Source organism: Sus scrofa, chromosome 16 (assembly GCF_000003025.6).
Source record: "Sus scrofa isolate TJ Tabasco breed Duroc chromosome 16, Sscrofa11.1, whole genome shotgun sequence".
In the NCBI taxonomy this organism is placed as follows: Eukaryota; Metazoa; Chordata; class Mammalia; order Artiodactyla; family Suidae; genus Sus; species Sus scrofa.
The window spans coordinates 4,776,490-5,340,362 of NC_010458.4; the positions used below are offsets into that span (position 1 = coordinate 4,776,490).

Genomic DNA, 563,873 nt, shown 5'->3' on the forward strand with positions numbered 1-563,873 from the left:
ACGGATGGAATATTATGTTATCTATGTTTTCTTCCTATGAACAAAATGTATTTATCTCCAAGGTATCTAGTTGGCTTTAAGTAACAGATTTTATCTTCCCATTATAGGGATTTGAGCTAGGAGGTTGCTGATGTTGCCTCAGGTTATCTGTGTCTTCAGGACTCCAGGTCACCATCCTTAAAATTCTCTTGGCATTTCCCTGAAGTTCACAATATGGCTGCCACATCTTCAAAAATAGCGGAGTTGAAGTCGAGAAAAGGGAATAATGGCAGAGCCATCTCTGGATTTTTATTTCAATAGCAAAATCTATTCCAGGTTTTCCTAGTGAATTTTGATTGCGTTTATTCAGCCAAGACATGCCCATATGGCCATTCTTTCTTACTACTGAGGATTCTGGGAAAACAAGGAAGGGAAAATGTGTGTTGTGTGAGCCAGCCAAATTGTATGACATATAATAGTTACGTGTATTCATTATTGAACAATAAAATGTTATCTTCAGGGTCTACTAAACAAGTACGTTCACCAATAGTACCACTTCTCCTCCCACAGTGTGGAGTGTTGCTGGGGGAAAATAAGCTGGCCAGAGACTACATTTCCCAGACTTTTTTGTACCCAGATGAGGCCACTGAACTTGTTCTCATCACTGGAATGTGAGCAGATGCGATGGGGTATGACTGTTCATTTACACTTTGTGCCTTCTACCAGCTACATGTGGACGATGTGGTTGTGGAGCTATAAGACAGTGCAAGCCTGGATCCCTGAATCCCCGTGTGGAGTATAATCTCCAGTAATGTGCTTAGATTGTTTTGTGAGTGAGAAATAAATTTCTAGTGTATTAAGCCCAATCACTAAAATTAGGAGGTCTTACTACAGGTGCTAATATTGCCTTACCTAAGACAATAACCCATGCTTACATCACCCCAGATTTTTTCATTTGTTTCTTGTTTCGGTTTTTTTTTTTTCACTCAGCTTTTCTATCTTCCCTTTAGAGATTTTTCTCATTACCCTACTTTTAATAGTTTTAATAGTTTTTTGTAGTTTCTTAATGTTGAGCAACACTCCTTCTAATGCATTGCTTCTAATTTGTTGTGTTCTTAGAAACCAGATAATTAAATATGTTAGGACTTTGAATGAATGCTGTAATACTCCGAGCTAAGCATATGAACTTTGTGAAGCTGGTTTGGGCTAGTGGGGTCTTGGGTGACTTATACCCCCAATCTAGGATAGTGCCTGATAAAGGGCAAAACGATATGGAATTGGATGTTAAATGTGCAATCAAGAGTGAAGTGCAAGGGTTTGGCAGAGTATATAAATATTGCAATATTTTGAATTAGAACAAACAGCTGCTTTGTTTTCCAGACCTGTAAAGGAGATTTTGTGAGCAGATAGAGTTTCAAGTGTCCTATATAAAGTGAGCATTCTAGTAAGCTAGCTATTTACTTTATAATTATGAAAGTATCTAAATTATTTATCTAAAATATATAACCTTTAATCATTATGTCTGTGATGAAGATTCATGTTGCATAATGAATACTTGTTTTGAAAGCTAATTAAAATCTTAAGATTTCAAAAGATGTTTCACTCTTTTTTAGTTAAATGTATAGTATCTCTGCTGAGAGCTAGGCTTTGTGCACAACTAGGGTAACATGTGATGACATGATTTTGGTAGCAGAAAGTAGTGAGAAATATCTTATGCTTTGCAAATAGACCCGAATTCCAATCTTGCTGAGCATCATTATAGGATTTTCTCAACTCCTCTGAGTCTTCCTATTTCCATCAATAAAGCTGAGGCTAGAAGCACTGTCTTATTAAGTTATGAATATTTAGACATGCAAACCACTTAATTCAAAACAGAACAGTGGCAATAAAAAAATAAATGTGTGTTCTTTTTTTTCATTTTCTACTTTTACAGATTAAGTAATAGTATACTAAATGTTTGGGGTGGGCATAATAATCATTTTTACCCCCATTTTCTGTCTGATACAAATATTTGTCTTGTCAAGAATCCAACTTTATATTTTAGTAATAAAATACATGAATTAAAAAACAGTATTTCCTGTTTTAGATAATTCATACATTATAAAATACATACATAAAATATATCGTCTATTTTAGAAGTGAGTTGCCATTTTCCCCATAAATGCAGTAACAGAATATTCAAATCTAACCATATTCTGAAATACAAAAATAACAAAAGATGAGTAGGTGACTCAGATTTTTGAAGGCAACCCGGTGTACCCAAGAGGAGGGAAAAAAAATCAACATAAATGTGAGTGAACTATGGTATGGTCCATTTTTTCCCTTTAAACAAGTAGTATTTATTATGATTATTTTTAGTATTCTTTCTATCAGGGAGTTCAGTTTTGAATGTTACTCAAAATGGGTTTCAAGGGAGAGATCATTTTTGTCTATGTATTCCCAGGGACATCTATAGCAGTGATGTGCTCCTTTGCAGCCTGGCAACCAACAGCCCAGTTGAAGGAAAGTGGTCTGCTGATTGGTTCCTGGCATTCTGGCTCCATGGGACTCTGGCAGTCTGTCTGTTCCCAGTGCCAAATACAGGGGATTAACCTGAACCTAGGAGGCTCCACCCCCCAGAGAAAATGGGCTCCTAAGGTGTAGTAAATCAATATCATTTGAATTAAATATTCCAAAAATATACTGCTAGAAAAAAATATATTCCCATTCCTCAGAGTGTGGATATTTTTATTAAAGTAGCTGAAAGGTCACTGAGTCACTGAAATATAGAAAAATGTGAATGTCAACTCAAACTTAGATTTTTCTACTTTTGCTTTTCTTTTTGCATCAGGTTCACACGGGACCAAGTAATTGTGCACTTACTAATTTAGCAATTGGTAAGTTCCTTTCATCAGTGGAGTCTCTCAGCATTTCCTGTCATAGCTCAGCAGTAATGAACCTGTCTAGTATCCATGAGGATGTAGGCTCAATATCTGGCTTCTTTCAATGGGTTAAGGATCCAGCATTGCCTCCGTATGCTGTGGGTGCTGACATAAAAAGACCAAAAAAAAAGAAAAAAAAAGAAAAGAAAGAAATCTTTCAATTCTGATGCCTCCCAGTTCAAGGTTTGGGATATAAACCATTTTAGGATGCTTTGCCTAAATCATTCAGTGCTGAGTGGATGCAGATATTAATCTGGTTAACACTAAGAAATCGATGATCATTAAGGCTTTTGTGTAGGGAATATATGTGTAAGAAGGGGAATATATGTGTAAGAAGAGGAAATGGGAAGTGTTGTCAATCGTAGTAGAACAAGTATATGCAGAGATAGTTCCTGTGGTGAGAAAAGGATTTCTCTGTTCAAATTACACTTTTAATTTTGAGATAATTGTAGTTTTACTTGCATTTCTAAGAAATAACATGAAGGGATCCAATTTACCCCAACTTAGCTTCCTCCGATGATAAAAGTCTGCAAAACTGTGGTATAATTATCACAACCATGATGCTGACATGGTTATAGTCAAGATCCAGAACATTTCCATTCTTCATGTGCCCTTTTATAACCACACCCACTTCCCTTCTGAACCCATCTTAGTCCATTCAGCCACAGATCAGTTCTCCTTTTTAAAATAAATTTACCATTTCAAGATTTGGGAAGTTTTTAGCCATTATTTCTGAAGTGGTTCAGGTCTTCCCTCTCTCTGCTTTCCACTGGATACTCTGAAGACACAAATGTTAGATTTTTTTTTTTTTTTTTTTGGTCTTTTTAGGGCTGCACCTGAGGCATATGGAAGTTAGGGGTTGAATCGGAACTGCAGCTGCTGGCCTACACCACAGCCACAGCAACATAGAATCCAAGCCACAACTGTGATCTACACCATAGATCGGGGCAATGCTGGATCCTTAACCCTCTGAGTGAGGCCAGGGATGAATCTGTGTCTTCATGGATACTAGTCAGGTTCATTATTGCTGAGCCCCAATGGGAACCCCAAATGTTAGATTTTTTATCATATTACCCAGTATCCCTGGGATTCAGTCATTTTTTCAATCTGTTGTCTCCTTGTTATTCAGATTAGGTAATATCTATTGTTCTGTCTTCCAATTCACTGATTCTCTCCTCTGCCTCTTTCTTCCTGCTGTTCAGCCCATCTACTAAGCTTTTCTTTTTCAGTTAATATATTTTTCATTTCTAAAATTCCCATTTGGTTCTTTTTCATATCTTCTGTTCTTTGCTTTCTGTTTTGTTTTTGTTTTTGTTTTTCCAATTATTATAAGCATTTTAAATTGTTTGTTGAAGTATTTTTTCATGGCTTTAAAATCTTTGTCAGACAATTCTAATATTTCTGGCATCTTGGTATGGTTGTCTGCTGATTGTCTTTTCCATTCATTTTGAAATCTTCCTGGTTCGTGGTATAATGAGGGATTTCCCACTGAAACCTGGACATTTTCATGTGATATCGTGAGACTATGAGTGTTATTTAAACCTTCTGTTTTAACTGTGCCACTTTATACCTAGTAGGTGGAAGTGGAATTTCAAGTTCCTCATTCAACTTCTAGTGACAATTACAGGTAAGGGGGTTCCTTCTCACTGCTGGTGGTGTGAGAGTTCTAGCTCCCCACCTGGTCTCCACTGACACTCTAGTAGGGGTGGCCCTCTGACTCTTGGATAATAGTAAAAGGCCTGACTCTCCCCTGATACCACTCTAGGGAGGGGGGAGGCAGTTGCTACTCCTATACTGTCAGGGCAGGTGGATGTGTGATTGGGTCATCTTGACCTTGGGCCACCACTTAACCAGGAAGAAGACCACCACCACCATAACTGACAAGTTCCCACAGGAAGCCTGCTGCAGTTGGAATTTGGGTAAAAATTTCCCAAAGAACAGGAACTGGTATCCCCAGAGCAAAGAGGAAAGGCCACTGGATAAAGAAAACAAAAAAACAAAATGCAAAACACAAAACAAAACAAAAAGCAGTGCCTGGTACAATATTATCCAATTTTGGGTTGATTTAGAATGTATGCTTGTTTTTCAAATATTTTCAGTGATTATGGCTTCTTAAAAAAGACAGGGAGAGGAAATGGAACAACATTCTAATCATTTTATCTCTGTCCAACATTCATTCCTTCTGCAGGTTTTTACTGAGTGACTACATTGTGTTAGGAACTGTACTGGCTTTGAGAAGCCATTGGTGAAAAACCCATCATCTTTTCCTCAAGAATCTTACAAATGTGTATTGAAAGGTGAGGGTTTAGGTTTGGTGTCTGAGTAAAAAGACTGGAAATTTTTTTTTTGCTGAAATCACATATTTGTACAGTACCTTACTTTTGACATTTAAAACATATATACATGTGAATGCACCTTTATTTTAAGCAGAAGTAGTCTTTTCTATCTTTTTGTGTAACTCTTCCCCAAGATTTTACAGTGACTATTAATAGTTTATAATCAGGAGGATGTGCAAAATCAAGTTAGTGTTTTCTCTATTTTGTTTTATATTGGAACTTTTCAAACTAGATTGTCTCTCTTCCCCTTGATGGCAGGCAATAGAGCCTTGAAAATAGTTGGAGACCTTAATTTCAATGGAGATAAATGTCCTACAATTTACTTTTCACTATTAGCTTTGTTCTGAGATTAAAATCTTGGAAGGTGACTCCACCAAAAAGAAGGGACGTGACTCCAAGTTGAATAAAGGCCAGATCAAGAGAGGCAGAGGGGTGGGAGGAGGGGGCCTGATAATCTGAATTCATTTGACATTTACCAAGTGGATGACTCTAGATATTTCAAGCTGAAGTTTGAGCTTCAGTTTCTTCTCTTGTCACTTACCAGATTTGTAGACCTTGAAAGAGGGACAGAGAGGATTAGGGAGACAGCAGTCTCTAAAAAAGCAAGTTGTTGACTTAACACCAAATATTAGGATGAGTGTCCATCACTACATTGCTTTATAGTGGGTTAATCTTCAACCAAGTCTCCAAAATGACCTGAATCAGGGTTAGATCCAGGGCAATTTCTAAATAGTGATGGTAAATCACTAGGATCCAGTGAGCAGAGACCCAGTTTGGATGAAGAAAATGTGACATCTGCTCATTTCTAGTTTGGCTTTATATTTCAGGTGGAGTCTCTGAAAACCCATTTAAGTCTTCCACATTTTAGACACCCTTATTTCCTATATATTAGGCCCGGGACATAAGTTTTTATTTTAAATCAACAGACACGGGAAACATCATTGGCCAGGTAGTGTGCTAGATTACGTATATGAAAGGATGACTTGAAATACTGCTCTTAATCTCTTTAGACTGAGACAGCTGAAATGTTATCAATACAATACAAAACTATTGAACCCTGTCCTTAAAAATAATGAATTATTATTTTTCTTTTAATATATGATCTCTGAGAACAGTAAATCTAGATTTTTAAAAATTTGAAATGTGGAGTTCCCCTCGTGGCACAGGGGAAACGAATCCGACTAGGAACCATAAGGTTGTGGGTCTGATCCTTGGCCTCACTCAGTGGGTTAAGGATCCAGCATTGCCACAGGCTGTGGTGTAGGTGGCAGATGTGGCTCAGATCCGGTGTTGCTGGGGCTGTGGTGTAGGCTGGCGGCTGTAGTTCCGATTGGACTCCTAACCTGGGAATCTCCATGGCTGTGGGTGCGGCCCTAAAAAGAAAAAATTGAAACATGATATTTTGTCTTATCTTTAAGAAAGAAAATGTACTAAATTAAAGGAAATTAACCCAATAGAACCTACAGAATATCAAGTCACTAACAATCTCTGCTCGTGGTCCCAAGCCTTTTAAGAAAAAGGTAATTAAACAAAAATCCTGGGAGTTCGCATAGTGGCTTACTGGTTAACGAAGCCAGCTAGCATCCTTGAGGACGTGGGTTGGATCCCTGGCCTTGCTCAGTGGGCTAAGGATCTGGCATTGCCATGAGCTGTGGTCTAGCTCAAAGACGCGGCTCAGATGCTGTGTTGCTGTAGCTCTGGCGTAGGCAGGCAGCTACAGCTCCGATTCCACCCCTAGCCTGGGAATCTCCATATGCCTGTGGCCCTGAAAGACCAAAAAAAAAAAAAAAAAAAAAAAAAAAAAAAAATCCTGGGTCTCCACTCGATATATATATGTAAAATTCACGTTTAATTTAACTTAAAACATCTAACACCTATAAGGAGAAACTGTGCTGTGTGCTTGTCTCCCTGCAAAGTAATTCAAAGAACTAATCTGCGCTGTGAATGTCTCGGTCTTTATTAAGATGCACATACTATAAAATTCAAGGTATTTATACGGAAAGGAATAAAACATTAAGAAGAATTTCCTTTTTCCATTTAAACGAGGGAACACCAAAAGGCCATTTTAAGACTCTAGAAGTGCCATATAAATCTCCAAAAGAGGTTGTAATGGATTAAACAAAGGGTAACACCAACCACAAGGAAAAAAATCATTGAAACAGGCAGAAAATACACTTCCTGGCTCGGAAGCTCTTAAAAGTTCTGAGCCAGGAAACCTCCTGCACCGGGGCGGGGAATGTCTTTGGCTCGGCGGTGCCTCCCTGCTAAGTTCCCCTAAAGTTTTCCCTCCCTCGCTCCTCCATTCCCAGCCCCAGTCCCCGAACGAACGTGGGAGCCACAGGAGGATGCCAGCACAAGCACCTGAAGTTGTCAGACAGAATCAGCCTCTAATGCGTGTTTATGTTAGACGCCCCCACATCTAAAACAGGCCATATTTGCAGGCAAACCCAAGGGATTTCAAAAGACGATTTTATCATATTAATTAGGGGCCCAGCCTGTAAAAGAACAATAGTCAAATAGAGCCAAGAGCACGTTCCTTCGCTCAACGCCAATTCGCTGGCGGCGAGCAGGGCCCGCGCCGAGGCCGGGGCCGGAGCTCCAGCCCCAAAAAGGCGCGCTGCCCCTTTAAAAGGCCGCGCATCTCCGGGCCGGCCTTCCTCCCGGGGGCTCCAGCTGTGATTGACGCTGGGCGGCGAGAGGAGGCGCCTGGCGCTAACAAAAGTCCGGCCCTTGGGCGAGCGGCGCCGGGCCCTGAGTCTCTGCTCGCTCCGGGCACCCGCAACAAGTGGCCGCCGCGCCCTCCCGGGGAAGCCGCGGGTGCGCAGGGGCGCCAGGAGGAGGCAGCGGAGCTCAGGAGCCCCGGCCACCCGCGCGGCTTAGAGCCCACCGCAGGGGGATCGGGGCGGGCGGATGGGGACCCGGCGGCGGCGACGCGGCGAGCCTCTGGGCGGCCCCGGGGCGCGGGCTCTCAGCGACGCTGCGCCCGCCGGCCCCGAACGCGGATTCTAAGGGCGGCGGCTGCCCCCGGCCCCACCCGGCGCCGTCGGGGGTGCCAGCAGGGAACAGAGCGCCCCCTCCCACCGGCGTGCAGGGGTCGCCCCCGGCCGGAGTTCGGTGCCGGAGCGTGGGGTATGCGCAGCTAACGATCCCGTCGGGCGGGCTTTCCTCTGGCGGAGCGCGCAGGCGGTGCGCCCCAGCTATGGAGTGTCCGGGAGACGGCGGGCATGACGGCAGCAGGATGGGCGCGAACAATGGCAAACAGTACGGCAGTGAGGGTGAGTGGGCCGCCCGTCTTCACACTCCCGTTTCGCACCCCCCCTTCCCCTCGCCCTTCAGTCCGAGAAGGAAGGTTCTCGCACGCTGCCGGGGCGCACCCCCACTTGGCACCGGTCTGGGCCATCACCTTCCCCTTTGGCACTGAGTGCTTCGGCGCCCGGAGAATGCTTTCCTCCCGCGGGGGTCGCTTTAAGCAACTTCCCAGGTTGTCTTTGGGACGGCCCGAGTTGTCTATCTGCAGTGTTTCTGAACACACGTGCCTCAACTTTCCTTCTCTGGGCATCTGGGGTTTAGGACGGTGGTTTGGCGGATGGCGGAAGACGTTTTGGAAAAACAGCATAGTGAAAACTTTCTCAGGCCTTTGTGCACCGGTCCCCTGGACTCTCCTGTAGCAGGAAAAACTTCTGGAAGAAGTTAAGTTTCCATTTTCTGCTCACTGCCCCCGAGCTGACAGCTTCGTGAAACTGACCACCTAGGGGCCATGCAAGGCGAGGAGTGACGGGGGGCTTTGTCTGGGCGCTCTCCCTGCTTGAGACGGGCAAAGGACCATCTGTTACGTGGGGCTGGAAATTGCACAGAAATATTGCCTGTCAAGTGGGAACTTGGAAGTTGGGGAAACTTGAAACTCCACCTCCTCCTAAAAGGATGATGGATGTGTGGGTTGGCTTCTCCCTCGCCCCTCCTCCCCCTCTTTGCATAAAACCGTAGTGTTGTAACCCAGTTGATTAACAGCATGCCCCTGATAGGCATACAGCAAAAGCGTTTCCCACAGTTGAGAAATTGGGAAGGTTTGTCTTTAGTGAACTTGGCTGGAGGGTAGTGGAAGAGACAGGGTCGGTTTTGCAGCCCGCCCCCAGAGGACTGGCGGTCAGAAACAGGGTCCAGCGCCTGCAGACTGGTAGGAATGCAGAATGGCTACTCAGCATGTGGTGTTAGGGAAACTCCTATCATCCTGTTCAAAACTTTGAGCTTCGGCCCCCGAATGTGGCTGCCTCTCCCCTGTTTTTGTCTGTGTTCCTTCTCAGCAGCTTTATGAAATTACAGCAGAAACCGACCCTAAAAAACCGTATCCACAAGAACCTTTTGTTTAAATCATTCTTTTCCAGAGCATCATGTTTTGAGTTCCACCTATATAGGAAATATATGTATTTCCTTCTTCCGGGCAGTTTTATGAGAGAGTTTTTTTGTGACAATTTCCCTTTAAAAAAAGAAAGAGTAGAAGGTGAAGATAGCAAACATGAATTTATGCCAAAAAAAAAAAAAAAAGATTATTGGAGAATCTTGGCCAACCCCTCCAAAAAAAAGCAGTTAATGTTTAAGAAATTTGTGGAAAACTGAAAGATTAAGCCTCCTTACTCTGAGTTTTTAAAAAGCTGTCAGGGAGTGAAGTGTGTGCTTGTCATTTCTGGGTGTGTGTACATTATGCTACTTGAACACTGGTTGAGGGGGTGGGGGATGGACACGCAAGAGGAACACGAAGTTGCTGCTCCGGGTTCTTGAACAAAACCCCTCACACTCTTCCTAATCCTCCGCAACTTGTTCTAATATCCCAGCGTTCTCGTATTGTGCAGTGTGCGGTGTATGACGACTTCCTGTCTGAACAGCAGAGTTTTCAACCCTTGGGAGAGAAAAGGAGAGACAGAGGACTAATGTTCTCCAGCTGTTATCCGTGAATGCTACCTCTGCATTTTCACTTGGGCTGAAGCGAAATTTTACTGGGATCCGATTTAGATACACTGTGGACTTTTTACAGGAAAAGCCTTTGGGGCTCAGCTGATTCAAGGCGACCAATTGGAGGCTTTGGGAGGTAACTGAGTTTTGGCTGGGGTAGGAGGCATTATGTTCAAGGATTCATCAGCTCTCTTCAAGTGCCTGGAGTTTCTCTGTGATAGGTGAAAAAGAGAGAAATAGGCCAATAAGAGCTTTTCAAAAGTCTTCCCCCGCCCCCAGTTACCCTGAACCTCGCCTAATATATGGCATTATAATATATGTGATATACAGTTGTAATAGAATATGTGTAATTGGGTATGGTCAACTTTATTACTTTGTGTTGTTGGAGTGCTGGATGGTAAAACCTATGCAATAAGCCCTTTGGAATTTGGTGTGTTAGTGCCATCTTATCTTTAGACATTTTAATGTCAGATTTCAAAGATGGTGAAAGCAACTCCCAGACATAGTATTTCTGTTATCAAAGGAGAATGAGAATTAAGATAGTTATATAGACTTTGTGCAATTTAGGTGTGGTATATTTCAAACAAAAGGGAGAAATTAGTAATGAATGCATATCCACAGAATAGCTCAGTGAGAGATCCCGTAACTATGAAACACAGGTGTTTGTGTGTACTTTAAAAATCTGCAACTTAAGTATATTTTACTTGCTAAATATATGACATGGCATGACACCACCATGTAAACGGCCCTTAAATTTTACAAGTATTGTTGTGAATTATTCGAACTTTTAGAACTGCAGCATTTCATCTGTAACCTCACTTTCTCCTACTCCTGGGAAATATCTCTTTTATTAAAAAAAAAAAAAATTCCCAAGACTTAACCTTAGCAGGTGCAGTGGGGCAGAAGCTTTTACTTCAGTGTCATCCCAGATCCAGTGGCTTCAGTGTCACCTGAGAGCTTGTCAGAAATGTAGCTGCGTTTTAAAACTTGAGGCAGTTCTTGTGTGGAAAGTTGAGCTTTGATTAGGGAGTTTGGAGATTTGATTCCACCTTTGATTGGTGACTTGCTCAGTTGTCACCTAATCTTGGGGTCTTTCTTCTCTAGAGTGAGGAGAGAAATTTTTTTTTTTTTTCCTGGCATTATCTGTTATGAGTGCACCCTTGAGCCTGTAGCCCTCCATTTTATTTCGCTCTTATAATGCCTTAATGGACCACTTATTGGAGCCTTGGGAAGAAGGGAAATAAGTTGGGAAATAAATAATAAATAGGGAAATTAAAAGTGGTTCTTGCCCTGAAATCAGCAAATGCCCATTTCCCTTTGTCATCACCTTTATTTTCATCTCTCTCTTCCTTTCTCATTGCCACTTCTTCTCTTAACTCTATCAGTCCTGAAATCTCTGCTCTTCTCCTGAGATTAAAGGTATGTGTATATCAATATTGAGTGTTTCCAGTGTTTTGTTTTCCTCGATACTCAGTGAACATTCAGGTTAATGATTTAATTTGCAGCCTATAGGCAGACTTGGATTTTGCTCCTGGAAAAAGTTACCATACCATTCCTGATCTTTAGCTTTCTAGAAATATAAGCAGATGTCTAAATGATTAGTGTGTTCTGGTAAATTCTTTTCATGGAGGGCTGATTTTTCTCTTTATCTTCTTTCATAACGTGTAAGTAACAGCCCTTGTGTGGAAACCTGGAGAAGTCGGGGTGATTCAAAGCCGTTAGAACCATTAGCTTTGACTCCAGTTAAACCAAATAAACAAATCTCTCTGTTCAAGTAGCAGGAGAGGAGCTGCTTTTCCTGCCTTTTAAGGTTTCCAGCCTCACCCTCACTCTCTCAGTGGTTTCATTGTTATGTTTATTCTAGTCCGGCAGGGCTGAGTCGGTCGTACTTAAGCTGTTAACAGCTCCTTGAACTGGAGCTGATGAGACCCTGTGATGGGGTTTGACCTTGGTAGCTCTGCTGCTCTACCAAGTGCTCTGTCTGGGTCCCTTTTCTACATCTCCGATCTGTGCTCTTCAGATGTGAGGTGGGGGGAGTTGCCTGGGAGCAGAAGTCATCACCAATCCATCACCACGTTGGGAAATCGATCTTGAAATAATAATGGCAGGCAACATCTATTGAACACTTTCTTCATCCAAGCATGATCCTAAGCCCTTCGTTACATGGACTTATGTAATTTTCACGCTTTCCTATGTCTCCATTTTACCAATGGGGATGGTGATCATTGCCCAAGGCTCCTACAGCTCGTGTGGGTGGAATTGGGACTCAGGGCCAAGTCTGTCTAAGCCCACAGTTACTTACTCATTGATTCAACCAATACATGTTGACTTCTTATTTCCTACCATGTGCCAGGATCTCTTCTAGATTCTTGGGATACATTAGTAAAGAGATCAAGATCCTGTCCTCTCTATCTTATCTTCATGTTCAAGTGTGTTGGGTGGGAGGGGTGATGAAACAGTTCACACGCATGTGCATTCACACACACATAATAATTTAGTAAACCATGCAGTGCATTCTAAGGGGCTAACATCTCTTCATGAAAAAAAATTGTCAGATTAAGACTGATGGGAGTTGGGAGGGAGGGAGTGTTGCCATTTTAATTAGAGGAGTTACGGTAGGCCTTAAGGAGAAGAGGGCATTTAGACTGAGACTTAAAGGAAGTAAGGGACTAACCCCTAAGGGTCCCTGTGGCAGGTTGACTGTAATTGTCACCCATTGTGTTATACGTAACTCTTTATCCTGGAGGCCATGCGTTCTATGCAAGTGTAACATCATCTTCTCTAAGCAGGTGCAGAGAGGGTGCTCATTTCTATAAATCCTCAGCTGCACAGAGTCAGTCTGGCCGTTGGGCATGTTTTTTTTTGGCCTGGAGTCTTTAAATATGTTTTATCCAATAATATTCTATCATATGTTTTGGTGACTGCTTTTGTGGGAAGGGGGGCAGGGAGCCTAGGACACACGCTTCATGCTGTGACCAGTAAACGTTGCCTGACTTACTGGAGATGTGAGTACTCACCCAATGATCCTTCCAGAAGTGTTTGTAATTCTTAGATAGATGGAGGTCTTTGTCTTTTGCCTCTAATATGTAATTTCATTCTGATGAAAATCAGAAGACAAATGACACTGATTCCACTCTTTGTCTCAAATCAAAGCATTAGTATTAGTGAAGCTAACAGAATAGACCATTTTGGTCTGGCATGAAGTGTTTTCGGAGATTTGGGGAATTTTTTTTTTTCATGTTTAAAACAAGAGAAAGAAAAGAGAGGTAACTTTGTTCTCCTCCTTGGGAATCAACTCAAATCAACTCACTCTGCCCTTTGAAACAGGATGAATCCCAGATTGATTTTGAGTAAGTAACTGATAAAACTTTTACCCTTAGTCCTTATCCAGTGGTTTCTCTGGAAGCTCCTTGGCTTAGCTCTTTGACTGGTAGAACCTGCTAGATATTATGCATCTTAAGATGAAATTGGGGATGCATTAAAATATGTGACAGTATCTTGAACAAAACCTAGAGCGATTTTAAATCTGAATAAGGAAGAAGGGAATAAATGAAGTTTAGAAACTTAATACTTAAAAAAAAAATGTATGAAGAGCTGTCAGGATGAAGGTTAAATTTCAGAGTGCTGAGAAAACACAAAGGTATGTAAGTTCCTAGCAGGTAGATAGATTTGACTTATTCTGAGGAAGAGCTAACTAAACGAGGAAGTGAAACAGTCCCACATGGGATGGCTTGACCAACAGTAAGGAAGCTGTGCTCATGATTTCTGCATCAGGTAAGGGGTCTACTGTTGGACTTTACACCAAGTTCCCCAGCAAACACTTTGCTGTGTGCAGTTATGTTTGCTGAAGGGTTATTATTCAATTCAAGCTTATATCGCTACCGTCTAATACATTTCTATCCTTGTAGTTGTTGAAAAGTAGCCCCCCCATACACTTTCTCTGGGTACTTCTCTCTCTCTGTGTTACATGGATGTGTTCTGTCGGCTTTATTTTTTTATTTTTTATTTTTACTTTTTTAGGCCCGCACTCACAGCATATAGAGGTTCCCAGGCTAGGGGTGGAATCAGAGCTACAGCTGCCAGCCTACCCCACAGCCACAGCAACACCAGATCCGAGCCTCGTCTGCCACCTACACCACAGTTCATGGCAATGCTGGATCCTTAACCCACTGAACGAGGCCATGGATTGAACCCACAAGCTCATGGTTACTAGTCGGATTTGTTTCCGCTGTGCTACAATGGGAACTCCCATGTCTGTCTTGAGACATTATTTGGAAATTCACCTAATTTTGTTTCCCTGTCTTCTGTGGGACATAACCTCCTGTATGAAAATTAGGTTTGATAAATGACGTGTCCTATTTCCAGTGCAGTAATGGATGCAGACTCTATCTATAGTGTTACTATTCCTTTTATTATTACCCTAAAGCATGTAATGTACTAAAATTGAAGCAAGACCCCGAATTGTGCTTATATTGAATATCTTGAATAAATGTTTAAATAAATGGTTGGTTTTTTTTTTTTTTTTTTTTTTGTTTTTTTTGTTTTTTGTTTTTGGCCATGCTTGTGGCATGTAGAAGTTCCCAGGCCAGGGATCTAACCTGACCCGAGCTGCTGCAGTGACAGTGCCAGATCTTTAACCCGCTGTGCTACAAGGGCACTCCTAAATGTTTTAACCTTTAAGACTTAATTGGCATCCTTGGCTAGTGACACTTGATCAGAACCTACAAACTGACCAGAGCCCCACAAAGATGGTGCATCTTTCTCAGACTCTTAGACGTGGAGAACAGACTTGTGGTTGCCAAGGGGGAGGGGACTTAGGGAGAGATGGAGTAGGAGTTTGGGATTAGCAGATGGAAACTGTTACATACGATGGATAAACAACAAGGTCCTACTGTTTAGCACAGGGAACTACATTAGAAATCCTTACTTTTTTTTTTTTTTTTTTTTTTTGTGTGTCTTTTCTAGGGCCGCACCATGGCATGTGGAGGTTCCCAGGCTAGGGGTCTGATCGGAGCTACAGCTGCCGGCCTACGCCACAGCCACAGCAACGCAGGATCCGAGCTGCATCTGCGACCTATACCACAGCTCACGGTAACACCGGATCCTTAACCCATTGAGCGAGGCCAGGGATCGAACCCACACCTCATCGTTCCTAGTCGGATTTGTTAACCACTGAGCCATGATGGGAACTCCCAAATCCTGTAATAAACCACAATGGGGAAGAAAAGATGTCATCTTTTTCTTCCTATAGCTGCCGGCCTACACCACAGCCACAGCAACGCAGGATCTGAGCTGCATCTGCAATCTACACCACAGCTCATGGCAACACCAGATCCTTAACCACTGAGTGAGGCCAGGGATCGAACTGGCAACCTCATGGTTCCCAGTCGGATTCATTTCTGCTGCACCACAACGGGAACTCATATACCGTCTTTTTAAGGAGCTCTGATACCCTTTTGTTCAGCATGATGTCTGCTGTGCATCAGCCAGAGTGGCAGTTCTGCCACAGGGTGATAAAGTCCATATCAGGTGAACTCTCCCAAAATGTAGATTCTTGAGGAGTTTGGTTACAAAAGCATAGACCTCTTCCTTCTACTCACTGTGTTAAATCTCTAGATAGAATAAGACTAGCTCTGGGCAAGTTCAGTGTTTACCTAAGAAGCTAGGCAGGGAGGCCAGTGGTGTCCAGAACAAGCTGACTCACAGAGGGACCCTACTTCTGTGTGTTAAATGTGAATGTAAGTGATAAGTAGGAAGCAGGCATAAGGCTAGATATATAACCATAATATCATTATTCTTCAAATAACCATACTATCCACAACTCTTCAAATAAACATAATATCCACAACTCCCCAGATTTCTAAAGGATGCACGTGTTTTCTAGCACAGCAGCAGTAACAACAAAATAGGTAAATTGAAGCCGGAGTAGCTTACACTCTTGGGAGAAACTGAATATTTTGTTAGGAGACTTTTCCCTAATTGTTCCTGAAAATCTTCTTGTTCCATTTCTCTTATGATGTTCCATTTCTCTTAATCCATGGAAAGTGATTTCTCTTAATCCACGGAAAGTGACTCCTATGGGATCTGGAAGTGAGGACTTCAGGGGGCTTTGAAGAAGGGGTAGAAGCACCCGACGAGCCTGGTCCTCAGCACCCCTGGGAGCAGAGGCTTTTCAAATGTGCTCGTTCATACCTCAAAGACACACAACTTTCAGACTTCTGGCATGAACCATCATGAAGCATTTCTGAATTTTCCTGAGTAATGACATCGAAACACATGGTCACTGTTCTCCCTGTTCCCTGGGTGAAGACTGTGTAGAGCTGTAAATCTTTATTCGGTTGTGCATTAGATGTGCTCATTCTATCAATTCCTATTTAACTTCCAAACCAATAACAAAATGAAAAACAGTTGCTAACACTGCACGAACTCATAATTGTAACTTTAGAAGCCTTGAGCAATGTGTAGAAATGTTATTAAAACATTTTTTTTTTTTGTTTGCTACCCTTTCTGTGGTAAATTCCTGTGCTGCATTTTCCAAGCAGATGTAACAGTGGAAAGAGAGTCAAAATTTCTGCAGGAAAAATTGCAGGAATTTTTCTTCTGCTTGTGGATTGACCTTCTGGCTGCGAGTCACCCACTTTTTGGCAAGGTGGAGAAGTCAGGAAAAGGCTACTTGTCTGTGCAGTTGAACCTTTGACCCGATGGAGTACGCGAGTCAAATCATAGGAGCACCTGGGTTAAGTCCAAGTCTAAGGTCAGGTCTTATGCCATCCAGCTGTTGGAGGTGACTCAGACTCCAGGGGGAGGAAGAGCAGGTATGCCACTGAGGGTGGAGGGGAAGAAACAGAAGGAGGAGGAGAGGGAAGAAGAGACAGAGAATGTTAAGGCATCAGCTGCCCTTTATTGCAAAGAACGGAATCACTGTTGTATGCAGTGCTTGCTCGCGCGCGCTCTCTCTCTTGTTCTTTCTTTTAATGGCTTGACTCTCAGAACAAAAACGATTACTAACAGATATTTGGTAGGCTTGGCCATTGCCAAGTTTATTGGATTTTCAGTCATTTCAGTAATAGTAACAATTACTGAACAGTAGTAGGTGCCACTCCGCCCTCCGAGCACGATATACATACTCGTTTCTGTAGCTCACACAGACAGGGAGGCAAACTGGGACCATCACATTTTACAGTTGGCTAACACAGAAGCTTCAAGGTGGGCTGCCTTGTTGCCCAGGGTACTTGCCTTGTTGCCCAGTCCCGCCCCGAAATCCCTGCGCCTGTGCCCCTGACCCCCTCCTGCCCCTCATGTCAGTGGCAGCCAGAATCTTTGCCAGTCTTTGTTTTGTTTGTTTCAAAGGACTGCAGTGATTGTGAAGTAGCTCTTAAAACATGAAAGTGACAGTTTTATGGATGAGGTGAGCAAAAGTGAGTGACATCTTTGACAGGAAACTTTGGACTCACTTTACCTGGCTCTCCGAAGGACCAATTAACTGCTCATTAGGCAACAATCTGCTGACAAATTGGCAGGCTAACGGGTGTCTCTGAGAATGGCAGCAGCAGCAGCAGCAGCAGCAGCAGCAGCAGCAGCAGCAGCAGCTGCGTGTCAAATCATTAGCATATTCTTTAGCATTTCCAGAACCCCAAGTAAAGCTGAGAGGCTGTCCCTCCCTCTCCCCAGAGCACTGGGAACTTTCAGAATCTTGGTGCTAGGGTAGCCTGTTACCTAGGGTGGCCACCTGCTCACAAACACAAGCTAACGGAGCACTGAAAGAGGTGTGCAGTCTTCCTTCCTCCCTAAATAGTTTACATTTTATATTCTCCTGGTTTCAAAAGTACAGATTTGAAAGAGCCATTCATATGGAGAATTATTCCAATATGTATTTGAGAATTTGCCTTTCTCTTTTGCCAGCCCTTCGGAGACCTCTCCAGGAGCATGCTGATGACATTGCTTTTTGCAAACTCTAAAGCATTTCAGAAATTAATCTTGATTCTCCTCATGTGTTCTGTGGGAGGGGTGTCCCTAATGACCCCCAGTTTATAGATGAGGAAACTGAGGCCTTGGTAGGTTAAATGACTTGCCTTGGGAGTTCCTGTTGTGGCACAACAGAAACGAATCTGAGTAGTATCCGTGAAGATGCAGGTTTGATCCCTGGCCTTGTTCATTGGGTTAAGGATCTGGGGTTGACGTGAGGTGTGGCGTAGGTCACAGACACGTCTTGGATTCTGCATTGCTGTGGGTGTGGTGTAGCTGGCAGCTGTAGCTCTGAGTTGACCCCCTAGCCTGGGAACTTCCATATGCTGAGAGTGTTGCCCTTAAAAAAAAAAAAAAAAAAAAAAAAAGACTTGCCTTGATTTTTACAGTCAAGAATAGATGATTTCATTCTGACTCTAAAATTAGTACACTTTCCATTATAATATCATGATCCTTAAATGCTATAAGAAAAACAAGAATATAATCATGCTAGGTTATTATCACTGGGCATCCTTGACAACATTTTAAATTGCTTGCACCCCAGGGTGAAAGTGGGGCTCTGCAAGCCCCATCTCTTAATTGCTTTGGGGCTTTAGTAGAAGCAGAGAAACCTGCTTCCTATTGGTCATCTCAGATGAAGAAACCGCCACAGCTCAGGGAGCAGCCTCGCCCTGTAAGATTATTACAATGAGAATGCAGAGTGAATTACTAGATAAATGTTCAGGGCAGGATGACTTTACTCCTTAGGGTGCACTTGCTAGCTGATAAAACTCAGCTGGGTCTGTAAGGGGTCTTTCCCTCTGGAAACGTCTGCTCCTGATGCTTAGAGACAGTTGTGCTGCTTCTGGGGAGATCAGAGAATCAACTCTAAATTGGGGGACGCATAGCATCACGCAGTCCTGCTTCTCTGCTGTCTCCTGGCCTCCTGTGCTGTTGACGAACCATGATGTTCAGGTCCTGGAGTACCCTTCAGGATGAGTTGATGCCAGAGGTCACTGAGATCACTGACGTTGTGACAGAAATCCACCCCACCATCTAGTCTTTAATCGCTTTGCTTTCCACTTCTTATCCTCTGGTTTAATCTCTTGCTCTCTCTCTCTCTCTCTCTCTTTTTTTTCCCATTGCTTATTCCTTTGTATCTATTTATTGTTCATTCTAAGATAGGTTCACCCTGATGTGACTATAACCCTGCTCACATATGAGGTCCTTGAAATATTTTATGTTAAGCAAATCCATGAGGATGAACCTGTAGCCATGATCTTTATTGGATCTAAAAAAGCCTATGAAAACCCTATCATATTTTCAGTGAACTTTTCATAGATTCCAACATTTTACTCTAAAAAATTTCTCTGGACATGTTTTCTTCTGAGGATATTCTAACTTGGACTTTTATTTTGACCAACGTGGTCCATCTTCTAGATGAAAATAGCTTAGCTTGTATGCTTAAGGAAAAAATGAAATATATATATATATATATATATTTTAGCATTGCTGAAAACAATTGCAGAAGACTTTTCAACTTCACTGATTTATAGCACTGGTGATCTAACTGTTTTATGTTAGTACTGAGTAGAATGATACTGCCTGTTTTTTACTCCAAATTATATGTTTTGGTAATAATTTGTTTCAACTGATTTAGAAACAGGGTTTATATGATAATTTAAGTAGATCAATCTAGAAAACATTTAAAAATTGATTTTTAAATTGTTAAATGATTCCTTTGGCTCTGTTCTCTTTTCTGGATTAAAGGGTTATAAGATTATGAATCCTTTTAAGTGTATATATTGATCTACTTTATGCTGGGGGCTTTGCATCTTTATTTTTCTCCTTTTTATTATACAAAATATGAAAATTATTAGATGTGTCTGGTATGATTAGAATGGTTTCTGGTAGGTCTTCCCCTTCTTGCTGCCCTCCTTACTAAAAGTAGAAGTGATATAATCAGTTTCGGAAAAAAAAATTATTGAACTACAGTGTGTGTGTATGTGTACAGATACCCAAGACTGTATTTAAATAACACTTTTCTGTAAATGAAGTAAAATCCGTTATTCTGTACATCTACGCTTTTGTAAATGGCGAGAAATACATAACCTGTAAGAAATTTGAGAAACGCAAATAAAATTAAAGTGTCTTTTATTTTTTCAATAATACAGTATCTGTTAGAGAAACAGCGTTAGACAAATAGTCATTGTAAGAATCAAAATAAAGAGCCAGGAGTTACTGCTGTGGTACAGAGGGTTAGGAATCTGACTTCAGTGGCTCAGGTCATTGACGGTGTGTGGGTTCGATCTCTTGCCCAGCGAAGTGGGTTAAAGCTGCGTTGCCGCAACTGCGACTTGGATTTGATCCCTGGCCCAGGGACTTCCATATGTCGTGGGTGTGGCCATAAAAAAAATAAACAAAGAAGCAAATAGTCCAACACATGGGCTTTCTGAGATGGAACTTGGGATAGAAGTGTTTGTACTTTATGAACAAAGGACTTGAAATGGCTCTGTGACATGATGGCCACTCAGAACTGTATGTTTTACTTTGTTTGTTTACTTGAGTGTGTGTTCAGCTCAGATGAATGGTTATAATCTCTCATTATAAAGTGGGACTTTACTCTCATTAAAAGTGGGACTTTTACTCTGCAAGACCCCGAGCCTGGTTGACCTCTGTTTTGAAGTGCTAGAGTGTAAATTTAGATTCATAGGCAACATTCATAGGGTCATTTTTTTTTTTTTTTTGTCTTTTGGTTTTTGAGTTTAAAGATCAACAGCTGCTCTGTTGGTTGGAAAGATTTATGTAACCCCATTTGGACAATGTATATTGTGAAGACTACTAGGAAAATAAATTTCAAGACCTGACATTTTTGTCCTGAACAGCTTGCTCTTCACATTTTATTTTGCATCCGCTTTGCTGACTTAATTATAGTTTAATAATTTTCTCTATTTTCCATCTCTCCCAAAGACCTCTCCTGTTGATCACCCTGTGAGCTTGTTTCGAGAGACAGTATTTCCTCAGGGAGTCTTTCTGCGTTCCTGAAGCCATAACAACATGAACTGAGCAATAAAAAGCCAATTCCCTCCCCTTGGTTGTGCTTCAAATAGTCATTTCTTTGATACGGGCTAATAAAAACAGGAAAAGGATCATTTTTAAATGCTTTGGTTGGGGTTACTTTACTTCCAATAAGGAAAATTGCCTCGCAAGAGGGAGCATGAGTAATAAAGATACAACTAACTGAATAATTGTTTTCAGTCTAATGTCACAATCTCCAAGCTGCTGCCTGCAAATCTAATTTAATCTTGAAATTGCAGTGTGTCCACTGTGGTGTGTAGATTTGAATTTGCTGCTGCTGATCATGTCTTTCTCAGTTACCGAAGATGAATTTCAAATGCTACTGGAAAGTTTTGAGATGTGTGGGTGTGTTTTTGGTTTTTTTTTTTTGTTGTTGTTGTTGTTGTTTTTTTCTTTCAGAATATTTGTAAGCCTTGAGATAGGTAATGGAAGGGATTTGAGGGTAGACCAGGAACAAAATGTGTGATAGAATCTTGGATATTTTCATGGTGAAAGTGACCACAGATCGCCTGACCCTGAGAGGGATTGAGGCACAAAGAAATGCAGCCGTTTGGTCAAGGTCATTCAGAGTCCAGCTGTTTCTTTTTAGTCCGTTTCTTTCTTACTCACCATGCTTCACACCCATTTTTTTCCCCTTAGTTTGGGAAGATTTGAGGTGAATGTAGTGGCTGTTTTCCTTCTTTGTGCTTTAGCCTGTCCAGAACTGGTTCTCTCATATCCTCACCTGCATTAATGGAGTTTCAGCTGTTAATGGCTCTCAGCCCAGTTCTTCTCCAGAAATTACTCTCACCCAAAGCAAGGGAGCAGCCCCCATCCAGTGACTTTTTTAGGCAGGGGTACCATTTGGGGAATCTCTGAAGGGCCATTTTGGATCCTGAACTTCCCGTGGAATTGGCTCAGTCCTGTGTTACAACTTCATCGGAGACCAGTCCCTGTCTCTGTCCAATCTGTCTTCTGCTTTGCCTTTTCTAAGTGATCCATGGGGTACTTCCCGATAAACCACCTGCACTTCAAATCGTATCAGAGATTGTTTACTAGGGACCCCAATATAAAAACAACAGAAAGGCAGGATGCTATCCTGGCTGTGGTTAAGGGCAGGATACCACTGCTGGGAAAGTATCTTCTTTCTGGGATCCTGGCTGTTTTTAAAAGGGAGGCTTCAGCTGATGATTAAGAGATATGAACTTTTTTTTTTTGCTTGGGGACCTAGTCTAATCCTTTCACTGTATAGATTAGGAAATCAAGCCCCATGAGCTAATGTGACTTGATCAATGGTATGTAGATAGTTGGCCAAAGAGCAAAAACAGGCTTATAGTTCCAGGTGCTCTTTTTGAAGAGCCGTATTGGAGTTTGTTCAGAGTTGCTTTGGTGCTATAACTCAGAACTGACTGCAGATGGATCTAGAGACCATTTATCTGTCTGATCCATTTGTTCAACTCTGGCACTGAAGTCAGACATCTCAATAATTTCTCCGTGGTTCTATTTTGCGGATTGTCTTTGAAGAGTGATCTTTGAAGCTCACCATGGTTGGTAGTTGAATAGTGAAGAAGAAATGGTGAAGTAGAAACAGATGGTCATAGTTATTGTTGCCTGAAATCAGCATTTTCTGTTACTGGCTATTAAGAGAATTGGGAAATTGGCAAGGCTTATTACATGATAGGCCAGTGGCAAGTGCAGACTCATTAGATAGATGAAACATGCAGAAGTGGGTTGAAAGAATCATGAGCAAAATGAAAAATGACTACAAATTAATATTTAGTCTCCTGATTATCCTAAATAGTTTATTAGTCATTTTATTATGCTCAAATAATGTTCCGTTGAGATTTTCAAATGATTATAAGCTCAGAGTCACTATGATCCTGAGAAATTTGGAAGTAATTGAAAAAAAATTATTAGTTTGTTATTATCACTACTATAAGGATCCAGATTTTATATTGTTTCCCGGGCATAATTAACCAGCTACTCTTTTAGAAAATATTCTTTGACTCCCATTGTCTGTAAATTAAGTAGAAATTCATTTTATTTAGTACTCAAGGCCCTATGTGTGTTTAGATTCTGCCTCTAGCTTTCTCTTAGGCAGCTCTTCTGTTTGTGCTTTATACTCTGGCCAAACTAGGAACCTCAGTGGTCCCCAAATACATCCTTTATTTTCCTATATTTGAGACTTTTTGTCATGCTGTTTTTTGTTTTATCTTGGGCTCTTCTTTCCATTTGATTACCCTTCAAGTGCAGCTCAGTTCAATTCAGTGTTAACTATTTAAAATCAAATTTTCTTTGATTTCCCTCTGATTATATGCTTAACCCCTTTGAGGAAATATGTCAGGTGCTCTCAACTGGATTTGCTTTCTTCTCTCTGCTCCACTGTGGCATTTTATTTGTATGGATACATTTTTTATGTCCTCCTTTGCATTTAGCTCCTTATGTCTCTCTAATCCAATAACTCTACCAGAATCTGTGCTAGGTATTGAGGGGTTAAAAATATATGCCATTGTTCTTGATTTAGGGGCTTACAGTCTAGTGGGTGGAATAGAATAGAGTACTAAGAGAGCCATGGGTGGCAAAACTAAAGCATGCCATGGGGAATAGACCTGGCCATGGTAAGCTCTGGCTGGGAATGTTCTTAAGGACTTCTTATCTGAGATGACTTTGAGCTGGGTCTGGAAAAAGGAGTAAGGGCTTGCCAGGCTTGGCTGTTAAAGAGGGAATAAAAGAAGGTCAGACAAGGAGGTAGGAACCAGTGGTCCGCTATGAGGGGAGGAGGGCATGTTTTGAGTTGAGCCTCACACCTGGAGAGGAAGGCACGGGGGCATGATTATGAAAGCGGCGTGAAGCCTGGTGGATGGCAGAAAGGGGTACCAGTAGTGGATGCTTAGCAAAGGCAGCCAGCCTTCGACAGATTTAGAGAGATTGCTGGAGGGTGTGTGGAGTACTCTTCTCTACTCCTGTGAAGGCAGCACCATTACTGTGACTCCTGGCTTGGAGTGTTTACTTGGTAAATTTGGGAGGGATGAAGTTGACACCTGAGCTCCATTCTGTTTTCCCCACAGGAAGGAGTTGCACCCTGGGGGAGGCTCTCTGCCCCCAGGTAGACGGCTTTGGTCTCATGTTTGCCAGCACTTGGATTCAGTATTAGCCACTTGGCTGTAGCCCTAAAGCTACAACCTCTGAATGAGAGTTCTCAGAATAAAGGAGCCATTTTCCTCTCTACCGACCACTCCTCTTTCAATTTTTTCCTCAGTCTGTTTTGCATCTGACTGGGAGAGAGGGGTGCTGCTGCCTGAGCCCCATTAAGACCCCACCACCAGCGTGTGCAGGAGGGAGGAAGAATGGCTAAGTGAGGGCAGGTAAACACTTGAATTAGGGCGGGGTAAACACTTGAATGACTGAAGAAGAGGCTGTGGGTTTCAGCAATGGAAAGAAGATAAAAGGATGTGGTGACTCATTGGCTGAAGGGGATGAGTGAGATAGAAGATAGTAGAAAGACCCTGCCTTATGGATTGGGTGGTTGGGGGTCCCATGAGCCCATAGACCTTGATATTCTGAGGGACTTGAGTTTCCTTGAGTTGGTTCTCGAAGCCAGGACCATTCATCTGGTCTTTGAGTTCTCCTTTTGTCATCACCACCCAGGATCTGAAGAATTTTTCAGAGACTCATACACTCGGGCATTTGCTCATCTCAGTTGTTCAATTCCTTTATTCATTCATTTAGCCAGTAGACATCTCTTAATCTCCTTCTATCTGTCAGCACCTGGCTTGGCCTGTCTGGGAGATATAGGGGTGAATAAAACATTCAGTCACCCTCGGGGAACTCGGGGTCTGGAGAGGAAGCCAGGAGAGCATGCAGTAGGGGTTACTGGTTAAGCAGCTTTGGGGCCAAAGTTAGAAGCTGGATCCTTCTACTTGCAGGATAGGTGACCTCGTTAGAGCCTGATTTTTGAGGGAGCTAAGTTGGTGTCTTCCTCAAACGGTATTTCACACTATTTCTCGATACCGCTGATTTGGCCCAGTAAACGGGTGGACTGGCTTTGACTAAATTCTGTTGGAGGGTTAGAAAATTGCAAAAAGAAAGAGTTGCTTTTGGAATTCATTTTTAAAACAGGAAATTCCTGTCTATAGCTTGAAGAAGTTGTCACAGGAGCAGCATACGTTATGCTCTATTTATCCCTCTTTTGGAGGATCCCTTTAGATCAGCACTTGATGGAGGGGACTTAGAATGTGGTTTAGTTTTTGGTGAGGTTTTCATTTTTGAGTTCTAATTGCGTGAAGGATTTGAAAAAGGGTTGAACTCTTTTTTTTTTTTTTTTTTTTTTGTCTTTTGTCTTTTTGTTGTTGTTGTTGTTGCTGTTTCTTGGGCCGCTCCTGCGGCATATGGAGGTTCCCAGGCTGGGGGTCGAATCGGAGCTGTAGCCACCGGCCTACACCAGAGCCACAGCAACGTGGGATCCAAGCCGCGTCTGCAACCTACACCACAGCTCACGGCAACGCCGGATCGTTAACCCACTGAGCAAGGGCAGGGACCGAACCCGCAACCTCATGGTTCCTAGTCGGATTCGTTAACCACTGCGCCACGACGGGAACTCCTGAACTCTTTTTTTATAAGAAAATTATTGCAAAGCTGGACATTCTTATGAAGTAGAGGAGTCTTGGAGTCTTTGGGTGATTTGAAGACAGACCTGGTTTTAATAGGGAGTAACATTCTGATTTGTAGTTTTCTCTGCCATTTCATATATTAGTGGACATGTTAATGGTTCTGAAATGGGTGGGGAAAAACTCATTGTTTCAAGAGTCCTCAATTCAATGTAAGATAGCCATTTGTACACATAAATTTGTGTGTGTGTGTGTGTGTGTGTGTGTGTGTGTATGTGCACTTTATTGTTGTTATTTTAAAAGTCACAAGATCAAATTTATATGCTTGGTACCAGATTCTGGCACGTTTATTTGCTGTACTTTAGTTTGTCTACCAATGTCCTATCCTACAGAAATTGAAAAAGACAGCAGGATTAGACTGAAGGTGGTACCTAGGTAGTAATATTTGCTTTATTTAAAATTAATGTTATTTAACCAAGAATAAAAAAAATGCCTCAGTTTTGTTCTAAAAGCTTTTTTTCTTTTTTTCCTTTCTGTAAATGAAGAGCAAAGCCGGATGCATCTGTAAGGAATATAAGAAATACAATGAAAATTAAAGTATCATTTGTTTCTTTAATAAAATGGTATCTGCCTTATAAAGGGGTGTGAGGTACACTGTTTTCTGGTCAGAGCACCCTGAGTTTTCTAAAGCTGATGGGACTCTGGGGATGGCATAGTCCCAGGCACTCTTTTGAAGATCAGCAAGAAGCTCAGATACTAAATGTTGGAAAAGACTCACTCAAGATCCTGTATCAGGTGTATCAGTGACGGTGGTGGCGAAGAGCGTGACTTGGATGCCAGATTAATGGCTTTCACATGGCTCTTCAGTGACTAGCCCTGTGATCTTGTGCACGTTACTTCACCTCTCTGTGCCTCAGTTTCTGCATCTACCAGATGCAGTCGATAGCTATTCTTCCCTCTAAGAGTTGTCAGGAAGTGGATTGAATTAGCAGATTTATTGTTATAGTTCCTGGCACATAACAAATGCTCATTTCTGATTTGCTGTAATCTGCATGTCATCTCACCTGAGGTACCTTGAGGATGCTGCTCTCTGGAATGCAGAATGTCTGACTTGAAGTTTTCCCAGAGTTATAATAAAATTTGCCACAGTGACTTTAGGGTAACATTTGCCACAGTGACTTTTAGATGAAGAGGCAGAATGGGCAGTGGGGGGACAGTAGTGCTTAGAGTCAATTAAATTGGATGAAAGATTATTATCATTATTATTATTTAACTACCTTAGGCATGGTTGCAATTAGAAGCTGCGTGTCCTAGTCTGGCGCCCTGGTCCGTTCGTCTACATTGTATTATTCTACATTGTACGTCTGGGTAATATTTATAAACTACAATTTTAGACACTTTCACTCTGGGAAATAACATTTTCAGCTGTTTATTCTGAGCCCACAGAGTCTACTCCTCTTTGTCATTTGATTTAAAATTATTGCAGCACTGAAGTTTTGTAGTTCCACGTACGGAGGGATAACTGGGAGTGATGTTCTTATCTTATTGGACAAAAGAGGATAATGCAGCACCCTGGTTCCTATGTAAGAGTGAGCTTCCTCTCTCTCTGCATGTGTTTGCAGGCTCAGAGGTGGTTGGATTGTATGTATTTTCCTCTGTTATTGCTTTGTGTTTGGATATGTTAGCTCTTTAAACAATGATACATTTCTTTGTACCAATCTCAGATTTGGATTCAGCTTTTAATAGTATTTAGAAAATACTACTTTCATTGCTATTCAAGTTCACCCAACAATGGAGGCTAGAGTGTTCCTTTCAGATTAATAATCAACTCACTCTGAGGCCAAAACTATGTACATTTTCTATGTGTCTATACAAACCCCTCACAAGAGTGCCTAAAGGAAGGCTTTTGTGAATACCTTTAAGACTTGGGGCCAGTCTCTTCTGTGTGTTTTGTCCTTTCATTGCTACTTGATTATTTGTCCTGCTCTAGGACAACTTACCTTCTCTCCCCCTCCCTGCCCCTTCCCCTGTCTCATCCATGGATCCCCCTTCTCTCTTCCCCTCCTCCCCCCTGCCTTCCCCATCTTGTCTCAGCACCCTCCCTTCATTTCTGTCTCTATCCAAAGTTTATATTTGACTGTTGTCTCTGGGCAATCTGCCCAGTTTGGTTTATTTGTTTCTCATAATTGTATTCAGAACCTCAGCTACATGTTTCAGATGGATGCTTCACATGGCATCTGTCTCCTTTATTACACAAGTATTTTCTTGGAGTTTCCGAGTGTTTTGCAGTATAAACGAAAACGTGACCCCTCCAGAGTGGAGTTGTACAAAATGAGTATCCGAATCAATCAGAAGATGTTCCAGATAGCTTTTAAATTACGTTTTACTATCCCAGGTTTCAGAGTAATGGAATAAAGATAGTAGCTTATTGGTGAGCCTGATTGTTGCTAACTGCTTTGCATTCATCTCTCTAACGAAAATAATCTGCTGAATTTAGTTTTATGGAAGATAAATGTATTGATGATAGTGTAAAAGAATCCCAAGTGTTCTTCAGGTTGAAATATAAGCTGGTGTCAGCTTGAAAAGGACAACTCTAAATGCTTCACACTTTAGTCTTAGCCCAATGTCTAATTCTACTTTGAGAAAACTGTGGTTTGAGACCTTCTGTTGCTCTGTAACATTTTAGCAAAAGCTCAGCTTTAAAATATGGGTCTTTCTATGATGATAATGGGTCTTCCTAATTGTTGTACATTCACAATTTCATATGTTCCAGATACTCTGTTGTCCAATAAAGTAATAACTGGCAACTACAGGTAAATAAAATTATAAACGCAGTTTTCCAGGCTCACTAGCCACATTTCAAGGGCATAGTCTCCCCATGTGGCAACCGTATTGGGCAGTGCAGGTAGGGAATAGTTCCATCACTGGGCAAGTCCTATTGGACAGTGCTGTTACAGAGGATTTAAGTTAAGGTAAGTGGGACTAACAGGTTGATTTCACTGAGTTTATTAGTTTGGGTAAAACCAAGCTGCTTTAACAAGAGATTACAAAAATACAGTAAATGAAAGAATTTTAAAAAGTTATATAGTATCCAAGAGGTGAGGAATCCGGATGGCATGGGAAAAGTTACACCAGGCTGTGGTTCCTTCCATCTCTTTGACCCATCAGTCTCATGATGTTATCTGCACCTCTGAGTTCCAGTTTACAGGAAGAACACAAAGAACTCTGGGGAGGATGCATTCTTAGGTTGAAAATGAACCAGACATTGTAGCATCACTTCTGCCCTATTATAGACGTGTCCTGTTAATCCACATGGAGCCACACACTGACACCTCACTGCAAGTGAGGCTTGGCAATGTGGCCTTTAGCTTGGTGGCATGTGACCAGCTTAAAATATTATTGTGGAGATGGAGGAAAGAGAGTGGACATGGGGGCAGAGTCAGCAGTTTTTACCGTAGGAGCTAATGCTCAGTGTAAAGATAGGATATTCAAGGTCATTGTTCATTTACCATCGTAAATTTGGGTGTTAGGGGAGATGATAAGTGGATTTAATTTAGATGATGCCTGACTCTCAGAGTTTACTGTGTCACCATTTAAGCAAATACGGACATAAAACTCCAGTAAGCTCAAGTAGAATGTGTTGTTCTCAGCTGGTGTTGTTCTCCCATCCACAGAGTCACCTGAGTGTGTGGAGGGACTGTGTCTGGATTCTCATGGGGAGCCATAGAGCTGTGACTCCCGGCTTGGTGGGTTTGGGGATTTGGAAGTCATGAACATTCTTGCTACTCTAAGTAAAAGGCTTGACTAAGGCAATGAAGTCTTCTTTAAAGGGATGGATTATACAGTCCATTAGTGTGAGTAAATGATGCTTCCTTCTCGGGAGTTGGGAGGGCTCATTTCTATAATGAACCAATAGAAGCTGAAGAAGGCATTCCTTTCAAATTAGGGGAATTCTATTTTACTTTCCTTTTTCTCTTGTGGAATCAAAATGGGAACGGTCTTTGTACGTCTGTGTGATTTCTCCCCTACTTGCTGCTGATAACCCTTCCCTCTCTTAACCCAAATATGGTAGGAATATAAAGTTATTAGAATGTTCTTTGGAGCAGTGATGTTATTATCAGTTTGGGCTTGGAGAAGTAACTTGTGCAATTGCATTCATTGCTGTGGGTCAGTAAATTGCCTCTTTTTCTTATAATAACCAACATGTTGAATTTGATCTCAGATGGTGTGTTAGACTCCATTTTATCTGTTTATCACAGGAGATGAAGTTAAAATATCGGTCCCCTTCCACTTTCCTACATTAATCTTTCTACACCTAATTGTACATTGTAACTTATGTCCTGCCCCATGGGTAAAGGACGAGAGTGGCCTTAAGCTTTTGGAAAGAGAAGGTATCTGGATGAGATGTTTGGTGGACCCCAGTTCCCAGAGCCTGTAACATTTGTTGTCTGTCTCCCTAGGTTTAAAATTTGAGAGAGTCACGGATTTCCGACAGTGTTCATCTCTCCACAGAAACCTCTCTCTCTAACATTTCTCTATCATCTCGTAGTTTGATTCCTGGCTCTGCTACTTAATGAGCTCTGTGACCCTCAGCTAGAGAAACAACCTCCCTGTGTCTCCGCTTCCTGTCTTTAAAATGGGCAGTGGTGAGATTTTTTTAAATGAGTTACACATTCCTGAAGTGAATTGGATGTTCCCAGCGCATTGTAAGCACTCTGTCAGTGGTGGCTCTTCTATGTATTTACTTAATTTGGGTGCATCTTTGTGTAGAAAAGTAGAGAAACTGTCCATCTTGGAAAATGAACTCTTGAGAAGACACCTGCCTTCAAACTTTTAAATTTTATGTATAGTTTACTAGTGGCTGAATTTAACCTCATCCATTTTTAAGAATCCATAGTACTGGGAATTGTGTCTAGTCACTTAGGGAGCATGATAATGTGAGGAAAAAAATCTATACATGCATGGGTAACTGGGTCACCTTGCTGTACAGTAGAAAATTGATAGAACACTGTAAACCACCTATCATGGAAAAAATAAAAATCATTAAAAAAAAAAAAGAATCCATAGCAATGCTTTCTTTTTATCATGGTACTTTTAGAATGAGACCTCACCTTCTCTAGAATGTTCCAGCCATACTTTTTCCTTTTGCAAGTGGGGTCATTGAAGCTCGTGAAGTGCAGTCACTCAGGCACAGGGACAGAGTTAAGCTGAGTTGTTCCTTAGTCCAGTTATCTTGCTTCCTGCAGAGTGTGTGTGTTTGTGTGTGTGTGCGTGTGCGCGCGCGCGTGTGCGCGCATACTCATGTGTTTACATACCTGGATATACATCCTTACATATCTGTAGCCAGAGGCTCTATTGTATGAGAGAAGGAACGGAGAATAGGGATCAGCATAGGCATAGATCTAAGAGGAAGTCCACACAATGTGATGAGAAGGGACTTTTGAACAGTTTTGAATTTTGCCCTTCTGGATCCCCTGTTAAAGATTCTAGCCAGCCCATCAGCCTCTGCCTGACTCAACTCTGGAAGCAAACAGTCTCCTCCCTACAAAGTTTTGCACAAGGTCATTTGAAATAAAGGAAAGCATTAGAACATATATGCCTCCTGCTGTGTTGGAGCCAGAATGCTTATATTTGGGGTTTTGTAGCATTGAGGACACCCACATTTGCACAAACACAGTGATCAGTTCTGAGCATGAAGTCACCCACCAAAAAGTCAAGTACGTTCTGTGGGCCTGTTGGCAATGAAGTGGAAGTGCTGAAAGAAAGGAGGAGGATGAATGAGGTCATCTGCAGTGGGTGCGGTGAAGCAGGGACTTCTGCTAGGGGAACCTGCGTTTGGAGTTGCCTTGTAAAGTCAAAGGGACTTTGGCTTGGCAGGGAAGATGGGCAGCATTTCCTGCCAGTAGGCCAGTATGTGCAATGGGCATGGCATTTGGGAGTGAGATGCAGTAGGGAATGGTGGGCAGGGTTGGTGGGCGGGAGTGGAGGTCCTGGGCAAGGAGTGCCCAAGAGGAGTTTACAGAGATCACCTAGTTTACTTATTAGCAAAAACCCTCCTGAGGTTTCTGTTGTATCAGCTCATTCGCTCACACCTTGGCTGGGGAGAAAAGCAGCATGCCTGTTTGTGGGAACAAGAATTCCAAAGGCATCTTTTGGTTGCCCTTAAAGTTTTGGTTAACATCCAGTCCTGGAAGGAGTGATCAAGAAGCCATTTAATCAGTGTAAAGCAATGAGTATCTCATGTCAGAATCTCAAAACAATTAGAGCCTCTTTATTCAAAACAGACCTGGGCTGCTCAGAGGAACAGGGCAAGAGCTTGCTGTTCCACTAGAGGGAAGCCTGCTTAAAAAAACACAGCATTCACAGATGGAGGAGGAACATTCCTGCATGAAATCAAACTTGAACCAAATGAAGAGACTATGAGCATGGCATCATCGGCAATGAGAAAGTTCATAATCACATTTAGGCTGAGAGAGTTATGGGGTGTAAACATGTATATTCCACCTAGACTGCCCTGGCTACTTGCTTTCTGGTGCCTGTTACGATTGTCTATGCCAAGGAAGGATTGTAGCCTTCCTCGAAAGTACTTGAAGCAATTATAAACTTCCTGGAGTGCTTACAATGCCTGGGCACTCAGCATTACTCCTGGGTTTATTTCAGGACGGATCTCCATTCTCTCAAGGTTGGGTGGAGCTGTGCTAAATCTTGCTAATAATATTCACATTGCAGGAGTTCAGTTGGTTTATGGACTTTTACATGTGTTGATTGTCCTTTCAGACTAGGTACACTTAGGATAGAAAAAAATACACTCTTTTGCACTTCTTCATTTTCGGTTTTTTGGGTTTTCTTACCCCCCCCCCGCTCCCCTTAAACTGCCTAGAGCTTAAAATAACTCAAAAGTGAGGTGATATCTCTTATATGTGGAATCTAAAAATATGGCACTAATGAGCCTACCTACAAAACAGAAACAAACTCACAGACATAGACAACAGACTTGTGGTTGTCAAGGAGTAGGGGGTGGGTAGAAAGTAGGATGGACTGGAAGTTTGGGGTTAGTAGATGCAAACTATTGCATTTAGAATGGATAAGCCATGAGGTCCTGCTGTATAGCACAGGGAACTATATCCCATCCCTTGGGGTAGAACACGATGGAAAATAATATGAGGAAAAGAATGTGTGACTGGGTCACTTTACTGTACAACATAAATTGCTAGAGTTCCCATCGTGGCCCAGTGGTTAACAAATCCAAGTAGAAACCATGAGGTTGCGGGTTTGATCCCTGGCTTTACTCAGTGGGTTAAGGATCTGGTGTTGCCGTGAGCTGTGGTGTGGGTCGCAGACGCGGCTCAGATCCCACATTGCTGTGGCTCTGGTGTAGGCTGGCAGCTACAGCTTGGATTGGACCCCTAGCCTGGGAATCTCCATATGCCATGGGTGCGGGCCCTAGAAAAGACAAAAATAAATAAATAAATTGGCACAACCCTGTAAATCAACTATACTTTAATAAAAAAAAAAAGTGAGTTGAGATTGTTGGAAAATAAGCATTCATCAGTAATAATGTAAAGCATAATAAAATTATTAGGTGTATACACTTTCCCACCTTTAATCATTATTCTAGTATCACTTTGTCTAGGTAAAGTTTACAATAGCTCAGAGAGTCAATTGAAGATGAAAATTAAATATCCATGACGGTTGTTTTCTTATCATCTGCTTGAGAAATTGTAAAAATTTATCTCTATGAGTTAACCAATGCAAAAATTACCTTCTAATGCTATTATGCCATGGTGATTTTTAAATTCAATTTATAAGAAATGAAAGCTGGTGTTGTAATCTGTTGCCATTTGGCCAAGTATATGTGGACAGAACTTGTCTTTTTGCTTTAAAAGGGTCTCCTAAAATGTTCTCAGATAATTACTATAAAACTTTTAGAGGATATAGCTAAACAAAGTATAAAATTATAATCACTATAACCTCACTACCCAGAGTTAATCACTGTTAACATTTTAAGCTATTTTCTTCCAATTATATGGTTCATAAACTTTATTCGGAGAAGTATTTTAGGATATTTTAAAACAGAATATCATAGAATCTTAGAGTTGCAGGGTATTGACAGAAAAAAAAAAAAAAAAGCACAACCTAAAAGTTGAGAATTATCTTTTATTTGGCTTCTGAAGACTTAAGCCCAGAAGACAGCCTCTTACAGTGCTCTGAGAGACTGCTCCAAAGAGGTAAAGGAGGAGCCAGGATACATACTGGAGTTTTTGCAACAAAAACCAGGTAGTCGGGACATCAAAAGATTACTGTTAATTAAACAAAACCTGACATCTCAAGTTTCTGAATTTAGCACTTTTCTCCGAATGGGAAGATGGCAAGAGTCTAGGCTCATTTGAGATCATTCCTTTGATATACAATTTATCTCTGGCCAATATTCTGCTTTTCTCCATCCTGAATCCCCTTAAGGTACACAGTTAGGGTAGCTGCTGTGGCTGCTAGCTTGATGGCTGCAGCCTCCTTTGTTTACTGAGATGTCTGAGATTTTCCACCCACAAGCAGATCCTTAATCATCTGCTGTAGCCTCTTATCCAAGAGGGAATGTCTTCCCTACTACCTTAATTAGTATGGATCCAATGATATGACTCTCAAAGTTCTCCTATTTCAAGATGCTTTGTATGTCAGCACAGATCTGTTTTAAGGGTAGAATGGTTCTAATTCTTCAAGTCATTCTTCACTAGACAGAAACTGTTTGCTTGCAGGTTTCATCTAATGATCTTCAGAAGCAACATTCTGTTTGGTTCCTTCTCTGGATAAACATTTCCCTTTCCTTCTGTTTATTCCTGGCTCCTCCTCATGGCTTTCGTTAAAAAAAGAAACTTATTCATGACACTTGTTAAAGAACTTGAAGGCAGGGAGACTATTGGGATAGGTATGGGGTCACTGCCATGGGGAGAGACAGATAGGGCTCAAGTCTCAATACAGCAAGGAAAAGTGGAAATTGATAGTCCAGGGGCAGGATCAGGAGTCAGTGGATGGAAAGAAGAAGGATGAGGGACAATGGGAGATTCTGGCTCACCTACCTAACACGATTCCTGCTGAGGGCAGACAGGGTGATCAGCCATCACCAAGGGGATGTTGGGGGATGAAGGGTTTGGTCAGATGCCAGAGGATGGGTGATTCTTACTGAAATGACTTAGCAGGATTCTTGTTAAAATTTGGCAATGCAAAGAAGGACACAGAGGTTTAAAGTTGAGGAAAGGAAGAGGGTTCAGAGGAGCCCAATTAGAGTTTGGTCAAGAAGAGAAGCTTTCCCTCTGAAGCTCCAGAATGCGATAGGAAATTGGATAGGAAATGCATTGGCAACTTTCACTCATCTACTAGTCTACCATGAGTGGCTCAGAGGGAAGCCTCTGAATGGACCCAGGTTTCTTTTTAGCTCACCTACTCAGGACACAGTTTCCTTAGCTTTCATGCATGTTCCTCAGGATATGTTTAGGGCCCTATTTGGTGGAAGCCAGCAGGACATTTGTGACCTGACTCATCACCCATCTTCACAAATTAACTCTCATATGCCCAACAGGAAGGGTTGGAATCCACAGGCTAAGTGTTTTGACCCAGCTTCTTTTATTTTTTCAAAGATAACGTTTGCAAAAAATATTACTTTTCTTCTGTTTCCTATTATCTTCCTTCTTTCTGTTTCCTTTTTTCTTTTTCTGTTTCCTTCTTCCTTCCTCTTTTTCTTATTTGCATCATTGGGTGAATTAGCCCTTTCCTAGATGGTGTTCCAGACACTATTGGTTGTCTACCATATCCATATCCCCAGCTGTCTTGCTAATAGAAACCCAAATTGGGGTGGTGGGTACTAAATAGTACTACTAGTTTCCCTAGATTCCTAAATGATTGGAGTAGCTTCATGGCTGCTGTAGCCAGTGAAAGGGAAATTAGTATCTCTGGGAGTTTGGAGAAAGCTTAGCTGCAATGGCAATATCTGGAGCTGTAGCAGACATCTTGCAACTCTTAGGTAATTTGCTTGGTCACGAGCTCCAGTGTGCTGAGGAATGTGGAGCAGAAGGACAAAAAACAACTTTGTTCCCCGATTGCAGCAACAAGTAGTTGAATTAATTCTGGTTCTTCCTGACCTCCATACTCTGTGGTATGTGAGAAGAATGTGAACCCTTACTAGTTTAAGCCCCATTTTAGTGAGGTTTTTCCTTGCGTTGTAACTCGTACAGAGGGTTTACAAAACTATTAACCATCCTGGTTACCCTTTCTGTCCAAACTCCACATGTAACATCCCTCTTAGAATACAACGGTAGAATAGGACACCATTGTGTAATTGTTGCCTCCTATCATTTGGTAGTTAATGGGATTTAATACATTTTTTTGGGGAGTAAATTACTAAGTAAACCTTATGTGTCCATTAATAGATCCTAAGAGTGTTTTCTATGAATTTTGTCTTTTTTTTGGGGGGGGGGGCTGCACCTGCAGCATATGGAGATTCCCAGGCTAGGGGTCGAATTGGAGCTACAACTGCTGGCCTACACCAGAGCCACGGCAACACGAGATCCAAGCCGTGTTTGCAACCTACACCACAGCTCATGGCAGTGCCGGATCCTGAGCCCACTGAGCAAGGCCAGGGATCGAACCCACAACCTCATGGTTACTAGTCAGGTTTGTTAACCGCTGAGCCATGACGGGAACTCCATCTATGAATTTTTAAAATCAGTCACATAATAGTTGGCTTGTATTAGAGTTGGAGTAACTGAAGCTTACAGATTTCTCAGATAAGCAAATGTGTCAGAGGTCCCTAAGACCACCTTCAGCCTGGATAATTTGCAGAACTTTGAAAAGCTGTTATACTAATGGTTACGGTTTATTGCAATGAAAGAATACAGATTAAAATCAGCAAAGGGAAAAGGCTTATGTGGCAAAGTTCAGGAAAAGCAGGTGCATGCTTCTAAGTGTCTTTTCCCAGTGCAGGTACATAGGTGTGACTGATTCTCCCAGCACTGATGTGTGACAATATGTGAAAAGTATTGACAACCAGGGAAACTGATTCTAGCCTTGGTACCAACGGGGGAGGCTCAACAGAGCCGGGGTTATTGCTGGGGATCAGTCATGTGGGCGCATAGCACCCACATGACTGATGTCAGATGCTCAGGTTCCACCCTCCCTTTATGCAAAAATAGACATTCACCTTGACTCTCTTTGTTAGAGTTAATTTATCTGGTCACATTAATCTGGAATAGCTCAAGGTCTCAGAGCATACAAAAATACTCTTCTCAGGTAGAATATTCTAAGTGCCCAGAGGTTATCTCCTAGGATCCAAGCAAAGGTCAGACGTGGCAAAGTAGTAAAGGTATAAAACATATACACATGGAAAAGAACCAAGGGCAAGGGCATGAAAGTATTATGATCTCTGAGTTGTGAGATATGATTTATTCTTTCCTAATCATACTTTTAATAATTTTCCAAAATTTCTCATTAAAATAAAGGACTATTATAATAAGTTATTAAATGTACTTTAGGGCGATATGATGACTTTATAATGACATGAGATGCAACTCTAAAAATGTAATTTCAAAATTTGGTAATAGAACCTCTTTTGGACAAAAAACTGAACATTTCTGGTACTGGTGGTTTGGGATGGTTATGTGGGACTGGCTCTGGAATGCAGGGAGGTTGACTAGGGTCAGAAGAGGGCATGTGGGGAGTTCCCATTGAGGCTCAGTAGAAACATATCCAACTAGTATCTATGAGGATGAGGGGTTCCATCCCTGGCCTCTCTCAGTGGGTTAAGGATCTGGCATTGCTGTGAGCTGTGGTGTAGTCGCAGATGTGGCTCAGATCCCATGTTGCTGTGGCTGTCGTGTAGGCCAGCTGTAGCTCCAATTAGACCCTTCGCCTGGGAACTTCCATATGCTGTGATTGTGGCCCTAAAAAGCAAAACAAACAAACAAACAAACAAAAAAACAAAAACAAAAGATGAGGGCTTGTGGAAGGCACAAATGGTCATATGTCAGTAAATCCTATTTACTCTGCATATTAATGTCATTTTCATTTCTATTTTAAAAGTTCTGCCCAAGATTTTACTTCATTTAACCTGATTTTTCTTAATTACTTACACATTCAACTTAGTCATAGTTTATTGAAGCCTACTTGCACTAAATTTGTCTTTGTATGCTACCATTTTTCTCCCCCTGGTCTCCCCTCCCCCATCTTTCTAGGACGTGAACTATATCAAATTTAATTTACATGCCTCCCTGTCTTACCACTCCTCTGCAACTTGAAGTAATACTCAATGAAACCTTTTGTTGGTCTTGTTGGCTTGGGGTCAAGAGTGTGCAGTCTTTGATAAATTACCAACCTCCCTAGAACTTGGTGTCTCCGACAAAATGAAGGTGCTTTTAATAAGAATATCATAGGTTCTGTGAGATGATGTGTGCTGTATAAGATGTTAACACGTTGATTGGTGTATAGTGGGTGCTAGGTAAAAGTTATTCCTGGTTGTTATTAAACTGAAACATATGCGCCCAAATGTGCTTTGTTTTGTGTAGTCCAATATGTCGTTTTCCGTGTCTGTAGATACTAGAAATAGAACTAGAAGTAGATACTAGAAATGAAGAGCATTGGTTTCCTGAAAATTCTTAGCATAGTCATGGTTCCTCATTTTAAATATTAATAATATTGCTTTCTACTAAAAGGCAAAAAATATTTGCTTAAATATTAAATATCTCCTTAAAAATATTTGGAAGTGAGTATTAACATTTCTTTTCTTTTCCTTTTTTTTTTTTTTTTTTTTTTTTTTTTTTTTAGGGCCGCACCTGCAGCATATGGAAGTTCACAGGCTAGTGGCTGAATCAGAGCTGTAGCCACCAGCCTATGTTATAGCCACAGCAACACCTGATCTGAACCGTATCTGCAACCTATACCACAGATCACAGGCACACTGGATCCTTACCCACTCAGTGGGGCTAGGGATCAAATCCACTTCCTCATGGGCACCGGTCAGGTTTGTTACAACAGGAACTTCCAACATTTCTTGAATAATCTGGCTCAGATATTGGTTCCATTTGTTAAGGAAAAGAAGCTATGACTTAATGTCTCTTCAACAGCCTTTTTTTTTTTCTTCTGGAATTAGCATTTGGATCAAGGCCATATTTCTAAGATAATTCCTTGAGGGTGTTTTCTGAGGGCCAACTTTTGTATCAGTCAAACATTTACTTGGCTAGGCTGAAAATTAAAGGATTTAATTAAGGGTGAATAAAAACCATCCTTTCAAAAACCTTACTGACCACCTGGGACCAAAACTGACTCATCGTCAGAAATAAGCTTTCAGTGACCAGTGTCCTCTCTCATGGGGCTCCATTTCCAGCCTCGTCCTTCAGAATCTGCTCATCCTTTGGCTGTATCATCTAGATCTCTAACCAGAGAACAAAGTCTCTTATGTCTTTAGAGGGGGAAAATCAGAATTAAAGAGATATTTATTTCACATCAATGTAACCAATCAGACGCAGTGGTTATAGAGGTGAATGGATTCAAGAACCACTTAGGGCTTCATTGTTTATCCATTCTTAATCTAATAGTTTGCATCTGTTAACTCCAAGTCTCTATCATAATGTCCTACTGTAAAGCACAGGGAACTATATCCAGTCTCTTGGGATATACCATATAGAAGATAATATGAGAAAAAAATATATATATGTATGACTGGGTCACTATGGTGTATAGCAGAAATTGACTCAACACTGTAAATTAACTATACCCTAATCAAAATAAATTTAATTAAAAAAAGAACCACTTAGGGCTTAATTAACATTGGCACAACATTGCTGATTGATTGGATGTCGGAAATAGAGAAGAAGAATCAAAGAGTAGCCCATGTTTCTGACGTGAACGAAGCTTGGCCAAGAGTGCCTTTCACTGAGAGGGGAAAGGCAGCCAGAGCAGCACGATTTGCTGGCAAAATTTTGTGTTCCTCATTTGTTGAGTTTGTGGTGACTATGGGATGCCCAAATAGGGATGTCCGGTTGGACTTTCGAGTCTGAAGCTTGGGAAGATATCTGGGTCAGAGAGATTTGGAAGCAACGTTCCTCTAGTTGAAATCACTGGAATGCATGAAGCTGGCCAAGAAGAGCATTTCTTAGAGAGTCGCACTGTAAGTCCAGTGCGAGCCACACGTTTGTGTTAATGCCCTGCGTGCTGTGGCTGCTCTGTAAACACTTGGTGAAAATGATGAAGAACTGATTGGCTCACGGGGATAAATTATTGTCTCATTTTGGCTCCAAAGAAATGACAAAACACTTCTGCAGTAGGATAAAGAGGGCATGGCGTGTGGTTATGAGTGATATTAAGCATTGTTTATGTGTTGAGAGCTGAGGGAATTTATGAATGAGTTTCAGAAAGCCCACAGAGACATGAAATTATATACAGAAAAGGGTAAAGGGGACATAGTTTTTATCAGATCTCAAAGAGTCAGGAAAATGGCCGACTAAATAAATGCCTATTATCCTGGAGGCAAATCAGGGGACCAAAGGTCATGTCAGGATTACTCAAAAAACCAGAAAACATCGCCTTAACAGTGAGGGATCTCAGTTACTCTGGGGTATGCTTTTTTAGCCCTGTGCTGGCATTGTACAATATTGGAGGAATTTGGGTCAGAAGTTTCATTGTGTGGCTTGGCAGAATCAAAGGCCAAAATATGATTAATTCTAGATGTGGATAATTTGGAGGGATAAGGAATGTAGGGATGATGAGGGGTAATTTTCAAAATCTGGCTACCTCTTTAGCCAGAGTATTCATTCTCTTGTTTACTGCAGATGAGACAAGATACTTTTAAGAATATTCAACAAAATATCCCTGGTTACTTAATGTTGGAGTAGCATCTCCCCCCCTCCTTTTGTTTTCCTCTTAAATAGATTTTATTTTTTAGAGCAGCTTTAGGTTCATAGCAAAACTGAGAGGAAGGACCAGAGATTTCCTGTGTAACCCTCTGCTCTCCTACCACCCGGGCCCCAGCTGCAGCCTGCCCATTATCAACACCCGCCTGCCCCTGCCACCAGAGTGGTGCATTTGGTACAGTTGATGAACCTTCATTGACACATATTATCACCAAGAGTCCATAGTTTACATTAGGCTTCACTCTTGGTGTTGTGCATTCTCAGGGATTTGACAAATTACGATGCAGTGTACCCCAAATTATAGTATCCTTCAGAATAGTTTCACTATCATAAAAAAAAAAAAAATCCTCTGTGCTCCACATATTCATCCCTCCCTCCCCGCTAACCCCTGGCAACTGCTGATCTTTTTACTGTCTCAATAGTGTTATCTTTTCCAGAATGTGAGATACAGTAGTGGGAGTCATACAGTATGTATCCTTTTCATATTGGCTTCTTTCACTTAGTAATATGCACTTAAGTTTGCATCATGTCTTTTCATGGATTGATAGCTCATTGCTTTTTAACACTGATATTCCGTGGTCTGGATATACCACAATTTATTTATCCATTCATCTGCTGAAGGGCTTCTTGGCTGCTTCCAGGTTTTGGCAATGATGAATAAAGCTACTATAAACATCCACGTGTAAGTTTTTGTGTGAGCATAATTTTTTAACTCTCTTGGGCAAATCCCAAGGAGTGTGATTGCTGGATCATACAGTAAGAGTATGTTTAATTGTGTAACAAACTGCCAAATTGTCTTCCAAAGTGGCTGTACCATTTTGCATTCCCACCAGCAGTGAACAGGACTTGCTGTTGCTCCACTTCCTCACCATCATTTGGCGTTTTCAGTGTTCTGGATTTTGGCTGTTCTAATTCATGTATAGTGATAGCCTACTATTATTTTAATTTGTGATTCCCTAATGACGTATGATGTGGAGCATCTTTTTAAATGATTATTTTCCATCTGTTTGTCTTCTTTGGAGAGCGGCATTTTATTTTATTTTATTTTTTTGTCTTTTTAGGGTCTGCTCCTCTGGTATATAGAAGTTCCCAAGCTAGAGGTCGAATTGGAGCTGCAGATGCTGGCCTATACCACAGCCATAGCGATGTGAGATCCGAGCCATGTCTGCAACCTACACCAAAGCTCACGGCAATGCCAGATCCTTTAACCCACTAAGTGAGGCCAGGGATTGAACCTGAGTCCTCATGGATACCAGTCAGATTTGTTTCCATTGAGCCACAGTGGGAACTCCCTGGAGAGTAGCATTTTAAACAAGTTGTTAAGTTGCAAGTTTTGATTGAGGCATGAGAACAGTAGATATGACATACCATGGACTCCAGACCAAGTAGACACTTTTTAATGACATTTCAAAAACCAGTTTTATAATGCTTGAATCACTCACTACGTAGGGGCTAAAAAGAATTGAGTTATTGAAGATCCAAAGAGAAGATATGAAAGCAGATATCTTTAGAGAGAGCTGTTGATGTTATGTGAGCTTCCTCCCTGAGCCCATAGGGGCAGGAGGGATGCTGCCCTTCCCTTCAAGGAAGTTTGAAAAGCAGCAATCAGGATTCTTATTGTGGCCCAGTGGGTTAAGAACCTGACTGGTATCCATGAAGATGTAGGTTCAATCCCTGGCCTCACTCAGCATTGTCGTAAGCTGCGACATATGTCACAGATGTGGCTTGGATCCCCTGTTGTTCTGGCTGTGGTGTAGGCTGGTAGCTGCAGTTCCAGGCATCACCTGGTTTGGGAACTTCATATGCTGCAGGTGTGGCCCTAAAAAGGGAGAAAAAATAAACTGCGATTAGACAACCTGCAGTGTTCCTTGAAATGAGAGAAGTGACAGATACATGGGGTCTGTCTCTGCCTGGACAGTCTTCTTGGCTAGTGACTTCATTGCACAGAGCAAAGTGAATTTATGGGGGAAAAAGATGCTTGGAGGATTTCCCAAGAACCTGAAGCTCCTGTGCATAGGAGCTCAGGGCTTAGATGCTGTCAGGCGTCCTTAGGGTTGACTAGCTCTCAGCAGAGGGAAGCTGGAGGTACCCATTAGTTCAATTTGGGTTGTAGAAGGAGGAAGTGACCAGCAAGAGAAAAACGCTCTTCCATATCAAGGGAACTGGCTTGAGAGAAATGGAAGTGTGCTTTTCTCTGGTGAAGAAGAGTAGCTTATGGAATCCAGAGAAGTCCAGTAACTAATAGCCAGACCTAGGTTCTCTCAGCGCCAGTCAAGTAAGATCTCTTCTGCTCACCTGGTTCTCCTCCCCATAGGACTCAGTTCCCTGCTTTTTCATCCAAGAGCAAGGAGAAATTTCCCTTTATTGAACACATTCTGAAGGAGTATTGGGAGACCAGAATCCATTAGACTTTGTGAGTCTTGCTTCTTCATTGTGCCAGTGACATATTGAAAGGGAGGCACAATGAGAAAAGTGGTTTGAAAGTTGTTAACTCTTCATAGGAAATTAAAAATCTTGACACTCATCAAGTTCTGAGAACTTGATTTTCTTTTAGAAGCAAGTCACTAATATCCTATGCTTTATCTGCTAATAGTGAGTAGATACAACCCCCCAATTATGCTTTTCTGTGGGGTTGGTATTCTTAGAAAATTCAAGCAAAGAAAAAAATATCTTCAGGGGGTAAACTGATGATGCCAGTTAACCACCCCCCCCCCCGTGTCCTTCACAATGTAATTGCATTGATAGGATTGGAGGAGGTAGAATAATTGGTTTTTGCTAAATAGGACAGAAACCAACAGATTCAAGTTGACATTGAAAGTCGAGTTTTCAAGAAATTACTGGCATTCATGAGTTCAGAATATTAATGGCAAATGTGCTCAGGGAACCTGATACTCTCTCTTCCCTGTATCCTGGCAGAGCCTGCTTTTAAAATCTGTTTAAATGCATCGACTCTGATTATGAAAGGCCCCACACAGGCCAGTGTGCACTCTGAGGGCCTGGTGGGGAGCGGTGGGTCAGTGACATTGTGTTGGTAAGATTCCAGCTGAAATGTGGGGGGAATCAGTTTGTTTGCTTACTTGTGGGTTTACACAAACTCAGAGAGCATGCTTGGGTAATTCTTCTGTACTGATTTAGAGACAGCGTCTATTAGAGGAGCCAGTAAAAAATGTTGATGGAAGAGAGAATAAAAATGTATTCTTATGAGTGGTAGACAGAAGAAGAAATTCTCCAGGATAAATCGGGGCGGGGGGGGGAGCACATACACTTTTTATTAGCTTACAGAACATAAATGATTTGCAGATGTTCGACTGAGCGTTTCACATAAAACATACTTATATACCTGGGCTTTTTTCCCCCTCACTTATTTTAATAGCTGAAGCATCTTTCTCCTGTGAACAATTTATTCTAATGGCAATAAAAATGCAACCGCACCACCTCATTATGCCCAATAGCAAATGACTTATGCGACGGTCTTCGCTTGCTCTGTAAGGGTCCAGCTCTGATGACTGATGGCAACCCCAGTTAAACAGGCATTTGAATGAGTGATACCGTAAGCAGGGAACCATCGAAAAAGAGCACAGCTCTTAAAGTGGTACCCGGCTTTCCAATTTCCCCTCACCTACATCCAAACATGGAATTCAGAACAAGGATGTTGGGAAATCTTTGTAGTTCACTGAAGGGCTTTTGTAGGCAGAGTCATTCTTGCTGGTCTACATAGTACTTTGTTTACTTGCTGCCCTTTTTTAGTTGACTCTGAGTCATCTGTGTGTTTACCGTTTTGGCTATGATGGTTTTTATTATTTTTTTATTTTTAAAATATCTTCCTTCCTTCCTTCCTTCCTTTCTCTCTCTCTCTCTCTTTCTTTCTAAATGGCTGCACCCACAGCATATGGAAGTTGCGGGGCCAGGGATCGAATTCGAGCCATGGCAGTGGCAGCGCTGAATCTTCTAACCCACTGTGCCGGGCTGGGGATCTAATCTGCACCTTCACAGTGATCTCAGCAGCTGCAGTCAGATTCTTAACCCACTGAGCCCTGGCTGGAACTCTTACGATGCTTTTTATCTTCAGTAAAAGCTTCTATTGATGAGGGAGACCAGGTGGGGACTCTTGCAGTCCTATGAAAGACATTCTTTTTAGGGCCGCACCCACAGCACATAGAGTTCGCAGGCTAGGGGTCGAACTGGAGCTACAGCTGCTGGCCTATGCCACAGGCACAGGTACGTGGGATCTGAGTCGTGTCTGTGACCTATACCATGGCTCATAGCAATGCTGGATCCTTAACCTCCTGAGCAAGGCCAGGGATTGAACCTGCATCCTCATGGATGCTAGTCAGATTCGTTTCTGCTGAGCCATGACAGGAACTCCACCTGGAAGAGAGATTTTGTTGGATACTCTGTACATTTATTTTTTGAGGGTCTGGGCAAATGCCCCTACTTTGATTCAGCCCCCTACTTTGTTGCATTCATGAAAGGAGACCATTTTCCAACATACATCTATCTCCTAGGCTTTCTTTTGCAAATTGAAGAATATCATGTAAATCATATTTTGACTATTTTATAAAATAATGGGATACTGCCTATAAATCAAAGTTATTCTTTTAAATTCATTAAAAACATCATTAACTCTTAGAACTACCGTATGATCCAGCAATTCCACTCCTGGGTATATACCCAAAGAAAATGAAAACACTGCTTCAAAAAGATACGTGTAGCCTAGTGTTCATGGCAGCAGCATTATATACAATAACCAAGATATGGAAGCAACCTAAGTGTCCATTGACAGATGAGTGGATACAAATGTGTGGTTTATATACAATAGAATACTATTCAGCTATAAAAGGAATGGAATTCTGCCATTTGCAACAGTATGTACAGACCTAGAGAGTATTATCTTAGTGAAATAAGTCAGATACAGACAAATACCCTATGTTATCACTTATACATGGACTCTAAAAAGTAAAGCAAACGAATGCACATACCAAAGCGAAAACAGACTCACAGATACAGAGAACAAACTAGTGACTAGCAGGGGGGAGAGGGAAGTAGGGAGGGGCAAGATGGGGGAGGGAATTAAGAGGCACAAACTGCTATGTATAAAATAAGTAAGCAACGAGGATATACTATACAGGTAAATATACACTTTTAAAAGGTTTACTTTCTATTTACTGCAAAATATTGGCTGTATTCTCTCCGTTGTACAGTATCCTTGAGCCTATCCTACCCCTAATTGTTTGTACCTCTCACTCCCCTCTGTTGCCCTTGCCTCATGGTCATCACTTGTTTGCTCTCTGTACCTGTTAGTCAGCTTCTTTTGTGTTGTATTTATTAGTTTACTGTATTTTTTAGAGAATCTCTATGTTGGGCACCGGAAACTAATATAATATTGTAAATCAACTATATGCCAATAAAAATTTAAAAAATATATAAATCGTTCATACCATTCTCAATGAGGATCTGTCATTTTACTCTGTCTATGAGTTTGAGGAAGGAGAATTGGGTGAAACTCTGCTTCCCTGGCTGTCCTGATCATTGTTTCATGATAATAGCTTTTTCAGAATGACTCAATTAGCTATTTTTTACCAGATAAAGATGCAAACTAATCAAGTATTCTGCTTGATTTAGCAACCGTCAAGTCACTAGAATAGACTATGGAAAAACCACTTTGAGGGAGATGGAAAGCCCTGAGCAGAACACTTTGCCTTAATTGACAAAGGCGATAAAATTAAAAAGGTCTTGAATCGGGGTAGATGTTAACTTTCTTTTCTTGCCCTTCTAATCAAAGTATTTGTTTAACTTAAAAAAAAATGCCCAAAGTACATTTCACCAATTGGTCATATGGTCCTTTTGTAGGGAAACTTGTTGTTGTACATCGAAAGCGTGATCGTGGAGTTCCCATCATGGCTCAGCAGAAACAAATCTGACTGGTGTCCATGAGGATGCAGGTTCAGTCCCTGGCCTTGCTTGGTGGGTTAAGGATCTGGCGTTGCTGTGAGCTGTGGTGTAGGTCACAGATGTGGCTTGGATCGGCGTTGCTGTGACTGTGGTGTAGTCTGGCAGCTACCGCTCTGTTTTGCCCCTAGTCTGGGAACCTCCATGTGCCGTGGGTGCGGCCTTAAAAAGACAAAATAAAATTGTGATGGAACATGATGGAGGATAACGTGAGGAACAGAGTATATACATGTATGACTGGGTCACTTTGCTGTACAGTAGAAATGGACAGAACAGTGTAAATTAAAAAAATGAAAATCTTAAAAAAAGCTGTAACAATCCCAAAATAAAGCAAACTGAAAAGTTTGGGGACAAAAAATAATTGTAAACTTGCATGTCTTTTACTGAACCATTCCTTTTGCCTTAAGGAATCTGACCTTCAAGACGATTTGTTCCAAGTTGAGTTTTGTTTTCAAACATGTGGGACTAAGTCCAGATGTTTCTTCCCAGGTTTAAAGTCCCCACAACCCAGTCTCACCTCCCAAGGGGCAATCCCTCGCCTGCCTCTCTGATCTTCTGCCCCTCCAGCCTCTACCCTGTCCCTCTAGCCTCTACCCATGAGGCCAGCTAGCCCCCAGCAGCCCTCCAGGGCTCTGGGTTAAAATTCTGTTCAGTGGTAGGAGAAAAAGAATGAAGGTGCAATGCTTTTTGGTAACCTCCCCCCAGGCTCATCAAGTTTGTCTCACTTTCTTTCTCTCTCCTTCTCTGTGTGTGCGTGCTCACATGTGCATATACATCTGCATATACATTTTCATTTGGCTGAACTACAAGCTGGTAAAGTGCAGATTTAATAACACCTCGCTCCCACATACTCCAGCATGAATCTCTTAAGAATAAAGCCATTCTCTTACATAATCACAATGCCAATCTCTCACCCATACTGTTCGTATTCAAATACAGGCTTTCTTTTTCTTTTCTTAGAATTTAATCGTATGTATTTTTTAATATGTGAAAAAATTAAAAGTTCAAAAGTCCAAGCTATATATACTGTACATCTCTGTATCTATCATCTATCTATCTAACATCTATCATCTATGTATCAACATCTATCTAACATCTATCAATGTATATCAATACCTATCTCTATCTAATATCTATGTATTATCTATATAACATCTATCTATGTATGTATCTATCTATCATCTATCTATCTAACATCTATCAACATCTATCAATACCTATCTCTATCTATCTAATATCTATGTATTATCTATATAACATCTATCTATGTACCTATCTATCTATCATCTATCTATCTAACATCTAACTCTCTGTCTATCTATCTGGGGCTGTAGTCGGGGAAGCCTTTCTCCCTTTCCCATCCCTTATCCCTCTCCCCCTCCCCCCACTCATCCCTATAGGATGCCATTTTCATTACTTTCTTGTTTACTCTTCCTCTGCTTCTTTTTGTACAAGTAAATGTGTGAGTATGGATTTCCTTTCTTTCTTACTTACACAGAAGGCAGCATGATTTTAGGTGGAACTCTTTTTTTTGTTTTGCTTTTTAGAGTTGTGCCCGTGGCATATGGAGGTTCCCAGGCTAGGGGTCAAATCAGAGGTGCAGTTGCTTCCGCCACAGCCGCCGGCTTATGCCACAGCCTGTGATAAATCTGCACTTTATCGGCTCATAGTTCAGCCAAATGAAAATGTATATGCAGATCCGAGCCATGTCTGCGACCTACACCACAGCTCACAGCAACACTGGATCCTTAATTCACTGATTGAGACCAGGGAATGAACCCACGTCCTCATAGATCCTGGTCGGATTCATTTCCCCTGCGCCACAAGGGGAACTCCCTAGGTGGAACTTTTTTATTTTTAACCTAATACATCCTGTATATCACTCCCTCTAAGTTCCTGAAGATCCTTCTCTAAATGAGCACTCTAGTTGACAGGCAATACGCATTAAGAAATCATATAATTGAATTAAACATCAGAATCCATGCCTCATTACACTTTATACCTGTGAGCTTGCTTTATTTTAAGTTTTTTAAAAGGAAAAAATAAGCATTCTTTGAAACATTTTAGCTTCAGTTAATGATCTAACAGTATGGTTCTTTATATGTTTCTAAATAACTTTCATGCAGACACTTTTCATTTGCTTTCATGTAACTGTGCATGCCATTAAGTGAGAGTAGGGGCACGCATCTACATTGGCTGATTATCCCATCTGACTGATTAATACGTGCCAGAAGATCCCAAAGGGTGGGAGCCTTTTCTGCTGTCAGGTATCAGACTTTCCTATGAGTGTTCTACAACCCCGCGATAACAAATTATTTTTAGTCACAATTTTAGCACATTCTATGATGTTTTTTTTCACCAGTTAATCATCTAGTACAGGGCACGTGATCATATATTTCATACATTTAGACCTGTAACTATTACTATTTCTTTGGCACAATGTCAACATGTGTGAAGTGCCAGAAATTTCAAACTTCTAACTTTTTTATTCCCTAAATCATAAATGACCCTTTGTGATGTTAGTAGACATGGAGCAGAGAGATGAACCTCAGAATCCCTAAGACCTTTTGCATAGTTTGATGCAGACAAATCTCACATGTTCCAAACTGCAAATTCCTTTTCTGCTTTTTAAATCATGAGACATACTAAAACATGAACAAGGTTACTCTGTTTTATGTTAATGTCCCCATGATTTTTTATGCCCCTTTATGCAAACAGGAAAGGTGATTTGCTTTCAGAATACGGAGGCACTGATTTCCTGAGCTAGAAACAGGTTGGGGATCAGGGCTGAGAGTGGGGTGTTCTACCAGATACCCTTTCTGTGCTGGAGGGAAATTTGATGTTCTCTGAACAGGGAAAGTCTAAATGCAGGTTTACTGGATGACCATTTGTGGGTAATACAGAGGAGAGCTGGCCTTGGAAGAGAGGCATTTTTCTTCCAGTGATTCCAAAAGAAAACCAGCAACCCTAGTTTGGTCCAACAGCCATTTATACTGTTTTTAATATCTAACAGGCTTCAATGAGACATTGGGGATGCACTGATGGATAAAGCACATTCTCTGCTCTAAAGGTTAGTCTAGCGAGGGCTAAATTAGTCACTCTGATTTGTATCTTCATGACGCTGGAGAAACCGCTGGTGGGCCAGCAGGGATTAGACAAGCCAGGGTCTGGGTATTGATCACATGCACAAAAAGGAGAAGGTCAAGCTCAGTGAGAAGGTGACTGGGTAGTGATGGTTATGGACCATCGAGCTGTAGACAGGGTATCTGTTTCTTTTAAAGTCTTCCAAATGTTTTAAAATGGTCCTCAAAATGAAATAGGCCCAGGAAACCAACATAGTGGGGCTGCCAAATTTGCATTTGCTCTGTCCTCTGTCAGCAATTAGACTGCCCTTGCTTATCCATCCATGCTTCTCGTCTGTTTTAGTAGGTCAAGGAAACCTCAGATGAGCACTCCCTGGAAATAGACTTAAGTTGGTATTTGCAACAATCAAAGCATCCTTTTAAGAGTTAAGTATTCCATAAGCTTATTTTTGACAATTACTCTTTTCATTGTCTGCTTTAAGTGTGCAGATGCTTCTTATCTAGTGTGTGTGTTAAGACATCTGATAATGCCATTTTAAGGTGTAATCTCTACAACACACACACACACACACACACACACACACACACACACGTACCTTAAATGCCAAAAATAAATAGTAAAGAAGGAAAGACACATTACATTTACTTTAAGTTTGGGGCCTAGGCTTACACTCGTGATTAATTTGAGAGTACGATGTAGAGATAGAATTTGCTGAGTAGGGAAATTAAACAGCCCATTGGTGGTGGCTTCTAACCTTGAAACATTCATTGTGCCTCTTTATCACTTAAGAGCACAGCATTGTCCTGTCAACTATTCAGCAGAGTTTGCCTTCCTCCATGAACTGTGTGAACTTCACCTTCATCTGACCTCATTCATTTTAGCCCATCTTATTTCTTTTTTGTTCAGTTTTTGATCTAGGGAGTCATTATATCTGTCCTTGAATGTGCCAAGGTGAGTATCAACCAACACTTTACTATGAAGGATTAGTGAGATTTTCTGCATCCTGAGGTGGAAAGGCAGAGGCCTTCCTGGAGACACAGCTCCCATGTTCTGCATGTCTTTTCTCGACAGAGGTGATGTCTTTCCACCTTACTGTTTCTGATACATGGGGATATCCTGAGAACAAGTAGGAGGACTTAAATTTATTTCTCCTATGCCTCTCTGGTTCCATGTCCTGCTGATTCCATGTTAGCTATCACACATGTTTATCCTTGTTATCATCATCATGGCTCAAGTACCAATCTTATCCATTACTGGCAATTGCTAGTTCAGTCACTAAACCCTTGTTGAGTACTGGCACTGTGCCAGACACTTCACCACCTCTTCTTATCCCAACACTAAACTACCTTATGAAGCGGTCTAATATTTTAGTAGCAGATATATTTGGAAAGGGAAATTAGGAGCAATGGCGTAATGGCACTGACTGCCCTTGGCTAGGGATTCAACATGAATAAGACAGGTAGTCCCTACTGTTGGCTCTACTAGCTTATCAGGGAGCCCCGTCCAAAACATTGTGATAAATGCTTCTACCCAATGTGTCTTCTTTATTTACTATTATCTCCAGTTTTTCTCCAGTGTTTTATCCTCATTTTCCGTGAGGAGTGCAGGCATAGTATTAATATGGCAGCATCTGAAACTTACAAGTAAACAAATATTTAACCCATATTTTCAATATTTATTTAATTGAATAATTGCTCTTATGCAAGGGTAACAATATAGTTTCATATGACTATCATTTTCTTCAACTGAAGATCACTCTGTTTTTGTTTCTTTCAATTTTCATTGCTTCTACCCTCAATTTCCCCCTTGATTTACTACTGACACACAGTTTATGGATTCCTTGTCAACAAATTAATACATATTTATTGAAGGGTTATGTTTGGCCTCATGATAGATCCTCCATGGAAAAAACAGATGTTTAATGTGTTTGGAGCATGATTGTGAAGACAGAATTTAGAGTCATAAAATATGTGGGAAAAAGTGTCCACTAGCATGTATCAGTTATCATTATAATGGCACTCAAAGAAGAAGATACACAGGGCTGCAGGAACTAGAGGAGTCTTGCATGTGGAGGGAGTTCTGCTGATCCTCAGATGTTGGTAGAATTTAAATCTGCGCTGCCCATGATGGTGCCACTGGTCACGTGTGGCTCTGAGTCCTGGAAATATGGCTAATTTGAATCAAGTCCTACTAGAAGTGGAAAATACATTCTGGATTTTGAAAACTTAGCCTGAAAACAAATGTAAATGATCCCCTCACTATTTGATACTGATCACCTATTGAATCATAGCATAATGGCTATACTGGATTAAATCAAATATGAAATAAAAATGAGTTTTACCTTTTCTCACCTTTTCTCACACCCACACCCACACCCACGGCATATGGAGGTTCCCAGGCAGGGAGTCCAATCAGAGCTATAGCTGCTGGCCTACGCCACAGCCACAGCAATGCCAGATCTGAGCTGGGTCTGTGACCTACACCAAAGTTCATGGCAACAACCCACTGAGCGAGGCCAGGGATGGAACCAGTGTCCTCATGGATTCTAGTCCAGTTCGTTTCCACTGATCCAATGGTGGGAACTCTCTTTCTCATTTTGTAAGATACAGTTTCCAAAATATTTGAAATTACACATGTGGCTGGCAGCTTGGCTCACACCATCTTTCTGTTGGATGGATACGTAGATAGAGAGGAGGGTGCTTTGCAAATTGAAGGGGGTAAAGGAGCAGGGAAGGCGGAGGCAGGTGGACAGAGGCCTGTGTGTGAGGATGTGATCACAAATTGAGCTGAAAAGCAGAAGAAAGAAGCTTTTGAGCCCACTGTGGTTGGCACATTGAGCTTGTTAGCAGAGTGTGTAGTCCAGGTGGACAGAGCCAATGGACATGGTCTCTAGATTTGATTTTTCTGTAGACATTTGGGTCAGAGACATGGATGCGGAGACTTCATTTTTTTACTTAAAATCCCAGAGGGTACCTGGGAAGAAGGTCCTTGGCAAGGACCTCGAGGGCTCTTGGTTTATGAGTACAGGAATCTGCATCTGCTACCTTGTGCCTTCTGTTCTGCCTGTCATGTTTCACTCTGGGGAGGAATGTGTAAGGAAAATGAAAAAAACTGATAAACTGTTAGAAAATGTTCCCCTTCAGTTTAGTTCCTAAGGAGGCTGGCAGGGGACTAATCCTGATGTTTTGGGAGGAATGTCTGGCAGCTTTATGTAGAGGCTGAGATGGAGGGACCCCTGAAGTGCTGAGTGAGGGACTGGGGGGCAGCAGTGAAGGGGGTGTGCTGTCAGGCAGGGCAGACTGGTTCCCTGGCCAAGGCACTCAGGTCTGAAGGAGGATGGGTGTGGGGGGGATCCTAGGAAAGGGACCAGGGTGACAGACATGACAAACTGGGAAATATCCTGGCCGGCTTTCTTTTCTTTTCTTTTCTTTTCTTTTCTTTTCTATTCTATTCTATTCTATTCTATTCTATTCTATTCTATTCTATTCTATTCTATTCTATTCTATTCTACTGGCTTTCTATTCTATTCTATTCTATTCTATTCTATTCTATTCTATTCTATTCTATTCTATTCTATTCTATTCTACTCTACTCTACTCTACTCTACTCTACTCTACTCTATTCTATTCGTTATTTTGTCTTTTTGGTACAGCATATGGAAATTCCCAGGCTAAGAGTTGAATCAGAGCTGCAGCCGCTGGCCTACACCACACCCATAGCAATGTGGGATCTGAGCTGTATTTGCAGCCTACACCACAGCTCACAGCAACACCGGATCCTTAATGCACTAAGTGAGGCCTGGAATTGAACCTGCTTCCTCATGGGTACTAGTCAGGTTCTTAACCTGCTGAGCCACGATGGGAACTCCCTGGCCTGGCATTTTCATTTCCTGTTTAACTAGGAAAGGATCCTGGGAGTGCTTCTTTTCCTAAGTCAACAGTAGACCATCTTATAGAGAGACCTGTAATTTGTTAATTAATAGAATTAATTAATTTTATATTCTTATAATATAGGAAGGGGAATTAGGGACAAGGGACAAAGGAGAGTGAATGCCCCTTAAAGTTAATAAACTACGGCTGTGGAAGGGAAAACCAAGAGCATTTTGAACAGCCAGGCTTTATTTGGAACACAGAAACCTCCAAAGTTGCAATCTTTTGAAGGACAAAACTCATTTTAATGTCTGTGTTCTGGAATGTACATTGAAACTGTCATCCTAATTACTTCATTGACATAACCTCATTAACAAGAATAAAAGAGATAATAGCTAACATTCATCAAACACAGCTCACAGCCCTGGAGCTGAAGGGTGTTCTCTGCCTTCTGATGTTCATGTACCTAGATGGATAACCACACGCATTTTGTTTAACCTCTCTGTTCCTCAGTTTCCTCACCTGTAAAATGGGTGTAAGAATTATAATACCTGGTAGGAATGTTTTGAACACTAAGTTAATATGTAAGGGACATAGAGCATAGAGTAATTTCTGGGTTGTAGAAGTTTGACAAATGTTAGCTGTTAGTTCACAGAATGCCTGACAGTTATCTTCTTGGCCTCTAGTACTAAAGAGGAGACAATTTTGCATTGGAACAGTGAAGTCAGAAGCTGGAAAGTTAGTTGTAGAACCAGTATTCCACCCAAGCTTAGCCAGAATCTCAGGCTTATGCCCTAAACAGCCCTGAATCAATAAACTACAGCATAGGGGCCAAATCCTGCCTGCTGCCCTGTAAGTCCCTGAAGCTGAGGAGGGCTTTTATGGATGAACATTGCAATTGAATTGATGCTGGGAAACACTACCTTTTAACCCAAATTAAGGAAAATATTAGTTCCACCCCCCCAAATAATTACAGCATCTCATTAGTAGACTTGTATTCTACAAGTGATTGTACTCAGTTCTTATTATTATATTTTGGATTTCATGACTCGAACATGTGGAAATGTATTTTCTCTTTTCTTTCATAAGTATCTACATAGTAACCTTGATTTTGACACTAGAACTGCAAAGCCTAAAAGACTCTTTCTAGGAAAGGTTTTCTGGATGCCCTCTAACCACTCTGTTAACACCCTTCATTTCTGACCATGTGGTGCCAGTGGGAGAAAGTTTTGAAAACCAGAGACGTGTTCATTACAAATAGGACACAGAAGACAGAAGCTGGGTAGCTAAGGGGGTAGAGGAGGATGCTTCCAGAAGCAGGTCTGTGAATGGTCGCAGTGCTGCAGGTAACATATCTCTGGAGATTTTAGCAGCAACCTGTGCCCAGACGGAGCTTTTGTGCAAAGGTCTAAGAGGGTATGCTTCTGAAGATCTCTTCTGCTAGGAATCATTGGCTAAATTTGTTGAAATAGGGACATTCTCCCAGATTACACTTTTCTTTTTCACCTCTCAAGGGTGCTTTTCAATAAAAAAGTGTCCCCTAAAGATGTAAGCCTATAAGCTTGGCAGGACTTTTCATAAGCAACTTTAATATTTTTATTTTCCCTTGAAGAAGGCTTGGAAAATTCATTTCCATTGCTGAGCTGTTGGGAGGTACTTAGTGCCAGCAATAAAAATCATGTAACAAATGGCTCCTCTGTCATGGTTAACGGGCTCTGATAGCAGAGATGGTGTGATTGGTGACAAAGAGCCCATGGCAATTTTGATTTTGCCAAATAAAAATAGACCAAAGAAATGGAATTCTGGAGGGTGCTGTTGATGCCTGAAAGGAGCCAGGGGAATGTTCAGGCTGTGCCAGTCTTTTCATGTCACACATGAGACTCTGAGATTTCAAAAAAATCTTTTGCCCAAGCTGGTGAGTGGCCAGAAGTAGACTTAGGGCTTCTTGCACACTTTCTTCTTCTTCTTCTTCTTCTTCTTTTTTTTTTTTATTAGAGTATAGTTAATTTACAGTGTTGTGCCAATTTCTGCTGTATAGCATAGTGACCCAGTCATATACATATATACATTCTTTTTCTCATACTGTCTTCCATCGTGGTCCATCCCAAGAGACTGGACATAGTTCCCTGTGCTGTACAGTAGGACCCCATTGTTTATCCATTCTAAATGTAATAGGGAAACATCTTTCTTTGCCTCCAAACTGCTCTAAACATTTTTGTTTCTGAAACCTGTTTAATATTTAAAACAAGTTCAGATATCTTTGTGGTGGTCCCAGTTCTCCTGAACTCTTCACCAGAATTGCTTGCCCTCTGCGCCATAGATGGTCCGCAGGTGAGGAGATCACCATCACCTTACACCTTACCTGGATCCTGGACTTAAGGGAGACCACCTGGCCTGGTACTCGCCCACCCACCATTTTTGAGCAGTGGGAACAGTTTAAGGCTTGACTTAAACCATAGCATATGAGCAAATGTTAAAAATTGAAATCTGGGCTTTCGGCCATGCAGAATGGGGTGGGAGTTATTATTTTCTGCCAATGAATATAATGAATAAAATGAACATCCACTATTTTTTTTTTTTTTGGATTGGGAGAATGAGGCAGGAAAATGTCTTACCAGGAAGCCCCTGCCTGAACTCTCCAAGTGTTTGTGTTGTCCTTGGCACTGCTGCAGTATTGTCACTTTAGGGCACAAAGACCTGATTAAAGAAAACCCCGCCGGAGTAAGCCCTGGTCCATTAGTTTGTGTTCATTTGCATGTCCCTTGCTTTCTCAGAACATGTACTTGACCTGGGAGCATCTCTGTTACCATGGAATCCTGTTTCTTTAGCTGTTAGGCACCAACATTTGAATAGTTTCCCTTTCAAGGCAGAAAGTCTTTGTGCTCTACAAGCATCTCTCTACAAAGCACTAGAACCGTGCATTATTGCTGCATAATTATCCAACTGGTAGTAACGCTAGGGGTCTGTCCTGGATGCATTATATGGTATATTATCAAGAGCAAGAATTTTACTCTTTCGGCCTTGGAAGGGATTTTCGAAAGCACGAGAGTAAACCGTTGCTCCAAGTAGTTAAACGTTTGCCCAGTCTCATGCTGCGCAGTGGTGGCACAATGGTGACTGATGTTCCAGGCTGGACCTCCTATTGATCTTTATCTTGTTATTAAATAATTTTAACTTTTTTTTTTTTTTTTTGTCTTTTGTCTTTGTTGTTGTTGTTGCTATTTCTTGGGCCGCTCCCGCGGCATATGGAAGTTCCCAGGCTACGGGTCGAATTGGAGCTGTAGCCACCGGCCTACGCCAGAGCCACAGCAACACGGAATCCGAGCCGCATCTGCAACCTACACCACAGCTCACGGCAACGCCGGATCGTTAACCCACTGAGCAAGGGCAGGGACCGAACCCACAACCTCATGGTTCCTAGTCGGATTCGTTAACCACTGCGCCACAACGGGAACTCCTCCAATTTTAACTTTTTTTGATATGAGATAAATCTTGAGCAATTTTCAAAAGAAATTAGGTTTTTCCAAACAAATTCATTTTGTGCTTATTCATTGTTTCTTTGGACTTGGAGGTGGTGTTATGTTTTTGTGTAGGTGTGTTTCTGTGCATGTGTAGGAAGGCAGTCCTTCTGACCTCTGTGCCAGTATAGGCTGGCACTGGGAGAAGCTTGAATCAGTTTATATAGAAAACCCTAAGGACTCAACCCAAAAACTACTTGAATTGATCAATAAATTCAGCAAAGTAGCAGGATATAAGATTAACATTCAAAAATCAGTCACATTTTGGAGTTCCCGTCGTGGTTCAGTGGTTAACTAATCCAGCTAGGAACCATGAGGTTGCCAGTTCAATCCCTGGCCTTGCTCAGTGGGTTAAGGATCCAGCGTTGCTGTGAGCTGTGGTGTAGGTCGCAGACTCGGCTCGGATCCCGAGTTGCTGTGGCCCTGGCATAGGCTGGCGGCTACACCTCTGATTCGACCCCTGGCCTGGTAACCTCTATATGCTGAGGGAGTGGCCCGAGAAAAGGCAAAAAGACAAAAAAAAAAAAAAAAAAAAATTCAGTCACATTTCTGTATAGTAAGAATGAAACTTTAGAAAAGGAATACAGAACTAAACTGCCTTTTAATATTTCACCCCCAAAAATCAAATATCTGGGAATACACCTGACCAAGGAGGTAAAGGACTTATATGCCGAGAACTATAGAACTTTAATCAAGGAAATTAAAGAAGATGTAAAGAAATGGAAAGGTATTCCATGCTCCTGGGTTGGAAAAATTAACATTGTATAAATGGCCATATTACCCAAAGCAATCTACAGATTCAATGCAATCACTGTCAAGTTACCCAAGACATTTTTCACAGAACTAGAACCAACAATCCAAAAGTTTATATGGAACCACAAAAGACCCAGAATTATCAAAGAAATACTGAAGAACAGAAACCAAGCAGGAGGCATCTCTCTCCCAGATTTCAGGCCATATTACAAAGCCACAGTCATCAAGACAGTGTCGTACTGGTAGCAAAACAGGCAGACAGACCAATGGAGCAGAATAGAGAACCCAGAAATAAACCCAGACCCCATGGTCAATTAATCTTTGACAAAGAAGGCAAGAACATCAAATGGGAAAAAGATAGTCTTTTCAGCAAGTATTGCTGGGAAAGCTGGACAGCTGCATGCAAATCAGTGAAATTAGAACACACCCTTACACCATGCACCAAAATAAACTCGAAATGGCTGAAAGACTTAAATATAAGACAAGACACCATCATACTCCTGGAAGAGAACATAGGCAAAACATTCTCTGACATCAACCTTATGAATGTTTTCTCAGGTCAATCTCCCAAAGCAACAGAAGTAAGAGGAAAAATAAACCAATGGGACCTATTCAAACTGACAAGTTTTGCACAGCAAAGGAAACCAAAAAGAAAACAAAAAGACAGCTTATAGAATGGGAGAAAGTGGTTTCAAATGATGCAACTGACAAGGGCCTAATCTCTAAAATATACAGTAAACAAGCAACCTGTACAACTAAATAGCAAAAAAGTCAACAACCCAATGGAAAAATGGGCAAAGGACCTGAAGAGACAGGTCTCCAGGGAAGATATACAGATGGCCAACAAGCACTTGAAACATCCCTGATTATTAGAGAAATGCAAATCAAAACTACCATGAGCTACCACTTCACACCATTCAGAATGGCCATCATTAAGAAGTCCAGAAATAACAAATGCAGGAGGGGCTGTGGAGAAAAGGGAACCCTCCTGCACTGTTGGTGGGAATGTAAGCTGGTACAACCACTATCGAGAACAGTATGGAGGTAACTTAGAAATCTATACATAGAACTACCATATGACACAGCAATCCCACTCTTGGGCATATATCCGTACAAAACTTTCCTTAAAAAAGACACATGCACCTGCATGTTCATTGCAGCTCTATTCACAATAGCCAGGACGTGGAAACAACCCAAATGTCCACTGATAGATAGTAATTGCCTTTTTTTCTGACTGAAATTTTATTTTTTTATTTAAAAAATTATTTATTTTGAATTAAAATCAGGAAGATGTGGTGTATGTATACACAATGGAATACTACTCGGCCATGAGAAAGAACAAAATAATGCCATTTGCAGCAACATGGGTGCAACTAGAGACTCTCAACTCGAGTGAAATAAGTCAGGAAGAGAAAGACAAATACAATATGATATCACTTATATCTGGAATCTAATATATGGCACAAAGGAACCGTTCCATAGAAAAGAAAATCATGGACTTGGAGAATAGACTTGTGGTTGCCAAGGGGGAAGGGGAAGGAGTGGGAGGAACTGGGAGCTTGGGGTAAATAGATGCAGAATGTAGCCTTCTGGATGGATTAGCAATGAGATCCTGCTGTGTGGCACTGGAAACTCTATCTAGTCCTTATGATGGAACACTTAATGTGAGAGAAAAGAATATATACATGTACGTGTAACTGGGTCACCATGGTGTACACTTGATAATAATAATAATAATAATAATAATAATAATAATAATAATAAAAGAAAATCAGTTTCACTCTTGGCTTACATGTCCAGTGTATGTCCAGGTTTCTTTTCTAAAATCTTATGTCTTCCTGTTTCTTTAGTGTTCATCTCATTTACATGTCATCATGCCTATCTCATAGTATCTCTTAATCTTGGAAGAATTTACCAACATAAAATAACTGATCTGATTTTCAAAAGGGGGCAGGAGTTGCTTCTTACATTTGTCAAAAGTCTTGCACTTGTCAGGTGTTCTGATGTGGATTTTCTATTTTGATGCTCAGAAAATTTGGGAGCTATTTTTGATAGTAATTGCCTTTTTTTCTGGTTGAAATTTTATTTTTTCATTTAAAAAATTATTTATTTTGAATTAAAATGTTGTTGATTTACAGGATCGTGCCAATTTCTGCTGTACAGGAAAGTGACCCTGTAAAATACACACACATTCTTTTTCTCATAATTGCCTTTTTATTTTCTAAATTATGCCCTATATATGTTGTCCTGGAGGGTTTGTCTATTATTTGGTTTAATTCCATTATGTGTCCTGTCACCTGATGAACACTTTTGACCACTTACTCCTGTCCTCGTGGAAACACCTTCATCCTCGGCTCATGACACATCAGTCTCCTGGTCTTGCCTCTGCCTCCCCTGGGAATGATCCCCTTCTACGCTCATCACTACCCACTGGCCACCCTCCACTTCTCCTCTCCTCACACCATCATCTCTCCTTTGGCAGACTCACTTGTGTCCAGATCTTCCAGTAAGACTAGAGATCATTCTCATAGCTATCCACAAATATCTATCTCACAAATATTAACCCCTAGTCTACATCTTCCCACCAGGTCCTACACTCAAAGGCGCAATAGCCTTCTGAGATGAAATGTCAGTCTCATCTTGACTATTTCAAAGAGTCCTTGACTCAGTACATCCTTAGTCAAACTCATGACTTTTGCCCCTGTCTCTGATTCTCTGCCCTGGACTTTTAAAGCAGCCTCTTAGCTGGTCCACGCACATCCACTCCTGCCTCCTCCAATATATCCTCCATGGTGTGGACTTAATATCTCCTTATTTAAAACTAATCATTGATCTTAGAATAAGTATCTTAGAATATAAGATTGAAGTACTTGTCCTGGCCCTTGGTATTTTGACCCCAGAGTCCTTGTCCAGCTTCATCTCATATCTTAGTTTCCCTTCTTCTTTCTACAATGCCCCTGCCCACTTGTCTTTTTTTTTTTTTTTTTTTTTGGCCCTGCCTGCAGCATATAGAAATTCCAGAGCTGAAGATCGAACCTATGCAATAGTAATATACAATAGTAACCTGATCCACTGTAGTGACAATGCCAGATCCTTAATCCACTGTACCACAGTGGAACTCACCACTTTTCTTTTCAACCATCACATTTCTCATGCTCCTTCTCTCAAAAACAACCTTAGCAGTGATGCTTCTTTTGTCTAGAATGCTCTTCTCTTCCTTCTTTGTCTCATTAATCTCTGCTTAGATTCCCTCTCAAACTTTCTCTTCAGTCAGCCCCTTTCGAATCTGTTTTTTTATATCATGTATTTCTACAGTTGTAGCACTTACTCCAGTTGTAATTTCATGCTTCTTCTTATGGTTGATTTATCCTCTAAAGCTCATGTCTTCTCCTCTACCACAAAGTCCACAGAGGACTATTTCTGGAATGTCTAACCCTTGTTTTTCCATGACTTAGCTAGTGCTTGGCAAATAGTAGACAGTGGATAAATATTTATTGAACAAATGCATTTCCATTTTACGGATAAGGAAATCAAGGCTTACAGAGGCTAATTGAAAATGTACTCAGATGGCGCTGGGAACTATATGTAGTCACTTGTGATGGAGCATGATAATGTGACAAAAAAGAATGTATACATGTATGTGTGATTGGGTCATCCTGGTGCACAGTAGAAAACTGACAGAACACTCTAAACCAGCTATAAAGAAAAAAATAAAAATCATTATAAAAAATAAAACAAAATGTACTCGGGATTCTTAGACTTGGATTGTTTAGTTGTGTTTACCTCGATTCCCCACAAATTAGCCAAAAAAAGATAAAAAAGGACAGAGGGTAATTATGAGGGATGCAAGTGTGGGATTTGACCCAGGAAATCCCTGGGAAGCTGAAAGGGTGATGCAGGGTCTCGTTGTCAGTCCGTCTGTCCTTTCCCTCTGCTCCTCTTCATAGGATTTTTCTTTCCCTCAGCATGTGGTGTTCTCATCCTTTCTTCTCTCTTTCATCTTCACCGTTCTGCTCAGTTGAAAGGGCCATACAGCTCCCATCATCATCTACATTCAAGATCTGGGGCCGCCGAACAACTGACTCATGGAGGAAACATGGGCAAGTTGTCATGTTCCAATCAAGTTCCTGGAAGAGAGATCAAACTGGCTGGGACTTGCCTCTGAATTATTTCTTCCTATTCAGTGTCCATCCCAGATCCACTCCATAGCCCCTCTTCTGTGGGTGGGTCACCTGATTCCTGTCCTGAGAATAGGTTGGAAGATGTGACATGTGGGAGGTGGGCAGACATCTTCCAAAGCATCTTCCATTCCAAAGATGATGGGGTTGAAATGCAAACTCTGCGTTCTTTGCATCCTGCTTCCTATGTGTTCCCCTAACTTAAAACAGATCTCTGTCAAATTCATCTGTGAACTTTGAAATCCTCATAAAATTTGTGCTCTAGTCTTTGACAGTCATATTGACCAATGGTGACTGCTCCATATCTGCCACGTGTCTCAAATGCATGTAAATGCTTCTTATTAAACTTCATCATAGCCCACTGAGGGGTAAGTACTGTTTTTATCCCCCTTTTGTTGAATGAGAAAAATGAGAACAAGAGCAATTATGTACTTTGATGAAAATATGTGATACTCAAAATCTTGTGCTTGCAAATGAAAAAAAAAATCCCTGATAAGTTATACGCTAAGAATATTGAATATGTCTCACTATGGCAAGTCAGAAAGGAAGTAAGATATATACATTAGCCTAGTGGTAGAATTTTCCGGATCTTGTTGATATTACGGAACAGCCAGTATTTCTTTTTGTTTGAAGTTCTAGTTGTGTGGAACTCAACTCTAACTAACTCTGAAGTGGTGTTTTAAAGAAAGAACCAGTAATCAAAATCAGAAGTCACTAAAGAAATCAGATTCTTAAATCTTCCTAAAAGAAAAAAATTCTGTCATTCATGCACAGGGACTTTTTATTTATTAGGCTTTATTGGTGTGGTTCCTAAGCCTTAAAAACATGTTAAATACAGAAACAAGACCATAACATTATAATTAATAGAAGTTTAATTAAGAGTCTCAGAAGGAGTTCCCTTTGTCTCTCAGTGGTTAACGAATAATCTAGGAACCATGAGGTTGCGGGTTTGATCCCTGGCCTTGCTCAGTGGGTTAAGGATCCTGTGTTACTGTGAGCTGTGTGTAGGTTTCAGACACGACTCGGATCCCGCATTGCTGTGGCTGTGGTGTAGGCCAGAGGCTACAGCTCCGATTAGACCCCTAGCCTGGGAACCTCCATCCCCATATGCTGAGAGTGCGGCTCTAAGAAGATAAAAGACAAAAAAAAAAAGAGAGTCTCTGAAACGTATCACAGAACATATAATACAGTTCAATTCAGAGTTATGCACAATTGTATCTAAAGTGAGTTGTAGGTCGTTTTGAGCTGATATCTTATAGGACAAGGCTTCTTAAGTAAGAGCTGCTGTTACTGTTTGGTCCTGGAAATCCTGGGGGTCTGGGGAATGAGGTGGCTTTTTGGAGACAAGAAGTGGGAGAGTGCTGAGAACCCCAGCTCCCCCCACTTTCCTGCCATCCAGTGTCTAGTGCTTGTAGTTTGTGGTTGGAAAAAGTGAACATCAAAACTTAAAATAATGTGAACCAAAAGGACAAATATTGTCTGATTCCATTTTATGAAATCTCTGGAGACAGGAACTTTGTAGAGACAGAAAGTAGATTAGAAGTGACCAGAGGCTGGATGAAGAGGTGATGGCAGTTTTTGCTTTATAGGGACAGAGCTTCTGTTTGGGGTGATGACCGATTTAGGAAATAGAGAGTGGTGACAGTTGCACAAGATAGTGTGGGTAATTAATGCCACTAGACTGCATGCTTAAAACGTTTAAAATGGCAAGTTTTTAACTAAAATTTTTAAAGAGTGGGGAAAAAAAAAAATACCCAACAAAACCCCGCAGTGGAATCTTTTGCCCAGCAAGGTCTTATTAACAGCATCAATGGCAGGTTGCCGGGCCTCAGCTGCTTCCTTCAGGATCACGAGGAGGTTGGGCTGGTTTTTCCTTGGCTTTCCAAGAGGTTAAATCTTCACTTCCTTCAGAACTCAGAGCAGGGATTCTGGCTGCTGCTCCTGTTAGTTCTTGCTGCCAGGCCAAGGGGAGGCAGCCAAGGGAATCACACAGGTGCCAGGCTGAGTTTGACTCTAACTGGCATATGTGGTTTCTAAGTACCCAGCTTGCTATGCCCAAGGGACTGAAAATATGAAAATAGCCTGTTCCCTGCATCTGGATTCCGAAAATAAACCCAAGGCTCCTAAATAAACTGGAGCCGCTGCCGGTCAAGGGCCAAGCTGCGGCACCTTCAGGTAGGTGAGGCCACATGGGCGGCCCTTTGGGTATTTGGAATTAAACCCACATTGAATGAGTCTCCAAGTTAGATTCATTTTATAGAGAATTACTTTCTCCTCTTATACTGAGGTTGGTCTTCTATTCTTTAGTGTCTCAGACATAAATCAAATTGTGTGTGTGCGCGCCGCGGCAGCGCGTCTGCCCGCGTGTGTATTTGCGCGTGGGAAATTGTCCACAGTTCTAGCATTTATAAGGGCAGAGTAGGAACACGTACCTGGAGCTGGACTGTCCAGTTACAAATCCTGGGTCCTCCATGCAGGAGCCATGTCATCTCCACAGGTAACATCACTCCCCGGGGGTTATTATAAGAATTAAATGAATTAGGACAGATGGAGCGCTCAGGAAAGTGCCCAGCAGGTAGTAAGGCCTCAGTGGATGTGAGCCATTGTTATTAGCAGTCATGGTCTGAATAGTCGTATGTTTGGTTGTTTGGACACTAAGTAGGAAGCAGATTGTGTTTTGGGAAGGATTGTTCATGTGCAGATAACATAAAGAGCAGAAATTAAGGACATATTAGGAAGATATGAGATGTTGAGAGGTGACGTGTCTGAAACAACTGGAAACCCTTTAACCTATTGCCATTAAGTTTAATCTAAGGTGAGGTTGGGGAGTTCCCATTGTACCTCAGCAGGTTAGGAATCCAACTAGTATCCAAGAGGATATGGGTTCAATCCCTGGCCTCACTCAGTAGGTTAAGGATCTGGCATTCCCCTGAGGTGTGGTGTAGGTGGCAGATGCAGCTTGGATCTGGTCTTGCTGTGGTTGTGGCACAGGCTGGCAGCTGCAGGTCCAATTTGACCCCTGGTCTGAGAATTTCCATATGCCTCAGGTGCAGCCCTAAAAAAAAGCAAAAACAAAAAAAAAATGGAAAAAAAAAAAAATCTTAAGGTGAGATTGTGGGAGGGCCATGGCCAGGTACAGATAACTTAACCATTTGAAGACTCTACTGAGTCATGAAGCTGACAATGGAAGATAGCAGTGTGGTAGCAACTCACAGCTATATGCGTATATAGGAGTGGATGTGTGTGCCTGTGTGTGTTTCATAAAAGGCTGTATAATCAAACTTCCTTAATTTGTAAATGAAAGAATGGCATCTGAGAACTTAAGTGATTTGCCCTAGGTAATATTCACTAAAAGTGATCCAGAAATCTCCCCCCTCCCCCCTGCCACCCACATATCCCCTGAACAAGGGACAGAAAAAGTTATTTTGCCAAGTTTCTAACTAGTCAAAATGTACCTTGTATTTGATGAAGCAGAATATCTATCAAACAAACAAAAAACAAAAACCAAAAAAAAAAAAAAAAAAAAAAAAGAGAAAGGAGAGAGAGACATTAGTGGAATTAGGGCAAAGGTTTGGAAGATTTATAGCATATATGTAATGGCTTTGGCAGTAAAACTCCTGGAGATGCAAATGATAACTATTTACATTGATGTTAAGAGTTAAAACTGATCCTAACTAAGGCAAGGCAAGGCAGCATTCAGCATTGAACACTGTTTTTTTTTCTTGCATGAGGACAAACTGCTCATCCCCTGTTGACATTTCATGCAGAACCCAGCCCCGAAAGGCACAGTCACTTTTGTTGTTCAAGGGTGACCATGGTATGCACATCTATGGTATGTGTGTTTGTTATGTTCATGCCTTAACAGTAGCGTATAAGCTCTCTGAGGACATTTTTCAGATGTTTATACCCTCCTATGTACCTAAATATCTTGGACTTTGCTGCTACTCAGTGATTGTTTCTGAATGGATAATGATGGATGATTATATGATATGGTAGAACAAATTAGTCCATGCCATTATAGACAGTGGATTCTTTTTTTTTTTCTTTTTTTTAAACTGTATGGCTGCACCTGCAATTTATGGACGTCTCTGGGCCAGGGAGTGAATCCAAGCCACAGCTGTGACCCAAGGCACTACTGCAACCTACACCGCAATGCCGGATCCTTTAACCCACTGTGCAGGGCCGGGGATCGAACCTACATCTCTGCACCTCTTAACCCACTAAGCCACGGCAGGAACTCCAGACAGTGGATTCTTAATAGCACCTACCCAAGTGACTTTGATAATATTTACTAAAACACTTTCTCCAATTCTTGCTGCAGTTTTCCAAGTTTTGCTTAGGCTGGATGAGATTGCTTCTTTAAAATATTATTAACAATTGTTAAAAATGCTTATCCTGAAAACTTGACAGTAGCCAATGAACTATAGTTATGAAAATATATAAATCAAGTGACCATCAGAGACCAGTTCCCTTAGCCTCTCTCAAAGGAAGCACTTAAAACTGCAGCTGGTTCCAGTCTGACCAGCCACCTGGGTGCCCCATGGCCCATGCCTGCTCCTGCATCCAGGACCTCATCCCTTCGTGCTGATTCATCTCTTGTCAGGTTTGACTTTTTCCCCAGATGCCAGGCTCCTTAAGTGATTGGGCTTTTTAAAAAATTAGTTATGAATTCATAAGCAAGTTTACTACTCATATGAAATATGGGGCATAGTAATAAAATACAAACCCACAGCCCAGCGTAGGGAACAGAATGTTACCAGCACATCCTAGCCCTTTCTGTGGCTTTTGCAATTCCATCTGCCCCTTCAGATCTTCCACTGCCTGATTTTGTGTTCATCACACCTTTGTTATTCTCTTTAGAGTTTTTCTACCCATGTACCTATCAAAATAGTAATTTTGCATGTTTGGAATCTAATGTAAATAGAATCATAAATAGAATCTTTTATATCTTGTTTTTTGCAATCAGCACTGTAGTCATGAGAACTGCTCATGTTGAAGTGGTAGCTATAGTTCTTTGATTTTCACTGACTGTTTTTAGCAATCTCTTGCCGTCTCCTTGCCTCCCTCTCTCCCGTTCTTCCACATATATTTATTTAATTCTTTTCATGTGCCAGACACTGTTCTAAGCTCCATGGACAAACATAGCAGTAAATAAAATAATATCAAAATTCTTGGTCCTCATGTCCAGGTGGGGACACAGATGCTAAACAGAATGGAATGTTACAATAGTCACATAGTAGGTTTAATAATTGATATGCAGAAAAGGGAAGCTTGACAGAGGTTAGAGAGCCTGAGATGCAGGAATGATTTTTTTTCTTTTTTTTCAGACACACCCAGGGCATATGGAAATCCCTGGGCCAGGAATTGAATCTGAGGCAGAGTTACTACCTATGCCACTGCTGTAGCAATGCTGGATACTTAACCCCCTGCACCAGGCCAGGTATTGAACTGGCACCTCGACAGCGACAAGCTGGATCATTAATCCATTGTGCCACAGTGAGAACTCCAGGGATGATTTTCAACATTAAAAAGGATGGTTAGGGAATAGAGCACAACTCATTTACCAGTTCTCCTGCTGTTGGCATTAGGTTGTTTTATTTTGAGGCCATTGTGAATACATACTGCTTTGTGTCTTCAGTTGCAGAAGTACAGAGATACCTCCTGCATATATCTTCCTAGGATTGTTGACTTTTCTAAAATTGTTAAATGGCTTTTCATTGATAATGCTTTGTCTCTGCATTTTTGTAACCTCACACAGTTGGCTAAAAAAAAAAAAAAATCCACAACCTGAAAGTTGAGAGTTAAATTTTATTTGAGGTGAAATTAGGACTTAAGCCCAGGAGACAGCATCTCAGGTAGCCGCAAGAAACTGCTCTGAGGCAGTGAGGGAGGAGCTGGGATATATAGGAGTCTTTGCAAGAAAGGACGGGGAGCAGGAACTAAAGAGGCCTGGGCTCACTGAAATCTTTCCTTTGATATGCACCTCCGCTATTAAGGCCAGTACCCTGAGTTTTCACAGCCTGCAGGACACATTGGCTCTCACCAATGTGATTGCATTTACAGATGACTGTGGCATTCTTTTATTCTTAACTACAGACGGCTCTGAAATACCACCCAAAGAGGTAAAGGGGGAATATGAGGATATGATAAAGTGAGGGGGAGGTGTATGTCGCACACAATTTCACAAAAGTTTGTTGCTGATGCCTTGAAGGTTACTACCAGTCACAAGGAGCAGACATCACCATAAAGGATTTTAGTATTTTTCCAGATATGAGGAGATGCAAGAATTGGGCACATAAAATCTAAAAACATCTGACTATCTGAAGCCCTGTTCTTCACTTTTCCCAGAGCACAGCGTGCCTCACTCCTGGTCTCCACAGTGAGCTCCACTCTGGGGGTGCTGTGGGTTTGTAGCTGCAATGGCTCATGTTCTACTCCACGCAGAGGTTGATGGCAAGTGCCAAACTTCAGTTCACAGACTGATACTTGCTTGACCAAGTAGAACTTTGTTGTAGAAACAAGAACCTTCCAGATCTTCTTCATCATATTAATTATGCTCTGCTGTCTAGGCACTGGACCTGGGCTTTCCCTTTGCTAACTCTTCTCAGGGAATGCCTTCTGACCTTTGCCGAGTTCATGTTGGCTGTGATAGCTGGATTTGCTAAAACCTCTTTAGCAATAAAGGAGCACTGCAAGTAGAGTCTAGCTGTTTATTGCAAGTATTTCTCACTCCCCGGTTTGCAACAACCTTCAAAGAAGCCAAGTTCTCTTTATAGGACACTTCCCTCCCCTGCTCTCTGTGCTCCTGGCTTCTGAAGCCTGAGGAGTGCGCTCCAGCTTCCTGTGCAGAATCACACGTCTCTCCTTGAACTTGCCCCTTTGAACATTCCTGTCCTGCTGATGTTTTGGCAAGCAGGATGTTACACTTTAAAACTGATCCTTGGAGTTCCCGTCGTGGCGCAGTGGTTAACGAATCCGACTAGGAACCATGAGGTTGCGGGTTCGGTCCCTGCCCTTGCTCAGTGGGTTAACGATCCGGCGTTGCCGTGAGCTGTGGTGTAGGTTGCAGACGCGGCTCGGATCCCGAGTTGCTGTGGCTCTGGTGTAGGCTGGTGGCTACAGCTCTGATTGGACCCCTAGCCTGGGAACCTCCATATGCCGCAGGAGCGGCCCAAGAAATAGCAAAAAGACAAAAAAAAAAAAAAAAAAAAAAAAAAAAAAAAAAAAAAAAAAAAAAAAAAAACTGATCCTTGCTTGCTTGTGGAAAATGAATCTAAGGTACTTGGGGAATTTTGGGGGCTTGGAAACCCTTGATGCCTCATAAAACGAGGTTCTAGACTGCAATACACTTGAAATATGTCAAGCCCCAGAGTGTGCCTTGTTTCTCTAAATATTTAAAATAAAAATGGGTGGTTATATCTAGTCACTCAGTGTAAGAGTGTCTCAATCATGTATTAAAATATCTACTCTCAGCATTTAAAATAAAAAAAATCATTTCTTATGAAGCTGTTTTGAGATGTAATCATTGGAAGCTATTCATCCTGATTAGAACATTTAACAGATGAATTGGGAGTTGTTTTTTTTTTTTTTTTGATAGATCCTCATTCATTTTGGTATACAGTGAACCATTTTTGTTTTTTGTTTGTTTGTTTTTTAGGGCTACACCCATGGCTTGTGGAAGTTCCCAGGCTAGGGGTCAAATCAGAGCTATAGCTGCCAGCCTACACCACAGCCACAGCAACTCGGGATCCGAGCTGCGTCTTTGACGTACACCGTAGCTCACAGCAAAGCTGTATTCCCGACTGACTTAGTGAGGCCAGGGATCGAACCCTCATCCTCATGGATACTAGTTAAGATTCGTTTCTGCTGAGCCATGATGGGAACTCCCTAAGTGGACCATTTAGTTACCAGCTAACTTTTCTTTATGAAAAGTTGGGATAAAATAGTCTTCCTATCAAAGGAGTCTTGCCATATACCTTATAAAATTCCTATGTCCTCTCTCTCCTTCATCATAATGTAAGTCATAAAGTGCATTTTTGTCATATTAATGCAAAACAATAGAACAGTTTGGTTTTTTCCTTCTGTTTTAGTATAAGTGCTCATTCTTAAATTTTGGCTCTAGCTTTCAATAATAATTTTTAAGTTCAGTCCAGTGGGTAGGACAGTTATGATGTCAATAATATCTGTGTGTGTGTGTGTGCACATGTGACATATTTTGTGAAAACTCTAGGTTTTCTTAAAGAAGATGAGGAAAGTAAATGCCAGAGATTTTTTGAGGAAATAAATAATAAAGAGACACACTCTTGATATCGACTAGAGCAAGAAATGAAAAAAGGCAGAAAGGAAACCTGAATTGCAGTTCAGTAAAGGAAAAGTATATTAGTCACCATATGCCTAAAATACACTCAAATGTTATACGTTTTGCTCTTTGACTTCTGTTGTAGTGATGCACTGATACTAAAACTCCTGGTAACTGTTATGTAGTTTTTATAAAAAAGTAAACATTTTCAACACATAAGAAAAAGTAACATTGTATTCGTGTGTGGCTTCTTTTTGACATAAACATACAACTTTGGAAAAGTAAATAAAACTAAGCATTTATGGTTGTTTCTCATATGTCGCTATTAAAGTAACAGTAATAAAAATAGTACATTTTCCTATTTTAGAGAGAAAAAAAGGTATATAATCTTTCCCATTAAAGTGAATGCAGTTGGCAGCACTTTGCTGTCTTTCTGATATGATTTTTCCATGCCATAAAAATCTGATTAGCTTGTGCTTGAGAAAAGTTTGTCAAGTTTCCATGGAGAAAATGTCTATTGAAACTTAGATGGTTTCTAACATGATCCCATGTTTTTACAGTAAAGATGTGAAGCTGAGGAATGGCAATATGCAAACGAAAGGAAACCCTCATCTTCATTCAGCAAAACAGTTCGGTTGTATTTGTAAAAGGAGAAAAGGAGGAAATAGGATCTTTGTTAGAGACCCTGCATGTCATGTTGTCATGTGTATATATGTGTGTATGTGTGGGTGTGTGTGTTTATATCCACACACTCACACACATTGGAATTGGCTTACACAGTTAGTGGAGACTGACAGGTTCCAAGATCTACAGTTGGTAACCTGGAGACCTGGGAGGTCAGGTGATATAGTTCCTGCCTGAGCCTGAAGGCCTGAAGACCAGGAGACCCAGTTGTCTAGTTCCAGTGAATACCCACAGGTTCAAGACCCAGCAAGAGCCAGTGTTTACAGTTCAAGTCCAAAGTCAGGAAAAAACCGGAAGTCCCAGCTTAAGGCAGTCAGAAAAGAGAAGCTTCCTTTTACTTGCTGGAAAGTCAGCCTTAGTTTCCTCTTATTTGCTGGAAAGTCAGTCTTTTTGGTCTCTTCTTACCTTCACCTTATTAGACGAGGCCCACCCGTATTCTAGAGGGCAATCTGCTTTTCTCAGTCTGCCGCTTCAAATGTTAACCTCATCTAGCACACTGTTACAGACACATTAAGAACCGTATTTGACCAAATATCTGGACTGTGTGATTTGGTCAAACTGACATAAAATTGACCATCACTCAGATCAAAAAAGATGTTGTTTTTAAAGGGTAGGAAGAGAAAAACACAGAGGACAGGATAAGAAGACATTTTCAAGAATCTATCCTGGAAAATTCACATTCCTTCTGTGTCCTGTGTTGAAAATGGACTAAAGATGATGTCAAATGCTTCGGGATGTAGACAATTCAATGTTTTAGTGAGAGAAGTGTGTGGGGTCCAAGTTCACTACTAGGTAAAGAGAATTTGGATAGGAATAATGCTCAAATAGAGCAGGTTTCCCAGAACCTGTGCTCTAGTATCTTCTTTTAAAATTTGAGCAAAAGTAGTTAAAATGAACAACTAGCATTTCAGTTATAAGTGCATTTGGCAAAGAAGGCCTGGCTTCTCTTGTTTTATTTAGGCAGACTGACTTAGCAATACCAAACAATAGTTGAGTAATTTCCCCCAAGGATGCCTCTAAAGCATTTAATTCCATCTGGTGAACTTGAGTACCCACTGTGAGCACAGTACTGACCTAGGTGTGATTAAGTGGGACTTAGAGCAGACACTCAGGAAGGCTTTCTAAATGTGAACACATTAGACATGGAGTCACATAGGCTTCTTGCAGTGGTGGAGCTGAGAGGAGTCATTTTTTAAAATCATTTTTTATTAAAGTGTTGTTTTATAATGTTGTGTCAATTTCTGCTGTTTGGCAAAGTGGCTCAGTCATACATATATATACATTCTTTTTCTCCTATTATCTCCCATTATGTTCTATGACAAGAGATTGCATATAGTTCCCTGTGCAATACAGTAGGAGAGAACCATCATTTTTATCCAAATGATGTGCATTTACTGCTGATCCTCTTCATACCGTATTGTCACACTCTCAACAATTTAAAACCTATATATATAGCATCCTGAGGATACCAGGTACCAGCAGCTCATCACGTCACTTTTTAAGATTTTTCTTTTTTTTTCCTGGTTTCCTTTTTTTTTTTTTAAAGACATTATTGTTTAAAGAGTTTTGGGTTCACATCAGAATTAAGTGGAAGGTGCCGAGATGTCCCATAGACCTCTTGACCCTACAGCTGTGCAGCCTCCCCCATTATCAACATTCTCCATCAGAATGGGACATTAGTTCCAACTGATGAGCCAACATTGATACATCTTATCACCCAGAATCAAAGCTTACCTTAGGGTTCATGAAGATCTATATTCCATGGGTTTGTAGATTGACATTTATGCACAAAGACAGTGTCATACAAAGTAGTTTCACTGCCCTAAATATCTTTGGTGCCCCACCCGTCATCCCTTCCTGCCCCCTAACTCAGGGGACTTTTTTTCCTAAGGATAATTAATGAAGACTGTACTTTTAGATTTCTGCTTAGTTCATGCATTTCACCAGTACACACAGAAAAGATTCATTTCCTTTGCATTCTAACTATAAAGTACAATATCAAATATTGCAAAAATTTCATATTCTACTCTTTAGTTTAGAAGGAAAAACCATCTCATTTTGAGGTGCTAGAATGTATGAACTAAGTACAAATCCGTAGAATCATAGCACCAGACTGGAAGGAAAGTTGGTGAGTACTGAATTAAATCCTTTCATCTTATACATTAGGAAACAGAGGCCAGGAAAAATGAAGGTGTTTGCCCAAATATAACAGAAGTAGTACCTCTAAAAATGCTTTCTGGTCTGTAGGAAAAGAAATCCTCAATGTTTATTTTTCTTCCCAATAAAACTATATTAGTTGAATTAATGAGAAAATGTGAGTGTCTGCTTGCAGATCAGCTTCAGTGCCTGTTCCTTGGGGGGTCTAGGTTATCTGCATGATGCATCTTTTCCTTCTCCTTAAGCCAGTTCTTGTTGGAATGGTGCTATTCTGCTGGATTCAGCATGCACAAGTCCAAGGTCTGTGGCCGTCCAGCTCTACGCAAGGCCATGGACCATCCACCTCTCACTCCAGGCAGCCGCTGTGCACTTGCCAGCTTTCAAAAAATGCCTTTCGGTGTGAGGTTGTAGGGTGTGTGCTTCCTGCAGTTCACACACCCCCTCAGCTGAAACTTGGGAGACCATTTGCCCCTCATCTGACTGTGACTGTGTGGGCTGGTTCCTTTTGAGTTTATAGCTTTGCTTTCATTTTATGAAATAAAACTTTAAGATGTTATTGTTTTAGCAGCTAATCATCTGTTTTCCACAAGCTGATGCAAATCCCCAAATGGAATTGAAATCATAAAAATAACCAAGAGTTTGATGCTATTTCAATCAATGACACCTTAACTTTTTATTTTTCAGCTTTCCAAACAATGCTTTTTAACTAGCAAAGTAGAAACTGAGAAATGCCATAGCTTGGCCATCATTTGTTTAAAATTAAACTAGCAAGTGATGGTGGGACTCTTCTAAGGTATTTAAACCTTGACCCATCCTGCGGTCATTGAAAAGTGAACAGATGTGGGTTGCCAGAAGATTAAAGTGTTTCCTTTAAAATAGGGGGGTGGTATAGGGCTTGAGATAGGGGTTTGAATCCAACATTTTCCCCCTTCCACAAATATGTAAATAGTTTATAACAATTTATAACTGATTTGGTTGTGATATCGGCTCTTTTAGAGGAAGTATTTTCCATTTTTTTCTATCCCTGGTTAAGTACATATAAGGTGGTAGCATGGTTGTTGAGCAGATGACATTTGCATGGAGTTTGTGTGAGTGAGTATGGCTTGGTGACATAAAGGAGAATACTCTGAGGCTGTTGGGTGAGATAGCATCTGGCACTTGTAGATTTCTGTCTTTAGACCATTAAGGATTTATACCTTGTGATAAGGTTTGGCAGTGCGGTTGACAATTCAAGTGCCCTCACTTCTGGGTAAGATAAGATGATATGAAATGAACGACTAGTTCATCTCATGGGGTGGTTCAGGCTGTGACAGATGCTCTGCCTCCCCACTCTATTGTTTTCATAGAGATTTAGCCCAGAATTTCAGAGCTTCTGGGTTCCAGTTTTTCAAGGGATTCTGAACATCTGTGTCTAAAAAATAAAAATCTGTATTATTACGTGAAATATACAACTTTTAACATTTTAATTAAAAAAAAAACCTGCCCAGTGGACCAAATCAAAAATGTCTATGACTCACTAGTTTGTGATTTTGGGTGTCAGGCTCCTGAATCTGTCCAAATGTTTTTAACGTTTACTCTTAGAATTTATTCAGAGTAGTAATTTAAGCTTTCTGAGGCTTCATTTTTCCTTTTGAAAGTTGAAGAAATAATGCTTGCTTTAGCAAACGATGAGGATAAAATCAGAGAGGGAAAATGGAAGCACCTTGTCATCGAGGAGTCCTTTGGAGACTTCAGAGATAACGTGCAAGGACAAAACGTGGTAATGTTTGGAATTGCTTCAGCAGAACCACCGAGTGGTCCTGGCTTGTGCCAGCTGGTTCACATCTGTGTTCCACTAGCTAAGAGGTGAAGGAGACTGAAATGGGCAGGAACCAGCCTAGCTCTTTTGCTGAAATACCGAACAGAGGCTAGTAACCAGCAGCTCTGTTTATAAGGTGTTGCTTTGACATTGAAAAAGAGGATTGTATTCAGATTGTGGACAGTGGACTGAAAGACCCATGTGTGCCTTGGGTGTGGGAATTTAGAGTGATGGCTGCAGTTCTGGGCTCTGAGGGACTGGGAATGGGCCCTGTCCTGCTGGCTGTGTATTGTTGCACCTTAGCTCAGAAAGCAAAAGGCTTAAAAAAAGAGTGAGGGGAGGGCGTGGATTCTGGAAACCTGACCTCTGCCTCTCCCTTCATACCTGTGCAAATCACTGTGAATCCCAAGACCCCCAGCCTACCCCCAGTATATTCCTTACCGCTTTTAATGCTTTTCCTGTCTTTAAAGAAGACTCTCTTGATTTGTCTTAACTCAAGTTTACTTAAATAAATATAACATTTTTGTTTGTTAGATAAGGGTCAGGAAGAGATGCAGAGTATATGTCTGACTCTGGGTCTTGAGAAAACCCTATGGGATTCAAAATTCATCAGGCAAAATTGACGTTCACCCCCCACCCCCTTCATCCTGAAGAACCAGGGCACACCTCTGTTTTTTCACTTCTTTGTTTTTAGCAGATGTTTGTCTTCTATAATAGACAGTGAAATCTTTGAAGGGAGTTGGCTCAAATGTTATTTATTTTTAATTCTCAGGCCCATTGAGAAATACAGCAGCTCAATAAATGTTTGCTCAGTTGCACTGAGTGACTCTGAGCCCTCCCTGTCTTCAGATCTCTGGAGAATGTGTAGTGTTTACAGAAGGACCATAATTCTCATTTACTCTAAATAGAAAAGGAGCGGGAGAGGGTGGCAAGGTGATGTTACAGCAGAAAGTTTCAAGGAAGGCTTCTCAACCCTGCCAAAGAGATGGTCAAGCTAGTTCAGAAAAATATATATATTTTTCCTTTTTATAAAAGGTCAAGGTGATAGTTTCTTGGTAGAAAACTAGATGGAGGGAAGAGGGCGGCTGTAATGAGTTTTTTTTTTTTTTTTTTTTGTCTTTTTAGGGCCGCACCCAGGGCATATGGAGGTTCCCAGGCTAGGGGTCTAATCGGAGCTGTAGCTGCCAGCCTCCACCACAGCCATGCCAGATCCAAGCCGTGTCTGTGACCTATACCACAGGTGACAGCAACGACAGATCCTTAACCCACTGCTCGCGGCCAGGAACCGAACCTGCAACCTCATGGTTCCTAGACGGATTCGTTTCCACTGGCTGCAATGGGAACTCCCTGTAATGATTTTTAAAGTGAAGGTGATGTTGGCTGAAGGTGGTATCCTATAGTGGGCATCTCTCAGTGCTGCAGAGGAGGGCAGTGTTACTGTTGCATTATGGGATTTTCTTTGTCTGCCCCCCACCTCCCCCAAACAAGACAGTCTTGTGCAAACAATGGCTTCTGTTAACATAAATTAGATACTTTCTGTTGTTAGGCAGTGCCCTGTTTGCCTCACTGGATGCTCTTCTTCAGCTGGTCAGCCTAGAATGAGTAATGTCAGTATGTTTTACATCCTTGTAGACCATGAATAGAAGGTCATCCATTCAAATTGATAGTTTATTACGTGGCTCTTGATTTACACTATCGTAAATGTAGATAAGCATTAGTAAACACTTGTACCATTTATATCAACTCCCCCACCAAAGAGAAATAATATCGCTGGAAACTTTTGAGTCATATAGATGTATCATAAAGTTGATATATAGAATTGAGCATTCCCTTACATTGGATATCTTGCTGAGACAGAATGAAGCTCATAATTCCTTTACTTGTAGGAAACTCTCTAAGACCTCTGAATGTAATTTATTTTTCAAAAATCCTTTGGTAGCTTTTTATTGTCTATACCTGTCCTTATTATTATTTCAAAAATATTGCAAATATTTGGCAACTCTTGTAGGTGCAATAACTCTATAATAATATATATGTTTTTAAATTCAGAAACACTTGATTTGAATGCAGAAATGGTGCCATCTCCAGAACAGTTTATTATAAAATAGCTTTAGCTTAAAAAATAGACTTTAATACCTCCACTGTAAAAGTGCAAGGGCAAAAAAATATGGCTTAACAACAGAAGTAGTTACTGAGCAGGAACCTACCAGGTTTCATAAAATAATTCAGGTTTAACCCAATAGTCACCAGTGTAAGAGAATAATTTTTTTTTAAGGTGAAATAAATTCAAATCTTAGCACCTGTTGAATATGTACTTCATTATTTTGTGAAGAAATGTTTTGTGATGGTAGACACTATATGTTAATATTTCTGGACTACTGAAATTAGATTAAGACTAAAAATAAACTATGAAGGATTCAATAATCCAATAACTTCATTATTCATGCATGCCCCTGGACTTTTCCATATGAGGGAAGTTTTGTTTGACCTAAGGTAAAGTTTCACTCTGTGTTGGTATTTAATATTTAATACTGGAGAGAATGGGAGAGTGGGTGTGACTCTGGGGTACTTTTAAGCCTGTACTAATTATGGCACTTGGGCTCTCTGTTGGAACATTTCTGGTGGCAGCCAACCTTAGGTCATTTACCTTAAATAAAATACTAGGGCTCTTTGGTGTAGGAATTGGGATGGTGGAAAGTGAAACAAGGAAAACAACATAAAAATGAACCAAGTCAGTTTGAACCAGGATGGGTACTAAACTAGTTGCTCATGTATTCTTAGACATCCAGACTTAAAATCTTTGTAATCATCCTTGACTCCACCTTTTCCTTTAAATTTAGTGTATCTTAAGAAGATCTCTTGACTCAGTTCCTTGTCTCCTGCTCACTCTTTTTTATATGTTTTGTTCACTCCAGCCCCATAACTAGGATGATTTAGTGGTAAGAGTGGTGTGAGAACAGGAATGAATCAAATACTTGCATCAAATGTGGGTCCACCAAACGTAGCATTGCATCCCAGTGAAGAGCTTTAAAAGGAAAAATGTAAGAGCCTGTTAGATGGCAAGAAGATGAGGGAAGGATGCCTGGAGGAAGTGATAACTTTACTGGGATTTGAAGGGTGGTTTAGAGTTTAATTGTCCACATAGGGAAAACAAGCTCTTGACTGATGGAACTGTGTACAGTGGCCCCTTGGTGGAGCAAGCAGGGCAAAGGTGCAGGGCTGAAAGAAGTCATTCGTGGCTGTCTTCGGAAGATAGCCAGGCCCTGCTGAGGCATTTCGTACTTATCATAAGATGAATGGAAGCCACCGAATGATTTTACGTGCAGTGGTGATGTGGTTAGTTTTGGCATTTGAGCCAGTGACTTGGAGTTGGCCATAGCGAGGGCAATAGTGAATTTGAGTCACTAAGTCAAGAGTGTTATGGAAACAGCCAAGCAAAGGAAGATGGCAGGTTGGGCTAAGGAGGTGCTGATAGAGGGGACAAGCACAGGAGGACTCTGAGGGATGCATACAAGCTCATAGCCACAGGACCTTCTGGTAGGCTGGGTTGGGGGATAAAGAGTGTCAAAAATGACTTGCACATATCTGGCCTGTGACTGGATAATCCTATCCATTTCCATTTCCAGAGAAAAGGGAAATAAAGATCAGTAGGCTCCATGGGGAATATCGTTAGTTCAGTTTTGGACCTAGTGAGTTTGAGGTGTGCCCAAGGAGGGAGGCTAATAGGCAGTTAGTGCTGCCACTCTGAGTGCCAGGTGGGGCTCAGGAGGAGAATTTCCAAACCGTGTGCATACAGATGAGAACTGAATGAGCAGCAATGAGAGCATCCAGGAAAAACAAATTAGAAGATGACTACAAGGCGTAGCCCCGCCCCTCAAGGGAATCTGACACACCCTGGATGAGCCTGAAAGAGAGTCAGCCAGGAGAGTTCCCATGCTAACCAAGTGAGCTAGTGCTTTATTTTAGGCTTTTTGCTTTAGACGTGAAACTTGACTTCTTGCCTTTGTTTCTTCCCCAGACCCTTTATTTTAAGAGTTTTTCAAAGATTAATTATTTGACTTATAGTTTTATTCTTTTCTCAGAAATATTCCAAGGTTCTCCATTTTCTGCACAGTTTAACACCCACCTTATTATAGGTTATTACCCTTCTCAGACCTCTGAACAGAGGAAATTGAATCACTTGTTTTTATTTTTTGCTGTTACATGCCCTTGGTCTTCGATCCTGGTGATTTTTCTCTTGTAATTTCAGCTAATAATGCCAGGCCACCCCCTGTCTATGTTCAAGTCCCCACCCACCTCCATGGTCCAGCTCAAAGTCTTTTAAAAACTGTTGGGGGGTACAGGTGCTTGTATAATTGGCCCAGATATAAGTCTGACCATTGGTAATTTGAAGACATTCTCCCAGATGACTTCAACATACTTCTTGGTTTGAGAAGGACTCATATGCTTAGATCTTAATGGGTCCCTAAACTCCCAAAAATGGCAGAACCCAATTCTCCTTTATCTTTGTGTCTCATGCCTTGAATCCTGATAGGGGTCCAATGCACATTTATCAAATGAGTTGATAATTTATCCTTTAAAATATCTGAGGCATCTTGTAAATCTTCCAGTATTTCTTGGATCTTTTATTTTCTTGATTGCTTTTGGTGACTATTAAATGTTTTCCCTCTCCTTTCCTTTCCGTTGGTTTCTAAAGATTCTGTGTCATCCAGATGTGTATTCAGTAGACTTTGTTTTATGTAGGTACTTCTGTTAAAATCCCAATGTCCAAATGGAAAATGTCACTCTCAGGAGTTCCTGTCATGTCTCAGTGGTAACAAACCTGACTAGGATCCATGAGGATGTGGCTTTGATTCCCGGCCTAGCTCAGTGGGTTAAGGATCTGGTATTGCCATAAGCTGTGGTGTAGGCCACAGACTTGGCTAGGATCTTATCTTGCCTTGCTGTGTCTGTGGCATGGGCTGGCAGATGTAGCTCCAATTCAACCCCTAGTCTGGGAACTTCCACGTGCCACACCTGTGACCCTTAAAAAAAAAAAAGAAAGAAAGAAAATGTCACTCTCAGAAGAAGACAGTCTTCAGCAGCATTTTGGAAGGTATGAGGTTTGATGTTTTCCCCTCTTTGCATTGGCCTAGACACTGCCTCTTGAGCAGAGAACATAGTGGGTTCACTTGAGCACCTTGGACAGAGATAGGCTAATTGCATCCATGGCCGTGAAGCCATTGAGAAAGCTATTGGGTTTTACCTTGTTGTCATTGGGCTAGAATGAGGGTTCTCAATGGTGACAGTTTTGGCTCCCAGGTGACATTTGACTGTCTGGAGATGTTTTTTGGTTTGTCACAAATGGGTGAGTGTGCTCCTGGCCTCTAGTTGGTAGAAGCCATAGAGGCTACAAAGTGCATATAACAGCCTCTCAAAACAAGGGATTAACTGGCTCATATCAAAATATTTTAGTGTCAGGATGGAGAAACCCTAGATTAGCTGAGGCCAGCTTAAAAAAAAAAAAAAAATCACAGGACTAGTTTCTCCCAACCTGAGTTACGGAGCATTCATTCCAGGCTTGCCTCTAACTCATTCTGACATGGAGAGGTTTTTTATATACACTTCCTCCTGTTGTGCACTTATTTATGTGTTTTTTCATGTGTGTGTTTTTCCTTTTCTGTTAAGTATGAAATACACCTAAAGTTTCATTCTTGATGATTCTCACAAAAGGATTAAAGATCACGTGACAGATGGTTCTTTCCCATTATAACGGATTTCTGTCTTTCGTGATCAGACAAGACAGATTCTTCTGTAATAAAGGAACAAACAGTTGGCCTCATTGCTTTAGGTTAGCTGTGTCTTTCTTGGGGCTTTATATTTTAAATCTGTGGTAATAACTGAGTATTGTTTGACTTAGTTTTTCTTTCTTTTTCCTTAGTATTTGGACTGCTTAGCTGCACATTTCATTTCCTGTGAAGAATGGCTAGCTATCAGTTTCTTACATCTTGTACTGCAGTTGTTTTCAAGCTGGTATGCAATAATATAAGTTGAATGAAATCTATTAAGTATTTTTATATCTATCGGGAAGCATGGTGTCACCTCAGGCTACTTATTTTGTTTTTGTTTTAGCACGTCCAGTATGCACAACTCATTGTACTAGTCTAGGTAGCAAAGAGCTGCAGTTTTCTACAAAAGAACAACAAGAGACCCATAAACCTATAAATTATTGGTGGCTCATGTCCCTCGTCTTTGACAACACATTCTCCATTCCCTGCTTTATTCTGTACCACCAGATTTTGTGTTTGATTTATATTTTTAAATGGAAACTGGGTTTAGTGGTTTATTAAGTAACATAAAAAATAATGTTTGTCAGAGAAATTTGTAATATCACAGCTTCTTTTAGGCACTAAACTGGGTTTATGGCTCACTACTTTCATAGACATATGAAAAATGATGACTTCTGAATCTAAATCGTTAAAGTTTCATAGTAGGATGATAACATTTAAGTAGTTAGACTTTGTAAATAAGCAAGAAGCTATATCTTTGGAATTAAGAATAATATCTACTCTGCTACTGCTCAGTGAATGGCAGAATTCACCAGGCGAAGTTGATGGAGAGTTCTTGCTTAACAGCTGACGTGGATCATAGACATTTAAGATACATACCTTTAAAAAGACTGATTTTTGGTTGTTGTTCTCAATATCTTGTTGGACATAAAGTTTTGATGAGGTAGTTGGCTGTCTAACGCTTGGGTCATCAGTTGGAAAAACCATTCCCAAGCATGTATACATCTCATTACAGTAGTCATCACAATCTTTCTGACACTCTGATTATCTCCTTATCTAACTTCCTCTTATCTTGCAACTGCTTTAAGGACAGGAGACTTTTTTTTTTTTTTTGGTCATCTTTGAATCCTGGGCATTTCCTAACACCGTGGTGTGAGTATAGCAAACATTAAAACATTTTTTCAAAAGTTGAGTTGACTTGAAGGAAACAGTATCTTTTTGCCATACAGGCTTTGTTAAACCAAGGCTCCAAAGTTAAAAGATTTTATGTAAAATATTTGGAGATGCACCTTGTTGACAGTGCCCCCTAAGAGACCTGCTTCATTTTAATCTGCCAACCGTGAAACCGCCTCTAACAAGTATGACTCACTCCTCATTCTTTGCAGTCCAGGAAGTAGCCGCATCGCATCCCTGGACTCTCGCAGGCTGAACGTGGTTTCTGGTGATGTCATCTTGCATCTCCTTCATTCTCTATATCACAGTATCTGGGTCCTTCAGAAGGCCGGTTTCCATCCTCCTCAGTGGCAGGAGAGCATTTATTTTCTTCCCCTTGTATATGTGAGTTTTCTGTGGGCATCACTGATCTTCTAAGGAAAGTCAGATAATACGGAAAACATCCATTTGATACATGACACTGGGTAATTGATTCTCCATTAACCAACTGTGTTGTATCATCATTCAGTAAGACTTCTGAAAAGTTGTGTTCTGGGAGACATCATTTTTCAAAAACAATAACTGGTTTCTAGTTATTATTTTTGCTCTGATTCCTGTAATGAAACATTCCTGGCATGTGTGTATATGTGTATATAGGCTTAATGATGTAGTATTTTGGAGGCCTTGAGGCCTGTATATACCCTTTGGTCAAATTTATGTTTTAAAATTTCTAAGAAAAAAGAAGCTGGAAGGTCTGGCTAATTATTTTACAAATATAATCTGTGGTATTTGTAAGCCACCAAATATCTCCAAAGAACTCTGCCTTAGTGCTCTAATCTGTGGTCATGTTTAGTCCAAAGCCCATACATTATGAAAATAATGGTAGGTTCTTGGGATTGGTGGCCAGGTTTCCTAGTTCTAATTACACCCTTATAATCTTGTTTGCTTTGAAGCAATAGTTGCCTATTGCAGATTTACATGGAGCTGTTTTTCTGCAGCACCTGTGGTTTTTGTCCTTTGGATTCTGTAAGTTGTTTATGGGATGAGTGGTCATGGTTGTAATTCGGGCTGTGCAGGTGTTTCCCTTGGCTGATAGGAATGCTGTACTGCGTCTGAAGAAATACGAATGTTAACTGGCCATCACCCATAACATAAAATGCTTCTTTATTATACTGGGAAAGTGCCTGGAGCTATTCTTGGGAGAATAGAGAAATTTCTGGAACTTTCTGCCAAAAAAAAAAAAAAAAAGGAATGAAATCCTTATATAAAACAGAGGAGTGGAGAACAGCATATGGGTCATGTTTTGAAGCAACTAATGAATTTCTTGAGACAAGACACAACAATGAGTTGAAAAATATCCCCTGTGGGCAGTCATGAGGATGTGGTTCCCAGTAGGCAGAGAAGGACTCTCTTAAGAAAAACAGTGTTGTCCCTAGAATGATACTAAGTATCAAAAGGACATTGGTGGGTCTGAGGGGTCAGCCTTTCCGGTGGTTTTGTGTAAGCTTAGTGGATTTGGAAATACTGTATCTTCTTGGGCAGAGTCTAAACAAACTAACCCATAGTGATGGTCTCAGATGTAGTTCTGGAAAGTCTGGAATGCACTAAATACTCTAAATGCATCATCTAATACTTTAAACATCAGACTGCTCATGGTATTTTCATGCCCCCCATGGTGCTACAAGAGCTCCAAAGTACTTTCATAATTTAAGCAGGAAATAACACAATCACCATATGTTTAGGAGGAAAGTTGACACAATTCCAACCCAATATGAAGAAAACACAGGTGTACTAATTCTACAAAACAACTGTGTTCAACCTTTTGTCCCATTCCATCCCCCTCCATTTTTTTTTTTTTTTAATTTGGTGGTTAAATTAACTTGAAATGTTTGGGGATCAGCTAAATGTTTATGTATGATTTTGTCATACCTGACATAGGACATCTTGACAAAAAATAAATTATTCAGCTGCTTCAGGCATTTCCAAGTGCATTATAGGTTTGTCACTAACTAGATATGTATAGATACACAGCTGTTGCCAAAACTGCTTTGCTTTTTGGTGAATATCAGTGTATTAGTTTGGTAAGATTGAAGTGCTTTCTTCTTTGGCATTTTCGTCTTATCAGATTCTGAGTCTTAATGTCTTTAGGTTTCTGGGTCCCTCCCAACATGTGGGAGGCTGACATTATGAGACAGGAGAACAGTGGTACCCCTCAGTTTCATGAAAACATATAGGCAGAAGTATTATGCCTCGTTACTTATGCGTAACCATGTTTAACTCACACCCCCTTCAGTATTTGGCCATAAGTGGTGCGGGATGTAGATTTCTTTAGGGGAATTTGAATATTACTTTTGGGCTCTGTGAATAATTGGTATCCTAGAGGGATGTAGGACCTCAGGATCCTGCTTTTCCCACAGGCCATAATTTGTCTGTTAGTATGTGGCTTTAGAATGTAGCTTGTAATTCCTTATCCAGAAAAACAACATGTCTGAGGGAAATAATGAAAGTTATAAAACACGGATGCTTCCTTAAGCTAAACAAGATTGCTTCACAAAAGGGCAAGAAATCATGCTTCAGAATAAACCATTTCTAGCCTCTTTATTATTCTGTCACAGTGTGTTCTAGTTATTGTTGCTGCATAACAATCACCTTAAAACTTAGTGGCTTAAAACAAAAGCCGTCATATTTGGTTCTCTTTTAGTTTCTGTAGGTTAGGAATTGGGAAGTCCAGGGCAGAGTGTTTCTGGGGCCGAGTAGCAGTGGAAGCTGGAGCATCAGGGCTGGAGCAGTTCTGGATGGGGCTGGCCTCTGTCTGTCTGTCTGTCTGTTTGTCCCTCTCTATCTCTCTCTTGGGTCTCAAGGGCTCTCCTTGTGGTCTCTTCACCTGGGCTGCTTTGGGCTTCCTCACACAGTGGTAGGCTCAGGGCAGTCAGCCTGCATACATGGCAGAAGAAGGTTTCAAGAGTGATTCTTTGCAGTGAACAAGGTGAAAGCAGTGCTAACCATTCACAGCTTACTCTCAGCTGTCATGCAAGGTGGCTCCCCACCTAGATTTAAGGGGACGGGATTTGACTGTATCACTTGATTGGTGCGTGGTGAATCCAGGGGGTATGTAGATATAACGTGTCACCCTCTTTGGAAGAATATAGCCCACCACACTTTGCTTTATAATTACTTACAAAGTTTCCATCTCCGTTCTTGGATAAGCAAACTGAGAAGCCATCCTTACAAAATATTTGAATAAGTCTTGGACTATTTCACTCCTTTCTTTTGCAACAGGCAGGTGCCAGGCCATGCCTACCTGGGGGAAAATACTGAAGACAACACGAACATCAACCTCAAGGCCAATGAGTGTCGAAGGTCCTAGAACAGGAAAGGGAGGTGACGATCCTAGGAATCTCACCAGTTGCCCTTCCTGTGTGCGTCTCTAGCCCAGGATGAGTCTCTTGGCTGCTCATGGTCTATCTCAGGTGTCCAGGTGAGCAGCCAGGGTTTGAGGGACTGTGACACTTATAGATGCAGCAGTGTATTTGAGTGCATGACTAGAATGAGAAACGGCAGACCAGAGGTTGGAATCCTGTGGTAGTCCCACTCTGAGCTGGCCAAGTGACCCAGTAAAGATCTCTAGATCCAAGGTTATGAGTTATGCCGACCTTGTATCATGGTTGAAAGCATCCAGGAACAGTTACCACTAGCTGATGGGCACAGCCCTCTGGCTTCCTAGGGTACAACCAAGGTCACACTTTAATGGGCATTAGATTTGAAAAATCCTTAAAAATCATGGTAGAGTGCACTTCAGTATATTGATGAATTTTACCTTGATGCATACTGAGTATAAGATGCTTGGACATAGCAAGTAACATTTGTAATGATCAGCATCAACAGTTCCCTTACTCAAACAATCAGTTGTTGCACAACAGGATGGGTGGCGTCTCTGCAACATCAGGATGCAGGATCGATCCCAGGCCTGGCACAGTGGGTTTCCATGTTGCCGCTACAGTGTAGGTGGCAACTGCAGCTCAGCTCTGATCCCTGGCCTTAGATCCTCATATGTCAGTGGGGTGGTCAGGAAAGAAGATCATTTGTTATTGTTTGTTATTTCAAATTAACTCTTTACCATGAACTAGAGGATGAATGAGGACGAAACAAGAGCTGATACCCACCCCTCAGTTCCATCTCCCAAGCGTCTCCCTGCTGGCTGCACCAGACAGAAGTTCCAATATTGAAGCTGGTGAGATCACCCCTGCTGTGTCCAGGATGCTGCACCCAGAGCAGCAGCCTCTTGGGCTTGACTGGAACCGATGTGGCCATTTTTGTAAGCTTTATGGGACCTTGTCTCCCTGTTGTGAAAATTTCTCCCCTGTCAAAACACTTAAGCCTCCTCAATGAGCTATCGCTTTGTAGCTCAAAGACTCTCAGATGTGGGTCTCATCAATAGGATCTCTTCGTTCTGTTTGTCTACCTTCTTCCTTCCTTCCCTTCCTCCTTCTGTTGCTTTATGTGCCTGTGTAAGCATTTATGGGTGTGCTGCGCCTGTGTGTGAACTTGTGGGGTGGGAAGAAGGGATGAAGGGTGGGAAAGCAAGATGGTTTCTGTCAGAGACCCAGCTCCCTCCCTGAAGCCCGAATCTCACAATGCCGATATAACCCCTCTTCCCATGGGGTTTCCACAGTGCTCTGAACTTACTCCTTACATTACAGTCCATTCCAGATAAATGAGAGATGGAAATGCATACAGTGAAAATTGAAGGGGTACTAAAGGGACGTCAGCATGAATTATTTTCTACTCTGGATTAGAAAATTAGGATATACTGAAAAATTAGAATAATATTAGGATATACTGAAAACATACAGGAAATGGTGAATAAATTTGACCATCTGTGTTCTTCTATGTAGGAAAAAAGGACAAAGAAATCTGTGTGTTCATACAAAGGTAACTTGATAGATATTACTCTAACACATGAAATCATGCCACACCTGCTATTCGATAACCTCATTTCATGTAAGTGTCAACTTATTTCTAGGTCAGTCACGTGCATCACTTTTTAATGTTGTATCATCTTCCTTTAGATGTAAGTGACCATTTACTTAACCATTTCTGGACCCTTCTTTTTTTCATACAAATGATTAGATGCACACAACCTTAGGCATAAGCCTTTTGAACTTGTGCAGTTCTTAGGCTAAATTCTGAGAAGCCTTCTTGGGTTAAGACTATGCTTGTATTAAAGTTTGATACATGTTGTTCAGTTGGCCTCAAAAGTGGGGACCAGCTTCCTCTCTTAGTTAGCACTGCGGAGTCTTTGTTGCCTCACATCCCATTAATGTGAGTTTACTCAATCTTTTATAGTCACCAACACACACAGAATTTCCTCTTATTTTCTTCTTCTTTTTTTTTTTTTTTTTTGTCTTTTCTGGGGCCACACCTGAGGCATATGGAGGTTCCCAGACTAAGGGTCTAATCGGAGCTGTAGCCGCCAGCCTTCGCCACAGCCATAGCAACACCAGATCGAGCTGCATCTTCAACCTACACCACAGCTCACAGCAACACCAGATCCTTAACCCACTGAGCGAGGCCAGGGATCGAACCCGCAATCTCATGGTTCCTAGTTGGATTCGTTAACCACTGTGCCACGATGGGAACTCCCCTATTATGTTCTTCCTCCCTCCTCCCTTCCTTCCTTCTTCCCTCCCTCTCACCCCCTCTTTCTTTCTCTCTCTTTCTTTCTTTCTTTCTGCGCTTGTGTCACATGAAAGTTCCTGGGCCAGGAACTACTGCAGTGACAATGCTGGATCCTTAAACTGCTGCAGCACAAGAGAACTCCTCCTCTTATTTTCATTTTCATTTTTATTATTACCATTGAGATGGACCATTTTCACATGTTCCCAGACCACTTCTGTGCTTTCGTTGGTAAATAGCCTAATCCCATCCTTTGTTTACCATGACGATGGGGTTTTTATTCTCTAGCATTATGTGGTAACTGTTCTTTGTCCATAAAATTTGTTATTAATATTTTCTGTAGTTTTTAAAAGTCTTTAGACTTTCCATGTGGTAGTTTTGGAGTAATATTCTTTCTATCCCTTTTTTTCTTTTCTTATTTTATTTCTTTTTTCATGTGCTTTATTCTGAATTTTTCTGTCTCTTCCCTTTTCGTGCCGCGTAGAAATTCTACCTGATTATTAGGTCACCCTCAGGCATTATTTCCTTTACGATTTCAGCATTAAACAGATTTCTCTAATCCAGAATAGAAAAACTTTTACACTTAAATTCCCCTAGGTACTCCTTTAGTTCAGTTTATGCATTTTCATAATTCATTTTTTTGACATATATTTTAGTGAAAGGAGCCAGGTCAGATCTAGCCTTATTATCTTTCTCTAAATTGTTAACCAGTTGTCCCAAGATATGTGTTGAAACATTCGCCTTTCCTCCTATTGATTTGAAATGCCACTCTCAAGATAGACTAAATGTTCATGCAACTTGAGTTTATTTTTATTTTATTTTTTATTTTTTAGAATTAGAAGAGTGGTTCCCTTTTTAAAATTCTTTTTATTGCTTAATGAATGTTATTGCATTTATAAGTGTACAACAATCATCACAACCAAATTTTATAGCGTGTCCATCCCAAACCCTCAGTACATCCCCCTATTCCTGAGCCGGTCTTATTTGGAAACCATAAGTTTTTCAAAGTCTGTGAGTCAGTATCTGTTCTGCAAAGAAGTTCATTGTGTCTTTTTTTCAGATTCCACATGTCAGTGATAGCATTTGATGTTGGTGTCTCATTGTCTGACTGACTTCACTTAGCATGATAATTTCTAGGTCCATCCGCATGTTGCTAAAAATGCCGTAATTTCTTCCCTTTTAAATTGAGTTTATTTTTAAATCTGGTTATTTCTCATTGCTTTGGGGACAAAAACGTTTGCCCTGAATGTGCCTTGAAAATGTCTTGCATGCTCTTCCTTCTGCCCACACGTTGTCCCTGCCTGCTGGCACCCCAGCATATGAACCCTCTTTAACTTCCAAGCACATCATGCTCCTTGCCTGGGGCCTCCACACAGGCTGTTCCCTCTGTCTGATATTTTATGGACCCAGATTCCTCTCAGCGGCCTTCAGTTACCTCTTAATTATCGGGGGGGGGGGGGCAGGGCTTCCTTGATGTCTAATCTCAGGTTATCTCAGGTTGAATTTTTTTCTTTCTTTTATTTCACTTTCACAGCACTAATAATCATTTCCTTTAGAGTTTTTACTCATTAACTACACATTTGTAAGCATAATGATTTGATTTGTTTCTCCCTTTCTCCGTGGGCTGGACTCACTCTACCAAGGACTCTGCCTGATTTGGCTTTTAATTAATCCTACATGACAGCCACATGGTTCCATTTAATAGAGATTTCTGGGATGCCCAGTGAGTAGATGAACGGATGGATAGACGATCTGTCTACTACTCTTCTTTGGGCATTAGATGGTATTACCTGAGTATGTATATAAGAGGTAATGAGAAGCTCCAGTCTAAAGTTAACCCATGAACCTCTGAAGAAGACATTTATGGTGAGGTTTGCTGGGGTCTTGAATCTCTTTTGGTTTTTCAGGGTGAGTCAGATGCAGATAACCCTGGCCCTTTTTCTGCCTCTTGAACCAGAAGTGGTAAATGAGGTTTTCTGGGGTCCTAGATGTTCCAGGATTGCCTGGTTATTGCCTGCAGGTAGGAATCAGCAGGAACTCAGCTGCCCTTACCTGATAGTCACCTGGTTCTTGAAGTCTCTGTCTAGGCTTCTGAATCTCAGGATAGATGTACTAGCTGCTCATGCTGGACTTTAGTCTAAGGTATTGAACTTCCTAGTCTCTTGGTTTTCCTGGGGGTGGGAGGAGGAGGAATGATCATGAAATAATTCTGTCTTTATCCTGGGACCAAACTGTGACTCACTGAAGCCATTTGACTGAAAAATCCAGAGGGCCAAGCAGACTCCTGGGAGCATGTTTAATGCTTTTGAGAAAAATATTTCTTTGAAAAGAAGAGACAATCTCATTTGCCCTCAGTCATATGCTGTAAAATCAATTGGTTCCGTGAAGTCATGCACACAGGTGCACCAGGCTTCCAAGTAGAATATTTTTTGGCCACTCCACCGTAGGATACCAGAATAATCAGATACATTTCTTTAAAAAGATTCTAGGTAGTTCCCATTGTGGCGCAGCAGAAACAAATCTGACCAGTATGTATGAAGATGCCTGTTTGATCCCTGGCCTCGCTCAGTGGGTTAAGGATCCGGCATTGCTGTGAGCTGTGGTGTAGGTCACAGATGTGGCTTGGACCCCACATTGGTGTGGCTGGCAGCTGCAGCTCTGATTTGACCCCTAGCCTGGGAACTTCCCACAAGCTGTGGGTGCAGCCCTAAAAAAGCAAAAAAAAAAAAAAAAAGAAGATTCTATGACATGTTCCCATTGTGGCTCAGTGGTGGGTTTTAGTGTCTGTGACTATGTGAGTATGTAGGTTCCATCCCTGGCCTCTCTCAGTGGGTTAAGGATTTGGTGTTGCTGCAAGCTGAGGCATAAGGTGCAGATGTGGCTTGGTTCTGGTGTTGCTGTGGTGTAGGCCTCAGCTGCAGCTCCAATTCGACCCCTAGCCTGGGGACTTCCATGTGCCGTGGGTCTGGCCCTAAAAAGAAGAAAGAAAAAAAAAAGATTCTGTGATTTATACCTATTTAATTAGATTATGGTTTCTCCCTCTTCTTCTTAAAATGTGTATCTCTGTTTAGTAGTGGGGTTAAGGAGCCCGGTTGCCATAGATGAGATTTGACAACTTCCAACACAAACCAAAAGGATGGGGACACAATTGTAAATTTTATTAGATAAAGGAAAAGACTGAAAAGTATGAATCCAAACCATGAGCCTCTTTGTACCATATAATTGTTCATTATCTTTACTTATAGAGAGAGAGACAGATGAGACCCCATTAAGTGGGTTATAGAAATAAGATTTAGATACGAAAAGTCAGAGTAGCCTAGGCTATTGTTATTTCATGTGATTTCCCTGGGCATATAAAAACCACCTTTTTTACATGCCCTCTTAGATATTTTTCAGAGCAAAGAGAATAAATGCTCACGATGAAAAGTTACATTTCAAAATTATCAGTTGTCATTGTGAGCAGACTTACCATACTGTAAGTGTAATTGTATGAGATTTTCATCCTCATTTTCCTTTGGGTCTTATTGATGGAGAAGAGCATGGACTGTGTATTGATAAAGAGATGGAGGAAAATCAGTTTTCTTCTGATGAAGGCTCACAAACCATTAACTGTTACTCCATCAAGTTGCTTAAGCTGGGCCTAGTAAATCCTGATGAGTTGTTAAAACTGATTTAGTTTTATGCAAGAGTTGTAGCATATGAAATATTTCTTGTCAGACTCATTGGTATGCATTACCCACGAGTATGTATCTTATTAAATCTAAATCTAATTCTTGTTCAAAGCTAGTCACCCAAATGGGATCTCATTCTTAATTGTGAAATGCCAATGAACGGCTATTCCTGGAGGAAGCTTCCCTTTGGCTTATTTTAAAGTGGATGATGTAAAAATGATTAACTTAGAAATCAAGAAAATATGTGAAACTGCAAGGCCTAGAGCCAGTCTCCTAAGTTAGATCCCAATAAGCCCTTAAAAATATGTGCTGTCATTGCAAATCTCATTTTTCCAAGCTAGAGTCTAATATTAGAGTCTAGCTAAGAACTTTCTTTTCATTTCATTTCCTTTCTTTCTTTCTTTCTTTCTTTCTTTCTTTCACCCTGTGTTTGCTTAATACAGAATCTGGGAGGTATTAAGATTGATGAAGGAATCAGAGCTTGAGGTTGGGGAGCCAGCGTTAGCACTTCTGGGTGATGACAAATCATGCCCTAGCTCCTTCTTTTTATTATATTTATTCTCTCTCTTTCTCTCTCCCCTCTTCCTTCCTCCCTCCTTTTTCCCCTCCATCACTCTTTTCCTCCTCTCTTTTCTTTCCCAAAGCACAAAGTGATACGTTAGAATAGAAGCCCATACTTTTCACGAAGCATTCCCTATGTTAACCTCTGGATGGAAAACTAAAAGTTATTGCTTTTGGACCCCTTACCAGAAAGCTATGGTGGGGGAACCTCTCCTTCCTAGTCCTGGTCGGCACCAAACCTCTAGTTCATGTTCCAAAAGACAATTTACAATTCAGTCCAAAGTGAAAACAGTAAAGAGTTGTCCGCAACCCAGATTTAGCATCATCGTAATCTTGATTTTACTTTCTAAGTAACGGGGCTTATAGCTCTCCATCTAAAACCATACTGAGAAGCTAGCCTGAACTGTCAAATCAGTTCATGGCTGTAAACCGCCTTGGTAAAAACACTTTGTAAACTTCTCTGGCCACCGGCGTTCATAAAGAGTGTCGTGTGAAGAACTTCAGTAATATAGGGACTCTTGAAAACTTCTTTTTAGCCATTTCTCTTGTGCAGGTTTGCACCAGAGGAGAGAAGGCCAGGGCGGACATTTGGTCAGATTTCAGGAGGTGTCATCACTTCTCTCTGTTTCTCTCCCTCCTCCCTGTCACTGCCTATGCCAAGCACTTTTCTCTCACACTAGAATATGTTCAGCAGCACCCCCCACCCCCGATTCTTTTAATCTGAAACTCCCTACTCCATTCACTGTCCAGCAGGTAGAACAAAGAGCTGTCATCTTCTCGCTGGAAAACCATCTAGTGACCTCCTAATGAATATTGATGGACTCACTAAAGCCAAATTCTTTTTAGGGCTGCAACTGCGGCACATGGAGGTTCCCAGGCTAGGGGTCCAATTGGAGCTGTAGCTGCAGATCGACGCCAGAGCCACAGCAACGTGGGATCCGAGCTGCGTCTGCAACCTACACCACAGCTCATGGTAATGCCGGATCCTTAACCCACTAAGCGAGGCCAGGGATTGAATCCACGTCTTCATGGATCCTAGATGTGTTTGTTAACTGCTGAGCCACAACGGGAACTCCAAAAGCCAAATTCTTTATTATTACCTCTGGGTCCCTCATGATTTGCCCCTTTCCTACCTGAGTCTCCCCATTTCCCAGAACCCAGTGGCCAATTCCAAGGTCAGGGCCTTTGTAGATCCCAGATCCTTGGCTTGGAATGGGTTTGCCTCTGTTTTTTTTTTTTTTTTTTTTTTTTTTTTTTTTTTTTTAATTTGCATGGTCTGGTCCAGGGGCCCTTAATTTAGATTTCAGCTCAAAAGTCCCCAACTCAGCAAAGCTTTCCATGACCCCTCCCTCGCTAAGCCTCTGCCCTCTTTTATTCAGTTGTACCCTATGCATTTCTCCAGGTACTTGGTTGATTTTGAGATTCCATGCATATTTCCACGCATATTTTGAGATTCCATGCATAAAGTAAACCAGGTGGGGATCTGGTTTACTTTATTCACTGTTGTGAATCTCAGCTTTGGCCTGGTGTCTGGTACAGAGGATGCATGACTGTAGTTCAAGTGTCTTATAAGTTAGGTACAAGCATTGTCCCATTTTACAGATGAGAAAACCAAGGTCCAGTGAAGTTAAATAATTTTCTCAGGGCGTTCCCATTGTGGTGCAGCGGAAGCGAATCCGACTAGGAACCATGAGGTTGCAGGTTCGATCCCTGGCCTTGCTTAGTGGGTTGAGGGTCTGGCATTGCCATGAGCTGTGGTGTAGGTCACAGATGCGGCTCGGATCTGGAATCTGGCATTGCTGTGGCTCTGATGTAGGCTGGCAGCTGTAGCTCTGACTAGACCCCTAGGCTTGGAACGTCCATATGCTGCCAGTGCGGCCCCAAAAAGACAAAAGAAAAAAAAAATAAATAAAAAGACAATTTTCTCAGGATCCCAGAGCTAGTAGGAGATAAAAAAAAAAAAAAACCCAACTATTTGTTGAACATTAATTGAATGAATGAATAAATGTATTTTTATTAATCTAGCATGTGCCTTCTAGAAATAATAGTTTTAGGGATTAAAAAGGAAAACCTTAGAATGGGTCAGCTAAAAGAAAAGGTCGTTAAATAGAATGTTTTCCTAGCTAAGGTGAAACCTCTTCCCATCCTTTTGTTCCTAACCGCTCCAGCTGTTTAGCATATGTTTTTGTTTTTCAAACTTTTTTTTTTGGTTCCCCAAAACTCTCTAAATTCTGGGATCCTTGACAAAGCCTCACTGTTATGCCAGGTTGAAACTCAGCCACCCATATTTGTTCATTTTGCATCAGATTTACTGTCCAGCAGAGGCAAAATTGAGGTCATTGAGTTAAAACTAGACTTCTACTTTACAGCATTATGTCTGGTGTAATGTTGAAGTCAAAGATTTATTACTCAATGTTGATAGGCTGCGGGGAGACTGTTGTGTGATTTATTTACTGTCAGAACTAAACGGTCAAGTTTTTAAAGTGAGTGCTATTATTCCCCAAATAAGTTATCACTTTAAAAATAGTTTAGGCTGATTTTACTACACGCTTTACAGTATTGATGTGTAAATCCATGACTGGTCGCTGCAGAGAACTGGCACAAGGCAAAAGTGATGTTATAATCTCAACTCAAAACCAGTTTATGTGCAATGAGAATGGATACGTATATTTCCTATTTAGCTGACTTTGTTCCCGGTTGTAAAATGTCTCTCTGACCTTTATCCGTGTTCCATTTCCATGCAAACCACAGAATAATTACTTAAATAGGAGTTTTTGGAGGCCAATGCCATTAGAACCTCCTTTTGTTCAAACTTTGAAGGTTTTAGTTCCATTTCTTTTTAAAAGCTCAATTTACTCCCTTTTCCTCTCTTTTGATATTGTTACTCTGTTGCTTCTTTATTCTTCCTGTGGAAATCAGTGAATTAGTGTGGATCACAACAACCCCTTTCTGAGCAGAAATGTCAAAAGGTTTCTTGTTGTAACTAATGGAATTGCCTATAAAATATATTCAGTAAGGAAAGAAGAATGAATATATAAGCAGAAGAATAGCAAGAAACCCCATGTTCTTTTATTTTTATTTTTTATTTTTTGGCTTTTTAGGGCTGTGCCCACAGCACATGAAAGCTCCCAGGCTAGGGGCTGAATCAGAGCTGCAGCTGCTGGCCTACACCACAGCCACAGCAACGCCAGATCCGAGCTGTGTCTGTGATCTACACCACAGCTCATGGCCATGCCAGATCCTTAACCCACTGAGCAAGGCTAGGGATCTAACCTGTGTCCTCTTGGGTATTAGTAGGGTTTGTTACTGCTGAGCCACGACAAAAACTCTGAGAAACCCCATGTCCTTGTCATGGGTCCACGCCTTAGGTATTAATAAGCAGCCCCTTTGCCCATGTGTTGCTGGGTAGACAAGGTGCACGTGTTGCGGCGGCTGTCAGCAGCCCAAGGCCTGAGTGTATCAGCTCTGGTGGCAGCCCTATGGCCAGTGTACCAGCTCCAGCGGCTCTGTGGCCACAATGTACCAGCTTCAGCGGCTCCTTCACCCAAAGAGAAACCAAGCGAGCACTCGGAGAGTTGGAGAACTCAGGTTTATTACGCCGGCGGGCTCAGAGGAGATTGCTCTCCGAAGAGGGGTTTCACAAGGCTTTTATGGGCTAGTTCTTCTGGGTCCGTGCTTGGCGGACCGGAGTGAGAACTGGCAAAGTAATAGTTGCAGGAGTGAGTTTTACAGAAGCAGATGTGTGGGGGAGGGGTGGTTAGAGCTAGTTGGCTGGGTTAGGGGTAGTTTGGCCAGATTTTGCTTAGTCATCGTGGCTGGGGTGTCTCGTTTCGACCTTTTTGTTGGGACATTTTCCCCTACACAGGCAGTGTGGGGAACATCGTACTGAATACTTGTACTTAAAAAGCCTTGATGAGTTGCGTTATTTCCCTATTAATTCTTTAAATCAGAATGAGTGGCTTTGGAAGTTGTCCTTAAAGAGGCCTGAATGACAGAGTGACTTGTGGCGGTGGTAGAGTCCGGCCAGCATAGGGCCCGCATGGCTGTTTTTGTTTTCTGCACATCCCTATTGGATTTGCCAAGCTACCCTCCGGCTGAGCCAGCGAGTCATCAATGCTGTCATCAGAAGTGGCGATGCACAGATGAGACAGACTGTGAAGAAGTGGCTAACACTTGATCCTCTGGTTTAAAAAAGGAACCAGGATTGGCATCTCGTTCACCATCCTGAGTCCATGCAATGTTTGTTTCTTCAAGGATTTATCTTGTAGAAAGATGTTTTCAGATGTCTTTGTTTTAAGATGTTTGAAGATGACTTTGACTTTGAGCATCAACCCTGGTATAAAGACATGCGTGGAAGAGGCAAAGGGACGGGAGGGAAGCTGTGGAATCTTAACTGGGCCTGATCAGTAGTGTGAAGAGGTAAAATAAGAGTGTTTGAGAATTGCACAGGCAAGGGGAGAGTGGGATGAGGAAGGGGGTATTAATGGGGGGACTGGAGTCAGTTCTCCGGTTGCTTCTGTGTTCAGAGCACCGTCCATCTTCAGCTGCTCAGACATGCAGGCTAGGCAACATTTACCCCCCTGAATACTTGAGAAGATCATCTGGCTGCCAATTCCTATGTTTCTACTGGATTCACCTCTTTCAAAGCTATTCATCTCCCTTCATCCACCACTGCTACTTCCGGTAACATCTTTCTAACCCATCAACTGCCTCCAGTTTACCCTCTGCAGTCCGTTCTCCTCCACATGGCAGCTCAGTCTCCCTTTCTGCAATCTGCCCGTCTGTGTGGTCAAACCCTTCAAAGGTGCCTCGCCTCTGTCTAGGTATAGTTCAAGTTCTCTGCCAGCATCTGTGAGACTTTAGAATTCATGACCATCTCCCACCTGCTTCCCTTCCTTCTTCCACCTTCTCAGGCCCTGCTAGATTGTCCATAGTTCCTGAATGCTCCTTATTCTCTTTGCTTCTGGATCTTACACTCTGCTTGGGATGTGTACTCACCAATGTCTAACTTTCCATATCACCTTATTCTTCCAGTCAAGTCTGAGCTAGGTGGACCTATGGTGAAGTCCAGAGCACTTTGTCTTTCTTCCTAGTGTTTTGGAGATGGTTATGCTTATCAGGTGAGTCCTCCATGGACTATAAATGTTTTGAGAGCAGAGGTACTGTTGCTCTTGGGTTCCCAGCACCTAATGGCTGGTCGTTAAAGCAAAGACTAGATCAGTATCTGTTGTATAAGGTAATGAATCAGGTAACTTTGAGCTTTGAGGAAATGCCTCTCCCTACCCCACCCCCCTTTTTTTCTTTTTAGAGCCATATGGAGGTTCCCAGGCTAGGGGTGGAATCAGAGCTGCAGCTGCCAGCCACAGCCACAGTCAGAGCAATGACAAATCTGTGACCTGCATCACAGCTCATGGCAACGCTGGATCCTTATCCCAGTGAGCGAAACCAGGGATCAAACTCTCATCCTCATGGATACTAGTAAGTTTCATTATCCCTGAGCCACAATGGCAATTCCCTGAGGAAATGCTTCTAGTTAACAGTTGTATTCTTTGTTTTACTTTCTGCCTCTTTTCCCATCTGTCTTTACATCATGAAGAATACTGTGAAGAAGGCAGATTTTTAATTGTATGCATGTGTCTTGGACCACGTTGACCACGGCGTGCCCTTTCTATTCCCTTAGTGTGCCAAAGACTCAAATCTGGTTTTCCTGGGGTTCAGCATCTCCTCAGACCTGAATGGTGGCCATTTTATCCATAAGTAGTAGCATGGTGTAATAGCTCTCAGTTAAGACTGGAGAATTTTACTGTTCATTGGGCAAGGCATTAATTAATGCTCAAAAGTTCACCTTCTAAAATGGAAAATAATTTCCTTCTTCAGGGCTAAGACAAAGGGGAGGGCTCAGAGGACTAGAGTAGACCAGAGTTGACTCTGGAAGTGTTGGCTTGGCTTCCATTTTTCTCTGTACCTAGCAGGGCCAGGAGCTCAATGGCATCAGTCCCCTTTGCCCCAGATCTTGTGGTGTGAGTCCTGAGATTTGTGAGCAATGAGATTGGCCTCATGTTTAGCCATCCGTCTACTGTGGAAGGAGGGCCCCTTGAAGGCATCTCAGATTGTAGAAATATTTGGGCTCAATAAGTGCTCATTGAACATTTACTGTGTCCATGCTCTGAGGAAACTGGAGCTCAGAGAACCTAAATTCCTTAGCTAGAAATTCTAGAACTTGGGCTAGACTCTAGGTCTTTTTTTGTCCATCCTCTGCTCCAATTTGATATAGTCCACCTCCACACTGGGTGGTTATCCATTTAAGGTATGGTGGCACAGGATAACAGAGAAGGAACTTAGGGTCATGTGGACCTGCTTCTTCTCTGGGATGGAGTTGCACTGTGATTCTGGAAAAGTTGAACTTCTCCACTCCAGTTCTCCTACTTTAGGAATGAAGATAATAAGGCTTGGCTCTCAAGATTGTTGTGGAGATTAAAGTAGAGCTTGTGTATAAAATCACAGGTATTCTTGACATCATCATAGGTATTCTCATACTTTAGAATGCCTAAAACCTACACTATTTAGCCATTTAAGTTCAGGCCCCCATGTAAAATGTGGGTACCAGTGAAAGCTTGGTGCTAATGCTGTGTTATTCGCCCTGCACGTACTTCGTCGTAACAGATTTGGAGACCTCAGCCATCGGTGGGAACAGGACATCTGTCTACCCCTCTAGTCTAAGCCCTTAGTCTTTGTATTTTTGTTTTCTTCATGGATTAAAAATCTGAAATTCTGTTAAATGAAGTAAGTCAGACAAAGAAAGACAAACATCATATGATATCAACTTCTATGTGGAATCTAAAAAAAAAATTGATACAGATGAACTTATTAACCAAACAGAAATCTACTCCCTGATGTAGAAAACAAACTTATGGTTACCAAAGGGGAGGTGGGGGAAGGGATAATTAGGGGTTTGGAATTAGCATATACACACTACCATATATAAAGTAGGTAACCAACAAGGACCTACTGTAGCGCACAGGGAGCTATCTATACTCAATATCTTGTAATAACCTATAGTGGAAAGAATTCTGAAAAAGAATCTGAACCACTTTGCTGCACACCTAAAACAAACTCAAGTTTATAAATTAACTATACGTCAACTAAAAAAAATAGCAACCTGGAGTTCCCGTCGTGGCGCAGTGGTTAAGGAATCCGACTAGGAACCATGAGGTTGCGGGTTCGGTCCCTGCCCTTGCTCAGTGGGTTAACGATCTGAGCTGTGGTGTAGGTTGCAGACACGGCTCGGATCCCGCGTTGCTGTGGCTCTGGCGTAGGCCGGTGGCTACAGCTCCGATTCAACCCCTAGCCTGGGAACCTCCATATGCCGCGGGAGCGGCCTAAGAAATAGCAACAACAACAACAACAACAACAACAACAACAAAAAGACAAAGGACAAAAAAAAATATATATATATATAGCAACCTGAAGTTCTCCTTTTAACATTTAGCTCAGTCTAACCAAATAGAAGGAAAAAGAGTTATTACTGAGAGATTATTTTATTATTTGGAGAAATTTACAACTAATAATATGCTTCCTTCACATTTTAGCCCAGAGCTAAAATTTTATTTGTACTAGAAAATGAAAAATATGAGAGTGCTGATGAGTGACTGATTCTGGAATAAAACATGCATCTTCAAACCCAAGGGAAGTGTCTTCCACATTACGTTGCTGCATGATTATGATTTGTTTGAATGCTGGGAAGTATTTAAGGATAAACAGTAAAACCATTCTCCTTGTAGGGCAACAATACAAGAGAACATTGGAAATTTTAGAGCCTTTAATGTGAAAAATGACTGACTGAAGACTAGGTAGCTGCACTGGCAAGCGGCTAGGGAATGTTTGCTCACCATTGTGTGGCCCTTCCTCTCTCCTGCTTCTTCCAGATACTTCTGTCACTTGTGTCTTCTTTGGAAATAAGCAGACCTCAGGCTTTCTCTGTTCGGTGTGGGATTATCATTAAGTTTTCTGGTGCAGAGAATTAGATTAGAAATTAATAAGCTTTTCTTTTCTTTTCTTTTTTCTTTTCTTTTTTTGTCTTTTTTAGGGCTGCACCTGCAGTATATGGAGGTTCCCAGGCTAGGGCTCGAATTGGAGCTATGGCTGCCGGCTGACAACACAGCCACCAGGAATGTAGAATCGGAGCCATGTCTTCGACCTACATTACAGCTCAGGGCAACGCTGGATCCTCAGTCCACTGAGTGAGGCAGGGATTGAACACATGTCCTCATGGATGCTATTCAGATTTGTTTCCACTGAGCTACGGTAGGAACTCCCCAAGAAGCTGATTTTCCTGAGTTTTATAAGAAGTTAAATAGCATAGGAGATGGATGTAAAGATGTGTAGGTTTTATTGTTGTTGTTAATGTGTTTAATTGGTATAACAAATATTTTTATGCTTTTATTGGAGGCTTGTGAATTTTCTCTCTTGATGCTAAATGTATACTATTTCTCTAAATGTGTTTGTTGGTAGCTCACTATGACACTAGGCTATAGAGAAGAATTCAGTATAAGTGACTATATCTTGGCACCATCTGAGGAAATTTAGTTACTTCATGCTGATCCCTAACCTTTTATGCAATCCCCAAGAAATGCTTATAATTGGATTGAACCATGTGAAATGGTTAATTTTGACTCTTTTATACCTACAAAAATGGTAATTTCTTATAATGTATGTAATATTAGAGATCCAGTCCCCTCATTTTTTATTTTCCTTAAGCTAAATTACATTGTCTGGTGCCCATAATATATTCTATATATATTTGACATTTTATATGTTGATTAGATAATGGGCCCGGGAGTGTTCTTAGCAATCAATACTCATTAGGTAGGTTTTAAGGCATTTGTGTCCATCTCTACACTGTACAGTGAACGTAAAACATCATGAAGCCGAGATGGCCAAACAGGAGGTTTCTTACACAACAGCAGGTTGTATATGAAGGGAGGATATATGGTGGGTTAAGGAGGTCAAGAATTTCGTAAGGCATTTGAAAAGTCAACAGTTGAAAAGGTCAAAAGTGTATCTGTTCTGATCTTGGGCGGTCAAGCCAAGAAACCTAACAACCACTCTTTGAAATGATGTTTCTGGTCCTTATTTGGTGTTGAGAGAGCCTGGTTGTTTTGCACGAAAGGTGGGACTGCTCATTAACCACTCAGCAGTCAAGCCTCCAGATGCATGGAACTCAGAGCCAGGAGCAGGAGCTCACACTGGGGCTGGAGAGGAATGGTGTACCGCATCGTGGGCCCTGCCTTGGATAAAGAAGCCGAGGATGGGCTTGAGGGACCCGCAGTGAGCAATGATGGAGAAGGGGCAGGTCCAGGCTAGAGACTCACAAGTGAAAATGGTCCAGAACTCTGGTTTTCAGAATTTAACTATTTTTTATTAATTAATTTAAAAAAAAGAACTATAGTTTTATATTTACATATATATGTATATATTTCAGATTCTTTTCCCTTATAGGTTATTACAAAATATTGAGTGTAGATCCCTGCCCTATAAGGTAGATCCTTGTTGGTTATATATTTTACATATAGTAAGGTATACATGTTAATCCCAAGGTCTTAATTTATCCCTCCCGCCCTTCCCCCTTTGGTAACCATAAGTTTGTTTTCTGTGTCTTTGGGTCTATTTCTGTTTTGCAAGTAAGTTCATGTGTGTCATTTTTTTTTTAATATTCTACATATAAGTAGTATCACAAGATATTTGTCTTTTTCTGTCTGACTTAGTATGATAATCTCATGCTGCAAATGGCATTATTTCATTCTTTTTATGGCTGAGTTATATTCCATTGTATAAATATACCACATCTTTTTTATGCATTCGTCTGTTGATGGACATTTAGGTGGATTCCATGTCTTGGCTGTTGAAAATAGTGCTGCAGTGAACACTGGGGTGCATGTATTTTTTGTTTTGTTTTTGTTTGCTTTTTAAGACTGCACCTGCAGCATATGGAAGTTCCCAGGCTAGGGGTCAAATTGGAACTGCAGCTGCAGGCTAACACCACAGCCATGAAGCAGGATCCGAGCTGTGTCTGCAACTTACACGACAGCTCACAGCAATGCCAGATCCTTAACCCATTGAGTGAGGCCAGGAATCTAACCCATATCCTCGTGAATACTATTCGGGTTCTTAACACACTGAGCCAAAACAGAAACTCCTGAATATATCTTTTGGAATTACAGTTTTCTCTGGATGTATGCCCAGGAGTGGGATTGCAGCATCCTATGATGAGTCTATTTTTAGTTTATATTCCATATTCTTCTCCATTGTGGCTACATTAGTTTACTGCCCCTTTCTAGGATAAACTGTCCTGTGAAACACTATATTCCAGCTGCTACTGACAAAAATGCCAGAACTGACTCTCTTCTTTGCATATGACGGAAGTTATTGATTGTAATCAAAATGTGTCTCTTTACTAATTCTATGTGTCCATCCCCATCTTGAACTTTAGTTACTTGGTTACACTCCTGTGTGGCTTTGTGCACACTGAGGTAGAATCCTTCTTTTTTTTTTTTTTTTTTCTTTTTAGTGCTGTGCCCGTGGCATATGGAGGTTCCCAGGCTAGGGGTCGAATTGGAGCTATAGCTGCTGGCCTACGCCACAGCCACAGCCGCCAGGTCCAAGCTGCATCTGCGATCTACACCACAGCTCACTGCAACACCGGATCCTTAACCTACTGAGCTAGGCCAGGGATCGAACCTGCCACCTCATGGTTCCTAGTTGGATTCATTGTCGCTGAGCCATGACGGGAACTCCTGACGTAGAAACTTGGTCAATCTTTACATGTGAAAAGAAGTGTGCTGTGAATTTCCTGTTTCCATTTCCCTTTTTCTAGAGCATTGTCTAGAAACTAGACTCAAGCAGTAAACTTTGCCTGAGAGTGGAGTCTTTTTGCCAGCTGTAGTGTATGAGAGGCTGTGACTCCTGGGATGTAGAAGATAGGACTGTCAATGCAGTGAGAATGTCTACATAAAAACAAATTGGTACAGTCCCCTGATGGCAGTAAATGTCAGCTACGATTATTGCTTTTTAAGTGCTGAATGACTGTAAATGGTACCAGCATCCTGTTGCCGGAACTCAGCCTCTGCTCACAGGTGCCTAGTAGAAATGCAGAGACGGAGTTTTGGGCGGAGGAGAAAAAACAGCTTTATTGCTTTGCCAGGCAAAGGAGGGTCACAGCAGGCTCATGCCTCAAAGACTGCGCTACCCTTAGGAGAGACTGGGAGATGGTTTTATAGTTTTGGGTTGCGTTAGCAAATGCCCAGGCTTTGGTACCTGTCTCTACTCTGGTGCGTCATATCCAGGATCTTACTCCCTCCTCCCCCTCTGGAAAGAAGAGGGGTTCTTCCTCTCAGCATCCACCATCTGTTCCTACTGCATCCCAAGGCAGGATCTGAAGGGCAGTGCTTGCATGGCCAAAATAAGAGAATCACCTCCCCAGGCAACCCAGCAGTCTAGGTCCAGAATGTCCCCCAACAGGGCAGGCCCCTGAGTTTCCTGCCCTGTGCTCTAAAGGGCCCCACACTTGCTTTGTTGCTCTGTTGTTGCCCTCTTGAAGTTCTTAATCATTTTTTAATAAAAGCCCCACGTTTTCCTTTTGCTCTGGGGCTCACAGACCTTGTAGCCAGCCATTCCTGCCCTGTAACAACATGGTCTGCTCCCTGACTTGCCTGTGTTGACTTTCAAAGACAGATTCAAAGATTTATGAGGTAAGAAAGGCACAGACTGCTTATGTTAATTTAAGGAGAAGTAGACTTTCTGGGATAAAATCATATCATTATCAAGGCTTTTGATGTGCATATCGCCAGATACTTTAAAGTGGTTGTATCTGTTTGGTTTTTTTTTTTTTTTTTTGCAGTGCAATGGATATTCCCACTCAAACACACCATTTTTCAAATGCCTGGGCTACAAAAGGCATCTTCTTATTATGTTTTGCCTCTCTTTATAAGTGAGTTAGACTATGTTTCAAATTCTATTACAGGATTTGTGTTTCTTCTTTGTTGAATAGCCTATTGTCATTTTCCTCTGATTTATATGCTAATTTTAGCGTCTTTTCAAGTGATTTCGTGAGTTCTTTGGATCATAAAGAATGTCCCCCCCACTTTTTTTTTGTTATACAGAAATGTGAAATTTTGATATGGTTGAATCTCTTGATAATTGTCTTTGTTCATTCTTCTGTTAGTTTTAGGTTGACTTCTACCTTTGATAAATATTAAGTTACGTTTTCTTTTGTATTTGCGTGTTTTGGGTTTTATACTTTATTTTTTGAGTAAGATGAGAATATGATTTTAAAAAATACATACCTAATTGTCCCAGTACCGGTTATTAATTCTTCCCTTTTCACTGATTTTCAGGGTTACCTTCCTGCCTTCACTATTTATATATGAATTTATCTCTGGGCTCCCCATTCTGTTCCACTGATATTTCTGTCTTATCTGTATCATTCTGACTTAATTGATATACCCCAATATGCCATAAATGGTGTAGGACTGGTCCATGTCAATCTTCTTGCACATTTTTTGCAATTTAATGATTACCATATCAGACTAAAATGAAAGCATAATAAACTTGCCCTCAAAGATACTGCAATGTACAAAGCAACATTTAAAAAAAATCAGCATTGGTTCCTTTATGTCAAATATTGTAAATAAATGAAACCTTCTTTTGATGGCAAATAACTCTGGTAAATCAAAGCACAGCCTCAAGAATTAAGATTAAGTGCTATCTATGGGCACTTGCCAGCCTTCAAAAATAAGAAATAAAATGGAGACTTTTCAAAAGGAAAAAAAAAAAAAAAGCAAACCCTTTCCTGACTCCAACTAATTTTATTTTCTGATCTGTTCTCATGTGTCTGTTTTTCTCTTAACCACTGTCCGATTTCTACTTGGCAATACACTACTTTAAGCTGTTTTCCTATGGATTTAAAGCATGCAAGTGGCATGTCTTTTATGTCTTCAGCATTCAGACCCTTTACTAAATCATTGTCTCATATTGATCTATGTTGAGTTCATTTTTCTGTATTTGAAGATTCTTTATATTTTAAAAACTTGCTAGTTTTATAATTTGGGTAAACTAAAAAGGCAAAGTCTGTGTGTGCCTGATAACTTGCTCATCAGCAAGTCTTTCTTGAGGGTTTATGAGCAGTTGGCACTGCTGGGTGCAGTGATCTCCACAGACAGAGTCCTTCTCTGGGGACCCTCAGGGTGCATTCTGGGAAGAGGGCAGAGGCTGTCTGTCACATAGATTCTCAAGGGCCATTGTAGAGAGCCTGGGCTTAAGCCTGAACCCAGTATGAAACTGTAGAGGGGTTTTAAATTGGGCTGGAGACACAATCCGGTGATGTGAACATCAGTGTCCATGACATCTCAAAAAAGATGGGGGAGGAGGGGAAACCAGGGCAGGGGGAAAACAGGCCAAAATATTTAATTCCATCTCTTTATTATAACAATTAGAAATCTTGAGCAGGCAAGACTATTCTGCCTGTTGCAAATCATCCATCTAAGAACATTTCCTTGGCGATCATACTGAGCACCATCATGCATGCCTGAGATTTTTACTTTTTATTTAAATAAGTTAAAAGTACTATAAATTGCATTCCAATGAAGTCTTTATGAGCACACTTTTGTCATCAGCATCCCTAAGAATTTCCATCTGGGTTCCACACAATGTATTCATCAAATGCTGCTTGATTTTTAGAATGAATCTAATTTTCCAAGGTGAAAGAAGTAGAAGACGACATTGATGCACAGCTTGAAATTTCACATCCCCTCGACTCTGTTCTTCCTTCAGACAAAGTGGGACAGTCAGAATGTCCCTGTCACCTTTATGGATGGAGCGATGCCTTCGTGCTGGAAGAGTTGGGGAGAAGAATTCTAGGGAATCTTACAGTTATCAACCAAGTGTCTGTACAACAAGAACGAGAATGAGGACATGAACAAAAGCTATTGGTAGAGTGTTTGATCTGTTTTGGCTAAGAGGCAAAGCTATTATATTTTCAAAAAGAGAGGAGAGATTAGCTCCTAAATTGCTATCTTTAAGAAATCTTTAGGCAAGATTTATTTTACTTAATGTATCTTGTTTTATAGAAGCCAGACCTTTCCCTTCGCTGGCCTCTGCAAACCTTAAGTTAGGTTATGACCGCAATTTATATGATAAAAAGGCTGTAGATACAAAATTTAGGGAGAGTGATTTTTTTAATGCCTAAAGCTTTGAAAAATACAACAGAGATTATAGGTGGAAGCTGAATTAAAGTTTTCAAAAGAAGAAAGACCTACTAAGTCATTGGTTTATTGCCCAGAGCCAATTAAACTATTTCCTAGGGTCTGGAAGCTGTATCAGATTTATCATGTGTCTATATATACAGCTTCTTATTTTCACTTCGCTGTGCTTTTTTAAAAAAATGTTACAATTCATCACTGTTAAAATTATTACCTTATACTTATTCCACGTTCCACAGAGTCCATTTCTACAGGAAGAAATTGCTATTTTCACATAGGAAAACGAATCTTGAGGATAGAATTTTTTTTTTCTTGAATTCTAAGTTTTGTCTTTGTTAAGCACATGTTTTTTTGCAGTTCCTTTTATCATCAGGTGCGACAGTCAGAACTCTTCCTTTGTCCCTTATTTGTTCACATAAAAGAAATCTAGCAGCAGGGCGAGCATCAGGACCAGTTCAAACTGGGTTATGTCTTTTTGTTGTTGTTGTTGTTGTTGTTGTTGTTGCTATTTCTTGGGCCGCTCCTGCGGCATATGGAGGTTCCCAGGCTAGGGGTTGAATCGGAGCTGTAGCCACCGGCCTACGCCAGAGCCACAGCAACGCGGGATCCGAGCCGCGTCTGCAACCTACACCACAGCTCACGGCAACGCCGGATCGTTAACCCACTGAGCAAGGGCAGGGACCGAACCCGCAACCTCATGGTTCCTAGTCGGATTGTTAACCACTGCGCCACGACGGGAACTCCCAAACTGGGTTGTCTTGATGGTGATTTCCTCCTGTCTTAACGCTTCGCTGTGTGCATCTTCATGGTAAGGTGGATTTTCCTTTTTGATACAGTGCGTTTGCTAACAACTCCTAGAGTTATAATCCAGAGTGTGAGAGAGCACCTTTTCCTCTGTTGTGGGTGATGTCCATTTAACTACCCCTCTCTATCTGCCTGGTCAATCAGGGCAGTGAGGATTGGCTCATGTTGATAGGCTCAGGAGAGGCAGAGCTTGTTGAAGTTAGAGGTGAATTCACTGTGTCCCCCAATCGTGAGCGTGCTATACAACGTTAAGGGATGGGATGGATTCAGGGGTGGGGCCAATCACTGGCCTCAATTTTCCTCGTTAGCCTCTCCTTCCTCCCAGTTCTGATTTAGAAGGATTCTGGCTATCCGTGAGGTATTCCATTGCTGCCATTCCTGTTTTATCAATTGCTTTGTGTTCAGTGATGGCTCTTGCCAGGAATGGTTCCCATCACTCTGATGAAACAGAATTGTGACTTCCACTGTGGTTCCAAGGAAATGTTCTCCCAACACATGGAAAGTGGAAGAGATGTAGGAGGAGAATAATGATACTCTTAGAGTAATGATACATGGCAGGTAATAAAACTGGGTCTTTCACTTGAGGACTAAGAAGATCACACTGGATAGATAAGGTCAGAAGTCACATACCCAAAGAGAAGACTAAGCAGTGAAATAATCCAGCTGTGATTTTATGATCTAAATATGTGTGTGTGTATGTGCCTGCATATACATTTATATGTATGTGTGTGTGTGTGTGTACACGTGCATGTATATATACTTTCTTAATACCAAGAAATTTTTATTTTTAAATATTTATGGTATATATAATTTCCATTCAGTGGAGGCAGGAGGAGGCTGGTTAACCACTCCATCTCTTCCACTTAACCTTTAACTTAGGACCTTGGTTTGTGGTTGTAAAGTGGTTTGTAGTTTTGGTAGAGGGTTGGTAACTTTTGGAGTCAGGGAGGAGTGAAGAGTGCGGGCATGAAAGAGGATCTTGAAGACAACCTCCCCCAATGTGCTTCTCTGTAGCCAGAGGTGCCGGCATTGATTGTTGCTGAAAAGTCTTGAGTAGCGTCCTCAGGGCCTCCCAGCTAGTCAGGGAGTAAATGCACATCAGGACTATGAGCTCTGGCTTCTTCTCTTAGCACTTTCTTATCAGTATTTAGTGCCTGTGTCTTCTCTTTGGTGGGAAAACTTGCTTGTTGTAAACCTTCTTTGCCAAATAGGGCTGTTTGGATCTTTTTTAGTACCCTTATACAGAATTTTGACAGTAAACTTTTGCCCATGACTGCAGAATAAGTGGGCCATGTGGGCTGGGAAATGTAATAAGATCCTAAGATTGTCTTATAGTAGGTAAGATTAAGATCTGAAATATAGAGCCCTCTTTTCCCTTTCACTGTTGGTAGACTTAACTGCTTATGTATAAAAGGAGGACAGTTGATGCCTTCTAAGAATTTATTATTCAGAATGTCTGCTGAATTTGGACAGATCATCCCGGATAATTAAGGTAAACACAGCACATAGAAACATGCCTTGCATAAAATCCCTGAAATCAGTGATTGGCTGTAGGGTACAAAGGTCTGCGACTGTCAGACACAGACTGGGTTTGAGTCACCTCAAGCCACAGAATATTGTTGCCTGTTCCTTCACAACACTCTCTGTCAAAAGGTGAAGTTGGTGTTGTCTCCATTCTTTCCCTGCCCTCAAGGTCCTGCAGTAAAGGAATCTCTGTCCCCAAGATGGCTTGACCATGGAACTGTGTTGAAGATGGTGTCAGGCACCTGGGATGTTGCATGAATGAGTGAGTGAATCAGAAGAGGCATTTCTGACTTTATTGTCACCAGAGGCTCTTGATGCCAGCAAAGGAGCATGTGGTTTCACACTGGGCTCAGATTCTGCTGAAATAGCCTTGAACTTCAAAAAGAACTCTTGTCTTTCCCTGCCCATCTGGATGAAGCCGAGCATGGTCTTCTCAACATGATCTTTGAGGCACAGCAGCCCTTCAGAACTTTGGTGCAAATTGTAGTGATGTTGTTATTAGCATAAAACTGTCTTTTGAGTGACTGATAGTACAATGGAAATTCTTGCGGTGATGCACATACCCTTTGGCCTGTCCGTGGTCTGATCCTCTCATTACTCCGCTCAGAAACCCAGCTGTGAAGCACCATCTGTCAGCAGCAGCAGCATCTGTCCTGGTGGCAGCTGACATCTGCGTTAACTCTTGTAGAATTGCCTGAAGGCCCTTAGGTGGGTGTGAGGCTGGGGGTGGCAGGCTCCGTCTTGGTGCCTTTAGTGAAATACTGCTGGCCCTTTCAACTAAAAACCGCCCGTGATGGTGTGCTAAGTGCTTGCTTTTTCACATGCTGGAAGGCTCTTTTAAGACTTCTGCATTCCACAATGCATTAAATCTTCCTGCTAATCTTCCTTTTCCACTCAACATTATACTGCCATGCAGTGAGACTTGAGTAAATGCTCATATGATAGACTCAGGGAAGGGTTTTCTGTTTAATTCTGCAGAAAATGGTGTTGGAGAACCTCCTGATTTGTACAACATGTGCCCCCTCCTTTCCAATTTGTGCCCTTTCTGAAACGTCAGAATGGGACCATATTTGGAAATAGGGTTATTACAGATGTAATTATTAAGATGAGGGTAACTGGAGTAGGATGGGGCCTTAATTCAATAAGGATGGCATTCTTATAAAAGAAGAGATACAAAGGCACACAGAAGGCAGACGGTCATGTGACCACCAGCAGAGGTGGTAGGCATGCTGCCCCAAACCAAAGAATGCCAAAGATTGCAGGCAACTGCCAGCTGCTGGGACAGAGGCAAGGGATAGATTTTCTCTAGAATTCTGGGGCGGGGTGGGGGGGGGCATGGCCCTGCCAGCACCTTAATTTGAGACTTCTAGCTTCCAAGACTGTGAGACAAGAAATTTCTCTTATTTTAGGCCATCTAAATTAGTGGTAATTTTTTACAGCAGTACTTAGAAGCTAATACAGAGTACAATGTAGTAGTCACTACTGGGAATCTGTCTGAATTTTATAAGTTCTGTTTTGTACCCTCAAGACATGGCCATTACGTAAAGATTCTCTTTGGGGGTTAACAGATTTTTAAAGAAGTTCCCAAAAGGAAGGGGTAGTGCTTATTAAGAAACATCACAGGATCAAAGTTATTTCATCAGGAATAAATTTCTAGTTTACCCACTCATTTGGTCCTTCACTCTTATGCCAGCTCTCTCAACACATATGTACTGCGTGCCCATAATGTGCCAAGCACAGTGCTTGCTTTGGAGGGTAAAGCAGTGAACAAAACTGGTTTTAGAAGATCGACCCTCATGAAGTCAAGGGTCCTTTGGACAATGTGGGACTTCAGGACCTCTCCAAGGAGATAGAACTCAAAGCCTCTGGCCAAGACAAGAATTACCAAATTACCGGACCCTTATCATTGCCCCACTGGTCTCATTGTAATGCCCTTCCTGCACCTTGAGCAACCTGGCCTACTCCTTCCTGCCCCCTACTAGGAAAGGTTATATGGCCCACCTCTCACCCTGCTCCTATAGGGGCCTTATATGCCCCCAGCCAACCAAAAGCCCTCTTTCCCCAGCCAATCAGCAGGTCAGCTAGTGTATCCTGAGACCTCTCCTCTTGCTGGACTATAAAAACAAACACGAGCACATGCTCAGAGTTGACTTGCCTTGATGATCAGGAAGACTGCCCGCTACACTCGTAGTGTCTCTTAGGTCTATAAGCTCTCCTTTCCCTTCACCTGGCATGCTGGAAAATTCTTTTTCTGACCCACATGCACAGACCATGACAAAGAAGACAGACCAGATTGTTTGCAATCAACCTACATATTTTAAACATCATTATATAGAAAAAACAGTCACACTAAAGAGCAATGAAATTTTGTGAGTCAAATAGCATTTGGTAATATCGCTTAATGATTCTGTTTGATGTTTTAAACATACTGCATTTATGTTTAGTTCTATTCCTGTGTCTATGGTTTACCTCCCCACTCATAGACTGTGTCTTTGTTTTTTCTAGTGCTGATCATAATCCTTCACAGGCAATAGAGTTAGCAGTTGAATTAAATGGAATTATTGATTAAGAATAAAAACAGGGAGGATGGTTAATAATGGCTAGCATCTATGAAGTAGCTGTTCTATGTATATGTCTTATGAGCAATTGACCTCATTTTATTCTCATAGCTGTTTCTACTCCATTTCACAGTTGGGGAAACTGAGGTTCTCAGAAACTAAGGAAACTTCCTTCAACTCAACTGGCTAATTAGAAGCAAAGCCAAGATTTGGGTCTAAGCAGTGGGTGGCAGGCTCTGTGCCATCTGGGGTGACATCTCATGCTTTAGTCACACTGGCAGCCACCTGACACCTTCCATAGATTTGTTTTAAGAGGACTATGTCAGAATCACGTGCCTTCCTTCTTTTTCTTTTTAGTCATCATGGCCTCTAGCACAAAGGCAGAAAAGACTGGCTTTAATTGAGATTTTAGTCGAAAAATGCAGTCTTTCTTCACCAAGGTAAAGAGAATGACACTAGTAGGATGTGGAATGATTCTGGATGGACTTAAAGCATTTCTATTTACTTCTTTCTTTCTTTAGCTTTGGCTTCTAAGCTAACACCACGTAAGTGACTTGATACCTGCAAGATCCTGTGTGCGGTTAAGCCTGGGCTTCTTTTTCACACCAAAGTTTTTCTCGTGCAGTATTGGAGTAGGGACACCCCCCTCCTGCCTTGCGGCCGAAGATCTTGCTTTTCTTAGAGAGACTGGGGACTGTCCTTATGCAGAGGTGAAAGGGGTCATCCCCAGGCATCCCCTGGCTGTCTCACTCCAGTCAAATCCCCGCAGGTTTCTGAAGAGCCGAGCTTTGCAGCAGGTGTGTGTTTGGATCCCAAAGCCCCGTGCTGTTCTGTTAGCATCTATGATGTGGCTGGAAGCTGCAGCAGGATTTTAAGTAAATGGCTCTGGAGGAGCTGCCGACTCAGCAGTGGGGTTGACCCTGTTCCTCTCCTGGAAGAACTCTGTGTACTTTGTTGGCCTGCTCCTGCCGCAGCTCTCAGGATCTGATTTCAGCTGGAAACAACAAACACTAGAAGTTTCAAAGTTAGAAACCACAAGTACCAAAGCCAGCACCCTGTCATGCAGCATTATTCACAGTAGTCACAAGGTGGAAACACCCCAAGTGCCCATCAATATGCCCTCAAATGTTGTGTGTACACACAATGGAATATTATTTGGCTGTAAAAAGGAATGCAGTACGGTTATGGCTGCAGCCTAGTGAAACCTTGAAAACATGGTAAGTGAAGAAAGCGAGACACAAAGAGATGAAGATTCCACTTCTATGAAATATATAGACTAAGTTAATTCATAGAGACAGACAGTAGATGAGAGGTTAACAGGGGCTAGGGGAGGGAGGAATGGGGAGTCATTGCATAATGGTACAGAATTTCTGTGTCAGGTGATGAAAACATTTTGTAAACAGTAGTAATGGTTGCACAGCCATGTGAATATAATGGATGCCACTGTATTGTACAAGTAAAACTAGTGAAAATGACAAATTGTATGTTATATATATATATTTTTTTTTTTTTTGGTCTTTTTGCTTTTTTCTAGGGCTGCTCCCACGGCATATGGAGGTTCCTGGGCTAGGGGTCCAATCGGAGCTGGAGCTGCCAGCCTACGCCAGAGTCACAGCAACGCAGGATCCGAGCCGCGTCTGTGACCTACACCACAGCTCATGGCAATGCCGGATCCTTAACCCACTGAGCAAGGCCAGGGATCGAACCTGCAACCTCATGGTTCCCAGTCAGATTCGTTAACCACTGCACCACGACGGGAACTCCCTATATATATTTTTAAAGTAATGATAAAGAAGCAGCACCCTGAACCATATCTTGTGTCACTCAGCAATGAGGCAAATGACGAAAAGTGTCCTTGGCTTTTCTTGGGCTGAACATAAAATTGTGAGAAGGGCAGCCTCTTAGAGGAATGGCAAAGCACATGGGCAGGGTGAGGTAGATGCTCAGTTAACTTGTCTCATTCCCTGTCTCTGCCCTGGACCACCCGCCAGCTAGAGCCTCTGTGTCCTGCTCAGTGGCCATGAGGTCACTTATTAGGAGCTTTGCGAAACTGCAGGAAAGAAAGTTCCTATTAAGACATTAAATGGTTTGAAAGGAAAACAAAACATGACTGCGTATTCTCAATTTTCTTTCCTTTCTTCATCTTGTCCTCCTTAGACTGCATTGCCAACCTTCAGGAGAGAACAAAAGGAGGAGGAGCAAAGCAAAGGACACCAGCCACAATTTTTCACTCACAATACAGTAAAGTAGTGGCTCAGGATTTGATTCCTCATTTCTCTCTACTTCAGCATGTCCAACTCCAGAGAACTCATCTATTAAATCCCGTTGGCCTGAAAGAGCTAATACGCTTTCACAATATGTGTTCAGTTTCTTTCCAGAAACTCATATGCACCTGGGCCAGAGATTAAGCCAAATCATTCTTTGAGATAACTAATATTATTATTCTGTATATACAGACATTTGAACTGTGGATCAAAGAAGATAAGAAACCATCTCAAGATAACAATCAGGAAAATAACATTGAATTCAACACACAAACATGACCCACTGCTCCCTTGATCTATTTCTGAGATAAAGAAAAAAAATTCTCTTTCCTTTGGTGTGGACATTTAATATTAAATCAGGCTCTCATGGTATACAAGAGCTGCTTGGAAACAGGGTACTTGATAGAAACAGGAAATAAGGGGCTCAGGCCCCCACATGGGTTCACATGGTCCTTTGTGGATTTCATATCAGAAGTCTGCAGCTGAAATCCACAGGAATGAATTCAGTGCATATAATCTGGAATTGATAAAGGGAATCAATTTTGCCCGTGATTTCTTGGGATGCTTAAGAATGTTAGAAATCATAGAACCCCACTGATTCATTTTTTGTTATGTATTGATTGATCTTTTCTATTTCCTTTTACCTTCCTTATGTTATCAATGAGTAACAATGGAATGTCTGACTGTTGTGTTTTAAATATCTGCATTTGCAAAATCAGCCGGGGCACAGGAGATGAGAAGAGAGAAAAAGCTTAGTGTTGCAGCTTTTTTTTTTTTTTTTTTTTTTTCTTTTAGGGCTGTACCGGTGGCGTATGGACATTCCCAGGCCAGGGGTCGAATTGGAGTGCAGCTGAGGTCTATGCCCCAGTCACAGCAATGCGGGATCCGAGTTGCATCTGTAACCTATGCTGCAGCTTGTGGCAATGCCAGATTCTTAACTCAGGGAGGCCAGGGACCCAGTTCACATCTTCATGGATACAAGTCGGGTTCTCAACCCCCTGAACCACAATGAAAACTCCAGTGTTGCGGTTTTATATATGGGAATTTTTTAAAGGAGACCTAAAATCCCATTCTTAGGTGGTCCCATTTAATGAACATTCACTTTCTCTTAAGACATTGGGAAAATCTGGCACCTTCTAACAAAAAGCTTGAAGGAATTCCCGATGGGAGTCACATTCTTTTGCTAATATTCCTGGATTAACGGTGTGCCTCAAGTGACCGAAATGATCCACCCACCACCTAATTTATCCATACTATGGTTCAGAACTGTATGTGTCTTTATTCACCTGTTATAGGCAACTCTTACCAACCTCAGTGCATTATTAGTCTTCACTTGCTTTGATGTTTTTATACTTGGTACCTAATTGTTCAATTGCTCTCATGTGGGCCTTTCCCCCACATGGGAGGAAATTCAATAAAGAGCAAAATTTTACTTTACCGAATCCAACAGGCACAGTTTGGATATGCCAACAACCCCTAATGGGGGTTTTGGCCATTGGTCAAATAAACAAACTTTCATGTAGCCGTTGGATAGAGAGCAGAATGGCCAACCTTGTTTATGTTCGAAGGATTTTTACTGCATATATAAGGCATATGTAATTTAATTTATATGTATATGTAATATATAGTAAAATAATAATTAATGTTTTAAATTTCATTTCTTGTTTTCCAATACAAATTGAATGGTGATAAACGGGTCAGTGTTAAACAATCATGCATGGACCTCACCAGACTGGATGTGACTGAAGCTTTATAAGCCATAGTTCAGAGCAACCTCTCCTGCCCTGAAAGGTGGGGGTACTAGAGGAAATAGATGGAATTTTTTGTTTGTTTTTATTCCTATTTTATGGAGAAGGCAATGAGGCTTAGAGGGTTTAAGAGATTTTCTTCCGGGCATGGTGCATGGAAGTGGTGGATATGGATTGTAAACTCATGTGGTTCTAATACTGTGATGGGCAACTGTATGTGTCAGAGTGGCCAGGCTGCAGTACCCACCGATGTAATCAGGCACTAATCTAGCTGTTGCTATGAAGGTGTTTTGTAGATGTGATTGACTGTATGGAGACTACCTTTGATGACTCTTGATTGGATGACGGGACTTCAATCCAGTCTCTTGAAGACCTTACAAGCGAAATGTGAGCTTTAGTGGAAAAGAAAGAATTCTGCCTCGAGGCTGCGGCATTAACTGCCTGAGTTTCCATCCTACTGTCTACCCTACAGATTTCCAGCTTGTCAGCTCCAGCTATTCTGTGAGCCAGTTCTTTTCAATCTCTTTTTGTGATTCTGATCCTTCTGTCTTTCTTTCTTTCAATCTATCTAATATGTATTTGTATATAGATATATAAATATATAAATGTCCTACATATATCCATATATGAATGATACTATGTATATTTATAGAAACAATACTATAATTTCCCCTGGTCCTTACGTTTATCCTGATAGGAGATACATATATATATCTCCAATTGTATTTCTCTGGAGAAGCCTGACTGATACAGACACTAAAGCCTGGGCACCACGACACCATGACATTTGCAAAAGGTGAAGGAGGTACTCCCATCCCCGCCCAGTCCTTTCCAGTATTTCCCTAGGCTGGGCTGCCTGTCCCATCTTCCCACCACTGCCCTCTGGTCTGGACTTCCCTTATGTAAAACTCCAGGGTTTAAGGTGACAGGCCTGACCTTTGATTTGCTAAAGGAGGTAAGAAATGTAGACAATAGCTTGGACTTATAAGAACACTGTCATACTGCAGATTTGCTTCTGACTATTAGAGGCCAAACATCACTTTCTTTTCCTTCTAAGTTGCTCCTGTGACATTTCCTCTATAAGTCTCCTTTCTTCCCATCCCCGACACACACACCTTTCCCCTCCACTTGAGCTCCCTGGGGACCAGAAGCAAGGCAGGAGAGAAGAATGTATTAATGGTATCCAAAATATGAACCTCGTTACATTAAGATTGATTGACTTTTCTAAATGTACTTTCCTAAGCGATATATCTGTATTATTTTATTTACTCTAACCTTACCCTGTCTATAGTAGAGAAAAACAATGCGTTGAGAGGTTTAATAATTGCTCAATACTAGAAAGTGACAAGTCCAGGCTAGAAACCCCAGCCTCCTGAGTCTAGATCCAACACTCTATTCACTTAAGTGTAGTAAAAACTAATGTAGTCAGTCCTTACTGTTTGTGGAGTCCATAGTTGCTGATTTGCCTACTGACTGAAATTTATTTGTAACCCCAGATGAAGACTCACAGTGCTTTCGTGGTCATCTTAGACTAGACATGAACAGAGTGGTGGAGAATTTGAATGGCCAGGTGGGCAGGGTGACTTCTTGTTTCAGCTCTCATGCTGCAATTAAGTGTCCCCGCTATAGTCTATTTAGTGCCATGTTTTTCACATTTTCTGTTCTTTTTATGGTGATTTCCCAATCTGAAGTGTCCCCCAAGTGTAGTGTCAAAGAGCGGCCTGTCTGGTGTTCCTGAGTGCAAGGGGGATGTGATGGGCTTTACATGTGTTAGATGGGCTTCCTTTAGGCTTAAGTCACGGTGTTGGCCTTGAGTTCAGTGCTAGGCATGAACAATATATATTAAGTAAAGTGTCTTTAAAAACATACATAAAACAAGGTTAGGCATTGAAGGGTTCACCAAAATGAGATCAGAGGTTCGCATTTACCTAATCCTGTGCTCCCCGCAAAGCAATGACTCCGTGTTAATTCACTGTTTGCAGCGACTTCATAGACTATGACAAGAATGGACTATAGCCAACTCTCTGTTATCTTTCTTTCCTTAATTATTTAATTCATTAAATATTCAGGCATTCTGGAGTTCCCTTTGTGGCGCAGCAGAAACGAATCTGACTAGGAACTACGAGGTGGTGGGTTGAATCCCTGGCCTTGCTCAGTGGGTTAAGGGGGTTAAGGATCCGGCATTGCCGTGAGCTGCGGTGTAGGTCACAGACGTGGCTCAGATCTGGTGTTGCTGTGGCTGTGGTGTAGGCTGGCAGCTACAGCTCTGATTCGACTCCTGGCCTTGGAACCTCCGTATGCTGTGGGTGTGGCCCTAAAAAGAAAATAAATAAATAAGTAAATAATTAAATTAAATTAAATAAATAGACATTCAAAAGTATTTTACTTATCGAAAGGTATACATTTTTTATGGAGGTTACTTATCAGAAGGTATACATTCTTTACAGAGATGACATCATGCCCAAAGGGACAAAAGTTGATTGGGGGTGTGTGTGTAAAGTCTTACAGTTTTTATGTCAGCCCCCACCAGAGATGAACCATGACAGATAAATGGCACTGCCAGGCTACAAGAAGCCTGCCACAAACTAAGGGAGAGTTTCTGCACTGTCTCTGCTAACTCTGAGGGAGGAGGCTGTGAAGTGAGCAGAGATGGTGGGAGCAACAGAATTCTTTCAGAGCCATAAGTCACTATGAGCAATGCACAGTGATGAGAAGAAACAGCAACCATTTGCTGTTGCTGCTCAGGTGATACTGCCCATGAACTTGGATTGTTTTATTGCTGTCAACATTAGTAAACAAAATCCTGAAGAGCCTTTGTGTGAAGCCCATTGATGCTTTTCTACTTTGTCCTTTTTAATTTTTTAAGTTAAGTAATTTTTTTTTTCTTTTTGTGACTGCATTGATGGCATAGGGAAGTTCCAAGGCTAGGGATGGAATCCAAGCCACAGCTGCAGCCTGTGCTGCAGTTGTGGCAAAGCCCGATCCTTTAACCCACTTTGCTGGGCTGGGATTCGAACCCACACCTCTGCAGTGACCCTAGCTGCTGCAGTCAGATTCTTAACGCACCGCACCACAGTGGCAAATCCCTACTTGGTCCTTTTTTAACCTCACACCACCTCACTAGGGTATTACTACTGTGCAGGGACGACTGTTGGAAAATAGTGTTTCTCAGCTGCATGTAAGAGTTTAGATCATAACTTGTGGAATGAAAAGAGTTCATTTGGGACGTAATTGGTTGGTCATTGTTTTAGTTTTCCATTGCCACATGACAGATTACCTACCATGAATTTAGTAGCAGCTTAACACAAGATACACCTATGGAGTTCCCGTCGTGGCGCAGTGGTTGGCGAATCCGACTAGGAACCATGAGGTTGCGGGTTCGATCCCTGCCCTCGCTCAGTGGGTTGACGATCTGGCGTTGCCGTGAGCTGTGGTGTAGATCACAGACGTGGCTCGGATCTCGCATTGCTATGGCTGTGGTGTAGGCTGGCGGCTGCAGTTCTGATGGGACCCCTGGCCTGGGAACCTCCATGTGCCGCGGGAGTGGCCCAAGAAGTGGCAAAAAGACAAAAAAAAAAAAAAGATACATCTATTACTTCACTGTTTACTTTGGGGCAGAACTCTGGACTTAGATTAGATGGATCTTTTGTTCCAGATCTCGCAAAGCTGCAATCAGGGCATTGGCCAGGGCTGCTTTTTCATCTGAGATCAGGGTCCTCTCTTCCATGCTCATGTGGGGTTGGTAGAATTCATTTCATGGCAGCCACAGTTTATGGTGGTTTGCTTCTTTAAGCAGGAAGGGTCTCTCTCCTCTGTGCTTTTAAAAATCATTTACTTTAGTATTTAGCTCAGGCCCACCCAGGATAATCAGTCTTTTGATTAACGTTAATGCTATAGGAAATTGAATTACATTTGCAGAATCTTCTCACCAGTGTCATGTCCTGTTGCTTAGTGATAAGTTGCAAGTTCTGTCCACACTCAAGAGGAGCAGATCACCAAGGATGTGGGAATTGGCTTAGCCTGTTCAGGCTGCTACAACAAAATACCATAGACGAGGTGGCTTATGACAACAGAAATTTAATTCTTTTTTTTTTTTTTTTTTTTTTTTTTTGTCTTTTTAGGGTTGCACCCATGGCACATGGAAGTTCCCAGGCTAGCTACCAGCCTGCATCACAGCCACAGCAATGCCAGATCCGAGCTGTGTCTGCGACCTATACCACAGCTTATGGCAATGCCGGAGCCTTAACCCACTGAGCAAGGCCAGGGATCGAACCCTCATCCTCATGGATACTAGTCAGGTTTGCTACCACTGAGCCACAATGGAAACTCCCAGAAATGTAATTCGTACATTTCCGGTGGCTGAAAAGTCTGACATTAAGGTGTCTGGTGAGGACCTGCTTCCTGGTTCATCACGAGCTGTCTTTTCCTTTGTCTTCACGTGATGGAAGGGGCAAGGGAGCACTCTGAGGTCTTTGCAGTAAGGGCACTAAGCCCATTCATGAGGTCTCTGCCCTCATGACCTAATCATCCCCTCCAAAAGGCTAATCACCTTCTAATACCATTGCACTGGGGATTAGGTTTTAACATATGAGTTTTAGGGAACACACAAATTCCATCTGTAGCAGGTACCATGGGGATCATCTTAGAATTGTGCCCACCATGGTCATTGGCTCTTCCTTCCCTATCCAGTGAGTGTGATTCATATTTGTCGACTTTTGGACTTCCCGTGTGGCTCACAACATATTTGTCGACTTTTGAGTGACAGTGGGAGAATGATTAGCAATATTAATGTGTGCGTTCAAATTGAAAGAAAGATGGAAACTCAGCTGTCAGTGGAGCTTAGATTACTTGGACTAGAGTTTCTCAACCTCAGCACAAGCGATGCTCTGGACTCAATAACTGTCTCTTGTGGGTGCTGCCTTGTAAGATGACCTGTAGCATCCCTGGCTTCTGCCCACTAGATGCTAGTAGCACCTTCCTCAGTTTTGACAATTAGAAATGAGCCAGAAAGACAAAGACAAATACCATATGATATCACTTATAACGGGAATCTAATATCCAGCACAAATGAACATCTCCTCGGAAAAGAAAATCATGGACTTGGAGAAGAGACTTGTGGCTGCCTGATGGGAGGGGGAGGGAGTGGGAGGGATTGGGAGCTTGGGCTTATCAGACACAACTTAGAATAGATTTACAAGGAGATCCTGCTGAGTAGCATTGAGAACTATGTCTAGATACTCATGTCGCAACAGAAGAAAGGGTGGGGGAAAAGTGTAATTGTAATGTATACATGTAAGGATAACCTGACCCCTTGCTGTACAGTGGGAAAATAAAAAAATATTAAAAAAAAGAAAGAAATGATACCAGCCATTGCCATATGTCCCCTTGTGGAGAGAGGCACCCCCAGTTGAAAAGAACCACATTAGAAACACAAAGTAGGTTTTTTTCTTTGTTTTAATGAAAAGCCCATTAAAACAGGAATTTTTTTTTTAAGGTAATACAGCTATTTGGAGCTAGCAGATAATATCCAGATTCTCCCTGGATAATGCCTCCTTCTTAGATTTGAAATCTATAGTTTATAGTTGCAAGGAAAAAACTAATATTGTAGGCGTGTTTCCCACATGTATTTTCTTATTCACATGTTGCCAAAATGAAATTACGTTATCATATCTGACTATGTTTTATAATATTGTCTGAGTATATAGTCAAGCCATATTATAACAGGGCTTTAGTTGGACTATGACATGGGTCAGGTATTTCCCAGAAGATATTGAATGTGTAAGGCAAGAAACCTAATAAACCCCATTCTTGGTATTATGGCTCCTTTCTTGGAAACAAGTGATTGGCTTGGTATATATGGGATGGAGTGGAGGCCGTGGTCCAGTTCTGAAATGACAAGACTCAAAAGCTGCTCTTTGTTCTTTTCTCTAGGCAAAGGCAGCTCAAGCATCTCATCCGACGTGAGTTCAAGTACAGATCACACGCCAACCCAAGCCCAGAAGAATGTGGCTACCAGCGAAGGTAGGCAACGGGACTTCATTATCTCTTGCCCACTCTTCACAGGGCTGGCTGTGTTTGGAAGACACATAAAATGTGTGAGTCTCAGTTGTCTTCTGCTGAGTGGGAGAATACGAGAGTCTTAAAAATGAGAAGGTCAAGGTTTCCCCAGGTTTCTTTTTGTTGCATTGCTCTCATTGTCGACTGAAGTTGTTTGGGTGTGGTTCAAGGCCGGTGCTGTTATTTTGTGAAAATATAGCAGGCGGACTTTTGGGAAGCCTTGTTCTTCAGTGTGGAAAACATTCTGATTGTAAAATCCTCATGCTGCAGTTAAAAGATGCTGCAAGAACTTTCAAAATAGGAATGCTTGGAATTCAGGATTTTGACATTTGGAAGGTCACAGTCGTGTGATTCGTGAAACTTGAACTAATCCCCCCATATTTTGGAGTAGGAAAAGAGGTTCATTTGATTCTTTAAAGAATAAGGGAAAAGGCTTGCTTGTCAGGACAAAGATTGGTGGCATTGTTATTCCTGAGGAAGAATCTGACTATATGGAGAACATGTGTTGGGAATTCATTTGCTTCCTAATAGTTGAGATAGCTTTTTGGTCATTACTTACTTGTTTGAATGTGAAATAATTGCTTCTGAGGTAGTTGTTTAGTAGAAAGTTGACCCAGTTATGGAATCAGCTTCTTTTATTTTAACGTTAAGCACAATTAAATGACCTCTTTTCTCCAGAAAAGGTCTTTCTAAACCAATTGTTGAATGGAGGTCCATATAAGACATTAATGCCGTTCATAATGAAAGGCTCTGTGAGGTGTCAGTTGATTTTTTTTCACAACCCTGTCTAGAGCCTACTTTCCTAACATGTACGGTGTTGTGCGAACACATTTCCAGTCCTTGTTTCAGAAACTTAATTTCTGCTGCTTATAATATGGGAAAGCATACTTCCAGCCTGGTGCCAGTCCTCTGGGCTATTTGATTGTTTTGATCTGCATTACAGTTTATGCATTAATGATAAAGGTTTATTATCTCTGTTGTGTAGATCTCTTTGGCCCTTCCTTGACTTGGTGTCTTTCAAATAAGAATTATACATTATTTGTGTTAATTATCCTTAGATTGATGGATAAATAGCTTTTATGACTGATCGTATTCCCTTGTGTTTAATGCCTTAGTGTGCCTTAGCGCTGTTGTACCAACACTGAACCAACATTGGATGGCCAACAGGTTGGAGGGTATGCATTAGTGCAGTCAAGTACTAGCTAGCAACTCAAAGTACATTTTCTGCTTGTTAATTCAAATGTGGGAATTAGATCATTCTTGAAATTCAGTTAATGTAATGTACAGACTGGGTAAACTGATTCGAGACCTTTGCTTTGATTCTTAGGAGCCAGAGTGGAAATCATTTCAATTTAATTGATTTATGATCCACTGTAATGAAAAAATCTGTGTTTTGTAAGATTATTACTAATTTCCATCATTAGTTTACAGTCACACTGGTCACAGTAATTTGCCTAATTTAGAGGCTGTGAAAAAGAAAGTTGAAAGTATGTGAAAGCATTTCTCAGTGTTTCCTATCCTGATTTAGTTCTTTTAATATTTTTCTCTCTGTTTCAAAAATAGAAAATACAAAAATATATGTGCTCTGTTGAAAAATGTTTGCTTTTTATGCTGCAAAAATATAGGGATTTAAAATTTTCATTTTTATTTCGCCTTTTTCCTAGGAATCTTCTTTTGGTGTAGGACCAACCAGTGTTTTATTCATTTTTATTGCAGTGCATATCAGGTGAAAAAAATGGGAAAATGAGATATTCATATGAAACAATTTTCAGCAACTGGGCTAAACTGGTATGGGATTTTTTTTTTTTTTTTTCCCAAACTCTTAAGCAGAAGAACCTCATCCTTAGGGCAGACGCTATCCATTTTTTGGCTTATCTGAAAAACTTAAAAATGTGCCATTTTGCTGTTTATTTGCATGAATCTATTTTTGTGCTCTTGTTTTTTAATCCGTGATAGTGAAAAGTGTTAAAAAAGGAATTGGGTGTGGGTATTAGTTACATTAAAATATGTTTCATGGATGTTGGCAGCAAATTCGTCTCATGCTATCAGTCTGGTTTTTCAAGAAGGAAGCGTAATAGCTATGTCAATCTTCTCGGTGCGCGGGTGACAGAGGCCAGGTCCGCCTCTCAGGATGAGCCATTAGGCGGTCACATTCTCTGACCTCCACAGGGTGGGTTTACCTGACAATATGCACGTCATCACTTAGAAAACACCTGGGAACCCACTGTCTGTAACACACCGATGAGAGAAAAGACAGCAGAATGCGGACATTGATTTTTACACACACTGCAGAAGCACACATTTAAAAATGCCTCTCTACTTTTTCTTTCCACTGGTTTCTAGAACTGTGTCTTACTTTTGATGTTAAGAAGATGTTGGGTCAATGGTATACGTGGCTTTCTGGAAGCTGTTTGATTATAGTTATTTGTCTTCAGTTCTTTGATCCTCTTAATGAATTTTCAACCTCTGAATTCACCTACATCGTCACCAAGAAGCATAGGCAAGGTCCTCCTTTACGAGTCTGAGTGATACTGATTTCTAAACATGATGTCTACTGTGAAGGATCATATTCAGTTTTTTTGCAGCTTTTGAAAACCATGGCCATTCCTATAATGGGTTGGAAGCATTTTGGAGCAGTATTGACTTCTTCTTGATGAGCTGGATGAAAGGTGTTGTTTTGGTTCCTAGGCTGGTGGCATGTATGTGTCTGTGTGAGTGCACATGTGTGCATTTGTGTCCAGCCTCCATGGGATAACCTGATGACACAGGCACCATCTTTTCCTAGGAAACGTGTGGGTACCAACTCTATGCATCATATGCTTGTCAGTAAGCTGTGTGCCTGAGAATGGAGGGGAGGGAGGGGCACACCTAACATGCACTGACCTGGGGCTGGTGGTGGGAACAGTGGTCCCGGGTTGATGGTGGGAACTGTTAATAGGCATGAGGTTATCTTACTGGGGAGATGACGATGTTCTAAAATTGGATGGATGGTGGTTATACAGCTCGGTAAATTTACTAAACCTCATTGAATGTGACACAGGAAAATAGGTTTGGGGGAACTGCTGCCTGACCTTCAGACTTGTATATAAACCATCACAAACTATTTCTTTAATATGCTGCCTTCCAACTCTGAGAGGAGGTCTGAACAGTGGTGACTGGATGAGTCTTGGCCAGTCCAATGTGCAGGGCTGCTGGCTAAAAGGTTCTCTTGATGTGCTCTGGCCTTGGGGCCAGTGCTGGCCTGAAAGCCACCATAACAAAGCCACCATAACAAAACCCTAGATTAGCAGATTTCATGGCCCAGCATGTGGTGCCCTGTCAGAATGGACTTATTGTGGTAAAAACATATTCTCCCATGAAGCTCTGGAAGACGTGAGAGATTCTAGACCCACAGATTTCTTGACCTTTTTATCAATTGATTTTTTTAGCTTTTCTTGGATCGTCTCTAACCTCAGCTTAGAATTTAAGTATTTTATCACGCAACCGTAATGACTGGGGTGTCCTATTTATTCATGCTAAGTCAACGCCTCTGCTAAGGGCTTATGTCTTTGTTTTCTGTCTCAAGTTCCAGCTTATCTACTTTGGGTCATAAGGCTGTTCCCCTCGGATATGGAGGATGGTGGGGTCAGATAGTGATGCAATTTTTTTTTTCATTTTTAAAATTTTAATTTTTTGCCAGTTTATTGGGGTAAAATTAACATAGAATATTGAGTACAATGTGAAGATTTGATGTATGTGTCTACTGCAAGATGATTACTGCAAGGTTAGTGATCCATCACCTCACAGTAACCAAAATTTGCTTTTAATCCAAAAGAGAATGGTATTTTTTGTACTGGATGGTAGTGTTCTGTCCAAAGCCATGCAAAAGTTTCATGAGTCTTAATTTTGTGACTCTAAAGCCATCCCTTTCAAGGAATTGGCAGCCTGCAATGCTTTCTTTCTGATAAGGTATAGGTTTCCTTTAAGCCCATTGTATTTCTTGTGCTGGTTTAAGTTCCTGATTTTCTGACACTGTGGGGGGTTGGGTTCAAGTGTAGAAAGCTGGAAACTTTCCATTTTTTCCCCAGCAAAATTTGCATTCCAACATCATAAGCCACAGCTTAATTCTTTCCAGTTGTGTTACTATTCTTTCTCTTCCTTTTTTTTTTTTTTTTTTTTTTAGTATTTCTCAACCACAGGGTGTTTTCTCTTGTACTAGAAAGAATGGCCTTTGACCTTCAGCTATTTGAAAGTCATCTTCAGCCGCAAGCAGAATCAGTTGAATTAGGTTATCATGAACTAGCTTCCCAGGAACAGTAAGTTGAGCTTTGGCTTCTTTCATGGAAGTGGGGCATGAGGGTGTGGCTTTAAGGGGGACAGCTCAACAACTCAGCCTTCTTTTGAGCTGGAGGAAAGTGAGGCAGTTAGTTCAAAGGCCAAATGCAGTTGGCTGATGAAGAGTTAGCTTCCTTCAGCTGCTCTGTAATCATTTTCAAGTTCAGATAACTAACTGACAACACAATTTATGGATGTGATGGCTGTTTATGCATGTTAGTCTTCAAGCCAGAGAACTATGGAATCATAGGATTTTTACAAACCACAAAAGCCTTGGCAGGAGTTCCCTTCATGGCTCAGCAGTTAAAAACCTGAATAGGGTCTATGAGGATGCGAGATCGATCCCTGGCCTTTCTCAGTGGGTTGTGGATCCAGCATTGCCGTGAGCTGTGGTGTAAGCTAGCAGCTGTAGCTCTAATTCAGCCCCTAGCCTGGGAACTTCCATATGCCATGGGTGCATCCCTAAAAAGCAAAAAAAAAAAAAAAGGCCTTGGCAATTTTCTGATCTAATATACTCATTTTACAAAGAAATATCTGTGGCACAGATAAATGAAGAGATTTGCTCAAGAATGCACACCTAACATATCGTCAGGCAGGAGTTGGACACAGTATTGAGTGAAAGATGGTCCAGTTAGAAAAAAGCAGAAACTTTAATAAAAAGCCATTGCCTTCAGAGCATGAAGCTATTTAACTCTCCAACTTTGTCCACCTGATCTCTCGCTGCTTATTTTGAGCTGGTTACAGAGCTGAGGCGGCTGTTTAGAAGAGTTTGGGGGAGTTCCTGTTGCGGCTCAGTGGGTTAAGAACCTAACATAGTGTCTGTGAGGATGCGGGTTTGATCCCTGGCTCACGCAATGTGTTAAGGATTTGGCATTGCCTCATGCTACAGCATAGGTCCCAGATGCAGCTTGGATGTGGTGTTGCTGTGGCTGTGGCGTAGGCCTCAGCTGCAGCTCTGATTTGACCCCTAGTCCGGGAACTTCCATATGCAGGTGTGGACCCTAAAAAGAGAAAAAAATATAGAAGAGTTTAGTACGGATTCTTGAGTCCCCATGAATCAGTACTTTCAGTGGAGGGAGAGTAGCTGCTTCAAATGGTAAAAGGGATCTTGGCCTACTGGAGTAGGTTAGCTTCTGGGAATGGAAACTACCTGCAAGCCAGTTCATCATCATCAAACAACCTTTCAACAGATTCGCATAACTTTATTTTGTGAAATTACCCATTTAATCAACTCCCTGAAAGAAGTTCATTTTCAAATGTTTCATTTGAGCCCTGCGAAACGAGTTGATTTATGAAGAATTTGTGGTAATATTCTTTCCATGAACCTACAATCACTAGTTTATTTATACAGTCCTGGGTTTTTATGTTTTCAGTGCCCAAATTAGACCAGTTCTAAATGGAGTTATTTTGAAAATGTCCAGGCATCTGGCTTTGTTTTTATTTTCTTTGTCTTCTTTATGTTATCTTCCTTATAATCCTTGAATGTATGCCTCAGACAAGATTCACATGAATCACTCAGGAGGGGAAAGATGATGCTTTTAACTGAAGGCAGATTCTGTTTCCCAAAAGGCCTTTTTGATGATCCAGAAAATTCAACAAACATTTTCGGGATGCTTATTTCAGGCTCTTAGTAGTACTTGCATGAGCATTATTGCATTCAACTCTGTTTCATCGGCATACTTCCCTTCTGAAGTAGGTATGAATGTTTCCATTTGGCAGAGAAGAGCAAGGAGCGGGGAAAGAATGAGGGTGGCCTCGTCATGTAAAACTAGTAAGTCTCAGAGATAGGCTTTGATCCCTGAGTGCTAAGCTTAATTCTTAATGCTTGTTTTGTAACTGTCATGCAAAACTGCTGAGAATTTCATACTCATCATTGTTACAGGTTTATGTCAACGTATATTTTGAAAGTACTTATAAGACATAACTTTTCAGAAGACAACTCATAATCGTGTCTAGATTGCCAGTTTTATTCATGGAAACTCTTTCGTGGTCAACTCATAGACTGGAAACTGACTTCATATCCTCAGTTATAGAAAGCAAAGGTCAGTATTCCAAGCTGGCTCTCATACTGCACTGTTGAAGGGTTAGATTTCCAGGTACCATAACTGTACCCTTCATACACTGCCCCGGACAGAGTTAGGGTCTGAAATTGAGGGGTAAGTTAATCATGATATAGGGTCTGTAGTGTATGTAAGATAAAAAAAGTACAGACTAGTTGTATTACTTGTTTTCCCTTTAAAACTGAGTCATGGAATTATTCTCTAATTGGAGATGCACACACGTGGTAAATATCATCTTGGACCATGTGCCTTGGATGTCTGGAAATGTGCCTTGAAGCAGTCTATTACAGTTGAATGAAATTCTGTCTGTAACACAAGAGCCAATAGAGTGATAAATAGGAAGACAAATATAAAAAACTGGAGAAAGAAAATGATGGTGAAAATATCTCTTTAAAAATAGTGGTAAAATGACATTTTTTTCATGTTGAACGGTTAGAGGTGGAGGGACCTACCTTATGGGGAGGAAGAGTTTCCAATGTCAGAAGTGGTGTTTAGGAGCTTTTATTCAGTATATGAGGAAGGTTGATGACCTTTTATTCCTATTATTATAGAGATTTGTTTGGCCTTTAAAAATTGAATTTTAAATGATTTTTGAAAATTTCATGATCATTTAGGAATGCTTTCCAAGGCTTTAGCTTTTGAAGCTTAATGCGTTTTGGTAATTAAATCAGCAACTTAACTGCTTCCTTATCAAGTTTCCTTTATTGTGAAAGCTACCGCATAATTGTAAATTAGGTGACTTCTGAAAAACTGCACCAATTATATCTGGAGATCTGAGCATTTTATAGATTCACTGTGCCCAATTTAATCAAGAAGTCACATTTGCATCTGAGGATTAGTTTAAGCAGAGGAACGCTCATCCCCTCAGTATCCACAAAATGGTTATGTAAGCCTAGAAATGTCCATTGAAATCATAAGTACCAGCTAAGACTCAGAGCTAAGTTTAATTTCTTGAGGGAATTATCTTCCCAAATGAATTATCCAGAATGGCAGAAAATGTCCATTTAATGGTCTCAGAAGGAAATTAGGTTTCTGTGTGATTGAGTGTGTGAGGGAGTGTGTGTGTTTGTGTGTGTAAGGCCATCTTAAAGTAATACTTAATTGAGTAATCGAGACATTCAGAGTCCCTCAGTGCCATTATGTAGAGTTGGGAGAGAGGAAAAAAACTAGATTTTCATTATTCTAACCCTGTGTGTGAAATTAATCTGTTTATTTCCTTCACCTACATTTTGTCATTTGTAAAAAAGCGCTCAAATAATTGATATATTTCAGCTATAGACATTCTGGCTCATCCAAGTACAACTAAATGTATTTGTAATAAGAGCCTGGCTCATTCTTAAGTTATCAGTAATTTAACTAGATGGGAATTTATTAAAGGATATAATCTAACTGTGAATACATTTGTTTAAGCACTGATGGGGGCTACAAAATGAATGTTAGTCACAAACTGGTAGCACAGAGAATGAGCCCTGCCCTCAAGAGTGTTTTCTTTTATCAGAAGAATTTTCAAAACTAAGTTTGGGTTTAATGTAATGGATTTAAGTTGAGCATCCATTCTGTAGCTCTTGAGTCTTCCTCACACTCTGACGACGTAAACAATCGTCCTTGGCCATATTGCTGTTACAGGTTTGGTTCCCTGAGAAATTTATGACCAGATCTATTGCTTCCAGAACCTTGGCAATTCCCAGGGAGTGGGGCATGGAATAGCAGTTCATTCCTACTGAAACAGTTCAGTAGTAATTTGGGGTGGTATGAGATTGTGTCCCAAGTGATCTGAAGACGTGCTATGGTTGGAGGAGTTGGAAAGGCATCGTGATAGCCTGGGACTTGGTTTCTGCTGTGTGAAGAGAAGGTGGAAAGTGAAGGGAATGGTACAGCATGCATGGAGTGAAAAAGTGTGAAGAGTTTGGAAAAATCCATTGGGTCTCACGTGGGGAAGAGTGGAGAGTTCCAAACAGACCCTCCTCTGGCAGTGATGAATAGGGTTAAAAAGTGCTTTGAACATCCTGTCACTAACACGGCGGCTGCACTTTCTTTGTATGAGGTTTTCCATGGATCCCATATAACTGGAGTTGTCCACGACAACTAGGCTATCATCCTATGACACTCTGTGCCCACCAGCTACCTTTGGGTTATCTGGAAAGTTTTACATTAAAGGGCCAACTCCTGAGCCCATATAAGGCAAAGAAGGAATATGGAGGGGGTTGGGAACTAACATTTTAGGACAAATATCCTGATATTGGAAATATTTGTCCTTTACAGCCATGGACATAATCTGACCTTAGAAACCAAGTTAACATGTCTGTTTACTTCCTCTTTGACTTGGAAATAACTTCCTGAGGCTAAACTCACTTCCTCAGGAAGTCCTGACTACCCAAGGCTGTTAGATTGAATAACAAATAATGAGAGAAAAGCACTTTAGTTACAAAGGACATGTCTTTGCATCCTATCTATTCCTAAAAAAACCAGAAAAATCCACATTAGTGAGGGAATAATATACAAGTAATCTAGAAATGTATTGTCATCAACATATGATTGAGGAATTGTTATATAAAGAGTGCGATCTTTGGGAAGAAAATAGTACTACAGTTAATAATTATAAATATAACTAGAGAGTTTTCCTGCTGTTTATAATGGCTGCTGCCTTCCAAGGTGGAATGGGCCACCTGGTACATTGAAGGACATTTGTTCTTCCAAATAACTGTGTGAGTTTGAGTAGGTGAGTTTCCAGATGTGAGCTTTAGACAGCTAGATTCTTCTGCACAGGAGAGAGATTCTGAGTTTCACAGGAAGGAGACTCAGGGGAAAGCCCGCAGAGTGAAGAGGCAGCTGATGGGGATGAGAAGGGATGGGGAGCTGGGGAGATGGTCCAACAGCTTGTGGGGCGGTGGTGCCCAAAGTGATGCTTTCCTGCGTCCTGGGAAAATCTCTAGTGAGTCTCTACCAAACTCACAAAATGCTTGGAGGGAATGGATTTCCTAGAGAAGTCAGAGACAGTTCACTTGCCTTCTTTGGAGTCACCTGACTTACACAGATAGAGCCAGAGCCAACTTCTAAAGGCTCCAATTAACTTGGAGAACAGACCTGTGGTTGTCAAGGGGGAGGGGAAAGAGTGGGATGAACTGGGAATCTGGGGTTAATAGATTCAAGCTATTGCATTGGAAATGGATAAGCAACCGAGGTCCTGCTGTAGAGCACTGGGAACTATGTCTAGTCACTTGTGATGGAGCATCATGGAGGATAATGCGAGAAAAAGAATGGAGGGGTGTGTGTGTGTGTTTGTGTGTGTGTGTGTGTGTGTGTGTGTGTGAGAGAGAGACTGGGTCACTTTTCTGTACAGTAGGAAATCGATAGAATACTGTAAACCAACTATAATGGAAAAAATAAAAACCATTTAAAAAACCACTCCTCTAGTATTACAATTAGCACCAATGTAAGTTTTCTATTATGTTTATCTTCTGCTGTATATAACAGTATTTTATATAACTTGTACTAACTTATGCAAGTTATATTACCTTTTCTCTTTTGAGTCTAAAATTACGAACTCACTTTGTTCTGATTATTAATAATTGTTATTCTCCTTTGATGCTTGGCTTTTCACAACTTCTGCAAAAAACCTTTAAGCGTCTCCTTTGCCCTTCCAGCACTATCCATCATGCTATAAAATCAACTTGGCTCTCCAGCCACAAAAAAATATTCCAGACCCGCCCTATTTTCTTTTTTTCTGCTCATGACACCAAATCAGTCGTGCCCCCCCAAATCTGGGTCCTTTTAGTGGAGAAATAGATTTAAGACATAAATCTGAGAATCAAACAAAGGGTTTCTGCTGCTGTGGGCTCACTTTCAGTAAAGTTAGAGCAGGAGTGAAAGTATTTTTTAAGGTAGCAGTACACACTGATTTTACTAATTTATAATGTTGTATATTGTAAATGCACTATACGTATATTCTTATAGCATGAAATTTCATTTGCCCTAAAATTTTCTACATTCAGCAACCAAACTTATAACCTTGGGCCTGCCCCATCGGATTCCCAAATATACTCAGATATGCAAGCTCTGTAGCAGTGACAGGTAATAAACTACAGCTCAATCAGCATATCAACTGCATGAGAATTTTGTGTATGCTTCAAAGCATACCTCCACTGTGTCATTGCTGCCCTAGCTTGAACTTCTTTGAGGTAAGAACTGTATTTTATCCAGCTTTTGTATACCCCATGGCTACCCCAGAATTTTTATGTATTAAGTGCTTATTGAATGAATGAATGAGTTGTCACTCAAGGTTTTAAGAATGGCCCTCTTGATTAACTTTCCAAGTTATGCAAAACTATGCCCACATAAGACTATGCCAACAAAAACTGTGCAGAAGCAATGTAATATGGAAGAATCATAGTTACTTTTCAGAAAAAATAGGGTAATGCCATTCTTAGGGAACCTTGAGGCACATCATGGGAATATTTGCCATCAATTTATTTTTAGTTTCCTTTTGTGTTAAAGGAACAAACAGCTTTTAGAAGCAGAATAGACATGTTGGAAGGATAATGGAACAGAAGATGTTTCTAGTTTCTATGTTTTCATATGTTGTAACATTTTTAAACCAAAAAGTTGTTGTCTGAATAGTAGCTCTATAAATAAAATTTGTTTCTCTCTCAAAATGTTTTAACATTTTAGATTAGCAAATTAAATAAACTTAGAAATCTAAAATTCTAGGGCTCTTCAATGGCTCCTCCCACCTCAGTTTTAAGGGAAGAGGAATATATGTTCTTCCTTCTCACCATTTTGATTTTATTAAATCCCCTTTTAAACTCTTTTAACCTCAATACGTTGAATTGTTTCAATTCTTCATTTACTGACATCTCAAAGTACCAAATTTGAGCCTGTGGTTCTCTAACTGATGAAACTGGAGAAGTAAGTTTCATTTTATTGGCACAAAATATGGCTGAATTGGCTAGTTATTAAATGTGCACACATTTTTTTGGGTTCACTGACTTGTTATGAAGAAAATGGTGGAAAAACCATTCCTAAAAAGGGAAATAATATTGTTTCTTTCTTTCTTTTCTTTCTCTTTCTTTCTCTCTTTCTTTCTTTCTCTTTCTTTCTTTCTTTCTCTTTCTTTCTCTCTCTCTCTCTCTCTCTCTCTCTTTCTTTCTTTCTTTCTTTCTTTCGAGTTATTCTAGGACCAACCTGGACCTCATATTAATTTTTGCAAACTGCATTCTATTTCTTAGAAACTAGGAACCTATAAAGTTCTTGTGTTTTGCTTAGCTGGATTGGAGCTGGTCAGGATGGAGATTGGGAAATAAATTCATCCAATCACAGAGATTTGCAGAGAGCTGAATCCTTGTTAATGGATGCATTTGGAAAATGCAATGAGAGGTTGAACTCTTCATTTAAGCTGAACAAGATGGAAAAAACCTGTGAGACAAAAAATTGTGATTTTGTAGCTCCCCATCCATGTGTGACATGAGTTCCTTAGCTGTAATTTTCTCATCTGTGAACCAGGAATAATAATATTTTCTACTTCATGTGTTGGTTATGAGGATTAAACTTTAAAATTATATATAGTGTGAATCCCTGTGCATGTTACTGGTTTAGTTTCATCAGCTTAATCACAGCCACTTTATTTAAGTTCCATATCCAACTTTGTTCTGCAACAGGAAAACTTTGTACAGAGGAGTCTCCCCTTAATGAATTCAGCATTATTATTATGGAAATCCCAATAAGATTTTAATTTTGAAACCTGACCAGATTGTACTTTCTTAACCTCAGAGAATAAATCGAGTCTCTTTAAGTACCTACCATATGCGGATGATGAATTCAACTTAATTACATATGTATAACAGTATGAACATTGAAGTACTTCTGTATGTTGAACTCATTTGTTGAATGGATACATATGCCTATGAGGATATTCAGGAAAAATTTTGGAAACGAGTAATGAAAGTAACATTTCCTTAGTATCATGAAAATATATAATGCATTTACTAAAATTTAAGAAATGTCGTATGGTTGAGCTTGGTGTGGTAGAACAGAGAACTCAGGCAGATGTAGTTATCTATGGCAATTTAGGGTATGATAAAGATGGCTTTATAAATAGACAAGGGAGCTAAGCCTTGTCCCTACATCCTAACAGGAAAATCAGCTGCTCACTTTTAAGAAAAGGAACATAAGGACCTAATGTGTTCCTGATGCCAAAATAAATTCTTGATGGATGAAAGATTTTAAATATTCAAATTATATATAGATGACTTGTTTTATGATCTTGAGGTAGAAGAATCTTTCCAAGCATAAAAGCAGAAGTTGTCATAAAGCTAAAGGAGACCACCAGCATGTTCATGGTCTAATGCATGCTGTATGGGGTAGAAAATATCTTTAGAGTGTTAAAAATATTTGTCTCTCCATTAAGCTAAGTTCAACACATTTTTATTGCTGAACTTCTCAGAGCTTTTGATGTGCTAGTCTGTGTTGTTAATCTTCAAGTAGCATATTTTTTCCTCAAACTTCTTTTATTATACCTAAACAATCAGAAAACACTGATACCTGTGAATCAAGAGCCTTAAACAATGTATACATACTATGATATAAGAATTTCACACTAGAAAATTACCTTACAAATCTGAGTTTTATGTGTAGATATATGTTTCTTAACTTTTGTCATATAAAATGTTGGTGAAATATTTTATTGAGACATCAGTATGTCAAAGTCCTGTTTAAGCTACTAAAAACATGTTGGTGAACAGTGTTTAATGGTGTGGGAAAACACTCATGAAAAATGCAGATGATGAAGCAGCATATTTTTATGTGATCCCAATTGTATGTAGGATTATAGTCTAAAAGGAAAAAGACTAAGGGGCATAGTATAAGATTTTAACAATGATTATCACTGAGAATTACAGATTATATACATGCCATTTTATGAAGGGACTTGAGCATCCATAAATTTTGGTATATGTGGGACCTCCTGGAACCAGTCTCCTTAGATACTGAGGGATGACTATAGTTTTCTTTTTTGTGTTTTACAATATTGTCTAATTTTCCTTATTGAAGAGGAAATTTATAAAAGATTCAATTTGATTCTTTTTTTTTTTTTTTTGTAAGGGTGAGATTAATCTCCTTTGACTGCTTGTTTTTGGAATTTTGTTGAAGTGTAACATGACCAAAACATTCAGTTGTTTCTTTCATTATTAGTTAAGATTTTTGGATGAAGATCACACCTTGCTGTTTTTTATCCCTGACACTCAAATATGCATTTAGTCCGCATTTATGCAGAGATCGCTTGCTTTCACGGTATTTTTAATAAACAGTTTTAAAAGGCTTTTCTGTTTTTAAAACTTTTCTCCCCCCCATTAGTTGAACACTCTCCTACCACAATTTTTCTCCTTAATGTACGTATCCAACCTAAGGTTCCAACACATTACATAGATTCTGATTCATTCCGTATTCATTTACATTGAGTATTTACTGAATGCCATTTATTGTGCCTGTGGAATGGGAATTCCTTGGTGAGCTAAATAGACCAAAGAGACCTGACCTTCTGGAAGTATTTATCTTGTAGGAACCTAGGTATTATATAATCTAAGAAATAAATTACATACTGAGAATACATTCTTTAATACATACCTAGAAGTAAAAATTTCAGCTGAAGTTCTGAGTGATGACCAAGAATTAGCAGGGTAATGATTTGTGTGAACACAAATGTGGAAAGGTGTGATGGCAGGGAGAGTTGTGTTTTGGTTGTATATTGTTGTGTATCAAGTTACCCTCCCACTCAATGCATTAGTTTTCCATTGTAGCTATAGCAAATCACCACTAACTTTGTGGCTTAATACAACACCAACCTATTATCTTACAGTCCTGAAAGTCAGAAGCCTTACATGAGTCTCAGAGGACTAAAATCAAGGTTTTGGCAGGGTTTTGTTTCTTCCCAAGGCTCTGAGAAGGAATCCATTCTTCACTTTTTCCAGCTTGGTTTATGGTCTCTTCCTTCATCTTGAAAGCCAGCAGCATAATATCTTCACATCTCTCTCTGACTCTGATCCTTCTGCTTTCCTCTCTAAGGACCTTTGTGATGACTTTGGGTACACCTGAACAGTCCAGGATAATCTCACTATCTCCAGAATCTTCATCTCATCTGCAAAGTCCTTTTTACCATGTAAAGTAACATGTTCAAGTTTCTGTGGGTTGGGATGTGGACATCTTTGAGGAAGCCATCCTTCTACTTTTACATTTATGTACTTGAAACAATAATCAATGTATTATATTTCACAGGTTGTTTTTTGTTGTTGTTGGTGGTGGTGGTTTTTATCATTCAGACGTTTTGATAGAGCTTGAGTGTAATTCTTTTGCTCCACATGGTACAGACTGAGGTCACTGGTGGTATTTAGCTGATGAATAGACTAGCCTAGAAGGTCAACAGTGTGTGCCCAAACCTTGCCTAAGATGGCTTGACTGTTGATTGGAGAGCCCATAGGTGACCTCTCTAGCAGGATGGGTTCAGGGTAACTAGACTTCTTAGATGATTGCTCTGGGTTCCAGGTTCTTCTTAGATGATTACCCTGGGTTCCAGGAAGACTCTTTCAAGAGGTGGCAAGTGGAAGCTGCCAGTTTCTCAGGTGCTGGGTTCAGAAATTGGCACAGCATTGCTTCTACCATATTCTGTTAGTCACAATGGTCAGAGAGCCACCTGGATTTGAAGGTAAGGACGCTGACTCTCCCACTACACAGGATGGATATTGATGTATTTGCAGCCCTTTTTAATTTTTAGGATGGATGGGTGGTAGTGCATGATTCCATGAAGAGAGACCAACCTGTGGGAAGGCCCTGGACCTGGAGGAAGCTTAGGGCTTTTCTGAACTTATAGAGGGGAGAAGTGAAGATATTGGACAAGTAGGCAAGATCCTGTTCTGGTAGGATCCTCTAAGGCATATATAGATGATAGATTTATTCTAAGACCAAGAGGCACCCCCTGAGGACCATGAACAGAGACAGATCTGCTCTGGCTGCTGTGTGGCCCTGGGATTGGGCAGTGGGGAAGCCTATTAGATGTCTCTTGTGGGCCAGGTAAGATGTAACAGTGCTTGGGACTAGTATGGTTCTGACCCATTTTCAGTCATATTTTTTCCTAGTAGCTTATGACAGAGGAATGACAAAAAAGTACCATCAGGGGAGCTCCCATTGTGGCTCAGCAGAGACCAACCTGACGAGGATCCATGAGGATGCAGGTTCAATCCCTGGCCTCACTCAGTGGGTTAAGGATCTGGCATTGCTGTGGGCTGTGGTGTAGGTTGCAGATACGGCTCAGATCTGGTGTTGCTCTGGCTGTGGTGTAGGCTGGCAGCTGTAGCTCCGTTTCGACCCCTAGCCTGGGAACTTCCATATGCCACAGGTGTGACCCTAAAAAGAAAAAAAAAAGTGTGTTCAGTGATATTCTGTGAACCATTTGCTTATGTCAAGGCAAATACAGAAATAAGAGCAATTAGAATCCTTTGTAACAACTTACCATGCTGCAGCATCCAAAGGGGTGAGCATAGGCTTGTATTTTGTGTCTGCTTTTTTTTTTTTTTTTTTGCTGTTTTTAACTTTTATGTTTCTCTTATTTTGGTTGCATTTTACAAGTTATTTATATGAATGGGAAGCCTGAAAAAATACTGGTCCTCTCTAACTCCTAGATTGAGAAGCACTTTTTCTAGAACTCAGTCTCTTACTGTTTCATGTATTACATTTTTCCTTTGTGTCACCCTTGGGTGCCACGGGCTTTCCTTATGAAAAAGCAATGCTTACAACTAAGTGTACTGGGTTTCTTAGGCTGAAATGAAGATCAAACTCATGTTCATATGCTCATTTAATATGTGACAGCTAAGGACCTACATATAGCAATATTTTAACAATCTGTTAAAACCCCTGATATGACTGCACTTTCATAAAATCTCATCAGTAGTTACTTGTCATATCTTTAGTATTTGCATTGTAGAAATAAGTGTTCTCTGTTTGCACTAATCATGTGAGACTTCTTGCTCATGGTGACAGGGGCCAATTTGTGGTTGGAAAATATAAGAAAAGAGATTAAAACAGAGAATGACTTAAAAATTAATATGTAGTCTATACATATTTTCTTTGACCCAAAACATATTCATTCATTTTCCAGTCTTTTGAGGTTAGGTTAAAGCTTTCTCTTTGAATATGTGGCTACTGATTGGAGTTCTGCAGTGTTTTTTCTTGCATAGATTATATCACAGTATATCCTTTACAATTTTCAGTTTTGGTGCCTTTAAACTTGGTAGGATGAAATAGACTTATGTTTTTGAAAATAACAGATCCAATAGAAAAAATTAGGATAGAATACAATTTTAAAATAATGTGTTGTATAATTAATCAGAAATCCACATAGAAATTAGAAGTGGTGCATTTTAATTATGATAAAAGGAGAAAGAAGCAGATAAGATTTATTTTTGTAACAATTAAATGCATGAATGACACAGCCTTTTGGCAGACAGAAAAGATAGGTGTGTTGGGTTATCCAGCTCCTCAAATGCTTTATTCTCATTCTGCTATTAAAGAGCATCTAATGAATTTAGACACTCTGCTGATAGTTTTATCACTCAGAAGTTAGAAAAAGTAATGATGAGGAGGACATGAAACAAAAGAGTGAAACAATGCTTACAACCAAGTGTACTGGGTTTCTGAGGCTGAAATGAAGGTCAAACTCATTTTCATATGCTCATTTAATATGTGACAACTAAGGACCTACATATAGCAATATTTTAACAATCTGTTAAAACCCCTGATATGACTGCACTTTCGTTAAATCTCATCAGTAGTTACTTTTCATATCTTTAGTATTTGCATTGTAGAAATAAGTGTTCTACAATGAGAACACAATGAGACTATTTCCAATGAGCAGAAATTTGGAGCTAGTGTGAGTGGATCTCTTATGAACTGAGATTTTAAAGCCCATATAAAAGGCATAAAGAAAGGTGCAGAATCAAGGGAAAAGTAGTACCAAAGCTTGAGGTATGGTGTTAGTGGGAGAAACATCACAAATGAGCTGGGACACACAAGGATGAAAAAGCAGAGGACTACACAAAGACGTGTTGATTGAAGTTAGGTGAGGTGAAGTGGGAGGCATATTAAAGAAATCATAAGGAAATGATAGAAAATAGCATCATTTAACAGGTGACAGAGGGAAAGCAGAGCTGAACAGATGTGGGTCTTCACTTCTTTCAATAGTAAGGAGTATGTCTTCATAAATAACAGAAAGCATAAGCAATAGCAATAGCTAATCTTTCTCCCATGCTTACTGCACCAACTACAGTTCTAAATGCATTATATATGTTATTTTATTTAACCCCCAATTGATGGGGCAGGTGTTATTATTGTTACCAAACCAACCCTGGGGCTGCTTGCCCAATGCACAGCCAAGCCAATCTACTGACACCAGGTTGTGGTGAAGGAAAGCACAGCATTTATTTCAGGGCCAAGCAAAGAGAATGGGCAGCTCATGTTCAAAAGACTCAAACTCCTCAATGAGTTTTTAAAGGCAGGGTGAGGGGAAGGTCTCAGGTTGCCTGATCAGAGCCTGAACGTTCTTCTGATTGTTAACTGGGTGGAATTTTGGGAGTCAACATCACTGACCTTCTGATTTCTTTTCTTTTCTTTTCTTTCCTTCCTTCCTTCCTTCCTTCCTTCCTTCCTTCCTTCCTTTCTTTCTTTCTTTCTTTCTTTCTTTCTTTCTTTCTTTCTTTCTTTCTTTCTTTCTTTCTTTCTTTCTTTCCTTCCTTCCTTCCTTCCTTCCTTCCTTCCTTCCTTCCTTCTTTCTTTCTTTCTTTCTTTCTCTCTCTCTCTCTCTCTTTCTTTCTTTCCTTCCTTCCTTCCTTCTTTCTTTCTCTCTTTCTCTCTTTCTCTCTTTCTCTCTCTCTCTCTTTCTTTCTTTCTCTCTTTCTCTCTTTCTCTCTTTCTCTCTCTCTTTCTTTCTTTCTTTCAGTGCCGTACCAGCAGTATATGGAGGTTCCCAGGCTAGGTGTTGAATTGGAGCTACAGCTGCTGGCATACACCACAGCCACAGCAACGAAGGATCTGAGCTGTGTCTGCAACTACCACAGCTCATGGCAATGCTAGATCCTTAACCCACTGAGTGAGGCCAGGGATCGAACTGCAACCTCATGGTTCCTGGTCGGATTCATTTCCACTGCTCCACAACCGGAATTCCCAATGTTCTGATTTCTGTATGCTGGTGGTCAGCATGCAGCTAATTTCTTACACCTGGTAGGGATTTTATAGCTGCAAAACAACTCAAGGATATGGCTCAGGATATTATGTATAGCCCTTGAGGAGGAACTAAAGGTCCTTGACTTTGTTTTATGGCTAAATTATGATCATTTTTGCCTTGCCTGACTGTTTACTTTTGTTTCTGTGTTTTTTCACTTCTCTGACTAAATTTGCTCCTTGGAACTCTGGGAAGGTCTAAGAGGCTAAAGCTTTTCTATGCACAAGAGGTAGTGACATGAGGTGGGAGTGGTCTGTACCTGGACAGGCCCCACGGAGTCCTGCTCTGTTCATTATCATAATCATTTTAGAAGTGAGAGGATTCGGGATGGTGCAGCTACTAAATGCCTTGCAGTAAGCATTTTTCCTGAACTCCATTGTTCGTAGTAAGCCATACTATGATTTAAAACTGCAGCCCATGAAGTTTCCATTGTGGCTCAGTGGTAACGAACCTGAGTAGTATCCATCAGGATGCAGGTTTGATCCCTGGCCATGTTCAGTGGGTTAATGATGCAGCGTTGCTGTGAGCTGTGGTGTAGGTCACAGACATGGCTTGGATCTGGCATTGCTGTGTATGTGATATAGTTTGGCAGTTGTAACTTTGATTTGACCCCTAGCCTGGGAACTTCCATATGCCATAGGTATGGCCCTAAAAAAGCAATAAGTAAATAAATAAAATAAAATAAAACTGCAGCCCACAACAAGTGATGACATGTTTTCCAAAGAATCTTGAAAACAAATACAAATCAACAAGTCTGCACAAGTCACAATGTGAGGGATCAGAAGAACTGGAGATAAAACCCATTTTCTGATTTTGAAAATTGAGGAAAGTGTAAATTCCTGAAACCACAGTCTGCTAAGTCAGATTTATTTATTTGGCTAACCCAGTTTACCACCAGCTCTATGGTAGACACTATGTAAATTATTAGGAATTTAAGAAGACACTGTAAAAGCCATCCTTGCCCTCCAGAAGCACAGTCTAGGATGAAGACAGACAAATTAAGGAAAACTGCTGTTCTTTGTAATGTATTACTTAGAAACTGCAATGGACCCAAAGGAAGGAAAGGCCATGCCTGTCCATTTACAGACGCTTCAGAGAGCACCTATTGTTTGATCCAAGCTTTGTATGTTGAGGAAGACTCCACCAGTGGAAACTGAAAGAAAGGAAGGTGCCCCCTTGTGAAGAAAGCTAAGGGTGAAAGCACCCGGTAGCTTGGGTACATTAGTCATCTAGCCCTAGCCTACTCAAAGCGGCACTTAGGATCAGCGGCATCATTTCCCTGGGAGCTGGTCGGAGATGCAGAAGTTTAGCCTTCTCCCACCCCTGCCAAATCTGCACTTTAGCAAGTTGTCTGGGTGACTGGTTTGCACGTTAGAAAAAGTGCTCTTGTGGAGTGAGTGGGTAATTCCAGTGGTGAGTGCATGCAGTGGGTGGTGGTAGTGGTGAGGGGGGCTGGACAGTGTGTCCCCACCAGTCAGGCTGACTTCTGACTATATCCCCAGGACAGGGATGACCTGTTCCAAAATCCTAGTGCAGCTCTTCAAGCAGTTTGCCAGTCCTTGCCAGTCATCAGTCTGTAGATTGACTGGTTTGTGGGTTCCAGAAACAGTGTTTCAATGGTTTGTAGGAGGTAGTATTCCAAAATTGGTAATACTAGAAAATCGATTTAGAATAAACACAATCTTCTGGCATCCTCCTTACTGCTCTAAACCTTAAAATACAGTCAGAGCTGTAGAAACCAAAGTTTGACTCTCCACCCGGCTGCTTTCCCAGACAGAATCAAAAAATTATCCTTCAGTGGGAGTTCCCAGTAAAGAGGACTATTTTGATCATTGAGGACCTCTCATGTTTTGAGAAACAATCTGATGAATAATTATTAAGGAAGGCCTGTAGTTTTTTGTTCATTTCTGTCACTGTGATTTATTCTTAAATTTCCAAATTACAGAATCCATCTGGCTCTTCAGGTCCAGAAATATCTCTAGGACTGAGCTGGGCCTTTCAGACTCAGACAGGCCTGGCTTCAGAATCAGGCTCCATGATTTATTGGACCTGCAAAGCTTAGTCTCTCATTCCAAAAATGAGGACAAAACTGTTCATCTCTCCAGGTATTGCAAGCATGAGAATATAATCTAGGTAAAGACCGCTAAGTCACTGCCTGGCCGAGGAAAATGTTCAATGAACAGTTGTCATTATTTGTAATAATTTATAGATTCATGTCTGTTGAAGTAGACTTGGTCAGTGAGTAGTACTGATCAAAAGCTGGGAGTGGAGAGGAGTCAGTATGTACTGCCTTGGTGAATAACGATATTCTTGCTACCTCTGCCTGGTCCTGTCCTGCTGCTATATATCTCCTCTGTTGAGGGCCATTGAAACAACTTGTCCCTAACTAGGGCAAGGGCACTTATCCTAGGATATTTACCAAAAAGGCTAGTTTTTTTTTTTTTTTTTTTTTTTGAGTTGCATTTTATGGCAACATAATGAATGTTGGTACATGTCTTAATGTTTGCCTAGAGTTTGGGATTTGGTGTGGGACTGATGTTATATTTGTCTACGTAGTTTCCCATGGCTGCCAAAACAAAGTACCACCAACTGCATGGCTTAAAACAAGAGAAGTATATTGTCTCGCAGTTCAAGAGGCCAGATGTCAGAAATCAAGGAGTTTCTGGGACCGTGGTCCCTTTAAAACCTCAAGGGAAGAAACCCTGCTTGGGTTTTGGGTGTCCCTTGGCCAGTAGTGGCAGAGTCTCAGTCTCTGCCTCTGTCATCACACTGAATGCTTATTGAATATATCTCCCTCTCTCTCCTCTTCTGCATGAATAAGGGTGAGGGGTCACTCTACTTCAGTATGACTTCATCTTAACTAATTACATCTTCAATGACCTTATCTCCCAATAAGGCCACACCAGGTGATGGGCCTAGGACTTCCACAGATCATTGGGCGGACACAATTTAACCCATAACAGAGTCCTGGGGAGCTGGTCTGCCCTCTTCCTTATCCTCAATCTTACTACCAGGACAAGTGGGCCTGTGTCATTTAAGATGGAGCTGGAGCTGGAATGGTCCAGGGTGGATTGCAGAGGTCCCTACCACTGGTCCTGTTGAGGCCCTTTGGCCTGAGCCTTGTAACACACCCCCAGAGTTCAAGCCACTTGAGGCAAACCCCCCACAGTGTCTCCATACTCTCCAGGATTAATTTACTTCGAGAAATCCGTAATCTGTTTCTCCAGGTTTCCAGAAAATGCACCAAATATTAATGCTTTAGGGACTCCTTGAATTGAGCTAGTCCCCCTCCCAAACTTTCCCCGTGGAGTGGAGGGTAGCATATGCCCTGCTCTGTAGTAAGGTGCATTCCAGGGAGAGGCCAGACAGGGCAGTGTCCTGCACACGGGGCTTCTCCTTCCAGACTTAACATGGAATGTGGAGTGTGTCTCCAGAGTCATCACTGCCATTTTAGTTGTGATGGTTTGTTTGTATATCAACTTGCTGGTAGCACAGAAGGCCCAGGCGTTTGGTTGACCATTATTCTGGGTCTGTGTGTCAGGGTGTTTCTGAATTGGTGGGCTCAGCAACGCAGATTGCCTTTCCCTGTGTGGATGGGCCTCACCTAATCCCTTGAGGACCTGCATAGAATAAAAGGTGGAGCATAAAGGATTCTCTCTCTCTCTCTGCCCAGCTGCCTTTGAGCTGGGGCATCAGTCCCCTCCTGCCTTTGGACAAGGACTTGGTCTTGGACTAGAACTTTCACCATCAGTTCTCCTGATTCTCAGGCCTTCAGTCTCAGACTGGAGCTACACCACCCATCCTCTTGGGCCTCCAGCTCACTGACTGCAGATCTTGGGGTCTCTTATCCTCTGTAACTACTTGAGCTAATTCCTCATCATAAACCTGTTGATGTCCGTAATCTCCTGTTGATTGTGTTTCTCTGGAGAACCCTGACTAATGATTAGTATATGTGACCTCCAGTGTATTTGGGGGCCCCATGAAACTTTGAAAGACCATTGATTTCTGACACCTGATTTCAGCTAGCTTAGCCATGAAAATAATTGGTATTTTATAGCTTAGAACAGATTTTAAAGATCTTCTACCCTCACCCTAGCCTGGTGATGTCTTTCTGGTGAATGGAAGAAGATTAACATGAGGATGAGTTTCTATGTTTATGCAACGCTTTTCGTTTCTTGCAAAAAGAAAAAGAAAATCACCTACATCCATGTAGACAGTGGTGGGGATGGGACCCCCACACACAGCCAGTTTTGGTGCTGATCGGCCCCCGAGGGTCTCAGATGTCAGGGCTTGTGCACCTGTTCAACCCCAAACTAAAGAGACAATCCTGCCTAGCCCTTGATTTCTGATTCAGAGAGCTCACAGTGGTTGGCATGACCAAGAGTTGGGGGCTATTTAGAAAGTAAACATTGATGGTCTGTGAAGCCTGCTCTTCCTGACTTAAAGCCAGACCCTCAGGTGGTGGGGGAACTGACTAAGCCTTTCAGGTAGTGCCACACAAAAGGAAATTTGTTTGGCTGTAGACCTGGTTGCTGCCCTGGAGCAAACCAGGAGAGACTTTGGGCCCTAGAATAAGACAGACTCAGGGTTCCACTAGGGATGTGGGGAAAGTGGAAGTCCTAGGAGAGGTGAGGTCCACGTCAGCTTCTGCTGCTGCTCATCTGACGTGTTACATTCTCCTGGCTTCTATCTTACAGTCATCACTTGCCCACCTATTCATCTGGGCTGGTGATTTTACTTAAAGAGAAGAACTTGTTGTATCTCTCTCTCATAAATGAAGTGCTTGACTCTGAGGACTTTCTGCCTTTCTTCTTGTAATCAGCATACCACCATTTTACTCATCTTAATTATAATTTGTTTAACAGATTTCATTTGCTTTTTCCCACTTAATGCATGAACCCTTTTATGTGTTTAACAGTTATTTGTTTAAGAGGGTCTGCAATGAATCATGCAGTGAGCAGCCAAATTTTTCACGTAATAATTTTTTATGAACCATGCAAAGACAGCTCGAGTTTTATAAATCTAAACGAACTCTTGAGCAGCAACGGTCCCCATCCTCAGGCTTGCTCATGGAGCTGTTTCTCTTTCTATATGTTTGAATTATTGATCTGGCCAACCTCATCTTTTCCCCTTGCTGCACTATTTTAGGAGAAAGGAACTAGCTAAATCTAGCTAGAGAGTTGCATGCATGCTAATTTTTGCGAGCCAACCAACTTAGCCAAGAATCACCTAGTCCTTTGTATCATACTTGTTTGTGTAGGTCAGAATCTCGGTGCAATGTCTGTTAAAACAAACAAACAAACAAACAAAGAAACTTACCCTGGCTTCCTCACATGCAAGGCAGAAGTATAGAAAGATCTTGGATGGAACAGCTGATTGTGGGTAGAACAGCACGGGAAGACCCTATTGTCCTTTTTACTTTCTTTACCTCTTACATTGTGGACAGGGTGGGAAAGGTGGGTGGATGAAGAGTTTAACTTCTTGGAAATATTAAATATGGGACTTTGAACCATGCTTTATTTCCCTGGATCAAGCAAAAATTGAGGCTAAGCTCAGAGAGCTCGAAGGAAGCCTTTCCTTCTCCACAATCTAAGGTTGATGCAGATGAAGGCTAGTTTGGTCAAGGAAGAGGAAGTAGTCCACATACCCATTTAACCCAGTGTGCTTCAGTGGCTCTTGACTGGAAGCAGTGACCACCTCTGAGAATCTATTTCTGCGCTGTACAGGTGGCTACTTGGGTCGGGCCCGAAGCCTTGTCAAGACCAGCAGATACAAGGAATTTTGTCCAAATGAGTGCTTGAATGTGTGCCTGACCCATTGGTTCCCTCTATTACAGAACCAAACTAAATGATTTTTGAATCAAATATTATTTTGACAATTTATGCTTTCATTCATTTAAAGGGATGATGAGCTTGTCGGGCCACAGTAACCTGCCTGGAGTTTTCCTTTTCAAATCTGTCCTCATTGATGTTTTGCTATTTATACTGATGATTTGGAGCACAGAGTTAAAAAACAGTCATAGCATTGCCCTTATGTGAGAGATGATGTAGCAGTGGTGTCAGAGTGGTAAAAACTACTTTCCTGCCACATCAACTGAAAGAGAGACAGACAGACACACATACACACACACACACACACACAGAGAGAGAGAGAGAGAGAGAGAGAGAGAGAGAGAGAGCACACTTATTCTTCACCTTTAGCTACTCAAGGAATGCTTTATTTTTAAGAAGACACACCCTTACCTCAAGATGACTTCAGTTTGACATTTGCTTTAGGAGGCTGCTTTTTAGCTCATCAGAGATGTACAAGAAGCTTGATGCTTTAATGAGATATGCTGTTGCAACAAAATCAGTGGCATCCTTGAGATGCTCCTGGGTCAACCATTTTCAGATATATGGAATCTAGGATATTCAGGAGGAAGTAAAGACCCTCCCTCACTTCACTGGGAGAAGGAGAGCAACTGACACCTGCTGTGCTTTGTTTGTGTGACAGAACTGGCTCTAGGGCCCTCGCCTTTGGGTGGACCTAGGGCTGTGACAGAGCAAAAGATACTTGAAGCTGACTAGCTCACTGCAGTCTTTGCACTGCTGGAATTTTCCGTTTGCCTTGTTCTTTTCAGCTGGAGTGTTGGCCCACTCTAATAATGAGCGGTTTTCATGGATAAACTGATATGCAAAGCTGATGTGGGTCAGATAGTTTCTACCACAATATGGACAAGTTTCCTTATACGGTTGTTTGATTTTAGAAAGTAATTTGATGTTTTTATTGCTTCTTTCTCATCAAGCCAACCTGTATAGTCATAGTTCCACCCTTAGATCAACTGATGCCTTTCTTTGGTATGGACCTCCATGATATGAAAGCTGTCTCATTTTTTCTTAGATTTTTTTGCCTCTATTATTTACTTGTTTGCTAAGTTTAATTGAGGTATAATTGACTTATAACATTATCTTCATTTCTGGTGTGCCATATAATGATTCAGTAGTTGTACACATGGCAAAATGACCACCGCCATAAGTCTTAGTTAACATTTGTTAATCCTAAATAGTTACAATTTTTTTGTGTGATGATAACTTTTAAAATTTACTCCAACGACTTTCACATATGCAATGTAGTGTTATTAACTATAGTCCCCATGGTGTAATTACATCCCCATGATTATTTTATGACTTGAAGATTGTACCCTTCACCCATTTTGCCGTTGAGAGATTGGTTTTATTTTTATTTATTTATTTATTTATTTATTCTTTAATTTTATGGCTGCAGCCATGGCATATGGAAGTTCCTGGGCCAGGGACTGAATCCAAGCCACAGCTCTGACCTGTGCCAGAGTTGTAGCAACACCACACCCTTTAATCCACTGCATCGGGTCGGTGATTGTACCCACACTTCCACAGCAACCAGAGCTACTACAATTGGATTCCTTTTTTTTTTTTTTTTTTTTTTTTTTTTTGTCTTTTTGTCTTTTTGCCATTTCTTGGGCTGCTCCCGCGTCATATGGAGGTTCTCAGGCTAGGGGTCTAATCGGAGCTGTAGCTGCCAGACTACGCCAGAGCCACAGCAACGCAGGATCCGAGCCACATCTGCGACCTACACCACAGCCACAGCAACGCAGGATCCGAGCCGTGTCTGCAACCTACACCACAGCTCACGGCAACGCCGGATCGTTAACCCACTGAGCAAGGGAAGGGACGGAACCCGCAACCTCATGGTTCCTAGTCGGATTCGTTAACCACTGCGCCACAACGGGAACTCCTGCAATTGAATTCTTCATCCACTGTGCCTCGGCAGGAACTCCAAGTAGATACAGTATTTTTCTTTTTTCTTTCTCTTTTTTCTTTTTCCATTTTTGGCCAATGCAGAAATTCCTGGGTAGGAATTGAACCTGCACCATAGCAGCAACCTGAGCCACTGCAATGATGCCAGATCCTTAACCCACTGCACCACAAGACAACTCCTAGATTGCTTTTAAAAGGTATCTTTATAATGCTTTGTCCTCTTTGTAATGGACCTATTTGGTTCAATTCTATATGAAACTTTACAGATTGAATGTTCTGTCCAATAACAAAATAGCTTGACTGCATTGTTCACTTGAAAATGAAACATGGAATGTTGGCTTGCTTAGAGCTTAGTCTTTATTCTAACACTCACCCACGGCAATGACTTCATTCATTTTGTTTTGAAGAAACTTTAAAACTCCTGGAGGCATGTGGTAGAGGGGAAATGTGAGAAGCCATGATGAACCCATTGAGTTGTTGGGCAATGTGGTGAATTCAGTCTCTCTGACACTCATTCTCTTCATTTATAAAGTGTGGATAACAGTACATGCCTCATATCTCATATAAATTGAAGGCATCAGTTTGGTACACTATAAAAGTCACGTATAAAATTATTTTTAATTTAACTTTATTTTTTGTCTTTTTAGGGCCACACGAGCAGCACATGAATGTTTCCAGGCTAGGGGTCAAATCAGCCATAGCCACCAGCCTACGCCAGAGCCACAGCAACAGGGGATACAAGCCGCATCTGTGACCTACACCACAGATCACAGCAACACCGGATCCTTAACCCACTGAGCAAGGCCAGGGATTGAACTTGAGTCCTCATGGATACTAGTCGGGTTCATTAACTGCTGAGCCATGATGGGAACTCCTGAAATTATTTTTTGTAAAGCATTTACATATGACTTGTGGTAGTAGTATAATAATAATGGTAATTAATACTTAGTAACTACTTTGTGTCTGGAATTATTGTAGTTACTTCCAATGTAATCCTTATAATATTTGAATGAGGTAGCTTTATTATTACTCCATTTTACAGATTAAGAATCTGAGACAAGGAGTTTATTAAGGACTTTGCCTAAGGTTATACTGCTAATAAGTGGTCAATTTATGAATTGAGCCCAACAGTCTGGTTCCAGAATGAAGAACTCGAAACAATGCCAACAAGTGATTTTCACCAAGTTTAGCTGGAACCAGGCTTGAAAACTGTCTTAAATGCTGCCTCTATGACTATAGCAGGGCCGAATAGATACTCCTACATTAATGGAAATTAAACGTTCTCCTTGGCTGATCTTATTCCTTAAATCGTTTTCAGCTGTTTTGGAACCTTGGTTGCTGGAAATGTTTAAACACCACATTGTTGATTTAACTTATTCTGTTGTTTTGCAATCCCCTAAAATTCTCTTTCTGTTTTAATGTTAATGATGTGTTGCTGTGTGATACTAACCTCACATGTTGAGACTTAATGGACAAAGAGCCTCAGAGGTGTAGACTGTGTTGCAGTGAGCTCAGTAGACAGAGCCCTGGGGAATATAGAACCAGAAAATACAGGTTCCTGGAGTGGCCTGGTTAATTCAAGAACTCAATGAATATTCAGATCACATTTTGAGGAACTACACTGGGCAGAGATAATGTGTGCTCACTGTGTTTGTTGATCTAAATCACAGAACACCCCTCAATTTAGTCTGGTCTTCAGGTATTATGTGGTCCCACTTAAAGTTCTCTGATGCCACTTTTGATTAGCTCAGAGTCTGGGGAAGTCCTATACTAAATTTTTTTTATTTTTTCTATTTTAAATTTGATTAGACTAACTTCAGGAGGGAGCAAGATGACAATGTCAAGGATTGATCTACAAATATATTCAGCCCTACAAGGAATGAAATAATTGTACAGTAAGCTCTAACATACCCATTTTCACATAATAAATAATATTTTTTCATTTTAATACTAAGAGGGAGGAGATATTGTGAAATGCATGTCTCATGACTGTTGTTCTTAAGCAATGTTTGTCAGAATTCCTTGAACTAGATATTATTCATATTAGTCAAATATGGTTCTTGTTTTTGGGTAGGGGCAGACCTGCATCATGTGCAAGTTTCTGGGCCAGGAATTGAACTCATATCACGGCAGTAACCAGAGCTGAATATATTTGTAGTTAGTCCATTACTTCCTCTATTTAAAATTGCCTGTTCAGGTCCTTTACTTTTGTGAAGTGAATTCAGCACATTTTTATTCCTGTTTTTGATTATATTCTTTCAAACAAAGACTTGGAGTCTTTCTCAAGTTTGCTGTTTGCCATTTTGTTATTTTATATATGTATACAGTTATTTGTTCAGAATATCTGAGTTTATTAATGTCATGTAGTGAAAAAAAAAGAATTCCCATCTTTCCAGGTGACCTTATAATGACAAAGAAAGTGTCAATCATTAATTTATTTAGTACTTATAGAGATATTTCACAAATAATTGTATTTGATCTTCCCAATTTTTTATGGCTTATATAGGATAAGCATTATTATCCAGATTTCCAATGTGAGAGGTAAGACTTGAATAATCAAATCAATAATTGTTCCACTCTGACTTAAACATAAGCCTTAGATACCAGGCCTTCCTCCTGTCCTATGCAGCATGTCTTTTATTTCTTGTTATCTTTCTTTCTTTCTTTCCTTTTTTTTTGTCTTTTTTTCTTTTCAGGGCTGCATCCGTGGCATATGGAGGTTCCCAGGCTAGGGGTCGAATCAGAGCTGTAGCCGCCAGCCTACGCCACAGCCACAGCAACGCCAGAACTGAGCTGCGTCTGCGACCTACACCATAGCTCATGGCAATGCTGGATCCTTAACCCACTGAGCAAGTCCAGGGATCAAACCTGCAACCTCATGGTTGCTGGTCAGATTTGTTTCTGCTGTACCACTACGGGAACTCCTACTTCTTGTTATCTTTCAATACTTAGAGGCCACTGTCAGTTGTCCATACTGCCTCATATAATACATAACATCCCAAATTCAAATGGTAGACCACTGCAAATTCAAGTATCCAGAAGGCCAACAGGTTAAATGGCTAAGAAAGTAGAGTGAGAGTATTAAGGGTGAATCTAGGGGTGGTTGTGGTGAATTAACTTACATAGTTTTCCTCTCCATACCTATACTTATTCTTTCCCAATACCATATAGTAGACAACAAAAGAGTCCCAGAGAGAACAATTTTTAATCAGATTTAATTTATTCCAGTGATAGAGGAGAGGGAATAAAGGACCATTAACATTCCTTGGCGTGTTTTGCCACCTCACTGAATGCTGTATGAATGTTGCATTTCTTCATCTTTGCCACAAGCCAAGAAGGCAATGGTACTTGTATTTTACAGATGAATAAACCTAGAGTAAGAAGTGGAGTCCTTTGCCTGTGCTTGTGAGGCTGAGTTTCCATAGGAAAGCTTAAAACCTGAATGCTGGCTCTCTGGAGGATGGAGCAAGTGTCAAAAATACCAGTGTGCAACAATATGTTATAAACGCTTGCCACCAGCACACATTTTTAATGAAAACTTTTATAGAGGAAATGAGAACATGAGGTAGATAGAATGAATCACTACTTGTTAATGCATACTTCATTTTCCTACTGTTACCTGCCACTAAATTTCTCTGGTCTTGAACACATCGACCATTGATGTGACTGTAATATGCAGTGCAGTGTACTTTTACTCATATTTAGGTCATCTAAAAACTGAAATTAGTCTTATAGAATCCTATGTTGTCCCTTTATTAGGTCTTGCTTTTGTTTTTCTGTCTGTTTTCATTTTTTAATTTGAATTGGGAAAGAAGGCACCTGCTTGTCACTGAAGTCAACATTGTCAGCAAGTCAATGTAAGCACAGGTTACAGGATGTGTATAAAACCTTCTGAGATGCAGAAAGTGAAGAGATCTGAAACTGGACATACACACCTATAAGGGCACCAAATTCTGACTTTGGGCTTCCCATGAAGAGCTTTCTCTTCTAGGAACATGGCCATTTTTATATTTTAAAATCTCTGGAACATTCCTGCGGTGATTGCTTTTATCCTGTCTGAACTGACACCTAGTTTAACTGTTGAGTGTTCACACAGCCAAGTGGACCAGGCCCCACGATGGCTCAAACCTGGCCAATGGAAGGGTCCACATTCCTGCAAGATAAGGTCTCTGTGACCACCTTTCACATGCATTTATGTGAAGGTTACTTTCCATTCAGGCTCTCTTAGCCACAGTAATTTTCCATGTCTTCTGTCCTCTAGCCTTATACCCTGTTGAAGACTTCTGTTGAACGATGAACACCAGCTGAAATGATCTTCTCTGGAAACTATGGAGGAATGACTACTTGAACTCAGACTCTGTAAATGTTTTATTGTCTCAGACTGTGCTCATCAGAGTCCCAGCCAAGTCAATTTCAACTTTTTTTGGAGCCAGATTTGTTCTTGTGCTTTTAGGAAAATGGCCATATTTTCATTTCCCTTCTTGATATACTTATATTTTCTTTTTATTGCAGTGCCTGTATGCTTTGACACTGGAACTCTAACAAGCCTTTCTTATTGGTTGCTCAGTTAGTATATTACTAGTTTGAGTTATTGATGTGGACAAGTCTTATAGTTATAAGAGCTTTGTGCAAACCCAGGGAACAATAGAATTGCAAAAGAGAAATTCATGTCACGAGATCCTAAGAATAAAACAGAAGAAAAGAGGCTATCATATTTTGGCAGAATAACTCACATTTAACTGATTAAACTTGATTTCATTCTCCTGGTCACTTGCTTAGGCAAGTATATTTGTTTCTGGGAGTGTGAAAACATCCAAGGTGTTCTCATGGCTTGGCTTTTTAAATATTTATCTTACAAAGGTATAACTACAGCAGACTGTCGGGGTGTCATCTAGTCAGGACTACATGAAAAAAAATGCTAAGTTGGTTGACCTGAGAGTCTGAGGTCAAATATCTACAGGCTCTACTGAGCCCTCTGTAGTCTTCTTCTCTCTGTATGCCTCCACTTTGTGCTTGGTCTCTAGGACTAATCTTGACTTTGGCTGGAGAGATTTAAGGAGCTCCAACAGAATTCTTGGGGCCTCTTCACCAAATGACACCTCTTTTTATCTGGTTCTGACCTTGTTTCCAGACCTTAGAAGTGGACTGCTGCCTGATTCCAAGACTATAAAGCCATAGGAAACAAGACAGTATGTATTAATGCAAAGACAGACAAATCAGTAGAATGAAAAAAAAAGTCTAGAAATAGACTTACACAATTAATTTTTGACAAATGTGCCAAACCAATTAATTCAACGGAGAAAGGATAATCTTTATAACAAATGATGTGGGAACAATTGGACAGTCATGTGCAACAAATTTAATCCTGACCCTTCCTTGAAATGATATACAAGAAAAAAACTCAAACTGAACTGTAGATCAAAATGTAAGCATTATGTTTAACCATAACAAACAAAACAAAAATTTTAAAAGAGAACATAGGAAAAAATCTTAGTGACTTCAGAATTGCCATGGCTTATTAAATTAAATAAGACCCCAAAAGCTCAAATGGAAACAAAATTGATAAATTTGACTTTATTAAATCTAAAACCTTTTGCTTCTCAAAAGACATTGTTAAGGAAAAATATGCAGGCTACAGACTGGAAATAGATATTTGCAAATTATAGATCTGACAAGGACTTGAATCTGGAATATATAAAGAATTCTTTTAACTCAGTAATAAAAAGACCAACAACCTATTAAAAAATGGGCAAAACATTTGAACAGGCATTTTACTGAAGAAGATAGGTAACTGTCAGAAAGTTACATGAGAAAGTGCTCAAAATCATTAGTCATTGGGGAAATGCTAGTTAAAACCACAATGAGACATCACTACAGACCTATCAGAGTAGCTAAAATCAGAAGGATTAAAACAATTGAATATATGAAGTGTAAGTAAGTATGTGGGACAAATGCAACACTCACCCCTCGGAGGAATAATGTACAATTCTGTAACCAATTTAAAAAACAATTTAACAGTTTCATAAAAAGTTGATTATGTAGTTATCATGGAATCCATTCATTCTACTTTTAAGTATTTATGCAAAAAAAATGAAGTGTGTGTTCCATACAAGGACTTGTACACAAATGTTCATAGAAGCTTTGTTTATAATAACATAGAACTGGAATAATCCAAATGTTAAGTAGTTTGGTGAACAAATTGTGAAGTATCCATGGAGTGGAATACTATTTAAGAATTAGGAGTTCCTTTTGTGGCTCAGTGGGTTAAGAACCCAACACTGTCTCTCTGAGGATGCAGGTTTGATTCCTGGCTTTGCTCAGTAGGTTAAGGATCTGGCTTAGCCACGAGCTGCGGCAAAGGTCGAAGATGTGTGTTTGGTTCCAGTGCTGCTGTGGCTATGATGTAGGCTGGCAGCTGCAGCTCCGATTTGACCCCTAGGCTGGGAACTTGAGTATAAAGGGTTTTACTTAAGGCTGGGTCAATCCCTCAGCCTTGCTCTTCATAAACAATTTTAAGCCGATTTCATTCTCTGTTTGGAAGTTTGTTTTATTACCCACAGGAAAGAAATGCCTTAAGACTCCGTCTAAATTCCAGTTTATCTGGATTGCTGATAACCTTTATTCAGATTCCATTGTCAAAGGACTTCTGACCCCTGGGCCTGATTTCCCTGATAGGAGTTATAGTTCTAGATGAAAAGGTTATCAATTTACCTTTCACCCATCTATACAATGTGTTGTAGGACTACTTAAGCTCTTCAGGAACAGAATTAATTTTTTTTTTAAAGTGCTGTAAAAGCTTATTGGCCAATTTGAAAAAAACGATCAAATATGAAGCAGTTTCACCTTCTCAAAAATATTACTTTTAGTAGAAAAAGTTAGAATAAAAAAGGCTTGTTATATCCATTTATCCTCTTTGTGTTTATCTATAGTGATAATATCATTTCCTTTTGGAGAGTTCTGCACAGGAGCTACCGGATATGACCTGTACCTTCAGTTCTCCTGACATTGCATGACCAAACCGATTTCACTTTGCCCCAGCATAGTATTTATTTACAGAAATGTGCGCATTTACTGAATAGCTTTGAAGAACCAGTAAGCATAATTTAGAAGCACTGATCTGTCAACACATGGGAATGAGGTTTATGGTCATGCAAATGGCCATGGTACTTCACATGAGTCAGACACACTAAACAGTGAATTAATTAAACTTAAGTAAACTGGCTTTCATTTATTTCTTAGGAAGTAATTATTTCTTAGAGAAGGTATATTTTTACTCTAGGGCAAAGGTCTGTAACTTCTTGTAATACCCTGGTATGGTTCTCCAAGTCAGGCCAAAAGAAATTGGCAATTCACAGATGGTTACCGTGATGTGTAAATGTTAACTCGGCTCATTTACATCATTGTGCAAGGAGCCTGGGAATCCATTTGTGCTTACATCTCTCACAAGCATCCTATCTTAATCTCTTTCTTTCTTTTTCTTTCTTTCTTTTTTTTTGGGGGGGGGGTGGGCCGCACCTGTGGCATATGAAGTTCCCAGGCTAGGGGTCTAATTGGAGCTACAGCTACCAGCCTGTGCCAGAGACACAGCAACGCGGTGTTGAGCCTTGTTTGTGATTTACACCACAGCTCATGCCAATGCCAGATCTTTAACCACTGAGCGAGTCCAGGGATCGAACCCTCCACCTCATGGTTCCTAGTCAGATTCGTTTTTGCTGCACCACGACGGGAACTCCCCTATCTTAATCTATTTCTTGTGTATCACTTTATCTCTTGCTAAATTCCTTCTATGTGGAATTTTGTTTTACTCAGTTATGTGGAGGCATAAAGAACCTGAACCTGAGTGAGTCCAAACACCAGGCTCTCTCTCAATGCAAAGGCTATTGGTTTTGATGAATGGAACTTTAGAAATCAAGTCCGATTGATCAAGATGGCAGGGGAGTAAGATGTTGCGCTCACCTTCCCCCACAAACACATCCAAAAAACACATCTGTGTGTAGAATGATTTGCACAGAACATCTATTGAACACTGGCAGAAGAACTTAAACCCCCAAAAAGGGCAAAAAACCCTCCACATAACTGAGTACAACAAAAGAGGGGGAAAAAAAAGAGAGAAAAAAGGAATCAGGACTATGGGACTAACATTCCTGAGAGGGAGCTGTGAAAGAGAAAGGGAACCCACACTCTGGGAAACCACCTAACTGACAGGGAGATCAGCCAAGACAGAAGGATCTCAAAGTCGCTGAGAAAAGCACAGCAGCTGAACTGAGGAGGACAAAGCAGAGTGAGAGCCACACAGATCATTTGCACCACCGCCTCAGACACCACAGCCTGAGATGCTCGGGCGGGGACTGGGCACTGAGACTCAGGCTCCAGCGTTCAGTTCTGGGAGAGGACTAGGATTGGCTGTGTGGAGACAGCCTGAGGGGTTAGGGAGCAGTGTGCCTGGCTGGGAAGCAGAACACCATAGCTGAGGAAACTCAAGAGGAGGTCTGTTCTGAACCCATAGGAGAAGCAAGGTGCCACTGTTGGGGAGGGAAAAAGGAAGAGGGGTGGACTACCATAGGAATCTTCTTCTGTGTACACACGTGGACTTTTGAGGGTGGGGTACCTCTGGAGCAGGCTATGGGTGGCAAGATCCCAGTTGCTCCGGCTACAGGAAACCAGAGGCTTCTTGTTATGGGTGACCGGGTACCTCTAGTGTGGGCTAAGGGCAGCGGGGGGCTAAGCACTACATGATGCCTCTTGTGTGATCTACAAGCAGTAGGGACAAACCACAGCATCATCTCAGAAACCAGAGGAAGGCATGGACTGCACTAGGGGTCTGTGAACAGGCTTAAACTGTGGCCCCAGTCACAACAGAGGTTGGCATGAAAGAGGGCACTACAACTGAGCACCACCTGTTGTTGCTCCCACTCCCTTGGGAATACACCTTCCCTGTTGCTGCCATTACCATACACTCAGGGCAGCACCCACACGTGATTGAGCATTGTCACTTTCCAAAACCCTGCAACTAGGAGCAGCCTATATAGCACCTCCTGGCTAAATGGGATAGGGTGCTTCTTGCATGGACTACAGGTGGCGACAACAAACCACTGCAGTTATCTCTGACTCCAGAGGTGGGCATAGCCCACCACCATTAGGGGTCAGTGAACAGGTACCACTTGTGGCCCCAATCACCTCAGAGGTCACCACAGAGGAGGGCATTATAACCGAACACCACCCATTGTTGCCCTCTCTTCCCTGTGAACTCACACACCCTGCCACTGCCACTGCCAAATGCTCTAGGCACCACCTAAATCTGCCTGAGGCTGAATAACACTTCCCAGGGCCCTGCAACTAGGAGTAGCCTGCACCACCTTCCTGCAGGTCCTTGCTACTGTCAAGAGCCCACCAGCTAGGCACTGACTACTAGCCCTCCCCATTGCCTCCTTCTTCCTGGAAACACTCAGCACCCTGGGGATAAGAACCTGCTCACACCCAAGAAAGAGAAAGCAAATATCCAAACTCCCATGCCAAAAAAAAAGGTAACCTCCTACAAAATTCAAAGGGCGTTCTTGAATAGAAATAGCCCTCCAAGACTACAGTTTGGTTTCCCTAAACTCACAGAAAAAGGAAAATGCAGGAGCTCAGGAACCATTCCCAGTTAAAAGAACAGGAGAATTCACCTGAAAGAGCAAACAGTGAAACAAACCTCTGCAGTCTATTAGACACAGAGTTCAAAAAGGAGATAAATGAAAATACTGAAGGAAATAAGGTTGAATATCTAGGAATTAAGGGCAGACGTAAACAGAAATGCAGATTACTTTAGAAAGGAACTAGAAAATATGAGGAGCCAAGAAAAATTAGAAAATTCATTTGCAGAGAGGCAAACTGAGCTAAAGGCACCAAAGAGCAGAATGAATACTGCACAGGAACCTATTAGTGACTTGGAAGATAGAATAATGGAACTCACCCAATCAGGACAGCAGACAGAAAACCAAATGAAAAAACATGAAAGTAATATAAGAGATCTGTGGGATAATAGAAAGTGGCCAGTCTATGCACAATAGGAGTTCCAGAGGAGAAGAAAAAGAAAGGGGGATTGAGAATACATTTTAAGAAATTATATCTGAAAACTTTCCAAATTTAAAGAAAACAGATATTAAGATACAGGAAGCACAGAGGGCCCCAAACAAGTTGAACCCAAACAGGCCCACACCAAGACATATTATAATAAAAATGGCAAATGTTAAAAATAAAGAGAGGATTCTAAAGGCAGCAAAGCATTAATTATAAGGGAACCCCCATAAGGCTATCAGCTGATTTCTCTACAGAAATGCTACAGACCAGAAGAGAGTGGCAAGATGTATTCAAAGTTCTAAAAGGGAAAAATTTGCAGCCTACAATACTCTACCCAGCAAGGATATCATTTAAAATAGAAGGAGAAATAAAGAATTTCTCCAACAAACAAGAGCTAGAAGATTACAGCAATACTAAACCCTTTCTAAAAGTAATACTGAAAGGGCTTCTCTAAATTAAAAAAAAAAAAAGTAAGAAGAAATAGGATGGAGGAAATCAAAGTTGGAAAGCAATCACTTAAATACACCAGTATACAGATTTAAAAGGGGCAAAAACCTATTTTACAAAAACCTACTTTAAAAGTTATGATAAACACAAGGAACAGTAAAGGACAAACATGAAGATGTTAAAAAAGGACTTCAGAATCATAGAATGTGGGGAAGGAAAGTAAGAAAATCTAGACTCTTCTTTTTAATAATGTGTTTGATCCTATATGACTATCAGGCTAAAGCAAGCGGATATAGGAAGGGGTTAACTTACTTAATAAACAGGCCAACCACAAATCAAAACCAAACATTACATTCACAAAAACTAAAAAGAAAAGTACACAAGCATAAAATAAGTGGAAATCATCCAACCAAAAAAAAGAAAGGAACAAAAGGGAAAAAACTTTCATTGAAAAAGACACATGCATCCGCATGTTCATTGAGGCACTATTCACAATAGCCAAGACATGGAAACAACCTAAATGTCCATAAACAGATGAATGGATTAAGAAGAAGTGGTATATATACACAATGGAATACCACTCAGTCATAAAAAAGAACAAAACAATACCATTTGGAGCAACATGGATGGAACCACAGACTCTCATACTAAGTGAAGTAAGTCAGAAAGTGAAAGACAAATACCATGTGATAACACTTATATCCTGAATCTAATATATAGCACAAATGAAAAGTAACTTATAGACTTGGAGAACAGACTTGTGGTTGCCAAGGCAGAGAGGGAGGGATTGGGATGGACTGGGAATCTGGGCTTAATAGATGGGCTTAAACTATTGCATTTGGAATGGATAAGCAATGAGTCCTGCTGTATAGCACTGGGATTTATAACTAGTCACTTGTGATGGAGCATGATGGGAGATAATGTGAGAAGAAGAATATATGTGACTGGGTCACTTTGCTTATACAGTAGAAAATTGATAAAACACCATAAACCAAGTATAATGAAAAAATAAAAATCATTTAAAAAAACAATCATCTTTCTCTCAATTCTATACATGAGGTAAATTTATAAAACAACAGCAACTAACCCTAAAACTGCTCTTTAGCAATTTACTTACCACCAGCCATAACTTGTCTTTCTTATAGTTTGAATGTCTGATGCATATTCAGTAGCTGTCTCTCTGTTTTAATATTTTTGATGTCTATTACTTATGGCTCATTTTTTACCTTGAATTTAATACCTGAAAGATTCAAGGTTATTTAAAGGATTCAAAACCTCTAACTATTCCCCAAAGCTTTAATCTCTGAAACAGAAATTTTCTTGATTAGAAAAACAGATGTCTGCTTCAGCTCCTTGAAACATTGAACTGTAAGAGATATTGTCCAAGATTTTTGGTGGCTTTTCGCTGTGTGTATTAGATAAATTTTTGAAGATTAGAGCTTAAATTTCATTTTAGATTATAAAAAAAATCATGTAATAGGATTCTGCCATAAGCCTTACTTTATTTAAACATATACATGTGGATTCTATAATTATTAGTCTCTAGAAGATAAACTTCATGTTCAAAATTGTGTATATTCACTTTTATGTTTGCATACTATTTATGTGCTAGAGGATAATGCAGGATGTGGCGCAAATGGATCTTACCGTAAACTGGAATCTAGCTAATTTGCCCTGACATGTGTAGAGCACCTGCTTCAAAAACATCCGTGTTCCCGGTGTGGCCATATTAAGATGATTGCTGACGTCAGCCCACAGTTTGGTTCAAGTTACCCTGAGCATCCTGCATTGGCAGTCCAAGGTGTGGAAATAAGCAGAAGCTATGTGTCTTTCTGTGGTTTCAGAATTGATATAGGAATATAATTTTTGAGTAATTTATCAACACTTTTGTATGTGTGGTAGTATAATCGGCAAAGATCCAGGCTACAGTCAAATGTCTTTGAAAGCAAACTGTTGGTCAGTTTTGCTTGGAAGTGTGGTTTCAGTGTGCCTGAAATAGTTCTGTTTCCGTGGATTCAGACAGGTCTTCCATTTCCCATGGTCCTGGGGGAGCCAGAGTCCACTTTTGAAACTCGGAGTCTTGGAACACGAAAGCTGAGGACACCTAAGTGCCTGTGAGACCAACACACTCATTTTATAGATGCAGGGATGGTATAGTGAGAAGCTAAATGACTTACAAACCTGGCCTCTCTCAAAGCTTTGACCAAAACATGAATCATTTGACCCAGTTTATTGCTCAGCCAGGTATACTATTGCTATATCTGGTGTGCTCTGCTCTGTACAAAGCATGTTTGCACCACCAGAACTTGGTGCTGTTGGAGCCCCTAATCTTGATAGTTCAGACTCATTTTTGTGTCAAGGTTTGTTTGTAATCTTTATTTTGTTCAAAATACTATTTTGTTTATGTGCTTACCCCTAAGTTTATAATCATTGGAAATTTTAACTTTTGGTTTGCAGTAGAAACTGGAATGCTAGGCTCTCTGTAGAGAAATAGATCATGTCACCATGTTTGCTAAAGACTTACATTTTTAAGTCTAGTTAGAAAAAAACTTTGAGAAGTTGTGAATGTGTAGGTTCAATGGGAATCACATGTCAAATGGTAACATACTATTGTTTGGTAAATAGTAAGGATGCCCACATACACGTAGTATTATTATTACAGTAATGAAAAATTGGAACTATAAACTCTAGATAGTGAAAATCTAGTAGGCATGTTAATTTGAAAAAATAATAAATCTAGGATATGAGATAATCATTTTTAATTAGGAAATGGTCATGTGTCCCCTCAGACTCATTTTACACAGAATTATTAATACTGAGCACTCTGGGAATTACATTAATATATATAATACATTGTACTATATATATTGTAGAATCAGATGCAGTTAGAAAAATAGGCTAAAGTGACATTATAAAAATGAAAATGAGAAAGATCCCATTTGTAATAATGTGGGATAAAAGCCATGAAATGCCTAGGAATGAATTTAATGAGAAAGACTCTATGAGAAGAACTATAAAATTATATTGAAAGACATAAAACAAAACCCAAATAAATGGAAAGTCAGATCATGTTCTGGATAAGAAGACGATATCATAAAAATGTCACTTCTTTGGAAATTAACATATAAATTTCATGCAGTCTCAATCAGAATTTTTTTTTTCTTTTGGAGCATATAAGTGATTCTGAAGTGTACATGGAAGAATAAACGTATAAAAATTTTGAGTGGAGCAACAGCAAAAAATCTTGCCTACTGGATATAAGAACCTAATATAAAGCTACTTTAAACAAAACCATATAGAACTGCCCTGCAATAAACCAATTTTGTAGAACAATAGAGTTCATTTAACATATAAAGATGGCATTATATATCAATGAATAAATTATGTATTATTCAATTACTGGTATGGAACGAACTTGTGCTTTTGGAAGAGAGTACAGTTTTATTCATACTTCATAATACAGCAATAAATTATAGATGAATGAAAAATCTGATTGCTAAAAAATAAGGCCACAACATCTTGGAAGATACTGCAAGAGAATATTTGTGCAATCTTCATGTGGCATTTTTTTTTTTTAAGCTAGACCAAAACCATAAAGTTATAAAGAAAAACATAGCATTTAATTTCATGAAATTTAAAAGCATATATGAGGTAAAGAGTCCATGCAGAAGGCATTTTAAATGTTTATGTGCTGGCCACCCACTTCTGAATGTCATGTAGATATTTGTGGAATAATCTCCTTAATAAATTCTGCCTTCTGCTTTCCCAGGCTCCCTTGCAGCTAGTATTGAGACTTGCCTCATTATTCAAATGCACCCATTTAAATTTCTCATCCGGAAAAGGCGATGTAAAAAGGAGGTGCCTCATGGGACTAATTATGATGAGAGCGACAGAGAAACATCCAACTGTTGGTAGTGACATTGTGCACTTTGGGGATTGGAGGAGAGCCGGGAATCTAGGGTGACAATGCATCAGCTTAACTTGGACATTTCCTCCAGCTCTGTAGCCTCAGAGATAAGCCGTTTGTTTCTTCTTGCAACTTTTTTGATCTATCTAATACTCTTTAATAAATTTTTTCTCCTTAAACTAGTTAGAGTGAATTGTATTTGCAACTAAGAATTATGACTGAGTCCCTTCCATAAAAGGACAAAAGACAAATGATAGTCTGGGAGAAGATTACAATCCAAATAACAAAGGGTCAAAACAACTAAAGAGGAAAAAATATGCAAATGATCTAAACAGGCAATCCACTAAAGCAAAAAAATGCAAATAAAAAGCACATAACCTCCTAGTAATTCAGGAAACAATAATAAAATCACAAGTTTCAACCATCACATTTGTTTAAACTTAAATATGGTTAGAATTTAGGCTTTGTAAGAATGCAGGGAAATAACTACTACTCTTATAGCCTGTTGGTAGGAATGTATCAACCTTGTGACCTGGTGATACTTTATGCAATGAAAATGTGGACCCTCGTTGATCTTTTAGTTTCATTCACAGAGATGTATTCAAAAACAAAAGCATTCAATTTTTAAGATGGACAAACATACTCATAAAGACAAACAAGAACATTTATCACAGCTTTCTTTGGAATGGGAACCATCTGGAAACAACTAAAATGATCATCAAGAGAATGAGAATATAAGGAATTATACTCCTACAGTCTGGAATTCTCCAGCAGTGTTTAAGTGGCTCTCTCTGATTCAGCTTGAGGGACCATTCCTGAGATATCTTTTGCTTTTTTTTTTAGGGCCACACCCGTGGCATATGGAGGTTCCCAATCTAGGGGTCCAATCAGAGCTACAGCTGCTGGCCTACGCCACAGCCACAGCAACACCAGATCCGAGCCACGTCTGCGACCTACACCCCAGCTCATGGCAACGCCAGATCCTTAATCCACTGAGCAAAGCCAGGGATCGAACCCACAACCTCATGGTTCCTAGTCAGATATGTTTCCACTGTGCCATGATGGAACTCCTCCTGAGATATTTTTTAATAAAAATGTCAGATTATAATCTTACCCGAATATATACGATTATATGAGTAAATATATTCTATAAAGTGTTAACATCGTAGAAGTTACACACCACATGGTCACCCTTGTGGAGATGTTGGATGTGGGAGGGTGAAACTATCGCTTTACTTCAGGTGTTTAAGTTTGTATTTGACACTATTGCTTTTATAATCCAAATGATTGTGGAAAATGCATGATAGTAAGTATCCTTTATCACTTTCTCAGTGTCACCCAAGGGCATATTATTTGTCAATGGTGAGGTATGTTCTTCCACTTTCCCTGTTCTGACTGCCTGAGCCATGAGCCACACCTCAATCAGCAAGAGTGTCCCTGTTAGGCAGGAATACTCAATCCTAGACCAACACTGATGGAAATACTTAGATTCTGCCCATCCTGTCTCCTCTGAAGAGGATGCTTCCTACTTCTTTACTCTTTTGCTTTCTCAGATTTCACTTTTCCACAAAGGAACTGAACAACTGCCATGACTCCCAATCACTGAAGCAGATCAAAGTTTAGTGGAAAGGACTTGGTTGCTGGGACTTGCAGAAAAGAAATTTATTGGGAGAGAAAAAGGCACCTGCTCAAACTTCATTGTCGATTTCCTTAGGGATATGCAGCCATTCAACTCATCTGTCAAAACTTATAAAGAGGCAAAACACAGTTATTGTTGGTTTACTGTTTATTATTGTCCCCACATTCGCTTGAGATCAAATGTATTAACACAACTGAGTTGGGATGTTAGGGGGTATGTGTACATTTGATAGTACCTAAAGTCCCTTCATTTGATTTTTTATTTTAAATTTATGGAAGTACGGTTGATTTAACAGTGTTGTGTGAATTTCTTCTGTACAGCAAAATGATTAAGTTACACACACACACACACACACACACACATTCTTTTCCATTATGGTTTATCACTGGGTACTGAATATAGTTCCTTGTGCTATACAGTAGGACCTTGTTTATTCATCTTACATGTAGTAGTTTGCCTCTGCTAATTTCAAATTCCCAACCCTTCCTTTCCCCATCTTCGCTACACACTTGGCGACCACAAGTCTGTTCTCTATATCTGTGAGTCTGTTTGTTTCATAGATATGTTCATCTGTGTTGTATTTTACATTCCACATGTAAGTGATATCATATGGTATTTGCCTTTCTCTTTCTGACTTACTTCACTTAGTATGATGATTTCTAGGTCCATCCACGGTGCTTCAAATGGCATCATTTCATTCTTTTTTAATGGCTGAGTAGTATTCCACTATATATATGTACCACATCTTCTTTATCCATTCATCTGTCAGTGAACACTAAGGTTGTTTCTGTGTTTTGTCTATTGTAAATAATGCTGCTATAAACATTGAGGTGCATGCATCTTTTTGAATTGGAATCGTCTCTGGATGTATGTCCAGGAGTGAGATTGCTGGATCATATGACAATTGTATTTTTAATTTTTTGAGGAGCCTCCATACTGTTTTCTATAGTGACTGAACCAATGCACATTCCCATCAATGGTGCAGAAGGGTTCCCTTCCCTCTCCAGCATTTGCTATTTGTAGACTTTTGTGACGACCATTCTGACGAGTGTGAGGTGATACCTCATTGTTTTGATTTGCACTTCAGTAATAATTAGCCATATTGAGCATTTAGTCATATGCTTACTGGCCATCTGTATGTCTTCCTGGAGAAATATCTATTTAGGTCTTCTGCCCATTTTTCAGGTGGGTTGTTTGTTTTTTGCTTGTTAAATTGTGTGAGTTGTTTGTATATTTTGGAGATTAAGCACTTGTAGGTTGCATTATTTGCAGATAGTCTCTCTAGCTCGTAGTTCTTTTCATTTTGTTTATAGTTTCCTTTGCTGCCTTCACATGATGGGCACATTTATGCCCATTTTTTAGAACTTGGAGTGTAACCTAACAATTTTTAAATGCCTCTGGTTCCATTTTCTTTTATTTTTGCAGCATTTCCTATGACATATTTTGACTTTGTCTAAGATTGAGTATCTTGCTTCTCTCACTTTCAAGCAATTTGCCATTCCAGGTTGGAATAACTAGTTTCTTGAAGCCTCTAGGTAGTCCATGTAATTTTCTACATCTGACTGTTAGGAAGCTGTCTTCTATTTTGACGAAGTTACTCATTTCTTTCCACTTTTCACCTATTGGTCTTAGGTCGACACAAATATAATTTCACATTACAAATGTTCATTGCTAGTATATAGCAATACAGTTGATTGGTATTAATTTCTTGTATCCTGCAACCTTCATTCTAAGGTTACATATTTGTTCTAATAGCTTTTTGTCACTTCTTTGGGATTTTCATTGTAGGTGATTGTTAGTTATCTGCAAATAAGGGCATTTTTAGTTCTTTCCACTTTGTGTGTATTTTGTTTGCCTTACCTTATTACACGAGGTGGAACTCTAGTACAATACTGAGCAGAAGTGATGATAACATACATCCTTGCCAATCTTTGGGGAAAAAAAGCCTCAGTTTTTCAACATTAAATATATTGTTAGTTTGAGGGATTTGTTGTTTTTGCTTTTTTGGGTTTTTTTGCAGACATCCTTTATGAGGTGGAGAAAGTTTCCTTTTAATCTTAGTTCACTGAGAGTTTTTGTTATGAATGTATGTTTTGAGTTTGTCAAATGCCTTTTTTTTTTTTTTTGCCACCTTTGATTACCCATTGTGATGATCATGTGATTTTTATTTTTCGGTCTTCAAATTAAATTAAGCACTTTTTAAATGTTGAACTGACTTCCCACCCCTGGGGGTGGGCACACTTGCTCATTATGTATTATCCTTTTACATATTGCTGGATTTAGTTTGCTATTTTGTTGAGAATTTTAATCCATATTCGTAAGGGATATTGGTCTGCCATCTTTCTTATCTTTGAAATAGCTTTGGTTTGGGCATGGGGAAAATACTGATCTCCGAAAGTGTCGAGATGTATTATTTTATCCTATATTTTCTGGGAGAACTTCTGTAGAGTTGGCATTTTTTCTTTTTAAATGTTTGATAGGCATCACTGGTGAAGCATTCTAGACCTGAAGTTTTCTTTGTGGAAATATCTTTTAATTGTAAATTTAATTTAATGGGTAAATGGCTATTAAGGTTATTTTTTTTTCTTAAATGAAATTTAGTAATTCATGTCTCTTAAGGAGTTATTCTATTTCATCCATTTTATCAAAATTATTGGCCCAAAGATTTTTCAAAATATTATCTTATTAATCTTTCAAGTGTGTAGGGTCTACAATGATGTGCCTTCCTTTGTTATTGATACTAGTGATTCTTCAATAATTTTCCTCTCCTCTTCTCCTTCTCTTACACCTCCCCTCTCTGCATATCAGTACGGCTAAAGGTTTAGCAATTTTCTTGATCTTTTTAAAGGATCAATTTTGCCACTTTATTATTTTTCTATTTTGATTGTATTTACTTCAGCCTTTCATTATTTCTTTCTTTCTGCTTACTTGGAGTTTAATTCACTTTTAGTAATCTAGTAACTTAAAGTAGATACTTAGATTATTGATTTAAGAGCTTTCTTCTTTTCTGACGTAGGCATTTGATGGTATGAACAATCCCTAATAAATGCTTTAGCTGCATCTCCTAAGTTTGATATGTGTATTTTTATTTTCAGCTCATTCCAAATATTTTTTTGTTTTACTTGTGACTTCCCATGTGTTATTTCTAAATATTTCCTTAATTTTTTCTATTTATAAATATATAGAGATTTTCCAGACTTAGTTATTGACTTCTAGTTTAATTCCAGTGTCATTAGGAAATCTACTTTGTATGATTTCACTCATTTCAAATTTGTTGAGGTTTGTCTTATGACACAGACTATGCTCTATGTTGGCAAAAGTTTTATGTGCTCTTCAATATATATATTTAGCTAATTTGGTTTGAATGCTCTTTAAATGTCATTTAAATCATTTTGGTGAATAGCATTGTTCAAAACTTCTGTATCCATTCCAGTGTCTGTGTGCTTATTCTATCAATTATTGAGAAAAGAGTGTTGAGGTCTCTATCTAAACTATGGATTTCTTTATGTCTCTTTGCAGTTCTGTTAGTTTTTGCTTCATATATTTTGAGTCTTTGTTGTTACTGCATACACACTTAGGTAGGATTACTGTATCTTAGTGAATTGGCCCTTTATAATTACAAAATGGCCCTCTCTGTCTCTGACAGAACTCCTTTATCTGAAATCTACTTTGCCTAATAATAATGCAGCCACTCAAACTTTCTTTGATTACTATTTGCATCTACTTTCTTTATTCTATCTGTATTTTTACTTACGTGGATTTCTTTCATGTGTTATATGGTTGGAGCTTGCTTTTAAAAATTTATTGTCTCTTCAATCTATTTTTCTGATTGATGTGTTCATACTATTTATATTTAATGTAATCATTGATGCGATTGGCTTCCATAGCTAACATCTTCCTAGTTATTTTATTTTCATCCTATTTGTTTTCTTTTCTTCCTCTTTTCCTACCTTCTTTTGTATTGATTTGTTGTTATTTTTATGATTCATCTTATCTCTACTCTTGCTTTTTTAGCAACCTCTCTTTTTAAATTCTTTATTGTGAGGGGATTCTCTGCTGTTTACAGTATACATCGTTAACCGATTGCAGTCTGTCTTTCAGATGATACTGTAGGGTTTTACATACAGTGTTAAGAACCTGACGCCTATGTATATCTCTTTCCTTTCTCCCGCCCTTTGCGATATTGTGATCATATATTTTACATATGGATTTCTTTATGTCTCTTTGCAGTTCTGTTTTATATATGTATGTTATAAACCCATAACCCATGTAACTCTGTTGCTTAGACATTCAATTATCTTTATAGTGATTAAGAAATAGATATCTTTAATTCGTCTTTACTTTTATCATTTTTGGAGTTTGCCATTACCTTTTAAAAGACTCAAATTTTCATCCTATATCCTGTACCTTCTTTCCAAACAACTTCCTTTAGGATGTTTTGTTACTATTATTGGGTTGCACTTTGTAATAAATTCTTTCACCTTTTATTTGTCTAATAAAATGTTACTGTGACTTTATTTTTGAAAGTAGTTTTCATGACGTACAGAGTTCTGGGTTGACAGTTTGTATTTCTTTAGTACATTAAGGATATTAGTTTATTGTCTTCTGTCTTACATGGCCTTTGACATCTTTCCTTTTTTTTTTTTTTTTTTTTTGGTTGTTGTTGTTGTTGATATTGTTGCTATTTCTTGGTCCGCTCCCTCGGCATATGGAGGTTCCCAGGCTAGGGGTTGAATCGGAGCTGTAGCCACCGGCCTACGCCAGAGCCACAGCAACGCGGGATCCGAGCCGCGTCTGCAACCTACACCACAGCTCACGGCAACGCTGGATCGTAAACCCACTGAGCAAGGGCAGGGACCGAACCCGCAACCTCATGGTTCCTAGTCGGAGTCGTTAACCACTGCGCCACGACGGGAACTCCGTCTTTCCTATTTTTAATCTTCAGTATGTTAAGGTACTTTTCTCCCCTTGGTGGCTTAAGACTTATCCTTTTAATAAAAGGAAGATCTGGGGAGTTCCTATTGTGGCCCAGTGGAAAGGAATCTGATTAGTATCCATAAGAATGTGGGTTTGACCCCTGACCTTCCTCTTCCTCATGGGTTAAGGATCCAGCGTTGCCCTGAGCTATGGTGTAGGTTGCAGATGTGGCTTGGATCTGGTGTTGCTGTGGCTGTGGTTCAGGCTGGCAGCTGCAGGTCCAATTCGACTCCTAACCTGGGAACTGCCATATGCCTTGGGTGCAGCCTTAAACGCAAAAGAAAAAAGAGAAGTAAGATGCAGGAAGGTGGGGAATATCTCATGCCATTCTCCATATTTTTTGGACTTTCATCTAATGTAAATTGATTTTCCTAGACCAAATGTGGTCTTTAAGAAACCATTACACTTGTAGCTGACTTCTTACTTACTCGTATGGTATCTTCCTTCTGTGCCCTGCCAAAGGCTGTTTCCTATCTCTCCTGAGAATTCATTTTGGTTGCTTTATGAAGTCAACTCTCAGATGAGGATCACAATTTCCTGGCTTTTTCTCATTGCTATAGGGGGGACAGTGTGATTTTGCAGCTTTATGCATCCAAATTTGCTATGGTTTTGAAGCTGTTTGCCATTCTGGATGCTCTTTTCTGAACAGATTACAATTTGTTTACAGCCCACCTAAATTACCAGGAATAAAAATAATGCTTCAGGTGAACAGAGGAGAGTAGAGCTTATACATAGTTATATACTTGTCAGTGTCAATTCAACTTTTACTGCATCATGTGTATCATTGGATCATAATGTGTTTGCTGTCAAAATATCTTCTAAGTCTTTTTTCATATATCCTACCATTGCTAAGCCATTTGTTCCCATTCCTGCACTTTAAACTGATTTTTGATCCCTTGAGTGAAGTTTTAAAATTTTTCATTTTAAATTATAGTTTGGGAAATAATACAATCTTTTCCAACTCTACCCAGATTTTAGAGATTCTGATCTTTCACTCAGCAGAGTTGCTGTTCCTTCAGTAAATCACCAGTGAAACTACTATGTCACCTCTGAGTCCAAAGAGAGATCTATCAGAAATCCCTCCTCCCAAAGTTGACATCGATTCATGAATTGGTACCTTCAATAAATAATCCTATTTTTATTCTTTATCATTCTTGGTCATAGGATCGATTACATGATAGTTTTAAGTTGCTTTCTCAGAAGTCCATATATATCATGCACTGTATTTGCAAACTATATTTATTTGTATAATAACCCTGTCCAAGAATAAAATAAAGTTGGTTTACATGGTAGAGCCATGCTAGCTATTAGTGATTACTGCTTCAGCTTACAGCCAGTTTCACACCATCCCTTAATAATCCACAGTAATAGCTTCAATGTGCAGAGTGTACTTGCTCATTTTTTGAAAATCGTAACAACATGTGTTCATTTATTGTCTTATTCTTCTGACATGAGTTCCATTTTCTACAGTTATTCCAATGTCATGTTCAATGATTTAAGTTGCATATTCTCTTGACAATCTGAGACATTTTTAACCTGAAGCAGAAAACTAGAACTCACTTGGATCATAAAGCAGCTATTCTCTGTGTTTCTTTTTTCCTTTTTGGATTCATATACATTGACCTAGTTGTGTTCACCTTTTTTTTTTCTTTTTTTGGGCCACACCCATGGCATATGGAGGTTCCCAGGCTAGGACTTGAATCAGAGCTGTAGTTGCTGGCCTACACCACAGCCACTGCAATGCCAGATCCAAGCTGTATCTGTAACCTACACCACAGCTCACGGCAACACTGGATCCTTAACCCACTGAGCAAGGCCAGGGGTTGAACCTGTGTCCTCATGGATACTAGTCAGATTTGTTTCCGCTGAGCCATGATGGCAATTCCTGTGTTCACTATTTTTAAATTCATGTGCATTGTCAGGGAAAACAAAAATCATGTAAGAGCTCTCTCTTCATCTTCTCTTGTCTGTTGGGTCCCAGACCAGCTTTTAGCCTTGCCTTGATCTTAGTTGATCATTTATTAATCTGACGTCAAGTCTTTGATTTTAACCTCGGTACTCTTTTACAAGTTACATTATGACTTTGTGGATTACTCTATGGTGATAATTGAAGACTTCCTATATTTTTTTCTAAGTTTTTAACAAAATAAAGGAGAAAGTTTATGGGACTATATTGATGGTCTTTAATAAATTCTAGTCTTTAGTTCATAATTGGAAGCTTAGAAATTAATGCTAGTAAATATGTACCAATAATAGGCTAATAGTCCACATACAGACTGGATAAAGCAGACACTCTTATTTGGAGTGTTTTCTTTTTTTCCTTTCTATAGTTATAATAACAGCCAGAATGTTAATTGGTCAAACTTAAATTAATTTGTTTTGGACCAATTGCATGTGATGGAATCAAAGTTTCACCATCTGAAGTGAGTAGACAGTAGAGGAAAAACACATTAAGTGCTAGTGCACTACCCACAGGGAGCTGGTTTCTAAAACTTGAACTTATTCCTGGAAGAGAGGACTGTACTTGATAAAACTCAGCAGCATTTCCTGGAAGTTAGTGGTGAGATTCAATTGTTGAGTATGCATTTCATTTGGGTGTCCACTTCGTTCCTCTAAGGAAGAGGTCTGGCCAGTTTATTTTCTGCTGACCATGGCTGTGTTATTTTTATCTCCAAGCGTCTTTTTTTTTTTTTGCTTTTTAGGGTTGCACCCATGGCATACAAAAATTCCCAGGCTAGGGATCAAATGGGAGCTACAGTTGCAGGCCTATACCACAGTGACAGCAATGTGGAATCCAAGCTGTGCCTGTGACCTACACCATAGCTCATGGCAATGCCAGATCCTTAACCCACTGAGCAAGGCCAGGGATCGAACCCACATCCTCATGGATGCTAGTTGGGCTCGTTACCCCTGAGCCACGACAGGACCTTCCCTTTGAAACCATATTTAAAGCGTAAAAATCTCACTTAGTCTTGATTCCTTCTTCCTATATGCCACTTCTGACGCTATCTAGGCTGTTGAATCTCCAAAGAGCTGTGCAGTCTGCTCTTTCTTTTCTTCATTCTAATCACTAAACCTTTGTTTTGGACCCTCATTCCCTCTTGTCTGCAATAGCCATTCACTTGGGTTCAAATTTCCATTCTGCAATTGTGTAACTTTGTTGAGCTTCTGTCTCGTCATCTTAACAATGTTGACAGTAATAGTGACAGTACTTATTTCATAGGCAGCTGGAATTTTTTTTTTTTTTTTTTTTTTTTTTTTTTTTTTTTTTTGTTGTTATTGTTGTTGTTGTTACCATTTCTTGGGCCGCTCCCGCGGCATATGGAGGTTCCCAGGCTAGGGGTAGAATCGGAGCTGCAGCCACCGGCCTACGCCAGAGCCACAGCAACGCGGGATCCGAGCCGCGTCTGCAACCTACACCACAGCTCACGGCAACGCCGGATCGTTAACCCACTGAGCAAGGGCAGGGACCGAACCCGCAACCTCATGGTTCCTAGTCGGATTCGTTAACCACTGCGCCACGACGGGAACTCCTTTTTTTTTTTTTTTTTCCCTTGGCCACTCCTCAGCATTTGGAGTTCCCAGGCCAGGGATCAGATCTGAGCCATAGTTGCAATCTATGCCACAGCTGCGGCAATGTTGAATCTTTAACCCACGGTGTCAGGCCAGGGATCGAACCTGTGTTCCAGCACTGCAGAGATGCTGCCCATCCTGTTTCGCTACAGAGAGAACTCCAGTAGCTGGAAATTTTAAGTGAGCACAGTAACCAGACTAGTAATGAACTTTCATTTTTTAAAAGTATCATTACTTCTGTCATTGCCATTACCAACCTCCCTTCCCCCCAATACTGCAAATCCAATCTGATCAGTCATCTCTCTATTTGAAATCTAGCAGGGGCTTCTCATTAGCTACAAAATCTAACTCCCTAATGAGGCATAAATGACCCTACCACTCTTGACTCTCTTTAAAACCACATCCCTAAATATGTTAAGCTGTTCTTTATGTCCCTGTCTTTCTACATGCCAACTGAAAGGGCCCATACTCCTCTTCTCTACCTGACCAACTCCTAATTTTTTTCCTTAAGATTGTGTCAAAGATCTCCAGCTACTTCCCTGTATCTATTACCCCTGTTTCTTTGGTGGTAGAACTTCTAAATTTTGGCATGTTCTGATGGGAACTTATTCTCCAGGAATAAAGAATACATTTCCCAGAAGGTAGGTATGACCATGTGACTAATTTGTGCCCAGTGTTAGGTATGTGGATATGTGCTTTCTGGAAAATGTCATTAACGGGAAGGCACACGCCCTTTTCTTCTTCATTTCCTTCTTAGTGTTGAGTGATGGCTGGATCCTGAGCAGCTATCTTGGAGTATGAGGTAGAAAGCCATATTCAATGGTGTCAGTACAAAAAAATAGAGACAACTTGGGTCCCCATCTGTCCTAGCCTACTAATCTCCAGGCTTTTGATATGATTAAAAAACTCAGCAATGTATCCAATTTATACTCTTATTTCAGAACTACTACTATTTGCAGCAGAACTCATTTCTAAGAGATTGAAGACTTAGGTCAAGAGTCATTCTTCAGCTTTCTCCTCAATATCTTTTGTGTATCCTACAATTATATTTTTTATCAAATGATATATCTATGCATCATTCAGTACTTTCATCTGTAAAATAAGGATGAAAATAAAAGAGCCTCCATCTAAGTATTGTTACTGTGAGACAATACATATAAAATCCATAGGACCTTGTCTTACATAGAATAAGTATATAAACTTTATTGTTGTTGCTGCCATTGCTGTCACTACCTATATTATTTGTAATATTTGTGTTGTTTGCTGTGGCACAATATTAAGTAGACTGATACATATGTTGAATTTTAACTTGGTAGAGCATTCGATTGTAACAGGAAGAGTGTACATTCAGCGCTAAAAGCGGGACCCTTCCATCTGAATAAAGCCAAACTTGTGTTTAAGTTTCCTGTGAAAGTAAAAATAACTGGTAATGTTTCTGATTTTATTATTAATGGTAAGACTGAGTCTTTGGCACATCTCTTTCACTTAAATTGAAGATATTTTTCTCCATGTCTTCACACTTATTTTTGTGCTAGGTGTTAGATCACCTGACAGCTTCTTCTAAGGTTTCCTTCAGTGAAACAGAGCTATCCCATTGGTCAGGAGACACAGCATATAGTGTGAATCTTTAGTTTGTTATGTACCCCGACCCCAAAGTCAGTAGAATAAGTAAACAACGCATTTTCAATTTCCAAAATGATCCTCTCCCTTGTACACTTAGAGCCCTGCTCCTTTTTTATCACAGCCTTTATCTGCTTCGTAATTCCCCTAAACTCATCCTCTGACCCTGTACCAAGGTGGAGCTAAGTGCAACGTGGTGGTCATTTGCATTCTCCTTTCATTAGTGTTGTACTTCATTTGTGTAGGTTTTTTTCCATTATTATCAGGATGGGGGAGGGGAGGCCTCCCAGAGCCAAGGTAACTGAGCGTGATGCCTGTTTCGTTCAATCGCAATTATATCTTTGCTCCATTTGAGCCATTTCAAGTGTATTCTCAGCGTTCCCCGCTTTTGTGGTGCAAAGAATGAATGTCTATAGTCCTTTGCTTTATATTTTGCTTGCTTTTCAATATGGTTCTATGGTCTCCTAGAACCATACACCATTTCATAAACTCCTTAACTAAATCTCTTTGATTTCGACTAACCCTGATCCCATTTTTTCCAACATAATCAATTTCAGTTAAATTAATAATGTCGCACTCAGCAGTGAGTGTTTTTTTCTGAAAGCTTTGCCCGTATCTCTTCTGTTCATCCTCTGCTGTCTTAGAAGCACTATGTAAAACCATGGATTTGTTTGTTTTCTTTCAAAAAAAAAAAAAATCAGCTTGGGCTTATGAATTTTTAAAATTTTTTCAGACAGATGATTAAAAGGTTCATAAATCTTTTAGGAAGATTTTGGGTTTGAGGTGAAAGTGAGCCTCTCTGCCTCTGGATGATTCATTTTCAGGTTCCGTGACCAAAATGATGGGAGGTTGTGATCAGTGGCCATGGCAGCCACAGGAGCAGCAAAGGCCAAGAGTTCCAGAGCTGTGTCAGCTGTGGGACACTGTAGAGTTCAGTGTTGAATTGGAGCCTTCCCTCATTCCCCAATTTAGACCTTTTGATTCATCCACAATTGTGCAGATCCAGCTTTGATTTCTAGGGTCATTTTGAAGGCTTGTTCTACCCTATTACTGGGGATATATACACAGAGAGAAATAGAGAACCTTTTTAAAGCATTTCGAGTGCCTTGTGTCAGCAAGGCTTCTTATTAACACTTTTGCCATAAGTGTTTATAGGAGTTTTGAAACTACCCCTGTTGGTCAGAGCTACTAATGCTAATAATATTAGTGGCTATAAAAACTATTAAAATTAGGAAAAAGCAACCTGAATTCATGCAATAACTACATCCTGAGTTCTGTTGATGACAGGGACATCTATTTTCCTAAATAAGCCATGGTACTTAGTCCCTTTATTTTTATATATGTATTGGTTGGCCATAGAAAAATACAGCAAAAGAGGGATATTTCAAGACATCTTAATGTCACTAAATGGATTTCTTCCAGGAACATTAGCAAGTAATGCCTTTAAACTACTTAAAAGGCATATTATTTTAAAGAGCTTTACCTCTTTGAAATATCTTTAGAGTTTATTTTATGTGGTTGGAACACTTTTGGCCAGTATTACATTTCTTTTTTCCTCCAGTTTAAATTTAGATATATTAGCAGTATTTTCATTTAGTTTCTAAAAATGATTCTGTTTTCATAGATTTTATGTTGGAAATAACAGTCTAGGAGGTCCTTTAAAATCTGAAGTTATAAATTCAAAACGGATTCTGTAATTTATTTTCCTAAATTTAATTCTTGCCAGTTGTCCACCAGTCCCTTTTCTTTCTATTTTGGAAAATGTCTTTAATTGCTATTTTTAACCTCTTCTGAATGTTCTATCAGCTTTCCAGATGATCCAAATACGATTTGAGAGAAATATTGAAAAGATATTGAATGGGGTTTCCCTGGACTTTTAAAGGTCACTGACTGTGGAAGGAAAATGCTAAATAATTTGACTGAATAATACTCTCATTCGCATTGATGGCTTCTCATACTTTAGATATTTAATCATGTGTTAAATCATTTAGTTAGTAGAATAATGTTTTAGAATGGGTCTTAGTGACAATGCTGGTGGTAAACATTAATTGCGAAAGAGAGAAACACATTTTTAAGCAGATAATATTCTTCATGATGAATTTTGTCCTTTGGAGTGGTCACCTAGTAAGAATGTATACTGATTCCAACTCGTTACCACTGCTTAAACAATTTTGGGTCTCCTTGGAATTGTCTTCAGTCTCTGTGCAACAGAAGAAAATTCATCTTGTGCTCTTAGGTATTTCGTTTTTTGACCCAAAATTGTATCCCCAAGCCTGATCATCTATTTTATATATATATATCTTGGCTCTCTATTTTGTAGTGTTCAATAAACACATCTCTAAAGAACAGAGGTAGGTTGCCATTTATATTTTCAACGTTTTCATCTCTGAAATTCCACAAGGAGGAAATCCAAGAGAACATGTGAATCAATGGCAGCACACTGGAAAAAGCAGGTAATTCCCTGAGCAAATTACTTGCAAGTGAGGACATGCATTTGGATACAAGTCTAGTGTGTTGGGAAAGTCAGTCTCATTGCATTGTAATGTTACAGAGGGGGAAACCTAAGGCTCTGAAGAGTCCTGCATGTTAGTCTGAAAAAGAGCTCCTAACTACTAGCCGTCTGTGTTGTGTATCAGGTGTCTTTCTGAAGGACCGTTTCCTCAGTTTGGAAGTGGAATTGTGAGAAGGAACCTTGCGGATAAAGGTGAACGTTGGTGATAAGCCAGTGCAATGCCTGGGGTCACTCCAGGATCTGTAAGAGTGCCACCAACAAGTTTGGCTTTGTCAGTAGTTCAGAGCATGCTTGCCTTAGCTTCCTGTTGGCTTAGCTCTATTATTGGATATCAACTCTTATGTTGAAAGAAATCAATATATGATGAAGTTTCTTTTCTTTCTTTTTTTTTTTTTTTTTGTCTTTTTGCTATTTCTTTGGGCCGCTCCCGCGGCATATGGAGGTTCCCAGGCTAGGGGTAGAATCGGAGCTGTAGCCACCAGCCTACGCCAGAGCCACAGCAACGCGGGATCTGAGCCGCGTCTGCAACCTACACCACAGCTCACGGCAACGCCGGATCTTTAACCCACTGAGCAAGGGCAGGGACCGAACCCGCAACCTCATGGTTTCTAGTCGGATTCGTTAACCACTGCGCCACGACGGGAACTCCTGATGAAGTTTCTTATAAAGTTTTTAAGAGGGACCCAATCCAACTATTAACTCCTTAAGTTTGTTGCAAGGAAATCAAGGTTATAAAGGAGAAGCATTAAAACAATGATCCATTTAAGAAAAAATCTTTAGAGATAGTTGAATTGTACCTAGAATGTCCAATCAGACTGGGTCTGAGGTTTCTTTTTGGAGAAGAAATTCACACTGTGAACTATCCTGTCAGTTGAGTGAAGAGCTTCAGTCCAGGACAGTGCAGCCCTTGAATGTCAATGGTGTGCTGTGCTGTGACCATTGAGCTTATGCTTTTCACCATGTTAATATTTTTACCCAATATTGTGTAGAGGGGGAGCAGTAGGTTAGGAGATCTCACCCCTCTCATTTCTTCAATTAATCTTCAACATAACTTCTTACTTCATTGAGCCTCAAGGATGCTTTTTCTTCAAATAAGACTGACGCATTGTTAGGAGTACTTTCCAGCTCTAAATTTCTGTGAGACTAAATCATCTTTCTAGATACTCTTTTTTTTTTTTTTTTTCGTTTTTCTTTTTAGGGCCACACCCATGGCGTGTAGAAGTTCCCAGGTTGGGGGTCTAATTGGAGCTGCAGCTGCTGGCCTACATCACAGCCACAGCGATGCAGGATCTGAGCTGTGTCTGCGACCTACACCACAGCTCACAGCAACACTGGATCTTTAACCCACTGAGCGAGGCAAGGGATTGAACCTGTGTCCTCATGGATACTGCTCGGGTTTGTTACTCCTGAGCCACAGAGGGAAATTCCAGATATTCTTTAAGTAATGAGTTGGTTTGCAAGTGAGGGAGGGAAAACTGAGCTAGTTTTTTTTCTTCACTCTTCTCCTCTCATATCTGATTGGAATAAAATCCTTTCTTGACCCCTATTTTTGATCCTTAAAATGCAGTAAGATATTGATGCCAAGATATTCACTAGACTTGTAATTTGAGAAGCAGAAAATATGGTTGTGTGTTTAGAATACAATGGAAACTTTTTTGTTTGTTTGGTTTTGTGTTTTTAGAAAATCTTACTCAAGCTTTTCGAAACAGTTCTTTTTCTGGTTGTTGGTGTCTATTTCAGATAGTTTTACTGAAAATATTTCTTATGAAAATGAAAACACGCCTGCTCAGTGAAATGTTTCATCTTCTGAGATTTGCCCTGAAACAGCTCATCTGTGTGTTGAGAAAGCTTCTCGCTTAGGGCTCCAATTACAGAAGTAGAACCATAGGTCACCATGCTGTAGGGCGCTGCTCTTCATGAGGGGTTGGCCAAGGAAAACACTTGTCTACGCATGTGAAACAGAAGATGAAACGCATGCTTTTCAGCTAGGAGAAAGCTCACGAACTGGCCTGCCTGCAAATGTTCCACGTGATAAATCTTGACTTCAGTGGAAGCAGCTTGTCATTAAGTGCACTACCTGAGAAATCTCTGGTCTAGCACTCCACACCTGCCATTTTATATTCTTTTATTGCAAAGCCACAAATTAAATATGGTCCTTAACTTTAAAAGTAGCACTTTTTAATGCCCATGTTAAGTTCTGGTGGTGAAAATGAAAATATAAAATACCTCGTTCATGTTGGCTAAATCATCATTTCCTTATCATCGTCAATAGCAGTTAGTCAGATTCATAGCTCATCAGTACCAGGTGTTTGTTTTTGAGGTAGATTAATGCTTGTAAAATATAATTTGGGTCCTCAAGGAATTTCTGGACAGGAGAGCTATCGAATGTGTTAATAGATATTTTCCAAGGTGTGAGCTCTAATTCTCATCTGTTTCGCAGTGAATTCTTTTTTAAGTTTGGAGAGAATTTTCTTTTTTCTTGTCACTAGAACTCCTAACATGAGATCTGTTCCCTTAACAAACTGTGAAGTGTACAATTCAGTACTGTTAGCTATAGGCATTATATAGTACAGCGGAGCTTTAGAACCTAACCATCTTATGTAATTGGAAATGTATGCCTTTTGAATAGCAACTCCCCTTTTCCCCTTCCCACCTCCTGGTAACCACCATTCTTCTCTCCGGTTCTATGTGTTCGACTGTTAGATACTGCATATAAATGTAATCTTACAATATTTATCTTTGTGTGACTGCCGTATTTCATTTAGCATAATGTCCTTAGAGGTCGTTGATGTTAATACATATGGCAGGATTTCCTTCTTTTTTAAGGTTAAATAGCATTCCATTGTGTGTGTGTGTGTGTGTGTGTGTGTGTGTGTGTGTGTACATACCACATTGTCTTTATCTGTCTATCCAGGAAAAATAACTAAAACCACGATGAGATATCACATCACACCTTTTAGGATGGCAATTATTTTAAAAAGAAAAGATAAGTGTTGGTGAGGATGTGGAGAAAGTGGAACCCTTGTCCACTGTTGGTAAGAATGTAAAATGGTGCAGCCACTATAAAAAGCACTATGGAAGTTCCACAATGAATTAAAAATAGAAATACCATATGATCCAGCAATCTTACTTTGGGTATTTATCCAAAAGAATTGAAGTCAGGATCTTGAAGAGGTATGTACATTCCCATGTTCATTGCCACATTATTCACAATGGCTAAGATATGGGAACAACCTAGTTTGGGGAGAATTTTATTAAAAGTCATCTATCAAAGTCAGAAACAAAGGTTTTTAGTATAACAGCATGTTTAAGCGTATATATCTCAGGCTACCATGTGGATTTAGTTTCTGAACTACCCCTATGAAATAGGGAGGAAAGAAAAGGACAGTAGCAAATCCTAAATTTTTACTCCTCTTCCAGTCTCTTGCCCTAACCCCCTTTTTCTTTAAAATCATGTCCTAAGAAAGGTGATAGCATGGAGGCACTATTCACCTGGAACATTAAGTGTGTCAGTCTCTCTGCAGTGTTTTGGTAATTACAGTGCTGCAGTTCCAATGTTTGGGTAAAATAGAATATGCAACTTTGTCTCTCCTCCAGTCTTCTGCCTCCTACTTGGGAGATAAAGCTGTCCTCCTGGCTCCATTGACAGCCTCGCCAAGTTGGCCAAGGGAGACTGAAGGAACATACATCACATTACAGCCTTCTCACTGCCAAGTTCTAGGCAGTTTCAGCAATATATATGGAAAGCTCCAAAGCAAACACAGGGAAAGGAAATCAAAATTAATTTAATCCTCTCCAAGGATAAATAAAGCATGGATGCATTGCTCTTGGATGCAGGATGGAAACCAGAAAGATTTTTGCTTGGGTTTCAATGATACTGGGATTCAGATTCCTGATTCTTCAACCCAGAAGAGAGAAGAGATACAGAGCAACAAAAACCTAGGTTCTGTACTAATATCTTTCCATGTAAGAAAATGTGCCTCAGTAGATATTTATAGACATCTGCAAGATGATGTGTGTGAGGTAGTCATCCAGTGACATCAGCCACTGTTTTGAACAGAGAGGACTCACCTTTTCCTTGAGCTTATTAAGGAAGTCAAAGGACAAAAGGACATTTAGATATCATGTAATTTCAGGCAGATACAAATGGCTTTTAACTTTTAACTCCTTTTTTTTCTTTTTTTTTTCCAGCCTGGGATTTAAAAAAAAAAAAGTTCTTCTACCTAAACTGCTTATTGTTTTCTATTTATTTTAATGTATAGTTGACTTACAACATTATATTAGCTTCAGATGTACAACATAAATGATTCAATATTTTTATAGATTATACTCCATTTAAAGTTATTCTAGGTTTTTGTTTTTATGAATTGAGAAATTGGGGTGGGGTAGGGCCCTCTACTTTTCTTTTCTTTGAATTCTGTGTTATCATACAGCTGACCACCTGAAATCTTTTTGACCAGCTCTTGGCATCTAGTTTTCAAAACATATCTGACAGGCAGCTATAGAAAAAATATAGCTACCTACTAATCTGTTTATAGAAGCTGTTATTTTGGATCAGTTTAATTGAAAATCTTGGTCATTTTTTCATCAATCCTCATTGAAAAACAAGATCAAAGAAAAACCTGATTTGGTTTTTACTAAATGCTGATAAAATACCCTCTGTGTTGAAATGGAATTTAATAAGTGACTGGACCACTATGGTTTGTAGCCCAGGGCAGTGCTTCTTAATAGTCCCTATTTTAGATGTAATTACAATTCTTAATTATGCCATTATAGTTAGTTTTTTGAATAAGTCACACACTTTCTGATGACTCTTCTGGGAGACCATCTAAATATTAATTAATATGGGAAAATCAGGAGTCCATGAGATACTGCATTTGCTTAATATTCTTTTCAGAATTGTAATCCTCTCATACTGAAATACAGAAGCTGAAACATATTTCCTGAATATAGTTGTAGGAAATTATATTTTTTTTTTCCTTAAAAAGAATAGGAGCACCAACATCTCTTGGATGCCTGAGCATTGAATGTAATTTTTAATTGGCCATAGCTTGTTAGTTTCTGTTTTTCATGAAGTCTTGAGGACAGTGTACTGTTCCATAGAATGAGAGTTTATCAGTTACATAGAACAATTCGATTATGAGAAAAAGATGAGATAGTGATAATACTGAAAATGGGATAAAAAGTAGACATTTATACCATTTATGGAATTAAGAGACAAAAGAATAAAGTTTATTTTTGTGCAATAAACATATAATCAAACCTCCTCATTAGATGCTTGGAGAAGGAGAAGGATGGATACCCTAATACAGATTTCTGTGTGAGTTTCCACTAGGTTATGGAGACAAGTTTGAACTGAGCATTTACTTGTCTATGGAAAAAGTGTTCACATTCACAGTCAGTCACATGCAATTTTTTTCAGTGCTTTGGATATTCACTGCTGCAAACTACTGAGGCAACTGAGGACAAGGCTACTGCTACATGATGCCTTTATGTGCGTCTGAACAAGGAAACTCTTCCTGAGACATTTTCTTTCTAGTTGTTGGAAAATTATCATAAGTATTAAAATTCATTAGGAAAAGGAAATGTCGCTGCCATTTGTGGGGAAAATTATTTTAATAAATAAACACGCATCTCTGGAGGTGATGAAGTTATAATAAAAGACAGGTGGTTTAGATGTGAATTATAGCTCCTTAAATTTGGTGCCCTTGGGCAATATACAGCCTGAACGACTGCACCAGTTAACTATTCTAGGGAGAAATACTATGAGTCAGAAATCTACTAGTTTATCTGCCTGACTTGTAGTCAAATAGAGAGGAAAGAATCAGGCTTAATTAGATTACATGGTTTTTCATTGGTTGTGTTTGGATTTCCAATGAACATATCCAAAGTAGAGGAAAACAGTTGTAAAGATGAGCTGTCAGCTAAAAATAATTTGTGCTGAATAAATGTCCGCTCAAGTTCATTGCCATCATGAGTGTAAGCAAGCATCAATCCATGTCAGTGACTTTGACCCAAATGTGTGAATTTCTGAAAATTTATTAGCACGCTCTGTTAGTGCATCATTTTTCTGAAGTTTATTAATTGCTAAATGCTTTCTATAGATTATTTTAGTGAACAGTTTAATAATGCCTTGAGGGTTATTATTTTAGTTATTCCCATCATCTAAATGAGGGTTTGAAGCTTAGAGTCATTACCTATATGGAACCCAAAGTCCAGGCTACTCCTGAGAAGGTAAATGAAAAAAAAATTAGTTGCTTTGTTATATGCCAGCAAGAATCAGTTGGGAAAATGTAATCACTAAAAGATGCAAACAAATGGGTATGCATAAGTATGTAAGAATAAATCTGTCAAGAGACTTGGGAATCAATGTGAAGAACATGGCAAACCTGGTAAGGGCATAAATTGGTACAACCTTTCTGGAGGATAATTTGGCAATTTGTGTCAAAATCTTTCATAAAAATGCATACTCTCAAATTCATCAACGTCAGTGTGAGGAATTCATCCCAAAGATGTAATTAGAGAGATACCAAAGGATTCTTTACAGATTGAGCCTCTTTAGCATTGCTTCTGCTAACAACAGCTGAGATAACATAAATATTCATCAGTAGATTTTGTAAAGCAAAGTGTTCATGGGCAGCTTGAAGAAGACAGTGTAGAGGAAACATTCTTTTGAAAAGCTTCTCAACATGTTGAAAAGTATTTAAAGGGCCTTATTGAAAAATATATGATTGCAACTTTGTAAAATTAAATATGTATTAGCAGACCTCCACACAGACATAGAGAAGGCTAGAATGGTTTATACAAACCTGTGAATAGTAGTTACCAATGGGTGGTGTGATAATGGATTATGTTTATTTTTGATGATTTTGTGGATTTATTTTTCTGTTTTCTATAATAAACTATATTACTGTTATAATCAGAAAAAGATGGTTTAAAAATATGGGTTTAATATAGTCATTTATCCAGTGATTACATTTGAACAAAATAGAAAGATGGGTTAATGTTGATTTTGTTTTTGTGTTTATCTCAGATTTACATTTTCTTTTTGCTTTTGTTAGAAAATACAGGGATAACTAGAGTAAGAACATAGGAAAAAGGAATTTTTTTTTTTAAGATGAAACATAACTACTGCTGCCTAGGCAAGATGCTTTCTCTCCAGGAATAAGAAACCTCTGCTTTGTTTCATTTAGACTAGGTTTATGTAAATACAGTGTGTCAATCACCAAGATGATTCATGTCTGCGTTAGTCCAGAATATGCTAACTATTGTAACAAAGAACACCTAAAATATCGGCGACTTGATATAACAAAAGTTTACAGCTTGATTACATCATAGATCATTATGGTCAGAGTCAGGAGGTGGGGAGCCGAGCTCTGTTCCAGTGTCCTTTAGACATTTGGGAACACAGGCTTTATCTACCACGGTCAACATGTGGACTCCAGAGTTGCCACAAGGTAAGCAGTGATAATACTGAGGCTTCTGCAAGGAAGTTTATTCACAGTTATGAGGTGGCCTCAGTCACCTCTATTCACATTCCACTGGCCAGAACTCCATCACATGACCTTAAACTTAACTGCAAAAGAAGCTGGGAAATGTAGTCTCACTGTATTTCCAGGAGGAAGACAGAGCAAGTTGAGTGAACATATAACGTGTGTCAACTACCACATTCACCTAACACACCATCTTACTCAGATAAAAGGGATTTTTTTTTGTCTTTAATTATAGAGGATATTTTAATACTTATCTTACCTTGGCCTATAAGTAAAATACTGCTTTTAAATTTTATTCTATGGCATTCCCGTCATGGTGTAGTGGAAATGAATCCGACTAGGAACCACGAGGTTGCAGATTCAATCCCTGGCCTCGCTCAGTGGCTTAAGGATCCAGCGTTGCCGTGAGCCGTGGTGTAGGTTGAGCAGACGTGGCTCAGCTCTGGTGTTTCTGCAGCTGTGTCTGTGGTGTAGGCCAGCAGCTGTAGCTCGGATTAAACCCCTAGCCTGGGAACCTCCATGTGCTGTGGGTGCAGCCCTAAAAAAAAAAAAAAAAAAAAAAAGCAAAAAAAAAAAATTTATTCTAAGTAACTTGCTTAATTTTTTTTTTAACAGCACATTTTTCTAAAATGTTTATATGCAGCTGAGAAAAAACAAAGTATTTATCAGGGAGTAATTGATACCCAAGAACAGGGTAACACACTTCTTCCTCCGCAGAACTCTCCAATGGCTCTTGGTGAAGACGAAATGTTTGTGCAGGCTACAATTTAAGGGATGGATACAGTCTGTTACCCCCTGGCTTCCAAAGTGTTTATGTCTGATTGGAGACTCTTCAGCTTGTATCAGACACTGGAAAAACGCTTTACTGTCTGAGATTTTTCTATTTGTTGAAGATGGCAGTAAAAGAAATTTTGAGCATATGGAATTACTGAGTTCCGTTTCTTAGACATAGAGCTTAAGGCAATGTCTGGTCATAATAAATAGACTGTAGCTCTAATTATCCTTTTAGTAATGTTTACAGAAACTGAAGGCAGGTTGATAATAGAATAATTGAGCAAAATAAAAGGTGAAGATATTATTTCTGATATTGCTAATTCTTTTAAAACATAGGAATTTTCTGTTTCAAGTGTAGGATTAAACCACTGCTTCAGGAGCATAGAGATTTGGTCTTTGGAAACCTAAAATTTGTCTTGTTTTTCATGAAGCTCTCCACTCACGGAGGATGATTTATTGTTAATTTTAATTAATCGGCTACCAATGTGTCTATTTAAATATTGTTACAGAGACCAAGGCATCTTGGGGTCATGTGACTTCATACCAGGAATTGCGTTTGAAAAATGAAGCTGGGTTGTACCAGAGTTGAACAGCTTTTGGGAATCATGTAATCCAGCTAGGGTCATGCCGTCTGTCACCGTGAGGCTGGACTCCCCAAGAATTTCCAGCTAAGGCTTCCTTATACACTCTATCTTCCCCATGCATAAGTCCTTTCTTAGGTCCCATGCATAAGTCCTTTCTTTAAGTAGATATAAAGTATGTATTCTTGGACACTGCAAAGACAGTGGACATTTTAATGTATTTGAGAAGGAGAGAAATTTGTTTCCCAGCACAGTTCCTCCTGGAAACATGGCTGTAAAAGGGCCACCATAACAATGACATGTAACTTTCTGCTCATAGAAAGCATTGGCCATGAGAGGCATGGCCTTTAAAAGATTTAAGTCCTTTAAGACCTAGAAAAATGATCCTTCTCTTCATGAATCCAAGTCTGGGCAAAAATCATTCAGCATATTATTTACCAAAATTGTCGTCTTTAATGATTTCATTTTGTAGTTTCATGATACGAAGTTGAAGTTCATCACTTCTTTCACCTTCCTCCTACCTGTTTGGATTCTTTAATTTCCTTAAATTGTGTTTTCCTTGTATAGAAAATGAAGACCCTGTAGTTCCTCCCAAGGGCTATATACATGGTAAAATTTAAGAACACAAAGCCCCTTTAAAATGGAAGGGATGAAATATTTGAATAATTGTCCCACATTGAGATAATTTAGACAATTTTGAATACAGTTTATTTTTTTAATTGAGACGTAATTGACATAACATTACATTAGTTTCAGGTATACAACATAATGGTTCAATATATGTGCATGATATAGTTTACATTTTAATTGTAATGTGTAACCCCCTCACTCATCCCTCCTTTCATACATCCATTCATTTCCCAAATAGTTATTGCTGATGATGTGCTCATAAATCATTGTGCTAACTTACGGTGGTGCATGAGTGAGTGAAACTACGTACCTGCTCTCAGCAAATTTATGGTCTGGTAAGGGAGGCAGGCAAATGATATTATAGTACCATATATACCATGAGAAAAGTATATGCAAAGAAGTCTATAGCAGAGGTAAGTGGGTTTATCCATCTGTGCAGGGTGTGGGTCAGTTAAGAGTGGTGATCGGGGTGTAATAGGAAGGATAGGACTATTCCAGCAGAGAGTGAGAGAGATTTTCAGCAAAAGAATTGATAGTGGGCCAAATGTGGTAGGCAGAAAAATGGCCCCCAAAGACGTTCTTGTCCTGCTTCCCAGAACTTTGAATATATTCTCTTACTTGGTAAAAGGAACTTTGCTGATGTGTTTAAAGATTTTGAGATGAAGAGATTATCCTGGATTTTCTGGATGGCCTGATATAATCACATGAGAGGGGCAGAAGGGTTATAGTCAGAGAAGGAGATATAACAGTGGAAGCAGTTGTCAGAGTTAGAGATTGGAAGATGCTAATGCTGCTGACCTCAATGATGGAGGAAGGAGCTACAAGCCCATGGATGCTCTAACATTCTCCAGAAGCTGAAAATGTTGGGAAAATGGATTATCTCCTAGAGTCTCCATAAAGAACTCAGCTCTGCCAGCACCTTGATTTTAACCTTGAACCACTTTTTGCCTCATTTTGAACCGCTTGCCTCCAGAACTGTAAGATAATAACTTTGTGTGGTTTTAAGCCCCTAGGTTTGTGGTTATTTGTTACAGCAGCAACAGGTGATGCATACATCTAAATAACGATATTTCAAGAACCTGCGTCAAGAACTCTGTCTCCCTCGTGCCTCTGCACAGCCCTTGGCGTGGGTTTCTATCTGTCCCGTGAACTGTGTGAATGAATTGCAGCTGGCTACTGCTCAGCAGGAAATAGAGAAGTAGGCAGAGGCCAGATCACAGTACATTGTTTAGAAATTATCTAGTAGCTGAAGGGAATCCATTGAAGGCATTTCAAATGAGGAACGGTATAATATTTCTTTTTCCTTAGCACATGAATAAGTTTTACAAGATTTTTTCCCCCATTTTATGGGGTAAGGAAGTATTTATAATACGAGTTGAAAGAAATCAGCCAGATGTGGAAGAAGAATTTTTTTTTTTCCCTGTGACACTAACAAGCTATTTTGACCTCAAGCAAGTCCGTTCCATTTTGTTGTGCGTTGGATGAACCCAGATCCTTCCCAGCACTAGCATTCTGTCCTTCTCTGTGAATTTCATGCTCTGTGCACGAAGCCAAAAGCATCTGTGTGTAGAAGTCGCCACGCTATAAACTTTGTGGAGACAGAACAGGACTGTCTTGTTCACCTGACTATCTATCCCCCTATTACAGCGTGCTGCCCGGCACTTGGGAGATGCTGCTGTTGGATGAATTAGTCAGTGAGTGAACAAAGGCATGAGTTACTGTGCTTTGCAGGAAATTAAAGAGGAATAAGAAGATACTTCTGCCTTCAGAAATATTACATTTGCAAGGTAGCAGATGCATTAGATTTATAATATATTAAATTTTTAATTACATTACGATGTTATGCCAATGAATATGTGATTTGAAGATGGAAATGGGAGTTCCTGTTGTGGCTCAGTGGGTCAAGAACCCAACACTGTCTCTCTGTAGATGTGGGTTTGATCCTTGGCCTTGCTCAGTGGGTTAAGGATCTGGCATTGCTGCAGCCTATCGTGTAGGTTGCAAATGTGGCTCGGATCCAGTGTTGCTGTGGCTGTGGCAAAGGCTGACAGCTTCAGCTCTGATTCAGCCCATAGCCCGGGAACTCCCATATGCTGCAGGCGTGGCCGTTACAAAAAGAAGGAGAGAAAGAGGGAAAGAGAGAAAAGATGTAAATTGCCGCTATATATTGTTGAGGAAAAAATTCCTAAATTCTCAAATGTCCTATTGATAGGGCTCAATACTTCTCTGAATTAAGAGATTTTTTTTCTGATTAGGACATTTAACAAGATCCTACCTTAACCCAACGTTTTACCTGACAGCAGTGGGGATGTAGACAGACTTTTGTCTTTAACAACAACAACAAAGCCTTCCTCTTGGGTATGAACAAATAAAAGAACTCATGAATGCAATTGGGGAGTGATTTTTTTGTATTCTTAAATAAGTTCATAAGTGTGAATATAAGCTGGGATGCAGTCTTTGAACATGACATGAAGTACCTAAAATGGACAAGTGCAGCTTGTGTTTGCTTTCTGGGTTTGCATAGAGAGAGGATGCAACTGGTTGTGGAAGGAATTGGAGTTAGGGCAGCTGAATGGAGAGAGGGTCTCAGGGTTTTATGAAAGAGCAGGAAAATCATAGTATCTCAAAGCACACATTGGAAATGACTGTGCTTGAGAGTTTGGGGTGATTATGTCAGGTGAAAGGAATATCTAATGTAGTTCAGATAAATAAGATGTCAGAAAAAAATGTGAGCGTCGTAGAATATTCCATCTATTTCTGCAATGCTGGCAAAATGTAGGCTGGGCGTTTTGGAAGGCTACAGAGCAAAGTGCAGGCTTTTAAGACAGTCATGCTTGGGTTCAAATATCAAGTCTGTTACTTAACATGTGTATAACCTTGGCTCTGTGCCTCAGCATCCTCATCCATAAAATGGAGTAAAGCTCCTTCTTCGAAGTGTTGTTGCCAGGAGGCAGTGGAAGAATGTGTATGGAGAGCTTAACACTGTGCCTGGTACATAGGAAACACTTGCTAAATGTAGCTATTATTGTGGCATCTTCTGCATTAAACCTTGGAAAGTCTCATCATACATAACCTAATCTCAAATCTGAAGTCACCAACCTGGTAGGTTGGTAGCTGAAAGCAGAGCAGATTTGGAAATAGGTAAAAACAGTACCTGGGGGAAAAGGGGGTGTTTAATAATGGCCCTGTTGGTGTTTTGTCAGTGAACAGTGACCAGATGTTATGATTTTCCAGGAACACCCTGATGAGGGGGGCATGGCCTCCGTATACCAGAACCGGTATTGGACATGAGTTCCAAATGCATCCGTTGAGCTATCTGAATGGCTTATCACTGGGTCCCCTGTTCCCTCCAGGTACCTTATTATGTGAGCAGCTTCACAGGGGACTTGCTTTCCTGCCCATGATATGCAGGTGAGATCAATTCTTCATTGAGGTCCTTCACGATCATAAAGAACTAAGTTTATCTTTTTGTTGTTATCCGTGAAACACTCAATTCAGGTTTAAGAAGGTCCACATTGGACAGAACCAATGCATCTACACAACTCTGACAGTATTTACGTCCTCTTCCAGCAGTCCAGTCAATAGACTCAATATCAGACCAAACAATCCCTTTGTGGTCCCTCTGTCCAAACCAACCCCATCTTGTTTGGGAGCCGTATTATTTACGTAGGGTCCTTGTTCCTACTTAACTCCATTGTTTTTTTTTTTTTTCCTCTCCCAGCTATTCCCTGTGTAGCAATGAACAAAGTATACTGACCTCTAGGGATATTACTTTAATTGCTTTATTTTATTCAAGACTTAAACACACAGAATTAGAGAAACCTCAATTTATATCATTTTCAGTATATTTAGAAGCTGAAATGGACTTTTTTTTGGAACCTATATCTTTAAAGTTACTGGAGTTTTAATAGCTTGAAAGTGCAGTGATGCTTGAAAATGTAAATTTTTGGAAGGAAAAAGGTTTGGAAATTGTGACCCACTTAACTTTTAGTGGATTGGACTGTTGAGCCAAGAAGCATGATGACCACCCACTGGGGTTTCAGATCTGGTGTCATGATTGTCACACTCCAAGCTGAGGCTAGTTGTAATTAAGTGAAGATAATCTCTATCTGGGCCAGAGAAATTCTAGAACCAGTCACGTGGGTTTAGGACAAATGTGCTGTTCCAGATGAGCCTGTCCTCATATCTGAACTCAAGGCCTGGCAGGTTGTGGATTTTACATGTTTGTGAATGAATTAGAATACCACTGTCTGCTTCCATAATAAAATTCTCCCCTGCCCCCCTTAAAAGCATAATAAGTGAAATATTTAGAGGGAATCACAGTCCAAGGCCACTCTGGATTAGAAAAGTTGGCTATAATAATAACAAAACCCCTTTACAGGAAATCCTACATTTGAAAAATCATTAGAAATAAATCCACATGGCTGATTAGAAATCAGAAGCCCTAAATAGAACTACCACTTTTTCCTTTTCAGACTTCTGAGCTTAACTCTTGCTATCCTGGCATTAGCCCTAGTGAATTCAAACTCACTGTGGCAGCAGAAAAAGACATTCAGAGACCAGAAGCCCCAGATGTGTGCAGCCAGTGCGTGGACCCCACTTAAAGCTATCCCCTGTTCTTCTCATTCCTCTACTCTCCATCAGAGAGGACTGCATGATCTTGGGTTTACTAATTAGCACCAATTCTACAGGTCTTTAATGCAGTGTGAGAAGAGGAATGGATAATCATTTCCTAGAACTGTAGGACCCTTTACTGTTTTTTAAAAGTTTTATTGAATTATAGTTGATTTACAATGTTGCGAGGATTTCTGCTGTTCAACAAAGTGACTCAGTTATACGTCGACACATATCCACTTTTTTTTTCAGATTCTTTTCCCATGTAGGTTACTATAGAATATTGGGTAGAGTTCCCTGTGCTGTACAGCAGGTCCCGGGACCCTTTGTATTTGCTGTTATAGTTATACTATTGGTCTAGTGTGCTGTTTCTTAGCTGATGTGGCACCACGCTGAAAGCAATGTTTGGGTCAAACTTGTGAGCAAGCATCTGGTTCTCATAACGGTTGGAACAGAGATACTGGCATTCACAGGAGAAGGTTAGGGATGCTGGTGACCCGCAATGCACAGAAGAGTCTTGAACAACAAATGCAATGAAGAAACATTTGTGGGCTTATTGGATATCCAGGTAGGTTAAAAATATTGTTAGTAATTATTCAGGTCTAGGACTTAACTCCCATGTCTATGTAAACATGAAGTATTTTTTCTGCACAGAGTGAATATAAATGGAGTTTTCCAGAAGTGAAATTATCATTTAGGTTTTAAATTTTTCTCCTAGGATATACAGTTAGGACATTATATTATTTCTTTTGAAATTATGTATCAAGGTTAATAGCAGTGAATTTCATTTTAGGATGGCAGAGAGGACATGACCATAGATTTGTTATAACACTCTTGGGCTCTGTTGGCAATGGCAATCACTGATTTGGTGCCCATCCTGTCTCTGGTACTATGATAAAAGTACCATGATTATTCTTCAACAGCATAAGGGGGAGGCAGCGCTGTCCTAGTTTACAAATCGGAAGACTGAGGCTTGCTGAGTAAGGGTCAAAACAGTGCTTGTATTGGGCAGCAGTCATTTGAACTGTGTAGGTCCAGTTATTCAGGCAGTGCACCTACTCCATCCACAGTTTGCTGCCAGTCTGAGGCTTTACCATTGCTTCCTCATCAGCCAAAAGCAAGGCCACATTCTTGGCACCCGTAAAGTCTTCCCAGTCTGCACCTGAGGGCTCTCCGTGTAGATGACCCAGCTCCTACCCATAAATGTCCCACTTGAGGAAACATGCACAGTGAACTTGGGGAACATTGTAGGGTCCCTGAAGCTAAAGCTTCCAAATCTCCCCAGAAAAGCAAGGCTTCATACGTAGAGAAGGTCACATCCATCACTGACCTGTGCCTGGCTTTTGGAGGGAACTCCAACAGCCACGTGACCAGTGCTGTTGCCACAGCTGGACTAGCTTGTGTGTCACACTGCTATTGGGCAATTTTCTCTTTCTTTGCTCTTACCCCTTTCTCTGTTCTCTTAAATATTATGACCATGGCTTAGGGTTAGGGTTAGGGTTAGGGTTAGGTTGATATTTTTCAGGTTGATATTTTTCAATTATTACTATTATTATTACTATTTAGAAAAACTCATAAAGCAGTACTTTCCAGTTGATGGGAAGAGCATAGTGGGTGGTTCTGACTCCTTGATCAACATGTCTTGATGCAGAGCTTTGGGGCTGCCCTTGTCCACTCTCCACTAAGTATTTCATTCAGCATCTAAGTCAATGACAGTGACAGGTCTTCTGATAATGTGCACACTATCTTCCAGGTCCTGTGTTCCTCTGCCAGCTCTTGCCTTGGGCAAGATCTTCACCCCCTTTGTGTCTCAGTTCCTCCTCTGTAAGAGGGAAAAAGAATATATAACTGCCTTATAAGGTAGTTGTACCGATTTACTGAAATAAAAACACTTAACAATGCCTAACACATAGTAAGTACTCAATGGATTGCTCTAGTAGTAGCAGTAGTGGTTGTAAAAGTACATTAGTCATAGGTACAGCGAGCTTTTACAGTTTTGCAGAATTTAAGTGACTGGCTTAGGAAACTAGTCAGCTAATAATAGATAGAATCCAGGCTGTCTAAACTGGGGTCTCTTAACCGAGGCACTGCTGACATTTCGGTGTCCGTAATTTGTTGTTATGGGGCTGTTCTGTGCATCAAAGACCATTTTGCAGTGTCCCTGGTCTCTGCCCTCTAGCTGCCAGTTGCACACCTCAAGTTGTCACAACTAGAAACGTCTCCAGAGATTGCTGAGTACCCCCCAGTCCTGAGCGTGATGTGCAAAATTGTCTCTGATTGAGAACCACTGGTGGAAACCAGTATTCTGCCTTTTTCACTGTCTTCATCATGAAGGGAACTCTTTTTTTTAAAATATATTTTTTAAACAGATGAGCTAAGTGATGAGGCATTTCTTCACTTTAGTAAAGAAGTGTTTGCTTTCCAACTTTCAAACTATGTCATTACTTTAAATAATCAGCTTTGCAGGTGTAATCAAAACCCAATTCAAATAAAATAAATAATGATACTTAGCTAGGAAACTGTCCCTCTGGTCAGAGATTAGAATAAATATACTTTGTTCTTCCAGATCACTGGTTAACACCATGGGAAGGAAGGCAGTCTTGAGGAGACCCTGGGTTCTTCTAACATGCAGGCTGCAGAGGCTCTGAGTGCTGTTATAACTATAGGAAGAGGTACAGGTTTGGAGAAAAATGAGGGGGTTTTCTGTGCATGGAGTGTTAGCAGAGGGTCTTGATTGAAACTTAAAGAAAAGAGTGCTTCTTCTTTATTTAAAATATTTGATTTTAGGAGTTCCCCATTGTGCCTCGGTGGGTTAAGGACCTGACATGGGCATACAGGTTCCATCCCTGGCCTTGCTCATTGGGTTTAAGGATCCAGCATTGTCACAAACTGCACTGTAGGTCAAAGATGCCACTTGGATCTGGCATTGCTGTGGCTGCAGCTCCGATTTGACCCTGAACCCTGGAACTTCCATATGCTGCGAGTGTTGCCATAAAAAGAATGAAGAAAGAAAGAAAGAAAAAAGAAAATGGCTTTTAATTTTCAAAAATGGGTCGTTACCGGGGGACACATGCCCTTCTCATTTTCCTCACCCAGCTTTCCTAGCCAGTCGTGTCACCTTGTCCTGCACTAGGTCCCTAGGCCGATGTTGAGGGGCAACTGGCCTCTGCCAGTGTCTGTCTGGAGCCACAGGGAATCACAGCAACCTTTGGGGGCAGGTTTCCCCTCCACCTTTTTCCAGGGTGTGACACAGCAGGTGTACCAAGAGCTTGTCTGACATCAAATGATATGACACCGAGAAGCATCACTGAGTGGTATAACTTCCTTCTTTGGGGACAATCATAAACCCACTTGATGTTTTATATAAAGTGACCAACAGTGAAGGCTGACCAGCCTCTATATTCTCACCATTAGCCCTAGAACTCCAAATGTGCTTGCTCTAGGTACTTCTTGAAAGCTTCCCTGTAAAGTGCTAGCCCGCTGGTGTTTTGCCCCTTCTGCCTTCCTGTTCCTGCTGTTCACAGCCAACAGAGTTCAGTTTCCTCTGGCAGATTTTCTTGTTCTTTAGAAGGTTGTTTCATCTCCGGAAGTTCCAGATGCTTCGTATTGTGCTTCAGTGGTGGAAGTTTGCTTCTCACGGTGGTTTCCTTTTGTCCACCTTTCTTCTTTGAGTATGTTTAAGTTCCAGGCACCGTCAGGCAGGGGTGACTCTGTTATGATTTGCTTCTGAGTTTAAAGGTCTCTGACAGGCATTTGCTTGACCTCATTCTCCTTTAGAATGATCCGGGAAAACTTAACAAATGCCTTAACACTCCATCCTCATCTGGGATGAAACAGACTGAGAAGAGGGAAGACTGGGAGTCAGTGTCACTCAAGGAGGAAGCAAATCTGGGGGTACTTCCCACATCATTGACTTTGGACGATAATGAAAGACCAATGAAAGATGGGTGGTCTAACATGCACCCGCATGTTCATTGCAGCACTAGTCACAATAGCCAAGACATGGAAACAACCCAAATGTTCAAGGACAGATGGTTGGATTAGGAAGATGTGGTATATATACACAATGGAATACTACCCAGCCATAAAAAAGAACAAAATAATGCCATTTGCAGCAACATGGGTGGAACTACAGACTCTCATCCTGAGTGAGGTAAGTCAGAAAGAGAAAGACAAATGCCATATGATATCACTTATATCTGGAATCTAATATATGGCACAAATGAACCTTCCCACAAAAAAGAAAATCATGGACTTGGAGAATAGATTTGTGGTTGCCAAGGGAGAGGGGGAGGGAGTGTGATGGATTGGGAGCTTGGGGTTAATAGATGCAGACTATTGCCTTTGGAATAGATTAGCAATGAGATCCTGCTGTGTAGCACTGGGAACTATGTCTAGTCACTTATGATGGAGCATGATAATGTGCAAAAATAGAATGTGTACATGTATGTGTAACTGGGTCACTATGCTGTACAGTAGGAAAAAAAATAATGTATTGGGGAAATAAAAAAAATAATAAAGAAAGATGGGCGGTCTAGGTTTCTGACAAACAGCTGTGATCACATAAGGCTAATGTGAGATGATGGAGGCCTGTGTTCTGGGCATGTCTACATGGCTGTGGGCATAGTAGGTGCTGACCACGTGGAGCGAGGGCCAGTGCCAGAGAGTGTGAGAGCATGGGCCCTTGGATTAGGCTGCCTGAATTGGAATCTAGGTTTTCTTCTCTTTCACAAGTGGGAGAGCCTGCAGACTCTCAGTCTACATCTGTTTCCTCATCTGTAAAGTGGGGATAGTAAGAGTGCCTCTTCTGCAGAGGTGAGAAGGAACTGAATTAATACATTTAAAGCACTTGGAACAGTGACTGGTACCCAATAAGAGGAAGCATTACTTCTTATTTTGAACAAGATGTACATGGCAAGGCTGGAAGGAATGGGCCTTTCCCCACTTCAATACTAACACCTACAAAGGACCTCATTCCACTCTTTATCCCCTTCTGCTGGTTTTTAAGAGCCATCCACTTGGGAGTTCCTGTTGTGGCCCAGTGGAAAGGAACCCAGCTAGTATCCATGAGGATGTGGGTTCCATCCCTGGCCTTGCTCTGTGGGTTAAGGACCGAGTGTTGCCATGAGCTGTGGTGTAGATCACAGATGCAGCTCAGATCTGGCATTACTGTGGCTATGGTGTAGGCGTACAGCTGCAGTTCCAATTTAAATCCTAGCCTGGGAACTTCCATATGCTGTAGGTGCAGGCCATAAGAAAAAAAGAAAAGAGAAAAGAGAGAGAGAGGAAAAAGAAAGAACGACAAAAGAGACATTTACTTAATCTATTTCCTTGCCTCCCAGGGCCTCTCTTGGGTTAAAATCCAGGTACCGATGAGCCTGGTCTCCTTCTGGCCTTGGCATTAACAGGGGCAGCCAATTAGCTCTCCAATCCTTTTTCTTCTGAAGACAGATACTTTTACCCCTAGCCATGGATTTGGAACCTGATCCAGTTGTGACCACGAGGCCCCATCTGGTACAAAGAAAGATGTTCTGGGGGTCCAGCCTTGGTCTGTGGTGGTCTTCTAGTGCTTGCTGTACACACACTGGGCTGAAGAAGTTATTTCTTTCTACTGGAGTTGCTGAGCTGGTGGTGCCAGCATCACTTTTCCTGTCAACAGGAAGAGTGAGGGAGGCTGGAAGCAGATTAAGAAGTGAAGAATGAGAAAGGGAGAGCCGAGAACTGACTATGTGAGTGCCCAGCTCCAGTCTGGGATCCGCTGCTTCCTCCGGCGTTTCCTTCCATTCTGTCACCTACCATCCTTCCTTCCTGAGTCTGTATATCCCCTTCTGCTTGATCCTATGAACCAGTTGGAGGCTAGAGCTCATAAAAGGCTCATGGAGCTCCATCAGGACCAGGGCAGTGACGAGGTCTCCCTCATGGTTATGAGGCCGCGATCTCATCCAGCATCTAACTTGGGCAGAGCTTCCTGGGTCCCTGAAAGAAGAAGAAATTGCAGTGTCAGAGCTGAGACTCCCTTCTCATGGGGTCTTACTTTGGTCAACTCCTGGGAACAGAACACAAATCCTTGACTCCTGTGAGCAGAGCCACCTGGAATGGATAACAGTGGATGCCACCAGGTATGGGATTTGCGGATAGCCCAAAGCCATCTGGTCATTGATGCCTTCTCTTATTCCCACAGGTACAGGCTCTCCCTGGTGCCTGGGAAGGGCCTTTTTTTTGGGGACCTTTGGGTGGGATCCATTGTCCCTTATGCCCTGGCTTTCTTTTTTTTTTGTCTTTTTGTCTTTTTTGTTGTTGTTGATGTTGCTATTTCTTGGGCCACTCCCGCGGCATATGGAGGCTCCCAGGCTAGGGGTTGAATCGGAGCTGTAGCCACCAGCCTACGCCAGAGCCACAGCAACGCGGGATCCGAGCCGCGTCTGCAACCTACACCACAGCTCACAGCAACGCCGGATCGTTAACCCACTGAGTAAGGGCAGGGACCGAACCCGCGACCTCATGGTTCCTAGTCGGATTCGTTAACCACTGCGCCACTACGGGAACTCCCCCTGGCTTTCTTTTAACTTGCTCTTTAGAACTGGATCCCCCTTGCCTATATGCATCTTTCTTTTTACTTTTCATAAATATTTACACCTTTCTTTCATCTTAACCTCACCATAACTAGCAAAATAGTGGGATAATTTTGGACACTGGTGTGCACACAGACAATGCTCTAATGCTTGGAGTCTCCTAGTGAAGCCCATCTGGGGTTAAATGACTGGGGTCCCTCTGTCCCCACCTGGACACAGGCATGAAGGCAATGACAATGCTGATGTTGAGTAGCCTGACAAGACAGGATGTGTTTAAGTGCCCTGTCCACTTTATATTTCACTGGAAAGTGTTTTAAGACTTCAAATAGACTTTGGGGGTCAGCTTCCAGGAGCCCAAAAGATCATATCATCTTTTCCCAAATAGCTGCAGCTTACCCTTGAGGAATGGGTCTGGGACACAGGGGTGGAAGCCAAGCATCCTCTGTCATTTTGACACCTCTATTAATGTACCGTGGTAAGGAATGAAATAATCTATGCAGACATGTTTTAGCTAAGCCTGGAATATACATTTTTAAGGCAGCAGGAGGGGGAGGGCGTTGAGTGGAGAAAAAACAAAAAGCTAAGGAGAACTAAAAAAAAAAAAAAAAAAAAAAAATCTGGATGGACTTTGCAACCATAAATGGTAAAACTAACCCTGTTCCACTGCCAGCTACAAGAACAGCCGAGTAAGGTTTTGATTTACAGGAACAGCTCAGCAAGGGCCTTGTAGAGAGCTTCATGCCTGCTATAAAACTGTGATTAGCTATAAAACAGAGAGATTTAACAAGAGAATTTAAGCATAGGCAACAGACCTGCTCAAAAATAAACAAAAACCGAAATTGCCGCCTTCGCGTGTAACTCAACTTAATAAAGACTAGGATTAGGAGAATTCTTTTTTAGGCTTGTGATATAATTAATAGCTTTTAACTTTCAGATTCAAAGAAAAGAAAAAGCAAAGGTGACCTTGAACTTTACAAATGACTTCAATCTGCGCTCCTCTGTCTGCGTCTCTTGTGCCGAGAGGGGCGCAGAGTCCTAAAGCATGAATAGAAGTCCTTGCAAAGAACAACTCCCCATTATCGACCCTCCCTGGACACCCAGGCTGGGAGGAAATAGAAGTCAGTGGGAGCATTCAGGGCCTCAGGAGGGGAGCGTGTTTAAATCTACAAGTCTCTGAGCTGCAGTGCTCTTTGTAGCCTGTCTCTGCTCCTTTTGCCTCAAGTCTGCAACACAGCCCTACACTGCTGCGAAGGTCTTTGGCCAGGGGCCGAATCACTTCCAAATGATGGTCCTGTTGAGAACAAAAGGCCCTCCTAAGTTTAGTCTGAAGAGGCTCCATTGACTGAATATGAATATTTAGTTAAAATACTGGCACATCTGGCTCAAGCACTGGTGTGATTTCTTAGATCCCAGCAGCTGTGGTCTGTCGATTTCTCACTCTGTGTCAGTCTCCAAGCAAAGGACTTCGTGTGGTTGATCTCCGTATCGCCCAGCAAACACTCTGAAGTAGGCTTTCTTCTCTCCACTTTACAGATGGGGAAATCATATCCAGAGAGATTATTACACAACCCATAAAAAGCTGGAGTTGGGATCAGCCCAACCTGTCTGAATCCGGAAATCAGGCTCCCAACTTCTGTTCCAAAGAAGCCATGGTTCTAATGACTGGCCCAGGGTTGGAGCATCCGAGCTCCAGCTGCAGTTCCTCTCGCTGTCCTGCAAAATACCTACCTGGGCAGCTTCCATTCTTTGTTTAAGCTGGATGCAAGCGCTGGGCAGAGACCTTTGACAGATTAGTTTCTTTGCAAAAGAGGGACTCCTACTGTGTCCTCAGGCCAAACACGAGGTTCTGTTTGGGTCTTTTTGCTACCACTTGTGCTTTGTGCCTCTACTGTGTATCCTTGTCCTCCTGGGTATATTTGGCCCCAAACACTTACTGTCTGGGAGTAAAACGCTGCTTTATTAGAATACATATGGCATGGTGCGGTTAACTGTAATTTCAGGTTCTTTCATCATTCCCCAAAGCACTAGTACATTTAATTGCCCCGGAATACATAATTTAATATTTTTTAAACATGAAACGATTGTTGTCATGCTTTAAAGTTGTAGTTGTCTTTCTGAATGTCAATTTTCTCTCCATTGTGTGATACATTGAGCTTGAAAGGGAGGAAAGGGATTAAGTTAGAAGGGTTTGCAAACACATTCTAGAATTTAAAATAAATAAAACTGTGATGTGATCTGGTTTTGTTTTCAATTACTCCTTGTCCTGTAAATTAAACCTCCAGCTAAATCACTGATTAAGACTTAATCCTGTGTGTGCCATGCATAGTAAAAACTGAATCTGATATTATAGTCATCCCATACAGCTGCCTCCAGCTTCATTGGGATACTGCTTTAAAGGCAGCCTTCTCTTAAATGAATGCTCACTCTACCTTTTTAACATGGCTTTATAACGAGAGCAGACTTATCCTTTTCAAAATGGCTTCATGCTTTTTTTTCTTTCTTTTTTTTTTTTTGTGGGGGGGCTGCACCTGGCGGCATATGGAGGTTCCCAGGCTAGGGGTCTAATCGGAGCTGTAGCTGCCAGCCTATACCCCAGCCACAGCAATGCCAGATCTGAGCCGTATCTGCAATCTACACCACAGCTCGCAGCATCACTGGATCCTTAATGCACTGAGCGAGGCCAGGGATCAAACCTGCAACCTCATGGTTCCTAGTCAGGTTCATTTCTGCTGCTCCACAATGGGAACTCCTTCATGCTGATTTCTATCAGTGTGAGAGCCACATTAATCCTAAGGTGGGTTTTGAGAACCTGTGAAAACCATTCCTTCTTCCTGGAATCTCATCCTCTCCCAGTTATTCATGAGATGAATTCCAGTTTCAGGTAGGTGGTCCCATCTTCAGAAAACTTTTCTCACATCTTTCCTGGCTCAATGCCCCACCTTCCCCTTTCCCATGGCACCTGTGTGCCTTTATTGTAGTAGTTCTGCCCTTACATGTAAAGCTTTGCTTAAGTTTTATATCCTGATTGTCTAGTGTGTAACAGGTTGTCAAGAAATATGTGTTGAGTCAGAGAGTGAATGACTAGGCTTTTACAAAAAAGCAGGGCATTAAAGAAACTATCACTGGGAGTTCCTATTGTGGCTCAGTCGTAGTGAACCTGACTAGTATCTATGAGGATGTGGGTTTGATCCCTGACCTCGCTCAGTGGGTTAAGGGTCTGGCATTTCCATGAGCTGTGGTGTAGATCACAGACACTGTGGCTGTGGTATAGGCCGGCAGCTGCAGTTCTGATTGAACCCCTAGCCTGGGAATTTCCATATGCCACGGGTGCAACCCTAAAAAAGCGAAATAGGATAAAATAAAGGACGTGCTGGTAATTCAACATCAGGCAGATTATGGGAAGATCTGTGAGCTGCAGGCACCATGTTAGCAAGGTCCATAGAAGTGTGAAATCCAGACTTCTTTGGGGCCTGAGTGATTTCTAGAAGAGTGAGTATTTCTATTGGGCCATCAGGAATAGATCCTCTCTGGTTTGTGGAAGATTGACAGAGAAATCATGCCAGCAACAAGGGACGATCAAATGGCAAGGTGTAGAAAGTCTAAAAGCATAATTTAAATTCAAGAATAGAGTGTGAGTGGAAGAGAGAAACTCATCTAGGAAAAGTAAGAGGATAATACATTTTGGTGACACATTTTAAAGGGTCTTAAATGTCTGGCCAAGGAGTTATATTTGATTTTGAAGGCAATTGGAGAGCAAGTATAAGTTTTTGAGCCAATAAATGATAAGATTGAAAAAGTGCTGTGAGATTAATATGACAATAATATGTAGCATATCTAGAGATAATAAGAAGTTGAATGGGCAGAGGAATCTTCTAACAGTCTATTTCTACACTGTAGGTTTGAGGTAAGGAGATATAAATTGGGAGTGGGAGAAGTGGAGACAGAATGCTGGAGGTGACAAGGACATTTTTCTTAAGAGCTGGCAAACCATCAGTACACACAAAGCTTAATTAAGCGATCAAAGGAACTCATTTGCCTGTCTCATGTATGTCTTAAAAACTTGCCTGAAAAGCAAAATTGTCAAATTCTTTTTCTTTTCCCCATAGTGTGTTTAAAAGTGGGCAAACAAATCAACTTTCTACATTAAAGCCAATGCTGTTTTGGAGTTTAGCAAAACTAACCAGCATCCTAGAGCAAAGAATTATTAAAGAAATGCTATTTTCTAAGATTAACCAATTACTTTAAACTTGTTATTAGGGTAAAATAACATTCTTCTCTTGAGACCTACCTCCTCACTTATATTTTAGAGGGAAATTTGGTGATGACTCAGAACCCTTATAATAACATGGAAAGTTACAGTGCGAAAGCAAAATATTTCTTCCTGATTTTTAATGTGTCTTCCAGAAGTTGAGACACAAGAAGTATAAGGAGAAGCCAAGCAAAAGGCAACAGAAAGGGAGTCTTTTAGTAAAAATCACTAAAAAACAGATCCTCTATAAACTCTTGGAAATAACTTATGGTTTTTTTAATTGTTTCTGTTTGTTTTGTTTTGTTTTTGTCTTTTTAGGGCCACACCCATGGCATATGGAGGTTCCCAGGCTAGGGGTCCAATCAGAGCTGTAACCACTGGCCTACAGCAGAGCCGCAGCAATGCATGATCCGAGCTGTGTCTGCGACCTACACCACAGCTCACAGCAATGCTGGATCTTTAACCTACTGAACAAGGCCAGGGATCGAACCTGCATCCTCTTGGATGCTATTCGGGTTCTTTAACCATGGAGCTAGGCCAGGAACCCCCTGATGGTTATTTTTAAAATGATTATCAAAGATTTTTATGAGTGCATGACAACTCCTCGAACGTGGTAGTCAGTTTACATTCCAAACCAGGAGTCATATCCTAAATATATCTAAATTGTATTTTGAACTTTGATTTCCAAGTTACATACAAATTTTGCATATGCGTATGTGCATTTTGGGGAGAATGTTGAAATTTTATCAGTTTATCCAAGGAGTCAAGATGCTTAGAAAGGTTAAGAGCTTCAGAGCTAGAATGGTAATTCTCACGAAAATCTCTTTTTATCTGTGCTAGTCAGCAGTGAAAGGAGCAAAATAAAGATGGTGTGCTGTATTTTCTTGTAAATATAGAAGACTATTTTATCCCTGATTTTATTTGAAATAGTGATGATAAAAATTCTAGTGGACAGTATTAAGTTGTCTCTAATTCAAAAAAGGTTCTCAGAGTTTCTTTTGGTGCTCAGCAGGTTAAGAACCAACATAGCCTCGGTGAGGCTGCGGGTGCAATCCCTGGTCTTGCTCAGTGGGTTAGGGATCCCTTGTTGCCACAAGCTGTGGTGTAGTTTGCAGATGGAGCTTGCATCCAGTGTTGCTATGCATATGGTGTAGGCCTCAGCTGCAGCTCTGATTCGACCCAATATGCTCAGTTGCGGCCTTAAAAAAAAAGAGAGAGAGAGAGAGATTCTCCTTGGGATAGACCATGATGGAGATAATATAAGAAAGGGAATATATATATATGCATGTATGTATGAGTGGGTCACTTTGCTGTACAGCAGAAATTGGCACAACATTGTAAATCAACTGTAATTTTTTTTTTGTCTTTTTGTCTTTTTGCCTTTTCTAGGGCCACTCCCACAGCATATGGAGGTTCCCAGATTAGGGGTCCAATCAGAGCTGTAGCCGCCAGCCTACGCCAGAGCCACAACAACCTGGGATCTGAGCCGTGTCTGTGACCTACACCACAGCTCACGGCAGTGCAAGATCCTTAACCCACTGAATGATGCCCGCAACCTCATGGTTCCTAGTCGGATTCATTCACCACTGAGCCACGGCGGGAACTCCTTGTACTTTAATTTAAAAAAAAAAAAAAGAAAAAAAGGGATTCTCTTTTTCACTCTCTCTTCTCTCTCTAAGATCCATAAAGCTCAAATATATTTGCTATACTCACAATTCACCTTGTTGAGTTCAGTTTCTTAAAAAAGAATTTGGACTGAAAATGTACAACCATTTTCCACAACAAAAGTTAAAAATCGAAGAATTTCTAAATAATGCTCAATTAACTCTAAGTTAATCAGAAAACTGTGACTTTCTCGATGCTTGATATGATTTCAGTTTTCTTAAATTTACTGAGACTTGCTTTGTGGCCCAGCATGTGGTTCTGGAGAATGTCCCTTGTGCATTTCAAATTATGTGTATTCTTTAACTGTGCAGATTCTTGCAGCCTCCCTGAAGGAGGCTCGGAGGTACTAGGTCATAGAGGAACTCAAGAACATGTTTTTTTTTTTTTTTTTTTTTTTTTTCCATTAAGCAGTTCCAACCTAGATCTGAGGTAGGAGCCCTCAAAACACAGCTTGATCACCACTGGGTGGAAAGGTAACCATAGTAGTCCACGTGGGAGAAAATAAACAACCGGGTCTGTGTAAGATTTGGGAAGGATGCACTCCCAGAAGGTAGACAACCCAGGTTGAAGGTCAACTTCTACCATTTACTCCCTGAATTTTTTTCCTATTGTATAATTGTGAGGTATATTAGTTTCCTGGGGCTGCAGAAACAAAGTACTGCAAACTAGGTGGATTAAAACTAAGGAAACTTATTGTGTCCCAATGCTGGAGACTAGAGGTACATAATTAAGATGTCAGCAGGGCTGTTACCCCTCTGAGACTGCACAGAATGATTCCTTGTCACTTACTGGCTTCTGGTAGTGGCCATCAGTTGCTGGTGTTCTTTGGCGTGTAACTGCAATCACCCCATTCTCTGCTTCTGTCACCCGTGACATTGTCCCTGTGTGTCTCTTTCCTCTTGCTAAAGGACACTAGTCATATTAGATTAAGGACTCTTTCTGCTCCAGTAAATGACCTCATCTTTACTAAACTCATTGCTTCTGCAAAAATCCTGTTGCCAAATACAGGTCTCATTTTGAGGTACTGGAAGTTAGGACTTCAACACATCTTTTTGAAAGAGACAACTTAACCCACAACAGAGGGAGGAAGGGGATGTGGCTAGAATAGGTCAGGGGTTCTGAAATCAGAGTCTGTAACTGGTCCAGCATGATTCTCTAAAGGTCTCTTGAAAAACAAGCTTAAATTACAGGTTTCTTTAACCCGACCTCCAGAGTCTGACTTAGGAAGTATGAGATTGTGCCTTAGAATCTATATTAATTACCACTCGACAGGAAATACCCACTTGGAAGGACTCAACCAGAAGCATCCACTTAATTGAGGTTTTACTGAATTTGCTGGGTAAATGATAAGTTACAACTACATAAAACTGATGTAATAAGCTCGTGTAGCTACGTGTAATATCTTCACAATGCACTGCTACCATGTGTTCCTCTATTTTAACAGGGGCAAGTAAGCTCTGTTGACAGATTATCCTTGTTTAACTGATCGTCTCATGCTTTTAGAGAAAATTAAAGCTCCTCTTAAAACAGCCTTTTATAAAATTAAGGACAGTTTTGATGTTTTTATTTTTCCACTATTTTAATTATCAAAGTGATGAGGAAAATTGGGTCATTCAATCCCATGGTGACTGTTTTCTTTTCATTAAAAGTGGCAAAAGCTCTTCTTGGAGTGGAACTGAACTGCAAATATGAGCTCACCAAGCCTCTCAGGATTTCAAGAGGCCATGCGTTTGATCAAAATGGCATGTTTAAAAATCGTCCTTTCAAGATAGAATACGGATAAAATATAGATGGGCTGAAGCTAAAAGCGCTCTTTGCGGCAGACACACTCAATAATACATACATTGTTAATCCCCAACCATTTCCAAGTAATTGCAGGCTTCTTCATGGAACCAATTTTCTGATTTTGGAGACTAAGATAATTCGAATTGCATGTCTTTAAGAATGATAATAAGTGGAGTCTGCCAGTGGTTGCTTGTATAACGCATTGGATGTATGTTTGTCTTGCAAACTATGGTTTTGTATTTAGTTCCCCCTTTGGCAAGTGGAGTCACACCAATCTGAGTATTAACAAGGTGTGTCTTAGGATCACCGAATTGCATGTTGAGCGGAATTTACAGTTTTTATTAAGTTGGCTGTTTCAAATAACACATTTTGAAAAAGAAAATGGGGTTGATATGTGAATCATTTCTACTCAGTTCATAGTTTCCATTGAGTTTTTTTTTTTTTCACTTGTATTTGTGGTCCAAATGGACTTTTTTTTTTTTTTCCACTAATGGTGTCATTATTACTGATCTGCATTTAGTTTGCAAAATTTCATCCAGTATATTTACTCACTTCTCTGGTAACGCTGCATATAAAGTGAGGGACAGATTTTTGATGATTTCTTGCATAAGTATGCTAATAAAGTATTTTACCTGAATTATTATCTCATAGAAAGCATTTCTAGTATGAATCAGCCAAATATTTTAAGAAGTTTGTATATGGTGTGTATAGATCTAGATTTAGGAAGAATATAATTGGATGTAGATGATGTCTGTGAACGTTCCTCAGGGTAAGGTTGAAGATAAAATTAGAGAAAAATTATTTCCAAATAACTTTTTTATTGAAGTATAATTGATTTGCAATATTTTGTTAGTTTCAGGTGCACAGCAAAGAGATTCAGTTATATATCTGTATATGTATATATTCTTTAAAATGTTTTCCATTATAGTTTATTACAAGATATTGAATATGGTTCCCTGTGCTATACAGTAATTTTTTGTTTATCTGTTTTATATTTGGCAGTGTACACTGTTAATCCCATACTCCCAATGTATCCCTTCCACACTGTCCCTTTGGTAACCATAAATTTGTTTTCTGTGAGAAATATTATTTTTATTCATAATATCTTTTTGGTTCAACTAGTCTCCACTGATTTCTAGATTCTTAGAGAAGAGTTGTGTATCTCTTCAGAGAGCTGCTGTTCTCTGTGGCTCTGAGTCAGTAGTCATCAGAGAGAAGCAGGAAAATCCATGCTAAACGATACTCCAAATATTCGTTCCTTGCTCCAAAAACAGTAGCCTAGGCAAAGAGTAGCATATATATTATAGTTCAGTCTCAGAATTTGCTAGCTGTTCATCATCAATTCGTTAGGTTTCCTCACTTTCTTGTAATGGCTTCCTTTTGGCTGCACCTCATCTTCATTGCTGCGTCTCAGTTCTTTCATTTGTGTACTAATTAATTCATTAATGTAAAAATATTTTTCAAGTATTTACTGTTTGCATGCAGTAACTTGAATTAAATAAGCTGAGAGAAACTCTCAGTTTAATTGAGGAGATAGATGTGGGGGGCGGAATCCAGTGTTGGAATGTGCTAAATGATGTAATACAAGAGAAAAATGCAAAAACTACTGCATAAGGAAGACAATTAGAATTCTTTCGGTTGTAAGACACTCCTTGTGAAATGGACAATGCCAATTAAGGTACTCTTGGCCTTTATAATATTTATTCATTTGCTGTGCATTTACTGAACTTTTCTATCAGACATTATTCTGACAGTGACTGGAATATGGTTTTGGCCTTAAAAGCTCTTGGCTTGGGAGGAAGATAGTTAATGGGATGAAGAATCACAGCATGTGGAAGTGCTGCATTAGACAATGGAGGGCTGTGCTATGGAGCATGGAGGCAGGTGCACTTGAGAAATAAAATGAGGTTTTGGTTTGCAAAGACCAGGTCCACCCAGATGAGCTTAGATAAAATGAGTTCATGGAAAACATGAGGGAGCCTCCCCAAAACAAAATGCAGAGGGTGTCTGGTCTTGAGAGCTGGACATCAGGTAGCCACTCTGCATCTGGCTCTCTCTGAGTCTCCAGGGGTCTCCTTTCTGCTTCTCTCTACATATACTTGCTCTAATACTAAGTCACTGGTATTTTACAATATATATTATTTTATATATTTTTTCAGTAGGGTCTTCTTCTTTTTCTTCTTGAATTTTTCATAAAATTGCCTGCAGTCATCTTCAAGGTTGCATTTTATGGTTAACAAATTGGAAATTATTGACATTTCCATTTGACTCTTCTCTGAAGGTCAAAATACTTATAATTGCGAAAATACTCTTGACAGTTGCTTGGGTACCTACTGAGTTTGGGGCCAATGCTGCTGTATAGAATCTATTCTTAATTCTAATGTTTGGTATTTAAATATGTAACTATTTCAGCCTGACCGTTTTCACATTTTATTTACAATAATTTTTTTTTTTTTTTTTTTTTGCTATTTCTTGGGCCACTCCCGCAGCATATGGAGGTTCCCAGGCTAGGGGTCGAATCGGAGCTGTAGCCACCGGCCTACGCCAGAGCCACAGCAACGCGGGATCTGAGCTGCGTCTGCAACCTACACCACAGCTCACGGCAACGCCGGATCGTTAACCCACTGAGCAAGGGCAGGGACCGAACCCGCAACCTCATGGTTCCTAGTCAGATTCGTTAACCACTGCGCCACGATGGGAACTCCCTACAATATTTTTTTTATAGACTATTTTTTATTAAAAATTTGTGTTGACATGCAATTGACATACAATATTATATTTGTTTCAGGAGTACTTCGTAATGGTTTGACATTTATGTACATTACGATCACCACAGTAAGTCTGATAACCATCTGCCACCATACAAAGTTATTACAATATTATTGACCATATTCCCTATGCTGAAATTACATCTCCGAGACTTACTTATTTTATAATAGGAAGTTTCTACCTCTTAATTTTCTACACCCATTCCACCCCCCCACCCCTCCCATACCAGTGTTGACTTTTCCAGTTGAAATATTCAGTGGTTGTTCCCAGGGTCAGATGTTTCACCTTTATCAGGATGAATTTCCAAAAGTGTACTTTGATTCTATGAATTGGATGAAAAAAACAAAATTATTTTTGGAATGAACTTTGCATTTGAAGCATCAAATGATATTGACAAAATTTGCATCATTTACCTTTTGTGATGTTCTTTTTCTGCTCATAGAGCCTAACCCTAACCCTAACCCTAACCCTGCTCATAGTTGTTTCTTCACTTTTTCTATACACATGAAATTGCTTGGAATGAAAATAAGCTAAGTTAATTTAACAAAGTATTGAATTGTCTAAATGAATAGTTATGGTTTTTAGGCTGATAGGTAATTTCACTTTTCACAGCCACGTGTGTTAAATTCTCAATTTTAGGCACAGTCTTCCTAAAATAAATTCTAAGTTTGATAGCAGTAATAATGCTTCTTCAGCAGATGATTTATCTTGCGGACTTCATAAGGTTAGAAAAATTTTGATAGGGTGCTGAGACTAGAAGCTAGATCATAAAAGTAAGTGCTTATTTTGAAGGATAAGACCCATTTGATTCAAAAGTAGCTTATTGTATTTTATTTTACTTTACTTTATTAAATTTTTTATTGTTATTTCCCCAATACAATTTTTTCCTACTGTACAGCATGATGACCCAGTTACACATACATGTATACATTCTTTTTTTCTCACATTATCATGCTCCATCATAAGTGACTAGACATAGTTCCCAGTGCTACACAGCAGGATCTCATATATCCAGACAAAACTTTCCTTAAAAAAGACACATGTACTTGCATGTTCATTGCAGCACTATTCACAATAGCCAGGACATGGAAACAACCCAAATGTCCATTGATAAATGATTGGATTAGGAAGGTACGGCATATATACACAATAGGATACTACTCAGCCATAAAAAAAGAACAAAAGAATGCCATTTGTAGCAGCATGGATGGAACTAGAGACTCTCATACTGAGTGAAGTAAGTCAGAAAGAGAAAGACAAATACCATATGATATCACATATCTGGAATCTAATATACGGAATTTTATTTTTAATAAATAATATTTTTATATTATGTAATTTACTATCCAATTCAATCTCCTAAGTAACAGTGACCTTACTATAGCTCAAAAAGTGTATATACCGGTAATAAACTGAAGACATACAATAACAAATACAAATATATTTTCCCCCAGCACACAAGGATATGACCAGCTTATATTGTGCAGCATAGATAAACAAGTTACCTTTAGGCAGTGGCAGGTCTTGATTTCTGAGCATCAGCCCTGGACAGTAGGCTGGCATCACAGTGAAACTTGACTCTTTTGTGTTCTCTGTCCTTTAGTAGCCTGGATTCCTGTTCCTTCTGCTGTTCCTGCTGGTTCAGGGAGATTGGCAGAATGTGTTGGGAGTGCTTTAAGAAGGGCTAGCACAGAGGAGCAAGCTGGAGAAAGACAATAGCTCTTTCTGGAAGAAAGTTCATCTAAATCTTGCTTGTGCTGCTCATGAACTTGACTTAGGGAAATCCTTCAGTCTCTCAGGATTTCAGTTCTCTTATTTATAAAATGAAGAAGGAGCATGATGGCTTCTCTAACTTTGACATTCAAAGACTCCAAGCTCAAAACAGCAATGGAACTCTATCTCCCTTCCTCCCTCTCTCCCTCCCCTCCTCCCTTCCTCCCCCACTTCTTTCCTTCTTCTTTTCCCCCTTCCTTCCTTCCTTTGTTGGTGTGTTAGTTACAGAAACTATAAAACTATAACATATTCATTTTGACCTTTGAATGAAAGGCAATTCTTTGAGGTAAAAAAGTTTTCTTCTGAGATTATTAGGTAGAACCTTCACGTCATAGGGATTCTGAAAGACAATTACAGAAAAGAGCAGATTACATGATGAAGAATTCCATGTGGTGATATCAAATCCAGGAATTAGATTGAAATCCTCAGACAGTTTTCCATCTCTCATCAGTTGTGTCCAAGTCAAGACATACAGCATTTCTTCTGTTTCATCCCTTAGTTGGAGTTCAGTTCTGCTGGAGACTAGGCTGCATGTTTTTATTTATTTTTTAAATCCAGAATGCTCTTTGTCATCTGACAGTGCAGCATATTAAACCACTTAAAATACTTTGTGAATGAAATCACATGTCTGAAATGTGGTGTCCGTTACCAGAGCTTTTGAAGGGCAGGCTTGGGTTGAGTCCCTCTCTTTTTCTTACCTAGTTTCTCAACCCCAGGCACTCTTTTTTCCGTCTTTTGAATCCCAGTATTTATCTTAGGCATAAAGCAGATTTCTAGGCATAGACAGTTCATTCAGATTGGTAGGGTGGATTAGGTCAAAAAAATTACTTGGCCAATTTTGAATTGGTTTAAGTGGGTTAAAAAAATCATGATAATCAGGCTATAGGGCTATCCCATTCTCTGTTTTTGCATTCTCGCCATTCTCTATGTTTGAAGGAGAATTGCACTGAATTTCATAAACATATAATTATCTAACTTCTTCTAACCTAACAAGTTTTGACATCAAATTCTTAGATATATGTTGGCGATGCCAAATTTAGAGGCTGAAAACTGTAACATACACATTTAAGCCCCTGTACACAAGAACGTGAACTCAGGAGGGCAGGAATTCCTGTTTGTTAATTGTTATGTTTCTTTTGTCCTCAAGAGTGTTTGGCAAGGACAGTTGCTAAGTAGATTAAATTAATGACTGTGAGGGCAAGCCAAGTTCACAAAAGGGTAAGAACCATGTCTGTGTTATACAGCTCTCTGTCTATAGCCCTGAGGTGCCTGCCTCTCATTTGTTGAGTGAATGAATGGACTTAAGGTAGTGGTCCCTGCCGTTGAAGAGCTTACAGTCTGGTTTAGGAGGCAGATCGGCAAAAGATTAAAGAGCAGTACTAATTAGGGACCACAGTGGGAAATTTTCACAGAACAGTTATATTTTAATTGTGCAAATAGTAACATAAATAATTGTTCTAAATATTCAGAGTCAGAAAATGATATATAACATGCATTACCGCCCAAAGACTTTGACATTGTTTGATTCTTTTTGTTTCTTTATGCATTTTATAAATCTTTGAGTGCCTCTCTGTTCCAGGCAGTTTATCAGGTGCTGGGGAGTCAACCGTGAATAAAATACATATAGGTCTTACCCAAATTGAACTCATAATCTAATAGGGAAACAGTAAAAAAAAAAAGTAATAAATAAAACGTGAATTTTTGAAAGGAAAAATGGGATATCGTGATAGAGAATAACAAAGAATAGGTATTCGAGAAAGGGTAAACTATGAGAACAGAATCTTTAAGCTGAACTTTAAGGATGAGAAGGAATCAGCTCTGTGAAGAGCATTCCAGGCAGAAGAAAGTATGTGCAAAGGCCCTGAGGCAGTGTGGAATTCAGACACCAAGAGAGCTCTTCTCCGTATGGATAAAGAAAGAAGCAGATACTGAAGAATTTTGAACAGAAGCCCATGGTAAACTGATGTGCATGATACAATAACATTTTAAGACATTCACCCTTGCTCCCAAGTGGAGAATGGATGCTGGCGCCCGAGAATGGAGTAGGCATTTAATAATTAATAGTTCATCAAAGGAATGGTGGTGAAGAGCATGAGATGTGGAAAGATTTGAGGTCAAATTAAAGAATTTGCTGTTGAGGAAAAAATTAGAGGAGGGTTGAGGGGGAAGTAGAAAAGGAGGGGTTCTGGACTCCTGATTGAAGTAATGGGGGACCGTGGTGCTCTTGACCGAGGTGGGAAGTTCCAGTGCAAGGAGACAGGTCTGGGTGGGGAAACGGGGATTCTGTAGTGGACAGATTTAAGTTTGGGATCTCTGCCAGGTGAACTCAGAGGCGTCAGGTCAGGGAAGAGAACTCAGTGTGTGAATGTGGATCTCAGAGGAGAGGTCTGAGCTGATGATACACTTGGGATCCCCACTGTGTGGAGGGCACAGCACTGGGTGGAGGACTCGCTGGGTGTATTAAATAAAAGCCTTCAGCATGAAGGACACCTACGTGGAACAGTGAACTCATGAAAATGCTTTTCTCATCCCCCATTATTCTACCCCATCTTTTATTCTTCCCTTGGTTCTATTCTTTCTTTCCTTGTCCTAGGACCCTCATCCACACACACTTACTCTTTCTGACCTGGACTCACTTCTTTGCTCTCTCTCTCTCTCACCTGCACTAGTGCTAGTTTGTCCTGTCCTCTCCTGCCTTTCTACTCCAGCCCATCCTTCTCTCAGACTCCCAACCTGGTCCCTTCCTTAACTGCTTTGTGACCTTTGGATCTTCACTATCTGCTACAGAACAGTGGTCCACAAAAAGTAGTGCCCCTGTGATATTTGTTAAATTAATAGCAGTATTCTAAGTTCTACGCATTTTTTTGTTTTGTTTTTGTCTTTTTAGGGCTGCACCCAAGGCCTGTGGAGGTTCCCAGGCTAGGGGTCAAATAGGAGAGGTAGCCACTGGCCAGTGCCACAGCCACAGCAACGCCAGATCGGAGCTGCGTCTGCAACCTACACCACAGCTCATGGCAATGCTGGATCCTTAAACCCACTGAGCGACGTCAGTGATTGAACCCCTGTCCTCATGGATGCTAGTCAGGTTCGATAACCACTGAGCCACCATGGGAACTCCAGTTCTACAAATCTTTGAAGGTGTGTCTTCCTTCCCAATATTACTGCATGTGCAACATCTGAAAAAGTGAGGCTGTGTTCCTACAAAAAAGAAAAGGAAGAAGAAAGGAAAGGGGGAGGATTATTGGTTTTAGAGCATTTGTAGATCAGGTTGCAATTTGCATGTGGTTTAGACAGTAGGATTTGTTTTCATGAGACATTTTCCCAAAGTTTTCAAACAATGTCGCAAGTTAGAAACATTATTTTCATTGTGAAAATAAGATGCTAGATGATCAGGATTCCCCTTGGCATTTGAACTCCCTCTCAGAACCATGAATATCTATTGTAGTACAGCATTCTGTACATTTTAAGTTAATAGTTACTGATGAAATTTGTTCTGTAAATATATCTGAAGGTTTTGAGAAGCATCATTCCATGATTCCTTGTGCCACCACTCACTTTTTAGCTGGTTTCACTCTCAGTCCTGTGTCTCTGTTGGCTCATTTATCTGCATATCCCTTCCTTTCTTGGGCCTTGATAAAGAGGGTCTAGATCTTAACTTTTCTCTCAAATTACCATTCCAATCTGTGTTTTTTTTTTTTTTTTTTGTCTTTTAGGGCTGCATCTGTGGCGTATGGAGATTCCCAGGCCAGGAGTCCATCCAAGTGGAGCTGTAGTCTCCAGCCTACACCACAGCCATAGCAACGCAGAATCCGAGCCACATCTGCAACCTGCACCACAGCTCAGGGCAATGCTGGATCCTTAACCCGCTGAGCGAGGTCAGGGATCGAACCCATGTCCTCATGGATGCTAGTTGGGTTTGTTAGCCACTGAGCCATGACAGGAACTCCATGTGAACATATTTTAAAAAACCGAAGTATAATTGACTTACAACACTGGGTGAGTTTCGGGTGCATGCATGGTTCGATATTTCTGTACATTACAAAATGATCACCAGGTTAAGTCTAGTTACCATCCATAACCCTACAAAATTGATGAGCATTAGAAAAAAAGCACTTTATAGTAATGGTTTGCATATTCTGTAGGCATGTTGAATTACTGATTACAGATCTTTCAGGGTTTATTCCTGAAAGTGAAAGCAGCTAATAATTCTATTCAAATATTTTCCATATTCTCAGATCCAGAGAAGACCACTGTATGCAAAGTGTACACACATTTTCAATATCCTTTACTACATGTTAAACTCCATAGTGAATTTCACTTTAAAGTATACATTTAGCATTGGGACAGATGTTTCATTTGTTAATATTTTTCTGCATTTAAAAAAGCAATATCATGATCGTTTCTCTAGACTACCTGGATAACTGTTTCTCTGTGCAAATATCTCATTATACGCATCTCTCAGTTCCAGTAAAGAAACCATATAGTGTTTGAATAATCAAAAGTATAAAGATTTAATGTTTTTAAACTGAGCCTACTTAGGATGAACACATCACATGCTTGTTGCTGACACCTACTCTGTGTTGGGATGTTGTCATTTGGCTCTATTGCTGTACAAAGACTCCAGGACAAAAGAAGGTTGAGCAGATTTTTTGCACTTACCTGGTTGAAGCCAGGAGCTTCATGAGAAATAGGAAGGCTGTCTGTGATTCTCCAAACACTTGGGAATCTGAAGCGGCAGAGAGCCCCTGAATGTGACAAATGTGTATGACGGTGGAGTCCCACAGAATGCTGCCCCCCAGAAGGACTAAGCAACCATGAGAAGGAAGGGTTGACCCACGTCTTTCTAGAGCCCTCAACATTAATAGCTACCAGTTGGATCTGTTAGAAATTATTTCCTTTTCAATATCCATTTTCTCAGGAAAATAAGGTGGTGGGAATCAGAAGTTAAACAGGAGCCAGTTACAAGCATGGACTTTGCTGCTCATTTGCTAGATCTCTCCAGCAGTGTGTTTGTGGGAAGGGTGTTGAATATGGCCACCTGTTCACCATGCAGTGCTGCAGTCAGCACCTTTCTTAGCACAAATGTTTTTCCTGACCACTCCCACCTTTGGATATTGGCTTATTCCCATACTGTTTGCATTGGTCTGTTACCCTCCTCAAAGGGCTCTACGATTTTTCCCACCAGTGCAGAATTTCCTAAGGAGAAACAAAGGGTCTATCTTGCTCTTGAAGTATGTTTTTAAACATTTTATTGGAATATCATTGACTTACAATGCTGTGTTAGTTCCAGGTGTACAGCAAAGTGAATCAGTCACACATATACATATATCCATTCTTTTTCCCCATATAAATTATTATAGAATGTTGAATCAATTTCTCCGTGCTATGCAGTAGGTCTCTATTACTTACTATGTATATATCTTAATTCCAAATTCCCAGTTTCCCCCTTCACCCTGCCACAGTTTCCTCTTTGGTGACTGTAAGTTTGATTTTGAAATCAGTGAGTTTGTTTCTGTTTTATAAATAGGATATTTTGCACTGTTTTATTAGATTCCACATATAAGTACTTTAGTATAATATTTACTGTTCAGTCACCTTCAACAAATAATTACTGAGCACCTACTTGGAAAGTCCTACCGAAGACGAAGGCTTAAAATACAGGCCACAGAGATGTTTTTCTATCTGAGCTGGACTGAGGCAGCCACTTCATATGCCCAAAATTACTTCAAGGTTTCCTTCCTTTCTTTCTTTCTTTCTTTCTTTCTTTCTTTCTTTCTTTCTTTCTTTCTTTCTTTCTTTCTTTCTTTCTTCCTTTCTTCCTTCCTTCCTTCCTTCCTTCCTTCCTTCCTTCCTTCCTTCCTTCCTTCCTTTCTTTCTTTCTTTCTTTCCTTTCTTTCTTTTTTCTTTCCTTCTTTCTTTCCTTCCTTCCTTCCTTCCTTTCTCTCTCTCTCTTTCTTTCTTTCTTTCTTTCCTTCTTGTTTTTTTTTTTTTTTTTTTTTTTAGAGCTGCACCCAAGGCATATGGAGATTCCCAGGCTAGGGGTTGAATAGGAACTATAGCTGCCAGTTTACACCACAGCCACAGCAATGCAGGATCTGAGCCGTGTCTGTGACCTACACTACAGTTCACAGCAATGTGGATCCTTAACCCTGATCCCTGAGCAAGACCAGGGATCCATCCTGCAGCCTCCTGGATGCTAGTCAGATTCGTTTTTGCTGAGCCTCAATGGGAACTCTGACTTCAAGGTTTCTTGAAGCACCTACATCACCCTCCCTCCAGTCTTCATGGGAGGTCTTGCTTTATGAAGCCACTGTGGGGATGTAAAGGCAACCAGAAGTACTGTCACGAAGTTCTCTGTGTCTCTCCAACCTTACCTGTAGCCACTCTGTGTCTTTCCTCTTCTCTCAACTCTTCTTCCTTCACCCTTTTCTCCTGTCCCACCTCTATATCAACATCTCCTTCCTTGTCTTTTTACTGCTATGTCTTGCTCTCTTCCTAAACCAACCAACTGTTATTTGTATTTCTATGCCAAGCTTTGAATATGCATTTCCCCTACGACCTAAAATGCTTTTCTAATTATGGTTTCTCCATTCCTTTTTTTTTTCTTTGCTTTTTATGGCTGATCTTGCAGCATATGGCAGTTAAATCTCTTCGAGCCCAGGGGCTGGGTTAGTGTCTGATGAGGAATGATATCTGACAGCCCTGGTCTCAAATCAGAAGGACACAAATCTGACATCTGAAGCCAAATCACAGAGTCTTCCATCCTTTCCCAACATTGCTCACTGTGGTGCTTATACACGTGGCCTCATCTCTAAAGATGGAGAAGAATCCTGGTTCCCATTTCTCAGCTAATGAGACAGAGGCACAAATTTGTAAAACAAGGTTTGTTTCCCAGTGAAAACCAGATGGGCTGAATCCCAGTGGGGTCCTGGGTCCACTCTCTGCCATGTGTCTTAACAGTGGCGGAAGGGTGCCCTCACTTAATTTTCACTTCTAATCAACTCCAGAATTCCTTTACCTGAAACATTAGCAATCCAAATAAACTTCCAGTTACTAGAGCTAGAAATTACAAGCCTTGGCATGCAAGGAGCTGAACGCGAGTGCCACGCTTAGCTGCTGATGCCAAATCCCACATTGCCTGACATCTCAAACCTGAAAAGTTCCCTTTGCAGTTAATTTTTGCTTTAGGGAATGAGCAATCAGTTATCAGATCCCCTGACCACTTGTGTAAATCTTCAAGACAATATCTTCAGAAGAAATCAGTCTGTTTTTTCCTCGTTCGCTTTAGGAGAATTGACCCAATAATCAAACATGCTTTTATTCTCATTTGAATCACATGAATCCTTCAAGTCTTTTCTTTGGGGTTTTATTTGTTTGCAAACCAGAAGAACACTTTAAGTTAAGTTGATGGAATTTAAAAATGCCCAAGGCTTAATAACACACTATTGGAATATTTGAATATAGCTAAATTTACAGCAGTGACATTATGTGTTGTAGGGTTTTTGGCAAGGGATAAAGGTTGGAACTGTCCCAGGAAACGTTTTCTCACATAGTTGGTCATTGACTCAAAATGGCAAGTGCTCTGGAATCGCACTTGCTTGACACTGGTGAGTCTCTGGACGTGGTTAGCTCCTTCTTATTGAATGATCAAGGGTGTGTTGTAAATGCTGCACCTGCTCTCTGCAGGATGCTGGGGCCAAGACTGGAGGAACCACTAGGGACACATAAGACCTGGGCCTTGCCCACAAGGCACTTACAGTCTGGTTGTGAAGTTAAGGCATCACAGTGTGACCCCAAACATATCCTGAAAAATGCAAGCACTGTTGTCTCTACCCTCAAAATGTCTGTACAGTCAGAGCACTTCTTACCATGTCCACTGCTGCCACCTGCTTTAAGCCACCATCATCTCTCATCATCTAGATTATGGCTGTAAATGCCCAGGTGGAATCTCTGTGCTTCCACCAGGGCCCTATTCTCAACATAACAATCAAGGTGATCCAGTTGGAAAGTAAGTTGAACCCTTCAGTCCTCTGTGGAAAGCCCTTAAAAGCTCCTGGACCCACTCAGAGTAGAGCTAGTGTCCTAGCAGTATAAACAAAGTTCGCACATGGTCCAGGCACCCATACCCTCTTTGACTCTCTGATCTTAACTTTTACCAGTTTTCTTCTTGTCTACTCTGTTCCATCCATGTTCACCTCCTTGCTTTATGTGGAGTACCCAGGGACGTTGCTACCTCAGGGCCTTTGCACCTGCCAATCCCTCTGTCTGGAATCCTCTTTCCCCCAGTGACTACTCACCCCTCACATATCCAGGTCTTAACTCACAGGGAGGTTTTTTTAGGCTATTATCTTCAAGTGGGCTCTCATAAGCCTGTGCGCACATACACACACACGCACACACTTACTTTGTTTCATATAGATATTACCATATGACGTTTCCCTCTTTTATGTATTATCCATCTTTTCCCCATTAGGAGATAAGCTCCATGAAAGCAGATGGGTTTTTTTCTAGTTTTCTTTGTCATATCTTTAGTACCTAGCATGGTTTCTGATACACAGTAGGTGGCCAATAAATATTTATCAAGTAATTAGCAAGTATGCAGTATTGTATTAATTTTCTTAAGGCTTCCTTAACAAAGTATCATGAACTGGGTAGACTAAAGCCCAGAAATGTATTGTCTCACAGCTCTGGAGGATAGAACCCTAAAGTCGAGGTGTCTACAGAGCCGTGCTCTCCCTAAAACCTGTACGATGAATCCTCACGGGCCTCTTCCAGCTTCTGGAAGCCTCAAACATTAACTTCAGCTGTAGCACTTCAATTTCTGCCTCCATTGCTACCTGGCCTTCTCTCCTTATTTGGGATGTGATGGAAGGAAAGCCATTCCCTTTATATGTCACCTCACCTTCCTTTTTCCTCTGAAATTTGACCAGACTAATAGCCCGTCAGCACAGCTCTGGTCCAGCATCTACTCAGACTGAAAACTTTCAGCATCTATACTGTGGCTCAGTGGGGTAAGGGTAAGACATTGAATAGTAACCAAGAGGATGTGGGTTTGATCCCTGGCCTCCCCCAGTGGGTTAAGGATCCTGTGTTGCCGCAGGCTGCAGTCTAGGTAGAAGATGTGGCTTGGTTCCAGTGTTGCCATAGCTGTGGAGGCTTGTAGCTGCAGTGCTGATTTGACCCCTAGCCTGGAAACTTCCATCTGGTGCAGGTGCAGCCCTAAAAAGACAAAAATAGATGGATAGATAGACAGACGATAGACAGATTGAGATACTCTAGTCTTGCACTTGAGGTTTTCTACCTTCTGTTTGCCATCCACTACCACACAACCCATGATCCATCTAACTTGTAGGATTTGCTCTCCCCGATAGGTATCCTTTGCGGCATCCCTACCCAGGCCTCTTCTTACGCATTTCCTTTAACCCCTTTCTAGTGCAACCACCATGTAAAGCCTTTCCTACCATCTTCCTTCCTAAGTGCAACTCTTCCATCTTCAAATCATGCTTGCAGGTTTATCCCTACCTTCCTGAGGGCATTCATTATTTCCTACCCTGTCTTTTAGATATATATGAATGAAGGTTTTGTTTCCTCTAAATTAGGAAGATAAACATACCAGTAGTGTGATTTTTTTTTTTTTTGGTTGGTCAAACTTGTCAGAAGCTTTTATCTGACTTAATAAACTTTAACAACTTTTGTTGTTCTGAATCAAAGAATGTGAGGTTTCGAATGTAAAAATATGTCTTTTCTCAGTTGTTTTCTGAGATAGCAATACACATTGAGGAAATAAGGTTAAGCTTCTGAGGGAAGGATTTGAGAAAGAAAAGTTAAGACATGTGGAGGAAAAAAAGGAGGAAACGTGGAGAAAGTTTGGTGGATGTTATAATGTCTACTGTATTACATGGAATCATCTTTAGGAATTTTTTTTAAACACCTACACTCTCTGGAAAATAGATTAGTTTACATATTGTGGTAGGCCACATAATGTCCTCTGAAAAATAACCCCACTGCAATCCCTGGAACCTATGAATACGCTGAGTTAAATGGCATAAAGGACTTTGCGGATTTGATTAAGTTCAGGATCTTGAGACGGGGAGATGACTCTGGATTAATCTGGCTGGATCCAATGTAATAATAAGGGTCCTTACAAGACAGAAGCAAGGCGGTCAGTCTCTAAGAATGAGATGTAATGACAAAAGCAGAAAAGAAAATGCAGAGAGAGATGGAAATGCTGGCTTTGAGGATGGAGGATGGGGCCATGATCCAAAGAATGGAAGTGATTTCCACACACATGGAAATGAATTCTCCCCTAGAGCATCCAGATGGGATACAGACCTCCTGACACCTTGACTTTAGGACTTCTGACCCGCAGAACTGTAAAATAATAATTGTTTTGAGTCAATTTGGAGTAATGTATTACAGTGGCAATAGAAAACTAAAACACATAGTGTAAGGCTCTGACGATCAAAAGCAGAGACCAGTGGTTGGCAGTCTTTTCTGTAAAGGACCGGATAGCAAATGTTTTAGGTTCTGTGGGCTGTATGGTCTCTGCCACAATTACTCAACTCTGCTGTGTAACTTGAAAGCAGCCAGAGATGATATGTAAATAAATGGATATGGCAGTGTTCCAATAAAACTTTATTTACAAAAATAGGCTATAGACCAGACTTGGCCCACAGGCTGTAGCTTGCTGATACATGGTAGAAACCAATGGCTCATCATTGTTTATTGTTTTAATTTATATTTCATCCTTTTCTGGAATCTGATTCCTATGTATGTGTGCCACATGATCCACTGAACTAGATATAAAATATCCAGCAATGGTCTGGAGTTGCTTCTCCAACCAGAAACATGACGATTTTTAAGTGTGAAGATGAAGCTCCTTCTTAACACTTTCCAGTTATCTTTAATTCCTCAGTATTTGCGCATTGCAAGAATTGTGTCCCAGAGGTGTAAATAGTAGTGCTAAATGACTTGGCTTGGTCTGTTCACGTGAGAAGACTGTACTGTATTGTCACAAAGCCTTCAGCATTTCTCATGCTAAGAATATGCACATCTCATGAAAATGTATTTCATCAAGGACTGTCTATGGAGGATTAAACTAAACTGTAAAACCATGTTTTTGTGTACAGACTTCAGGATTGCTAATGGTCTTTTGTTTATAATTTCTCCCTGGGACATCTCTCTTGAGGCAAATGTTCTCTCCGCAGAGGAGGTACTGTACAGACAGTGTGGTTTTTAGCCAAAGAAATTGCTGCACGCGGGGATTCTTATTAGTCTCGTGTTGTACTTCTCTTTGCTTTGTGAACCTGACCCCAAACATCTGTATAAATGTGGCAAGTTTAAACAGCCTGCTTATACCTGGCTTGCCAAATACAATTCTGTTTTCATCATGTTTATATCAGGATTACATGACATTGGCCCACCTCCCGTGCCTGCTGGCTTCCTTCTCCTTTCTTCCTTGTTCATCATGCTGACCTCCAACTCTAACAGCTCAGTTCCAGTCCTGCCCCCTCTGTGGTCAGGCCTGCACTGTCACTACTCCCTCTGCAACTTCTCCTAATATCCCTTCTGGTCTATATGTCAGTGAGTTAATTCATGTCACATGACGCTTTACTGTTCGCATGATTTTTGCATGCATCCTACTAAAGTATAGATACTCATATTCATAAACCAGCGTATAATTATTCATACTTAAGTATAGCATGCAATATTTTCTGGTTCATTGATTGCTAGATTTTTTTTTTACTTAATTTGACTCTTTGGATTTTTAAAAAAATATTTTTTAGAACACTTTCAGGTTTATAACAAAACGGAAAGGAAAGTAGAGAGGATTCCCATATACCTCCTACACCAACATATGAATAGCCTTCCCCATTATCAACATCACTCACCAAAATGATCCTTTTTAGTTTTAACCAAGGATGATCCTACGTTGACATATCATAATCACCCAAAGTCCATAGTTTATATTAGAGTTCATTCTGGGTATGTACATTCTGTGGATGTGGACAAATATATGATGACATATGTCCAAAGTTAAAATAATGAGTATTTTCATTGCCCTAAAAATTCTTTGTCTCTGACTATTCATCTCTACCCTTGTACCAACACACCAATACTCCTGGCAACCATTGATCTTTTACTGTCTTCACAGATTTGCTTTTCTAGAATGTCGTATAGTTAGAATCATAGCAGGGAACTCTTTAGATTGACTTCTTTCACACAGTAATATACATTTAAGGTTCTTTCAAATCTTTTCATGGCTTGATAGGTCATTTCTTTTTAGTACTGAATTATATTCCATTGTCTTGATGCACCGCAGTTTAACCATTCACCTACTAGAGGACATATTGGTTGCCTCCAAGTTTTGGCAATTAATAATAAAGTTGTAGTAAACTTCTGTGTGCAGATTTTTGTATGTATGTAAGTTTTCAACTCCTTTGGGGAAATACCAAGGAGCACAGTTGCTGGATCATATGGTTGGTACATAAGAAAGCAATTGACTTTTGTATTTTAACCTTGCTGTAATCACTTATTAATTCCCAGAGATTTCTGTTTATTTTTTCAGATTTTCTACATAAGGGATCATTTCATCTTCAAAGACAATTTTAAATCTTCCTTCCCAATCTATCTACCTTTAATTTCTTTTTCTTGCATTATTACATTAGCAAGGACTTCCAGTGTGATGTTACAAAGAAATGGTGAGGAGGGACATCCCTTGCTTTGTACCAGATTTTAATGGGAAAGCTTCAAATTTCTTGCCATTAAGTATAGGTTTTTTATAGATAGTCTTTATCAAGCTGAGAAAGTTCCCCACTATTGCTAATTTACTGAGAGTTTTTATTATGAATGAGTGTTGAATTCTTTTTCTGCATCTGTTGAGGTTATTTATTTCTCTTTTATAGTTTGTATGGATAACATTAATAGATTTGCAAATGCTGAACCTGCCTTGCATACCTGGGATAAATCCCACTTGGTTATGGTATCTACTTCTTTTTAATACGTTTTTGGAGTTGACTTGCTGATACCTTGTCGAGGATTTTTGCACCAATGTCCATGAGATATATTGGTCTATGATTTTCTTTTCTTGTAATATCTTTTTCTAGTTTGGGGATTAGGGTAATATTGGCTTCACAGAAGGAGTTAGAGAGTATTCCCTCTGCTTCTATTGTTGAAGGAAATTGTAGAATTGATGTGATTTCTTCCTTAAATGTTTGGTAGAATTTACCAATGAGCCCAGCGCTTTCCGTTTTGGAAGGTTATTAATTTTTTATTCAGTTTCTTTAATAGATACAGGCCTATTCAGATTATCTAACTCATTTTGCGTGAGTTTTGGCAGCTTGTATCTTTGAAGAGATTGGTCCATTTCATCTGGTTTATCAGATTGTGGGCAGGAGTTGTTCACTGTATTTGTTTATTATGCTTTTAATTTCCACGAGCCCTGTAGTAATACCTCTCTTTCATTTTTAATATGACTAATTGCAAGGAACCAGCTTTTGCCTTCATTGTGGTTTTCTTTTGGTTTTTTGTTTGTTTGTTTGTTTGTTTTTTAATGGCTGCATGTGTGGTATATGGAAGTTACTGGGCCAGGGATTGAATTTGAGCCACAGCTGTGAGCTAGACCACAGCTGTGGCAATGCCAGATCCTTTAATCCTCTGCATCAGGCTGGGAACCAAACCTGAACCTTCGCAGTGACCCAAGCCACTGAAGTTGGATTCTTAACCCACGGTGCTGCAGCAGGAACTCCAGATTTCTACTCTGATTCTTATTATTTATTTTCTTCTGCTACTTTGGATTTAATTTGCTTTTTTTTTTTCCTAGTTTCCTAAGCTGGAAACTTAATTTCTTGATTTTAGATCTTTCTTTTTTCTAATCTATGCATTCAGTACCATAAATTTCCCCCTAAGTACCATTTTTGCTGCATTCCACAGATTTTGTTAAGTTGTGTTTTCATTTTCATGTAGCCCAAAATATTTTAAAACTTATCTTGACATTTCTTCTTTGGCCCATATGGTTTTAAGAAGTGTGCTTTTTGGTTTCCATGTCTTTTGTGATTTTCCAGTTAAATTTCTGTTGGTGATTTCTAGTTTAATTCCTTGTGGTCTGAGAACAGGCACTGTATCATTTTTATTCCTTTATGTTTGTTAGAGTGTATTTTATGGCCCAGAATGTGGTCCACCTTGGTAAATGTTCCATGTGAGCTTGAGAAATATGTGTATTCTGCTTTTGTTGAATGAAGTAGCCTATAGAGGTCAACTACTCATTGGTTGGTAGTGTTATTGAGTTCAGCTATGTCCTTACTGATTTTCTGCCTGTTGCATTTGCTCATTTCTGAGAAAGGGGACATCTTTGGATTATATAGAGAAATATTCTGTGGTTTGTAACAGAGTTCATATTTTCATCTTTTCAGTTATAGCTAGTGTTCACCCTCTAACTTAATATTTTAGAGAAAGTAATCCGCTCTGATTTCCAGATTTGTTTAGTGGTGTCATTTATGTTAAAAAAAAATCATACTTTTTTTTTCTTTTTGGTCTTTTTGCCTTTTCTAGGGCCACTCCTGCAGCATATGGAGGTTCCCAGGCTGGGGGTCCAATCAGAGCTGTAGCCCCTGGCCTACGCCAGAGCCACAGCAATGCAGGATCTGAGCCATGTCCGTGACCCACACCACAGCTCACAGCAATGCCAGATCCTTAACCCACTAAGCAAGGCCAGGGATTGAACTCACAACCTCATGGTTCCTAGTCGGATTAGTTAACCACTGAGCCATGATGGGAACTCCCATACTTGTTAATACTGTTTAATTAATATCCTGGTAGCAAAGAATAATTATGATGCTGTCTTGAACAATTTCAATTTGGGCATGACTTTACCTAAATTATTCCAGATAATGAAGACTTTTAAAAAAAAATTATCTTCAAAAACTTACAAAGAAAAATGTTCAGTGTCTCCTGACATGGATTGATTCTAGTTTAAATAATCTGCCATGTGAGGTGTGACACCTTTGCCAGGCCTCAGTGAATGTGTCATTTGGTATGGAGAGCTGTGTTTGGCAGTGCACTTGTCTTCTTTCTCGTTTCCAGGAACACCTGCTCCTTGTATCCTGATGTCTTGTAGGTATGATGACCATGGTGTTGATCTAGTTGAGTGGTGTGTACTTTCAGCCTCCTAGCAGATAGAAAAAGTAGAATTCCACTGTGATTCCATTACAGACTATTCTAAGAATGTTCAGTTTAAATGAATAGGTGATGCACACCTAATCCATTCTTGCTTTAAATTCTCTCTGCACTCATTCCACTGAAAAAGTTATCACGATTTGTTAGTGACGTAGATCTTACGATGCCCACAGGCAGTGCAGACCAGTGGTAAGGATACATGTCTAAGAAACTGTAGTTAAGTGATAAAGTGCTTGCTTATCCTCTTCCATATTGCACTGTTAGGCTGAGTGAGGACATGTGGGTGAAAAGGTGACCTCAAATAATTGCATGAAACTAGATAAAAGACATTGCTCCTCCATATCAGACTCGGCTGATATACACCTGCCAAGGAAGTGTAACCTGAATTTAAGTGTGAGAAAACAGACGCAACAAAGAGAGAAGTGTTATTTGAAATAATTGACCTGGGCTCTGAAAAATGCCAATATCAGGTGAGTGAAAAAGAGTCTGGGCAAATGGTCTAGAATAAAGGATCCTTGATCAGATCCTGGATTCAAAAATAAAATAAAACAAAAAAGTCCCAGCCTCATAGGACATCATTCCGTCAAAGGAAAAAGGTTAAATATAGCGTGTGTATTAATAGGAGTATTGAATCATTGTTAAATTTTCTCTGTGTGAAAAATGTATGGATGTCACGTGCACTAATATTTCATAGGAGGTACATGCCGAAGTATTTTAGAGATTCAGTCACAAGATCTGCAACTGACTCTCCAGTAATTCAGAAAAGGAAAGTGTGTATATGTGTGTATGCCTCTACATACATACACACGAATATATACATAAACATATATGTGTGTATATACGTAAATATATGTAAATATATGACGGAGAGAATGTGTAAATACTAACAGTTGGTAAATCTTGGCGAGTAGATGTGTATTGTATTATTCTTCCCAGTTGTCCCTAAGTTTGACATTTTTAAAAGTAAGTTGAAAATAGCTTGGGGGTAAAGAGACAACAAATATCAGAGAGTCTTGCCCCAGGCTTTTGTTTGGACATTAGTTAAGTTTCAGATAAAGTGGAAAATCCTCAAGCTACTAAAATAAATAATCTGTTCCTTATTTTTTATAATATTTGTATATTTTAGTACTTATAGGCAGGGCAGTTGAAGACTAGCTAAATAAATATGTCTTCATATATCTTTGACCCTTTAAGGGATGCCTTTAAATAAACTAGCAAACAAAATAACAGCCAGGCACCAAGGCGTTATAATAATCACAGGTTTTTGACGTGGAAGTGTTTCTCAGTGTGAGGGTTATTTCTTTCAGCTGTAATAATAATGGGCTTCTCCTCTAAGGGGAAAATATGTGATGTTTAAAGTAAATATCATCAGTACAGTTTTGCAGTGTTGAGAAAACAGAAATGACCTTTTTTTTTTTTTTTTTTTCCTTTAAACATTCATATCACCAGAAAGTCTCATGAATCTGTACTGGGGAGAATGACTTTCAATTGACTAAGAGGTGATAAAAAGACAGGTTACAAGAGGGCTTCCCCATCATTCTAAACAAAGCCAAAGCCTCTTTTATTTGGTTCTTCATGCAAGGATAAGCCCAGACTCTTATCCAGGAAAAGTTGGCTTCACTTTTCTACTGAAACCTGCATTTTGCAGAATGCAGTTTCAGAATGAAACTGTAGGCTCAGAGGATGCCATTCCTTCCTTCCTAGGAATTGACTCAAACCAGTGTTGTCCTGAGTAGTCTGATTATCTTTATAGTTATCCTAAGGCTGGTTCTAAAAGGATCCACACATTTCTCCAGCAATCAGCCCAAGGTTTGAAGACATCTTTTTGGTGGGATTTCACAACTTCTCTTTTTTTTCTTATGAAAGAACAAGTTGTCTTTGTTCCCTCAATCTGATATAAATCTTTCATTGAGAAGATTAAATACATATTCTGCTGTCACTCTAAATACTATTTCTGTTTTTTTCTTTTTTTTAACCGAAAGAATATCCAGAATTATAGTATATATCATTATTTGAGTAGTCATGATTTTTCTGACATGGTACTGGTTGAATTATCTGCAATTACATGATACCAATATCACAAGAGCCCTGTAGGACAGGTATTATTATTTTACAGAGAAGGGAAATTTTATAGCTAAGTAAGTAGGTAGTGCTTGGTCTGATTAATAGTCTTGTCCCTCCCACTGCAATATACTGCTTCCTGCAAATGAAAGATATTTATTTTCTTTTATTCCATTATCCACTTAGAAATTGTGACAGCATGCAGAAACATGATCAAATAAATTGAAACAAATCCTTTTAAGGTGGAAATTTTATTTCTTGTCTCTATCAGCTGGTCAGTTAGGTTTTTATGAATGTGTTTATCTTTCTGAAGTCTTAGCAAGGGTAGACATTTATTTGTCTATTAAAATCTGTACCATGGACTAAAGGAAATATCAGATATTCTGCAGGAATGATTAATGTCAAGGTAGCTTGCCTTGATTTAGGCCAGAGATCATAGAAGATTGCAGCTGAGTTTTCCAGGATCCTCCTTGGCAGGGAGAGAGAATAACCCAGAGAGATTCCAAAGTAATAAGGCTAATCAACTGATATTCATGCACTGACTCAGAAATAGCTTGGCAGGTGAGAAGTTGAATGTGTATTCAACACCAGTAGCTACTGCTTCTTGTTTGTTCAACACATGTGATCACCAGTTCTGTGCCAGGCATCAGGCTGGGGACTGAAATCATTCAAGAATTGCCACAGTTGTCTGCAGGTCTAAATTTGCAATCTCAGTTGCATCATCATGCATAAAGATGTTAGCAAGAAATCATAATATTACCCCCAAACTAGCCATTTATTAGCAGTTACAACTATTAATTAGGTTGTCTTCCAAGGATAGTCCTAAAGAACCCACGCTATGGATGCCTCCAGGACCTTTTCCTCAAAGTCTTCTTTTTTGGAACTTTCCCTGAAAACATTCAAGAATCTGATGGAAGACATCCAATTAGAAACTTGCATGTTGTAAACTTTAAGCTGTGATTATATTTACCTTGGATGGCTGCGTAAATTACTTGACTTTTCTCCATGCTTAAAATGGTATTATGGAACTGCATTGTGCCTGATTACATGATCCATCTCTATTGTGAATCCTTTCAAGCATGCACGTTGGTTGTAAATATTGGGAAACCATTAAATAATTCATTGAAACTTCATAGGTTTTAAGAGGTAAGTCTGGTGTTGCATTTATACCTAGGTAATTTTTTCTCTCCCATTAAATAAAGTCATCCACATCCTCACTGTCTGAAATGGGTTGGTCAACAATTTATTTTTCTCGTAGACCCTATCATTTTGTACATTAATCCACCAGCTTCAGCAACAATGGCATCATCAGTTATTATCTGTTTTTAGCTGTCTTTTCAAACTTGTCTATTGGAAAGAATGTAATATTATGTAATTGTGCAATGCTTATAACAGGTTAACATGAGTTTGTCCACCTGAATTGATAGTCATTGCTGCTTCTCTGAAACACAGACACACACACAACATCTCTGGGAGAAAAATGCCAAAATTCTAAAACCTCCTATAATAGGCTCAGAGAATGAGCTTGTTCTGGAACAAGTTGGATGAATTTCTAGTGCAAATTGTTCAATAAAGGCAACAATGAGTCAAATGAGAAATATGTTTGAAAATATTTTTTACGTATAGTATTTATTTCCTCCTCTAGTAAATTTTATTCATGGTGCAACTTTCTCTGCAGAATAGTAGTGATCTGTTTTTAATTCTGGAGTATTTTACTGTTTAAAAAGATCCCATCTTTTTCTTTGTCTTTTTAAATTTCCAGTGTATAATTTTGCTTTTACAATAGGATACTTAAGAAAGTTATAACTTTGATGGAGGAGGTTTGTATAATGCTCATTCACACACATCTTTGAACATCAATATTTTACTTTATTATAAGGACTAGGTAAGTTTTCATTTCGTTTGCTGCTTGGAGAGTCCATATGTCTTGGATTTTCAAAGAACTGTTTTTCAGTGTGAAACCTACGCTATTAAATAGAACAGTCTTGCTCTAAATTCCTGTAGGCGTGTGATTTTAAGAGAACTGTGCATTTATTTAAGTTGATGAAAGAGTTCCAAAGCTTGTGGAGCTTACAGGATCTGTAAGTAAGGTCATTCACAAAATCTACAAGTATTCTGCTTAATGTCATAGCAAACAAGGATCAAAAGATACAGGAAAAATTAGTCATTTTAGGTCCTACTTTGTTATTTGCATTTATATTCTCTTCTTCTCTTTTCCCTCTTTTTTTCCCTTCTCTCTCTACACCATCTTTAAGTTCTTGATGTTTATTTTACTGATGATACAAAAATAAAATATTCTCCAACTTAAAAAAAAAGATCTTTTTTTGACTCTCAGACCAAACTATACCATTTCTCAGCTTCCCTTTGTAGTTAAACTTTTCAAAATAATTTCTTTTCATATTGCCTTTATCACCTCACCTCCCATGTTTTAAATCTTTTATTTAAAGTTGTTAGCTTTGTAGTAATATTTTCTCAGGCATATTTTCAGCCCAGAAAATGATACTTTTTAAGTAGGATTACATTGTATGCTATGTTTTGTCTAGCCCAGGTCATTTTTGCTATTATAAAATTTACAACTGTTGCCTAAAGATGTACAGTATTGTACACTTAGCATATTTCTTTTTTTAAGAAATATTTTATTATGAAAGATGCCAGTGCTTCTGATAGCAAGCCTTCAGAGTCCATTGCAAGAGTACAAATGGAGGCTTATCTACCATTCGATAAATATTTAACAGATATATGTCATGCTTATGTAGTCTGTCCTCCCTTCTTGATATTTCTTCATGACTACTTGCACAGCCAGGTTTGACTAATTTGACTAATTTGAGGATCCTTGGTGTCTCCTTCATAATCATACCAACCCCCTGCTCTCCACCTTGTCCTGCGCCAACAGAAAACTCGCATCTATACACTTGGACTTCACAGCTTGCAGGTCCAGGCTGTATCCCCAGCCCCTGCAGATAGTTGCCCTTGACTGTCCATGATTCTTAGGGGTGCACACATAATGACACAGTCTTCTACTGGGGATGGGGAGTAGGCCCAGGGAATAGATTGACATAATCCCTGGAATTGGGCTACAGCCACCTGGGCAGGGCATGCCAGGGATCCATGTGAACTGGAACAAAGTGCAGGTTTCATGGACACATTCCCATGGCTGGCTGACTTCTTGTACATATGCACTATTTCATATACTATGCCATTCATAGAAATGCTAATAACAGCATGTTTACAAAAATCTGAGACCAACTCAGTTACCAGTGGACAGGGCATTGAGTAACTTATGTTCCATAATGGAATACTATAATGCAATGAAATATGTATGCATGCAATATAAATATTTTAAACAATATTACCTATGGGTGAATTTTATATAACTGGTTGATTATTACAGAATACTTTCACTGATTTTGTGACATCTGTAGCCAACCTATGGTCGCAGTTGATGAATGAGTGTGGTACTGACTGTAAATGATTTCTTTGCTTATGTTAACAATACAAAAATAAAGCAAAATGTGTTTTGGTCATTCAACATTTGTCAGTGACGTGAGTGACCACCTTGTTGAATCAGGTAATAATATTTGTCTACTAGAAGTATATTCTCTTAATTTTTTGTACTATTCACAATGTAATGACTGTAAACATGATGCATTTTTCTTCCTTTTCAGTTATGATTTGTTATAGAATATTGAATATAGCTCCCTGTGCTGTACAGTAGGACTTTGTTGTTTAATCCATCCTATACGGAATTGTTGGACCTGCTGTCTCAAACTCTCGAAATTCTGATCTCTATGTCTGTGAGTCTGTTTATATTTCATAAATAAGTTCATTTGTACCATGTTTTAGGTTCTACATATAAGTGATATCATATGGTATTTGTCTTTCTCTTCCTGACTTAAACTTCACTTAGCATGATAATCTCTAGGTCCATCCATGTTCCTGCAAATGGCATTATTTCATTCTTTTTTATGACTAAGTAATATCCCATTATATATGTATATTCCATTTATATATATATATATATCTTATACACACATACATACACACACACACACACACACATAACATCTTCTCTCTTCATTAATCTGTCTATGGACATCATTTAGGTTGTTTCCATATCTCAGCTATTGTAAATAGTGCTTCTGGGAATGTTGGGGTGCGTGTATCTTTTCAAATTACAGTTTTGTCTGGATATATGCCCAGAGTGAGATTGCTGGATCATATGGCAAATGTATTTTTAGTTTTTTGAGGAACCCCCATAGTGTTCTCCATAGTGACTGCACCAATTTACATTTCTACCAATAGTGTAAGAGGGTTCCTTTCCCTCCACACCCTCTCTAGCATTTGTTATTTGTAGAACTTTTAAATGATTTCCATTATTAGTAGGACAAGGTGATATCTCATTGTAGGTTTGATTTGCATCTCTCTAATGATTAGCAATGTTGAACATCTTTTCATATGCCTATCGGCCATCTGTATAGACATGGCATACTCTTATGTTTAATCTGTATTATTAACATTTTTATTATGCTCTTAAGAATAGACTACACAAAACAATAAATTAAACCCTGATTTGTAGCACTGAAAATTTCTCACAGTTGCAAGTTTCAAGCTACTGACATGGCATTGCTGAACAGAGTTAGGAAAAGATATGCTGTAGTCCATATTACATGTGTTTCCATCACACAGATCAAATATGAATGGCCTCAAGAATATGGGGTTTAGTAAATGTACTAAAATCATTAACAATTGATGAATTTTAAATATTTCTTTCTTCTGTTATTAGTAAAATTTATGTAATTGCAAGTTTACGCAGTTTACTTTTTAACAGTGGTCATATTAGCAAACAGCTTGCAAAGTTAAAAAAAGTCAGCTTATGAGATTGTTCAAACCAACTCCAGTGTAGTATTGCATAACATCACTGACTGAGTAGTCTATGGGGGTCATTTCTGGGTTTATCTTCTATTCGACTGTCCTATTTGTTTATTTCTGCTCTGAAACAGCATGTGTTGAATAATTCAGTTGAATTTGAACTTTAAATTCAATTTTATTAATTTTGACTTTTGATTTTGATTTCGATTGGGTTTTGATTCAACTTGATGTCAGGAAGGGCAGTCCTATCACAGTTTTCTTCAGGAATATCTTAGCTCTTCTTATTGAGGGCTATCTTGGTACTTTCTTCTTCTATGTGTACTTTATGATTATTTTGTGAATTTCACAAAAATTTGGACTGAAATTGCATTTACTTTTAGGTCAGTTTGTTGATAACAGACATATCGCTCTATTGTAGGTCTCTTCATGTCTTAAATATTTAAAACTTTTAAAAAAGATTTATTTTTAAGTACCTTATTTTTTGATTGCTGGTGTACCAATTTTTTTACCTTCCTTTTTTCTTTTTAAGTCAACTTAATTGAGGTATAGTTTACATATGATGAAATGCAACATATATGTTAAGCTATATGAAGAACTATATATACACCCTTTGAAGAATTTTGACAGATGTAAACATGCATGCAACCACCTCCACAATCAGTATGTAGAACATTCCTGTCATCCCACAGTGCTTCTTATTGCCTCATTTTAGTGAAATCCTCCTTTCCTTCCAAGCCCCAGGAAGCACTGATTCTCATTTTGTCACTATCGATTAGTTTTGCCCATTCTTGAATTTCATATAAATGGAATCATGTAATATGTACATGTTTTGAATTGGCTCTTTTTGCTAGGTCTAATGTTCCTTTTCAAACACTAAATTTATAAACTTGCTGATGTATGGAAATGAAATTTATGTTTTATGAAAATTCATATTATTTACATTTATTTTTCTAAACCCTTTTATTAAACTCAATAATTTATCTGAGATTTGGGGGTTTTTACTATGGATAATAATAGAACTTGGAGATTAATGACATTTTGATTTTTTCCTTTCCAATCCTTTTACTGTTTATTTTTCTTGTCTTATTATGCTAGCCAGAACATCCAATGTTAAATTGAATTTATAATGGTAAGACTCATCATGTTTTTTCTTATTCTTAAAGGGAATTCTTTTCTATATTTCACCATTAAGTTTAATGATTGCTGTAGGCATTGTATAAATGGATTTTATTAGGCTAAGGAAGTATCTTTCCATTCCAAGCTTGCTAATATTTAAAAAAATCATTTTGGATATTGGATTTTAATGAATGTGTTTTACTCTAGCTCTTTATAATCATTTTTTCATTTAATGTCCTTTTGTATATATATTCATAAGTGAGCTTGACTTCAAGAAGCAGAGGATGGCAAACTTTTTCTAAAGGGTCAGATGATAAATGTTTTCAGCTTGTGGGCTATACAGTCTCTATCATATCTACTCAACTCTGCTGTTGTAGCATGAAAGCAGCCATAGATAATATGTGAACAAATAGTCATGGCTCTATTTTAATAAACCTTTATTTAAAATATAGGCAACTATAGGCAGCCAGCCTATTGACTGTAATTTGCTGCCTCCTCTCATTAAAACAGATTCTAATAGTTTATCCTAGGACTTTTTATACTTTCTATATCTTCTTGAGTCATTTTAAGTTACATTTTCTAGTATTTTCTCCATTTCATCTAAGTTTTAAAATTTATTTTACAACTGTTTTGTTATTTTCATTTATTTCACCCCTTTTTCTTAAGATATGGTTTTTTTTGAGACTTTTATCTTTTTTCTTGATCAACTTTGGAAGGCTTTTTAAAAAATATTTTTAATAAAACTTTAAGCACAGCTAAGGAAATGGTGACATGATATTTATCTTCCACCTAACCCATAAATAATTTGTCCAATCTATAGATGGTAGATCATTCTTCCACGTGGTTTGCCTATCTTCATTCTATATTGTGACTTTTCTTAAACTATATACTCTAATGAAAAGGTAAATACTTCTCACATGGAAAAAGTTCATTCTTCATTCAATAACATGAGATATTGATCCCCTATTAATAGATGCCAGGAACTCCACTAAGTGCATCATACATATTATCTCACCTAGGCTTCACAACTTTTCTACTAATTTTATCATTACCTTCATCTTTGCAGATAAAGAAATAGGCTTAGAGAAATTAACAAGCATAGAGAAATGGTGGTGGACCAGGATTCCAAATTCAGGCCATTTGACCTCAAATTTTGCCTTTAACTTCTGGAAAAATTCTTTGTTACTTTTCCTCTAATTCTGTGCTCAGAAAGCAAACTTTTGATGCATAATTTAGTATCTTAAGGAGACATGGCCATGAGAAAGAAGTACTCTGTGAAGAAACCCCAGAGCAATTATGTTCTGCAATTTAAGTTTTAAAACTGGATTCTAATTTGTAATCACTCTCCTGTGAGACTGAACCTTGCCTAAACTACTAGGATCATATATATGAATGTAACTAAGTGAGGGTGAGATCATGAACTATAATTCTACTCTGCAGTATATTTTACAATCTTCAAAGTCTTTTATGAACAGATCACATTATCCTAACAATACGTGTTTGAACTAATGATAATTATTTTTCCCATTTTAGAGTTAAGTGCATTGAGGCTAAAATTTTAAATATCTTGGTCAAAGTCACAAACTCATGGGTGAAGCTCAGATAGAAACAGTTCTGCTGACTTTTCATATTGGACCCTTTTCCATACAACATGCATCAGGCATTTCATGAATCCCTAAAACAGCCAAATGATTTGACTTTTACATCATCTGATTCACTCAGTGCTGCAGAATTAAGGACTGGATAAGGAGTGATTTATTAGTGTCACAGAGGACTGCAATATTTGATGTATGTATGGACCTAATTTAGTGAAATGAGCAAAGTAACCTCTATAGAGTTAATGCATGATAGAAATGCACTGAAAGGAGAAATAGAACATATATAATTAAAGAATCTGTTTTTCCACTGGACATAAAAGCCTAGAAGGATGACTAAAATTTTGTGTCAGTTTCTTAATAGACTACTTCCACCTCAACCAAGGCTGCAGAAACTTGCTGTCACTTTGTGAAAATTTATTTTTAGGTTTCTGAATTCATTGTTTTGGATAATTTAGTGTTCCCTTTTTCTTTTAATGCCAGCAGAATCCTTGCATATGGTTGACTGATTTCCAAGGGTCTGTTGATGATACTGTTTCCCAGAGGCCCATCAACTTGATGATGACTTTTTAAAATGCCTAATGTCCCAAGTAATGACATGTGTAAAATATCTGTTATTAGTTTCTTTCCTTGACTGTGACTACTTTATAAGGAAGAAAGAAAAAAATACCACGATTCCAAACCAACACTAAATTGATTCAGTAGAAGTTCACACACACATTTCATTTGGGAAAACACTGTTGCATAATCTATTAGTGATGATATTTATCTTTTCTTTAAGGCAGAATTAGCATTATGGTTGTACATGGTTGTATATGAACATAAACATTAGTAGTTAAGTAGTAATGAATGGTTACATGTGGCACACAGACTTAAACATTAATAGTAAATAGTAATGACAGTTTTAGTCATAACTAATATTTTTGGTGCTTAGTATTCTCCAGGCAGTATCATAAGTGATTTAATTCGATTCCCACAACAAACCTAAAAGGCCACCATTTACAAATGAGAAAAATGATGCCCAAAAAAGTGAAGCAGGTCAGCCAGTTCACACTAAGAGTTAAACATGCAGGTTCCGATGCCACGTTCTTAGCCGTGAGCAGTGCTGCTGTGTGGTATGTGATTAGAGAAGAAAGGAAGCAGGGTTTCCATAACAAATAAGCACATGCCTCACAAAACAACTGCAAAGCCTCCAGACCACTAGTGTCCCATTATCAAGTTAACAAGTTCTGTGGCCAAGAAGATACAGAATTTTTTTGAAACATAAGAAGTAGAAGTAGAATAAAATTTGAAGACATTTTTCCTCTTTCATATAGTCTGTACTTTCAGAGAGCAGAGAAATTTGCAAGAAATTTCTCTCAAATTTTGGGTTGTTTTTCTTTTGCATAGATGCTGTGAATTTTCGAACTGATCATATTTGCCTGTTTTCTTTGGCTGCCAGGTAGTTTGGAACCAAATGTGCAGGCTGTTTGTGAAACTTGCATAGGATTTTAGGATGTCTTGATATTAATCATCTTGTGGCTTTTTATTGTTGCTCCACCTCATTTTTCATGGTTCCTGGTTTCTTGAGCGGTTTGCGTTTCTTTTTCTTTCCTTTTTTTTTTGAATTATAAAAATTCCTTCAAGCCATATCAAGATCTTATGGAAGTGTTTACTAAATACATCAAAAATATGTAAGATAAAAATTCAAAATGTGGTGTTTTATTTAGAGAATAAATAGAATAGAATTCTTATAAACATAGGGCCACTGAGATTTTCTAACTGCTCAGTGACAAGAGAGAGTTAGTTTGGTTTGGTCTTAGAACAAGTGTAGAAGTAGTTATTCCATGAAGCCTTGTTCATGTTCCTATTATAAAAATAAGTTTTGTTCTCTTTTGGCGATGCTCTTTCTAGAGTTTATGTTTCCGTTTACAATTAGGTGTGTGACACAGTGGGACAGGTTTCTGGTGCCTGATGTGGATGTTAACTTACATATATCCCTAATAACTGCATAACTTATAAAACACTATTAATTAGGATGATCTAGTAACAAACCTAAGCTCCATACCTTTTTAGTGACACCAGAATTGATTGTTCTAACACTTTGGAGGTGGAAACCTCATGCCAATTGTTCAGATGAGGTTAAGAGGTTGTGTTTTAAGCCAGGTTACTCAGCTGTCTTGGTACTGATGTTGTGAGCATCTCATTAACAGTGTGGCCGGGGAGGGGTGGTGGTAGAAAGATGTTTTTTTAGATAGCACTGACCCCAGAGATACAACCTGCTGAGAAGTCCATTCTTGTTTGCAAAAGAGAAAGTGGCTGAAAAGCAAAACCAAATACTCCAGGATATCCTGGGGAGGGAAGAAGAGGAAGGGTCTTCTTAGATGGAAAAAAAGGAAAAAAGAAAATATGCTTCTGGGTGAAAAAATTAATGAGCCTAGGACACAGATGACCAAGCTGAGTCAGTGCAGAGCAAGATCTTCTCTTGAGGGAGTTCCCATTGTGGCGCAACAGGAACAAACCTGACTAGTATCCAAGAGGATGCGGGTTCAATCCTTGTCCTCGCTCGGTTAAGGACCCGGCATTGCCATGAGCTGTGTTTTAGGTGCCGATGCAGCTCGGATCCTGTGTTGCTGTGGCTGCAGTGTAGGCTGGGAGCTGTGGCTCCAGTTTGACCCCTAACCTGAGAACTTCCCTGTGCTGCGGGTTCGGCCCTAAAAAGCAAAAAAAAAAAAAAGATCTCCTCTTGAATCATCTCTTCGATGTGTGCTAAGTCACAGAACACACCATTCCCTCTTCATCCTGAGAGTTTGCTGTTGGTGAGGCCAGGTGATGAATCTGCCTGATGGATTGAATTCCTGCTTGTGCTTAGAGGATGGAGGGAGCGGAGGCTGATCCAGGGCTCTGACCCCCTCGCAGCCACTGGCAGCTGCCTTTTCCTGGCCGGCTCCCCACACTTCATAGGTCCTGCGTGGTGTGCTGGGCGCCAGAAATAACAATCATGTCAAGTTGCACTTCGGGACTGAACAAAGTTATCACTGTCCAGCACGTTTCCAAACGCTATGAAAAAAATAAGGTTACGAACAGATGGACAGGTTTTCTTGTTCCACTTCCCTCTGGTGAATCTTACGAGAGCTTTTGCCCATGGTATGTTTGTTTTCCATACTTCAACATTTTTCCCCAGATATAAAATTCAATATTTGAAAGTTGGTTCTGGCAAACTTGACCAAATAATTCTTACGTTAATACCACAGATGTGTTTATTTATTCATGTCTGAAATACTTTCTTTCTTCAGATTACTGTTCTTTATAATCTGGGCATTGCAAGAGTTAGCAGTTCTTTCAGGATTTAAGGATCACTGTGTTTCTTAAACTAACCAGCCAACCACCAACCGACAAACAAAATAAGAACAGGAGAAGGAGAAGCTGGATTAGTACAAAAAGAGTATTGGTGTTTTATAATTCTTATTAGTTGATGAACGAAATAACCCAATAGCAATAAAACTATTTTTAGCAGTTAAAAATGAAGCCTTTAGGAGTTCCCGTCGTGGCGCAGTGGTTAACGAATCCTACTAGGAACCGTGAGGTTGCGGGGTCGATCCCTGCCCTTGCTCAGTGGGTTGATGATCTGGCGTTGCTGTGAGCTGTGGTGTGGGTCGCAGACGCGGCTCGGATCCCGAGGCGTAGGCCGGCGGCTACAGTTCCGATTCGACCCCTAGCCTGGGAACCTCCATATGCTGCGAGAGCTGCCCAAGAAAATGGCAAAAAGACAAAAAAAAAAAAAAAAAAAAAAAGCCTTTAATGTTTATTCTTATTTGTCTCTTTCATTTATATTTTATTTATTTATTTTATTTTTAAATTTTTTATTAGAGTATAGTTGCTTTACAGTGTTGTATCAATTTCTGCTGTACAACATAGTGACCCAGTCATACAAATATATACATTCTTTTTCTCATATTATCTTCCATATGGTCCATCCCAAGAGATTGGATATAGTTCCCTGTGTTATACAGTAGGACCTCATTGCTTATCCACTTAGAGTTTTATTTTTTAGGTGAAAATAACAAATCCCCACATGTCAGATGCAGGACTCCTGTATTTATTAATTTGCAGAGCCATGTGTAAGGCCCATTTAGATAACTCTATTTTTAAAAATAGTGAAGCTGAAGGTCAGAATTATGGTGACGGTTTTGTATATTTTAGGATCACAATCTATAGAAACTCTACCTTGTCTGAACTGCAATACTTGCATTTTGGAACCACAACTTAGTGTCAAAAAGGATTCAGTTTCAGATGCAAGTTCCACTTTCAACTTCCCGTGTCAAATACAGAAAACAAAATGCCAGCAAGAGCAATGACATTGCCCTTAGACGTTAATCCAGAAAGGGTGAAGGGGCTTTATACATTTGGAACTTTCTGCTCTTTGGGGCTTAAGTGATTTCAGATCGACTCTCCTATTTACTAGTAGAAAGAGTTTCAGACAGGACAATAACAGGCACATATTGGAGGTTCAGTTCAGACCACTGCAGTAAAGTGAATACTACAGACACATAGTATAGTATGTATAAGGTATATATTATATATAATATAGATAATAAAAAACCATAAAAGAAGGATCCATGATGTGTTTGGGGAGTTCAGAAAAGAGATTTGACGATTGGAGGCATGAGAGAAATAGGAAGAGCATTTCATGTAGGTCTTGAAGCCTGAATAGAGTTGATGGATGTGGAAAGGAAAGAAAGAGAGAATGTGTAGACTGTGGATGGGAAGTCACAGCCATTGTGGAGGCCTGGTATCCTGATTGTACTTTAGGAGGCAGGACAAAGTCTTTGAAGGTCTTTTTTTTCCTTTGTCCTTTCTTTTCATCACGTCTTAAGAACACTTCAGGGTTTCATACTGAAAATGGCATTCATGATTGATTGAATGAGGTGGAAGTGGCAGAGACTGTTTTAGAAGGTTGAATCAAGCTGCTGGAGAATAAATTGTGATCTCAGTAGTACTCACTGAACTACTTGCATGTGAGGAGTCAAGCATAGAGTGGAAGCAGATGTGTTTGAGATTTTAAGCTTAGCAACTAGAGAGATAAAAGTGACGATGATCGTGGAGAGGAAATACGTTGAGAGAAGGATGTTTGCAAAGGAAGTTTGAGGTGTCAACTGAAAATTTGGGATGTTGTGTCTAGAAAGTGATAGAAAAATACAGCTTTACATTCCACAGCTACTTAAGAGACAGTTACGTGGATTTTGGAACAGAGGTTAAATGACTATAAGAAATATCCAAGGATAATAAATGTCAGAATCTTCTAGAATGGGTCTGATATGAGATGATCTTAGGGATAGTGAGATTTATTTTTGGAACGGTGAATGATGATCCAGAGAAATCGTAATAGGAACCTGCATTTTTCAGATGGACGAGATCATGTTCAAAGAAGGATACGCTTGGGTATATCAAATACTGTGGTGACTTTCAGGAAGGTGGGAGATTAAGAGCTATTAGGTTTATTAACAAGAGGTCACTGGAGACTGCTGAGAAAGTTTTATGGGATAATATTTGGCAAAGCCAGAGGAGACAAAGCTAAGTACAATGGTTCATAATAGACCTCAGAATTTGATTTGATGATTTTTTTTGGCCATGGCTGCAAATATGGAAAATCCAGGGCCAGGGATTAAACCCACGTTATAGCAGCATCTGGAGCCACTGTAGTGACAATTCTGGATCCTTAACCCTCTGTGCCACAAGTTAACCCCTGTTTTGAGGATTTTAAGTCAAGCCTTGTTTCCTACTAGTTGTTTTCAATGTAAGATTTGGTGTCTTTCTAGGTGTTTCATCCAAAGAAAAGATAATTTGAACTGATTTTCATTGAATCAAACTAATATTCAGAGTTTTAAAGTTGCCATTTCCAAAGCCTACTTTTTCTTATGCACTTAAGTTTAACTAAAACTCTCATTATTCTGTATATAAATCTGATACAGTTTAGCAATCATTTTCAAGGGGACCTTCACAACTTAGTTAATTAAATTTCATTAAATATTTAAATAACATTCATAAATTTAACATATTCATTTCTATTTTTAAGCTTTTCAAAGGTCTAACAAGCCAAACAGTCCCAAGTTCTGGAAAAATTTACATAAATATAATAAACTGAATTTATAAGCATGGTGACCCTTAAGTTCTTATATGCATTACAGTATTATTTTATAAACTAGTAAATTTTTCTTCTAAGTTTTTTTTATAAATTTGTAATTAAAAGAAAAAACCTAGATAAATACCTGATCTTAAATTTTATAAATATATAAAGTAGCAAATGCACACAAATTATTTGAAAACACAAACATGTTAATGCACTGGGCTTGTTTTTGCTTTGTCATCTTTGCTCCTTATTCTAAACTTGACTGGTTTTTAGAAAATTTATACACTTGGGAGAAAATCCTACCACCCAAGGTTTGGTCTCAGTAACAGTTCAGCAACAGTTCCTTTTGCTTTCCTCCTCCTTAAAAGCTGGAAAGCAAAATATTCAAATTCTCAGCCTCTCTTACAGCCACAAAGGGCCAGTTGACAGACTTCTCTCTGGTGGAGTATATACAGGAGTTCCTATCTACCTATTTTATGGATAAAAAGGCATCAGATATTTGCTTCTTAGCACAGGTAATGGGACCTGATAATTATCATATTTGAAACTTATATGATCCTCACTGTTTCAAAAACCATTGTATGTGCATTTTATGGTGTAACTGTAATATCCGTAACAACCCCACGAGGTAGATGCAATTATCATTTCATTTCATAGATGAGGAAAGAGCAACATGGAGAGGTTACTGGCTTGCCCAGAGTCCCACTGTCGGTAATTGGGCAAAGTTCAGATTTGAGTTCCAGCACAATAGTTCCAGAGTCCTCTTCACTCCTCTGCCATAGTCACTGCTCCCTGGTCCTTCCTCCTCTGGGCAGCCGAAGTTCTTTATTATATCTGTTCTTCAACATTTACAACATACTGTGACAGCTAATGGTTTCCATGTGTCTCCCCCATTGGACTAAGTGTTCATTAGCCATGGGCATCCTTTACACCCCAAATCACATCCCACAAAACTTGTCCTTCCATAGATGCTCAACAGTGGACAAATGACTTGAGATCTGGAGTTTCAATCGTGGCGCAGCAGAAACGAATCTGACTTGGAACCATGAGGTTGTGGGTTCGATCCTGGCCTCACTCAGTGGGTTAAGGATCCGACGTTGCCATGAGCTGTGGTGTAGGTTGAAGACTTGGCTCAGATCTGGCATTGCTGTGGCTGTGGCCGGCAGCTACAGCGCCATTTAGACCCCTAGCCTGGGATCCTCCATATGCCACAGGTGCAGCCCTAAAAAGCAAAAAAATGACTTGAGATCTGTAACAAAAATGGACTTGCTTTGAAAATCTCCATGTGCCAAACACTAGAGGTTATTCCTTATAGTTTAAAAAGGAGTAAATAGAATGGGTAGCAAAGGGACTTTTTACTCTGGAACAAGGCTGTCACTTTGCATGGGACCCCTTTGTGCAGTGTCATCTTAGAGAGCACGTGGAGAAGCCCCTCCTCAGATCTGGTAAGGACAGAGATTCTCCACTGTCCCTTTGTGACAGTGGACCTTGTCATTATCTCATATGTGACAGCTGCCTACTTTGGTCCACAGAGAAAGAAGACAAATAGCAAAGCCCTTTTCAGATCTGTGAATTTCCCTGAGAAAAGTGAATGTTTGGTTGAGCTCCTCAGCCCCCATGTAGAGGTGATGACTGCCCACAGATGGATGAAAAAAGGTACCACACGGTCACTGGGACCCAGAGTGTGGTCCATAGAAAAGGGATATCATTTCTTTCTTTCTTCTTCTTCTTTTTTTTTTTTTTTTTTCTTTTCCACTCTTTAGGACCACACCTGTGACATAGGCAGTTTCCCAGGCTAGGGTTGAATTGGAGCTGCAGCCGCCCGCCTACACCACAGACACAGCAACAAGGGATCCAAGCCACATCTGTGACCTACACCACAGCTCATGGCAATGCTGGGTCCTTAACCCACTGAGCAAGGCCAGGGACTGAACCTGCGTCCTCGTGGATGCTAGTCAGATTTGTTAATTGCTGAGGCGTGATGGGAACTCTGGGATATAATTTCTGTGTTAGGAGGACATGTTCAGATTTATGATCTGAATCTCCATTTGGTTTTAATAAAATAATAGCGGATTTCAGGGTTCCCCAGAGAAATAGAACCAAGGAACATATATATGTAAATTTAACATCTTCTCATATGTATATACCCAGCATCTACTGTCTGAAAGCTGGAGTGCAGGAAACCGGGTGGTACTAGTTCAAGTCCAAAGGCCTGGAAACCAGGAGTGCAGCTGGCTGCATCCCAACTTAAAAAAATTAGGCAGGAAGGGCCAAATTCTGCTTTCTTCTACCTTTCTGTTCTATGCAAGACCTCAGCAGTTTGAATGATGGTCGATCTGCATTGAGGAGGGTAAAATGCTTTGCTGGATCCATCAAGGCAAATGCTGCTTTCACCCAGAAGCTTGCTCACAGACACACCCAGATATAATGTTTAGCTCAATACCTGGACACCCTGTGATCCATAAAATTCGATTGCAGTTGGCCTACAGAATTCACCATGGCAAATAAATATGTAATACTGGGGGGGGGGGAATGTGTAAATGCTAAATCATGATTCATGGCATGCATTTATTATGCAAAGTCCTTTTGTGTCCCATGGTCTCTTCATTACTCAGTAGGGGCCACCCTTTCCATCCCTGATGAATAGTTCTGTGAACTCAGATTTCTCAGCCACTCTTAGATAAGTTGCAAAGACAATATTATTTCAGTAACTCAGTTGTCTGGGCCCTTATAATAATGAAAGCTTCAACGTGATGGAAGGTTGGGTTAGTCCCTCCCCAGATTGGGTGCTTGCAGGTGGAGTGTGTTAGTTTCTTCTGTCTACCAGCCCTCCTTTTTTGGGATTTTTGAGACCTCCAGGGTAGGTATGAGGAAGGTGCAGAGGCATGGAGACTAAAGGGTTCTTGCTGATGGGTACTGGTTGACATCCCTTCCCCATTGTCTGGACTTAGCAGATATTCAAAGCCGACTCCCTGATTTCCCTCATGTCCTTTTCCACAAGTTCTGCCCAGTGGAGCCCCTTTACTTGAACGTACCGCATCTTGAGTCTTCAGAGCTCAGCTGAAATGTCCATTTAACATCATGTTACAAATGAATTTCTTTAAAAACACGGGTCTTCCATTTGCCATCTACCCACAGCTCCCTATTTCGAGCACAGACCTCCTCCACTTGAATATGTTGCCATCTTCATTTCGCCTTTGAAATGACCTGTGTTTGATGGGACCAGCTCTGAGGCTGTGACTGGAGTGAAACACAGACTATTGCAAATAGTTACGAAGCACAAATGAGAGTGTTTGTAGGTCTAATGAGAAATTATCTTTGCTCGCCAGCGTTCGCATTGTTTCCCCATCTGTTTAAATCCTTACCTTTTGGACAAAATGGAAGTGAGATAGCTGACCAAGAGAAGAGAAAGAAATCAATAGAGAGGAAATTGGGTAAAGGGCAAATAAGGGCAGAAGAAGAAAACACAACTTAGGCTTAGGTAATAGTCACAAACGCTTGGCATTGCCACATTATTTTTGTCAAAGGCGGTCACAAATTTGGCTGAATTCCATTGTTGTCCAAACAAAAAGAGAAACACAAGCAATTTCACAGTACAATACGTTTATAAGATGTAAAGCACAGAGTTGCTCAAGATAAACAGACATTTTCCCAGGAGAGGAATGTCTCTCCTGTGTTCCCATAGCAGGGATGCTATACAAAGAGGTGGGTGAAAAGGTAGTGTCATCCACAGAATAGCTCGTATCCTCATGCTCTTTCTGGTAACACTCCTCAGTGCAAACAGAAATCCAAAGATTATTTGTTATTTAGAAAATATTTGGAATTCCTGTAGTGGCTCAGGGTTAACAAATATGACTAGCATCCATGAGGAGGCAGGTTCGATCCCTGGCCTCACTCAGTGGATTAAGGATCTGGCGTTGCTGTGAGCTGTGGTGTAGGTTGAATCCCCTGTTGCTGTGGCTGTGGCGTAGGCTGGCAGCTGCAGCTCCTACTTGACCCCCAGCCTGGAAACCTCCGTATGCCTCGGGTGCAGCCCTAAAAAGCAAAAAAAAAGAAAAAGAAAATATTTTGTGGAGTTCATGTTTTGGCTCAGCAGGTTAAGGACCCCATATAGCGTCTGTGAGGATGTGGTTTTGGTCCCTGGCCTCACTCAGTAGGTTGGGGAATCTTACATTGCCTTAAGCTTCAGTGTAGGCCAGCAGCTACAGCTCCAATTATACCCATAGCCTGGGAACTTACATATGTTGCAGGTGCAGCTTTTAAAATAAATAAATAAATAAATGAAAATAGAAATATGATGCTAAGCGGTAGCTTTAAACACTATCTAATATTGGGTCTTCACAGTTATACAGACACATTTGGAGCCAGTTGATATACATTTTTAATTTTGACAACATTTCTGCCTGATAGTAAACCTAATACCCACCTTTGTTGATGATTTATCCATGGGATAGAAAGGAGCGTTTGTACATATACTTGCAGCTCCTTTCTCATGTAGTTTTTACATGAATTTCCAACTCGAAAAAAAAAAAGAATTTTTCTTTCCAAAAGTTTTGGATTGGCAGTCAGGGTGAAATTATGTATATAGGAAGTCATTCTTTGGCATTGAATTCACTTTATGGGAGATTTAAAGCTCTTTCTTGCTCTTTGTTTTTAATTCTTTTCCCGGAAAAGGCTGCTCTTGGGTGTAAAAAAGAGTCCAAGATGACAGACTTTTAAAAAACATCTGGCTCTGCACAGTGATTATTAATTCTTACGTTCTTGGGGGCCGCTTTGCTTGAAAAAAAAAAAAAAAAAAAAGCCAAGATGTGAGGCAAAGAAAGAAGATGCCATATAGTGCAGTTAAGTTCTAGAAAGAAAATAGAACCATTCTTCAAAGTTATTACACTACTGACACAAGTTGAAAAAAGAACCCCCTCCCCCCCCCAAAAAAAAAACACCCAACTGCCCAATTACAATAGGATGACCTCACAAATGTAAAGTAAAGCCATTGCCTGCCTGAGAGCGCCGTGGTCAGGGGACAAAGACTAAGTTCCCGGCCAGATGGTGGTGACAGTTAGGTTTGAAAAAAATCAGAGGTAACGATTTTGCTGAAGCAGTTTTGAGCAGTGTGTTGGCCCAAACCCACAACTCAGAAGATGAGTGAATTATTAATCGTGCACATAGATTTCTTAAATCTATTTCTGCTTCTTGGACACTGTCTGCTGTTTTCAGAGAGGTTTTCAAAAACTACCTGATGAGATTAACGTATAGGATCCATATATACACACATACACACTCCCTGGTGAGAAATACGAATAGTTTTTGTCTTTAATAAATCAAAGTTTGAAAAGCATTTCCTAAGTGTTTCCCCCTGTGGATGGTGGAGGGGAATAATATATCTTCATTTTGAAGCCATTCAGACATTTGACTATTTGGAGACTGGAGAGCAAAGTCATTTCTGAAAAGGAGGACTCTAAACTGCTTGAAACCAATGCATTTCAGAATTTGCCGATGAAAAGTAATTTCACTGTTTCCACAAACAGGTGTCGGAACTAACAAAGCTGTCCTGGAAAGGGAGTTTGGTGAGGGAAAGTCTTCTGTGTGTTTCGTCAGTGGCTGTCTTTCCCTCCCCACCCCTGGAACAGAGTCCAACACATAGTAGGTATTTGATGGATACCTGTAACATGAATGAATGAGCCATAAGCCTAAGAAACAAAAAAGAATGACTGAATGAGGGCTACGTAGTAGAGCTTTGGGTGGCCTGGGCTGATGAATGGATGGAACCACATTGTAATTAGCATAGAAATTATTTATACTTTTATTGCTTCTTCCCTGGGATTGAAGAGCTGGCATTCCTAAAAAATTTTAAAGCCTTTTCTTCCAATCTTATATACACAGTGACAATGAACTTTTTGTGGTTTGCTGATCAAAACTCAAACTGTTATCACAAAATAAGAACTGAGTCTGAACTGATCTTTTTCTCTCCAGTTCACATTTCTATGGTTCATTGCTGAACAGTCTAAATATTACAGATATTTACTTATTTGGCAGCCGTGGTTATAAGGGTGCATAGTTTTTTAATAAAATTGTTAAAGGAATAAAATGAATGAATAAATGATAAGCTTAGGTAGCAAAACCCTTGTGTTAGCTAATGCACTGTTTTTACTACTCTCTGTGTCCACAGACAGGTTTGACATAAAGTAATTCATTCAAACACATTTCTGGTCAGGCATCCTTTGGACACTAGAGATTTCATTGAACAAGTCTGAACACTCCCCCTCGCGGAGCTTACATTGTCAGGGAAGGGAGAGGCATTTAACAAATTTTGAGATGCTTTAATCATATCACAGTATTACTTAGTCATGATGCAGGGATGTCAGAGTAGCTATTGATGCGACAGGGTAGTACTTCTACTTGAAATGGCTTCTCAAGGAAGTGAGTTAGCCTTTCAAATGTCTAGGAAAAAATGTGCTTCAGGCAGAGGGAAGCAAGATGCAAATGCTCCTAAGACGGGAATATACTTAAGGATTTGCCCGCAGAAGAGTGGGTCATAGGTGAGGTCAGAATAACAGCAGGACAGATTTTATAGGGCCTCTGAGACCATGGTAATACTCTGGATTTTGTTTAAGGTGATGGGAACCCGTTGGGGAATTTGGAGCATAGAAAACTTGATCAGGTTTATAGCCTAAAAAAAGTTAAAAAATCAGGGGTTCCCATCGTGGCTCAGCAGGTTAAGAACCCCACTAGTATCCATGAGGATTCAGGTTCGATTGCTGGCCTTGCTCAGTGGGTTAGGATCTGGCGTTGCCACAAGCAGCAGTGTAGGTTGCAGGTGTGGCTCAGATCCTGTGTTGCTGTGGCTGTGGTGTAGGCCTGCAGCTGCAGCTCTGATTCGACCCCTAGCCTGGGAACTTTCGTATGCCACGGGTATAGCCCTAAACAGAAAAACAAACAAACAAACAAACAACACACACACACAAAACTCCACAAAAAAACCAGAAATTAATGTGACTGCCAGGGATAGTAGCCCCTATGATGGGCAAGAATAGAGGCAGAGAGAAAGAGCAGAAGGCGATTCATTGTTCCAGATGAGAGAAGATGATGGTTTGAACTGAGATCTTGGTGGCGAGATGGTGGGAAGTGGTGCAATTGGAAATATCTGCCAGATCCTCCAGGAATTGTCACTACATAGATGGTAGGAAGATATCAGTCCAGAATGATTCCTAAGTGTTTGGCCTGAGAAACTGGGTTGATGATCATGCCCTTAGATGAGCTGAGGAAGAATAGGGCAGAGCGGGATTGAGGAGCATAAAACCAGACTTCACTCCTGCTACGTCACTTTGAGATGCTTTTTAGATTTCCAAGTAGAGAGGCGAATGGGCATTTGAGCAGATAAATCCGGCTAGAGATACCCAGTTGAATGCCAGCAACAGAGATGGCGTTTTAATACCATGGGATCAGTTGAGATCATTTGCAGATGGTTCTTCTCAGAATTTCTCTGATCTCCGTTAAAGAACCTTTGATTTTTTCTCAGTTGCTGTGGAGGAATACTTTGTTAAATACAGTTCCCCGATGGCTCAGCTGGTTAAGGATCCAGCACTGTCACTGCTGTGGCTGTGGTTACTGCTGTGGTATGGGTTCGCTCTCCGGCCAGAGAAATTCCGCAGGCTGCGTTTGTGGCCAAAAATTAGTTAAAACTTTTTTAAAATTAGAGCATTTGCTGTAAATATATCTTTTTCCTTAAATAATTCCATTTAAAACAACTGGAATAGAAAGCAAACCCCATCCTCTTTAGGAAAATAAAGTCTTAAGTTGCTTCATAGGGAGAACCTTCAGAAGCCCACTGCATTTGATTCATTAATTAAAGGAAAAAGGAAATTAAAGGAAAAGTGAACTAAGAAAGAAATGCAAAATACAAGTGCCACCTTTTAATTTTATTTTGGTTTTGCTGTTATGTTTAACAGACGTGGAATTGTTCTATTAATTTGCTGTGAAAATTTCTAAACACTTACCCTGGCTCTCTATAATTACCTTGCCAGGCACTGATAAAAGAGTGTCACACCAATCTGAGAATAAGTGCAGAGAGAGAAGGAGCTTTGGGCCTCCAGGTTCAGCCCTCAGCAAGATGAGGAGGGAGGTGAGGAATCACTAGATTAGTTCCTAACCTTCAGATGAAGAAAGTCTTTTAAGAAAAATGAGGCAAGCCTACAGTTAAGTGCAAAATAGGCGCTCCCAGGCATCAGTTAGAATGACCAATCAGGCAAGAATGAATGCAAAGATGTGACTTTGCTTTTACTCTTTCCTTTCCCCACAAACTTTTAAGAGGATACTGGTTCCACCTTTGTCTCTGCATGGACTGTTCTAAGACGCTCCGGGGACAAGCCTGCATGAGAAGCTCAGCAAAAGAGGTACAGGATCCATTGCCAAAGTTACAGTGAGATCAGAGTTTTAAACATCTTCTTCCCTAAGAGCCCAAGCCAAGTGACCTAACTCTTAAATTGGAGGCTCTAGGGGTTCAACCTGGCCATTGAAGTCATTACCAAACCAACCATTTCTATTTATTTGGTTTTCCCTCTTTATTATTAGCAGTAGATATTATTTCAGCCAACGCAGTCCCTGAATCAGGCCAACAGTGTAATGGTATTCTTGATTTCTCAGCAAAGATTGTTTTTTCAGGCAAAGGGGGAGGAAAAAAAAATTCTATGGACAATGGTTAGTTGGTTCAAATGCACATATGTGGATCCAGCCTAAGATTACTGCCTTATGTGGAGCCCAAAGGGAATTGCACGATCTAGATTTTCCATCTGTGTCTTAATTCACCCATTTAAAAACATTGCCCCATAGTTTTTGTTTAGCGTGCTGCTTGTCTCGACTCATCCCTCTGCTCTCTTACTATCCTCTGTTCCCCAACTGGGGCAGCTGAACTTGGGACCATTGCCCAGCCTGATGTGGAGGCTTAGGCTCATTCTAGTACTTTGTGGTAATTCTGTTTAATCACTCATGAATATCTAAGTATCTTCTGGCTCTACCTCAGTCCCAGTATTCCTGCTTTACTGACACCATTGGTTTTCAATTGGGGGTCCTTTTGCTTCCCAGAGAACATTTGGAAACGTCTGGATACATTTTGCTTGACTCAACCGGTGGTGGGGGTGTGTGTGTGAAATGCTATTGGAGTTTAATAGTGGAGACCAGAGATGCTGCTAAACATGCTGCAATGCACAGGATAGCGTCTGACAACAAAGAATGATCTAGTCTCAAACACCGGTAGTTCCAAAGTTAAGGAAACTTGACTAATACCTAGATGTTGCTTTATTCATTATTTTACTTTCCACAGTAGTGTTTCTCTCTACTTCAAAACCTTAGATACTTTCAGTTGCTAATTATATTTGATTAAAAAATAACAAAGTAAAAAGAAAAAAGTGATATTCCAAGTGCCCTGAGTAGCATGTTGGCTAGGTAATAGGTATATAGGGAGGAGGGCAAACGTGTCTTTGTCATTTCAAGACTTCAGTTTCTACTTGTGAGTTTAATTTGTAACTACTTGGTGTCCTCAATCGCTGCACAGCATCCTTGATGGAGGAAAACCTCAGTAATGAATGAACAGCAAAATGTCTGGTTTGTAGCATGGTCCTGATAGCTGAGTGCCGCCTACCTTGACCTGTGCAGCTCACCAAAGTAACCTTCCTGAAGCAGCTTGCCTTGACAGAGTCCTGAGGACTCTGTTCACAAAACGACTTCCTTTTGGGGTAGGGGAGTTGCAAAAAGGCACCTATTTCTGAGCTTTGCACTCACAGGCCAGGTCCTGGTTTTGATGATACATGTTAGCTGGATTCCAGCCTCATTTTGCCCAGGGTCCCAGTACCTTTATACAAGACACAATTTGCACAGACCTATGTAGCAGCCTTGCTGGAGCAATATCTTTTTTTTTTTTTTTTTTTTTTTGTCTTTTTGCCTTTTCTAGGACTGCTCCTGCGACATACGGAGGTTCCCAGGCTAGGGGTCCAATCGGAGCTGTGGCCGCCGGCCTACACCAGAGCCACAGCAACGTGGGATCTGAGCTGCATCTGCAACCTACACCACAGCTCACGGCAATGCGGGATCTTTAACCCACTGAGCAAGGGCAGGGATCGAACCCGCAACCTCATGGTTCCTAGTCAGATTCGTTAACCACTGCGCCACGACGGGAACTCCAGCAATATCTTTGTGATGAGGATCCTTTTTTGGTTTTTATTAACTGCACACATGTTTGTTAAATGCTTCCTAGGTGTCCATCCCGGCGCTTGAGTAATAAGCCAGTAAATAAAATAGGCAAAGAGCCTCACCCCCAAGAAACTTGTATTCTGGTGGGGTTTACAGTCCAGTGGAGCTTGCGTTTTTAGATGCTTGTGATGCAAAGTTAATAATAACTGTATACACTAAGTGAAAAGTGATGAACTGCTGAAGACTTTTATCATTAAGTCTGGAGAGTAGTGGCCTAGTCTAAATCTTACCAGTGCCCTGGCCTTGGCTTTCTTCTTGCTGCAGGATGTGCCAGCTGACCTCACCCTGAGGTCAAGTGTAGCTTCCTTCTTGCATCACTTGCTGTGACACTATTCTCTGACCATTGGCCTCTGCCCGTGGTCTAGCTTCAGGAAGAAGGAAGCATTTTACCTCCTGCCCCCTGTGTGGCTCTTAACACTTCTGGCAGCCCCACCTGCCGATCCTGGCAAGCCTCTGATTGAACATTTGGCTTCAAAGCTCCATTCTGAATTTATGAGACCTTTCCTGCTTTTTGTGTTTTGTTTTGCATTTTTTGCCCTAGGGTACCCCAAACCTGGGTCTTGGACTATATGGGTCAAAAGGCGTCTTGTGTGATTTTTCTATTTGTGGGTTTGGGTTTGTTCTTGGGCAGTGTCTGCTTGATCCATTTTTTATATTGCCACTCTCACCATCATTTGAACCATAGTCCTAGAGCAAAGTGTGTAAGGGCACAGAAAACCAAAACTAAGGTTGATAAAGCAGGCAGCATTGAGCAGCTCATGCGAGTGGAATGAAGCCATGAAGGGCTTTTGCTGAGGTGAGAAGTAGCCTCAGTCTTTCCTTTAACATTTTGAAGGAAACAATGCCCAAACCAAAATAATATAAGTTTCTAAGCTCGCTCATTCCTTTTCTAACTTATATCAACTCTATATGTCTATTACATGGAAAGAGAAAGATGAATTAATTTTTTCCAAAGGTCATAATTCATATGCCACCCTTCAAACATATTTCTCTTTCAGTGTTTTGGCTCTGAAATATTAGCCATTTCTTGGGATTGTGTGCTTTCAGGGAGATTTTTGCATGATGTGCGGTAAAGCTAGATTCGTAGTTTCTTCGCCGTTTTTGAAACCTTATCTTTTGTTTCCATAAGGCTCTGGCCCACAGTAAAACTTTTTCTTTTCACCTTTTCTTTGGTCCATTGCCAGGTAGTAACTAGAATTTAGACTGTGATAAAGGGAAGCATCGGGATGTGTGTACTGTGGCAGTATGTGAAACAAGGGTTCTTGCGTGAACTTTAAGGTTCAAATAAGAACTCAGTTGACTTGGAGGCCAGGCCAGACTTCTGTCGCACAAGGGAGGCATCTGTCGGCATGGATTGATTCTGATAACCCGTGGCCAGAGTTCCTCTCGTGGCTCAGGGGTTTAAGAACCTGACTAGTATCTGTGAGGATGCGGATTCTATCCCGGGCCTCACTCAGTGGGTTAAGGATCTGGCGTTGCTGTGAGCTGTGGTGTAGGTCAGTTACAGCTCCAATTCAACCTCTAGCCCAGAAACTTCCATATGCTGCAGGTCAGCCCTAAAAAGAAAAAGAAAGAAAGAAAAGAAAACCCATGGCTATGCTTGTTTAGAAATCGACAAAAGATTTTTAATATTTCTTATATGAGTTTCAACTCATTTATAAGTCACCAGAGTATTAGAGACCACAGGATTCTGGTATGAATTGAAAGGAATCACATGACTTTCCTATCATTTTAGGGGGTGAGTATTAAAAATAGTAGAAATAGGTGAGATTCGGGGTTCATTGTCCATTTTTAATAATATGTATTGAAAAGAGGAATGCAGTGTGCCTGACCTGTGACCATGGTTTATCTTTATTTTATCCTTTACTTTTTTGGCCATGCCTGTCGCAGGAGGAAGTTCTCAGGCCAGGGATCAAACCTGCACCACTGTAGCAATCTGAGCCACAGCAGTGACAACGCCAGATCCACAGAGTAAAAATAAGGCAGAGCTGCAAATCCCCAATGTCACCCTCATTTACTATCATATCACAGAATAGGGAAATAGGTAAAGTATTATACCTCACTGAATCATTATAAGGTTGGTGGGCAAAGAGTGAGTTCCTCTTGCAAAATTTTAATGTTTGGAGTGTGTTCTTGGTCGAGCTTCAGAACTTAGCTTCTGGTGCTCAGAGTTTGCAAGTCGGCCACATGGAAAATGCACCTAAAATAAAATCTTGCACAAAGATGAAAGGAGCAATGTCCCTCAGATATATTCTCCAGAGGCGTGTGTTACAACAAGAGGAGCTGAGCTCGAAGGACTGTTGCCCTGTGCTTTGTCATGAACTTTTCATGGACAGAAAATGTCAGGTAAAGGAAACCTAGTGTGAGAAATAATCAACAGAGCTGTTTCCCAGAGCATTTTATTATATTTTAATATCGGACCTTGGGGGTTCTCCAACCCATGAGTACAAGGCAGGTTACAGGATGTGAAAATTGAGAATTTCAAAGAATTAAGATTCTGGATTTAAAAAAAGCCTGGGAAACTCTACCCAGTTTTCTGTGATAACCTATAGGGGAAAAGAATCTGGAAAAGAATGGATACGTGTATATGTATAACTGAATCACTTTGTTTGTTGTACAGCAGAAATTATCACAATGTTGTAAATCAACTGTACTTCAATAAAACTTTTTTAAAATGGAGGGGAAAAGTCTAGAAAAATATGAACAGAAGAATTTGCAAACATCTCATTGAATCTGTAGGAGAAAATCTTTAAAAATATATGAATCAAGGAATGACCAATGAAATTCAATTGTACTGTGTCATGGTTGCTAATTTATTACGTTCAAAATTCAGTGTATTGTTTACTGACTGTACTTTTTATTGCTCCATTTTTGGGACTGGATATATATTTATAGAGACCTGTATAAATTCAATCCCAACCTCAGTCTCCCCATCCTTCTTTTACAGTCGTGTCTTAAATTCATCAACTATAAATTATCCTTCTAGAAAGTTCTGGGGGAACTGTAAACTCCTCCAGGGACCACTGTACTTTCACTACCATCATTCATTCTTGTTTCAGAGTGACGTGTCCAGGGGATTTGTCTTCAGTTTAATCAGTCTTTTTCCTCAGCAAAATGTTGATTTTAGGGCAAAGTTGTTTCTGTTGTGATAAGACTTTGTTTGAACATTTCTGTCACTGCAGTTCTAGTAGGTCCTGGCTGTTCAGCAGTGGACCCAGTGGCTGAGTGCTGCTTGCACCAAGGGCTGGGATGTCAGAAGCAGGCGTGGGTTGGACACCCTGCCAGACACACGCTCTCTACGACACACTCTCTCCATCTTTCTTTTCCCCCCTCTAATGTTTGTGACTGATGAATTCATCAAGCACTTGAATGTTCCCCACTTTGTTCTTTCAGCAGACCCTTTGTTTATTTGAGAGTTTATTTTGGCAAATGAATAATCAGCTCTCTGACCAGGCTCAAGGACGATCAAGGGGAATAATTGACCTCAACTTTAGATGATCCACATTTTTAATGTTAGTATTTGTGACTTAGCAGAACGACCGGTCACAACTGGCTTTATTTCTTCCCAGTCTGTGAGCATCCATCCCCAGCTCTAAAGTGCACTCCGAAAACAAGTTTTAAAAGCCTTCATTACTGTCAAAACTCTATGTGATTTTTAAAAATCTTCAGATAAGGAAGTGTGGCCAGAGATCCTCATGGCCCTTTGTTCTAAGGGTGGAACCCATTGATCTTGGTAGTATTGCTTTCCCATCTTTGGAACTTTAATTAGCACAAATCCATTGCTTGTGTTATTATTAAACACGACTAACCAGATGGAGTCATGTGCTTATGCTTATTGTTTTCTAGAAAATTTAGCTGTTTACAGGGAGAGTAAAAGTAGTGGGATCAAGCAATGGCACACGCCTTTAGAGCAACAGTCTTCAATTCTCACTACCTCCAAGATTTATATTTATACAGGATTAATATTTACTGGCTTGGATTTTTTAGTTTGGGACAGGGTCAGTAAACTATGGTGCGATGAACAAGCATTCTGTTCTGGGACACGAACAGCCCTGCTGTGGACATCAGACATGCCTTCCAGCCCTGGCTTCACCACCAGCTAGACACGAGGCCATGGACCACTCATTTAATTTCCACGGTCTCAGCATTCTCATCGGAATGAATAGGTCAGATGAGATCAGTGGTTCTCAAACCTGAATGTATAATAGAGTCAACTAGAGGGCTTGTTAAATTTAAATCACTGGAGCAATGAGATCCTGCTGTATAGCACAGGGAACTCTATCCAACCACTTGTGATGGAACACGATGGAGGATAATGTGAGAAAAAGAATGTGTATGTATGTGTATAACTGAGTCACTTTGCTGTACAGCAGAAATTGGCAGGACATCGTAAATCAACTATAATAGAAAAAATAAAAACCTTTTAAAAAGGAAAAAAATTAAATAAAAATTAAAAAATAAATTTAAATCGCTGGACTTCACCTCCAGATCCAGCAGGGCTGGGATGTGGGCGGTACTCTGAGAAGTTGCCTTTTTAACATGGTCCCAGGTAATGCTGATGCTACGGGTCCAAGAAACGCATTTTGACAATGACTGGATCGGTGACTTCTCTGACCCACTCCCAGCGTTATTTGGGTAACTGCTTCATGCCGAGTGGCTGTAATAGCTTATTTGGGTAATAGCATATTTGTAATAGGCATTAGCTTTGTTAGGTGCAGGTGGGAAAGTGTTAACAGTTGACTTTAATGAGAACAAAAATTTGGATCTATTCTACTGAACAAGTGGTGAAAGATTCTAAGACGTTGGTGTACAGGAGTTTAGCAGCAGGGAGACCCCAGTGGTGGTGGCTGGAGGGAGCTGGCCTTCCCTTGGGGTGGTGAGTTCCGTTTAAACAATGTGACATATTTCAACCAGTTTGGATATCGAAAAAAAGAATAATTTGATTTCACAAGACAGTCACTGGCCCACTACTCTGAATTTTTACCATTGGTGTAACTTTTACTATCAATGAGAAAATCATGCTGTCCTACAAATAAAGTTAAATTAAACAAGCCCCCTGGTTGTATCTGCATCACCACCATCCTTCAGCGACCGTGAAATAAATACATGTGCACAAACGCACACAACGTTAACTAAAAATAGCCTTAGCTTTTTTGTTGTTGTTGTCTAGACTTTAATTAGTTTTATTAGTGATTCTGGAAAGCATTAAATCCTTGGCTTTTTCAAACCTTACCCACAAGATTATCACGTTGTTTTCAAGTACATCTTAGTTCCCGCCATTAAGAAAATCCTTGCTCACTCCAAGGGCCAAAGTATGTGACTTTTAGATGCAGACTGGGAAATGACAGGGGAACTGATTAACACAATTTATAGCTGTAATTTCTGTGTTGGGAAAATTAAGGGGAACGGCTGGAATTTGTTTCTGAATATTTAGGAAATCCCATCTGCCCCCGTTGCTCAAGATTTCTGAATCGCCGAAACATTTTTCCAAAACTCCATCATGTTCCTCAGATTTTCATACCAGACTATTGGCTGAAAACAAGTTTGTAAATATAAATTCTGTACATCGTAGGGAAGACTCAGCATAGGAGAAATTTAATTTTGTCATTTAGTGCATAAAAGTGGTCCAGTGTAAACTGGCAAAGAAAAAATGTGATTGAGAAATAACAATAGAACTCATCCAATAACATCTCTAATTGGAGAATAGCATGGAGGCTTTGAAAATGTGAGTGATCAGGCAGACATTCAAGATGGATTTCCAAAGGCTGGCTGGCTCTACTGGGTGTGTGTGTACGTGTGTGATTTTTTTCTCTCTCTTTCTCTCTCTCCCTTACAAATAAAAATTACATCGTCTGCCTATCAGATGGGAAGGCAGTTTCTGCACACCAACAAGCTTAAAGCTTTTAGCAAATAGCTATGCCTTGCCTGGGTAACCAGGCTTCGGAAGCCTCAGTTTGGTGATTTAAGACAATTTTTTAAAGGTCATTCAGGAAAAATATGCTTGGCCCCTTGCCTTCCTTCTTCCATCAAGGTGAATGCTTTCCATGGTATCTGGGAATAACCGTATAATAGTCGCTGGCCAATACACATTCTTAGCCAATAAGAACTCGCCAGACATATGTTATCAACCAATGTATAAAACGTGATGACTAGTTCACAGGTTGTTTTGAAGACAACTACTGGAGTAAACTGAGAAAGTCTGGCACAGAAGAAATCTGTTGCATTCCAGCGCCTGGGCCAGAAAATACTTGCTGCATCTGTTGAATCAACTGCATTCTGATTTTCCACAGTGGTGGAGGGGGCTTGGGTGAGAGAGAAAGAAGAGGTGAACAGTCAGCTTCCAGACTCCCCTGCTAGCGGCTTGCATTCAGAGCATCTTGATAATGAGAATTTGGCTTAGAATAAGTAAATTGGTATTTCCAGGTATACTGAGAATTTTCACAGTTCCAGAATTAGTCGTGAAGCAGTTCCGATCTAGTCACTGATGTAGATGTTTCTGAAATCTTAAAAGAATTTTCCCAGGACCTGGCTCAGATTTTTTTCCCCACTAAATCTGGATGGCGTTTTCAAATATTTCATTCAAATGTATTTCACTATTTCACTTGAAAAATGTAAGCTTCATACGTACCATTTAACAATTTCTTACATCAAGAAGCAAGAAAAGAGCAATCCTCTCCAAAACAAACAAAAAAAAACCGCATGTATTTTATTTTCTGTATTTCTTTTTCTCTTCATGTAACATGAAATGCTTTATTTAGTTTTATGATAGTATACCTATGCATTTTCTTTTTCTTTTTCTTTTCTTTTCTTTTTTTTTTTTTTTTTGCTTTTTAGGGACACACCTGTGATGTACTGAAGTTCCGAGGCTAGGGGTTGAATCAGAACTACAACTGGTGGCCTGCGCCCATAGCCACAGCAATGCAGGATCGGAGCCACATCTGTGACCTACACCACAGTTCATGGCAATGCCAGATCCCTGAGCGAGGGCAGGGATTGAACCCACATCCTCATGGATACTAGTCAGGTTTGTAACCCACTGAGCCACAATGGGAACTCCCGCATTTTCAATCTTACTTCTTCCCCTCCTTGTAAGCATTTATGTGTTAGTTGAAAGCAAATTACCCTTTCTCTTTTCTTTATTTTCACAGTCTACTGCTTTCCACTTGGAAATATTTGATTTAATCAATAACAATGCTTCTAGATGGCAAAAATTTCCATAGCAAAGAGTTAAAAATAATGAAAAGGGCATCTTGGTATTACTTCTCACACTCATTGAACCAAATAACTCTCAGCCCACCATTCCCCCAAGAAAAAGACAGATGTGTGTTGGGGTGTTGAATCCTAACAGCTTTGTCTTGCTCTGGCTTATGCCAGAGACCTGCAGTGTAAATCACAAGAAAAGTCTTGAAGTCACTAAGTGCTGAGACAAATGGACCATTCTTAGGGTATGAACATTGGATGCAGAGAGCGTAAAGCCACATGACCCTAGTTTTACTAGCTGTGCTGTTCTTAACCAGGAAAAACACGGGTTTTGAAGCCCTCCTCTCCCCCCCCTGCCCTGGCAACACAAGGGTGTTGTGTGAAGTGGGTCACTTTTAATGACTTGTCAATGGCCACTTGTAAAATGTATAATTGAAGTCCTTAAGAGATCAGTTTCAGGTCTACTTTTCTCCTCATTCTTAAATGTTTTAATGAACTCAGTGTATTCTTGGGCATTATCTAATATAAGGTTATTTCGATGGACCACTAATAAGAAAGGGAACATTTTTAAAAAGTGATTAAAAATGTTCTGCCTATCTAATTTTTAAATTATCTATGAAGAATTATGGTCAATAGTTTGAGCAGAAGCATAAATATGAATGTTTTGAAATATCTTTTACTGGGGGACAATGTTAGAACTGGGACGTGTACCTTTATGTGACAGTTGTGTCTACAGAGAATATCTTAAACGGTATTTCTGTGAACCTCAGACAGTAAATCAGCATGTGGATTTAGAAATCCGGGATAAATGAACAATAGCTGCTTTGTTATTTCAAATCCTGAGTTTTGCTCCTGCTTCAGAATCCTCTCCTAGAAAAGTGTGTGCCATTTTCTTTAAAGGCAAGTTTTGTGGTTAAGAAAATTATCTAAGAGATGGTGAAATAACGAAAAACCAGAGAAGCCTTTGCCTTGGTTCAAGGAGGCCATTAGGAGGAAATTGACTAAAGCTGTGCGGCTCTGAGACCTGGGCGCTTACATTCCTTTACATTTTTTGCAGAATGTTTCAAATTCTTGCTAACCTCCTAGGAGGCTCTCGGACTTCAGACACTAATCCCAAGTAGAGTCGCAGAGTCCAGAAGACATCAATTCACTGTGACAAACAGAAAGCTGAATTACGTTCCTGCCAAACCTTATGTAGATTTATTTTCTCAGCAACAACAACGACCAACCTTCCTGACTAGGTGCTTTGTGTTCTTGGACTAGAAATAGAGGTAACAAACAAAGGGATCAAGATTTTCTCTGCATTCCAGCTCTGTCACCCAGTAGCTGCATGATGGTGGTGAGACACTGAACTTTGTTCTCATTAGTAAACTAAGAATGACGAGAATTTCCACTGGAGCTCTTTCAAGGATGTAAGTAGGTTACGTATGTGGACATGCTTTGTGTATTTAAGGTGCCCCACAAATCTCCAAGGGGTGATGCTTCATTCAGCCAACAAGAATCAGTCTCAATCAACCCCTTTATATTACATTTTTAATTTTTACTCACAGCTAGCTGATTGCTGTTTTCAAGTTAATAGATAAGTCGAAGTGGTTTCCTTTTTTTCCCCTTTTTCTCCTGTTACACTATATTTAGCTTTGTTGACACCTATTTCATGGTCAAATTATGATAATGATGGGAGAAATAGCAAAACAGAATTAGGGAAGCTAAGAACCAAGTTAAGCTGGCAGAGTGAAACATAGTGATAAGCCAGGCGGGTGGGGTGGGGGGGTCCCATTCCCGCAGAGATCAAGCAACCCTCCCTTTACCATCAACATATTTTGAAAATCACCTTATGCATTACTCCAAAATCAAATAAATGCAAAATGCTTAAAATATATTAAAGACTCAGGGGGAAAAGATTAAAAATACTGTAAGAAAATATAGTTAAATATTTATATAATTTTAAGGAGGAAAAGGATTTTATAAACTTGACACCAAGATCAGAATTTAAAAAAACAACTCTAATATACATAGTTTCATATCTATATATAATATAGATCTATAACATTAGGAAGCCTTGGCATGAAAAATAACCAAATGAAAATAAAGGTAAACAAGAATATGGGAAAAAAGTATTTGCAACAAAAAATAGTGGCAGTATCTTAGTTTATAAGATACTCTTAGAAAACCGAAGAAAGCAAATCCTTTAACGGGAAAGGATGAAAAAAAATGTTTACCCAAAGAAAAGGGAAACGCAATGATCCAAAGACCTACTTTAAAATGTTCATTATCTTTACTGGTTGTTTAACAAACGCATTTAAACAGTAATGAAATATTCTCAAATTGGGAGTTCCCGTCGTGGCTCAGTGATTAACGAACCCGACTATTATCCATGAGGATGCAGGTTCGATCCCTGGCCTGCTCAGTGGGTTAAGGAAATGGCCTTGCCATGAGCTGTGGTGTAGGTTGCAGACACAGCTCGGATCTGGCGTTGCTGTGGCTGCGGTGTAGGCCAGCAGCTGTGGCTCAGATTGGACCCCTAGCCTGGGAACCTCCATATGCCATGGGTGTGGCCCTAAAAAAAAAAGACAAAAGACAAAAGATATTCTCAAATTGCCATTGATTTAAAAAAAAAGAAAAGAAAAGAAAAAAGGAAGAAACAGGGTACAGTTCCAATGCTGGTGAGTACAGGAGAAACAGACCATCTCACCGTTTTGCTGTGGGCCAGGAGGGTTGACAGCGACTGTCTTCAAGAGCAGGCATTTGAACAGCAAAAAAGCCAATCACCCAATGGAAAAATGGGCAAAAGACCTGAATAGACATTTCTCCAAAGAAGATACACAGATGGCCAGCAAACACATGAAAAAATGCTCACCATCGCTGATTATAAGAGAAATGCAAATCAAAACTACCATGAGATACCACCTCACACCAGTCAGAATGGCCATCATAATAAATCCACAAATAACAAGTGCTGGAGGGGCTGTGGAGAAAAGGGAACCCTCCTGCACTGCTGGTGGGAATGTAAACTGGTACAGCCACTATGGAGAACAGTTTGGAGATACCTTAGAAATCTATACATAGAACTTCCATATGACCCCCCAATCCCACTCTTGGGCATCTATCCAGACAAAACTCTACTTAAAAGAGACACATGCACCCGCATGTTCATTGCAGCACTATTCACAATAGCCAGGACATGGAAACAACCCAAATGTCCATCAACAGATGATTGGATTCAGAAGAGGTGGTATATATACACAATGGAATACTACTCAGCCATAAAAAAGAACGACATAATGCCATTTGCAGCAACATGGATGGAACTAGAGAATCTCATCCTGAGCGAAATGAGCCAGAAAGTCAAGGACAAATACCATATGATATCACTTATAACTGGAATCTAATATCCAGCACAAATGAACCTTTTCACACAGAAAAGAAAATCATGGACTTGGAGAAAAGACTTGTGGCTGCCTGATGGGAGGGGGAGGGAGTGGGAGGGATCGGGAGCTTGGGCTTATCAGACACAACTTAGAATAGATTTACAAGGTGAATAGCATTGAGAACTTTGTCTAGATACTCATGTTGCAACAGAAGAAAGGGTGGGGAAAAAATGTAATTGTAATGTATACATGTAAGGATAACTTGATCCCCTTGCTGTACAGTGGGAAAAAAAAAAAAAAAAAAAAAAAAAAAGAGCAGGCATTTGGCCTTTCTGTTCAAACCTTCCCCAAGTCACACCCTTTGGTTCAGCAAGTCTAAGTCAGGGAAAATATTCCATGGAAATAATCCATTATATATGCAGTTACTTGTCTATAGGAGTGGCCGGCTGAGAATGATTTTGTCCCCCAGGGGACATTTGGCAGTGTCTGCAGAAAGGTTTGGTTGTCACAACTTGGGGGAGGGGATGTCACTGCTCCAGTGACTAGAGGCACATCTGTAATGCACAGGACAGATCCCCTTCCCTGAAACTAAGACTTATCCAACCCAAAGTGGTCATAGGATTGAGGCTGAAAAATCGTGGTGCATGTGAATGTTTGCTAAAGTGAAAAATATCTGAAAACAAAGGTGTTTGGTGTAATAGACCATTCCACAACAATAAAATGTTACAGAAATATATCCATTGATATAGAAAGATTTCACAACACATTATTTTTTTTATTATTACTCAAATGAATTTATCACATCTGTAGTTTTATAATGATCATAACAATCCAATTTTCACAAGATTTCCATCCCACAGCCCAAGCACATCGCCCCCCAAACTCTCTCCTCTGAAGACCATAAGTTTTTCAATGCCTGTGAGTCAGCATCTGTTCTGTATAGAAGTTCAGTCTGTCCTTTTTTCAGATTCCACTTGTCAGTGAAAGCATTTGATGTTGGTGTCTCATTGTATGGCTGACCTCACTTAGCATGATAATTTCTCGGTCCATCCATGTTGCTAAAAATGACGGTATTTCATTCCCTTTAATGGCTGAGTAATATTCCATTGTCTATATGTACCACATCTTCTTGATCCACTCCTCTGTCGATGGGCATTTAGGTTGTTTCTACGTCTTGGCTATTGTATATAGTGCTGCAATGAACATTGGAGTACATGTGTCTTTTCGAGTCATGGTTTTCTCTGGATAGATGCCCAGGAGTGGGATTGCTGGATCAGATGGTAGTTCTATGTTTAGTTTTCTGAGGAATCTCCATACAGTTCCACAGTGGTTGCACCAATTTACAATCCCACCAACAGTGTAACAGGGTTACGTCTTAAATCTAGTCCCTCGGCAGCACGATTCCATCTGTAATTAAAAACATAGACTTGATTAAATTTAATTAAATAAACCCGTAGCAAAATGTTTACAGAAGTTGTTTCCATGTATTAGGGTGTCATCATAGGTGTTCCTTTTATCTTTATATCCTGATTAACTTGAATTGCTTTTATATTAAGTAAAGAATTAATGGAGTTCCCACTGTGATTGGCCGTATCGCTGCAGTGCCAGGAGGCAGGTTCAATCCCTGGCCCAGCACAGTGGGTTAAAGGATCAGGTGTTGCTGCAGCTATGGCACAGATCACAGCTGTGGTATAGGTCGAAACTGCCACTTGGATCTGACCCCTGGCCCAGGAACTCCATAATCCATGGGGTGTCCCCCCCCCAGCAAAAGGAATTAATTAATTCTGAAAAATAAATTTTAAAAGAAAATCATTTGATGGATTTTTACATGAGTTATAATTTTTGTATCTATTGATAGAGGAAAACACCCATGATAAATAGTCACTTTTATTAAACTTTTAAAATACAGTTATTATCAGAATAGACACTCCATGCATTGAAATATGCTAAGGTAAGTATTAGCCAATAGGTTATTATCTTTTATTAGATATGTTAAAATAGTTTTGGCCCCCACATAAGTTTGAGGTAGATTTTATGAATCGTCGATTATCCTGTAAGGTGTTTACAAAGGTGATTTCATTTTATACACTAATAGTTACTTTCTTAGGCCTCTCCTACTTAAGAAATTGAAGTAAGGTTTTGTCTGAGTGCTAATGCTATTATTATTCTCCTATGTTAGTGTAATTCTTTTAACGGCAGGCCACATTTTTAAAGCCTGTTAAAGATGAAAACATAACGTGTAAATAGTACGGAATCCACAAATCAGATCAAATCCAGTCTTGTCAAATGATTTCACGAGGGAGCTCCTATCGTGGCTCAGCGGAAGCAATCTGACTAGTATCCATGCAAACGTAGGTTTGATCCCTGGGCTCGCTCAGTGGATTAAGGATCCGGCATTGCCGTGATCGGTGGTGTAGGTTGCAGATGAGGCTTGGATCTGGCGTTGCTGTGCCTGTGGTGTAGGCCAGTGGCTACAGCTCTGATTTGACCCCTGGCCTGGGAACCTCCTCATGCTGCAGGTATGGCCCTAAAAAGACAAAAAAAAAAAAAAATTATTTCATGATAACTTTCTTGACCATTCTTTATTTTAATTGAACCAAAGAGTTGAAAGGAGACTGTGCTAATGAAGTTACCTTTTATCTTTCTTAGATGTGATTTCTCCCAGCCTTCCCATTGGCTATCTCTGAAGTAACTTAGTACATGATGTTGACAAGCTTCTAAATTCAAAGGAACATTTTTACTTGTACTTAAAAAATAAATTAAGTATGCTTTGATATTTTGCTTGGTGAAATCAATATCTATATTTGGGCTGGGGTGCACTCAGTGGTATACGTTCTGGAAATGTAAATGGTTTGTTATGACTCCAGTCATCTGTTGAGGGTTTCTAATCCTATCCTCTGAAAGGAACTGATGACACTGTTGTCAGTAGATATTAATTCATATATTCTCTCTTTCTCCCATCCATTAAATATTTGTTTAGCCGCTGGTGCATGCCAGGGCATTAGGAATGTGAGAGGGAAAGAAACAGACAATATGCCTGCTCTCGTGGGGATTAAGTTCTGTTGGAGTCTGGTATCTGGTCATGAGGAGTTCGTGTCTAGCTGGGGAGGAGGCAGCTAGGAAACAAAGAATTTCAGTACAGTGTGGCAACTCCTGTCGCTGAGGTTTGTTCAAAGTGCGGTCAGAGCCCAGCAACAAGAGACCTAACCCAGCCCCAGAGAGGCACAGCTGAGTGAAGATGGCCTGGTGGAGGGGTTACCTAGATGGAAAAGTAGGCATTTCCCATGGGGAAAATTATGGCCACCATGTGCTAAGGCCAGAGCTTGGCAGTGGTGCACTCTGCCCAGAATTTCTCTTGGAAATAAAATGTGAGCATTTTGCTAAATGATGTCAATCACAACCCAGTGACTACCTTAGACATGTGCATTGCAGAGAGAGACCGGCAGGAATATTGGCCACAGTCATTTGTGGTTGGTTTTTGTTTGTTTGCTTGCTTGCTTGCTTTTTAGGAATGCACTTGCAGCATATGGAAGTTCCTAGGGGTCTAATTGGAGCTGCAGCTGCCAGCCCACACCACAGCCACAGCAACACAAGATCTGAGCCGAGTCTGCAACCTACACCACAGCTCACGGTAACACCAGATCCTTAACCCACTGAGTGAGGCCAGCAGTCAAACCCACATCCTCATGGGTACTAGTCAGGTTTGTAACCCACTGAGCTGCAATGGTTACTCCCAATCATTTGTTTTTTTAAATATGAAGGGAAAAAATAATAATAAAGTCCAGAGAGTCACAAAGCAGATGTAGGGTCGAGCTGGGAGGCACCTTCAGTCTCCTACTGAGACAGGGGTCAACTGCTCTGCTTATTGCCTGGACAGTTTTGTACCAAGTAACCCACACTAACAAGTACCACAGCCAATCATCTTCTGGAATTATTCATATCATAGATAAATGGTTAACTGTGGTCTTCCCTTATGTGAGGTATGAAAGATGTTTTCCTTTACATACATTGATTATGTAATATTCATTTTTAGGCACACCTTTATTGCATTTGACACAAAGTCTATCTGAAGGGTCTGCATTTGGGGCAGAAAACTAAGTTGAGATGAAAGAGTCCTAGATGGAAGTATTCAGGATCCACCATGCTTTAGCTGGACATCTGCTGAGGTTTTTCCACAGGCTCATCATTACTTAATAAGTACTGTTTTTTGTTTGTTTGTTTGTTTGTTTATTTGCTTTTTAGGGCCATACCTTTGGCATATGGAAGTTCCCAGGCCAGAGGTAGAATCAGAGCTGCAGCTGCCAGCCACAGCCACAGTAACACCAGATCTGAGCCACATCTGAGTCCTATGCCACAGCTCACAGCTCATCCTTAACCCACTGAGAGAGGCCAGGGATTGAACCTGCATCCTGCTAGAAACTAGTCAGATTTTTAATCCACTGAGCCACAACAGAACTCCTCATCATCACCTAATAAACTGGGATTTATAGTGATTAAGCTCTTTGACTTCTTGTCTGGCTTTCAAATGATAAGTGAGGAGATGTGAAAACTAAGGAACCAGGCACTCTGGACCCGGGAGCTTAGTATTTTTCAGAGCAAAGATGCCATCCCCATATCTGGGATTGAGCCAGGAAGTTGGGAACCAAGACGCTATTCAGGAGTTCACTGCAACAATTACTGCCCCAGTTGGAATCGAATGGTGGAAAGAATGGGATGGCAAAAAGTGCTAGTAACAAGGATACACTTACTCTTAAGTCATAGATTATCTGGATCAGTGAACAAAAACTCAACTCCCACACAGCAAAGCGTCAAATGAGAAATGTTGTAGCAACCTGAAATAGGTTAGAAATTGCCTGAGAATGAAGCAGAAAAAATAACCAGTCATTTGCATTTCAAAGCGACCATGGACACTTACAAGAAACTTACATGAATGGGAAAATGAAGAGGTAGAAAATGTGAAAAATCATTCATCTTTCTTCTGGACAGCCATCTCCCTGTCCTGGCTGTTTTGTCCATTGTCTTGGTCAGGGACAGCATGTGTGCCCGCGAACAGAAGGAGTATTTAAGGTCTAGAATTACATTGATGTTGGAAGCAATCTGTTTTTTCCATTTCCTTTCCACTGCTTCAGCTTTGCTTTCTGAGTCATCTACAGCATTAATTTTTAAAGTAGGTGATTTCCTTTTCCCTCTCTTCAAAAATAATTGTTTATGACTGTCTTGGTGCCAAAAATAGCACAGTTCAATTTCAGGTAGGAGAATGCCATAAATAGGGACTCCGCTCTCCCAAAGGTACATCTTTGCTCTTCTGGGTCTGCCGAGAGATCTGCATTAAGTCCTGTGTCTGCTCTTCCTGGTTCTTCGCACCCTTGAGCTTGGTGAAGTTTGTAAACAAAAGATTTCATTTGTTTCAGTCCACTGAACCTCTTCACTTCTGCAGTTGTGCCACTGTTTGCTGTCTTCCTAGAAATCATTTAAAAGAAAATTGTAGTTGGAAATTATCTTAATATACGTTTGAATCACTTTTAAAAATAAAACTTCTCCAATTTCCTTTAACAGATATGGTCTCCCAATATTAATATGTCATTGTGTTATCAATTGCCACCTAACAAATTATCCCCAAACGTAGCAGCTTCATGCAATGCACATTTATTATCTCACGGTTTTCTGTGGGTAAAGAACTCAGGTGCAGCTTAATTAGGTTTTAAGCTTTGAGGTCTTAAGGTATCTGCTGGGGCTGTGGTCCTTTCTAGGATTGGCCAGGAAAGAATCTGCTTCTGAACCCATGCCATCCTTGGTAGGAGTCAGTTTCTGACAGGTTGTTAGACTGGGGGTCTCAGTTTCTTTCTGCCATTTGATCAGACGTGGTCTTTAGTTCATTGCCTGGGGAGCCTCTGCTGTGTGGCAGCTTGCTTCCTCAAAGCCAGCAAGAGGAAGAGTCTGCTTTTGAGAAGGAAGTAACAGTCTTTCATAACCTAACCACTGAAGTGACATCACCTCACCTTTGCCAGATTCTACTGGTTAGAAGCTTACTTGGGGGCAGGGTGTGGGGGTGCACCCACAACAGCATGAAGAACAGGAAATAGGGACCCTCAAGATCCATCTTATAATGCTACGTATCGTAGCCACCTTCCTAATGAGCAGTTCTAGTCTGTGTATTTAATTTACTAAGAGTAAATTCAAGGTTCTGGATTCATATCCTGGCTGGGCTACTCACTGTTACTCATCCTGTGACTTTGGGTGAGTTATTAAATGTCTCTGAGTCTCCCCCTTTTTTTTTTCTGCTTTTTAGAGCCGCCCCTGAAACATATGGAAGTTCCTGGGCTAGGGGTCAAATCGGAGCTATAGTTGCCGGCCACAGCCACGGCCACAGCAACGCAGGATCTGAGCCAAGTCTTTGATCTACACCACAGCTCACCGCAACGCCAGATCCTTAACCCACTGAGTGAGGCCAGGGATTGAACCGCATCCTCATGTATGCTAGCGGGATCATTAACCACTGAGTCATGAAAGGAACTCCCCTTTTTTCTCTTTTATTGAAGTATAGTTGATTTACAATATTGTGTTAATTTCTACTGTACAAATGGATTCAGTTATACACACACACACACACACACACATGCTCTTTTTTATATTCTTTTCCATTATGGTTTATCACAGAATGTTGAATATAGTTCCCTCTCAGTGGAACTTGGCTGTTTATCCATTCTACATATAATGGTTTGCATCTGCTAACCCCAAACTCTTAATCCATCCCTCCTGCATCCTCCTTCCCCCTTGGCAACCACAAGTGTGTTCTCTGTGTCTGTGAGTATGTTTCTGTTTTCCATGTGTAAGTAATATCATATGGTATTTGTCTTTCTCTGTGTGACTTATGATAATCCCTGGGTCCACCCATATTGCTGCAAATGGTATCATTTCATTCTTGTTTATGGCTAAGTAGTATTCTACTGTATATATCTACTACATCTTCTTTATCCATTCTTATGTGGTTTCCGTGTCTCAGCTATTGTGAATAGTGCTGCTGTGAACATAGGGGTGCATGTATCTTTCTGAATCATACTTTTGTCTGGATATATGCCCAGAAGTGGGATTGGTGGATATGTGCCCCTCAAGCATCACTTTCTTTATCTGCAAATATAAACCTGTAAAATGTGAATTAAAGGAGTGCTTCTTTCCTAGAGTTGTGTTGAAGGTTCCTTGAAATGCTTTTTGTAAAACAATTAGCGTACTGTTCACAGAATGAAGTGCTGTCAATGTCTGAGATTTTCAGAATGCTGAAAGCGTCTGTAAAAATGTTTCAAAATGTTTTAATTCAACATTTTGGTTGAAGCATGTCTAAAATGCCATGATACAGAGTTTCCAGACAGTTTAGACAAAACAGAATTTTGAGTCTTGATAATTTATAATCCTCATGTAAAATCTAGTTAATGTTTTGTGCTATTATATAGTGAGGTCTTGGGTGGCTTTTGAGATGTTTGAAGCTGTTTGCCTTCCTAAATGGGCCCCAACAGTTCTCATATTGAGGACTTATATCTGATTTTAATTTGATTTTTTTCTCTTGCTTTAATATTTCGATCATGGACATTTCATTGTTTTCACCATGCTGAATGTAGCAGCCCTTGATCTTCCATTTATTTACTTTTCATCTGCTATGGGCTTAAAATGGGGGAGGTGATGGGTACCATTCTCTTGGAATCCCAGGTGTGAATTCCAGCCTCCCACTTGCCACCTGTGGGTTATACTTAACCAAGTACTTAACTACAAGTACTCAACACCTCTTTGCCTTGGGATGTGTTGTCTATGAAACATGAATTAGCTGTTTTATTAATAGCAAATTAGATTATCCCTATACGATGATGCTTAGTATATGGCAAACATGATCAAGTTAGCTCTAATTATTTAATAATTTACATCAACAAATGTGTTATGATTTCTTGAGATATAAGAACAAACAGGTTATAAATTGGGGCATCTTTTTGAAACAAAATACATTAGCCCCTGCAAAAACCTTGGTGGGTTCTAATCATTAAAGTTTTGTTGTGGGATTCCATCTAGTGACTTTAGTATTTAGTCTTATAGGAATTCCTTGGATGAAAGGAAAACTGCAGTGATCATCTCATATTACTATGTAGGTTACATGGAGTGATTTTCTTTCCCAAGCATTACTGCATGGCTTCCATCGGTCTCTATTCTAAGGACAGTCTTAGAAGTCACTTTTGAGTTGAAAAGAAAACACATGGTGCTCCGTTTCATCCTCATTAGTAACGATTTTAAACCAAAGTCTCGGGATTGATATTTGTTGCAAGGTGTTCAGTAGACAAGGCAAGTGACGTCATTTTTCACATTGCACAGATCAGAAATGCAGCAATGTGACGAGGGCTGAGGACGTTCAATCCCTATGATCACAGAGTCTATCATTGTTCTGCATACCGATAGACTAAATGAAAATCGAAGTAGAGAGAGGTGTGTTCTGTCATTGTTTTCTCTTCTCTGAGATGGAGTGGCCCCTTTTGGCTGAGGTAAGCATGGTGTAAGTAAACACTATAAGCAGACATAGAGTGTAGAAGTAAGAAAAGAAAAAGAAAGAGGCGGCCCAGAAGCCTACAGGGGCTCTAGATTGTGCCTGTGGTGAGAAGGGATGGAAGCAGGGACCTCAGGCTCCCAGCAGGTAGAGTTAAGAATATGAGAACGAACCTTCAATGCCTACCAACTGGATTCAAATCCCAGCTATGTCCTTTATCCATGTGTGGGCTTGGGCAAGTTATTTATTTCCTGCTTCTATGTTTCAGTTTCCTCTGTGAGCTAGGAATAACTACCACATTCACCCCACGGATTTTTGTGAGCCTCGAATAAGAAACTCAGTTTTTTAATCATAGCAGGATGCTAGGCATAATATGTGCTCTGTATGCTTTGTTGCCTTATGGTCATAAGGCAATTCTGCTGTAAGATATGAAATAATGAAAAATAAGAAGGACACAAAAAAGGAAATGGAGAAACACGAGAAATAAGTAACAGAATTAAAAGACTATTGTGAAATACAAACTATTTGAATGCATTTAAAACGTGGAGATTCACAGCAACGTGGCACAAATAACTGATTTAATTTTGTGGGTCGTACCTAGGCCCTTGTCTTCCAAGTCTTTCATGCACAGTATTTTATACTGTTTTTTTCTGCTGGTTGATCTCTCTCCTCATTCAGCATCACACATTTTTTCATTTCACTGAAATTTCTTCCTTCATTGAGAAAGGTATCAGTTTCCAAACAGTAGGAGGTGTGTTTGTAACTGAGCTTTGTGTTGCATTGTTCAAGCCTCTCCACTGCTGTTTGCAGCACATGGTCCTTAATAGGTGTTGCAAAGTTCTGTAGAAAAAGTGGGTTCAATGCTGCACCCTCCGGGGTCTCAGCCTCTTCTTCTTCCAGTGTGGTGTGTTTCGAAATAAGAAACCATTTGGAACAAATCGTCATCTGTCAGGTCGATAAAGCCATCATCTGTAATATCTCTAACTGGAAGAAATGAGCACACATTTCAACCAGTTCAGCCTGAGCTGTCAATCAGTTATTTTATCTTTCACAGCAGAATTGCCTGACAGCCAATTAGTTATGCAGTGAAAATGTTTGCAGCAAAAAATGCTGGCTGCAAATGTGTTTATGGAAGAAGAAGCTTATGTTGAAATTCCAAGCAGGGTCTTAGGCACCTCTACATTGAATTATAATGGTCTTTTGCTATGTCTGTCTCCCTCACGGCTCACTGAGATGCTTGAGGACTAGCACTGTGTCTCGGATCCTTGGACAGGAGTCTGGTGATGCGGGCAGTCTGTAAACATTTATAGACATTTACAGTTTAATTAAGCCCTGCAGAACTGGCTAACTGCTGCTGCCTTTGCCTTCTTGTCATCACCACAGAGTGGAAGGGTAAATGTAAGTGAAGATTCAGGAACCTAATATTCAAAAGTCTATTTCCCATTATTATGTACAACTCCATGGTTGTTTTGAAATAAAACTGGAGTTCCCCCTAAGTGGGTTAAGAGCCCAGCATAGTGTCCATGAGGACGTGGGTCCGATCCCTGGCCTTGCTCAGTGGCTGAAGGATCCAGCATTCCTGCAAGCTGCAGCATAGCTCACTGATGTGGCTTGGATGTGACTGGGGCATAGGCCTGCTGCTGCAGCTCCAATTTGACCCCTAGCCTGGGAACTTCATATGCCATAGGTGTGGCACTAAAAAAGCAAGCAAACAAAAAACTCTTCCTATTTTAAAAAACTCTTTTAAAAATATATTTGCTCTTCCCACATAGAAAAAAGGATTAATAACTTTCCTACCAACTTATTCTGTCTCATATTTGACTTTTATTTTTTCTCACCTTCATCAGACAGAGTAGATGGTAGGGAAGAAGTTTGAAGTCTTGCAATAGTTAGACACTAATGAAGAAACTCAGTCCACTGTAAGCACACCACTGCATTCTTCTAGGATGGATGAGATAACCTGAAATGAGGACCGTTTTCCTCTGAGCAGCCTTGCTTTTCCCTCTCACACCGATGAAAAACAATTCCCTTTTAAAAATCAATAGTTTTCATTAGAAAGAATGTCTTAAAATACTATGGAATGATTTAACACTGTCTTACGCTAGGGGTGACATCCATAGCATATCACAGGAGCAAAAATAAGATTGGGGGGTTTGTGTCTGCCTCTGGAAATCACAGCCTTTCCAGTGTGTGGAAGGCTGAAGCTCTGTAGAACTGTTTTTCTAAACCCCAGAACCACAAAGGATATTGAGCATTTGTTTCCCTACAACTTGGTTACCATTGTATAGAGCTATTCCAGGGATAGGGAAAAACTGGGACATTAAAACCAGTATGCACATAAATAAAGAAACATTTGCAGAAGTTTCATTACAGTACAAAAAAATGTAAGTAATTTTCTGGAGACAGGTTTTCATTTCTTACTGCTCACCATTGTAACTAATTTACTCTTATTTTCAATGTTATTCTGTTTGTTATATGGAAAATGATAAGGCTCCAAATGATGCATCACAAAAGATAAATATTTGATTACACAAGTACCTGCCACTAGAAAAGCATATACATAGGTTATGTTTAAATAAACTATACGCTTCTTCATAAAATGACATTTTTTTAACCTAAGAAAGGAAAAATGCGTGTATCTATAGCGGGAAATGTTGTCAAATTCTTAAGCTTTTACTACCTTTGGTCATGTTTGCCTCAAGAACAATTGTCCGCTTGTGACCTCTTCAGCTTCATAGTAACAATATTCAAATTCCCATTGCTTTGGTTAAGAAGTACATGGTCTAACCAGTATCCAAGTGAGAAATCCATTTTTTTTAATGTCTTTCCACTGGTGTAGAGGGAAATGAATACCTTTAAGTTATGTTACCCTTTTTTTCATGTGCTTTGATACCCTACTATTCCAAAGGTAGTGTCAACTCTAAAATCAAGTACCCATCTTTTGCTTAAAGAGTAACATTGTCATAGATTTGCTCATTCTTAACTCCCAGAATAGAAATATAGTGTAGAACACCAGTGAAAAGTAAGGACTACCTACATTTTAGAATTTTGAATGATAGGGAAGCATCCTTTTGAGATTATGCAGCATTGTGCACTACAGGCATTGTGCTATGCTCACAGCACGTTGAGTTTCTCTGTTAGTGCTGAGCCAGGCAAGGCTTGACTCCATGCTGCATCGCTGGACATGGTGGCTGAAGTGGTGCATAAGACATCAACTGGAGGATGCTGATGTGGACGAAACAGAGAGATGTAAACATACACCAAAGCCCAGAAATGATTCATTTGACTTCCATCCCGATGCAGGCAAGGCTCAATTCATCAAAAGACCAAACAGTGAAAGAGTCAACATGCATCGCTTAGGGAAATGCTCCTAGGTATTGATCCAAAATATTGGCATAATGTTTAAGTCCAATTGCCAAGATCATAAATCATTCTAATTCCATGACCAGGCAGGCAGCAGGGCATAGAGGCAAAGAGGCTGTGTGGGGAGCCCTGGCTGCGCTCTGCTGCCTGGCCACATGGCCTCTGGCACAGGACTCCCCCTGTTGCCAGCTGCTTCCTCACAGGGGAATGTGTGAAAACTGCAACTTCCTGGGACTGCCCAGATTCTGTGTTGAAATTCTCTAATAAATAATACTGCGCCTATTTAGCTAATTATCACTATTCCAGCATATATCTTTAATGTATCCATCTGGAGCCTTCAGAGTCAACCCACTATGGACATGATGAATGTTTATGTCATGGGCAAGAAAATGCTCCAGAGGAGAAATTTAGCATTACCCAGACAAGATGTTGAAATCCCTCATTAACCCATACTGTACTCATCTGTAGCATGATCATCTATACTTTCTGTTGGGAAATGTGCATGTATTCTTGATGTAAAAAAATATTAAAACAACTCGACAATGGCAAATCAGCCTTTTAAGCCTTCAGGGGCCATGTGGGAATGTAACTTTTAAATTCAATGTGGTGCATTCAAAAGACTGCAAAACAAATGGCTCTGTTGTTGTCACTGTATCAAAATAGTAAACATTTCTAGTTTTTAAATAGTAAACATACCCAGACTGGAGGAGGCTAAGGAGACATGACAGATAAAAGCAGTGGGATCTTGCCAGGGCATGTGATGAAACTGAAATACAGGCTTGCAGGTTGGTTAATAACACGGTATCTGTGCTATTTTCCTGGTTTTGATCATCATACTATGGTCATATAATATCTTGACCTTTGGGGAAGTGGGGAGAAGGATGATGTATGAGACCCTCTTGTTCTGTTTTTACAACTTTTTTTGGTAAATCCGAAGTTACCTTAAACTAAACTAAAGAGCTAAGAACATTCCATGAATCAGATTTGACTGACCTCTTTATCTTCAATTTAGAGAGTTTTGGTTTTGTTTGTTTGTTTGTTTTTTCCTATAGCAGTGATCTCTGGCTGTAGTTTAATAATCCCTCTGGAATCACAGACAATTGAACCTGAATTGATTTATTCACTTTATTGGTGGAGAAAGGATGAACAAAGCACTATTTAATGACCAGTTGCTAGGTGCTAGGTTGTCACCACCTCTGTTAGTTGCCTCCCAGTATTCCCTCACCTATTCTTTCTTACCGCCCAAACCCTGATTTTATTCAGGGCCATGTGCACCTAGCCTTGGTGATAGCTTCTCTTCATCTCTGGTTTCCCTGTCTCCTTTGCAGCTGGAGTGGCCGCATGAAGCCATTCTGGCCAGTAAGATAAAATGAGCGAAGGCAGGAAACACTTCTAGGAAAACCTTGCTTTCCTGATCAAAGGAACAAACACATCTGATTCCTCCCTTCGTCCCTATTTTTACCTACCTTTGAGTACAACTGTGATGTACAGCATTCTGGCAGCTACCTTGTGACCAAGAGACAAAGCCCAAGAAAACTACAAAGATGCCAGCACCAAAGTGATAAACCAACCAGCAGCTACCCACCTCTAGACTTTTTAATTTCTCAAAAATAAACTTTTATTAGAGTCAGTATTGTTTTTTTTTTTATTTGAAGCTGAAAATATGTCAGATTTATCCATAAGTTTTATGTGAACTCTATTTCATTTCATCCCTACAAACATCCCTTTGGTATAGATGTTATTATCATCCTGCCCATTACACAGATTAGGAAACTGACGCTCACGGAAGTCAGTGGAATCTAAGTGTGCCTGGCTCTAAGCCTCGTTCCTTTTCTGCTACACCACATGGCCTCTGCATGGTTATTTGTACAAGCTGTGTGGCAGTGAAAATTCTGGATTGTGAAACTTGCCCAGAGATACTCAAGTCGTGGGAGCTGTATAAGGACAAGACTTCAGATTTCCTCAAAGCCTGGTTTTCTGTATGTCTCAGCAAATGTAAGTGAGGCTTACAAAGGAATTTCCACATCTCAGATAGTTCTATCATCCCACACTCCTATGGGACAGTTAGAACTAGCTTTCTTCCATGTAATTTATAGTTAAGTGTTCTCTGCAACAAAAGCCACGTGACCAGTCCATAGTCAGGTGGAAGGTCACCAGTGGACCTGGGCGGGGGGTAGGGCGTAGAATTGGCTTCTTTGCTACTTTGCTCTAATGCATGCCATTTGCTTTCACCTTTTGATAGCTGTGAGCTTTTCCCTAAACAGTACACCTTGTTGACACTTTCACTTCTCATTGTGCTGAGAAATATAGTCTTGCCTCCCTTGAAATGGAAGTCAAATGACTCAAAACAGTGGAGGAATATTTTTAGTTGGACTTCTGTTTACTTTTATAACTAGAAAATTAGAAGTTCCCATTGTGACTCAGTGAGTTAAGAACCTGATATTGTCTCTGTGAGGCTGCAGGTTCAATCTCTGGCCTCCCTCCATGGGTTAAGGATCCAGCGTTGCTGCAAGCTGTAGTGTAAGTGGCTCGGATCCTGTGTTGCTATGGCTGTGGTGTCGGCCTCAGCTTCAGCTCCCATTCAGTCCCTAGCCTGGGAATGTCTATATGCTGCAGGTGCAGCCTTAAAGAAAATAAGAAAAGAAAGGAGAAGGAAAGAAAAAGAAAAGAAAAGAAAAAAGGGGGGAGAAAATTGATGCCCAGCACATCTCCCTGTGGAATGTTATTTTATTAGATGCATAATCACTGAGTCTGTGCTACACTGAGCATATACACAGGAAATCTGAGAGGTGATCATCAGTACCCTGTGGTGTATGTTGAAGTTTGGGAGGAGGACAAATATCAAGATGCTATAAATGGAAGGAGCTCTGACTGGGAATTAGGAAATCTGGCTTATAAACCTGCTCTGCTTCTAAAAGGCTGATTGCTGTAACAATGTAAGTCAGTAATGAGGACAGATCTGGGGTACTATTATTCAAAATACTTGCTGTCCCTCCCAAACAGACCCTCCTTGGTGACAAAACCACAGTTATTTGGACTAATAGAACATGGTCCAAGGATGAACTAAATTAAAAAAAAGAAACTATCCATAAATGAACTAAAAGTCTCATGAATTCATAAATTATGCGTGAAAATTATAGGAGTGATATTTGCACACATATTCCTTATGCCTCTTTTTTCTGGCAGCTTCCACTTCCTCTTCTGTTCCACTTAATGGTACAAGGTAGCTAAACCCAAAGAACGCCTTAGGTACACTGGTTTACAGATAGTAGCATCCTTCATGTTTCCAGAAGCTGAGCTGAAAAATACTTGGTATACCAGTGAGAAAGGGGGCTGGTGGCTTATAAGGCTTGTGAATCACTGTTAGTGAAAATTCCATTCCCTTGGCAAGGGAACAAACAAAAACTTATCTTTCCAGGGAAAGACAAAAAAACTAAATAAAGACAATTAGTTCAATTAAAAAGCTTTATGTACTCCCATCACTGAAAGGCATGATTGAAAAAGCATGGCTTTTCAGTCAGATATTTTACAATTAGACCCCCCTGGCTCAGCTGCTCACTCTGTGTCAACTTGGATCAGTTACTGAGGCCTCTAAGTCTATTAAAATGAGAATAATAATAGCCTCTTCATGGTGTGATTACATGAATTTCAAAAATAGGGGCAGAGATTACAGCATTGGACCTAGCCAAACTCAATAAATGATTGGAATTCGTGGAAGAAGGAGCTAATTCCCATCAATCATTTGTTCCTTACTCCCCTCCCACCCCATGTACCCTTCAATATTCCCCTTCTTATTTCCACATTGATTGTTTCTATCTCTAGTTTGACATACAGTCTTTTGGCACCTCTTCAATTTCTGAAGACCCCAGCAGGAGCTATGAGAATCCTGTGACCCGTTTTGTTTTGTTTTGTTTTGTTGTTGTTTTTTTTCAAGGTCCAAAATGCCTGACATTTAAACAGGAAAGAAAGGCCAGATTAATGGAAAATGTTCCTTTATTTTCATTGTACTTAACTTGGTTCCACCCAACTTTATTGAATTGGGCTGCAATTTAAATATTTTACTTTAAGCACATTCTCCCCAAAATTTGGAGAATTTTTAAATAATGAAAGAAATTACCACTGGTCTAGAGGACAGTCTACTGAGTTCCATACTGACTGTCATTGTTTATTGTACAGCAGACTGGGGCATAAAATGAAGTATGTGATTTAAAGGGCTCTGTATAATCTATTCTATTTGGAGTAAGGGGATGAGTAAAGGATATTTTTTGGATGTTTCATTCAGTTTAGGGAAAGGGACAGAGAGGAAAGCAATGATATGTAAGTCCTTCCTCTCATAAATACTCCCATGTTGCTTGCTTCCCTTTGTTTTTCTTTACACGTGGCTTCTTGTGGATATTGTATTAGTTTATTGTTGAGGCTTTAGCAAATTACCACAACCTTAATGGCTTTTAAAAATGCAAGTTTGGGTGTAGCAGAAATGAACCCAGCTGGTATCCATGGGGATGCGGGTTTGATCCCTGGCGTTACTCAGTGGATTAAGGATCCGGTGTTGCCGTGAGCTGTGGCGTAGGTCACAGACATGGCTCGGAGCCCGTGTTGCTGTGGCTGTGGCTGGCAGCTGCAGTGCTGATTTGTCCCTTAGCCTAGGAACTTCCGCATGCTGCATGTGTGGCCCATAAAGAAAAAAGAAAAGAAAAAGAAAGTGTACTCTCTTACAGACCTGGAGGTCAGAAATCTAAATCAAAGTGTTGGCAGGACTGTGTTCCTCCGGAGTCTCCCAGGGCAGAATCTGTTACCTTGATTTTGTCAGCTTCTAGAGACCACCTGTGTTCCTTGACTTATGGTCCTTTCCTTGCTTTCTCATCACATCTCCTGCCACTCATTCCCTCCCATCTCTCTCCAAGGACCCTTGTGATTATATTGGCCCACCCAGAGAATCCAGGATGGTGTCCTCATCTCAGTATCCTTCGTTTAACCTTCACATTCCATTTACTATGTTCCAGGTATTGGGACTTGGACATTCTTGTGGAGACCATTATTCAGCCTACCACATACATTGACCTGAATGTTGTTTTCATTTCAGATTTCCCTGGGAGTTTCTCTTTTCCAGCTCATCTGGCGATGGCCCTGGGTTTAAGGGTCTGTTCTTACCTTTGTAAATCTGACCCCTGCTCTTTGCATGCCCCATCTAAATGGAGAGTCCAGATTTCTGGTTTGTCCTGATAAGTTTTAACAGACCATTATTTTTCTAAGGGGCTGACACATTAATGAGGCTATGTCAACCTGGTTGTAGGAAGAATTTTGTCGACCTGAAATTTAAAAATAACAAGTTAACAATAAGCTCTGAGTAATTACTGAGCAATTTTTTTTTTCTTTTTTTCTTTGTCTTCTCTGATCCTAGCTATTGAGTTTGCATGTGGAGTCAAGGGCATCTGCAGTTGTTGTCCATGGTCCTGAACCACCCTCTGTGCTATGGTTCACTTCTTCCTCTTGACCCTTGGGACATGAGGGACCCCTGTCCAATTTCCCGGTTTCTCCCAGAAATCCCAAATAGGTGAGGAAAGAAGTAGTTAGGGTTATGAAGGGAGCTTAAAGAGCAAATATAAGATGGACAGAGGCTGTTCAACATGCAGAGCCCTTGACAGGTTGCCAGGTAGAAAATAGAGTAACAATTTCTGAGGTAATTTTCAAATTACTGCAACTACAGAAAAATTATCGACATTAACCATTATATAATATCAACTAAATGGAAGTAGAAAATTTGTGCATTGAGCAGTGTAAAAGTTGCACACATCAACCTTTGGGTAAAAAAGAAAAGATAAAAATGTAGTTATTATTAGTTGAATTGCACAAAAAAGTTCAAAATATTTTGTTTGCAATTTGATGGAAAACACTACCTCGTGTAATTTATTATGTATTTTTAAAGTATTGTTGATTTACAATGTTTCAGGTGTACAGAAAAGTGATTTAGTTTTATATACATATATGTATATTCTTTTTTTTAGATTCTTTTCCATCATAGATTATTATAAGATACTGACTGTAGTTCTCCATGCTCTACATTAGGTCCTTGTTATTTATATATTTTATATATTGTAGTGTGTATGTATAATGTATTTTTTTTTGTCCTATACTTTGACAACCCTATCATGTTTCTGGAATTGACTCTGCATCTCCCTGACATATTATCCCAGACCATGGGGGGGGTGCCATTCCATGAATTTCTCCCACTCTCCACCCCTACGCCATCAAAAACAAACACTATTTTTGATCCCTTTCCTTATCTGTGATATTCATTATGCATTGACTGTTCAACTTTCAAACCTCCTATCTTTAAGGATGGGATGGAATGGGAATCAAGAATGGATTTTGGATGCTGAATGCCAGTGGAAACACTATTGTAGGAAATGCTGTTTATTCCACAAAACCAGTGTTTACACATTTGTTTCAGCTAATTCGAAACATCAGTGAGACACAAAGGGAAATTGGGCCAGGCATATCTGCTGCACACACTTTGTGATAATTAAGAACAACATTAGCAGTCTTAAACATGGTGATAAGGCCAAAGCAACCCCATTGCAACTACCTTATCAAAACATCCTTTTTGTTCTTCCACACTCCATTCATCATAGGTGTTTATTTGGACATACCAGAGACTCTGGATATGCAGGTGCAGCAGTACTGAAATTATGGAACTTTCCACCTGAAACTACCAGGCTTCTAACTAATAAAACTTAAAAGCAGATTTCAGTTTTCATTATTTCTCAGGAATAAAAATAGATACCTGCAGCATACTGTGAATTTCCTTAATGCAAAAGGTGAGCTACCAGTTTTTGTTCTTGTATGTAACAATAGTGATGATAATAATAATAGGGACAATAAATAAATAAAACTGATTTCAGAGCCCTTTGTTATGTGAAACATTTCAGGAAGAAAGTCAGGGTAGATGCCACCAACATTGGGTTAGTAAATTGTGAGTGTACTACTTTTGGTTACAGAATTAGCATCATACAGAAAAGTGTGGTAGGTTTTATCCTAATTGCTGTTACCCCCCAAATCCTGTTTTGCTTAGGGCGCACCTCCATTTTATAGCTAGTTAATAAGAAGACTATGGTTGAAAGTTCATGTTGCCATGGAAACAACCAATTAGAAGTGCAATCTGAAGAGACGGAAGACAGCTGCCAAAACTCTTAGGGGGAAAAATCATCTGGGTTGGCAACCTGCAAGAAACATTGCCTGCTAAAAGCTTTTGCCGGCTTCCCCTAGTGTTGGCCTGCAAGTTTATATCTGAACAAACATCTTGCACCCATTTGCTAAGTGCTGCATCTGTAATACATTCTAAAAGGATAATTGTGTCTGGGACTCAACATATGTGATGGTCAAGCAGGAAAATATTCTCACATTTTTTAGTATAATTTCTCTCATATGTTTCTTATAACTTCATGGCATCAACATCAGCACAAGAGAAAGAAAAGGACTGTAAGAGGACTAGCTCCTTTCTAAGTTCAGAAGTATATTCATAAATTCTATTTTAAATACTTCTATGCTATTCCTAACATTATACATCGTTATGTATGATACTAATATTTATGAAGATAATCATAGAATGTAAATAAAATAGATAAGCCACCCATATCATTGTGCTTTGTTTTCAGGAAGCTCAATATGCAAATATAACACAATCCCAAAATAGATTGCTGAAGATAATTCACATTCAAGTATATTTTACACGCATTATTCCAATCATTCTGCTAACAATATAGTGAGGGACAGAGTTTTCATTTCCATTTTGCATATGAAGAAACTGAGACATAAAAGTTTCAGGGACTTGCTAAAAGTCACAGTTTGTAATTAGTTGTGGACCCAGGGGTAAATTCCACCCTTATACCCCAAGACCTAGCATTATTTTCCGTCTACACCAGTTGGCTCCTCTGCTAACTTCAATTAAATGCACCCAGATATAACCTTGAATATATCAGGAGTTCCCATTGTGGCTCAGCAGGTTAAGAACCAGACATAGGATCCATAAGGACATGGGTTCCTTCGATCCCTGGCCTTGCTATGCAGGTTAAGGAGCCAGCAGATGTGGCTTGGATTCCTTGTTGCTGTGGCTGTGGTGTAGCCCTGCAGCTGTAACTCCAATTTGATCCCAAGCCCAGGAACTTCCATATGCCACAGGTGCGGCTATGAAAAGGAAAAAAAAAAAAAAAGAATCTTAATAAAAAAAACAAAAACAAAAACAAAACCCCAAAACGCGAAACCTTTAGTATATCAAATAATGTAGTTCTTGCATCTTCCCTCCAAAAAGTGTTTATAGTTGAGACTCATCCATTGGTAATAAACAGATAACATATTCCCTGTAGTCTACCTGTGTCTTTTGTAGGAAGTTTTCCTATTTGTAGTTAAGTAATTGGAAGGCAAAAGAGTAAAATGACAGGGATGGGAATCACATTCAATTAGCTTGAAATGGTGAACAGCTGCTGTGTTCAAATCCTTTATTATGAGATTGTCAGACTTAGAAAATTACAGTACACATGGCACAGTTTTGAACAGTGAAAGAGAAGTTAAATCAAAGTTTAAAAGCTTGATCCATAGAACATTTGGGTCCTAGGAGACACTTGAGAATTTCCCTTTTAAGGAAATGGGCTACATATAGTGTACAAACTTCTATTCTCGTTAAAAATAGAAAAAAAGTAAATCCCAAGGTTGAGTAATTTTTTTTCTTAAATTAACATAGTACCCCACTGTGCAAGAGGCAGTATTATTCCACTTAGTCTAGAACTACACTCATTATCATCTCTGTGGCCATCTTGGAGACATGGGGGAAATAAGTCACAACCCCCCACACACACATACCAACAATAACTAATCAAAGAAAATAAACCTATATAAAAATATTTTGAAAAAAGATATAGTAGTTTCCCTTTAACTTTATTCAAGATGAGTCAAAATTTGCAAGTTCAATCAACAAAACTTATGTTTGTGTATTCGATGCCTAATTAATATAAAGAAGTCATTATGAAAAAGTGTGTCTAAGATGCTTAGCAAATTTTGTTATCCCTTCTTAACAAAAGATCATATAACTTACATGACTTTCACACACTGTAATATATTTTAGGTCATTCCAAGGATATTTCTTGTTAAAGTCCTGTTGCATTTTTATTTCCTTTTCATGTAACCACCCTTCTCTTCAAACCCCGACCCAGCTCCCATATCAAGAGAGAACTCCAGCTCTTACTTTACTCAGAGAATAGATTCTGCTCTTTTTATCACAACTACTTTACTTCTCAACACCTCTTTGTATTTTGGCTTTTCTATGTCTTCAATTTTCAGTAGTTCTCAACCCTGGGTGCATGTTAAAATCACCTGTCAGACAGTGAAAGACAAAACATTGTGTGATATCACTTATATGTGGAATCTGAAAAAAACCAGGATACAAATGAACTTGTTTGCAGAACAGAAACAGACGCACAGACTTTGTAAAACTTATGGTTACCGAAGGGGACAGGTGAATAGGTGGAAGAGATGGACTGGGGGTTTGGGATTGGCGTATGCACACTGTGGTATATGGAATGATTGGCCAACGGGGACCTGCTGTGTAGCACAGGAAACTGTACCCAGTATTCTGTGATAATCTATGTGGGAAAATAATCTAAAAGAGAATGGATATGTTTATTGAATGAATCACTTCGTCATAGAGCAGCAATTACCACAGCCTTAAAAATCAAGTATACGTCAATAAAACTTAAAAAAAAAGAAAACCATGATTTTCTTTTCTATGGAAAGATTCATTTGTATCGTATAGTAGATTCCAGATATAAGTGATATCATATGGTATTTGTAGCACTGGGAACTATGTCTAGTCACTTATGATGGAGCATGATAATGGGAGAAAAAAGAATGTATACATGTATGTGTAACTGGGTCACCATGCTGTACAGTAGAAAAAAAAATTGTATTGGGGAAATAACAATTTAAAAAATAATAAAAAAAGAAAACCAGACATCTAAAAAGAAAAAGCTACCTAGAGAGCTCTTCTGTATATCTTCCCTAGACTTATGAGTTAAGAATCTGGGCTGAGGAGTTCCCATCCTGCCTCAAGTGGAAAGAAATCTGACTAGGATCCATGAGGAAGCAGGTTCAAACCCTGGCCTCACTCAGAGGGTTAAGGATCCGGTGTTGCCGTGAGCTGTGGTGTACATTGCACATGCAGCTTGGATCTGGCATTGCTGTGGCTGTGGTGTAGGCCAGAGGCTGCAGCTCTGATTTGACTCCTAGCCTGGGAATCTTCATATGCCGCCACTGCAGCCCTAAAAAGACAAAAAAAAAAAAGGAACAGTGGCTCAGCGGGTCACTGCTGTGGCTCAGGTCACTGCTGTGGTGCAGGTTCAATTCCTGGCCCCGAGGGCATGGCCAAAAAGGAAAAGAAAAAAAAAGAAGAAGAAGAAGAATCTGGGATGACAACTACTGACCTAACCTTTTCTCCCGAGAAGAAACCTCTTTTTTGATGAAACTTTGTCTTCACTGGGGTGCCTTCTCAAGGTCACTGATTCCTGAATCACCTGTCTTGTTCTCATTATTCTTCTTTTCCAGTTGTTCATTTTCCTTATCCTGACAAGCATCTCAGTTCTTTGCATCCCCCTCAAATTAGTCCAAGAGTCCTTGTAGGTAAAGTGAATTCCTGAACTTATACCCTCTTCCACAGAACGTATGGATAGCTGCAGAAGCACCGCTTAGCTTTTTCATACAGTTGAAAAAGCTTCAGAAAGTAATACATCCAAAGACCAAAGAATCTAGAAGAGATTTTTAGCCAGAAATAAAAATTGAACATACCTTAAGGTCTTAAAATTGCAGAGCCCCTTTCCTCACAATCAAAAGTGTGTTATTTGCTACTAAATACATGTGGTCTGAAGTGCACTAGGAGAGATGACTTTCAATTAATTTCTTGTTTTTCTCTTAGCTAGTGGGTCAAATCCTTATGTATTCAGAACTGTCAATGCAGTTGACAACATATACACTTATGGTGGGTCTTATTACTGCATCTAGAACAGAGTTAAAAAGCCATGTCATTTAAAATGGAAAAGAGTGGTTTGGGAGCAATTACTCTCTTGTCTGTCACAACGAGTGCCTTTTTAGGAAATATGGTTCCCAGTTGTTGGTTTCCTGCCGTTCTGAGTTTTAAGGAAAATTATCCACGGCCCATTAAAAAGTGCTTTATATCACTGAGATAAAATTTTACATGGATTAAAATGATTTTGAGTTTCATCGTAATTCATACACAATAAATCTGAGTATGTTCTTTTTCAAGCATTTTATGTTTTAATTTTATTTTATTTTAAATGATTTTTACTTTTTCCATTATAGATGGTTTACAGTGGTCTGTCGATTTTCTTCTGTACATCAGAGTGACCCAGTTACACATTCATATAAAGTCTTCTAGATATAGTCAGCAAAATTAACAGGAATACAGTGCATTTAAACAATAGGCATCGACGTGGCCTTTTTCAAAAGTGCTTAAGGTTTGATGTGTGGCTTTTGCCCAAAAACCATCATGAAAAATCTATTTATTCTGGAGCAGATCTCAACAAGCATTTTGTTATTTCAAAAAGCAATTTTATTTTAAATATAGAACCATTTCATCTTGGGATATTTGCTTGAGTGAAGATTTCTGAAATTTCCATGTATTGGTCTTCTCTCCCCAAACCTAATCATCCCTACCTCGTTCCAGATGTCCTACTTGTGTTTGTCAAAAACGTATTTGAAAACTAATTGCCCCATCATGTGGGTACTCAATAAAGTGAGTGATTCCTCTTTGGCAGTCATCTTTTGGAACGTGAGGGGCAAGGAAGCCTGGATCTGCCAACAAGGTTAGAAGGAGGATGAGTAACTGGGTTACACTCTTTATTGCTGTGTCTACATTTTTGGTTGAAAATATATCAAATTCAGGAGTTCTGCTGTGCTGCAGTGGGTTAAGAATCTGACCACATTGGCTCTGGTTGCTGTGGAGGCATGGGTTCAATCCCTGGCTGGTGCAGTGGGTTAAAGGATCTGGCATTGCCACAGCTGCGGTATAGGTCATAGCTGTGGCTCGGATTTAATCCCTGGCCTAGGAGCTTCCATATGTTGGGGAGTACGGCCATTAAAAAAAAAGAAGAAGGAATAAGAAAGAAAAGAAATTAAATTCCGGTTGATTTCTCTAAATAAATAGGAGTTAACACTCAGTACATAATCACTCATCCAAAGTAAAAAGCTAAAGGTTACCTATGGCAGCTTCTTTGCATTTACTGAAATGAAAGAAGCTATATTTGTGTTACAGAAAGGAATCTTAGGTAGAGTCCAGGGGAAAATATGCACAGATAGATATACAAAGTTTATATATTTATATATTTAATTTTTATTGTTATGCTCTATTTTTTATGTGTTAACAATAAAAATCATTTGAACCCTACTAATTCAGAATATGCCATAATTTGAATTGGAATTGCCCAAAGATTACCTGCTTTATTTTCTAAGAGAAAAATATAGTTGAGTACATTAACCCCATAAACCAATTTCAGAGTTACTAAGAGATAGGTGTTAGAAGGTTGACATAGCTATAGTATTTATTCGGTACACACCTCTAAGATAGGAAATCAGTGAGTTCTATGTGTTTCTGAAGGCAGATGGAGTAGAGATTCTGGAAATTGTGATTGGACTTATTATACAAAAATGAAAATGATTTTTTCTATTAAGACTTTTCATCAAACTCTGTCCTTCAATTAGTCTATATTAATCCATTTTTAAAATTCTGAAGAATTTAATACAGGAACAGATGAACTTAAATTTAGTATACAAATGAATGAACAAGAGCAGTGCATTAGTCAGATTTCTGAGCACCACTGGAAACTGAGTTTGCCACTGCCATGCTGCACCACAAGTCAGGAAAGTCTACTCTTTCTTTCTGGTGCAAAAGCTCCTTTTGGCTGTGAAAAAGAGTAGTGCTGATTCCATTTATCCTGAAACTGTTGCTGTTCATGATGTCATTACCACCTTCTTAAACTTCTTGGCTGGGCTCTATTTCTAAAGATATGCTGCATATGCTGTTGGAACAGTGATCCCCAAAGGTTTATTTTATTTTATCTCTCTCATTTGTCACCACGGTCTAATGTGAGTCAGAGGATGGAGGATTCCAGGAAGGATTTGTCCACTAGAAATGGAACTGACAGTATACCTGTTCTGTTTGAATATACTAAGACTAATTCTAGCTCTAGTGAAGACTGAATTTGTGATATACAGAAAAATAATCAGAAAATTGAAGCCACTGATAACTATCGAAAAACAAATGTTGTTCAAAAACTAAAATACAGTTATGGTACACCACAATCTTGTTTATGAATGGTCATTCCACACCAGTGAATATTGATTTAACCAAAAAGTATAATATAACTACACTGGGAGGATGGGGCAAGGAGAAGTGTGTGAGTGTGTGTGTGTGTGTGTGTGTGTGTGTGTGGTGTGTGTGTGTGTGGTGTGTGTGTGTGTGTAGGATGTTGTATAAAAGAATAAACTGGCATATTCAGTAATAGGAAGCCAATATAAGTGCCTAAAGTTAAGAAATTAGAGAAGTGCTTTGTGAGCATGTTCTTTGAAGTGAATCATAGGAAATTCAGTTAAGAAAGTTTTAAGCAGCTACCTAAGGGGAGAAAATTTAAAATGTGTAAGTAGGAGTTCCCATTGTGGCTCATTGGGTTAAGAACCTGATATAGTGCCTGTGAGGATGATGGTTCAATCCCTACGTCTTTCAGTGGTTAAGTATCCGACGTTGCCACAAGCTGTAGTGTAGGTCTCAGATGTGGCTCGGACCTGGTGTTGTCCTGACTGTGGTTTAGTCCTGCAGCTCCAGCTCCAATTTGACCCCTAGCCCAGGAACTTCCATATGTCACAGGTGTAGCCATGAAAAGAAAAAAAGAAAATATGTAAGTATATTTTTTAAACATATAAGTATCTTACTTTGATTTTTTTTTAGAATAAAATTGTTAAAATGTAAATGAGAAACCAAAAAGTGGAGACCAAGCATGTAGCTATCCCATGACAAATATTTCTGTAAAGGAGAACATAAAAATGAAGCAAAGGCTGAAGATATCTGAGGAGTTGAAGGATGACCTTTTCTTTAAGTGGGGAGATTGAAGTGTACATTTCTTATTGATAGGACTGAAGCATTAAAATGGAGAGATTGGTAACACAGGAGAAACAAAGAAAGGTCAAAGAAGCAAAATTTAGACTTATGGCCAAAGTGAGGGTATTTGCCTAAGAAAAGATAAGGGATGTTCCCTCCATTCTAGGGCAGAGGTTGGGATTGGGGATGTGGCCAAGGAGTGGGAGATATAGGGAAAAGAAAGGATATATAAAGTAGAAAAGTGAATTTAGGAAGGATATATAGTACGCTTGCCAGGCAGAATTGAGACATTAACATTTGCAATCATCCATCTAAAGTGAAGCCAAATAGCTGTGTGATTTTCTCCAGCAGCATAAACCAGAGGATATGCAGGCAAAGAAAGGGTGAAAAGTTGGAGCAATTAAATTTGGGGTTTTGACTGGTAAATACAACAGCAGAATAGAGAAGCAAGAGAGTGACAGTTTTTGCGTGAGAGATAATGGTGATAGACTAGGGTATCTAGGCTGGGCAAAGGAGGAAGTGAAACAGAAGATGGCTGAAGAATAGTGGTGGGGGTTAGTAAGTGAGGGTGTCAGTAACAATGAAGAATTGGCATCAGGGACTGTCCTGAAGTCCTGCAAGGGAGCTGGCACGTTATGAGAAGTGGCAGAGAACTGGGAGGGGATACAGCTCCCAGAGAAGGGCAAGGCCTGGATGTGGTGTTGGGAGGAAATGGCTAAGGTGGGTGGAGGAAAAGACCACTGGAGGTGAGGTCAAGGAACTGCAAAACCAGGATCCTGGCCACTCAAATGTCCAAGAATGATGATTGTGAATCATCCAGGAATGAAATAGCCAACATGAGAGTAATGAGGGCTGAGAGTAGTGTGACTGGTTGGTACATGTCTCAGAGAGGCATGACCCTTAAGAACAAGGCTGATAAGTGGTTGAAAGGAATAGCAAGAAGAACAAGAAGGTACCTAACTCAACTCCAAGCCCTGAGGTACGGGGGATACTGGGAAAAGACACATCATGCACTGAATGGGACTGCAGAGGAAGGATTGTCTTCAGGGGACAGGTCTCAGTTAATGTACCTAGGTAAAGGGAGTCGTCCGAGTAGTTAAGGAGGTGAGTGAGGAAGTTAAGAATGTGTGCCAGATTACTGATTGAGAGTACCCATTGTCACAGTGGGAAGGCTTCGCAGGGAAAGGAAGAGGGAAGTTTGGGGTCATGAGACCGGGTAAGAATGGGAATGAGGGTTATCAGATTTCACAGGAAGCTTGAACTTTTAACAGCAGCTGAAGTAAACAGGGATGTGTGGCATAGTGAATCAGTTTGGAGAGTTTCTTCTCCACAGATGGGCACTCGGTCCTAGCATGGTGACCAAACACCAAGCTTGGTAGCATGGCAGTGACCATTCCTCCCACAGCTGACGTTGTTATAGCAGTTCTGGGTAGCTCCCATGACAGTCATTGTCATTGCTTTGGGAGAGGTTTCCTTAAACAATTTAACAGTGTGACACTGTGTGGATGTGAGAGGAGGAGCTGAGGGTGGCACTCTTGACTCCATCACCAATCTGCCCCATAAATTGGACAAATCACGTAACTACCGTGAGTCTTAGATTCCTTGTTAAAGAAGAAAATGAGATAGCCTATAGGTCCTCCTCAGGTTTAACTTTTGTAGTTATAACATGAACTATATTAAGATATGTTTGTAGTGCTTAAATGATTTTGGTCCATTTTATCAAACAGAAATGCTCAAGGATATCAGATTTATAAAGCAATACATTTGATGGGCTTCCTTTTTTTTTTTTTTAATATATGTACTCTGCTGCCATTTGAGCCTGAGAAATCAAGAGGATATATAAGAATATATATTCACATATATATGTGTGTGTGTGAACCCCAGTCATTTTGTTTCTGTTTTTTTAATATCTCTTTTCTTTCATTCCTTCCTTCATCTGGAGGTGGGCCTAATTATTTCAATGACTTAAGTCTGTAACACAGCTTTGGATGTGATGATGGAAGCTTCTAGCTCATCAGCACAAGATTTATGCAACTATCAGTGTTTTAGAGAAACAGATTATAATTTTGAGGTTAAAAAGAATCATCATTGAGCCTTCTTAACCTCCCATCACCCCATGAATATGGATATTTGGGTGCTCTGCACTGTTATCACTGAACAGCTGTGAAAGCCACCTGGGAAGAAAGGGTTGAGCCCAACTGTAGGTGGCCTTCTACAGCACAGGTGAGCTCCACCACCATTCCCATTGACGTGTGCATCTCACACACACACACACACACACACACACACACACCCCACTGTGAACCTCTCTGCATATGAGGCAGGCTCCCAGCAGCAACGTGGTCACCTTTGCATCCAGCAGTTATAAACACAGACAAGCTACTTTGAAGTATGTCATACACAGAGGAAGACATAGTAGCTGAGAATGGTGACTTCGTCCTCGCTAAGGATCTAAGCCAATCACTGCTTCCCCACTCCCAATTAAAGGAAGAATAATGAGCTTCATACATGGAATCTGGAGCTTTATCTGATATTAGAAGCCATGTACATGATTGATGGAAAGAAGATGAAAAGCAGTGTGGATTACCATGTTGGAAACAGAGATGAACCGGCAGCTGGTAGTATTACCATATCAAAGAGCAGACTGTCCCAGTGATAATTCTTGGGCAAAGTAGACTCAGGACATTTTCGATTAAATCCTTTTAAGCAACATCACAGTTCAGCTGCATCTGGTATATATTGTGGCCCAGTGTTGCAACAGTGTCAAGCCCTCAACTTTGGCTGCAGCAGCATGTGGCTCTGGACAGCATCTGTAAAGCAATGGCACTTCTAAATTTTTACAATAGAAAATACTTTATAAAAACAGTATTCAATATTGGAATGACTCCATTTATCTAACTAATTGGGCTAAACTGTCATCATGAAGTTAGTCTTTAAACAGAGGAAAAGCAACACACAAAATAGCTTCTGCTTATGCCCTGATTTTCTAAAATCTGTCTTCTCCTAGTGCAAGTGCTACTCATAGAGTCATCACAAGTTCTAGGCTTTTTCATAGGTGAATTTTCACAGGTGAATTCCCGATAAATATGGCAATACTGAAATTAAAGTTAGATTGCACTGAAGGGTTTTGGGGCTTTTTTTGTTTCTTCTCTCCCTCTCTCTCATCCTTCCTTTCTTACCCTTAGAATAAAATAAAAGTGTAGATGCAAACTATTGCATTTGGTGTGGATGAGCAATGAGATCCTGCTGTATAGCAGAGAGAACTATATCCAATCACTTGTGGTGGAAAATGATGGAGGATAATGTGAGAAAAAGAATATATATATATATATATATAAGCCAGGTCACTGCTACATAGCAGAAATTGGCAGAATATTGTAAATTAACTATAATAAAATTTTTTAAAAACTAAAAAAAGAATAAAATAAAGTTGTAATATTATGGAATTCACCATGACTGAACAACCAATAAGTAGAACCTGAATTCAGACTAGGTCTATCACTGCCTAGCTTTCTCTTCCAATGTTTTTCAATATCATCATTGGTTATATTTTTTGATATTTCCTATTTTCTTAAATTGCCCTCTTTTTCCTATCAAATTATTAGGTTCTTTAAATGTCCTGACAGTATTCAAAATCCCTACGGTACCAACAAGGTCTCATAAGATTTGGCCCTGCTACCTCCTCCTCCCTGGACCAGCCTTCTTCCAGATTCTCAGGTCCGGGACTCTTCACCAGAAACATCCCTCTCTACTTTCCACCTAACAAGATCACCTCCTTAGCTCTTTGGCTTAAATGGTACTTCTTTAAAAAAAAAAGTGGCATCTCCCCAAATGTCCTATGGGACTTGGTGTCTTCCCTTTTTTTTTAGCAGCTGTCACAGTTTGGAACAATATTTTTAGTAATAACAATCATCTGTCTGAAGTCTCGGTCTCCACCAGCCCAGGAGCTTCTTGGAGACAAGAACTTGCCTAACACACTCAAGAAAATATCCCCAGCATCTAGGTGTATTTTAGGTCCTTTGATGTGACAGCTCTTCAGATATTTTCAGGCTGTTATCATGACCACTCCAAGGCTCCTTCCACCGGAGTAGACCATCTGTGTCCTTACATGAACTTCTTCTGTCCTTTAAGTCAACCTGGTGCCTCCCTCTGCCCCGTATCTCTTGAGCTTAAAGGTAAAGCATAACAGTGTGTTCAAGGCCATTGGCCACCACCCAGGCGGGTGTGAAGGCTGCTCATGCTCTGATTCCATCTCTAATGAGCTTTGGGATCACAACCTACCTTGTGCCCTGCTGTGGCCTCTACACACAAGAGTTGGATGTGCTCTCCCTACAGTGTGGGTCTTTTCTGTCCTCTGCGGACCCCAGCATCGTCCTGTGGCTCCAGCCTTTCCTCTTCACTTCAGCTGGAAGCCAGCTCCCTGGCTTACAAAGTAGCAGGCAGGATAGACCAGGCCTGCTATAGGAAGACCACAAGACGAGGCTGTGAATTGCTTCACTGTGCTGATGACTTGCCTCTGAACCTCCTAAAGGATAATACTCAGAAAAAACTAATGCTTGCTTGCGCATGTGACATGCCTGGGAGAATTCATGGGCCTTGAACCTGCCCCATTTTCAGCCCTCTAACAATGTTTGCTCCTATTTTTTTATGTTTTATTGAAGTACCGTTGATTTACGATGTTTTGATAATTTCTACTGTACAACAAAGTGATTCAATCATACACATACACACTTCCATTCTTTCTCAGATTCTTTTCCCATAGAGATCACCACAGAATAGAAGGTAGAGTATGATGACCTTTAACTAAAATGTCCAGATCGTTTCCACACTGATGCTAAGATACAATTCTCCCTGAACTCATGAAACTACTTTTTGAAATATCAGACTGATTTCAAAAGTTATTCCTATCACATTTCTTATGTTGAAGTCAATTCGTCTTTGCAGTAAGTTGAGATCACTGTGCATGATTTTTTAAAATCCAAGTCTGGCTAGCATCTTTTAAGCAGAACAAGCTCTTCCTCTGAGCATTGAGTTTGGAATCTGACTACCCAAAGCTCAATGCTGCTTCCTCTACTTTAGCTGTCTGACAATGAAACTTCAACTTTGAGATTAACTATAAAATTAGGAACTAATAATATCTACCGCAAAGGGGTGTGATGAGGTTTGATTGAGGTAACATGGCGAAGAGCTGAGCGTCATGGCTGGCCCATTCCTGGCATTAAATAAATGTTAGCTCTTAGTCCTGCATCCATTTGTTATTAAAAATCACTCACACCAAGATTTTCTTGAGTAAATCATTTTATCAGATGACCCCCAGCCTGGTCACTGCCCAAGTCATTAAGAGCTAAAGAAAATTTCCTGTTACGAAGATTCCTCTTTCCTTTTCCCTGTCATCATCAAATTATGACATGCTTTAAAAATCTCACAAATATGCTACATCCTTTTGATAACAACATAGTGTTTGAGAATCTCCAGTGCACCTGATGTTTTAGAACAGCCTTTCCTAAATGTAATCACTGGTTCCAGAAGGAATAACAAGCATCAGACACAGCCCTTAGAGAAAGAAAATCAGGAAATAGAGGCATGAACCCCATTTTCCAGACGTGATCCATGGACCGCAGATGTTAATGAGTTCTCTCTGGGAACGGTTCTGTGAAGACATCTGTTTGGAAGATTAGGTTAAGTAAAATTAAATGGGCTTATTTGAAGGCTCTGGAACTCTTAAAGTCCTTTTAGACATATGAAGTCCACGAAGTTCCAGTGTCCTTCTGGATGGGGTGGTCTGTGGACAGAGTGTGGCTCCTCTGGATTCCTTGCTAGTTCATAACTAGCCATGTGTGTGAGGTGCGTTACTACACCTATTGAGTCTCATTACCCACAACTCTAAAATGGGCATAAAACCTGCCTTGCACGTTTGTCATATGGGTGATTATGTTAAAATGTGGAGCACAGTGTCAGGCTCTTAATAGGCGCTCAGTAAACATGGTGGCTAAGCTAGTGCTATAACCTGGCACTGAGATTAAAAATAAACCTATGATTCAAGCTAACAAATTTAGTTTTGCGGTTCTTTGTTTCAAATATTATGTTGTCTTTATGCATTATCTTCTCTCCACAAACTTCTCTCCAATACTTGGTTCAGGTAATTCAAATTACCTGAACTATTTTATTATTAAAAAAAAAAAAACCACCCAGAAGGAATGTGTGCCTAGTCATATAACTAAATAGTAAGTATTGCATATTTCAATAAAACCTAAAGCTTATTTCATGCTTCAGATGCCACCTAGGGTCCAGAAATGATGTGTGAATGTGGAACATTCAAACAAGCAAATGGAGAGATTTTACTAGAGAGACGTTCCCTAGGTTGAGGGCAGGGTTATACAGGACCCTGCAAATGATGGGTGGTACCCTGGGCTAGCTCCTAAGCCTGAGAGGACAGAAGCAGGAAAACCCCTGGGGTATTTGCCAGGAATGGGAAAGAACTGTAGCTGTGTCAGAAGGAGAAGCCTTTGTTTAGTAGTCAGACGACTGAGTGGGAAGGATGTCTGATGATAAAGGCTATGACCTCTGCTTTCTTTTGCCCTCTGTTTTTGCTGGGCTGCCCACTGGTCAATTCCAGTTAGGAGCTAAAGATCAAAGGAGGCTTGTTGTGTCTATTTAACCCCTAGAAGTCTGGCTCCTGCATACAGAAGAGGGTACAGAAGTTCCAGAGTGAATCTGGTGGAGCAAATACAGAACATGACTTCAGAGAATGTCCCATGAAAAATATCCAGTTAGTACCTACTTTGTAAGAACAACAGGTAATTTTGGTTAATACGTAAAGAATCATTTTACCATCTGGAGATTTATTACTAGCTAACCATTAGAGTATTGTAATAAATGACAAGATCCTACTTCATTTTATATATTCATAAATGTAGGAAGTACACCAGAGAAATGAAATTATAGTGCATATGCTGCTTAGCTGTCAGGCATTATGGTAAAGCAAACTATCCTTGACCCCACGAATAAATCATGCTTATCAAAAACAGGAGGGGAGGGGGAATGAGAGGAAGCAGTAGTTAGGACATTTTCATCCTAATTTTTCCTTTCAGTTTGATTTAGCATGTATCCAGTATGCACCAAGCTAGTCATGCACTGGTCAGTTATATCTCAGTAAAGACAAAACAAACAAACAAACAAAACAGAAAAAATTACTCCCTCACACACACAGTAAATAACATGAAGTCTACTGCTTAACTTTCAGATGTTCAACTTTCAGATGTTCTCTAGAGTGCAGTATGATCCAGAGGATGGACTGTAATGAAGTGAAATAGACCTTTCTGGGTTATCCATCAGCACTTGAAGTAGGATGGCTGGGTTGTGTAGTAGCTCTCTTTCAGTTTCCTGAGGAACTGAGATAATGGTTTCCATAGTGGCTGTACCAGTTACATTCACGTCAACATCCTCATCAACACTTGTTACCTCTCTCTCTCTCTTTTTTATTTTATTTATTTTTTTGATGACAGCCATTCTAACAGCCTTTCATGAAGTGAGGTGATTCTTCATTGTGGTTTTGATAATCACGTTTCCCTGATAATTTGTGGTGTTAAGCACCTTTTCGTATGCTTCTTGGCCATTTGTGTGTCTTCTCTGGAAAAATGTCCATTATTCTTATTCTTATTCTTATTCTTATTCTTATTCTTATTCTTATTATTGCTGTTGTTGAGTTGTATGGGTTCCTTGTATATTTGGATATTAACTTCTTATTGGATATGTGGCTTGCAGATGTTTTCTCCCATTCCATAGGTTGCCTTTTCGTTTAGTGCTTGTTTCCTTTGCTGTGCAGAGGCTTTTTTAGTTTGACATAGTCCCATGCATTTATTTTTGCTTTTGCTGCCTTTGCTTTTGGGGTCAAATCCAAGACATCATCGCCAAGATCAATGCCAAGGAACTTAACAGCTATGTTTTCTTCTAGGAATCTTCTGGCTTCAGGTCTTACATTCAAGGTTTAATTCATTTTGAGCTGACTATTGCATATGGTATAAGATAACAAATTCAGTGTCATACTTGTGTGAATATCCAGTTTCCCCAACACCATTTATTGAAGAATTTATCTTTTCTCCATTGAGTATTCTTTGTACCCTTGTCAAATATTAGTTGATCATATATGCAGAGGTTTAAGCTCCCTCATGTCTATGGCCACGAAAACCTCTCTTCACCCAGATGGATAAATTTAGCTGCCTTGTTCAAGTTTATTTGACATTTATCGAGGACAAGGGGATAAGCATTCTTGTTAAATCTGGAGCATAACACAAATGCTGTACCTATTGTCTGAAAACAGAATTGGGTGTAGAGAGTCCACTTGTACTCCAGAACGCCTTTCTATACATTTGCGACACTCAGACTGTTTCCAGAATATCTCAAATTACTCTGTAAATTATTTAATCCAACTACAGTGACATCTCCTGGCCAAAATGAGAGCTAACTGGTAAACATCCTCAGAGGTGATAGAAAATTACAAAAAAAAAAAAAAAATCTGAAAGAAATAAACAAAAGATGCTTGCCAGATGTTTTGTTTTAATGCCATCAGCACTTTATAGGTTCACATTCTCATTACACCCGTGTTCAGCACAAGGAATAACAAACTTAAAAAGGTCAGAACTAATAATATCTCCCTTGACTAAAGATGGGTAAATAAAGCAAGAAAAAGTGCTTAAAAATTGGCAAGTTCTTGTGGGAAATATTGCCAGCACCCTATAAATGGGTAGTTAGGATTTTTGCTCACAGATTCCAGGGCCTTCCCTTATCTTTTGGTGTGAGTAGGATGACTGGCTTTGTAAATACTGTCTTTTTTTTTTTTTTTTTTTTCTTAACAATTTTGAGATACAAGGCAAACCAGTGATCACACAATTGTGTACTGATTTTAGGCTCCTTTATTCCTGCTTTGCAACAGAAAAGCTATTGTTTGCAACCTAATAATATTTTAAGAGGGGAGGGGGAAAGAAACAAAGGTCTTTCCTCTGTAGATAGAAATTTGGCCAGATAGAGCAAGCAGGGTGCATTTCCTGTGGGAAATGTTTTCCAACCTTTTTTTTTTTAAGCTTCATTTCTTAGTATGATGCCTTAGCATGAATTGCTCCTGAAACTTTAAAAGTTTAAAAAACTTGAAACTTTAAAATTGAGACTGGTAGCTCACATCTCTGCCAGAGGAAGGCTTAAGTGTGATTCTGTGGCTCTTCATCATTCGTTACACCCCATGCCCAGTCTGGTTTGTGTTTGTGTGTTTTGTTTTTGTACAGCCTTCTCTTCCTCCAGGGACCCATCGAGAGCAGCTCTGGGACGGTGAATCTGTGGCTCTCACAATAGTAGATTAAAAAAAAAAACAAAAAACAAACCTCTGAGAAATGATGGGGGGGTTTGTGCAATAAAGAGGTAGTTACATTCACAGAACTAGAAAGACTTTCTTCTTCTATCATCATTTGACTAGTATCTTTTCTAAATATGTTATTGCTTACAGTTCAGAGGGATAGAATCAGTCAAAATATGATAAAGTTTTTCACACCAGGGTTTTAAATGTGTATCTTTTGGAAACCTAATGTAATTATCAAGATCTGATTCATTTTGCAAGCCTTAAACTGTATAGAATTCTAGTGAAGATATGCCTATGAGCCAGATATTACAGTTATCACCCTAGGACCTTTGCTGTGATGAAAATTTTAATATCCATGCCCATTAAGCATTGCCAATTTAAACAAAACATGCTTTCCTTAAGGACTCAGTCACAGGTATTATCTGCAGACAAAAGGTGTGTTTGTTAAAACCAGCTCAGGGTTTTGCTTCATGAGTGTTTTGTTTTCTTCGAGAGACGAGTATGGATAGCTCCATGGATCTTTATTTTGGGAGCTAAGTGGAGAGGATGAGAGAATATAGTACTTCTTTTTAGGTTAGAAGGAAGCACAGATCTTCATGAATTTGCCTATTGAGAGATCCAAGCAGATGTGAGCATCTCACTGATTTCAAAGGCATGCTCATCAGATTGCTACCGTAAATGTAACACAGGAGGAGAAAAGGGAGCCACACTCTAAAACTGGAATAATAGCAGACCCCAAGCTATCAAGCTTTTTTATTCTCAAATGCTTTCGTGGTAACCTACCATCTACTTTTTCCGTTTATGACCTTACCAATATTTTTCCTAGGTAACTTATTCAAAGGGCGTATTCTCTTACTAAACCAGTATCCCATTTGACGTCAATCCATTGTATTGATCCATTTTATCTGTTGTAATTTTTCAGTGCGATTAATTCTCCATCCAATAAATTGCCTGAAGAATAACTTGTTAATTCATGAATAAATCTTGAAATGTAATAGGATTCTCAAAATCAACTCTGAAAATCTTTAAATGGTTTTCTGCCATAAAAACCATAATGTCTTATTAGATAAGGAAAGAGAAGATGGGGACTTTGCTGTGAATCACAATTTTGATAAGAGCACATTTTTCGATAAAAAGCCAGTGAGAAGGAGTTCTCTTCATGGCTCAGTGGTGATGAACCTGACTAGTATCCATGAGGACTCGGGTTTGATCCCTGGCTTTGCTCAGTGGGTTAAGGATCCAGTGTTACCATGAGCTGTGGTGTAGATCACAAATTCAGCTCAGATCCTGCTTTGCTGTGGCTGTGGTGTAGGCTGGCTGGCTGCTACAGCTCTGATTTGAACCCTAGTCTGGGATCTTCCATATACCGTGAGTGTGGCCCTAAAAAGACAAAAAAAAAAAAAAAGCCAATGAGGAGGATCAGAAGGCGGGTTGAGTCCTCTCACTGTAGGGGTCAGCAAACTATGGCCCCCTAAAGGGGCCAAAGGCCAAATCCAGCCTCCCAGCTCCTTTTGTAATAAAATTTTATTAGAACATAGCCTTTGTTTTCTCATTATCTACAGCTGCTTTTGTGCTGTAAGGCAGAGTTGAGTAGTTACAACAAAGACTGTTTAGCATGCAAAGCCTAAAATATTGGTTGTCCATTTCTTTACAGAAAAAGTTTGACAACCTCTGCTCTACTAGCTTGTCTCTTTAGCATTTGCACCAATTCCTGGCCCAAATTGCCAAATCAAAACAAAGAGTCCTAAATATAGACATAGACAATTGCATGAGAAAAAAAGCATTAAAGCAGCTGGATTTTATACCCTGCTGTGACATCCACTTTGCATATGGCATCAAATGAAGGAAGCAGCCAGAGCTCTTAGTACCTTAGCAGTAAATATATTTTTCTTCCACTGGCAATATCCAGAATTCACTGGGATTCACTGTACCTTGCCTGTGAGGGTTATGGAATTCCCTCAGCTGTCTGAGATGCTATCAGATTGGCCAAATCAATGCCAAAATTACATAAGAGACAAAGTGACCAGAATGGATTTGAGACTATGCATAATGAAATCAGAAACTGCTCTGAGGTACTGCAGAATGCTTGTTTTACTCTCATTGACTTTTTCTTTTTATGCATAAATGAGAGAGTTGTAGAAGGAGCACAACTATCCTAATCAGCATGAAATAGTGCACGTGTTTGCTGATTTTTAAGAATTCAATTATTTGTAGGAATCTGCATTACAAAATGGATTTCAAAGAGAAATGCAGCACATCTAAGAGATCATCGTGGCTTTTCTTGAGATAGTAAGTTCAAAAGGGATTCAGATATACCCCCTAAATTAATCTCCTTGCTATGAAAACAAAGGTGAAACAGAAAATACAAGACTCGAATGACCAATATAAAAGGTCATCTATTCCCAAGCACTCTTAAGGGTGAAAGTGGCTTTAGTAATAATTAAGGTGGTTAACAGGTATAATGCAAGACTATCCCAAATGAACCTGATGTATCATCTCCCATGTAAACATAATCACTGTGCACCTGTTATTGCCAGTAGTTTGAAATCACTTGGCTTCAAGGCTGAGCTAATACATGGAGTGCACCATGTGAGAATTACAAGAAGGCAGTGCTTTCTGTGGCCAGCTAGAAGTAAGCTACCCTTCCTCTGGGTAGGGGTAGCCCTCCTCCATTAGGTGAGCTCCCTGAGACCCCCAGCTGAACCCCTGGCCACATATATGACAGGACACAACCTTAGATGACTATCCTGCTCAACACCAGAGAGTGATAATGGTAGTGAAAATAGGTTCATGGGGATGGATCTTGTTCAGTACTTGCAGCATTTCAGCCTTGATCTCAAGTCAATACAAGTTAAACTGTTACCTTTTTGGATAAATGGAGAGGACTCAATTTTAATTACAATGAACTAAGACAAATCTTAATAATAGCTCACAATTTAGATAAGACATGTGTGATGTCTGTGTTTTTAAAAATGTAACTTTAGGCTCCTGAGAGAAAGTGTGTGTTCTGAAACTTGAAGTCTTCTCAGTCATAGGAAATACTGGATTTTAGATTTACCCAGATCTTTTAAGGGACAAGTAATTTTGATTTTTCCACTTAATTTTCCAGATAATTGCTATGCATCCTCCCCATTTTTGCATTAACACAGCCCAGATGACAGAAACAAGGTAGCAAAGAAAATGGGAGGTTTGAGATGGAGGAATAAAAGAAGATGACCATCTTATTAAGAGTATTGGTGCCATTTCGCGTAATTCTTCTGACCACAAGCTGTACCACACCATTCGGTGTGCTATTGTTCTTCATGTTCCTGGCACACCCTAAGTGTATTATTTGGAAAGACTGATGACCAAACAAGTCTGCCTTGAAGCACACAGACATGCACAGGCTTGCCAAGACCCTTCACACTCTGCTGAGTGGAGACTCTCTCTCCTTTGCTCCAGGCTGACGGAGAAGCAAATAAAAACTACTTTGACACTTTATGTTTTTCTTTCTCGCCAGTCTCCCTTTATCTTTGGGTTAACTTAATTTCTTCCATTTATGAAGCTGAAATTTTCCCACATTGTTTTGAACTTCCTTCAGCTCTGACGAATGAACTTTTTTGTAATGAAGTATCATTTTGTGCAAAAGGGGAAAATAGGAAGTTCCTGTTGTGGCTCAGTGGAAACAAATCTGACTAGTAGCCATGAGGATGCAGGTTTGATCCCTGACCCCTCTCAGTAGGTTAAGGATCCGATGTTGCCATGAGCTGTGGTGTAGGTCACAGACTTGGCTCTGATCCTGCATTGCTGTGGCCATGGTGTAGGCTGGCAGCTGCAACTCTGTTTCGACCCCTAGCCAGGGAACTTCCATATGCTGCAGGTGTTGCCCTGGGGGAAAAAACAAAAAAGCAAAGAAAAAAAGGGGGAGAATGAGAACTTATATTAGCAAATGTAAAAGGAAGTCTTTAGGATTCACTAAAACTAGTAACAGAGGTGACATTGGGAGGAGCTTGGTGAACAGACAGGAGATGGAGTTGGAGGAAGATGTTTGATTGTGTTTCTTGACTTTTTTTTGACTTATTGCATATGTGAATTGATTATCTATTCAAAAAAGTTGTTAAAATATTTTTTAAAATTGAAACAAAAATGGAGTTCTTGTTGTGGCTTAGCGGGTTAAGGACCTGATGTTGTCTCTGTGAGGGTGTGGGTTTGATCCCTGGCCTCACTCAGTGAGTTAAAGATCCAGCGTTGCTGCAGGATGTGGCATAGGTTGCAGATGCGGCTAGGATCTGGTGTTGCCATGGCTGTGTCATAAGCTGTAGGTGCAGCTCAGATTCGACTCCTGGCCTGGGAACTTACATATGCTGCAGGTGTGGCCATAAAAACAAAAAAAAAGATCAAAACAAAAACAAAAGACAGCGGAAGCTTGAACTGATGATTCATTGACACTCTCACCCACAGGAGATTTTGAATGTCTATCAGAGAGTCACTCTTCTGAGAGAATGTGGTTGACATGGTCATATCAGAGCTCTAAATCAATTTTTGCCTCTAACTTTACCTGGTCAACCTTGAGGGAGATGAAATTTACTGTCTGCAAGTGACCGTTCTGACCTAGACTAAAAATTCAATGTACCTTTGTGGTACAACATGGTGTCTTGAGGCTGTCCCTTTGCTGGACTTTAATGCAGAAAAATCACATATTTTCCTATTTAGACAGTTGAGTGTCATTGGGCCTCGTGCATAAAATAAACACTGAGGGGTTGACACGTGCTCAGCACTGGACAGGCAGCTGAACACAAGAGTGAACAAGACCTTCACTCTGCGCAGGGGACCCAGTGTAACTGAGGAGACTAATCTAGTCTAAATACACAATGCCAGGATTTCCTGTTGTGACTCAGCAGTAGCAAACCCAACTAGTATCCATGAGGATGTGAGTTCGATCCCTGGCCTTGGTTAGTGGGTTGGGGATCCGGTGTTGCTGTGGGCTGTGGTGTAGGTCACAGACATGGCTCGGATCTGGTGTTGCTATGGTATATTCCTGCAGCTGCATCTTCAATTCGACCCCTATTCTGGGAACATCCATATGCCTCAGGTGCGGCCCTAAAAAATAAAAGAAAAAGAAAAATATACAATGCCAGTGCCCTGTCATGGGTGAAATACACAGTACAGGAGACAGCTAACTGTAGGGTTATGTGGGAGGACAGGAGAAGGAGCAACTATCCTTGCCTAAGGTGGACCAAGGAAGAAGTGTGCCAGCCTTATTCCCATTGGAACTGCAGTAAAAGATTGTTTAGGGTGCTTCCCTCTACCTTCTCGGGAAAAACGAAAAAGTCATAATGCTGTGTCTCAAAGGCTGGAGAAAAATGTTGGGGGCATCATTGTAGAATGCTGCCCAGATGAGCACCATGTCCTCAGAAGGCCCATCCTTTTCCCCCTGCGAAACACACTCCCTGGGAGTTTCATCGGTAGGTCATGAGCAAGTTGACCAACTCTAACCAAGGCCAAGTATCTCTTTCCATATATCACTCCCAGCAATTGAAATCACATAGTGTCCTAATGTTCTTTAGCTTGTTTCTTTGTTTTGTTTAATTACTATCCATTGTACAGCAGTCTTTGAGCAAGCTTCTTTTTGAGTCATTTAGGAAACTATGCATTTGAGAAAGGTTTTCACACCTGTTAGAATGACTGTCATCAAGATGATAAGAGATAACTGTTAGTGGGGAATGTGGAGAAAAGGAAACCCTTTTGTACTATTGGTGGGAATGGTACAGTCATCATGGCAAAACTATGGTAAAGCCAGCATGGAGGTTTATCAAGAAATTGAAAGAGAACTGCTCTGTACCCACTTCTGGGTATCTACCTAAAGAAAATGAAAACAGGATCTCAAAAGAGATTTCTGCACCATCATGTTTATTGTTCATGCACCATTATTCACAATAGTCAAGATATGGAAATAATCTAAGTGTCAGTGGATAAATAGGTGAGGAAGATGTGGTAAATAAATACAGCAGAATACGATTTAGCTATAAATAAAAGTAAATCCTACCATGTGCAACAACGTGGGTGGATCTTAAGGGTTATGCTTCAGACTGAGCAAATAAATCAGAAAAAGATGAATTCTGTATGATGTCACTTAAGTGTGAAGTTTTAAAAAACCAAAGTCTTAGAAACAGAGATTAAAATGGTGGTTACCAGGCTCTGGGAAGAGGAAAGGCTGTTGGTCAAAGAGTACAAACTTGCAGTTGCTGAATTGGTTCCGGGATCTAATGCACAGCATGGTAAGTGTAGTTAGTAATACTGTACCATATACTTGAACGTTGCTAAGAGAGTAGATCTTAAGTGCTCACATCACAAAAAACAGAGAGTAACCATGTGATGTGATGCCGATGTTAGCTAACACTGTGGTTGCTCATCACTGCCACATACCAGTGTATCAAATCAGCATGTTGTACACCTTAAACTTACACGATGTTGTATGTCGATTCTATCTCAACAAAGCTGGAAGGCAAAAACAAGAGAAAATTGATGTTTTTCACTGCAAAATGAGCATCATGAAAGCAGGTAACGATGGATAACAGAAATCCACACCTTGCTCTAATAGGCATCACACTCCAAGGCTTGTCTTGCTTCTCAGTTACATGATAAAGATAGAGCCACGCACCTTGCAGGTGCTGTTTTCATGAACTGGGAACGAAAGTCGGAAAATAGGAGTTTCCACTGTGGCTCAGCAGGTTAAGAATCCAACTGCATCGGGTTAGATAGCAGTGGGTTAAAGGATCCAGTGTTGCCCCAGCTGAATCCATAGGTCAGATTCACACACCGGCCTGGGAACCTCCATATGCCATGGGTCCCACACACACACAAAAAAGATAGAACATAATAAGTTTCTATTAAGTCAGTAACAGACCTGATAGGCTTAGAAAATTCATGAAGAAAACAGACCAACCCTCCAAAAAGTGAGTGGAAAAGGAGTTGTCACTAATAGTGATTGAAGTCCTTCAAGCCACGTACATGGTGTAAATTATTCCCATATTCCCGTTAATCTTCGCAACAAACTGAAGAGGCAGGTATTTCATCTTTATTTTGTAGATGAGAAAATAGCAACTCAATAAGGGGACAGATACAACCAATGAATAGTAGGTTCTGAAGGTAGTCAGGTGAGGCCATATCTAAACATAACCCGGTGTCTGTGGACCACTGTGTTTGATGGCATTCCGGGTGTAGTCATAGGACTCTATAAAGGTCCTAAGGCCAATCTCTTCTGCTGTCCCTGCATCCAAACCAGATAGTACATGAGGGTCAAATAGGCCTTATCTGAAGCTACACATAGAATCAACTGTTTTCTGGAAGGTATCAGTCAGAGTTCTCCAGAAAAACAGAAAAAATGGAGATCTGTTTACACACATAACAAATAGGGGTGTGTGTGTGTGTGTGTGTGTGTGTGTGTGTAAAGAGATTCGTTTTAAGGAATTGGCACACATGATTTTAAGGGTTGGCAAATCCAAAATTCATAGAGCAGGTTGGCAGCCTACAAACTCAGGCAGAAGTAGATGCTGCAGTTTAAAGGCAGAAATTCTTTTTTTCTGGGAAACCTCAATGTTTGCTTTTAAGACCTTCCAGTGTTTGGATGAAGCCCACCTACATTATCAAAGGTAACCTCCTTTGCTGAAAATCACTTTAACCACAGCTACAAAATAGCTTCATAGCAATACCTACATTAATTTGATTAAATAAGTGACTGATATAGTCAAGTCAAATTGACATACAGAACTAACCATCACAAAGAATCTGAGGAATGTGCCACTTGTTAGCATAAAGAATAGTAACTTAAAGGTTAAGGCCTTAGGACTAGTATACCTTTAAGGATTGCAGAGCAAGCCACATGTAGAGACAACTTTTAATGGAAAGTAGATTGTAAGTGGCATATAAGAAAGCATATGCATATGTCCAAAGCATATGTCCAAACAATGTAGCTTTCATTTTGACAAGAAAAGATAACACATATCCTTTCTAAAATATGTGTACAGAATTTTCTTCCCTCTAAGTTTTGCTTATCAACAGATGCAGAATCCTCCACTTGGGTATATAGTGATAAAAAAGCAAAACAGGATTTTGAAATTAGGCTTTCCTGGCATGAGAAATATTCATTGAGGGAAGAATGCAGAAAATTCAAAGTCCAAACAGTGAACATAATAACTTCATTCCATATTTGTGCAGGAGATTAGTTTGTCAGCAAATTACTAATACATTTCTAATACATTTGATGCTTTTGAAGCATTTGATGGACATTTGAAGACAGGTGTATTTATCTCCATTTTAGTCATGAAATTCAGAGATATATGGGGACCTCAAGGTAACAAGGCTTAGTCTGATGAAGTATTCTTCACCTCAACAGAAAAAAAGAGAGAGAGCCAAGGTAACATGTGATTTTTTTTTTTTTCTTTTTAGGGCTGCACCCTTAGCATATGGATGTTCCCAGGCTATGGGTCAAATCAGAGCTGCAGCTGCTGGCCTACACCACAGCCACAGCAACACAGGATCCTTAACCCACTGAGCAAGGCCAGGGATTGAACCTGACACCTCATGGTTCCTAGTCAGATTCATTTCCTCTGCTCCACGACAGGAAATCCTATAATAGAATTTTAAGAGTTGACTATTGTATTAGTTTGTTAGGCTACCATAGCAAAAGACCACAGAGTGGGTGACTTAACCAACAAGAATATATTTTCTGGAGTTCCCACTGTGGCTCAGTGGAAACAAATCTGATTAGGATCCATGAGAATGCAGGTTTAATCCCTGATCTTGCTCAGTGGGTTAAGGATCCGGCTTTGCCATGAGCTGTGGAATAGGTCACAGACGGGGCTTGGATCCCACATTGTTGTGTCTATGGCTGTGGCTGTGGCTGTGGCTGTGGCAGTGACTGGCAGCTACAGTTCCAGTTGGACCCCCTAGCCTGAGAACCTCCATATGCTGTGGGGGCAGCCCTAAAAAGCAAAAAAAAAAAAAAAAAAAAAAAAGAAAAGAAAAGAAAATGAATGCATTTTGTCACAGTTTTGGAGGCTGGAAGTCCAAGGTCAAGATGTCAACAGGGTTGATTCCTTCTGAAGCTTCTCTCTTGGCTTAAAGGATAATGACCTTCTCCTGTGTGGCTTCACATAGTCTTTTCTGCATGTGTCTGTGTCCTAATCACCTTTTCCTGTGGAGACACCAGTCATATTGTAGGGCACACCCAATACCGCACATTTCACTTAATTACATACATGCATTTATTTATTTATCTATCTATCTATTTATTTATTTATTTATTGTCTTTTTAGGACCGCACCTGTAGCATATGGAAGTTCTCAGGCTAGGGGTCAAATTGGAGCTGTAGCCACTGGCCTACACCACAGCCACAGCAGCATCAGATCCAAGCCTCGTCTGCAACCTATACCACAGCTCACAGCAATGCCGGATCCTTAACTCAGTGAGTCCAGGGATTGAACCTGCGTCCTCACGGATGCTAGTCAGATTTGTTTCCTCTGAGCCATGACAGGAATTCCTAATTGCCTCTTTAAAGACCCCATCTCCCAATGCAGTCACATTCTGAGGTGCTGGGGGTTAGGAATTTAGTGTATGATTTTGCAGATGGGGTCACAACTCAACTCACCACAATTATATGGCTGCTAGAATAGAGAAGTGTGTTTTCTGAATTCCATAGTATGACTTAACATCTGTAAGACATGTGGGGCAGGGGAGTCTTATCTCTTTTGGATCCTGAAACTTCACTCTTTCCCAGTAGGAATCTCTTTGAATTTGCTAACTATAAATACTCCACACTCTGAAGTTATAGTAAAATATTATATTAAATATAGTAGAGGATTATATTAAGATATAACTTTTTAATTTTATGGATTTTTAAATTTTTTTATGGAGTTAGCTTAAGATCTATCTAAGGGCCAAGTTTTCACTATGGATTCATACAATGATGTCTAATTGCAAAAGTCTTTGGGAAATAGTGTGGTCATAGCCATTGAGAAGTTTTATACACAGTCAAGGCCGGGCCCCCAAGGCCCTACTTGACCCTTAAGGTTACTTCAGATCAACCATAATCAGTTTCAGGAGAAAACAATCTATCCAGGAGGGAAAAAAATTATTAAGCCATAGGATTTTAAAAAGAAAGCTAAGTTCTTTATCATAACAGAAGTATTTGATGGAGTTTACTTAATCATTCAACCTCTGTGAATGATTAAAAATAGACATTGTGTCTTTTATTTATTTTAAGTTGGAAAATTATTTGCGTATTAAAGGAGATAGAAGACTCACCCTCCTTTTTCAGGCTCTGAGTAAAATAGGGAGAGAAAAGTGAAGACTGATTTTTGTCTTACAGCCTTTATGTTTATTTCTCAAGTTGACCTGCTTAAAATAAACAAAACAAAAACAAAAACAAAACTCGTAATTACAGAATCAAACTTTCCAAATGCCGTTCTTCAAGATCACCTGATCTGTCGTACATAGCAGAGCAGCTCCCTCACTGCCATCTATTCAGTCAGCCCTTGCCACAAGGGTTTGTAAAAAAAAATTTAGGGGAGTTCCCGTCGTGGCGCAGTGGTTAACGAACCCGACTAGGAACCATGAGGTTGCGGGTTCGGTCCCTGCCCTTGCTCAGTGGGTTAACGATCCGGCGTTGCCGTGAGCTGTGGTGTAGGTTGCAGACGCGGCTCGGATCCTGCGTTGCTGTGGCTCTGGCGTAGGCCGGTGGCTACAGCTCCGATTCGACCCCTAGCCTGGGAACCTCCATATGCCGCAAGAGCGGCCCAAGAAAATGGCAAAAAGACAAAAAAAAAAAAAAAAAAATTTAAAAAGAAGACAAACAACAACAACAACAAAGATCATCTGATATAACTCTATAACCTATAAGTATAGTAACTAGACCCCCAAAAAATGCAAAATGAGTCAACTACAGATTGACTCATTTAACAAAAGTATTAAAAACTTAAAAATAATCCTGTTTAATTTGTCCCCATCATTCTGCCTTTTGCTTGTTTGTAGACTGCCTCAGCTAGTTGCTTTCATTCTCTAAAATGACATAGAGTCTGTCACTTAGATGGTCGTTTTTTCTTAGTCAAAGCGGAAAAAAAATGAACTTCCCAAACACTTGCACCCCATGTGTTGAATTGTGGATAAGTCATCCCAAAATTACCTTCCCATGTGTCCACTTAAATGAGTTTTTTGTTTTTTTGTTTTTTTTTTTTTTATTTTCCCACTGTACAGCAAGGGGGTCAGGTTATCCTTACATGTATACATTACAATTACATTTTTCCCCCACCCTTTGTTCTATTGCAACATGAGTATCTAGACATAGTCCTCAATGCTATTCAGCAGGATCTCCTTGTAAATCTATTCTAAGTTGTGACTGATAAGCCCAAGCTCCCGATCCCTCCCACTCCCTCCCCCTCCCATCAGGCAACCACATGTCTCTTCTCCAAGTCCATGATTTTCTTTTCTGAGGAGATGTTCATTTGTGCTGGATATTAGATTCCAGTTATAAGTGATATCATAGGGTATTTGTCTTTGTCTTTCTGGCTCATTTCACTCAGGATGAGATTCTCTAGTTCCATCCATGTTGCTGCAAATGGCATTATGTCATTCTTTTTTATGGCTGAGTAGTATTCCATTGTGTATATATACCACCTCTTCCGAATCCAATCCTCTGTCGATGGACATTTGGGTTGTTTCCATGTCCTGGCTATTGTGAATAGTGCTGCAATGAACATGCAGGTGCATGTGTCTCTTTTAAGTAGAGTTTTGTCTGGATAGATGCCCAAGAGTGGGATTGCGGGGTCATATGGAAGTTCTATGTATAGATTTCTAAGGTATCTCCAAAATGTTCTCCATAGTGGCTGTACCAGTTTACATTCCCACCAGCAGTGCAGGAGGGTTCCCTTTTCTAAATGAGTTTTGACAAAGATAAATACGAAAGCAAAAAGAACATCTCTGGCAGAGCTTGAAAAAAAATAGAGTAAATGACTTAAATTCATATTTTAAAACAGTTTGGAGATGAGGAAGTTAGCAATGGATGTGAAGTTGTTTAAAGATTTTGCGCAGAGAAGTAATGTTGCCACAGCATCATGGATTCCTCTCCTACACTGGGGCTCATGTGCGAGGATGGGTGTTTTGATAATTATCAGGATGGGACATCAGGTATAAAATAGGACTTGCTCAACACCTTGCATACATGGTCACTCTATTCTTTAGGAAGATTAGCCCAGTACAAATCTATGGGTCAGACAGGACTAATCATGGATTGGTAAGTGTGTCTCACAGATACACCGGCTAAAGAGGGTAGGGTCTTACCTGTGTCCAGAAGCCGCTCTGCCCTGGGACAAGTGACAGAATCAGCCTAGAGCACAGTGGGAGGTGAGGGGGATGGTGGGCAGTGATTTGCTATGCAGCCTCCTCAGTCCACCTGTCTGGACCAAAGCTGCCCAATTGTCACATGTGTCCAGTATGAGAAACAAAAACTGATCATTCTGGCACATGGAGTTAGGTCACTCCTCCACCCTGCCTTTAGAGATTCCCCCATACACACACTTTAGCTGACAAATGACCCTAACTGTGCCAGGAAGGAGAGAGCCACGGAGAGGGAAGAACTACGTCCTGGAAGCCCCAAAGAGCTGGCTTGGAGAAGGAAGTGGCCCCACAGTCTGGAGAGGAAAAAGCAGCTACTGTAACCAGTGGGCAGAATTCAGCCCATCCTGAGGCAGTGTAGCAGAGTGCTTAAATGCAGTTTTCTGACAATCCTTGATATTCAGGATTCCTGATGAAGAGAGTTAAACTGCAAACTGGTTTTAAGCAAATTCCCCCTAATACAGGGACTTATTTTTGCCTCAAATCCCTGCTTTTCTTTAACATTTCTGGAAATGGTGTCATCAGTTGAGCTTCCAGATTCATAAGATCCTTTCCAGAAACAACTCCCACTTATTTCTTGTAATCACAAAATACGCAGATGTCTAACAGCAAGGAAGCACTTCAGGGCAGTATCTATGCCAGTGGTTGGAAGGAACCTCTGAGCCTGGCTGGGCAAATCCACATGGCACTCTCCACTCTGAGTTCACAGATCGTCCAGAGCTGGAAATTGTTGGGCTCCGCAGCCCGGTGAAAGCACAGACGATCTGTCAGCTGCGGGGGACTCTGACTCTTTGCTCCGTCGCCCTGTGACCACAGCCTAGGACTTGGCAGTTGAAACACAACAGCTGTTCCAGGTCTGTCAGCAGCAGGGGGCACATCTGTCTTGGAAATGACTCACACACTCTGGAGGACCAATAATTTTTTATTTTCCTCTTTCTCCAAATAAGCTGAAATATCTGTGTGGAAATGATCTAGCCCCTTGCCTGCTTCCTGTGGAGTCCACAATGGGCATTTTTCTTTCAATTTCCTTCTTCATCTTTCTCAGAGTCCTATCAAGTTCTTAAGCTCCCCCTCTAGGTCAAATGTTTCACTTACCAAGTCTTTATATATTTCAGAGGAATCAAATGAACTCTTGAATTTATTTAAAATATATTTCTGGTTGTAAAGCTTTCGGTATCCAGCCGTGTACTTCTGATGGTCAGTGATAGATTTTCCCAGAGCTCCCTCTTCAAGCTCAGCTTAGACTCACCCCTCCCCCATCTCAGTGGACACTGTGGGTGGGGCTGCCTCAGAGTCATACCTTCAGTACCTATTAGAGTGAGAGATGGCAAACTGGGTCCTGAGAATAATGATGGACATGGCATAGCCTTGGACCCTTCCTCTTCCCTAGTAAAACTGAACACATGAATAATAGCAACTTGATAAATTATGATATAAGAGATCTGTCCCAAGTGGCCAGTAACCAGTGGGGATGCTCTTCACCTGGGCTTCCTTTGTAAGGGGAAGCTTGGACACTCCACATAAGCAAGGATTTGAGTGATTTTACACCCTGCTTTTGTTAGTGCTTGCTTAGTTCCTGACACACAGTAGGGACTCAAGGTATAGAATTAATGACAGCATAATTTGTTTTAATTTTATTATGTGCACAAGTGTGTGTGTGCACACACACTCAAAACAAACACGCATGCAGTGGCTTGATGTGGGAATCACAATTTCCAGATCAAAAACTGAACTTGGGCTGCAGTAGTGAAAGCACCAAATCCTAATCATTAAACCACCCTTTTTTTTTTTTTTTTTTTGTTATTTAGGGCCACACCCATGGCATATGAAAGTTCCCAGGCCAGGGGTAGAATTGGACCTGCAGTTGCAGGCCTCTACCACAGCCACAGCAATTCGGATCCAAGCCAAGTCTTCGACCTACACCACAGCTCACCACAACGCTGGATCCTTAACCCACTTGGTGAAGCTAGGGATCAAACTCATATCCTCATGATTACTAGTTGGGTTCGTTACCATTGAGCCACAATGGGAACTCCCTGACATTACAATTTGTGAGCTTATGTAGGGGTATTTTGTGCTGCTAACCACTACTTTTCAAAATTCATGTGGGTACCTGTTAAAAAGCCTGCCTTCATTAACGATATCATTTTGCCCATCCTGGATCTCTGAAGACAGCTGGCTATTATTTTCACCCAATAAACTATCCAAACCTCAGCCATTTTCTTGGAGTGGAACTCACAGAAGGAACCTCTACCTTAGTATTAAACCACCATTGTGGGTTTAACTGTGAAGAAATGTTTTCTTGCTAGTGGGCAGCAAATAATCATCATCATGTGAAGCTGCTATACGTAACAATAATGTGTCAGTGTGCCTGTATCACAAACATCTGTATAATTGCATATTCCAAAGCAGACAATGTATGCATATTTGAGGGATGGTTTATGCAGATGGTTACTTGAATGTTGAACTTCAGTACTGCCCGTGGGAAATCTTCACCCCCACAGAGCTTCGGGGTTACCACGAAAGGAACTGTCCCCCCACCGCATCCCACCCCCGCCCCCACCACTTATTTTGCCAGGCCGTCATCATGGTGGCTAAGAGCTTGGGATCCAGGGCTTTCTGCTGTGGCATAGTGGGTTAAGAATCTAACTGCAGCGGCTTAGGTCTCTGTGGAGACAAGGGTTTGATCCCTGGCCAGATGAAGTGGGCTTAAAGGATCTGAAATTTCCACAGCTGCTGTGTAGGTCCCAGAACTTCCAAATGTGGCCATAAAAATTTTTTTAAATTTAAAAATTAAAAAAAAAACAAACCTGGAAATAAAAAGAGCTTGGGATCTGGATTGGAATCCTAATTGGTAACCCTCCTTGAAACTTACTTCATCCCCCCCGAAAAAAGTGGCCACTAATAGAATCGACTTCATAGAGAGTTACTGTTATGGCTCAGCATAAATGAATCTGACTAGCATGCATGAAGATGCAGGTTCTATCCCTGGCCTTCCTCAGTGGGTTAAGGATCCAATGTTGCCATGAAGTGTGATGTAGGTCACAGACACGGCTCAGATCCCTCATTGCTATGGCTGTGGTGTAGGCCAGCAGCTACTGCTCCAATCAACCCCTAGCCTGCCTGGGAACCTTCATAGGGCTGTTAGGGTAGATTAAATTTGATAGAGTACATAAAGATTTTAGCACAGGGCCTAATACAGAGTCAATGCTGAATAATTATTAGCCATTAATATTATTATCTCTAGGGAGTTCCCTTTGAGGCTCAGCAGAAAACTACCCCACTAGAATCCATGAGGGTGTGGGTTCAATCCCTGGTCCCACGTAGTGAGTTAAGGATCTGGAATTGCTGTGAGCTGTGGTGTAAGTTGCAGACATGGCTTGGGTCCCAAATTGCTGTGGCTGTGGCTATGTCTGGCAGCTGTGGCTCTGATTTGACCCTTAGCCTGGGAACTTCCATATGCCACAGGTATGGCCCTAAAAGCAAAAAGGAAAGAAAGAAATGATTATCTCTAGCGTCTCAAAGAGAAAATAATATTAAAATAATCATTTGCACATATAAATGCTTGATACTCTGAGAAAGATCAAATCATTTAAAGCAAAAGAAATAGCTTTAAACTTTTTGAAAGACAAGCAATAGCTAGACTCTAACAATAGAGGAAAGGAACTAGGATTATTCAGTTCATCAGTGCAAAGATCTGAGACAGGAAACTGAAATGGAAGGCAAAAGAGGAAAAAAGATGACTTGAAAAAGCTTTCATTTTGCATAAACTAAATCATGTTGATGAGTCCACTTGAAACACAGTATCTGAGTGTTACCATCTTTTGTCAGCCAAAATTGCAAACCCTGACTTTGTTGCAACCCAAAATACTTTGTTGCCCAGTTTAGCAAATAGCACTCTAATCTATTTTGGTATATATATAGTCTATTTAATACATATCAGTAAAGAAATCAGATGGTAAAGAGCCATAGTTTTCATTTTATGCAAAAATAATAGGGGGAAATGTTTTATATTGAAATGAATTCAAAACAATGTTTTCTAGATCTCTCTCATCACAAGTAATACTAAGAAGGTGCATAAATGTATATTGTTGAATAGTAATTATCCATAAAGCTTATTTAGTATTAAAAAGAATAAAACATGAAACATTAATGTGAGTTCCATGTTTTATTTTCATCATTATTTGCTCTGCCTTGGATTTGTTTAGTGAAAGCTGTAATGTTGTGGTTCAGCTGCCACTACCTTTTTCTCTTATATCACTTATCAAAACTGAAATGAAATAATAAATTGTATCAATATTTGTTTAATACTTCTTCCTCTCCTCCCAGCTCTGAAGTCCATGAGGCACATGTGCGTGGCTTTTTCCATATGTCCTCTATGTAGCACAGTTCTTAGTAAGTGGTAGGCATTTTAACAGGTGAAGCAAATGATCAAACAAGATGTAGACATGAAAATGTTACATTTGTATTTTTACCCTTTCCATCTTTCCTAACAAAAGAAAACAGAAAAGTTGATCCTTGGACAAAATTCAAAGAATTTGCAGAAGGACCTCTAAATTTGCAACTCACAGTCATACAAGAAACTATGATCTTCATAATGATTAACTAAACTATGAGTAGTAGTTGCTCATATGGAGGGATGCAAATGTCAGAGGGGTCATGGGCTTTGTACCCTCCACGACGCACTAATTATAGGGACAGTTTTACTCTAAGATAGTGTTTCCTTCCAATAAGTCTTTAAGTTGTGTGCCTTGGTTTGCTCTGGTTGCTATAAAACATACCAAAAACTCAGTAACTTAAATAACAGAAATTTATTTTCTCACAGTTTGGGAGGCTGGAAGTGCAAAATGAAGGTGTCAGCAGAGTTGGTGTTATAGAGGCATCTCTCCTTGGCTTGCAGATTCCTCTTTCTCCTGGCTTCACAATGGTTTTCTCTCCTTGTGTCCTAATCTCTTCTTCTTAGAAGGACACGAGTCAGATTGGATTAGAGCCCATAGTAACTGAATCACCTCTTTAAATGCTCTAAGTCTGATCACATTCTGAGGAACTGTACTGTAATGAGGTTTAGGGCTTCAACATAGGAATTTTCAGGGGCACATGGTTCAGTCCCCAGCAGCATGGTCATGAAAATATTCAATGACAAGATTGTTTTGAGTGATACTTGTTGAGACCAGATTCAACAGATCCCTTTAGTATGTTGCCATGCACAAGGAATCCCCAAGAGAAAACTATAGGATGCTGGTTTTGCCAAAGGGAGGAAAAAACAAACAAACAAACAAACAAAAAACAACTAAAACTCCTTACAACCCCAGTAACACACACCTTGGACTCTCCAGCCCTTCTGGTTGAACACCCCCTTGACAAATCACAGGGGTGGCCCAGGACTGTGTTGGCAGCCCTACATTTGATTGGTGCTCTTACCATGGCTGTTGATCTGTGATGAATCCAGTCTCACCTGAGCAGTTGTTTCCAACTCTGGACCATCTCTGAAATACATTATGAATGGGACATGGACCTTTTCTTTGTATATCTCATCATTCTTTACTAAATTATGAAAAAAAAATCATTTAAATAAGTAACTAAATAAATTATGGTTTTTTCTTTTGCATGCCAGCAACCAGTTTCTACCCATTTTTTCCATCTACTTCCTCACCCCAGGTTGAGGTACTGTTGAAATTTTTCTCTATAACGGTTGGCATTGGATAACACTTGTGCAGCTAATTATTTCGTTGTTTGAAATGAGTAAAGAAAAGATGCAGATGAAATGCCTCTGAGAAGGAAGAAAACAAAAGTTTACAACTTTGAATAGGGTTTCGATGCAGAATAGCTGCCCAGCCACCATGGAGACAGAAGTCTTCGTGGACTCATTATACAAGCAAACTTGCTAAGCTCTTTAGGAGGTTAGTGCCTTTGATAATGATGTTAACAACTCTCCCTGAACTATTGCATATTTACAGTGGGTCCTTTGCCGAGTAGGGGGGCCTTGTGAATTAATCCCTATTTAATGAGAAATATTTGAAGGTGATGAGAGTCATATGCTGCTGATGGGAAAACTCTGCCATGATAGATTATTTTTGGAACATTAAAGTCTACTCAATCAAGACACTTGACTCTTTAGGACAGGACGATTTTGTGAGAGATTGAAATAAAATATAGGATTTATACTCAATTATTTTCATCACCTATAAACCTTGCTATATTTGCTTTAAGGGTTTTAAATTTTCACACTTTCTTGCTTTCATCAGACCTCAGTAGCTTGCATTAAATCAAATGGCTAGATATTGAATTTTGGCTGAAGGGTGTTTTTAGTAAGGTGACAGCCAATGGCTGCAATTGAGAAAATGTAATTTATTTTAGATTAATTCGTAATATATGTTTCATTTCAACCTGTCTGGAGAGAGCTATGAAAAGATGTTTATATGGGAAGAGTGCTGTTGGATTCTCACCACTGTGATGCAAATTTTCCAATCTCTAAGACTTAGATACATAATTAAAATGTTTTTAGGTACTTAGAAATGTTTAGACATTCAAAAAGAAATTGTCATAATGGAAATTATTATAATCTTTCTCTGTACTTGATTATATCACTCTGATAGAAAATTCTCAACAATTAGGAATTCCCTTGTCACTCAGTGGGTTGAGGGTCTGGTGTTATCACTGCTGTGGCAAGGGTTTGATCCCTGGTCCGGGAATTGGGGAGTAGCCAAAAAAAAAAGAAAAAAGAAAAAAGAAAAAAAAGAAAGAAAGAAAATGAAATTAACTGGTGGGAATGGGAATATATTGCCAAAATAACTTGTTTCCCTTTTAAACTCATCTACTACTCTGGTCTGTTCTCTGGTATACAGATAAAAGGTGTTTAATTTGTTTCTATAAATTTAAGAAAGCCTGTGAGCAGGGATTATGATAAAAATCCATCAGTGGAAGGATTTATTTTCTTTCTGGAGATGGATGGCCCTTCTCATGCTGTCAGTGTTTTTTTGGCTTTGTGTACCTGTAAAGGTCATGCCTTTTCAAATTCAGGGAACACACTGTTAATTTGATAGCCAAATACTGATGTAAACATGGCAATAAAGCAGCATGATTTAATGATGAGACTATTGGCTGTGAGTAAAGTCCTAACCTTTCCTGGCTGCATTTTCCCCATCTATGAAATGAGGAATTATCCAAGACTTTGCCTCAGTACTGTCCTCGTTTTCTTCACTGTTTTGCATTGACATCCATGCCAAATTTTTTTAAGAAACCAAACACCCAGTTGTTCACACCTATTGGAACACAGATATTTGATATGTTTTTTGATGCCACCCTTAAATTCAAAGTTGATTTAAAGATCTTGCAAGGCAGCTACTTAATTTTTGTAGTTCCCATTGTGGCTCAGTGGTAACATATCCAACTAGTGTCCATGAGGATGCAGGTTCCATCCCTGGCCTTGCTTAGTGGGTTGAGAGTCTGGTGTTGCTGTGAGCTGTGGTGTAGGTTGCAGATGTGGCTTGGATCTGGCATTGCTGTGGATGTGGTATAGGCCAGCAGCTATAGCTCTGATTCGACCCCTAGCCTGGGAATTTCCATGTGCAGCAGGTGTGGACCTAAAAATCAAAAAATAAAATAAAGTAAAAGATCTTGCATGACAGTTACTTAATTTTCTATGGCTTGTGAAAACCACAAAATTGACTATCTATTCAAAATTGCCTGTTGAGAAATTCATTTTGTACAAAATAATTATGTTGAGGAATTTGTGGGAAAATAAAATGCAATTCTGTAACAAATTAGTCTTTGTCAAAAACCAAAGTTTAAAGCAAAACAAAAAAAAAAAAAAAAAAACCCTCCTAATTTCTGGGTAGTTGTGTTTGTTCCTTGAGCCCATGAGAAGCCTGTGGTTGAAGGTGAGGCAATGGTAAGGCTGCTGGATCTGGTCCCAGATGCTGCTGTACACTTTGGGCAGGTCATCTACACTGACGGGGCTTCAGTTTCCTCACCGGAAAATGGAAATGACATCCCTTAGAACAAATCAAAAAGTGACGTGAGGAAGTGCTTGTGGCTTTGCCAATGATGGATGCACAGTCATACAGAGCAGACAGGTAATCTTTTAAATACTAAACCATGTGATTAGAGACCTTATTTTCTAAATGCATGACTTTTGCTAACTTTAAAAAAAAATGTAATTTTTGTCTGGATCACAATCCCTGACCTAAATAGTAATAGATAAGCCAAGTTCAGAGTTAGCAGATGAGAGTGAGGATGAAACCGGTGAGAAAATTTAGAGGCTGCTTTTAGAGACTAGATACTGGAAGATTCCATTTGGAAATAAAGGCAAAGGAAGTTTCTCTGGGATTCATCTTCAAGCGTTTGTACTTCCTTTAAAAGGGTTCCGCACAACTTAGAATCAACTAGAACCCTGGAACCGTAGAGAAGGTCTGTGTGACAACAGCTGGTGCCATGGCAGGCATTCTATCGTTCTTCATCTCCTATGTATTACACACAGACACACACACACACCTGTATATATACATGCAATGCTAGTATATCACAGTAAATAGCATGTGTGTAGTATTTATGGAGAGATAAAATCTGCAAAGCACTATCTGTCTGAGGAGAGAGTTCCAGATCATGTTCAAATGAGAACCTAAGGGTCAGTAGACAAAAGATGTACTGTGGCCTTTTCTTCCTCTTTTTCAAACTAGTGAAAAAGGATCACTTTAAATTTATTTTTTTTTTCATGGCTAGACATTGAAATAGAAGGGAAAGCTTGGTGTTATTCGTTATCCAATATATCTTGCCGGAGAAGCCCATTTCTAAGTTTGTCAGTAAATGTTTATTAATTCAGATTTATTTATTATGAATTTTAAGTACCAAGATGGCTAAATTAACCCTTCCTTTTAGGAAAAAGCATGAACTGCTAGGCTAAAAGAGTAAATTTTACCAAACTTAAAGTTTTAAATGACACAGGAAAAATAGTAGCCTAATTTATCATTTTAAAATGTTTTCATTATTCCTTAATTTTCTCTATCTACATGTCAATTTAATACCAGTCATTAAATAAGCATATTAGAAGTAATTATTACATAATAAAATTTGGTGAGACTTAAATCCTTATATTGAAGTAAAGTGGAATGTTTCATCATTTCTTGTAATATATATCATTTAAAATTCTCTTGGGGCAAATTATAAAATTGGAAACTGTGAGAGCACACCATCTATTCATTTACCCGCACTCCTGAATTAAGTGGGGTTTTTTTTGGTTTGTTTGTTTTCACCAAATGCATAAGGATTGCCAAGGTAAAGAGCAGTTAAACCCATGGCCTCCTAAACATTAAATCCCATTAAGTTTGCCTCTGAACAATGGCCAGAATCATTAGTGCATCTTCTGGAAATTTATCACTCATGTGCAAATAAGTATACTGATTTATTATAACTTCCTAAAGCTAACCATAGAAAGCCAATTAGCTAAGGAGAAGAGATGATGGGGAGAGGATGGACTGGGGGTTAGGGATTGGCCTGTGCACACTGAGTATTTGGAATGACTGGCCAACGGGGACCTGCTGTGTAGCACAGAGAACTCTACCCAGTATCCTGTGATCATCTGTGTGGGAAAAGAATCTGAAAGAGAATGGATCTGTGTATATGTAGAACTGAATCCCTTTGTCATACAACAGCAATCACAACCGTGTTAATCTACTATACCTCAATAAAACTTTAAAAGATGAAAAAAAAATCTTCAGTAAAAAGACATGCTTGAGGTCATTAGGAAAAGTAAACTTGAACATATGAGATGATATAAACAAATTACTGTTACTTTCCGTAGGATGATAATGATTTTGTGGTTATAATTTTTAAAGTCCTGTCTATTAAAGCCATAAAGAAGGGTTCACTTTGCTGGGCAGCAGAAATTGATGGAACATTATAAATTGACTATAATTTAAAAATTTTTAATAAAATGAAATAAAAACAAAAAAAGATATACAATGAAGTATAAAAAAAAGAAGAAAAAGGAAAGGAGATGATGATTTGTTAAAGGATTGGCAAACTTTGTCTGCAGAGGGCCAGGGAGTAAATATTTTCAGTACCTGGGCTGCCCAACCACTCAGCTCTGCCTTGTAGCCTGAGAGGCCGCCAGAGGCAATACAGAAAGAAGTGGCCAGAGCCGGATCTGGCCTGCAGACCTTAGTTTGCTCACCCGGGTCCTGCATGATAGGAGGGTAATCGTGATTTCTAATTACATTATTGCAGCGAAAAGGCCTATGGCTCCATAAAGTCCTGGAGCTGTCTGAAAACAGAAAATGCAATCAGGCATCTGGATACCTTCAGCAAAAGCCAAACATCTGGATGTTTAGAAATCTAAAGTTTAAAAAACACCTATTACGTTATCATTATGATTATTACTAAGCTTTTGTGTACCTCATTCCAAGAGTGAGCTCAACATATTTAGAAAGCTAGAAACAGAGTGAAATTGTACCTTTTTGCTTTTCACTTTGAATCTGATATTTTATAACAAACTCCAATAGAGGGGGAAAATGTTTCCAGTAAAAGACAGTACTTTTTTTTTTTTAATATCAGATACTCTCTTAAAACCATCATAATGAAAGACACAATAGCACTGAATTTGTCTGATATCAGCCAGTTTGCAAATTAAAGATTCTTTATTAGGAGACGTAACCAACCCCAGGATAACACACATGCAAATAACACACATCCACATCCTTCCCAATTTGATCCCTATCTGGTTCTAATGCCAGAAAGAGAAACTTCCATGAGCATCGTTACTTCAGGAAGAAGGATGATGCAGGGTCACGCCCCCACTGGGTTTTGTTGAGGTGTTGATCTTAAATGTCAGAATGAGGACACATGTCCTAGGCAAAGCTCTTCCTGAGATTGCTTCTCCTATCCAGACAGTATTGGATGGCAGAGCTGGGCCTCCTACTGAATTCTAGAATGCAAGTAGACCAACTCTGTCTATCCAAAGTCTGGTGAAAATAAATACTGAAACTGTTATGTACTCCTCGCAAACGCTACAACACAAGGTCCTTGCTGGTTTGTTGTGGAAGGAACCCCAGCCCGTATCTGGGAGGCCCCTCATACTTAATGTTAGAAGAGCTTTATCATTATTTGATAGTATAAGAAAGGCAGTTGATGGAGTATGGGATTAACAGATAAGAACTGCTGTATATAAAATAGATAAATAACAAGGATTTACTGCACAGTGCAGGGAACTGTATTCAATGTCTTAACCTATAATGGAATATAATCTGAATATGTATGTGTGTATATATATTAGCAGAATCACTTCGCTGTACACCTGAAACTATCACAATATTGTAAAGTTATAAGTCCACTATACGTCAATAAATACGTGCTTATTTTTAATTTTTTTTAGAATTTTATTTTATTTATTTAATTTATTTATTTTCTGTTTTAATTTACTTTTTATTTCATATTGGAGTGTAGTTGATTTATAATGCGGATTTTCTTAGTTTTTACCTAATGTCCTTTTCTTGCTGCAAAATCCCATTCACAGTAGCACATTACATTTATTTTATTTTATTTTTTAATTGTTATTTCCCCGATACAGTTTTTTTTCCCACTGTACAGCGTGGTGACCCAGTTACACATACATGTATACATTCTATTTTCTCACATTATCATGCTCCATCGTAAGTGACCAGGCATAGTTCCCAGTGCTACACAGCAGGATCTCATTGCTAATCCATTCCAAAGGCAATAGTTTGCATCAATACTTGCATATTAAAAAAAAAAAAAAGATGGTTGACTGCACAGGTCTCTTTTTGGTGCCAGTACTGTATCTTATGTGGCTACACTCACACTGAACTGCCCACACACTGGTCCTGTCCTTGTGTGGACCTATCCTCATTTCCTCTCAAGTGCTCTCATTGAGAGAGACATCTTTCTACCCCAGGAAGCTCCCCCTGGCATCTGATTCTGGATCCCATCCCTTCCTCTCTCCTCTTAGAGTACTCCATTGGTTATCTCTTGCCTTGTCTTCTTTTAACACACTCTCTCTCTCCCCTTCATGCTTTTCCCTTCCTTCCTTCACTTTCCTTCCTGTAGTTCAAGTGCAACATCAGTATTCTTGAGAGGAACATTTAATTAAAATATTCAGAATAGTATGTATGGTTCACATTTAACTGCTGCCATTACACTTTGCTACTCTTATTCAGAATCAATCCTAAGCCTCCTATTTTAACCAATAAAAGTCAACTACCTTTGTCACAACCCTGGATGCATCACATAAAAAAAAAAAAATGTTTCTTTGTAGGGTAGGAAGATTTGGGTGTATAAATAAGGTAAATACTTTCCAGTGTACAGTACAGCATATTCTGCTGCTTCATATTTCCTCCTCTATGCCTTCAGCACCAAGATCTATTTGAGAAACCTCTCCCAGAGCTCGGTCCTCCTGGTCTCCTGGACATTTGTGGGTTCTCTCCATAAGCATCCAATTTCAATTTGCCCATGTTATTTCCCATCAACTGAGTTCTTTCTTTTCAGTCATTATTATTATTATTATTTAGTGAGGACTTGACCACACCCTAGTATCTAGTGGTAATTATGGATTTTTTTCCCCATCATAAATGATGGTTGGTCAGGGAGGGGCACCCAACTCTACGCAGGCCAGTGAAGGGAGAGTGAATCCCAGGACCTCTAGTGGTCCAGAAAAAAAAAATCAGCTTCCTTCCCCTATAGTCTCAACTCCAGCTGTACCTGAGACTGATGTGTGCCCTGCCACCCTTCCCAGAATCCCTGTGCAATTTGTGTGGAGTTACTAAGTGTTCTAATAGAAGTGAGCTGCTGTCCTACTGGAATGCCTTTTCCCCAGTGGCAAGGATACCTCTTATTCAACTTTTCTTTCCCATCTGTCAAAGAGGACATGACACCTGGTATGTCCTCAATAAAGAGTTTCTAAATTGGATAGCTTTGCAATGAGACTCTACCATACAGCACAGGGAACTATATCCAGTCTCTTGGGATAGAACATGATGGAAGATAATATGAGAAACAGAATGTCATCTATGTATGACTGGAAATCCACTCTACTTTAATAAAAAAATAAATTTCCCATCATGGCTCAGCAGAAATGAATCTGACTATATCCATGAGGACGAAGGCTCGATCCCTGGCCTCACTCAGTGGGTTAAAGATCCAGCGTTGCTGTGAGCTGGGGTGTCAGTCGCAGACACAGCTTGGATCTGGCGTGCTATGGCTGTGGCCCATGTAGGCCAGTGGCTACTATTCAACCCCTAACCTGGGAACCTCGTATGCCGCAGGTATGCCCTTAAAAAGACTAAATAAATAAATAAACAAATAAATTGGATAGCTTTGTTGTGAATTTCCAAAGGTAAGACGTCATTGGCAATTTATGAATTAGAACCATAATTTTACTTATATTATCAAGATACATCTTTACCTAAAAAAGTTTTTTTAGATTATTTGCAACAATCTTCATCTTGTGAAGATTTTTTTTCTAATTTCATAGTTGTATGTGAATCAGCCTCTCCTATAATTCCTGAGGGAGACTAGTCTCAAGTTGCTGTAAAATGACAGCTCTCAGGAAAGTATTAAACAGGGGACACCCATTTATTCTGTTGTCCCATTGGGCTTAGAATTCCAGTTCTGCCATTTACTGGCTGTGGGATGTTGAGCGATTTACTTAATATCTCAGACCATCATGTACGTAGTCATGAGATGTAATAACTCAGCAGTGGTGAATGCATACGGGATGCTTGCTAGGTGGCTGCTGTCTTATTCTTTCTCTTAACTGACCCTCACAGACCTACAAGGAACATAATATTATCACCATCATCATCACCATCCCCTTTTGGCATATTCGGAAATGAAAGATTAAAGACTTTCTGCACCGAAAAGCATTAAAGAAATTCCAGAGCCCTCATCTATAACCACTACGAAGTCAAGAGCAGCTTTTCTGGGGTTTCAGGGAGATGAGCTGAAAGTGCCTGAGAAAGTCCTCATGTTCCCCTCACCCTAATAGCACCTGGCTGAGCTCACTCTTATTTCTCAGTTAGGAAGAACTTCATAGCCCAGATTAACTTTGATCTTGGGGATGGACATGAAGGCATGATAGTGTAGACCAAGCTTCTTTAACTGCCTCAGTAAAGATCATCCTATGTGGGGTCTGAGGTGAGCCAGTGAATCCAAATGATGCCCCTCAGAAGGTGCCAGCGTGAGTGTGTGGATCCAGACAGTAAGGTGAGGGGACTGTTTGTTTTCTAATGAACAAACCTGGATGGCCTTTCCTCTGGAGGAATTCCTGTCAACTCTGCTTTATGAAGGCTAGGTATTTCTCTATCCCATATTTCAGCGGGTTCATTTTTTAAATGATGGCACTTAGCAAAATAACTGTTTTCCCATTGATTCTGCTTCCAAATAGCATGGATATTCCAGCTGATGTTACTTTTTTTCTTTGAGATTTGAGTAGTAATATTAAAAACACATATTTCATAGTGCATTATTGCACACTATTGTACACACACTATATATGTAAACATTCATTTGTCACCATAACCCTATAGATGGCCATTTTATAGACAAGGAAACCGAGGCACGTGGTTCTCAGATGTTAGTGTGCATCAGAAATCACCTAGAGGGCTTGTTAAATAGATTGCTGGACCTTACTCTCAGAGAGTTTCTGATTCAGGAGGGCTGGGGTGTGGCCTGAGAATTTGCACTTATAGCAAGTTTGCAGGGGAAACTGATTCTGACATTGTCATTCTGGGGACCACTTGAGAGCCACTGAGACTAGGTAGGTTGCACAGGGCTACACAGCTGGTAAGTACTAGAGACTGGATTTGAATGCAAGCAAGCAAGTCTCAGAAGCCCTTGCATTACTTTGTGCAATGACTAGATAGGACTCTTCTGCCTTCACAAGAAGAATGCCTGTTTCCATATATAGCCAATTTCTACTTTTCTGCCTATAAATATGCATGTTTGTGTGGGTGTCTGTGCATAGGTATGGATGAATATACACGTGCATATAATAACCAGACACTTGACTGAGTCCAATTCTGTATTAACAGAGAAGAACCACTAGCAAATTCTGTGATCATTCTTATATTTACTTGATAATCATTATAATCATTAGTTTGTTTTAAGAACTGATCTCTGAGCTCATCACCATTGTTAGGACCTGATATTTGGAAATAATAGGCTCATGTTTCAAAAGCATCTCATACCTATTTCCTAGAAGTAAATCAGATTCTCTACAATTGGACATAATGACAAGTGTAATTAATGCATTAGGATTTTAGACTCTTAGTCATCAACTCCAGCCTCTCACCAGATTCATAAATCTCCAAGGTCTTTGAATCAAGTGTGGACATCCGTTGCCTGGAGACTTCCCAAGCACTCTGACTCAGTTGTGTGTGACTCCACTTGTTGTAAAACTCTTCCCCACAGTGACACAATCCTGCCTTCTGTGAGCTCCATCTGTCCCAGACTGATGCTCTCCAGTGACACATGAGCCTCTTTCCTGCTTCACGGGAGACCATCTCAAGTGTGCAAAACCTCTACCCCAGAGATTCTGGTCCCCAAGCTATGCTGACCCTCTGCTCAATGATTCCCCATACTCCAAACTTGTCTCTCTGCCTCCTGCCCTGGACATGCTCTAACCTGGCACCATCTTCTTTCTCAAATAAGTGTCTCAAAATCAATGAAATACTCCAGAAGATACCCAAGACACCCAAGATCATAGCCTTTGATCTGGACGTGGATGCTAAGATGAAGTGTAAACCATTTTATTGGCAGTTTCCCAAATACATTCTGAAAACGCCTTGCTCCCACCTGGCCATGGCTCATTTTCAGACATCCTGGCTTAGGACTTCTCCCCACACTGGTGTGAGGCCAAGATTTTCCTTTGGTTTGGTTTGGTTGTGATTGTGGCGCCCTCTGCTGTTTTGAGCAGTTCCTAACGTCTGCATTTTCCAACAAAAGGGAAGCGTGGTTCCAAGGAGAACATAACATCTGTTGATTTAAAACAATGATAATTTTCTTCCTCGTGGTAGACAAATACCATAATCCCCCTTTGCCAGTGTTGCTTAATCTAAATAACTCAGTTTCACTGCTGGCTGATGTTGGAAAAGTGGTATGTGTGTTTTTTTTTTAACGTTAGATCTTTGGAATTGATCTAACAAAAGTCTCAAGGTCCTCTTGGTACTTTTTGAAAGCTGTTATCTTGAAACATAAATTCTCAGAGTTCAAAGACACTTTTAAAATTACCAAGACAGTCTTTCTACAGATGCAAAACCGAGGTTCCAAAGTTAGAAGAGTTTCCAAGAGGCATAAACAATGTCAAAGCTATTCTGTGTGTTTCAGATGTGAACCTAATTCATTGTGAGATGTTTTTATTTTAGTAAATCAAATATATTAATTTTGGAACATCAGATACTGTAAACTTTCTGGGTTTTTTTTAATTTTAAGCCAAAATAAATAATAAACATTTAGTTAAAATTTTGTAGTAATTTAATTATTTTGGCATTTATTTAATAAAATCCATAAGCTATAAAGAATCGCTTAAAACTCCAATTTTCAGTGTTTATTTTCTTATGTTTTCTTGTTATGCTTGCTAATGCAGCTTCTGACAGAAGTAAATATATTAATAGAATTGCTGTGGCCATGCTCATTCGTATGTGATTACTAGAAACCAAGGAGAGTTTGGACCTAGTCCATAAATGTTAATATTATCTGAACTGAATCCAGTAAAATCATCTTTATTTGGAAAAAAAAATGGCTTTGTATGGAATACAAGGTCCCGATCCAATAAAACACCACATATGTTGCTGTAAAATGCTGAATAGATCTTACAACTCCCAATGAAAGTAACTTCGCAATTTACTTACTTAGGATTGTTTGAGGTTTTCACTGGTTTCTTGCCAACAGAAGGAAGGATCACACATGCATTTGAATGGAGAAGACCTGTCATATTTCTATCAGAATTAGAAATTATTTCAATTCCTTTTGCAAAGTATGAAGCTCTGAGAATTTTATTTTAACTATTTCCTAATTTCTGAATTTGTATGGTTGCAGGTCCATGGGAGGCATTATCATTTTTTCTCTGGATACTCTCCTAGGTCACTTGCAATTTTGCTAAATCTATTATTAAAAAAAAAATTGAAATGCAAATGGATAACAGTGATTCCATTGAAGGACTTAAGTTATAGAAGTAGAATTCGTTAGAGCCAGAGGGGATTGGAGCCCTTGTCAACTTCAGTTGTCCCTTGAGGGATGAGGAAAAGGAGAAACTCCAATTTGATGACCTGCCCAAGTCACAAACAAAGCCAAGAGCAAACACAGGTTCTGTTGATTCCCAGGCCAGTGCTCATTGTACTCTGCCTAAAGTACATCATCTAAGCCTCCTTATGGAGCTTTTAGGGAACTGAAAATCACAAGAAACATGCTATGGAAACTTGAAGGCACGGTTCACATTTCTTCCCTAGTTAACAGGGGCCAGGCTGAAAACAAGTCCTCTCTCGAGAGCAAAATCGAATGTACTGCAGCCAACGCTTTGTGATATTTTTGTGTGTCTGACCAATATCTGCATTAGTTCATTCTTTTGCAGTCTTTATTTCCCACTTCTTAGGTACAAACTAACATATTTGAAAATATTAGAGAAAATTCACATTTCAAAATATTTTTAGACTCCTCACTGAAGACTGAATGTCTAATGTCCACAGATTCTTAGAAAATGTAGGTGAGCTTTTAAGACTTTAGTACTTTGAGAAAATAGTGGCTAGAGGGTGTAAACTTCAGTCTGTGAAGTACAAGGTAAGGAAGAGTAGCATCAGCATGTTCTGTGATCTTCTCTTTGCTCTGTTCATCACACTGAGATCTAATCTTATGCCTAGTCTGTTGCAGAAAAAGAAAAAATTGATATTAAAAAACAGAGAGGGGAGTTCCCGCTCTGGCGTAGTGGATTAAGAATTTGACTTAATTCTTAAGGTGTGGGTTGACTCTGGCCAGGCGCCCATGGGGTAAGTAAGGATCCCATCGTCGCTGCAGCTGTAGGTCACAGTTGTGGTTCAGATTCAGTTTCTGGCCCAGGAACCTCCATTTCTGGCCGAAGTAACAGACTCTAACATGCTCTTTATACTAGTGTCTTGACATTGTAGAGGTAGAGAACCTGACATTCTCCTCTGGGCTGACCCTATGGCTTTATTTTTTTTTAATGCTAAGAAAGTGCTCAAAGAATGGTGGATCTGGCTGCTTAATGATGATGAGAAGCAGGGTTCTCTCCATTTCATTGTCAATTTCACCTTCAATAACCTTCCCAACTTCCTACCCAATGAACCCTTCCTTGTTCTTTAAGAGAATCTCCTCCATGAAGACCTTCTTTTAGTCCATGGCCTTGAGGTAGATGGCCATTCTTTGCTCTGCACTTACATAACTAACGTTCAGTTTACTGCATTTCAATTTTTTAATGTGTCTTTCTCCTAGATCCAATGTATCCGAGGGGCATAATAAATGGAATTATATTAAAACAGAAATCTTCATTTTGGCTGGTGTAGGTGCTCATTTAAATAGCTTGATCAAACAAATAGCAGGTCAAACCATTTGGCTGTTAAGGGGCACGTATTGTAGCCAGTTTATCTTGGAAGGCTCACCTAGAATGTCATTGCTTAAAATTCAATATTCTGTGAGTATCCTAATGGCTGCAGTGGGCAATTGGTAACACCTGCTGTGGATATTTTCCAAATTGTAAGTATGCACAATAATCCACGCCAAAGAGTATTAGGGACCTTGAGCAAGCATTTGTCCTTGTGCTCAAGCAACTCAGGACTGTTTTCTATGGAAAACCTTGACCCTCTATATACTCACAAAATGGGACGCCATCTAAGCTTGAGGGTCTAGCGTAAAATACTTGATTTCATAAGAGAATGTTTTCTTTAATTTTCTGTGCTTTCATTTTTCACACCTGTAAAATGGGGATAATAACTACCTTAGAGGTTATTGCTAGAATTAAAAGCACATGAAAACATGTTCAATGCCTGGCATAGTTGGTGCTTTGTAGGTGTCACTGGTTGTTATTAATATGAGATGTAATCAGGATTGCCAGGTTTACCAAATAAAAATGTGGGATGCCCACTTAAATATGGGATACCTAGTTAAAACAATGCATAATCGGTTTTGTATAAGTATGCTCCATGCAATATTTGGGATATGCTCATGCTAAGAAATCACTGATTATCTGAAATTCAGCCTTAACTGGGTGTCCTGTATTTAATCTGGCAACCATAAGTTGAGTGAATGAATAAACCTTAGTTGGAGTTTAGGAATGTAGGCTTAAAGGATTGTTTTTCATCAGCCAAATAGAATGTGCAAATCCCCCCCAGCGGGGACCCTCTCTAACTAATGGAACACCTTCCGAGATTGTTTCTTGACCTGTCATACTCAGGTAATGTGGTAGGAGTTGCCTGAAAGCCAATCAGGAATTCTGCCTGAACTGAAGATTCAAAGTTCTAGGGGACCTTGTGAGCTTTCAGTGCCAAGGTTTAAGTCTAGATTTAGTCTCTCCCTGACCTGCTGTGGGATGTTGGAAAGGCCAACCAGAATTTGTAGTAGAAATTTTAGAGTGATATGCAGAATATTGCTATATTCTGCCAATAATTAGTACATAGCGTTTACCAAATCATGTCAATTAACTAGCAAAAAACTTCACTGGATCTGATACAGAATTGGAAACAGTGCAACAAATGCCCCCAGGAAGCCTGTCCAGGTAAGATTTCCTACATTGCTTAGCATTTTTTAATTTCTAGGAAGTTATGCGGCCTTTAGGTTCTTAGAATTTTTAATGAAATGGGGAAAGTGAAGTAGGAGAAAAGATCAATATTAGTCATACACTCTTAATTTGAATGGTCATTCATGACCTTCAGAAACCTGGGCCACTGCCCTGGGTTATTAGGGTTTTAATATAGCTTTCTTTACAGAGTTTCACTAACAAGCTCATTAAGTAACAGTGAATTTTCATATCATTATTTAATAGTGACCCTAAATTAACCCTTCACAGTTGAGAGGCATTTTAAGCCTTTCTTTTCACCTTGTGATCTAATTATCTTTTTTTTTTTAATGAAGCTTATTGGTTACAACTCTTTTGTTTGTCTGTTTGCTAAGCCATTTATCCCTGGAAAGTTGTAACTACCAAAACGCTAAATTTATAGACTTTTTTTAAGTTTTTTGAATACTTTGGAAATCTGGCAGCTGCTCTTCAAGTACATTTAAAATCCATGTTTCAAAATCATCTCAAGAAATAAATAGGTAGAATAAAACATGGGTTTTTTTTTTCTCTTTTTTCTAATGTTGGGAGTCACCCAAGTAACATATGGCAATGATTTAGGATTCTGAATCATATACAATTATTTTCATTTTAATGGTATTGGCTCTCTTTGCTTTAAAATTCACCAGTCGGCATATAAATTTGCCAGTCCACACTCAGTCTGTATTTTCATGCAAATATGAATATGAGTTGTTATTCTACAGTCAGACCATATCTTTAAAAACCTGAGCATCAAGCTTTGCTTTTGAAATATTACTGTTTTATTAGCAGAATAATACAATATGTGGCACTTGGATATTTCCCATGTAAGGATCCTGGGAAGACATTGCCCACAGGTTTTTCATCTCCTATTAATATAATGTGATTCTTTTGGTAATTTAAACTAAAATTGAATTTCGAATCACTGGCATCTTGAAACGCACCCAGAGAGAGAATGACAGGTGGGGTTGACAGTGAACAAAGGTATACTCCTTTTGCTTGTCTCTTGGTCATGTCTTTCCCTGCTTAAAATCCTCCTCTGCAGGAGTTCCTGCAGGAACAGGAGTTCCTGTTGTAACTCAGCAGGTTAAGAACCTGACAAGTATACATGAGGATGAAGGTTCAATCCCTGGCATCACTCAGTGGGTTGAGGATCCAGCATGGCTGTGGCTGTGGCATGGGCCTCAGATGCAGGTCAGATTTGACCCCTAGTCCAGGAATTAAAAAGAATGAAAGAAGGAAAGGAAAGGAAAGGGAAGGGAAGGGAAGGAAGGAAGGAAAGAGAAAGAAAGAGAGAGAAAGAAAGAAAGAAAGGAAGGAAGGGAGGAAGGAAGAAAGAAAGAAAGAAAGAAAAGAAAGAAAGAAAGAAAGAAAGAGAGAAAGAAAAACAACTACCCTTTTCTGCAAAGCTGGATTAGTCTTGAAGCCCCACTAGCCTGGGTCCTTCCAGGGTCCTGGAAAAGCTCAAGAGATGGATTCACTTAGACGTCAGAAAATTTTGCAGAAGGAAGATAGTTCCACACAATCAAGTAAGACTCCAGTCTCTTTTCTCTCCAACTTTAAAGAAGACTCCTCCCAAATTGCACAAACCTCAGGTCCCACCAAACTGGGATTCACCCCTGTTCCCAAGATGGAGCTTATTGTTTTCATTACATATTTCCAACTATAAGTGAGGTCGAGCCTTTTTAAAGTTGTGCCTATTCATCACGTGTTGGCCTTGGCACCAGTTTTGGTTGCTATCAATTCTGCCCCAAGGGAGGGAACAGAGGTGAGAGTAGACCCCCTCCTGCAGCCCAGCGTGACCCCTCAGGGGGGCCTGGGTCCCCTCTCTTGTCTTCCCTCTTCCCTTGTGCTTTTCCTCCAACTTTTATGCCTGGAGAGACTCAGACAGGAAGTTCTCGGTTCTAGCCCCTGACTCTGTTTCTCAGAATCTGAGGAGAAAGATGAAACAATATGTCAGCCCCAGCATACACACCTCTATTAAAAATACTGTGATCACCGCCATCACCAGAAGCCACCATAAACCACTGACACTGACCGACACGGTGGCCTGTATTGTGGGCTTGTGCTCCGTCTTCTCATTGGAGATGCTGAGGTGAAACAATGGCAGAAGGATTTTGACCGAGAACCTGTGAGACGCCCTGTGCTTTTACCCTCACCTGGGGTGCTTGAAAGTTCAGTGTTGCATTTTCCATCCTAGGAAACACCGTTCCCATCACCACTCCAGGCTGCTTTCTGTAATGGTGCCCTTTGTGGAAAGTGGTGTAAAATCTGGGGGCATGGGGAAAGGGGAGGATGTGGGCCGGGGGCAGGGGTGCAGAGACCACATGACCTCTCTCATTAGGAAGGAAGACAATGGACATCTCTCTGTACACATGGAAACCCCACGTTGCGGCTCACTCTTTACAAAGAGTTGGCCTATGGTCCTGGTTCCCTTGCCTCCCACCCTGTAGAACCTCTTCTTTTCACCTAACCCCTGGCCTTCAGAGAAAGTAAGCAGCTCTCAGTCTTAGCACAGCCCTCCCTGCTCCAGGATTTATGGTATAAAGTCTATGCTCTAAATACTCCAGACTTTGGTTAATGGAACCAACACATCTTTTTCTCACGGGATAAGGCCCAGGCCTTTCTTATGAATTTAAATTATTTCAACTTGCGAGAGTATTGCCTCTGCTATGAATTTCAAAAGCCCATTTTGAGCTCCCCAGTCATATTCTTTCCCTGAGGGCAGTTCACTGAAGAAAATGCCTCTGCTACCTGAATAGTGGAGAAAAGGATCATAGAATCAAGCAACCTCAGCAAATAGCAGTCTTGTAGTATCATAAAATATGATTTCATGACATCTATTTAAAGATTGTTTTTACAAATCCCAGAAATTGCACTTCCTAGTGAATAAATCGGCAAGAAAATCATTTGTTCCTCAATAAATACCCATGTGTTATACCTCAATGTGAATTTATTTATTCAAAAGGAATAGAACTTTGAATAATTCTCAGAAATATGATGGAAACATATCTTGATTCTACATTGGGTCGATGCAGGTCGTTCAGATTAACCATCTTGAGAACAGCTAGTTCAGTTAAGAAAGTTTTTGCAACTAGAGAAAGAAAGAGAATACGGACACTTGGGTGACTCACAACACTGAATTTGTAGACGTACTCTTGGTCCAAATGCAGAGGGGAACCAAGGCAATAAAAGATCTCAAAAGCCTGTGGCTGGTACTTTGGGATGATTGTCAAAAGTTCAAAGAGAGAGGGAGTGGGATGGACTGGGAGTTTGGGGTGAGCAGATGCAAACTATTACACTTAGAATGGATAAACAATGAAGTCCTACTATATAGCACAGGGAACTATGTCCAATCTCTTGGCATAAACCATGATGGAAGACAGTATGAGAAAGGGAATATATATGTATGTATGACTGAGTCAGTTTGCTGTACAGCAGAAATTATCACAACATTGTAAATCAGCTATACGCTAATAAAAAAATTTTTTTTAGTTCAAAGAGAGTGCTTGTATGGGTTATCCCTTCTGCTTTGCTGTAATAGACCAGCTCCAGCAACTCCCCTCTGAATTTAATTTCCCGCAAATGTGGAGCAAGATACCCCACTGTCTAAAGCAATGACCACTAAGGCAGTCTTTCCAATCCTACTCTTGGCTTTGTTGCCAGTTGTGTTCAGCCAGGTTCTGTCATCTGTTGCTGTGATGCACAGAGACCCATATTCAAGCTAAAGCGGTTGTACTGAAAAGAGGTTTGTTTATCTTCCCATCCAGGTCAGGAATGCCACCTGCAACCCATCACTTTTCCTCCCTTGCATCAGCTTCTCAGTGCTGTCTGAGAGGAAGTGCATGGACAGCCTAAGTTTTTTGTGATGTTATTAGCTGCTTTGACATCATTTTCATTCAAAATATATTATGGTAACAATCTTTCTGGGGAAGATCTGGGTTCTACGCTTAGAAAATAACAGCCATGCTCTCTTGCATCAGAAGTATCCAGGTACCAGGGAACTATATCTGGTGTCTTGGGATAGCCCATGAGGGAAGATAATATAAGAAAAGGAATGTGTATATATATATATATATATATATATATATATATATATGTATGACTGGGTCACTTTGCTGTATGGCAGAAATTGGCACAACATTGTAAATAAACTATTTTGATAAAAAATTGAAAAAAAGGAAAATCTAGGTGCCATTTTCATTGTCTAATTAATTTTATGATTATGAAATGGTAAATTCTAGAGCCATCTGTAAGTAAAATATTATTATTTTCATTTACTTAATAATCTATTTTCAGTTTCCAGGAAGTCACTTACTAGGATTTAGAAATAAGGCAAAACTAGGCTAACATGACATTTAGGAACATTGCTTAACAAGTTCATCCAAGGATTGTATACCTGTTTATGGAATGTAATTTTGTTTGGCTCATTAAGTACTATTCAGTGAAATTCTAGATTCCATGAAGTTATATGTTAACATGTAGATTTCTGTCCAGTAGTCAAATGACTTCTCTCTGTGGAAAAGATACCTTCCCTGCAGGGAATCAGTTGTGCATCTATTCCAGAAATCTTACTACGAAATTATTTTTCCACGGCCTACATATCCTTATTTTCTTTTGAACCCCTCTTGCTCATTCCCTCATTAAAGATTTAAAGAAAATGTTTACATTTGTTCATTCTACATGTCTATGAAAATCATGTTTTTGTTTGTTTGTTTTGTCCTTTTAGGGCCGCACCTGCAGTATATGAGAGTTCCCAGGCTAGGGGTCAAACTGGAGCTGCAGCTGTCAGCCTGCACCACAGCTACAGCAACGCAGGATCCAAGCCGTGTCTGAGACCTACACCACAGCTCATGGCAATGCTGGATCCTTAACCGCCTGAGCCAGGCTAGGGATTGAACTCTTGTCCTCATGGATCCTAGTTGGGTTTGTTACTACTGAGGAAAATCATGTTTTTAAGTTTTTGGAAATTATACTTTGTCACAGGTACTGTACAGATTTTTTTTTTAAATAGGATCTCCATCTTCCAAGAAACATACATACATGAAATAGATAAAAGTATTGCTTCTCTGAATCGGTGGCTGCAAGTACTCCAGACAACCTGAAATGCATGGCTCTCTGATTATAAGTCCTGTGGCCTTAGTTGGCTTCTTTTTCAAGAAGTTCAAATCATAGCTCTGCCACTTAGAAGCTGTGCGAACCTATCAGAGTTCTCAATCCTTCAAGGCTCCTGTTTCCTCTTCTACAGCATGTGTTTTATAGCCTTGGAGCTGAAGCTCAGCCTTCTGGAAATATGCAGATTCCAGAAGTGCTCCTTTCTCAGTAAGATTTACATCACGCAAGGGGTATCTGTGAAGACTCAAGAAGGCAACGGAAAAATGAACAAATTCATCAGCTACTAATTTGCTTATTCTTTAATTCTGGAAGCTAAGTGTTCATCACATTTCAAAAAGAAATATTTCCAAGTGGGGGGCAGGGCTTGTCACTGTAAACTATACTTTCACCTTTTAATGGTCACTTTTGCTTGTTATCAGGAATATACACCATTAGCTTCTTTCAAATGTACATAGTGGATAACATATGAATCATCGCTCTGCCCTTTTAGTAAATATTCTGGCATAATGCTATAATTTTTAAGGAACCAGCATAATAATTTGCATCTAGGAAAATCAATAAAATAGCCTAAACTTTAATTCCAACTTCTTGTGACATTTTCTACTGTATAGTTCCAATGTAAAATACAAGAGGACAATAAAGAAATAAGCTGATCTAATGGTTAGCCTTGGATGAGAAAACAAAAACCTTATTTAGAATTTAATATGTAACTCTTATTATGTGCATTATTCAATAGAAATATTAGAATCATGCATAGAAAGGACATAGATGGATAGTGAGGGAATATCTAGGCATTTTGCTTGACATCTTTTTTAGCTTCACAACAGCCCTAAACAGTGGGTATTGTTTTAACATATAAGAAATGGAGGCTCAGAAAAAGTGAGTTTCCGAGAGTCACATGGTCTGGGTTGTGATGAGGAGGGCACTTGATGCAAGTGGATCTGACTCTAAAGCCTGTGATATCTGATTAAGAAATAAGAAAAGATGGAGTTCCCATCATGGCTCAGTGGTTAACGAACCCATCTAGCATCCAACAGGTAAGAAAAGAGTACTGAAAAGAGAGTTTCATATTGCAGTAGAATTCTGTACATATGTCACAGGACAAATCATCTTCATGAACTTTCGCTTTGCTGTCACCTTTGTCAGGACTTTCTTTTAAGTAGTTGTAGCCATTTTTTATTCTTAGGTAACTGAAGAACAATCTTCTTTTGCAGCACCTTGGGTAATTTTATGACCCACATGCAGCTAAAGAACTCTAGGCAGGATTTTGGGCACAAAATCACCTCAATCCTGGCCCAAAGTTATTCATTTTTCACTTCTACCTCTTCGGGTTTTACAAACTTCCCCCCCACCATACACTCTAATAACATTCATTCACTCATTACATAAATACTCTGCTGGGGACTGTTCTAGGTGCCAGGGTATCATGGTGAAGTCTTTGCCCTCATGATCCTTATATCTTATCATTGCACAATATTCTGCCAACTCAACTTATGCATTTATTCATTCATCAAATAGTTATCACACACTTATTAAGTGCCAGAAATAGTTTTCAGAGCTTTGTAATGTACCAGTGAACAAAATAATGATCCCTGCTCTTCTGGAGCATGAATTTTAGCCAAAGAAGGTTGACAATACTCAATAGATCTGATAAATGAGAAATATTGTATAGCTCTTTAGAGGTGAAAAGTCTTAGTGAGAAAAAGAAAAAAGAAAAGATAGATCACACAAAAAGAGATTGGAAAGATCAAGGTAGGAGGCAAGTGGGTTGCTACTTTGAATAAGATGTTCTATGTCAGCCTCATCAAGAAGGTGACATTTGAACAAAGACTCATGTGAGATGGTAGATGCTGTGTATTGAATGTTTTATGTCCCCCAAATCCATATGTTGAAATCCTCACCCCCAATATTATAGTATTAGAAGGGGTTTGGGGCAGAGGATTAGGTCATGAAGGTGGAACCCTCATGAATAAGATTAGTGCCCTTGTAAAACAGATTCTAGAGAGCTCCCCAACATCTTCCTCCATGTGAGTTATGGTGAGAAGAAAAGAGCCATCTATGAACCAGGAAATGGGCCCCCACCAGACATGGAATCTGCACTTGCAACTTCCAGAACTGTGAGAAATAAATTTTTATTGTTCCCAATAGAATACCCAATCTACAGTATTTTCTTAGAGCAGTCCAAACGGACTAAGCTAAGGAGTGAGCCATGTAGATATTTATAATAAGAGGATTCCAACAAAGGCAACAGGTATTGCCAGGCTTGGACATGGAAGTAAGCCTGGTGTGTTCAAGGAACTGTGAGAAGCAGTGTGCTGGAGCTAAATGGAAAAGAGGAAGAGTCGTAAGGTTCCAGAGGAATGAGAGTCCAGGTCATGTGACATGTCATGCCCCAATTGGTCCAAGGCAGCCTACACGTTTTGGAGCAGAGGGCAATGTGACCTGGCCTCTGTCAGCTTTGAGCCTTCTGTCAAACACCATGGCCATCCACATTGAATTCTTCAATGGAACTTTTGAGCAGAACCTTATCAGGACAATTGGAATAAGTCATTTGTCAACTGTATCTTCATCCTTTGCCCAGGCAGGACCTCCTTTTGGACTTCTTTCAAGGTTTTGGCTTCTTCTACTACCTCACTTACAAGAAATCACTGAGGCGTCCAAACTTTGTAACTTTGGAGCTCTCTCCTTGTGTCCCGCAGACAATATCCCGAATTACACAGATGTTACAATGTCCTGAAACATTCTGTCACTCATTAACCTATGACACTAAGATCTCTGGTTGACATGTTGTCTTAGTCAGTTCTGGCCACTGTAACAAATATTCCATAGACCACATGGCTTATAAACTAGAGGAATTTATTTCTCACAGTTCTGGAGACTGGGAAGCCCAATATCCAGGGTCTGGTGAATTCAGCTGTTGGTGAGAGCCCACCTCCTGGTTTTGAGAGGGTGGTCTTCATGTAATCTCACATGGAGGAAGGTGATGGGGACTCTCTAGGGCCTTTTTTATAAGACCACTAATCCCATTCACAAGGGCTCCACCTCCATGACCTAATCACCTCCCCAAAGCTAATCACTTCCTAACAGCCTCCCTTTGGGGAATAGTTTGCAATATATGAATTAAGGAAGAACACAAACATTCAGTCTATTACCAAACTTGGGCTGAAGCCATCATAACATTTAAATTTTTGGGCTTATCAGACACAACCTAGAATAGATTTACAAGGAGATCCTGCTGAATAGCATTGAGAACTATGTCTAGATACTCATGTTGCAACAGAAGAAAGGGTGGGAGAAAAAACTGTAATTGTAATGTATACATGTAAGGATAACCTGACCCCCTTGCTGTACAGTGGGAAAATAAAAATAAATAAATAAATAAATAAATAAATAAATAAAAATAAAAATTTAACATAAATTGAAATACTGTGAATATTATTTTATAAAATTAGACAATTGCTTCTTATTTGAATTAAAAAAAAAGGGGGGGGCAGTTCCCATCGTGGCACAGTAGGTTAAAGATCCAGTGTTGTCGCAGCTATGGTGTAAGTTGCAGTTGCTTGAATTCAATCTCTGGCCCAAGAATTTCCATATGCTTGGGTTCGGCCAAAAAAAAGAAAATAAATTTATAGTTAATCCTTTAATTTAAAAAATTATTTTATAAAACAGTAAGCACTCAATTTATCTTTAACTGTGTACGTTGGTTAAAATTAAGTATGACACCTTTTCTTTCAACTTCCCAGAGGAAATTCTAGGACATTTTAATCTGAGACATACAGCTCTGCCCATATGTAGCTGACACACCATCAAAAGGAAAAACAGCCATAAATATGCTTTATTTAAGTTTGAAACAGCTAATCGGAGACTACAGTTAAGTTTAGTGAAGATAAACTTGTTTTAGCAGGACATTTATGTTTGGTTTACAATTGACATTTAAGACAAGCATGCTTAGATTGAATCCAGCAAAGGAAAAGTGAGCCAAATTCTAGATGGAGTCCATTTAGGCCACCCTCTGTAGATCATCACTTCCTTCTTGGTTATTATTGTGGTGATCATCACTGTTAAGTTATTATAAGAGCGTTGGAGTTCCCGCCTCAGCGCAATGGAATCACTGGCATCGCTGGAGCACTGGGATGCAGGTTCGATCCCAGCACTGTAGGTTAAGGATCCAGGGATGCTGCAGCGTAGGTCGCAACTGCCACTCCCATTTGATCTCTGGCCTTGGGCACTATATGTGCCTGGGAAACTATATGCTGCAGGGTGGCCAAAAAGGAAGAAAGAAAAGATATAGAAAAGGACTAGAAGTCAAGTTGGTCAAAGACCCAGAATGCAATGCATCTTTCTCAAAACGAACCCAGTAGGAAGTCAGGAGTCGGAGGTCAGCGTCTGACAGCTATCGTTCTCAGGGCTGTGGATTCCTGGGTGCAGGTTCTGTCCTCAGTGGTTATTTGTATCACTCCCGGATCAGCAGCAGCCTTTTTTTTTTTAAGAGAAAGTTTTGAAACTTAATCACTAATCACAAAGCAAAAAAAAAAAAAAAAGTTAAATGGATAAGTTTTATGTGGGAGCAAAGAGATGTACTCATTTCTCTTGACCTTTCTAAAGCCATGAAGGAAGACCCTTGTTTAGTCCAGTGTGGTGGACTGTGGGAAAGACGTATGGATGGGCTTTACCTGCTGAGGCTCTGAACTCACCAGCCAGCTCTATCCCCACATTAAGGAACCAGACATGCACACACCATGGATGGATCCATTGAAATTCTCTTCAATGCTTAGTTTTTTAAAATTTACAATTATTTGTATCTTTATATCAATGCATATGTTTGCTACCTTTGGCACTGATAACCCCAGCTTCTTCTTTCTTTCTTTTTTAATAAGTTTATTGAAGTATAGTTGAATTACAAGGTCATTATAATGTCTGCTATACTGCAAAGTGATTCAGTCATGCATGTACACATATCCATTCTCTCTCAGATTCTTTTCCCATGTAGATCACCACAGATTACTGGGTAGAGTTCTCTGTGCTACACAGCAGGTCCCTGTTGGCCAATCATTCCATATACCTCAGTGTGCAAATGCCAATCCCAAACCCCAAGTCCATTTCTCCCCATCACCAACCTGTCCCCTTTGGTAACCATCAGTTTTTCAAAGTCTCTGATTCTGTTTCTCTTCTGCAAATAAGTTCATTTGTATCTTTTTGTTTTGTTTTGTTTTTAGATTCCACATATAAGTGATACTATGTGATGTTTGTCTTTCACTGTCTGACCTCACTTAGTATAATAGTTTCTAGGTCCATCCACGTTGCTGCAAATGGCATTATTTCATTCTTTTTCATGGCTGAGTAATGCTTGAAAAGCTTTTTTCATCCTTGGTTTCTGGGTCTTTCTCTCCTCCTAGAACCAACATCATCGTCTTTTACTGACATCTCTTCTCCACCACGATGGGAACTTCCCTATTGCGCATTTAAGAGTTCTAAATATTTGAAAATTAGCAGCTTGAAAATTGTGTGGGAAATTACTTTTAGCTCTGATTTCCTCCCCTAAATTCTGTAAATAGGGACAGCTTTATCTAAAGGTATATTGATAACAATAACTATTTCTAAATAATTATAATTACATTTTTTTAACATATAGGCCCTATGAACCATATATTCCCAGCATTCCATTTATGATCTGCTTTTACCCATAACTTTCTAAAATGTATTTTTTTTGCTTTGATTTTCCTTCATTGTGATTTTCTCATTTTTGAAAAAAAAAAAAATCTTTTTTTCCATAAGTACCAAGCAGGTCAAGAGCTTTTTATGCATTGTTGTGCTATTCAGGCTTTCTCTGCTATGAATCATCTATCCATACACTTTACCCAGTTTTCTACTGGGTCCACTTTTTTTTTTTTTATTGGTCCCCAAGTTACTTATTTCTTTTTTTAATTAAAGTACAGTTGATTTACAACATTGTGCCAATTTCTGCCATACAGCAAAGTGACCAAGTCATACATATAGACATACATTCTTTTTCTCATACTATCTTCCATCGTGTTCTATTCCAAGAGATTTGATATATTACATTTAGAATGGATAAGCAATGAGGTTCTACAGAACAGCACAGGGATCCACTTTTTAAAAATTGTCTCCTAGTGTCCTACTGAGCTTAGACTTGAAGAGATAAATTAGAGTAAGTACAAAGCATTTGAAGGCCCCCCGATTAAAAAATAAGTTATTTTGTTAACTTTTCCCAATTAGATGTTTTTTAAGGTGGCCAGTCCAGTCCTCTCTAGTGGAAACCCCAAAGAATCAAGCATCAGAAAGCTTTTTGTGGGGTTTAATTCATAATTTTTCAAAATATTGTTTTAGAATATGTCTCTTAAATTGCACTACAAAAATGAATCTATTTTGAAATAATTTTGAAAATTTCGGCATATTGATTCTTCATGGCAACTTACGATACACATTGAAACATGACAACTTGGAGAGAATATTTCCTTAGGTTCTGTTCCCAAGCCTAATACACTACAGACCCTTTTTAAAATGACATCTGTTATCTTCAGCTCAGGGGGAACTAGTGTTCTCTGGAAGTCCCATCCCATCCTGCTGATGCCGCACAAATTTGTTAAAGGGACATTTAGATAGAGTTTGAATGAGAGGAGGCTTCTTGTTCAGTGGAACAACAGTGTGGGTTAACTAGTAGTGGCTGCAGAAGGCCAATGAATAGCTTTTGTCACCGTAACGCTTTCAGATAATTTATGGACAATGCATTGTGTATTGATGATTTCATTGTGACAAAGAAAAATGCCCTTTCTGAGCAATTGCTTTTCAGTGAAATAGGTAAGAAGACAACTGTAACATCTTTAAGCTGCACTGTATTTTGCTATGATTTGAAAAAAGAGGCTATGAAAGTACCTCTACAAATAAAAGGATATGTTTTGAAACATCCTTATTTTGACCTCATTTTTATAGGTGATCTGTAATATGTTTTTCAAGAAACATCTTTTTTGCCCACCTTCTGCAAATTTTCTATGTATGCATAGTGCTAAGAATGTTGTGTATTCTGATATACAAATGATGGTTCATAGAAGCTTCTGTTAAAAAACATATCCCCCTCTTCTTCTAAGATATACAATTGAAAATAAACATTCTCATTTTTATCTGCCCTTATCACTCTCTTTTTTACTTCATAACACTGTTTGTGCATATACGTTTATGTGTTTGTTGGCTTATTGTCTTTGTCTTTCTCTACGAGAATCAAAGTTCCTAAGATCAGGGATTTTGCCTCCTTTTCTTTCTCTGCTGTATTCCTGCCACATAGTAGGAATTCAGAAAGTATTTAAATAAATAAAATCATACAACTCTTTCTATGTGGTTGACTGGTCATAGAGTTAAAAATATGGTAAAGTCCCATATCTCGAGACAGCAAAGGGAGCTCCCGTTGTGGCTCAGTGGTAACAAACCCGACTAGTATCCATGAGGATGAGGGTTTGATCCCTGGCCTCGCTCAGTGGGTTAAGGAACCTGCATTGCTGTGACTGGTGTAGGCTGGCAGCTGAAGCTCTGATTGGACCCCTAGCTTTCAAACTTCATATGCCATCTGTGAGGCTCTAAAAAGGCCAAAAAAAAAAAAAAAAAAAAAAAAAAAAAGACAGCAAAGAACAACAGTTTTCAGAAGACAGATAAATATCTGTAAATTGCTTTCCTCAAATTTCTGATGGACGAAAGTTTAAAAGAGGATTGTAATGCTCTCTAGAACTCCTAAGAATTCTGGAAGATTGCAAATTGCTAAATAATTGTCTTTTTTTTTTTTTTTTTTTTTGCTCTAAGTTTTAAAATTGTATAGCTTATTTAAATTTCAAGAAGGTGTCATATGAATCATCTTTAAAAAAGAATCTATGCACACTGGCAGAAAAATATACTTTCCAAAGATTAGGCCAAAAATTATAGTAACTACTGCTCTGGAGAAATGCCATTTTGTTTTTTTAATTTAAAAACATCATCCTTCCTTTGATGGATCTACCCTTGCCAGGACTGCCTAAAGATACCACTCCCACTTCTGGCAATTTAGTACTGGAGCGAGAAGAGCTGGAGAAGGTAGAAAATTTAGATTTCTACTGCTTTAACAGAGTGGAGGTGGGGAGCAATTGTCAGTAGCTGCTTTTAATTACATACAGATTGGCCTTGTTAATGTTCAAGTGCCAGGGAAAGAGAAGTATTACCTCCGCTGCTTACATCAGAGGTCTGCTTCCACTTAGCTGCCCAAGCAAGTCTTACCTGCTTTCTAGAGCCTGAAACATCCACTGTGAGAAGAGTCAAAGTGGCTCCAAGAGCGGCAGGGATGTTTCTGGAGTCAGCCCAGCTCCCAACTTGCCGCCGTAGCTCTGGGCACTGTGGGACCATTAGCCAGACAGAATGGCCAGGCCATCTCCTTCCTGCTGGGAGAAAGCTAGGGGTGCAGTGTGCAGTGGGACTGAGCTGGAGGAAGAGGGCCAGGCAGGGCTGGGGAAGGAGAGCAGTGCCTCCAGCTCCTCCAGGGTCCCCACCCGCCAGACAGCATCACTCGGAGCCCAGGGAGGATGCTGAGGGCTGAGAGAAACCAAACACTAGGAAAGGTGCCTGCATCAGGGCACATGGAGAGATGGAGAGGGCCAAAGCAGGTGTGCCACAGAGAGGACCAGTGTTTGGCCCTGGTCAGAGATAAGTCACTATTTTTGTCACCAGCGGTAAATTGTATTTACTCACAGAATGTCCCTGCTCAAAAAAGAAAAGCAAAAAGCAAAAACAAACAAACGAAAAACATACCACTTCAGAAGTAACTAAGAATCACAAATGTAAGAAGATCCACATGGCTAGGAATGCTGTAAGGAAAGGTCTTTTTCTTTAAGCCACCTCAGCCTCAGGAGCCATCTGTTCCCTCCTTCTCTGGGTTGGACACACTGACCTCCAGCTTAGCCACCAGCCCTCCGTGCTGTGCTCCCAGCTGCCAAGCCTACTGCTGACTGGCTGACTCGGTCACCTCCTTCCTCCTCTTCTGTGCAATTTGGCAGCTAATCGTGCTGATTCCTCTGGATTTTCTACTATGGGAAAATGAGTCCTGAAAAATGAGTTCTTTCAAATTGAAAGGGGGAAATATCGGGGTGAGTTTCTTCATGTTCTTAGAAGATATTTCTGTGTGTCCTCCTGACCTGGAGAATTGACCCAGAGCTTCTAACTGGTTTTCCTTCACATGCTGGCCCTGTCCAGTGTGAGGTCCATACAGTAAAGTCCTGCTCTTGGGTGACAGTGTAGATTTGATATTCTGATAGGATTTTGAGTATCCAGGTTATAGCTCCACTTTCCCTACTAACCAGCCAGCCCTCTGACCACTAGCCAAGTAGTAGACTCACTGAGACCAAGTTAGTGCCTCTTTCCAACTGGGAAAATTAGACCTAACCCACCAGCTGTAAAGAAATGAAAAAGCAAATCTCCTTATTGGCTCAGTGGGTTAAGGATCTGATGTCACTGCTATGGCTTGGGTCACTTCTGTGACATGAGTTTGATCACAGGAACTTTCATATGCTGTGAACACTGCCCAAAAAATAGAAAAAGAGGGAGTTCCCATCGTGACTCAGTGGAAATGAATCTGACTAGTATCCATGAGAACGCGGGTTCAATCCCTGACCTCACTCAGTGGGTTAAGGATCCTGCATTGCCCTGAGCCGTGGTGCAGGTTGCAGACGTGGCTCGGATGCTGTGGCTGTAGTGTAAGGATAGAGGCTGTGGCTCCGATTGGACCCCTAGCCTGGGAACCTCCACATGCCATGGGTGCGGCCCTAAAAAGACAAAAATAAATAAATAAATAGAAAAAGAAATGAAAAATCTCACATTGACAAACGAATACCCCTCAAATGGAAAATTATGATTAGAGAATGTTCAAATAGGAGTTCCCTCTGTGATGCAATGGAATTAGCGACGTCTCTGGAGCACTGGGACACAGGTTTGATCCCCAGCACAACGGAGTGGGTTAAGGATCTGGCATTGCCATAGCTGCAGCATAGGTCACAACTGTGGCTCAGATCTGCTCTCTGGCCAAGGAACTCCATAGGCCAAGGGGCAGCCAAAAAAAGAAAAGAAAATTCAAATGACAAGTATACAGTAAAAAGAAACATTTCCTATTTAAAGTGGATTAAATATTATTACCTCATTATTTATCTTCTTTCAAACCTAAAATCAAAGATTACTTATTTTAAAATGAAATGAAAGAATGTAGAGACGAGTGAATAAAGTAAAAAAAATCACATCCCAAAGCTTCATCCAATTCTAAAGATATATTCACTATGGTGTGTTGCTATATTTTGATGTGTGTCGTTCTAGATATTTTTCTGTGAATATACAATTATCCAAACAGGTATATAACAAACTTTTCATCAAGCATGGGATCGCAATGATAAATTTTATTCTCTAACTTACTTTTCTCCTCATTGGAATATTGGCATTTTCTCTCTGTGTTCATATCTTATAAATATCAACCATGTATAGCTAACTCATTTCTAATGTTTTAAGAGTATTCTATCAATTAATTTATTAAATAAGTTGATAGACACAGATTGATTTTTATTTTCCACTATTATATATTCGTTTTAAAAACTTCTTTATGACCAAAAAAAGAGAAAAAGTTCAAAAGCTAAAAGAGAGAACTAAAAGATTTGCAATGCGTAAAAACAGGAAAAGGGTATTATTCCATAATGTACAAATAGTTATTGTAAGTCAACATAAAAAATAGAAAATGATCAATATAAAAAGAAAGCAAAGGACATGGAAAAGGTAATTCACAAAAGATGTGTGAGCACATGAAATTATGCTCAATTTCTTTTTCACAGAAATAGAAATTAAAACTACAATGAGATGTTATTCTCCTACCAGATTGGAAAAAAGTTAAAGGTTTGATTATCTTGAATATTGATTAAAACATGAACAAACAGCAGGTTGATATCCTGCTGGTGGACTTGTAGTTGTCCTAATTTCTTTGAAAAACAATTTGGTAGTATGGATTTAAATTTTTAAAGTAGATATTCTTTATATTTTCTTTAATTTTATTTATTTATATTTTTGGGGGTCTTTTTAATAGTTATTTCCCCGATACATTTTTTTTCTACTATACAGCATGGTGACCCAGTTACACATACATGTGCGCATTCTATTTTCACACATTATCATGCTCCATCGTAAGTGACTAAACATAGTTCCCAGTGCTACACAGCAGGATCTCATTGCTAATCCATTCCAAAGGCATTAGTTTGTATCTATTAACCCCAAGCTCCCCAATCACCCCACTCCCTCCCCCTCCCCCTTGGCAACCACAAGTCTATGTTTTGTTAATTAGACTTTTATTAATTTATATTGAGAATTAGAATTTTTATTAATTTCTATTGAGCAAGAGTCTATAAATTCTATAGTGCACTACAATTTTCAAAAGTTTCACATACATGATTTCATATAACCCCATAATTACCCTTTTTGTTTTCTCCCCAGCCCTATGTCCCCCCACCACAACCTTCCCCATTGGTAACCACTAGTTTGTTCTCTATATCTGTGAGTCTACTTTTTGTTTTTTTTTCACTAGTTTGTTGTATTTTTTAGATTCCATATGTAAACAATGTCATACAGTATTTATATGACTTATTTCATTTGGCATAATGCCCTCCAAGTCCATCCATTACTGCTACAAATTGTAAAACTTAATTCATGTTTATGGCTGAGTGGTATTCCATTGTATGTATACATGCATATACCATATTTTCTTTATCCATTCCTCTGCTGATGGAAACTTAGGTTGTTTCCATACCTTGGCAAAGTAAAGGGCACTAGGGAGAATTCCAGGCTGGTCTGCAAGATCCCTGCTCTCTGTGTACAACTGTGCATATCTTCCTCCCTTGAGTGTGTGCAGAATTGTGTATGATGAGATTTCACTCTCTTGATTAGGTTGCAGTATATGGTATGGACAAAGGCATTTTGCAGATGTAATTAAGACCCTAAAGCAGTTATTTTGATTCAGTTAAAAGGGAGATCATTCTAGGTGGGCCTGACCTAACTAGGTGAAAGTCCTTAAAGGAGAGACTGATGCCTTCCTAAAGAAAGGGATTCTCATGCTGGCCTTCAAGAAGCAAACTATCATATCATAAGGTGGTGACCTGGCAAGGAACTGCAGGTAATCTGTAGGAGCTGGACTGGCCCCCAGTGGGCAGCCAGCAAGAAAACAGGTTCTAACACCACAACGAACTGAATTCTTCCAACAACCATATCAGTTTTGAAGGGGATCCTGAGCTCCAGAAAGAACAAAACTCAGCCACTATCTTGACTGCAGCCTTGGAAGTCTCTGAGCAAAGGACCTAATCAAGACTTCTGAGCCACTAAAACTGGAAAATCATGAATGATGTGGTTTAATGCCACTAAGTTTGTGACAATTTGTTATATAGCATTAGGTGACTAGTACGCCCAGAAATCATACTTCTAGAAATGTATCCAACAGAAACACTCTGATGAATCTACATTGTTGCATGTACAGTTATGGTCCTTGAATTATTTAGAATAGACTCATCTTTCAGTGATAATTTAGAAGGCTTTTCCAGCTCTTTATGTCATCTGGGCCACCTCAATTAATTCGTTTGTTCATTCTTAAAGGAAACTCAGTATAGCAGACACAGTACTCTTTGAAAATAAGAGGTTTTTTGTGTGTGTGTGCGTGCACTGATGCATATTTTAATGAAATTGTCTAATAAGAGAAAACTTTAAATCCAAAGTAAAGCTTTCTGTGGTAACTAAGGTAACTACAGGATTTTCATCGTGGTGGAGAGCCCAAAATTTGTTTTATGAAAAAGGAGTCCCTATTGCTTCTCCAGAAACTCTAGGGGTTTCATTGTTATTTCAAACAGTATTTTTCAGGAGCACTGAGTCCTTGGCTGCTCAAAATGAAACAAAGCCAGGGGTTAATGTTTTCAAATGCTGTTGTTGCCTAGAATTATTTTCTCTTCTGGAAAAGTAAATCCAAGATGGCAGTTGCCAAGACTGAGCATGTTTTGGGGGTATTCCTAAAACTTAATATATAAATTATTGCTCTAGTAATGTGCAATTTAATGAACTCCACTGATGTATGGTTTATGCAGACAATTCTTCCATGCATTAAAACCCTTTATAACTTTGACCAACTCTTAAATTTTATCCTTTGGTTTGTGATTTAAGTTTTTGCAAAAAGCCACCTAAGTGTAAAATGAATTCAGTGTGTGATTCCTCTCTTGGTCTGCCTCTTAAAATTTAGTATCAATTTTTCTTTTGCTTGTATCTAAAAGAGACCTTCTAGTAGAAGTTCAGAAAAAACATTTGGCGAATAATTGAATAGATGAGTGAGTGAATTAGAAATCCCCATTCTAGGTTCTCTCACATCCTTCCTTGCTGAGTAGCTTCTCTCTGATGGTTTCTTTAGACCCCAGCTTTCGTAGAGAAGGGGACATATCTTTGAAAGGGCCCCAGATCAGGCAAATCAGCCCTGGATCTTTGGGGGATCCCAGGAAGACTGCTTGCACAGCCATATAAGCTGTGATCACCTCCACATTTCATCTCCAAGATGACAGAGGTAGCAGAGCCTTTTAAACTCAGACATTTCCTATAATTATTGATATTGCTCCGAATTAAGACTTTTTTGTAGACCTTATGTGCTAGGCCTTGTAGCAGGTGCTTTCAAGCATTACCTCATTTGATTCTCACAACCTTCCCTTCCCCATCAACTGGGGGTGACAGCAGCTACTTTCCATGATCCCATATCCTAGTCACAACTTAAAATCTGAATGTCACCCTTTGTTCCTTACCTGTACCTACCATTTCCCCTCCAGGGCTCTCCTCCACAAAGTGAAAACAAGAGATGGACTTCCTACAAAGTGAGCTGTGTTGTTTGTTTTTTTGTTTTTGTTTGTTTTGTTGTTGTGGGGTTTTTTCCCCTCTGAATCCTTTTCTAGAAAATCCTGGAGCAGTAGGTCAATGCTGGATCTTTCCTTTGGCTATGCTCTGAGCGCTGCTGATCTTCTCCTCTTGTGTGATGTGTCTCCATCCCAGCACATGGGACTCCTGACTTCTTTGCCCCTGTAACTGCTCTGTCTTTTTCCAAAAGAGCTCAGTTAGAGAGCTGTTTCTTTTTCCTTTTGAAAACACAGCTCTGGAGTTTCCGTTGTGGTGAGGCAGAAATGAATCTGACTAGGAACCATGAGATTGCGGGTTCGATCCCTGGCCTTGCTCAGTGGGTTAAGGATCCGGCGTTGCTGTGAGCTGTGGTGTAAATCACAGACGCAGCTAGGATCTGGTGCTGCTGTGGCTGTGGCATAGGCCGGCAGCTGTACCTCCCATTAGACAACTAGCCCAGGAACATCCATGTGCCACAAGTGTGGCCCTAAAAAGCAAAAGAAAGAAAGAGGGAAAGGAAGGAAGAAATAAATAAATAAATTTGGAGTTCCCGTCATGGCTCAGTGGTTAACAAATCCAACTAGGAACCATGAGGTTTCGGGTTTGATCCCTGGCCTTGCTCAGTGGGTTAAGGATCCCTCGTTGCTGGGGCTGTGGCGTAGGCTGGCAGCTAGAGCTCCAATTCGACTCCTAGCCTGGGAACTTCCATATGCCACGGGTGCGGCCCTAGAAAAGACAAAAAGAAAAAGAAAACACGGTTCTGAAACTCAGCCTTTCTTGATATAGCACATTGCATTGGGGCTATTATGTGTGTAATCAGCAAGGATACACATGCCCAGCCACTTCCTGAAGAACACGTTGCCAGGCCGGTTCACAGTCACTCCTTTTTTTGGCATCCCCTTGTCTGTTTGGAGAGTCTCACTACTGTTCAGAGAATTTTTCATCCGTCAAGTACTTTCCATTTGAAAATGAGGCATAAATGGCCTCTTTTCCTCCTTTAGTCTATATACAAAATGGAGTCCAAGTTGAAAGCAGACTTGTTCTAAGTCAGAATCACTCACACAATACACATGCTTGGTCACTGTAGCATCTGAGCCGAGGAAAGCAGCCTATGAGGAGCTTGACCCTCTTCTCCTGCCTTCCAAGAGGCTGAAAAATCGTTTTATCAGCTACAGAACTCTATTTGCATTGGTGAACTAATGAATTGTTCCAATCACTGCTTATATGCTCTGCAGCATAAAGACATTTTTCCCCCTCTGTGTCTGAGAATGAGAATTTTAGTCACCACAAGTGGACAGTAATTCTCCTGTCTAAATCTATAGGAATTGAATAAATCTTCATTGTGTCTCTTGACCGATAATTTTAATTCCTTTCTAATTCTTTCTAATAGGTTAATATAGTTAGAGGGAGCTAAGCATATCTAAGGGTAAACGTGAGCTCGTGTAATGTTGTATTCATGGAAATAAATAGCACAGTGGAAACAAATGTCTACAAACTACAGTAAATACATAAATAATTTCAGAAACCAGAGATGTTTCCTCTATGCCATTTTCCAGCAGCTTCTTTCTAAGGCAGGTTCTTTTTATTATTATTATTACTATTTTCTTTTTAGGGCCACACATGCAGTTTATGGAAGTTCACAGGCTAAGGATCTAATTGGAGCTGCAGCTGCCAGCCTACACCACACCCACAGCAACACTATTTCTGAGCCGCATTGGCAACCTATAGCACAGCTTACAGCAAACCAGATCCTTAACCCAGTGGGTGAGGCCGGGGATTGAACTCGCATCCTCATGGGTACTAGTCCCGCTGAGCCACAACGGGAACTCCTAAGGCAAATTCTTGATTCATGAAAAGTGTAGTTCACTTTTTACTAGTGAAAGATATGTCTAAAATATACTAGCAAGATCTAGAATACAAACTACGGAGCTCAAATAATCCATCCACTCTTCTCTGCACGCCCTGTTGGTTTCATGAAGGTCAAAGCTGGCTAGGTTTTTGCATGTGTAGGGAAATGATATCATGGTGAAAAGTCCTCAAGTCCACGCTAGATTGTGGTTCTCTTAGCACTGTTCTTGCAGACTTTGAAATATCTCTTTGATATTGGTTTGATTATAGTGGAAACAGAGAGAAAGATTCTAATCGTACAAAAGAAAGACTTCCATTTATGAGCTCAACTGTTGGATCTGTCATCTTTCATCAGTAGAAAAATGGGAGAAATTAAATACTTTGTTTTGTTTTAACCACCCAGAGAAGGAAGAGAATAGTGTGTGGGAAATCAATATGTCTTACTTAGTCGGACAGCCCCTCCCTCTGGAGCGTGTAAATGATCGGGGGCGGCAAATTACTTTTCCATCATATTTGGCACAAAACTACCCTGGTGAGTGAGGAGAAAGGGAATCATTTGATAAGATTTGGAAAATACCATCTGTTTTTCTTAGCATTTCTGGATGAATTTATCAGGCATCCTGTAATTTACACTCTGTTGAAAACTATAATTGAATACCCAGCATGGACATGAAGCTTTTGGATATTTGTCAGAAGCTATGTGAGGACCATTCCATTAAAGGAGGCTATGTTTACAGACAAGAATAGAGTCTGAAATGTTCAATTATTTCCTCTTTGGGAAAAAGGGGGCTCTCTGTGCCTACATGGAGTGCTTCCTTGCTCTGTGAACTTGGAAGTAAATGTTGACGTTTAGACACTTCCAATTCTAGGACTCAGTGACTCTGAGGTTATTCTTTTTATTCTTACAAGTTCGGTTTGGCTACTATGTATATTGCACTAATTAGATGCCAAGCACTCTGAAGGGGTGAGGGATATGCAAATAACTGAGATGTCTCTTCCTGAAAAAAAAAATAAACCGGGTTATCAAGGGTGAAGAGCAAATACAGGTAATCAGTCACTGTTAAAAGCTCACACTCATTGAGGACTTGCCATTGTGGGCTTTGGTTTATTGAATCCTCCTCTCTAAGAGGTAGGTTTAAATATTATGTCTATTTTACAAATAAGGACACTGATCTTGTGGCAAGTGAAGGAGCCTGGATTTGAACCCAGGTACTTAGGCTGCCATGACTGTGTTCAGAAACAGCAGGCTGTGATACAACGTGGCGAACACAGTGGTTAAACATGTAACTGCTCCCTACTGGTTTTGGAGAGCACAGAGGAGAGCCCTCTGGCCTGGCACATGGCAGGTTGGGGAGATAGGACTCAGAATGGAGTCCTGGACTTTGGGTCTGTCTTTTCAAGGAGGAGCCATCTGGAACAGAAATCTAAAGGCTGAGAACATGATTTCCGGTTGAAGGAAGAGACGTGAGGAGCCTTCAAGGAGAGGGCACAGCTCAACAAAGGCCCTGAATTGAGAAGAGGGACTTCAGATGATGGGAGGGGTGGTGAGAGGTAGAAAAGGAGCATCTCTTCCTGGGATCTGAGTGGCCAGACTCAATCCTGGCCCATCAGGATGGCAAGAGAGACGTGCCACATGGAATATCGGGGGTGTGGGGAGAGACCCCATGGAGGGACATAGCACACCGCCTCTCTCCAGTGTAAGCCCTTCGTGTCCTGCCCCTTCAGATGTATTGACACGCAGGCGTACGGATGCGCCAACTTGAAGGTAAAGTCTTTCAGAGTGCTGGATCATTAGGCGCACAGCAGGAAAGGATAGGACATGAAGTTAAGGGTATGGGAAGGCGTGCAATTACAAGGACTTTGTACTTATGATCAGGATTTGAGATTTCCCCTACACAGACGGTTTTAGAAAAATCAATGCAGCAGCCGCATGGAGCTTGAATGTGTTAGCAACACAACTCTAAATTCCACATTTGTGACATTGACTGTCTGCTTGAGTGACATGCAGACATGTGATCCTTTCAACTCTCTTAATGAACAGTGACAGAGATGAAACAGATTGTTTTCATCAACAGCTAAGAAGTTCCTCTCTGCCAAGCCACTGGACCAAAATATTCAATAGAATAAAGTGGACTGCTTGGGAGTTTCCTTACTCTGATTTCATCTTTCTGCCTTCAGAGAAAAATGGTTCTGGCACTGGAATATGAAGCAGCAATAAGAGAGAGAGAGGCTAAGGAGCTGTGAAATTCATGCAGTAAATAATCATCTGTTAACAGTTTATATGACAAATATTTATAGAGGGTCTAAGCATGTTAGGTTTATTTGGATATGAAAACACTAACAAGTGTTTGTCCTTGTTAAGTGTGTACAGTTAATAGTTGACAGTAATCAGTAGGTCAGCCTACATACGAAAGAATCAAATTCCAAAAACATTTTTGTTTTTTTGTTTGTTTTCTTTTTTTCTTTGTAGGGCCATGTCTGCAGCTTATGGAAGTTTCCGGGCTAAGGGTTGAATCAGAGCTGCAACTTCAGGCCTACGCCACAGCCACAGGAACACGGGATCCAAGCCACATGTGTGACCTATGCCACAGCTTGTGGCAAGGCCAGATCCTTAACCTATTGAGGGAGGCCAGGGATTGAACCCACATCCTCATAGACTCTATGTTTGGTTTTTAACCTGAAGAGCCAAGCGGGAACTCCTCCAAAAACCTTTTTTTTTTTTTTGCTTGCTTTTAAGGCTGTCCCTGCAGCATATGGAAGTTCCCAGGCTAAGGGTCGAATTAGAGCTTCAGCCACCAGCCTACACCACAGCCACCACAATGCCAGGTCCTTAACCCACTGAGCGAGGCCAGGGATCGAACCTGCATCCTCATGGATACTATTCAGATTCATTTCCACTGCACCACAATGGAAATTCCCCATAAACCTTTTTAATAAACATCCTGTTACCTGTTAACGCTCCTACCTTTCAATAGGATTTGGAATCTGGAGAGGTAATCTTGGGCCCATTTGCCATGTGAGTTTCCCTAAATGTTAATTACCTTAGCACAGCTCAGCAGAGAGGAAAGAAGGAAGACTTTGAGGTGGGATATCTGGTTTAAGCTCAGGTTCAAATCCGGTGCTTTCTTGTTCATCTTTTCTGAATATGAACATGGTAAGGGTATGAGACTTCATTTTTTCCCACATGCTCTTTGAGCTGCTTTGTATTTTGCTTTTAGCATTGAGTGTGTCGTTCTGGCTGAAACTGGCTACAAACAGCCCCCACTACTTAACAACAGTTTCCTATTACATTAACTTACCTGAATGTTTGAGTCAAGTTGTATTTGGAGTGGGCACTGGGACAGTTATTCCTTTCTCATAAAAATCTTCAAAAAATTAAGTTAAACTGCTTGGCTGTAGACAAGTCTCTGAAATCAAATACTATTCCCTAAATAATACCGATTGATTTCTTGACCAATGTTTTGCTTAATTGTTTATAATGAAACCAGGGTACAAGTCCACTGTTGTGATGATAAGACCAGTGTATTTCCTAATGTTAGAAACAAGTCAGAACCCATTGTTCTCACTTCCTGCACAGAGTTTCATTGACCTCATCCAAATTATGAAACTACTTAGCTTGAAAGTTTGCCCTGGTAATTTTAATAGAAAATAAAAAACAAAATGATAATCAAAGACCCTGGTTAATTTTCATCATTGCCTAATTCTACATATTTTAGCCTTACATAAATAAAACTTTGCGGCATTTGTTGTGCATTTTTATTTCAAAAGAAATATATGTTTACAAGTTTTTAATGTGTAAAATGAGTCCAAAAGAAAGAAAATTTCCTGTACTTTTACATTTTTAAAGATCTGTTACTGTGCAGAAGAGCTTTCTCTGCATATGTGTATGTTTACATGTACATAAATACATATGTTTGTAAACATTTTTAATGAAGTAACTCTGTTACTTCACTCTGCAGTTCTTTACTGGGTTATAGATGGGTAGGGACGTGAAAATTACACATATACTTTGTCCTGATGGAACTACTGTAACGAAGTGCAAGAAGTTCACCATTTTTTCCCACTTAAGTTACATATTTTCTTATTCCTTCTAAAATAAAAAATGATCTTAGGAAAAATGATACATTTATATAAGGGTATCACAAACTTGATCTGTTAAATTTGTGTCACTCATAGAACTAAATTGAAATCCCTGTCAAAAAAAATGTTATTTGAGAGTTGCTGTTGTGGCTCAGCAGTAACAAACCTAACTAGGATCCATGAGGAAGCAGGTTCGATCCCTGGCCTTGCTCAGTGGGTTGGGGATCCAGCATTGCCGTGAGCTATGGTGTAGGTCACAGACGCTGCTCGGATCTCGCATTGCTGTGGCTGTGGGGAAATATTATTTCTATTTTTTAAGGTAAACATTCTAATATATAGATACTTTGTGATTAGCCTGGAGTTAAGAAAACGGACACTTATGAATGTCAGACTTTGCATTAGGGAATTTAAATCTCCTGGCAATAATGAGAATCCTGTATGACCCATCTGACAACGAAAGGAACTAAGATTTAGAGATCTTCAGTAGTTTTCTCATGATCACACTGCTTAAGATTATGAAGTTACCGTTTGAACCTGAGCTTTTCTGATTCTAAGGGCTATGTTTATTCTTTTTAAAAAAAATTCAATAGCTTTGTTTTCCTAGCTACCAAAGTAATGTTTGCTTAGGGTTTAAAATACTTGGAGAATAAAGAAATACATAACATAGAAAGATAAAGATGTCCATAATTTCACCCTCAGACTAACTACTAATCATCGTTGGGCATGTATTTTTCTGAACTTGAGTTCTGTGCATATGCTAAAATACACATGTATTTTTAATTCTTTCATTCATTTTCTTGTCTTCTTTCTTTTTTGACAGGATTATGATATACACACTGTATTTTCTGAACTGGCACTCTATGCATATGCTAAAATACACATGTATTTTTCATTGCATTCATTCCTTTTCTCTTCTTTCCTTCTTTCTTTTCTTTCTCTTTTTAATAGGATCATGATATACACATTGTTTACAACTTGTGCATTTCTCCACTTGTTATTTACTTCTGTGGGTATCAAACTTTTCTTTAATGGCTGTACATTAAAGTGGTATTATTTGTAATCAGTTCTTTATTGGGGTCATTGCCTATTTGGGATCATCATAAACAACGTTTCAATACTTGTCCTTATGAGTTATCTTTTTGCATGTATGCAAGTATTTTTGTAGGGTAAATTACAAAGATAAAAGTTTCTAAGGTTAAAAGTGAGCACACATTCAATTATAAATTTAATATTGCCTATTGCCATGTTGCCTTCCAAAAAGATTGTACCAGTTTTCAGTCGCATGGCATCATGGAAAAGTGTCCCTGTCTGACTGCCCCAGCCATCAGCTGTACAGCCTCTCCAAAGGAGAGAGTACAGGAGACTCTTCATCCCTCTCATTTTACTAACTAAAATGCTAACAGTGAGCAGTGCTAACAGTTTGCTTGTGTAGTAAGATACATACAGTAAGACCTAGGTTCAAACCCAGGCAAGATTATGGTATTAAATACGGAAAACATAATAGCAATGATAGACAGCACTTCAGAGTGCAGCCACTGTTCTAAACACTCTTAAAATCACCCAATCCCCACAGCAACCCTGTGCATCCAGTGCAGTTACCATCCTCAGGTTGCAGATAAGAAAATGGAGGCACTAAGGGGTTAAGTGACTTTTTTCCCACATCAACAGTTAGAATTGGGCCATGTGATCCAAAAGTCCGTGTTCTTAACCTGCCTGCAGTATTTCCATTTTATACTTATTTTATACAAGTTAAGTTGTTTCTAAGGATTGTTTGAACCAAGTTTGCCCAGCAAGTCCATTAAGAAGTTGTAAGAGGAGTTCCCAGTGTGGCTCAGCAGGTTAAGAACCCAACATAGTGTCCGTGAGGATGCAGGTTCAATCCCTGGCCTCGATGAATTAAGGGTCTAGCGGTGCCGCAAGCTGCATCATATGTTGCCGATGCAGCTTGGATCCAGTTGCTGTGGTGTAGGCCTGCAACTGCAGCTCTGATTCTACCCTTAACCTGGGAACTTCCATATGCCACAGGTGCAGCTGTGAAAAGAGGGGGAAAAAAAGTTATATGAAATCACTTTGTACCATCAAATGCAGAGAAAGAGCAGGATGAAAGATTTTGAGTTGAAAAGAACCCATGGCGTGTGTGTGTGTGTGTGTGTGTGTGTGTGTGTGTGTGTAGAAGGAGATTGTTGAGAATGTGCCACCACTTCTAAAGGATAAACTGGAGCTGGAAATCCTTGTAAGTGAGAGTGGAGACCACAGCCCCTGCACTCTGCAGCCGTATAAGCCATGGATCTAGCAAGAAAGAGAGAATTGAATATGAGGCTGGGGTGTAACCCGGACTGGAAAAAAACCTTCACAACCGAATGTGATTGAAAAAATAAGCATCAAATAAGCTGTTTCCTATGATTCAGTAAAAGGAAAACAATTGTAAGTTACCAGGGAAATCTGTCCCAGTTTATCTTTCAGTGAGTTGAGACTCTCCACTCAAATTAATTGCACAGCTCAGTGTTTGTTTCCTATGGGCACAGGGATCTCATTCCTTCAAAGCCTACTTAGGGTTCATGGGCACCTGAGAGCCTAAGTAGACGTTATCTGCCTGCCTTCTGTAGGGGTATCACATCTGCCCCCCTTAAGTTTAGCAAAATGCACATCTTTCGGAACCCACTTGCATCTCCCCTCCTCTTCCCCCTGGCTCAGCCCCCCAACGCTTCAGGGACCTTTTTCCTGTCCCTGGACAACACTGGGAATCTCTGTAGCCCCCTCCACTGCTCTGCCACCTTAGGACTATGTTCCTCCAACATTCCACGGTGCCCTAGCATGCCTGAAAGTCCCAAGGCTCTGCAAACCTTAGCCAGGCGACGGCCACCAGGCTTTGCGTGTATTTGCCACAGAACCGGATGACACAGGAGTCTATGTTCTACGTGCCGTTTTACAACTTCTCTTCTTGAAAACTCTTCTCCTCTTTCTTTCCTCCCCTTGTCCCCCTCTCTCCTCCTTTCCTAAAAGCAGCCTTAGGTTGCAGAAGATGTTAATGAAAGGAATTCAGATTCTGTTCTCCGGACTGCCTTTCCACAGAGCTCTGGAAGACTGTGGTATCATTTAGTTTCAGTGGTGGGTCTGTCTATGAAATGAAAGTCTAAGAATATACATACTCCGTATGTTATTTAGATTGAATGGAAGCTGTGCTGGTTGAGAGTGAGGGCAGAGGAAAGCTGCCTAAACAGCTCTGTTCTCCTCTCTTTGGCAGGCAGTCCCTCGTACACATCTGTGGAACTCTGGAGCTCTTAGGAACTCAGTTTGAAAAGCACTGTTCTAGAAAGAGGAGCTCTTCAAATTTATTAGTAAGGAAGTAAGTTAGTAAAAGTAATGAATGTTTTCTTGTGGTCCTAGGCAAAGCGAGAAACCAACACAATTGAATTGTGATCAGAATACATATTCAAGCTTAGTTTATTATTCAGAAACAGACAATTGCCTTTCTCCTCCAACAAAAGTCCTGAATCTTTTTAACTGCTAACAAATATGTGCGAAGATGACTTAAAAAGGGTGATTTTCAATATGTAACGAACAGTTTCTGATATATATGAGTGCATATGTGTATAATTATTTGATACATATGTTCGAAATGTTTCTGCTTCAAGGACCAACAGCCATAAATTCAGGAAATAGAAACCGACAAGTTAAACAATTGTTCTGAGCTGGCACACTGGCTCAAGAAAATGTAGTATTCATCAGTATGGCAGTTTGGATTTCTTTCCAAGTTCACGGCTTCATATTCCAGTCTTATTCCATTTCTTTTTTCACATAAAAATTCTACAACACTCCAAAATACTATAGTGAATTCCGTTTGCTATTGGAGGATGGAAAAAAAAAATGGGGGAAAAGATACATATAAAACTTATTTAAGATGTGTCAAACATTCAAACAATTCGTCATAGGAGAAATTATCATAAATAACACATCATCACTGATAGCGAAGATAAAGGACTCTTCTACATTAAATGCTTTAGCCAGTATTTGGGTCAGGAAAAGTGTTCTTTTTGGTATTCAGTGGATAAAAGAAGGGTTTTTAGGAGGAAGTCAGTGGTTTTGCAACCTAAGCACTATGACAGTTAGCGCCAAAGGATCTGAGAACTGTGGAATTCTCTGAGGGCATTTACTGTCAAATACTGTGTTTATATGGGACAGGCAGTGCCCTTATATGAATGTTAATTTCATTTGCAGAGAGATGCTTTAGTAGGACTTATCTAATGTACATATATTTGTAAGACTTTGTCTTCAGCACCTTCCAACCATGAATTCAAAAGGGAGCAAGCTACCTCGACCAGATGTTAGTTTTTTGTTTGACTTTTCTTTTTCAAAGAGCCAAATGATTTTGATTCCATAACTTGATTTAAGTTGTTTGTCTCTGCCTCCTTAGTTAAAGCCAAAATAGAATCATTTTTCAGATTTTACCATTTTTTTTCACTTTTAACTTACTAGGGGATTATTTTATAGAACTGTCTTTACTGTACTTACAGGATGCAGTGGATCACCCGAAATTAATGCAATAAACTGCCGTTTCATAGTTATGAACTAGAATGTGACTAATACACAATTTAGTTTGAAAAATTTTCCACTCACATGGCTCAATAAATATTCCACATATAATGTCTATTTTTAATGCACTGGGATTTAAAAAAATCATACCTTGGATCTTTCCCCTTTTCTTCCTCATCAGGTCATTTAAAGTTAGGTTTTTCAAAGCCAGCCCTCTCAATCAGGTGTTGAACAGAGATCAAAGAAGCTGGTTGACTATGTCCCAGTGTTGAGCAGATGGCACATGACTCAAGGAGGTGATGGATGGAATCTTTGAAGGTCCCCAGTGTTTCCACCAAGACTGGAGTAGGGAAAAGAGGTGCTACTGGGCCCAGATTGTACCCAGATTCTTTTTCTTTTCTTTTTTTTTTCTTTTTGCTTTTTTAGGGCCACACCTGTGGCATATGGAAGTTCCCAGGCTAGGGGTCTAATCAGAGCTTCAGCTGCCAACCTATACCACAGCCACAGCCACACCAGGTCCGAGCCACATCTGCAACCTACACCACAGCTCATGGCAACACCAGATCCCCAACCCACTGAGCGAGGCCAGGGATCGAACCCACAACCTCATGGTTCCTAGTCAGATTCGTTTCTGCTGCACTACAGCGGGAACTCCCTTTCTTTCTTTTTTTTTTTTGTACCCAGATTCTTATTTTTCTTTCCTTTCATCCTCGCAGTGACACATGAGATAACCAGGAGTACCCCAATTCAGAGATCCTCAGTTTGAGGTGATTTTGTCCAAAGGGGACATTGGAGAATATCTAGAAACATTTTTTTTTTACTTTTTATTTTATTATTATTATTTTTTGTTACTATTATTTTTTAATAGTTATTTCCCCAATACAATTTTTTTTTCTACTGCACAGCATGGTGACCCAGCTACACATACATGTACACATTCTTTTTTCACACATTATCATGCTCCATCATAAGTGACTAGACATAGTTCCCAGCTACACAGCAGGATCTCATTGCTATTCCATTCCAAAGGCAATAGTTTGTATCTATTAACCCCAAGCTGCCAATCCACCCCACTCCCTCCCCCTCCCCCTTGGCAACCACAAGTCTATTCTCCAAGTCCATGATTTTCTTTTCTGTGTGGAAAGGTTCATTTGTGCCATATATTAGATTCCAGATATAAGTGATATCATATGGTATTTGTCTTTCTCTTTCTGACTTACTTCACTCAGTATGAGAGTTTCTAGTTCCACCCATGTTGCTGCAAATGTCATTATGGTGTTCTTTTTTATGGCTTAGTAGTATTCCATTGTGTATGTATACCACATCTTCCTAACCCAATCATCTGTCGATGGACACTTAGGTTGTTTCCAGCTCTTAGCTATTGTGAATAGAGCTGCAATGAACATGTGGGTGCATGTGTCTCTTTTAAGGAAAGTTTTGTCTGGATATGTGCCCAGAAGTGGGATTGCTGGGTCATAGAGTAGTTCTATGTATAGATTTCTAAGGTATCTCCATACTATTCTTCATAGTGGTTGTACCAGCTTACATTCCCACCAACAGTGCAGGAGGGTTCCCTTTTCTCCACAGCCCCTCCAGCATTTGTTATTTGTGGACTTATTAATGATGGCCATTCTGACTGGTGTGAGGTGGTATCTCATGGTAGTTTTGATTTGCATTTCGCTAATAATCAGGGATGTTGAACATTTTTTCATGTGCTTGTTGGCCGTCTGTATATCTTCCTTGGAGAACAGTCTATTCAGGTCTTTTGCCCATTTTTCCATTGGGTTGTTGGCTTTTTTGCTGTGGAGTTGTATAAGTTGCTTGTATATTCTAGAGATGAAGCCCTTGTCAGTTGCATCATTTGAAACTCTTTTCTCCCATTCTGTAAGTTGTCTTTTTGTTTTCTTTTTGGTTTCCTTTGCTGTGCAAAACTTTTCAGTTTGATTAGGTCCCATTGGTTTATTTTTGCTTTTATTTCTGTTGCTTTGGCAGACTGACCTGAGAATATATTCATAAGGTTGATGTCAGAGAATGTTTTGCCTGTGTTCTCTTCCAGGAGTTTGATGGTGTCTTGTCTTAAATATATTTAAGTCTTAAGCCATTTTGAGTTTATTTTCTAGTTGGATTTATTTCTGCTGCACTACAGTGGGAAATCCCTTTATTTTCTTTTCCTTTCTTTTTTTTTTTTTTTTTGTACCCAGATTCTTATTCTTCTTGGATTTCATCTTCCCTGTGGCACATGAGATAACCAGGAGTATCCCAATTCAGAAATCCTCAGCTTGAGGTGATTTTTGTCCAAAGGGGACATTGGGGAATATCTGGAAACATTTTTGATTGTCACGGCTGCAAGCGTGCTTTCAGACTCTAGGGGCACAGTCCAGGGATATGCTTAGATATCATACTCAAAATGCCAATAGTTTTAGGCTAAGAAACTCTGTCCCATTTTATAAATTGGGAGCCTGAGACTCTAAAAGGTGCATAATTGGAGTTCCCATCATGGCTCAGCTGGTTACAACCCCAACATAGTCTCTGTGAGGATGCAGGTTCAATCCCTGGCCTCACCCAGTGAGTTAAGGATCCAGCATTGCTGCAAGCTGTGGCCTATATGGCAGATGCAGCTTGGGTGTGGTGCGGCTGTGGCCAGCAGTTGCATCTCCAATTCGACCCCTAGCCTGGGAACTCTGTATGCCACAGGTGCAGCTATAAAAAAGAAAGGTAAATAAATAAATAAAAGGTGCGTACTTCATGAACGTAGGAGTTAGAACCAAACTCAGTCCTGACTCATAAGTTGACACTCTTGGAGTTCCTGTCATGGCTCAGCAGAAACGAATCTGACTAGCATCCATGAGGATGCACATTCAATCCCTGGCTTTGCTCATTGGGTTAAGGATCCAGTGTTGCCATGAGCTGTGGTGTAAGCTGCAGATGTGGCTCTGATCCCGTGTGGCTGTGGTGTAGGCCAGCAGCTACAGCTCTGATTCAACCCCTATCCTGGGAACCTCCATAGCCTGTGGGTGCAGCCCTAAAAAGACAAAAAACAAAAAAATAATAATAATAAGTTGCCACTCTTTATTACTATAATTCATTTCTCTCCCAGGAATTAGAAATAAAATCTGAACATGTAGGTTAACATCTAATTACAGACAGTTATGAATATGAGGTAATTGTATCTCATAGGATTGTGGAGCGGTTAAAGATTTATATATGGAAATGTTAAATAAAAAGAAAATTCTGGAAAATCAAAGCTCAGCTAGAATGACTTGAGGAAATTACACCACCACATGTAAATTTCCTATTTTTAACTGATTTATTAGTCATGAAATTTCACTTATGTTTGACTATATACATAGACATGTATTCTCCTGCTTGACAGACTAGACTTGCCAAAATTTATTTTTTTTACTATTTTATTTTATTTTATTTTACATTATTGCTTATTTTATGGCCCTACCCACAGCATATGGAAGTTCCCAGGCCAGGGATTGAATCTGAGCCACAGCTGCAACCTACACCACAGCTGACCTACGCCAGATCCTTTACCCCACTGCCCCAGAACAGGGATCAAACCCATACCTGTGCAGTGACCTGAGCCACTGTAGTCAGATTCTTAATCCAGTGCACCACAGTGGAAATTCCACCAAAATGTATTAATAGTAGCTAATTTTGATCAACATCAAATCATTTTATTTTAGGTATTATTCCAAAACTTTTCATTTTTAGTTGACAAATATCAAGACATGTCCTCTGGCCATCCTGCTTGCTTCCTTTTCTTCTTGTCATCTCTTATCAAAAAAGTCCATGGAGTTCCTGTCATGGCTCAGTGGTTATGGAACCCGACTAGCATCCATGAGGACATGGGTTTGATCTCTGGCCTTGCTTAGTGGGTTAAGGATCCAGCATTGCTGTGAACTGTGGTGTAGGTCAGTGGGTTAAGGATCCGGCATTGCTGTGAGCTGTAGGCTTGGATCCTGTGTTGCTGTGGCTCTGGCAGAGGCCAGTGGCTACAGCTCCAATTGGACTCCTAGCCTGGGAACCTCCATATGCCAAGGGTGCGGCCCTAAAAAGACAAAAAGACCAAAAAGAAAAAAAGAAGTCCAGTGTGGCCAGGGTACCAGTGAGAGAGTCCGTTGGAGCCTTGCCCATGAAACTGATGGAGCCTAGTTTTAGTGATAACTTTTCACACTTTGGGAAGCTGGGTTTACTTCACTATCTGATAAGTTTATTCAAATTTAGGTCCTTGGAGCCTATCTTTAAAAACTGTTCCAGCCTCCCTTGTCTTCTCACATTGGTCTATCAGCATATTAATTTCTCTTAACCTGGCTTTTAGCTTCTTATTTACACAGTCACTATCAACAAATCTTTAAGCAGTTAAATACTTTAATTCTTTAAGCAGTTAAATACTTGGGGATTGTGCAGTTCTTATCATAGGTATCCTCTTGGGAAATGGCTGGACTATGAGCCCAAATAACCCATAGGATGTTAGTAATGACAGAAGCCATAGACATTGTGTAGTCTAGTCTCCTATTTGTATAGTTGGAGAAGATAAGGTTGACTGTCTTGGCCAAGGTCAAATAACCAGTGAGTGGTCATGGTGGGACAACAGTCATTATCTGCAGATTCTCATTTCCAGGCTCTCTGCTCTTTTTGACAAAATTCTTTCCAATAACAGAATTCATTGGAATGGGTTTCAAGATAATATTTGCTAGGTGGTGGTGAATTCTACTCCATAGAACATATTGTAAATTCCAGCATAGTGTGTTCCTTCTTACTGTGTATTCTTTAGCATATTTAACATATTTTTGTGTATTATTACTAGTCTTGCCTGGTTTCTTAGGCCCGGGTGAGACACGGTGACAATGTGACCTAGCTATTACTCCATCCCTTGAGCAGGACGTCCCCTTGCTTTCGGAGCCTTCCTACAGATGAGGCACTGTCACTGGCTCCCAAGGATGGCTGCCTCACAGGCCACACATGCAAGAATTTTACCCGAATGACAGATGCTTGCTCCGTCTACATTTCCATTGTCTTTTAAAAGAGCAATGGAAGTCACTCAGACCAAAGGAAGAAAGCAAATCCTATGTTCTCCTGACAAACCAAAGCCTTTTGCACAGCCACCTGCAGATGCGAAGGGGAGAGACATCTTTGTGTGCTGGGTGTTGGGGCGCAGGTTAAGAACAGTTACATAAACACCCAGACAAAGCACATCTGCCCTGACTCAATGGGAAAATGCACGATTCTTGGTGATTCTCGGAGCCCTGGAGCATGTAGAATTGAGGGGAAGCAAGCCTCATTCCCCACACCTTCCCACCTCTGGTTTTAAGACCAAGCAGAAAGGAAAGCATAGTCTTTTCTAGAACGTGGCAACAGGGCTATCAAGAGAAGAGAACGAGCTTGGTCCTTTTAATTGTGCCAGCCCTGTGGGGGTTCTCAAGTGGTGGATTGCTGACCGTAGAAAATCAGCTGCCCTCTAGAGGAGGTGTCCTTTGAGCGTGGCACGTCATTGGGGGTCTTGTTTTTGAAGACTGTGGCACATGCCCGCCCTGTCCTTATCCATTGTATCCTGACTCCCTTTGTCTAAGGGGCCAGGTTGCATTCCACCTGCTACGAACACAAACTGACAATATGTGATCAGCCAGACTTCATTTAATTATTAATTAAACAATGTTTATGGAGCATCTACTACTGACCAGGCATAAGATAACATGGCGAACTAAACTTATGGATAGAGCTAACCCTGACTCTCTTTGGGACTGGAAGGAAGAGAATGGAGGAATAATGTTTACTGAACATCTATAAACCCCAGACACTTTAGGTGTATTATTGCCCTGAGTCTTCACAAGTCTCCTGCTACTTAGTCATTGTTATTACCAATTTATGAGTTAAGAAATTGGCTCAAATATGTTATATACTGTGCCCAGGTCTCAAAGCTAGTGGGCGGAGAGCCAGAAGGGGAGCCGGATGTTTCTCTTTTCTGTACTTAAAGTGACTTCCGTGAAGGAGAACACCGAAGTGGGCCACCCTGCCACGCTGAAGAGGAATGTGCCTCTGTAGCCTCTGGATGGGATGGGAATGAACAATGGAAAGATGATAAATCACTGTTCCAACCATCATGAGTTGGAACACACGATGGGAAGCATAAAGGAACCTCTGCTCCATCAGATTCCAGCTGGTGGGCAGGACTAACCTGCTAGAAAGGGAATCTGCCCCCCTACTGTCCACTCTCTGCCATGAACAAAATGTGAGGCTGCTCATTCCATCTATGGAAATCCCTGTGGGACTCGGGCATTTTCGTGTACATGTGTGTCAGTGTGTGTTGGGAATATTATCTTCTGCATGGCCGTGTGTACACCCCGAACATAGCTATCTAGGTTAACTGTAATCTCCATGTGTTATATACAGCAAAATGTTTAAACAGTGATCTCTGCTACTAAAACCTCCCAAAGGGGAGTTCCCATTGTGGCTCAGTGGGTTCAGAACCCAGCTGTGTCCACGAGAATGCCGGTTTTATCCCTGGCCTCACTCAGTAGGTTAAGGATCCAGCATTGCTGCAAGCTCTGCTGTAGGTTCCAAGTGCAGCTTGAATCCGGCATTGCTGTGGCTGTGGCGTAGGCCTCAGCTGCACCTCTGATCAACTCCTAGCCCAGGAACTTCCATATGCTGCAGGTGCAGCCCTAAAAGTTAATTAATTTTAATTAATTAAAATTTCCCAAAGGTACTGGCAGGTGACAGGTTATCCCCTCTAAATTAGATCCTATTCTGTCTGGTCTCGAACCAGGGCCAGTAAGTAGTAGTAAGACCCAAGAGTGGAAAGCCAGAAAGAGAAATCTTTTTTTTTTTTTTTTTTTTGTCTTTTTGTCTTTTTAGGGCTGCACACATGGCCTTTGGAGGTTCCCAGGCTAGGGGTCTAATCGGAGCTGTAGCCACCAGCCTTCGCCACAGCCATAGCAACGCCAGGTCCGAGCCGTGTCTGTGACCTGCGCCACAGCTCACGGCAACACCGGACCCTTAACCCACTGAGCAAGGCCAGAGATCGAACCCACAACCTCATGGTTCCTAGTCGGATTCATTTCCACTGCACCACGACAGGAACTCTGAGAAAGAGAAATCTTAAATGGAGTAAGAAAATCCCTAAAAATTAAGGGTTTCCATTATTAATCTTTTCCACGTGGAGCATGCACTTGCCAGTCATTATTTTGTTTTTAAGAGCCCATTTTAGGAAGAAACAGTGTCGATGTATTTTCTTGTACCAGACAGTACAGAATTCTCCCCACAAAAAACAAGGCAGAAATTTGACAGGTACCAGGCTAGGCTGATCCTCATGGACTATAGTTGTAAAATATCTATATGGGAACTTAGGAGGTTGGTGGATGTGACCTCACTTTGATGACAAAATTCTTACTGTCTCCGGGTCTTTGGGAACCCCATCACTGATCTTCCAAGGCTAGAGTTAGGGTGGGTGCCCCATCACTGCTGCTCTCCTGACTAGAGTGAGGATGGGTGATAAGGACCAAGAGGTGCTGAGAATGAATGAAAACACAGGATTAGCCTTCAGGTCTCCCGGAGGGAAGGAGCAGATCTTGGCAGAAATAACTTAACAGAAGCATCATAGCAAATGGAAAAACTTAATGAGAAGCCAAAAAAGTAGTGCAGATTTCTGTTCATGCAGAAATGTAGCCAAGACTCATGGTTTAGATTTCAGTAGAATCAAATCAGTAGTTTCAGCACAATCAATAGAGTTTTATTTATATCACAGACTTAAAAGATATTAAAGAAAATATTATATTATCAAAGACATTTTTCCACCACAGGAAGTAGGCTCCACCTTAATCTAGCCTTAAGCTAAAATGGAATCTGTTGTCTGTTGCAACTGAAAAGTCCTGGTGTTATGATTGTCTTGCTTTAGGCTGGATAAATTCAGGTGTTCCATGAATGGTCTCAGAGAACTGGCCCTTCTCACTAAGATTTGGCTCTGCTTTCTACAGTATCACTTTCATTCACTTAGGAATTCTCTTTACAAGACAGGAAGGATTACCATTTCAAACTTAAATGGCCCTAAAAACTTAAAATCTTTTAAAGAAAGAAACCATTTTTGGCTCTGAGCATCCATTCCAGACATCACTTGTCATCATCATGAGCAGGCATCATTTGTCCAGCTTCTGTAGGAGAGGCAGAACGCCTTGACTGACAGCTCCATCCTAATGCCATGAGGTGGGAGAGGCACAGGTCCCAAAGAGTCTCCAAGGAGAGCAGAGAAGAGCCACAGCCCTCTCCTCTGGGCCTGCAGGACATCCTGGTCCCACAGGGGAGAAATGGCTTAGAAAGAAAATGGGAGTTGCCAGATGTAGGAAGAGCTTATTCCTCCGTGAGTCGACACTCAGAGAACCAAAGGGGAAATGACTTGGATAGGGATTAGCTTTGTCAGAAGGATCCAGAAGCAAAGATGACTCTACAACTGAATGCCTACACTGTACAAAGCACTTCCCACATCTACAAAGGTGCTGAAAATTGATGACAGGCCTCTAACTCCCAAAGCATCTTCTCTCCTAATCCATTTCCATCCTCACTCAGTATTTTGCTTACTCTGTTCTTGGTCTCTGGATCTCTCTCACTATTTTCCTTCTATCTCTCCTCCCCCACTTCTTTCTCTTTAAAATAGCCCTTTGAAAACAATATACAATAGGAGTTCACGTTATCGCGTAGTGGAAGCAAATCAGATTGGTATCCATGGGGATGCGATTCCATCCCTGGCCTCGCTCAGTGGGTCAGAGATCTAGAATTGCCATGAGCTGTGGTGTAGGTCACAGACACAGCTCAGATCCTGCGTTGCTGTGGCTGTCGTGTAGGCCGGCAGCTGCAGCTCCAATTTTACCCCTAGCCTGGGAACTCCCATATGCCTCCAGGGTGGCCCTAAAAAGCAAAACAGAAAAAAAGAAAAGAAAGCAATATACAATAGTACCATTTGGGAAGGACAATTATTTTCAACCCACTTTTACTTAGAGCTGTTTTCACCATAATTGTTGCTGAGATGAAGTACTGACCTTTCCATGTTGAGAAAATTAAAAGTGCCTCAAGGGTCAGAGAAAACAATCCCTTAAATACCAGCTGCAAGGCAAATGCCCACATAAAGGGACTGCTCCCTTCCTGATACCACAGCATGTTATTCTCTAGGATCCCCAAAAGAATAGGTCTCTTCCCCATTCTTATTATCTTCAAAGACACTAATAATGGACCCTTCAGCCCAGAAGGACCACAATGGCCAGTTGAGTCTTACAAAGGAACAATTGCGGATTTCTTTTTCCTAAGACAAAATCTCTAAGACTAAATATGTTGCCGAAGAAAAGGTCATCTTTCCCCGGAAATGGTACACACGTGGGAAAGATGTAGATTTTGCTTTCGATATAGGAGAGAATGGTCAATTCTACACTCTCTGTCCTGTGTGGTCATGACAGTGAGCCACTAAACAGTAATTATTAGGTGAGTGAAGTCAGTCATGCTCCTGACAAGAGTGCCTGTAACCACAGCTAGAATCGATGAAAGGACCACCTTCAACATGTAACATATAAGTGCCTATCAGAGAATCAGCCAAACATGTACAGCTTTTAAATATATAGTCATTGATACACTCATCTACACACATGTGCATATATCCACACACATAGCAACATGATGTTAGAAATTTCCAGATTCTCTCCCATGAGAAATGTTTCCTGTATTTTTAACTTTAATTTTATCAGTGACTAATGCCCATCACTTGTATGAAATGGGGCCTAATGGGCCAATTTTTGGCCATACATAACCTGAAAGTTTAGAAACATATTTCTAACATTAGAAACATCAGAAAGATGCATTGTGGTAGGAAAATATATTTGGAGTGCGTTCAGGCACAAAAATGCATTATTCTCCATTTTACCAGTAGTAATATTTAAATCTTCCTTAATTTGAGAACTTGAAAACTCAAATCCATACATTTCAGGATAAAGCTCAGCAATAACTGTGCACGAACGCCTCCTCTCTCAGCCCTGCAATCACTCATTTCCTCCACTTCCCCAAAGCATGTGTGTGTTATTGTCAGGAGCCAGGAGTCAGATCTGAGCCACAATCTCCACCTGAGCTGCAACTATGGCAACACTGGGTCCCCAACCCACTGGGCCAGGCAGGGGATCAAACTTGTGTCCCAAGATACCACCAATCCCATTGTGCCACAGCAGGAGCTTCTGGCATGCATCTCTTTGGACTCAGCATTCCATTTATCAACTCAGGGACTCTGCTAGGGTTTCCTCCCTCTGGAAGTCCTGTCCATCAATTCTTACCTTCTCCTGAATATCCAGCAAGCACATTTCCTACAGAAAGCCTTTCTTTTGTTTTGTTTTGTTTTGTTTTGTTTTGTTTTGTTTGTTGTTGTTGTTGTTGTTGCTGCTATTTCTTGGGCCGCTCCCGCGGCATATGGAGGTTCCCAGGCTAGGGGTCCAATCGGAGCTGTAGCCACCGGCCTAGGCCAGAGCCACAGCAACGCGGGATCCGAGCCAAGTCTGCAACCTACACCACAGCTCACGGCAACGCCGGATCGTTAACCCACTGAGCAAGGGCAGGGACCGAACCCGCAACCTCATGGTTCCTAGTCGGATTCGTTAACCACTGCGCCACGACGGGAACTCCCAGAAAGCCTTTCTTGATAGTTCCCCAGTCTAAGGAAGATGGTGGCCGCTCCCATGAATAACATGCACCACACAAACCCATCACATAAACCAATGACAATATTTCAACTACAGTAGAGCATCTGTGTATCTTCAGTAATTCTGAGTTGCTCCTCTCTAAAGTGTGCCTCTGTGATGAGCAGAGTAGTTGCCCCTGATAAATGTCCACAGGCCAATCCTTAGAACCTATGATTATGTTACATTACATGGCAAAAGGGACTTTGTGGATGGAGTGACAGTTGTGGAACTTAATATATGAAAGTTAACCCGGACAATCCAGGTAGGCTAGTTCTAATCATGTGGGTCTTAAAAGCAGAGAAGTTGAGACAGGAGAGCTGCAATGACAGAAGAAGGCAGAGATTTAAAGCTTGAGAGGGACGCCAACCTGCTATTGCTGGCTTTAAAAATGGAAGGGGCTTTGAGCCATGGGAATGGGATCCTTTAGAATCTGAGAAGAGCCCCTGGCTGACAGTCAGTAATGCAGCCAGGACCTCCAACCTACAAAATCTTACAACCCTAAAGAACTGAATTCTTCAAACAGCCTCAATAAATGAGGAAATGAGTTTCCCCTAGAACTTCCAAAAGGAAATGAGGGCCTACAGACACCTTGGTCTTCAGGTGGGATCCATGTTGAGTTTCTTACAAAACTGTAAAATAATAAATTTGCATTACTTAAGCCCCTGAGTCTGTGTTAATTAGTTACAGCTGCTGTGGAAAACTAACACACTCTCTGGCATGGACTTGGACTCAATAGACCTGCATTGAGTGCCCTTCCACCATGCTTATGGTAGTGTAGTATTGGGTACTAAGGCTGAGGGTCCTTGTCTGTAAATGTTTGATAAAAGCCCACACCTGTCTCTTAGGCTTCTGTGCAAAGAGCCTGAGAAAATACAAGCAAAGCACTCAGCATGTGGTCGGCCCACGAGACCGACGGCCTTCTGCCCCATTGTACATCTATGACCCCTCTACCTGGAAGGATCTTCCTGCAGGCATCTGCGTGATGTGCTGCCTCACCTTCCTAAGGTCTCTGTTCTGTAAACCTTCTCAGTGAAGCCTTTCTTGGTGTAATAAGAAGGAAGTTCAAAATTCAACTTCTTCCTTCCTTCCCCCTCCTCCCCATCAATTTCCAGTGCTATTTCCCTATAATATTCATCACTAGCGTGATCATGTGTACCAGGTATCAGTTGTTATGTGACAAGTGACCCCAAAAAATTGGGGAAGAGAGAAGACATCTGTGGGCATTAGGTTAAGCCCTCAAATAGACATGTTTGCCAGGATGGCCTTCTGAGTCTATGATGTGGTTCTATATGTATATGTTTATGGATTTTATTAACAGAAGTAATGACATCCACATAAAAGCTTCTATTATCGTTACTATGTGGGTGACTTCAATCTCCCATAATTTGTTAGAAAACCAGCTCCTTGGACCTTTCCATGTAGATTTTTCTTCAAAAAGATGTAACTGACATTAGGGATTGGATCTTCTCTGAGTTGTCTACCAAGACAGCTAAAGGATATGCATGATCTTTTCACACTCGCATTGTCCCCATGGTCAGACACTTTGAGGAGCTTATGGGCTGTGATCCAGTCCACATCTGTGGAATCAAGCTACATTCACATGAGGCTGACACCCAGCACCTTTTAAGAACCAGGCCTGAACGTCTGGACAGGCTAAAAGGTCATGCCAGAAATTATAAGAGGAGACAGGAAGCAGGATGAATCTTTAGAAAGGAACAGCAAGAGCAGCAGAAGAGTGATATTCCTTCCAAGAGTTAACTAGTTGTAAGAGTCATGCTTCTCTTTAGAGGAGATGTTAAAAGAACAACAATAATAGCGATTTCTTTAGCAGCCATGTGATTAGACCAGCAGGTATTTATAAAGAATTACAAATTATTTTAAAGGGAAAAATCAGCCCTACAGCTGAGCTCAGCAATGCAGAAATAATAGTAGACTAGAAATTAATTTTATCACTAATTTTCTCCATTTGGCTTGTTCATTTCCTTTCTTACAGGATTTATCTTTTGCTACCTACTGAGAGATAGCTCCAAATAATATTTTGAAATTATTTCATTACTCAGGATTGTTTACCTTGCCAGTTGCACAGATCTAAATGGCAAGGAATTAGAATGACAAAGATCGATTGTTCATATTTTGCTAATTGCATCTCTTTAATCTCTAGAGAATTTAAATATGATTATAAAGGAACCCTTCACAGAAATTAACAAGCAACACGAAGGAAATTGATCTCTTTGTTTCTATGCATATTAGTCTAATTCGTCTTTGGATATCATGTAATAAAGTCAGTGGGGACTATGCAAAATGATTGAGTAAAAGCCTCCCATTCAAATCCTGACATGAGCTACATTCTCGTATCATCATCAATATTTAATCATGGAATAAGCAGGGGACCTTTTGGACACTCAGCAAAATATCTGCATGTTACTAAAGAGAACCCACTGCAGATGTGAACAGTTTCAGGTGTCACATGAATCCAGTGGCAGTTTTTTAGTGGGAATGGGACTCTAATCTGGAAGGTGGACTTGGCCTTGGTAGTAACTAATAGTGTGATCAGAGACCAGCCAATTGGCCTTTCTATACTGGGGGAAAAAAAAAGATAGTTGAAATATATAGTTAGCTAAGAAGTTTAACTGATCCCTGGAGAAGCAAGCATACAGAGATATTAAAAACTTAAAATCTCTGCTTTTTGACATCAAAGTTTGCCAAATGAAACTTAGGTTTCTAAGAAACCATGTAGGAGCTGTAGGCTGGCAGTTAATAGCTTCAATTTGACCCCTAGCCTGGGAACTTCTATATGCCATGGGTGTGGCCCTAAAAAGACCCCCCCCCCAAAAAAAAGACAAATATCACATGATATGCCTTATACCTAATAAAAAGATGCATATTAACTTATTTACAAAACAGAAATAGACCCAGATACACAGGAAAATGTGCCGAAGCACGACCATCCTAATGGAAATCAATTGTCCTCTGAAGCTGTGTGGCTCTGGGGTGGGTCTGCAGACCTGTGCACATCTTTGCACTGTGTGGCCAGACAGCAAAGAGACAAATACAGAAACAAAAGGAGGCTTTTGAACACATTTCAGACAGCAGTTTAGGCTTAAGTTTTGTATATCTTCAGCCCACTTTTATCTCATTTTTCTAGTAATTTATTTGTATTAATTTTGTAAAATTATCCTATAAAATTGGATTATGATGATCATGGTACAACTACAAATGTAATAAATGCATTGTGAAAAATAAATAAATAAAGTGTGGTCTTGGGAAATGTTTGCTCTGTATGACCAGGAATGAAACCAGCTCCCCCCTCCTTCACACGCAGCCAAGATTGCTATAAAGCCCATATTTTGGAGTTCCTGTTGTGGTTCAGCAGTAATGATCCAACTAGCATCCGTGAGAACGTGGGTTTAATCCATGGCCTTGCTCAGTGGGTTAAGGATCTGGCTTTGAGGTGAGCTGTGGTGTAGGTTGCAGATGCGGCTTGGATCCCTCATTGCTGTGGCGGTGGTGTAGACCAGCAGCTACAGCTCTGATTCAACCCCTAGCCTGGGAACTTGCATATGCTAAGGGTGTGGCCCTTTAAGAAGACAATAAATAAATAAATTCCCTATTTAGACCTGGCAGAAGTCACTCTACACAACCAAAAATACACCTAAGGCCCTGAGGAAGGCAATATAGCGATGAAGTCAAATGACCTTAATTCAGCAGCACAGTCTCTTCTCAGCTGATTCCCCTTTAGAAGAAAGGTTTACAGTACAGGCACAGAACTGCTTTCTAATCCTTAGTCAAAACCCCAGGGCTAAGCTGAGGTGAAACTACTGAGTTGGCAGAGTAGAAATAAGTCAAGTGTAGAATCACCAAGGCAGGGCAGTTCTTCCGAAGCCTAAAATCACTCCAGTCTCTGAAATCATGTTGAAAAAAATGATAGAGTATATTTTATGAAAATATGTATTATTAACTAATTCTATTTCCTCATACATCAGTCCAGTCGTTTTTAAAAATCAGTAAAGTAAGAGCTGCCCTGCTCTCTTAGTTTCAGACACATTATCATGAATTATCTAATCTTTCAAGATGGCAGCCAGTTCTCAACATGGAAAGTTCTTGGAACATTTGGAAAAAGTAATTAAAACCACATTTTTCATATTTATCATTCATATGTTAGGGTTACAAGAGTACAAGCATTTGCTGTAAGATGGGAAATAGGGGGCTATTTTTATCTACATTTTCAGTGTTGGCATAATTACTGTCTGGGTATAGATGCTGACTAAGAGCATTGTGACAGGGCAGGAAATTCAGAAGAACACCCATTCCTAAGCACTTCATCCTTGACAAGGCAGTTTCAAGGTTTCATTTGTTTTTGTTTTCATTTTTGTTTTTTGTGGGTTTTTTCTTTTTTTTTCTTTTTTTTTTTTTTTTTTTTTTTTTGGTTTTTCCCAGAAGAGAAAGTACTACCAATTTACCCTACTCTTATTGAAAACAGATGACGAGATACTCAATGGTTTCTAAAGCCAGGTATAGAAAATCTGTTATTCACCAAAACAAGGTTTCCCACGCGTTGGTTTCTAATCACAAACTGTATGTGTAACAATTTGGAGTGTTGTAAGAAGGGTTTTATGATCCCCAATTGGGCGTTATGAACTCACTTACCACTTTACAGGTGCTGAGATAGGCATCCTAATTGTTAGAAAGGTTTTGGCAGCAAGTCCAAGATGTGGTCTTGGATATATTCTAAGTTCTAGATCAGTGTTGGCCAAATTACCACTTATGTTGGTCATTCAGCTTCCTTGAACATCAGAGATGATATTTCAGTGATGGCAGAGAACAAGGGTATGTGTCTGGGACCTTAAAACTAATTAAATCCTAAGACCCATCTGTTTTTAAGAAACTATTACAAGAAAAGATAATTTGTTTATAAATATTGAACTATCCGCCCAAATATATAATACAGATGCAAGCACAGTTAACTACCTAACAAATGCTTACCAAATTAGTTTTGTACAAAAAAAAAAAAGTGGTAACCACTCAGCAAACTGTGTTTATCTTGATTATCTATTATTTTGATGCTAAAATGAACAAACTGGACTAAGAGAGGAAAACACTGAAAATAACTTCAATGTAGAGAGTTAAAGGAATCAAATGCAAGATATTAAAGGAGAAAAGACTGTTTTCTGAACAAGGAATTCAGTGGGTACAAACAGTCTCATTTTATTGGGAACTTTTTTTTACTATTTGGACTACAGTGAACCTAAGAGATTCGTTTAGAAAGGGAGAAGTGATGGGATTCAAAATAAAACATTCCCCCTCCCTTAAAAAGTGGAAGGAAACTTTTACTAAATTGTGTATGTGGGTGTTTACCATTAAAAAAAAATATTCAGAGTCTACCAGTGAAAGACGGAGAATATTTTTAGAGTGGTGTGTTGGCTGCCTATTGCTGTGTAACAAATTACTCCAACTTTGGTGGCTAAGAACAGCATTTATTACTGCACAGTGTCTATGGGTCTGGAGTCAGGCACAGCTTAGCTCTGCCCTCTGGCACTTTGTACTTCACAAGACAGGAACCGGGTGTCAGCTGCAGCCACCTCCAGGCTTGCTGGGGAAGCACTCCCCGCTCCCTCACATGGCTGTGGGCAGGATTTAGTTCTTTGCAGTTGATGGACTGAGGGCTGCAGTTCCTCGACAGCTGTGACCTCCCTTATTTTCCTGCCACGCGGGCCTCTCCTTAAGGCAGCACACTCGTGGCATCTGGTGTCATCTGAGTGAGCAAGTGAACCAGTGAGAGAGAGAGCACAAGTGAGAGGGAAGTCACAGTCCTTTATACCCTGATCTTCAAAGTGACATCTCATCACTTTTTCCAAACTTTATTGTTTAGAAGCCTGTAACTAGGTCCGGTCCACACTACTCAAGGGGAGGTGATGACACCCATAGGTAAACACCAGGAAGGGATCGTGTCAGAAAGCACCCACCACAAGCAATGAGTGGTTTCCACTTCAACGGGGGCAGAATGAAAGGAGAAAGGTTAAAGAAATGGTTAAGTTACCACCACGACTCTCCTCCGAAATATTAACAATATACAGATCATCGTCTTTCTAGGACCTGATTTAATTGTTACGAACATATGTAGAGCCAGAACTGGGCAACTGAACAATCCTTATTATCATGCAGTTATGCTTTTTAAAATGACGTTTCCTTGTTTAAAAACCGTGTTAATTTAAAAAGGAGAGCAAGAAGAAAGGAGAAGAGAATCAAGCCCAGATGGAAGAGTCTGCACCAAATGCAGCTGATAGTTCTTCCAACTGAAAATACTAATCAGTTGGAAGAACTATCAGGAAATAACTTGGAGCTCTGTATGATGGTGTGTGTGCTTGGACGTGCATTCCTATGTGCGCATGTGCGTGTGGGCGTACATATTTTTCCAATGAGAACACACACAGGGGAGACGATCTATGTCCCAGTGGGTGGCCTTGTATATTTACCTTGCTTCTTTCTCACTATGGCCATAAAAGTGGGCAGAGGGACCTTTTAAAGTTATAGGCTGCTGCCTAAATGAGTCTTGTCTCCAAAAGGCATTTACTTTCTCTTAAGTACGCTGTTTTCTTTTTTTTTTTTCTCCCAACAGCAATCCCAGTGGTTATTACCAAGTACATCTTCCAAGTTATGTTTTGTCTTTAAATGGAGGCTAATTTCAGTTATTCAGTTATTCCTTTATTACATTGGTTTATGAATGACCATCCTGCCAGTAGGGCTTTTCACCCCATAAACCAAGGATCTTTCACTTCCTTAATTAGCAGGGTACAAATAGTGCACAAAGAGCCAAGGAGAAAGTCTTTTTCTAATAAAATCTGACAAAACTTTGGAAGCTGCACGTGAGCCTGCCTGTGTGTGCACGTGTACACGTGCCTGTGCTGCCCAAAGTCTCAGAAGCGCATGTTTTCTGAGAGAGTTGTGACTTGCAAAGCAACATGGCTGATCTAACTCTCCCCAGAAGGATTTAATGTGTCATGACGATTTTTCTCTGCATTGAACAAGTTCATTGTGGCTCACGTCCCATTAAAAGGCCAGACTGTGCTTGGTGTTGCTTTGGGGCTGGAAAGAGGAAAGAGAAAAAGCTTAACCATTCAGGAGACAGATAAATTGCTTTTTCTAAACAAAGACTCGTTGCGTTTATAAATATGGATCTCCCATAATTTTTAAAAATCGTTTATATGTGGGGATGAGCCATATAAACAGTACAGCCTAGTCAAGGCTATGGTTTTGTCCAATGATAGGACTGGACCCGACAGGACCACCAATTGTTCTGTTGTGTTTTGGAAGTTTGATCCAAGTTTACATTTCCAGCCAATGTTTCACTCTTTGTGTTTATGACAGCACAAAAGAGCAAGCTCTGGGAATTTCTCAAGGGGAAGTCAGGGCAGTGTGCACTGTCACCAAGAAGGAGAGCGAGGGAGGAAAACAAAGCCACATGTGGAAGGGAAGGCAGGAGAATGGGTGATCCTTCTTGGCTTGACATTTAAATCCCAAATTGGATTCTCCCACATCTCAAAAGTGAAAATATTCTCAGTGTTTGGACATAGGCAGGAATTGCTAAATGGAGATTTAAGTCTGAGAAAGGAGTGCAACATCAACCATTTGTACAGCTGTTGTTGGCAATGGCTCCAAACCACCCCAATGTGTCCAGTAGATATAAATATTGATCATGCGCACGCCCAGGCTCTGTTTAGGGTTGTCCCTGAAGATAGTGAGCTAACACGTAACTTACTAAGCATGCTTTTTATAGTATTAACTCCGCCACCCTTGACGGTTTCATGCATAAAATAGCCCATGTGAGAATTGGAAAATATCACATGCAATTATATGGGTAAACTCAGGAGGAGCGATTATGTGTTAGTGTCCTTGGAACTATTTTAAACCCATAGGTGCATTTTCCAATGGGGAGATGAGGAGATGCCAGTGTTAACTTATTCTGGGGTTCTTTGTCCCCCAGTGGCCCAGCGGATATACTCCTCCTCACCATCCTGGCATCTCCCGCTCTCTTCCAGACACCTGGACACCAGACTCTGGAGTTGAGCCTCTTTGTGTAGTGCCACCAGCTCTTGGCGTCCCTGATCTCTTTTCCTCAGTCAAATATCCCATGGCTGGACAACCAGAGAGGCCAACATAAGGAGATTTCATAAAATGCATTGCTAGTAACTAAAACTAAGTTACTTTGCATTGTCATCCAGGAAGTTCTCAAATTGCAAATGCCAATGAAGTGGTTCTTGTGATCCACCTGTAAATCCCCACCTAAATCGCTAATATGAATGCCTTTCATAAGCCCCTGAGTGTTTCCCCCCACCCAGGGATTTTTATCTTTGTGTCGTGACTCTTTAAAACTATGAAGGTCTTAAGAGAACCACTTGGTCAAGTTTGGGAAAAGTCTTCAAAGGAGATGAAGCCCAAGACAAATAACCTTCCGTACCTTATTACCCCCAGTGCTCACTCCGCCACCTGCGTGTACATTTCCGTTTCACGAAAAATGGCCCATTTGGTCTTTACCTTCCTAAGCCTAGAGCAGTGTTCAGGCAATTCTAAAGCTTCTTTCCCCATTGAGTCTTTGTCATGCCTGAGAGAGCACCTGGATTAGTCTCTGTACTTCTTAGATAGTCATGACCAATCCAGTGGGACAAAGGAGCAAAGGAGAAGAGTGTATGTGGGGGGAGGGGGGACACTAATGCCCTCTCAGAGATGATGGGTCAGATTAAGCCCTATGAAATGTACCAACATGTTACACAATGAAAACACACTGCTTTGGGTTTCAGTGGTTGAGGATGAACAAGCTGAGAGCTTATTGTTCTCTTCAAGGAGTAGCATTCTTCTTTCTTGATGTATCCCCTAAACAGCCCTACCTGGGAGGAAGGTAAGATCCCTCCTTGTGGATTGATTAGGAGGCTTGCCCATAACTTCTGATTGTCTTCCTTATTGAAAAGCAAGTGCTCCTGTTTCTGAGAAAAAGAGTGAGCAACAGAGCTTTTTCCTAATGAGACAAAACGGAGGAAGGCGGGAGCCCTTATGATGTTTTTAGAGTTAAAGTAGCAGAAGCGAGGTATGACTAGAATCAGCCCAAACTTGCATTAAAAATGATTGGATTAGGAAGATATGGTATATATACACAATGGAATACTATTCAGTCATAAAAAAGAATGAAATAATGCCATTTGCAGCGACATGGCATGAACTAGAGACTCTCATACTGAATGAAGTAAGTAGAAAGGGAAAGACAAATACCATATGATATCACTTATATCTGGAATCTAATATAAGGCACAAATGGACCTTTCCACAGAAAAGAAAATCATGGACTTAGAGAATAGATTTGTGGTTGCCAAGGGGGAGGGGGAGGGAGTGGGATGGATGGGGTGCTTGGAGTTAATAGATGCAGACTATTGCCTTTGGAATGGATTAGCAATGAGATCCTGCTGTGTAGCACTGGAAACTATGTCTGGTCACTTATGATGGAGCATGAGAATGTGAGAAAAAATAATGTGTACATGTATGTATAACTGGTTCACCATGCTGCACAGTAGAAAATTGTCAGAACACTGTAAAGCAGCTATAATGGAAAAAATAAAAATCATAAAAAAAAATGCCAGTGACATTCAGTTTCCCTAAATCCATGGTCCTCCAGCTCTCTCCCATATTACAACACACGGGAGCCTTGAAAACCTCCAGTGCCCCTCATGTAGCCCATACCAATTAAATCACCATCTCAGGAGGTCGGATCCAGGCATCAGTGCTGCTTTCAACTCCCCAAGTAATTTCAATGTGCAGCCAAGGCTGAGAATCACCACATTAAATCAAGCATTTGGAGTGTCTGCAGGTGCGAGACTCCGTGCTTAGAGCGTTTCTATCTCCAGGGTCCATTTCTTCTTTCCTTCCACAAGTATGTGATTATTCAACAGCCACTCCCAAATAAAACCAAGGTGAAGACTTGTGAAATCAAACATGAAACAAAAAAATTCAGCCAGGTGCCAGAATCCAGTCCAATTTAAAAAGTGAGATTGGGAAGCAGCAGACCATTCATAACCTGAAGTAGATTTCTCATAGTGCTGACCTTATAAGTGACAAAAATTCTTTTTTTCTTTTTTTTTTTCCTTTACAACAATTTTATGTGTGGCTTTACCAAATAAGACAAATAACACTCTATATTTTCTCTTTAATAACATCATTGAGATAAGGGAATCTACTACCAAAAAACTTTTTTTATTCTTTTTATGGCAGCACCTTCGGCATATGAAAGTTCCAGGGCCAGGGATCAAATCGGAGCTGCAGCTGGGGTCTACACCACAGCCACAGCAACACTGGATCCGAGCCTCATCTGTAACTACAACATGTAGTAATTCACAGCAATGCTGGATCCTTAGCCCACTGAGTGAGGCCAAGGAGCAAACCTGCATACTCACAGAGGCTACATCAAGTCCTTAACCCACTAAGCCACATGGGAACTCCATCAAAAAAAAATTAGAATTTGTTAAAATAGCAGTAAATTCTATAAAGGACAAAAAAATATTGGGAAAAGCAAGCTTCACATTCTCTTTCAAGTAAAGAGAAAAACATTGACAGAACTCAACCTTGGTATCCTCTGAAGTTGGTCTGAACATATAAATCAACATGAGACTCCAATAGGAAATTTGGTTTACTAGCCTTACCTTAATTGATGTGAAGTCTATATACTATAACCAAATCTGGAAAGAGATCAAGGGTTTATTAATTAATTTCTGGTGGTAAATTTAGTGATAATGTTTTAGAAAAAATAAAATCACTTGAAGAATGATATACTAAACAAAATAAGCTGTAATTAGAATATTAAAAATGCTCAATCTATCATCTGTGCAGGGAGAATTCAAACTTCATCATAGCCATATCCTTAGTATTTTTCCTACATAATTTACTCTTTTCTTCTGGTTTTGTTGTGCTGTTTTTGCTATAACCTGTTACCATTTGGATTCTCTTTTTAAAAATTTATTTATTTTTAATGATTTTTTTCCCATTATAGCTGATTTACAGTGTTCTGTCAAATTTCTACTGTACAGCAAGACGACTAAGTTAAAGCAGTTTTAAAAGATAACACTAACATTGCCTAATTCATCACTTCCTAATTCTACCATCTGCACTCATGTATGTCAGGGAAGTAAAATCTTTGTCTTCCAATTCTTGCCCCGGTGAGAGATGTACTGATTACTTTTACTATAAGCCTAACCTGAGGACAGTAGTTTTCCAGTGATTTTATATCCCATCTTCCCCTTCCTACTTTACAGATCAGAGTAGTTTCTGCTGATGTTAAGCCACTGTTTTTACCATTTACAATCTTGGAAGGAAAAAGTAATCCCACATATAATTTCCTATATTTGAGAATCCATTAGCTCAATAAATATTTATGAACCACATGTTTTGTGCAAGCTAGATTTGGTAGCAGGACCTGGAGACACATCAAGAAACAAAAGAAAGACAAAGTCATTTGTGCTTACGAACTATGGAGGGAAGAACAGAACTCTTAAAAATTAATGTGTTATAATCAGGTGGGAGTAAGCACCATGGAGATAAATAAAGTGTGATTAAAAAGTGAGAGGATTTTTGTTTTAAAGAAGCTATTGCAGAAGACTTCATTTGGGAGGTAACCTATGAGCAAAAACAGATGGCACAAGGAGTAATTGAGAGGGTTGAATAAAGATACTATTTAGGAGTTCCCTGGTGGCTCAGTGGGTTAAGGATCTGGTATTGTCACTGCTGTCATGTGGGTTCAATCTCTGCCTCAAGAAGTTTCAGCCAAACAAAAAATATGCTTTCTCCTACACAAAGTAAATTAAATAGCATGTGGGCCAGATGGAAATAGTTATGAAAAAAAATTTTAAGCTACAATTTACACAGATATAGGGAGGATTAAGGGGAAGGAGTGGTGGGCACAGAGGGACTGGCTACAGAGGGATGCTGTAACCATCCACAGTCCTGAAGGGGCAGAGGAAGAGAGTGTGACATAGAACCTGGCAAGAGCTCTGGCCATGGGAGAGGGTGTTCAAGGGGGAGGACCCCAGCCACTGCCCAAACCTCCATAAGGAAAGACACAGAGGGTTGAGGGAGACCAACTCTCTCCACCTCTTCCTGTTCCTGCCTCCCATAGAAGAAGCCTGGTGGAGCCGTGCCTAGAGTTCAGCCTCCTGCAGCCACATTTCTGGGAAGCATGTACAGAACACGCCAGATATTAACGCAATATTTGCAAGGCAGAGTTTTGACTGACATTAACCCACATGAAAAGGTAGAGCCACAGAAGGGCACATCTGGATTCTGTTCAACAACCACACCTCACCTCAATTCTAGTTGTGCCATTGGGAGGAACTTAAATCAGTTTTTTTAAAAGGTTTTTTCTTGGTAAAATTGGACAGGTTGGATGTTCATTTTTTAATAGGTGACAGCAAGTTGCTTCATAGAAGAGGAGAAAATAAGCCTTCTAAAAAGTTTAATGACACTGTATGATGTTTCAGGTATTGAACCATTCATTTCTATAAAATGGATTGCCAAACTCTGAAGATCAAAGCATGGATGTTTCAGAAACAATTCAAACTTCAAAAGTGTTTTTCCTCTCTGTTCTACTTGCCAGTCTACCTATATATGCTTAAAAGGAGACACATCAAAATGTTTAAATGATTAGCTGAAAGTGAGAAGATTAGAATCATCTTTACTCTTTATTATAGTCTGTATTTTGTGAATGCTTAGCATCAAGTATGTTTTATTTATATAACTGAAATGCTATAAAGCTATTTAAAAATAAAGAAAGGTATAATTAAGTTTGAAGGCAAGGGAACTTTCATATTTATGCTTAGCATGAAATATATGGCTTGAGACATAATTGAAACTCTTACAGAAAGACTTAAAAATCACTGGAAATCCTTACAATTTTTCCAGAAAAAAAAAATGCGAAATTAAGCTGTAATTTTAAAAAGAAGGTGCTGTAGTAATGGATGCTTTGCACTTCAGTGGATGTCTCATTTGCAAATGTCACAACTTAGACATCTCTGACCCTTCAAATTCCATTGTCTACAGGAATTGATCACCCAATTATGACACTTGGGGCACTTTTTCTAAGCCCAATGCCAGTTTTAAAGTTGGGTATTTGAGCACTGAGCTCAGGGTCAGCTGAGTGGTGTCTACTTTGATCTTAGATGTTCAGTTCGGAAAGGTAGAGTTTAGATTGGGGGTGGGGGCATGATACTAAAATTGCTGCCCTGTCGCCCATTCCTCACTTTAGAAGCCTACTCCAAATAGAGTGGATAAACGACTGGTACATTCTGGAAGCCTGGAGAGGGCAAAATAGACTCTAAAATGACCCATCTCATAGCTCTAGCAATGGGAGTGGAGAATCTCATCCTGTGTGAAGATAATGTGCTTTAAGCCCATCTGTATGCTCTGGCTACAGGAACCAAGAATGGAATGTGCTCCCAGTTCTCCAGCCCACATACCCACAGGCCAATGAGAATAATTCCTGCCAGTTCCTTCTTCTTCCGACCCTTTGAAATGCACATTACCGGAACAACTTATTCTGGCATGTGTTGTTGTTGACCAACAGCAGAAGCACAGCAGTCCTATTCCAAGGCTGCTATTTACTACATCTGTGTATACCTTAGTAGCTCAATCTGAAAATGGAACACAAAAACAGAAAGGACCTAACTTGCCCACCATAAGGCATTAAATCTGAAGAAACATAAAAATTATTTTATACACTCTAGTGGGCAAATGCCATTTTCCCTAATTTAACAAACAATTTCAGAGGGTCTTCTGAATTCAACAAATGTGTTGGAATTTTCTGTGCAATTACTCAGCTTGCTGTTACCAGAAACAAAAAGAAAGACTTCAAAGAACTACATTGTAAAGCCTTCATTCATCCCATTTCTTTATGCAGTAAATACTTACCAAATGGCTCTTAAGTGTGAGGCACTTTTGCAGATGCTAGAACAATAGTTGTGAGAAAGACAATGAGGGTACTTACCATCGTGGAGCTTACAGCCTAGTAAGCAGAAGGACAAATGAATGCCTTAATTAAGATAGGAAGTGCATCCCCTATGTTCATTGTAGCACTATTTACAATAGCCAAAACATGGAAACAACCTAAATGTCCATTGATAGATGAATGGGTTAAGAAGATGCAATACATATATACAATGGAATACTACTCAGCCATAAGAAAGAACAAAATAATGCTATTAGCAGCCACATGGATGCAACTAGAGATTCTCATACTAAGGGAAGTAAGTCAGAAAGAGGAAGACAAATACCATATGATATCACATATGTGGAACCTAAATATGGCACAAATGTACCTATCTGCAAAACAGAAACAGACTCACAGACTATGAGAACAGACTTGTGGTTGCCAAGGGGGGTGGGGAGTGGGATGGACTGGGGGTTTGGGGTTGTTAGATGCAAACTATTATAATAGAATGAATAAACAATAAGGTCCTACTATATAGCACAGGGAACTATATCCAATCTCCTGGGATAGATCATGATGAAAAATAATATAAAAAGAGAATCTATATATGTATATGTATGACTTGGTCATTTGGCTGTACAGCAGATATTGGCACAACATTGTAAATCAACTATATTTTAATAAAATGTTTTAAAAATAAAATAAAAAGATAGGAAGTACCTGATAGTTTAAATGAAGTATACCTTATTTATTGATGAACCCAAGAAGTAGCTCATGAAAAAGACAGTACTTGAGTCAGGCCAAAAGTGGTTTTCAAACAACACCAACATAAATGCACAAGAAAGAAGAAGAGGCAACTTGGGTAGGAGAGAGTATACAACGTGCTCTGGGGAACAGTCCAGTTTTCTGGAGGTTAGGCCACACCAGGGGAGGTACTAGCAGGAAAGGGCAAAAAATTGTATGGAGGCCCCAACAAGGCTGGACAGCCTTAGATGGTCAGACCAGAGTTTGTTCTGAAGTTAGCAGGCAATGAGGAAAGCAATGTGGTTGATTCAACCAGAATAGATTAGCGTTAGAAAAGAGTAAAATGTGTGAAAGCCATTGGGAGATCATCACCTCACTAATTACCTTTCATAAAGTCACTGGGATTCAAACAAATAATAATGAAACACACTGCAAAGCTCCATGCAAATATAATACACTTAGTGTGGATATGCAAGAAGAAAAAAAAAAAGATGTCTAGTCAGAGTCTTCAACACCATGGACTTCCCCATCATATAAATATCATGCTTTTCAAACATATAAATTACAAAGATCTCTCTTTAGCCTGGCTTAGTATAGCTATCACATATGAAGTGGGAGAAACCAAGAGTCTACCCACATGCAGAGCATAGACACAAAGTGCATCTAGCCCTACCAGAATCTCACAAGCCAGAACATGTATTCACTCAGCAACTACCCATCAACTACCCGTTTCTGGTGGAGCAGAAATGACTCAACCTCTTTCTCCTCAACCACATTGGAAATTTTGTTGATTTACTTAAAAACATGAAGGGGAGGGCGGGTCATAAGCTGTGATTTTTGGTAATTGAGTGGTACCAGCTAGCAGCTATATTGATGGACAGATAATGTTTATGTATGTGAGAGAAAAAAAAGAAAAAGAAAAAGAGAGATCTCACGTATTAGGCAGTGTAAGAGAGAAAAAGGAGTTTGACTAGAGCTCTCATCATTCTCAAAGGAAATATGGGCACTGATTCTAACAAAATTATCCTTGGGTGTAGATACGTTAAAAATGCTTTTAATGGTAAAATTTAGATTTTAGCCTCAAGCTCAAAATGTATCCAAAGAGATAGCTCTCCACCTGAAATAGTTTCCACAGACACATGGGTAGAACTCAGCGTAATCCTTGATACCTATAGAAGAGCTGCAACTCAGCTGCGTTATGAACCTGTTCAGTATCCCATGCATTTGCAGTGCCATTTCCTCCATTTATGTCCCCTTTCGGCTTGGAAGTCACTTCATTGCTCCTGCTCATCTCCTGCCAAGTATTTATATTTTGGCCAGCTACTCCTGTTTCTTATCGAAATTTTATTTTTGCCTTTTTTTTTTTTTTTTTTTTTTTTTTTGAAGAGGACAGCTATTCCTATTTCTTACAGGGATTTTTTTGCCTGTCTTTTTAAAGAGGACTGAGTAATTCATAGAGCTTTCAAAACTGAGTGTGTATATACATATATATGTGTATATACATACAAACACACGCATTTATATCTTATGTACACATGTATGTATGTGTGTGTGTAGATATGTGTATATATATGTGTGTGTGTGTGTGTATATATATATATTTATGGGACTGAAAGTCCTCTTCACTGCATTCCTAAACTCTCCATAATCCTTCCTCAAACATCTGACCCTGCACCACCAAATTAACATCTGTGCTGTGGAATTGCAAAGAAAGAAAGAAAAATCTACTTTTCGCTTTTCAATACTCAGTTTAATAGAGTCTGTTCATGTGTATAAGACAAAAATAGATGATAGATACGCACGTATATTTAATATACACGTATATTTAATATACACACGTATATTTAATATACACATGCTGTCAAACATTACAGTATTTTTAACTCTTAACTTTAAGTGTTCTAAAATACTGCTGTGTTGCAAGGGTTCTGCTGATGGAAATGATAGTGTGTAAGATCATTTACACAGAAAAGGAGTTGTGGGAGTTCCCATCGTGGCGCAGTGGTTCATGAATCCGACTAGGAACTATGAGGTTGAGGGTTCGATCCCTGCCCTTGCTCAGTGGGTTAACAATCCGGCGTTGCCATGAGCTGTGGTGTAGGTTGCAGACGCGGCTCGGATCCTGCATTGCTGTGGCTCTGGCGTAGGCCGGTGGCTACAGCTCGGATTCAACCCCTAGCCTGGGAACCTCCATATGCTGTGGGAGCGGCCCAAGAAATAGCAAAAAGACCAAAAAGAAAGAAAGAAAGAAAGAAGGAAGGAAGGAAGGAAGGAAGGAAAGAAAGAAAGAAAGAAAGAAAGAAAGAAAGAAAGAAAGAAAGAAAGAAAGAAAGAAAGAAAGAAAGAAAGAAAGAAAGAAAGAAAGAAAGAAAGGGAGTTGTGGTTGAGAAAGATTTGAAAAAGCAACTTTTCTTAAGCTTAGAATTATGGTCTGAAGGACTTGAGAAAATCATCCCAGAAACAGAAGAATACCAAATTCTAGTTTCACGCCAACAATTCTTCAGACACAGGGAACAGCTATATCCGTGTAGTAGACACGTCCAGAGGGCCATACCACTCAGTCTGGCCCAATCAGGAACTACCTAGAGGCCTGAAAGAGAGATCTGAACCAAAAAACCAACAAAATAAATTATTAATGGAAACAAAAAAGAGCAAGAGATTATAAGGATCACTGTACAAATGGAATTGGGAAGGGTTGGAGCGTTTAATGGGTTTAGTTATAAGAATGCTGATTGTAATGATTAAAGATTAAAAACTAATCTTTAATGCTGTTTTAAAGATACATACCTAAGAAAATGCCACCAAGTTCTTCTTCAGAGCCTTTCATGCTGAAACTTGCCCCTGGTACTGAGAATCGTAGAAAAATGAGAGAAATTATGATATGTGAACTCAAGAGCCACTTTCCATAGGGAATGGAAAGATTCGGTGGTTTTTAGGAAAACCTTTTGGGAGTGATCCTGCTTGGGGGAACCTTGTGTCATCCATGTCCGCAAGAATATAATCAAGGTATTCACACTACGAAATGAGTGATTCTTAGTGGTTTGCATTCACCTGTTCCAGAGATATCCTCATTTTAACCTGAAGTCACAGGAAGGCATCTCTAAAGACAAAAATCCATTACTGGGGGCAGAAAAAGGGAAGTTACCCTCGTCACATTCCTAAACTGTAAGGACAGCCCTTTCTCATACACCCTTGCATCACCACATTAATATCCATACCAAAGAATTTCAAAAAGAGAAAAGAAACCTACTTTTCTTAGTCCTTGGGTCAATAGGATCTGTTCATGGTGCTGCCAACAAAGCCAGCCATGTGAGGGAAAGGATGGCTAGTGAGATGTCAAGCAAAAGAATCATTTCTTTGGGTAGGACTTTTTTTTTTTTTAACCTTCGAAATGAAATACTTGCTAATTCCCAGAAAACTTAATTCCCTATTGGAGTCAAAGCAACATAGGAAAATAAATCAACTGTATACACTCTAGAATCCTTTCAGCAAACATTGGTGTGCACCATTTATATTCCCAGTCAATAACAAATGAATCAATAAAACTGAATCCTATGATGGTGGAAACTGAAGCAGTGTAGACTGAATGTAAACAATTTGGTTCAAGAAAGGAGAAGATCGTTGTTATTCAAACATCTGATAGTATTTATCAGAGTGTGCACCCATTGATGCCATTAGTAGATTTCCAGTTTTCCTTAGACTAATTTTACTTTACAATCTGACCTTGTGAAAAGGACTTACTTAAATTTAAGACTCTTTAGAAGTACAGTACCCTGGACTCATATGGAAACCTAAGTTGTTCCAAAGAGTATCAAGTAGAAACCTATTTAATTTTAAAAACATGTAGAAAAACCATAGAAATCCGAAATAGACTGTTTAGTTGCCATTCTAGAAATAGATTCTTCATGGGCTAGTCCAGTTTTTAAAAACCATTTACTTTACCACCATACTTTACTGAATAATGAATGTCAGAAGCCCAAAATTTCCTTCTCTTACTGTATTTTTTAACTGAGGAGTTGTAATTGATTTCCCCAGAAGATTTTTCCTAAGTGAATCACAAAGCATTAAAGCAAGCAAGAATCTGATACAACCAGAGTTAGGTTATATCACTGAATTTCACACAGTGCATTACCTTTTTGAATACAACCAAGACCTAGACAAGTCTCCTATCTCTAGAAGGATTTTTAATCCTACTCAACACAATGTACTAAATACTCAGCCCTGAATGTGAACAACTGGCTTTGCATTCTTAATGACTTCAAAGATGGGTGCGATGGCCATGTCTTGTACAGGTTTATTTTTTCAGGTTAATATCCATTTTAGCACGCAAGCGTGTAGGAAATTTAACTTCATCCTTCCACAGTTAACTTGCTTTGTGCAGACTATCAAAGGCAATGCGATTATAGGATGACCAGAAAACTGCACTTAATTAGGACCCAAAAGCCTTCTACTCCAGCAACACTGCTTCTCTTTCCTTGTCCAGTTTGCCAAATGGGGACCATCCATGCAGCTGTCTCTCATCTTGTCACTCCTATCCTCCTCTCTGTGGCTATCGTGTACACAGTGACAGTTTTATATTGATTGTCTTGCTTTCATATGGCTGTGCTTTCTCCTCCTTAGAGCATGTGTTTAATATTTAAGATGGAACAGGATGTTTAAAGTTGTGGAGTTATCAGTTTGTTTTCCTTAGAAGGCACAGATGCCCCAATATGCGAAGTCCCAGAGCTCTTAACGACCTCACCACACAAAGTGCCCAACATTGCATCCGTGTTTACACAGTTACAATGATCTAAATGGTCCAGTGTTTGGAACCAGCACATTTTCTCCTCTTTGCAGCCATTATGTTGATTGAAGACAACTGAACAATATACAAGGAAGAATCTGATGCTTTGATTAAAAGAAAAAAGCATCCAGATGACTTGAGGAAGCTGGACCAACTCAGTTTCCCATATGAGGTATGCTTCCATCTGCTCTCATCATCCCAAATATGGCTTAAGAAGCGATGTTGGTATTCCCAGTTGGCCATGATTGAGAAGAGAACTCTCACTTGTTAGCAGACAACTTGCCAGCTTTCTTTGGAAGGCCTCACCTAGGTTTCTTTTCTTTTTTTTTTTTTTTTTTTTTGGTCTTTTGACTTTTTAGGGCCACACCTGCGGCATATGGAGGTTCCCAGGCTAGGGGTCTAAGCAGAGCTGTAGCCACTGGCCTACAGCAGAGCCACAGCAACGTGGGATCCAAGCCACATCTGCGACCTACACCATAGCTCATGGCAACGCTGGATCCTTAACCCACTGAGCTAGGCCAGGGATCAAACCCTCCATCTCACGGTTTCCAGTCGGATTCATTTCCACTGCGCCATGATGGGAACTCCTCACCTAGGTTTCTAGTTGGCTTGTGCAGCTCGGGAGGCAGTGGCTCAATACAGTTTTTTCACCAGGTCCCCTAGAATGGGAGAAGCCACAAAGCTGACCTCAGAAATGCAACACCATATTGCCACTGCCAGTCCATCATGGCTGATTCAGTTCTTGCCCCTTGATCTCTAGGTGAGCATGGTGTAGCCTCTTAGCAGAGGTGTGATGATGCTGATGATAAGGTTTCAAGTGGCTAGTCTAGGTGATCAGAGCAGAGCAAGCCCTGCAGGATTTGACTGGTGACCTGCCTGCCACATGTCAAGGTCAAGAGCATTTCAGCAAAAGTGCTGATAAAGACAGCAGTCACCACTCTGATGATCTCTGGGCTACCTGCAGAAAATCTAGCAGGTTGGAGACCTGGCAAACCAAATAAATACACTGAGGAGTAAAGGGCATTTCAAATGATATATTAAACTCCATGTACAACATTTCAGGAATAAAAGAGTAGAAAATGGGACCCATCTAGGAAAGGAAAAGTTTCTTAGAAGATCTGACTCGCATGGAAGCAACCTAAATGTCCATCAACAGATGAATGGATTAAGAAGGTGTGGTTCATATGTACAAAGGAATACTACTCAGCTATTAAAAAAATGCCGTTTGCAACTAAAGATTATCTTAGTGCAGTAAATAAGAAAGAGGACAGATAACTGTATATCACTTATAGGTGGATTCTAAAATATGACGCAAATGAACCTGCCTACAAAACAGAAGCAAACTCTCAGACGTGGAAAACAGTTGGTTACCAAGGGGAAGGGGAGAAGGAGTGGGATGGACTGGGAGTTTGGGGTTAATAGACACAAACTATTACATTTAGAATGAGTAGACAATAAGGTCCAACTGTACAGCACAGGGAACTATATCCAATCTCTTGGGACAGACCATGATGAAAAATAATATTTAAAATGAATGTGTACATATACTTTTTTTCTATTTCTCATGCAATTCAAAATTTTAAAAACAGGTTAGAAGTCAGAGTGCCACTCATTCATTTAAAGTCTAGCACATGGGACAATAGAATCTATACTTATATCTTCTTCACTTTCACAGTCTAGGGATCTGAACCTTGGGCAACAGCTTTCTCTTTGTGTAACTTTTGGACACTACATTTATATAGTGTACATATATACACAGGACTGAGTCGCTTTTGGCACAACATTGTAAAACATTGTAAATCAACTATAATTAAAAAAAAAAAAACAAAGATCTGACTCTCAATTCTTTGATGAAGGATTCTGACTTTGGTGCCTGGAGGTTAGTTAGCATCCCCCACTGTACTGTTTCTTCTGTTGTGCCCACTGGGTGCGGGTTGCTAAATATAGGAGTTGGGAGGAGGGGGTTTAGATGCAAACACCATGAAATCTGATTTAGGTTCTCCTCACTCTTTGATATTCTGGCACACTTCCCTCCAGAAAGATCAACACCTTTTTACTTGTCATGGGCTTTATCATTTTATGACCTCTGGTCTCTATAGTGCACATGGAAACACTCTTTTTTTTTTTTTTTTTTTTTTAGGGCCACACCCACTGTACATGGAACTTTGCAGGCTAGGGGTTAAATTGGAGCTGCACCCCCCGCTGGCCTACACCACAGCCACAGCAACCCAGGATCCGAGCTGTGTCTGCAACCTACACCATAGCTCGTGGCAATGCCGGATCCTTAACCCACTGAACAAGGACAGGGATCCTGCATCTTCATGGATGCTATTCAGATTCGTTTCCATCGAGCCACAATGGGAACTCCTGAAAACAGACTCTTTCTGACTAGCAACAATTTCTAGTTCCTTCATGTAAAAAATAGGGAGAGGATAGAAAAACCTAGAATTTATTCAGACATTTGACTGTTTTTTCAAAGCATGATTTTAGCTCTTAATTTTGAAAGACAGAAATTTTTTTTGTGGAATCTCCATTAAAGAAGATTTAAAGGGTTTAAAAACTTTGCAGCGTAGTAACTGCCTTCATGTTTTGTTTTGTTTTGTTTTGTTTCTATTTCTCTTGCGGCTCAAATTTTTAAAAACAGATTAGAAGTCAGTGTCACTCATTCGTTCGAAAAAGCCCAGTATGTGGGATGATAAAATATATACTTAAATCTTCTGCATTTTCACAGTCTAAGGATCGGATCGGAAACTTGGACAACAGCTTTCTCTTTCAATAACTTTTGGACTCTACATTTTTACAGCCCCTGGAAAGTAAAGGGAAAAATTGGAGAAATAATTGTTGATTTGGGGACCTAAGTTTAAACTTGACACTGCTAACTACAACACTCTTAGGACATCCTATATCTTTGAAATGTAGCAACTACATTTCAGTATGTTAGTATCTCTGAATCCTCATAGATACAGCCTTCTATTGTGTTTATAATTTTAATTTTACCAGGAAAGTCATAAGACTACTTCAAGCATCGTTTTTCTTAGCTACTCTAATTTAAAGATGTGTTCTTGTGTTTTAAGTTTTGAGCCAGGTCTGTTCACACTAGGTTATCTGTTAGTAAAATGTAAATCGCAGCAAACCCTTTCTGACATTTTGTGTACGTATTCACAATGAAAACACACAAAACTCATAACCCTGATGTGAACACACGATGCTCTTTGTCCCCTATTTTGATTATGTAGCAATACCAAACTCTAAGGAGTAAATTATAAACTCTTGGTGGATTTTGTGGCAAAAGAAGAGGTTCTCTGCAGTGATTAAATATTAGATAGATTATGGTTGTGATGAGTTGCTTCTAATTTTATTTTGGCCTTTACACAATTCAAATCATAAGAAAAGGAACTATTTTCAGAGATAAAGGACAGCTCCAGTCAAAGTTCAAAATGAGTTCCAGGAGTGTAAGACACAAAAAAAGAGTTATATTAATAACCACACATTTGATATCTTGCACATTAATCTTAGTCAACATATTCCTAATTTTCTCTAAGAAAAAAAAATCTCTATTCCATAACCATTTGACTGTATTTATGTGGGTTATTTTTTGTAATGAAGAAAAGTATGTTCTTTACTTAACATTGGTCAAAGAAGAATATTAAAACTGCATATATCAGGCCATTTCTTAGTGGCTTGTGCTACTCTGTGATGTGCTTAAGTACCGTAATAGTCAGTCATAGACTGTTCAGCTAAGTTATTTCTTAAGACTCTTGACATAGACAAAAGAGCCAAATAGACCATTTTGCAAAATGCGCTTTTAATCTTTTATATTTACCTGATCCATGAACCAAATAAAGCAATCTTTTAGTTATAAACCATGCATTTTTTTGTTCAAAATAACCTGAAATTAACTCTAAAATAATAAAACATTGAAATTTCTCAAAACCTAAAATTAAAAAAAAAAAAAAAAAAAAAGAGTTCCCGTAGTGGTTCAGTGAAAACGATTCTGACTAGCATCCATGAGGACGTAGGTTTGATCCCTGGCCTCACTCAATGGGTTAAAGGATCCGGTGTTGCTGTGAACTGTGGTGTGGGATGCAGACACGGCTTGGATCTGGTGTGGCTGTGGCTGTGGCTGTGGCCAGCGGCTACAGCTCCTTATTTGATTCCTGGCCTGGGAACCTCCATATGCCTTGGATGTGGTCCTAAAAAGACAAAAGAAAAAAAAAAAAAAAAACTTAATGTGCTATTTTCAATTTATTTTTCTCATTTTGAGCCATTTTAAGAGATTTAATCTTCTTTCTTAACCAAAAGACGAATTTATTCCTTACAGGCCAAACTGCACGTAACCTGTCCCAGAATAAGGAAATTTTTTTTTAAGGTGGTTCATATTGAATGAGTCAAAATGACTCCTAAATCAAGGCTTCTATCTATTCAACCTCTGAAAAACAAATCTGCAAATGGTTTTATCATCTTTGGTAATCTCTGCTTTTATTAATTTAATAGAGGGAGATTTTAAAACTAATGGAATAAATGTAACAGCAGAAAATCTTAAGGAAAACTGAAGCCACAAGCCTGGACGATAATGTCAAAGTGTTATCATTTGCTAGTTGAAAAAGTAAAGTGTTTTGAGATCTAAGGTAATGAACTTAAGCAGAATAATTCAACCATGAGAACTCTGTGGATATGTCTGGAATGAGAGCGGCAAAGAGGAAAATGTAGAGGGCAGGATGGAGGGGGTAAATCCTGAGTTATCTCCCCCACCCCCCTCTGACCCAAGTCACAAGGTCCAACCATGGCTTCCTGGGGGAACTCGAACTGTAACTTGATGAATCTGGAACATCCTAATATATGGAATATGCATATGAATGATGAACCAGAATCTACCATCTTATTTGCTTTATGACTGAGAATAAGGCTTGAATTTTGGTTAAAAGGGAACTAAAAGCACGTGTTGTCCAGAAAAGCTATTTTAAATAGAGATTATCTCTAACGTATAAATGTATACTTCCTCCCATCCTAGTCCCCAACCCTGACCCAAGCTTTTTTTTTTTTTTTTTTTTTAATCTCAGGATTAAGCGAGAGCTTTCAGCACTGATTCATGCCACCTGTTATAATTAGGAACTTACTTTTAGGTTTATTTTTTCAATCTTCATCCAAATATTGCTAAGAGATATAACCAATAAATGTAAACTTCTCGATATCTTTCTAAAGACCCAGGAATTATGGACTGGTTGGGATATGGGTGAATTAGAATGTTGATAAAAGGCATTTTCTTTTGTAGAATTTATTTTGTAGAATTTTCTAATTATATGGAAAAATATGCAGTTGGTGTGGAAGGATTTCTCACAAGTATTTCAGTTTGCTTGAATTCTACTCTACAGCTGAATTTCCTTAAGATTATTATTAGTTTCCCTTGAAAATGAGGACTTCCTAAAACAAGACCACATTAATAATGTAGTCCACAGTTGAGCCTCTGTGAGCCAGCCATGTAAAGACCAGTCCCCAAAATCCAAGGGCCCATTGGAAAGTCAGTCTTTGTGCAACTGAGCACTAAATCTATTCCTTGCAAAGCTCTACCCTATATGGTGACCCTGGGGTCTCTCTGACAGATTGTGAACTTGGATTTTGGTAAGAATTAACCATGCAAATATATCTCAAGTCACCTTAAGATACCCCCCCCAACCACCCGGCTACAAAGAGACGCTCAGTAGGTAAATAAAATAATATTTAAATGTACTAAGTTTCTTTATTATTCCCCCCTCTATTTGATAATGTGGAGAGAATAAAACATTTTTCTGTATCATTGGGTCATTGGTTTTCCCAAGTATTTAAAAGTAATAATAAGGATTCTGTATTTATGAGTCAGTATTTATATAGTATGTAGAATAGCATCTTGTATATAAAAAAAATGTTTCATACATATTTTTAAATTAAAGGAGGAGTAACCATAAGGTTGCGGGTTTGATCCCTGGCCTCACTCAGTGGGTTAAGGATCTGGCGTTGCTGTGAGCTGTGGTGCAGGTCGTAGACGCAGCTTGGATCTGGCGTCACTGAGGCTGTGGTGTAAGGCTGGCAGCTGCAGCTCCGATTTGACCCCTAGCCTGGGAACTTCCATGTAGCAACAGTGTGGCCCTTAAAAAAATAAATAAAAAATAAAAAAATAAAAATAAATTAAAGGAAACATAAAGGATTTAAATGACAGTGCATAGTATTTTCAAACAGCTAAGGAAATTCAGGAATTTGCTTTGTTTTGGAAACATAATTAATTATTGATATTTTACACATTTTTAAATTTACTGGCTATTTCTCTTTTTTCTCACTTGAGAGTTGACTGTGTGAGCTAGACTATGGTTCCCTGTGGGGCCTTTTTTTCTGCTATGAACTGAAATTTTATGTTTCTCTTTACCAGAATCTAAATTCAATGTTACACCATCTATTGCACTTTGAAAGATGCAAACGTTGGAATTTTGCAGCTATTCATGGGGAAATAAGGCAAAAGCATTATCTGACAATTGAAAATGGAAAACAATTAAGGCAGCCATATAAAGTGCAACTTGAAGGTTGAAAATTATGGATTGGGAGCCTTTTCACGGAAAGCTAGGTGTTGTCTTCTCTTGTCAAGACATGAACTAGCTCTTTTTCCAAGCTTTGCAAAGCTCTCCATGAGCACTCTGGAGAACAGCAAATACGACTGTCTCTCCCACATTGTCAAGGAAAAGCCAGCTCCAATTATTACAATAGATGTGTAAATCAGTTCTGAAAAATAAATACACACACACACACACACACACACACACACACACACACAAAAGTTCCTGTTCCATCTTAGGTAGCTAAAGTTAAAACAGAATGAATCTTAAAATTACAGGCCAATGTAGAATGGTATTCCTTTTTTCATTTATTGTGAGTTTTTGTTTCATTATTATTAGAAGTGAGCAGAGATGTCGAATCTATAACAGCAGGTATCATGAACAAAGCACTAAGCATTTGGCTCTGTGATACATCAGGCGATATGAGCTGCAAGAGATTGTTTTTTTGTATGTGCATGTCTTTTTAACTATCCTCTGAATAGAATAATATTATTAAACTAAGTGTGTGTACTACCTTAGTCTAAATCAAGTGGGAGGGCAAAGAAATAGAACCTGAAAAATGAAACGTTGATAAAGCAGAGACACATGCCAGCTTGTTCCATCTGAAACACCTGGTTGTTCCAAGTACAGGGGTCTCAGACTTAAGATTTTTCATTGTTACAGTGGTGTAAAAAGGATACACAATTTTGAGTTTGGATTTGTCCCAGGCTGGAGAGATTCGGTGCCGTGCTCTCTCATGGTGCTGGGCCTCAGTTCCCAGTCAGCCACGTGATTACATGGGTAAACAACCAACATAGTGACAACCACTCTGTACCCACACAGCTATTCCATTTTTCACTGTAAGTATAGTATTCAATACGTTACAGGAAATAGTCAGTACCATAAAATAGCCGTTGTGTTAAGTAATGTCTCCCAACTGTAGGTCATGTATGAATTTGGAGCACATTTAAGGTTGGCTAGGCGAAGTTATGATGCTTGGTGGGTTAGGTGTATTAAATGCACTTTCTTGTTCTTCCTTTTTTTTTTTTTTTTTTTTCTCTCTTCTTTTTTTTTTTTTTTTTTAAGCCAATCCTGCGATTATGGAGGTTCCCAGGCTAGGGGTTGAATTGGAGCTGCAGCTGCAGGCCTACGCCATAGCTACAGCAATACCGTATCCAAGCCATATCTTCGACCTATGCCAAAGGTTGCAGCAATGCCAGATCCCACTAAGCAAAGGCAGGGATCAAACCCACATCCTCATGGACACCATGTTAGGTTCTTAATCCATTGAGCCACAACGGGAGCTCCAAATGCACTTTCTCAAATGCATTAACTTAAGATATTTTCAACTTCCAGTGGGTTTGTTGGCACAGAATCCCTTCATAAGATGAGGAAGATCTGTAGGTTCTAAAATGTTTCCAGCTCCAACCAGAAGAAAATGGAAAGGGATTTGTCATAGGACCAAGCAAAGAGCATTCCCTTTGGGGCGTGAGGTGGGCAGTTCCTGGAAAGCTGAATCCAGGTGAGATTCCAGATCGGCTTAGTGATAAAGGAAACAGCACCTGGCCTCGAGGTGCTCACAGCCCAGTGGGGAGAGAGAGACGCTGTGTGAAAAGGACTATGGTACAGATAGATTAGAATTCCATGGAAACCCTAAAAGTAGTTTAATAGTTTGGCTGGGTGGTTCTGGAAAGGCTTGATGGGGAAGCTGACCTCCTACTGCAAACTTGAGCAGCGACTGGGAATATACCAGCTTGCGGGGAGAAGAGAGCTTCTGAGCCAGGAGGGCAACATGAGCATGGGCTTTAAGATGTGAGTTTGGGGGAACAGTCTCCTACACATTCTAAAACAATTAGACTTTGTTACCTAGGTAATGCCTAGCACATAGTAAATATCCAATTAAAAAGTTTGGAAAGAAATGTATTGCTTTTCTACGCTGCTGTTATAAACGACACAAACCAGATGACTTAAACAACAGAACATGTTGTCTCACAGTTCTGGAGTGTGCACCCAAGGAGCTGAATTTTTAGGTTAATGTTAATACATTTAATTTCTAGTAGTCTCTGACGGCTAGTGGCTACCATAGTCAGAAGCAGTGGTCTAGGGGATATTTATTTGGCTCTGTGTATTTGGGAGAGACACACAGAGAACTTGGTCTAGACTCCACTTGAGTCTGTGGAGTCATTAACTTAGAGGCAATTGCTGAAGCCCTGTGAGCTTATGGGTCCACAAAGGTGGGGATGGGGGGAGATGCCAGTGGAAGAGTTAGGATGAAACTCTCTGGGAACACCAGTGTGTGAGTGGTGCACTGCAGAAGCAGGGGTGAGAAAACAGCTCCTGAGGAGGGGAAGGGAAAAGCGAAGAAAGAAAGGTACTGCAGAACCACAGGAGAAATTTCAAGGAAAGAGCAGTCCGCTGTATCATAGAAAAACAAATTTTTTTTTATGGCTACAGTGCGACATATGGAAGTTCCCTGGCCAGGAACCCAATCCAAGTCACAGCTGCAGCAATGCCATATCGTTTAACCCAGTGTGCCAGGCTGGGGATCGAACCCAAGCCTCCGCAATGACCTGAGCTGCTGCAATGAGATTCTTTAAAAAAAAAAAAATCTTCATATTATAGTTGATTTACATTGTCCTGTCAATTTCTGCTGTACAGCAAAGTGACCCAGTCAGACATACACACACACGCACACACACATTCTTTTTCTCGTATTATCTTCCATCATGTTCTATCACAAGTGATTGGTATAGTTCCCTGTGCTATGCAGCAGGACCTCATTGCTTATCAATTCTAAATGTAATAGTTTGCATATACTAACCCCAAACTTCCAGTGCATCCCACTTGGCTTTAACCCTTGTGCCACAGCAGGAACTCTGAAAAACAGATTTTAAAAAAAATAAATAAACTATGAGAAAAGGCATTCACGGTTACAATATTCTTTTGTCAATAAATGCAGTCATCATATTTTGTTCATACTGTGCTGTAACCATGAATTTTTATCTTTATTCTCCCCCCACGCAAACATGCTGACCTGTAAGACGTTTCGAAGGTTTATGGTAACAACAATGAGGAATTTCTGAGGCTGAGAGGATCTAGGAAATCCAGAAGAGTATTCCCCTTAAAACATAGCCCCATGGCAGGAGGGCCAGAATTTCTCCTCCATGAAGTCTTCAGTAGAGATTATTTAATTTTTGTCAAACACTTCTACTGATAACAGTATCACTTTTAATAGACTTTCACCTAACTACTCTGTAAAGTGAGTGGAATAATTTCTATTTTATGAAAGAGGAACTAGAGTTTCCCCTGGAATTTCAGCAACTTATCTCAGATGATGCAATTGTACATAGTAAAGCAGAGGCAGGAATCCAAGTTCATCTGCCTTTGGTGTTCTTTCCATCTTAACATTTCCTAAACCTGAGACATTTACATGCCATCAAGATTTTTGACATATCTACTCACCACCTGTACTGCTATTCACTAAATATATGTGTGTGTGTGTATGTAGGTATGTGTATATGTGTGTGTATACACATATACACACACACACACATATACATATACGTATATTTTTATGGCTGCACTCATGACATATAGAAGTTCTCAAGGCCGGGATTGAATCCAAGTCACAATTGCACCTATGTAGCAGCTGCAGGAAAGCCAGATCCTTTCACCTATTGCATCGAGATAGGAATTGAACCCATGCCTTGTGGGGACCCAAGCCACTGCAGTTGGATTCTTAACCCACTGCACACAGCAGGAATGCCACCATTCACTTAATGTTTTTAAAATTAAACTCAAATTATTGTTTGAAAACCAAACATTACAATATCACTTGAAAGACCAGTATCACTTATCTTAATTAAATAACTTTTTTTGGTCTTTTTAGGGCTGTACCCACGGCATATGGAGGTTCCCAGGCTAGGGGTCAAATTGGAGCTGTAGTCACTGGCCTACACCACAGCCACAGCAGTAAGGATCCAAGCTGGATCCTTAACCCACTCAGAGAGGCCAGGGATCAAACCTGCGTCCTGATGGATACTAGTCAGATTTGTTTCTGCTGAGCCACAATGGGAACTCCTAATTTTTTAAATTAAAAAAATTATAATGAACAATTTGAAAAAAAACATAAAAAATATTACTGAATACTAGATAAATACTGCTGCCTGTCAATGAAGTTGAATCCAAAGCTTGCTTTCTTTTTATTAAAAAGGAAGATGAACAGATGTTTAAAGGGATTCTAAAAACATGTTCTACCATATGAATATCCCCTCACCTTTTGAAAAGGGTAACATCTAATAGCAATTGTACTTTTTCTCAAGGATGAAACATCCTACATTCCATTAAAGAGTATAAATAGTGTAATGTCATTGACCTTTGCCATTTTACAGATTTAAAAAAAGTACTAAGAAGTCATCATTTCGACATAGAAAAAAACCATAAGGAGGCTGGTGAATTATAATCCAGGACCCCTGCATAGTTTCAGTGGCCTCTTGATATTTCCTTGGGAATAAATTTCCTAAAAGATCCTTGCTGGATACTCAGCATTGCAGGCAAAAATCAACCTACATTATAGATCCCCAAAATTCCATTCTGCACATGTCATTGATTATTTTTATGACTTTTAGAGCAATGTGTGTTGAAACCTTCCTTGGCAGTGTGACTGTTCCGTTTTAGAAGAACTAAAGTGTAAACAGAATCCATACTCAGTTAGTTCAGTTTAGAGTCAAAAACTGGATAAATTGAGGAACTGGTGTTTAGGCATATAACGATCCAGGAATCAGACTAGACTGTATCCCCGTGATCCCCTCACCATCCTCGTAAAAATTTCAAGAACCAATCACCATAGCTCTGCCCTTATAGGACTGACCCAGGTAACTGATAAAGTGGGGTTTTGTTCTTGGACAAGTCTTAGCCTTAGTCTGATCCTAGGGATGCAAGCTTTTGGGTGACATTCCCAGAAAGAACAATTGAGTCTTCAAGGTAACTCCTTCCAGGTAATATGAAAGATTAACCTTGTCTGTACAAATTTCCACTGTATAGCAACCTATACCTTAAATAAGTTCTAGGGTGTATATATGAGGTGAACCACATTAAAAGAAAATATTTTGAAATCAAACAAGAAAAAGATCCCTTAGATTGTGGGGTGTTTTTTTTTTTTCTTTCACTAGCAGGTTTTATGGAGCTATTTTTTTAAGCTTAAGTTTAAGCTAATAAAAGGACCTTTGCTTTTTATGGCAAGAGTTCTTGAGTAGAAAGACAACTTATAATGGAAAGCATCTTGCACAAAAGTTTCGGTAATCAGAGGAGGAAAATGCAGAGTAGCTTTGTAAATTTTGACTTTGAAAGGCCAGTGTAATGTAAATATGACTTCCTGGAGTGTAAACAGCAGTGGTTTGAAAATAAAAACTTGTACAAAACAGGCAGCTATCTAGTTAAGAGAAAATGTGTCTAATAAGCATGTATGCATGAGATGCCTTGAATATTTTTGATACTGTACTATAATTACTAAAGATGTAATAATACTTCCAGGATTTTTGAAACCATGAGAATAAAAGTTTATAGGTTTTGGGTTTTATTTTTTTCCCACAGAAAGAAAGCTATACTTATTGGTATCGTTTACGTATTTAATTTAAGAACATAAAACTTATTCACACATAAATTACATACTTGGAAATGTTTTAAATTATTAATGGAGCCGCTAGTCCTTTAGCTTGAAAGAGTCCACTGTCTCTTATTTTAGATAGCAGATGAAAATATCAATATATAAAAAATATAATTATATATTAGCCTTGTTTAGAGAAAATCTGAATGCTTACCCAAAATAAGTTCAAATGTTTTCCACCACTGGGGGAGTCTATATTCATTGTCTTTACCTTGGACTTCTGAACACTGACTTCTTTTTCAGACTTAAATATATTTTCTTTTTTTAAAATAAATTTTTTTGGAATATAGTTGACTTATAAAGTTGTGTTAGTTCCAGGTGTACGGCAAAGTAAATCAGTTATACGCATACACACACCCATTCCTTTTCATATTCTTTCCCCATATAGGTTATTACACAGTATTGAGTAGATTAGCCTATGCTATACAATAGGTCTTTGTTACCTGTCTATTTTATACATAGTAGTGTGTATATGTCAATCCCAACCCCCTAATTTATCCCTCCTATCCCACATTTCCCCTTTGGTAACCATGAATTTGGTTTCAAAATCTTTGAGTATGTTTATGCTTTTAAAGTTCTTTTGTATCATTTTTGTTAGATTCCAAATACTAGTGATCTCATGTGATATTTGTCTTTCTCTGTCTGACTTACTTTACTGAAAACGATAATCTCTAGGCTCATCCATGTTGCTGCAAAGGCATTGTTTCATTCTTTTTATGGCTGAGTAGTATTCCATTGCATACATGTACCACATCTTCTTCATCCAGTCCTCTGTTGATGGACATTTAGGTTGCTTCCATGTCTTGGCTATTGTAAATAGTGCTGCAGTGAACGTTAGGACATATGTATCTTTTCAAACCTTCTTAGATATATTTTCTATTCTTTCCATTCTGGATTTTGTGTGATTTACATGCATTTTCAATGGAGAGTCATTTCCGTCTCTCTAAAGACTACAAGCAATTTGAAAGGGCAGAGTCATTGCTGTGGAGGTGCTTGAAAGGGGCTCTGGTGCAGAAGGGAGGTGGGTTAGGAACATTTGCTTTATAATCTACTCAAATGCAAAAATTCCTCCCTTCCAGACCCAAGTGGGCACTCAGGCAACAGAGCAATGTGTGTTAAATGATCCAAAGGATGAATAGCTCTTCACTTTCTTTTCTGCCTCTAAATCTGTAATCCAAGAATCTGCAGCAACCCCACCTACTGAATTTAATACCCAATGTCTACCCCTATGTGTTCCTTGCAGTTTAGTCTGCATATTTTCCAGCAGATATCAGTGGTTTGTGTTTTTGTATTATATTTCAATTTGGGGGCTATATTTAGCATTCTGATATCATTAGGAGACTCAGACCACAAAATACATGTCCTACGGCAAAATGTGCTCATTTCTGCCTAAATTCTCCTATTCTGTTTTCATGACATTTACATGTGTTCATCCTTATCTTTCTTAGATTCTTACATGTCATATCCATTTCCATATTTATATTTGAAATTTACCACGTGTGTCCTTTTTGTAGACATTATACTTTTTCCTTGTGTAGCTTGTCTGTCTGTCCATCCTTTCATTCCCCCATTCATCAAATTAACTCATTGAGTCTTCCTTTAACTGATTCCAGTATCAATTCATGTACTTACTGTTGAAAAAATTTGGCTGAAAGAATGTCTGCAGAATAAACAGCAGTCTTGGTAAATTAAAAGAGCCATTGACCTTTTACATGCTGAAAATTGTGTTCGGAAAATGTATTTGTCTCCTAAGAGTTTGGGGCCTTCCTTGCTCTGATATTTCAGGGGACATTTTATCTTCAAACAATGATCTTCAAATAAATGATCCACTTTTGCAAGTGCTCTTTTCCCTGGCTTTTGCATATATTGTTTTGCAGTGTTTCTGGCCAAGAGGGCCGTGTGTGCCTTATGTAAATACCATAGAAGCAGCAGGGAAGGAGGACTTTTAAAAAAGCTGCTCTGCCATTTCATCGCAATTCCCATTTCCAGTCATCAAAAGGACTTTCTCAGACTTTAAGGACACTGGATGCGGGCATCAGTGGATTTGATTCTTGATAGAAGCTTTTGGAAATGTATATTTCATTTGGCACTCTTTTTTTGTGATTTTATTTTTTCCATCATAGTTGATTTACAGTGTTCTGTCAGTTTTCTACTGTACAGCAACGTGACCCAGTCTCACACACACACACACACACACACACACACACACACACATACATTCTTTTTCTCACATTATCCTCCATTATGTTCCTTCGCAAGTGACTAGATATAGTTCCCTGTGCTGTACAGCAGGATCTCATTGCTCTTTCATTCCAAATGTCATAGTTTACATCTATTAACCCTAGCCTCCCATTCCATCCCACTCCTCCTCCTCCCCCTCGACAACCGCAAGTCTGCTCTCCAAGTCCATGCGTTTCTTTTCTGTAGAAAGTTGCATTTGTGTCACTTGGCACTTTTGCAAGTGCTCTTTTCCCTGCTCAAAATAAAGCCTGGCAGGGTAGAGTTCTTCCCTATACTATCCACGCATCTCACCATTTGCCTAGGGAGATGGTAAAGGAAGGTGTAGTATAATGGTTAATGTTTATGTAAATGTATCAAAAGTATACAATGTATTATAAGTAGCAAGGATGTCACATCCTCTCAGAGGTATTGTTATACTATGCTGTTGCCCAATGGGGATTCATTTTGCCCTCAAGGCATCGGATAGGTGGAAGTTCATTTGGAATAGGTATTCACAGAAGAAAATGTGTTCATTCCTACAAAATATTCTAAATTTCCAATTCTAGCTTCAAATGAAGTCAGCTTTCTTTCTGTTTTGGTTTGTACTGCAATGTCCTATGGCCAGGAGGAAGGTCTTGAGTTTCTTCCAACTCTACCATCTTTAGTACTTGTCTTTGATCTTTTCCTCTCTGAGTGTGTGTTCTGGTTTCAGGGTACCAGGTCGTCATTTCTAAACTCTATCAGAAAAATTAGCAGCTATTGCCAAGGTCATTTAGCTGCCAGTCCTGTGCAAAGAACATAGGAGGAAAAAGTATGTACAAAGAGGACTGACTCTTTCTGCAGTGCCTTGTGCAAATGGAATATTGGACTTGGTAGGTGGAAGTGTTCCTTGTTTTGAATTGGATGCCATACTCTATTTTCCTGACACATGGACATTTATACTCTGGCACTCTTGTTAGGTCTCTGTAGAGAAACTACTTCTGGTTCTTATGAAGCATACCTTGGGACAGTAAAAGTCTCTAAGTATCAAAAGGGTAAGACAGAGACAGACTGCAGCAAGCCATGCATATTTTATCCAGAAGAATATTTACTTCCAAATTAAAAATATGTGTTTATATGTGTAACCTGTGCATGTGTTTGATGAAAAGCTATATATTTCTCCAAATATATACAGATATATATTTCTTTATATAAAATATTAAGAAAAGATCCTTTATGACAACATCCAAATATGTATCTCTAGTTGTGACTTGTCTCTGTCCCTCTGTTCAGGCTGCTATAGAAAAATACCACAGACTGGATGACTTATAAACAACAAAACTGTATTTCTCACAGTTCTGGAGGCTAGAAGACCAAGATCAAGGAGCTGGTAGATTCAATGTCTGGCAGGAGTCCACTTCCTCATAGGTGTCTGCCTTCTCACTATCACCTTACCTGGCAGAAGTGAAAGCTAGCTCTCTGGGGTCCCTCTTATAAAGGCACAAATCCCATTCATGAAGGTTCTACTTTCCTGTCCTAATCACTGCCCCACCCCCTAATACCATCGCTTTGAGGGTTAACATTTCAACATGTGAATTGGAAAAGGATAGAAACAGGCCATAGTGTTACTCGTCCTGCTCCATTATTTGTGCAATTATCAGGTGCTGTTTATTCTATTATGATAAATAGTATCCTTTCAGAAATTCTCTGAGGATTCTTGATCTGCTGCAGAATAAGTAGGAAAAACTCAGAGAATCTTTGTGTATGGTCTGGCAAAAGAGGCATCCAGCTTTCCTGGCCGAAATCTCCCAGACTCCCCTGCTCTCTCCCCATCTCACGAGCAGTGCAAAGGAATCATGAATTACTGCTAAAAATCCCACTTCTCAGTGCTAGATAGGAGAGTCTTTACTGTGCGCCTGCATCCTCCCAGGGCTGAAAGTTCCCCACCCCCAGAGGTGCCAGACTGCCATCTCTTTCTAAGTGTGAATTTCAGTAATGCTAGGGCATGATTACTGGCCAAGAAAAGAAAGAAAAAATGAAAAGCATTACTAAATGCACAGCAGTGTGCCGGACAATCTGAATGCATTACTATTATCCAGTGCTGGGAGTAAGAAAGAGTGATAAAAACTACACCAGTTATAGATGCAGGTTTTAAAGGTTTTAGGAATCCACCTCCACCCACACTGGAAGTATAATTCATTTGTCAGCGACCTCAATCAAGCTGTGCAGATGTCCTCAGAACATTGTTAAGTGCCTTCTCTTTCAGAATGAACAGAATGTAGGCATCAAGTGAGAGTCAGAGCCCTCACAGCTGCTAAAGTGTCAGAGCTGAAAGCCTAGCTCACCCTTCCTTTCTGGTCCAAAATAAGCTGTTCACCTGCCTAAGAAAAACCCTCACTTCATAGGCAGCTGTTGGAGTTCATGTAATGTACCATGGTAGCTTGGGTAGCAGTTTTGAAATCCCTAAGTGGTATAGACTTAAGGGTTTTCTTAAAGATTTTTACTATTTATTTTAGTTGATTACAACAGAGAGAAGTACATATTTCTTTTCTTATGAATGAATTAAAATGCAGTATGTGTACCACCTGGTACAGAAGTACATGGCAAGCTAGAAATTAGCCTTTTTTAAACATATAAATATTTCCTTTCAATTTAAGACATTTATGTGCACGTACTATGCACCATAAGTCATGTCAGGTGCTTCCAGGACACAAATAAGAAACGGATTTGATCCTTGTCTCACAGGAATTTTGAGTATAATAGGAGGGGTGTCCATCATCTGTTGTCACAGTAATGCTGTGGTACAAATCACCCAAAAGTCAGTGTTCTGGCTCACACATCTGTGCTTCACCTGGGCACCGGTTGACTCAGCTGGGTTTGGGTAAGCTCGGCTCTAGGCTACAGGTTGGGGTTAGTTCTGTCTGCTCAGCTGATGTGATAATGGGCTTCTCACCTCCTACGATCACTGGACCAGCCGAGCATGTTCTCCTCATGGTGAGGCAAGCCCCACCACACAAATAGCTTTGGAAAAATCATATCACCTACCATTCACTGGCCAAAGCAAGTCACATGGCCGAAGCCAACATCGCTGGCCCCCCAAAATAAACTCTGCCTAGGAAGACTGCAAAGACACATGACAAAGGATATGGGGATATAGGGAGAGATGCAAAAGTGAGAAAAATAATATAATCTAGAACATTAGGGAAAGATAAATTCACACATACCTATAACAAAGATTGGGCATTTCAAAAAGGAAGGGACTAATTATATCTCAGAGACACTGAGAAAGTATTATTAGAGGAAGTGGCATTTGTGCCCAGTCACAAAAGGTGTCTGCTTTTCAAGAAGCAGCAGACAAGCTGCATGTGTATGGAGGTGGCAGGAAGACAGACAATAGTTCAAGGATGCTTCAGGAGCAAAGTTGCGGACATGAGTAGGATATTTTCAGTGTGAGGTGGCAGAGAAGTAAATTCAAAAGAAAACATAGAAGGAGAAAAAGGTTATCAATAAGAAAACTACAAATAGATAGCAGAGATGTCCTGTGCTAGAAGTTCTTGTGTTGTATATTATTGCTGGAGGTCTTTGAAAAAACGAGTGTTTGAAAATTCCCAAGGTACAAAATGTGAAAAAGCACACAAGGGTGGAATTTTTGCTTGCATCTTTAGAGCTATAATTAGAGCTGGAAATGACTTTAAAATTACCTAGCCCAACTACTTACTTCACAAATAAAGGAATGTGTGTGTGTGAAATATATATATTTAGAAAAAGAATGTCTTCCTAAATAAATCTACCCATCTAAATATGCAAAATCAATATATTTATACATAGAATAAATTCCTTCATATATACAATATATATATACACATACACACACACATATATATATCAAGGTTGGGGGCATATATGAAATGAGCAGACTTAAAATGGCATTGTAGAGAACTCTCAATTCCTCATTAACTTAAAAATCACTTGTATCCTCATGAAGTGATCTTTCTGGTTTCTGGTTCCAAAGTACAGTCAAATTATTCAAATGCAAAGGGAGGAATTATTAATAAAAAAGGAAAATAAGTATTACCACAGACACTCCAGTCATGGGAATACCATCCGAAGTGCCTAGTCTAACAAAGGAAAGAAGCGGAGTGGCTTGGCAAGAATCCAGACCAGAGAGTTTGAGGAACCAGTTATTCAAAGATAGGAGACTGGACACTAGGGGGCAGGCGAGAGAAAAGACAGCCAGTGTTCTCTGAACCCACTGACCTGTTTCTCTTGTGAAACACATTGCTCTCTTTTGTAAATAAAGCAGAATCATCTGCGTAACAAAAGTATAATTAGGAAAGTAAATCAGTTTGTGTTTGTAATATATAAGCTTTCTTCCCAGTATAGAAATAAGGAAACTTTGAAGTTGTACCCATTATAATTACCCTTTGTGGAGATCAGAGGTCAGCTATAGCTTTCAGGCCAAAACAGCTGATCTGCTTTTACAGAACAAGTTTTATAGCCATCACCGCTCCTTTACGTATTGTTTTTGGCAGCTTTTGCCCTAAAACTGCAGGGTTGAGTAATTGCAACAGAGACAAGATCCATATGGCACTGCAGCAGTGCCTCTTATCTGGCCCACTGGTGTAGATATTGGAGGATTAGCCCTTTCTCTGGAATGGGTGAAACGTGCATGTGTTCCACTTCCGGTGATGGATTGAGGAGGGGTCTGCTTGGGAAGGAGTGTCACCTCTCTTGCCTCCTTCCCGGGGCTCGGCTCAGGCCATCCTTACTTAACCCTTTGCTCTCTGTCCTTTGCCAGACTCCGACCTGAGCATGCGCACACTGAGCACGCCCAGCCCAGCCCTGATATGTCCACCGAACCTGCCGGGGTTTCAGAATGGAAGGGGCTCATCCACCTCCTCGTCCTCCATCACCGGGGAGACGGTGGCTATGGTCCATTCCCCGCCTCCGACCCGCCTCACGCACCCGCTCATCCGGCTGGCCTCCCGGCCGCAGAAGGAACAGGCCAGCATCGAGCGGCTCCCGGACCACGCCATGGTGCAGGTCTTCTCCTTCCTGCCCACCAACCAGCTGTGCCGCTGCGCCCGCGTGTGCCGCCGCTGGTACAACCTGGCCTGGGACCCGCGCCTCTGGAGGACTATCCGCCTGACGGGCGAGACCATCAACGTGGACCGCGCCCTCAAGGTGCTGACCCGCAGACTCTGTCAGGACACACCCAACGTCTGTCTCATGCTGGAAACCGTAAGCGTCAGTGGCTGCAGGCGGCTCACGGACCGAGGTCTTTACACCATCGCCCAGTGCTGCCCGGAGCTGAGGCGGCTGGAAGTCTCGGGCTGTTACAATATCTCCAACGAGGCGGTCTTCGACGTGGTGTCGCTCTGTCCCAACCTGGAGCACCTGGACGTGTCAGGTACGTGGCCAGTGACCTGCCACTGCGTCGCCCTTCCCAGTGCAGTAGAGGACGTTGTCACCTGGAAAGGGTTCCCTTTGTGATAGCCATTGGGAATGACGGTAAGGAGGCTGGCTCTTCTTCCTGAAAACTTTCTGGAATCACGACCTTGCAGGCCAGAGGTATCCATTTCATCAGATGATGTCAACTTCTTAGAGGATTGAGAGGTGGCTTTTTGTTCGCCAGGTCAAGTTAGTGTGACTGTTAAGTCTTCTCCCCATAATTCTCAAAGTAATTTCAAAGCAACCATAGATAATGAACGAAATAGCTACTGGTAAATAAACAGGAGCCAACGATCTAACTCAAATAAAAGTAGTTTTGGGGTTCGAGTTGTGGCTCAGCGGCAGTGAACCTGAACCCAACCAATATCCATGAGGACACAGGTTCAATCCCTGGCTTCGCTCAGTGGGTTAAGGATCCAGTGTTGCCATAGGCTATGGTGTGGGTCACAGACATGGCTTGGATCCTGCATTGCTGTGGCTGTGGCTGTGGCTGGCAGCTGCAGCTCTGATTCAATCCCTAGCCTGGGAACTTCCATAAGGCTTGGGTGAGGCCCTAAAGAGACCAAAAAAAAAAAAAAGAGTTTAGAAACTGCCCTGACCTCCCCTCGTTATTGTTCCATGGAGCCTGAGAGCTGGGTCTGGCTGAGTCTGTGCTGTGGGCCATGCCTAGGACTGCTGGCCATCTTGTAGACATTAGGGAAAAATCCATCATGGCCAAGAGTCTCCTCATATTTCACCCCTACTCGCCTCACCTGTGGGTTGATTTTGCATCTTTTCTCAAACAGAATTCTGGATTACAGAGGGAAGAGGTAGGGCCCTCCAAGTGGAACCTTTAGTTCTTTCTAAAAATTAGGGAAATCCCAGTATGGCTGCTTTGCTTGAAATCTCCTCTCAGGCAGGAAGAATTAAAACCCAGACTCGCACTTAGGCGCCAGACACGGATCCAGCCGGACTAACAGCCTTTCTTTATCTCATCTGCTGCCCAGTTAAAAGACGAACATTCAAACATTCGAGAGGCTGAAAAGTGCGAGATGCCTCAGGGAGTTAAAGAAATAAAGAGAGTGAGCCACCACCTCAGGGATTGCGGGGGAGGGGTCCAGAAGTAAAAACCTCTGTGACAAGCTAATAAACAGAATTCGGGATTTACAAGCATCTGAGGGGAATGATAGCCTTCAAGAAAATCTGAGGTAAAAGTCGGCGCTCTGTGCTCACTCTCGCTTTTGAAAACCGACATCTGAAAATATTTCAGATGACAGTCAATTATTTTTCGCAGATTCTTTCCCTTGCTGGAAAGCAACTCTTTGCTCCCCTCCTTCAGCTGGCTTCAGGACAAAACCATAGTATCCGTATGTTCAGTTAGTCATGAGCAGCTGTTGGCATAAAGAAGCAGGAAACAAAGAGGTTTTCTTACATTTTTTCCCCCAAGGAATTCTGGAAAGAGAAAGCATTGTGATGTGGTAGAAACTAGTTTCCAAACTCTGTGATTTGGGACAATTTGCAGCTTTCTCTAGATGTGTTTCCTCTTCATTTTTAAAAAGGGGGGGGGTGCTGTGGGAGGAGGCTAAGGGATTGGATTCTTTAGCATTCTAAGATTCTGAACATTGTGTGCCTGTTTTATAAACACCTCATTTTCTTTTCTCAGATTAGAAAATGACTCATTTTGGAAGCCCCATCTTTGTTAGAGGGGCTCTCCGTGCCCCCTCCGTACAGGCTGAAAGTCACAGTGTTCCCTCTTTGTTGCCCTTTTGAAATGCAGAAATTACTTTGGCAATGTGGGAATGGAAACTTAAGGGCTTCTAACTGGAGTGAGCGGATGCTGCTTGGCCCTTTTGCTGACCATTATATAAGCTTGGTGCCCTTCCTTTCTCTTAATCTTACTGACTGCAGGACCTAATGTATTTGTGTCTCTTCCCTGCATGCATCCCCATGACCTCTTGTGATCCATGTATATAAAGACACGTACCCAAGGGATTCTCTTAACTCACCAAAGCACAGAATTCCATATATCGGCAGGGGTGGTGATGGGTATTTTTGGGCAGATAAACTTGAAAGGACCAACAAGCCATAAGGATGGATTTGTATCACCACCTCCAAACGGTCCCTCCACTTCTGAGGGACTCTAGAAATTGTTGTGATTTCACCTACGCCTTTGTTCCCTTTGGTTGTCACAGCTGGCCTCTGGCAGGGCCACCTTCTCAAAGGCAATAAACTGTAATTCCCCCAGAGGGCCATGAGACTGCCCCTCCCATCTCTAGCAAGCCCATCTTGAAAGTCATCTTTTCAAATCATTGAAAGTTACTATAACTAACTCTAATGTTTTTTCATTCTCACATATCACCTCTTGTAATGTTTAGTCAGGGTTCTGCAGAGAAATAGAACCAACCGTTTATATGTAGAGAGTTTTATTAAGAGTATGGGCTCACAGAATCACGGCATCTAAGAAGTCCTACAGTTTGCCATCTGCTAGCTGGAGACCCTGGAAAACCAGTGATGCAGTTCAACTGGAGTCTAAACCTCACAGATTTGTTCAGCCCAGGCTGGTCACTCCCTGTTGTGTAATATCCATACTCCTTAACCTGAATGTTAAGGCACGGCCCCAAGATCTGATTCCAATGGACCACTCCCATTTTAGTTGCCATTAAACCCTATCCTCTACTCCGTGACCACTCCTCACTCCCGCTCTGCCTCCATGCTTTCCCCTCTCTGGAATTTACTCATGCTAAAATTACCTTGTACTACCTGGGCTCCCTATTTGTGTGTTCAGATTGTTTCTCTCTTCCAAGAATCCCCATATAGATATCCGCTTTTAAGACTTATGATTCCCCATTGTCTGAATATTCACTTCATGAAGACATCTCTACTGCAAACCTCTCGTGCACTTCATCAGTCACATGTTACACTAGTCATTTGTTAACATCCTTGCTATATTAGAAGCCTTGAATCAGGAAACTTTCCCTAGTCTGACTTTATAAATTGTATAATTTCACTGAATCTGGGATGCCTCATTTAAAAATAATAATAATAAAGGTTAAATTGGATGATTTCTAAGGCTCTCTCCATGTCTGTAATGTATCACTGCATCCACCAGCCACAGATTTACCTATTGAACCATGAACCAGTTTATTTTCTTTTCAACCTAAACTTAGCAGATCTGTAAGAATTAAAGCTAAGCTGAAGTTTTAATTTATTTATTTGTTTGTTTGTTTGTTTATTTATTTATTATCTTTTTAGAGCCTCATCCACAGCATATGGAGGTTCCCAGGCTAGGGGTCAAACTGCAGCTGTAGCCACTGGCCTACGCCACAGCCATGGCAATGCAGGATCTGAGGCACGTCTGCAACCTACACCACAGCTCAGGGCATGCCGGATCCTTAAGCCACTGAGTGAGGCCAGGGATCAAGCTGGCATCCTCATGAATGCTAGTCAGATTTGTTTCCGCTGAGCCACAACGGGAACTCCTAAAGCTGAAATTTTGAATTACTGATCTAAAATGATACAAGCATATCAAAATGGTGTCTTAGCCAAAATTGAGCTAAACTAGTATTTCATTAAATTTGAGGCTCAGTTTCAAAAAGTAGGTATATATTTCCCTGGGCCAAATACAATATCCTTCCTGGAGTATAGCAGATTTTACTAAATTTTTTTTTTTGAAAAATAAGAAACCGGAACTAGGAGTTTTAGGAACAAAGCTTGTCATATGCTCTTGAAAAAAATAGTGTCTTCACAGGCATCACAGATGGGCAAGAATTACTGTGAACATAAATACAGCATAAGCAGGATTTCAGTCATTGTAGAGAAAAAGCCAAAACAAAGGAAGATCTCAGAGTTACAGATGAGGGTACCAACTGCCTTATGCAAAACCACGGAGCTCATTGGAGCCCACGGAGCCCATTGGGAGCCCTTGTCAGGGCAGCCTCTGACAAGTCACATCTTTGTTCTTCAGGGTTGGAATGTATGTTGTGCTCCTTCCTGGCATTCTCTGACTTTGTAGCACGTGGCTTGTGAACTTCATTATTCCCAGGACCTGAATATTGTAAGGGTTTCCTGGGCAGCCTGCCAGGAGAAGGAGGAAAATCCCCATTAGCACTATCCTGTGGTTGCATAGATGCCTTGGAGATGACGTGATAGGCCAAGGCTCAGAGCTGCCAGAGGTGAGGCACCTGGCTTTAGAACTGCCAGAGGGACCCAGGAAGAGCACAGAGAAAATGAAAAGTATATAGACAGTGCGCAGTGGGATAAGAGATATATATACATATGCTTTTATATAATGTGTATTGGTTCTGCACACTAATTATTTATATCACATACTAAAATATTCTGTATATATTTTAAATAGTAATATACAGTGAACTGAAATATGCAATGTAATGAGTGTTTCATGTGTCCTGTAAAATGTAAGAATCATGTAACATATAAGGTAAATGTATACATATAAAATTTATATACACATATTCTTAGGGAAAGGGAAGACAGAAACAAGGTTTTGGAGAGACATCTAAAAATATCTTCCTGAGCATTCACTTCCTTATCTGTAAAATGGATTGTTTTAAAAATCAAGTGAGGGAGTTCCCTGACGGCCTAGTGGTTAACGGTCCAGGCATTGTCACTGCTGTGGCACAGTTTGAACCCTGGACTTCCACATGCCAGGCTCAGCCAAAAAAAAAGAATCAAGTGAAAAAAAGTTTATAAAAGCACTTTGTAAATTTCATAATTCCACATAAATAAAAGGCATTATAATTAACTATAAACTAGACAATCAATTTTTCAATGTGGATTTACCTCAGTGATAGCCAAAGTCATTTCAATTTTGACATTTAAATATTGCAAGTTGGATTATCCCATTGTGTCTTTCTATAAAAGATTCTAGCCCTCTATAAATTGTTTATTCATTCACTCATTCATTGAACAGGTACTTAGTGAGCTCCAGCTAGGAACCAAGTGTAAGGGATACAGCAGTGAATAGTGCAGAGGCCGTTTCTCAGGCGCTTACATTCCAACGTGAGGACACAAAATACATACATCAGTCAATCAATATAGAATGCCACAGAGTGATAAAGTGCCAACAAAGTGGGAGTGAGGCAGGGGGTACTAGTTCATAGAGGGTGACTAAGGAAGAATTCTGCAATATAAGGACATTTGTTCTGAGACCCAAGGAAGTGGGGGTGGCCCACCGTGCTCTCCAGGGAAGCCCTGTATGGTGCACAGACGCGGAGGCAGAGGGCGCTGCAGCTGTCTGGGAACCGGCAAGGAGCTCAGTGGGGTTAGAGGAGGGGAAGAGATAAGGTCAGAGGTCACAGGGGTGCAGGTCCTTGGAGGCCCCCTTCGATGTGAGATTTAACACTCGGAGTGAGATGGGTGCCACCTGAAGGTTTTGCGCATGATTTGAGTTCTGTTTTCTAGACTCTGTCCGGCAGCTGTGAGGAAAAGAGAGGGTAGGGGCTAAGGGCAGGGCAGGGAGACTGGCTGAGGGGCCAGAGGAATAATCTGGAAAACACATTTGTTCTTCCTTGGCCAGAAAGATTGAACTGAATCCTTAACAAGACGGCCACCTTGTTAGACAACTAACTACATATAGTTCCCGTAGTTTTCAGAACACATCTGCACCCATGATCTGGTTGCATCCTCATCATACCCCCTTAGTGCAGGTATGCCAGCTACTCATTCCCATTTCAGAGCAGTCTTGAGACAGAAAAGTTAAGCCTTCTCGGAGTTCCCGTCGTGGTGCAGTGGTTAACGAATCCGACTAGGAACCATGAGGTTGCGGGTTCGGTCCCTGCCCTTGCTCAGTGGGTTAACGATCCGGCGTTGCCTGAGCTGTGGTGTAGGTTGCAGACGCGGCTGGAATCCTGCCTTGCTGTGGCTCTGGCGTAGGCCGGTGGCTACAGCTCCGATTAGACTCCTAGCCTGGGAACCTCCATATGCCGCGGGAGCGGCCCAAGAAATAGCAAAAAAGAAAGAAAAGTTAAGCCTCCTCTCTGAGGCCATAGAAAGTAGATCTGAACTGATTTGTGACTCCCAAGCCAGTGCTCTTTCTGCCAAACTCAGATTGTGGTCCCTTTTTTTGGACCAGAGACCATTGTAGGATAAGAACTAACCATTACTACTGAGCTTCCAGAACTTTCCTGGGCCAGGGCAGGATATTTACAACATGGTCTCATTTGTTCTTTAGCGCCACCTTGCAGGGAAGGTGATCATCCTTATTTTAATGGAAGTACTGAGAAGGATTGATTTGCTCAATGTCGGGCAAGTAGGGGTGGAATTGGAACCACTGTCTAATTCTAAGGCCCCAAAGTCTCTGAAACCCAAAGTTAAATGATGCAATGAACGGGTATTCTTGAGTTCCTTCTCTGTAGGGGCCGAAAAGGGAAAGGGCAGCGTCCTGAATCCAGAGAGGGGTAGGAATCGGTAAAGGCGAGCCCCCTGCCCCACCCCCGCCCCAGCGTCGGAGATGGCTCTGAGCCTGTGTTCTGTCTCTTTGCGTAGGCTGCTCCAAAGTGACCTGCATCAGCTTGACCCGGGAGGCCTCCATTAAACTGTCCCCCTTGCATGGCAAACAGATCTCCATCCGCTACCTGGACATGACAGACTGCTTCGTGCTGGAGGACGAGGGCCTGCACACCATCGCGGCACATTGCACGCAGCTGACCCACCTGTACCTGCGCCGCTGCGTCCGCCTGACCGATGAGGGCCTCCGCTACCTGATGATCTACTGCACCTCCATCAAGGAGCTCAGCGTCAGCGACTGCCGCTTCGTCAGCGACTTCGGCCTGCGAGAGATCGCCAAGCTGGAGTCCCGCCTGCGGTACCTCAGCATCGCCCACTGTGGCCGAGTCACTGATGTGGGCATCCGCTACGTGGCCAAGTACTGCAGCAAGCTGCGCTACCTCAACGCGCGGGGCTGCGAGGGCATCACGGACCACGGCGTGGAGTACCTCGCCAAGAACTGCGCCAAACTCAAGTCCCTGGACATCGGCAAGTGCCCTTTGGTCTCCGACACGGGCCTTGAGTGCCTGGCCCTGAACTGCTTCAATCTCAAGCGACTCAGCCTCAAGTCCTGCGAGAGCATCACGGGCCAGGGCTTGCAGATCGTGGCGGCCAACTGCTTCGACCTGCAGATGCTCAACGTCCAGGACTGCGAGGTGTCCGTGGAGGCCCTGCGTTTTGTGAAACGCCACTGCAAGCGCTGCGTCATTGAGCACACCAACCCTGCCTTCTTCTGAAGGGACAGCTTCCCGCCGCCGCTGTTTTCATACAAACATGAACCAAACAAAATTTTTTTTTTTTTTTTTTTTTTTAAGCAGCATATGTGTAAGCACCGACACCCACTCATAACAGCTCTTTCTTCCAGGAAGGTTCTTAGGAATCTGGCTTTTCTTATACCTAATTTCTCACAGGCAACAGAGGTCCAGGAAAGGAGGGTGGGGGGACAAATTTCTACTAGGAGCTTTTTTTTTTCCTTTGCTTAAGTCATTCATGGGCAGTTTCTCTTCTCAAAAAGATCTACCTGGGAAAGCTGATTGCAGTGTCTTTAAAAACGCCTTTCTTTCTCTCTGTCTCTTTCCTCCTGGCCACATCCCCAGGGACCTATACCCTGATCCCAACCACCCACCAACCCCTCCCTCTCCAAGGGCAACAGCACCTCATCAGAATAATAATTCTCTCCAGATCTCCTTCTCTTTAAACTGCTTGATTGGCCTAAACCACACTCTTCCATCCCACACATGACCAAATTCTTGTTAAATAAATGTCACAACACCTGGTATGTCTTCTAAATCTTTTTAAAGAATCACTTGTGGCAAGCAGCATGATGGAGTTAGAGGCCTGCATCCTTCCCCTCCAGCTCTACCACTTGTCAGCTGTGGTGTGCTTGGGCAAAGCACTCAACCTCTTTGGGTGGCTGCCTCCAGCACTGACTCAGAGGCCATCCTCTGATCTAACAAAGGGTTAGCTTCATGCTTATTTTAGAACTGAGGGAACAGAGATGTCAATAAACAGAAGCTCCTTAGCACAGAGCACAGGAGGCACCTACCTCTTTCAAGGGGATTGTTTCTGTGGATGCTTTCAATAGAAGTGCCAACACCAGCATCCTGTGTGTCTTTCACTCCTCTCTGAGCATCATTCCCATCCTGTTTGTTTTGGTGCTCCAGTCTCTTGGCCATCTTCTTCTGCCTCGCTCCATAGATGGTTTTTGTACCCAAATATTCTGGGCATCACCCCCACTCCACACCATCTTATGGAGGCAATGGAATTCCTCATCCCAGCAAAACCCACATTCCCCCCAGTCAAGTTGATCTGAGCGCTTTCAAATAGGAGGGAAGACCCTCACCATTTTTAATTAACAAGAGAGGCCCGAGAAAGCACACATCCTCCAGGGCTTTTCTAATCCTCTCAGTGCACATGTGGTATACATGTTCACATCTGCCCTGCAGCTGGCAGGAGCAGATGCCTCTGTTCTTTGTGATTCAGGTCACATTTCTACTTGTCTTATCTATTTACTGTGCATTTAGATTTCATCACATGAAGCCTGTTAGGGTTAAGTCCTAAATGTTTAATTGTGCCAATTGCCACCTTGTGTACCTTCCCCTACAACAATCTGCGGGTCCTCTATCAAAAAGATACAGAGCAGATTTCCAGGTTATTGAGAGACTGTCCCCTTAAAAATGCCACACGAATGGAAGAGGGAACACATGGACAAGACTCAGGCGCTGGTCTACCAACCAGGTGCTGGGAATAGAACATTGAAGTCATTGCCAAGTGTGCATTTTAAGTGGTCCTATTTGGAAAGAAATCCATGTGTTAGCCTCATGCATGTGAAGTCAGGATGCCAGGATAAATTCCATCGCTCGTTTTCTTGAAATTGAATTGCCTGTTGTTAATACACCCCATGACCTCTCTTAAATTATTCTCTGCCTCCTCCAGCAGTTCAAACAGTTCACCCACTTCTTTCTCAGAGGATCCACCATCGAAACCCAGAACTTTTGCACCTCCAAGCACAGTACGTGGGATGGGATGGCAGTCAAGCCTGCCCACCACTTGACAGCTGCACCCCCACTGTGGGCTCCCTGTGTGCCTTTGTCTTAAAGTTGGGAAGGAGGAGATAGAGTGAGATGGCGTGGTATGAAATATGGCCTCCTCCCCAAGCAACACCATCCACAAATTAGAGGTGCCATCAAGGCTGTTTGTCATGGGGAGAAAGGACTTGTTTGGCTGGGGGTTGTCTCTAGTGAGAGTCACAAGGTTTAGAACCTTAAAAAGAGTTGAAGGTATAGCATTTTCCTGCTCTGTGACTTATGACCCTGACTAAAGTCTCAGAATTTGAGAGTCAAAAAGGATTGTCCTTGACCCTTGATACTGGGGTTGGCCAAGGGAGCCAGTTCAGTACTCTCAGAATGAGAGGAAAGATCTCACATGGCTCCCGGAACCAAAGAGGCATCCAGTTCCAAACACCTTCTTTACCACCACCTGAGCACAGCACCTAAACTGTCTTCCAAACATGAGACGAAGCTGACTTGCACACCATGGCCCAGCATATACTGTCTTTCCCAGTTTCTTCTTTTTTCCCAGTCTTCTCTTCATCCAGTCTGCTCCCCCTTGTCATATGAGTGTATGACAGAACTTCCTGGGGAAACAGCTCAGCAGATTTTGAGAGACCAAGCAAAAAGCCTCAATAGGAAGTTTATCTGTTTTTAAACATTGTTTCCTTCCTGCCTCTGCTAAATTGAATGCTCATTTTTTTTTTTAAATTCTAATGTTCGAATCACTGCGTGCTGTATGACTCTAGAAAGCCTTAATTTACTACCACCAAGAAATAAAGCAATATGTTGGTAATTGGGTTAAGCGTCATTTAATACCCTGGCCGGAGCAGCCCGGTGTTGAGATGGGGACAGTCAAGAGGGAGGGAGGGACTCGTCCCTGTTGAAGTAGAGAGCAAGTCGGGTCATTGCCACTGCTGTGCCACGAGAGTTGCATCCATGGTTTTGTCGTTTCCCTTAATTCAGTTCTTTGGCTGAAACTGAACAGGTAAGTGAAAAAGCATGAGTTCAGGTCTTCAATTCCCCAACCTAATTCTTGGAGTTTGGTGTAATTGATTTTTTTCTGTGTGTGCGGGGGAGGCGGTGGAGCCTACAGCATGCAGAAATTTCCAGGCCAGGGATCGAATGCAAGCCACAGCAGCAACCCAAACCACTGCAGTGAGAAATCTTCCGGATCCTTAAACCCACTGCAACACAAGGGAACTCCCCAAATCAGGTATATTTTGGAATTTACTTTTTCACATTTTACGAAATTATCTATGATGTGTCCTGTAACATCCCTAGTAGAACCTGAGACAGCACCCTAAAGCAACCATATTAATATTTCTACAGCATCAGATATGAACAGTCTTACCATGTAAGATTATTATAGGCTATAAAAAGCCTTGGCATCCATTCAGAGCTTTCCAGATTTCAGAATTACAGATAAGGAACAGACCTGAATATGCACCCCCTGGCACTGGTTACAAACATTGGAGAAATTTTCAAAATTATGCTGACCATTGGTTGTTATAAATGGGAGGAAAAAAATCCTAGAGTGTTAAGACCTGGAAGGAGAATATGGCAGCTTGGTCTAAGAGGAAAAATTATCAGTCTTTTGGAAAAAGGCAAAGGCCAAGTATCTCATCACCCAAACCTGTAGAGCTGAGAAATCAATATGGCGGAAAACAAGTATGCAGACATGAACAGCAAACTTCATCCTTAGAAAAGAAAAAAGGCTTTAGGAGATATCGATTTTAGATATAGTTGTCCTCAACCTTCTTCTCGCCCTGTGTCAGCCACTTAATGACTCACATCAACCAATAGGACTGTTAACTGTTTTGGAACATTAACTCAAGGTTGCTCTGAGCAATTCTTGTCAAGATCCCTGAGTAAGTTTAGCAGTAAATAAAATGCATTTGCACTTGAGGCTCATGATTTCTTATACTGACATTCATTCAGAATTAGAAAAAATTCTTCAAGAAGTTTGACATCCAAGAGCACACAACATGAAACTGAAAAAGATGGAGTACTTTCAAGGGGAAAAATAATGCAATAAAATTGCCTACCCTGTCTAAATGTCCACAGACAAGCCACCAAAAATAGTGCATTGGTTCAATAGCTGGCAATCATGATTAGTTCAGGGAGAAGTTAAATTGCAGAAATGCTGACTAGACAGTAGAAGCGGGAGAGAGACTATTTAGAGACTAGGTAAATATTGCATGAGAAGGTTCGCACAGAAAGGCTGTGGAACAAAATTGGTTTACTTGCATGCTCTTGGTCAAATGGTTTCTTTTTTTAATCCATACAGAGTCCCTTAATGTTGCAGGAAGAAGTAGAGTAGGGGAGGGGACTACCTGCACCTGTCTGCAGAGGATGCTGCTGCCACTCCTGTTTGCCTATACACAGCTCCAGTTGCCCAAAGAGCAATGCAGGCACATTTAATTGAGGTGACCACCGGATGGGCAAAGTGTCCAGTCTAGGGAAACAAATACTTTCACAGACACTACACAATGAGGAATGCACCTCATGTGATTTTTCTTCCTTGAGGGTATCATTATCTCCTAAAGCCACAGGTCCATTTCATAGGGTCTTTTTTTTTGTAATTTTTTAATTAGAAAAATTTTTTTTTCCTTTTTAGGGCAGTACCTGCAGCATACCGAAGTTCCCAGGCTAGGTGTTGAATCAGAGCTGCAGCTGCTGGCCTAGGTCACAGCCACAGAAACAACGGTTGGATCTAATCCTCACCTGTGACCTACGAGGCAGCTTTTGCCAACACTGGATCCTTAACCCACCGAGCGAGGCCAGGATTTGAACCTACATCCTCACAGACACTGCTTGCAGTCCTTAAGCTGCTGAGCCACAGTGGGAACTCCTGTAGAGTCTTTTTAATTGTTTTCCTCTCAGGCCAGCAGATCAACTTGCATTTGAAACCACATGGGATGAAAGAACATCTCCGTTTGGGAGCTGGGTATGGAACCATCCCTGTTTATACACAGCACAGTTGCGGCATCTACAGCAGAGCCATCCCAGGAAATAGCTGCAGCTGGAATGCCGGTCTCATGGACTATCCAAGAAGGCTACATTTAAGCTCCAAATTGTTGCTGAGGAGTTAACAATCAGCATCATCCAGGTACCAAAAGATGCTTTGAAATATAATTTAAAACAAAATTAAAAACCTGACCTAGGAGTTCCTATCATGGCTCAGTGGTTGGCAAATATGACTAGCATCCATGGGGACGTGGGTTCGATCCCTGGCCTCACTCAGTGGGTTGGGGATCTGGCATTGCTGTGAGCTGTGGTGTAGGTCACAGATGCAGACGCAGCTGTGGCTATGGCGTGGGCTGGCACCTACAGCTGGGGTTTGAGCCCTAGCCTGGGAAACTCCATATGCCGAGGGTGTGGTCCTAAAAAAAAAAACCTGACCTAAATATTTCCAAATCTAGTCATTTCTATATTGTGGAGTGATTCTCTTTGCAGTCATTCAGCTACAAATTTTTACACCAAGGGGTTCAGTAGGCTTGAATTCTCTCCTGGCTCATGTGATGACCAACATGTGATGGCAATCGGATATTGTAATCATCCCTTATGAACAGTGAATTCCCAAGGGAGTGCCAACCATTTTCTTCTGTAGGAGCAGATGGTACTCAGCATCCCTCAGCTCCGTTAACAAAGGTTTACTGACCAGGTACTATGATAGCTTCCAGGGGAATAAGATACAATATTCGTACCCTAAAGGAATTCAGATCAAAAGATTATAATACCCTGTAGTGAGCTGGAAGGTGGGGAAGGGAATATAAAAAGAAGAGGGGCAACATTCTTTCATTCATTTATCAAATAACCATTTTCTAAGAACCTAATATTCACCAGGCACTGTGCTGGCACTGAGAGTCTTGCCCTGATGGAAATCATTTTCATCCTTATATGGAGAAAGGGATAAAGTCTAGGGACCTTCCTCAGGGAGAAGATCCTTGAGCTGGATTTTATAACTCAGCCTAGGTGAGCTTCACAAGCCGTGATGCACTTGGACATCCAAAACAGCATACACGGTGCCCACTCAGGAACAAAACATTTGATAAAGTTGATGAAGTAACTCTACCATAGGTTAAGATTATCATAATTGCCGGGACCAACTCAGCAGGTGAGGGCTGAAGAACGGGTGCTGTGAAATTTAAGAAAAGGTTAACATAAAACAAAACACAGAGACTGATCTTAATCAAAGGTGGGAACCAGGGGACTCAAGGTCTCACGGACCAAGAGTGCCACCTCAAGAAACCACACTCTTTTATTGTGCTCTTTAGTATTGTGCCAAGTGAGGAGGGGGCTATAGGTACAGAATATAGTTTTTTTTTTAATTTTTTTAAAATTCACGTAGCTGGTTAAGCCTTTACTCTGACCTTTGGGCATTTAACAATCTTTTGCATTGAGAAAGCCTGGCGTCAGCTATCTATGCATAGCATCTAAAGAACTACCATTGTGCAGATGGCATGCCTATCTGCGCAACCTAGCATGCCTGGGTTTGCACCTCGTTCTTGCTGATGCATATCCTGCTAACAACCCCTCATAAACCCCTTGAGGCCATGAGGCTCATTTTCTTCTTATCTTAACAGGACATATCAAGCTGCACAAACGCATGCCTATCTGCACAGGTCCAGCATGCCTAGACCAACGCATTATGTCCTCAATCAGCTGACCACATGAATAACTTATGGTTAAAGGTTAAAGCCTTTTGGTCTTTGTTCTTAAGCTTAAGTTATTTACCAGCACCACAAGTGTTTTCCAAGGAGGAATATAGGGTAAAGGTAAAGCAGGACAAGATGGAGTTTTCAGCATTGAAAATAGAAGCAAAGAGGCTAAGAAAATATTGTAGAAACATGTCTCCCGACACATAATATTAACTATTCTAACTATAGGCTAACTTTGTCATTGTCATGAGTTAGTCATATGGAAATAAATAGTTCTCTTGTTCTAATGCCATCCCTTAGTGTGGCATGCGGCATTAATTCCTGTATACATATACACTCTCTTTCTCAAGCACACGCACACACACACTATATATATATATATATATATATATGGCCACACCTGTGGCATTGGAAGTTTCCAGGCTAGAGGTTGACTTGGAGCTACAGCTGCCAGGCCACAAGCACAACAACATAGGATCCAAGCTATGTCTGTGACCGACAGCACAGCTCACAGCAATGCTGGATCCTTAATCCACTGAGCAAGGCAAACCCACATCCTCATGTATACTAGTTGGGTTCATTACCGCTGAGCCAGGACAGGAACTCCAACATGCACAGTATAATTTCTAAAGGATGGGGACATTTTGCAAAAACAACACTGAAACATAATTTCTTGGACAAACTCTAAGACTCTCAAAACAGTTTGACTATCCTCCCAAACAACATATGCAACAAAAGACAATCCAAACACAGCCATAGCTCAGCTGTCATGATTTCCCCAGAATCTAACTCAGGGAAAGGAAAGATAGCAGGTCTTTCAACAATCCTCGGATTCTTCTGCCAACATGATGCTCTTTGGTTCCACCCTAATGCATTACGATGGAAACAGCCAGAATAATTGAGCTTTCTCAATATACCATGTCCCTTTGCTAAAAATCAATGTGTCAGTAATCTAAAAAATACTTAGTGGCCCAAATAAGATTAAGTAGCCATTAAAATTGCCAAGATAGGAGTTTTACTTGTACATTCACTGAGGGTGTGTTCGTTGAAACCTCAAATTTTATCAGGATTGTGAATGGGAAATTATCTACCCACAGGAACAATCAACTAAACAATGAAATGCATTAATGGAAGAGTGACAGGAATGCTTTTAAGCCCTGTGTCTCTGTGGTCAGAGGCAACAGTCCTGCTGGCTTTTTCCAAAGGTCTCCAAAGTCTGAGTAGTAGACTTATTAAGCTTATTTTCAGATAGGCAGGCCAAAGATAGAGGGGAGAGGATTTCTAATTACAAAGATTAACAAGTAATTGGTACTTCCTTTTTCTCTAATCTTCTAACCACTGCTAATGAACACACAACCACCTCCTATAAATAAAACTTAAAAAAAAAAAAAAATCCAGGTTTCATATCCTGAATGTAGTCTCCATGGGTGTTTACATTTAAAATTTAAATAAACTTCTCATGGTCTTTTTCATTTTTAAGAAAGCAGATAAAAGGACAAAACTGTCATGACTAATAAACTGCCTTCATTTTATCTCAAAGCTTTTCTGTTGGAGATAGAGACCCAAATAGATATGATTACCTTGGCATAATTTTACATTTTTCCTACTTGTAGGATAGCTACACAGATGCATTGGATTTCAAATTGTGCAGCCTCTCATTTTGCTATCTTAATGGAGAAGGGTGAGAAATGTTGGTTTTTCCGGCTCCCTTGCCACCTAGTAAATCCCCGGAAGGGATCATTTTGCTGAACAGATCTTTGCCTTAGTATAAGATCCAGAGAGGGAGAATTCAGACCATTTCTCTTGTTCTGGTTATAACCACACAGGCCAATGAGAGATTTATGACACAGTTGATCTGTGCAAATGACATTCATGAAGCACAAGCTTTCTGTCAGCTAGTCGGACATTGAGACTCCAGTTCGCTCTCTTCTCTGTTCACAGTTTTAAAACACCCCAAGACTAATGACCAAATAATGTCCAAAATGGAAATTTGGAGACCAAGCCAAGAGGCTGTGGATTTAAAGAAAGATGAGGAGTGTCCGCCATGGCTCAGTGGAAGTGAATCTGACCAGCATCCATGAGGATGCAGTTTTGACCCCTGGCCTCGCTCAGTAGGTTAAGGATCCGGTGTTGCCATGAGTTGTGGTGTAGGTTGCAGACGCTGCTCGGATGTGGCATTGCTGTGGCTGTGGTATAGGCCAGCAGCTACGGCTCTGATTCAACCCCTAGCCTGCGAACCTCCAAAAGCTGCGGGTGTGGCCCTAAAAAGACCAAAAAAAAAAAAAAAAAAAAAAGGAAGAAAGAAGAGAGAGGGGAAAAAAAAAAAAAAAAAAAAAAAAACCCTTCAAATAATGACCTCTCAGGCACATAATGAAAACCAGAATCTCCCCTGGATTTCCAAGCTGGCATTGTTTTACTGGTACCCTCACCATGGGGCTCCCATGTGTAATGTTTCTTTTAAAAATAGTGCACACAGCAAAGCGCTGGGAAATACAAACACTGCCATGGAGGGCGTGAGTCTCCTTTCCTTTTAAAACTTGTGCTTAATCCCACATACATGTGGCAAAATAGCCTTCAAGGTGAACATCTTATGGAAGGCCCCCTTTTGCTTTTACAAGAAGAAAAGCCACATGTCCTCAGGTCCTGTCTTTGTTTCTTTAACTTCCTTCACCCTGAATTCGTTGGCCGTATGACCTCAGGGCTCCAGGGCCTAATTCTTTACAGCCAATAGCCTGCTCTGATCACAGAGAAAAGTGACCGCTCTTATCTGATTTTCTGATCAATGAAAAGTATTATGTCAGCAACTCCAGAGCTAAGTTCCTCTCCAGGACTTGGGACCTTAATGTCAAATCTTGTGGGTAGCTGGAATCTGAGAAAGGCCGGGGGAAGATTTGGCTGAATGTCTCCTTTGGCTGAAATTAAGAAACAGTTAGCTGATGCAACTTTAAAAACTTTTTTAAAGGTTCCTATTCTTTGATTCTAGTGAGATAAATTTATATCCTTATTTCTCTTTGCATAGCACAGCCCGTGGAGTTCTCTGTGGCAACTAATGAAATACAAATTCAGGTTTGAGTCCTGCATTTTTTTAAACTATTTTTTATTTTACTTTTAGTTGTACTACGTGGGTTTGGCCACGCTTGTGTTGTACACCATTTTCAGGAAATATATGCATCCTGGGGGAGGAGGTGTCTATGGAGATTTCAAAGAACTTGTGAAACAACATTGCTAAGTATGGGTAATGTTCAGCAGAAAATACCACTGTGAGAATGCTGGAGTAATTTGTCAGTGACACAGAACATTTTTGGAGATGATCCTGAAAATATAATAATCTGGAAGACCATTGATCCAGAAGACCACAGAGGTAATTCCACTCCATTCTTCAAAGGTGAATTCCAAACAGTATGCAGAGCCATAATTATCCCATAGCTATAAGCTGTAAGTGTAACAAATTTGAGCTTTATTATTATTATTATTATTATTATTGCCAAGCCAAAAACTTCATGACCTATTTGTAGATATTCACTCATCACTCATAATTTCTTACTCCTTCTCTGGACGGTCCCACTGCTGCAGCATTTATAACGGCTAAATTTTGCTCCCATTAGAATCCAGGGCCCTTCATAGATATGATTAGTGACTATCAGCACATCTCTTGAAAATGGTTACAAAACTATAGGTAAGCCCTCAAGAGATGTGGTTTTCAAAAGTTCAAAAAGCCACTGAGAGAAATGTGTCAAGATGAAGACTTTTTTTTCTGGTTAGACAGGAACAAAGGTTTTGTAGGTCATCTGTCTTATTTTTAATGAGTGCCCCAATATATCCTTTCTGTATGTCCAGGAATGGACTAGAGATAGAAATAGCTGAACTTTTAAACCATTAAGTTTCATTTTAGAAGTGTTCCAATGTTGGCTGAAAGGATAACAAGAAATGTCCCATTTCAGTTCACCTTTGTGTGGGAATGCCTGCTGGGCCCACAGATTTATATAACCAAAAACAAGCAAACAGGCAAAAAAACCAAGACCCTTTCCTTTGTGTTTGGGTTGTAATGGGTGCAACAGACATAGATCTCGTGGTAGACGAGCTCCAGTTATCGGTGATTGTATTCCAAGATATCATTAGCATAGAGATAAATTTAAGTCTGCTTCAAGTTAGCATCAAGCAGTTAGGATTTATGCACATCTGAACACCTAAGCCTTAAAAAACTTCTTTTACCCACCATCCTTCTGATTTAGCTGAATCAGAATAAAGAGTAAAAGTGCTTATAGGCCCTTTTCCCAACTTTCTTAAAAAAACCTCTCCCCACCACTAATCTGAAAACAGAGAACAGAGAGTCTTGCCAAAACTCTAACCAATTGCAGTTAGTTAATTTATTCTCGACTTCTTTATTAACAATTTCCAAATGCCCCCTGATTTCACCTTGGTCCAGCATTTGGGGCATCTCGAAGCTTTCTAAACTAATTTATTAATGTCTCCCCCACAGCATTCCTCTTGACATTGAAGTCAGTGGTAGCAGAACTTCAAAACAGCCTCATTATAAGATCAAGTGCCGCCTACAGACCCCAAAAGAGCAAACACAGAAATATCGACCAACTCTACCCTTGGCACATAGTACAGATACGAAGAGGAAAAGTTGCCTTTAGCTTTTCATGAAATGGTCAGATCTGATCAAGTTAATTAATTAGAGTATGATTTAACCATCCGGGATTTGCTTCTTGGTTCTATCACTGATTTTCTCTTAAGTTTGAAAAAATTGCCTACTTTCCGTAATAAAAGATATGACAACAACAATGGTTTAGAGGGTCAAGCTTTTTGGAAGAATCACCATTGTTCAGATTTTATATGGCAGGCTGGTTTTCATATAAAAAGACATATGAATGGATAGATAAACAGATAGATAGATAGATAGATAGGGACTTATAGGTAGACACATATCTATATCTTTGGTCAAGGAGTACCTGGCATTGATGCTAGCCCATAAAGTTTGTGGTTATTCCCCAAATTCTCACTTGCTCAGTATTTTATTTAGCTTTATGAGACTCCGAATAAAATAGCAATGGAGCCACATCTATCAAAAATATTGAGTGCTGCGCCTGCCCTTGATTTTTATCAAAATCATTCTAAATCTTGCTAGTCTGTCCAACTAAAAAGAGTAAAAGAATAGAGATATTCTACTGATGCTGGAATAAGGACAAGAAAGATGTTTGACTCGGCCAATAAAATTGAAATGCTATAGGAGAAAGCCAAAGGGATAAATAACCCATCTGAATTAGGATGCAGACAAGACCTCATGGCTTAGTTTTTTTTGTTTTTTGTTTTTTTTCCCTCAGCTCTAGTTACTGGGACTCAAGATGAGGGTATTTGCTGATGGCATCCAAAGGTCTCCCCTTTGCCAAACACAATATTTTTTCCAATGTGGTAGTGAAATGTGTCTTTTGTACTGCCTTTTAAAATTCCCTAGCCAGATTTTTTTTTTCTGGAAAAATATAGCAGAATGAATACCATTGATAATCAGAAGTAGCCAACGTTCTAGGGAAAAAATTTCCAAAGAACACAACTACATTTTTATATGTTTTGCCTCTTAGTGTTAGATCTGACTATCAGAGCAGTTAGATCTGACTATCGAAAGACATAATTTAAGGACACTCTGTAGATGTGAAATATTCTAAACATGTCAAAGAATAACTTGATCATGTAGGTCTCACATTGTTACCATTGCATTTTTTTTCTTTTTCTTTTTAGGGCCACACCTGAGGCATATGGAGTTTCCCAGGCTAGGGGTCAAATTGGAGCTGCAACTGCCAGCCTACACCACACCCACAGCAACACGGAATCAGAATCACATCTGAGAAGCTTGCGGCAACGCTGGATCTTAAACCCACTGAGTGAGACCAGGGATCAAACCCACATCCTCACTTTGTTAAGTTCCAGATCTAAGAGTGTGGAGTAAGGCACAGGAAGAGGGAAAGGGCTATTATGTATAATTTATTCAGATCAGAGTTTTCCTTGAGCTTAGTGACAACAGAAGAACAGATATCCACAGCTGGCCTGAGCAATTCCGTGAAAGTCTAAAGGCAGCTGCCCTTGAGGCCTCTCCATGTCTAACTGAAAAGGAGGACTAGAATCTTACAGCTCTGTGTATGCCTGGTTTTCGGCTCCTTGGGAGCTGGAGAGCTCAAAGTGTTCTGAACATTCAGTCCAGTGAATAGCCTTCCATCAATAGCTGTTGGAGACCAAAGGAAAAGCAAACTCAATTCCTACCCTCAAGACACCCACCACCCATTGAGGGTAGACCAAAAGGCAAATGGCACTTTGATTGAAATCAACAAATACTTCTTAAAGGCTTGCTAACGGGTCCTATTGTTTGAGGCAACTGGAGATAGAGCAGTGACTAGACAGACAAAAGGTCGTGCCCCCATGGAGTTTAGAAAGCCAAAAGGTCCAATGGGGCTTTCTGCAAGGATGGAAATGTTCTCTACTTCTGCTGTCCAATTACGAAAGCCACTAGCCATGTGTGGTTATTGAGTACTTGAAAGGTGCTAATGTGACTGAAGAACTGATTTAAAAAAAAAATTTTTTTTTTGTCTTTTTGCCTTTTTGCCTTTTTCTAGGGCCACTCCCCGGCATATGGAGGTTCCCAGGCTAGGGGTCTAATTGGAGCTGTAGCCACCAGCCTTCGCCAGAGCCACAGCAACGTGGAATCCGAGCCGCGTCTGCGACCTACTCCACAGCTCACGGCAACGCCGGATCCTCAACCCAATGAGCAAGGCCAGGGATTGAACCCGAAACCTCATGGTTCTTAGTCGGATTCATTAACCACTGAGCCATGACAGGAACTCCTGATTTTAAAATTTTATTCAGGAGTTCCCTTGCGGCACAGCAGGCTAAGGATCTGGTGCTATCATTGCAGCAGCTGAGGTTGCTGCTGTGGTGTTGGTTTTGATCTCTGGCCCAGGAACTTCCACTTGCTTCAGGTGCGACCAAATAAATAAATAAATAAACTATTAATTTTTATCTATTTTAATTAAACAGTCACAGTGGCTAGTGGCTACCATATTGTACAAAGCAGTACTAGAGCAATGCTATCTAATTTCAATTCCAGTGGTAATGAAATACTCTGTATCTGTACCATCTCATAGGGTAGCCATGAGTCACCTGTGGTTAGTGAGCATCTAAAATGTGGCTGTGGCTACTGAGGGACTGAATATTAAATTTGATTTAATTTGGTAAGTCAAAATTTACATAAACAGATGTGGTTAGTGACTGCTGTGTTGAGTAGCACAGTTCTAGAAACTTGCTTCTCAAGTATACTCCAAGGACAGCAGTATCAGCAATACTTGGAACGTTAAAAATTCAGACTCTGAATTTTTACATGGGAAGAAGGAAAGGGCTATTATGTATAATTTATTCAGATCAGAGTTTTCCTTGAGCTTAGTGACAACAGAAGAACCGATATCCACAGCTGGCCTGAGCAATTCTGTGAAAGTCTAAAGGCAGCTGCCCTTGAGGCCTCTCCAAACTGAAAAGGAGGACTAGAATCTTACAGCTCTGTGTATGACTGGTTTTCGGCTTGCATGCATTGGCTCCTTAGGAGCTGGAGAGCTCAAAGTGTTCTGAACATTCAGTATTAACAGAATCCTCAGATTAACATTTGGGAAGCCCTTGTCCATTAGAAGCAGAAAATGAATCATGAAAATGTATACATGAATGAGGATGAGAAAATCTATGGTACAGAATAAGGCAGGGACAGAGGATAGGGAGAACAGTGTGGCTAGGTTGCAATTTCTAAAAGAATAATCAGAAAATTCTTCACTGAAAACATGGCATTGGAGAAAAGACTTGAAGGAGGTGAGGAAACAGGAAGTGTGGGTATCTGTAGGAAGAGCATTTCAGGCAGATGGAACAGCAAAAGCAAAGGCCCTGAGGCAGGATGAAAGACCCTGCTGGCTTGTTCCTGGTACTGCAAGGAGGTCAGTACGGCTGGGGCAGAGAGCTCTGCAGGATGGTGGAGGTTGGGGTCCCCGAGATGATGGTGACAGCTTGTGGGAGGCTGGTGCCATTGCAAAGAATTTGGCATTTTCCAACAGAAGGAGTATTATGATTTGACTTATATTTTAAGGGGCTCCATCTGGTTTTGTGTTGGAATAGTGATACCAGGGCACAAGCAGAAAGACTACGGAGGAAGCTATTGCAATGGGCTATGTGGAAGACGAGAGTAGTTTGGAATAGGGTGATAGAGGTGGAAGTGCTCAGATGTGGTCAGATTCTGGGTTGGTTTTGAAGATATCACCGAAAGAGGCATTCCCCTTGTAGCTCAGCAGGTTAAGAACCCGGCTAGTATCCATGAGGATGCAGATTAGATCCCTGGCCTCACTCAGTGGGAGATGTAGGTTGCAGAGGCAATTCAGAAACAGTGTTGCGGAGTTCCCGTCGTGGCGCAGTGGTTAACGAATCCGACTAGGAACCATGAGGTTGCGGGTTCGGTCCCTGCCCTTGCTCAGTGGGTTAACGATCCGGCGTTGCCGTGAGCTGTGGTGTAGGTTGCAGATGCGGCTCAGATCCTGCGTTGCTGTGGCTCTGGTGTAGGCTGGCGGCCACAGCTTCGATTCGACCCCTAGCCTGGGAACCAGTGTTGCTATGGCTGTGGTATAGGCCAGCAGCTGCAGCTCCATTTCGACCCCTAAAATGGGGACTTCCATAATGCCATGGGTGCAGCCCTAAAAAGCAAAAAGAAAGATCACCAAAAGAATTTGTTTACGGATTGGATTTGTCTTGAGAGACAAAGAGGATGACCCAAGATGACTCCAGGCAAACTGAAACATTCTCTAGATCTGTGGGCAGGGACTACAAAATCAAGTCAGATGTTATTTCCTGTGCTATCCACATGATGGAACTTTCAAAACGCTGCCCTGTGCATGAGGGGAAATCCATTCATCCATCCACCTCGGCAATTAGAGTAGACGCTGTATAGAAGGACTATAGCCAACCCTCCATCAAACCACTTTCCTTAATAGGACACTTCAGCTTTTCTCAGTCTTTCATAAGAGGCCATGGGAATTTATCTGGAACCACACTGCCTCCTAACCAGACCTACTTATAGAAATTCTGGAGTCACAACTATTAGTTCTTTTCCCAAGGAAATTTCTGGAAAGCTGTGCCAAGGCTACTTGACACCCTGATGCCTCCATCTGCCAAGCTCCCTTGCCTCTGGCTGATGCTGTGCTCAGGTCCCCTCTGGCCATCTCTTGAGTGGCTTCTCCTGGTTGCACTGCTCTCCCTAAAATTCAGTCATCATGAGCCAACAATTATAAAAGCCTGTCAATCATTTAGCTTATTCAACCACTACTTACTGAGCATCAACTATGTGTTCAACACTTTCTTAGTTACCAAAAATATGAAAAGAACTGACAATTCTCTATCCTTGTGAAACTTACTTTGCTTAAAGAGACACAAAAAAAATTGAACAAATTAAGACATCATGTAATATCTGGTAGTGATAAGGAATACAAAGAAAACTAAAATAGACTAAGGGGACAGTGTATGCCCAGGAAGCTGGGGTGTTATTTTAAACAGGCTGGTTAGAAAAACCTTCACTGAGGAGATGGCATTTCAGCAGAAGACTGTCATAGCAATGCAAACTCTTTGCAATTGAATGCTGTTATGAGTTTCCTATTATAGATTAGAAATTACCCCCAAATTTGGCAATTTAAAGCAATAAATATTTATTATCTCACAGTTTCTGTGGGTCCCAGAACTGTGTTACAACAGTATCACAAGTTCTGTAGTCCACGGGCTTTTGGGTGCAGTTCATTGGCTGATTCTGCTCAGGGTCTTTCAGTTAAGATATCACCCCTGGCTTGACAGCCTAGAAACCCCACTTCCAACCTCACTCAATGGCTACTGGCAGGAATCTCTGCTACACAGGACTCTGTATGGGGCTGTTCATGATGTGGCAGCTGGTTCCTCCCAGAGTGAGCCAAGAATGAGGATAAGAGATAGCAAGCAGGAAGCCAAATGCCTTTAAGGACCTTGTCTTGGAATGACATGCCATCAGGTCTGCTCTATCTTACTGGTCACACCGACTGACTCTGATATATTTGGGAGAGAAATACAAGAGCCATGAATTACAGGAGGCAGGGATCATTGCAAGGGGGCTACCTGGAAGGCTGGCTCTGTCAAATACACAGCATCCCATTCTTCAGAGCCATTCAGCTCTGATTCAGTCATAGATCACCTCTTCTGATTCCTTCCTTTCCCTCAGGAGCCAAGAGAATCAAAGGAAGAGAAGGGAGAGAGAAGGAAGAGAAGCAAAAGAAAGAGGAGGAAGAAGGAGAGAAGAAAAAGGAGGGGGCAAGAAGAGGGGAAAAGGAAAGAAATTAAATGAAAAAAAAACTCTGTATTTTCTTTTGAAAAATCTTTGTTTTGCCAGCTCCTAAGCCCAGGTCATTTCTGGACAAGCCATTGCCTGTCCAAAGAATCATTAATGCATATTAATATATACATTAATGTATATTAAGATAATGTATCATGAGATTTCCTTCTCCCACTAATTTTCACTCCAAGGAGAAAGGAGTTTTCTAAGGATTTATTTCCCCAAAGATATGAATTATGTCAAATATTCCCCCTTTTAACACTAAAGTTAGCTGTAAGACAGTTTTCACTATAAATAGTTATTTTCAAAACAACCCACAGAATGGGAGAAAATCTTTGCAAACAACGCAACAGACAAGGACCTAATCTCCAAAATATACAAACAACTCATACAACTCAACAACAACAAAAAAGGGACAGAAGACCTAAATAGACATTTCTCCAGAGACATACAAATGGCAACAGGCACATGAAAAAATGCTCAACATCACTAATTATTAGAGAAATGCAAATCAAAACTACAAAGAGATACCACCTCACAATGGTCAGAATGGCCATAATTAACAAGTCAATAAATAACAAATGCTGGAGAGGGTGTAGAGAAAGGGTACCCTCCTTCACTGTTTGTGGGAATGTAAATTGGTTCAACCACTATGGAAAACAGTACGGAGGTACCTTAGAAAACTACCTATAGAACTAGCATATGGGAGTTCCCATTGTGGTGCAGTGGAAACGAATCTGACTAGGAAATATGAGGTTGCAGGTTCGTTCCGTGGCCTCGTTCAGTGGGTTAAGGATCTGGTGTTGCCATGAGCTGTGGTGTGGGTTGCAGACGCGGCTTGGATCTGGTGTTGCTGTGGCTGTGGCATAGGCCAGTGGCAACAGCTCCAATTTGACCCCTAGCCTGGGAATCTCCACATGCTGTGGGTGCGGTCCTAAAAAAAAAAAAAAAAAAAAAAAAAAAGACGAAAAAGACAAAAAAAAAAAATTAAAAAAAAAGAACTAGCATAATATGATCCAGCAATCCACTTCTGGGCATTTTTCTGGACAAAATATTCTCTCAAAAATATACATGCATCCCTAAGTTTATTGCAGCACTATTCACAAAAGCCAAGACATGGAAACAACCTAAATGTCCATTGACAGATGAATGGATTAAAAATATGTAGTACATATATACAATGGAATACTGCTCAGCCATAAAAAGGACAAAATAATGTCATTGCAGCAACATGAGATTTTCATACCAAGTGAAGTAAGACAGAAAGAGAAAGACAAATACCATATGATATCACTTATTTGTGGAATCTAAAATATGGCACAAATGGTCCTGTCTACAGAGCTGAAACAGATCACTGCCAAGGAGAGCAGACTTTTGGTTGCCAGGGTGGGGTAGGTGGGTGGAAAGGGAGTGGCATGGATGGGGAGTTTGGGGTTGGTGGATGCAAACTGTTACATGTGGAATAGATGGGCAATGGGATCCTACTGTATTACACAGGGTGTACTGTATAGCATATAGCACTGTGTGTGATTGGGTCACTTTGCTGTATAACAGAAACTGGCAAACATTGTAAAAGAACTACATTTTAATAAAATATATATATATATATATCCTTTAAAAATAAATGCATAAATACTAATCCAAAAAATTACTATTTTCATTAAACCTGTTTGAAGACATTGTCTATTTTTTGATCCACTATCCTTTATTCAATATTTGACACTTAATTCACTTAGGTCTCTGCAAAATGTCTCAGGCAATAAATTTCTCCCTGGGTTGATTTCCAGGAAAAAAATATACCCTCCAGACAAACTTGCCTACTCTCTTTTAACAGTCCATGCAGATAACCTATCTCAGTATATTTCTCTATCTTCCCTCGTTTCCAGGAAATCTTGAAAATAATTAAAGCTGAACTGTAATCTATAGCTCTTTCCAGGTAATTAGTAATATCTATTTCTTCTCTAAATTTTATATGATTACTCTTTGTCTCCTTTTTCATTAAAAAAACAAAAATCTGCTTTAAATAAAAGTTTTCTCCAATCCTTTTTTAAAATGCAGGATTTATATTCTAAACAAATAGTAAATTATGACGGCTTCAGCAAAGAGCAAATGTTATATATATTTGGCCATGCCTGCAGCATGCAGAAGCCCTTGGCCAGGGATTGAACCTGTGCTACAGCAGTGACTCAAACCACTGCAGTGCCAACATCGGGTCCTTAACCCATTGCACACAAGACAGCTCCAGAGCAAATGATTTTTCACTCAAGCTGCAAAGCTAAGTTCTATATGCATAAGACTGTCACTCAGTTTTAGTGGCACAACTGAACATTAAAGACTCTTAGCTGATCTTTTTGATATCTTGAGAAAGAGACTGTCTTTTATAGACATCCTTTTCTGAAAATCACGGAGCCAGCAGGAGATGATTCAGCTATGTCCCTCCCGTGAATCAGCTTGAATACTATGTTATGCCCTAAAGTGTGTCTGCAAAATCATACGTTAAAGTCCTGACCCCCAGAATGTAACTCAGAATGTGACCGTATTTTGTGATAGGATCTTTACAGAGGTAAGGAAATTAAAATCAGTTCATTAAGTTGTTTCTCAGAAGAAACAGCCCTGTGAAGACCTTGCTCTCGAATTTCCAATCTCCAGAACTGAGAAAATAAACTCCTGTTGTGTGAGCCACACAGTCTGCAGAACTTTGTTAAGGCAGCCCAAGCAAACGAATACACTATTACACCCTCCCACAAAGGAGTCAAAAATGAAATCTTCAACATGCTCATAATCAGGGTCAAGTTATAATTGGCCACAATTTGGTTTGAAGAGATAAAATTATGTAGAGGCTGAGTAAAAGGGAAGAATGGCAGAAGTCCTGCTTACGAATCTTGGTTACCTCCATAGTAAACATACAGAAGCATCTCAAGCATTGTCAGCCTGATCTACAGCCCATTCCTCCTAACTCTGCTGGGGTAAGGTATTGCCAGTAACAGGGAGGGGGATCGAAGGGAAGACAATTTCCTGCAAGGCTGTACTTCTCCATCATTCCTGAAGTACCACCACTGGCTTGGTCCTTTTCGGCGCAAGCTCGTTATTTGTCATCTTTTGTTCATCTTTTGAACTTGCTTTACTCCCTGCAGGTGTTAAGTTGCTTTTCTAAACCTACAGATGGTAAGGGGTGTATGACCTTCTCCTGGGGTCTGAGTGAGAGACCCTGAAATGTGGTGCCAATAGGTCAATATTTATGTTGCAATCTCATTGACTCATCCTCCCTTCCCCAGGAGAAACAGAAGAGCACATCTTGGCCCAGAGGATGCTAGAGGTAGTAAAGGTTTGCTGACATCATGTCTGGATAACATTTCCAGCATCCAATTTGATCTTATGATCTAATAAAGGGGAGGACTGTGGGGAGGGGTTGGGAAGTGGTAATGGGTGGAAATTCAGAACCAGGAAAAGTTGTTCCCCGAAGATAAACTAAAAGACACACAGATATTTCCCTTTTTTTCCCACTTCCTTTTTAAAAAACTATAGTATTTCCTTTGCAGAAAGGGGATATAAATACTTATGCATGGTGGTGCTGATGACACACAGCTTCTATTATCATCTTCAGAATGTGGTGCTATCCCAAATGTTTTTTTTTTTTTTTAAACTGTTGGAATAATTTATTTATTTATTTATTGTCTTTTTTCGTTGTTGTTGCTATTTCTTGGGCTGCTCCCGCGGCATATGGAGGTTCCCAGGCTAGGGGTCTAATCGGAGCTGTAGCCACCGGCCTACGCCAGAGCCACAGCAACGCGGGATCCGAGCCGCGTCTGCAACCTACACCACAGCTCACGGCAACGCCGGATGGTTAACCCACTGAGCAAGGGCAGGGACCGAACCCGCAACCTCATGGTTCCTAGTCGGATTCGTTAACCACTGCGCCACAACAGGAACTCCATATCCCAAATGTTTTCACTCTGTTATCCCAGTGGTCAACCTTGAGAAATGAGGACCTGTCTCCATTTTCTTCTGATCTCTGCTAAATGTACATCGTGATAGTTTTCCTCAGGATATAAGTTGAATCTATCCATGAAAGATGCAAGCCTTTCAATGAAGAAAGTAGGATGTTTAACCGCTGACTCAAGTATATAGGTGCCGGGCATGTATGCACTTGATGCATTAATGGATGGTGTGAAGGACTCATAAGTGTAGTTCGTCAGCTACCATTTCTTGGATGGATGGATCAGGAAGTATGAATGATGGCTTTGAAAATGTCATCATTGTCATCATCACTCATTCCCTAGACCATGACTGGCTGCTTTCTGTAACTGCTTCTTTCATCATTTTATTGGAACAGAGAAGCAGTGGCTCCCTGGTCTTGAGATGACTCGGCTCCTTGTCTTGGTTTAAAAGTACCAGCTCTATGTTAGCTATATGACCCTGAGCAGATCATATAATATTTTTTTCAATGGCATCAACTCTCACATGGGAGTTTTGCCCTAGGATACAGGGTAAGAGATGATAGATAAAAGTGCTTGGTAAACTTGGAAGCCCTATGAAAGTATAAGTAGTAAGAAACTTGTTAGCACTTACAAAAATGTCTTCAGGGTGCAAAAGCAAAAAGGTCTTGTATCTTTTCATGCTTTGCTCCACCACGCTGTCCAGGGTTGTCACCAGGAAGACCCTGATCATTTCTCTTTTATTTTCACAGATTTCTGGCTTCTTAATTATGTAAAATCACTACAGTCACCTTCAGGGGCCATGCCTGAACTCCAGACCACTGACTTTAATTCAAAAGTAGTTAGGGTTTGCTTATTTCTTCAAATGTGATTTATTTCTTACCACGATTAAGTCCTTGATGAATAACCTCATTAATAAGATACAAACTGGCATCAGTGTAGCCTATTCCCCAAAAAGATCCTAAAAATATAATGCTTTTGGCTTTCCAGAGAGCCTTCTACAAAGGAAAAGAATTAGACTAGAAAACTCTGTGTGTGTATTTTTTCAATTTTCTTTCCAATTCTAAAACAATCTAGGTTCTGTATCTCAATATCAAGATGGTACTCCTTTTAAAAAAATAGTTAAATTTAATTTTAACATGTTTATGACTCAAGAAGGAGCTTTGCTGCTTAAATGTATGCTTTGGTGGATGGTAATTCTTCACCTACTGTGTCAGCAATTAGCCAGACATGGTGCAGTTTTGAAAACTTAAGAGTTAATATAGGGAGTTCCCATCGTGGCTAAATGGTAAATGATCCTGACAAGGATCCATAGGATGTGGGTTCTATCCCTGGCCTTGCTCAGAGGGTTAAGGATCCGGCATTGCTGTGGCTGTGGTGCAGGCCAGCAGCTGTGGCTCTGATTCAACCCCCAGCCTGGAACTTCCACATGCCACGGGTGTGGCCCTAAAAAAAGCCACGAGAAAAAAAAAAAAAAGAGTTAGCACATCCTTTTGGGATTTAGTTTATGACACTACAAAATTGTCTTGAATTTGGTAACATAGCACTTTTCTACTCAAGGAAGGTAAAGTTATTGGGAGCTTTATGGTGGAGAATGGGAATACTGGGCACCAAGCACTGTGCTATTTTCAGTCCTGGAATACTGTACTTCAGGTACTTTCCTGTTCCATCTGTGGAAGACAGCAGTGGCATGGTGGCGACAGAGAAGCCCAGGAGAAAGAGAAGTGGCAGTGACTGAGAGGTCTAGGTAACCCTGACAGCTTCTAACCATGGTGACAGCTCTGGCCACATTTACCAGTGAGGACAGAGGTGGCCCACCAGCCACATGAGGGGCTGTGCTTAGCTAGCAGCACTGGGTACTGGAGCAGCTCCAGCTGTGATAGCAGGTGATCAGAGGAGACCACACCCAGATGTGGAAGAGGTGACCAAAAATGGACCAGGGCTTATGGAGGAGATAAGTCACTGGGTTCTGTTCACCTGTCCTTGAAAGGCCTGGGAGAGCATTCATGTCTTGGATTCCAATGGTGGTTATAAATGAATATAAGGAAGCAAAGAGCAAATCTTCAGGAGTTCCTGTAGTGGCTCAGTGGGTTAAGAACTTGATTACTATCCATGAGGATGCAGGTTCGATCCCCGGACTTGCTCGGTGGGTTAAGGATCTGGCGTTGCCACAAGTTACAGTGTAGGTTGCAGGTGCAGCTCGGATTGGGCATTGCTGTGGCTGTGACATAAGCTGGAAGTTGCAGGTCTGATTGGACCCCCTACCCTGGGAATTTCCATATGCCATGGGTGCAGCCCTAAAAAATAAAAATAAAAATAAATTTTTTAAAAGAAAAAAAAAGAGTGAATCTTCATTAGATCACACTTTTCCAACATTGAATTGTTCATGATTAATTTTTTGCTAAAATCATAGGTACACAAAATAATATAATAAAATTCTCTTACCAGTGATACTGAAAACAATGCCATGTTACCTCATAGTGATAATCCAGGAGAAATTTTAAGATTTGAACAATTCCATCTGCTTTTATTCAGGCTAAATGGAAGATTACTGTCTTACACAGGTTTTTATCACAGTCAGAGCAGAAGAAAAGTAAGCCCTAAAGAATGTAAACAGACACCTCTGAACATGCACAAGTAGGTTTAGTCTGCACATTTCAAACAATCCCCAGGAAATCCAGTCCACCGGGAGCTTTATTTTCATGCCACAGGGATGCAGAACTTTCTAGCACCAGTAACACTGGACTTGGAAATGGAAATTTAGGAAAAGTATTTCATTAGGAGTAAAATACAAAGAGTATTCCATCAGAGTGAGCTGTAACACTGAGATGTGGACTCACCTACCCAATTCTATGCTCTACCTGAGTGTGATTCTCAGGACAGACAAAGATGCTTATGTCACAGGAGAGCACGAGGTCTTTGCCATATTAAGCTCGATCCTGTTTTTCCTGAGATGCTTCCTTAACTTTGTACTTCTGGGAGAAGGTCCAACTTCAGACACTCCACCTCGAGAGTCCCTGGGCTTCTTGTGAAAAATCTCCAGCCCCCTCTCCAGATCCCTGCAAATTTAGGAAGAGGTGACCATTTCTAAGCCCCAGATTTCACGAGTAGGGTTGGGCCTCCACTGATGACCAAGCAAGGTACTAGGTCTCCTCATCCTGAAAGTGAGACTAAAAGCATCGGGGTTTCCCTCCATGGCTCAGCATTAACGATCCTGACTAGTATCCATGAGGTTTCTGGTTCACTCCCTGGCCTCACTCAGTGGGTTAAGGAGCCAGCGATGATATGGATGTGGTGTAGGCCAGCGGCTACAGCTCCAATTCAACCCCTAGCCTGGAAACTTATGTATGCTAAGAGTGAGGCCCTAAAAAGCAAAAAAAAAAAAAGGTTAAAAGCATTTACCATGTGGGGCTGTTGTGAGGATTAATTAAATTAATACAGGTGAATCAGAAGATCACTCAAGTGACTCCTCGCAGAAACAGTAGCCCAGCCCCAAAGTTACTTTATCAATACCTAAATAAACACATTGTAGAAACACTAATTTTCTTTTCTTTTGTTTTTGTGGTTTTTTTTCTTTTACTGCCACACCTGTGGCATACAGAAGTTCCCAGGCTAAGCGTTGAATAGAAGCTGCAACTGCAGGCCTACACCACACCCACAGCAACAGGGGATCCAAGCCACATCTGTGACCTACACCGCAGCTTTCAGCAATGCCAGAACCTTAACCCACTGTGGGAGGCCAGGGATCAAACCTGCATCCTCGTGGACACTATGTTGAGTTCTTAACCCACTGAGCCACAAGAGGAGCTCCTCATTTTATTTTCAATTCCACTTCACTGGTCGCTCTTTAAGGACCAGGGGATTAAGAACTTTCGATTAACTCACAATCACCGGGAGGGCCTTGTGAAAACACAGGTTGATGGGCCCCATCCCTGGATCTTCTGACTTTGATAGGGCCTGAGAATTTGCATCTCTAGCAAATATCAAGGAAATGTCATTATTGCTGATTTGGGGAACATACACTGAGAATCATTACAGACCATTAACTTTGTGAAATACCCTCTGTTAAGCAAACTCCTTTATTCTAACTGGGATACAATCCAGTTAAAATGTTAACCTATTTATGATTCATTTCTGATAACATCAGAATTTATAAGCAAAAGTGTATTCTCTAAGACTATTTTGTAAGTTATTTTGGGGGGGAAATTCAAGAAAGAAAGTGAAGATATAGACATGAACTTGATATGTATAGGCATCGCCCAATCTTGTTCAACTTTGAGTGCCAGTGATGGCTTGTTTGATGTCTATTGTTTTTATTTATAAAATCAAAAGGAAAAGCTGAGATTCACAGTGTGTTGCAAATTAGGACTGTGAAGCCGATGGTACAATCAGAGGCCCAAAGACCTTTTCTTCACTTTCTGCAAAGTGCCAGCTGCAAGGTCTTCTGAGATCACAGGGAGAAAGAAAATCTCCTCTTCTGGATGGAAAATGAAAATCCCCATGGCATTTATGAGACTTGGAGAGGAAGTGGCTGTTCACTTCATGATATGGAGAAGCCTATGGGGGCAAGAACCCAAAACTCTGAGCCTGCCTTCCATCATGCTACACACAGAGAAGGGACACAGACAGGCCAGAGATAGTCTATATTGGATACAGATGTCTCCCCAAGAGCAAGTTTATTCGGCTACACTGCCACAGCCACATCAGCTGCTTATGAAATCATGAGGAGAGAGAGGTGAGAAGGGTCACATGTTCAGACATCCAGTTAAAATCGTCTTACAAACCTCATTATTTCTGAAGAAGAGCAAGATGAAAACAGCCTGCTTAGAAAACCAAACTCACCCAATTAAGCCAACCCTCCCCCTCGCCCCTTGAACACCGTTTCTACAAAATAGATGCACTAAGTGGAGAATTGAAGCAATTATCAAGAGCATCCAACAGAGCCTTCTTTGACTCAATCGAGGGCCTGCCTTAGTAGGTAGACTTAGCTTAGACAGATGGAACTGATTCTCATCCCCTTATCATACAGGACGGGTTAAGCCTTCATGTTTAAAATGACATCCGGCTAACAGTTCCTAAAGAAACCCCTCCAGCTGCCTCTAACATTTTGCCTCATTTTCTGATTTTTCTAGCTAAAGATCCATCCTTCCTTCCATCCATCCATCCATGCACCAATCAATTAATAATGATGCATCCAGCTCTGAAAAGAACTGATGAGCAAATGTTTCCAATTTGAGGAAATTTCCAATGACTATAAAGTTGGTGGAAATGTGCACACACTCTGCTTCTGGCTCAGAATGATAAGGGTGGTAGCAATTGTAAGATTGGTCCATGGTGCTTCATCCGCATGGAAATGCGAACGGAAGCACCACATGTGATTTAGAAAATGTGGTTGCAGCCCTATGCTTAAATTCATTGGAAAATGAAACATCCAGGAAAGTCCAAGCAAGAAGCATGCCACTTAGAGGAGACTATTCTGGGAGGGGAGGTGACCCAAGTGAAGCACTCTGGATGCAGCCTCAGAAAAAGCCCCAGAAGCAGCCCCTATGATCTGTCTTTTAAAATATCAGAGAGCCAGGGAGAAGCACTGAGAAGATTCCTATAAACATACAGTAGGGAGTTCCCACTGTGGCTCAGTGGGTTAAGAATATGACATAGTGTCCATGAGGATGCAGGTTCGATCCTTGGCCTTGCTTAGTGTGTAAAGGATCTGGTGTTACCGCAAGCTGCAGCATAGGTCACAGATGCAGTTCAGATCCGGTGTTGCTGTGGCTATGGCTCTGATTTGACCCTTAGCCCAAGGACTTTCCTATGCTGCAAGTGAGGCTGTGAAAAGAAAAAAAAAAAAATACAGTAGAGGGATCCACTACCCACAACCATACCTCTAAAGGCTCACAAGGCAGTTTTGATTCCAGAAAATCATTCAACTACCCCTTCTATTCACCCTAATGACCCTCCACACCTTTCTTCTCAGCCTGGAGAAGCTTCCCCACAGAAGCCTCCCAATGCCCAAGGCAAAGGAAATACGCCATGGCATCTCTCAGCCCACCAGCATAGTCATTCTAATTTGTTGCAGTTTTTAGGTTTCTCAGATGTCTGAAAGCTCTGTGAAGGCAGGAGCCACAGCTCCCCTTTCCTTTTTTTTTCTCTTTTTGTCTTTTTAGGGCTGCACCCGCAGCATATGGAGGTTCCCAGGGTAGGGGTCTAATCGGAGCCACAGCTGCGGGCCTACTTCAAAGCAATAGCAATGTGGGATCCAAGCCACATCTGTGACCTACACCACAGCTCATGGCAACACTGTATCCTTAACCCACTGAGCAAGGCCAGGGATCAAACCCACAACCTCATGGTTCCTAGTCAGATTTGTTTCTGCCGCACAACCATGGGAACTCTGCACAGCTCCCCTTTCTGACGCCTGGTATTAATAGCTGGTCCAGCATAGCACAAAATAAGTTACTGAGAGAAATAGTGAAGGAATGAGAGTTTAGGGACAAACTTTCTGCACCCTTCGGACCACTCCCAAGCTGAAGCTATCATGACATTCCAGCAGGCAAGGTTGCCACAGAAACTAGATAACCACATTCAAATTAGGATAATTTGAGCACATGTATCAGTCAGGGTTCTTTGGAGTAAAAGAACAAATGAGAGAGATGATAGACAGGTATATAGATACTTAGATGGATGGATAGATAGACAGATAGATAGATAGATAGATTGATCGTTTGAGAGAAAGATTGATTTTAAGGACCTGGCTAAACAAGATTGTGGGGACTTTCAAGTCTGAAATCTGTAGGGAAGTCCAATAGGCTGAAAAGTCAGGCAGGATAGCTATATTATAGTATTGAAACAGAATTTCTTCTTCTATAGGAAATCATGATTTTGGTTCTTTGTGCCTTCAACTGATTAGACCAGACCCACCCATTCTATGGCAGAGAATCTGAATGTAAAAGTCAACTGGTTGGAAGCGTCATCACCTCTACAAAATGCCTTCACAACAACATCTAAATTAGTTTGACCAAACAAACTAGGCACCCTAGCTTCACCAAGTGGCTGATGAAATTAAGGTATAATGGACACATTCTAGAAAGGACTATTCATAAAAGTAAGGGAAACAAATTGATAGTAGAGAACCTTGGGGTTTTAAAAACAAGAGGGCTGTCATTACCCAGAGGCCTGAAAAGGCGAGAGAGGGAAGAGCAGCAGGTACCAGAATCTGAACAGAGAGAGCTGTGTGACAGGGGTGACTTAGGAGGACCTGTGATCTTCAGTCAAAGGACAGAAACCTCAGGAAGGAGCCAGAGGAATAAAAACCACAACCCCTCTCTCCTCCCTCCCTCTAGTCTCCTGCTAAAGATTCCTATTGGCTGAACCCAACTGAAAACCACAGGACAAGGGAGGCCTGTGAACTTCAAAGCAGCCAAGTGGGCAACAGAAAATATCAGCAAGGCCTTGACCAGCAGCCTCACTGACAGAGCCAGAAAATAGTATATATCTATTGTGTAAATTAACAATGGGTCTGAATATATCTCAGATCACTGGAGGATGCGTGAACATCAAATACAACAGCTAGATAAAGGAACATCATCCCAAAGACTTCAAGAAGTTCTTTGAAAAGTCCTTTACAATCAGAGCTGCAAGAAAAAATTGGAAATCTGGCATCAGCGATTGATGGTTAGAAAATAGGATCATTATGAAAAGGAAGAAAAAGCTAAAAGGAGAAAGTAGGCAGAGGAGAAGGGGCAGCACAGTGACATGAAGAGCAGACAAATGGGACTGGGAATTAGTACAAGGGAGTAAGCAAGATAATCTCAAGGTTAAATTTTCTACTTAAGACAGGAAAACGCAGAACTGACAATGTGAAAAGTAAAATAAGTGATAACAGAAGAGACCCTGGGGAAACCCTCTCTCTAGATGCAATAATCAAAGGCATATTTGAGAAAACCACTTTCATGTTCATAGACTTTGTTGAGTTTGAGCTTTAAAATGTGAGGATACACATTTAAAAGACTTACAATGTTGCAGGACAAAATCAATAATAAGAGACACTTAGCTCCTGGCAGAGGTTTTGAATTTTGAAAGTAAAGAAAAATTTGATCAGCCTCTGGAATTGGTTGAATAGAAGTTGTCTTTGTTAATGAATCTTCTCCCCTGCAACTCTCAGTACCATCGAGAAGACAATCTCTAAGAAGACAACCAAGTCGCATGTACAGAGGGAAATATGTAGCCTGTACATTTTACCATGTCAGGTTTCTCGAGAGAATGACAAATATTCAGTGGCTCAGAAAATGATCCTGGCACTTTGAACAGTTTCAATGGAATGAGAGATGAATCAAAATGACATGCTAACTTGTATACAGTCTACATAGCCTAACATAACTTATGTTAAGATAAGGTAAATAACACAAGACTATAATGTTTTCTCCAAAATAACCCAGATCACGTCTCTTTTTACCTCATCCCTGATAGACAGCTGAGAGTGGCACAAAGGATTTAAGGTTTCCTTTCCTTAGCACTCATCCCAGACCTAGAATCATGAAGGCTCATGCATTACTAGACGCCTCTGTTCTTCTGGGGTTGAACCTTGACCCTGGAATTCTTCCCTTGGGTTTAACCCATTTACTAACATTCTGTTTTTATAATTTACCATAGCCATGAAAGATGACACCTGGAAGAAAAATTGGTCTTATTTTGTGGCTCCCTTTACCAACCATGGCTTAACTCTGAAGTGTCTGGAACACTGAAGTAGAAGGAGTACTAAAAGTTTCATTTGTTTTCTTTATTTATAAAATTAAAGATGCATAGACCATATAATGCCCAATGGCATTGCAAGTTACATGAATAATGATTTGGGGCCTCTTTATTTTTTTATTTTTTTTAATTTATTTTTTCCTACTGTACAGCAAGGAGATCAAGTTATCCTTACATGTATATATTTCTTGGGGCCTCTTTAAAATTCATGTTGAAGACAGCAGCGATTGGAGATTTTTAATTAGGAAAATCCAATAAATCTGCATGGATTGTTATCAGCTGTTACTAAATAGTTCTTTACCAATTTTTCATATAGGATCTATGAATGACCCCTTGTTGGTGCTTAAAATCAGTGTGCACAGTATGACTGCCACAGTTTCTTTAAAAGCATAGAGAAAGGCTATAAGAAAATACACCCACAACATTAACAGCAGCATACTTTCAATGTTTTGAGTAAGAATTCTGTAAGCATTTCTAATTTTTCTATAATGAACATGTATGATTCTTAAGTAAAGAAAAATAAACTCAAAAATTTCAGCATCTACAACACGCTGTATATTTTAACACAACCACGTAAAAATTCACAGCAAAAGATAGAAAGGAAATAAAGTGTTAACAGCATTTATCTCTAAGATGTAGAAATATAGGAAATTTATTTTCTTGACTTTTGTAATATTTTAGACATTTTGAAAAAATCATGTTTTAGATCCATAGGGATTAAATTAAGGAAACAGAGAAGCATTTTAACAATGATTTATCTTTCTTTGGGACATAACTGTATGAAAGAGTTTCACCGAAGAGTTTTATAACCCAGTAATAATAAAAATCATACAATTACAAAAAGATGTAATATTTATATGAAGCTTATTGTGTGCCAAGCACTAGCTAAGCATTTACATTCTTTGTCTTATTTTATCTCCAAAACGGTCTTTCGAGATGTATTGCCACTATGGTAACCATTTTACAGATGAAAACACTAATGAGAAAAGGGAATAAAAGGGAGTAAGTAACTTGTCCAACAGCTAGCAAAGAGTGAGGTCTACATTTAAATGAAAATCTCTGGCCTGAAATAAAAAGAATAAAGGTGAAAATGGAATATATGAAAAGGGGTCCCCCTCCGCCCCAGGTCAGGATCTGTTTATTTGCCCCAGATTTACTGCTAGAAGAGAAGGACCTGCTTCTAGCCTAGACACACCTCAGCTCATCGACAACTAACTTTAGTATTTTGATATAGGCTTTATCTGCATACCAACACCCATGTGAATTACCTCCATCCTTGGCAATCCTACCTGACCCCTTTTCTGTCAGTGTTTGTATAAAGTTCACCTGAAAGAGAGGGGATGAGAAGGGAGAGGTAGGAAGGCAGGGGAAGAAGTAGGAGGAGGAGAAGGAGGGGGAGGAAGAGGAGAGAGGACCCAGCAGAGCAAAGCAGTCAGCACCCTTCTTTGAACTCCTGATGGAAGTCAGTCATCCTATGATGAGTTATCCCAGCTCTGTGGACTCCTTCTTCTTAGCCCTTCTCATCCTTGTATCTTAATTTATTTAGCACTGTCCCAGTTTATGTCTGTGTTTCTATTACATTTGTTCACAGCATCCCTTTCACTCTCAAACAGAGCTTGTTTAGATAAAGAATTGTATGATAAGTCGATTTGAGTTTAATTGAATCTGCACTGCCTAGAATTCTTGGTTCATTCTGAGAGCTTTCTGTGTATGTGTTGAATGAATGAATGAATGAATGCCCCACAGGAACCAAAATTCTAAGTTCTCCTTTTCCCAGTGTTAAGTAAGGGCTTTCCCTTGGAGGTTCTGTGGGATTAGTATTCCTGAAGGTGAAATAAAGTGAGAATCTAGTCCCCATGGGTCAGTCAGGGCTCATTCAGGTCGCTAGAAACACCGTAAGTTACTCAACTATAGGAATTTGATCTTATATAGTCATAGGAGAAGCAGGGAATTAAAAGTCCAGGAAGGAAGATGCATGGTGAGGGGAGTCACCAACCAGTAAATCTGTGAGGCCAAGTGGGTTCACCACCAATGCTGATCTACACAGGGGGATTGTGGCAAGGCTTTGGGAATCATGGCAGTCTTCAATACACCATGGCCAGGTTTCCCTGCTTCCCTCTAAAGTTTGCATCAACCCGTCTTTGGCCAAGTGTAACTAAAGACCATGCAGAGAATGGAGATCTGGGAAAGTACGGTTGTTGCCTAACCAAGTCAACCACAAACCAGCACGCTTTTCCTCTGCCTGCCTCTGCCGTGCATGTGCACTATTTTTACCCACAGCATCCCGGTCTCTGTCGGTATCCAACAGACTTTTCAAATGATCCTGCATTCTGTTCCTGGGAGGAAATGCTTAGGGTGGCTTGCCCCAATTCTGAGCTTTTCTCTGAAAAAATTTAAGGAATATTTTCTTGAATCCTCTGTGTACTCATTACTGTTATTGTTTACCTTACAAGACTTAATTGAAAAAAGGATTGAACCTTAGGAGAACAAAACTTTTCCTGGAAAAAAATACAACAAAACCCTTCTACTTATGATGGTGGGGTCAATATCATGCTTATGCTGTGGCTTCTATTTGTTTCTGTGAGCTTCCCAGGGCAGGGGGTGAAGGGGAGGTTAATCATTTGTATCATGTTGCCTTTATCAACAGGAAGGGAAAAAATTCCTGACTTTTTAAAATCAATGTCTAAGTGAACTCAAGACACTTAGCTCTTTTCTTTTTAGGGATAATTCCAGTTCTGGTTGAAGCTGTCATGCCTTGGAGAATCACATCATGAAGAATATCCACAATCCTTCCCTTGTTGGGCTGCCAGATATCAAGCTAGAACTGGTGGGAGACACCTAACACCAGTAGGCAGGCTTTGGAGTGACAGTCAGCTGGCGCAGCACTGATGTCCATTTGATGGGCCAGTTTATTATTATTAGGACTGTGTGGCCATGGATTCATATTCAGAATCATAGGGGTAAGAAAACTACAAAGATAAATTAAGAAAGAGGGAGAGGCCAAAAATATGGGTATAATTTGGAATTCGGATAAAGTGTGGGAGCCACAACCTAGGCATAGCAGTCTGGATGTATTTTATGCTGATATTCTGTTTTATCCCTAGGACCCACTATTGTCATCATGATCCCTCTCTGTCTCTGTCTTTCTTTGACACCCCTTCCACACACAGTTATCATCATTTGCATGCTTGTGCAAATTCTGAGAATAGAAAAAGATATTCAGCAAACACAGATCATACCAGGAATCAGCCAGTCTTCATGATGGCAAACTCCCAAAGCCATTTGAGGGCATTGATGACACTGGATTTATAATACTGTGCTTGCTTGCACCACTGTAGGCCAGCCAGTTCGAGTGTGTTAACTAACAGACTTACACATGGTAAGCCCACATTTGGGGTGACTGTATTTCCAAATGTAGAGACTCACTGTAGGAAGTGGACTGAGACAGTGTCAACAACATGACACTTGGTGCAAATTCTATAAATCCCTGCCTTCTATCTTAACCAAAACTTTATCTGCTCTTCCCTTTCGATACTGGACTTTTCTATCATGTTATGATAATCTATATCATATTGCATCTCTACTCAGACATAAAACTCCCCTAGCTCAGCATTTGTATCAGAATTTTCTTCTTATTTATTGTAGGTGTCTAGTTAAGTATTCTGAAATAGGTCAAACAAAGGGTTTTAGGACCTTGACATTACTTGACAAAATTCAATTCAATTTCACCACTTATAGTATGTTTTCCCTATTAGTTTCTGATTTTCTTATATTTAGAGCCAATTATTAGTAACAGAGTACTTGAGGATGATAGTCCTTCTTACTCATTTGCAGGAGAATACTGTTGATGTGATATATATTTCCTGGTTATGGGATGAAGTCACTGAATTGCTAGTGAGAGTTTTGATGTACAGTATGTCACAGAGGATAAAATCTTGCCATTGAGTCAGACAGACATGGGTTCAAAACTTCACTCTGGGCCAATAGAGGGATTCCTAAGAAAGCAGAGTAGTAGCATGTGAAGCTCACCTACTCCCACAAATTCATCAAAAATACATCTACATGTGGAATTATTGGCACAGAAAATTTACTGAATGCTGGCAAAAGATCTCAGGATTCTGACAGAGCAAGAAAATCTTCATGTAACCAGGCTGGATAAGAGAAAAAAAAAAAAAAAAAAAAGGAAGGAAGCAGGACAGAACCTGTGCCCCTAGGAGGGATCTGGGAAAAAAGGAAAATTCCTGCACCCTGGGAAGCACCTTCACATGTGGGGAGATCAAATGGGACAGAAGAGGAACTTCAGAGTTTTGGAGGAGAACCACAGCAATGTATTTATAGCAATTAAAATGGAAACAGTCTTATACAAACAGTCAGTGCTACTGCCCTGCACTCCCCCACCTAAGACAACAGCCTGGTGGTATGGGCAGGGGCTGGGAATTAAACCTCAGTCTTTTGAGATCAGACTTTGGGAGAGAACTAGGGCTTGCTATGGGAGAAAAAAACTTGAGTTGGTGGTGTGGAAACTGCCTAGAGGGACTAGAGTCAAGGGCAATCACATTTAAAGGTGTAAGATGAGGAAATCCCAACTGGCTTAGAAGCTAGCCACCATTGAGTGTGCTGGAGGGAAGATATCAATAAACTCAAAACAATTAAGAAATTGGCAATAAGCACATATATATTGATAATTACCTTGAATGTAAATGGGTTAAGTGCTCCAGACATAGGCTGGCTGAATGGATACCAAAAAAAAAAAAAAAAAAAGACCAATATATATGCTGTCCATAAGAGACCCACTTCAGATCTAGGGACACATATAGACTGAAAGTGAGAGGATGGAAGATATTCCATGCAAATAGAAATTTTAAAAAAGCTGGATTAGAAATACTCATATCAGACAAAGTAGACTTTAAAAAATGTTACAAGAGACAAAGAAGTACACTATCTAGCAATCAAAGTATCAATCCAAGAAGATATAACAATTGTAAATATATATGCACCCAACATAGGAGTACTACATTATATAAGGCAACTGCTAACAGCCATAAAAAGAGACATTGACAGTAATATAATAGTGGGAGACTTTAGCACCCCACTTCAATCAATGGACAGATCACTCAAACAGAAAATCAATAAAGAAACACAGGCCTTAAATGACACATGAAACCAGATAGACTTAATTGATATTTATAGAATATTCCATCCAAAAGCAGCAGAATACACATTCTTGTCAAGTGCACATGGAACATTCTCCAGGATAGATCACATCTAGGGCCATAAATAAAGCCTCAGTAAATTTAAGAAAATCAAAATCATATCAAATATTTTTTTCCAACCATGCTACAAAAAATAAGCCATAAGAAAAAAAACTGCATAAAAAACAGAAACATGTGGAGACTGAGCAATATGCTACTAAAAATCAATGGCTCAGTGAAGAAATCAAAGAGGAAATAAAAAATACCTAGAGACAAATTACAGCAAAAAAGGATAATCCAAAACCTATGGGACATAGCAAGTTCTTCTAAGAGAGAAGTGTATTGTAATACAATTTCACTTCAGAAACAAGAAAAATCACAGGCAAACAACATAACCCCACACCTAAGGCAACTAGAGAAAGAAGAACAAACAAATCCCAATGTCAGCAGAAGGAAATAAATCATAACGATCAGAGCAGAAGTAAATGAAACAGAGAAGAAAAAAACCAACAGAAAAGATTAATGAAAATAAAAGCTGCTTCTGTGAAAAGATTAACATTTTATCAACCTTAAAATTGATAAATATTTAGGCCAGATGCACACACACAAAAAAGGAGAGGGCTCAAATCAATAAAATTAGAAACTGAAAAGGAGAAATTACAACTGACACCACAGACATACAAAGGATCATAAAAGATTACTATAAGCAAATATAGGCCAATAAAATGGACAACCTAGAAGAAACAAACAAATTCTTAGAAAGGTACAACTTTCCAAGACTGAACCAGGAAGAAATAGAAAATAATAATAAGCCAATCACAAGCACTGAAATTTAAAATGTGATTAAAAACTTGGAAAAAAAAGCCCAGGACCAGATGGCTTCACAGGTGAATTCTTCCAAACATTTAGCGATGAGTTAATATCCATCCTTCTGAAACTATTTCAAAAAATTGCAGAGGAAGGGATACTCCCAAACTCATTCTATGAGGCCACCATCACTCTGATACCAAAACCAGACAAAGATACCATAATAAAAGAAAACTATGGGCCAAAATTACCGATGAAAAATATGATGCAAAAACACTTCACAAAATATTAGCAGACAAAATACATCAAAAGAATCATACACCATAATCAAGTGGGATTTATCTCAGGGATAAATATGTGCATAAATCAATCAACCATACCAACAAACTGAAGAATAAAAACCATATGGTCATCTCAACAGATGCTAAAAAAAGCTTTTGGCAAAATTCAACACCCATTTATGATAAAAATACTCTCCAGAAAGTGGGCATAGAGGAAACTTACTTCAACATAAAGGCCATTTATGACAAGCCCACAACTAACATCATTCCCAATGGTGAAAAGCTGAAAGCATTTCTGCTAAGATCAGGAACAAGAAAGGATGTTCACTCTTACCACTTTTACCCAACATAGTTTTGGAAGTCTTAGCTATGCTAATCAGAGAAGAAAAAAAGGAATCCAAATAGAAAAAGAAGTTAAGCAATCACAGCAGCTGATATGATACTATACATAGAAAACCCTAAAGATGCTACCAGAAAACTACTAGAGTTTATCAATGAATTTGGTAAAGTTGCAGAATACAAAATTAATATGCAGAAGTCTCTTGCCTTCCTATATACTAATAGCAAAAGATAAGAAATAGAAATTAAGGATACAATTCCACTTGCTACTCACCAAATAGAATAAAATACCTAGGAATAAACCTACCTAAGGGGGCAAAAGTCCTGTACTCTGAAAACTATAAGACCTCTGATGAAGGAAATCAAAGATGATACAGATGTTTCCATGATATACCATGTTCTTGGATTGGAAGAATCAATATCATAAAAATGGCTATGCTACTCAAGATAATTTACAGATTCAGTGCAATCCTTATTAAATTACCAATTGCATTTTTCACAGACATAGAATAAAAAAATTTTAAATTTGTGTGGAAACACAAAAACCCCTGAATAGCCAACAATCTTGAGAAAGAAAAACGGAGCTGGAGGAATCAGGCTCCATGAGTTCAGACTATACAACAAAGCTATAGCCATCAAAACAGTGTGGTACTGGAATAAAAAGAGACATACAGATCAGTGTAACAGAATAGAAAGCCCGGAATAAACCCAAGCACCTATGGTCAACTAATCTATGACAAAGGAGGCAAGCATATACAATGGAGAAAAGGCAGTCTCTTCAATGAGTGATGCTGGAAAAACTGGACAGCTACATGTAAATGAATGAAATTCGAACACTCTCTAACACTACACAAAAAGTAAACTCAAAATGTATTAAAGACCTAAATGTAAGACTGGGTAATATAAAACACAGGAAAACACAGGCAGAGCACTCTTTGACATAAATATGTTTTCTGATCCACCTTCCAGAATAATGAAAATAAAAACAAAAATAAACAAATTGGACCTAATCAAACTTAAAAGCTTTTTCATAGCAAAGGATACCATAAACAAAACAAAAAGACTACCCACAGAATGGGAGAAACATCTTTGGAAATGAAGCAACCTACAGGGGATTATTTTCTAAAACATCTCATACAGATTCATACCAAACAAACAAACAAACGATACAATTAAAAAATGGCCAGAAGATCTAAACAGACATTTCATGGCCAAAAAGCATATGAAAATATGCTCAATATTACTAATTGTTAGAGAAATGCAAATCAAATTTACAATTAGGTATTACCTCACACCAGTCAGAATGGCCATCATTAAAAAGTTTACAAACAGTAAATTCTGGAGAGGATGTGGAGAAAAGGGAACCCTCCCACACTGTTGGTGGGAATGTAAATTGGTACAACCCCTATGGAGGGAAGTATGGAGGTTTCCTAAAAAACTAAGTATTGACCAATCATACAACCCAGCAATCCCATTCCTGGGCATATATCCAAAGAAAACCATAATGCATAAAATACATGCACCCCTGCATTCACTGCAACACTATTACAATAGCCAAGACATGGAAGTAACCTAAATGTCCAACAGAGGAATGGATAAAGAAGATGTGGTACATATATACAATGGAATATTACTCAGCCATTAAAGGAATGAAATAATGCCATTTGCAGCAACATGGATGGACCTAGAGATTATCATACCAAGTGAAGTAGGTCAGACAGAGAAAGGCAAATATCATATATCTTTATATGGGGAATCTAAAAAGATGATACAAATGAACTTACTTACAAGACAGAAATAAACACAGTTTTGAGAACAAACTTATGGTTACTAAAGGGGAAAACGGGTGGATGAAGGATAAATTAAGGAGTTTAGTATCAGCAGATACAAACTACTATATACAGAATTGATACTATATATAAAATAAAAGGTCCTACTGTGTAGCACAGGGAACTATATTCACTATCTTATAATAAACTATAATGGAAAATAATCTGAAAAAGAATATATATGTATATATTATATATGTATATTATAAGTATATACATATATATGTATTATATGTACATTATATGTATATATGTTTATATATAACCTAATCACATTGCTGTATACCAGAAACTAACACATTGTAAATCAACTATACTTAATATATATATATATACACATATACATAAAATTGTACCTCTTTTATTTTCTAAATCAAGGTATCTAGCAGCTGAAATCATGAAGATATATCTACCACAGCACAAGATAATTTACTTCATGAGAAACTTTTCTACAAAGCTGTCCTGGGAAACATTGGCTAGAAGTGAATATAGCAGTTTATCCCTTTATAATGTTTAATAGCTAAAACTTTTCTGAGTCATCTATTCCTTTACATGACTAATTTCTAAACCACCACAGAGACCTACTTATATTCTCCCCACAAACTATCCTTCCAAACTATGTATAAGGAGATGAAGTTAAAAGATGTAGGTGAACATACTAATTTTGAAAAATTTCAAACACATAAACAGGCTTTAAAAGACCATATGCTAGTCTTCCCTAGTTTCTAAACCACAATGTATGCACTGGGAATGATTATCCCAAAGTCCTTGTGATAAATGAAATCCAAGGTAGTTCCACAAGTGATGAATTTATGATGGAAAAATAATTTCACTCATTTGTTTTCTTATCCCAGGTCTTTTCCCCTTCCAAAACTTATATGGAAGTGAGTATAAAAAGAAAAGGAACAGGAGGCATACTTGTTTGCAAAGCAAGAAAGAAGTGTTACAGTTCTGTGAATGAAGAATGTTTTTACAGTATCTCAGATTTGGCCGACATCTGGTGTTATCAAGGGCTTTAGAAGCAAATAGATAAATTCTCCTTTCAGTTTTCTTACTCTGCTACCATATGGAAATCTTTTCCTTTTTTCCTTTATTCTATCCATTATTAACTCGGGAGAGACAAAATTAAATTAAAAATTACTTTGTGAACTGTTTCCTACCCAACTTTTGAATTGCCTAACATTACTGTCTGTTTTTAGTACGTAAAATCAGTTCCTGACCTCAGCTTCCATAAATGGGTTTCCATGCATTGGCTTGAATCTCACATAGAAAATCAGAGTTTTAGAAAATAAGTATCTGGAAGATTCAACATTGTTAAGATGTCAGTTCACTCCAAATTGCTCTATGCCAACCAGATGAAAATCCCAGCAGGTTCTTTTCACAGATAATGACAATTCTGATTCTAAAACTTACATATAAAGAAAAATGAACTAGAATAACCAAAGCCAATTTGAAACTGAACAAAGTTACACAATTTCAAGACAATACTAAGCCGCATTAATTAAAACAGCATGGTATTGGTAATAGCAGAGACCACTGATCGAGTCTAGACTTAATGGGATCCCAGTAATGAACTCTCATAGAGCCCAGATCTTTGTTTCTAAATGAAAACCAGAACTCCTTGTAGAAGTAGTTGACTTCAACGGTGGGGCAGGGAAAATATAAAATGACTTGGAGCATCTTGGGATCTAGACGTGAGGAGGTGCTAAAAAAAGGATGGGAGCAATGCCCAAGGGTCACAGGAACCAACAGAAAAGGGCTCCCAATGTCTAAAGCTGGAACAAGTTGAACCACAAAATAAATAAGATACATCGGATTCTAACAAATAGCATACAGTAAACATCCATGAGTCGATAACAACATAAATAAATAATTGAATAAATAAATAAGAGAGGATGATTCGGCCAATTAATAAAAATAGAAGAGGTGACAAGAATAGAAATGTGCCACAGTAAACATAGTTGAAGACAAAATCTACCAATGAATGCTGAAATTAATGGGCACAATTTTGAGGAAAATCACAGTATTTGCTGAGCCTCAAATGAGCTCCCCCAAGATCTTTATTAGTGACAAAAGGAAAAATAGTAATTTTGGAAGAGAAAGACCTTAGCCAAATGATCAGGGTCAGCATCACCAGTAGGAAGACATAGTGACAGCAGGTATCCCATTAGGACACATGAAGAAGGGCTCATCCTCTCCGTCCTACCCTTGCCAAAAATCCACAAAATTAACCTATTATGAAAGAACATTAAACTCATCCAAACTGTGGGACATTCTGCAAAATATCCGATGACTGCACTTTACAAATATCAAGGTTCTGGAAGAACGTGAGAAAGGAACCCTCATAGACAGAGACAATGAGGAGACATGACAATGGAAAGCAATATGGGGAGTTCCCGTCGTGGCGCAGTGGTTAACAAATCCGACTAGGAACCATGAGGTTGCGGGTTCGGTCCCTGCCCTTGCTCAGTGGGTTAACGATCCGGCGTTGCCGTGAGCTGTGGTGTAGGTTGCAGACACGGCTCGGATCCCGAGTGGCTGTGGCTCTGGCGTAGGCCAGCGGCTGCAGCTCCGATTCGACCCCTAGCCTGGGAACCTCCATATGCCGTGGGAGCGGCCCAAGAAATAGCAAAAAGACAAAAAAAAAAAAAAAGAAAAAAAAAGAAAAGCAATATGGGAGTTCCTGTCATGGCGCAGTGGAAACGAATCCGAGTAGGAACCATGAGATTGAGGGTTCGATCCCCGGCCTCACTCAGTGGGTTAAGGATCTGGAGTTGCCATGAGCTGTGGTGTAGGTCACAGACGCAGCTCAGATCTGGTGTTGCTGTGGCTCTGGTGCAGGCCAGCATCTGTAGCTCTGATTGGACTCCTAGCCTGGGAACCTCCATGTACTCCTAAGTGCGGCCCTAAAAAAAAGAAAGAAAGGCAGTGTGGAATCCTAGGTTGAGTTATGGGCCAGTAAAGAACATGAGTGGGGAGACTGAGGCAATCCAGAAAAGTAAGGGTCTAGGTGCTGGCTCTTTAATAAAAATTCCCCTAGTCACCATGATGGAATCCTAAAAAATGGCCCCCATGGTAGGATCCTGTCACTATTCACTGCATTTAAGAATAAAGAATAAATAAGGATGTGTGAACAGATGCTAATAAATTAATGCTCCAGAAAGCGCTGCTAATACAAATTCAGCCCAAAGAGACAGCATCATGTATCCAAAATTCTTCACACTTCATCATCTGTTGACCTCCTCTCTGCTCTCATTGGTCTCTAAATCTGTTGTTCTCTCTCCTCTTCCCATCTCTCTCTCTTTTCCCCTCTTCCCCCTCCTTCACCCAGCCTTCTGCATTATGCTAATACATAGTAGAGGACTGAAGTATATTTTTAAATAACTGATACAATCAAGTTTTATAGCTTCTCTACTTAAGCTTTTTAAAAGTTTCTCTCTTTCAAAATAAAAAGCTAAAACTGTATTAAGGTGATTGTTCTTCCACGTAAACCTTAAATTGATATAGCATGTGTGAGGTTATTGGCTCTCGATAGAAAAGGTTTTCCCATCGCTGGCAAAAAGCTTAGAAGTCCATTCAGCATGATGCTGTCAGAATATATTTTTATGAGACACTTTGAAATAGACCAAAAAAAATCCAAAGATTTCATTCTTTAACAGTATAAATCAACCCACTTTTCACCTTCGTAGTCATAATAATGCTGCAATTGAACCCAGTATATGGATGGCCAGCTAAAGTATCACAAGTGATTTCAAAATGCAATGGTTCTCTTTTTAGAGAAGAGCCTAATTTTTACTTGCAAAAGAGTTAATCGAATTCTGCTACATTTGCTTTTCCATCACCACTCTTTTTTTTAGAAAAACAAAGTATATTGAGTGCTGATATGGTACAAATTAGGCAGCTGAGAGGAGCTCTGAGAGTCAGCTACTCCACAATTTATACCCAAATTAATTTCAAGTGGGGTTCAAGCACTTTCAGAATCTGGCTGTTATCCTAAATGCCTTCACTGGGGGATGCAAATGTTATTACTTTTTTTTTTTTTCAATTTGCCCCTGATTTCCTAAGTTGAATTACCTTTAATTTAGTTCTGAAAGAGCCTGATCAAAAGATATCCCAAAGATCAAGGAGGATATGAATCTATGTTCTGAAAGTGAAATCAAATATAGCATTTCTTAAATATATTAGTATTAGGTTTCCTACATCTATTCTTTCTTCACTCTCCAGTCCTGTCGACATCTGGCCCTGGACTGAGGTAAATGCCTAATACAGGAAGAGAATGAATTCCAGGTGTGTGTGTGTAAGGATGGGTGTGCTGGATACATGGGTTGAGGAGTATGGAGTGGACTGCTGGGATACTTTTCTAGCTTTAGAATAGACTGCTGATTGAAATGACCCAGCTATATGCAGCACTCCCAACCATGCTCTCACTGCGAGACCACCAAAATAACTGGACATTTGGGGAAACCTGGAATGTGGAAGAGATGGGTCAAGATACAACATTCTGACCCAGGGATGATTCAAGTAACTAAAGGACACATTTTAAATCCTCCCGTTAGTCCCTCGGAGAAATATGAAATGATTTTTGCATTCATAAAACAAGAACGGGGAAGCGTTAACAAATTAAAATCATGATTGCTTAGAGTTTTTTTTTTTTTTCTTTTTTGGTTGCACCTGCTGTGGCATACGGAAGTTCCCCAGGCCAGAGATCGAATCCAAGCCGTGGCTGCGAACTATGCCACAGCTGCAAACTATGCCATAGATGCAGCCATGCCAAATCCTTGACCCACTCTGCCACAGTGGGAACTCCTACTTAGATTTTTAAAAATTCAATAGGACAGTTGGAAAATACATTTAAGGGAATCTATGACTCACTGCAAGGACAAAAAGATATAGAGACCAATAATTATGGGAGAAACTATGAGGAATGTAGAGGTTAAATCAGGAAGTCCCTAGCAAACTCTAATAGTTGCCCATTCAGTATCTATTCTGCATTTCTTTTTTATTAATATATAATTTAAAGGGAATCTTGATGGCTTTCTCTTTTCCTTTTTTTTCCAACTGGAGCACAGGAAGGATACCTAGAGAGGAAGAGGCCACCTAAGGATGTTGAGGGTGAATGGTACATGCTAAAGATGATTACTCAGGAAAAGAGAATTAAAAAGGATGACCCCGAGTCTTTTTTTTTTTTTTTTTTTTTTTTTTTTGCTTTTTAGGGCCATACTAGTGGCATATAGAGGTTCCCAGGTCAGGGCTCCAATCAGAGCTATAGCTGTTGGCTTACGTCACAGCCACAGCAACTTGAGATCCAAGCCACATCTGCGACCTGCACCACAGCTCACAGCAATGCTGGATTCTTAACCCACAGATTGAGACCGGGGATTGAACCTACAACCTCATGGTTCCAAGTCGGATTCATTTCGACTGAGCCTCGACGGGAACTCCAGAATGCCTCTGAGTCTTTATGGCATTGTGTAATTGCCTTACCAGACCTAGACTGCTTAACTCTGGATTTCTTATTATGTCAAAATTCAAAACTATATTTTGGTAAGTCTAATATTTCTGCAGGTTTCTGTTTCCCTGGAAACAGAAATAATGTTATTTGATAGGATTAGAGGGCATTAAGATAGTTTCACTCACTCTTCATTAATACAACATAATGATATTCATCTATAACATTCAGATACTATCTGAAACAATGCTACATGATACAACACAGAACATTTAACAAATAGAAAAGAAGAAAGAAAGAGGAGAAGAGGGGGAGGAAGGGGTGGGGAGAGAGGAGAAAATAGAAGCGAGGCATCTTTAAAGACTTTTTTAAAAAAAAATCCAAAAGATGAAGGGATACAAGTGTCTTACCTTTGAAAAGGTCTCTAGAGTCTGAAAAAATTAGTGAAAAATGTCCACATTTTGTACAAGGATAAAATGATTATCTTAAAACTTCCCTGGGAGGAAGAAATAATATACACAGATATAAAAATCAAATTGAAGAAAAAGTTTAAGCTAGAACTCTTAGGCAGAGTATCTAATAAAATATTTTCAGAGATACATGGATTCAGAGTTTCTCTCCCATACAGCTTTTCTTAGAAGTTGGGTCAGAACATATAACAGTATAAGCCAAGAAAGAAGACAGCGTGGATACAAATATTCATCTAACCCAGAAAGGCAGTGCATAACAATTATAGCCTCAGTGTGCTGAAGAGTTGTCAGTACGGATTAAAGCACAGAAATGAAAGGCAATGAGAATCTCTAGGGAGGAAGATAGTTTCAAGATAGTTGTAGTAAAATACAAATTAAAAAGTCAGTACATTTCCCCCAAAATTTAATGGATTCCATATGATAGATTTTATGTGCTTGGTAGAAAGGTGTGACATATTATGACTACAGTAAGGATGGCATATATTTTGCACTTCACAAAGAAAGAAAAGCAACCAGAACTCTGGGAAAATTTAAAAAACAAAAACAGAAAAATCCTTGTACGAGAAGGAAATGAACTATCTATTAGGTTGACCAAAACGTTGAGTGATTTAGAGCAATTGCAAAGAGTAAGAAACAGAATCTGACATTCTTTCACTGGCCCAAAGCCCGTAGTGTTACAATACTACTCCTTGATAACGCCGTGAACAATATTAATGTCATCAAATAATGTAAATCCTGATTTTCAATTTTTAGATGCAACCCATGAATTAATAATGGAATACTTACAGAGGGTTACAAAAGAGAATGTAAACCTGATCAATATAAACCATGGGAAAGTGCAGCTGAGAGAAATGGGAAGGGAGAAGAAGGAAGAGAGAAGGAGAAATAAACCGAATTGTTGATACCCTCACTCAATAAGGTGGAGAGTTGCGAGACTATTTACAGAAGCTCGGTGGTGAGGGAAGGGCATAGAACCTGGAGCCAGACTGCCAGAGTCTTAGTCCAGATGCATCTTTTACTGAATACAGGCAATCTCTGCAACCTGTCTCAATCTTAGCATCCACAAATGTATGAGAATCGAATGAGGAAAGTCTCTAGCCCATGGCAGACTCTCAATAAAGAGGAGACCCAGTTCTTCATCCTCCCTAGAGCCTGTCACTTTCTTAAGAATGACACACGCAGAGTTCCTATTGTGGATCAGCGAGTCATAGTGTCCATGAGGATGTGGGTTCCATTCCTGGCCTCGCTCAGTGGGTTAAGGATCCAGTATTGACACAAGCTGCAGTGTAGATCATAGATGTGGCTTGGATATGGAGTTGCTGTGGCTGTAGTGTAGGGCTCAGTGGTAGCTTTGATTCACCCCTAGCCTGGGAAATTCCATATGCCGCAGGTGTGTCTATTAAAAAGTGACACATATAAGGCTTAAGAAGTTAGAAGAAGAGCTTATTACTTAGATTGGTATAAAAATATATAAGATAAAATGAAACATCTCAGAAACAGATTTTACCTTGTCCCTGGGATACAGCCAGATTTTCTCAGACTGACGCCCAGCCCTGGCAGAAACTGAGACATCTTCTCTGAGTCATTTCTGACCCTACCTTCCTTATAAAAAGAGAAATGATTACTGGTTAGGTTAAAGCCAACCCCTTCCCATCTTGTGAAATTTCAACCTGCATGAGACACTTCAATTGAAAATTACAAATTTAGTAAACCCAAGGAATTATGTGATTTACATTAATGAAAGAGTTTATGAACCCTTTTTCAAAATGTGGACAGGACTGGTTTGGCTTAGGAGGGATCATCAGCCATGCAGCTTGTCTTTGTTTTGGAGTTTGGGTGCCTATGACAAACTGTAGCTGCAACTTGAAAATCAAATGGCCTACTGCTACCTGTTCCCAATAACAAAGCAGGCTAAACATGGATGTATTTCTCTTTCTGGTGATACTCTCAGAAAACTGGCTTTTCTTTAGAAATTTCACAGTTTCCTTAGGGAAAACATAACTTCTTAAAGCATGAATGAAATCAGAAGACAAAGTTCTCTGAGGGTACGGAGGGGAGGAAAGTGCCAGAGTCTGCTGTACAAAAGAAAAAAGGGAAAGGGCCAGAGATGCAGGAAGGGTGTACAAGATTTTCCCCATAATGGGCAACCCAGAAACGACCAATGAAGCTCAGACTCTTTTCCAGACTTCTTATGGTTCAGAACCATATGCATGAAATGGATTAAAACCATCATGAAATAAGCAAGACAGCAAGGGAAAGAGGAGTTCCAAGTGGAAAATCTCGACTAGGAAAATTACAGTTGTAGAGCAACACTTGATGTTTTTACAGCGCCCTACATTGTGCAAATATTCAACCATTCTTGAGACTTTGTGCATCCTCATTCGCTACCAAATTCTGGGAGTGTGGCAAGGGTCTTAATGTCTCAGACACCCCATCTGTGAAATAGGGTATTGTTTGTACCACTGGACATTTTTGTAAGAACATCAGGAGGATAAAATTAAGAAAGTCACATGAAACAGCACGCAACAGTCAATTGGTAACATGTTGATTGTTTTGTTGCATTTACAAATATTTTTATCCTTATCACACATTTTCCTTTAGAGTACCTCTGTGGTATCATTAACTCCTCAATTCAGATAACTGCACTGATGATCAGAAAGGTTAACCTGATCTAATTCACATAACTTCCAAAGAGAACTCAAATGTGGGTTTCCTAGTTTTGAGTTTGACATTTATTTTTTCCTTAGAGACTTTCTAAACATAAAGCAAAAGAAGAAATTGCAAAGCTAAGATCATTCATCTAAAAATTTTTGTTTTTTCTCAATTCACTTTTCCATATAAAAATTTATAACAGCCAATGTCGAAAAGACCAAACGAAAAGGTAACACTGAAGCTAAGGAAAATATTGGCAGTATGATGATACTATGTATGGAGTTTCTGAAGGCCAATAAGCAAGTGACAAAAACTACGATAGGAAAAATGCGTAGAGGAAATCATGGATAATTGTTAAATAATAATCAAAAAATGTAAAAATTTTCAAGTTTATAGACAAAGAGCTGCAGATTAAAACAATAAAATACTATTTTTTTTCTGATCAAATTACAAAGTTAAAAAATAACAGTAAATCCTGGCACAGATGAGACAAAAGGGACACACTTAAACACAAAGCTTGTGCTGAGGGTGGCAAGATCAGGCCAAAGAGGAAGCTGACCATTGCCATTGGAAGCCCTGCTACCAGCAGGTGACCCTGACTCAGTTATGCTGCTCACAGTACCTGAGCTGGAAGAACCCTGACAGGGCTCCACAGAAGAAAATCAATTTAACAAGAGCTATAAAATGGTTCTAGCCTTTGAGTTAGGACCTTCTTTTAGGAATGGATGAGCTGATGTTCAAAGACTTGTGTGTGTGAGAGTATGAGGATGTTCACCATAGGATTATTTACATTAGCAAAAACCCCAAAAAGGTTACAATGTAAATGTGCAAACACAGGAAATGCTTAAAGACACTGACATCTATATAATGACATAAAATATTAAAGAGTAACATTTTAACGTTTTGGGAAATATTCATAAAACAGTATCTTTCAAATTACTGAGTTGATTACGATTCTATTAAATACGCGATGAAGTTTGTATAAATCAGCTCCAGCTTCTATAAGAAAATATCATAGCCTGGGTGGTTTAAATAGTAGACTTTATTTCCATTTAGTTCTGGAGATCAGAAGTCCAAGATGGGCGTACTGGCTGATTTGAGCTGTCTTCTTGGCTTGCGGATGGCCACCTTCTTGCTATGTTCTCACATGATAGAGGAAGAGGGTGAGAGAGAGAGGACTCTGGTCCCTCTTCCTCTTCTTATAAGCACACTAAATCATCGTGAGGGCCCTACCTTCGTGACCTCATCTAAACCTAGTTGCCCACCTGCAAAGACCCATCCTCCAAATACCATCACATTGGGGGTTAGGGCTTCAAAATACAAATAAAAAAATTTTATTAGTGCATAATTGATTTACAGTGTTGTGTCAATTTCTGCTGTGCAGCATAGTGACCCGGTCATACACATATGTACACTCTTTTTCTCATATTATCAACATATAAATTTTGAAGGGACATAAACATTCTATAACAATGTTAAATATTTACTGGGTATTTAGTGGGTGTGAGATAATTTTTTTGAATTTTACATGTATGCATTTATTTAAATCTCCAAAACATCCTGTGAGTAGATACTATTTATGAGTGTGTATTCAGATATGCATATATATTTCTGAACACACATACATGTACATATATATACAAGTTTATATATATAAACATGTTACACATATAAACACATTATATGTGCATATAAATATATATGTGTATGTGTCTCTCTCTCTCTCTCTCTATATATATATATATATAATACCTTCAAGACCTTATCTAAACCTAGTTACGCACCCTGCCAAGATCCCTCCTCCAAATGCCATCACATTGGAGGTTGGGGCTTCAACATATACATTTTTTAAATTTTATTTTTATTGGGAGTTCCTGTTGTGGCTCAGCAGTTTACAAACCAGACTATGAGTATTCATGAGGATGGGGGTTCAATCACTGGCCTCACTCAGTGGGTTAAGGAACTGGTGTTGCCGTGAGCTGTGGTGTAGGTCGCAGACAGGGCTCAGATCTGGTGTTGCTGTGGCTCTGGCGTAGGCCGGCGGCTACAGCTCCAATTGAACGCGTAGCCTGGGAGCCTCCACCTGCCATGGGTGAGGCCCTAAAAAGACTATATGTATATATATATATATTTTTTTTTTAATTAGACTTTGGGTTCTATAGTGTTGTGTCAATTAGGGCTTATATAATTTGTTTACGATTTTTCTTTCCTACCCTGTCTTGCTCTAGTTCCCTTTCCATGGAAGTGTATTTCCTGCCTCTTTAACTCTGATCATGTAAATAGCTTTTTTCTTTTTCTTTTTTTCTTTTTTTTTTTTTTTTTGTCTTTTTGCCTTTTCTAGGGCCACTCCCGTGGCATATGGAGGTTCCCAGGCTAGGGGTCTAATCGGACCTGTAGCTGCTGGCCTACAGCAGAGCCACAGCAACTTGGGATCTGAGCCACGTCTGTGACCTACACCACAGCTCATGGCAACGCCAGATCCTTAACCCATGGAGCAACGCCAGGGATCGAACCCCGCAACCTCATGGTTCCTAGTCGGATTTGTTAACCACTGAGCCACAACAGAAACTCCGTGTTGAATGACTTTAAAACTAATGTGTTTTACTTTGTTTCAATTCTTAGTATTTCTTTAGATAAAGTACATTACTTTCACATTCAAATGACATATGTATATTTATATAAACCCTTTTTTCAAAATTGTTTTGATTTGGAACTTTTGATACCATATAGTAGTCAATGTTTATTCAACTTAATTTTCAAATTGGAATTGTTCTATGCCTTCAAAAGTCAGAGGTTAAATAATCTTCTGGCTAAGAGAATCACTTAATTTTTTTTGCTATCTTCTTGGGGATACATGAATTTCTTTAAAATGTCATAAGGCTGGCATAATAGGTTGCTCATGGAAATCTAATTGTTAGAGCTGTAGCCTTACAGAAAAGACAGTCTTAGTCTATTTTAATTTATCTAGAATCCTGAATGAACTTTAATATACACAACCACTGGAACAGCCCACATGGACTCGTTTGTTGAGCTGTGATAAATTACAGTGACCTTTAAGAACACTGGTGAAGCATTTGATGAAGCAGCTCAGAGGAGATAGTTCATCAGACAAGATAGTGTTAAGGAATTGTCCAGAATCCAAATTTATTCTTCATGTTGCTTCTGAGTTACTGTCCCGAAGTCCTTTGAGCAAGAAAGGCCAAGGCCAATTACCTTGGCACAGGTGAAAATCAACAGCCTTTCCTTTGCCATTTAATCTTTTTCTTTAGCCTCTTGCTCTCCTGGGTGGCTGGGACCTAAGAGTGACATTTAGGCTTGTCCCAAGAAGTAGATTTGTAAAAACATAAAATCTGTCCTTAGAGTATTACAATAATTTTTTTCATATTGACCTCTCCAACAAGACTTTAAGAACCCCTGAATGGTCTCAGATAAAAATAAAATAAAGATCCTGAATCTTTGGAATAGTTTCAATGGTAATGATAATTCCAACTTTTTCTTATTGCCATATCTTTCTAGTGCCTTCTTTCCTTGCAAATATTGGACCAAAATAATGTATGGAAGTCAAAATTCTGCAAAGCTTCGTTTGCTTTGGCTTCCTCTGGACTTGATATTCTTCTCTTAGAGGGCTGCTTGTAGTAGATAATAATGTGAATTACAGAAGGCATGGTGGGACGGCAAGAGTGTCGTGTTGCTCATCAAGAGATCTTCACAATGTCTTTTCCTGAAGTAGAAGTAGTTCGAAAATGCACACTGCCTCCTTAATCTTTGGGGGCACCCGGAAAGTATAACCTCTCAGCCAAAGAATTGGGGTGTGTATTCACTTATCAATTTTAGGAAGACCACTGACAATTTAGAAATTATTAAAAGAAATATAGAGTTGGAATTCTCTTGTTGGGCAGTGGGTTAAGAACCTGGCATTGTTACTGCAATGGTTTAGGTCGCTGCTACGGAACAGGTTCAGTTCCTGGCCCAGGAACATCCACGTGCTGTGAGTGCAGGCAAAATAAGAATAATAAAAAAAGACTACATAAAATAAATACTGTTTAAAAAAGTATGCCCTTACAAATTAAATATTGGAAAAAAAGAAATATAGAGTTTAATCTCCTCATTGAAAGAGTTTCTTCTTTGGGTATTATATTAATATATCTCAAAGTTCCTTTGTACCATTTATTGGCTATCTTTGTCTTTTTGCTGTTCATCCTTCTCCATTTCTAGATCAAAAATTTTTTTTTTTTTTTGCTTTTTCCTGACTTTCTTAGATAAGCCCCAACACCAAGTTTCTCTTAAAAACTCACATATAAGTAAAAAAAGGGGGGGGGGACTGGGAGTTTGGGGTTAGTAGATGTAAACTATTACATTTAGAATGGATGGACAATGAGACCCTACTGTATATTACAGGGAATGATATCTATCTCTTAGGCTAGAATATGATGGAAGACAGTATGAGGAAAAGGATGTACATCTACATACATGTGTGTGTGACTGGGTCGCTTTGCTGCACAGCAGAAAGTGGCACAATATTGTAAATTAACTATACTTTAATTAAAAATATGCAAAAAAAGAATGGATAAGCAATGAGACCCTGCTGTGCAGCACAGGGAACGATATCCAGTCTCGTGATAGAACATAATAGAAGATAATATGAGGAAAAGAATGTATATATATGCATGACTCGGTCGCTTTGCTGTACAGCAGAAATTGGCACAACATAGTAAATCAACTATAATTTTAAAAATAATTTTAAAAAGGGAGAGGGTAGAAAAGGAAGGAAGAGAGGGTGGGAAGAAAGGAGGATGGGAGACAATTTTTCTATTATATCCATATTCACTCCTGGTAACAATGTATCCCAGTTGCCCCTCTTATTTGGATACATGAGGCTAAAAACTGTTCTATGGGGAGAACAGAGTTATAAATTTCTCCTAGGCCTCCCATAGCAGTATTCCCCTTTATTATTGATGTACATAAAATTGGGACGAGAGCTGACTATGTTAGCAAGCTCAGGCACCTCTGTGTAAACTTTGTTACTGACTTTGCCACTTACCCAGATGCTCCTATGGCCTCTCTGTGGAGCTGGTAGTTTATGAACAGGAGCAGTTTGACGTAGGCTGATGGCTTTGGAACCCAAAGGGCAACCGCTGCAGAACTTGTGTGCTGGTAAATATTTAACAAACAGCTCTGTGTTTAAAAAGCCCTCGCTGCAGTGTTTGCCAATTTCCAAGGAAGAAATATCTCCAGTATGCCCAATTTCAAGCTACTAACACTGTGTCACTGAACTCAGAGCTGGGGAGAGGCCCATGGTACGTAATCACGAGCAGGTGTGAGGCAGCTCCCATCCTTCTGTGCTTATTGGATGAATTTATTGATCCTACAAGCACCTGTGGATGCCCTGGGTCAGACATCTCAAGTTCCATTTCTTTCTCTTTCTTTTTATGGCTGCACCTGCAGCACATGGAAGTTCCTGGGCTTGGGGTCAAATCGGAGCTGCAGCTGCCAGCCTATACCACAGCCACAGCAACGCAGGATCCAAGCGACATCTGTGACTTATGTTGCAGCTTGTGGCAATGCTGGATCCTTAACACACTGAGCAGGGCTAGGGATGGAACCTGCAACCTCACGGATACTGTGTCAAGTTCTTAACCTGCTGAGCCACAATGGGAACTCAAGTTCCATTTATAATATCCACTCTCTCAACATTCATCCAGTGCTATCTACTCTATCCCTAGCTCTGTCTACCTTGGCCTCCTAGTTCTTAGGTACCATATCGAGGTGATCTGAAACTATTCCACCCAATTCCTGCCCCTGACATACAATTCCCACCTCTGGCTCCTCCCTTGCAGTCTCTCTTCCATCTTCTGAGGAAGAGCTTGTTCTCCCTTTAATCTTGCATTCAGGAGCCCTTGTCCCAATTCCCTTTACAGTTATTCTCACACTCTTGGAGTTTTAATTCCCTGTTTCCTTTCTCTCTTCTCAGCATACATATATGCTCAAGGCTTATTCTTGACCATGGTTTTAAAAAGAATCATTTAATCCCCCTTCCTTCTAGATTATTCCTCTCAGTATTTTTCCATTCTCAGCCAAGCTTCTTGAAGGAATAAGGTGATGAAAATCTAAAATGGTTCCCCAGATCCCCAACCCCCATGTATGCACCCTGTATAATCACCAGAATTTATAAACAAACATAATGGGTCTCCTTCCTGTGGCACAATGGAGTTTATGAAAGAGAGGTTATCCAGGTGGACCTGATCAATCACCCGACCTCTAGACCTTTCAACCTGGGTCTAGAGGTCAGTGACAAAGAAGTCAGTGATTTAAAGCACGGGGAGGATTTGATATACTATTGTTTGGCTCGAGAATGAAGGGGGCCATAGGGCAAGGAATATGGAAGCATCTAGGAGCTCAGAGAGGTCGCCAGCCAACAGCCAGCCAGCAAGGAAAGAGGGACCTCAGTCCTGCAACCACAGGAACTGAATTCTGCCATCAGTAGGAATAAGATTGGAAGTAACCTCCAGCCAAAACTCAGGCTGGCCAATACTTTGATTTTCCCCCCAATGAACACAGAAGCTCCTTTATGTTGCACAAGGTTTTGCTGTAGAAGTCCAAAGATCTAGTTACTTGAAATGTTATGATATATGAATGAAGCAAATCCAACTAGTATTTGTATGAATTTTCTCTCATTATATACATGATGGGATTTATCTCGATCTTCCTATATTATTTTAACTTACAAACGTGAACACATGCCCCATGCAGATCTGTCAATATATCGTATTGTAAGCTCAACATTGAGCTTAGCACTTTTTGGAAAGTGGAATCTTCCCTTAAGGAGTTTATAATCTAGTTGGAAAAAAAATAGCATATGTACCCAAATAACTATCATGTGAGAAAAAAGTGATGTGCCATTAAAAATAAATGTCTATAATTTCAGAAATAAATTTAGATATAGTCATCAGAGAAAGGCATCATTATTTCTTGGAATAACACAGGAGGTTTTTATCAACAAGGTAATACATGGAGCTCCCGTTGTGGCACAGCCAAAAGGAACCTTGACTAGTATCCATGAGGATGCAGGTTTGATCCCTGGCCGCAATTAGTGGGTTAAGGATCAGGCATTGCCATGAGCTGTGGTGTAGGTCACAGGTGCAGCTCGGATCCTGCATTACCGTGGCTGTGGTGTAGGTCAGCAGCTACAGCTCCGATTGGACCACTACCCTGAGAACTTCCATATGCCAGGGTGCAGCCCTAAAAAGCAAATGAAAACAAACAAACAAAAAGCCAAGGGAATACACGATTTTTGGTCTGATATGCAAATTGATTTGAGTAGCGTTTTTCCACCACCTGAGTAGAAAGCCATATCATTCTGTTTCTAAAACTATGGTTCCCTCACAGAGCACCCTGGATTCAGTTCATTTCAAAAAAAAGAAAAAAAAAGAAAAAAATACTTCTTTGGAAATTAGTTACTATTCTCAAAGGAATAAAACTCTGGGGCTTTAATGTAATTAAATTTCTTACATTAACAAATTCCAGCAGAGTAAAGAGGACTCATTGTTTCTCTGAGGCTGGACCCAGACTGAGGTAACGCAGGTAGAACAGCCCCTCACACGGGCACAACCCAGGCAGAAGGAGGAGCTTACTCTTGGGGTTCAGCTGAGGAGTTTCACAGAGAAGACCACATTTTCCCCAAACCTTTAACCTATCTCCACCAGGAAATTTAGTTTCTGGACACCCTGCTCCCAATTGCTCATCCATGGGAGGGAAACAACTTATGCCATTATCACTTCATGTGTGGAGACTGGCATGGCTTCTTAGGGGTCAGTGGAGACTTCAGAGAACAGGGTCCTTAGACAAGAGGATGTAGAAGAGGGGGAAGCCACATGGAGGAGGAGAGAGGTGGGCTCAGGAACAGGTCAGATCCTCAGGACATGGACGAATGCAGATGACATGGCGTAGAGGCAATAGGGAGCTTCTGTAGGAGAGAAGAAATTGCAGCAAAGCCAAAGACACAAGAGGCAGCACCTCCCACTTAAATGGGACCTTCAGGAGTTCCCAATGTAGCTCAGTGGAAACAAATCTGAGTAGCATCCATGAGGATGCAGATTTGATCCCTGGCCTTGCTTAGGGGTTATGGATCTGGGATTGCCGTGAACTGAGGTATAGGTTCGGCAGATGCGGCTCGGATCTGGCATTTCTGTGGCTGTAGCATAGGCCGGCACCTGCAGCTCCAATTCGACCCCTAGCCTGGGAACTTCCATATGCCAGGAGTGTGGCCCTAAAAAGTCTAAATAAATAAATAAATATGTGTGACCTTCAACAGGTCAGTAATAGAAGCTTAGAAAAGTGTTGGACTTTTTCCAAGGTCACTCAAGTGACTGATTAGGGGATGTGGGCCCAAATTAGGTCCTTTTTCTCTCTTGCTTCTCTCTGACTATATAAAGCCTGTCAAAACAATAGTTCCTTCTTATATTACAATCCTCTGAAGCATGAGAAAGGACTCAGTCTTCCTCACCTTATTTTTCCTGACAGCCTGAGGCATGTAGGACGTGTACAGGTAGGAAGAGATGTTTGTGGTACAGAATTTATTTTTTCTTAATCATAAGCATCCTATTGCTGTTCGTGCAGCTCTACAAAACCTGTCCTGAATATGTTCACATACTCATACACATACCCACAACACACCACACACTGCCATGGATTCCAGAAGAAATGTTTGGCTTTTGTCTCCTTATGTGCAAAGAACCATCCTGAGCTGACCCTTCTTTTAGTAACCCTTCCTGCCTGTGGTTTTCTTCTTTTCTTTTTTGGTCTTTTGTCTTTTGAGGGCTGCACTCGAAGCATACGGAGGTTCCCAGGCTAGGGGTAGAATCAGAGCCGCAGCTGCTGTCCTACACTGCAGGTGCAGCAACATGGGATCCGAGACTCATCTGTGACTTATAACACAGCTCACAGCAACGCCAAATCCTTAACCGACTGAGCGAGGCCAGGGATGGAACCCACATCCTCATGGATGCCAGTGGGTTTCATTAAACAGTGAGCTATGGCGGGAACTCCCCTTCCTGCATTTTTAATTGCTGGTATAGTCTCCATGTGAAAGTAGCAGAATTTGCATCAGTGGCTTCAAGTTGAGGAACTAAAAAGTATGGATGCTGGGGCTATAGCCTAGAGATTCATTTTAATTGATCTGGGATGGGGTTCAGGCATCAAGAAACTTAAAGAATCCACCCCCCCAGCTTATTTTAATGTAGAGCCAGGATTGAGAACCACCAATGTAAATTTTATTACTTTTCCATGGAGAAACACTGCCTCTCAACTAATGGAATCTGAATCTCTGGGGAGCAGGCCCAGGCAGCTGTATTTTTTAAGCTCTCCCATGTGACCACAATGTGTAGCCAGGGTTAAGAATCTATGCATCAAAGCGGTGGTTCTAGGCCAGTAACACATATAGAAACATCTAAGGAGATCTGTAAAAACACAAATCCAAATAGCATGCTCAGCCTAAATCAGGTTCCTTGATTTGCAAAACTTCCACTTCTGTCACTGCTAGTGACAGAGGACGCATTAATGGGAGTAGACAGTATGTGACTTGCTTTTTGAACTCCTCATACCCAGCTAAAGGTGAAGCATCCCATCCCATGGTGTTGCTACTACTTCAGACAAAGGAAAAAGATCCCTTGAGAGGCTCTGAAAAGGAGATTGTGGAGTGTTGACAAGCAGACGTGGCCAAGATGGTGTCCCAGATGGGCTTCTGTGCTGATGTCTGGGAGTGACGTCATTGCCCTAAATGGAACCAAGTTTATATCTGCACATAGTTGACCCCTAAAAGTACTTATTGAATTAAATGAATTTAAAGAAAGTTCCCTATGGGCCCGAATCTCTGCCTCCAGGGTATTCATCTATCAACAGGAGTCTTTATGGAATTTGTTCAAAAGAGTTTACTGGTAATAAACAGCTCCCAGCTATGATGAATTTTGGTCCTGACATTGGACAGTCTGCTGCTAGTGGCAAATGAAGAGAATGTCAGCTCTGAGTGTCTACGCTATCCTGTACCTGTCAACTCTCTCCCTTCACAGGTGGGAGAGGAAAGCATTAAGGGTGAACATACATTCTCATGAAAGAAGCACCACCGTTGCTTTTCAGTAGCATGACCTTGCATTGAGCTGGCAAATGAGAAGCACAATTTGTCTAGTGCAAAACCAGTCCCAGGTAATCTCAGCAAAATGTCACAGGGAACGTCGAGGCTTTCTTTATCATCACTGTGGTCATTAAGGAATATTCTTCCTTTTCGAGCAACTACACGTTTTATGAGATTAGCTGCCTCTCACTTCAGGGCACTGTATTCCAACCTTTCACCTCCACTCCCTAACATAATGTTGACTCCTTGGCTAAAAATACAAGGCACTTCTGTTAAGAGAGCTAACTGCTGGAAATATTAGAGCTGCAAGCTGAAAGAAATGAGGTGTGTGCCACAGACCACATAAAATGATGAAAGCAATTTAAAGACAAAATGTACAGAGTAACGAGGAATGATTTCACAATATCAAAAGCATATGAGTGTCCTGCTGTTTTGCGCAATGCTCTGCAAACCTTGGCCTTGGTCCAGCTTGGCCTGGGAACCTCCCTGGATGAGGCCTGGCCAGCTAGCCCCTTCCAGCTTCAAAACCAACCTTTCTGACCATCACATAGAGGTCAAGGCAGGGATTAGAAACCAGAACTTCCCAGGGCTGTCCATTTCTTGCTGACTCAGAAGAGGGACAAAAGCAAAGCACTTTGCAATTGACCGAGTGGCCTGTGATCTAACTGTTATTCCTTCTGGTTAGATTCACCATTGCCCTTTTAATGAAACACTTCGTTGATCAAGAGCTCCATCTATGGGAGAAATCGGTTATACCGATTCTACCCTTAGCGTCTCCAAGAGGATAATTCACACTAGAACAATGATTCTCATTGGGGTGATTTTGCCCCCCAGGGGACATTTTTGGCAAAGTCTAGAGACATTGTTGTCTCCATTGTTGGAGGCTACCAGTGTTGTCCAGTGGTTATAGGGCAGGGGTAGTGCTAAACATTCTGCAATGTACAGTATACAACAAAAATTTTCCCTCCCTATGACAAGGTGGAGAAATTCTGCTTGAGAAGAGTCTGTGAAATTTATGCTTATAGATGGGTTCCCCCAGACAAAAATATTAATTTTTGATTTAAATCTTTTCATATTCCCCACCACTACTTTAAGCTTCTCATATCCCCACTTTTTCTTCTAAACTCTTTCACTCTAAGGTAGTAGTAACTTAATATATTAATCTGCATCCAAGAGGTCAGTACTCAAGGCAAAGAAATGAATCCGTAATGGTAAAGTTTCAGTTTCATGGACTAAATGGGACTAACTCTTTGGTCAACCTACCTCCATGGCTGGTTAAGTAAACAAAACTAGAACCACTGTAGTTGACATTATGGCTGTAAAAGTCCTCATGGTATAAATGCAATGCTGGGAACGATTTCAGCTTTATTGGGTTCTCCATTCAACACATGCTGTTCAGTAGGTTACCATTTGGTTTATAAGCAAGGTTTCGGAGAACTAAATACTGAGAGTCAGCTTCTGAGAGATTTTCATTCTGCTGTCAGAGAAGCACCCGTACCTCTAGAGTTTATGATAGAGCAGATTTTTATTAAAAAAACAAAAACAAAACAAAAAAAAAAAACAGGTCTGGGACAGACTTTTCTGCCCTTTGAGGACTCCTCATTTTGATCAGCATGGGAGTTTTGACCTGCTCCATTTCTGACCTGGGCCAATTTACCCTTCCTTAAGCCACTTGGTGGTCCCTTGATGCTGAACTTAGTGCGGACACCGTATCAACACTATGCACTACAACCCAGAACTGCTGGGATCAAGCCATCCTCCAGCCTTCGCCTCTTGAGAAGCCATGGCTAGGGGCACATGCAACCACACCCGAGGACTCCACATTGGGGACTCTCAATAAAACTTTGAAGTTTCATGCTTCAGGACTGTGGCGACCTTGGGTGCTTTGAGAGACCAACCCCTACCCCACAGAGAGGAATCTTTGTCCCAACTGCCAAGCCTACTGCTACCCTCCTCCAGGGAACCCTACTGTAACCACACTCCCTCCAAGAAAAGCAAGGATAAGCCTACCTGACAAAAGAAATGAGTTATCTCTCTTCATCTGTAGCAGTTTGTCTCTCTCCTCTGCTCTCTAATGACTAAGCATTAAATTCATCTCATCAGCCAATGAGCACCTAGAGTGTACAGAGCAAAGCCATGAGAATGCAGAGATGAAGAAGAGGGACTCACTCCATGAGATGTCCAAGCAAGGGTGTCGTTCCGGCATTCCCTGACTCCAGAACATTTTTTCCCCTGTGGCTTTTGGCCCTGCATGTCACAGTTCAAAGAAAACAGACATCCTCGAAAATTACCTTCCCATCTATTCAGTCCTTAGCAGTAGCAGATTAAGTCTGAAGACCTGGAAGTCACTGAGATCTTGCCCAGGTTTTCTACACAATATCTAGATTTCCATACTGTGACCTCAGCCAAGTACACAGTGAGAAATATGAACTCATCCTAAAAATTTATATTAAATGAGTAATGATTTAATAACTTTCTTCTTCAAGTGCCATCAGTAAGAAATTGTACAGTTTTATGGGAAACCTTGATTTATTGGTGCGGCAGATTGCCTCAGCACAGCTAGTTTGCCTCATAATTTGTGGGAAAGAAACAAGATTAAAAAGAAATTTGAAGGGGAAAAAATGAGTGCAGGAAAATTGGCAACGGAGCTCATGCAATATTAATTGTAATTGAGAAAAGAACATCCCTGCTGAATCTGGGCATTTTTATATACTATGTGCACTGATAAAACCAGTGTCCTCCAAAGCTATCTGATGTCTGCTCATTACTCTTATTCAAATGGATCTGTTGAGTAGTGAATCTTAAAATGATATTCTGAGTAATTGTAAGAATATAAGATAGAGAAAATAATGATACAACACCTACAAACAACATAAGCTGTGAAAGGTGCTGACTTGTTCTTTTTCCCAAGTGGGACTTGGTGAGATTGTTGGAGGACTGAAGGATGATGGGAAGAAATGAATCATCCCATTCAGGTACTTAATAGATGAAGTAAACCATTGAAGTATTTTATCATCTTCGTTCTAAGGACAAAACTTTCCAGAATATTGGACACTCATTCTAGGATCTAAGTGAATAGTGAATAAAGATGAAGAAGACATCTGGCCAAGACTCCATCTACTCCTACGAGGTCAATTTACAACAGTTCAACCTAAGACTATAGATTTTTGAAAAAGATGACAACTCTGAATTATATACTCATGGTTGTCTATAACAATATTATTTGCTAATAAAAATGCTGCTAAATTTTGGTTTACTTGAAAAATAGTTCATTTCTTTTTGCTGTACAGAAAAAAAATGTGCTTTAACAAATATGAATATTGTATCTACATGGGGCTTATATTACTAAGAGTATGTAATTGCTTTTGTTACCAATAAATCAAGGTTAATAGGCAGTTTGGGCAATTTGTTTAGATTCCTCATGTTTTATTTGAAAAGTGGAGTTATTAAATCATCACCCATTTGTTATGAACTTATAAAACACTACAGTTTCAGTGACATACCCTATATACATCAAACATAAAAAGCTAGCTTTTCTACTCAGCCTCTTTCAAGAGTAGCCTGGTTCTAAGAAACTATGGGCTTTATAAGAATTTCTGCAGACCTTTGAGGTTAGAAGGTGAAGAGCATCTGACCAGCCCTCACAAGGCAGCCATGAAGAGCCCAAACTCTCCAGTGCTGTCTGTATCCCGCAGGTCTAAACCCCATGCCATTTCTTAATTATGTTTACTCTAATGTACCCCCTAAGAGTCTGCCTAGTTGAAGATTTGAAGACTTCCTAAAGTTGTTCATTCTACTTGTGCATAGATTTAACTATTAAAATACTGTTTCTTAGAGTTCTTATTGTGGTTCAGTGGGTTAAGAACCCAACTATTCTCCATGAGGATGTGGGTTCTATCCCTGGCCTTGCTCAGTGGGTTAAGGATCCAGCCTTATACAAGTGGAGTGTGTCACAAATGTGGCTTGGATCCAACCCCTAGCCTGGGAACTTCCCATATGTTGCAGGTGCAGCCGAAAAAAGAAAAAGAAAAAAATACTGTTTCTTTATATTGATCTCAAGTGTAATTGACAAGTCCAGTAATTGTCATTGTCAACATGGATCCTAGACTACCCCATAAAACCACATTAAAAAAAAATGTGTTTGTGGCTGCGTGTGATGATACTTCCTCCTTCAGAGACAACCCTTACAATTATCTGTAGATAGCAGGCAACTGTCACTGTCTGTGTCCGTACTCTTGAGACTGTTCTCAATGGGCTAAATGAATGCGTTTCTTTATATAACTTAGAATCAAATCTCCTCTCTAGTTTAGGATTAACTTTGATAATAGATTGGCTCCTCTGTTCTTAACATAACTCCTCTTTGTCCAAATGCATTTAAAGCTTGACATTCAGGATGTCGGCAATAATCCAGTGGTCTTCTGAACTAGTAAGCAGAGTTGTTACCTGCTCTTTATTTCATGTCTCTAATTTAACATAGTTTTATTGAGCAGGTACTATGTACTGTGTTGGAGGTACATCAAAGGACCACAAGATACAACCTCTGCTCTGGTGAGACAGCTTTAAATGAATACATAACAATAGACATAAATGACTACTTGTGATAAGGGAAATGAAGACAAAAGAATTTAGGTGCTTTAAACAAGAATAACAAGAACAGATGTGACTTAGATTTTGAACTCAAGAGAGTTTTCTCTAAGGAACATTGACCCTGAGGCCAGAAAAAGGAATAAGATCATTACTGTCAATTAATGGATTTACAGTCAAATTAATTTTGAAAGCAGCTATGTCAACATGTGCACTCACTTTGATCTTACATTTTCATATTACATATTTACATGTTCTTCAAAAATTATTTATTGAACCTATATTAACCTGTAATAAATAAATATGAATATACACAGATACCTATTTTAAACCTAAATTCTAAGCCCATATAAGACTCCCTATACCAGGGTGGGTTCATACGCTAATATAATTCCTGATCACGACTTATCCAAAAAAAGTTCAGACAAACAGGGCAGTAGAAGATACATTATTCCCTTAATAAAACTTTCCAGGGATCTTGCCCAGAAAGGAAGTCAATCTCACTGGCTGTTAGTTCTCAAAACTGACCTTACTCATCTTGTTGCCAATTGCACTCATATTTTCTCTCTTTCTAATCTTCCCACACTCATTCCTTCATTGGTCTATTTCCCTTTTCATCTTGGACCACTAGAGCACAAGGCAACTTTAGAGTGAATTAGCATATTTCCATTTGCAGACAAAGGAATTTTGAAATGGACACCCTCTGGTAGACCAGATAGAAAAGAGGAATGCCTTCCTCTGAGCAGTCACAGTCCCACAGCAGGAATGATGGCATGTCCACTAGCACGGAGCTGCTTATATTTCACCTCTTGCTAGACACCCTCCTTCCACCCTTGTGCTCTGCTCCCACCCTAAGGAGCAGTATTCCTTTTCTTCACAATAGCTCAAAGATTGCAAAGATCGCAAAAAACAATCTTACCACTTTTACGTGTAAGCTCTTTCTGTAGAGCCGTCTGGAACACTGGTTTTGTCCCAGGTTTAATTTTTGCCCCTCAGAACAGGTCATCTGACCTTTTCAAATCTAACTTCTATTGTACACATAATGAGGATTTTAATGAATACCTACTCCAAAAGAATTTCTGTAAAGATTACATGAGATAATTCACATAAGGCACTTAGCAAAATGCCTGGACTTTTGTAAGAATCTAATAAATCATAGCTATTATTACTTCTGGTCCCTGGAAGGCAACTGTCTGAGCCAAGAAAGCAGATCAGCCAAAGTTTCATTTTCATTTATTCATACAGCTTATATTTCAATCCCCACCTACCAATGAGAGTTCTCCATGTTTAAAATACAAATAAACCAGAAAGAAAATAGCCCTTGAGAGTTGTGACTTGTTATGTCACCCAGCAATATAACATAATTACACGAGGAATGTGCAAACTGTAAATCCATTCCTTATATGATTATTCTCTTCTAAGGAGAATTAAGAAAGCCACTGTTACTTAGCCCATTCGGGCTGCTCTAAAAAAATATCATAGATGGGGGTGGCTTATAAACAACAGAAATCTGTTTCTCACAGTTCTGGAGGCTGGGAAGAAGTTCAAGATCAAGATACCGCAGATCTGGTGTCTGGTGAGGACCCACTTCCTAGTTCACAGAAATGGTCTTCTCTTTATGTCTTCATGGTGAAAAGGGGCAAGAGAGCTCTCTGGAGCCTCTTTCACAAGGGCGTTAATTCCATTCACGAGGGCTCTACCTTCATGACCCAATTACCTCCTAAATGCCACAACTCCCGATCCCATCATATTGGGGATTAGATTTCAAGGTAGGTATTTAGGTGGGGGACATAAACATTCAGTCTATGGCAAGAGTTTTAATCTTATTGGCACAATTCCCAATTTGGGGGAGTATAACTTTGCCTCCTCTGCATTGCCTTCTGTTTTAAGGCTACATACTCAGAATTTGAGTTTTAGGAGTCACCCAACTCTCTTGAGCTCTTTCCTCTCCAATTCTTATAGCATTGCAATTATCCATTTCCTTATCTAGACCCCACAGTTGCCAAGCCTTTTCTTCCCAAACTTTCAAAAAATTTCCAAAGCAACACAGGCATGTTCTTTAATGATTTCTCCTACTTCCTCCTCTGCAATTAAATCCTACTTGTTCAGAGTTTTTGCTGTGGTACAGTGAGTTAATGACCTGGCTTGTCTCTGTGGAGGTGCTGGTTCAATCCCTGGCCCAGTGCAGTGAGTTAAGGATCTCAAGTTGCTACAGCTGTCGCATAGGTCACAGCTGTGGCCCAGGTTTGATCCCTGGCCTGAGAACCTCCATAAGCTGTGGATATGGTAGAAAAAAATATTTTTATCCTTGTTCATCAGAGTTGAAGCCATAGAAGCACTTCTATTTAATTCTCCTCTCCTTGGAAAATTTGGACATTCTAGTTTCAGCCCAATGATACTTCAGCAGATGGTCACGGGATTGAATTCCCACCTAAATCCTCCTCTGGCCTCAGTTTAGTGATCTGTGTCTATGAAACATCTTCCATGTGCTCCATCTAATCAAAGCTATGATTGGCTCAAACAATAATAATCATATTGCTCTTGTTGCTGGAACTCAGCCTCTACTCACTGGTGCGGAATGGAAATGTGGAGACAGTTTTGGATGAAGGAGAAAAAAATAGCTTAATTGCTTTGCCAGGCAAAAGAGGGTCACAGCAGACTAATGCCTCAAAGACTGTGCCCCTCTTAGGAGAGATGGGGAGGTGGTTTTATAGTTATGGGAGTGAAAAATAGGGCCGCAGATAAGGATCAGGATAGAGGCAAGCTTGCATCTGATGTTCAGTGGTCTGGTGTCTTCTTTCAGAATAAAGAATGCTTCATTAACAACTTCCATTTGTTGGGGGATTTATTTCTGCAGAAGAACTCAGAGATATTGTTATCTATATTCCTTGAGGAGGGACAAGAACCCTTCCCCATATTTGTGCTATTTTTTTTTAATATAATGATTTTTTTTCCATTATAGCTGGTTTACAGTGATCTGTCAATTTTCTACTGTACAGCATGGTGACCCAGTTACACATACATGTATACATTGTTTTTTCTCACTTTATCATGCTCCATCATAAGTGACTAGACATAGTTCTGGGTTAATAGATGCAGACTATTGCCTTTGCTCTATTGTTTCTTGATTACTCCTCTCCTGTCTCTGCATCCCCTCCCTTCCCTGATTAGCGGCTGTTCAAACCTCCATGACCTTCCCTTTGGAACTCAGGGAAGGTCATGGAGCCTGAAGTTTTATTCCCTAAAAACAAGCAATGGGGGACATGGAAAAGCTTGTGTGCCCGGGAGTCCACAGGGCCCTGCTTGGTTTCATTCTCTCCCTTTCCTCACCCCCCATGCATTTTCTAACAAGTTTCCATTTTTTTTGGTTTTATAGATTTTGAATTCTTAATTGTGTTAGACATGACTGTTAGACATGACTGTTTTAGTCAAATTTGAACTAGGTTAGATATTAAAAAAGAGAGCCTAATTGGTTTTGGTAAACAAACCACAGGAAGTGAAAGAATGCATGGAATCATGAGTTTAAATGCCATCAGAACTACCTTTGGGTTTCACCTTTTCCTCTTTCAGCAGCACTAGGATTCTGTAGTGAACTCTGTGATATGCTGCTTTCAGGACTAAAATACTTATCCTTCCCCTCCCAATGGCCCTTCACTGTCAGCCATCTTCAGGAATTGCCTTGAATGAAGATAGTTGACTAGCACAAGTTCATGCCACTTTCCAGGGCAGTCCACCTCCAATGACCGGCCTCTGCAGTAGCGTAAAGGCTTGGTCTCTTACCCTCCCCCAGGTTAACTCTGAAGGTCCATCCTCCTCTCTGAGCTCTCCATGTGGTCAGCCAAATCATTACATCTCCCACTGCTCAGTTCTGCTTCCCTTTCTTTTTTCTTTTTTTTTTTTTTTTGCTTCCACAACTATTCATCCCAAGAGCACTCCCTAAAAAAACTTGCTCAGCAAACTACTCTCTATCTATCTCAGGATATAACCTTCAAGAGCTTCCCATCTTTGACATCTATAAGGAAAGAGACTTCTATCTGCCAACGCTAACAAATCCTGAAAAAGATCTTCACTGACCTTTAATGCTGTCCAGTTGGGTGGCCTGGACTGCCCTTGGTGCCCAGGGCTACTATATTGGACAGCATAGCTCAGGACTCGTCACTGTGGCTTGGCACCTGAGATATGATTGGTCCACCCTGAGGTAGGTGCCTGTGTTTACACCAATGACTTTGGGCAGTGAAACAAGAGTATGAATTTCCCTCTTGGATCTCAAGAGATGGAGTAGGGAAAAATTACCCCCTAAAATAAGTGAGAAGAATATCACAGAAACAGCACTGGGAGGACACAGGGGAGACTGATTCTCTTCTGCTTCCCTTTGTAAACCTCTGTTTCTATTGACTAGATAATCCCTTTCCAATTTTCTGTTCCCTAGATAATCACCATATTCCAATTCTGAGTCTTAGCAGAGTGTAAGTGCTCATGATCAGTATTCAAGTCTCAAGTTTAGGTTGTTTGTTATTAACAGCCACATATCACTATGGAAACATGTGAGTACATGTTTATTTTATTATACCCCCAAAGGCATGGAACTCTTACCTTTATCATATTGTCCTAATAAAGAAATACATATATTTTTTCTCTTCTTTTGGGACATGATCTCCAAAAGTTTGCCTCACCCCAGGCTTACTACACAGACTCATGTTGAGTCAGGTCCATGAATGTTAATTTGTCAGTATGAGCCCACTGGTTATCATGAGTAGCCAGAATTGGAAAGACTATCTTAACTGCTTACTAGTCCCACAGGAGTAATTATTATTGTAAATTCTGACCTTCTCCCCAGTGTTTAACTGAATTAAATCTCAAAACATTTCCAAATAAATGTACCCAGGAACTAGACACAATCTCTTGACTATCACCAGGGAGATGACTAGGAAAAAGGGCTGAAGAGTATCCTGGACATTGAAAGAGTGTTGTCCACACAAGGGAGCCAGCTGGAGGCCGAAGGAAGTTTCAGGACTGAGCCAGGCATCATGTTCTCTGAACATTCAGGCCTCAGTGTGCTGGCTGCTCCTTTCTAAATTTGAAGGGATTGCCAAAGCCCAAAGAGGTCAAGATTGGTCCCAAACCTAAGTCCAAGGGAAGTCCAATGTTAATTTTCGTGCATCATTTCACCCAATGGATATAATATGCCAACTCATCCTTACTCTTTCAACCTATTTGTCAAAGTCTATTCTTCTAAATCCCATTCACTGTACTGTGTTAATAGCCATTAAATTATTTAAAAGTTAAATTTATTTTAACAGATCTCAAAGGCATATAAGGGGGATGTACATCTTATCTTAGAAATTTGGGGATTTTCTTCTGAAATTACAGAGAATGAGACTAGCCCTAAGGCAAGAAACAGGAAAAAAAAAAGAAAAGAAAATGCTACCAAAAAAGCCCTCAATCTGCCTCCGATAGGTCATTTTTTCAATAATAATAAAAATATTAAGCAGCTCACTATTAATAGAATTCTTATTACATGTCAAGGATCATTTAACTATTTTCCACATACTATTGAATTTTTCCCTTAAAACAGTCCTATAAGGTGGGTAAATCCTTTATTTAGCTCAATTTTGCATCTGAGAAATTAAATTAGTTGCCTAAACACCCCTGAATTACCTGTTAGTTAATGGCAGGACAGGAATTGAACTTGACCCCTAAAACAGAGCCCCTAAGCACTGAGCTGAGCTTCCTTTAGCCTCCCCAGAGCATATGGTCATGTGCCCTTGGATTGCTTACTTGAAGGGTTTTGATCTATGATTGGAAGCCTTTCAGATGTATTGATCTAATAACACATTCATTAGAATGACCAAGAGCACATCTCCAGGTTATGTGAAGCAGGTAGAAAGAACAAGTTTCCTTGAATGGGCAGCTATTCACAAAGTTTATGTTATATACTTTATGTTATGCTCATTGGACCATGACAATTAAAGTGATATATTTCACTTCATTTTTTTTTATTTTTAGTTTTTGATTTTTAGGGTCACACCCATGGCATATGAAGTTCCCAGGCTAGGGGTTGAATTGGAGCTACAGCTTCCAGCCTACTCCAGAGCCACAGCAACACAGGATCCAAGACACATCTGTGACCTACACCATAGCTCATGGCAACACCAGATCCCTGACCCACTGTGTGAGGCCAGGGATTAAACCCACATTCTCATGGATACTAGTCTGATTTGTTTCCACTGCGCCACAACAGGAAGTCCCTAAAATATTTCACTTTAAATTGAACAATTTCACGTTGGATTCCTTTTTCTTCTCTTTTGTGTTTTTTGGTTAACCCTTCAATTACAACAGATACTTAGACCAATTATTTTAACCTTTTGAGGTTATGGATCCCTTTGAGAGAGGTGAAAATATGTAATATGCTTTCTAGAAAAATCCCCGTATTCACATGCTTACAAAAGCCATCTAAATTTTGTAAGGTTTGGAGAAGCCCTAAAAGAGCCTGTGGAGTCTTAAGAATCTAAGGAACCCATCTGAGGAGTTCCCACTGTGGCACAGTGGGTTAAGAATCTCATTGCAGTGACTTGGTTAACTGCAGAGGCACAGGTTGGATCCCCAGCCTGGTGCAGTGTGTTAAAGGAAACAACATTGCCATAGCTGTGGTGTAGGTTGCGCTGCAGTTCAGATTCAGTCCCTGTCCCAGGAACTTCCATATGGTGCAGGTGTGGCCATTTAAAAAGGAATAAAGAAAGGAAGGAAGGGAGAAAGAAAGAAAGGAATGGAGAACGAAAACTAAGGAATCTTTTTAAATACCTCTAACACAATAAGCCCAAATTCCTCTCTTGTGTCCAAGGAAAAACCAAACATGAGAGACCCAGAAGGCATCCTCTTCTCTTTCCACTCCTTGGCTTCTCAGGATGAACTTCAGGAAGCTCCAGCCTCACCATCAGGGCCACCACACCTGGGCATGCAGGCTGGGCCCTGTGCAAGTGTAGTTGCCTAAGGAGGGGAGTGGGGACCAGATTACAGTTTGGGTCCTACTTGATGACAATGAACCCTAGCACTGGACTTGCACCCACCAAGAGCAACCACCTTTTTTTTTTCCCACTGTACAGAAAGGGGATCAAGTTATCCTTACATGTATACATTACATTTACATTTTTCCCCACCCTTTGTTCTGTTGCAACATGAGTATCTAGACATAGTTCTCAATGCTACTCAGCAGGATCTCCTTGTAAATCTATTCTAAGTTGTGTCTGATAAGCCCAAGCTCCCGATCCCTCCCCCTCCCTCCCCCTCCCATCAGGCAGCCACAAGTCTCTTCTCCAAGTCCATGATTTTCTTTTCTGTGTGAAAAGGTTCATTTGTGCTGGATATTAGATTCCAGTTATAAGTGATATCATATGGTACTTGTCTTTGACTTTCTGGCTCATTTCACTCAGGATGAGAGTCTCTTGTTCCATCCATGTTGCTGCAAATGGCATTATATCATTCTTTTTTATGTCTGAGTAGTATTCCATTATTCCATTGTGTATGTATACCACCTCTTCCGAATCCAATCATCTGTCGATGGACATTTGGGTTGTTTCCATGTCCTGGCTATTGTGAATAGTGCTGCAATGAACATGCGGGTGCATGTGTCTCTTTTAAGTAGAGTTTTGTCCGGATAGATGCCCAAGAGTGGGATTGCGGGGTCATATGGAAGTTCTATGTATAGATTTCTAAGGTATCTCCAAACTGTTCTCCATAGTGGCTGTACCAGCTTACATTCCCACCAACAGTGCAGGAGGGTTCCCTTTTTTCCACAACCCCTCCAGCCCTTGTTATTTGTGGACTGATTAACGACAGCCATTCTGACTGGTGTGAGGTGGTCTCATGGTAGTTTTGAATTGCATTTCTCTTATAATCAGCGATGGGGAGCATTTTTTCATGTGTTTGCTGGCCATCTGTATATCTTCCTTGGAGAAATGCCTACTCAGGTCTTTGAGCAACCACCTTTTTGTCTTATTTGCACAAAAATATCTATGTATGGGCCAGCACACATGACCACCTACACCTTGGATTATGCAGCAACCAGAAAGGCCCAGAGAATGGAGTAAGGACCCCAGTCACAAAATCAGAAAACTCCTCACAAAAACTAACTTGAAATGGATTAAAGACATAAATGTAAAACCAGAAGCCATAAAATTCCTGCAAGAAAAGAGAGGAAAAACTCTCCTTAACATTGGTCTGGGCAGTAATTTTATGGATATGACATCTAAAGCACAAGCAACAAAAGCAAAAATAAGCAAGTGGGACTACATTGAAATAAAAAACTTCTACAAAATGAAAAGGCAAGATACAGGGAGTTCCTGTTGTGACCTCAGTGGTAACGAATCCAATTAGTATCCATGAAGACTTGGGTTCAATCTATGGCCTTGCTCAGCTGGTTAGCGATCCAGTGTTGCCATGAGCTGTGGTGTAGGCTGGCAGCTTCAGCTCCGATTTAACCCTTAGCCTGGGAACCTCCAAATGCCATGAGTGCAGTCCTAAAAAGACCACAAACACACAAAAGGAAAAGAAAAGGCAAGCTACAGAATGGCAGAAAATATTTGTAAACCACATATTCTAATTAAGGGTAAACATCCAAAATATATAAGGAACACACGCAACTCAATAGCAAGACCCCACAAATAATCCAATTAAAAAATGAGTGAAGGACCTATTTGAATAGCCATTTTCCCGAAGACATACAACTGGCCAACAATTGCATGTAAAAGTGCTGAACATCATGGGTCATCAGGGAAATGCAAACCAAAATGAATTATCACCCAGATAAGTCCTGGTAAGAACATGGAGAAGAGAAAACCCTTGCGTATTTTTGGTGGGTATGCAAATTGGTATAGCCATTATGGAAAACAGTAAAGAGTTTCCTGCAAAACTTAAAAATAAAACTACCATATAACCCAGAAATTCTACATTTGGGTTTATATCTAAAGGAAATAAAACCATTATCTCAAAGAGATAGCTGTACCCCCACACACACACACATTCATTGCAGCACTATTTTCAATAGGTAAGATAGGAAAACAATCTTCAACAGATCAATGGATAAAAAAATATGTATATAAAAGAAATATGTGTAAATATACATACCACCCATAAAAAGCCAGTCCTTAAAAAAAAGGAAATCCTGCTATTTGTGACAGCATGGATCAATCTCAAATGCATTTGGGCTAAGTGAAATGTTAGACAGAGAAAGATACACACTGTATGATATCACTTATATGTAGAGTCAAAAAAACCCTGCACTCGTAGAAACAAAGCACAGGTTGGTTGTTGCCAGAGGAAGGGAGGAGTGGGGTAGAGCAAATGAGTGCTGGTGGTCAAAACATTCAAGCTTCCACTTACAAGTTCTGGGGGATCGTACAGCATGGCGATTGTTGTTATCAGTACTGTATTGTATATTTGAAAACTGCCAAGAGTGTAGATATTAAATGTTCTCATCACACGAAAAAAGTGTAATTACTTAAAGTGACGGATGTTAGGTAAACTTATTTTGGTCATCAGTTCCACATATATGTGTATGTATATATATGATGTTATATGTTAATCATATATTAATAAAACTGGAGTTTTTTAAAAATTTTAAAGCCCGGAGTTCCCATCGTGGCGCAGTGGTTAATGAATCCGACTAGGAACCATGAGGTTGCGGGTTCAGTCCCTGCCCTTGCTCAGTGGGTTAATGATCCGGCGTTGCCGTGAGCTGTGGTGTAGGTTGCAGACGCGGCTTGGATCCCATGTTGCTGTGGCTCTGGTGTAGGCCGGTGGCTACAGCTCCGATTAGACCCCTAGCCTGGGAACCTCCACATGCTGCGGGAGCGGCCCAAGAAATAGCAAAAAGACAAAAAAAAAAAAAAATTTTTTTTTTTAATTTTTTATTTTTTTTATTTTCCCACTGTATAGCAAGGGGGTCAGGTCATCCTTAGATGTATACATTGCAGTTACAGTTTTTTTCCCCCACCCTTTCTTCTGTTGCGACATGAGTATCTAGACATAGTTCTCAATGCTACTCAGCAGGATCTCCTTGTAGATCTATTCTAAGTTTTGTCTGATAAGCCCAAGCTCCCGATCCCTCCCACTCCCTCCCCCTCCCATCAGGCAGCCACAAGTCTCTTCTCCAAGTCCATGATTTTCTTTTCTGAGGAGATGTTCATTTGTGCTGGATATTAGATTCCAGTTATAAGTGATATCATATGGTATTTGTCTTTGTCTTTCTGGCTCATTTCACTCAGGATGAGATTCTCTAGTTCCATCCATGTTGCTGCAAATGGCATTATATCATTCTTTTTTATGTCTGAGTAGTATTCCATTGTGTATGTATACCACCTCTTCCGAATCCAATCATCTGTTGATGGACATTTGGATTGTTTCCATGTCCTGGCTATTGTGAATAGTGCTGCAATGAACATGCGGGTGCATGTGTCTCTTTTAAGTAGAGCTTTGTCCGGATAGATGCCCAAGAGTGGGATTGCGGGGTCATATGGAAGTTCTATGTATAGATTTCTAAGGTATCTCCAAACTGTTCTCCATAGTGGCTGTACCAGTTTACATTCCCACCAGCAGTGCAGGAGGGTTCCCTTTTCTCCACAGCCCCTCCAGCACTTGTTATTTGTGGAAAAAAAAAAAATTTTAAAGCCCCAGTTCAGCCTGCTTATAGCCTTCTCCCTCCCAAATTGAGGCCTTAGGTCACTGGCATCTGAAACCCAGCTCCGTCCAAAGCCAATTTCTTTGTGTGTAGTCTCCATTCTGCACTAGAGCAGCACCTGGATGGTCATGTAATATTTTTGCTTATGAATCTATTGTCATAGATACAGTTTGCTAATAGTCATTCTTTAGCATGTGTTTGCTTTGACCAAATGCCTTTGGTCCTTTCTTTCCCACTTCCTTATCCATCACAACTTATATCCATGCACTGTTTTATGATGCAAACTGTTCCCTCCAAATGAATCATGCTGGATACCATTTTCCAGCAATGGGACCTGCAAGGTGAAGATTTTCACACCCAGTATGGTTTTAATGTAATTTTTTTGTGGTTTTTTTTAGGGCCGCACCTGCAGCATATGGAGGGTCCCAGGCTGGGGGTCCAATCAGAGCTATAGCCTCTGGCCTATGCTGCAGCCACAGCAATGAGGGATCTGAACTACATCTGAGACTTACACCACAGCTCATGGCAATGCCAGATCCTTAACCCACCAAGCAAGGCCAGGGACCAAACACACATCCTCATGGATGTTAGTCAGGTTCGTTAACCCCTGTGCCATGACGGGAACTCCTTAATATAAGGCTTAACACTTCCCTAACATGCTTCACCACTTCCCCAAGGTCAGCTCTAGGAGACAGTATCTCTCATTCTCAGAATGTGTCACAGCTTCCCTGGCTCTTATGCTCAAATATTGGATATCATATTCAAGTGATGACCAGAATGATAAAAACACATTGCAAGTGACCAGTGAGTGACCTAATCCCTTGGCTGGCTGTGCCTGAAAATCCTACCGTGTTGGCTGTCTCCTTTGAAAGCATGATGGTTACTGAGTGCCTGTTACAATTGCATCTATTCATTCTATGTGAAAACATTTCCAAGGTAAGAATGTCTTTGAGAGCAGTGAGGAGACCTAAGGAATGACCATCTCAGTGGCTTTTGAAAGAACTTTGGGCCTGGACCAGAGGCCCTTCCAAAGACAGAATTAAGATGGCTCCATGGAGACACCATTGGTTTTGGCATTGGAGGGAAGGAGAGGTTATCACAGTGCAGCAGCCCTCCTGGAAGTTCTTGGTGGGGCGTTGATGTGTCCCCAAGGCGAGTTTCTTGGCCAGTATTCTGTCATTTAGATTGTTGGTGAATTGTTCCAGAACAGGTCAAGTTATGTACACTTAGCCTCATTTTTGACTATCAGGGGCAGCCTAACAGAAGGAACATTTGCTCTGCTCCAGGAGCACTGTACAAGGGGAAGAAGAGATGGAGAGAAGCAGGGAAGCAGACCAACAGCTAAAACAGCTCAGCAAATGAGAATAATGGAACATTCCAAAAATATTCTATTGGGTTACACTTTGAATAATGACTGTGTCTGGAAAAGAGAGCAATTAAGGGCCATAGCATTTACAGAAATGCTTTCACCCTGAAAAAAAGGTGAATAGTTAGGTGGAGTTTTGGAGGGTTATAGCAACAAATGCAGTCAGTTTCCATTATAAGCTTTTATTTGGGATTATGTGTAACTCATGTGTGTTGTTGTTGGGTTTTGGTACTGGGACATATATGCCCTAAGGAGCATTTTATGAATGAAGAAAATAAATAAGAGGATTTTCAACAGATCTAAGAAAAGTTAATCCTTTTCAATTGAAAACTACTATACTTAACCTACAGGGCTTAGTAAAATTGGTTCTCCATAAAGTGAAATTTTTTTCCAATAAGTAAGTATAACCCCCTTTTATTTTAGGTGAAGAATGTGGAGGTGGAATTTGAGGTATGTTAACTTTTATAATAAGCCCATAATTGATTGACAGTTTAGAGGAAAACAGGACAGGATGTGTGAAAAGGTAGTTCATGCCTAATGGGAAAAATTAGAAGAAGAAATAAAACAATAATACCTTATATTTGTAGACTGCTTTAGGATTTAGAAAATATTTTTCTCACTGGGATATAGACTTCTTCAAAATACGAAATTTTTCTTAATTAACCTTTTATTTCTCAATTTTTAAAATAACGTCTGACTGATAGAACTCAGTAAGTTATTACCTTTATGAGTATACCAAAGAACAGTTGAATGAAAGAATTCACTATGTTGTTTAATTTTTGCTACAATCCTATGAGTTTGCATTTTTTGGGGGGGTGGGGGGAGCACATCTGCAGAATATGGAGGTTCCCAGGCTGGGGGTCGAATCAGAGCTGCAGCTGTGAGTCTGAACCACAGCCACAACACCACCAGATCCAAGCCACATCTGCAACCTACACCACAGTTCACAACAATGCTGGATCCTTAATCCACTGGTCAGGGCCAGGGATCAAACCTGCATCCTCATAGATACTAGTAGGGTTCATTACCATTGAGCCACAATGGAAACTCTTAGGTTTACTTTTTTGATATATATGTGAAAATGCAAGATACATAGGGAGACTATGACTTGTCCGAGAGCACATGAGTCAACAGCAGAGTCGGAATCCAGACCAAGTTTTCTGTCCTTGGCCAGAGGTTTTTTGTTGTTGTTGTTTTTAACAGAAACCTGTGAACATGTTATGTTTAACAAAGGGGATTTTACAGGAGTAATTAAGATTACAAACCTTTAATTAGGGATATTGTCCAAGATGATCTGGACAGGCTCAGTCTAATCATATGGGTCCTTAGAAGCATAGAGCTTCCTCCAGCTGGAGCAAGAGAAATGTAGCAGAAGGGAAAGTTGGAGAGATTTGAAGCATGAGAGGAACTCAAGCCACCATTGTTGGAGGGGCCACATGGAAGCCTAAGAATCAGCGCAGTCACCATGTAAAAGCCAAGGCTGTCCCTCAACTGATAGGCAGAAGGAAATGAAGATCTCGGCCTCATAAGGAACTGAATTTGACTGACAATTTGGATGCAGTTGGAGCTGGACTCATCCCTAGAATTTCCATAGAGGAGTTCAGTCTTTCCTTAACCTTGATTTAGGCCTGGTGTGACCCTAAGCAAAGGACTCAGTTAAGCCCACTGGACTTCTGACCTTTAGAAATTATAAGATAGTAAATGGAAGTGGTTTGTTTTTAGTTTTGTTTTGTTTTTTTGTAATTAAAGTATAGTTGATTTACAATATCATGTTAGTTTCTGGTGTACAGCAAAGTAATTCAGTTTTATATATATATATACATATATATATATTTTTCAGATTATTATCCATTATGGGAATCACATTTTCTTTTTCTTTTTTTTATTTTTAAAAGTTTTATTGAAGTATAGTTGATTTACAATGTTTTAATTATTTATGATGTACAATAAAGTGATTCAGTTACATATACACATATATCCACTATTTTTCAGATTCTTTTCCCATATAAGCTAACACAGAACACTGAGTAGAGTTCCCTGGGCTATATAGCAGGTCCCTGTTGACTATCCATAAATGGATGTTTTTTAAAGCCACTATCTTTCTGATGATTTATTATGACAGCAATAGAAAACACTAATGAAAGTCATGTGGCCAAGCCCAAAGTCAAGGGTCAAAGAAGGATACTCTATCATTTGACTGTGGCCAATCTTAAATGTAATACTACAGGACAGTGAAAAATTGGAGCCAATATTTTAAACTTCTCCAATAAGAACTGAGTTGTCTGGAGGAACATAAGTTGTCTAGAGAAAGTTTAGTTAAAATTATTGAGAGGTGGGGAGGCTATTGGCCAAAACTTTCCCAAGACACAATAGCCCAGAGAGAAGAGAGATTTAAATAAGTTGTTAAACCAGAGAAGGGGTTGAGTGATTTTTGGCAAAGGTAGTTTTGACTTGAAACTGGGGTTGGGGTGGCTTTTACATTTTCTCAAGAAACAAGGGACTGTTTAGGGTGTGGTGAGGAATAGAAATTAACACTGTGAAGTTAATATGCTGGGTGGAATCCCCAACAACCAAGGCTCCCAGTTATTCCATCTTTGTAGAGTTTGCCCCTTGAGATTTTCCCAGCAATTTATTAAAATATGTTTGTATTTTACTGGACAGGTTCTAAATACTAATGGCAGAAAATGCAGGAACTCTATATAGTGTATGGCTGTGGTTCTGCAATTTAAAAAGAGAGACTTGGGAGTTTCCGTGGTGGCTCAGTGATAACGAACCCAACTAGTATCCATGAGGAGGCAGGTTCCATCCCTGGCTTCGCTCAGTGGGTTAAGGATCCGCCATTGCCATGAGCTGTGGTTTAGGTCACAGATGCAGCTTGGGTCTGGCCTTACTGTGACTGGCATAGGCTGTTGGCCGCAGCTCTGATTCGACCTCTAGCCTGGGAAATTCCATGTGATGCAGGTGCAGCTCTAAAAAGACAAAATAAATAAATAAATAAATAAAATAATAATAATAATAAAAGTTAAAAAATAAAAAAGAGTGCCTTCTCTTTATTGTGGATGGTGGCAGCATTGTCATAGTGGCTCCCAAGGACCCAGGGATGTGCAGAAAATCCATCCTATGGGATTTTAAGGAGAGGACTATTTTTGGCCTTTTCTTATGTCCTGCCTTGCATTTATAATCCTGGCTGGCAGGGGTTGTGAGTTACCTAGCAACCAATGCAAAAGATCCAGGTCCTGCCTCTTCCAAGGAAATGGAGTTAATGATGCTTCTCTAGGGAAATCTTATTTGGAAACAGCAGTTCACTATGGGTATGTGACAAATATCCTACATACAACTCTGCAATGGGCCACTCGCTTTTATCAGGTTTACAAGACCTGGGGGATTTCAAATAAAGCAACCTATCTCAAGCTTAGTTCTCTTTACGTGTTGGGGGGAATCTGTGTCCATTTCTACCTCTAGGGGAAATCAGCTCCTGTGTCTGAGAAGCCATCTTTTCTAACAGGTGGATCTGAGGGGCAATGGTTAAGAGTCTCAGGTTCTGAGTACGTGTGAATCTCAGCTCCCCTTCATCCTAAATGTGTGACTTTGGGTAAAGTCTTTCATCTCACTAAACCTGATGCCATTAATACATCAACAGGGGCTATAACAGTACTCACCTCACAGGGAGAGAGCTGTTTTGAGGATCAAGCTGCAGCTGTTGTTATTGCTATTCAGAGTCAAAAAGTAGTTGTTGCGATCACTATTGAGTCAAACAGAATATAATCTCCTGCATTGCAGGAGAAGAGGTTTAAGACTGACATAAAAAGGAGTTTCTCAGAAGAAAGACTTTCAAATCTTGCAGTGAAAATTGATGGACACTCCTTCCATGAGGACCTTTGAAAATAATCCTGACAGTAAAATTACGCGATGGGTATTTCTCGCTGTTCAAGAATTTACAGAGTCAAGTGACTGTCAAAGTCTCAACGTTACCACCTCAGGAATCCACACACTGATCCCAGTGATCTTGCTTTTGCACAAACTCTCTTTGGTGTCTCATCACTAAAACAGCTTTAGAGAATGTAGTGTGTTCCCCTGACACCCCTTTATGGGGAACAGTTGTTATCGCTAAAAGGCTGATGTGACTCAGAAACAACCCAAAGTTATTCTGAGCCAGTGAAGGGTAGTGGCTACACAATGAAAGAAGATCTGATAAGACTTTATGCTCTGACATTTGCATATCCAGGTTCTAGATCATATGAATAGATATGAATAGGTTTGAAATAAAAATGACTTCTTGTGGCATAATATATAATGCTTTACTTACAGATGCATTGGAATTTAACTTTTATTTCTTAGATGGCTGATACACAATTGTTTACAACAGTCTTTGTCCTTTGGGATGAGTCTAAAATATTTCATAATAAAAAGACCTTTAAAAAGACTAATTTTGGGAGTTTCCATCGTGGTTCAGTGGTTAACAAACCCGACTAGGATTCATGAAGACACGGGTTCGAACACTGGCCTCACTCGGTGGGTAAAGGAATTGGTGTTGCCATGAGCTATGGTGTAGGTTGCAGATATGGCTCAGATCTGGTGTTGCTGTGGCTGTGGTGTAGGTCAGCAGCTGCAGCTCCGATTAGAACCCTAGCCTGGGAACTTCCATATGCCAAAGGTGTGGCCCTAAAAAGACAAAAAAAAAAAAAAAAGACTAATTTTGGAATAAAAATGAGGAACTAGCTTTGCCCAAAGCCATCTCTTCTCAGCTCTTCTCAGAACCTCACAATATGTTTTCCTGACTCCCTCATCATTTCATGATCTAGTCACAGGCAGAGTCTTTTTAAGTCTCCTAGTTTTCAGTTCCCCATGTAGGTGAAACAGAGCAGGACCCAATGTGACCTTCCTGGGACAGAGCTTCCCACCCCCAACCCCCCAGCTATGTCCTTCACCTGCCTCTTGTCCACGGAAAAACTTCAGCCAAAGAATAAATTTAATCAGAGAAATTAAAAAATGCAGAAGCAATGAAAAGCTGTCCAACAGGAAAAATAATAACAATTTAGTCATTAAGCAAAGTCAAGGACTTTAGTTCCTCCTCAAGGACTATGGATAATATTCTGAGCTGTATCCTTTGAACCGTCTTGTAGGTACTGAAACCCCCACCAGGTGGAGGACGTTAACTACTTGATGGCCAGACTGTAGCCAGGACAAAAGCTGTCACAATGCCAAGGACTGGCCTCAAAGAAATGGGAACAGACTGACCCTGGAACTGAAGACTAACTGTACTGACACTGATCAGACTACCACATGACCAATTTCAGCTGTCCCAGCTGACAGTCCCGTTCTGCAAGCAGCCCCCTCCCTCCACTTAAACACCACTGAAATTCCCCTGTAAAAGGTTTTGCCCCCGATTGACAACTGCGAGTTGCTTTTTGGACAGGAGTCCATCTTTTGCCCCAGTTGCCAGCCTCCTGTCTAAAGCAAATTTCCTTTGCACCAACACTTGCCTCTAGAATGTTGTCTTTGAAGCAGTGAGCAGCCAGACCTGAGTTTGATAACATTAAGGGCTTTCGAACATGCCACTGTCTTCCCACAAGTAACGAGCTACACACACTTGTTCAACTCTTCCTGCACCCACGAGAGAGGGGAGGACATAGGGTAAACTGCTGCTCCAAGATTCGAATGACAAACAGATAAGTATAAGCAGTCGATGCACTGCATCAGACAGTCTCGTCAAACGCCCACCATTGAACTCAGGAGGAAGGCTTGTACCTTCAGTGTTCACTCAGCACAAACACACACTTGAGCCAACCTAGAACTTGGCCGTGGGTGGGTAGCGAACAATCTCAGGACCTTTGAACCATCAGATGAAAATCTCCATCTCAGACAGACACATCCTACAGTTTCTGGAAGCTCAGCTACCTTGCATGAGAGACACGGCTAAAAATGCCTCAGGAGTGAAAACCACCATGGGAACCAGTGCCAGGGAAGGAAGACTTGAACGATAATTGAAGAATTGCCAGAGGCTCAGTGGGGACAACTCAGAGTGTTTTAAAATTCCAGGGGGACCAAGTCATAGGGGGACCATCCCACACTGTTGTGAGATTTAACTGCAGGAGCTTGACAAGATTCTCATGCTAAATAAATCCCCTTAGGCTTCCGGCAGGGGAAGGGATGGGGAAATTTTGAAAAAGGCCAGAGCAGTCTAGCCTGTCCTCAGGGGAAGCTAGTTAACCCGAGCCTGGCCCGCTGGAGTACTCTCAGAGCTTAAGTGATATAAGGAAGGGAAAATCAAACTCCAGCTGGCTCTTGTCCTCCCGTCCCACCTAAACAGGGAGAAAATACTGAGAAACTCTTGTGATGTTCACAGTCCAGAAGTGCAGACTCACTGGGAGACTGAGAGCCAGTCATAGACCTCAGAACACCTCCCCTCGCCCCTCAGCTCACCAGCACATTGCTAAAGACTATTTATAGCAATTCCTTTTACCAAGACCATCATAGCTCACTGTCAGACAGTAAAAACATTCTGTAAGAAAGAATTACAAGACATACCAAAAAGTAAACAAACAAATAAAAACCAAACCCCCCAGAAAAAAAAATCTGCCACAATTGGAAGACAGAGAGCAAGCCAGATAGGACAGGGATGTTGGGTTTATCAGACCAAAAATTCAGGAGATTTTTTTTTTTTCTTTTTCGGCCACCCCTGTGGCATATGTATTTCCTGGGCCAGGGATCAGATCCAAGCCACAGCCATGACCCACACCACAGCTGCAGCAATGCAAGATCCTTAACCCACTGTGCTGGGCCAGGGGAACTCCTAGACCAAGAATTTAAAAGAACCAGGATGAAGAGGCTAAAGGGCTCCCAAGGGTAAAATAGACAAACAGCAAGATGGGCAATGCAGGCAGAGAGAAGAAATCCTAGGAAAGACCAAAAGAGAAATGCTAGGGGAAAAGGCATGATAACAGAAATGAAGAATGTCTTCGATGGGCTTATGAGTAGACTGGACCCAACTGAGGAAAGATTCTCTGAGCTAGATGATCTCTCGATAGAATCCTCAATGAAACCAAAAGCCAAGAGAACAAAGATTGGAAAAAACAGAAAAGAATATCTAAGGATTGTGGGACTACCTCAAAAGGTGTTGTCACCTAGGTGTGATGGCAATACCAGAAGGAAGAAGAGAAAAAGAACGCAGTCCACTTAACTCTGTTAAATCGTATAGTGTTTGTAATCTCCCTTAATTGGAGAGGGATCCTGTCTATTTAAAGACTCCCGCTTCATCAGCAAGGAGCCACATAAAGTGAGGAATGGAAATAGTAGAAGCTTCCACTTCCACTGTGGCCAGAGTCTCACTTTCCACCTGCAAGCAAATGCTGCAGGACAAATTCACATTCCTAGCAATTATTTTGATAAACATGCATATACTCTCCATGCATCAAGTCATAGGAAGGAGACTATCCTTTTTAACTTTGGTGTGCCTACCACTCTGAGTTAATAATAGTCAAGAGGACTAAGGGAGGCGGATGAATTGGAAGAAAATCCACCAACAGCAAAGAATTTGCCTGGAAAATCTCCAAATGTTCCTGGAACAAAGATTTCAGTCTTCTTTTTTTTTGGGGGGGGGTGGTATCTGTTATTCTAGCTTTCCTTCACCCCAGCACAGTCACTTTTGTGCTGGAATCCACCATGGAAATGCCCCAGGGTCTAGCTCCAAGGAAAGAAGCCGCCCTATGCAGGAAAAGCTGACCTAGACCATCACATTCGGGTCTTGTAAACTGTCTCTAGTGAGGCCACTAAAACAGGGTCTGGACAGGTGTCTACAAAAGTGCCTAACGATCCAGAAGCCCTTGGTTACCAGGCTAGCTGTGGAACTCTGGGGCAGTTGATCTATCCCTGCTGAATGCAATCCTATCTTAGGGTTCTTCACAGAGAGAAAATGAATAGGAGCTAGAGATGTATAAATAATATTTCTTTTTTTTCTTTTTAGGGCAGCATCGGTGGCATATGGAAATGCTCAGGCTACAGGCAGAATCAGAGCTGCTGCTGAGGCCTGTGCCACAGCCACAGCAACACCAGACTGGAGCCACATCCGTGACCTACACCGCAGCTGTGGCAACGCAGGATCTTTAACCCACTGAGTGAGGCCAGGGATTGAACCTGCATCCTCATGGACACTATGTTAGATTCATAACCTGCTGAGCCACAGTGGGAACTCCCTAAATAGTATTTTTTACAAGAAGCTGGCTAACCTGATTATGGAGGCTGAGGTGTCTCACAATCTGCAGCTGGAAAGCTGGACACCCAGGAGAACTGGTGCTGGATCTCCAGTGTTAGGGCAAAGGCCTGAGCACCAGCATTGCCAAGTCTATAAGTTTCAGTCTGAGGGCAGGAGAAGACCAGTGTCCCAACTCAACAGTCAGGCAGGCAAAGTTCCTCTTACTCAAGCTCTTTATACTATTCAGGTCTTCAGCTGATTGGAGGAGGACCCTAGGCATCAGAGGGAGCAGCCTCTTTACTCAGTCTACAAGTTCAAATTCTACCTCATCCAAAAATGGCCTCACAGATACATCAAAAATGATGTTTGGCCAAATGTCTGAACACACCTTGGCCTAGTCAAGTTTACACATAAAATGAATCATCACATCTTGGCTATTTTCTTGTTCTTCCTCTTTTTTTTTTTTTTTTTCCTTCTTTTTACAGCAGCACCTGCAGCAGTTCCTGAGCTAGGGGTTGAATCAGAGTTGCAGCTGCTGGCCTACACCACAGCCACAGTTACACGGGATCTAAGCCACATCTGTGACCTATGCCACACAGCTTGCGGCAAAGCCAGATCCTAAAACCAGTGAGCGAGGCCAGGGCTTGAACCCACATCCTCACAGAGACACATCAGGTCCTTAACCTGCTGATACACAGTTCAACTCCACACCTTGGCTGTTTTCAACCATGACCTAAATCTCTCCTAAGGGGCTGGCCCCCATTTGTATCTTCCTCTTTGAGGAGAAAGGGCATAGCGTGTGCACAGGAGAGGCTCTGTCCCCTAATATTTCTGAGTTAGGCTAGGACTGGTGGACAAGTCACAAAGGCACCACCACCCCCCAGTTCTGTCCCTGTGTGGAATTCTCTTAGAGTTGACCCCAACTCTCCTTCCTGATGAATGCAGTCATTCTCTGAATTACTTTGTATGTAAGAGCTTTGGAAACCACAATCAAGCAATGGAAGTTAGCATACAAAATGAAACCTATTTGTCATCAAGACTCGTAGTCAGGTCCAAGCAGCTCAGAAAGCAGATGTTTTATTTATGATTATTATTAATATTATTTGCTTTTTAGGGCCACACCTGCAGCATATAGAAGTTCCCAGGCCAGGGGTCGAATCAGAGCTATAGATGCTGGGCCTATGCCGCAATTTGAGATCTGAGCCACATCAGCAACCCACACCACGGCTCACAGCACCGCCGGATCCCCAACTCACTGAGCAAGGCCGGGGATCAATCCCACATCCTCATGGATACTAGTCAGGTTCGTTACCATGGAGCCACAATGGGAACTCCCAGTAAACATATATATATGTGTATGTATGTATATATATGTGTGTATATATATATGTATGTGTATGTATGTATATATATGTGTGTATATATATGTATGTGTATGTATGTATATATGTGTGTATATATATATGTATGTGTATGTATGTATATATATGTGTATATATATATTTTTTGGTCTTTTTGCCTTTTCTAGGGCTTCTCCCTTGGCATATGGAGGTTCCCAGGCTAGCGGTCGAATCAGAGCTGTAGCCACCAGCCTACGCCAGAGCCATAGCAATTCGGGATCCGAGCCGTGTCTGCAACCTACACCACAGCTCACGGCAACGCTGGATCGTTAACCCACTGAGCAAGGCTAGAGATCAAACCCACAACCTCATGGTTCCCAGTTGGATTCATGAATCACTGCACCACGATGGGAACTCCCAGTAAACATATTTATAATATGCATAAGCATCTAGGTGTTACTTCTCTAGAATCACAACACATGAAAAGCTAAAGCAGCATCAGAAATCACTTAATTCAACATGCTCAGTTGGCAGAAGAGCAGGTTGAGGGCTGCTGTAGATAGCATTTCTGTCTCTCTCACTGGCTATAGAGCATCTGAAACCCTTTCCAAATGAATGATGCCTAGTTCAAGTGGCTCGATGGGAGGTAAGCTTGACTCTCACTATAGGCACTGAAAACCCCAAATATTCCAGCCTCTCATGCATCCAAGTCATGGGCAGGTGACCAGGGTTATACCAATCAGATGTCCTCATCTCTAATTCTGTTTGGGAGCTTTCATTCTGGTGCTGGGTGGTGGCAGCCACGTTTTCAGCACGTCCAGGCTTGATGCTTCAAGAATGGCATTCTTGCTTTTGGTGCTGGAGGCAGCAATTGGTGTCTTCTCCTGGCTAGATTTTTCCTGTGGTTTGGCCAGGTCCTAGCTGCTGCCAGGGGGTCATGTTCCTGAGCAAGCCTATTTTTATGGTCCTCCTGGTTGTTCTGAGAGTTACCCATTGTCTTCTCAATAAAATACTTATCTGATTAAATCAGCCAAAGTTTTTATTTCTTGTGTTGATTTTATTTTGCTTTTTAGTTTCTCATAACCAAGAGCCCTGACTGTGACCCAATGGGGACAAGAAATCAATATGGTCTTCTGGGAGTTCCCACAGTGGCTCAGGGGAAATGAACTCAACTAGTGTCCATGAGGATGTGGGTTTGATCCCTAGCTCCCTCGATCCCTGGGTGAAAGGATCCAACATTGCCATGAGCTGTGCTGTACGTAGCAGGTGCGGTTCAGATCTGGCGTTTCTGTGGCTGAGGTGTAGGTCAGTAGCTGTAGCTCTGGTTCCACCCCAGCCTGGACTCCAGCACTTTGTGACTGACATGGGCACCAATCTCACTCTTTTTGTGCTAATGTCACTTCCAGTCCTATTTCCTACCTTCTAGAAACACCATCTGACTATACTTTTTTCTCCATCCTGAGCAAAAGAAAAATAAAGTAGGCAAGCATATAGGATCAGTTTTACTCAAATTATTGTTAACAGTTTAGGAGCCCATATTAGTGAGAAATAGATTGGACAGCAAGCAACCTAAAACTTATAATATGAGGAGCTTAAATAAGCTAGAAATGTATTTCCTTTTCACATAAAATAGATCAGTGCAGAGGGGGAGGAATGGCGCTCCGGACAGTTGGAGACCCAGGCCCTTTCCCTCTCACTTCTTCTTCACCTCAGCGCTAGGTGTCCACTTTCTGGTGGGTTTGTAGTCAACATCTTGCTGGAAGCACTGTCTGCAAAGTTTACCAACCAGCCCCCCTTTTTTCAAAGATATATTCAGACTCTTGCTAATTCATCCTCACTTTCATTCAGACTGTTACAACTAACACCATCCTGGGTAACTGAAACACCAACGGCAAGCTCTTTCTTTCTCTCTCTCTTTCTTTCTCTTCCTTCCTTCCTTCCTTCCTTCCTTCCTTCCTTCCTTCCTTCCTTCCTTCCTTCCTTCCTTCCTCCCTTTCTTCCTTTTTTTCTTTTTACAACCAGATGTGGGGCATATGGAAGTTCCCAGGCTAAGGGTAGAATTGGAGGTGCAGCTGCCTCTGTGCCACAGCCATGGAAACATGAGATCCCAATGGCATCTGTGACCTACACTGCATCTTGCAGCAACACATGATCCTTAACCCATTGAGCAGGTCCAGGGATCAAACCCACATCCTCATAGAGACAATGTCGGGTTCTTAATCTGCTGAGCCCTGAAGGGAGCTCCACAAACTTACTTCTTACAATTCTGGAGGATGGAAAGTCCAAGACCAAGACACTGGCCAATTTGGTATCTGGTGAGAACCTACTTCATGGTTTTCAGATGGGACCTTCTTCCTGTGACCTCAGATGACGGGGGTGGTGAGGAAGGAGAGCGCTAATCTCATATAGGTCTATTTTCCTTCTTATAAAGACACCCATCTCATCATGGTGGCTCCACCTTCATGACCTTCCCAAGGCTCCACCTTCTAATACTATCACTTTGGAGTTAGGGTTTCAAAATATGAATTTCGAGCAGTTCCAATTTTGGCTCGGTGGGATAAGAACCTGATTAGTAATCACGAGGATATGGGTTCGATCCCTGGCCTCACTCCATGGGTTGAAGATCCAGTGTTGGAGTTCCCGTCGAGGCGCAGTGGTTAACGAATCCGACTAGGAACCATGAGGTTGTGGGTTCGGTCCCTGCCCTTGCTCAGTGGGTTAACAATCCGGCGTTGCCGTGAGCTGTGGTGTAGGTCGCAGACGCGGCTCGGATCCTGCGTTGCTGTGGCTCTGGCGTAGGCTGGCAGCTACAGCTCCGATTAGACCCCTAGCCTGGGAACCTCCATATGCCGCCAGAGCGGCCAAAGAAATGGCAAAAAGACAAAAACAAAACAAAACAAAACAAAACGAAACAAAAAATCCAGCATTGCCATGAGCTGTGGTGTAGGTTGCAGATGCAGCTCAGATCTGGTGTTGCTATGGCTGTGGTATAGACCGGCAGCTGCAGCTCCAATTTAACCCCTAGCCTGGGAACTTCCATATGCCATGGGTGTGGCCCTAAAAAAACCCACAAATTTTGAGGGGAAAGAAATATTGAGTTCTCAGCACCAGCCCACTGCCAGAAGTTTAAGCAGACACCATTTGTTGATGCAGATCTTACCGGAGGTGGGGGTCAGGGCTACAGAGCAGAGATCTCTAAGTTAGATCAGTACCAACAGTGTGCGAATGACCTTGGAGAGGCAGGGTCAGCTCTCAGGTCAAGTTATGAAGCCAAGACAAAAACAAAGTCCACTCTCTGGGTTGTGTCTGGATGTGCACCACACATACACTTCTGGGCACAGGCAGCTGAACACTGGGCACAGATGCTGCAGTGCCAGGAAATGGAGGCTTTTATCTTGAACTTTTCCAGATGAATTTAATATCTTATTACACAAAATAATTGCATTGCAATTTTAAGTGCATGATGAATTCTGACTCTTGGCCTTGGTTCCTCTTGAAAATCATAAGAAATTATTCTGTAATCAATATCACAAAATCTCCCAACAGAAATGAAGGATCCTCTGTAATAAGGAGGAGATTACTTAACATCTCTCAAAACCAAGATGTCATCTGCTGGTGGCTTCATTGATCATCTTCAATTTTTCTCTCATTTACCAGCTCATCACAGTTCAAACCAGAAGAGGTAATCAGCGATATCCATGGTGGTGACAACCCGTATTTTCGTAATAGGATGTGTTTTCTCTATCTCACTCCAATTCAGGTACACGGTAATTACAAAAAGCCCTCTGTGAATAGGTTTATTGCTGATGTTATCCTGTAGCCAGAACAGGCAGCTTAACTTTTAAGTACCTTCTCCACCTTCAGATTCTGAAAACAACTCCTTTAAGCTGTGGAATCTCCACTGACATCTGTCTTCTTAAGGACTAACCCACCCACCTCTTTGAGCACATGAAGAGTATTTCTTTACTTTCAACGTCGGTCGGTCAAGGTTGACCAACTATCCCCGTAATTGCATCCTTCTCAGTCTGTGGTGGAGTGATGAACAGCCATCATGCAAGCAACAGAAATAACTACTATTTGCAAAATGCTCTGACAATTACAAAATGTTTTTTTTTACAACAACTATTAAAAATAACCTACATCTTCTAACCCACCTTTGTGTTGTGGGATTCAGCAAAAAATGCCAATCTTAAGCAAATCGTGTTTATTGTGTTTTCTTTATTAGAAAAACAAATACTATAGTGGTCTCAGGAAAAATTCAGCAACTGTTCTCAAATAAAAAAGGGGAGAATAGACCCAGATATGTTTTGTAGAAATCAAACTTTGCAGAATGAGGGACTGAACATACAACATTACGCAGTGGGGATGCTATGAAAATCAAAAGCACTGATTTTTCTCTAAGGCAGAGCAGGGCTCCTCACGCTGAGGGAAACACCATTGCTTCAGGTCTCTGGCTGTGACACAAGAAGCCAGCGTGGCAACATTTGAGATTTGGGATCCAGTGTGGGCTGCTACTGCTGTGTTTATAGAGACACTTGCAACAAGACTGCCTCTCCGCTGCTGCTCTGCATAACATGACAGAGCATCCCTATCTGATTTTAGAACTTGGGTAGTGTTGTGAAATGACTTCTGCCCTTTCCATCACTGGGTTATGAAGTTTGGATTAGCTTATGTCAATGAGAGAAGATACATCCCAAGGTGCCAACACTTCTGGACTCCCTGAAGAGAGAGGAGGCCGAGGACCAGTAAATCTGGAGTGAACTGAGTCTTCCCTCCTTGCAAGGTTGACATCAATTGTCTCCAGACTCAGGATGGAACCTCAACAACTGTGCTAACTTCCTGGATGAGAAGGGCTGGTGTCTCTTGATTTCCTCCAGCAATGGTGGGGAAGCGAAATCCTGACGGGGGCTGGCTTTGCTCTTTTTTTTTTTTTTTTTTTTTTTTTTTTTAGTAACATCTTTTGTTTAATTTATAAATGTTGGTAAAAAAAAAAAAAAAACAGACAAGCAAATTGAGTTCTTTTGAACCCATCAATATTTGTCTAAAAAAATTGCACATTGTTTCCACATAACAGTTATAGAAATACTGGCTTATCAATAACTGTTATTGTACAAACAAAAATCCCTTTTGGCCAGCAGATCAATTTTAGTGATTGGTAACCTCAGGAGTGAACGTTGTGTGGATGGTGTTCTGCCCTCGGCCCCTGCTTACCTCTCCAGCTGTAAACCTCACCTCTCCTTCCTCCTTTCGCAAGTTGCTCTAGCTGCAATTAACTCCTTTTTGGTCCTCTAAACACTGTGCTCATCTTCCTGTCTCAGAGATTTTGCCTCTTCTGTTTTCTCATTTTGATTGCCGACTGTCCATCCAGTTTTCAGGTATCAGTTTGAAATATAATTTGCCATGGGAGACATTTTTCATTCTCTTAATCAAATCAGATCCTCCGGCTATGTAATTTCATGGTACCTTGAGCTTCCTTTGTATTTATCATAATAATGGCAATTACTTATATAGCAAGTTTCTAGATGTCATTCTAAAATTATACGTATATACCTATATTTCTATGTATGTGTATATGTAACTATCATCTTATCCACTTCTCTAGCTACCTATCATGTATCCAGAGTGAGTATTGTATAAGTATCTATATAGTGGCTATAGATGGATGATAAATTATATAGACAGAGAAATACAGAAGTGTAAAGATAGAGAGATGATAGATAAAGAGAGAGAGGGTCTTACTCTTTTAGCCATTTCCCTCCAAGAGATATTTGAAATTCCAGATAGCAAATACCGAACTGAAAATTATAGGATGCCCTACTGCTGTTTCAGAATATCAGTCCCCTCTGTGTGTATTTTCTCAGGAGCAGCACCAGCAGCGAAGAAAAGAACACAAATGTAATTTTGTATGCACATCTGGTATCATGAGCCACTTCAAGAGTTTCATCCAGCAAGGGCCATGACTGGTTTGCCCAGGGAGGAAGAGAATAAATCTATGGATAAAAGAATGGCATTGAGGGTAAAAGAAACCATGCACTGGCTGCCCTACTTAGGATGATACAACCATCATAACAAATCAACCCTGAAAGGAGTCACAGTGTACACACAATGGAGGCCTATTTCTTGCCAAACAGTTCCAGATTAGCAGGGTTTGTTCTTCCATACACAGTTTGGGGAGGATTCAGGAAGCTCTGACTTCTTCAGCATGGGGCTTCTATGGTCACCTGGGCTTTCTCCAGCCATCATAAAGAGTTTTGAGGGGACCACATGGGCAGTTATTACAGACCAGGCCTGAAATCTGCCCAATCTACTCACATTCCTTTGGCCAAAACTCAGTCAGTTTTCCTATTGCTGCTGTAACAAATGACAAAAAACCTAAAGAGTTAAAATAATACACATTTAGAGAATTCCCATTGTGGTACAGCAGAAAGGAATCTGACTAGTATCCATGAGGATGTGGGTTTGATTCCTGGCCTCGCTCAGTGGGTCAGGGATCTGGCATTGGGGTGAGCTCTGACAAAGATTGCAGACGGATTCCGTGTTGCTGTGGCTGTGGCATAAGCCAGCAGCTGTAGCTTCTTTTCAATTCCTAGTCTAGGAACTTCCACATGCTGTAGGTGTGGCCCTAAAAAAGTAAAAAAAAAGATACACACACACACACAGTTATTCTCTTAAATTTTGGAGGTCACAAATCTGAAATCAGTTTCATTGTGCTGAAATCAAGGTGTTAGCAGGGCTGCCGTCACTGCAGAGGCTCTGGGGGGAAATCTGAACACTTGCCTTTCAGCTTCTAGACAGCAGCCCTTGCATTGCTACTCTCCTGGCCCCTTCCTCCTGCTTCAAAGCCCACAGAAGCTTCTCGTACCGGTGACCATGTGACTTTCTTCTTCTTGGTCAAACTTCTCTCTTATAAGGACACATGTGGATCCATACCTCTCAGCCCTAGTTCATGAATACTGGAAAGTTCTTTTCTTACAAGCTGATAGAACTACAGATTTGAGTTAGGTGTTTGGCGACAAGGAGGTCCCTTAGACATTCTCCTTATGGTTCAGGTGGATTAAAAACATTTCTCACTAGTGTTTTGGGGCAAAGTTCTAAACAACCACAGTGTTATTTTACCTTCCATTTGTAAACCCTTGTCCTGTGACAGTGAAGACTTTGGGGGAAAGTGATGAGTCTGAAGCTGCTGTGATCATTATTGGCTCCACTGTGAAATATCTTAATTATCTCATAATAGCGTCCAACAGTCATGGAAGAATTTAACATTCTACAAATGAGCTGTTGACATGAAAGGAAGCAGAATCCACAGTTCTTTTTTTCTCCTGATTCAGATCCATAAGGGTTTATATTATTTTTTAAAAGGGAAAGAGAAATAGACAAGATAGAAGAAAACAAAGGTGTAAGATGAACGATGCCTTTAAAATAGGAACATAGTCAGATATACTGAGTCAAACAGAGGAAATAAGGACATGAAAAGTATAAGACATGCAGATAAGACTTTAAAAACTTAACAAAATGGAGAGAGCAAAAGACAAAAAAACAGCAAAAACTGCAGGTCCTTTTCAAAAGAAGATATCCTGAACTTATGATTTGGGGGTTTTAAAAGTTGTTTTTCATTTTATAACATGATAGTATAAGATTGGAACTAGAGGATCTTTCATATTGCTTCCAAGTCTAAGATTCCATGTGAAATCCAAAATGACTCTATATTGATGTTATCATCATTTAGAACAATGATAAAGTCTTCCACCAACATTCCACTCTTGATTCTGTAACTAAGTTGAAACATTTATGCTAATAGACTCATCAAGACATGCATACGTGACACACACACAGAGCCATGCTTCTACTCATGCACACATTTTCCTGAAACATCCAGACAATAGAGAGTAAGGACATTTGGGGAGCATAAAAGAGGGATACTTGGTTAATCAGTTACTTAACACTGCCCTTGCATGTAAGCAAGATAGAATAAAAACCTTATATTTGGGAAGACACTGATACACTGACAATTGTACTTGGGGAAAATTTTTACACATGTAAGAGACAATCATTGTTACAGTGGTGTTAGGAGAAGGGAGGCATGTTTTCAATTAGTCTAATCCCAGAGTCAAATATCTAGTGCATGATATAACCATTGACCAATACAATATTCACACTTCTCTGCTGCGCTGGTCTTCTCTCCATGGCCCTTTGCCCTGGGTGGGAGCTAAGAGGTTCTTCATTCAACAGGCAGAGCCAGAAATCAGGGGCAATGAACTGAGCTCAAGGCCAGAGGTGGGACAAAGAGAAACTGCATGGTTTTCAAGTATGTTTGTGGAAATGATCTAGTATCTGTACATTAAGATTAAGCAAAATGCTCACTTGATGGAAGCATTGCCCTTATTAGTGTGTTGGCACTCAGCTTCCCAAAGTTCTGTATATGAATCTGAGCCTGGATGTATACAGTAAATGGGAAAGCCAAGCCTTTTGAATGTATTTTGATATCTTTGGCAGAAAAATCAATGGGAAGGCCTTTTAATCATACAAATAATGGGTCCCAATCCAGAAACATGGAAGCAGAATCCCCTGGCTGGAATCTGTTTGCAGGCCAGGCTGGACCAGTTCACCTGACTTTGACTTGCTTTAAGGTTCTCTACTGTTGAAGCAAAATTCTTAGCCCAAGATCACCTCTCTGTCTGATCTTTACTATCCTTCTCTCTCCTTCATCCAGGAATCTTTCTATAGGAGCAAGTGTGGAGAGCCACAGTTTAGATGGATGTGAAAGTGGCTTTGACATGTGTTGGCCATTGTTCTTCAGAGCAAATTTGCTTGATCTGACTGCTCAGGGGCCCTGCTCTGCCTGTATGTCCAATGATGGGTGGTTCCCATAACGGAGGTTGTGGGGAGGTATACTTTCCTCATAGAATCCCCCTAAATATAGCTTTTTAATTTGAAATAATTTATATCCCTTTGAGTATGCACTGTTTGTGATGCTTGAATCTATTATATTGTCTGCAACTTGCCTTCTATGTTTTCCTACAACCACCTCCCCCATTAAGACATAGATTTTAAAAAAAATCGTTATTTTGTAGTTCCTGCAGTGGCTTAGCAGAAACGAATCTGACAAGTAACCTTGAGGATGAAGGTTCAATCCCTGGCCTTGCTCAGTAGGTTAAGGTTCCATTGTTGGGAGCTGTGGTGGAGGTTGCAGATGCGACTTGGATTCAGCATTGCTGTGGCTGTGGCATAGGCCAGTAGCTGCAGCTCCAATTCGACCCTTAGCCTGGGAACTTCCATATGCCACACTTGCAGCCCTAAAAAGCAAAAAACAAAAAGAAAAAAAACACCCCACAACAGAATTATACAGTAGTATATCACAGGAAACTATATTCATATCTCATAATAAACTATAATGGAAAAGAATTGAAAAAAGTGTATATATATATATATATATATATATATATATATACACACATACATATGTATGTGTTTAACAGAATCACTTTGTTGTACACCTGAAACTAATACAATATTGTAAATCAACTATACTTCAGTTAAAAAATATATGTGTGTGTGTGCATATGTATATATATACGTGTGTATATGTGTGTGTGTATATATATACTTCTTAATATATATCCCAGCCTCATATTAGAAGCTCTTGGAAGTCTTTTTCCAAATTTTAGTAAATGTATCTTTCCTTTTCCTTTTTTATTGGGAGGCTTACAGAATATAATTTTAATAATATGAATTATGCATGTTCATATATAATATTCAGCTATACATAGTCCATATAGTTATCTTTTTGTACATTTTATATCTTCTACCTGTAACAAAAGAATATCTTAGAACACAGATACACAAATAGAAAACAAGACTTTGAGCCATGCCAGTCACATAATTTGCCCATCGGGAAGCAACTGAGGCACAGGAAAGGGATATAGTCCTGGGGTGAAGGACTCTTTTTTCCTATGGCCAGATGTGAACATGAAGCACATCCTTCCTCCTACATTTATACCCGACTCTTCATTCTGCAAAGAATATGGGCATTTTACAGAATAGAAATTTTGCCTGCTTAGTGTAGGGGGTAAGACTAGATTCAAGAGCTACTGCAAACTGCATAGAATAATCCCAGGCAAGTAATATCTACCAGATGAGCATTAATTCTATTATTATTATCATTGTGAGTTGAAGGCTAGCCACCTTCCTCTCCTGAGAATAAGCCTCAGTCTCCTGGCCTAAACTTAACAGAAAAAGACTGTCTCATCCAAAGGGGAAATGTGATATTCCAAAGCATTATTCTACTAACCTCCAGTTTTCAGTATCACTGTTCTATTTGTTTGTTGGCTTTGCTTGGATTTTTGAAACACAACAGAGACATAGTAACAACCTAAGACCGATTGTTTCTATATTTGGAAGAAAATTGTGACTTAGTCCTGCCTCTCAGTTAGGTTTCTTAATGTGACATAGATGTACAGACAAGCCAGTTTTTTCTACCCATTACCCTGAGAAATGTTCTCCTTTAACCCAGGGCATCCATCGCCATAAAGGGATATTTTGGTGATAGTTATTTCCCTGGGTTCTTAAGACAGAGAGACTCAGGCTTTTGACCCACAAATAGATTTTGGAGCATAATACAGGCACAAATAGAGCTATTACCTCAAAGTGGAATCAGACAGATGATGACTTCAAGGGAAATAACATTTGAAGAAGCCATCCACCTCTCATTGGAGCCAAATTAGAGACATACATTAGAAACCAAAGGCCAGATAAAACAAGTATAGTATTTCTTTCCAAAACAAAACAAAAGAATTATCACAAAGTTTTGCTTTTGCAAGCAGCCACAGCTGTATACAATGTGTAAGTATGAGTCTCGGGCTCAAAATCCACATTCAAATAGAGTTAGAGCCTGGCTTATATCCACCAAAAAGTTTGTGGTAATGTCATGGTTATGCCAAGTCTCCAGCCACAGAACACCCCATGTGATGCCAAGGGCCACATCTCTCATCTGGTTCTTGACATTGGGTTGTTTGATTATCAGTCACTTGAATCTCTCCAAGTGGACGTTCTGGAAAGCAGAGACTAGGTCCAGGACTCCACTTTGGTTTTGTGTCCTTATCCACTGCAGAAAGTTCTAAGCCTAGCGTACATCACCGTATATTCCAAGCCTTTATCTTTAAAGGAATTGCCCTTCCAATGAGAAAGAACCTGCAAGACCAAAACAAAGTAAAGCTAGACAGTAACATTTTCAGTTTCCTGCCCAGGGGTTGTGGATTTGAACCAAAGGGAAAGCTTCAGTTATATCTCAGCAAATTCTATCCAAATGGACTTAAGTGTTTGGGTCTTGCTGAGGTAATGAAGAGAGAAAACTCTTTTGCGGTGGAATTGTGTACAAATAGATTGTGTAGTTGATGGAGGTTTCAAATCGAAGTAACAGACGATTACATATTGATTACATAAATATTCTCTATCTAGATTGATCATGTGCCTTCCTACTTAAATTATGTATAGGCAGATGGCAGAAAACATTGTCTACCCTGACAGATCTTTTAATTGAAGGAAAGTGACTGCATAAGAAATTAAGATGTTGTAGCCTAAATACCCCATGGTGAAAATATTTAATATGTATCTATATATTATGCTTTACTGAGTGTCAGTGCTACCTCCTTTCTCACACCTTCTTTATAACCTTGGGGAAGAAGACATTTTCTTCCCTATACGTCACCTCTTCTGCTAATCACATAAGAATAATAACTAGAAAAATAACAAAATCAGAGTTCCCTTCGTGGCTCAGCCGTTAATGAACCCGACTAGGATCCATGAGGATGTGGGTTCAATCCCTGGCCTCGTTAAGTGGGTTAAGGATCTGGCATTGCCGTGAGCTGTGGTGTAGGTCACAGCCACTGCTCTGATCCCATGTTGCTATGACTGTGCATAGGCTGATAGCCACAGCTCTGATCAGACCCCAAGCCTGGGAATTTCCATATGCTGTGGGTGCAGCCCTAAAAAGCACAAAGAAAAAAAAATTATGACTATATCGCCAAGCTCTTTGAGAGTCACTGATACTCCCAGTCAATACTTTCTATAATAATTAGTTCTGTTACCCTGACCTCTTCTAAGAGCTTCTGTATTCTTTTCCTGCCTTCAAAAATTTGCAGATTGAGGGAGTTCCTGTCGTGGTGCAGCAGAAACGAATCTGACTAGGAACGATGAGGTTGCGGGTTCAATCCCTGGCCTTGCTCAGTGGGTTAAGGATCCGGCGTTGCTGTGCGCTGTGGTGTAGGTCACAGATGCAGCTCCGATCCTGCATTGCTGTGGGTCTGGTGTAGGCCAGCAGATGAAGCTCCGATTCAGCCCTAGCCTGGGAACCTCCATATGCCCTGGGTGCGGCCCTAAAAAGACAAAAGACAAAAAAAAAAAAAAAAAATTTGCAGATCGAGTTATGAAACATTGGGCATCTAATAAACTCTGGGCACTGTAAACAATAAAAAGTCCTGATGTAGGCATCTGTCAAGAAAGAATAATGCTTAGAGTTCTCATTGTGGCTCAGCAGGTTAGGAACCTGACATAGAGTCCTTGAGGATGAAGGTTTGATCCCTGGCCTTGCTCAGTGGGTTAAGGATCTGGCGTTGCTGCAAGCTGTGGCAGAGATTGCAGATGCTGTTTGGATCCAATGTTGCCATGACTGTGGCATAGGCCTCAGTGGCAGCTCTGATTCGACCCCAGCCCGGGAAATTCCACATGATGCAGGTGTGGCCATAAAAAAATAAAGGAAAAAAAATTGACACATAAGCACAATATATTGTTATTATATTAGCAAATATAATAAAGCTCATTTATAGCCCTCTTCAAAGAATGAAGAAATGAATTTTTGGCAAACCAGATAACTGAATGTGCATATATTTGGGATCTTGGGCCTTGGTTTTCTTAACTATAAAATGATACTTGATTCCTAAGGTTCCTGTGAAGATTGGATGAGATAATACACATAAGGGATTTTGAGACTTTCTAGCTCCACTGCAGGCAAACCTGGTGAACGGGGTGTTCCTGGAAACCTCGGTCCTCCTGGCCCCTCTGGAGCAAGAGGTGAGAGAGGTTTCCCCAGTGAGTATGGTGTGCAAGGTCCCCCAGGTCGTACTGGTCCCATTGGAGCTTGTGGTGCCCCCGGTGACTGTGGTGAGCCTGGTCACCCTGGCCCTGCTGGCTTCGCTGACCCCCCTGGTGCTGATGGTCAACTTGGTGCTAAAGGTGAACCTGCTGATGCTGGTGCTAAAGGCCATGCTGGCTTCCCCTGGCCCTGCTGGACCTACTGGATCCTCTGGCCCCATTGGTAACATTGGTGCTTCTGGACCCAAAGGTTCTGGTAGAGGTTCTGGGCCTCTTGGTGCTACTGGTTTCACCATGTGCTCTTTAATCTCTAACGTGGCTGGGAAAATAATGTTAACCAGAGCAACACTGGTTTACAGTCCTCTCTACAGAAAAGGGACAGTTAGCCACGTGTTTTGCTCCTTCCCTAGGCAGGCCTACTCCCTATCTCAGCAGGAAGTAGTTACGAACGGTCATCACCCAATATCCCCTTTAAGCATAAAGTGTTTAAGGATACAACATCTGGATGGGGAAATGATAGGGATGGAGCAGGCACACGTAGTTGCAGAAGTTCCAATAAGGGACCACAGATAGAGAGGGAAACCTAGGGAACTTTGGGAGGTCACAGTAAATTAATAATTGCTCAAGAAAGCCATCAAAACAAGTCAGGCTTGCTTGACCAGTTGAGGCATAAGACTTGGTCAGGTCGTTGTTCCAAGAACAGGAATTTAAGGACTACTCTTCCACTAATTTGTATACCAGATAGCTACTCCCAGAAAGGAAGAGGCAGTCTTTCCCACCCCCAGGCCCCTTGGATGATAAAACTATAGCCCATCTAATCCCTGGGGCAGAGTCTCCTTGCCTACCTGCTTGCATCTCCCACAAGCGTCCTTTCTTAATAAATCTATTTCTTGCCTATCACTTTGTCTCTTGCTGAATTCCTTCTCCTCAGAGGCATAAAGAACCTGAACCTCAGTGAGTCCAGAGGCCGGGTGAGTGATTCTAATTTAAAACTGTGGGTTCAAGTCCCAATCTGGATTTAGGCTGGGTTCAAGTCCTAGCACATGGGTTCAAGTCCCAATTTGGGTTTAGGCTGGATTCGAGTCCCAGCATGTGGGTTTGAGTCCCAGTCTGGGTTTAGGCTGAGTTCAGGCCATTATTGATGTCGGTTCCACTTATGAGAACAGATAGGACACACAGAGAGACAGCAGGGCTGCATGCGCACAGAGGAACAGCCTTCTATCAACCAAGGAGGAAGACCTGGAGCAGACTCTTTCCTCATGATCATCAGAAGAAACCAACCTTACTGGCTCTTTTATCTTGAACTTCCAGCCTCAAGAACTGTGAGAAAACAAATTTTTTAAGCTGCCCAGTCTGCAGTATTTTGTTATGGCAGCTGGAGGACACTAATACAAGTGCTCAACATATGTTTGCTACCCGGAGATGAGAAGGGCAGGAAGGGCAAAATGAGTGTATACTCAGGACACTACAGAAGAGTGGACATGGTTTACAGCTTCGCCCTGAAGTGGACCTGCCTGGACTACTTCCAGCAGTGCCATCTTTCTGGCAGCAGAGCAGCATGATTAGACTGTCTTGCAGTCCGTGAGGACATTCTGGGAAGATGCTAAGCCACTCCCAGACACAGGAAAGCAGAGAACCCTCACTGGTGTGAACTGAAGTTTGGCACTTGCCATCAGCCTCTACATGGAGTAAAACATGAGCCACTGCACCTGCTGACCTGCAGCACCCACTGTACGGAGCTCAGGGTAGAGACCAGGAGTGAGGCATTCTTTGATCTGGGAAAACTGGAAGAACAGGTCTTAAGATAGTCATATATTTTTAGGAGAAGATTTATGAGCCCACTTGCATCTCCTCATATCTAGAAAAACCACTAAATTCCTTCAATGATGGTTGACGTCTGTGACTAGTAGTAACCTTCGCAAGGCCAGCAGCAAACTTTTGTGAAATGGGTACATGGTTGCATGCCCCTTCACCTTTACAACTTATATCTTGATATCCCCCCTTTCCTCCTTGGGGCGTTATTTCAGAGCTATCTAAATTACTGCCTCCTGGGCTGTAGTGAAGTGGACAAAACAAAAGATGTCACGGTCAGCCGTGAGAACAGCCACTCCCAAGGGTGGGCTAGTGAGCCCTGGGGGAACTCAGGAAATAAAGAAGGCTGAGGTGCATATTAAAGGAGTGATTCTGAAACTGACAGCACTTATGGCTTGAATTTAGCCATAACCAAGACTGGGACTTGAATCCAGTTTTTCACTCACCCGGTGTCTGGACTTACCAAGGTTCAGGTTTTTTGTGCCTCAGTACAGATGGAATTCAGCGAGAGACAAAGTGATAGGCAGGAAATAGATTGATTAAAATAGGATGCTGGGAGTTCCTGTCGTGGCGCAGTGGTTAATGAATCCGATTAGGAACCATGAGGTTGTGGGTTCGATCCCTGCCCTTGCTCAGTGGGTTAACGATCCGGCGTTGCTGTGAGCTGTGGTGTAGGTTGCAGACGTGGCTCGGATCCCGCGTTGCTGTGGCTCTGGCGTAGGCCAGTGGCTACAGCTCCGATTAGACCCCTAGCCTGGGAACCTCCATATGCCGCAGGAGGGGCCCAAAGAAATAGCAAAAAGACAAAAAAATATAAAATAAAAATAAAAAATAAAATAAAATAAAATAGGATGCTTGTGAGAGATACAACCTGGCAGGCAAGGAGGCTCTGCCCTGAGAATTAGATGGGCTACAGTTTTATTATCCAAGTGGAGTGGGGGTGGGAAAGACCACCTCTTCCTCTTTCTTGGAGTAGTAGCTCCTCCTTGGTATCTAGTAAGAGGGTATTTGACCTTATAAAGTCAAACTAGGAAGGTCATGGTGCTTATTCAAATCAGCAGAAGGGTGGTCCTTAAACTTGCCTTTGGTCTGAACGCAGGCCTTGCTCCATGCCCCACTCAATGATCTGAGGCATATCTCATGCCTCCACTAATCAAGCAAGCCTGCTTCATTCTGATGGCCCTCTTAGGCAATTACTAATTTACAGTGGTCACCCAAAGTTCTCCAGGTTTCCCTCTCTATCTATGGCCCCTTATTGGGACTTCTACAGCTGCATGTGTAACTACCCTACTCCATCCCTATCAATTCCAGTAAACCCAGACCTTTATGTCTGTAAATCAAAGGGAAGTTCTTACTACCTTCCCTTTGTAGCTCCCTCCTTGCCCCCTCGGAGCAGTTTCTCAGGGCTACCCGAGATGCTGTCTCCTGGGTTTAAGTCCTAATCTCCCCAAGTAAATTTAACTCTCAACTTTCAGGTTGTGCTTTTTTTGTTGTTGTTGACATGGGCATCAATTTATAGACTCATTTTGGAAGGAGACTGAGCTTCAAATCATAACAAAAGCCACACAAAACAAAAGGAGCCCTCCTCCCCCACAAGGCCGTTGTCTGTTGGTGGGTATATAAATCAACAGTGCATTTCAATCTGCCTTGTTTCTTTTATGAAGGTCTTGATTTCTCTGGGACCAAAGAAACTGAAGAGTCCAGTGTGAAGTAAAACAAGCCTGGACAGTATGTAATCTGTCAGTTCATAGGGACCTAATCAGTGCAATCATTAAACAATATGTTCTTGGTCGGTCACACTGGGTCATGCAGGCAAATGTGTAATTGCTTCCTACAGACCCAGCCTGCTGATACAGGTCATCCTCCAGTTACATCCAGAAAGCGAGGGAATGGGCCCAGAGCTATATGCCTTTACAGTGTCATCTCAAAAACAACAACAAAAATTCCATAGAGATGGAGTAGTTGCTGCCAATATCTGGATCTTTTTTACCACTAAATGTTCCCTTTCTCTTTTGCTTGCAGCATAGTTTTTAAATCACATGTGCAGTTTATGTTTAGGAGAAATCAGATTAAATCTCTATATCCTGAGTCTGACTCCAAAAGCCCATCAGTTACCCCTGCACTGCCATGGGCTACGCATGTGACATTTTAAGTACTTCATTAGTCTGGGGCCATGTTCCCTGGGGCTTTCATTTAACAAAGGGTATTATGGGTGCTTGCCAAAGGTTCAGTTGTTTTAAATCATTGTTATTACATTTAGGCAGGCTGTGCAAGAAAGAGAACTAGCATTTTAGATGGTACCTTGAAAATCTGCTAGGCCAGGAGTGGCAAATGGATTTCACTTCAGTTAGCTCTTATCAATTAATTGTGGCATGATGTTGACCATGTGCCAAGGTCCAGTGGGGGCTCAACAGGAAATAATAGCAAGATTGAAACTGATGTCTGTTGTGGGCACAAGATTGGGGAGTGGTTGAAAACAGTCATGCTGGGTATTTTCTGTCTCTAGATCTAACTGTTCCTTCTTAGAGAGGAGGAATTTGTGTTTCAAAAACATTAAATGTATTCTCAAGATGACATAATTCGTTAGCAAAAATGCCAAAGTCAGAACCAATAGAGGCTGACTCCCTTTCTATTGCACCACTGGAAAAAATCCTGGCAACTTTACCATAACTTAATAACCAGATGGTAATACTGGTGTTCATTTGCTAATGAAGCTGTAATGCTGAAAGCCTCTACGCCCCAATACACGTATATCCATTCTTCCCTAAGGATGTATTTACTTTGCATTTACTTAGACATTTTACTCCTGACACTCTTTTCGTGTTAGTAATCCCAAGATAAAGGTTGCCTTTAGGTACTATTTAGTCATCTGATATTTGGGGAGAGTGATACCCAGTCTGAATTCCACATGTTGAATTTAAGTCTCTAAAGCCCTCTGAGTGCTTTAGAAAAATACTCCAAAAAGACCATTTCTTTTGTTATCAATATAATAAATATAGATAAGAAAATATTAATGTATCTATATAAACAAAATATTCTGCACTTGAATTGAGCAAGCTATGGGGGAAAAGTTTTAAGAAGAGGTAAAAATGAGAGTGAACGTTTTCAAAGGAATAAGAGCAAGGAGTTAAATTTTAATTCCTTGTAGCAATTATCTTTTTCCCCTTGGGGAAGGACATTAAGAACTTTTGTGCCGCAATGCCATCTATTTTTTATTGCGCCAATGAACAAGTACATCTTTCCAAACTGCCACTATTCATCGCTTTTAAATAAGAACAGATGAGTCTGAAAAGATATGAAGATTCATTAGTTCCAGCTCTAAATACTGCAGGTGAAATTATTTCCATCTACAGCAGCCTAGAGCAGACTCTGGGATGAGTCACAAAATACCCTTGAAAATTAGATTTCTAGAGAATGTGGTCACTGTTTGGGCGAATGAAAAATCAACAGTGTACAAACCGTCTGCTCACTAACCCAACCTATTACACATTCTGCAGGTAAAAAACGACATTTGAGGAGTTCCTGTCGTGGCTCAGTGGGTTAAGGACCCAATGCTATCTCTGTGAGAATGAGGGTTTGATCCCTGGCCTTGCTCAGTGGGTTAAGGATCTGGTGTTGACACAAGCTGTAGTGTAGGTGGCAGATGTGACTCAGATCCTGCATTTCTGGGGCTATGGTGTAGGCTGGCCACTGAAGCTCTGATTCGACCCCTGGCCCAGGAACTTCCATATGCTGTAGGCGTGGCCCTAAAAAAAAAGAAGAAAGGAAGGAAGGAAGGAAGGAAGCAAGGAAGGAAGGAAAGGAAGAAAGAAAGGAAGGAAGGAAGAAAGAAAAGAAGGAAGGAAGGAAGGAAAGGAAGAAAGAAAGGAAGGAAGGAAGAAAGAAAAGAAGGAAGGAAGGAAGGAAGGAAGGAAGGAAAGAAAGAAAGAAGGAAAGAAAGAAAGAAAGAAAGAAAGAAAGAAAGAAAGAAAGAAAGAAAGAAAGAAAGAGAAAGAAAGAAAGGGAAAGGAAAGGAAAGGAAGGAAGGAAGGAAAGAAGGAAAGAAAAGAAATGACATTTGATCTTGTAGAAAGGAGTCCTTTCCATATATGGACAATACCTAAAAAATGGAGGAAGGAGGAGTTTGATATATTTTCTTTTTTCTTTTTAGGGCCCTACCCTCAGCATATGGAGGTTCCCAGGCCAGGGGTGGAATTGGAGCTACAGCTGCCAGCCTTCGCCGCAACCACAGCAATACAGGATCCGAGCCACATCTGCAACCTACACCACAGCTCACAGCAATGCCGGATCCTTAACCCACTGAGTGAGGCCAGGGATCAAACCCACAACCTCACAAATTTGTTTCCACCTCACCACAGTGGGAACTCCAGGAGTTTGATATTGATAGGATTTTTTTTTAAATTGAAGTATATAGTTTATTTGCAATGTTATGTTAGTTGCAGGTGTACAGTACAGTGATTTGGTTTTATATTTGTGTGTGTATGTATATTTGATAGGATATTTTAAATGAAGTTTGGCGATTAGTAGAAAATTATATTAAGATTGACTTTCTTCCAATCACTTTCTCGATGAAAAATATAGTCAATAGTCAATCTAAGAAAGAAATGGAAAATTTTATTCAAGCCAAATTGAGGATTAAACCTGGAAGACCATCTCTTGGAGAGCTCTGAGAACTCCTCTGAAGTCAGGGAGTGGGGGTTAATATACATATGACTCGTCAGAGGGGATACATGCACTCAAGGTACATCTTGGTAGAAGGTGGTTGATGGACATGAGGAACAGGCAGCCAATGGTTTCAGTGCTTTTCTAAGTACGGGAAGATGCAAGAATCCAGGTTCATAAAAAATTTGTCCGGAAAGTATCTAACTCTCTGAAGGTCTGTTCTATTGCTTCCTCCGAGCAGAGTCCTTCTTCCACATCTTCATCCTGTATTCTTTCCGGAGTGTGTGGACATCAGCAACTGCAGTGGATAATGACATGATTCTTGTAAAACTGGATGGTGGCCAACATCCTTTACTTCTCCATCTCTTTCCTTTGGGTCTTAATTTTGACCAGGGATTGGGAGACATTTCATGACCAATTTGTCCCACGATGCCAGAAATGCTCATCCCCAGGTCAGGGGAGGATTTCGCTGATAGACCACTCAGTGTGCTATTACTGGATTAACAGCACCCAAAAGCCTCTGGACCACCTGTCTTACTAGCCTGTTAAGGTCCAGGAAATGATTCCTTCTTACTGTTTCTTCCCATATCTAGAGTTACTCCATTACAATCATTGATCTTATAGAGCTATACATTTGATCAATTATTTCAAGTCGCCTATATCATTGGTATTTTTATTGGAGGCTCAGTCACATGTTTCATAATACAAGAAACAATAAGCTTGTAAAATAAGTAATATAGCTAGTCTCATTATAGGTATTTTAGCACTTCCATTAGGTGCAGCCCAGTATATTCCCAGGTTGTCTGCCTCAGTCTGTCCCATACTAGTCACCAGCTTTATGGGAAATGATATATCGCCATTGTACATAAAAGACCTCAAAGACATCTGTACATTCAAGGTGAGTGGTGGGCCATTGTAACTGCTTACACAATTGAGAAAGGAATGTTATCTTCTAAGGAGTTCCATGATTGGTGCCAGAAGGGAAAAAAAATGATCTTTATGGTTAATCAGATATTTCTACTACTGGGACGTCTGCTTATTGCGTGATGCACACGCACAATGCACTCTGGAGGGGAGGGAAGAGGCCCAAACAAGCAGAGAGAAAATTTTATGTTTAAATTTTTCTTGTCTTGCCTTACAATGTGGATTTTTATTTCACCAACATTAATCTCCAGAAGACAATAATTGAGGCAGTATTTACTCTTGGGGAAAAGCTGGCATGAGGACCATGAGTTCTAATGAGCACCTATCGGTCCAGTACTGTGATTGGCAATTGACACTCTTTACCATATTAATTGGCACAACACTCCAAGGAGGTAGATTTAGTGGACTGAGGTAGGTCAGTGCCCTAGAACCATGAATTGGCCTTCCCCTTGACTCCTTTCCATTAAGCCCAAACTGAAGGGTGTTCGGAGCCTTATTTGGTGACTAAGCCATATCAGCATCCTGATTCCTTCGAAAGGTCTTTCAAAGCAGCCAAACCTCTACTACAGCACCCATCTGGTCTACTGCCCCTCCTCACATGCCTAGCCCTGGAATGGGAATATCTAACTCTCTCAGGCATACATTCTTGGGGTGAAACATTGAGCTCCTAAAAGGTTCACAGGGAATAAGACATGACTGGGGAAGAATTACCGTACTTCATTTACTTCATCTGGCCCTTCACTAGGCTTTGTGACATATGACTAGAGGCAAGAACTGCAACATGCAGCCCGAACCCCCACAACATCCAGCCCTGGGCTTTGCACATAGTACATGTTCAGAAGTTGTGAGCAGAGTGACCAATGAATTAATGGGTGGATAACAGCTCACCGATGGGGTTCCTCCATTGCCAATCCTTTCCTCCCTTTTCAGTCACCTTCTAACACCTGATCACTTCCCTTCCCTCTCTTACTGCTCACCTGATGTGTCCTCCACTGTGTCACCCTCCATTGATTGACTTGCCACAGTGTAATGAGGGCCCAAGGAGAATGAATGACTCAGCTCACTATTATGTCTACATTCCCCTGACCTTGCTCCTTCAGGATTTACCCGTTGCTAGTCTGAGTGACTCAGCCCCTGCCTTAATGGAAGTGGCGTTCACAGTGTATCTAATACCACGTGTGTGTGTGTGTGTGTGTGTGTGTGTGTGTGTATAAATGTGTGTATGAGTGTGTGTGTGTATATATATATAAATGTGTATCAGTGTGTGTGTATATATATATCTTTTTATATTCATTGAATTTTCTTATATTTATAGTTGTGCAACCATCATCACAACCTAATTTTAGGACATTTCCATCCTATATTTATATATTTCTATCCTATATATATAACCTTCTAACACATAGGAAGATGGATTAAGAAGAAAATAATCTTAAAACAAAAAATAAATTAAAGCAATGACTAAATGTGAGTTGTGGGCATCCAAATGGTTAACACACACACATGTAAAATAAAATTTAAAAACTCTCCCACAGCCACTATATCATTTTTTTTTGACACATCACCTTCTGGGACCAGCAAGATGCATCCCATCAGTCTTATAGGAAGTAAAGGTGACTTACTTTAGACGAGGTAAGTGGCTAATGGTCAAGGTGATTCATTTTGAGAGATGAGGATGTTTTTCCAGAATGAAGTGGTGGGTAAAAGATGTTTAGTGGGAGAGAGAGCACAGATCTAGCAGAGATATGGGCTGGGAGATGTTGAATTATTGCATCCATGAGGGTACCAATTTGCTATGTGCATCTGTGAGAAAAACTTGCGTTTAGTCATTGTTTTTACTTTATTTTTTAATTGTTTCAAAATTTATTTCTTCTGAATCCATTGTCCAGGTGTCAGGAAGTTAAACTGCCAAATTCGCCACTTGTTAGGTATGTGACACAACAAAATTTTTTAATTTCTCCGAGCCTCCTATTTCTACTTTTGTGAAATAGAGAGACTTGGACCTACCACACAGCATTGCTCTGAGGATAAAATGAGATGATCTAGGGAGTTCCTATTGTGGCTCAGTGGTAATGAACCTGAGTAATATCCATGAAGGTATGGGTTCGATCCCTGGCCTCGATCGGTGGGTTAAGGATCTGGCATTGCCAGGAGCTGTGGTGTAGGTCATGGACACAGCTCGGATCTAGCATGGCTGTTGCTGTGGTGCAGGCTGGTGGCTACAGCTCCGATTCGACCCCTAGCCTGGGAACTTCCATATGCTGCAGGTGCAGCCCTAAAAGGCAAAAAAAAAAAAAAAAAAAAAAAAAAAAAAAAAAAAAAAGCATTTAGGACAGTGCTTGGCACAGACTAGTTACTTAGTAATTTATTGTCTGGGTGAGTTTTCAGGTACTTCTTCCCCTATAACAAACATACATATTTCCAACAACTTTCTTGATCCCCAAAGCTCAGATCTCTTGGCAACACACTTGTAGTCAATTCTTCAATCTAGGGTCGCTAATAGATAGTTAGATAGATATAAATAGACATAAATAAATGGATAGATGGGTAGAGAGACGTGGTGAGAAAAAAATACACACATGCATACACACATATACTGATGGAGAGATGGGGGGAGATAAATGCCAGAAATGCTCATCCCCAGGTCAGGGGAGGATTTCGCTGATAGACCACTCAGTGTGCTATTACTGGATTAACAGCACCCAAAAGCCTCTGGACCACCTGTCTTACTAGCCTGTTAAGGTCCAGGAAATGATTCCTTCTTACTGTTTCTTCCCATATCTAGAGTTACTCCATTACAATCATTGATCTTATAGAGCTATACATTTGATCAATTATTTCAAGTCGCCTATATCATTGGTATTTTTATTGGAGGCTCAGTCACATGTTTCATAATACAAGAAACAATAAGCTTGTAAAATAAGTAATATAGCTAGTCTCATTATAGGTATTTTAGCACTTCCATTAGGTGCAGCCCAGTATATTCCCAGGTTGTCTGCCTCAGTCTGTCCCATACTAGTCACTATCTTTATGGGAAATGATATATCGCCATTGTACATAAAGGACCTCAAAGACATCTGTACATTCAAGGTGAGTGGTGGGCCATTGTAACTGCTTACACAATTGAGAAAGGAATGTTATCTTCTAAGGAGTTCCATGATTGGTGCCAGAAGGAAAAAAAAATGATCTTTATGGTTAATCAGATATTTCTACTACTGGGACGTCTGGTTATTGCGTGATGCACATGCACAATGCACTCTGGAGGGGAGGGAAGAGGCCCAAACAAGCAGAGAGAAAATTTTATGTTTAAATTTTTCTTGTCTTGCCTTACAATGTGGATTTTTATTTCACCAACATTAATCTCCAGAAGACAATAATTGAGGCAGTATTTACTCTTGGGGAAAAGCTGGCATGAGGACCATGAGTTCTAATGAGCACCTATCGGTCCAGTACTGTGATTGGCAATTGACACTCTTTACCATATTAGTTGGCACAACACTCCAAGGAGGTAGATTTAGTGGATTGAGGTAGGTCAGTGCCCTAGAACCATGAATTGGCCTTCCCCTTGACTCCTTTCCATTAAGCCCAAACTGAAGGGTGTTCGGAGCCTTATTTGGTGACTAAGCCATATCAGCATCCTGATTCCTTCGAAAGGTCTTTCAAAGCAGCCAAACCTCTACTACAGCACCCATCTGGTCTACTGCCCCTCCTCACATGCCTAGCCCTGGAATGGGAATATCTAACTCTCTCAGGCATACATTCTTGGGGTGAAACATTGAGCTCCTAAAAGGTTCACAGGGAATAAGACATGACTGGGGAAGAATTACCGTACTTCATTTACTTCATCTGGCCCTTCACTAGGCTTTGTGACATATGACTAGAGGCAAGAACTGCAACATGCAGCCCGAACCCCCACAACATCCAGCCCTGGGCTTTGCACATAGTACATGTTCAGAAGTTGTGAGCAGAGTGACCAATGAATTAATGGGTGGATAACAGCTCACCGATGGGGTTCCTCCATTGCCAATCCTTTCCTCCCTTTTCAGTCACCTTCTAACACCTGATCACTTCCCTTCCCTCTCTTACTGCTCACCTGATGTGTCCTCCACTGTGTCACCCTCCATTGATTGACTTGCCACAGTGTAATGAGGGCCCAAGGAGAATGAATGACTCAGCTCACTATTATGTCTACATTCCCCTGACCTTGCTCCTTCAGGATTTACCCGTTGCTAGTCTGAGTGACTCAGCCCCTGCCTTAATGGAAGTGGCGTTCACAGTGTATCTAATACCACGTGTGTGTGTGTGTGTGTGTGTGTGTGTGTGTGTATAAATGTGTGTATGAGTGTGTGTGTGTATATATATATAAATGTGTATCAGTGTGTGTGTATATATATATCTTTTTATATTCATTGAATTTTCTTATATTTATAGTTGTGCAACCATCATCACAACCTAATTTTAGGACATTTCCATCCTATATTTATATATTTCTATCCTATATATATAACCTTCTAACACATAGGAAGATGGATTAAGAAGAAAATAATCTTAAAACAAAAAATAAATTAAAGCAATGACTAAATGTGAGTTGTGGGCATCCAAATGGTTAACACACACACATGTAAAATAAAATTTAAAAACTCTCCCACAGCCACTATATCATTTTTTTTGACACATCACCTTCTGGGACCAGCAAGATGCATCCCATCAGTCTTATAGGAAGTAAAGGTGACTTACTTTAGACGAGGTAAGTGGCTAATGGTCAAGGTGATTCATTTTGAGAGATGAGGATGTTTTTCCAGAATGAAGTGGTGGGTAAAAGATGTTTAGTGGGAGAGAGAGCACAGATCTAGCAGAGATATGGGCTGGGAGATGTTGAATTATTGCATCCATGAGGGTACCAATTTGCTATGTGCATCTGTGAGAAAAACTTGCGTTTAGTCATTGTTTTTACTTTATTTTTTAATTGTTTCAAAATTTATTTCTTCTGAATCCATTGTCCAGGTGTCAGGAAGTTAAACTGCCAAATTCGCCACTTGTTAGGTATGTGACACAACAAAATTTTTTAATTTCTCCGAGCCTCCTATTTCTACTTTTGTGAAATAGAGAGACTTGGACCTACCACACAGCATTGCTCTGAGGATAAAATGAGATGATCTAGGGAGTTCCTATTGTGGCTCAGTGGTAATGAACCTGAGTAATATCCATGAAGGTATGGGTTCGATCCCTGGCCTCGATCGGTGGGTTAAGGATCTGGCATTGCCAGGAGCTGTGGTGTAGGTCATGGACACAGCTCGGATCTAGCATGGCTGTTGCTGTGGTGCAGGCTGGTGGCTACAGCTCCGATTCGACCCCTAGCCTGGGAACTTCCATATGCTGCAGGTGCGGCCCTAAAAGGCAAAAAAAAAAAAAAAAAAAAAAAAAAAAAAAAAAAAAAAAAAAGCATTTAGGACAGTGCTTGGCACAGACTAGTTACTTAGTAATTTATTGTCTGGGTGAGTTTTCAGGTACTTCTTCCCCTATAACAAACATACATATTTCCAACAACTTTCTTGATCCCCAAAGCTCAGATCTCTTGGCAACACACTTGTAGTCAATTCTTCAATCTAGGGTCGCTAATAGATAGTTAGATAGATATAAATAGACATAAATAAATGGATAGATGGGTAGAGAGACGTGGTGAGAAAAAAATACACACATGCATACACACATATACTGATGGAGAGATGGGGGGAGATAAAGAGAGAGATAGAGGATTGAAGTATTGTTCTTGACTCACCCATATCCCCATGATATGTCACCATTTAATGGCACTGAATCCAAAGTCTGAGTAATTGTAAATGACATTTGGACTTCGGAGGTTTTGCTGCAGGTCCTGGTTATTTATGCTTCTTTCTGGTTACTGAATAATGAGACGTCACAGGAGAATGGAGGTCATGGATAAAGAAAGAAAAAAATTAAACCTACTCAGATACTAAAACTGGGCTCAAAGCATAGTTTCCCCATTCTTGTACATTTTCAACTCCACCGACTCCATCATAACTTTAATAAATGCCTCCTTCCCTCACCCCACACCTCCTCTCCCCTGCCAAATACACCCATTACTTCAGTTTTTACTGTCGAGCTGGGAGGCAACTACAAGGACTGTGTATGTGGAGCCCAGGAGAGCTAAGGTTCTCATCGAGTGAATAGGGATGGAGGCTATAAGGGGGGATGGAGGCTTGGGATAAAGAACGTGGGTGGGCAGAATCCACGGAGATTGGATGTGCTGGAATAACTACACGTTTCTCATGCACTTTGACAGGGAAGAGTCTCGGGCAAAGCCATCCTAACCAACCAGTATCCATGTTCAGAGGGCAAGAGCAAGAAACAGACATGAGAAGTTTGAAAAGAGTGGGCCTGATATGTGTGGCTGACTTGGGACGGGTGACAGTAGTTTCTAGGATTTATAGCCATTGATGGAACTGGCTCAGTTCTTCCCAGCCAGACCCTTGGGGAAAAAGAAAATTTTGATTCCCAAACTTTTCCAGTATCAAGAACCCATTTTAACCACAAAATATTCCATCCCCTCCCCACCATGATCATCACCAATGCAGCTAACATTTTAGAAGATCTAAGACATGCCACCCCATTTAAGGGCCTTCTGTGCATTGATTCCATTCCTCTTCATCCCATCTCTAAGAGACTCTTTCACAGAGGAGAAACCCAAGGCATAGGGACATTAAAGTAGCTTGTCCAAAGTCACACTCTCCTTGGTATAGGGAGGGTTGAGCTGTGACCCAGGCAGCCTGGCTCCACACTTCCTGGCCTTAAAGCTAAGCCATGCTTTCTCCTGACTCTAAGTGGGCTTTCATTGCAAAAGAAGTCCCACAGGGACAGAAGAATGCCATGCATCCTGTATCACTTTTAAATTCATCTCATACAGTTGAAAATGTAATATACTCGAGGCATTATTTATTCAATCTATAAACAAGATGTGAAGTAGCACGTGGCTATGTAGATTTCTCACGACCTCCTTTGCCCTGGCAATGCCTGGTCAGATGTTTCCCCTCTGACCTCACAGGGGTCAGGAATTGCAAACCCTACATCTTTAGGGGTTAAATGACTTGCCCAGTAAATGCACAGCCAATAAATAAAAGACCTAAATGAATTCCAATGCTTAGTACCATTTATAGAATCAAATCTGAAAAAATGTTAACACACCTGCACACCTCCATCTTGTTAATGCTGTTACCGTTAGCGGTATCATTATGATTTGTCTTACTGTGGTTATTTCGAGTGACTGTTACATTTTTCAGCATTTTATAAAGTTCCTAAATTGAGTGCATATTCCTCTATAATATATATTTTAAATTAAGGCATACTGAGGTAGTAAAAGGATATTTTTTTGCTCTATCAAAATTAAAATCAATGCTCTATAAATATCATTTCTAAATAATTACTTCACTTATATTTTATATCTTTGTGATTTATAAGAACAGATTGATTATTTATCTTTAATCCGTGCTTCATTGCTTCTATGATATATACAGAGACATGTAATAGATTGCCATAATTAGTCTAAGGTCACCCAAATGTTCTTTGCTTTCTTCCTTTATTCCAACACTCTTACAGTGGAAAGACATGATCAAGAGGGAGAGAGGAATGATCATAGATAGGTAAATTAGCTGATCAACACTTTGTATTTGAATTATATATATATATATATATATGATCATAGATAGGTAAATTAGCTGATCAATACTTTGTATTTGAAATATATATATATTTAATATATAATATATATATATTAAACTAGTTTGGAAAAAACACTTAATATTTGACTATAAAGAAGCAAGCATTCAATGAATCCTTAGGGTGGTGCCATATAGAAATTACAAGACCTGATTTGTTAGGTGGAGTGGGGCAGTATAAGTCTACGCTCTACTTTCCTAATTGAACACTGGTGGACAGTTCACTGCAGTGTTACAGTAAGTGATCAGTTTAGAGCCATTGTGATCTTACTCTACAGAGAACACTGAGATGAACAGTTAATTCACCTGAAACCTAGTCTCTAATGCCCCTGCAGTTCAACTTAATGAAGACATATATTTTCCTAAGGACTCATCAGATACAAACTCTGTAATGCTAAAAAGACATTTTACAGAAAATGTTGTGAAATATGAATGTGGCAAAGAGTAAGATCAATTCTGACCATAGGCCTAGAAAGATGCAACAGAGAAGTCAACTTTTGGGTCGTGCTTGAAAATAACTGAAATGTCTGTGTTTATTTTATTCTTGAAGATCAGAAGAGGAGTAAAGTCTTTCACCAAGAGAACGACTAACTCTGTTTTAGATAAAACAAATACAGTAGCCAAAAAGGTTGCTCTCAGATGACATACAGAAGAATCACGGGGTGGAAGAGGTGGGTTATGGAAGTAAAACCCTCAGCAAATTCACATCCACCATGATGCACAAATCTCCCACCTTCAACAAGGCAGTAGTGGTCCATTCCTTAAACGGTTTTGATGGCTTTTGGAGAATCATTAAATACATAAATTTGAATTTCATTGACAAACTACTAAATGCTTCCATGCACATTTATTAAACCTAGCCATATTATTAAGACTAGCCCAGCTGAGTTGTATCTGTAGAACTTCAAGCTACTGACATGTACATCTTGTAGGCTGCTGCTGTACAAGCAACAATCGAATACCTTAGGGAACCTCCCAAACGAGTAGTTCCCTTTCTTGCTTCCTTAAAAGTTTCTCTTTAAAGGTCCTCTTGATCTAAATCAATAGTATTTATAGTTTACTCTTAAGCTCAGGTGTTCTTTCCTTTAGAAAATGTTTTATGATCAGAAGCCCTGCCCCAACCATTATGGAGTAGATTAGAATGGCTTAAATAGCTCTCCTTCGGGTTCTTCTATAAAGTCATATAATCTGGGGATAGAGGCAGGTTTTATTCTTCTCCAGTTAATGTTCCACTTATTAATTTTCCCCTTAACATGTTGCACGGCTAGATGATGCTCCAGGACAACGCTATGTGAAAGTGGTAAGAGTGCTAAGGTCTTTTTCCCGATCTTAAGGAGAAGGCATTTGGCCTCTCATCATTAAATATGGTTTTAACTCTAGCTTTCCCATATTCTGTAGCACATATTTTCATGTCTCTAGCCTTAGTTTATGGAGAATTTTCATCATAAATCAGTGTTCAATTTTGTCAAATGTTTTACTTTCCACTCAGATCTTTGTTATTGCTTTTGAACAGCATTCTTGGACATTGATTTTTCCATGGTCACTTCCAAATAGTATCAACGCCTTGGGCAGGACCGTGGAGCTGGCTTGGAATGGGTTAAGGTGGGAGGTGTATCTAACAAAAATGGTAGCAACCCTTTTCACAAGGATCGGGAAGATTTTCTTTAATGACTGCTTCTAAATTTGTTTTTGGCCTTTAGGACAGCATGTCTTCCGCACCAATGATTTAAATATTTATTGTTGACAATTTTGCCAAATGCACTCTTGTTTTGGGGAGAGGAGAGCTTGTCGAGTTCTTCACACAGCCATTCTGGGAGTCTTGCGAAAAGCGGGTTCTTGCGGGATAAAAGGAAAGTTTCAGTTTCTATTTCTTTTAATGGAAATTTTATTTTTGAGGAACTTGTGAAAAATATTAAAAGAAACTTCCCAAGTAATGGAATCATTTCAGATGCTATAGTTATTTTCTAGATAATGTAATGTGAAGTATGTAACATTCAAGTTCACCCTCCACACACATGAATTATAGTCAAATGGTCTTATATGACACCGTGCCTTGGTAGTAATTACCCTTGTAGCATAGTCCATGTCTTTCAAACTTTTCAAATACAACATACCATCTTTGGGGAGATCCTGTTGCCACTCAGGACCTGACGTTGTCTCTGCGAAGTTGCGGGTTTGATCCCCAGCCTGGTTCAGTGGGTTAAGGATCCGGTGTTGCTGCAAGCTCTGGCCTAGGTTGCAGAGGTGGCTCAGACAGGTGTTGCCATGGCTGTGGTGTAGGCCTGCAGCTCCAATCCAACCCCTGGACTGGGAAAAATATCGCTTGTAAATATGAAACCATCATATCCATATCTCATTTATAGAAGTTGTTGGGGCTTTGAGATCATATATATATATATATATATATATGAGTGGGTGTATTGTCTGATTTAATGGTTTATAGTAAACAGTGAATTTTCCTTAAATTATTTTTAAAGCTTATGACTATATTTCTTATGGTTTATTTGGGGGCATATAATTGACATATAACATGGTGTATATTTAAGGTGTACAGCCTATTGATGTCATGCATTCATACATTGCCGGTACTGCTACCTCCATCACATCACATGGTTATTATTTATTTTTGGTGGTGGGCTTTAACTAGTCTCTTACAACTTTGAATAATGTAATGCCATACTATCAGCTATAACCAGAATGCTGATCACCGGAGACCTAGGGTTTATTCATCTTATAATTGCAAGTGTGTGCCCTTTGACCAACATTTTTCCAATTCTCCTGCTCCTCAGCCCCTGGTAACTACCATTCTCTGTTTCTGCGGTTTAAGTTTTTTTAGATTCCACATATAGGTGGTATCAGGCAATATTTATGTTTCTCTGTGTGACTTAAACCTCATTCAGCGTAATAATACTCTCCAGATCTATCAGTGTTGTTGCCACTGGCAGGATTTTCTTCTTTCTCTTGTCTGAATGATGTTCTTTTGTGTTGAATATACACCATCGTTTTATTCCTTCCTCCATTGATGGCCCTTGGGTTGTTTCCATACTTTGGCTATTTTGCATAATGCTGCAATAAACGTGAAGTAAAGCTATCCCTTTAATGTTCTGTCTCATTTCCTTTAGATGTACACCCAGAAATAGGATTTCAGGGTTGTTTGGTAGTTTGATTTTTAATTTGTTGGGGAGCATCCATACTGTCCTCTAAAGCGCATGAAACCCCTTCCATTCCATCCCCAGCAGTGCATAAGGGTTCCCTTTTCTCCACATCGTCACCAAAAATAATACCTTTTTGTTGGCAATAGCCATTCTCACATTCAACAGGTGTGAGGTGATACACCATTGTGGTTTTGATTTTCAGTTCCCTGATTATTAATGGCTTTGTGAATCTTTGCATGTAATTGTTGGCCATTTTCATGTCTTCTTTGGAAAAATGTCTATTCAGGAAGTTCCCCAGGGCAGAGGCTTAAGAATCCAGTGTTGCCACGGCTGAGGGGGAGGCCACAACTGTGACACAGGTTAGACCTTTGGCTCAGGAACCTCCACAGGCTGCTGGTGTGGCCAAAGGAAGAAGAAAAAAATAAAGCAATATTGTGCCATTTCTTGATCTAAGACTCAAGAGGCTGGCATGCTTCCATTCTCTCTCAGACCCTGCACTGGGAATTGCCCTGAGAACATGCCCAAGCCACTCGGCTGGAATATGCCAGATCATCTGGAGCAGAGGGAGACTGTCTTATTTGAGTCCATCATAGTTCAACTAGACACCAGCTGAGCTGACTCTTGACTGCAGACACATCAGCTGAACTGGGCTTACATCAGTAGAACTATCCAGCTGACCCAGGGACTTGTCAGCCATATGGAAATGCTTATTACAAAATGTCTGGGAGTTCCTGCCACGTCCAATGGGTTAAGGATCCCACTGCAGTGGATTGGGTCCAGGCAGAGGTGTGGGTTCAGTCCCCAGGCCGGGGCAGTGGACTAAAGGATCCAATGTTGCTGCAGCTGTGGCTTGGGTCATAGCTGTGTCTCAGATTGAGTCTCTGGCCTGAGAACTTCCACATGCTGCAGGTGTAGCCATTAAATGTTTAAAAACTATCCGTTAGTTCCTCTGCCCATTCTTTAAGTTGGATTATTTGATTTTACTATTGTGGTTGAATTTTATGAGTTATTTACATAGTTTGGATACCTCCAACTCTTTATCCAGTGTGTGGTTTGCAAACACTTTTCTCCCATTGTGTATTGGCATTTTTACATTGTTGCTTGTCCCTTCAGCTATGCAGAGCTTTTGCTTTTGATGCTATTTCATCTATTTATTTTTCTTTTTATTGGTTGTGCTTTTGGTGTCATGATCAAGGACTCATTGGCAAGATCCATATAAAGAAGCTTTTTTCTTATGCTTCCTTCTAAGAGTTTCACGTTTCATGGTTTATGATGAAGTCTTTAATCTGTTTTAATTTGAGTGTTGCGAATAGTGTGAGATATGGATCTGACTCCATTTTTCTGTATGTGGTTATCCATTTTTCCTAGCATCATGTACTGAAGAGATTCTCCTTTACCCATGGAGTATTCTTCCATTTCTTGTCAAATGTTCATGGACTGCATATCCAGGGATTGATTTCTGAGCTTTCTATTTTGTTCCCATTTTATTCTGTTTTGCTTGATCTTTGTATGCATGTTTATGCAAGTGCCACACTGTTTTAATCACTACAGATTTGTAATATATTTGGAAATCAGAAAGTGTGATGCCTCCAGCTTTGGCTTTCTTTCTCAGGATTGATTTGATCAGCTAGAGCTCTTTGTGGTTCCATACAAATGTAGGACCACTTTTTTCTATTTATGTGGAAAATGCCATCAGAATTGTGACAGGAATTATGTTGACTCTAGAGATGCCTTTGCATAATATAGACATTTTCACAATATCAATTCCTTTCCATTTCTTTATGTTTTCTTCTTCCTTTTCTTTTTTTTGGGGCTTCACCACCAGCATATGGAATTTCCCAGGCTGGGGGTCAAATTGGAATTGCAGGCACCAGCACACACAGCAGCCACAGCAACACAGATCCATCTCAGCAGCATCTCTGCCATAGCTTGTGGCAACGCTGGATCTTTAACCTACTCAACAAAGCCAGGAATCAAACGTGCATGCCCATGGATACTATTCAGGTTCTTAATCTGCTGAGCCACAAGGGGAATTCTAATCCACGAACAGAGATTTTCTCTTTGTTTATGTCATCTCCTTTTTTTTTTTTTTATCAATGTCTTATATTTACCACTGTACAGATTATTGCTTTCCTTGGTTAAACTTATTCCTGTGTTGTTTCTAATGCTATTTTGTTGCTATTTTAATACCTTTACTGTTTAATGCTCTTGTGAATAAGATTGTTTATTTCTTTTTCACATTTCACTGAGCGTGTATAGAAGTGCAACGGATTTCTTTGTGTTAATTCTATATCCTACAACTTTACTTGCTTCATTGATTAATTGCAAGAGTTTTTTGTTATTGTTGTTGTTGAGTCTTTAGGATTTTCAATAAATAAGATCATATCATCTGTAAATAAGGGTTGCGGGTTTGAACCCTGGCCTTGCTCAGTGGGTTAAGATCCAGCATTGCTGTGAGCTGTGGTGTAGGTCACAGACGCGGCTTGGATCTGGCAGTTCCTGTGGCTCTGGTATAGGCTGGCGGCTACAGCTCCAATTAGACCCCTAGCCTGGGAGCATCCATATGCTGCAAGAATAGGTCTAGAAAAAGGCAAAAAGACACACGCACACACACACACACACACACACACACACACAGTGTAAAATGGAATCCTAAAATAATTTAAGAGGAAACATTCATGTCAACATTAAACCATTTTATTTATATTATTTCTAAACAGACTGAGACATTTAATAGGTACAAAATATTAATTAGAGACGTTTTGTTACATTTTTAGAGTAGCAGTCTTCAAACTAAAAACGGCAGGTTGAATGCACACATTTACTGCTGCTGTCTCACAAAATTACCCAAAAACTTAAAGTAAGAATTTAAAGGGAATGATTCCATAAGGACAAAGTTAGTGGATAAAAGGGTAAAAATGACAGTCACATTTTGCCATCAAAAGTATACTAAAAGAAAAAACCATACACTTATGCAGCAATTCCGAAAATGCCTAGTAGGGGACAGTGCCCGCAGTTGGTAGAATTCGACATGCTCCTGTAACTCAGACGTATTCAAGAACTGGAAGCACTGTATACACTTGAAAATGAGGCTCACACTGTAGCTGAAAATAAGGCTGGTGGTACATTCCGAGGAGAAACATTGTTTCCCCATATTTTCTTCCAATCCTCAGAGAGGAGAATAATGTTCTGGTCTCCTGGGAGTCTTAACTGAAGACATTGCACAGTGGTGGACACCAAGTCTACCTGGAGATCGGAGTCGTGGGGGGAGGTTCTCCATTTAATGTTAAGCCAACATTCATTTTCCCCACGTGACTCTGAAAATACTTTCAAGACACTTACCACCTAAACCTCAATACAAACCTACTGCAAGTACACGGTTAATGAAGATATAGTACTAGAAAACTCCTCACTGTGGAAACTGAGCTGCCTCAATGAAAACACCTGGCATTGGGGGCTTATCAGCTAAAATAAATCAAATGCCTAATTCACTGATTGGGAGGTTTATATCCCCTATTCGGCACACAATGAGATGGATTCGAGTAGCTCTTTTTTTTTTTAACGAGAGATCACAGGTTTTTATTCTTAGGACATAAGCAAGGAGAAAAACCTCACATTCATACTAAAAATTCCAACGGGACTCACGAAAATGCAGGCTGTGCGTATAATGGCCAGCCCCAGTCTCCTGTTGCCGGCCAGTGCAGGCACAGGTCCACACCTGCACTCATGCATTCACACTCAGGCCACGCCAGGCCGCCTGCTCCAGGGGGTTCCTGGACCACTGGTCCCGCCTGTGGAACTGAGGTAAACTAGCTCAGAGTCCTAACCTAAGAGGGGCTGCCTGATGTAAGCTATAGGCAGAAGCCTGATTTCTAGACCTGTGCCCCACCCCCCTCTCGTCCTGGCAGATGTTCCAGGCTCAGGGCCCTCCTCAGCTCCACACCCAACAGCCAGGAGTCGAGCTCTCCACGGGGGTGGGGGGGCGCAGTCCCCTGCCAGCAGACAGTCACCCTCAGTCAAAGAGGGGAGGGGGACTCGCTGCATCTCCGTCCCATGTCTAAAACAAGAACTAGACTTTGTGTTTCCAGAAGCAGCTCCAGTCCCTCGGAAAAGCTGCCTGGGACAGCATTTGAGCCTCTTCTTCACACAGGCGTCACTTAACCATACAGCTGATTTCTCGTCAATAGCGTTCATACTCAACCACCTCAATGAACCAAGCTTGAAGGAATTTAAAAGGCAGGTTAGCGTAAATACAAAACCAACTATTTCATTGTGTTGAAAATGGTTAAGTACGTTTTTCTTTTAGTTTAGACACACGCACTCATGCTTCTCCCAAAGAGGATGGGTGGGGCTGTCAGGCTCTTGGGCCTGGGGTACGTGGTTTGGGAAAAAAGGAAGAAGAAAGGAAGGGGCAGGGGGAGTAAGATCTGGCTTTAGAATGCGGTTTATTATCTAGGCTTTCTAACTTGTACTCTGGGTGATCGAGCCTACGGTGAGGTTAGGTAGGTGGGGAAAGAAACAAAGAGGCCCCCTCCTCCTAGGCTGCCAGCCCTGAAAGTCAAAACACCATTTGAAAATTCCAGACTCAGCACTTGGAGCCATCAAGTGGTGCCCCTTTCCACATTCAGCGAGCGAGGCCCCAGAAACTTCAAGGGTCACCTCCAGCACTACCAACATGCCGCCACTCACACAGGTCAATTCTTCCTCCAGACTCGACTCAAAGAGCAAGAGACATGAGCATCAGACAAAGTAACACAGGACAAGGCTTGAAACATGTGATCCCGGAGAGTCGGACAAGGCCGGTGAGGCCAACACGGACGGTGGACAAGGAGGCAGCTGACAGCAGTGGTGGGCATCCTGCCTGCTCCAAGATCGTCCCTCTCCCAGAGTGAGGTGTCACCCCTGCATCTGCCAGGCTAAGGGTCTTGAGCCACCAAGCTTTTGGGGGCCAGACTGGCAGAGAGGGTTGGCAATGATACAGCGGCCCCGACTGGGAGGATCAGTACCCACTGGGGTATCCAAGGCAAAGCTAGATTCAGGATCATTTTGAAAGGAATTGATCCTACAAGGAGTCCGTGAGGGACGAAGCAGCAGGAATGGAGACCCCGAGTCCTCTAATGGGACAAGGTGAGAGAAGCACTTTTCATAACCAAGCCAAGCAAGGTAAAGCTACAGGGGTGAGCGCTTCCCCCAAGCCCATCAAATGCCTCTCAGAGATGCAAGTGGTGAGGTCTCTACCTGTGACTCTCCAGCCGAGGTGGCTCTCAGGGAAAGGCTGGCAAGGGAGCTGCCTGACTAAGCTTTTATACCACGAGAGCGTCACGGAAGGAAGAGGGCAATATGCTCAGGTGTTGCTTGAGTTCTCTCCAGCCTCACCAGTGCGACCACTCCAGCAAGGTCACAGCCTTCTGCCCTGCCACCCTTCTTGCCTTCCCATCCCCCCAGCAGCCTGGGGCTTTTGCTTCCTGCCAGACAGGGAACAGCCTCTGCAACTGCCACCCCTGCCTGCCCGCCCCGCTGGCTGAAGCCAGGCTCGGTCAGAGATCTCTGCTTTATGCAACTAGAAGATGAGAGGCTCTTTCTGGCAGGTGCCAAGGTCCAGGTCTTGGCAGGAGGGGGTTGGGGGGTGTGGTGGGGGGAGGGCCAGGGGCTACTTCTTGCTAGTGTGCTGTCTCCTGGCCTGCAGCTGTTGCCAAGCCCCTGGGGGCTTGGATCCTGCACCCTTGGAAAAGGAAGGCCCTGTTCTAACAAAGCCCTGGGTGGGTGTTGAGGATGCTCCAAAGGAGAGGCTGCTGCCTGATGTGCCCACCCCACGGGCAGGGGTGCTCTGACCAAAGGTGGGCGTGGAGCTGCCTCCAAACACAGGTTTGCTGTCTGGAGTGCAGGCCACCTTGAAGGCAAAGGAGATGTTCTGGCGGGGCGCACCCAGGCTGTTCTGACTCAAGCCTCCCACAAAAGGAGTCATGCTGCCAGCGGTCCCCCTCCGTCCTGCTCCGGGGCCGAAGGCGCCTGAGGCAGAGCTGGTTCCTGGGGAAGCCACACTGATCCCAACGCCTCTGCTGCCAGCTGGGGCTGCTGATCCCCCAAATGTGAAGGGGGACGGTGTCGTGCTACTGGAGCTACTGGTCCCACCGCTGGTGGTCCAGGTTGTAGCCGCCAAGCCAGAGGTGGTGGCTGCACCAAAGGAGAAAACGGCTGTGGTGCTGCCCAAGGCTGGCTGGGGGCCGGCCAGGGTTCCAGAGGCAGAGGCTGTGGCTTTCAGGCCACCAAGAGTGGACTTGTGGTGCTGCCCAAGGTGGGCTGGGCTGCGGCTGGAGTTGCAGTCGGGGCGGGGGCTGCAGAGTCTCCCAGCGTGAAGGAGCTGCACAAGCTGGGCACAAGGGATGGCTGGGCAGCCCACTGCTGCTGCCCATCAGTGGCCCCGAAGCTGGGCCGGGGCTTGGATCCTGGGTGTGATGAGAGAGAGGGCTTGGCACTTGAGCCAAAGGGAATGTTGAAAGCTGGGGTGGCGGTGCGACTGAATGTCAGCGCGGGCTGGCTGGTGGTGGCTGGGGCAGAGGCTGTAAGGGTGCTGCCCACATCGCCATCGCCAGCAGTGCTGCTGCTGCTGCCGGCGACTGTCTGAGCGGCACTGGGAAGGGACGCGCCAAAGCTGGTGACTGCTGTTGAAGGAGGCAGGGTGGGAGGCTTACCAAACTGGACTGTGGAGCTGGAGCCCACGGCTGGGGTGAAGCTGGCCCCAGAGGCAGGGGGAGGCCCAAAGAGGAAGGGCTGGGCGGTGGAAGCGGTGGGGCTAGTCACGCTGCTCAGGCTGCTGGTCATGCTGCTCACACAGAAGCGGAACATGGGCTTCAGAGCAGAGTCTACGGAGGAGGGGCCAGCCGTGGTCGCAGGAGCCACCGCAGAGGTGGCACTGGTCTGGCCAGTGAAGAGAGGGGCGCGCAGAGTACTGGCCGGAGGAGCTGTCTGCTTGAAGAAGGGAGTTAATGTGGGCACGGGAGCAGCTGCCTCCCTGGTGTGAGAGACAGGCTTAAAAGTGAGGGATGGGCTGCCGGTAGTTATGGGGAGGGCTGAGCTGGAAGATGTGGTGGCTGTGACCTTGGAAGGGCTAGAGGGCAAGGCGCCCTCGTTCTTGCTTTTAGGAGGGGGCCAACACATGGGATCGAGCACGGGAGATGGTGAAGCCACAGCCGGAGCTGCAGAGGCAGGAGGGTGAGCAGCTGAGGTGCTCAGCATTCCAAAGGGAATGTTGTGCTTGGGGGTGGGAGATGGGGCCAACAAGGCTTGGGATTTGGCAGACGTCTCGGCCTGAGGGGCTGGAGGTGACGTGGTGTTGGTGACTGGCCCTGTGGAAGAAGCAGGGATAAGGGTGCCGCCAAAGGAAATGGCTGTAGGTTTGGAGTCCGAGGAGGTGCCCGGAAGAGGCCCTGACTGTGAAGGGCCAAGAGGGGCCAGAGGCCTGGGTGTCTTCGGAGGTGACTGGGCCACAGTGGTTGCCATGCCAGCAGATGTGGGGAGGGATGGGAGGCCTGGGGCATCCTGCATCTCCTTCGAGCTCTTCAACAGTGGGTTAGGGCTGGGGGCTGGGAGCGAGGTTGCGGTGGCGGGAGTCCCAGCAGCAGGCAGGCTGAAAGTGAAGGGAGGCTGCCTGCTAGGTGGGTTCTCGGGGACAGAGCTCCAGGCGGTATCAGTCTTATCCTCCAAGATCTCGTTAAACCACTGAAACCAAGCTTTCTTTTCCAAGTCTATGTCTTCAGCAGTGACGGAATAGCCAAGCTGGGGAGGCGGAGGCAAGCTCAGCTGGTCCCCTCGCCAGGACCGCAGCAGCTGCACCTTCCGTCTACGCTGCCCTGAGCTGCCAGGGATTGATGGAGAATTCCTCGAGTTCTGTTTCTTCCACGTGGCTGTGTCGGCAGCTGGTGCTCCCCGGGACTCCTTGTCCGCTATGAAGGGAGTTGAAGGACCAGAACGATGAGGAAGTTCCTGTTCTCTTCTTCTCTTTGCTGGCCTCGCTAGAGTCTGGGAGCAGGATGAAGCTGGGCCAGAGAAGGGAGATGAACTAGGAGCACTCCTCTTCCGCAGCTGAGAGAGACCTCCAGTAGAGCTGTAGGAACTGGTGATGGCGTTGCGGCTGGCGATGGGGAAGCCGCCTGTGTCCGTGCTGGTCAAGGAGCTCAGAGGAGAGGTGCGTGATCTCTTATTCAAGTGGTCGTCTGAGCTCTGGGGACTGAGACCTCTCTTCAGAGACCCAGGCTTAGGCACAAAAGAGGCAGGGAGTCCATTGGCCACCAGCGGCTCGAATGCCGAAGGTCCGCTTCCACTGCTCTCATGGCGCCTTCTCTTATTTTCCTGGCCATCAGCACATATTTGGTCTTCCTCCTTCGCTGTCCTTTGCTTCCAGGCTCTGAGGGCACTCAGCACCGTCTCCTTTGCACATGGGTCCGGGCCGGTAGTGGACGGTGAGGACAGTGTGGAGCTGCTAATCTGCCCTGATAGCGGGGGACGATTCAGTTTGCTCTCCGGAGGAGCAATCCTCACTGTCACTGGGCTGCGCACCGTTTTGGAATTGCGAGCAGAGAGCACAGGCCTCCTGTGCCAACTACTCCCGCACACCGTGGGGCGGACCCCCAGCCAGGAGTACGGGGCCTGCTGGACTGGGTATCTTCTGCGAGGTGTTCCTCCAAACCGATGAGCTGCAGAGCCACAGTCCCGGAGGGAAGTCCTCCTAGCGGGTCGGGGAAGAGGAGTGGGTAGGGAGGGGTGAGTAGGAACCGCGGGGCTTTGGCCTGATGGAGCTGGCGGCGGCGTGGGGCGGGCGGGCGGGCGGCGGCCAGGCCTCTCCCGCAGGTCCCTGGCCTCCGAGGGGGAGGCAGGCTGCGGGGGCGCGGGCTTGCCTAGGTAATTGCCCATGAGGAACAGAGCAGCGCGGGGTCAAGTCCTTTGAAGAGGCGCGGAGCCTCTGGGAGCCTTCCGTTTACTGCTGACTAAGCCGGAGGCAAGGTGAGCAGTGTTCGGTGGCGGCGCGCGTTCCGAACCAGCGAGGTTCTGAAGGCGCGTGAACGTCGGGGCTCGCGCCTGAGTCCCCACCAGACCGCGGTACCCCCACAGCCTGCCAGGCCCGCGTAACCGCCGCCGCCGGCACCAAGGGCAGCGCGAGGCCCGGCAGCGCCAGGCGGAACTGCGCTGCCCATGCCCGCCGCAGCACCAGCCCATAGACCCAAGGTCCCTAACACTCGCAGGCCACTGCCCGCCCCAGCACCAGCCCATAGACCATGAGGTCCCTAACACTCGCCAGCTACTTCCGCCACCGGTGGCAGCCTACAGTCAAAGTAGCTGACTTGCGCTTGTCGGAGACATCGCGACTCCGCAAGCAAGCGCAGCCCCAGAAAGTATAATAATAATAAACAGTTAAAAATAAAACCCCCCAAACAAGTGTGCATGCGTAAAATGAACTTGAGTGAAAATAATCATAGAGATAAGATACGTACACACACACCTCTATCATAAACATGCATGGAGAAGGCAAACTTGAGGCTAATGCTGCCGAGTCAGGTGATTAGGCTATCAGTGGAGACAAACGGTGGACCTCAGTTGTATGTACTGGACTTTATTTGACAACACTTTCTAAATCTGAAATAGACCTAAGTAACATGTTAAGCCATGTTGAACATAATCTCTGTATAATGAATGATTCATCGTCTATGTATTTTTATCTATGGTTGAAATAGTAAGAAAGTGGAGATGTAGGAATTACATGTCTGTATGTTAAAATGTTTAGAGGATTCAGAAAAGAACGCAAATAAAACACTAATATAGTAGACCAAAATAATAGTCTTTGGTGTCCCATATTTTTAAAAATTCCAAAGTAATGATTATTTGTGCCCTCATATGACCACATGACTTGTAATCATTCAGATGATTCCAACTGAACAGTTAAAAAGAAGCCAAATGGGATAACTCTCCTTCGAATGTAAATTAGTACAGCCAGAGTGGGAAAGAGTAAGGAGATTCCTCGAAAAGTGGAAAAACAAAAATGCCATATGATACAGCAATTTCAAACTGAAGGAAATGAAATCAGTACTTCAAAATGATATCTGTACTCCCATGTTCACTGCAGGAAGAGTCACAATAACCAATATACGAAAGCCAGGTACGTTTGCCCAACGACACATGAATGGATATACACACACGTGTGTGTGTGTGTGTGTGTGTGTGTGTGTGTGTGTATCATCCAGCCTTAAATGACCAAGAGATCCTGCCACTTGCAGCAAAACAGATGAAACTGGAAGACCTGCTAAATACAATAAACCAAATAGAAAAAGACAGAATGATCTCACTTATTTGTAGGATCTAAAAAGTTGTTGAATACATAGAAGCAAAGACTAGAACAGAGCTCACCAGGGGCAGAGAGGGGGGAGAAATGAGGATATGTTGGCCAAAGGACACAAATTGCAATTATGGAGGAAAAAGAAAGCTTGAGCTCCACTGTAGGGTAGGATAACAATAAATTAGACCAAGTGGACCTAACGGGCCTACGTAGATATTTCTACGCGACAGAAGAATAAACATTCTTCCCAAGTGCACAGAGCACATTCTTTAGGATGGATCGTATTATGAGCCACATAACATTAAAGCAAACTTCAACAAATTTTAAAACATTTAACACGATAGCAATTTTGTCGCCATGATGGATAAGACACTAAAACACAACAAGAGGAATGCTGGAAAGTTTACAAACAAACGGAAACTAAACAACACAACTCGGAACTACCAATGAGTCAAAGAAGAAATCCCAAGATTTACAAAAACATAATCTCCAAACAAAGGAAAACAGAAACGCAATGTAACAAAACACAGAGGATGCTACAAAAGCAGTCCCTAGAGGGAATTTTATATTGATCCAAGCAAATGTGAAGAAAACAAGATCTTGGGGTTGCCATCATGGAACAGTGGATACAAATCCGACTAGGAACCATGAGGTTGCAGGTTCGATCCCTGGCCTCACTCAGTGGGTTAAGGATCCCATGTTGCCGTGAGCCGTGGCATAGGTCACAGACACGGCTCGGATCTGGCATTGCTTTGGCTCCTGATCCCTCCCACTCCCTTCCTCACCCGTCGGGCAGCCACAAGTCTATTCTCCAAGTCCATGATTTTCTTTCCTGGGGAGATGTTCATTTGTGCTGGATATTAGATTCCAGTTATAAGTGATGTCATATGGTACTTGTCTTTGTCTTTCTGACTCATTTCACTCAGTATGAGAGTCTCTCGTTCCATCCATGTTGCTGCAAATGGCATTATGTCATTCTTTTTTATGGCTGAGTAGTGTTCCATTGTGTATATATACCACATCTTCCGAATCTAATCATCTGTCGATGGACATTTGGGTTGTGTCCATGTCCTGGCTATTGTGAATAGTGCTGCAGTGAACACGCGGGTGCATGTGTCTCTTTTAAGGAGAGGTTTGTCCGGATATGTGCCCAAGAGTGGGATTGTGGGGTCATATGGAAGTTCTATGTATAGATTTCTAAGGTATCTCCAAACTGTTCTCCACAGTGGCTGTACCAGCTTACATTCCCACCAGCAGTGCAGGAGGGGTCCCTTTTCCCCACAACCCCTCCAGCCCTTGTTATTTGTGGACAGATTAACGATGGCCATTCTGACTGGTGTGAGGTGGTATCTCATGGTGGTTTTGATTTGCATTTCTCTTATAATCAGCGATGGTGAGCATTTTTTCGTGTGTTTGCTGGCCATCGGTATATCTTCCTTGGAGAGCCGTCTATTCAGGTCTTTTGCCCATTTTTCCATTGGTTGATTGGCTTTCTTTGCTGTTGAGCTGTATAAGTTGCTTATATATTCTAGAGATTAAGCCCTTGTCAGTTGCATCATTTGAAACTATTTTCTCCCATTCTGTAAATTGTCTTTTTGTTTTCTTTTGGGTTTCCTTTGCTGTGCAAAAGCTTTTCAGTTTGATGAGGTCCCATGGGTTTATCTTTGCTCTTATTTCTATTGCTTTGGGAGACTGACTTGAGAAAATATTCATGATGTTGGTGTCAGAGTGTTTTGCCTATGTTCTCTTCTAGGCGTTTGATGGTGTCCTGTCGTATATTTAAGTCTTTCAGCCATTTTGAGTTTATTTTTGTTCATGGGGTGAGGGAGTGTTCTAATTTCATTGCTTTGCATGCAGCTGTCCAGGTTTCCCAGCAATGCTTGCTGAATAGACTTTCTTTTTCCCATTTTATGTTCTTGCCTCTCTTGTGAGAAAATAACTAACTTAGACTGAGTGATCTATGCTAATACCAGTTTTTCTGAGAGGTAGAATCTCAGAGAAGGAGGCCTGTGCAAGTCTCTCCCTGGAGGGTTTAGTATGAAAAGCACAGCACAATGTAGGTTGACGAGCCTTTTTTCAGTATTTATGATAAAGCAGATATTAGGGAATGGTAAAAACATTGTGGGGGTTCCTGCTGTGGCACAATGGGATTGGCAGCATGTTGGGAGCACTGGGACACAGGTTCCATCCCCCACTCACCATAGTGGGTTAAGGATCGGACAATCACAGCTTCAGTTGCCACTGTGACTCAGATCTGATCCCTGGCCGGGGAACTCCATATTGTGATCAGTGGGAGACCAGTGGTCAGGGTTAGCTGACACCGTCAGTGGAGACGGTGTGGTTCTTTGGTCCGTCCTGGCTTGAGGCTGCCACAGGTCATGACTTCTCTGTGGAATCTAGGACAGACTAAGAAACAACTTCCTCAAGGCCAAGAGGACCACACTGGCTGTGGACAGATGAACCAGATGGACTTGTGTATGGTCAGGCTGCCTGGGCTGCTGACCCTATTGGCTGTGTGATGGAGGTTTGCACATTTAGGTGGAATTCTGGCCAACCAACAAGGAAAGTTTCCCTCCCTGTCTCCTCCAAGGGCAAGACCTAGGTGGGATCCACTCATTGCTAATTCGAATAATAAGAGACATTGGGAAATTTCAAGTTTAGTGTTATGGGTATAATACTGGTCATTGTTGGCCAACAGGAGCCTGGGGGTTGGCACTGTTTTGCTCACTGCTCTTGGGTCTACCCCATGGCGTACATGGGGGCTTTTAAGTGGCCCCCTCTCACTTTAAGAAGCAGCTAAGAAAGCCCAGATGGTCCAGCCTGAGAGCAGAATGGGACCTCAAAGAGAGCAAGCTCTGTATTGTATTATTAAAAATGATCCATGAGGATTGGATAGCAAATCACTGATGTTGAGAGGGATTTTTGGTCCTGGATTGGATTTTACATGCAGAGATCATTATTCTCTCTTCATAAAAGCATTTGTGCCCGAACTGCAAAGTGCCAGCCCCTAAGGTGGGGGAGGGGAGGGGACATATAGAGAAGGGGATGCAGAGAACATTCCTAAGTAGTTTCCCATTAAGGTGGGCTTACGTCAAAGAGGACTGTGCTTGGGGAGTTCCCATTGTGGCACAGCAGAAACAAATCTGATTAGTATCCGTGAGGATGTGTGTTCAATCTCTGGCCTTGATCAGTTTGGTCAGGGATCTGGTGTTGCCGTGAGCTGTGGGTCTCAGACGTGGTTCAGATCCTGTGCTGCTGTGGCTGTGGGGTAAGCCAGCAGCTGTAGCTCCAATTTGATCCTTAGCCTGGGAACTTCCATATGCCGTGGGTTAAGCCCTAAAAAGCAAAAAAAAAAAAAAACAAAAAAACCAAAAAACAAAAAAAACCCACAAAAAACAAAAACAAAAACTGTGCTGAATCTTTGCTTGGAGAGTACATTCTGAGTAGATAACATCCTTCTTCTCTGTTCCCTAACATTTCACCACCTTTGCTCCTCCCCTTGTGACCTCAGATAGATTTTCTTTACAAAATGAATCCTGATGCCTACCTGCTAAATCCAGCAAGCAGCACAAGTCAACCACTTCATGGAGAAACTTTTTCTTTCAGTTTTTTTTTTTGGGGGGGGCGGGGGTTTTGGCCACTCTGAGGCACATGGAATTCCTGGGGCCAGGGATCAAATCCAAGCCACTGTAGCAATGCTGGATCCTTTAACCCACTGTGCCGGGCATCGAATTTTCATCCTGGTGCTACAGAGACACTGCAGATCCTATTGTGCTACAGTGGGAACTTCTGCATGGTGAAATTCTAAACTCTCAAAAATGAGAAATATATAAAAAGAGCATGGAAGAGCAGTGTATTGAATACACATCGAGAATCAACATTTTGATTGCTGGGTAAAAAAAATCAAAAGCAGACTGTTCTCTTGACCCTAGACAGAGGCAGTGCCTAGAGCTGGATAACGGCAGGTTGCTGAGTCTGAAGTGCACATAAAATCCAGTTGGAAGTTGGCTGACCTGAGAACATGACTGGATTCACTTATTGCTAATTAGGATGAATGAAAAGAGACACGGGGAGATGCGAAACTTGGAATTATGGGTAGTGGAAACCACTTGCTGGGAGGAAACCAGTTTTTCCTGGCATTTTGGAATGCCATTTCACATAGTGTCTGGTTCATTATTTATGCCCTGATATTTGCATGTGGTAAGAACCAAAGCTATTTCTGATAAAACTACACCCCAGGAAACCCAGTTTGAAGGGGCTTTAAGGGTCCAAGCTGGGAAGAGTGAGTGGATTTGGCTTGCTATTAAAGAAGGGATCTTCTGTTCCTTGTCTACATGGAAAGTTATTTTTCTTTCTGCCCCAAGTGATAAAATGTACACCATTGAGCAAGGCTCTGGATATTGGCAGCTAAGGCTGATGTGATGGCCAGATAGGTCACTTGATTCTTCATCATTTTATTTGTACTCCTGGTGCTAACTTCTCTCTCTTAGGGTGTTCCCTATACCTTTTCTCTATTTAGGGTTTTTGGTGGGTTTTTTTTTTGTTTTGTTTTCTTTTGTCTTTTCAGGGCTGCACCCATGGCATATGGAAGTTCCCAGGCTAGGGGTCCAGTTGGAACTGTAGCTATCAGACCACACCACAGCCATAGCAATGCTGCATCTGAGCCGCATCTGCAACCTGCACCACAGCTTACAGCAATGCTGGATCCTTAACCCACTGGGATAAAACCCGCATCCTTATGGATACTACTAATTGGGTTCATTACCCCTAAGACATGATGGGAACTCCCCTTTGCTCTATCTAGGAAAGAAATGAACAGCTAAGCTCATGTGATCTATGGGTGACCATAGGGAGCTGTAGGGCCAGAAGAAACCAGCTAGACATTGTGCTGGTTAAAAATATAAAGGGATCTTTTGTGGGGACTTTTACTCTATAATGTTAGAACATCCCTTTTCCCCAAATTTCTGGCCAGGAGTGAGATGGGAGTTATTTTAATCTTAATTCTATTTAGGGTGTTAGAGTGTTCCAAAAAGAAAGATAGTTTTGCTGAGCATTTTAAACAATTGATACCAGATGGATTTTTTTGTATTATTTTTTGAACAGTTTTCTCTAAGTGGGTTTTAAAGATAGATTGTACATAATCACTAAAGATTGAAGGATGCTAAAATCTTAAGCAACTAAGATAACAAATCTTGCCATATTCAGGTGTCACTTTGGGTAAATGGCTTCAATTCTCCTTTTTCACTTGATGCTTTTATGATGTATCTGAGATAGAAATCCTGGCAGAGTAGGGACTGCAGGATGTATTTGCAGGATAAATTGTCCACATCTCTGTTCAAGTGCCTGCTTTGAGAATATTTTGCAATAATAAAACATGACCTTTATTTCAAGTTTGTTTTAGGAATAATTGAATTGAGGAGTGTGTGTGTGTGTGTGTGTGTGTGTGTGTGTGTGTGTGTGTGTGTGTGTTTGTGTTTGAGAGAGAAGAAAGGAAACAGAGACAGAGAGAGACACACAAAAAAGACAGAGAGAGAGAAATTCTAAATTAAATTCAATAAATTCAAGGTTAAAAAAAGACGGCTGGACTCCTATCCATTACCTACCACAAAATGCTCCTATTTTCTAATGCTTATCATCAAATAATCATCATGCAAGGGTGAGAGTCAAATAATTAGCAGAGCTCCAGCACTGCACAAACAGAACTAACATCAGTTGTAAACTCCCATGAACACCCATCTTTGCTACACCTACAGCCAGACTGATAGAACAAGAGTTTTCTTGCTCTGTGTCACTGGATACAGATGTCTTGGCCATCATGGCTAAGAGACTGGCTCTCCAGCTAAAAGTCACCTGACATATATGGTAGCCAAATGACTTATAGGGGGGCCACGTGCCAGATAAGTGGACTCCTTTTTGGATGAAGGCCATCCAACCCAGTGAGAGTCTATCTCTGGAGGAGTTAAAAGACTGATATAAGTAGAAGGAAGAAATACAGTCTGGGCAACCATAGAGAGAATCCAAGAGAGAAAGAAGGATCTAAGGGTTGAGGATAGCCAACTCACTAGATTAGGTGCTGTTGACAGGACAAGCAGGGACTGGAGACTCTGAGGATCTAGAAGGATGCCTCAACTCCTGTGACACCTACCGTGGGAACCTGGGCATGGCTTCTGGGCCCTCTCCCTTCCCTGTGTCCCCTGCTAGACCCCAATCCCCTGAGGATATGGGGTCTCTCTCTCCTCCCTGTGACCCAGAGTAATTACAATAATAATAACTCTAATAATTAAATGTTTATTAAACACAAAATGTTTAAGTAGATTGTTTTAGTTCTTTATTTCAAAAACACTCTGAATTAAGTGTCATAATTATAACACCCATATTACAGATGAGTGAATTGAAGTCAATTATTGTGGAAGCCTTCATAGGGAACACAATAAACATCAGTAATTAATTAATTGAAAATGCCAGCTGGAATAATAAAATCTTAAAAACCAATTCATGCATATCCTCAACATTCTGTTTTCTTTAAAACATATGAATGTACACTAATTGGATAAGGTCTCTTTCAGTAGCAACCACTAATTGGGATCCAGCCCTGCTTTTCTGGCAGAAACTACACACATGACATATGCTCAGCATTTTCTAGTTTCATTTTTTTTGATGCAGAATAAACCTGGAGACACAGGTGAGGCAATCCGATGTACCTCCTTCTAGATGCCTTTTTTTTTAATTTTCCTAACCTTCCATAGTTATTTTTCAAGGTTCAACCTGCATGATTTTTCTTATCCAGTCCTTCCAAAGCGTTTGCCTAATTTTAACAGGGGAAAAAAAAGTACCTTTTTTTCATACACAGGTTTTATCATTAATTATCATATATAATTAAATTATGTGATGACAACAGTATTGAAAAACTTAAGAAGTAACTTTTAGATAACTCATCTAGTAAGAGTAGAAATATGTGGAACTCTTAGGGAGGATGCTATATTTTAAGAAGATTGTAACCATGCATCTCATGAGTTCATCTAGGATCTATGTCCCCTTGAACCTGGAATGGCCTCAGTGACCACTTTGACTGTGTGCAGTGAAAATGCTGCTATGTGACTTCCAACCTTAAGTCACACAAATTGCCACACATTCTTACCTTGTTCTTTTGCAACACTGCCTCCTGGAATCCAGCCACATGGGCAAGGAAGTCCAAGCAAGCTGTACAGATGCCACGTGGAGAGGGACAAAAGCCCTTATCTCCTGGCCCTGTCCAAGCTCCCAGCTGATACCAACAGCACTCACCAGCCGTGTGAATGAAGTGTCTGGAAGGCAGATCCCCCAGACCCAGTCAAGCTATTCTGCCTTCAACCATGTGGAGTAGAGATGAGCCAGCTGTGCAGAGCACTTCCCAATGACTGATTAGTGGGCACAATAAAAGAGAGTCATTTTAAGCTGCTGAATTTGGGTGGTTGGTTCTGTAGCAATGGATAACTGGAATGACTGGTTTGGATGTCACCAGTATGTTTCACAGAGGGAATGGAGAACACAAATAAACCAGTGGATCTGTTAAGTAAACATTCTCTCTAATGTCTCCAAGATTACCCAAGTATTAAAAGCTAAAGCATAGTTTTGAACCCAGAAGTCTGACTTCAGAATTATATTACTATATCCCTGAAAATGTTTTTAGAACCCCCTGCTAGACCATATGTAACAGTGAATGATTCACATTGATTTGGTTTGATTTCTTAACTCCATCCTTACAGAGGAGCTCTTAATAATTACAGGTTTCAAGGCAGGAGTACAAATTAATACCAGAGGTCTAATATTTAAAAGTTGAAAATGAAGTTAAAAATGGTTTAAAAAAGAAGTTTAACTGATTTAACTTTAGAAATTCCTTCACGAAATCTAAATGGCTAGGTTTGAGTTCTTGAAATCCACGGCTATGCCCCTTCTTGTTCTACCACTGGATCCTATCTTCACTGCAGTGGTTTTGGTTACATGTGTGCAAACTACAGCCTATACATCCAAGTGTTATTCATGTATCCTCTGGCCCTGTCAGCTGCCTCTTGGTCAACTCTTAAGTTCTAGGAGTGGTCATGCTGGAAGGGTGTCAGTTCCAGGAGAATAATCCAGGAAAGAGGCTCCTGAAGGCTCAGGAAGTAGACTTGAGCAATTTGGGTAGAAATTTCTAGTATCCTAGTACTTAGAGCATGATCTAAATAAAGAAGTAGATGTGGGCTCTGGATGGACTCTGGTGGGTGTATACCTTGATTTACAGTCCCTTGTACCATGCGGAGAGGGCAGCTAGAGGAGATGAGATGGGACCAGATGGGTTCAATGAAGGACACAGGACAGGGACCTGTTCTCAGGTCCTAGGACAGTACTGATCCCACTTCCCACTTGGTGTGTCTCTCCCAACCCTCTCCCTGACCCTCGTTCACAGTGTCTGGCACATGATGGAGGATCAATAAATATTCACCAAAGAGAGCAGCCTTATTCCCAAGGGCAAGTTTTCTATGTTCAATCTTGGGGGCTGCTGGGGCTTCAGACTGTCAGCACTGGGTGAGGTCATAAGGCTGGGATAGGAGCCAGACTCCCCCAACACCTCTGAGCACAGCTACAATTGATTCTAAGTGAGTTTAAAGAGCGAGCATGATGGATGTGAATTAGATTTGGCTCAGCAAATGGGGGCACAAAGCGAGCACCAGACATTTGAGAATGAAGCCTTGAGGACTGACTGTCCCAACCTTTTGTCCTGACAGTGATGTTTTCCACGGACTCTGATAAGTGCTGTAACATCTTCCCCGCACCTGTGCCCAGCTGAGACCGCCACCCCCAACTCACCCACCCAAGTGCACATACTCTTTTAGTAACGACAGCTAGGTTAAGTGCAAGTGTTTGGAGCTAATGGTTGCTTTGTTGCTCTGTAGAATGTTACAACTACACATTTAGGAGATTTATTGAAAAAGAACTAGTCAACCTGATTGTGTCTTCAAAGCAGCCTCTGCGGAACCACAGAATCTTCCAATCCAACATCAGTAATGTTAGCAGCACGCTATTATTCACCAGATCTATAAGTCACAGATTTTCCAAACTTGTGTATGTCCCAGGCAAAAATGCACTTACTTAGTTTTAGTGCCATGTTTTCACAGCACATTCTCTGCTATGTCCAGAAAAATCATTATCCATGAAAGTAGTTGTTTTAGTTAATCGGAGCCAGATATCTCAATACAATTTTAGCTTGAACATAAAGGACTTGAATCATATAGTCCTATAAAAAAAGTTTGTCCTTTTGATTAAACAGTGGTACTAGCCTCAGAAGGCAACCAGTGTACATTATTCCCCATCCCACCCGGCCCTGGATATTTTAAGAGAAAGGAGAAGAAAAGGAAAGGAATATTTTGCTCCTGCAATTCTGTCACTAAATTTAATTTGCTTTTATTTGGAAAGGGGTTAATGCATATTCTTCACAAACATGGCTATGTGAAGATTTCTAATGGAACAGATTGCTGAGGCATAATTCTCTTAGGGTATAATTCAAAAGTGCACTCAGAATTCTATTTCCTGTAAGGCGATCAGATCCAAAGCAAGCAACAAAGATTAAAACTGTGAGAAATGAGTGTTGTACACTCTCCCTCAGTGTTCTCCTGACATTTGCAATATTCCTCAGCTTCAAGAAATCCACCTCTTCCTAAACTCTTGATAGGGGTTACGGGCATAGATGTTGACAAAGAACCATAGAAACTAATGTTTTATTTTTTTATTTTTATTTTTTGGGGGGTCTTTTATCTTTTTAGGGCTGCACCCGCAGCATATGGAGGTTCCCAGGCTAGGGGTCTAATCGGAACTGCAGCTGCTGGCCTTCGACAGAGCCACAGCAATGCCACATCTGAGCTGCATCTGTGACATACACCACAGCTCACAGCAATGCCCAGATCCTTAACCCACTGAGTGAGGCCAGGGATTAAACACACAACCTCATGTTTTCTAGTCAGATTCGTTTCCTCCGCGCCAAGCTGGGAATTCCAGGAATTGATGTTTTAAATGGTACTTTTATCTTTAGAGATTTTGAGAGTTTCATGGGGGGGAGAAACTTTGGAGAGGTAATTTATTAATGATTAACTATTAATTTTTTTCCCTTCCATGTCCATGGAAAACTAACACATTAAGAAGATAATACTTCTTCCCCCATCCTCAAAGCTGTGCTTGCACATTTTCTCTATTGTGGACCATTTTTTGTTTTTGTTTCTTTTCTATTATTGCTATTGCTGTTGTTGTCATTGCTGTTATTACTTCCCCCGAGAATTGCATTGGGTCCTAGAAGAGATGGAATATGAGCGATGCGGCAGTAAGATATGTGATAGATCAAAGAACAGCCTCCCAAATATGCCCAAATTCTAATCCCAGAAGCTAGTGACTATATTATCTTACATGGCAAAAGGGAATTAAAAAGATAACATATTTCAGAGTAAATACACAAGCTGATCATATCCTACTTACAAGAGGTGAACTTCAAGTATGAAAACACAAATAATTTAAAAGTAACAGGATGAGGGAGTTCCTGCCATGGCTCAGTGGTTAACTAATCTGACTAGTACCTATGAGAACACAGGTTCAATCTCTAGCCTTGCTCAGTGGATTAAGGATCCAGTGTACAGTAAGCTGTGGTGTAGGTCACAGATGCAGCTCAGATCCCGAATTGCTGTGGCTGTGGTGTAGGCTGATAGTGGCAGCTCCAGTTCAACTCCTGGGAATCTCCATATGCTGCAGGTGCAGACCTGAAAAAGACAAAAACAGAATAAAATAAAAGTAACAGGATGAGAAAATATCTACCATTGCAAATAAAACTATAAGAAAGCTGTATGGCACAATTAATATTGACCAAGAAGAATTTCCATACCAGAAATAAAGAACATTTAATAATGAAAACAGGGCAATTTATCAAGAAGACAATTTATCAAGAAGATTTTCTAGCTATAAAATACAAGAAATAAAAACCTACAAGTGAAAAATAGACAAATTTACAATCACAGTGAAGTAATTTATAAGAACATGTAAATTTTAAAAATCTGTAAGGATGTCAATTTGAATAATATTGACCAATTTGTCATAATGGAAATTTATAGAACACCATATTCAACAATTGCAAGAGCCTGTATTTTTTTCAAGACTCATGAAAACTTCATGACTTGCAGTACGTTGAACATGGATGGCCACCCATTACATGTCCCTCCTCCTGTCGAATGGTAAAGTCTCTTTTCTCACCTCCTCAATCTGAACTGGTCTTGTGACCTGCTTTGAGCAACGACATGTGGCAGAAATGATGCTATGCTACTTATGAGTCAAAGCCTCAGAGGCCCAGCCGTTTTACCCCCACCCTTCTGCAATGATGCTGCCGCTATGCAAGGGAGCAGAGGCTAACCTCCAAGAGACTGAAACATCGCATGAAGAGAGGTCCCGCCAAACCAGTGTCCCAGCCCCCAGACAACCAGCCTGTCAAATGCAGCCTCGGGAGTGAAATCAAGGGAAATTAACAACCAACAGAATCATAAACAATAATAAATTACTATGTTTATGCAATTTTAGCGGTGGCTTGTTAGGAAGCAACAGATCACTGATACATTAAGACTATATGCTTGGCCATAAAATCATATCAACACATTTTAGTGGATTTGAATCACACAAAACATCTTCTTGACCACAGTGAGTGAAGTTATAAGTGTTATAAATTGATAACAATAAGCCTAGAAATATTCTAAAATTAAGCGCATGGTTCTAAATAATTTATGGACCAATAAAGAAACCACAAGGGAAATTATAAACTATTCTGAGAAGAATGACAAGGAAAACAATATGTCAAGATATACTGGATGCATGTAAAACAGCACTTAGAGGGAAATTATAGTGTTAAGTATTTGTATTTGAAAAGCATAAATGTTTAAAATTCATGATGTAAGCTTCCACCTTAAGAAGCCAGACAAAGAAGAGAAAAATTAAACTCAAATTTAGTGAATGAAAGGAATAATACAGTCATTATTTATAGATTCAGACCTGATCTTGTAGAGAACATCAGGTTCTCTACAACAAAAAAACATTGAGAATAATGAGGGAATTTAGCTACATCTCAGGATACAAAGACTGCATAGAAAAAACATATTTCTACATACTAGCAATAAGCAAAAAGATAAATAAAAATACAATAGTTATCTAAAAAACATAAAAATATAAAGTACTTAGAAATAACTTTAATGAAGTATTAAAGGACTTCCATACTTAAAACTATAAAAGCATGGTTGAAATAAAATAATGAAATCTTATACAAATATGTATGTGTTGAAAGACTCAATATTCTTACAATGTCTATTTGCCCCTGAATTCATCTATAACTTTGATGCAAAGACAAACAAAAGCCCAATAGTCTTGCTTTTTTTTTTTAAAGTTGACAAGCTGATTCTAAAGTATATATGGAAATGCAATGATTCTAGAATAACCAAAGCAATTTTGAAAAAAATGAAACCAAGTTGGATGGTTTACCTACGCTAAAATTCTCATGACTAAACTATAACTAGAAATTCTGCTCTTAGGTGTCTTTATCCAAGAGAAACACTTTAAAATACATGTTCACAGAAGACTTGTGCAAGAATAGTCCTAGCCATTTTCTTCATAATAACTCCAAACTGGAAATACCCTAAATGTCCATCAAAGGAGAATGGATAAACAACTTATGTATTCATGTAGTAGAATACTACTCACAAATACAAAAAAATAACAAGAAACTGATACATATATATGGTGAATAAATCTCAACAACATTTTCAAGAGCAAACGTTGTCAAGCATGAAGTACATATACTGTAGTATAGAGTGTATACAAATTTCATTTAGATAAATTTCAAGAACAGCCAACTCTAATCTATCTCAATAGAAATTATAATAGCAGTTGCTTCTTGGTGGCATAGAAATGGATTTCAAATGGATGTAAAGGAACTTTGTAGGGTGATGATTATGGTCTACCTTTTGATTGGGATGTTTGTTGCACTGGTGTATACATTTGTCAATACTTACCAACTGTATGCTTAATATATGCACATTATGATATATGTACATTAAAACAATACACTTAATTTATGTATTTATTTTTTTGTCTTTCTGCAATTTCTTGGGCGCTCCCACGACATATGGAGGTTCCCAGGCTAGGGGTCGAATTAGAGCTGTAGCCACCAGCCTACGCCAGAGCCACAGCAACGCTGGATCCGAGCCGCGTCTGCAACCTACACCACAGCTCACAGCAACGCCGGATCGACGTTAACCCACTGAGCAAGGCCAAGGATCGAACCCGCAACCTCATGGTTCCTAGTCGGTTTGGTTAACCACTGCGCTATGACAGGAACTCCTAAAAATTGTTTTTTAAAAAAGACAGTTTGGTCACAAGATACATTTCTTTTATTTAGATCGTGTGTGTGTGTGTGTGTGTGTGTGTGTGTGTGTGTGTGTGTGTGTCTTTTTAGGGCCTGCACCTGCGGCATATGGAAGTTCCCAGGCTAGGGGTTGAATTGGAGCTACAGCTGCAGGCCTGCACCACAGGCACAGCAATGCCAAGTCCGAGTTGCATCTGCAACTTACACCGCAGCTCATGGCAACACCAGATCCTTAACCCACTGAGTGAAGCCAGGGATGGAACCTTCGTCCTCATGGATGCTAGTCAGATTTGTTTCTGCTGAGCCAAGATGGGAACTCCATAAACCTGTGTTTTAAATCAAAATAGATTGAGTTGTCTTAACTGTCAAATTCAAATATTCAGTCCCCGCCCCAGCTACCACCCTCAAGAAGAGTAGGAACTCCCAAACTCCAGACCTATAGCTATAACAACCGAAATTCCTTGTTTTGTTGTTGTTGTTTTTGCACATTTGGTAGAACATACATACATTTGAATCCTGATCCATTCTGGTTTTCTGTCCGAATTCTGGCTGTAGCTGGTTGGATCACGGCAAGAAATGAGGCTGGAGTGAGAGGAGGGGACCACGCCCTTGGGTAGCATTTAAGGAGTTTGGATCTTAGCCTGAAGACAAAAGGGAAGAGGATCTGAAATCTTTTAAATCAGAGAGTGACACAATTAGATTCGTGACTTGGAAAACTCACTCTGTCAGAAGTGTGGGGTTTGCTGCCAGCAAAATTGGAAACTGAAAGAACATATAAGGAGTTATTGAAAAAAGCTAGGCAAGAAATCTTGAGGATCTCATTTAATTTTTTAAAATCATTTTTAGGGCCACACCTATAGCTTACAGAAATTCCCAGGCTGGAAGCCGAATTGGAGCAAGAGCTGCCAGCCTATGTCACAGCCATAGAAAGGCAGAATCCAAGTCTGGTCTGCAACCTACACCACAGCTCATGGCAATGCCAGATCCTTCTCCCACTGAACAAGGCCAGGGATCGAACCTCTGTCCTCATGGATACTAGTCTGGTTCATTATTGCCAAGCCACCATGGGCACTCCAGGATCTTTCTTAAGATAGTGGTAGTGGCATGGGTAAAATGGGACTGAATGAGATCAAGGAAGTAAATCCACGGGAAGGCAGAATATAAGAATGATGCCTGTATCCTGTCTTGGGCAAGTGGGTGGATTATGACACCATTTAATAGTGAAGAAATGCAGGGGGTCTAAATCTGAGGGGCAGAAGGGAGGAAATTCACAAATTTAACTTTTAACTCATTGCCATGAGTTGCCCATGGAATATTCAGGAGGACACCTCCAAGGTCCTATTGCATGTTAGGTCTTAAAACTCTGCAGCATTTTGCCTGAAATTAAACACAACAAAGAGTTTAAGGAGGACTAAAATAAATTCTTGGCTGAAAATTCTGCAAGAGAGTGGTAAGGAAAGTTGGAAGACTGTGTGTTTGGTTTGCAAGAGCACTTCTTTTTTCCCCTATAAAAACAAAACCAAACCAGAAAATCCAGCTACTTGACAGACTTTGATTCGTCTCACGTAGCAGAAAGCTAGGAGGTTAAGTGGTTGCTGGACCTGGTTCAACTATTCAGTGATGTATAGACCCAATATATCTGAAGTTCTGTTATCCTCACAATTTCAAGAAGGCTGTTTCAGCTCTCACCATCACATCCATTCAAAGAGATGGGGGGAGGGAGTATCACCGGTCTGACCCTTTTTATCAGGAAATCAGAAACTTCCCCAGAGCTACTCTACCTGGCTTGTGCCTATGTTTATTTTCCCAGAATTATGGCACCTAGCCATTTGTGGCCAAAAAGCTGAGAAAGTGAGTAAACTTATGACTTTATATGTATATATACATAGTTGTAAGAGGCAAGATATAAGGTAGGAGGGACTGGATGTTGGGTTAACCAAGATACGGTGTTCACAGAGCCAAAAACAACACATGAGTATTAGTGATGAGAAAGTTGAGGAAGGCTATAAAGGGAATCATTGAGCATCTTAATACCTTATATTAACAGATTTTTTAATCCCCTCATTTAGATATTTAGGGACATTTTAAAAAACTTATTTGGAAAGGTTTATCTTTATATGACACTAAAACAACTAAGTAGAAGGTGAGATAACTTTGACTTGAAGATTGAGAACTTAAATCAGACTGCTTGAGTTGCTACTCAGCTTTGCCACTCACCAACTGGTAGCCTTCCATATTTCATTTTCCTGTTATGCCACAGCTTCTTCATCCATAATATAGAAATAGTAAACTTTCCAAGCACTGCCTAGCATGGAACAAGTCTTGTTAATGTTAGCTGGTTTTTATCAAGTCGTGCACTCTAAAGGTCTTCAAACAAGTCATTATGTTTAACTACCATCATGGAAAATTACACTTAAAGAAGTAACCAGCAGAAGTAAATCTGACTAGTATCTATGAAGATGCGGGTTCCATCCCTGGCCTTGCTCAGTGGGTCAGGGATCCTGCATTGCCATGAGCTGTGGTATAGATCACAGACACAGCTTGGATCCCACGTTGCTGTGGCTATGGCGTTGGCCAGCAGCTGTAGCTCTGATTTGACCCCTAGTCTGGTAACCTCCATATGCCGCAGGTGCAGCCTGAAAAAGAAAAAAAAAAAAAAGTAACCAATTGATTTTTTATTCTAAAATTGTGCCTTCTAAAAAGCATCCTCATCCATAATTTCCAGATAAAATTTTTTAATTAAATAAAAGCAAGGGAAATTTAAAGAGTGACATGATTCTGCTTGCAGGTCTATCTGACTCCATTTCATTGCCAGTGAATTCCATTGGGCTTCTTAATTCAAGAGGCAGTCCCTAGGTAAAGTGGATCTCTGCCGAAAAGGAATTACTAAGAAACTGAAGCAGGTTGCCTTGTGATGGGGTCTTCATGGAGCCAGACCAGGAAAGCAATTTGCAACTTCAGTGCAAACCATTGCCCTTAAGTCTTTGCCTTCTCACTAGAGCAGCAGCTCTGGGTCCTGTAGGTAAGAACAGAAAAGTGTTTTTCCTCTCCCTGCCCCTCCCTACATGGACTAGTTGGTGACCTAGACTCTACATGCTTCTAAGATTTAACTGCAAGTAATTTGAACATGATGAAAGCATCTCTGGAAACATGTCTTGATCCTGCAAAGAATTACGTTCAGCAAGACCTATGCCCAACTGGGACCCAAACTTGGAAAAGGTAGCTTTACTTAGCAAAAGTTTAGACAATGAGAATAATGGGCTTGCACATGAGCATGATCTGAAGATCACACCTGGGGCAGAAAGAATAATGGCCTGGAAAAGACATCTTAAAAGGACTTGGCAGATTCAATTAAGTAAAGGATTTTGAGAAAGGGAGATTATTTTGGATTACCTGGGGGAGCCAAGTGTAATCACAAGGGTCCCTGTAAGGTGGAAAACAGAGAGTTAAAATAAGAAAGATGTGGAGTTTCTGGATTAAGATGGAAGAATAGAAGGACTGGAGCTCAACTTCTCTCCTAAAAACAACAAAATTCACAACTAAAGGCTGAGCAATCTCCACCCAAATGGACCAGAAACCTTAAAAAAGATACCCTACTCCAGAAGAAAAAGAGGAGGCCCCTACATCAACATGTAGGAGGGGTGATTTCATGATATAAACAACCACTTATCTCCCATGTAGGAAGCCCCACAGACTGGAAACTAACTGGTTCACAGAGACTCACCTACAGGACTGAGAGTTCTGAGCCTCACATCAAACCCTCACGTTCAGGGATCCAGCACTGGGAGAAAGAGCCCCTGGAGCATCTGGCATTGAAGGCCAGTGGGGCTTGTGTTCAGGAGCTCCACAGGACTGGGGGAAACAGAGACCCCATTCTTAAAAGGCACACACGGACTTTCACATGCACTGGGTCCCAGGGCAGAGCAAGGTCTCCATAGGAATCTGGGTCAAATCCGACTGCAGTTCTTGGAGGACATCCTGGGAAAACAGGGGTGAATGTGGCTTGTGAGGGAAGGACATTGAAGGCAAAGCTCTCAGGAATATTCAGCAGCCATGCCTTTCTCTGGAGGTGGCCATTTTGAGAAAATCTGGCCCCACCTGTCAGTCAGCTGCTGAGAAGCCCCAGGGCAAAAAACAATCCAGGTGGGATCACAGCCCTGCCCCTCAGTAAACAGGCTACCTAAAGACCACTCTAATCCCACACAGCTGCCTCTAATCCCATCAAGAGACTAAGCCCCACCCAACAGAGGGAATAGAATCAGCTCCACCTACCTGTGGGTAGGCACCAGGAAGCCTACAGCAAGCCCCCATACTGACTTCAGCCACAAGGGGAGAGACACCAGAAGTAAGAGAGGCTACAACTCTAGTATCTGTAAAAAGGTCACCACAGCAAAAACCTATAAAAATGAAAAGACAGAGAACTATAACTCAGATGAGGGAGAAAGGAAAAGCCCCAGAAAATCAGCTAAGCAACAAGGAGATTCTCAGCCTCCAGGAAAAAGACTTTAGACTGTCGATGCTGAAGATGATGCAAGACATTGGAAATAAATTGGAGGCAAAGATGGATAACTTACAGGAAACACTGAGCAAAGAGATACAAGATGTAAAACTTAAACAAGAAGAGATGCAAAATACAATAACAGAAATAAAAAATGTACTAGAAGCAGCTAACAACAGAACACAGGAGGCAGAAGAACGAATAAGCAAGGTGGAGGACAGATTAGTGGAAATTATGGATGCAGAAGAGAAAAGAGAAAAAAGATTGAAAACAAATGAAGAGAGTCTCAGAGAACTCTGGGACAATGTTAAACGCACCAACATCCATATTATAGGGGTGCCAGAAGGAGAAGAGAGAAAGAAGGGGACAGAAAAAATATTCCAAGAGATAATAGCCGAAAATTTCCCTAACATGGAAAAGGAGTCCCTCACTCAAATCCAGGAAGCACAACGAGTACCATATAAAATAAACCCGAGGAGGCATACACTGAGACACATATTAATCAAACTGACCAAAATTAAAGACAAAGAGAAAATCTTGAAAGCAGCTAGGGAAAAGAAACAAGTAACATACAAGGGAACCCCAATAAGGTTACTGGCAGATTTTTCAGCAGAAACTCTGCAGGGCAGAAGGGAGTGGCATGATATACTTAACATGATGAAAAGAAAAAACCTCCAACCAAGATTACTCTACCCAGCAAGGCTCTCATTCAGATTTGAAAGAGAAATCAAAACCTTCTCAGATAAGCAAAAGCTGAGAGAATTCAGCAATACTAAACCTGCCTTACAACAAATACTAAAGGAACTTCTCTAGGCAGAAATGAAAAACAGCAACAGGAATCAAAAATTCCACAAATGACAAGGCTCACCAGTAAAGGTTTATATACAGTAAAGATACGAAATCATCCATGCACAATTATACCACCAAAATCAGAAATCATGAGAAGAGGGGGGTACAAATGCGGGACACTGGAGATGAACTTGCAATTAAGAGAACAACAACTTAAAACAATCTCATATACATATAGACTCTTACACCAAAACTTCAGAATAACTGCAAACCAAAAATCTACAATTGATACACAAACAAGGAATCTCTGGAGAAGAAATATATCTTATAGTAAATAAGTGCATAATCCACCCTGAAGGGGGTCATTTGACATCATTCTTGGAATGCTTAAGTCTTCTTAGATCTGATTCTGATTTCCTCTCCATCAAAGAATTTATGATAATTATAATTAAACAATGTGACTGTACAATTAAATAATACAGTTCTACAATTGTATTATTAATAACCATTTCTCTCCATGGTACAACGTAAGGTCTATAATGTCTTGTTTATCACATCACCTAGAATGGTGTAATGCCTATATCAAAGAATCAGCAAGATATAACAAATTGTGAGGACATATTTATATAGTTAGACTGTTTTTTAACCAATTTATGCATTTTATATTTTACTTATTTTCAGAGGGTGTATTATTTTTGTTATTCTTACCAGTTGTCATTCTTTTTATTATGCTATGTAAAATATTTAATGGTATATAAGGCTTTCTTCTTTATAAATTTTAGTTGCATAATATAACAATTTTAATATAATGCTAATATTTAAAGAAAAACTGAAATGTAATAGATAAAACTAAGTAGTAAAGATGAAAGCCATACAAAATGGGATAAAGTATAGAATAAATTTCCTATTTGTCTCAGCATATTTTCCATTCCACTTCTCCAGAGGGAGTCACTTAATCTGTTTCTCAAGATCCATGATATAGTAATCTGTGTGAATGTAACTGTGTTTAAATATATGTATTTTATTCAGTAAAAAAAACAATAAAAATAGGAGAACAGTTTGGAGATACCTTAGAAATCTATACATAGAACTTCCATATGACCCTGCAATCCCACTCTTGGGCATCTATCCGGACAAAACTCTACTTAAAAGAGACACACGCACCCGCATGTTCATTGCAGCACTATTCACGATAGCCAAGACATGGACACAACCCAAATGTCCATCGACAGATGATTGGATTCGGAAGAGGTGGTATATATACACAATGGAATACTACTCAGCCATAAAAAAGAATGACATAATGCCATTTGCAGCCACATGGATGGAGCGAGAGACTCTCATACTGAGTGAAATGAGCCAGAAAGACAAAGACAAATACCATATGATATCACTTATAACTGGAATCTAATATCCAGCACAAATGAACATCTCCTCAGAAAAGAAAATCATGGACTTGGAGAAGAGACTTGTGGCTGCCTGATGGGTGGGGGAGGGAGTGGGAGGGATCAGGAGCTTGGGCTTATCAGACACAACTTAGAATAGATTTACAAGGAGATCCTGCTGAATAGCATTGAGAACTTTGTCTAGATACTCATGTTGCAACAGAAGAAAGGGTGGGGGAAAAAATGTAATTGTAATGTATACATGTAAGGATAACCTGACCCCCTTGCTGTACAGTGGGAAAATAAAAAAATTATAGAAAAAAACAACAAAAATAAATTCTTTTAAAAAAATTGAAAAAAAAAAAAAAAAAAGAAAGAAAGATGTGGCGTTCCCATCGTGGGACAGTGGTTAACGAATCTGACTGGGAACCATGAATTTGTGGGTTCAATCCCTGGCCTCACTCAGTGGGTTAAGGATCCTGCATTGCTGTGAGCTATGGTGTAGGTCACAGACGTGGCTCAGATCCTGAGTTGTTGTGGCTCTGGTGTAGGCTGGCAGCTACAGCTCTGATTAGAACCCTAGCCTGGGAACCTCCATATGCCAAGGATGACGCCCTAGAAAAAGACAAAAAAAAAAAAAAAAAGGCAAAAGAAAGATGTGACAAGAAAGCAGAGATTGTAGTGATGCAGTTTGGATATGGAGGAAGGGACCACAAGTCAAGGAATTTAGGTGGCCCCTGATGCTAGAAAAGATAAGGAAAGACATAAAACGTAATATTATACTTTGAAGGAAAAAAAAAGACAAGGAAAGAAATTCTTCCCTAGAGCCTCCGGAAGGAAACAGCCCTGCTGACTTTAGCTCCTTAAAATCCATTTTGGACTTGCAGCCTCCAGAAATGTACGATAATAAAGATGTGCTTCTTTAAACCATCTGTTGTATGTGGTAATTTGTTACAGCAGCAACAGGGAACTTATACAAGAGCTTATCATTTGTTTGTTTAATGGTCATATGTCTCAATATTTTCCTTCTCATGAATTAATCGGTGCCCTAGAGAGGAGCCCAGGTTGAAAGCTGCCTAATAAGTAACATCAGGACATGAGTGGCCACCGCTCCAGAGGCCACATCCCTCTGCTCTCCACCTCTATACAAACACTCTCTCTCTCCCTCTCTCTCTCTTCTCTGGGCATTCAGTCCAGATGGTAGAGCATCTCCATATGCATCCAGGACACCGCAGGTAGGGTAATATGGTCTTTTTCCTTCATGGTTCCATTTAACCCCAGGAACTGGGGGCTGTTCAAAATTGGCTAAAAGCCAACTGAAAGTGATACTGTGGAAATCCAACTTGAGTTCATGAGATTTCCTTGAAGCATGATCTCAGTCAGCTACAAATGCCAAATCCAAATTTTGACTCACATGAAAAGTGTTTAAACACAGTCTCCCATGTGCCTATAGTGTACATTCAGCTAACAGTATGAGATGTTTCTCCCTCACTGAAGAACTCTCTGACAAACTCTTCCTGCCTCAAGGGCTTCTTTCTAAGCTGACTTTGGACCCCTCACCTTGGCTCTTTCCAGACCCTCACTCTTTCTCCAGGAGGGAAGAACTCTACGTAAATAAAAGACTTCCATTTATCACCACGCTACTGAGGCTATTCAGACAAAGCATTTTTTGCAGCTCATAGAGAAATCTCTCAGAAGCTGATATAATGAAAAATTGATCATTCAATACCTGTTAGACCAATTCTAGATGTGCAGGGATAAGATTTATCATAGTCTGATACATCACACCAGGAGCTTGTAAACAACTTGACTTATGGAGTTCCCCAAACACTAAAACCTTCTTCCTTTCAGGATTTTTTAACTCCAGGTACAAATGCCCTTAAGCTATTTGTGGGACTTTTCCAAAGACCACAGCTAGCAGAACAACTTGTGGAAAGATGATCCATTCGAAAGAGATAATGATTTTTCCTATGCTTAATGTAAACTATGTTCCTTGATTTTTCTCTGCAGTGATGACAGTGAGGAGGAGGTCTGTTGTTTCAAAAAAAGAAGGAAATTGTGGATTTCAATAATGTTGGTGTTGGTGAAGAACAAGAAAAAGAAGAAAGAGGAGGAGGAAAAGAGGATGAGAAATTGTCACATGTTAGAGGTAATGAGATCTTAGAGGTTATCTAATCTGACCAGAAGATGCACTGCAGTCTCCTAGTGGGTCAATGATAGTGTTTTATTTTGTTTTAAAAATTGTCCCATGATTTCTAATGAAAAATACAGTCCAGTCCACAATGTACACAGAGGTGAGCAGGACCTCCTCGACACAATTTAACATACTTTGTGTTTAAACCCAGGTGTGTGCTCACTTGGAGGACTTTATAAACTTAGCGTCTGGTGTCAGCTGTCCCTTTAATATTCCAGGCAGTCCTTCTTTCTCTGTCTCCTCTCTTCCCATTTTTCCTGTTTTAAAAAATACTTTCAGTAATCCCCTCTTATCCCAACATCTCCCTTCTTATTCTTAACAGATTCATCCATTTTTTTTTTTTCTTCAAAAACTGCTTGTTGAGTACCCACTCTGGACCAGCCATTCCTCTACGCATCAGGGAAGCAGCAGTGAACAGACACGGCACCAGCTCTCATGGAGCTGACACTGGATGGAGGGAAAGTGTGCTGAACAAATGAGCATATGCTGCGTTGGGTGAGTAATGGTTTCACTAGGAAAATGAAGTGAAGTAAGGGAATAGGGAGGGGGCTAGGGTGCCATTCTAGAGCAGTCTGGAAGGACCTCATGATAAAATGTGAAACAGTGCAAAGAAGACATGAGGGTAAGGCTATTCTAGGCGGAAGGAAAAGCGAATGCTCGGGATCTGAAGCAGGAATGTGTTTTAAATGCTTGAAAACCAGCATGAGCCCAACTGAACTGTGACAAGAGTAGCAGGGACTTGTGTCAGAAGGGCAGCCAGAGGCAGAGCACGTGGGACCTGAGAGAATGAAGATGCGGATTTCATTTCCTGCGAGGAGGGACCTCCACAAAGGGCGTCTGAGTAGAGAAAGACACGGCCTAATTTCCATTCTGAAATGACGACTCTGCTGCTTCAAAGACAGAAATCCATTCTATCACAGTGCTGGAGGCCAGAAGTCCAAGATCATGGTGTGGCAGAGCCAACCTCTGAAGGCTCTCAGGGCACATCCTTCCTCACCTCTTCCTAGCTCTGGTGGCTGCCAAAAATCCTGGGTTTGCAGCTGAACCATCCAGTCTCTGCCTCCATCATCACATTTGTGAGTCTGTGACTCTGTGTCTTCACATGGCCTCATGCAAGGACACAGTTGCTGGATTTAGAGATCCAGTGTGATTCACCGGTTATATACGTGGAATCCCAGTTCCGAATAAGACTGCATTCTTAGGTTCCATGTGGACATGAATTTGTGGGGGGGGGGGGGTGGAATTCAACCCAGTACAGCTGGCTAAGGGAGCTAGTGCACAGCTTACCCATGTGCGGTGATGATGGTTTAGATCAGCAAGGGAGGTAACCAGTGATTAGACTCGGGGAAACTGTTAAATAGTCAATGGACAGAATTCAGTAGTGGATTTAACGTGGGATAGGAGGGAATGAGAGGATTTAGGAGTGATGCCAAGATTTTTGGTCTGAGCAACTAATTGCAAAAGTGCAATTTCATTTGGGGTGATGACAGGGGAGCAGATTTTTTTTTCTTTTCTTTTTTTTTTCTTTTAGGGCCACAAGTGCAGCATATGAAAGTTCCCAGGCTAGGGGTCAAGTCAGAGCTACAACTGCTGGCCTACTCCACAGCCACAGCAATGCAGGATCTGAGCCATGTCTGCGACCTATACCACAGCTCACAGCAACGCTGGATCCTCAACCCAGTGAGCTTGGCCAGGAATTGAACCTATGTCCTCATGAATACTGGTCATGTTCGTTTCTGCTGTGCCACAGCAGGAATTCCAGGGAAGCAGATTTTTAAGAAGAGATAAACAGCTCTGGTTTGGATAGAGTTGGAGATGCCTCTACCTCCTATTTCAAAAAGAAAACAAGCTCCTCTAGGTAGAAGCCCCTTAATTTCCTTCCCCCAAATCTACAGACTCACCTGAGCCTCTCCCCTCCCCTTCTTCCTTCCCCTCTGGTTGAAGGTGAAGTTTGAAAACAGTTCACGGGCTCCAGATCCCAATC

The 563,873-nt window shown here is 40.5% G+C and overlaps 2 protein-coding genes and 2 long non-coding RNA genes across 7 annotated transcripts; 2 read left to right on the forward strand and 2 right to left on the reverse strand.

Moving 5' to 3' along the window:
* Window positions 7,963–417,704, forward strand: FBXL7 (F-box and leucine rich repeat protein 7). Its single transcript, XM_003133850.6, has 4 exons — window positions 7,963–8,511; window positions 120,887–120,976; window positions 407,224–407,835; window positions 414,360–417,704. Exons 1-4 carry the CDS (start codon window positions 8,436–8,438, stop codon window positions 415,094–415,096), a joined length of 1,515 nt encoding a protein of 504 aa, XP_003133898.4. The 5' UTR covers window positions 7,963–8,435; the 3' UTR covers window positions 415,097–417,704.
* LOC110257234 lies at window positions 147,478–153,465 on the forward strand. The gene is made up of 2 exons (XR_002339571.1): window positions 147,478–147,617; window positions 151,682–153,465. It is a non-coding gene; the product is annotated as an uncharacterized LOC110257234 (long non-coding RNA).
* Window positions 195,894–211,066, reverse strand: LOC102165834. Of its 4 annotated transcripts, XR_002339570.1 has the most exons (4): window positions 208,792–211,066; window positions 207,513–207,608; window positions 197,473–197,581; window positions 195,894–196,222 (listed from the first exon to the last, which is right to left on the reverse strand). It is a non-coding gene; the product is annotated as an uncharacterized LOC102165834 (long non-coding RNA). The 4 variants fall into 4 exon arrangements; XR_002339569.1 differs by lacking the exon at window positions 197,473–197,581 and having other exon boundaries at window positions 208,792–211,064; XR_002339568.1 differs by lacking the exon at window positions 195,894–196,222 and having other exon boundaries at window positions 196,985–197,581; window positions 208,792–211,065.
* On the reverse strand, window positions 534,948–538,654 carry LOC100521410 (nuclear envelope pore membrane protein POM 121C-like). The gene is given in 5 exon segments (XM_021077087.1): window positions 534,948–535,562; window positions 535,565–538,222; window positions 538,225–538,397; window positions 538,400–538,480; window positions 538,636–538,654. Coding segments are annotated over 5 exon segments (3,546 nt in total).

Coding starts and splice junctions, on each gene's coding strand:
- FBXL7 (XM_003133850.6), top strand. CDS start 8,436: ATGGAGTGTCCGGGAGACGGCGGGCATGACGGCAGCAGGATGGGCGCG. Junction 120,977..407,223: donor GAATGTGGCTACCAGCGAAG/GTAGGCAACGGG, acceptor GTCCTTTGCCAG/ACTCCGACCTGAGCATGCGC. Junction 407,836..414,359: donor GGAGCACCTGGACGTGTCAG/GTACGTGGCCAG, acceptor CTCTTTGCGTAG/GCTGCTCCAAAGTGACCTGC.